The sequence below is a fragment of the Molossus molossus genome, unplaced genomic scaffold, assembly GCF_014108415.1.
Source record: "Molossus molossus isolate mMolMol1 unplaced genomic scaffold, mMolMol1.p scaffold_m16_p_12, whole genome shotgun sequence".
NCBI lineage: Eukaryota > Metazoa > Chordata > Mammalia > Chiroptera > Molossidae > Molossus > Molossus molossus.
This window is the reverse complement of record NW_023425347.1, coordinates 29,894,093-30,470,808: the sequence shown is the minus strand read 5'-3', so window position 1 is coordinate 30,470,808 and position 576,716 is coordinate 29,894,093. Positions and strand designations below refer to the sequence as shown.

Below are 576,716 nucleotides of genomic sequence, written 5' to 3'. Positions count from 1 at the left end.
TCTATACACAATAGATTAAAATATTTTTAATGATCTCAGGTTATCCTAATATATTTTATGATTAACTTCAGTTTAAAGAGACAGGAAAAGGTTTTTTTGTTTTTAATAAACTGATTTTTTTACAATAATGTCTATCCAAAAAATGGGATTTTTAAAGGTAGAGAAGGGCTCTTTCTGGTACAAAGGAATAGTTTTTCTGGTATGAAGGAAATGTCTAGAAAAGTGAGTGATTCAGAAGAACTTATTCCCACTTTGTTATGTATTTAATTTAGAAAATACCTTGCTATGTTCACTTCATTATATTTTCCTTAATGTATGTTTCATTCTCCATTCTCTTTACTATTTTTTAGATCAGAAACTAAACTATGTGATTAAATCTCTTAATATTGTAATGAATTCTTGTCTTGAAGTTTAAACAGAACGACTTTCCTTTTATTTTTACTAGCAGAAAGTATAAAAGATAAAAATCAACATACTGTGAACATGCAATATGAAAGAGAAAGGCAAAAACTTGCTTCTGGAATAGAAGAACTACGTACTAAGTTGACACAAATAGAAGCTGAGAATTCTGATTTGAAAGTTAACATGGCCCACAGAACTAGTCAGTTTCAGCTGATTCAAGAAGAGCTGCTAGAGAAAGCTTCAAACTCTAGCAAACTTGAAAGTGAAGTAAGCTTGCATTAACTGTTTATATGTACTAAATTTTCATACAAGAAAAAAGACATTGGCCCTGATCAGTTTGGCTCAGCAGTTAGAGCATCAGCCCGCGGACGGGAAAGTCCTGGGTTTGGTTCCCGCTAAGGGCACGTACCTGGATTGCAGTTTGTCCCTGGCCCCAGTTGGGGTTGTATGGGTGGCAACCAGTTGATGTGTCTCTCTCACAGTGATGTTTCTCTCTCTTTCTTCCTCCTTCTCTGAAAACAAATGCAAAAATGTCCTCAGGTGAGGATAATAAAAAAAAAAAAAAAAGATTGTTGTAGAGTTTTATTAAAAATTGTATGTTTTGCCCTGGCCAGTTTGGCTCAGCGGTTAGAGCGTCGGCCTGCGGTCCGGAGAGACCCGGGTTCGGTTCCCGCTAAGGGCACATACTTCGGTTGCAGTTTGTCCCCAGCCCTGGTTGGTCGTGCGGGTGGCAGCCACTCGATGTGTCCCTTCACATCAATGTTTCTCTCTCTCTCTCCCTTCCTCTCTCTCCCTCCCACTCTATCTGTACAAAAAATGGAAAAATATCCTCAGGTGAGGATTAAAAAAAAAAAAAATTGTATGTTTTAGTGCAGTTTTATACATTTACAAAATTAATGGTATCACATAAGTTATAAATTCTTTCTAAAATTATTGGAAACATTTGCATTTTAACTATGTTAAAAATAGGAAAATACACTCTAGGTGCTAAAAGATCTAAAACTTGGTGGAACTTATACTGTGTTTACTCTATTATTTCTTCTAAGTATAAGTTAAATGGATAATACACATGTATAAGTAAAGTATTTGGATTATGCAATTGGAAGACAAGTGGTGGTAATAGAGGATTTCAAATTTTAGGAAAGCAGAACTACCTGAGAAGCATGTTAAACATGCAGATTTCTGGATCCTATCTTAGTGATTTTGATCTAACAGATATTGAATAATGCTCAGTAATCTGCAATTTTAAAAAAACTTCATGTGAATCTGGTAGATAAGCTATGGATTACATTCTGAAAAGGGGATAGATAATGTGTTTTATGAGTATCTGTTCTTCATCTCCCCTGAGGAAAGAACAAGGATGCCTCATTAGGTAATTGGGAACCTCGATCACTTGTGTGCATGTTATTTTCAGCCATCAAACCAGGGGCTGAAGCTATGTACGGAGATAACTTTTTAAATGTCTGAATTCTCATCCTAAAGTTGGTAGCCAAGGAAAAGACCTATGGGGTAGGAGCTTAATTAAGTAATGGAAAAGGAGACTTAGTCAATCTGTAATTATAGCTTTAGCTTACTTAGGAAGTTGTCAAGTACTGAGATTAATAACTTGTTTAAAAATTATAAAATTGGCACAGTCTTGTTGAAAATACAGAAAGGGACAAAGAAGAAATAAATCATTGATAATTCTACTACCAGAAATAACTATTGTTATACTAATTTTACAGTCTTTAATAGCTACTTTTCATAAATGTGTTAGCGTGCAATCCTATTTGGACATAGGTATCTGAATTAAATTACTTATATATTATATGGAATAAGCTGTGTCATATCTCTGGTCTACCCTCCACTCTGTTTTTCTTCTAACTAATCACTTATTGTTTAAGGTAATTTTTTAAAATAATTTTTTATTTATTTCTGTCTGTTTTCAGATGACAAAGAAATGTTCTCAACTTTTAACTCTAGAGAAGCAGCTGGAGGAAAAAATAGTTGCTTATTCCTCTATTGCTGCAAAAAATGCGGAACTTGAACAAGAACTTATGGTAAAAATTACTTTTTTTTTGCTGAAAATTCACTGTGACTTTAAGGCACTTGTGACATCATGTTTGTTTTAGTATCATTATTATAAAATGTACCATATAGGAGAGTATGCATTCTACTAAACTTTTCTCATTATTCTTTTTTTGTTTTTATATTTTTAGGTTAATAGGCTTATATGCAACTGTTAACTACATTTTCTTTTTTAATATGTAATATTGATTTTTTAGAGAGAGAGGAAGGGAGAGGGAGATAGAGATAGAAACATCAGTAAGAGAGAAACATCAGTTGGCTGCCCCCTGCATGCCCCTTACTGAGCAAAACCAGGGCATGTCCCCTGCCTGAGAATCGAACCTGCAACCTCTTGGTGCATGGGATGATGCTCAACTAACTGAACCACACTGGCCGGGCTACATTTTCTCTTTTTTATCCTAGTAGAGTTGAAGGAAATAGTAGTAATTCTTTGATATTCTCAGTATTTTATTTTACTTTTTTTTAATCTTGTATATATATTTTTAATAAATAAATTTAGAGCAACAATCTTTAATTTTCCCCCAAAGATCTGAGTATTATTGTCAGTACTTTAAAAAGATACCAGCAATGGACTATTTTCAAAAGTTTATTACTTTATTATTGGCACCATGTGGAATATACTTTTTTTTTTTTTTAATTTTATTTTTGTTACAGATGTTTCTCCTTTTTTACCCCATTGACACCCTCCTCCCCATCCCCCCCAACCCCGTCCCTGGCTTTGTTGTCCATGTCCATTGGTTATGCTTACATGCATATAAGTTCTGTGGTTTATCTCTTCCCTCCCCCTACCACCCCTTCTTCTGAGGGTTGTCAGTCTGTACCCTACTTCCATGTTTCTGGTTCTACCCTATTCCTCAGACTGTTATGTTCATTATATTCCACAAATAAGTGAGATCATGTGGTATTTGTCTTTTTCTGCTTGGCTTCTTTCACTTAGGATAATACTTTCCAGGTCCCGCCATGTCATCTCAAAGGATAAGAGATCTTTCTTTCTTACAGCTGCATAGTACTCCATTGTGTATATGTACCACAGCTTTTTCATCCATTCGTCTACTGATGGACACTTGGGCTATTTCCAGATCTTAGCTATTGTAAATAGTGCTGCTATGAACATGGGGGTACATATATTCTATTGTCAGTATTTTAAAGTGATTTAATTTTCTCATTTTGATACAGTTTTAAAAATTATTGTCTTAATAAATATTTGAATATTTTTGAAGTTAGACATATTAACTAATATCAATCTTTAAAGAATAGAGTATCACAGATTTAATGCTTTACTAATGTACTTTTATGTACAACTAGCTCTCAATTATATTATTTTTAAGTGTTTTTGTATTCCTAGGAAAAGAATGAAAAGATAAGAAGTCTAGAAACCAATATCAATACAGAGCATGAGAAAATTTGTTTAGCTTTTGAAAAGGCAAAGAAAATTCATCTTGAACAGCATAAAGACATGGAAAAGCAGATTGAAAGAGTAAGATATTATTAATATTTCTACAAGCAGATATAATATATATTTAGAATATGAATGCTAAAAATTACCTGGAACATTACTAGCCCAGCTTTCTTTTTTTAATATATAAGAACTTAAAGACAGAAAAGTTACTGACAAGTACTATACTTAGAATCCCATTACTTTTTTTTTTTTTTTATTGATTCTTTAGAGAGAAAGGGGGAGGGAAAGAGAGATAGAAACATCGATTGGCCACCTCCTATACTTCCCCCACTAGGGACTGGGCCCACAATCTGGTCATGTGCCCTAACCAGAAATCGCACCAGTAACCTCTTGGTGCATGGTGCAATGTTCAACCACTGAGCCACACTGGCTAGGCAGAATCCCATTACTTTTAGATCATTTTACAATGTTTTCTTATATAATTCTACCATTTCAGTTTTAATTATTATATTTTGACATTACCAAAATAAGAGTGATTCTATAGATCCTTTTCCACTAGAGATATCAGTTGCTTCAAGATCTGTTAAGAATAGAAGCACTCTTAACCATAGGTGAAAAGTAAACAGTAAAATTAAAAGTAAAGAAAAGATGTGAGATGAAGAGCACATGACTAAATAAAAAATAGGTCATTTGTGTATGTTTAATAGAACAGCAGAGCTAATGAAGAAAAAAATAGCCCTAGCCGGTTTGGCTCAGCGGTTAGAGCGTCGGCCTGCGGTACAGAGAGACCCGGGTTCGGTTCCCGCTAAGGGCACGTACTTCGGTTGCAGTTTGTCCCCGGCCCTGGTTGGTCGTGCGGGTGGCAGCCACTCGATGTGTCCCTTCACGTCGATGTTTCTCTCTCTCTCTCTCCCTTCCTCTCTCTCCCTCCCACTCTATCTGTACAAAAAATGGAAAAATATCCTCGGGTGAGGATAAAAAAAAAAAAAAAAACAAAAAAAAAAAACAAAAAAAAAGAAAAAAATATATAAGCTTGAAATATAGAGCAATAGATTACTCAGTCTGAGCAACAAAGAGGAAAAAAAGGTTTGGAAGAAAAATGAACTGAGCCTCAGGGACCTGTGGGACAATATAATAATGTCTAACATTCACATCATCAGAGTCCCAGAGAAGAGAATAACAGTTGATGCAGAAAAATACTTGAAGGAATAATGACTGAAAACTTCACAATTTATTTATTTATTTTTTAATCCTCACCTGAGGATGATTTTCCTTTTATATTCAGATAGAGTGATAGGGAGAGAGAGATGTGAGAAAGACACAACATCAGTTGGTTGCCTCCCACATGACCCTGACCAGGGCCTGGGATCGAATTGCAACCAAGGTATGTGTCGTTGACCAGAATTGAACCTGCAACTCTTTGGTCTGTGGGTCAGAGCGAAAACTTCACAATTTAATTAAAGGAAATAAATTTACAAATTCAACAAGTTCAAAGATTAAATCAAAGAAAACTTTCTGATACATCAAAGTAAACCAACACTAAAGTATGTTAAAACAAGCCATAGATAAATTGTATATAGAGAAACAAGAGGAACAAAGATTAAAATTGTAGATTTCTTTCTCATCAAACCATGAAGATTAGAACACAGAAAACATTTTTTTTTTTTTTTAGTACTGAAAGAAAATCCATTAACCTAGAATTCTACATCCAGCAAAAATATTATTTAGAAAATATAAACATTCTTAGATGGAGGAAAATTTAGAGAATTTGTCATCTAAAATAAGGTTCTTCAGGCAAAAAAGAAATATTATTAGAAGGAAACTTGGAACCTCAGGAATGAAGAGCAACAAAAACTATTTGTTTACATACAATGCACTATTTTTCTTCTCTTAAGGTTTTATGACAATTGAAAGAAAAAATTATAGCATTGTCTAGTGAAGTTTTTAATACATGTTGGTGTAATACATTGGATAACTACAGTATAAAAGAGGAAGGGTAAGCCCTGGCTGGTTTAGCTCAGCGATTAGAACGTCAGCCCAAGAACCAAAGAGTCGTGGGTTTGATTCCGGTCAAGGGCATGTACCGTGGTTGCAGTTTGGTACTGGTCAGGCTTATGTGGGAGGCAAGCAATCGATGTGTCTCTCTCACATTGATGTTTTTCTCTCTCTTCCTCCTACTCTGTCTGAAAATAAATGGAAAAAATATCCTCAAAAAAAAAAAAGAGGAAGGGTAAAGGGATCTGTGTTTATATAAAGTTTCTACATTTTACTTCAAGTGGCAAAATCTTAAGTCTCAGTAAATTATGAAAAGTTAAATATATATATTATAATCCCTAGAAAATCCACTAAAAATGATACAGATATAGTGAGCCAGTAGATAAAATAGAGTTCTGAAAATACTCATATATTTAAAAAGGCTGGACAGGAGAAACAGGAATGAAAAACAGAGGAGACAAAGAGAAAACTAATAATAAAATGATATGTTTAAATCCAGTTATGTAAAATATTACCTTTTTTTAAATTTATTGATTTGAGAGAGAGATGGAAGCATCAATTTATTGTTTCATTTATTTATACATTCATTGGTTGCCTCTTTTATGTGCCCTGATTGGAGATCAAATCCATAAACCTTGGCTTATAGGTATGATATTCTAACCAACTGAGCTACCTGGCCAGCATTTACTTTAGATGTAAATGTTCTAAATATACCAAATAAAGACTTGAGATTATGATATTGGATTTTAAAAATTAAGACTCAAATATCTATGCTCTTTTAAAAAAAAAAAATTCATGTTAAATTTAAAGATGTAGGTAGGTTAAATATAAAAGGTTGGAAAAGATGGACCAAAGAAAAGGAAGCTGCAGAGGCTATATAAATATCAAAGTAGACTCAGAAGAAAGAACATTACAATAGATAAAGAGGAACATTACATAACGGTAAAAGACTCAATTTTCCAAGAAGACATACATACCAGTCTTGAATGTTTAAGTACCTAATAATAGAATTTGAAAATTCATGAACTACAGTAAACCCTTGATTTTATGGACCTCGCTTTAACAGACTTTGGATTTAATGGACAAAATTTTCGGACTGTGTATCATATGTGAAAATTAATAACCTGTTAATTTTAAAATGCTTTTAACCAAGATTTGCTTATAATAAAATTAACAGGTTTTTTTTGTTATTAATCCAGTTATTTTAAGCAAATTTTAGCAAATAGGCTATATGTTGGGGAAAAACACTGTAGTCATTTAGCTGACATAAATAAATATTACATATCTACAACCATATCCAAGACTCATGGCTCATAAACAGTATTCAGTGAATGGTTAGCATGTGATCACACCAAACTGCGCATGGTATTTAGTTCGGTTGTCAAGTGATGTGACTTTCTGCAGCAGTTTTTGCTGTTGTTCATTTTTAATCCTCACCCAAGGATTTTTCTATTGATTTTTTTAGATAGAGTGGAAGGGAGGGAGAGAAAGACAGACAGACATTAATGTGAGACAGACACGTTAATTGGTTGCCTCCCACACGACCACAACTGGGGCCAGGGATCAAACCTGCAGCCCAGGTACACACCCTTGACTGGGAATCAAACCTGCAACCCTTTTGTCCATGGGACAATGCTCTAACCACTGATAAAACTGGCCAGGGCTCTGCAGCATGGGTTTTTTTTGTTTTTGTTTCTTAAATGTTTTTATTAATATGTTTAGAGAGGAAAGGTAAGAGAGAAAGAGAAACATCAGTGTAAGAGAGAAACATTGATTGGCTGCCTCCTCCACTCCCCCTACTGGGGATCAAGCCCACAACCCAGGCATGTGCCCTGACTGGGAATTGAACCAGGACCTCTCAGTCAGTCAATGGAAGATACTCAATCCACTGAGCCACACCGGCCGGGTTCTGCAGCAGTTTTAACACATGCCAGCCAATGTTTGGATGTGTGCTAAGCCATGCCCCAGCTGTGTGCATTTGTTTACTTTTGGTGACTGGTGAATGCACACATTTACTAGACCTATTTGGTATAAATTTAAAAATTACTGTAATACACATAGAAAACTTTTCTGTGAAATTAACCTTTTTATACATACTTAATTTTAATTACATAAACATGTCTACATAAGTAAGACAGGTAAACTAACAGATTTGTCCTTTTTTTTTTTTTTTTTTATCCTCATCCAAGGACATTTTTCCATTTTTTGTTCAGATACAGTGGGAGGGAGAGAGAGAGAGAGGAATATCAATGTGAAAGGAACACATCGAGTGGCTGCCACCCACATGACCAACCAGTGCTGGGGACAAACTGCAACCAAGGTACACACCCTTAGCGGGAACCAAACCCGGGTCTCTCTGGACCGCAGGCCGATGTTCTAACTGCTGAGCCAAACTGGCCAGGCCAGACTTGTCAGGTTTTTAATGTAAACATTCGAAAAACCTACTTTATTATATAACAGACTTTGGGCTTTGATGGACACTGCCTCACTTGAATTAATCTGTTTTACTGTAAATGTGAAGACATCTGAAAGGAGAAATAAATTAATCCACAATTGTAGTTGGAGACATCAACACTGCTTTTTTACTTAATAGGATATGTAGCCAAAAAAATCAATAAGGATTTAGAACTCATCTGAACACTATCAGTCAATTTAGCTTAATTGACATTTATGGAATATTCCATCCAACAATAGAATATACATTCTTTTCCAGTGCGCCTGAAACATTCATCAAGGTATAGCATACCCCAGGTCAAACTAAATTTTTACCAAATGTAAAAATCAAAACCATACATAGAATGTTCTCTGAACGTAATGGAATTCATCTCAAAATCATTAAGATAGCTAATCCTAAACACCAATCAGAAAGAATATATACACCCCTATGTTCATAACAGCATTATTTACAATAGCTGAGATCTGGAAACAGCCCATCGTAGTAGAGTGGATAAAAAAGCTATGGTAATCTACACAATGGAATACTATGCAGCTGTAAGAAAGAAAGATCTCTTACCCTTGGAAACAACATGGAGGGACCTGGAGAGTATTATGCTAAGCAAAATAAGCCAGTCAGAGAAAGACAAGTATCACATGATCCCATTTATTTGTGGAATATAATGAACAAAATAGCTGATGAAAAAAATAGATCCAGAGACATGGAGGTAGGAAACAGGCTGACAAACCTCAAGGGATGGGAAGAGATAAAGCAAAGAACTTAAATGCATATATACATAACAAATGAACACAGACAACAATGCAGTGAAGGTGGTGGGAGGTGGAGGGGGGAGGAGAGTATCAATGGGGAAAAAAGGAGGGATATCTGCAATACTTTCAACAATAAAGAAAAAAAATTTGTTTCATCTGAAAAATCCCCAAATATTTGAAGCTAAACAACACACTTCTAAGTAATTCATGGATTAAAGAATAAGTCTCAGGGGAAATTAAAACACTTTAAACCCAGTGAAAATGAAAACACAACATAAAGATTTGTGGGACACAGCTAGAGCAGTTCTGGGAAGGTTATAGCATTAAATGGATATATTAAAAGAAAATCAATAATTAAACTTCCACCTTTAGAAACTAGGAAAGGAAGAACAAAATCAACCCAAAAGAGGCAGAAAGATGGAAATAATATAAGGCATAATTGAAAAGAGCATATTTGCAGAGAAAATCATTGAAACCCAAAGCTGGTTCTTTGATAAGATCAACAAATGTATAAACCTCTAGCCAGTGTGACCAAGGCAAAAAAAAGACAAAACAATTATTTATATCGGGAATGATTAAGGTATATATCACTACAGATTGCACAGATATTAAATGTTAATAAGGTAATACTACAAACAGTTCTATGCACATTAATTTGACAACTTCTATGAAATAAATCAACTTTTTAAATGACACTATACTCAAGAAGAAATAGATAATATGAATAGTTTCTACACATATTAAAGAAATTGGATTCATGGTTTAAGAAATTTCAAAAGAAAAGTTGCAAGCCCACATGATTTCACTGATAAATTCTTAACAAACATTTAAGGAACTAATAACAGTTCTACACAATTTCTTCCAGAATACAGAATAGGAAGGATCACTTCCCAACTCATTTGATTAGGCTAGCCTTACCATAATATCAAAATAAGACACAGACAGTATCAGAAAGGAAACAGACTATGCCCTGGCTGGTTTGGCTCAGCGGTTAGAGTGTCAGCCCTTGGACCAGAGAAACCCGGGTTCAGTTCCTGCTTAGGGCACGTATCTCGTTGCAGTTTGTCCCCGGCCGTGATTGGGGTTATGTGGGTGGCAACCAGTCGATGTGTCTCACATCGATGTTTCTCTCTCTCTTCCTCCCTCTCTCCTTCCTGCTGTATCTGAAGACAAATGCAAAAATGTCCTCAAGTGAGGATTAAAAGAAAAAAAAAGAAACAGACTAATATAGTCTCAGGTAATATACCTCATGAACATTGAAGCAAAAATACTCAACAAAATGTTAGCAAATTAAGCAACAAATATACATAAACAGTACAAAAATATAAACAAGAGTGCTTTATCCTGGGAATGGAAGACTGGTTCAACATTTAGGTTAAAAAATGTAATCTATCATATTAGCAGACCAAAAACCTAGATAATCATTAATATAGGAAAAAGCATTTGACAATATTCAACATTTCTCTCCTGATAAAAACTCTTGGTCACTATGAATAAAGGGGCTTTATTAACATGATAAAGGGCATCTGTACAAAAAAAACAAACCCTGTAGTTAACAAGGCAAGATCATTTACTCTCATCATTCCTGTTCAGTAACATACTAGAAAGTCCCAAAGTAATAAAAAGCATTTATATTGGAATGAAACAAATAAGCTATCCTCGTTTCCAGACAACAAGATTGACTACGTAGAAAATCCCAAAGAATATACAAAAGTTTCCTAAAACTAGTGACTTAGCAAGGTCTCAGGATGCAAGGTTAACGTCCAAATATCCATTCTCTTTCTACATAGTATTAGCAAATTGGAAATTAAATTAAAAAATAATGCTATTTACAATAGCTCAAAAATATAATACATGTATACAAATACAGCAGAATATGTGGAAGACCTGTATGCTGAAAACTACAAAATGTTAATGAAAAAAATCAAAGAAGACCTCAATAAATGGAAAGAAATATAATTTCAATGTTTTGGAATTCTCAATATATTTAGATTGTCAGTTCACCTTAAGTAGATCTATTGATTTAGTGCATTTCCAGTCAAAATCCCATAAAAACTTTTTGTATATATAGATAACTGATTTTGAATTTCATAATGAAAAGGCAATGAATCTAGGATAGCCAAAGCAAGTTTGAAAAAGAACTAAGTTGATGGACTCATGCTACCATATTTTAAGACTTACTACGAAACTATAGTGAGGTATTAGCAAGGTAATGTATAGACAAAAGGAACAAAACAGTCTAGAAATAGACCCAGAAAATAAGGTCAATTGATTTTTAATAAAGGTACAAAACCAATTCAGAATTAAGAAAGAGTAATGTTTCAATAAATGGTACTGAAACAATTGGACATCATATGCAAAAAGATGGAACTACAATGTTTTTCTTATATAAAAATTCAAAATGAATCATATATTAAGTATGAAATAAACTATAACACGGGAAAATATAGGAGAAAATCTTCATGACATTGGTTAAGCAGAGTCTCAGATATGAAACCAAAACATGCCATATTTTTATTTTATGTATGTGTGTTATATGTATCACATATTTTTGTACATATATGTATATAATGTGCACATATGTACATATACACATGCCAATAATGTAATTTTTGTCTGCACAAAAGTTTTTTGAAAGTTTGATAACACTGCCCTGGCCAGTGTGGCTAAGTTGGTTGAAGCATCGTCCTGTACATTGAAAAGTTGAGGGTTTGATTCCTGGTCAGGGCACATACCCAGGTTGCGGATTCAATCCCCAGTTGGAGCCCATACAGGAGGCACCAACGATGTTTCTCTCTCTCTCTCTCTCTCTCTCCCTCTCTCTCTTTCTCCCTGTCCTTTTCTCTCTCTCTAATATCAATAAAAGCAGCAAGTCCTTGGGTGAAGGTTTTTTAAAAAGTTTGATAACACCAATTATTGGTGAGGTTATAGGGGGTGAGAATCATACTTTTCTAATGAAAGTATAAATTTTGATGTACTTTGTTTTTGTTTTTATCCTCACCTGAGGACATTTTTGCATTTATCTTCAGGTAGAGCGGGAGAGAAAGAGTGAGGAAGAGAGAGAGAAACATCAGTGTGAAAGAGAAACATCGACTGGTTGCCACCCACACAACCCCATCAGGGGCTGGGGACAAACTGCAACCAAGGTACTTGCCCTTAACGGGAACCAAACCCGGGTCTCTCTGGTCCACGTTTCGACACTCTTAACTGCTGAGCCAAACTGGCCAGGGCAATTTTGATGTACTTTGAAAAGAAATACCTAATGAAGTTGGAAATATATCCTACAGTCAATTTGCTCTGTTCTAAAGAAACTTCATGTACATAAAGAGACATGTACAAAGATGTTACAGTAACATTGTTATAGTAGTGAAAATCAGAATATCTAATTGTTTCTGGATAGAAGAGAAGACAAACTGCAGTTTGTTGTTACAGTGGAGTAAAGTACTGTTAAATATAAATGAACTAGATTCACATATGGATATATGGAACATATCCATGGATAAATATCTAAACCAGTATTGAATGCAAAAAATAAGTTGCTAAAATTTGAAAAAATATTGATATCATCTCTAAATTTTCAAAAGAGAAAATTACATTGTTCATAGATCTGCAAAATGTAGTAAAAGCACAAAAAGCATGTGTAAAAATGAAACATCACAGAATGATGCAGATCAATTTTAGCATAGTATTGGTGAAGGAGTAAAGGGATAAGATATGGGCATGTGATTCTATTTCTTCTCTTAAAGGAAATTTGGCAAAATGCAAAAACCTATGCAATTTCAATAGTAATTTAACATGTATTATATTTCTTTTTGTATGTTTAAATGTTTTAAAACTTTTAAAAATTTAACATAAAATTAATCTTATTTTTATGTTTAGCTTGCATCTCAACTAGAGAAAAAAGACCAACAATTTAAAGAGCAAGAAAAGACTATGTCCATGTTGCAGCAAGACATTATATGCAAACAGCATCATCTTGAATCGCTAGATAGACTCTTGACAGAAAACAAAAGGGTAAAACCATCTTTATGAAAATGCTGTTTAAAAGCTGACTGATATTTCAAGTTTATGTTTCTGTAACATGCCTTTAACTTTATCAACTCTTAAACGGCATATTAGTAATGTGAATATATTTATACTCATACTTCTATGTTTGCTTACCAGTCTGTACGTTTTCAGGAAATGGAAAAGGAAAATATGAAGAAAGATGAAGCTTTGAAAGCATTACAGAACCAAGTGTCTGAAGAAACAATCAAGGTTAGGATGCTAATACTTTAAAACATTTAAACATTCTTTTTCCTCCGGTCTGTGAGCCGACGCTCTAACCACTGAGTCAAACCAGCCAGGGCTAAACATTTTTTTTTTTTTCCTTAATGAAGACATTCCTGTGGGTTTTTTATTTTTCTCTATAAATTATAAAAATCAATTAAGAGGTAAAGATTTTACCTGGGTCAATGAATTTAGTTTCTGAAGTATATTTTCTTTAGTGTGAGTTGTTATCTTAATTATTTGATCGTTGATAATTTTGTTTGTATATTATCCAACCTCCAAGGTTTTTTTTTAACATTAAAATGTTTTTAAACATTACTTGCTTGTTAATATTACTAGTAAAGAATTAACAGAAGGTGAAGGGAGAGGAAACCACAAGCAGTCCCGTTTTGTTGCTTTCTACCTGTTCTGTTATAAGATTAATTAGGGGATAAATTCAGAATTTCCAGATAAAATACAGTTTTGTGGCTAATATATCTTTATGCTTGAAAGCATGGGCTTTGGAGCTAGACTGACTTAAGTTTACTAACCGATTTTAACCTTACCTGGGTTGTTTGTGCTCTCTGAACTTCACTTTTTTTTTTAATCCTCACCTGAGGATATTTTTTTATTTATCTTTAGATAGAGTGGGAGGAAAGGAGGGAGAGGGTGAGAGAAACATTGATGTGAGAGGCACACATTGACTGGGTGCCTCCCACACGCACGACCCTGACCAGGGCCAGGGAATAACCGCAACCGAGGTATGTGCCCTTGACCAGAGTCAAACCCACAACTCATTGGTTTGAGGACCGACACTAACACTGAGCCAAACTGGCCAAGGCTGAACTTTAATTTCTTTACCTGTAATATAAAGATAACAATAGTTAGTATAGAATTAAATTAATGAGGTACATAAAATGTTTAGCATATACTAAGTTACTCAAAGTTTAATAAGTAATTACTATGTATTCAATATTTTCTCATTTGCATATTTAGTGTTAAAAATAGATCCAAACATAATTGCTACCTTTATTCTGTCATATATGGCTTGAATATAAAGGATTTTAAAATATCAGTGTTGTACCCTGGCCATGCAACAAGGTCACCGGTTCGATGGTTCAATTCCTGGCTAGGGCACATGGCCAGGTTGTAGACTCAATCCCTTGATAGGGCACTTACAGGAGGCCATCTACTGATATTCTGCTCTCACATCTCTCTCTTCCCTTCCTCTTTCTCTAAAATCAATAATAAAAACTTAAAAAAAAAAATTTTTTTTTTTTATTAATCCTCACCCTAGGATATTTTTCTATTGATTTTTAGAGAGAGTGAAAGGGAGAGGAGGAGGGAGGGAGAGAGAGAAAAACATCGATGTGATGTGAAAGAGACACGTTAATTGGTTGCCTCCCACACGACACCAACTGGGGCCAAGGATCAAACCTGCATCCTTGGTACATGCCCTTGACTGGGAATTGAACCTGCAACCCTTTTGTCCATGGGCCAGTGCTCTAACCACTGAGCAAAACTGGCCAAGGCTCTGCAGCAGTTTTGTGGGGTTTTTTTTAAATATGTTTTTATTGATTTTTTAGAGAGAGAGGGAGAGAGAGAGAGAGATAGAAACATCAATGTGAGAGAAAAACATCGATTGGCTGCCTCCTCCACGCCCCCTACTGGGAATCAAACCCACAGCACCCGCATATGCCCTGACCAGGAATCGAACTGGAACCTCTCGATCCACTGAGCCACACCAGCCAGGCTCTGCAGCAGTTTTAACATATGCCAGCCAATGTTTGGATGTGTGCTGAGCCATGCCCCATCTGTGTGCATTTGTTTTCCTTTGGTGTATAGAAATGCAATGGATTTCTGTATATTGATTCTATATCCTACCATTTTACTGCACTTACTAGTTCTAATAGTTTTTTTTTTTAATCCTCACCCAAGGATATTTTCCATTGATTTTTAAACAGTAGAAGGGAGGGAGGGAGGGAGCATGAGAGGGAGAGACAAAGAGACAGAGACATTGATGTGAGAGAGACACATCAGTTGGTTGCCTCCCGCACAACCCCAACCAGGGTCGGGGATCAAACCTGCAACCCAGGTATATGGCCTTGATTAGGAATCAAACCCATAACCCTTTGGTCTACAGGCTGATGATGCTCTAACCACTGAGCAAAGCTGGCCAGGGCTAGTTGGACTGCAGGTTCGATCCCAGGCTTGGTCGGGGTTGTGCAGGAGAGAGGCAACCAATCATTGTGTCTCTTTCACATTGATATTTTTCTCTCCCTCCCTCCCCCCCTCCCTCCCTTTCACTCTATCTAAATAAAATAAAATAAGTAAAGCCCTGGCCGGTTTGGCTCAGCGGTTGGAGCGTCTGCCTGTGGTACAGAGAGACCCGGGTTCGGTTCCCACTAAGGGCACGTACCTCGGTTGCAGTTTGTCCCCGGCCCTGGTTGGTCGTGCGGGTGGCAGCCACTCGATGTGTCCCTTCACGTCGATGTTTCTCTCTCTCTCTTTCTTCCTCTCTCTCCCTCACACTGTATCTGAACAAAAAATGGAAAAATGTCCTCAGGTGTGGATAAAAAAAATAAATAAATAAAATAAAATAAGTAAATAAATAATCGATGTTGTTTAGTACTTTTGCCTCGTACTATTTTAATCTATTTTGTGACCTTGTCTACCCATATCAATATAATTATATGTTTATCCATAACTTTCCTGTACTATTTTCTAAAACTTTTAACATATCATGCCATGTCAATTTATGTCCTCATGTAAAATTAACCTCTAAGATTATAACATTAAAAATCACTACTGTACTGCCCAGTCGATGTGGCTCAGTGGTTGAACGTTGACCCATGCACCAAGAGGTCACCAGTTTGATTCCCAGTCAGGGCACATACCTAGGCTGTAGGCCAAATCCCCAGTGGGGGACATGCAGGAGGCGGCCAATTGGTGTTCTCTCTCATCGATGTTTTTTTTCTGTTTTTTTTGTTTTCATTTATCTTCAGATAGAGCTGGAGGGAGGGAGAGAGAGAAACATCAATGTGAGAGAGACACATCGACTGGTTGCCACCCACACAACCCCACCCGGGGCCAGGGACAAACTACAACCAAAGTATGTGCCCTTAGCGGGAACCGAACCCCGGTCTCTCTGGTCCATGGGCTGACGCTCTAACTGCTGAGCCAAACTGGCCAGGGCTGTCATCAATGTTTCTCTCCCCCCCCCCCCTTCCTCTCTTTCTAAAAATAAATAAATAAATAGATAATCACTACTGTACAAAGGTTGTAGGCATGAAATAATTTTACTAAATAAAATTTATATTGCCACTTAACTCCTGTTTTTCTTTAAACTACCTAACACATCTAACCAGTCATCTGCTAAGTTATGTTAATAACCAAATAAGAGAGAGGAAGAAAATCAGCAAAAGAATGAATTATGATATTGGGTTTTATTCCCTTGGTACCTTTAATAGGTTTGCTGTTGTTGAAGGCAAAGTGAACATTAGAAACAAAATTCTTACGACTGAAGCTATGCTGAATGATTCTTAACATATAGGATATTTGTAGCAACAAAATAGAAGTTTGAAATGTAGTTCTGTTTTCTTGATTATGTCATTACCACCCTTTCCTGACTTTTGGCCATGTTCTTCTGCATGCTTTAGTTTGTTCTTTGCATAAAAAATGTTATGAATTTCTATCTGCAGGAGAGTTATAAAGATCAGTTTGAAGTTATTAACACTTATAAAAGTATGATATAGCTTCAAGCCTAATAAGAGCTAGAAATTGATGGGAAAATTCTGAACAGGTAACAAGAAACCAGTAAATAAAAGCAATTATGTTGCCTGCTATTAAATAGAAAATTGAGAAAGTGCTCATTAGATTTAGAGATTTTATTTATTTGTTTTGTTTTGTTTCTGTTTTCCACTCTGGACTTTCCCCCTCCCCCCAAAGAAAATCATAAGTGGAAAAAAAAACAAAAATGTAGAGCATAGGTGCTTTTGTTGAAAAAAGGGTAGCATAGAACTCCCACCCTGTTGTCCCTAGACTGTTCCCCTGAGTAGATTATATATATATATATATATTTGCCCCTGAGTAGGTTTTTGGTTCATCAGAGCAATATATATATTTGTAAGTGTTTTGTATACATTAATGATGTTTGTTTATATGAGATTCATACTCTCAAAACTATGTTCAAATAAGAAATCTAACAGAGTAGTAGATGCTTGGTTTTTATTTACTATTTATTAGGGTTTTCTTTTAATTAAGACACATCAACTTTATTTCTTCAAAAAATTATTTTAAAAGTCCAATAGGGAAATGTTTTTACTGTTGACAGTATTACATATATCCCCCATTTCCCCTCCCCTTTCCTTCCTCCACCCCACCCCCACCCCACTCCAGGCTGTCATCACACTATTGTCAGTGGGCTACGCATATATACATATATGTTCTTTGGTTAATCTCTTCCCATCCCACCACCCCCCTCCCATCTGAGATCTTTCAGTCTGTTCCATTCCTTCATGCCTCTGGACCTATTTTGTTCCTCAGTTTATTTTGTTCATTAGATTTCACATATAAGTGAAATCATGTGATAATTGTCTTTCTCTGACTGGCTTATTTCACTTAGCATAATAATCTCCAGGACTATCCATGCTGTTGCAGAGTAAGAGATCCTTTTTTATAGCCTCATAGTATTCCATTGTGTAAATGTACCACAGCTTTTTATCCGCTCATCTACTGATGGGTACTTGAACTATTCCCAGATATTAGCTATTATAAATGATGCTGCTATGAAAATAGGGGTGCATGTATTCTTTTTGATTGGTGTTTTGGGATTCTTAGTATATATTTCCAGAAGTGGGATTGCTGGGTCAAAAGGCAGTTACATTTTTAATTTTTTGAGGAGACTCCATACTATTTTCCACAGCAGCTGCATTTCCACCAGCAGCATACTAGGGTTCCCTTTTCTCCACATCCTTGCCAGCACTTAATATTTGTTGATTTATTGATGGTAGCCATTCTGGCAGGTGTGAGATGACACCCCATTGTAGTTTTAATTTGCATCTCTCTGATGATTAGTGATGTTGAGCATATTTTCATATGTCGATTGACCATCTGTATGTCTTCTTTGGAGAAGTGTCTATTCAGGTCCTTTGCCCATTTTTAAACTGGATTGTCTTCTGGTGTTGAGTTGTATAGTTCTTTATATTTTTAAAATTAACCCTTTAGCCCTGGCCGGTTTGGCTCAGCGGTTAGAGCATCGGCCTGCGGTCTGGAGAGACCCGGGTTCGGTTCCCGCTAAGGGCACGTACCTTGGTTGCAGTTTGTCCCCAGCCCTGGTTGGGTCATGCGGGTGGCAGCCACTCGATGTGTCGCTTTCACGTCGATGTTTCTCTCTCTCTCTCTCTCTCCCTCTCCCTCTATCTGAACAAAATATCGAAAAATGTCCTCGGGTGAGGATAAAAAAAATAAATAAATAAATAAATAAAAATAAATAAAATTAACCCTTTATCAGATGTATCATTGGTGAATATGTTCTCCCATACAATGGATTCCCTTTTCATTTTGTTGATGGTTTCTTCTGCTATGCAAAAGCTTTTTAGTTGGATGTAGTCCCATTTGTTAATTTTTTTCCTTTGTTTCTCTTGCCCTAGGAGATACATCAGCAAAAAGTACTGCTACATGAGATGTCTGAAATTTTACTGCTTATGTTTTCTTCTAGGATTTTTACAGTTTTGCAACACATTTAAGTCTTTTATCCACTTTGAGTTTATTCTTGTGTATGGTGTAAGTTGGTCTAGTTTCAATTTTTTGCAGGTATCTTTCCAGTTTTCCCACCACTAGATATCGAAGAGACCATCTTCATTCCATTGTATGCTCTTGCCTCCTTTGTTAAATATTAATTTACCATAATGGCGTGGGTTGATCTCTGGGGTCTCTGTTCTGTTCCATTGATCTGTATGCCTATTCTTGTGCCAGTACCAGCCTGTTTTGATTACAGTGGCTTTGATATTCAGTATTGTGATCCTTCTGATCCTTCTAACTTTGTTTTTCTTTCTCAAGATTGCTGAGGCTATTCGGGGTATTATTTCATTCCATATAAATTTTTGGAATATTTGTTCCAGATCTGTGAAATATGTGTTGGCATTTTTTTTTTTCAATGAACAACTGACAGATTTATTACCAATGATCAACTGTGACTCTTTATTTTTTCATTTTTATTTTATTTTTTGTATGTGTCCCTAGCAGTAACCAAACCCAGGACTCTCCAGTCCTCAGGCCAATGCTCCAACCACTGAGCCAAACCAGCCAGGGCTTGTGTTGGCATTTTAATGGGGATTGCATTGAATCTATAGATTGCTTTGGATAGTATGGACATTATATTTATTTATTTAATCCTCACCCTAGGATATTTTTTCAAATATCTTCAGATAGAGTGAGAGGGGGGAGAGAGAGAAAGAGAGAGAAACATTGACTGGTTGCCTCCCACACAACCCGACCAAGGCCAGGGACGAACCACAACCGAGGTATGTGCCCTTGACTGAAATTGAACCCATAATTCACTGGTCTGTGGGCCGATGCTTTAACCACTGAGCCAAACCACCCAGGGCTCCTCCTTAAATTTTGAGCCCTGGGAACCTTCCTTGCATCACCATAGTCCTTGCATTGTTCCTGAACCAGAATCATTATTTCAGTGGGGTGTCCAAGGGATTTATGTGCCCAGTAAAACCTCGATTTACACCACTTCAGCTTTATTACTTTATTTTTCCCAGTCTAAGATTTAATTATAATTCATGTGTTGTGTTTGGTTCTCTAGATTCCCCTAAACTTACTGTCTCCTAGTCTTCATAACATTGAATATTTTGAAAAGTCTAAGACAACTAGAACACTGTGTGGATTATACTGTGTTCCTCCCACTGCTTCACATCAGGAGACACATAGTGTCAGATCAACCCCATTATTGGCATTGCCAATCTTGACACCTTATTTAAGGTGGTTACTGCCATATCTCATTTTAATGGGTACATTTTTTTCCTTTATAATAATAAACAAAATGTGGAGAGATTCTTGGAGACCATGAAAATGCCTTGCTCCTCAACAACCTTATAACCATTGGTTTTAACATCTTGTGATGAATCTTGCCTGAATGAATTTTTATGTTGTTAATTATCAGGTGGTGATATTCTGATAGTCATTGATTTTATTTTTCTATGTGAAAGATGATACGAGTACCAATGCTCATTTTCATGCTTAAGAAAGAAAACTTGCAAGTATTTATACATTTCATAAAACAAATGTTAATTAAAAATTTTTACTAGGGCAACAGTTAAACAAAGATAATCATTCAAAATTACAAACTTTTTAGCTTGTAATGGCTATATTCACAAGCTCTAGGGACAATCTTTGAAAACTGTGTCAAGATTTTCTTTTCAGAAATAAGAATTGTAAAGACAATTTCATGATGTAGAATACTATCTGATAGAGGGAACATTTTCCTCTTCTTATGCTTACCTTGTTGATATTTCTTTCACACTAGAATGCTATTAACATTGAGAGAGAGAGAGAAAGAAAACTCCCTGAGAAGCCTGCTCAAAATTACAATAAGGAAAGGGGAGTAAGCCCAGCTGGTGTGGCTCAGTGGTTGAGTGTCAACCCATGCACCAAAAGGTCACCAGTTCGATTCCCGGTCAAGGCACATGTCCAGGTTGTGGGCCCACTCTCCAGTGTGGGGCATGCAGGAGGTGGCCAGTGGATGTTCTTGCTCATCGATGTTTCTATCTCTCCCTCTCCATTCCTCTCTCTCTACAAATCAATAAAGAAAAAATAAAGAAAAATTAAAAATAGGAAAGGGGATTAAGACTAGAAGAATCTTATTAGGAGATGGGATATGGAGCATGTATGCAAACTGGCCCTTGAACTAATTTTTCGAAAAATAAATTTGTTGATTTGGGTTGCTTGTTGCTCATTTGCTTTTTAATATTAAGGCGGTGTAAAGCATTTGCAGCTGTAGAAACCCTTGAACCAAGTTACATTGCTGCCTTTCTGAAAATATTTTCACTGATTCAAAGCAAAAGCAGCCTTCTCCTAAGTTGTTTTTCCCTAGCTGGCAAAAACATTTTCATTTTCTTATTGACTTCAGCATAATGAGAATATTTACACCATAGCATCGTTAGCATGTTATAACAGTTTGTACTCGCTACTGTTTTCCTTGATCAAGTGAATTTAAGGAGTAGGCTTAAATTTTCAGGTAAAAGTTTTAAGTGTTTTGTCTTACGGGTTCTTGATAGTTGGCCCATTTGTCTTGCTAGTCTTATCTCCCATATACCCATCTCCAACAAATTCATACTTTTGATAATGCTGAGCTCCTGCCAGCTTCTCACTATTCCCCTTTACAGTGACTTACCCCTGAACATACTCCCTCTTCTTGGAATGCCCCCTTTCACTTGTTTATGTCCTGTTTATTATTCAAAACTCCAGTCTCTGGTTTCCTCTTTGGTTTTCTAGTTTGCAGTGAAAAATTTGTTTTTTAATTTTTTTTCTTTATTGTTTTTAGAGAGAAAGGGAGAGGGAGAGAGAGATAGAAACATCAATGAGACAGAACATCGATTGGCTGCCTCCTGCATGCCCCCCACTGGGGATCTGGCCCACAACCTGGGCATGTGCCCTGACCAGGAATCAAACTGGCCACATCTTGGTGCATGGGTCAATGCTCAACCACTGAGCCATACCAGCCAGGCTGAAAAATTAGTTTTTAAATAAATCTCTTCTGTGATAGCATATTATATCTTAAGTTTGACTAGATATTCACTATTTGAAGCAGTGAGTTAACATTAGGACATAAATCTATAAAAGATTGAGCATATAATAAACACTTATTTAATATATGTTGATTTTTCTTTTTTGCCTTTTTCCTGCTTAGGTCAGACAGTTAGATTCAGCATTGGAAATTTGTAAGGAAGAACTTGCTTTGCATTTGAATCAGTTGGAAGGAAATAAGGAAAAATTTGAAAAGCAGTTGAAGAAGAAATCTGAAGAGGTAAATGAATATTTTCTTTATATAAAGGATATTTTTCCAGTGATTTTTTTTTTTTATCCTCACCCAAGGAAATTTTTTTAATTTTTTGTTCAGATAGAGTAGGGAGGAAGAGAGAGAGAGAAACATCAACATGAAAGGTACACATAGAGTGGCTGCCTCCTACACGACCCAGTCGGAGCCGGGGACAAACTGCAACCAAGGTACGTGCCCTTAGTAGGAACCAAACATGGGTCTCTCTGGACCGCAGGCCGATGCTCTAACCGCTGAGCCAAACCGACCAGGGCTCAAGTGATTTCTTTTTGAGAGATTATTTTCCACATACTTTACAAGTACATCTTTATGTAGCTATTATAAAAAATATTTTCAATAAAATGTAAATTTTAATTTTATATTCTTTTGAAAATAAACACTATTTCAGTGCAACACAAAAATATGACACCTTAAAATTCTGATTCTTTTATATATTTTAGGGACTCTAAAATTATTAATATCACAGAATAATTCTAATATAGATGATTAATACTTAGAATATTGTTTTAGCCCTGGCCAGTTTGGCTCAACGGGTAGAGCACTGGCCTGCGGACCAGAGAGTCCTGGGTTCGGTTCCTGCTAAGGGCACGTATCTCAGTTGCAGTTTGTCTCTGGCCCTGGTTGGGTCATGTGGGTGGCGACCACTCAATGTGTCTCTCTCACATCGATGTTTCTCTCTCTGTCTCACTCCCGCTCTATCTGAAGATAAGTGTTTTATACTTAGAGGTATAAAATTCTTCAAATATTTTTCATTTTGTTTTGTTCCTTCTAGTTGTTTGAAGGATTGAGAATTAGAAGTTAACTTTGTTTATTGAGATGAGTTTCTCAGATACTAGAAAATTTTTCTTGAATTATCTCTGTTGTATCCTCATTGTCTACCTCTTTGTTTTCAACATAATAGTTTTGCTCAGTGGAATAAGCTTTGAAGAATTTCTTTATTTCTTTGTCAGCATTTATAATACAGGGGTGGACAAAAGTAGGTTTACAGTTGTGAGTATGTGAAACACTGAGTTTATTCTTGTATTATTATTTATTTATTACTATATTATTTTCCATATGAACAACTGTTGTAAACCTCCTTTTGCCCACATTAAGGTTTATATGTATTGAAACTTTAAATTCATGTTTAGAAACAGTCTCCAATAACTCTTTGTCAAATTGACTTGAATGTATTAGAAAGATCTAACCAGAAAAACAGAAGCTTTTCTATATCCTTAAAATGGAGGGAATTTTTTACAGAGAATTAGATACATAGGTGATGAAAGAATAGAAAAGCCAAACAAAGCATGCCGTGGTAACTCAGAGATTTTCATAAGCAGGGACCCACTTACTATCCTTAGAGATAGAGGAAACATCAGAAAGAGTTGATGTGACTGTAGTCTGGTAGCAGGGCTGCCTAGTTGAGCTAGAGTCACAGATAGAGTCTGTCTAGTAGAAACTGGGCTGTAGAGGAGAACTACTACTGGCTCCTCCCACTGGCCAAATATATATCCAGAAGGCAATTTCCTGCAATACAGAGTGCAGAGCAGGAGTTAAGCAGGGGTAGATCTAAGAACAAATACCTAGTCGACGGCACTCCGGACATAGACACATTACTTAAGTATATAACTTAAGAGGTTTAAAAAAAAAAAAGGAATCATTATATTTTGTTTTATGTGCTTGTTACATTTTATTTCTGTATTTTTATTTTTTATTTAGGTCTAGTTGATATACAATATTAATTATATGAGTTGCAGGTGTACAATATAGTGATTCAACATTTTTATACCTTATAATATGATCATCTCACTAATTCTAGTAATCTCTCTGTCCCTGTGCAAACTTATCAAATTATTTATTTATTTAATTTATTTATTTTTGTTACAGATGTTTCTCCTTTTCTCCCCATTGACACCCTCCTCCCGTTTCTGCCTCCAGCATTGTTGTCTATGTCCATTGGTTACACTTATGCATTAGTTCTTTGGTTTATCTCCCTCTTCCCCACACCCCCTCTTCTGAAGTTTGTCAGTCTGAACTCTACTTCTAGGTCTCTGGGTCTGTTTTGTTCAGCACCTTATAATATAACTTCTTTCTTCTTGACTTTAATTATAAAATAAGAACTCCTTTAGGAAAACCTTATTCTCTGAATATAATGTTAGTAGCAAATATAATCTAAAAACTATTTGTCTTATAGTATTTAGAGTAAAATTAAGTGAAAGTGAAATGGTAGTGCAGTGCAGTGCTCTGGTTAAGTTCTACGCTATATCTTGGGAGCTTTGCTCACCTGAATGTGCTTAATGACCAGAGAATCTACATCTAAACCCTTAATTTAACCATTACTCTGTATTTTTAAGCATGTGCAGCAAAAAAAATTCAGCACTCTTTTTGGGCCAACCATCTTGTGACCAGCCTCATTGTTTGACCTGGCCACATACCTACCAACTCCACCACTGTAACAATGGAATGGCACATATTGCTTCTGTAAAGTGACATCCTTCAGATGCTTGATGACTTTTCATATATGCATACACTTGATGGCCTGGGTAGTTCCTCAAGTGCTCTTAAAGTGAACGTGAACATTTGAACCTCTTGTTATACATGATTTTGTAGGGTTTTTTGGGTTAAGTAAATAGCAAACCATTTTTAGAGGTCAGCTCCCTCAAGCTGCTTACGAAAACAGCAATAAGAAATCTTTATTTATTTATTTATTTTAAAATACATTTTTACTGATTTTTTTAGAGAGAGAGAGAAACATCCATCGGCTGCTTCTGGCACGCCCCCTATGGGGGATCAAGCCTGAAACCCAGGCATGTACCCCAATCGGGAATCAAACGGGGACCTCTCAGTCCATGGGATGATGCTCAATCCACTGAGCCACACTGGCTGGGCAAAGAAATCTTTTAAAGATTTACCTATAATCCACTTTCTAATACTTAAGTTTTCACTTATCTATTTGCCTGCATGTTTTCATAATTACATTAATGAAATGTAATTCTATGTTTTCTTCCCCCCACTTAATTTCATTTCGTAGAATTTTATATTTGCTACTGTCTTTTAAATTGTGGTTTTATATGGTTGTATCACTTTAAATCAGATTGATATGTTATCACTTATTTAACCTTCTTTGGGGAACAGGTGAAGAATATTATAAAATACACATTAAATTATACTGCATTGTTTATATAATTGTAACAAATTTATTTTGGCAGATTTATTAGAATTTGGAAAACTGGGACAAAGGGCATTTTTATATAGGTGCTTAATAGGTGCTTTCAGATAACTTCAAAGGTATCTTTTAAAGCAGTTTGGGGGAACACAATATTCAAGTCCTAAATATTTAGAACAAATGATTATGATTTCTTAGTTTGTATTATTCCTTTATGTGTTTTTTGGACCATGAACATTTAAAAGTACATTCCTAGGATATCATTTTACAAACAATGGCAGCAATAGCAACAATAATGTAATAAATAGCACATAACACTTATGCAATGCTTTCATGGCTATAATTTATTATCAGTAAGGGGGAAAGATACATCAATGTGAGTATGGAGAAATCCATGGCTTCTTATGTTCTCTCCCTTCTTCCTAGGAGGGGTCACATACAATGTGCTTTTTCTGTAGCAATGAAATATGGTAATGTCTGCAGCATTTCTGCCCAGGGAAGCCTGCTTATGACTCAAAGACCAAGATTTCTTATGGGGAGCTGGTCACATAGGAACAGCCACATGTATCAAAGTTCCAAATTCACAGTTGGAAACCATGATTCAGTGCGCTAGCCAGGCAAAACAATTTCATGTCTTAGGGAATATCAAAATCCGCATTCCCACCCCAGAGCCAACTCTATAAGCAGTCCCTTCTAATATATCTTCTTATCAGAAAGATGGACCCTACCCTTTCACATAATAACCTCTAGCCATAAATACAGTTGTCCACATGACAAGTGGGATAATTATCTAGTAAGGCAGAAGCTTTGACATTTTGTTGCTTTTTATTTGCAACATGTCATTATAATGAGAAATGTATATATATATATATTTTAGGTATATTGTTTACAGAAAGAGCTAAAGATAAAAAATCACAATCTTCAAGAGACTTCTGAGCAAAATGTTATTCTACAGCATACTCTTCAGCAACAGCAGCAGATGTTACAACAAGAGACGATAAGAAATGGAGAGCTAGAAGACATTCAAACTAAACTTGAAAAACAGGTATATATTATTGATCAAAATTATTTTACTCGTATAAATAGAAATTTTACTATTTATAATACATTTTTGTTATATAAATTGTTGTTTAACCTCAAAGATTTTAAGAAACATCTGTATTAACATTGTAAAATGGATGAAGTTCTATTCCAGTGTAATGTGACCATGTAATACCATAGGCACATTTTGTCATTCCTTACAACTTAGTTATAATTTAGACTTCTTTTTCAATCTCTCCTTTCTTCTTGTACCTGAATATAATACCTATGTGAATCATCATACCTTCCAATTTCTTCTTTTTGGATCAGGACTTGTGATAATCTCTAAAGAAATGCCAAAGAAAAATCCCAAAGGATACTACTTATTTCTAAAAATAAGTTATTATTCCAAAGAAAGAATCCTAGGACATTTTATACTAGCATTTAATCTTTGCTCTTTCATTCATTACCAGATTCATCTGAATTCTTCAGATATTTCACATCTTTTGTTCTTTTTCTCTTTTTAAACTTTATTGAAACGTATAAATTAGAAAATGATGGTTCTATGTAATCTCACTCCACCTCACCTTTATGTCATTTGTACTTTTTATCTGTGTGTTCTGAATTCATCCTCAGCCTCTCAATGGAACTAAGAACCTCCTCTCAATACATTGAGATATATCAGGCAAGTATTACATATTTTCTTTTCTAAAGACATCACTCCTGTAACTCTCTAATCCCTTTTGTCATAGTCTAGACCCATTGCTTGATATGCCTGATTTATAGGTTTATCCTGAAGTATTTCTTCATTTCATCTGTGTTAGATTCCCACTTCCTAGATTCCTTGTTATTGATTCTGGATTTTGCAGGATTGATTATAATTCTTATTCCTTCTGGAGTGTTTTCATTTCTATAATGGTCTTATGGTTTTTTTCCGTTTGTTTCCTCCCTAAGACTGTTACTACATTTGTATTTTCATTTAATGATTTTATTTCTTCATGATATTTATTTTAAGAGATTTTTGTGTTTTTAAATTTTTCTTAAGGGTCTAAAGGAGTTTATATCTAAAAATTTCTTCAGTATTTGGAGTAAATTTTTTAGTGAAAATTTTTGTAGCTTTTGTTTATGTTCCACTATTCATAGGTTCTATGCTGTATTCTTTCAGATTATTGTTATTTTTTTAATGTTTTTTTATTGATTTTTTAGAGAGAGAGGAAAGGAGGAGACAGACATAGAAACATCCATGAGAGAGAAAGAAGCATCAACATTAATTGGCTGCCTCCTGCACACCCCCTACCCGGGATCAAGCTCTCAACCTGGGCATGTGCCCTGACTGGGAATCAAACCAGCAACCTCTTGGTGCATAGGTCAATGCTCAACCACTGAGCCACACCAGCCAGGCTATTTCAGATTATTACTCATCTTTAGATTTTTTTTTTTGCATTTATCCTCAGACAGAGAGGGAGGGAGAGAGAGAGAAGGAAGGAGAGAGAAGCACTGACGTGAGAGAGACACATCCAGTGGTTGCCACCCACACGACTCCATCTGGGGCCTGGGACAAACTGCAACCAAGGTACATGCCCTTAGCAGGAACTGAATCTGGGTCTCTCTGGTCCACGGGCCAATGCTGACCGCTGAGCCAAACCAGGGCTCATCTGTAGATTCTTTCTGCTTATGAGTGTGCTATCTAATTAAACACTGAGAGGTAGATTTATTCATGGTTCCCTTCCTTTTTTACCTGGGTACTATTTTAATTTTATTTTTGGAACTTGAGTTGGAGGGTTGGTTATTAATGGTTTATAATCTGTATTTAGTTCTTCAATGACAGGTTTTAGAAGAGCAGGGAGGAAATTAAGGTTATTGGCCAAAAATTAATGTTGAGATCACAGTCATGTAAATGTTCATTGAAAACATGGAGTGCCTGAGATTAATTAGGGAGAGAATATAGAATGAGGGGTGAGAAGATTAACTAGGACAGATCTCTGAGGGATGTGGTACGTGGAAGCCAAGTAAGCATTTCACAGAGTAGGGAGTGATAGTTGGTGTCATGGTCTGCTGCAGTCAATGTCAGATAAATTGAGGGTTGAGAAATGCTCATGGGAATTAGCAACATGGAGGTCATTGATGACAGCGCAGTTTCTGTAGAATGGCCAGATTGCTACATGTTAAGAAATGGATGAGAAGTGAGAATGATACAACAATTATAGAAAACTCTGAGAAGTTGGGCTCTGAAGAAGAGGAAAGAAAGGGAAGGAGGGGAGGTAGAGGGATGACGGAAAATTTTTTACTATAGGAAGGTCTTGAACATGTTTAAATGCTGATATAAAGAAACCAAAAGAGTCCGGCCCGTGTGGCCCAGTGGTTGAGCATTAACCCATGCACCAAGAGGTCGTTGATTCAATTCCTGGTCAGGACACATGCCCAAGTTGTGGGCCTGATCCCCACTGTGGGGCATGCAGGAGGCGGTCAATTGATGTTCTCTTTTATTGATATTTCTAGCTCTCTCTCTTTCTCTCACTTCCCCTCTAAACAATAAAGAAAAAAATTTTTAAAAGGAAGATATAGTCAGTAGTATGAGATTCCTGAGGAAGTGGATAGTAATTGAATTCAGAATACCTGTGAAGTAATTTGACTTGTATAGGAGGACGAATACCTCCTTCACTGGAGCAGAACAGAAGGAAGAATGAATAGGAGTAAATGCAAGTTATGTCGGGAGCAAATGCAACCTATAATGTTTGAGGGTAGATCAGAATCTAGGAATCTTTCACTGAATGAACCAGTTTGTGAAGAAGGAAAGGAACATTGTTTGATGAGAAGAAAAAACATTTCAAATGGGGATTATAAAAAGGATTTTTACTATTATTTTGTTCAATTTTTTTTCAAAGAAGTTCATCTTTATATTCTTTTTTAAAAATTTATCTTTAGCCCTGGCCGGTTTGGCTCAGCGGTTAGAGCGTCGGCCTGCGGTCCTGAGAGACCCGGGTTCGGTTCCCGCTAAGGGCACGTACCTCGGTTGCAGTTTGTCCCCGGCCCTGGTCGGTTGTGCGGGTGGCAGCCACTTGATGTGTTCCTTTCACATCGATGTTTCTCTCTCTCTGTTCCTCTCTCTCCCTCCCACTCTACCTGAACAAAAAATGGAAAAATGTCCTCGGGTGAGGATAAAAAAAAAAAAAAAAATTTATCTTTATTGTTGAAAATATTACAGATGTTTGTTCAATTCTTGTAAGTCTTATTTTAGTGTTATGATGTGGCCACTTCTATAAATATATATAGGAATAAAATACCTTTATTATTAAAATTTGTTTTGCTTTTATATATCAGAACATTATAGTAAGTCCTCATTTAACGTTGTCAATAAGTGCTATGACTTGAGGTGAAATGATGAATAAAGAAACCAATTTTAGCATAGGCTAACTGATATAAACAAGTTAGGTTCCTATGTACCTTATCAGTGTTGCAATGAAACAACGTTGAATGAAATGACTATTCAAGGACCTGCTGTAATTCCTGGTCTATACTTTGATTTTTGTAATACATCTTGAAACTGAATGGTGGGCTAGGCTACAAGTTTATATAAATATTTTCTTCTGAGAATATTGAGCTGTGACTGAATTAAAATACTTACTGAAAACTTCTTTACAAGGTATCAAAACTGGAACAAGAGCTTCAAAAACAAAGGGAGAATTCAGCTGAAAAGTTGAGAAAAATGGAGGAGAAATGTGATGCAGCCACACATGAAGCAGATTTGAAAAGGCAAAAGGTTATTGAGCTTACTGGTACTGCCAGGTAAAATGAATATGATAGTTTTTATTTATCTTCCTCTTTCAATATCAATAGAATCTGAGTTTTAGTATCAGATAATGTTCAGTGAAGCTTTTGCTTGAGGAAATAATTTCTCTATTGTTTGTGTTTCTGTGGTGTTTTGTTTGTTCCTCCCTTATAACCCTTCTACTATAAGTTCCTTAATACCAGGATAATATGTGGTTTATTTTAAGGGTCTTCCCACAACAATTAGCATAATTCCTTGTATCTCATAGGCACTCAGCAACTGTCGTAGTGAATTAAACTGTGGAAAACATTAAAAGTTGCAGGCAAAGATGTACTCATATATAGAAATGGGGTCGAATTGTTTATGGGAAGGAGTAACTTAATAGAATAAAGTAATGGTTCTCCACCTTGACTGAACATTAAAATCACCTGAGGAGCTTTACAAAGTATTGATGCCTAAGTCCCACCTCTAAAGATTATTATTTATTTTGTCTGGGCTGGGTCTAAGCATCAGTTAGTCAAGAAAGGGACTCATGCCCTGGCCGGTTTGGCTCAGCGGTTAGAGCGTTGGTCTGCGGTCCAGAGAGACCGGGTTTAGTTCCCACTAAGGGCGCATACCTCGGTTGCAGTTTGTCCCTGGCCCTGGTTGGTCATGCGGGTGGCAGCCACTCGATTTTTTCTCTCTCTCTCTCTTCCTTTCTCTCCCTCCCACTCTACCTGAACAAAAAAATGAAAAAATGTCCTTGGGTGAGGATAAAAATAATAAAAAATAAAAAAAGAAAGGGACTCATGAGCTGAAAGCTATATCCAGATTCCCCAGACCTCTTCTACTATGACAAGAGTTGACATAATTAGTAATATGGTCATAATTAGCCCACCATTCTACCAATAGGAGGGAAGAGTTAACCTGTGCACTTGAACTAAAACCATATGTCACCAGGCTTTCTCTCCCCTGCCCACAGGAATGAGTATAGGGCCTTTGTGCCTTGAGTAGCAACTTGCTTCCCCAAATGTTCTCAACTCTCTCAGCAGGGTCAAGAGGGTGTTCTGTGTTTAAGACTAAGACTACAGTTCTTCAGGCCATCTGTCTTTTTTGACTGGTGTCCATCCACTAACACAGCCTCACCGCCAGTGTGTACCATAACTCCTCAACGATTAATCATGTTATAACTTTATCCTTGCATATGCAAAACACCACTAGAAGCTATAGGTTTTCAGGTCAACCCTCATCTCCTGTATATACTAACCTCTCCATGTACTCTATTTCCTTCTCCCATCTCATTCCACCTCCTAAAAGACTTCCACTGTGTCCTCTGCCTCTGAAATTCATAGTCCATCCTGAGAGACATTGCCTATATTCTTTTTTTTTTTTAATCCTCACCTGAGGACATTTTTCTATTTTTTGTTCAGATAGAGTGGGAGGGAGAGAGAGGAAGAGAAAGAGAGAGAGAAACATCGACATGAAAGAGACACATCAAGTGGCTGCCACCCGCACAACCCAACCGGGGCCGGGGACAAACTGCAACCGAGGTACGTGCCCTTAGCGGGAACCGAACCCGGGTCTCTCCGAACCGCAGGCCGACGCTCTAACCGCTGAGCCAGACTGGCCAGGGCCATGGCTTATATTCTTGACTTCTTTTCTCTTGCTATAATAGAAATAGGACTCTTCTCTGAGGACATTGCTTCTTTCCCTGAAGTGCTCTAAAGTAAAAACTTTTCTCCACAGTTCTTTTGCCACAGGGTCAAGATGTGGAATAGTATACCATACTCCATGAACTTCATGTCATCAGATCATATCATCCCTTACTTTTGCTGACACATACAGGCCACCTGACTTACTTTTGCTCTCTCTAAAACCAGTGCTGTCATTACTCTTGGAGATTTTAATATAGTATATTTATCCAGCTGATCCTCTGACACCTTAGCCTCATTTTTAAAAATTCTTCTCTATTGATCCTGATCTCTATCATACCTCAGCCACTCACTCACATGATTTGCCCTCAGTCTTGTCATTTATATTTCAACATAATTTGAATATTATGCATCTACCCAATATTATCCTTATTTCTCTTTTTTTTTATCCTCACCCAAGGACATTTTTCCATTTTTTGTTTAGATAGAGTGGGAGGGAGAGAGAGAGAGAGAAACATCGACGTGAAAGGGACACATTGAGTGGCTGCCACCCGCACGACCAACCAGGGCCAGGGACAAACTGCAACCGAGGTACGTGCCCTTAGTGGGAACTGACCCGGGTCTCTCTGGGCTGCAGGCCAACGCTCTAACCGCTGAGCCAAACCATCCATGGCGCTTATTTCTCTTTTAATATTCCAAATTCAACAATCCTTTGATCTTACCAATACCTCTAATCCATCAGTTCCACCACTATCTTATTCCCTGATGTCCTCTCTTCTCTCTTTACCCAGCTTAAATTCTTGTTAGTCATTTAAAATCACTGATTTGTATACACCCACAATTCCTTTAACTCTCTCTTACTTTGTGGTACATAGCCTAAAAACCAACTCAGACTACTCCATGTTTGCATCTTTGCAGAGGCTGGAGAAAATCTAACCACACTGGCTAGTCTTTCTTTAAAATCATAACTCTAAACCTTAAGTGTTGCCTCAGCTGGTTTTATCTCAGTGGTTAGAGCATTGGCCTGTGGACCAAAGAGTCTCAAGTTCAATTCCAGTCAAGGGCACATACGTCAGTTCAAACCTCGGTTCAGTTCCCGGCCCTGGTCGGGGTTGTGCAGGAGGCAACCAGTCAACATGTCTCTCTCACATCAATGTTTCTCTCTCTCTCCCTCCTTCCCTCCCACTCTATCTGAGGATAAATGGAAAAAAATATCCTAAAACTTAAGTGTTCCTTAAATGCAATCTGGCAATACTCTTCTACCTTTGCCTTTTCTTTCAAAATTCCAACAACCCCTCCCCAATCTTGCTTTTTGTTTCACAGAGAAAATAGAAGTATTTATTTCTTTTCTCACCCTTACAATTTGACTTCTTAATTATAAACTAGATAATTAAACTTCATAAGAAAGATGCACCCTCGTTCCAAGAAATCTCTTTATGAAGCAGGATTTTCCGTTTCTCTGTTCTTACTATCACTTCTTTCACTTGTGGAACTACAACTTATAAAACTGTTTTTCTTGCCCAAAAGGAATTAGAGTTGAAATATATCTGTTATATATCTCCTTGAATATGGTTTAGCAATAAAATATCTTCAGGTAAAAAGAAAGGAAACTGATTTACTGAACACTTTTTGTGTGCCAGGCAGTGTGCTAGGTAAACACATTAACTCAATCTTGACAACAGCCCTATCAGATTTTATTATCCCAGTTTTTAGAATAAGGAAGCTGAAACTCAGAGAAGTTAGGATATGAGATGCACAGTTTAGATGTGCTCTAAAACCAGGTGTTTTCTGTTATACCACCACTGAAAGGTTCTTCTGGTATTATATGGAAATGTCGCTGTATATGAATGATTCTAACCCTATTCTCTTAGTGCTGAAATTATGTAGCACTTATTAGGTTTCTCAGACTGCCTCACTACCTATTTGAAAATCTTTTTTACATTTGAAAAAGCCAGAGAGTATCAGCTACTGTGTTCTAAACGTTGATTAGTATTTTTACATAATTCTTCTTTTGGCCCTGTGTCCCTTCTCAGACTTGATTGTTCACAATAACTCTGCGACTCTAAGGTGAAGTATTCCTGAAAAAACTGTTGTAAAATTTTGAAAGTTATGGGGAAATTTATAGTATTGGATTATTTATGTAATAGTTAAAAAATCTTAAACCCTTAAATATTTGTTATATTATGGTAATGCCTCATTTACATTGCATCAGGAAATAATACATAGTTGCCCATGAATAAAGAAATAAGAGCCCTGGCCGGTTTGGCTCAGCGGTTAGAGCGTCGGCCTGCGGTCTGGAGAGACCCGGGTTCAGTTCCCGCTAAGGGCACGTACCTCGGTTGCAGTTTGTCCCCGACCCTGGTTGGTTGTGTGGGTGGCAGCCACTCGATGTGTCCCTTTCAGGTCGATGTTTCTCTCTCTCTCTCTCCCCCCCTCCCACTCTGTCTGAATAAAAAATGGAAAAATATCCTTGAGTGAGGATTTAAATAAATAAAGAAATAAATAAAATCAGTGGGGCCCTGGCCAGTTTGGCTCAGCGGTTAGAGCGTCGGCCTGTGGTCCGGAGAGACCCGGGTTCGGTTCCCACTAAGGGCATGTACCTCGGTTGCAGTTTGTCCCCGGCCCTGGTTGGTTGTGCGGGTGGCAGCCACTCGATGTGTCCCTTCACGTCGATGTTTCTCTCTCTCTCTCCCTTCCTCTCTCTCCCTCCCACTCTATCTGTACAAAAAATGGAAAAATGTCCTCGGGTGAGGATAAAAAATAAATAAATAAATAAATAAAAATAAAATAAAATCAGTGGGAAGGGCGGGTTAGGGGGGAAGAGATAAACCACAGAACTTATATGCATGTATGCATGACCAATGAACATAAACAACAAAGCTGGGGATGGGGTGGGTGCGATGGGGAGGAGGGTGTCAATGGGGGGAAAAGGAGAAACATCTGTAACAAAACAAATTAAAATAAATGAATAAATAAGTAAGTAAATAAAATCAGTGGGAAAATATCCTTGGGGGTGAAGATTAAATAAATAAATAAATAAATAAATAAAATAATAATTTTTCTGCAACTTCTTTTTTTTTTTTTTCCTTTATTGATTTTTTTTTTTTATCCTCACCCGAGGACATTTTTCCATTCTTTGCTCAGGTAGAGTGGGAGGGAGAGAGAGGAACAGAGAGAGAGAGAGAAACATCAACGTGAAAGGAACACATCGAGTGGCTGCCACCCGCACGACGGGGACGAACTGCAACCGAGGTACATGCCCTTAGCGGGCACCGAACCCGGGTCTCTCAGGACTGCAGGCCGACGCTCTAACCGCTGAGCCAAACTGGCCAGGGCTTTATTGATTTTTTTAAAAATTTATTCCTGCAACCTCTTTGCTGACAAGTTGTCATCTCTTAGTTACTGTATGCCATCCTCTTTCGATTGTTCTTTTTAAATTATATTTTATGTCCACTCTAACATAAGAAAAGAATTAATCAAGAGAAGAACAATTTACCTAGGATTTTAGACATGTGAAAGGGTCATTAGTACTTATCTAATCTAATAGTTCTTAACTTTGTTGGGTTATGGACATATTTGAGGATATGGATCATTTTCTATACATAGACATAACATGTGCATATATAATTGTGTAAATTATTTCATGGTTTTTAAAGTTTTCCTCAGGTTCATTTATGGACATTGAAAAACACCTCTTAAATACAGTTTCGTCTAAGTTGCATTTAGAAAACAAATCCTCCAACTTGCAAACTCAGTTTATGAAATGTCAGAGACCAAAAGAACTACAACAGCAACAACAAAAATGCTGATGCAGAGGAACATCAGCTCTGCCCATTATTGTGGATGACATTAACAATTGTTTAATTAGTGAATATCACTTTGGAATTACCAGCAAATTGACTTAAAACTTCCTTCACTGTATTGCTTAGCTGATAAGTAGCCAAATTTCCATAGTGGAATAAGCCCAGGACTGCCTGAAAGTTAGTCAGCTTTCACTTGTATTATCCTAGGCCAGCGATTTTCAACTGATGTGCCGCAAGAATTTTTAAAACTTGCAATACCTGACTATTTAGTCAGGGGCACTGACCTCTTTTCCCTTAGACTGTCAAATTTAAAAAAAAATAGCAACAACCAACACAATAGCCATCCAGTGTGAGTATACCTATTTTTTTGTCAGACTGGCGAAAAATATATTTTTGGTGTGCCATAGAATTTTAGTAATTAGTTTATGTGTGCCATGAGATAAAAAAAAGATTGGATATCGCTGTCCTAGACAGTTCACTTAATCTACCAGTTCATCATCTGTAAAGGAAGGAACCTAAGAATTTCTAGTCCCTTTTAAAGCTAAAAGGAACATTAAAAGAAATGTATGAGCCCAGCTGGTGTGACTCAGTGGATTGAGCATCATCCCATGGGCTAAGAGGTCCTGATTTGATTCCTGGTCAGGCCATATGCCCGGGTTGTGGGCTTGATTCCCAGTAGGGGGCATCCAGGAGGCAGCCAATTCTCTCTCACGCTGATGTTTCTATTTCTCTCTCCCTTCCTCTCTCTCTAAAAAAATCAATAAAAACATTTTTTAAAAAGTAATGTCTGAGTAAAAATGACATCTTGGCTTTCCTGTGATTTAAGATTCTCACTAGACATTTTGCTGATGTTTGTCCTTATATAACTTGAAAGTTTTGTTTATTCAGAGACAAAACAGTTGGTTTTTAAGTTTCCAAATTATCATTTGTTTTATTTTTTTGTTTTTTAATTAGGCAAGTGAAACTTGAGATGGATCAGTACAAAGAAGAGCTGTCTACAATGGAAAAAGAGATAATGCACCTAAAACGAGATGGAGAAAATAAAGCAATGCATATCTCTCAGTTAGACATGATCTTAGAACAGACAAGGACAGAACTAGATAAGAAAACAAATGCTGGTAAGCAACAGGTTAGCTGAACTTAATTGTCTGTGTATTTATATTTAAAGAAGTGGAATAAAGTAAGAATTTGGGATGGCGGGGTTGAAAGGGACAATGAATAGTCAGTATCTTGCCTCTGGTAGATTAATTAAATTGAATATTCTTGATTTTTTTTTTTTTTTATCCTCACCCGAGGATATTTTTCCATTTTTTATACAGATAGAGTGGGAGGGAGAGAGAGGAAGGGAGAGAGAGAGAGAGAAACATCGACGTGAAGGGACACATCGAGTGGCTGCCACCCGCGCGAGGGACAAACTGCAACCGAAGTACGTGCCCTTAGCGGGAACCGAACCCGGGTCTCTCCGGACCGCAGGCCGACGCTCTAACCGCTGAGCCAAACTGGCCAGGGCTGAATATTCTTAATTATAATTATTTATAAAGTTCTAAAAGTATTCTCTTGTGTTAATAGTGAAGGAGTTAGAAAAGTTACAGCACCACACTGAAACTGAACTAACAGAAGCCTTGCAGAAACGGGAAGTACTAGAGACTGAACTACAAAATGCTCATGGAGAATTAAAAAGTACTTTAAGACAACTCCAGGAATTGAGAGATGTGCTACAGAAGGCTCAATTATCATTAGAGGAAAAATACACCACTATTAAGGATCTCACAGCTGAACTTAGGTGAGTTAGATACTAAGAAATGATATCATAATTACAAGTATTTCACTTTATTATTCTGAATCCTTGAGTCATACAACAAAATTTGTTGTTGAAGTCTAGATGTCTAAACTTTTCAACTGGTTCACTGTGGCTCTTAATGGTCAGCATATTTCATGCTTCATCTAATAAACTCAGCAGTTGCTGTTGGCTAATATTTTATTCTTGGTTTTTGAACCATTTTATACTACCCACTCCTATATTCAAGTGATAAAAAATGATTGGACTAACATACAGCAGTGGTTAATAGCAAAATAATATTAATAACAACAATATTTTTCTTTGTATTAAGCCCTTATTTTGTGTCACTGCTATGCCAGGGACTTCATATATGATCTTTACTCATTTCTTTGTAACAAACCTATCAGGTACATATAACACCTTTTTTTTTTTTTTCTTATGTTTTTAATTTATTTTTTAGAGAGAGAGGAAGGGAAAGAGATAGAAACATTGATGTGAGAGAGAAACAGCAATTGGCTGCCTCCTGCACGCCCCCTACTGGGGATCAAGCCTGAAACCCGGGCATGTGCCCTGATCAGAAATCAAACTGGGACCTCTTTAGTCCATGGGACAAAGCTCAATCCCTGAGCCACACTGTCTGGGCCATATATAACCTTTTATCCTTGAGAAAACTGAGGCTCGAGAAAATTAAGTAAAATGCATAAAGTCAGGTAGAAGGTTCAGAGAAGAGAATTAAACACAAGTCTGTCCAACTCTAAAATGTAGGTTCTTAGATTAACAGCTTAATTCACCACATCTATGGTGAGTGGGATTGGAGAGCCAAACCAGAGCCAAAGTGTAGGAAATAGATTCTGAAAAGGAAGACAGAATTACAACCCAGGATGTGAAATGTGGAATGAAAGAATAGGATAGAGAGCATCAAGATGACCCAGAAACTTAGATGTATCTCATGATTTATTGTAGGACCCCTTTCTCTTTTCTATCCATAAAATCATTTTGTTGTTGTTGAATATGTGGGCTGTTTTCATTTTATTTTTTTTATTTTTTTCTTTATTGTTGAAAGTATTACCGATGTCCCTCCTTTTTTCCCCCACTGATACCCTCCCCCCACCCCACCTTCACTGCTCTGTTGTCTGTGTCCATTGGTTATGCATATACCCACAAACTCATTTTTAGTAAATTTTATGTAGCTTTAAATAGTATGTGTCAGACTTTCAAACCCCTCTCTCCAGTAATAACTTATTCCCCAAACTCCAGACTCAAATATCTAATGACTTAACTTGTTATCTCCACTTAGATTTTTTTTTTTATCCTCACCTGAGGATATTTTTCCAGTTTTTTTTTGTTCAGATAGAGTGGGAGGGAGAGAGAGAGGGAGAGAGAGAGAGAAACATTGACGTGAAAGGGACACATCGAGTGGCTGCCACCCGCACAACCAATCCGGGCCGGGGACAAACTGCAACTGAGGTATGCACCCCTAGCGGGAACTGAACCCAGGTCTCTCTGGACCGCAGGCCGACACTCTAACTGCTGAGCCAAACTGGCCAGGGGTCCACTTAGATATTTTTAAGAGGCTTCTTAAACTTGGCCAAATCAGAACTCTTTTTTTTTTCCTTGCCCTTCCTCACTATCACACAATAGCTCAAACTAGAAATCTATGATTATTTATCTCTTTCTCTTCCTTTTTTCATTTAATCTATTAGCCAGTCATGTCAACTCTATTTCCAAAATATATTCTGAAACCTATTGATTTCTTGGTCTCTTTTCTATCACCACCTTAGCACAAACCATCATCATCTTTTATCTGATCTGTTGCTGTAACTTCCCAACTGGTTTCCCAGTTTAAATTCTTGACCCTCCCCACAATCCATTCTCCACAGAATGGATTTAAGTTATGGTTTAAACATCAATCAGATTATATTACTCCCCTACTTAATGGCTTCCCAAAAGATTCACAATGAAACCCAAAGTACTTGGGGAAATGTAAATCAAAACCACAATGAGATACCACTTCACACCATAATGTGGGGGTGGCCATAATAAAAACAAACAAATGAACAAACAAAAACCAAAAAAGAAAATAACAAGTATTAGCAAGTGGGTGGACAAATGGGCATGCATTGTTGGTAGGAAGTTAAAACAATATAGCTGCTGCACAAAACAGTTTGACAGTTCCTCAAAAAGTTAAATATAGAATTATTATAAAACTCAGTAATTTCACCCCTAGGTTTGTACCTAAAATAATTGAAAACAGGTGTTCAAACAAAAATTGTGTACAAATGTTCATAGCAGCTCTTCGTAATAGCACTAAGTGGAAACAACCCACATGTCCATCAATAGTTGAATGGATAAACACAAAGTGGTATATCCATACAAGAAATATTACTCAGCCATGAAAAGAAAGTAGTGATACATACTACAACATGGATGAACCTTGAAAACATTATTTTGAATGAAAGAAATCAGATACATAATTGAATTTATAAGAAATTATCCAAAATTAACAAAACTGTCGAGATAGAAGGCAGATTAGTAGTTGCCAGAAACGAGGGGGAGGAAGAATAGAAAATAACTACAAATGGGTATGGAGTTTTCATGTGAAGTGATGAAGAAGTATTGGAAATAGATAGTGGCGATGGTAACACAACATTGTGATTGTACTTTTAATGTAACTTTAAAGTGGTTAAAATGATAAATCTTATGCTATATGTGTTTTATCACACATTTTTAAAAATCCAATGTCCTTATTCTGGAATATAAAACCCTACATTACAAGGTTGTTGTCTACTTCTCTGGCCTCATTTCATACTGTTCTCTTTGTTCTTGGCCTTTTTATTTTACTTAAAACTTACTTAAAAGTTTTTTCCCACCTTCCAACTTTGCCATAGCTGTTTCTATGGCCTGAAATAATGGTTCTAAGGCCAGCTTCTTGCGCTTCACATTACCTCAGAGTGCCCTTCCCTGACCACATTCTCTAAAGTAGCCACCCAGTCACTATTTCATCACTATTTAGTGTTCTAACATAGCACTTTGTATTGTGATATTTTTCTTGTTGAGTTGTTTATTATTTATAATTCATCTTCTCTCCTGGACCTATTAGAATATAAGCTCCATGTGATGAGGGACATCTGTCTTGTTGACTGTTAAGTCCACCGTATGTAGAACCTTGACATGTAGGAAGCATCCAGTAAATGTTTGCTAAATGGTTAAGTGAACGAGTGGATGAAAGAAGTAAAAATGAAATAAAATTCTAGCAAATAGCTGAATTTTGGAAGCTCAACTATTTGCATAGACGCAGTGAGAGTTATCTTTAGAATTCATTTCATATTACTTTTAGAGTATTAGTTTAGCCTTGTATTTTATAACTTTTGACTTTTAAGAGAATAATAAACAGCTCATTAAAGAAGTTCAGAATCTTTTATATATATATAAGTACTTTATTCAATATTGTTTCATATTTAAGACTGGAAAACCATTTGAAGATTTTCAAGGTCAATACAACATTTTCAGGCTTTGTCATATCAGAACTTAGAGTTCAAATTAAAATTCTCTGATCACAGGCTTCAGAGTGGTAAAAGTATTAAAATTGGTTAGTACTAAGTATTTTTATAATGCAAAATTATATATAAATTAGGGTTTAAGAGGATGAGAACTTATAAAATATATAATATATAAAATAAATACATAAAATGCATTTATATTTATAAAATATTTCTGTAGTAGACTTTATTACTTCACTATATGTAAGGCATCATTTTGAGTAAAATTCCCATGAAAAACACAATGGTCATTTACTGAACTGTGGATATTAGGGATACCAACCATCACATTCAATTGTAATAAACTCACAGCTGTTACATAGAAAAGACTTTTAAACCCTCCCTTGATCTATAGATGAAAAAATACGGATTTTTTTTTTTTATTCTTACCCAAGAACATTTTTGCATTCATCTTCAGATAGAGGGGGAGGGAGAGGGAGGAAGAGAGAGAGAAACATCGATGTAAGAGAAACACATCTACCGATTGCCACCCACACAACCCCCACTGGGACCAGGGACAAACTGCAGCCGAGCTATGTGCCCTTAGTGAGAACCAAACCCAGGTCCCTCTGGACCGCAAGCCGACGCTCCAACCCCTGAGCCAAACCGGCCAGGGCAAAATACAGATATTTAAAAAAAATTCTTATACTGCCCTGGCTGGTTTGGCCCAGCAGTTAGAGCATTGGCCTGCGGTCCAGAGAGACCTGGGTTCAGTTTCCACTAAGGGCACGTACCTCGGTTGCAGTTTGTCCCAGCCCTGGTTGGGTCATGCAGGAGGCAGCTACTCGATGTGTCCCTTTCACGTCGATGTTTCTCCCTCTTTCTCTTCCTCTCTCTCCCTCCCACTCTATCTGAACAAAAAATGCAAAAATGTCCTCAGGTGAGGATAAAAAAAAATTCTTATACTGATTTTATCTTATTCCCTGGGAGTGCTTTAACATTTAGCTTAAACTGTCTACCACAGTAGAGTTTAAGTTAACTTTTACCTTTTTAGAATAGTCTATTAAACTAATTATATTAATATCGATCATTTTTCTTATACATTATTACTTTAATTTGAGCCCTTTCAATCTGAAATAATTGCATACATCCTGTCTCTTTTAACTATAGGAAAGGTAATCCAGATGACTTAATTTTTAAAAACTATAATATTTCTAGTAATTGTGCTGATCTTTGTCTTTTGATAAATTTCAGAGAGTGCAAGATGGAGATTGAAGACAAAAAGCAAGAACTCCTTGAAATGGATCAGGCACTTAAGGAGAGAAATTGGGAGCTAAAGCAAAGAGCAGCTCAAGTTGGTTTTCTTAATTATATTTTAATGAAATTTTCTTTTAAAATACAATCACACAGTGTTTCGAAGGTCACACTTTTTGATAAATGGACATTTTTATAGCATATTTGGTTTTTGTGTACATAATATTTTGGAAAAATTAGAAATATATCTTTCTTTGTTTTGCTATTTTTACAGCAAAGGTGTTTTTTCGTTTTAAAATAAAGGTGCCTTAGTATCTGAACCTTTTAATCTCTTACATTACTGTATATCGGGGAAAATGGGATTAAAGGAGTTAACTTGGTCATCTAATGTTTGTTGGAGGAGCAAAAATATTCAGAAGGTATTATTTATCAGCATCTTTTTTGAAGACTTTATTTTTTAGAGCAGTTTTAGGTTCACAGCAAGATTAAGGTGAAGGTACAGAGATTTCCCATATACCCCCTGCACCCACATTGCACAACCTTCCCCATTACTAATATTCCCTACCAGAGGTAGTACCTTTGTTATAGTTGTGAACCTACATTGAGGAACCATAATCTCCCAAAGTCAAAGTTTACATTACAATTTACTCTTGGTGTTGCACATTCTCTGGGAGGAATGTATGATAGGTATCTACCATTATAGTATTTTCACTACACTAAAAATCCTCTGTGATCCACCTATTCTTCTCTCTCCCCAACCCTGGAAACCACTGATCTTTTTATTATCTCAATAGTTTTGCCTTTTCCAGAATATAATATACATATATAGTTTGAATCCCAGTATATAGCCTTTTCTGATTGGTTTTCTTCAACTAGTAATATACATTTAAGGTTCCTCCATGTCTTTTCATACCATGACAGTTTATTTCTTTTTGGCAGTGAATAGTATTCCTATTCTGGATATACTGCAGCTTATTTATCCATTCATCTATTGAAGGCTGTCCTGGCTGCTGCCATGTTTTGGCATTTATAAATAAAGCTGCTATAAACATTTGTGTGTAGCTTTTTGTATTGACATAAGTTTTCAGCTCCTTTGGGTAAATACCAAGGAACATGATTGCTGGATCATATGGTAAAGTGTATGTTTAATTTTATAAGACACTTCCAAACGGTTTTCCAAAGTGGCTGTACTATTTTGCATTCCCACCAGTAATGAATGCAAGTTCTTGTTGCTCCACATGCTGGCCAGAATTCAGTGTTTTCAGTGTTTCAGACTTTGACCATTCTAATAGTGTGTAGTGTTTTCTCCTTGTTTTAATTTATATTTCCCTAATGACATGATATGGAGCATCATTTCCTATGCTTACCTGACATCTGTTTATCTTCTTTGGTAAGGTATCTTTTATTTTTTAATTGTTTATATATATATATATATATATATATATATATATATATATATAAGATTTTTACATTGATTTTTAAACAGAGAAGAAGGGAGAGGGAGAGAGAGAGACAAATACTGATGTGAGAGCCAAATATCCATCCCCTACCCTAGCCCACAGCCTGGGCATGTGCCCTGACTGGGAATCAAACTAGCATCCTTTCAGTGCACTGGATGACACCCAACCAACTGAGCTACACTGGCCAGGGCATGTTGTTTGTTTTTTATCGTTGAGTTTTAAGAGTTCTTTGTATATCTTGGATACTGTCCTTTATCATATTTGTCTTTTGCAAATATTCTCTTAGTTTATAGCTTTCCTTCTCATTCTTTCAACATTAACTTTCACAGAGTAGAAGTTTTCATTTTAATGAAGTCCAGCGCATTGATTATTTCTTGGATTGTGCCTTTGGTGTTTTATCTAAAAAGTTGTATTGGGGTGGGGGGGGGAACATCTGTAACAAAATTAATTAATTTAAAAAAAAGTTATAGCTGTACCCAAGATCATCTAGGTTTTCTTCTATGTTATCTTTTAGGAGTTTTATAGTTTTGCAATTTACATTTTGGTCTGTGATCCATTTTGTGTTAATTTTTTTTTAAGGGTGTAATGTCTGTGTCTAGATTCTTTTACTTATTCATTTATTTATTTTTTAGAGAGAAAGAAACATCAGTGTGAGAGAGAAAAATCAATTAGTTGCCTCCTATATGTGCCCTGAACTGTGACTGAACCTACAACCTAGGTACGTGGTAGTACGTGCCTGACCTGGCATCAAACCCACAACCTTTTGGTGTTTGAGTCGACGTTCCAATCGAGTCACCTGGCCAGGGCTAGATTCTTTTTTCTTTTCCTTTTTTTTTTTTTAAAGATTTTTAAACTATGTATTTATAGATTTTTTGAGAGAGAGAAACATCGATCTGCTGCCTCCTGCATGCCCCCTACTGGGGATCGAGCCTGCAACCCAGGCATGTGCCCTGACCAGGAATTGAACTGGGACCTCTCAATCTATGGGACAACGCTCAATCCTCCCAGCTACACCAGCTGGGCAATCTTTTCTTTTTTTGCATGTAGATATCCAGCACCATTTGTTGAAAAGACTATCGTTTCTGCATTTTATTTCTTTCACGCCTTTGTCAAAGATCAATTGACTATATTTATGTGGGTTTGTTTCTGGGCTCTATTCTGTTTCATTGATCTATCCACCTATTTTTTCACCAGTACCACACTGCCTTGATTAGTGTAGCTTTATAGTAATATGTTTTAACAATATTGAGTCTTCCTACCCATGAACATTGACTCTTTAATTCTTTGATTTCTTATATTGGAGTTCTGTAGATTTCCTTATATAGATCTTGTATATTTTGCCCTGGCTGGTTTACTCAGCGATTAGAGCGTCAGCCTGTGGACCAGAGAATCCCCAGTTCGGTTCCCGCTAAGGGCACGTACCTCAGTTGCAGTTTATCCCCGGCCCCGGTTGGGATCATGTGGGTGGCAACCAGTCAATGTTTCTCTCTCTTTCTTTCCCCCCTCTCTCCCTCCCTCTCTATTTGAAGATAAATGCAAAAATGTCCTCGGGTGAGGATAGATCTTGTGTATTTTGTTAGATTTACACCTAAGCATTTCTTTTGTGGGGGTGCTAATGTAAATGATACTGTGTTTTGTTTTGTTTTCTAAATTTTTTTCTCTATTGATTTTAGAGTGAGAGGAAGGGAGAGGGAGAGAGAGAGAGAAACATTGATGAGAGACAACATCGATTGGCCGCCTCCTGCATGCCCTTTACTGGGGATCAGGCCCACAACCTGGGCATGTGTCCTGACTGGGAATCAACCTGGGGACCTCTTGGTGCATGGGTTGATGCTCAACCACTGAGCCATACTGGCTGGGCGATATTGTTTTTAATTTCAAATTTCTCTTGTTCATTGCTGATATTTAGGACAATAATTGCCTTTTGTATAGTAAAACCCTGCTATAATTGTTTATTAGTTCCAGAAAAATTTTGTCAAATCTCTTTGATTTTTCTACCTAGATGATCATGTTCTCTGCAAACAAAAACAGTTTTATGTCTTTCTTTCCAATGTTTATACCTTTTATTTCCTTTACTTGTCTTGTCACATCACCTAGGATTTCTAGTACAATGTTGAAAAGACTGATCAGAGAGAATAATTTTCTCTTGTATCTGATCCTAGTGAGAAAGCTTTGAGTTTTTTCTCACTGTTAAGTATGATATTAACTGTTTGCGTTTTTTTGTAGCTTTTTTTTTTTTTATCCTCACCCGAGGACATTTTTCGATATTTTGTTCAGATAGAGTGGGAGGGAGAGAGAGAGAAACATCGATGTGAAAGGAACACATCGAGTGGTTGCCACCCACACAACCCAACCAGGGCCAGGAACAAACTGCAACGGAGGTACGTGCCCTTAGCGGGAACCGAACCCAGGTCTCTCCAGACCGCAGGCTGACGCTCTAACCACTGAGCAAAACAGGCCAGGGCTTGTAGCTATTTTTTAATCCAGTTGATGAAGTTACCCTCTATTTCTAGTTTACCGAAAACTTTTATTATGATTGGGAGTTGAATTTTGTCAAATATTTCTTCTTTAGCCTGTTGATGTGATAGATTACATTAATTGATTCTCATATGTTGAACCACCTTCTAATACATAGAATGAATCCCACTTGTTGTGGTATATAATTTTTCTTATATTTGTTGGGTATGATTTGATAATATTTTGACAATTTTTACAATTATGTTAATTAAAGATGTTGGTCTGTAGTTTTCTTAATAATGTCTCAGCCTTATTTAGTATTAGGGTAATATTGACCTCACAAAATAAATTAGAAAGTTTTTCCTCTTTTTTTATCTTCTGAATGAGATTGTAGAGGATTATTATAATTTCTTCCTTAAATGTATAATGGTATTCACCAGTGAACATATCTGGACTTGGTACTTTGTTTTGTAAAGTTATTAGTCATTGATTCAATATCTTTAATAGCTATAGACTGATTTAGCATATCTATTTCTTCTTGTGTGTGCTTTGGCTGATTGTGTCTTTCAAGTAGTTGTTCTTCTTCACCTAGTTTTATTCAATCATGGTCAGATGGTTGTTCATAGTATTCCTTTATTATTCTGTTTATCTCCATGAGATTTATAATAACAACCCCATTTTTATTTCTGATATTAGCAATTTATGTCCTCCTTTTTTTTCTCGTTAGCTTGGCAAGACACTTACCAATTTTATTAATCATTTCAAAGAACCAGCTTTGCGTTTTGTTTATTTTCTCTATTGATTTCCTAATTTTAATTGCATTGATTTCTGCTCTAATTATTATTATCTCTTTTCTTCTGCTTACTTTAGATTTAATTTGCTCTTTTTTTTTTTTTAATTTCCCAAGGTGGAAGTTTATATGATTGATTTTAGATCTTTCTTCTTTTCTTTCTTTTTTTAAATCTTTTTTTCCTTTATTGATTTTTTTTTTTTTAGATAAAGAGGAAGTAAGAGGGAGAGAGAGATAGAAACATCGATGAGAGAGAACATTGATTGGTCGCCTCCTGCATGCCCCCCACTGGGAATTTGGCCCACAACCTGGGCATGTGTCCTGACCAGGAATTGAACCATTGACCTCTTGGTGCATGGGTCGATGCTCAACCACTGAGTCACACTAGCTGGACTCTTCTTTTCTAATATATGTATTTAGTGCTATAAATTTTTCTCCAAGCATTGCTTTTGCTGCATTTCACAATTCCTATGTTGTATTGTATTTAGCAGCTTTTATCGATCATGAAATAAAGTCTGAATCATTTTGTCATTTACAAACATAATAATATTTTTTTCTTTAAATTTCTGTAATATAAATGGGTCTCAAGATCCAGTGTTAGTAAGCAATTATTATTTTTCTTCTTCTTTTTAATAATTTATTTTAGATGAGTTTGTTTCAGTTATACCCACTATAAATAATTCTAAAACATATTCCAAGCACATAATTTTTCACATTAGAATAAAATTAAATGACAGTTTAATATTTCTTTTTTATTTAGGTTACACATTTGGATATGACTATTCGTGAGCACAGAGGAGAAATGGAACAGAAAATAATTAAATTAGAGGGTACTCTGGAGAAATCAGAATTGGAACTTAAAGAATGCAACAAACAAGTAAATTATAAAAATTACATATTTGTAATTGTTTTAAAAAATACTTCACTATAAGCATCCATTATTCATATAACATGGCTTTTTAACAGGATATATATAATAAAAATACTATATAATTTTAATCACCTTGTACATGCTACTTTATATTTTTTTCTGCTCTTAATATTTCCCCCAGTTTTATTGAGGTATAATTGACAAAAAAATTTGCATATATTTAAGGTGTGCAATGTGATATTTGATATACATATACATTGTGAAATAATTACCACAATCAAGCTAATTAACATATCCTCACCTTATTTAGGTTTTTTTTTGTTTGTTTTTGTTTTGGTGACAACACTTAAGATCTATCCTCCTAGCAAATTTCAAGTATGCAATATAGTATTACTAACTGTAGTCAAATGCTGTACGTTAGAGCTCTAGAACTTATTCATCCTGCATAACTAATAATTTATACCCTATGACTGACATTTCAACATTTCCCCAACTGTGAATACCCTCTTAACGTTATTTTGAATATAGTTTTTCTTGGTTTCTTACATCGACATATTTATCATAATGTGGGTGCACATGTCTAAATATGTATAAAATATCTCTGGAAGGATTTGTAAGTAATTCTGTTAATTGGTTTTGGCTAAGGAAAGAACACAATGGGAAGAGGACTTTTTCACTGAGTATATTTTTTTACCTCATGCACATATTACCTATAAAATTATTTGTAAGGCCATGTAACATTTGTTGTTTTAATGTACCCTAATTTTCTTTTCTTATACAAATATGATTGAGACCTTCATCTCTTTTAGCATATTTTAGGTATGCGTATAATCTGATGAGGCATAAGAACTCTGATGTTTATGTCTAAGTTACGGTTGTCTTAAAAATACATTTTTATGTTTTAGATATATGATATATTTAAAGCTTGACTTACTTGAATTGCAGTTATGATTAAAGAATTTTTTTAGTTGTTCTGTATTTAATATTGTTCTGTTTAAAATTCAGATAGAAAGTTTGAATGAAAAATTGCAAAATACCAAAGAACAGCTCCGAGAAAAAGAATTTATAACACTACAAAATGAACAGGAGATCAGTCAACTGAAAAAAGAAACTGAACGAACACAACAAAAGATGAAAGAAATGGAAAGTGTAAGCAAATTATTTTCCTCCTTTGTGATGCACAAAAAACAAAAACAAAAAATTATTTTCCTCCTAAGGAACCTATAGTATTATCTGAAGAGTGATATAAATCTTTATGTTTTTAGCTGGTTGGTTTTAGTACACAGAATGTTATAAATATTTTTAGGCTAATTATTTGGGCCCAATACCTATTAGTTTCTTTGATCTTGTTAGATATTTTATTCCGATGGTCAAATGAGTTGCTATATGAAGTATCATCAGTTTGCATATGTGTTGAGTCGTGAACCCATTTCAACCACAGGTTCCATTCCTGGCCCGGGTTGGGGTGTGTGCAGGAGGCAACCAATCAGTGTGTCTCTCTCACATCAGTGTTTCCCTCTTTCTCTCTTTCTCTCCCCTACCCCTTCCACTTTCTCAAAATTTCAATGGAAAAATATCCTCAGATGAGGATTAACAAAAAATTAAAACTGAAATTGCTTCTAAGAGCTCTTGTGGGTGTAACTGTCTGTTGTTTTTAAATACGGTGCTCAGCCCTGGCCAGTTTGGCTCAGCGGTTAGAGTGTCGGCCTGCGGTCTGGAGATACCCGGGTTCGGTTCCCGCTAAGGGCATGTAGTTGTAGTTTGTCCCCAGCCCTGGTTGGGACGTGTGGGTGGCAACCACTCGATGTGTCCCTTTTATATCAACGTTTTTCTCTCTCTCTCTCTCTTCTCCCACTCTATCTGAACAAAATATTGAAAAATGTCATCGGGTGAGGATGAAAAATAATAATTAAAAAATAAAATAAATACTATGCTCAACTTTAAAACTTTACATATCGCTCTTTATTGTGTTTGAATAACTGTTTATCTTCTCCAATAAAATGCAAACTCTGTAAGAGAGGCCAGTTTGTCTCCTTTGTCTACTCTTGTGTCAACACGTAGAACAGTACATATCACATAATAAGCATGAATAAATATTAGTTGAATTATATACATAAATCAAGTAGGGTTTCTTAGAACAAGCTTGGGCCCCAGTTGGGGGAAAAATGAGTACTGGCCCAGTCATTTTGTGTTTCCTAACAAGGATGGGTAAAAATATTTACATGAGATTTATATTGGCATACAACAGAGTTGGACCCAGGGCCCCTTTTGCAGACATCAGGGTCCTAGTGATTGGTACAGGTTTCTTTTCTTATCAGCCCTAAGGTCAAGTGTCACTACCTACCATCTCACCAAGCTAATTTAGAACTAACTTCCTTTTCACTGATTTTATTTTTCTCTAAGAAATGAACTTTACTAGGAACTTAACTGAGTAATGTAAAAGTGTTTCAGAGAGAGTGACACTCTTAGTGATACATTTTACGTTCACAGGGAATAAGGTCATGACCTAATCTAGCTGTGTGAATAATGGTGGGTTTTGATTATGCATGCCAATATATCTTCCATCTTTGACATGGATAATTACTTTTTTATTTTATTTTTTTGCCTTTATTGATTTTTTAGAGAGAGAGGAAGTGAGAGGGAGCGAGAGATAGAAACATCGATGAGAGAACATCAATTGGCCGCCTCCTACATGCCCCCCACAGGGGATCAGGCCCATAACCTAGGCATGTGTCTGGACCGGGAATCGAACCAGCGACCTCTTGGTGCATGATTTGACACTCAGCCACTGAGCCACACTGGCCAGACGGATAATCAAATATTAACTTATTTTTTTCTCTATATATTATTATGTGTTCTATTGTGTTATATTCATAATGGTAAAGGACTATGCATCTTGCATATTAAACTCTTGCAAAACATACCGGTGATTCCCAGACTTATTACAGTACTTTTGTCATTTTCTTGTCATTAAAAAAGAAGAAACATTTTCTGAATATCTGTTTCACAGTGGATGACATTCATTGTATGTTAAATTTTATAGAGATTTAGTTGGGAGGGGTAAAGTCACTTACTAAAAGTCACAAATCAAAATAAGAAATAGATTATTTGTATCATTTCATTTTGAATTTACAAATGTCTTGTATATTTCAGGTTATGAAAGAGCAGGAACAGTACATTGCAACTCAGTATAAGGAGAACATAGATTTGGAGCAAGAATTGAGGCTAACTCGAGAGCAGATGCAAAACTCTCATACAGAGTTGGTAGAGGCTCGTCATCAACAAATCCAAGCACAGAGAGAAATAGAAAGGCTCTCAAGGGAACTGGAGGAAATAAAGCAACTCTCTAAAGAGAAGGTAATCCCTATTTTAATAATTTTACCTTTTTGAAAATCTTAAATATTTTACCATTTACTTTTTTGAACTGTACAATACAGTTCTTGCAAAAGTTAGTGTCGCACAACAATGTGAATGTACTTAATGCCACTAAAATATACACTTAAAAATGGTTAATAAAAAAAATAACATAAAAAATTCTACCTGGTCTTCTTGCGTAAACCATACTCATCTCATCATCTATTATTCTAGAGAGAGAGAGGAAGTGAGAGGGAGAGAGAGATAGAAACATAGATGAGAGAGAAAATTGATTGGCTGCCTCCTGCATGCCCCCCACTGGGGATCAGGCCCACAGCCTGGGCATGTGTCCTGACCAGGAATCAGACTGGAGACCTCTGGATGCATGGGTCAACACTCAACCATTGAGCCACACCAGACAGACTTATGTTATTTAAAAAGAAAAAAATATATTATATTGAGCGTAGCTTTGTAATGTAGATAGGGAGTTCCTCAGAACTGGATTTTGGACAATCTAATTAGTTTTTAACAAATTGAGTTACAAAGCACTTTTAGACTTAACTTTGAAGAAAAAATAGAGCTAATAAGTCTTTTCTGAGGGAATGCTTTTTACATTTGTAAGCCACTTCAATAAGTGAAAACTGATTATTTAAATTTATAACTGTTATGAAGCCTGCAGTCCAAAAACTCTTGGGGAGGTATGGTGCTTTTAAAAATCAAGAGCACTAGCCCTGGCCAGTGTGGTTCAGTTTGTTGGATGTCAGAAAGGGAAGCTATCTACTTTTATCTCATTTCTGCCCTTTTCAATGGTATCTAAGTATAGTACAATTTATTTTATCTGATTAGCTCAGTTAATCAAAAGAGTGAGTTAATATGGGGAATTATTAAAAATGACAATTTAAAATATTATATTTTTAACCCCAAACTCTAAATATACATTCATATGTTAATCTTTTAATGTGGGGCCAAATCTTGGATCTTAATGTATGGCTAGGGTTATTTGATTAGAATTCTACCTGGTCTTCTTGCGTAAACCATACTCATTTCATCATCTATAGTTTCCAATTTTGGTTTCTTTAAAGTGGAAGAAGCGACATAGAAAGACAAATACCATATGATTTCACTTATATATGGATTCTAAACAAAATAAATGAACAAACAAAACAAAAACAGACTCACAGATACAGAGAACAAAAACTGGTGTTTGCTGGATGGAAGAGGGGTTAGATGGTTGGGTGAAAAAGGTGAAGTGATTGAGAAGTACAAATTGGTAGTTACAAAATAGTCACAGGAATGTAAAATACAGCATAGAGAACGTAGTCAATAATATTGTAATAATTGTATGTGGTGCCAGATGGGTATTAGAATAATTGGAGGGATCACTTCATAAATTATATAAGCATCTAACCACTATGCTTCACACCTGGAACTAAAGTTAAATTAGATTGAATGTCAACTGTAATTGAAAAAAATTGAAAAAATTAAGTAGATGTAAAAAAAAACAAAAAACCACAAAGTAGAAGAATTTTTTTTAAAATTTGAAAATCAATCAAAGTATAAAATCTCTTAGTTGTTATGGGGTTTCCCACAGTATTTTACAACTATCTTGACTGCTTCTATATGGGTACCAAACGTTTTTGATTCATTCAGTGAGTGCTTTAAAACATATAAATTAGTTTTCATATAAAAACTTTCCTTTTGCATGCATATTTCATCATTGTTCATAATGTATAATAAAATTACATTATTACAGTCACAAGCACAACTAGCATAAATAGGTTTGAATAGACAACTGACTTTTTTTTTATATATTTTTTTTATTAATTAATTTTTGTTACAGATGTTTCTCCTTTTTCCCCCCACTGATTTCCCCCCCTCCCTCCCTGTCCTGTCCCCAGCTTTGTTGTCCATGTCCATTGTTCATGCATACATGCATATAAGTAGACAACTGACTCTTGATAAGCAAATAGCACTTCTGGTAAACAAAATTTTATGGGCATACCTAAACATAGACTGTTATCTGCCAAAGTTCAGCATACTGTGGTTACTAGTTTGTTTTATAAAAGCATTGATTAATTAACTTATAATAACCAACAATGTACTAATGTATTCCCATTAGAAGTCTCTTAGCCCTGGCCGGTTTGGCTCAGCGGTTAGAGCGTCGGCCTGCGGTCCGGAGAGACCCGGGTTCGGTTCCCGCTAAGGGCGCGTACCTCGGTTGCAGTTTGTCCCCGGCCCTGGTTGGTCGTGCGGGTGGCAGCCACTCGATGTGTTCCTTTCACGTCGATGTTTCTATCTCTCTCTCTGTTCCTCTCTCTCCCTCCCACTCTACCTGAACAAAAAAATGGAAAAATATCCTCGGGTGAGGATAAAAAAATAAAAAAAAGAAGTCTCTTAGCCCGGCCTGTGTGGCTCAGTGCTTGAGTGTCAACCCATGCACCAAGAGGTTGCTGGTTCGATTCCTGGTCAGGGCACATGCCCAGGTTGTGGGCCAAATCCCCAGAGGGGGGCATGCAGGAAGAGGCCAATCCATGTTCTCCTTCATTGATGTTTTTATCTCTTTCTTCCTCTCCCTTCTTCTCTCAAATTAATAAAGAAATAAAAGTTTTTAAAAGTTTCTTAAATGTCTAGATTTTATTTTATTATTTTATCTTTTAAAACTTATCTCTAGCCCTGGCCGGTTTGGCCCAGCGGTTAGAGGGTCGGCCTGCGGTCCAGAGAGACCTGGGTTCAGTTTCTGCTAAGGGCACGTATCTTGGTTGCAATTTGTCCCTGGCCCTGGTTGGGTTGTGCGGGTGGCAACCACTCAATGTGTCCTTTTCACATCAGTGTTTCTTTCTCTCTCTCTCCCTCCCACTCTATCTGAACAAAATATTGAAAAATGTCCTTAGGTAAGGATAATAAATAAAATAAAACTTATCTCTATTGTTGAATATAGATGTTCCTCCTTTTTCCCCTATTGACCCTATCCTCCCTGCTCCACCCACCTCCTGCCTTTCCCCACACTGTTGTCTGTGTCCATTGGTTATGCATATATGCATATAAGTTCTTTGGTTTATTTCTTCTCACCTCTCCACCCCCCTTCCCTTTGAGGTTTGTCAGTCTAACAGCCAATTTGTACTTCTTAATCCCTTCACTTTTTTCACACATTCCCTCACACCCCTCCCATCTGGCAACCAACAAAATGTTCTCTGTATATATGAGAATATTTCTGTTCTGCTTTTTCATTTTGTTTGTAGATTTGATTGTTGATAGATACGTATTTATTGCCATTTTGTATGTTCATATTTTTTATCTTCTTTTTCTTCAAGAAGACCCTTCAACATTTCATATAATACTGGTTTGGTGGTGATGAACTCCTTTAGCTTTTCCTTGCCTGGGAAACTCTTTATATGGCCATCGATTCTAAATGATTTCTTTGCAGGATAGAGTAATTTTGGTTCTAAGTTCTTGCTTTTCATCACTCTGCATATTTCTTGGCACTCCCTTCTGGCCAACAAAGTTTCTTTTGAGAAATCGGCTTACAGTCACATGGGAGCTCCCTTGTAGATAACTAACTGCTTTCTCTTGCTGCTTTTAAGATTCTCTCTTTGTGCCCTGGCCAGTTTGGCTCAGCAGATGGAGCGTCGGCCTGTGGTCCAGAGAGACCCAGGTTCGGTTCCCGCTAAGGGCACGTACCTCCGTTGCAGTTTGTCCCCAGCCCTGGTTGGGTCGTGTGGGTGGCAACCACTTGATGTGTCCCTTTCACATTGATGTTTCTCTCTCTCTCTCTCTCTCCTTCCCACTCTATCTGAACAAAAAATGGGAAAATGTCCTCAGGGAGGATAAATAAAAATTAAAAATAAATAAAAAAAGATTCTCTCTTTGTCTGGAGCCTTTTGCATTTTGATGATGATGTGCTTGGTGTGGACCTCTTGGGGTTCATCTTGTTTGGGACTCACTATGCTTCCTGGACTTGTATGTCTGTTTCTTTCATCCAGTTGGGAAGTTTTCTGTCATTATTGTTTCAAATGGGTTTTTAATTTCGTGTTCTCTCCCTTCTTCTGGCACTCCCATGATACGAATGTTGGTGCACTAGAAGTTGTATCACTAGCTCCTTATACTATCCTTATTTGTTTGGATTCTTTTTTCTTTTTGCTGTTCTGATTGGGTGTTTTCTCTTCCTTATATTCTGAATCTGTGGTTTGCTTCTTGGCTTTACCTACTCTACTATTGAATCTCTGTAAATTATTCTTTATTTCAGTTAGTGCCTCCTTCATTTCTGACTGGCCTTTTTTTATACTCTTGAGGCCCTCACTAAGTTCATTGAAGTTCTCACTAAGTTCATTGAACATCCTTATAAGCAGTGTATTGAACTCTGCATCTGTCAGATTGCTTATCTCCATTTCATTTAGTTCTGTTCCTGGAGTTTTGTTCTGTTCTTTCATTTGGGACCTGTTTCTTTGTCTCCTCATTTTGGCTGCCTCTCTGTGTTTGTTTCTATGTATTTTGTAGAGTTGCTATGTCTCCTGGACTTCCTAGGTTGGCCTATTGTAGTAGGTATCCTGTAGGGTCCAGTGGCACAGCCTCCCTGGTCACCCACCTGGGCCCTCGAGGTGCACCCCTCATGTGGACTTTACATCTTTTTTTGTAATTGAGGCTTGATTGCTGTTGGCACATCATTGAGGGGGCTTTACTCAGGCTGGTCAACTGCAAGGACTGGCTGTACCCATCTCTGACTACCTTGGATGATCAGCTGTGCAGGGGCCCACTACACAGAGCAAGACTTACTTCAGCAGGGCTCTGGTAGCCACTGAGTTCATTCCTTGAGTGTCACTTGTGGAGGTGGTTGGGTGGTGGCGCTTCGCAGTGTTCTGAAGCTGTCCACTGGGTGTGCTGGCTCTGGGGCAAGGTCAGCCACTGCCTGTGTTCTACCCAGGGCCACCAGGCACAAGCTACAAAGCGGTCTGCAGATGGCTACTTCTTGTGCTGGGCTTGGAGGTGCCCAGGCAAAGCCAAGTTGTGAACCAAGGCTGACTGCTTTTAGTGCCAGGCTTGGGGCTCCTTAATGAGAGGTATGGGGCTCACTGAGACCAGATGCTGCTTGTTTGAGAAAATTTAGGAAAATCTGAAGCAGGGTGATTCCTATGGTAAAGCAACTGGGAACAGCTTGGGTGGGCCTGAAAGTTGGGTGGGGCAGGGCCTCAGGGAATCACCAGGGTGAGGCAAATAGTGTGAGCCAGGTTGTTGGAGTCCCAGATATGGCTGCCATCTGCTTGCCTCATTGGGGAAGGGCTCACCAAAGGAACAAAGGCCTCTGACAGTACGTCTGTCCAGGAGAAAGCTACCTCTCCAGCCCTCTCCCCAATGCCAAACAACTCAGTTCTTCCCCATATGTCTCTGGTGCCTTTTGAGCTGCCTATCCTCTGCACTGGAGCTCAGGCAGAGCAAGTGTGAGTAAGTCCGTGTGCGGGCCCTTTAAGAGGAGCTGCCTAGGGCTTCCACAGCCTCAGTTCCCACTGGTTTTTACAGCCAGAAGTTACGGGGACTTCTCTTCCTGGCACTGGAACCCTGAGCTGGCTGCCTAGTATGGGAGGGGGACCCCTCACTCCTCAGGGAGGACTTTCACAGGCGAAGTATCCTTCTGATTTTTATGCACCACACGTGGGTGTGGGCCCAGCCAGTCCTCACCTCCGCCCCTCCTACCAGTCTGGATGTGGCCTCTTCTTTAATTTCATAGTTGTAGGACTTCCATTCAGCTTGATTTCAGGTGGTTTTGAATGATGGTTGTTCTGTAGTTTAGCTGTAATTTTGATGTTGTTGTGGGAGGAGGCGAGACCACGTTTACCTATGCCGACATCTTGACTGGAAGTCCAAATGTCTAGATTTTAAAATGTACCATTTAATAAGTTAACTTAGTATATGAGTGTTTATAATGTTAAAGATTAAAGTAATTCCACCCTGGCCGATTTGGCTCAGCGGTTAGAGCGTCGGCCTGCGGTCCGGAGAGACCCGGGTTCGGTTCCCGCTAAGGGCACGTACCTTGGTTGCAGTTTGTCCCCAGCCCTGGTTGGGTCGTGTGGGTGGCAACCACTCGATGTGTCGCTTTCACGTCGATGTTTCTCTCTCTCTCTCTCTCACTCTCACTCTATCTGAACAAAATATCGAAAAATGTCCTCGGGTGAGGATTAAAAAAAAAAGATTAAAGTAATTCCATAAATGCACTGGATTGGCTTAGCTATAATAACCAGATAAACAAATTATACAGCCTGGGCCAGTTTGGCTCAGCGGCTGGAGTATTGACCTGCGGACCAGAGAGTCCCGTGTTCGGTTTCTGCTAGGGGCATGTACCAGAAAAAAAAAAATTATACAGCCTTTACTTTATATGTCATTTTTAAGGAAGCTCATGGAAACCATTTAGCTGAAGAATTGGGGGCCTCTCAAGTACGTGAAGCTCATTTAGAAGCAAGAATGCAAGCAGAAATCAAGAAATTTTCAGCAGAAGTAGAATCTCTCAAAGAAGCTTATCATCTGGAGGTAAAGAATATTGTAATTTGTACCATTACTCCCTCTGAAATGGATTGACCTATCTGGACAGCATTATAAGTCTAGCTCTTAAATTTTCATAATAGAATAGCACACTGTGGTTTTTATTTCTAGTAGCCTAAACATACAACTTTTACTTCATATCCAATGAACTATATACTGTGGGTTAAGAGCTTGAATTCTTGAGCCAGGTAGCCTGGTTACAAATTTCAGCTCATCACTTAGCACTTATGTGACCTTGAGCAATTAACATCTCAGTCTAAAATGGATAAATAATGGTATCTATCTCATAGAACTGTGTTGAGGATTAAATGAATTAATGTGATTAAAATTCTTACACCAGAACATGGTTCATCATCATCATCATCGATTATAAAATAGCACTTGCCAAAACTAGCTGGAGTAATTAAAATCCAATATGAGCAGTTTCATGTGATGTGAATCTTTAATGCTTTGTAATTTCTAACATTTGTTCTGATATTAAATTAGATAAGAAAGGTAATATCAGAACCTGATACTTTGCTTTTTATCTATTAGTATTCCTGAACCTTTATAGAAAAGGGCAGTATTATCAATTAGAATAACATTTTTTGTCTTTTTAAACACTGCATCTGAAGATGTTATCTAAAATTTATGTATAAGATCTAAATAAACTACTTATGAAGTTCTAATAAAGCATTTTTCTATATGGCAAGGCTTGCAAATACATTTATCGAACACCTTCAAGGGAGTTTGGTAACATCTTTGTCAAGGATTGGTTGGGCTTGTCACCAGGTCTTGCTTAAATGCATTTAGATTCAGATCTCTTTAAAAACTTTGTGTCTGCCAAATAAAACATATTTGCAAGCTAAAACCAAGAGATTACAACCTTTGGTCTTTAGAGACAAATGTGATGCTGTTAGATTTAGCATAATTATTTAATTGATATTAGCTGCTCAACTTAGTGCCCATCAATAATAGCCTAAATCAAGTGTTTGCTAGTGACTGTTCATTACACTTACATTATGTGGTCTCTATTCAACTTTTATTTTTAATTATCTATTTTTTTACTTTTATTTTTATAAGCAACCTGAAATTATTTATAAGCAGACAGTACATAAAATGAATTATAAAAATTGGTTCTATTATTGCTGTGTAATAGTTGGTACTAATTTTTAGATGTATGACATAATAATAAGTAATGTAGACACTTGTGCACAAGACACTATGTGTGGTGTCAAGGGTGAAGGTACTCAGTACAACACTTTTCAGGCCAGGCCCAGAATGCCTGTCCTTGTAATCCCCATTCAATGGAAGAATGAAAGCACTGCATAGGAACACAATGTGAATGGAAGCAACCTCTCATTAGGCAAACAGTACCTTCTCTGAACAGACACTGAAAGCTGCTCTTATCAAAGAACCCAGCACTTGTATCACAGTATGAGAAATGCGATCTGGGGAGCAGTGTTTGATGAGCAAAATCTTTCAGCTGTACAGTGATCTCTTCGGACCCATTACCTTGCATTTGCAATTAGATTGGATCACTTCCCATTTAGAGACTCCCCTAGATTTTGAACACTTTTTCAGTGATCCTTAAAGCATGGCACTCTCTGTAGAGAAACAAAGTTTTTATATACAGTGCATTGAATTTCTTGGGGAAAAAAAAAACAAAACAGAATTATCAGTAAAGAATATATTAAATGGCTTAAGGGCTACTGGAAGCATTTTTTTCTATGGCTTGACAGTAAAACTCCTAGAACCAGTTCCTATCTCTGCAACAAGGTGTTTCTTTAAAGTCAATGATAACACAAAGAACATACAAAGTCATGCAGGGCATATTCTGAAGTTCATAAAAAAGATGAAAGCTAAAGATGCTTTCTGTGTTATGAGAATAACAGTAATTGATCAAGAAACTCCTGGAATTTTGTCTTTGGACAGACCTGTTTGACGGATGGTGTTAGACATTCAGCTTTGCCAGGTATGGCAGTTTGTTTTTGTTTTATTGAATTTTAGAGAGAGAGGAAGCAAGAGAGAGAGAGAGAGAGAAACATCAGTGTGAGAATGAAACATTAATCAGCTGCCTCCTGCATGCTCCCTACCAGGGATCGAGTCCACAAGCCAGGCATGTTCTCTGACCAGGAATTGAACTGGCAACCTTTCAGTGCTTGGGATGACGCCCAGCCAACTGAGCCACACCAGCCAGGGCATGGCAGTTTTTTATATCACATGCTAAGAAGGCAGAGTGTAGAGCTGCAGAAAACATCTTCAAGTGACTATTCAACTTTTGATAATTATTACATTCCTGAAGTGACTTGTGTTTTGCTGCTTGAATCCTGTAAATCTTTAACCATGAAATTGGACACATATTTGGACTTCAACACTGACAATAGCTTGCATGCCTAATGCAAGGCTCTTGCCTCTTGGAAGAAGCTGACCAGCGCCCCCTAAACCTTTGCCTTATCTGTTTACTCAAGTTGCTGTGCACTATTAGCTTCAACATTATAGCAAGTTACCAAGTGCTGGTGAGGTGGATTGATGATGAACCTGCTGACACACCTGAAGTCACTCTGAAACATAGTCGTGAGGATAAGTGAATTTGCCAAAACCTTTAATGAAGCCTTTAAGGAGTGGAAAGAGTGGACATTAAAATGCCATTGCTGTTCTCCAAAATAAGGACCTTCAAATAGAAGTAATTAAAATCAGTATTTGCATGCTAAAAAAATAAAAGTAATGGTTTTCTCTTTTTTGGTACTTAACAAAGATTTGTTTTTAAAATGTATACATTTTTGCTTGGCCGGTGTGGCTCAATGGTTGAGCATCAACCCATGCACCAAGAGGTTGCTGGTTCAATTCTTGGTCAGGGCATGCCCAGGTTGCAGGAGGCAGCCAGTTGATGTTCTCTGGCATTGATATTTCTGTCTCTCTCTCTCCCTCTCCCTTCCTCTCTCTCTGAAATCAATAAAGAAAAATTATTTAAAAAATAAATAAAATAAAATGTGTACATTTTTAAAATATAAAAATGAGAGAATATACCATTAAAGTAACAGGGAGTTAGAAAAGGGATCAATAAATTTTAAAAGAATTGTTTAAAATACAGGTTTCATAATTATCAAAAAAGTCACAATAATAACTGCAAGTGGCCCTCTCTAGGGAGCATACCCTTGCTTTTCCCAACCCCCTCCCCCAGGTGAGATTTCTTTGCCTTTCTTTCTTCTAAGCTCCAGGGGTCCTTTTTTTTTTTTTTTTCTCTTTCACTTGTTTCCTGAAGCTCATTTTTTTACAGCTTACATCTTCCACCTCTATGACTTTCTAAAAATAAATTATCTCTAATAATAATCATAATAATAATTGCAAAACTTTTAAATGAAAATGAGATTTTTTAAAACTTTATTGTGGGAAATTTTAAACATTAAAAAGTAGAGAGCCATGGCCGGTTTGGCTTAGCAGTAGAGTGTCGGCCGTGGACCAAAGAGTCACAGGTTTGATTCCGGACAAGGGCACGTACCTCGGTTTCAATTCATCTCTGGCCCTGGTCCGGGTGGTGCAGGAGGCAACCAGTCTATATGTCCCTCTCATGTCGATGTTTCTCTCTCTCTTCCACTTTATCTGAAAATAAATAGAAAAATATTTTCAGGTGAGGATTAAAAAATAATAAAATAAAAAGTAGAGAGAATGGTATAAATCCTCCCATCTTTATTATTCAACTTCAATAATTAACAACTCTTGGCTTGGCCCATTTGATTTCATCTATAAGTATGTTGACCATTTCTTTTATCTAAAAAGGAATACTTTTGAGAATGAAAAGGGATGCTGTGGCTAACCAGAACACCAAGACTTAAAACCCAGACAGTCATAGGCAACCTGGGAAGTATGGTGGTCACTATATCTTTACCTCACTCACTCCCTTCCCCCGTCCACATTATCATGTATTGTTTAGAAGCAAATTCCAGGTATCATTGTTTCACCAGTAAACATTTTAGTAACTCTCTCTAAAAGACAAGGGTTATTTTTAGAAAATATAGTCATAATATCATTATCACACCTAAAAATTGACAGTAACTCTTTAATATCATCAACTATCAAGTCATTGTTCAGATCTCCCCAATTGTCACAAAAATGTCTTTATAGTGATTTGTTCAAATCAGGATTCCAAAACAGTCCATTTTATTTGGTTAACTGTTCTTAAGTAAACTTAAGACCATAGGTTCCTTCTCCTTTTTTTCCCCTCTAATATATTATTTGTTGACAAATTAGATGTTTGTATTTAAAAACAATTTCCTTTCATTTAAGTGGAAGTGGAAAGTATTAGAATGTTGTTGAAACCAACCCCACCCTATTTTATTTCTTCTTTTTCTTTTCAATTTTGGGTCTATATAGATGATTTCACATCAGGAGAACCATGCAAAGTGGAAGATATCTGCTGATTCTCAGAAGTCTTCTGTTCAGCAACTAAATGAACAGTTAGAGAAGGCAAAATTGGAATTAGAAGAAGCTCAGGACACTGTAAGCAGTTTGCATCAACAAGTCCAAGACAGGAATGAAGTAATTGAAGCTACAAATGAAGCACTGCTTATTAAAGTAAGTAAACATGCCCTGGCCGGTTTGGTTCAGCGGTTAGAGCGTTGGCCTGAGGTCCCAAGAGACCTGGGTTCGATTTCCGCTAAGGGCATGTACCTCGGTTACAGTTTGTCTCCAGTCCTGGTTGGGTTGTGCAGGTGACAGCCACTCAATGTGTCCCTTTCCTGTCGATGTTTCTCTCTCTCTCTCTTCCTCTCTCTCCCTCCCACTCTATCTGAACAAAAAAAATGGAAAAATGTCCTCGGGTGAGAATTAAATAAATAAATAAATAAATAAATATCAATAATGTAAGTAAACATAAAGTCCATAAAGCATATGTCAATGTAAGAATTTCCAAACCTATAGAAAATTTTTATTAGACTGGGAATCTAACCCAAGACGCTTTGGTCTGTGGTCCAACGCTCTAACCGCTAAGCCAGACTGGCCAGGGCCAAACCTTTTAAATTAAAAAAAAAATTGTTGGTGAGAACATTTAAATTTTACTCTCAGCAAATTTCAATTATACAGTGTAGGGTTACCAACTATGATCACCATCTTATACATTAGATGCTCAGACCTTATTCTTCTATGAATTTGACTTTTTTAAGAGTCCACATATCAGTGATACCATGCAGTATTCTTACCTAGTTGTTCCTTTATCTTGGCAATTGTGAATAATGCTGCAAGGAACATGGGAGTGCAGATACCGCTTTAATATCCTGTTTTCATTCCCTTTCAATATATGCACAGAAGTGCAGTTGCTGGATCATATAGTAGTTCTTTAAAATGTTTTAAGAAACTCCATGATGTTTTTCATGGTGGTGGCACCAGTTTACATCACCACCAACAGTGTACAAGGGTTCTTTTTTCTCCACTCTTGCCAACACTTACCTCTTGTATTTTTGGTAATAGCCATTCTAACAAGTGTGAGGTGATATCCCACTGTGGTTTTTTGGTTTGTTTTGTTTTTTAAATCCTTACCCGAGGATATTTTTCCATTTATCTTCAGACGGAGTGGGAGGGAGGGAGAGAGAGAGACATCAATGTGAGAGAGACACATCGATTGGTTGCCTCCCCCACGATGCCGACCAGGGCCGGGAACAAACCGCAACCAAGGCACATGCCCTTGACCAGAACCGAACCCATGACTCTTTGGTCCGAGGGCTGACACTCCAGTCGCTGAGCCAAACTGGCCAGGGCCCTCACTGTAGTTTTGATTTACATTTCCTTGATGATTTGCAATATTGAGCACCTTTTTATGTACCTGTTAGCCATTTGTATATCTTTGGAAAAAATGTCTACCCATTTTTAAACTAGATTGTTTGGTTTTTGTTATTGAGTTGTACAAGTTCTTTATATATTTGGGCTATTAATTCCTTATCAGATATATGATTTGCAAATATTTTCTCCCATTTCATAGTTGGCCTTTTCATTTTATTGTTTTTATTGTGGTGCAGTAACTTTATTAGGGTGCAGTAGCTTTGCTAGTTTAATATAGTCCCACGTGTTTACTTTTGCTTTTGTTGCCTTTGCTTTTGGTGTCAAATCAAAAAAAATCAAGACCAATGTCAAGTAGCTCATCCTCCTTTTCTTCTGGGAGTTTAATGGTTTCAGGTTTTATATTCCAGTCTTTAGTCCATTTTGAGTTGATTTTTGTGTATAGTGTAAGATAGTGGTCAAGTTTCAGTCTTTTGCATGTGGCTCTCCAGGTTTCCCAACACCATATATTGAAGAGGCTATACTTTCCCATTGTGTGTTCTTGGCTCCTTATTCAGAAGTTAATTGGCTATATATGCATAGGTTTATTCCTGGTCTAACTATTCTGTTCTATTGACCTGTGTGTTTATTTCTATGCCAATACTATACTGTTTAGATTACTATACTTTTGTAATATAGTTTGAAATTAGGAAGTAAGATGCCTCCAGCTTTGTTTTTTCTCTACATTGCTTTACATTTTGGGGTTTTATGTGGTTCCATATCAATTTTAAGACTATGTGTTGTATTTCTAGGATTATTTGTCCTATTTCTGTGGAAGATGCCATTGGAATTTTGATAGAGGTTGAATTGAATCTGTAGATGGTTGTGGGTAGTATGAACATTTTCACGTTACCTCTTCCTATTCATGAGCACAGAGTATCTTTCCATTTATTGGTGTCTTCATTTACTTTCATCAATATGTTAAAGTTTTCAGTGTACAGTTTTTTCACCTCATTGGTTTAATTATGCTTAGATATTTTATTCTTTTTTGAAGTAATTGTAAATGGGATTGCTTTCATAATTTCTCTTTTGTTGTTCATTCTTACTGGAGGATATTTTTGCTATTAATTTTTATTTTTTATTATTTATTTATTTATTTCCATTAATTTTTAGATAGAGAAAAAAGGAAGGGGGCAGAGAGAGAGCAAGAGAGAAGCATCATTCATTGTGAGGGAAACACATCAATTGGTTACCTCCCACACAACCCCGACCAGGGCCAGGGATCAAACCTTCAACCCAGGTACATGCCCTTGACTGGGAATCAAACCTGGGACCCTTCAGTCCAAGGGCTGATGCTCTAATCACTGAGCAAAACCGGCTGGGGAAAATTTCTCTTTCTTATAGTTCATTATTAAAGTATAGAACTACAACTGACTTTTATGTATTGACTTTATATTCCTGCAACTTTATTGGATTATTTATTAGTTCTGACAGTTTTTTGTAAATTCTTTAGGTTTTTCTGTATATAATAATCATGTCATCTGAAAATAGAAACAGTTTACTTCTTCCTTTCCATTTGTATGTTTTTGTTTTTTTTCTGGCCTAATTGTTCTGGTTTGGACTTCTAATACAGTACTATGTTTAATAAAAGTGTTAGATGAAATGTTCTGTAGATGTCTGTTAAGTCCATTTGATCTAATGTGTAGTTTAAGCCCAATGTTTCCTTATTGATTTTTGTCTGCATGGTCTATCCATCAATGAAAGTAGGGTATTGAAGTTCCCTGCCATTACTATATTGCTATTTTTCCCTTCAAGTTTGTTAATATTTACTTTATATATTTAGGTACTCCTGTATATTTTTTACATAATTTACAAATGTTATGTCTTCTTGTTTGATTGACCCCTTTATCATTATATAATGACGTTCTTGGTCTTAATATATTTTTTTCTGATCTAAGTATAGTTACCCCACTTTCTTTTTGTTTCCATTTCTATGGAATGAATTCTTTTTAAAGAATACTTTATTGCCCTGGCCGGTTAGCTCAGTGGTTAGAGCATTGGCCTGCATACCAATGAGTCTCAGGTTCCATTCCAGTCAAGGGCACATACCTCAGTTGCAGTTCATTCCCAGCCCTGGTCAGGTTTGTGTGGGAGGCAATCAGTCAATGTGTCCCTCTTTTGTCGATGTTTCTGTCTCTGTCCCTCTCTTTCCCTTTCTCCCACTCTATCTGAAGATAAATAGAAAAATATCTGTGGGTGAGGATTTTTTAAAAAAATATTTAATTGATTTTTTTTTTTTTAAGAGAGAGGGGAAGGGAAAGGGAGAGAAAGAGGGAAACATCAGTGTGAGAATGCAACATTCATTGGATGCCTCCTGCACACCCCTACAGGGGATCGAGCCCACAAACCGGGCATGTGCCCTTGACCGGAAATTGAACGCACGGGTCAACGCCCAACCGAGTCACACTGGCCAGGGCACATAAAATGTTTTTTTATATCGCTTTACTTTCAGTCCGTGTGTGTCCTTAAGACTGCAGTCTCTTTAGGCAGTATATAGTTGAGTCTTATTCTTCCTCCCTCATTTGGTTTTTTTGTTGTTGTTGTTGCTAAACCTCACCCGAGGATATTTTTCCATTGATTTTTAGATAGAATGAAAGGGAGGGAGGGAGAGAGAGAAACATCAATGTGAGAGAGACACATCCATTGGTTGCCTCCTGCTTGATACCCAACCAGTGCCAGTGATTGAACCTGGAACCCAGGGACATGTCCTTGACCTGGAATTGAACCCACAACCCCTTGGTCTGTGGGCCAGTGTTCTAACCACTGAGCAAAACCAGATAGCCAGAGCCTTCCTCTCTCATTTAATTGGAGAATTTAGTCTATCTATATTAAAAGTAATTATTGATGGGTATGGATCTACTATTTTCATTTGTTAATTATCTTCTAGCTGCTGTTAGTTCTTTTGTGCCTTCTTCTTTTGCTCTCTTTTTTTGTGATTTGATGATTTTCTGAAGTGGTATGCTTAGATTTCTTTCTCTTTCTCTTTTTGGTTTTTATATATATATTTTTTTTTTATCCTCACCCGAGGACATTTTTCCACCTTTTGTTCAGATAGAGTAGAAGGAAGAGAGAGAGAGAGAAACATCAACGTGAAAGGGACACATCGAGTGGCTGCCACCCACACGACCCAACCAGGGCCGGGGACAAACTGCAACTGAGGTACGTGCCCTTAGCGGGAACCGAACCCGGGTCTCTCTGAACCGCAGGCCGAAGCTCTAACCGCTGAGCCAAACTGGCCAGGGCTCTTTTTGGTTTTTACTATAGATTTTTGTTTTGTGGATACCATGAATCTTACAGAAAGCCTCTTTAATAGTCTATGTTAAGCTGATAAGAACTTAACTCCAAACACATACATAAAACTTTACATTTTTACTTTTGCCTCCTCAGTTTTACATTTTTGATGTCACAATTTACTTCTATTTTTGTATCCATTAACAAATTATTGTAGTTATAGTTGTTTTAATACTTTTGTCTTTTAACTATTGTACTAGAATTGTAAGTGATTTACCCACTACCATTACGTTAGAGTATTATTAAAGTTAACTATGTATTTAACTTTATCAGTAAGATTTAAACTTTCATATGCTTTTCTGTTACCAATTAGTGTCCTTTCATTTCAACCTGAAGAAGTCCCTTTAACATTTCTTATAGGGCCAGTCTAGTGAAGATGAACTTCTTCAGCTTTTGCTTATATGGAAAACTATCTCTTCTTTAGTTGTGATGGGCAACTTTACCAGGAAGAGTGTTCTTTGCTTGGCAATTTTTTCTTTCAGCACTTTGAATATATCATGCCATTCCTTTCTGGCCTGTAAACTTTTTCTGATTGTGTAAGTGGGGTTCCCTTGTATATAACAAGTTGTTTTCCTCTTGCTGCTTTTGGGTTCTCTCCTTGTCTTTAAATTTAATTATAATGTATCACAGTGTGGGTCTCTTTGGATTAATTGTATTTGGAACTTGCTGGGCTTCCTTGATCTGGATGTCTGTTTTTTTCCTCAAATCAGGGAAGTTTTCAGCCATTATTTCTTCAAATAAGCTTTGTGCCTCTCATTCTCTTCTCCTTTAGGACAACTATAATGCATATGTTTGTTTGCTTGATGGTTCCATTAGTTTCTTAAGCCATCTTCACTCTTTTTTATTCTTTTTTTATGTTTGCTTCTCTAATTGGATGAAATCCACTGCCTTCTTTTTGAGTTCACTGATCCTTTCTTCTACTTGATTTCATCAGCTGTTGAACTCCTCTACTGAATTTTTTCAGTTCAACTATTGTATTCTTCACTTTGTGATTTCTGTTTGGTATGTTCTGTCTCTTTGTTGAAGTTATCACTGTGTTCATGCATTATTCTCCTGACTTTGGTGAGCATCTTTATTATGTTTATTTGAACTCTTTCTTTGTCAAGTAAATCACTTATCTCTTTAGGTGTTTCTCATTCAGGTGTCTCATGAGGGTCTGTTTCTGGAATTTAACTTGTTCTTTTGTTTGGAACATATTTCCCTGTTTCTTCATTTTTCTTGACTTTCTGTGTTGGTTTCTGTGCATTAGATAAAACAGCTGCTTTTCCAAGTCATGATGGGGAGTGGTCTCAGGTAGGATATGTATTTTAGCAGTCATCCTGGCCTGAGCTCCTTGTTGTCTTTTCAACTTTTGTGATTGTCCAAAGAGCCTTTTTTGCTGTAAATGGCTCTCAGTTGCTGAGGGTGGGCCAAGACCTGTCAGTATCCCAAAGAGGAAGATCTCAGTCAGTACCTAGAGGTAGGCTCCTTGGAAGATGGGCCCTCAGGCAGCAACTGGAAAAGTATGTTGTTGGGGCCCTTCCAGGGAGAAACTGGGACGTGAGCTTTTTTGCCTGCTTTATCAGCACTGGGCCTGGATATATAGCTGCAAGGGATTGCTCCTGTGCCCATTAAGAACTTCATTTGCCACAGTCCTGTTGGACTCATGACTGCATGAGTTGGCTGTCAGAGCTATATAATCCAGGGGCCTGCCCCTGGGGTAGCAGCTTCAAAACTTGCGTGCCAGACATGTGTACAAGCTCCTTCCAAGAAGATACTGGCAATTTGAAGCAGGCTCAAGGGAGATGGCAGAGGATCATCTGTCTGCTTCCCTGGTCTCTGGAGAGGATCACAGTTTACCCCTAGATGCTGCTTTATTAGAAACCTGACCCTCAGGCAACAGCTTTGAAAATATGAAAATAGGCTGCTTTCAGGAAATGACTGGAAGATGGGCTTCTTTTCCTGTGGCTTCTTTGCTGAGTCCTATGGGTAGCCATGGTGCATCCTCAGAAGCCTGTTAAGAACTATTTGTTTGCTATAGTTTTGTGGATCTCATGGATGCAAGCTCTGTTGGTTTTCAGAGCTAGGTATTTTGGGGGCTCATCCCTCAGGTGGGAGTCTTAAAAGTTGGAGCACTAGATGTGAGGTCCAAATCTTTTACTCCTCAAGGAGAAACTGGGAGTCAGGAGTTCCCTCCCACTGTATGGCTTTGTGCTGGGTGTATCATGGGAGGAGCCTCCTTTATTGCCATCTTGGACTTGAAATTATACAAATACAAACTTAATCATAATGTTTACTTTAGAAGGATTTATAATTGATATCTTTAAAAAGTATGAGCATTTTTATCTGTAATACTTTCAACAGTAAAGATATATCAAACAATAAAGTAGGAGCATTTTTCAAAATTAGTAAAGTTTCTTTAAAAATCATAAATTGGAGCCCAGCTGGAGTGGCTCCATGGATTGAACATTGCCCCATGGACTGAGAGGTCCCAATTTGACTACTGGTCAGGGTACATGCCTGGGTTGTGGGCTCAATCCCCAGGAGGGGATGTGCAGGAGACGGTCGATCAGTGTCTCTCTATTTCACATTGATGTTTCTATCTCTCCCTTCCTGTCTCTCTAAAGAATCAATTGATTTAAAAAGTATATATTAAAAAAATAAAAATTAAATCATAAATTAGAAAATGTAAGGTTGTGTTAAAATTTTGTTTTACTTGACTTGAATATGTCATTTTTCAAATAACCCATTGCTACTTATTGACCGCTGCTGATCATGGCAGTTTATTCTGGAATTTGGAATTAATATTAGTATTGATGCATAGAAATAAAAATTTTTTTGTTTTTAATCCTCACCTGAGGACATTTTTGCATTTTTCTTCAGATAGAGCAGGAGGGAGAGAGAGAAACATCGATGTGAGAGAGACACATCGAGTGGTTGCCACCCACAAGACCCCAACCAGGGCCGGGGTTGTGCCTGCATCCAAGGCATGTGCCCTTAGTGGGAACTGAACCCGGGACTCTCCGGTCCAGGGGCTGATGTTCTAACTGCTGAGCTAAACCAGCCAGGGCAAGAGAAAAACTTTAATGTTATTTCAAAACTACCAATGTGTATGATTATCATGGTTAGTCAAGACCTAAAAAAAAAAAATACTCTCACTGATAGTTACAAAAATAAATCATTTTATGGCAAAATAGAAGTTACTGAAAAGCCAAAAACCTCAATCAAATGATACCTTAGTAATATTTCTAGTTACTAAGCTGAGCACTTAAATCTCTTATATAATATACCTTGATATTCACACGACTAGAGGAAAGCTAAATAGACATAATCTAAAGTTATGTTTCTGTTGAACACTCTGCTTTTATTGAAACATTAATATGCCTAGTGTTCTGGTGATTTACAACATTTATACAAAATTATAAAACTTCATTGTGAAAAACTGACTAAAAATTTAAAAGATTCTGCATTGTGTATCCCTTGTCATAGTAGTTATTTCTACTCATTTGTTAGATATTACCAATGCGAAAAATACAATTGGATCGCTATTCTCTATTATTCAGAAGTTTTTTAAATTCAACTACTTTGAAAATTACTAAAATGCTGGGTAAATATCAGCAATTCTAAAATTAACTAAACATATAGAGATCTTAGAACATGTACCATGATTTGCAAATATACCAGTCAGGGGAAAACCTGATAAGGAATTTTTATACTGGAATGAAGATTGACTTGGTTGACTCTAAGAGTGTGTGATTTTATTTAACAAAGTGTATTGAGCATCTACTATGTACCACTTTTTCTACAGGAATCAGAATTAACCAGATTACAAGCCAAATTTTCTGGACATGAAAGGGAAGAAGACATCAAGTTTCTACCAGCCTCATTTACAGCTCCAATAAAAAATATGCCTGGCACTCAAGATTCAAAATTTGCTAAACATGCTCACACAACTTTTTTCAAGTGTAGTAAACTACGTCGCTCTATTAGTGCTAGTGACCTTAGTTTCAGAACTCGTAGTGAAGAAGATCTTTCTGAAGAATTACTACAGGACTTAAAAAAAATGCAATTAGGACAACCTTCAACATTAGACGAAAGTCAGAAGGATCTGACTTATACCAAGTCAGACTCATTTAAACCTCTCACATATGACCTAGAAGATGACAGTTCTGAGAATAATGACTTTAGTACTCTTAGTGGAATGCTAAGATACATAAACAAAGAAGTGAGACTATTTAAAAAGTCTTCTATGCAAACAGGTGCTGATTTAACTCAGGTATGTATTTCATACATTAGGAGTTATAATAATTTGTCTCCTTTGAATATAATTTTACGTGCAGAAAATCCATATATTTAAATGAAGCATGCCATTAGATGATGTAAACAAATATTGAAAGTACAAAAAAAAATTAAGTTTGGAATGCTTTTACAACAGAAAAGTGGAGTTGAAAATGTGGCTTTGAAAAGTAACTTTTTTTTTTCTTTATTGATTATAGAGAGAGAGGAAGTGAGAGGGAGAGAGAAATAGAAACATCAATGAGAGAGAACATTGATTGGCCGCCTCCTGCATGCCCCCCACTGGGGATCAGGCCCACAACCTGGGCATGTGCCCTGACCAGGAATCGAACCCAGATCTCTCAGTCCATGGGGTAGCGCTCAATCCACTGATCCACACCAGCCAGTCAGGAAAGTATTTTTAACTCTAGAATATTGGTAAAGGTTCTTGGCACTCAAAAATTAGTTTCTTTCTAGACTTCCTGGAAACCATTCTAGTAAAAATTAAGTAACCTTTGTTTTGGTCATAAACTTCCACAGTGGCTCAGAATATCTCATTGACACATGATTTATCTACTCTCATTATTCTTTGAACATGTACTGAATGGGCAACTGTATCTCTAATATACTCAACATTGTTTATAAGCATTTAATCTATCATTTGCATATGGAAATAAATAATCTCTTCCCGCCCTGGCCGGTTTGGCTCAGTGGGCAGAGCGTCCGCCTGCGGTCTGGAGAGACCCGGGTTCGGTCCCCCCTAAGGGCATGTACCTCGGTTGCAGTTTGTCCCCGGCCCTGGTTGGTCGTGCGGGTGGCAGCCACTCGATGTGTCCCTTTCACATCGATGTTTCCCTCTCTCTCTCCCTCCCACTCTGTCTGTACAAAAAATGGAAAAATGTCCTCGGATGAGGATTAAAAAAAAAATAATAATAATAATCTCTTCCCATTTGCCTCATTTTCAAACACATAAAAATAGGTTTGGTGACCTAAACATTTTTAAAAGTGTTTTTAGAATGGATTCAAGACAAACACTGTTGGAGCTTCTTTTCATTTCTCCATATCATTCCTCACAGTAAAAAAAAAAAAAGCTTAACTTACTATTTATAAGTAGAAAACTATATAAATTTAACAATATTGTGGGTAAAACAGATATAGTATAATAAGAAAATGGTATAATAAACAAGATAATCTTCTATAAAGCCTTTATAAAATTTGTTTTCATCTAGCCTTTAGAATTGTGTTTACTGTATATCATTTACTCAGCCATTTGTTTCATTTAAAATTTACTGAGCAAATAACTATATAATCTGGCACTGGGATTATAGAAGTAAACAAAAATGACCAAGAACCTGTCCAAACAGGTTCCCTGTCCCCATTTTAGTGGGGAGACCATCCACAAACAAGTAAATACACATATATTTTAATGCCAGGTGAAAATAAGAGATATGAAAAAAAGTTGATAAGAGGATACAGTGTGACAGGAGGACTATTTTAGATAGAGTGGTTAGATTGGCCTCACGAGAAGCTGACATTTGATCAGAGTCCTGTAGGGAGTAAGGAAGTAAATATCTCACTAGAGGAAGAGCATTGAAGGAAAGGGAACAACAGGTACTTAAATGCTGAGGTAGTAGCATGCCTCATGTTCAAAAAACAACTAGGATGTGTGTGGCTGGTTTGGTGAAACAAGAAGAATAGTAGGTGATAAGGTAAGAGATAATTCTGTGGGGTGTCCTAGGGATCTCATAGTTCCTATAAGAAGTTCAGTTTTTATTTAAAGTATGATGGGAAGCTATTGGAAGGTTCTGCTTAGGGACCTGATGTGATTTGCTTTATGTTTTTAAAGGATCTCTCTGGCTGCTTTATGCCAAAAAATAAATAATGGATGATCAAGAGACAAAGGCAGAGACCATCTGGGAGGCTACTTGTAGCAATCCAGGCAAGGGATGATTTTGGAGTGGCAGGAGGATAAATGTAGAGCTGTTAAGAATGGTTCAATTTCTGGATATATTTTGAAGGTAGAACCAGCAGAATTTGATGTAGGTTTTGAGTATCTGAGCATTTACTGAGATGGGGAATACTAAGAGATGAGCAGATTTGGAGGCATAGAGAGAATCAAGAGTTTGATTTTAGATACATTAAATTTGAGATTTCTATTAGGTGTCTAAGTGGAAATGACAAATATGTGATTAGTTTGAGAGTAAAGTTATAATTTTGTTTGTTTTTTAAAGTATGGGGGTGACATTAAAAAATTATATTGATTTCAAGTGTACAATTCTGTAATATATCATCTGTATATTTCATTGTATGCTCACCACCCAAAGCTAAATCTTTTGTCACTATATATTTGAACCCCCTTTACTACTTTCCCTCTCCTAATCATCATATTGTTGTCTGTGTCTGTAAGTTTTTGTTTGTTTCTTTGGATTTGCTTGTTCATTTGTTGATTTCAGTTTTATATCCCACATATGAGTGAAATCATATGGTTCTTGACTTTTTATGTGTCTTATTTCACTTAGCATGATATTCTCAGGATCCTTCCATGTTGTTGCAAATGGCAGTATTTCATCTTTTTTTTTTTTTTTATCCTCACCCGAGGACATTTTTCCATTTTTTGTACAGACAGAGTGGGAGGGAGAGAGAGGAAGTGAGAGAGAGGGAAACATCGATGTGAAAGGGACACATCGAGTGGCTGCCACCCGCACGACCAACCAGGGCCGGGGACAAACTGCAACCGAGGTACATGCCCTTAGCGGGAACCGAACCCGGGTCTCTCCAGACCGCAGGCGGACGCTCCAACTGCTGAGCCAAACTGGCCAGGGCTCATCTTTTCTTATGGCTGAGTAGTATGCCATTATATAATATGTACCACATCTTCTTTATCCAAACATCTATTGAAGGACAGTTTGGTTGTTTCCATGTCTTGGCCACTGTGAATAATGCTGCACTGAACATAGGGATATGTATGTCTTTATGAATAAATGTTTTCAAATTTTTCAGGTAGATACCCAGAAGAGGGATTCCTGAGTCATATAGTAACTCTATTTATAATTTTCTGAGGAACCTCCATACTGTTTTCCACAGTGGCTGTTCCAGTGTACATTCCCACCAGCAGTGAATGAGGGTTCTTTTTGTACACAACTTCTCCAACACTTGTTATTTCTTGTCTCCTTGGTAATAGCGATTCTAACAGGTGTGAGGTGGTATCTCATTGTGGTTTTGATTTGCATTTCCCTAATAGCTAGTGAAGTTGAGCATCTTTTCATATATCTGCTGGCCATTTGTGAGTTTTCTTGGGATAAATGTCTGTACAGGTCCTCTGTCTTGTTCCTGTTCTTAAGGGAAATGTTTTTAGTTTTTTCCCATTGAGTATGATGTTGGCTGTTGGTTTTTTATATATGGCCTTTATTATGTCGAAATATGATCCCCCTATTCCCACAGGGCTGAGCATTTTTATCAGAAATGGGTGCTGGATTTTGTTGAATGCTTTTTCAGCATCTATTGATACGATCATGTGGTTTTTATCTTTCATTTTGTTTATGTAGTATATCGCATTTATTGATTTCTGAATATTGTACCATCCTTGCATCCCTGGATTAATCCCACTTGGTCATGATGAATAATTTTTTAATGTATTGCTGGATCCGATTTGCTAATATTTTGTTAAGGATTTTGACATCTATGTTCATCAGGGATATTAGCCTGAATTTTCTTTCTTTGTAGTGTCTTCATCTGGTTTTGGAATTAGAATTATGCTAGCCTCATAAAACGAGTTTGGAAGTCTTCCTTCTTCTTGGATTTTTTGGAATAGTTTGAGGAGAATGGGTGTTAGTTCTTCTTTAATGTTTGGTAAAACACCCCTGTGAAGCCGTCCAGGCCCGGGCCTTTGTTTTCTGGGATTTGCTTGATTACATCTTCAGTTTCCTTAGCTGTTATTGGTTTGTTCAAGTTTTCTGTCTCTTCCTGGTTCAGTTTTGGGAAAATCTGAAGCAGGAGCCAAAACAGGCCAGTCCTATGGTAAAGCCAATGGAAACAGCTTGGGTAGTCACAAATGTTGGGTGGGGCAGGGTCTTGGAATCACCAGGGTGGGGCAAACAATGTGAGCCAGGTTGCTGGGGTCCCAGATATGGCGCCTGTCTGCCAGCCTCATTGGGGAAGAGCTCACAAAAGGAACAAAGGCCTCCACCAGCAAGTCTGTCTGGGAGAAAGCTGCCTCTCCAGCTCTTTCATCCAATGCCAAACAACTCAGTTCTTCTTATGTTTCTAGTGCCTTTCAAGCTGCCTCCCGCCATGCTGGAGCTCAGAGGGAGCAAGTCCGAGTAAGTCCATGTGTGGGCTCTTTAGGACAACTGCCTGGGGCTCCACAACCTCAGCCTTCCTCAGCCTCAGTTCCTGCTGATTTTTATAGCCAGAAGTCATGGGGACTTCTCTTCCTGGCACTGGAACCCTGAGCTGAGTGCCTGGTGTGGGAGGGGGACCCCTCACTCCTCAGGAAGGACCTTCAAAGCCAAGGTACTCTCCTGATTTTTATCTGCCACTCGTGAGTATGGGACCAGCCCATTCACTCCTCCGCCCCTCCTACCAGTCTCGATGTGGCTTCTTCTTTGATTGCGTAGTTGTAGGACTTCATTCAGCTCTATTTCAGGTGGTTCTGAAGGATATTTGTTTTGTAGTATAGTTGTAATTTTGATGTGGTTGTGGGAGCAGGTGAGTACCACATTTACCTACCTGCCATCTTGACCGGAAGTCTTATTGCCATTTTTGTTCATTATGGTTATGTTTCTCTTCCTGTTTCTTCTAATTATAGCAGTCTTTTTAACATTTCTTTCAGTGCTGGTTTGGTGTTAATATATTCCCTTAGCCCTGTTTTGTCTGGGAAGCTCTTTGTTTCACCTTCTATTTTGTTTTTTTGTTTTTTTATCCTCACCCAAGGACATCTTCGTTTTTTTGCCTAGATAGAGTGGGAGGGAGAGAGAGAGAGAGAGAAATATTGATGTGAAAGGGACACAGCGAGTGGTTGCCACCCACACAACCCAACCAGGGCCGGGGACAAACTGCAACGGAGGAATATGCCCTTAGCGGGAACCAAACCTGGGTCTCTCTGGACCATAGGCCGATGCTCCAACTGCTGAGCCAAACCGGCCAGGGCTCACCTTCTATTTTGAATGATAGCCTTCTATTTTGAATGGATAGAGTAGTCTTGGATTCAGATCCTTATTTTTCATTACCTTGATTACTTCATGTCATTCCCTTCTGGCCTATAGTGTTTCTGTTGAGAAGTCAGCTGATAGCCTTATGGGGGTTCCTTTGTAGGTACCTGTTGCTTATCTCTTGCTGCCTTTAGGATTCTCTCTTTGCCTTTAATTTTTGGCATTTTAATTACTATGTGTCTTGGTGTGGGCCTGTTTGGGTTCTTCTTGGGGCTCTCTGTGCTTCTTGTACTTGTATGCCTTTTTCCTTCACCAGGTTAGGGAAGTTTTCTGTCACTATTTCTTCAAATATATTCTCTGACCCTTGCTCATTTTCTTCTTCTTCTGGAACTCCTATAACACGGATGTTGTTGTGTCTCATGTTGTCCCACAGTTCTCTTAAGCTGTCTTTCTGTTTTTTAATTGTTTTTTCTTTTTGGTTCTTTCATTTTGATGTTTTTCTACCCTGTCTTCTAATTCACTGATCCGATCCTCAGCTTCCTCTACTCTGCTGGTTATTCCTTCCAATGTGTTCTTTATTTCTGCTATGTCATTCTTCATTTCTACTTCGTGGTTTTTCATTTCAAATTGATTGATTTTCAATGTTTCTATGCCTTTACTCATGCTGTTGAGCTCCTTACTCATGTGTTGAGCTTCCTCATTATCATTACTCTGAACTCTACCTCTGATAACTTGCTTAATTGCATTTTAATTCTTCTGTAGAATTCTCTGGTTCTTTCATTTGGGATTTGCTTCTTTGTTTCAATGGGGTTTTTGAAATTTTTCTTGTGGGTGTTGGTGCTCCGCTGCTTATAGCTCCCTTTAGTCTTAGGACATTGAGGCCACACTGCTTCCCGCCACACAGGCCAGACGACTGGACCTCAGAAGCCATGGTGGTGTCACTCTACAAAGTGACCTGGCCAAGCATGGGTCAGGGTGCTGGAGCCCGTGGGGCTGAGGTGGATACTTGCCTCCCACCACCCCTGGCCCCACCAGCCCAAGTTTGTTAGATTCTCTTGCACTGCTCTGGCTTCATGGATCTTTGGGGCAGTAGGAAATGCCCTGTATTTCCTGGGAAAGTCTCCTCTGTTTGGGAAGTCTCCACTGTGACCATGTTGCCTCCATGGGGGACTGTGGTGGGTGATGGGCTTCTGAGTTAGTCAGATCACAGTGCTAACCTCTGCAACCAGATGCTGCTGACCAGGCTGCACAGTAGGTGTTCCACATGCCTTTGATGGGTAGGGGCATGGTGAGCTGGGAGAGGCTGGCGGGTGCATTTGTGGCTTTGTTCTCCTCCCAGTAATGGCACCTGGCAAACCTCAGCTGCCTCACCTCATCATCTCTGCCCCTGTCACTGGGATTAGCTACAGCCTGCCACTCAGGAAAAAATGCTTCTGTCTCCCCAGTTCTCAGGGCTGCAGATAATGTACTCTGTAGCTCAACATGTACTGCTATAGCTTCTTCTGGGGCCCACTGCTCACACTGGTAGGTGAGGGGAGGCAACCAGGCTCCGTGGCTTTTTTTCTGCCTGACAGTGGTGACCACCAGGCAGCTGTGGCCACATCTCTGCACTTTGTCTTCACTCCAATCACTAGGTTTAGCTGCAGAATGTGCTGACCGCTCAGGCAGGAATGCTCGCAGCATCTCTTTGCTTCTTGGAGTTGCAGGGAGTGCTGATTCTCCCCCTCTCCCCAGCGAGACCTGCAGTAAGCTCTGGGCTGCATCTGTGGCACTCATCTGTGCTCTTCTTCCTCCCACTGCCCCCCCCCACTCTGATTCACCCACCTTTAGATGTCTCAGACATGTTTGTGTGTTGAACAGGGAGTCCTTTGGTGAATTATAGCTGTTCAATCTGTTGTAATGTCAAGGGGAGAGACCAGGGGAACTTCTCACACTGTCATTCTTCTGACATTACCTTGTTTTACTTTGAAGTTATAAATATAGATAGCATAAGCATATAGGTGGTAGTTAAAGCCATAATGCTGGATTAAATCAAGGGAATTAGTGGAGGTAGAAAAAAAGTCCCAAACCAAGCCTAATTTATAAAGCTAAATTGCTTTTAGTGTTCAAGAAGCTAAGGATCCATTAAAGCTAACTGAGAAGTAAAGCAAGATAGGAGAAAAATTAGGAGAACATAATATCCCATAAGCCAAGTGAAAAATGTGTTTTAAGTAGGAAGGTGAGATCAACAGTGTCAAATTTGCTTAAATAAAGTAAGGACTGATCATTGATATCATATTTGGTATTATGGAAACTGTTGATGCCTTTATAGGAGTGGCTTCAGAGTAATAGCAGGAATAAAAGCCTGAAAAGAGTGCGATCAGCAGGGAATGGGAGAATAAATGGAAATACCAAGAATAGACAACTCTTTTGACATGGAGTAGAACAAGAGAAACGAGGGGGGTGGTGTTATGGGAGAATTTTGTTTTTTTGTTTTTTTTTAGGATAAAAAATAAACCAGTGTGTGTTTTTTATATCCTCACCTGAGGATATGATTGTATTGATTTTCTAGAAAGAGGAAGGGAGAGGGAGAGAAACTTTGATGTGAGGGTGAAACATTGATCAGTTGCCTCCCACACGCACCCCAATTGGGGATCAAACCCACAACTTAGGTATGTGCCATGTCCGGGAATTGAACCTGCAACCTTTTAGTGTACAAGCCAGTGCTCCAACCAACTGAGCCACACTGGACAACAATAAACCAGCATTTTAATTTTTATTTTTTTAAACCTTACCCAAGGACATTTTTTTATATTTTGTTCAGATAGAGTGGGAGGGAGGAAGAGGAGAGAGAGAGAGAGAGAGAGAGAAAGATCGATGTGAAAGGCACACATCGAGTGGTTGCCACCGGCATGACACAACCAGGGCCGGGAACAAATTTCAACTGAGGTACATGCCCCTAGCGGGAACCGAACCCACGTCTCTCCAGACCACAGGTCGACACTCTAACCGCTGAGCCAAATCGGCCAGGGCTAAACCAGCATTTTATAGATTAGTGGGAATGATGCAGTGGACAGGGAAACTGGCAATTCAAGACAGAGTGGAAGGAGTAAAATCCTTAAGGTAGGCTGAAGAATATATGATCCAGTAGAGAAGAAGCAGAATTGGCAGTTCATTCACTGCAGTGGGAAAGAAGGCAGAATATATGGGTACAGAAACACATGGAGTGGAATATTTGGTGGGAGGGAAGAGATTTCTTTACTGACTATCTTTATTTTATTAGTGAAATAAGAAGAGTATCATCTAAGGCAGGGTGAGGTGCGGGAAGTTTAAGAACAAGGAAGATATATGAAATATTTATCTCAGAGAGTGGTGAAATATAAATGGACTAGGGAAATCTAGTAAGCTTTTCTGTCAAATAGTTTTGTTCTGTGGAACAGCCCTGCAGAATACAAGATATCTGACATCTTTTTGTCCCTATTATATGCCAGCAACAGGATGTCTCTTCCTCCCCATTACAGTGACAATCAAAAAGTACTCTTAGCCCTGGCCGGTTTGGCTCAGTGGTTAGAGCGTCGGCCTGCGGTCTCAAGAGACCCGGGTTCGGTTCCAGCTAAGGGTGCATACCTCGGTTGCAGTTTGTTCCCGGTCCTGGTTAGTCGTGCGGGTGGCAGCCATTCAATGTGTCCCTTTCACGTAGATGTTTCTCTCTCTCTCCCTCCCACTCTATCTGAACAAAAAAATGGAAAAATGTCCTCAGGTGAGGATAAAAAAAAAAAGGAGTCCCTTTGTTTCTGACTCCTGTAGAGAGTAAAACCAGCTGGCTGAGTCAATAGCATTTAACTCATCAGCTGATTTGTGTAAAGGACCCTTAAAGTCATTACTGTAAGCAATGGAAAGGCCAGGGGGCGTTGTTGGGCAGTACTTAAGGCATCAATTGGCCTTAATTGAGTCCTGCTCCAGAGAATGCAGTCTTAAAATCCACTGGTACCACAGAACATAGAAATTGGTATGTGAGAAGTATTTAATAAGTAATAGCTCCCTTTCCTCTGTTGCAGCCCAAATACTAAATTTCCTAACAGTTAACTATGTTGGCAGTTTTATTCACAGTAAAGCCTCTAACACAACAGTATTCTGCTTTCAGACTCTGACAAAAGCTTCAGAACTCACAAAACATTACACGCACACACAATTTTTGTTGTTAATCCTCACTTGAGGATATTTTCCCATTGATTTTTAGACGGAATGGAAGTGGGGAAGAGGGAAGAGACAGAGAGAGAAACATCAATGTTAGAGAGACACAGCAATTAGTTGCCTCCCACATGGCCATGACTGGAGCTGGGAATTGAACTTGCAACCCTGGTATGTGCCTTGCCTAGGAATGGAACCCTTGACTGGGAATCGAATTTAGACCTTCAGTCTAACTGCTGAGCGAGACCAGCAAGGGCACATGCATAAAATTTTGAACGCAATTTTAAGAAATTCATAGGCTTAAGTAAAAAACTTTTGTTTTAGATTAGAGCAATGTAAGTGTTGTGAATACTGATTGATTAGCCAATTTGTAGTTTATTAGGAAGTTATAAGAAGTATTCTTTATACCCCTGGCCGGTTTGGCTAAGCAGTTAGAGCGTTGGCCTGCAGACCAGAGAGACCCGGGTTCAGTTCCCACTATGGGCACGTACCTCGGTTGCAGATTGTCCCCAGCCCTGGTTGGGGTCGTGTGGGTGGCAGCCACTCAATTGGTCTCTCACATCGATGTTTCTCTCTCTTCCTTCCTCTCTATCTAAAGATGAATGCACAAAAGTCCTGGGTGAGGAATTAAAAAAAAAAAAAAAAAAGTATTCTTTATATCCATCTTATTTCCAAAAAGGAAAAGTAGTTTACAAAATATAGTCTGGTCCGGTCAAGATGGCAGCATAGGTAAATGCGTTATCACGTCCTCCCACAAACACATCAAAGTTACGACTAAACTACAGAATAACCATCATTCAAAACCACCTGAAATCAAGCTGAATGGAAGTCTTACAACTACAAAATTAAAGAAGCAGCCACATTGAGACTGGTAGGAGGGGCGGAGGCACGATGGGCTGGTCCCACACCTACATGGGGTTGATAAAAATCAGGAGGATACCTCGGCTGGGAAGGTCCTCCCTGAGGACTGAGGGGTCCCCGTCTCACACCAGGCGCCTTGCTCGGTTCCAGTGCCAGGAAGAGAATCCCCATCACTTCTGGCTGTAAAAACCATCGGGAACTGAGACTCAGGGAGGCTCAGGCAGCTGGAGCTCTAGGCAGCTCCTCTTAAAGGGCCCACGCTTGGACTTGTTTGCTCTAAGCTCAGAGGGGAAGCAGCTTGAGGGGCGCCAGAGACATACAGGGAAGAACTGAGCTGTTTGGCATTGGAGCGAGGGCTGGAGAGGTGGCTTTCTCCTGGACAGACTTGCTGTCAGAGGCCTTTGTTCCTTTGGTGAGCCCTTTCTTGTGACAGCAGACAGCCGCCATATCTGGGACTCCAGCAACCTGGCTCACACTGTTTTCCTGGCCCTGGTGATTCCCTGAGGCCATGCCCCATTCAGCTTTTAGGCCCACTCAAGCTGTTGCCAGTTGCTTTACCATAGGATTGGCTTGTCTTGGATCCTGCTTCAGGTTTTCCTGAATTCTTTCAAACAGGCAGCATCTGATCTCAGCTAGCCCCATACCTCTCATTAAGTAATACATAGAAACAAACACAGGGAGGCAGATAAAATGAGGAGACAAAGAAACAGGTCCCAAATGAAAGAGCAGAACAAAACTTCAGGAAAAGAACTAAGCAAAATGGAGATAAGCAACCTAACAGATGCATTGTTCAAAATACTGCTTATAAGGATGCTCAGTGAACTTAGTGAGGGCCTCAAGAGCAAAAAAAAGGACCAGTCAGAAATGAAGGAGGCACTAACTGAAATAAAGAATAATTTACACAGATTGAATAGGAGAGTAGATAAAGCCAAGAAGCAAACCATTGATTTGGAATATAAGGAAGCAAAATACACCCAATCAGAACAACAAAAAGAAAAAAAGAATCCAAAAAAATGAGGATAGTGTAAGGAGCCTGTGGGACAACTTCAAGCGTGCTAACATTCACATCTTGGGGGTGTCAGAAGGAGAAGAGAACAAGAAATCAAAAACCTTTTGATTTATAATGGCAGAAAACTTCCCTAACGTGGTGAAGGAAACAGACATAGGAGTCCAGGAAGCACAGACAGTCCCAAACAAGATGGACCCTAAGAGGCCCACACCAACACATCCTCATCAAAATGCAAAAGGTTCCAGACAAAGAATCTTAAAAGCAGCAAGAGAAAAGCAGTTAGTTACCTACAAGGGAGCTCCCATTAGACCATCAGCTGATTTCTCAAAAGAAACTGCAGGCCAGAAGGGAGTGGCAAGAAATATTTAGAGTGATGAAAAGCAAGAACCTACAACCAAGATTACTCTATCCTGCAAAGCTGTCATTTAGAATCGATGGCCATATAAAGAGTTTCCCGGACAAGGAAAAGCTAAAGGAGTTCATCACCACCAAACCATTATTAAATGAAATCTTGAAGGGTCTTCTTGAAGAAAAAGATAAAAAATATGAACAAACAAAATGACAATGAATACATATCTATCGACAATTGAATCTACAAACAAAATGAATAGGCAGAACAGAAGCATTCTCATAGATACAGAGAACATTTTGTTGGTTACCAGGGGGGGGGTGGGGGAATGGATGAAAGAGGTGAAGGGATTAAGAAGTACAAATTGGTTGTTAGACTGACAAATTTCAAAGGCATGGGGGTATGGGGAATGGGAAGAGATAAATCAAAGAACTTCTATGCATATATGCACAACCAGTGGACACAGACAACAGTGTGGGGAAGGCAGGAGTGGCATGGGAGTGGGGAGGAGGGCGTCAATAGGGGGAAAATGAGGAACATCTGTAATACATTCAACAATTAAGATACATTTTAAAAAATAATAAATAAAATAAAAATCCTCAAAAACAAATATATATATGGTCTGTATACCATGCAATACAATGAAAAAATAATTGAAAAAATCATCTATAAGAAAAACAAAGATGGAAAAAAACAAGATGGGGCAGGAATGCAGGTAATACCTAGAAACATGGTAACATTTCCAAGTTCCTGGACAAAGTAAAGACCAAAGTATGACTAGTATTTGACCTGCATTTTTAGAATCTCCTGGGCCTTTTCCCCACTATTTTTGTACTTCTTTATTTTGTACTACTTCTTTGTGCAAACTTTTTCTCTTGTCTTTCTTTTTTCCTGCTCTATTTTTCTTTATTCTTTTCTATCTTTTCCATTGACTTTCTTCGAGTAGCCTTGTGTCTTTTTTTTTTTTTTAATCCTCATCTGAGGATATTTTTCTATTTATCTTCAGATAAAGTGTGAAGAGAGGGAGAGAAGGGGGGAGAGAGAGAGAGAAACATTGACGTGAGAGGGATACATCGACTGGTTGCCTCCCACATGACCCAGACCAGGGCCAGAGACCAATCGCAACCAAGGTATGTGCCCTTAACCTGCGAATCATTAGTCTGTGGGCCCACTCCCTACTGCTGAGCCAAACCAGCCAGAGCACCTTGTTGTGTCTTTCTTATCGTACCCTCTTTTGAACTGTGACACCAGTGGCTAAATATCCTATTTTTATTATGTCCCTGTTTTTGTTTTTTAAATCAATTTAGTTTAACCTTGCACTTCTTCCCCACCCCCCAACCGGAATTTTTTGCTTTTTACATTCATGTGATCCGTTATTTTTTCTGATTCATATTTTTCAATTAATGAAGTATTCCTCACTCTTGCTTTAAATTATGCTCTTGATTATTATAGTAGACTTTTAATGCTAGATCAGTATAAGAATATTTCATGTATTAATCTATTATTTTGCATTATTCCAGGGAGAAAATTTATAATTAAAGAAGATGTTGATGTGATGAAAATTGGATTTATGGCACTGTGCTGTGTTTCCTTATTATGTGTAGCACATACTTCATAGAAGCTGTTATTTTATTGCTTTTGAATAAATGTTATATTTCAGTCTTTTTAAAGAAAGTTCTTTCTTGTAAGCTTACTTACACTTTTTGTGAAAATTAATTCATTTTATTCATTATTTTTGGTTTACATTTGCTGCTTTTTTGTCTTTGTTTTTTTATGTAAAAATTATTGTTAAAATTCTTTACACTGAGTCATTTATATTTTTAATCAGAATACCATGGTATTATTTATTTTTCTAGTAATATTTTATTTTTTAAATAAATAATATAAATTTAGAAGTCATTCTGCCACAGGTTCATAACTGTACTAATATGACAGGCTTCTGCTGAGTGTTTGCCATGTTTCAGGCACTATTCAAGGCACTTTATATTTGTTAACTCATTTAATCCACATAACAATCATGTGAAGTAGATACTATTATGCCTGTTTTACAGGTGGAATTATTTAACATAATGACACAAGTATATGTTACAAAGAAATTGATTTGTTGTAAGCGTCAAGATATGGACATAGGGTTAGTGACTCCATTTACACATGGTTAGCTTTATGGTAAAATAAAAATAATGGAGCAAAATTAAGATGACATTTAAACATTAGAATGTACAAATCTCTCAAGAGTTCAGATGTCTTTAGATCAAATATTTAATTTGTAAGTAAATGTAAATGATCCTTAGAAAATAATATGGAGTTAATCTTTTCTAATAGTTAATCATTAAAGCCATTATTATGTTGACAGTACCATTTGAACAGCACTAATGCAGAATTTGGAATTATTTGTCAGGTGTGGAATAAAGTTTATCTTTTTACTGCACTAGTGACTTGTCCCTAAGAGTTAAGTCTTCTTAGCCAGAACCCTCATTTCCCTTTCCCCTATCTTTTTCTACCATGTACCTTGTGAGTTCTAAATTATAGACTAGTGAATTACTGAGTAGATTCACAATGTGCAGCTGACACCTTTATAAATTTATAGTTTCCCATCTGAATTGGACTCTACAATTTTTTAAAAATATTCACCCAAGCCGGACCGGTATGGCTCAGTGGTTGAGCGTTGACCCATGCACCAAGAGGTCGCCGGTTCGATTCCCAGTCAGGGCACATGCCCAGATTCTGGGCCCAATCCACACTGTGGGGCATGCAGGAGGTGGCCAGTCGATGTTCCCTTTCATCGATGTTTCTCTCTCTCTCCCTCTCCCTCTCTCTGTAAAATCAATAAAGAGCCCTGGCTGGTTTGGCTCAGCGGTTAGAGCATCGGCCCGTGGCCCAGAGAGTCCCGGGCTCGGTTCCCACTAAGTGCATGTACCTCGGTTGCAGTTTGTCCCCAGGCTCGGTTGGGGTTGTGCAGGTGCCAACCACTCTATGTGTCTCTCTCATGTCAATATTTCTCTCTTCCCCCCTCTCTCCTTCCCACTCTGTCTGAAGATAAATGCAAAAATGTTCTCGGGGGAAAATAAAAAAAAAAATCAATAAAGAAAAAAAATAAAAATACTCACCCAGTGATATGTTTTTATTGATTTTAGACCACCGGGAAAGGAGAGAGAAAGAGAAACATCAGTGTGAGAGAGAAACATCTATCGGTTGTCCCCCCCCCCCCCCACCAGCACATGTCCTAACTGGGGATCGAACCTGCAGCCTAGGTATATGCCCCTACTGGGAATCAAACGTGCAACTCTTTTGGTGTACAGAACAACACTCCAACCAACTGAGCCACCTGGCCACAGCTCAGTAATTTTTGACAAACCTTAACCTCTTCCTTTTAGCTTCCTTTCTCTTCCTCATTATAGGCATATTAATATTTATTATTTTCAAGCACCCCTTTACTGCATCTCCCACACTCTCAAGAGATCACCACCACATACTTTACAGGAGATCTTTGGGTCAAATCTCCCTCAATTTCCTTCACATTCCTAGACCTTCCTATGCCAGTGTGCATTCCTATTTTCTTCCTTCCTATTTCAGAAAGGCTTATTTTTCTACAAGGCTGCTTGTGCACTAAGTTGCATTCTTTCCCTTTGACTAGCCTAGGAATTTATTCTATTAAGTAATACACTTCTTATCCTATACCTTTCATCCCAGTCCTTTGACTGCTTCTGTTCATATAAACATGTTCAAATCCCTTACTTGGCCTAAAAAACACCGCCACCTAAAACCCCACCTTTATACCACCTACCCCTCAAGAAAATGCTGTCAACTTATAGTGCATACTTAATATTTTGTCTTTTCCACTTCTCACTGGATTCATATAGTTACAATAGGAATAGCCATTTATATGCTTTAATCCATTAACCTCTATAATCGCTGATTACTGTTGATTTACCTAGGATTAGATGCTTAATTTAGTAGGACCAGAGTCTTTTTAAAAGTCTTTTGAACTGGAACTGAAAAAAATAGATAGATAGATGATAGATAGATAGATATAGATATAGATAGATATCTCAAACTCCACCATCTCGTTGTGTGCCTGGACTGGAAAATGCAAGACTCCAAAGCTCTCAATAGTTATGTTTCCTACCGTGGAGCAAAGAAGCAATGCAACTAGCCTAGAAAAAGGAGGAGAGAAAATGGAGCAAAACTAAAGAGAGAAACAAGAAAAAGAATACTAATAATCCCTGGTTCTACACATTTATGAGACTCAGCCACACTACTGGCCTTGCATTCTGAGACACCACAGTATTCTTATAGTAAGCTGTTCACTTAAGCTAGTTCAAATTGGATTTCTGTCACTTGCAAGCAAAAAAGTCCTAACCAATGTACTTTGCCTTTCTTTTGCTAGCAAATTTCATAGAAAAACTTGTCTATGCTCCCTGTTTTACTCTACTTCCCTCTTAGTCCTTAACCTAAAATAATCTGACTTTTAATCCTATGCACCTTGTCCTATTTTTATTCTTCAATTTATTGTAGCATTTAACCTTGTTTCCCAGCTCTCCTTTGATATCTCTTTATTTGACTATACAACACTGCTAGTCCTTCCTGACTCTCCTTTTAAAAACAAAGAGCTAACCTTTACATAATGCTTACCATATGCTAGGCAGTATTGTAAACACTTTACAAATATTAATTTATTTAATCTTCCCAACCTTATGAGGAAATATCTTGCAAGGAGGTCATGCAACACAGCACTATAGTAGCACATGGTGTATAGTGTATTGAGGAAAAGCTTAACATGGAGAGTACACATACTCCCCAAACTTATTCTACAGTTTAGGTCAGTCAGTGCATGCACCATGGTCAAAGTTGCAGTAGAGAGGAACCCAACCTCCATAATACTCTACATATTTATTAGGTTAGGGTGGGGCAGGAATATCTGTGCAACTGTGCACCAGTGGAAACTTCCTTGCAGGGTAAGTAGCCTTGTTAGAAAGGGTTGAGCTAATTTAAACTTACCGATCTTGACTAGTAAAAGTTTGTGAAGGCAAGGGGTTGGGGGCAGAATGAACCTCCAGGGTCATCTTGATTTGTCTCTCATCAGGCAATGCTATTATTGATCACTTCTGTATTTTTACAGAAAACATACACAGAAGGGTTAAGTAATTTTTCTCATGGTCATGTAGTTTTACAAGTATATAACACCTGGGATTTGAACCAACTATTTGATTCCAGAATCCCGGTTCTTAACTGCTATACCATATTTCTTCTTTATATTGCCTTTCACGTCTCTGAACATCCATTCTTAATCTGCTTGCCTCTAAAATATTGGGATTCCCTAGGTTTTTATGTTGGACCTTTCTTCTTCTAAAGATATAGATTCTTTTCAGATAATTGCATCCAGTCCTATTGCTTCGATAAGAATTTTTATGGTAACCTCCAGATCTATATATTCGTCCCTTCCTTGCAATAGATTTATATTTTCACTTGTCTACCCAGAAAATGCTCTGGATAGCCTGTAGATTTTTTTTATTAATTTATTTTTGTTACAGATGTTTTTTCCTTTTTCCTCCATTGACACCCTCCTCCCAATACCCACCCCCCTGCCCAATCCCCAGCATTGTTGTCTATGTCCATTGGTTACACATACATGCATATAAGTTCTGTGGTTTAACTGACCCTAACTCTAACCTTAACCCTAACCCTCTTCTGAGGTTAATCAGTCTGTACTCTACTTCTATGACTCTGGGTCTATTTTGTTCATTAGTTTGTTTTGTTCATTATATTCCACAAATCAGTGAGATCATGTGATATTTGTCTTTCTATGATTGGTTTGTTTCGCTTAGGATAATACTCTCCAGGTCCCTCCATGTTGTCTCAAATAATAAGACATCTTTCTTTCTTACAGCTGCATAGTATTCCATTGTGTATATGTACCACAGCTTTTTTATCCACTCATCTATTGATGGACATTTGGGCTGTTTCCAGATCTTAGCTATTATAAATAGTGCTGCTATGAACACAGGGGTACATATATTCTTTCTGATTGGTGTTTCAGGCTTCTTAGTGTATATTCCTAGAAGTGGGATCACTGGGTCAAATGGCAATTCAATTTTTAATACACTAAGAAGTACAATTTAACTTTTTGAGGAAACACCATACTGTTTTCCATAGTGGCTGCACCAGTCTGCATTCCCACCAGCAGTGTACTAGAGTCCCCTATTCTCCACACCATCTCCAGCACTTGTTTGATGATTTGTTGATGGCGGCCATTCTGACAGGTGTGAGGTGATACCTTATAGTTGTTTTAATTTGCATCTTTCTGATGATTAGTGATGTTGAGCATTTTTTCATATGTCTCTTGGCCATTTGTATGTCCTATTTGGAGAGGTGTCTATTTAGTTCCTCTGCCCATTTTTTTTTGTTTTGTTTTGTTTTTGGTTTTGGTTTTGGTTTTTTGTTCAGATAGAGTGGGAGGGGGAGAGAGAGAGAGAGAGAAACATCGACGTGAAAGGGACACATTGAGTGGCTGCCACCCGCACAACCAACCAGGGCCAGGGACTAACTGCAACTGAGGTACCTGCCCTTAGCGGGAACTGAACCTGGGTTTCTCTGGACCACAGGCTGATGCTCTAACCGCTGAGCCAAATCGGCCAGAGCCATTTTTTAATTGGGTTCTTTGTCTCCTTTTGTTGAGTTGTATGAGTACTGTATGTATTTTGGAAATTAACCCCTTATCTGTTGTATCGTTGGAAATTATGCTCTCCCGTATAGTGGGTTCCCTTTCCATTTTGATGGTTGTTTCTTTTGCTGTGCACAAGCTTCTTAGTTTGATTTAGTCCCATGTGTTCATTTTTTCCTTTGTTTCTGTTGCCTTAGGCATTGTATCAGTGAAAATTCTGCGTGTGATGTCTGAAATTCTGTTGCCTACATTTTCTTTTAGGATGTTTATGGATTCAGGAGTCACATTTAAATCTTTTATCCATTTTGAGTTTATTCTAGTGTGTAGTGTAAGTTGGTGGTCTAGCTTCATTTTTTTGCATGTAGCTGTCCAATTTTCCCAACACCATTTATTGAAGAGGCTGTCTTGACTCCATTGTATGCTCTTGCCTCCTTTGTCAAATATTAATTGAGCATATTGTCTTGGGTCCATTTCTGGATTCTCTGTTCTGTTCCATTGATCTATATGCCTATTCTTGTGCCAGTACCAGACTGTTTTGATTATAGTGCCTTTGTAGTATAATCTGATATCCAGTATCCTGATCCCTCCTACTTCGTTCTTCATTTCAAGATAGCTGTGGCTATTTAGGGTCTTTTTTGGTTCCATATAAACTTTTGGAGTGTTTGTTCTAGTTCTGTGAAATGTGTTGTTGCTATCTTAATGGGGATTGCACTGAATCTATAGATTGCTTTGGGTAGTATGGACATTTTAATGATGTTAATTCTTCCAATCCATGAACAAGGTATATGCTTCCACTCTTTTGTATCTTTCTCTCTTTCTTTCTTTCTTTTTTTTTTTTTAATCCTCACCCGAGGACATTTTTCCATTTTTTGTTCAGACAGAGCGGGAGGGAGAGAGAGAGAGAGAGAGAGAGAGAAACATCGATGTGAAGGGACACATTGAGTGGCTGCCACCCTCACGACCAACCAGGGTCGGGGACAAACTGCAACCGAGGTACATGCCCTTAGCGGGAACCGAACCCGGGTCTCTCTGTACCGCAGGCCGATGCTCCAACCACTGAGCCAAACCGGCCAGGGCTCCCTCTTTATTTTTTTAATGACCTGTAGTTTTCTGTGAAGATGTTCTTTACTTCTTTGGTTGAATTTATTCCTAGGTATTTTAATTTTTTGCTGCGATGATAAATAGGATTATTTTTAGTTTCTCTTTCTGTGAGTTCATCATTGGTGTATAAGAATGCCGTCGATTTCTTGATGTTAACTTTGTATCCTGCTAGTTTGCCAAATTCATTTATTAAATCTAGTAGATATTTGATGGAATCTTTAGGGTTTTCTATGTACAACATCATGTTATCTGCAAATAATGACAGTTTCACTTCCTCCTTTCCAATTTGGATCCCTTTATTTTTTCTTCATGTCTAATTGCTATGGCTAAGACTTCCAGTACTATGTTAAATAAGAGTGGCAAAAGTGGGCATTCCTGTCTTGTTCCTGTTCTTAAGGGAAATGCTTTTAGTTTTTGCCCATTGAGTATGATGTTTGCTGTAGGTTTTTCATATACAGCCTTTATTATGTCGAGATAAGATTCCTCTATTTCTACATTGCTGAACATTTTTATCAGAATTGGGTGCTGGATTTTGTCGAATGCTTTTTCAGCATCTACTGATAAGATCATATAGTTTTTAGCTTTCATTTTGTTTATGTGGTGTATCACATTTATTGATTTGAGAATATTGTACCATCCTTGCATTCCTTGGATTAATCCCACTTGGTCATGGTGAATAATTTTTTTAATGTATTGCTGGATCTGATTTGCTAATATTTTGTTAAGGATTTTGGCATCTGTGTTCATCGGGGATATTGGCCTGTAGTTTTCTTTCTTTGTAATGTCTTTAGCCTATAGATTTTTTTAAAAGAAAATTTTAGATTTATCTGATACTCATTATTTTTCCTCAAAAGTTTTTTTTTCTTCCTGTTTTTCTGTTTCCATTGTTTATTTATATGATTTGCTTATTATCCATCATCATTCACCCAGTTCTTGTGATCAAAGATCACAATTTGCCCAGCCAGTATTGCTCACTGGTTGAGCGTAGACCCATGTAACTGAGAGGTCACTGGTTCGATTCCCAGTCAGGGCACATGCCCAGGTTGTGGGCCCAATACCCAAGTGGGAGATACGCAAGAGGTGGCTAATCGATGTTCTCTCTCATTGATGTTTCTTTCTCTCTCTCTCTCTCTCCCCCTTTTCCTTCCTCCCTCTCTAAAATTAATAAAGAAAAAATATATATTTTTTTATCCTCACCCGAGGACATTTTTCCATTTTTTGTTCAGGTAGAGTGGGAGGGAGAGAGAGGAACAGAGAGAGAGAGAAATATCGATGTGGACACATCGAGTGGCTGCCACCCGCACAACCCAACCAGGGCCGGGGACAAACTGCAACCAAGGTACGTGCCCTTAGCGGGAACCGAACCCGGGTCTCTCAGGACCGCAGGCCGACGCTCTAACCGCTGAGCCAAACCGGCCAGGGCAAGAAAAAATATTTTTTTAAAAGTTAAAAAGATGACAGTCTGATGGCTATCAGAATACTCTTTTCTTTTTCTGCAATACCTAAAGATTATTATGTTTCAGCCATCCATACTTGTGCCTGTATCAGTTTATTATCATATATTTCATTTATGAAATCTTACATTCCAACATCCCACTCTTTGACAATTTCTTAATTCTTTCAGCTCTATCATTCCCTAATCCCTATTGATGTTTTCCCACATTATTAAGAACTTATTTGCATTTACCATTTTTCTATATATAGAATCCCATTGAAGAGATAATTTACAAAAGTGGCTAAAAATATGGACGTTAAGTAAATAACCTATACTCCAACTATGATGGGATCACTTGGTATTGGTTTTGCCCTTGCATTTTACACAATTATAAAACTGGACAAAATATGCAAGACAGTTCTTTAGACACTGAAGTACAAGCAGCACAAGACTGTAATGCTTAAAAGGAGGTAAATATTCAGAGTTAGCCCTACCATTTGCCCCAGCTGTCAGATTTGGGGCAAGCTCCTCCAGCTACAACTATGGTACAAGGACATAAAGTGTAAGTGGAGTGGTGATCATACTGAACTGAGAAGGCAGGTATCGGAGTGCATAGTTGCTATACTAGCTAGAATTTGTGGGACAGAATACCACAGATAAGAAAGCTTTTCAGAGAGGGTAGCCACAGAATATTAAAGGTTTCCTTGAAGTTACTGCAAAAAGCAGGCTTTAAATGTGCAGTATAAATATCTGCAAGACTTTATTATTATTATTTTTTAATCCTCACCCGAGGACATTTTTCCATTTTTTTGTTCAGACAGAGTAGGAGAGAGAAGGGGGGAGAGAGAGATACATCGACGTGAAAGGGACACATCGAGTGGCTGCCACCCCCACCACCCAACCAGGGCCGGGGACAAACTGCAACCGAGGTACGTGCCCTTAGCGGGAACCGAACCCGGGTCTCTCTGGACCGCAGGCCAGCGCTCTAACCGCTGAGCCAAACCAGCCAGGGCTCACTGAGCGTCCTTATAACTAGTGTTTTGATTTTTTTTTTTTTCCTTTATCGATTATAGAGAGGAAGTGAGAAGAAGGGAGAGATAGAAATAATGATGAGAAAGAACATCGATCAGCTGCTTCCTGCATGCCCCCTACTGGGGATTGGGCCCGTGTGTCCTGACCGGCAAGCGAACCAGTGACCTCTTGATGCGTGGGTTGACGCTCAACTGCTGAGCCACACCGGCTGGACATAACCAGTGTTTTGAACTCTGCATCTGGTAGATTATTTGCTTCTATTTTGTGTAGTTCTTTTTCTGGATTTTTGTCTTGTTCTTTCATTTGGGACATGTTTCTTTATCTCCTCATGTTCTCTGCCTCCTTGTGTTTGTTTCTATGTAATAGGTAAATTTGCTACATTTCCCAATCTAGGCAGAGTGGACTTATGCTGAGGCCAGCTGTTGCTTGTTGGGATTTTTAGACCTTTAAAATTTTAGGAAAGTTGGCAGCATGGGCCCAGCTGCTTATGTGGACTGGCCTCTGAAAGAGGCTCAGGCCAGGCATGTGAATCGGGTAGGGTGGGTATCAGAGAATCACCAGGGTGGGGTGAGGGCAGTGTTAACCAGGCTAAAGGAGACTCAGATTTGACACCTGCCTGTGCCTGCCAGGGTGGGGGGAGGGCTCAACACAGGAACAATGGCACCTACCAGAAAGTGGGTGCCCCTTCACCCCTTGCCCTGAAGGTAGACAATTCCGTTTCTCCCCATCTATCCCTAGTGCTTTCGGAACTGCTTTTCCTTTTCTGGAGTTTAGGGCAAGTGTTTGTGAGCTAATGAGTCCGTGCTCGGGCCCTTTGAGAGGATGCTGGGGTCTCTAGCAGCCCTCTGTCTCATCTGGACTGAGTCCCTGCTGCTTTTTACAGCCACCTCTTCCCAGCACTAGTGCTCCAGGTGGGGGAGCCCAGTGTGCAGCTGGGACCCCTCACTCCTAAGTGAAAACCTCTGCAACTGAGATATCTTTCCCAGTTTTTAACTACCACGTGTGGGTGTGGGACCAGCCCACTTCTGGTCTCTGCTCCTCCTACCAGCCTCAACAGGCTTCTTCTCTTCTTTTTCTTTTAAGCCTCATTGGAGGATATTTTTTTCTATTTATCTTCCGATAGAGTGGGAGGGAGGTAGGGAAAGAGAGAGCGAGAGAGAAGCATCGACGTGAGAAGGGACACATTGACTGGTTGCCTCCCACATGACCCTGACCAGGGCCAGGGATGAACCGCAACTGAGGTACATGCCCTTGACCGGAATTAAACCCACAATTCATTGGTCAATGGGCCAACACTCGAACCACTGAGGCAAACCAGCCAGGGCGTGGCTTCTTCTCTATATTTTTAGTTAAAGAGTTCTGTTCAGCTAGTCTTCAGGTAGTTCTCAAGGATGGTTGTTCTATAATTTAGTTGTAATTTTGATGTGGTCATGGGAGGAGGTGAACACTATCCTGCCATCTTTTTTTTTTTTTTTTATCCTCACCCGAGGACATTTTTTGTTCAGGTAGAGCGGGAGGGAGAGAGAGGGGGAGAGAGAGAGAGAGAGAAACATCGATGTGAAAGGGACACACCGAGTGGCTGCCACCCGCACGACCAACCAGGGCCGGGGACAAACTGCAACCGAGGTACATGCCCTTAGCGGGAACCAAACCCGGGTCTCTCGGGACCGCAGGCCGACACTCTAACCGCTGAGCCAAACCAGCCAGGGAGTATCCTTCCATCTTAACTGGAAATCAAAACCAGTCTTCTTTGTATTATTATCATTATCATCATCATCATTATTATTTTAAAGGCCAGGTTGCTTTTAAGTAGAAGGCTCAGCAATACAAATCATCTTGTCTCAGGTCTTTGTTTACTCTTCTTCATTTTGTCAAAATAACCTGCAGGAACCTTGGTCATTTTAACATTCCATAAAACCATTATACTTGTCCATGATATTGTATATGTAGTATATTGATTACATACAATATACTTGGCAAGCAGGAAATGACAAATACTCTTGATACCCTAGTAAGAGACATGCCAGAGAATGAAAGATAAATTTCTATCAAGATCCAGCCAGCTGCCATGTCACTGACATTTTCAAAGGTCCAGTGTTCTAGGGAATGATGGAACAATCCTTCTAAATGAAGGACGAATTCTTATACCTTGCACTCCATACCACTGAGAAGGAGGCACAACACTTGACAGGCCTATTTGGGTTTTAGAAATGGTATTTATTACTCCAAAACACTTATTGGGAAATTTAGAAGGATGTCAGTTTTTAGTGAGGATGGCTATGCTGCAGATTTAGTTGCAGAACCAGTTGCCCTGTTTCTCAGATCATATGATTGGCAGATCTCTTGGTATAAGAGGATCCATGGTAGAAAAAACAGTAAGAAGAATCTCTTACAAGCCCAATTATTGAACCCCTGGGGAAGAACAATCCAACAGTACTGTTTAACTTTAGCTAGTGTCTGGGTCCTCCCATTCAAATGCAGGCAAGTTCCTGAGACAGGCCGAGAGGTGTGCAAAAGAAGGCATCTTGTAAATCTAGCACAGTAAACCAACAGAATTCCCCTGACAAGGTGGTCAGCAAGATGTAGGGGCTGGGACCACCCGGTGGATGTCTTTCACTATATGGTTAATGGCCCCCAAGTCCTGGACAGACTATATTCAGTAGCACCTGGGAGTATTGTACAGTGAATGACTAAGTGAATAAGCTGCTACTTACAGTTGGATTCCTCTCTTCGCTTGTTCTTTTAGAGCGTGCTGTTTTAGATGGTGGTTACTCCCGCCCACAGTTTTGATTGGGGCTGCAGCTCTTGCCTTTCCAGGCCTGCCCTTTCCGCATACCTCTGAAGTTTCTTCTCTTCAGCTCTCTTTAGGCATCCCGGCCGAAAATTTCTCTCTTAGCTGAGGTCAGTAAAACTGCCTGCATGGCATAAGCATCATCCAGGGGCATGTTTATGTCCATACAGTCCAGGGGCAAAGGTTATTTTGGCATTCAGCTTAGTTAATAAGTCCTGTCAAAGTGACACCGGGTATTCAGGTATATATAAGAAGATACGCTTAAGACTGTTTTTCCCACTCGGCCATCTAATGGCTGGAGGAACCGCTTCTGTAGTGACTCCCCTGACACTCCAGTCACAAGCATTGTTTCAGAGAAGAGCTTAGCCTAATATTTAGTACAGAATATGTGGCTCCAGTGTCGATTAAAAAGTCAATAAATTTTTTCCCCACTGTTAGAGTGCCCGGAGCTCCTTTCATGTAAGGAGCTATCTGCGTTGAACGGAGCCTCTGGGCCCCGTCATTCTTGGTCACTCTCAGAGAGTTGGGGCATCTGTAAGGCCCTTTGCCTTCTCCCATCTTATCCCTGATTTAGATTTGGTCACTCTCCCAGTGGCCCTCTTGTTTGCAGTAGGCGCACTGTCTGGGGCCTACTTTTGGGTGTCCTGTAGGAACGAATCCTTTGATCCCTGGGGGCCTTACCTTGCTCGTCGTCTTCTTAGGCCCTCTACAGGTCAGCGCAGAAGCCAGCAGGCTGGCCTGTTGCTTCTTTTTTCTTTGATCTTGTTTCTCTGAGGCCTGGTCTCTGCTATTGAAGATCTTAAAAGCAATTTCTTTCTACTGGCTGTGGCATATGCATTCCAAAGGCATCCCCTACCTTCTAAAGCTTTTTCTGAATGTCAGGGGCACTCGTGCAATAAAGGTCATGTTCACACTCTTTAAATTCTCAGGGGCCCTTGGTCCACATCAGTATATTGGCAATAGGCCTCAAAGATTCATTTTAAGAATTCTAAAGGATTCTCGTCAGGTCATTGCTTTAGCTGCTGGACTTTATTGAAACTCCTCTGTTTGGGCACAGCCTTTCTTAAGACTTTTTTTTTTTTCTTTATTGATTTTAGAGAGAAAAAAGGGAGAGAGAGATAGAAACATCGATGAGGGAGAACATCGATTGGCCACCTTCTGCATGCCCCCATTGGGGATGGGGCCCACAACCTGGGCATGTGCCCTGACCTGGAATCAGACCTAGGGTGCATGGGTCAACATTCAACCAGTGAGCCACACCGGCCGGTGGGCATTCCCTTTCTCAATCCACGAGGATACATTCTTGGAAATGTTCAAGTTTGGTGCCCTGTATTGACATTCCATCATGGATCAGTAGTGGGGATGGCAATTAAAGCCTATGCCCATACTTGGTTCTGGGTATTTCATTGTGAAGGCAATTAACCTCTTCTCTGGCCTCATCTAAGACAATCGTTTCTTCCTCAGCCATGAGGATGGTATTAAACAAATGTTGGATGGCTATCCAATTAGGGTTATGGGAGGTGTATTTTCCCTACAGGCAGGCATATTTTTCTTCCAATTGAAGAGGTCTGAAGTTGTAGAGAGAGTGTACATCCAGACCATCCCTGCTGATTGTCCACTGACATCAAGTCCTCCTATTGGCACTTCTTTTAGTGGGAATTGCCCTGCCTGGAATGGAGGAAACCCTCACCAAATCTAGTACCCATTCGAGTGTGGAAGAGGGAGGCCATTCCTGGGTTCGGTAGGGCCCTCTCGCTGGCTAGAAGTTATGTGGGAGGAGCTGTGCCCCACTCCCACCATGGTGGTAGAGCAGAGGCAGCCACAGGGACCTTACCCTGAAGTAAGAATGAGTCGTCCTTGTTCCCAGGTGACTCCAGCAGAACTGGCTGACCTGGCTTGCCTGTTTGCTGTACCATACTTTTACATTTCATTTGAGCTGGCTTATTCTGATATAAAAGCATAAATGCTTCTACATAGAGAATTTCGTCCCATTTTTTCCTCTCTTTTACAAAATAACGAAACTTGCAGAATGGTAGTGTAATTAAGGACCCATTTTCTGGCTAATGTTTGCCTGATCCTCAATTATATTGTGGTCATGTCACCTGGCAAAGGAAGGGCATTCTTTCTCTTCATTGGTTCATAGCTGAACATGGCCCAGTATTGTAAGATGCACCCAAGGGGCTGGATTGGGGGACCAAGTTAGACATAAGGTTCCCCGTGGCAGTATCTTTTCTCACAATTACTTTGCACAGACCTTCTACCACTTTGTTAGTCCTTTTTAGTTTTATCCTTTTCTGTCTGTTCAGAGTTTACCAACCCTTTTTAGGATAATACTTCTATCCTTCATTTCTTCAAAAATTGTGTTTTCAAACCTTATGACCTTCTAAAATCTGTCCAGTAACAAGTTAGACACAACAGTTAAGACAGTAGAGTCAGGTGGCTCAGACTTTCTGCTCCGTCTACGACCCTGATTATTATTCCCTCAAGTGTATGCACACGACGTCTGCTCAGTGTGGTTGAGATGAGGCAACATCTGCCTTGGTTTAGGCCAGGTCGAGATTGAACAGCCCACTCCTTCAAGGTCTGCTGAGATGCGGTGGGAATTGGCCCCCCTTTCCACATGATGAGACACAGACTCAACAAATAACAGATACAGTTCTAATAATCAATCCTGGTTGCTAATTGTAACCTCTCAGGGTCCCTTCCCTAATACAACCAGTAAGAGGAGCCCCAAACCAAGTTAAATGAGTCCCTCAAGGACCTGATCTCGAGTAATAGAGGGGATGTCCCTGGGTTGTCAATGAGGTTACTCACCAGTAGACGTCTTCAAATAAAACCAAAGAGAATATCCTGACTTTTTTGTTTCTCCTACTGCAAAATGAGAAGTGCCATAAGTCAACAGCACTCAGTCACAGGGTGTTGTCCCACCTCCAGCCTCCAGACCAAATGGGTCCAGGCAGCTGCTAGGTGGGGACCTAAAGACCCCACCTAGGCTGGTGGCTGGCAAATCTACAGGCAGAAATAGTTCCATCTGAGTCACCAAAGATTGTTACCAGGACCCCAGTGTTTGAGTCTGTCTGTCTATGCGCACTGGCCCAAAGAAATGTACGAGCAGGAATTTGCAGTATATAAAAAAATATAGTTTAATATTGAATTGGCCAATCCAGAGAACAGGGAGCTTATGCTCTAAAGATACGACTCTAAAGATAGATCACAGATTATGTAGGGCAAGATCACAAAACACTATGACCTAGGGTGTTTGGGGTTGTGCTGGGTCCTGACTGGTTGGAGGTAAGGTGGGGTAATAAACCATTTCTTCAGGTCTTGAGGACAGTTCTGAGGTCTGCTCTGGCATCCTTCTGTCTGGTTTCATGGGAAAGTAGCAGGGGATCATTCCACCTTAGGGCTCAGGAGCTGAAACATAACTTAGGTCAATATGTTATCTGTAGCCTGCCAGAGGTTCAGACCCTGTGACCATTAGTCAGGTCCTGGCTCCAGGGTCACTGATTATCCAGGGAAAAGGCTAGCTCTAGCTCTCATCAGATATATGTGTGTGTGTGTGTGTGTGTGTGTGTGTGTGTGTGTGTGTGTGTATATATATATGGAGAGAGAGAGAGAGAGAGAGAGAGAGATGATTTCTAGAGCTACATATTGGGGATTGAACCCAAAACCTGGGTATGGGTCCTGACCAGGAATCGAACCTGCCACCTTTTGGTATATGGGTCAACACTCCAACCAACTGAGCCACACTGGCCAGGGCTTAAAGCTGAATTTAATCAAAGTCATAAGGACCCTTGGTTTCAGCAGGACCCTATTTTAAGATCTTACATGGGGGAAAATTTTACATTTATTTTACTTTTGTATGTTTTCTATTACCACAAAATATCACAAATTTGTGACAGAGGCTTAAAACAGCACCCATTTATTATCTCACACTTCTTTAGGTCAGAAGTCTGACCTGGAGTGGCAAGATTCTCTGTTCAGGGTCTTATGAGGCCAAATCCAGGTGTTGGTGGGGCTATGATCCTTTCTGCAGGCTTTGGGGAAGAATTTACTTCCAGGCCCATTTGAGTTATCCGAATTCAGTTCCTTAAGGCTGTAGGACTGAATCTTCGTTTTCTTGACATGGATATCATCCCTCCACTTTCAAGCCAGCAACAGAGTCAGATCCTCCAGCTGCTGCTGCTTCTGCCATTTTTTGTCTGCAACATCTAGAAATAATTTCCCTTTTTTAAGGTCAACTGACTAGTAAATATAATTGCATCAGCAAGGTCCCTTCATGGCAGTACTTAAGAGTAGTGTTCAAGCCCTGGTTGGTTTGGCTCAGCGGTTAGAGTCTCGGCCTGCGGTCCAGAGAGACCCAGGTTCAGTTCCTGCTAAGGGCATGTACCTCGGTTGCAGTTTGTCCCCGGCCCGGCCGAGTTGTGCAGGTGGCAGCCACTCAATATGTCCCTTTCACGTTGATGTTTCTCTCTCTCTCTCTCCCTCACACTCTATCTGAACAAAAAATGGAAAAATGTTCTTGGGTGAGGATAAAAAAAAAGAGTAGTGTTCAATTGAATAACTGGGGGACAGGAATCTGGTGGGGTGAGCATCTTTAGAATTCTGCCTATGACGGTTATCATCTATGTCAACAAAGGTTTCAGTAACTGAGCACTTATTATTCTCATGGCACTCTCTACTGGGACCTTAAAATTTTTTCTTTATTGATGTTAGAGGAAAAGAAGGGAGATGGAGAGAGAAAGAAAACCATTAATGAGAGAGAACATTGATTGGCCACCTCCTGCATGCCCCGCACTGGGGATCTGGCCCACAAACTGGGCATGTGCCCTGACCAGGAATTGAACCAGCAACCTCCCAGTGGTGCATGGGTGGAAAGGTCAACCACTGACCCACACCGGCCGGGCGGGACCTTAAGTTTTTAAATGTATAGTCAACTACCTTCAAACAATATATATTCTAGTTGTGTACCATCAGTATAAAAATAGTGTTTGTATGTGGTTTTGTGTAAAATTGGTTTTAAAATTCTGTTTCAGTTGTATCATTCGAGTTTAGCCAATTCTTCAAAATTATTCTGTTGACTTTTGAAAAATAAATCCAGCATATTGTCTGGTTTATTCGCTTGTCAGTATTGACAGTTAAACCATAATTTAACAGTTTATAGGGTAGTGAACACAGTACAATATACAGATGATGTATTATAGAATTGTACACCTGAATTGCTATATTCTATTAACCAGTGTCACCCCAATAAATTCAATAAAAATAACAGTTTAAAAATCTATTTTCAATAAGTAAAATAATTTTTCTCTGTTTTATGGCTTCAGTACATTTAGGGGAAAGGGAAATGAAAACCTATAAAACAAAACTTACCCAACTGAGATCTAAAACCTAGAGCCAAATCTCTCTTGATGCCAGCAGTATTATTGCAAAGTAGGCATTTCAGCAGCCTCCAGTACAATGTGATAATTCTATCTTCTTTAAATGGACTAAATAGAAATGTGCTACAACAGTAGAATCCTTTTAACCTAATAACCAAATCAGCTAAATGGTTACTGATTTAAGCGTATTTCTCAATAATATTTTTTTGCAGTCTGGGCATAATTCCATTTACCTCATTAAATTTGGATATCCTCATATTGTGATTCATTTGAGAAGTTTATAGCTTCAGTATTTTACAATAGCCACACTGTCTCAAGTAGTTAGAAAGACAGAAAGCTTTTAGTTCAAGTCATTTTCCCTCAAATACAGAGCTCAGTAAACCATTTCCCCATGTTGAAATAAAAGCTGTTTAATGAGAATACAGATCTAATTCTATTACTAGAAAAGTGTGTGTGTATAATGAAACCATGCAATATTTTGTATATCTAATTCTAGTACAACAAGAGAATTTTGACAAGCTTTTAGAATCCATATTAACTATATTGTATTACCCTAGTCTGTATGCTTATTTCTTTGCCTATTTTTGAATGATAGTTATTTTAACCTCTGTATTCATTGCACAATGACTGGTTTTTAATGCACAGTCTGCTTGCCTTCTCTGCCCCATTTGACACTCTCCACTACCATGGTTTGATGGTATCTCATCTCTGACCTTCCCAAAGGTCCTTCTAACTGATAATTCTTTTCTTAGGGTTCCTCACTGCCTTACATGTGATTTTCTTGGGCCTCTTCTTTTCGCTTTGGTGTGCTTATCTGATGACCTTATCCATTCTCATGGGTTCATTTATAGACATTGACTTCCAAGTCTGTTTCTGTTATTTTGATTGATTGATTGATTGATTGATTGATTGATTTGAAGAGAGAAGAAGGGAGAGACAGACAGACTTCTGAATATCAATCGGCTGTTTCCCATACATGCCACAACCAGAGACTGAACCCATAACCTGTATCCTGACCAGCAATTAATCTGCCACCCTTTGGTGCACAGGATGACACTCTAACCACTGAGCCACACCGCCCAGGGCCCAAATCTGGTTCTTTTTTGTTTGTTTGTTTTTGTTTTTTTTTTTATTTTATTTTTTTAATCCTCATCCGAGGACATTTTTCCATTTTTTGTACAGACAGAGTGGGAGGGAGAGAGAGGAAGAGAGAGAGAGGGAAACATCGATGTGAAAGGGACACATGGAGTGGCTGCCCCCCGCACGACCAACCAGGGCCGGGGACAAACTGCAACCGAGGTACATGCCCTTAGCGGGAACCGAACCCGGGTCTCTCAGGACCGCAGGCGGACGCTCTAACCGCTGAGCCAAACCGGCCAGGGCTCAAATCTGGTTCTTAAGTGCCAGCCTCAATCTTGAATTCCAGACTTGTATTTTTACCTGTAATCTGGACACCTCTACCTGAATATATGAAATACATTGTATTATTATTGATGAAAGAACATCTGGCCTAGGAAAAAGTCATATAAGAATTTATCTGAGCTGAACTGACAATTGTCAGGAAGCAGTATCTCAACGAATTGAGAAAATGCTCCAGAGAATGGCAGTTTTGCAGTTTATTTTATACATTAGAGTCAAAGGAAGATAAGTAAAGGGGATTACATGAAATTTATTGGTAGTAGATGAGGGAAGCAGGGGAAAGCAAAGCATGGAAATCTATGAGATTGGATAAAAAAGTAAACAGAGAGACATATAGTTCTTTCATATTGGTGAGTACAGGATAGTATGTGAGCAACAAGAGAGCAATGTGGTCTCCTGCCCCAGTGGTGGTGTGCCTTGGAGGGGTGTGGAGAAGATTACTCTGACATTTCAAATTATGTTATCTTAGATACACAAAGACAGTAGACAGTTTCAAAGTTAAAGATTAGCCTTTGCCAAGGAAGCTACAGGTCTAGGATGTGACTACACAGCATGACCCACTTTTAGTTAGGAATTTTACATTCAGACCACACCCTCTGTGGTTACCTTGGTGTCTGAGTTTGTAAGGCCTGCCATGCAGGCCTCCCTGATCTTGTCAGGTTTAATATGTGGCCCCTTCTTCTTTCATATTATTATTTATCATCTACCTGGATAAACAAAACACTCTGGTTGTCTAGATTCCTGTTTTTAGTTAATGGTGTCACCATCCATCCATTTTCCCAAGGTAGAACTCTCAGAGTTATTTTCAATTCCTCCCTCTCACCCCTCATATTCAGTCATGAATAATGAATATTCTCTTTCAGAAATATTTTTAGTCTAGCCCATCTTTTCCATCCTCTCTGCCTTACTAATTTAGGCTTGCATCATCTTTCACTTGGACTATCCACACGCCTCCTAACTGGTCTTGCTTCCTCTCCCTGATCTGGTCCATCCTCTACAGCACCAACAGTGCACTCTATCTTTGAAATAATCTTGTCAGTACCACAGCTTGGTTTTGCCTAGCAAATAATGCCCCAATCCTTAGGCTGTCAAACAACTATGACATGGTTACCTCGAGATCATTTTTCTTATAGCTATATCAAATATGCCTACTCTTTTCTGATCACTAAAAACAGTAAAGAATCAAAGCGAAGATTTTTTTCTATGATGCTTGACACTGAGTTAAGAAGCAAATTCACACATTCACACACACACGTTAAGCTCTGCAAAAAGCTACCTTAGCATAAATAAAAGGATAGTCTTTACATATAAACAATAAGGAAAGAATTTATGGTTGAATGTTTTTCCAAGTACAACATTGATATGTAAATGAAAATTAGCATCTTATTGACCCATTTGTGGGGTTGAATTTCCTTGTGCAAATGCTCTAGAGTTGGATGACATATTGGCAAATGGACAGGATAAACCTGCTCTCAAAGGACTCATTGCTATCGTCTTTTTCACTGCCATTTTATTTTGTCAAAGACAGCTTATTTTTAATAAATTATGTTACAAGCAAATGTTTTATTTTCCCCAATTTTAAAATTTAGCTTTGTGCCACAGCACACTGAAAAAAACTTCAGGACATTAAAATGAGGTGGGGTTTTTGTTTTGTTTTTCCCAAAAAATTTAGCTATTTTTTCCTAAAGGTCTTTTCCTCCTCAGAAATGCATTTTAGGATTCACATACATGGAAACTCAATAACCACCAGAGGGCGCCAGCCACCTACACAATGACTGAGTAATGGTTTCACTCACACACACACACACCGCCCGTCCCCCCCCCCCCTTCCTGAGCTATTTCTAATCAGAAAAGCCAAGTGTTCTTGGTAAAAGTCTTAATAAATATGTTTATATTCACTCTCCTTTGTGATTTGAATTGATATATACACATGAAACCAGAGCTAACTATGGGCACACATATTTTTTCCCGGCATAAAAATAGCTTGTGTGATCATTACAGGGCAAAATGACTAATTGAGTTACATTCTTTCTCAGCTTTTCTGCCCCTCTGCCATGGTTTTTGTATTGTTTTTTCACAGCAGTGAAGTTTAGCATCTTTTATTATTCAACTGAATGACTGTACTTATATTAACTGACTTTAAAGTGATCAGATTTCTGTTTTCCAACCTTTCTCTGTCTCTACCTTCCCTCCCTTTCCTTCTCTCATATATTCTCAAGCATATTTTTTCCCTTTATGTTACTTTTTTCAAATTTTTTATTCCAGAAAGCAATGTTACAAGAAATGGGGAGGCCATGCTATACACAACTCTAGAAGTAAGACAAGCCCAACATAGGAGTCAGGAGAAACCAGAATCTGCCGGCTTAGTATACCCTTCTTTGGGGGCTGACGTTCCAAAGCAGGCACAGAGGAACGCGGTACTTCACCAGCCCGACAGAAAAAGCTCTCCTAGTTCTCCTGGAGAAGGACATTTAGCAAGATGGTTGGTTCTGAAGCGTTTGGGAATGTAGTTCACATGCACAATGTTAGCTGAACAAGACAAAATGTATTACTATTATAGAAAAAGATCAAAGCAAATAAAAGAGTTGCCACATTGGTGAGACCAAAATCCATTTAGCTCATTTTTCATTCTTGAAATAATGTTACAGACAGCAAAACAAAGAGGCAGCCAACAAAATGTGAAATGATTGCAAACAGTGGCTTTGGCAAAGATTTAATGTCTGAAATATATAAAGAACTCATAAAACTCAACACCAAACAAACAACCCAATTAAAAAATGGGCAGAGGAGCTGAACAGACACCTCTCCCAAGAAGACCTACAAATGGCCAACAGGTATATGAAAAAATGTTCAACCTCACTTGCAAATAGGGAAATGCAAATCAAAACTACAATGAGACACCACCTCACACCTCTTAGAATGACTGTTATCAATAAGATAAGCAATAACAAGTGTTGGAGAGGTTGTGGAGAAAAGGGAACCCTTATTCACTGCTGGTAGGAATGTAGACTGGTACAGCCACTATGGAAAACAGTCTGGTGATTCCTCAAAAAATTAAGAATAGAGTTACCATATGGCTTAACAATCCCTCTCCTGGGTATATACCCGAAAAACTTGAAAACATGTATTCGCAAAGACATATGCACCTCTATGTTCATTGCAGCATTATTCACAGTGGTCAAGACATGGAGACAACCAAAGTGTCCTGCTTTAGAGAACTGGATAAAGATGTGATACATTTATACTGTGAAATATTATTCAGTTATGAGAAAAGATGAAATATTGCCATTTGCAACAACATAGATGGACCTTGAGAATATTATGCTAAGTGAAATGAGTCAGTCAAAAAAAGCTAAGAACCATATAATTTCACACATATGTAATCACACTCATGAACACAAACAGCAGTGTGGTGGTTGCCATAGGAAAGGAGTTTGGGGAGTGAAAGGGGCCTAACATGCGGTGGTGAAAGATGATTTGACTTTAGGTGGCGGGCTCACAATGTAATGTCCAGATCTCGTATCATAGAAATCTACACCTCAACCTACATGATCCTGTAACCACTGTCACCCCAATACATTTAATTAAGCCCAACTGGTGTGGCTGAGTGGATTGAGCATCACCCCACGGACTGAGAGGTCCCGGTTCGATTCTTGGTCAGGGCATGTGGCTGGGTTGCGGGCTTGATCCTCAGTAGGGGGTGTGCAGAAGGCAGCCGATCGATGTTTCTCTCTCACATCGATGTTTCTGTGTCTCTCCCTACCTCTCTCTCTCTAAAGAAAATCAATAAAAACATTTTAAAAGAAATAAAAAGAATGTTACAAAGAAAGTTTTGTGACTCTCTTAAAATGACCCTAAAGCATCCATTTAGCTTTATAATACACTACAGCTTTTCATCCCTGAAGTATTTGAATCTTTTTGGGATTAAGAGCTCCTCATGTTTATAGCCATTTATTTTTTTAAAGCATTATTGTGCACTTACTTTGTGCCAGCACTGTTCTATTTATATCCTGAGAACATAAAGATAAAAAGAATCCCCTCACCCTTAAAAAGATTAGCATAGTGGGAAAGGTGACCTTATACAGTGTAAAGTGGTAACCTTGCCCTAAATTATCTTTTGTAAGGATGCCTCCTTCCTCCAATATTCTAGAATTTATTGAATAAATTCAAGTAGACTCTACATTTGTAAACCAAAGTACTCTACAAATATTTCACTCTTATTATAAAGATGGAAGCTTGATGCATGTCACAGTTCTTCCTTTCTATTCTGATTCTAACCTCCAGTCATTGTTCAAACATTTTTTAGTGGCTGCGATGTGCCAGGCACTGTGCTAAGTAGGATGCAGATATGAATACGACATTGCCTCTGACTCTCCAAGTTATTTCCCATCTCCTTCCTCCTTAAACCTACAATACTTCATTGCCTCTCATTTTCAAGTGGTGATTTCACTTCATGCTTCACTGAAGGAACAGAAGCCATCAGGCAATAATTACCTCATGTCTCACTATCAGATCTACTAACCTACCTAACTGGATGCACGTCCTCTCTCCTTTCACCAGGAGACTCATACCCTCCTCTCTCTAGGGCTCTGGATGTCAGGACTGCCTGCCTGAGGACTTCACTCCTTCCATTATCTGCCCCCTTTTCCACATCATACCTTAGTGTTGTCCTTAAGTAGACTCTCCCTATAGTCCATATCCTTGCCAGCGCCTGTCCTGTATCTCAGCTTCCTTTTAAGGTGAGACTTGTCAACAATTGCCTATACTTGCCCTCTCTGCTTCTCACTTCTTTTTCTCTGTTCAGCCAACTCCAATCATGTGTTCCTCCCATGTACTGAAATGATGTTCATCAAATCTGTCACCAATGACTTCACCATGCCAATACAATGGCAATTTCAAGTCCTCTCTACTTTGACCTCTCTGTAGGATTTGCAGAGATGAACATTTCCTCCTATTTAAACCACATTCTGTTGCTGTCTTCCATTACCATGCACTCTTGTTTCCTCCTATGTCACTGGAGTTTCTTCGGGGTCACTTCTCCCCTTACTCCGCCTCTAGGTATTAAAGTGCCCCAGGTCTCCATCTAGGACTTGTTCACTGCATTCGAACCATGTGGGGAGCCCTCCTGCACGTCTGCCTCGGGCCTTTGTTCTTATTGTTCTCTATGCTGCCTGGAATACTCTTCTCATACATCTCTTCTGGGCTGACTCCTGGTTCATCACTCACTTCCCAGAGCTGTCAGTACAAATGTTGTCTCCTCGGATCCCCTCACCACTCTATCCAAAGTATTCTGCCCACTTGCAAAGTCATTCTATACCCCATCACCATGTTCTTTTTTCATGAGATTTTCCGTCATGTCCACATGTTTGGTCTCGCTCATCTCTAGAGTATAAGGAAAAGGGCAGGGCTCTCCTGTGTTTTACTCACCCTTGCATCCCCAATGTCTGGCATATAGAGATGTTCATTAAACAATTATTAAGTGCATGAAAAATTGGTTGAATGAATGAATGAATGAATGGGAAGACATGAAAGCCAGCATATAACAACTCAGTGATATGAACTGTGACAGAGAGAACCAAACAAGGAAATGGTCTATAAAGATAAGCAGCTATCTAATTCTTGGATACTATTTATATACCTTGAAAATGTAAGATCACATTTTAATCATTCAGATCTTGTAGTATAAAGATAGTTTAAATACCTTTAATACAAGAAATCTCACATTTCATCCCTTTCCAGTTTTTGGTTTTTTTTTATCCTCACTCGAGGACATTTTTTCTTTTTTTTTTTTTTCAGATAGAGTAGGAGGGAGAGAGAGGAAGAGAAAGAGAGAGAGAGACATCGACGTGCAAGGGACACATCGAGTGCTTGCCACCCGCACGACCCAGGGACAAACCCCAACCGAGGCATGTGCCCTTAGCGGGAACCGAACCCGGGTCTCTATGGACCGCAGGCCGACACTCTAACCGCTGAGCCAAACCAGCCAGGCCTTATCCCTTTCCACTTTTTAGCTCCATGTGATTCTTCCAAATTATGGCCCATATCTCATTTCTCTCCTCCTTTTTAGGCCTATACAAAATGTTCTTCACAAAAAAATAAAAGAAAGAAAAAAGAAAATGGATAGTTAGGGTTATCTATCTTTGAAAAGTTACAGTTAAAGATGTTTTAGACTTTGTTAACAGGAAAATTGCTTTCATGACTTCTGTGAAATACCGACAATCACCTCAAAATAAGACTATTTTAAGTAAATTATCAAAGAGTGTCATATATAATAACATTAGGTCTATACTTTTTGTCAGGTTTATTGAGGCATAATTTATAAGTAAAATTTACCCTTTTATATACACAGTTCTATGAATTTTGACAAAGATATGCAGTCATATAACCACCACCACAATGAAGGCAGAGAACATTTCCATCAGCCCAAATTTTCCTCTTGCCTCTTTGTGATCAAGCACCTCCCGGATCTCGTCGTCTACTGATTTGTTTTCTGTCCCTATAGTTTGTTTTTCCAGGATGGAATCACATAGTATACATCGTTTAGATGTTTTTATAATGCTTTTGAGATTCATTCATGTTTCATGCATCAGTAGCTCATCCTTTTTTATTGCTAAGTCGTATTCCACTGTATGACTATACTCTAATTTGTTTATCCCTTTATATCTTTCTGTGATAACTACATTTTGAGGTATTATATTAAGAAATATGGTTTCTCTGAGTCATTTGGGTTTACTAAGTAAACATTTATTGAACCTCTACTATCTGCCTGTGGATTCTAGGTGAATAAGATGCAGTTTTCTTTTGAAGTGAAGAGAACAGAGCAGATGAAAGAACAGGGCATGAGCTTGTTGTTAATGTTTTTCAAAAGGCCCTAATAGCCCTGGCTGGTTTGGCTCAGGGTTAGAGCATTGGCCGGCGAACCAAAGAGTCATGGGTTCAATTCCAGTCGAGGGCACGTACCTCGGTTGCAGTTCGGTCCTCAGCCCTGGCCAGGAGGCAACCAATCGATGTCTCTCTCTGACATTGATGTTTCTCTCTCTCTCTATTTCTCCCTCCCTCTCTGTCTGAAAATAAATGGGAAAATATCCTCAGGTAAGGATTTAAAAAAAAAAAAAAAGGCCCTAATAGAAGGCAAGTTTTGTTAGAATGTGAAAATTCTTTGAAACATAAGTACCTATAGTATTTAACTATGAAATTATTTCACAAAACTATTTTTCAGTTTTTTTTCATATATATTTTGTGTGTTCAGCTTTATTGACTGTAATATCCCAAGTAAAATCTTAAGAGGGGATAATACAGTAATTAAGAACACAAGCTTTAGACCTAAAGTAACATGTGCTTAGTTATTGTGGACAGTTGTTGTTTTGGATTAGCGGACATTTGGTCCTGTCCAAAACATCCATGGCAACATTTGGTCCATAGTTCATATAAATCCCATTTTCTTGCAATATTCAAACCCCGAAACACTTACCTAACCCCATGTGCCATTACCAGCTAGGGTACCAAGGCAAAAGGGTTATTTTTTTTTTTAAATCCTCACTCAAGGATATGTTTTTGTTCATTTGTAGAGAGAAAGGAAGGAAGAGAGAGAAAGAGAAACATCCATTGATTGTCTCCTGTATGAGCCCCAACTGGGTATTGAACCTGCAACCTTTTGGTGCATGGGACGATGCTCCAACCCACTGAGCCACCTGGCCAGGGCAAGAAGAATTATTATTGACAATATAGCCACAACACAATTATTGGACGAAGAAAATGATAGTACTTTTTCTGTATTCATCCTATAAACACAAAACAGAAATAAACATTGTAAGTTATTTGAACTCAAAAATGTCTTAAGCATGGATATTTTGGACAAGACCAAACATCAAGGACCATTTGGTATGGATGTTTAGAACAAGACCAGATGTCCTGAAAGGCTTGTTTTGTCTTTTCAGAATAGCAGTCCCTCAAACTGAGGTGTTCATGGGCGCTGCCACTCGTTAGGCACTGAGTCCTTGAGTCCTGAACCCTCTTGGTTTCCTATCTTGGCTCTCTCTTTTCTTCTTCTTCTTCTTCTCTTCTTCTTCTTCTTCTTCTTCTTCTCCTTCTCCTTCTCCTTCTCCTTCTCCTTCTCCTTCTCCTTCTCCTTCTCCTTCTCTTCTCCTTCTCCTTCTCCTTCTCCTTCTCTTCTCCTTCTCCTTCTCCTTCTCCTTCTCCTTCTCCTTCTCCTTCTTCTTCTCCTTCTCCTTCTTCTTTTCTTTTTTAATGTTTAATATGTGCCAGGAACTTTGCTAAACCTTTTAATACATTATATCATTTAGTGTGAGAACCACAATGTAGTCACAATGCAGTGACTCTTATTATTCACATGAGGAGACAGATGTTTAGAGGTGTTTGTGAAAGTCACATGGTTAGTATGCAGCTGCCTCCCAAGCCCTTGCTCATAGCCGCAGGACTGTGGCTTTCAGAAGCCAAAACCCCACTCCTAACTCAGGACACATCCAGTAGGGCCTCTGGTCTCCTGGTCCACATGTGGGGGAGGGGTATTCAATGTCTTGTTTTACCTCCACTATGTTTTAGCTTTATTGGCATCATAAAATCTGTTCGTCTTGTTAAATACTGGGTGGTTTTCACTACTATTTTTGGTTCATTCAACATTTACCAGAATGCCATGGCCTGTTATAGCCTTTGAGGATCTTCAATATGACATATATCTCTTTCAAAATAGACGCGATGCATCTAATCTTAACTGTCTGTGGTTTGGGGGTTTCTTATATCCCCTTGTAGATGTTTTCTCCAGGCTCTTATTGCTTTGTTACTTCTCTTTTGAATTATAATGTAACGTTTTGTCAATAAAACTGGGTTAATCTCTTGGATTGTGTTTAATCTTTTGGATACTTCTCTTTTTTTTTTTTTTATCCTCACCTGAGGACATTTTTCCATTTTTTGTTCAGGTAGAGTGGGAGGGAGACAGAGGAACAGAGAGAGAGAGAGAAACATCGATGTGAAAGGAACACATCGAGTGGCTGCCACCCGCACAACCAACCAGGGCCGGGGACAAACTGCAAACGAGGTACGCGCCCTTAGCGGGAACCGAACCCGGGTCTCTCTGGACCGCAGGCCGACGCTCTAACCGCTGAGCCAAACCGGCCAGGGCTGGATACTTCTCTTTTTATAGCTTAAATTTATTGGGGACAGATCTACTGAACTACTATCCTGCCTATTACACTACAGTGGACTGAATGTTTATGTGTGTGTGTGTGTGTGTGTCCCCCGCCAAATTCAGTGTTGAAATCCCCAAGGTGATGGTATTTGGAGGTAGGGGCTTTGGGAGGTGATTAGGCCATGAGGGCAGAGTCCTCATGGATGGGATTAGTGCTCTTACAAGAAATACCACTCACCTCTTCCATGGCAGTTACAGTGAAAGACAGCTGTCTATACAAAGCAGGCCCCCAGGAGACACCGAATCTCCCAGTGCCTTGCTCTTGGACTTCCCAGCCAGTAGAACTGTGAGAAATAAATTTATATTGTTTATAAGCTGCCCAGTTCATGGTATTTTTTTATAGCAACCCAAGTGAACTAAGACATACACCTATTCAAACTCGAGAACACAACTTACTAGTGAATTGTGAAATCAATTTGGTGTGTTGTGACCAGCATTTCTAAAACAGAAAATGGAATAGGATTAGGAGGGTGTATCATACATATTAGGGATTAGTATAGCCTTGGCCGGTTTGGCTCAGTAGTTAGAGCGTTGGCCCACCGACCAGTGAGTTGTGGGTTTGATTCCAGTCAAGGGCACGCACCTCAGTTGCGGTTCACCTTGGCCCTGGTGGGGTTCGTTCAGGAGGCAGCCAGTCGATGTGTCTCTCTCGTGTGGATGTTTCTCTCTCTCTTCCTCTCTCTCTGTCTCCCATTCTATCTGAAGATAAATAGAAAAATATCCTCGGGTGAGGATTAAAAACAAAAAGAGGATTAGTATAGCATTGTGAAACTTTTGTTTCAATTGTGTGTGTATGTATTGCAATGTAAAATCTATTTCTTACTGTGAGTGATGGTCCAAAAAGTTTAAGAATGGCTATCCTAAAGGATCTTCTTCTTTGGAATGTACTAAGTTTTTGGGTTATTTTAATCCTCACCCGAGGACATTTTTCCACTTTTGTTCAGATGGAGTGGAAGGGAGAGAAACATAGAAAGAGAAACATCAATGCCAAAGGGACACATCAAGGGGCCGCCTCCCACACCACCCCAACCAGGGCCAGGGACAAACCACAACCAAGGTTCGTGCCCTTGACCTTAATCGAACCCGTGACTCATTGGTCCATGGGCCTATGCTCTAACCACTGGCCAGGGCTGAAATGTACTAAGTTTTATCCTAAGGAAAGATCATTTTTTCCCTCTTCTGTAGCTCAACTAAACCATAATTCGTGGCATTCACTAGATTTTTTTTTTTTTTTATCTCACCGGAGGACATTTTTGCATTTATCTTCAGATAGGGCAGGAGGGAGAGAGGGAGGGAGAAAGAGAGAGAGAGAGAGAGAGAAACATCAATGTGAAAGAGACACATCGAGTGGTCACCACCCACACGACCCCAACCAGGGCCAGGACAAACTGCAACTGAGGTACGTGCCCTTAGTGGGATCCAAACCCGGGACTCTCTGTCCAGGGGCCAATGCTCTAACCACTGAGCTGGTTAGCCAGGCTGCATTCACTAGATTTTACAGTTGAGCCAATTACCAAAAAAATTTAAGAATAGCCTATAAGTATCCTAAATCTATGTCAATTTATAATATTAAAAGGAATTTCATCTTGGAAAATTATTGACCAGCTTCTATAGAGAGCTTAGAATATTTCTTATCCCAAAAGATGGTGCATTAATTTTGTGCCGTGTCCTCAGAGATTCCCCCCCCACCAATTCCATATCCCTGGGGGAAGGAATCTGATGGGCTAGCTTAGAGCAGCTGTTAACCTGAGTCCCACCAGTAATGGCAGAGGTGAGGTGAAAATTAAGGGCCACATGATCTAGTGCCAACAAGCAGGAGCTGTGGGTGGAGTGGGCGTTTAAAAATTCGCCTCCTAAATTTGAGTGACTTTTCTTCAATGTTTGTTGGGAATGCCCTAGTGATGTATCAAAATTTGTTCATTGGTCCAATTATTAGGACCATTCCAATAAAGAAACTTCTGAGGCCGAACAGAATCATCCTATACTTGATTCAACCCTCTCTCAAGAGCATGAATGAGTAGGCTTATGCAAACTGGTCCCACCTAGTCCCTCAGGGCAGATCTGAGCATCTCTAAATAAAAGGACTAGAGACTGAGCAGCAAAAGCCCCTGGAAACTAACACTGGAGCTCTGAAGCTCCAATACAGATTTAACTTTTCTGGGCCTTGACCTCTGCCCTTAAATCCCATAAACTAAGTGGTTCATCCCAACTTCCATTGACTGTCTCAAATCCTTCTAAAGCAGTGGTTCTCAACCTTCCTAATGCTGCGACCCTTTAATACAGTTCCTCATGTTGTGGTGACCCCCAACCATAAAATTATTTTCCTTGCCACTTCATAACTGTAATTTTGCTACTGTTATGTCTTAGGCGACCCCTGTGAAAGGGTCGTTCAACCCCCAAAGGCATCGCGACCCACAGGTTGAGAACCGCTGTTCTAAAGGCTATCTCAGCCTTATTGTTCCCATCTGACCAAGCTCTTAGCCATTTTGTCTCTAATGTTCTGAGTGCCTACCATGTGCCACGCATTGAGCTAGTTACTAAGGATATATTAGTGGAGGAAATAGATGTAGTCCCTCTCCTGATAGAGCTTACTCTCCCTTTTTTGACCAGGACTGTCACTTAAGTCCTACCGATTGTGTTCTCTTCCTCAGTCCTCACTCGTGGGACTTTGCCTCTTTGCTGAAATCCTCGCCCACTTAGTCCTCAAGCATTCTGGGAAGGCTGGGTCAAGGGTGAAAGGGAGTTACTCTGAGTCTGTTCTGTAGAAAGGAGTGTTTTTCCTGCCTGTCAAAAAACCAAAAGCATGCTTCAGAGTAGCTGAAACAAATAGCAAGCAATTTTTTTCCTATAGGAGATACTAGATTAGCCTATGTAATCTTACCTACAAAAATTCTCTTTCTTAATCTATTAATTATATCACTCAATACTTAATCTTCTTAGCAAGGTTCTAACAAGACAGAAATGTTTTGGGTCCAACAATAGTAACTAGTATGGTGTCACCAGCTATGGAAAGTATTGACTACACAAATGTTTAGTGTATGGTAAAGATGCTTACCCTATGGCCCTGGCTGGTTTGGCTCAGCGGTTAGAGCGTCGGTCTGCGGTACAGAAAGACCCGGGTTTGGTTCCTACTAAGGGCGTGTACCTCCGTTGTAGTTTGTCCCCAGCCCTGGTTGGTCATGCGGGTGGCAGCCACTCGATGTGTCCCTTTCACGTCAATGCTTCTCTCTCTCTCTCCCTCTCTCTCCCTCCCACTCTATCTGAACAAAAAATGGAAAAAAGAAAATGCTTACCCTATGAAATGTGTCATAAGTAACTTATTACTATCAATTACTAACCTGCATATATTTGATAGATGTTTTATTTTTTAATATTTTTGGGGGGCGTGAGGGGAGAGACGTAGAAATATTAATGTGAGAGAGAAACATTGATTGACTGCCTCCTGCACGCCCCCCATCGGTGATCGAGCCTGCAACTTGGTCATGTGCCCTGACCTGGAACCAAACTGAGACCTCTCAGTCCATGGGATGACTCTCAGTCCACCGAGCCATACCAGCCAGGCTTGAGTGATGTTTTAAATAAATTAGAATGGATTTAGTATTATACCTGTAATCAAAACATTCAACATAAATTTTTTTCAACATAAATATTTTTGAACATCTCTTAAATATATACCTAATCTTATACTTGGCACCAAGAACACAGTACTGAACAGTCAGATCATTGGAAGGGTTGTCTGTATCCACCATATCTTATTCCTCTCTTCCCATTCCCTTTTTTTAAAAAATTAATTTGCTTTTGTTACAGATGTTTCTCCTTTTTCCCCTATTGACACCCTCCTCCCCGCACCCCCCCCCCCCCCACTTCACAGTATTGTTGTCTATATCCATTGGTTATGTGTATATGCATATAAGTTCTTTGGTTTATCTCTTCCCACACCCCACCCCTCTGAGATTTGTCAGTCTGATCCCTACTTCTATGTCTCTGGATCTGTTTTGTTTATCAGCCTATTTTATTCATTATATTCCACAAATAAGTGAGATCATGGGATATTTGTCTTTCTCTGATTGGCCTATTTCATTTAGCATAATACTCTTCAGATCCCTCCATGTCATCTCAAAGGGTAAGAGATCTTTCTTTCTTACAGCTGCATAGTACTCCATTGTGTATATGTACCACAGCTTTTTTATCCACTCATCTACTGATGGACACTGGGCTAGTTCCAGATCTAAGCAATTGTAAATAGTGCTGCTATGAACATGGGGGTACATATATTCTTTCTGATTGGTGTTTCAGACTTCTTAGGGCATATTCCTAGAAGTGGGATCACTGGGTCAAATGGCAGTTCAATTTTTAATATTTTGAAGAAGCACCATATAGTTTTCCACAGTGGCTGCACCAGTCTGCATTCCCAGCAGCAGCAGTGTACTAGAGTCCCCTTTTCTCCACACCCTCGCCAACACTTGTTTAATAATTTGTTGATGGCGGCCATTCTGACAGGTGTGAGGCGATACCTCATAGTTGTTTTAATTTGCATCTCTCTGATGATTAGTGACATTGAGCATTTTTTCATATGTCTCTTGGCTCCTCTCATTATCTTTTAAACCTAATAAAGCTTCACCTCTACTACCTCTCTGACACTTTTTTTGTCAAGGTCCCCAGTAACGGACCTCTCCATTGTCAAATTCAGTGTCAGTCCTTAGTCACCCTCTACTTGACCTCCTGGCAGCATTTCACACAGTTGCTCACTCCCTCCTCATTAAACTGTTTTTCTCACTTGGCTTTGGAGACATTACACCCCTCAGTTTTCTTCCCTGGATGCGGAAGGGGTGGCCTCCCTTCTGCACCCTCGGCTCCTCTAGCTTCTATGCCTGGTCAAACAGGTGCTGCAAACCACTTGACTGAATTGCTGGACAACTTTAAAGGCAGTATGGAACCACTACTTGTTATGCTTTCAGTATTTTGTTAAGGTGTAATTTATAAACAGAAACACGCACATACCTGGTTTTTTACAAGTGTATACGCCAGTGTAACCAATACTCAGGTCAAAATATATCACCTCAGAAAGTTTCCTTGTGCCCCTTTCTCCGGACCGCAGGTGGATGCTCTAACCGCTGAGCCAAACCGGCCAGGGCCTTGTGCCCCTTTCTAATCACCCCAACTCAAAGACAACCGATCTACTTTCTCTCATCAAAAATCAGTTTTGTCTATTCTTCAATTTCATATAAAGGGAATAATACAGTATGCGCTGTTTTTGTCGTGTGCTTTCACCCACGTGGTTTTTGGATTCGTCCACGTCGTTGCATGCATAAGTACTTGGTTTTCATGGCCGAGCAGCATTCTGCTGTAAACAGCCATAGTTTTTACTCATTTTGTTGATGGACAAGCAGGTTGTCTCCTGATTTAGGATACTGTAAATAAAGATGCTCTAGTAAAGCTACTATTATAAGTTTCCTTTTTGCTGACATATGCATTTCTCTTGAGTATATATCAGGGAGTGAAACTGCTGGGTTATAAGGTAACTGCGTGTTTATAAAAAACTGCCAAAGTTTTCCAAAGCACTTAAACCAATTAGTACCCCCACAAACATTGTAATATAATTTCAGTTACTCCACATTCTTGCTAATACATATTATTAATGGGGCAGGCCAGGCTTCCCTTCTGCATCACCACCTTGTCTCCTCAGTCCCCTAAGTCCCCCTGTGAATGAAAGGGCTATACAACTTTAAAAGGAATATGGAGTTCAGTCCTTTAAAAATTAGTCATTCTGGTGGATCTGTGTGGTATCTTATTGCAGTATTTGAATTTTTCTTATGACAAACGATGTAGAGTATGCGCATTTTCAGAAGTTTATTGGCCATTTGAATATCTTGTTTATGAAATAATGGTTTACTTTTTTGCATATATATAGGCAAATATATTTATATTTATAGTTTTGTTAAACTTATTGGTGACTTGTAGGACTCTGAATATGAATCTTTTGTCAGATATAGGTACTGTAAATATTTTCTCCCAGTTTGTAGTTTGCCTTTTTACTTTCTTAATGACTTTTTTTTCTGATTTTTTTTTGTTAATCCTTGCCTGAGGATATTTTTCCATTGATTTTTAGATAGAGTGGAAGGGAGGGAGGGGAAGAGAGAGAGAGAGAGAGAGAGAGAGAGAGAGAGAGAGAGAGAGAGAGAAGCATTGATGTGAGAAAGACACATCGATTGGTTGCCTCCCACATGACACCAGCTGGGCCCGTGATCAAACCTGCAACCCAGGTATGTGCCTTTGACTGGACATTGAACCCCAGGCCTTTCAGTCCACGGGCCAACTTCCTAACCACTGAGCCAAACTGGTCAGGACTGAACTTTTAAATTTTTGATGAAGTAAAATTTATCAGATTTTTTATTTATGATTAATTCCTTCGTGTCTTGTCTAAGGACACAAAGCTTTGCCTATACCAAGGCCGTGTAGTTTTTCCATATGTTTTCTCTTAGAACATTTATAGGTTTTTGTTGTTGTTTTATTAATCCTCACCCAAAGATAATTTTTCATTGATTTTCAGAGAGAGTGGAAGGGAGGGAGGGGGTGGGGGGGAGGGAGAGAGAGAGAGAGAGAAACATCAGTGTGAGAGAGACAAATCGATTGGTGCCTCCTGAACAACCTTGACCCAGGCTGGGGATCAAACCTGCAACCCAGGTGCCTACCCTTGACTGGAATCAAACCCATGACCCTTTGATCCTCAGGCCGATGCTCTAACCACAGAGCAAACCAGCCAGGGCAGAACATTTATAGTTTTACTTTTCACACTGAGTTGTACAATGCTGACTCAAGGACCATCATCAGTCTCATGGATTACTACAGTTGACTCTTGTCTCCTTGCTTCCATCCTTGTTTTCCCTGCTGTCCCTTCTCAACCCAGATGCCATAATGACCCTTTAAAAACAAAATTCAGATATCATCCCTCTGATCAAAAACTTTGATGACTCCCCATTTCATTCTCATAAAAGCCAAATTTCTTGCAGTGGCCCACCAGGCCCTGTGTGGTCTGGCCCCCCATCACTTTCCTGGTTATCTTACTGCTCTCCTGCTGGCTCACCCTGCTTCACTCGCACTGGCCTCTTTGCTGTTTCTAGAATGTGAACGCACCAGATACACCATGTCTTTGCACTTGTTTCCTCTGCCTCCAATGCTCTTTCCAGACACATATATGAAACCTTTCCTCATGTCCTTCAAGTCTTTGTTCAGCTGTCACCTCGGTGAAGCTGACCTTCACCACAGTGTTTAAAATTGTACTTGCTCCCCGCCCTTGCACGCTCAGTCTTCCCATCCTGCTCTATTTTTCCATAGCACTTAGAACCTCTCACATACAATATGCTGTTCTTATTTCTTTATTATTTATTGTTTGTCTTTCTCCACTACAGTGTGACTTTGATCTATTCTATTTGCTGATGTTCACAAGCCCATAAAACAGAACCTACAATGTGGAAGGCAATTAATAAATGTTGGGTGTATTTGTTTTACTTTTTACTAGTAGGCATTTCAAGTATGAGAAAAGCAAAGAAGACAGTATAATAAATCCACAATGATCAATCATCTCAATTTAACAAGTATTCGTGTTTTACCATATTTATTCATTCTATATTTTTTGCTAAAGCATGTCAAGTAAATTTTAGAGATCATGATAATTAATTCCTAATACTTCAGTATACATATCTTAAAAATAAGGACAGCTGCCCAGCCAGTGTGGTTCAGTGGCTTGAGCATCATCCCATGGACTGAGGAGTCCTGGTTTGATTCCTGGTCAGGACACATGCCCAGGTTTTGGGTCCAATCCCCAGTAGGGGCATGCAGGAGGTGGCCAATTGATGTTCTCTCTCATCGATGTTTCTACCACTTTTATTTTATTTTATTTTATTTTTTATTTTTTATCCTTACCCGAGGACATTTTTCCATTTTTTGTCCAGATAGAGCGGGAGGGAGAGAGAGGGAGAGAGAGAGAGAGAGAAACATCGATGTGAAGGGACACATCGAGTGGCTGCCACCCGCACGACCAACCAGGGCTGGGGACAAACTGCAACCGAGGTACGTGCCCTTACCGGGAACCGAACCCGAGTCTCTCTGTACCGCAGGCCGACGCTCCAACCGCTGAGCCAAACCAGCCAGGGCTTCTACCACTTTTAAAAAGTGAGCATGCCTTAGCCCTGGCTGGGTACCTCATTTGGTTAGAGCGTTGTCCCCACACACCAAGGTTGCGGGTTCAGTCTCTGGTCAGGGCATATATAAGAAGTAACCAATAAATGCATAAATAAGTGGAACGATAAATTGATGTTTCTCTCTCTCTCTCTCTCATGTCTTTCTCTAAAATCAATGTTTTTAAAAGTGAGCATGACTTGTGGTATGCATATTACATCCTAACCTAACATCCCTGCTCCCAGCATCTCCAGCTTCACGCTATATTTTCTTCCTTATTTTCCCTGTCAATTTGTTACATTATGGCCCCTAGTGAACTACTTCTCCCAGTGTCCATGCACTTGTATAGTCCTATTCCCTTAAATCTGGACTAAGCCTGTGACTTGTTTCAACCGATAGCATATAGCAAAAGTGACACTGTGCTAGTTCCAGGCCTCAACTTTAAGGAGGCCTAGCAGATACCATTTTGTGCTATTGGGAGTCCTAAACCACCATGTAAGAAGTCTGGCTACCCTGCTGCAGCGACTACCTGGAGAGAAGCCATATAGAAAGAAAGACACCCTGGCTCTTTTTTGTGGCTCCTCAGAGGCGGTCAGCTGCTTCAGGATGAAGCCAAACATCTCTTTCCAGCCACTGACTGCAAGAAACTCACTGAAGTGGACAATGAACGCAAACTTCATACCTTTTACGAGAAGCATGTGGCCACAGAAGTTGCTGCTAATGCCCTGGGTGAAGAATGGAAGGGCTATGTGGTTTGAATCAGTGGTGGGAATGGCAAACAAGGTTTCCCATAAAACAGGTCACCTTGACCCATGGCCGTGTCCGCCTGCTCCTGAGTAAGGGGCATTCCTGCTATAGACCAAGGAGGACTGGAGAGAGGAAGCGCAAATCTGTTCGGGGTGGCATTGTGGGTGCCAATCTCAGTGTTCTCAATTTGGTCATTGTAAAACAAGGGAGAAAGATAGTCCTGGTCTCACTGATACTACTGTGCCTCATTGCCTGGATCCTAAAAGAGCTAGCAGAATCCGAAAAGTTTTCAGTCTCTCTAAAGAAGATGACGTCGCCAATATGTTGTGAGAAAGAAACCTGGGACCAAAGCACCCGAGATTCAGCGTCTTGTTGCTCCACGTGTCCTGCAGCACAAACATCATTGCTTTGAAGAAACAGCACACTAAGAAAAATAAGAAAGAGGCTGCAGAATGTGCTGAACTTCTGGCCAAGAGAATGAAGGAGGCCAAAGAAACACTCCAAGAACAGATTGCCAGGAGACAGGCTGTCCTCTCCGAGAGCTTCCATTCTAAGTGTGAGTCCGGTCAAAAGTGAGCTTTTCTGCCCTGGCCGGTTTGGCTCAGCGGTTAGAGCATCGGTCTGGGGACTGGAGAGATCCCGGTTTGGTTCCTGCTAAGGGCACATACCTTGGTGCAGTTTGTCCCTGGCCCTGGTTGGGGTTGTGTGGGTGGCAGCCACTCGATGTCTCTCTCTCACGTTGATGTGTGTCTCTCTCTCTTCCTCCCTCTCTCCCTCCCACTCTATCTGAAGATAAATGCAAAAATGTCATCAGGTAAGGATAAAAAAAAAAGAGCTTTTCTAAGAGTAACAAATAAATAAGAAACATCACATTTCAAAGCAAGAGAAAGACACCCTGAAACTACATAGAGAAACACAGCTCAGCTGCCCCAGTGTCCCAGCTGAGCCAGCATAGATTACGGGATCACGAGAAAATTAATGAGTGAGCCGGTTATATAAAGAAGAAATAGTCAAATTTCTTCTGAAACACCCTAGCCAAGATCTTGGAAAGAGTGACTAGGAGGTAGGGCTCGGCTGAGAATCAACCAGAGCATCTACAGGTGGCCTGTCCCAGGGAAGTCTCTGGGTGACTGGCCTTCTTACCTGGTGCTTCAGGCTTCCAAAGAGAATATTCCAGTTGTTCCGGACAGAAACTGCAAGACTTCTGGGGACTTCCGGTCAAGACGGCGGCGTAGGTAACCGCGGTATCGCGTCCTCCCACAACCACATCAAAGTTACAACTAAACTACAGAACAACCATCATTCAAAACCACCTGAAATCAAGCTGAATGGAAGTCCTACAGCTACGGAATTAAAGAAGAAGCTGCATCCAGACTGTAGGAGGGGCGGAGGCAGACAGGCTGGTCCCACACCCACGTGTGGCGGATAAAAATCAGGAGGACACCTCGGCTGGGAAGGTCCTCCCTGAGGACTGAGGGGTCCCCGTCCCACACCAGGTGCCCTTCTCAGGGTTCCAGTGCCAGGAAGAGAATCCCCATAACTTCTGGCTGGAAAAACCAGCGGGAACTGAGGCTCAGGGAGGCTGATGCGGCTGGAGCCCCAGGCAGCTCCTCTTAAAGGGCCCGCGCACAGACTTATCGGACTCACTCCCTCTAAGCTTGGAGGGGAGGCAGCTCGAGGGGCGCCAGAGACATACAGGGAAGAACTGAGCTGTTTGGCATTGAAGCAAGGGCTGGAGATGGGGGCTTTCTCCAGGATAGACGTGCTGTCAGAGGCCTTTGTTCCTTTGGTGAGCCCTTCCCTGGGGTGGCACACAGCCACTATAACTGGGACTCCAGCAACTTGGCTCACACTGTTTGCCCGACCCTGGTGATTCCCTGAGGCCCTGCTCCACCCAACTTTCAGGCCCACCCAAGCTGTTGCCAGTTGGTTAACTATAGGATTGGCCTGTCTGGGATCCTGCTTCAGGTTTTCCTAAATTCTTTCAAACAAACAGCATCTGGTCTCAGCTAGCTCCATACCTCTCGTGAAGTAATACATAGAAACAAACCCAGGGAGGCAGCCAAAATGAGGAGACAAAGAAACAGGTCCCAAATGAAAGAACAGAACAAACCCCAGGAAAAGAACTAAGCGAAATGGAGATAAGCAACCTAACAGACACTGAGTTCAAAACACTGCTTATAAGGATGCTCAATGAACTTAGTGAGAACCTCTGTGAACTTAGTGAGGGCCTCAAGAGCATAAAAAAGGAGCAGTCAGAAATGAAGGAGGCACTAACTGAAATAAAGAATAATTTACACAGATTCAATAGTAGAGTGGGTAAAGCCAAGAAGCAAACCATCGATTTGGAATATAAGGAAGCAAAAAACACCCAATCAGAACAGCAAAAAGAATCCAAAAAAATGAGGATAGTGTAAGGAGTCTGTGGAACAACTTCAAGCATGCCAACATTTGCATCTTAGGGGAGCCAGAAGGAGAAGAGAGAGAACAAGAAATCGAAAACCTATTTGAAACAATAATGGCAGAAAACTTTCCTAACTTAGTGAAGGAAACAGGAAGCAGAGAGAGTCCCAAACAAGATGGACCCCAAGAGGCCCACACCAAGACACATCATCATCAAAATGCAAAAGGTTCAAGACAAAGAGAGAATCTTAAAAGCAGCAAGAGAAAAGCAGTTAGTTACCTACAAGGGAGTTCCCATTAGCTGTCAGCTGATTTCTCAAAAGAAATTATGCAGGCCAGAAGAGAGTGGCAAGAAATATTCAGAGTGATGAAAAGCAAGAACCTATAACCAAGATTACTCTATCCTGCAAAGCTGTCATTTAGAATCGATGGCCATATAAAGAGTTTCCCAGACAAGGAAAAGCTAAAGGAACTCATCACCACCAAACCTTTATTATATGAAATGTTGAAGGGTCTTCTTGAAGAAAAAGATAAAAAATATGAACAAACAAAATGGCAATGAATACATGTCTATCAACAATTGACTCTACAAACAAAATGAACAAGCAGAACAAACATTCTCATAGATATAGAGATCATTTTGTTGGTTGCCAGATGGGAGGAGGATTGGGGAAATGGGTGAAAAAGGTGAAGAAATTAAGAAGTCAAATTGGTTGCTAGACTGACAAACCTCAAAGGGAAGGGGGGTTGGGAGGTTGGAAGAAATAAACCAAAGAATTTATATGCATATATGCATAACCAATGGACACAGACAATAGTGTGGGAAAAGGCAGGAAGGGAGCGAGAGTGGGGAAGAGGGCATCAATGGGGGAAAAATGAAGAACATCTGTAATACATTCAACAATAAAGATGTAATAAAAAAATTAATAAAATACAAAAAAAGGAAAAGAAACTGTAAGACTTTTTATGACCTAGTCTCTTAGGTCCCAGAATGTCCCTTCTGATGAATCCTATTGCCTTAGTGACTCAGCCCAGATAGAAGGGAAGGGGACATGGACTCCACCTCTTAGTGAGAGGAATGTCAAAGAATTTACAGCCATTTTTAATCTGCTATAAAAGAGGTGAGTTGGATAAAATCAGAGAACATATACAGTTGGCCCTTGTTTATCGCAGTTAATCAGTTCCAGACTCTACCACGATAAATGAATTTCCATGAAGTAGGATTCTTGATTTATATACAGTCTTCCCTCGCCACCCCGCGCTTCAACTTTCGTGGCTTCATTCCATCGCGGTGAAGCTGCAAAAGTCCAAGCACAAAGTGGTGAGGAAAGACTGTAACAGACTTGCCTTGGAAATGAAGAGACACCACCTCCACTGTACTTCTAAGTGTTAGAGTATCCAGAACTCTGTCCTCAGCTCTCTCTAAATACTGTCTCCCTAGGTGATCTCATCTAGTCCTGTTGCTTGATAGACTTCCACATACTGATGGCTTTCAGGTTTATATCTCTAGACCCAAAACTCACCTGAGCTCCAGACCTGTATGTCCAACTCCCTGCTCAACATATCCATTAGGATGTCTAGTAAGCATCACAAATGTAACATGGTCAAAACAAAGCTACTAATTTCTATACTACCCTAAGTAAGCTTCACCCAGCCTTCCTGATGTTACTAAATAATACAAATAGACACTAAGTGTCTTAGGACACATACCTAGGAGCCTACTTGGCTCTTCTGTTTTCTCACACAGCATATTTAGTCCATCAGTATGTATCTACTTCAAAATAAAATTTGTATTGGTTCCAACTTCTAAAATATATCCTGAACCCAACCCCTTCTCTCCATCTCCACTCTTCTTATCTAAGTCAATGCCTTCATCACCCCTCACCTCTGTCTCCCTGCTGCACTCTCGACCCCTCATTGCCCTTTCTCCGTCCACACACCAACCGGAGTAATCTCTATAAAGTATAAATCAAGTGATATAAATTCCCTGCTTAAAACCATCTAAAGACTTCCCACTGCAATCAGAACCTACACACTTCTTGTCGGGGTCTGGGAAGCCCGCCAAATCTTGCTCTGCCTGCTTCTCTGCTCTCATTTCCCTCCATTCTTCCCTCTGCTCATGAGCTCCAGCTTCTTTGAACTTTCAGTTTCATAAGCACATTAAGCTTCTTCCTATCTCAGGCCATCCCACCTATGGCCCATTCTGCTTGGAGAGCTCCTCGGATCTTCACGTGGTTCCTGCTTTTTATCATTTAGGTGGTGAAATATGACCCAAATGTTACTTTCTCAGAGAGGCCTCCCCTGACCACGGCGGCTGAAGTCATACTGCATCTCCCCCATCACCTCCATCTCAGTGTCATAGCATAGCTTCTTCATAACACTTACCAGCACCCAAAGTTCTTATTCATTTCTTTCTTATGTTTCTTGCCTGTCCTCCCTGACTAGAACATAACCTCCTTGGGGGCACTATTCCTGTCTGTCCTATTCACAGATGATTTGCTAGTACTTAGCACATTGTAGGCCACAAAATAGATACACAATAAATATTCGTTTAAATTGGCTATTTCTTTTTTCTGCAAGTAGGGTGAGAAGAGGTAGGTAGAAGAAGGAAAACCCTCTTCTGTGCAGTATGTTCATAAAGTTTTTGGCTGATAGAAAAAGGTAGGGCAGGGATTTTGAAAGGGTGATGAGCCCTGGCCAGTTTGGCTCAGTGGTTGGAGCATCAGCCTGCGGTCCAGAGAGACCTGGGTTCGGTTCCCACTAAGGGCACGTACCTCGGTTGCGGTTTGTCCCCAGCCCTGGTTGGGTCGTGCGGGTGGCGACCACTCAAAGTGTCCCTTTTTTTTAAAGACTAGAAACTTTATTTATTTATTTATTTATTTTTTATCCTCACCCGAGGACATTTTTTCATTTTTTGTTCAGGTAGAGTGGGAGGGAGAGAGAGGAACAGAGAGAGAGAGAGAAACATCGGTGTGAAAGGAACACATCGAGTGGTTGCCACCCACACAACCGACCAGGGCCGGGGACAAACTGCAACCGAGGTACGTGCCCTTAGCGGGAACCGAACCCGGGTCTCTCAGGACCGCAGGCTGACGCTCCAACCGCTGAGCCAAACCGGCCAGGGCTCGATGTATCCCTTTAACATTGATGTTTCTCTCTCTTCCTCGCTCTCCCTCCCACTCTATCTGAACAAAAAATGGAAAAGATGTCCTCGGGTGAGGATTTAAAAAAAAAAAAAAAGAAAAGGTGATGAATCATTCCAGACTCTGTTCAAAAAAAATTTTTTTAAATCAATAGTTGAAAGTTTTGTTGTTTCAATTCTAATTACAAATTCTTAAAAAGTAATTTTATGGAACAAAGAATTTGAGTTTTTAAAATTATTTATTATTATTATTTTTTTTATCCTCACCCAAGGACGTTTTTCCATATTTTGTTCAGATAGAGTGGGAGGGAGAGAGAGAGAGAGAGAGAGAGAAACTTCAACGTGAAAGGGACACACGACCCATCCAGGGCCAGGGACAAACTGCAACCTGCAACCGAGGTACGCGCCCTTAGCGGGAACTGAGCCCGGGTCTCTCTGGACCGCAGGCCAATGCTCTAACCACTGAGCCAAATCGGCCAGGGTAGAATTAGATTTTTTTTTTTTTTTATCCTCACCCGAGGACATTTTTCCATTTTTTGTACAGATAGAGCGGGAGGGAGAGAGAGGAAGGGAGAGAGAGAGAAACATCGATGTGAAGGGACACATCGAGTGGCTGCCACCCGCACGACCAACCAGGGCCGGGGACAAACTGCAACCGAAGTACGTGCCCTTAGCGGGAACCGAACCCAGGTCTCTGCGGACCGCAGGCTGACGCTCTAACCGCTGAGCCAAACTGGCCAGGGCTAGATTTTTTTTTTTTTTTTTTTTTTTTACCCTTTTAAATAGCACTGGCTTTCAAAAACACCAATCTCACATGTTTTACACTTCTGACTTAGAATTGATTTCCCTTAATCCATTGTTTTTGTTTTTGTTTTCTTCCCTCTCTAAAGGATCTGCTGTATCCGGCCCTGACAACACAGGACCAGACTATTTAGAGAAGCACAAATGTCAGTGCTTTCTGTCCTCATGGCCTTTCATTATAGCCTGACGTGAGTCCTTCCACGTGCTGTCAGACTTCTGTTTCCCATCGTCAAGTCTCAGTGTTCTGCAAGAATTTAATTCGTGTTTTGATATCCATGCTTCTATCACTCTTTCCCATCAGCAAAGTCTACGTCTTTTGCAAGAATTAGATAAGCATAATTTTCTTGTATGTGTTTCTTATTTTCTATACTTGAACAAAAAGTAGTATTCAAGGTATATCTTGGCTGCAAAATTTATTTTCTTATCCAACTTTTTAATGTTTTCTTAAAATGATTTTATAACACTTTTTCATTAGTTCATTTTTATTGGCTCCCATATACTACTCCACAATGTTGCTGTGAACTAGATGTGCATTTATGAAGGTGACGAAAGAGTCATTAAACAAAGAACTACTTCTGACAGATGAAAGCACTGTTAATTATTTTTCATTAGAGAAATGCATATATACATATATATACACACACAGCAACGCAGATTTTGGAAGCCAGATGAGCCTGCTGGACATGCCGAACTAGTTCTTGTCTATTCCAAAAATGGAAAGCAACATGTGTGATTCATTTCTGAGACATCTTAGAGAGCCAAATGTGTTTCCATGTGATATAGCATGTCAGTCACTTCCTGAGGGCTTTTGACTTGCCTTTGTGGAAAAATCTATATGCTGTTACAAGTACGGCTAAAGACCCAGAATGGATATCCACATGGAGCAGGGCTGGTCAGCAGCCAGGTACATCTCTGTAGTGCCCTCACAGCTGGCCTAAACAAGGATTTGTAAAACCAAGAGCTCTAAGAAAGTAAACATTGCTGACACCTCTTTTAGCCTGTGCCTGATCTGAAGTCTTGATTAGGGAGCTTATTTTTAGAGTTGCCACATTTGGTCAACCACATGTGAGAGAGGAAAGAACACAATTTCACTCTGAATATGTGACCATGATTGTTTTCTCATGTTGAGCAGCAGCTGGGGCTGGGAGTTTCCCTGCTCTATTTTCTCACCTCCAAGCAGATCTGGATGTAAACTATTTCTAGACTAAATATTGATTTAATTAAAAGTCCACAGTTTGCTTCAGGATGCAACAATTCTCGTCTAATCCCACCAAATGTAACCTTCATTTTCCCAAGCGGTGCTTGGGGGCTTTGCGTATGTGGATGACAAGATCAGTGGTATTTGGCTCTAAGTTCCCATTCTGATTTCTTTATAAAAACCCCTGACTTCCTAAATTCTCTCATTCTCGCAGGCCCCAAGTAGTCTCATGGGCCCTGGGAACTTTTTGTATTTCTGCTACAGGATCAGCCTCCTGCCAGGGCTTCAGCCAGGCCTGGAGCAGCCTTTCCTAGTCCTGTTGGGGCGCTCTGCTCTAAATTGGTAGGGATTCCCCCCTTCCTTCTAGTGATTAAGACACAAACTAGCCCTCAGGCTAACACAATTTAAGCCTCCATTAGGCAGCCTTTTCTTCCAGCTTCACTTTTCTTTTTGTTAAGGATTTAAAACAAGTTTCTTCAGCCCTGGCTGGTTTTCTCAGTGGTTAGAGCGTTGCCCTGGGGTCTGTCCCAGGTTCGGTTCCCGCTAAGGGCACGTACCTCGGTTGCAGTTTGTCTCTGGCCCTGGTTGGGTTGTATGGGAGGTGGCCACTCGATGTGTCCCTTTCACATCGATGTTTCTCTCTTTCTCTCTCCCTCCCACTCTATCTGAACAAAATATAGAAAAATGTCCTCGGATGAGGATAAAAAATAGTAATAATAAATAAAACAATAAGGAATTCCTCACAGGCAGACAGCCACATCTCTTGGTTTTCTGCTACCTTAAGATGAATTTCCTGCTCTCCCTGGCAGCCCAAGCCTTTCTCCTGCCAATTGCTAGAAAAAGCCTTTCTTCTCATTTGGTTTAGGAAATATAATCATGGTATTCCAGGGAACTGACCACCTGTCCCAGATTCTTACATCATTTTTTCCAAGTGGCTTTGAGACTTTGAGACCCTCATGCAAATATCCTCTTGCTCTGATCTCAGACTTTCCAAAGCAAGTTTACAGCTTATACATCTTTCTTCCCCCCAGTTTGACCAAGATAGGCCTGTAGAGCATCTGTAACACTCCCAAGCTTGATGGAATTCCCAGGGAGTGACAGTGTGTGCCTCTGCCTTATTCTACATAGCAGTGTGGCCTCAGCCTCTTCCTTCCACTAAATATCAAACTACGACAGTTCTTCCACCCTCAACCAACTCCTGCACACACACACACACACACACACACACACACACACACACAGTTTGGGGCCCTTACATATACATTATTTAATAAAGATGGAAAAATGTGTGCCTTGCAGGCAAAATAGGCAATACTTTCAAGTCAATATTTAGAATTACTTTCTTATTGCCAATTAATTGGAAACAAAACAGGATTTTAGAGTTTGCCACTACCATAATCCAAGCCCCCATCATTTCTTGCTTGGACACTTGAAACAATTTCCCTACTTCTACGCTTCCCCATCTCTAACATTCTCCACAAATATTCAGTGTTCTTTAATTAAAAAAAATTTTTTTTAGTATGTTTTTATTGATGTTTCAGAGAGAGATAGAAACATTGATGTGAGAGAGACACCAATCAGCTGCCTTGTGCACGCCCCTTACTGGGGATCGAACCTGAAACCCAGGCATGTGCCGACCAGGAATTGAACCAGGACCTCTCAGTCCATGGGACAATGCTCAATCCACTGAGCCACACAGGCCGGGCTATTCAGTGTTCTTTAAAGTCATATCGTGTCACCTGGCTGGCATGGCTCAGTGGATTGAGCACAGTCCCATGGACTGTCCCAGTTCAATTCCTGGTCAAGGCACATGCCTGGGTGGTGGGCTTGATCCCCAGTAGGGGATGTGCAGTAGGCAGTGATTGATGTTTCTCTCTTTTTCTTCCTCTCTCTAAAAAAAAAAAAAAAAAAATCATATCATGGCACTTCCTCTTATAAATTCTTTTGATGGTGTTATTGGAAGAAGTAGAATTCTTGGGGTGTGGTGAAGAAAAGAATTTCCAAAGGCCCCCATGGGAGGATGGGGTTTTGTGGAAAGCTTTATTAATGATGTAAAATTAAGGGGCTTCCCCTCCAAGGTCCCATCTCTGTCTGCCTTGCCATGGAAGAAGTCCAGTCTTGTCTTCAACAGGGTTAGAATAAAGACCCTGCCCAGAGCTTCTGCTCCGTATTAAAGTACAGTCCAGCCCAGCATCTGGCCAGCTTAGCCTGTGTTCTCAGTGGCAGTCCATTGTGTGTGGATCTGCATGACCATGGGCTCCGTAGCTGCTTAAGGCCACATGGCTGTAGAGAGAACAGGCAAGCTCATGGGTGAGTTCAGGTCACAGAGCAAGAGAGAGCAAGCGTGAAGAAGAAGGAACAAGAGAAAGGGAACTCTGTCTGGGGGTTTTAACCAGGAGCTTCTTCAAACTAACCAATAAACTCTCCAAGATTTCGTGTGCTTCTGATGGGGTCCACCCCCTAGCCAATCCATTGTTCCTCAGGCTAGACTGACAAGCAAGCATCTCCCCTACGTCACCCTGACTTCACAGCGCATGTGCCCATCTCCCCGTTTGTGTACATATATATATATTTTATTCCTCACTTGATATTTTTTCATTGACTTTTTTTAGATAGTGAGAGGGAGGGCGGGAGGGAGGGAGAGAAACATCGATGCGAGAGAGACAACGCCGACTGAGGCTAGGAATTGAATCCACAACCAAGCTAGGAAGCGAACCCACAACTCTGGTCTGCAGGTCCATGCTCTTAACTGCTGAGCCAAACTGGCCAGGGCCCATCTCCCCCTTTGTTCAATCCCTTCCCCAGTGATCTGCAGGGGAGCTGCCCTTTGCTCTCTTTCTTTTTCTTAATATTAATTATCTAATTATGATGATAATAGTGGCTGCCCATTTGACATAAAACAGAATCCATACTCCATACTCTGGCCTCCAAGGTCCTGATTGGCCCATCGCTCCAAGGCTCATCTCATGCCCTCTTCCCTAGCAACTCTGCTCCAGTGACACCCGTCCTCTGTGGTTACTAGGACCTAACAAGCTATTTCCTGAATTAGGACCTTTGTACTTGCTCTTCCATTGCCTGGAACGGCTGTTCTCCTGGCTCAGTACATAGCTGGCTCCTCTCGTTCTTCAGGTTTGGGATTAAATGTCACCTTCACAGATGGGCCTTTCCTGACCACCCTATCATAATAATAACTATGACATCACTACCACTTCTGCAGTAATAGTACTACAACTAAATATTAAGAACAGATAAGGAGAATAGTAAGTCAGCCCTATTATTCTCTATCATTGAACTCTATTTCCTTTATAACTTAGTTGTATTCTATTTGTTTGTTTATTATCTGTCTCCTCATCTTGAATGTTAGCTTCTCAATAGTATCAGCATTGTTTATCTTTTCACTGTCGGGTCTGTGTATCCTGGTATAGTGGCTGGCATATATACTAGGCAATTAGCAAATACTTATTGAAGGAATAAGGTTTCAGGATTATAAATGATTTAGGAGTCAGCTAATGTATATATTCCCCTACCCAACCCAGGGCTTTACTTTCAGCCCTCTCTAATGCAGAGGTTATTTAAATAGTGGTATTTGCGCTGGTGGAGGGGGAAAAAAAGAGAGAAATAGGAGGAAGCCATTCCCTTTCTCTAATTGATTTTACTTTATTTGTTCTTACGTCAGCTGTGCTTCTTACCACAAAGGCAAATAGTCATATGAGTCACTCATTCTTAGCTAGGCAGCTAATCTTGTGGCTGCTGCTTAGCTACAGTGGGGTGGGGTGGGTCAGGGGTGGTTATAGTTGAGTGGATTCTAGATTAATGTTCACCTATTTGTTCATGGAATCCTAAAGATTTTGTTTATTAATATCTCTAGTCCTAATGAAGTATTTTCCACACTGTGGTCTTTGGCTCATTAGTGAGCAATGAAATATATTTATTATTTCACAATTAGGATTTGAAAAAATAAAGTAGATAATGTGAGTGAATTTTACATTGTAAGGATAAGTACTATCTAGTGAAACTTTGTTTCAGTCATATATGGACAGTGTTTATGTGTGTGTACTATATCTCGATGTAAAATATATTTCTTATTGTGAAAAATAACAAGTCTGAAATTCATGTCTAAATGAACATCACTGTCTTATAGTAGAAAGGAAGCTATCTGATAGTCCTAGAACAGCATTTGGGTTGAGCTCCTGGGCCCTCTTCAGCCGGAGCTCTGAGGCTGTTCAGGACTGAGGTGGATGAGAGTAATAATTCTGCCGTACTTCTCAATGAAAGCACTATCCACCTTGTTGCCTAGAAACACTGTTGGAAAAATCTCTTAGAAGATGGGGACATCAGCTATTTGAAATAAGTTACAAAGACATCATTAATTTCAGTATTAGCTCTCCATTACTTTTCTTCTCTATTCCTATATTGATGTTGGCCCAACAGATTAGAGCCAAAATGCCAGAAGTCTGGTAAGAGTTGGGGTGGAGGGGAAATGAGTGAAGAGGTCCAAGAGTCAGGTTCCAAAAGGACACTGTGGGTTTTCCTTTTTGTGCCAAGTTTCTTCTCATGGCTTCTCCTTTTTTTTTAAATCCTTACCTGATGACACTTTTGCATTCATCCTCAGAGAGAGCAAGAGGGAGAGAGAAATAAAAAGAGAGAGAAACATCAACGTGAGAGAGACACATCAAGTGGCTGCCACCCACACGACCCCAACCGGGGCCGGGGACAAACTGCAACTGAGGTACATACATGCCCTTAGCGAGAACCAAACCTCGGTCTCTCTGGACCGCAGGCAGATGCTCTAACCGCTGAGCCAAACCAACCAGGGCTCATGGCTTCTCCTTTAACAGTGAAATAGAAAGTAAGATCATCCACTGAGAGTGAGGGTGCGAGGAGGTTTTGGAGGTTTGAGAGGAGGTGGTGCGAGGTAGTGGGGACCTGAATGGATTAAGGATATGCAGTTTGACTGTGGGCAGCCAAGGGATATATATTTAAGTGGGTCAGCTGGGGATGCAGGCACTTCGTAGTCAGAGAGTTGAATTTAATCACAGATGAAAGGAAAGTTCTTCTTCGTGAGAGTAAACATCATAAACAATGTTTGAGTGCCTGGAATTACATGATGTGTAAATATATCTCAAATATCTTTCAAAAATCAGAAGTAATTCATTTGGCTCAATGCCTACCCAGAAAGCCGAGACACCGCTGGCACTCTCCTCTTGCAAGTGGGATTTGTAACACAGCACACTGAAATAAAGAGGCTTAATGTCAGCTGCTCCCCAGGTCTTCTTACTCTGGGCTTCGGAAGGAATCCCTTCCACAAGAGTCATTTAGGTGTGTCTGACTCAGCCTCCTCTGCTCACGTATCACAATACCAGGAGGGCCTTTTATAACAGTAATGACTGCAAGTAACTAAAAAAGGCTGCGTCCCCATTATGGAGCAAGAACCATAAACAGTTCAGTAAACAGCTAATTTCAGCAAAATTCCAAAGTATATTGACAAATCATAATTAATGTTCAGTGGGGAGGGGGTTATATTTCTACTCGATGGGAAACCAACAAAACTAGGGACCTATCTCTGGTCTAATCTAATATGATGTTTTCTTCTCTTGCATTAATCAAATCTAAATTTAATTAATCCTCTTCTGTGTAATCCACTCTTTTTCTTAAGATGTTTCCCCTTAAGATGTGTACATTGTTGAATCTGAGTCTTTATAAACATCTACGAAAATACTTACTCTCTACTTTGTATTCATTTGAAATACCTTTTTTTTAATTCAAAATATCTTTATCAAATGCCTATTACATGACCAGCACGATGCTTGGCCCTAGAAATGCAAAGTAAACCAGATAAAAATAGTCCCTGCTCTTCCAGAGCTTACTCTCTTTAATAAGCAGTCACAATGGACTGTGGTAAGTGCTTAAAAAAGAAAAGATGAAATATAGGTACAGTTGTCAGGTAAAATACAGATACTCAGTTAAATTTGAACTTCAGATACATTGTAATGTATTTGTATAAATATGTACCATGCTATCTGCAACCCTGTGGAAGTTCAGAGCAGGAGCTTTTAACCTAGTCTAAGGGAATGAGAAAAGTCTCCCTGAAAGGAGACATTTAAAATGAAACCGAAATGTTTAAGTATCAAGTTCGTACCAATAGTATTGCAAAATAGGATTCAATTCTCTCTGCAAAATGCCTTGTGCCAGTTCTTGGGGTGTGGCCACTGTCTCTCTTCAAAGAGTTCTTCCCATAGTGTGAAGAAGGGAAGGCCTTTTATTTATTTATTTACTTATTTATTTATTTAAGTGAATATTTTTTTTAATTTTAAAAAAATTGATTTTAGAGAGAGAGATGGAAACATCGATGAGAGAGAATATCGATTGGCTACCCCCTGCATGCCCCTCAGTGGGGATTTGGCCCACAACCTGGGCATGTGCCCTGACTAGGAATCGAACTGGCAACCTCTTGGTGCATGGGTTGACGCTCAACCACTGAGCCACACCAGCTGGGCTAGGAGAAGGTCTTTTAAACTCTTTATGTAAAAGGAATAACTTTCAAAATGGAGTCTAGGTTGAAAATGCTTTGTCTTCATTTGACATAAAATGGCTGTCACGTAACTTCCTGTATAATACTACGAAATATCTTTCTAGGTTGTAGTGACTTTCTGGGTTATAAGGTTTTACCTCTATGTCCATGCCCATTTAGGTCACACAGCCTATTTATTGGTGATATAATTTTCAAAATTAATTATTTATTTATATTCTCCAAATAGAGTACATCTTGGATTTTATTTAAAAATGACTTTTTTTTTTTCAATATGCCAGAAATGCTATCTCAGTCTTTTCCCTGCCTAAGTGTCTTCTGTCTGTCTTTGTCTTTCTTCCAGTGCTATTTTAGACCAATGTGACTTGTAAGTATGCCAGGTGTTTCTGGGGAAAACAGCAAATAAACAAACCCTTACCTACTTTCCAATAAGTGGTAATAAAAATGCCAGAATATACTTCTACATTTTTTCAGTGAATAGATTATTTCAATCAGCCCATTTATGAGCACTTAAACTTGTTAGCACCAAATCAGTTGGGCAAGATGTTTAGGTGGTGAAATCAATTCTTTTAAACAAACTCGATCATTGTCACTTGTAGAGAAAGATAACTGCTTATTTTTCTAGGTAATTTAGTCACAGACCAAAAAAATAATAACAATAATAATAATAATACCAATACCTCTTTCAACTCTCTTAGTCTGACCTCCAACAAGGTCAGAGATGTATCAGGATTATATGTGTGACTGCAGACAATCACATGCCAGGCTGCCCCTCAGCTCATTTGCCTTACCCGAGGGAGGAGGGCCATTCCTGCCAGGAACCATACGATCTATCACTCCCTTGTGTAGTGCACACATTCTGAAACATCTTGATGGCTTACAGTGATCCCTTTAACCAGCCCTTTACCTATGGCAGAATGTGTACAACTTCACCCAGCCCTTGGCCACAGTGATTGGACTTGGGGTAGGCCTTTGACTCAAGCTGTGCAGATTCCCTTCCTAGGGAATTTGGAGAGAGAATGAGTCTCTCCATGTGGCTGGATCTGTAAAAGTAAATTTGGGAACTGTTACTGCCATCTGCCAGCTGCCATATGGCTTGACTAACTGAGAAAGCCAGATACTGAGAAAAACAATGAAGTGAAACATAGTGGTTTCTCTGAGTTCCACTGACCTTCCTGTTCCAATTCCAGTCCTGACGCCTGGCTACTTACATTTCTGCCCTCAGCTCAGTGAAACACCCCTACTTTCTTATAATTTCCCCTTTTCCACTTAAAATAGTTCAAGATGGTGTCTCCTAGTTGTAAGCATAAACATCCTGATGAATCCCAAAGGCTAAGCATTCTGTCCCCACAGACCCCAGACCCGTGCTGTGACACGGTTGTTCCTCCAGAGTCATTCTGTGGTGTGTGCACTGTGCTTCCCTAGCGACATGCTCCACTCCTCAACCCTGCTGTGCAAGTCAGATGAGAGAAATGCATGAAGCAAAGTGGGAAGAACTGGGCAGAACTGAACTCCAATCTAACCACACCAATTTTTTGCTATTTGTCTTTAAACAAATTCCTTAAACGACTTGAGCCTCCGTTTATTTATCAATTAACACCTGCCTTGCAGGGTTGATTAAATAAAATCAAGTATGCAAAAATTCTAGAGCAGGGTGAGGCACAGAGCAGGCACTCAAAGTCTGATGGCTACAGATAAGCCTGAAATGGCAGCCTCTAAACATTGTGTTTCTCAGCCCAGTCAGTCGCTATGCTGATACTGTCACTTTGTACCTAGGGGCATGTATCAGGTGTTCCTCCACAGTAAGCAATGAGGTTTTTAGATGGTTTTTAGTTTTTCTGCTATTAACATTACTCTGCAACGAATATTCCTACAACCAAATCTTCATGTACATATTTATTTTTTAGGAAAAAATTATCTTAAGCCAAAGCACAGGTATGTTGCCCTGGCTCTTGATGCATATCACCAAAATTCTTTCCAAAAAACTAACCCTAGTTACATCTCCACCCCTAGTGTATACCTACATATCAGTGTAGCAACAACTAGTTGTCCCCAAATCCCTTTCTTCTATAATAATTGAGCTTTAACTGACTACATAGCTGCCCAGACTGTCCACATTTCCTAGATTCCCTTGCCACCAAGTGTGGCCATGAAACTAAGTTCTTACCCCTGCATCATGAGATTCACAACTTCACATCACTTACAAGGAAGCTGCTTCTCCTCCAGTGCCTTTCTTTCTCCTTTCCCACAGTGGAGTTCAAACCCAATTAGAAAATGTAAATGAGGGCAATACCCTGCCTAGGGGGTGGCAGAGCAAAACCACGGAAGGACCTTGGGACTCTGAACAACTTCATGGAGCAGAAACCTACCCCCTTAGTAGACTGGAGCATGGACCTCCAACCTGTTACATAAGTGACTCTTTGCTACAGAATCTCAGCCTGTATCTTTTTTTTCCCCCAGTTTCATTAAAAAATAATTAACATACATTACTGTATAAGTTTAAAGTGGCAGATGATGGTTTAATTTACATATATTGTGAAATGATTTCCACAATAGGTTTTAGTTAACAGCCATCATCTCATACAATAAAAAGAAAAGAGCACTGGCCAGTTTGGCTCAGCGGTTGGAGTGTCGGCCTTCGAACCAAAGAGTCATGGATTCGATTCCCATCAAGGGCACATACTTTGTTGCGATTAGGTCCCCAGCTCTGGTCGGCGTCGTGCGGGAGGCAACGAGTAGCCATGTCTCTCTACATCAATGTTTCCCTCTCTCTCTCTCTGTCTCTCTCTCTCTATCACCCTCCCACTCTATCTGAAGATAAATTGAAAAATATCCTCAGGTGAGGATTTAAAAAAAGAAAAATTTCTCCTTGTGATGAAAACTCTTAGGATCTACTTTCTTAACAACATTCCTATATGTCATACAGCAGCATTAGTTATGGTCATCATGTTGTACATACATTTCTAGTTCTTATTTATCTTATAACTGGAAGTTTGTACCTATTGACCAACTTCATCTAATTCCCTCACCCCCTGACTGCCACCTCTGACGACCACAAATCTGATCTCTTTTTCTATGAGTTTGGTGGGGTTTTTTGTTTCGTTTTGTTAGATTCCACATATAAGTAAAATCATGTCTTGTTTCCATGTCTTGTCAACCTGTATCTCTTTTTTTTAATCTTTACCTGAGGATATTTTTCCATTTTTGTTCAGATAGAGTGGGAGGGAGAGAGAGGGAAAGAGAGAGAAACATTGATGAGAGAGAGAGAGACACATCGACTGGTTGCCTCCTGCAGGACCTCAACCAGGGCTGGGGATGAACCATAACCGAGGTACGTGCCCTTGACTGGAATCGAACCTGTGAATCATTGGTCTGAGGGTTGACGCTCTAACTGCTGAGCCAAACCGGTCAGGGTGTCAGCCTGTATCTTAATAACACAGTGGGGTTAATAAATTTTTTTTTATTAGTAATAGTAAGACATTTTGGAGTACCGATTAGTTTTATACAATTAGCAGGTAATATATGACTACTACATTATTCATAATAGCCAAAATAGTCTATTCTCCACTTATATGTTCCAGTACTTCTTTTTTTTTTTTTTTTTTTTGGTGCGTGCCCCTAGTGGGAACTGAACCCGGGACTCTCTAGTCCACAGGCCAACGCTCCAACTACTGAGCCAAACCGGCCAGGACGAGTATTTCATTTTTAATAAGTATTATTTATATCTGCATTTAGAAATTTTTCCTTCATTATACAAGTGCATCAGGCTTTAGTGCCAATCACTGTATCCTTCTGGTGTCTTCGTGTTAATGCACAGCATGTCCCTCCTTACAGAGAGCTACTGAACTTCCGGTGTGTAATTGACTAAACATACGCTATGGACTTCCTTGTTTATTTCCAAATATGAACTTGCAGTTGACCATCTGTAAATAGTTTGTAGTAGTATAATTCAGATTTCTAGAGAGTTAATCTAGTTGTACAATTCATTATGGAGTCCAGTCTAATTTTTTTTTTTTTATCATCCAAGGACATTTTCCATATTTTGTTCAGATAGAGAGGGTGAGAGAAAGAAAGAGAGAAACATCGATGTGAAAGGGACACATCGAGTAGTTGCCACCCGCACAACCCAACCAGGGCTGGGGACAAACTGCAACCGAGGTACATGCCGTTAGCGGGAACCGAACCCGGGTGTCTCTGGACCTCAGGCCGACGCTCTAACCGCTGAGCCAAACCGGCCAGGGCCAGTCTAATTTTTATAAAAGTAACTTTCTTACTATTGCAGTGGGCCCAATGTTAACTACTTCTCTCCCATGGTAGTTCGTGGAAGCTTGAATGCATTACACTGATGTGCTATCATAGAAAATTAGTGTTGGATTACATGTGAGAGTCAGGGTATATGGATGATTCTAGAAATAAAGTAAATATTAAAAGGATTCATGCGAAGTATTCCTAAATAGATGTTTAATATTTTCTTTGCTTGTTAAGTAAATGTTGAATTGCTGTGTGATTAACACCTTCTTAGTTCCCCTTCTCTCAAGGATTATAGCTCTGTGCTATCTACTGTCCAATGTCTGAAAACAGTTGCTTCATTTATTTTATCCAGTTTTGTTGTTATTTATTGTGGGAAGGTATATCCATTATTCTGTCATGGCCAAACCAGAAGATTCTATGAAATTCTGAATCCTATTTTTTTCTACCTCATGCCATATGATAAGGATTCTTACATTAAATAAATATCCAGGAAACAAAACAGCCCTAAAAATGGGATCATATCACCAGTCCTTTTTTAACTTCAGTTCATTGATCCCTCACCATAGAGGTAACCACATTTGTCTCCATTTTTCCTCCCTCATCTATTGCTACCATTAACTCCCTCCGCATCTCTGTATATGTACTGTAAAGCTTGTTTTCTCATAGCTTTGGTCTATTGAAGGCTTATGATGGTCTTTCTCTGTGAGTCCTTTCAGATTCAACTTCAGCTCCTACTACCAACTACTAACTCGCCCTTTGTATCTCATGTTGAAACTCCCTTTTTTCCCCCATTGATTTTTTTGGAGAGAGAGAGAGAGAAACATTCATGTAAGAACCATACATCCATCCACTGCCTCCTACACGCCCCCAGCCAGGGATCGAGCCTGCAACCAGGGCATGTACCCTGACCAGAAATCAAACTGGCCACCTTGTGGTGCATGGAATGACACTCAGCCAACTGAGCCACACCGGCCAGGGCTCATGTTGGATCTCTCAAAAGAAAATCTGACTGCTACCCTGGCTGTCTCTGAGAGTAACTTTTTGGGCCAAGACTTTTTTCCTAACTATGGCAGGGAAAGCAGGTGAAAAAGGAAGTGAGTTGGTCACTCTGTGCAGAACATGGTCACTCAGGGCTGTTCATTCATCTGGGGCTACAGCCAGAGTTCTAGGAGCAGTGGGTATGGCAATTGCTGAGATTGACTTGATAGCAGAAATTTATTTAAAAACCTATCTTCTAAATGGGAGCTTTTGAGGATAAGAGGCATGTTTTAGGTATTCTTTTTTTTTTATCCTCACCCAAGGACTTTTTTTTTTTTGATATTTTGTTCAGATAGAGTTGGAAGGAGAGAGAGAGAGAAACATCGACGTGAAAGGGACACATCGAGTAGTTGCCACCCACACAACCCAACCAGGGCCGGGGACAAACTGCAACCGAGGTACATGCCCATAGCGGGAACCAAACCTGGGTCTCTCGGGACCGCAGGCTGACACTCTAACCGCTGAGCCAAACCGGCCAGGGCGGTATTCTTTAATGCTTAACGCTCCACTTGTTGGTTGGCACATAGTAGGGTCCAATCAATTTTACTGAATGAGTGAATGAATTATGAATGGCTACCTTGGCTTCCCCACTAGATTGTAGGATTGATTGGCCCCAGAGTTTAACATAGATCCTTAAAATTAACAAATTATAAGATTACTTTGGGGATTATTTTAAGAAATTCTGTTTTAAAAGTTAATTGAAGTTTCCTGGCTGGGTAGCTCAGTTGGTTAGAGCATCCTCCCGATGTGCCAGGGTTGTGGGTTCGATCCCCAGTCAGGTCACATACAGGAAGCAACCAACGAGTACTTGGATGGGTAGAACAACCAGCTGACGTTACTCTCTCCCCCATCCTCTGTCTCTCTAAAATTAGCAAATAAATAAAAAGTTTTAAAGTAATTGAAATACTTAACAGAAGTGTTTTTGCGATTTTACTTTAATTATTTTAATTAGTATCCATATCAATTCTTAATCTGTTCTTAACAGTTCTGGAGTCACCTGGGATAAGAATTTTCTTCTTCTTTTTTTTTTGATATTTTGTTCAGATAGAGTGGGAAGGAGAGAGAGAGAGAAACATCGATGTGAAAGGGACCATCAAGTAGTCGCCACCCGCATGACCCAACCAGGGCCAGAGACAAACCGCAACCGAGGTACGTGCCCTTAGCGGAAACCGAAACCGGGTCTCTCTGGACCGCAGGCCGATGCTCTAACTGCTGAGCCAAACAGGCCAGGGCAGAATTTTCTTCTTATGCATCTTAAATACTGCCCAATTAGAATTTTTTAAATACTAATTTAGATTGGTTTTCTTTGATTTCCCTGAATAATATTTTACAGCAGTTCTCTGAGTAATGAAAATCACTTTGTGTAGATAGTAGGTGTGCACTTCAGTAGTGTTAATTTCCCCATGAGCTAGTGAGTCATTGACCCTGAAGCTGGAATGGGATTGGTTTGTACCATGAAGAACTTAATTCATCCCCATGGTAACACAGAGCCTTTTGCCTTCTACTTCTTCCCACGTCCTTGTTATAATTAAAGGAGGAAATCATTATTTACTTCAGATTTGATATTATGATATGTTTTTCAGGACAAAAATTCCTAACCTCAGCCATTATGTGTATAAAACATGCCATAGTAACAATAAAAATAGTGACAATAAATACCTTATGAAATGAAAAATGATCTACCAATTATATAGCATTGTAGGACTCAAAAAAAATTTTGTTTGTTTGTTTGTTTTTAAATATGTTTTTATTGCCCTGGCTGGTTTGGCTCAGGGGTTACAGTGTCGATCCAAAGACAAAAGAGTCTTGGGTTTAATTCTGGTCAAGGGCATGTACCTTGGTTGCAGTTCGGTCCCCAGCTCTGGTTGGGGTCATGCAGGAAGCAACCAGTTGATATGTCTCTCTCTCTCTCTCCCACTCTATCTGAAGAGAAATGGAAAAATATCCTCAAGTGAGGATTTAAAAAAATATATGTGTGTGTGTGTGTTTATTGATTTTTTTAGAGAGAGAGTGGAAAAGAGAGAGAGAAAAAAACATTGATGTGAGAGAGAAACAGATCAGCTGCCACCTGCATGCCCTCTACTGGGATTGAGCCCGAAACCCAGGCATGTGCTCTGACTGGGTATTGAACTGGGACATCTCAAGATGTCCATGGGATGTCGCTCAATCTCTGAGCCACACCGACCAGGCCAAAAAAAATTTTTTCCCTCAATTTTGTATCACAATTTCCAAGATACTGGAATTAAAACATATGTAACCAACTGGCTAACTGATGATTCTTATATATGTTGAAAAGGCAACCACTAAGTAACATTATATGCTTAATTTTAAAATACTTTTGCATATCAAAAAAGTAATTCCTGTTCATTGTAGTAAAGTTAGAAAATAACAACAGGCAAAAAGAAGAACATTTAACCATCCAGTAATCTCCCTTTCACGTGATTTATTATGTTTTTCCAATACCTTTCTAGTAAGTGTATATGTGGGTGTGGGTGTGTAGGTTGTAGGAGGAAGGGAGAGAGAGAGAAAGAAAGAAAGGAAAGACCCTCCCCCAATACATTTTACTCTGTATTCTGATTTTCCTTCTTAACAATATATTGTGAGCATCTTTCAAATACTTTTACTATGGTGTCATTTTTCTTGGTTGAATAGTGTGGATGTTTTGTTGAATGGATTTACCATACTTAATTTAACCAGTCCCCTTTTTGTTAGATATTTTCATTTTCCCCCATTTTCAGTAATAATATCAAACATAAACCAAAAAAAAAAAAGTAAAAAAGAGAGAGAGAGAAAGAGAGAGAGGTGGGGGAAGCAAGGAAGGAAATTACAGTAAACATCATATGGCACACATCATTATTTCCTTAGCATTATTTGAAGTAGAATGGCTGGTTAAAAGGTATGTACTTTTCAGACATTTTGTCAAAGGCGATGGAGAACAGATGCCCTCTCTAATGCAGGATATTATCTTTAAATAATAATCCTTACCAATTAGGCCAAGGCAATGTTTTGATTTGCAATTTTTTTTTATCCTCACTTGAGGTCATTTTTTCGTTTTGTGTTCAGATAGAGTGGGAGGGAGAGAGAGAGAGAGAAATATCAACGTGAAAGGGACACATCAAGTGGCTGCCACCCGCACAACCCAACCAGTGCCAGGGACAAACTGCAACCAAGGTACGTGCCCTTAGCGGAAACCGAACCCAGGTCTCTCCAGACCACAGGCCGACGCTCTAACCGCTGAGCCAAACCAGCCAGGGCTGATTTGCAATTTTTATTACTGATGAAAATGAAAAATAATTTATCTATATTGACCTTTTTTATTCCTTTTTTTTTTTTTTTACTTACCTATAGAAGTCCTTTGTCCATTTATATTTTTCTTATGGTTTTCTACAACCTCTTATCCCTTTGTCCCTTTTTCCCTTCCAGTTTGCATTTGTCCTTTATATTTTTTTCCTGATTTTTGTTCCCTTTCAGTTTGATATTTGCCATTTAAGTTTTTGGTGATTTTTTAAATCACGTTTCAGTTGTGTATTTTTTTAATTTAATTAAGTTTTGTTACAGATGATTCTCCTTTTTCCCCCACTGACACCCTCCTCCCAGGCCCTCCTCCCCAGTTGTGTATTTTTTTATATAAATATGTTTTTATTGTTTTTTTTAGAGAGAGAGGAAGGGAGAGCAAGATAGAAACATCAATGTGAGAGAGAAACATCCATCAGCTGCCTCCTGCATGCCCCCTACTGGGAATTGAGCCCAAAACCCAGACATGTGCCCTGACTGGGAATCGAACCTGGACCTCTCTGTCCATGGCACAACACTCAATCCACTGAGCCACACTGGCTGGGCAATTTTTTATGTATTTTTCAAAATCATCCTTTTGCTTTACATTTCATTAGGTATAATTTCTATTCCCAAGATTATATAAGTATTTCTCTTTATTTTCTTTTACTAATTTTATGGCTTAATTTTTATATTAAACTCTTTAATCCACCAGGAATTTATTCTGGCACATGGTGTATTTTTTTCCCCTTCAAACAATTGGCCAGTGGGTCCTTCATTTATTGTATCATTTATATTTTCCTCCTCAATAAGATATGCTACTTTTATCCTCCCCTGAGGACATTTTTCGATATTTTGTTCAGATAGAGTGGGAGGGAAAGAGAGAGAAACATCAATGTGAAAGGGACACATCGAGTGGTTGCCACCCACACGACCCAACCAGGGCCAGGGACAAACTGCAACCAAGGTACGTGCCTTTAGCAGGAACCAAACCTGGGTCTCTCCAGACCGCAAGCCAACACTCTAACCGCTGAGCCAAACCAGCCAGGGCAGAAATGCTACTTTTTAATCTATCTACAGTACTTGGGTCTGCATAACATTGAATTTTATTATGAAAATATAAAGCTGCCTGACAGATCTAACCACTTACACTCTCAATCAGCAATTGTGTAGAAGGTGAAGAGATGTCAGTTCAAATGCCAGAAAGATACTGCATGAATCTTTGGCTTTTTTAATATCAAAGAATGTTATAAATATGTTATAACAATACCATTGCTAACAGATTTGTGTTGTTAAATATTCTGATCTGAATTTTTTGGACTGTAATGGCCTATTTTATGATCATACATATATTTTTGTTTGTTTGGTTGTTAATCCTCACCCGAAGATACTTTTAGATAGAGTGGAATGGTGGAAGGGAGAGAGAGAGAAAACATCGACATGAGAGAGACACATCAATTGACTGCCTCCTGCATGATCCCAACCAGGACTGGGGATCAAACTCAAAACCCAGGTACATGCCCTTGACTGGGAATCAAACCCAAGACCCTTCAGTCCGAGGGTCGACCTTCTAACCACTAAGCCAAACCAACCAGGGCCATGATCATATTTTGCTCAATAAGTCAATAATATATTGTTACTGTATTATGTATGGTATATGCATAAATGTATATATTTATTATTCAGAAGCTAAATATTATTAATGAATTTGAAATGCTCAACAAATTTCATATGCATGACTAACTTTTTGTAACCAACTATAGATCTTAAAGTTAAACTTATTCCTTTATGTTTTTCCAATACAATCAACATAATTACACTATAGAAATTGAAATAAACTTTGCTATTCTTTAAATTGAAACTTCAAACACACAGAAAATCATCTGTGTGAAAGATGGATTTATCTTAGTGCTTTAGATGTCCCTTTAGCTAAAAAAAAATTACAAAAATTATTTATTTATTATCTAAACAATAACCTTAAATTTAGTTTTAGTAAAGATGACAGGTTTGATGATAAACACTGTAAACTGGGATTTACTTGGGAACAATGACTTTTCTCAACCACTTTGCCTGTAATTTAGCCACAATTAAGCCACTTACCATTTGGTGCTCCTGGAAACACAATAATTAGTCAGTTAATCCATGTACTATCTTATTATGGCAAATATTGGCCTTAACTTTGACAATTATTTAGGTCAAATTAAAAAATCATGCTCATAAGGGAAAATCTGCAGAATTTTATATTAGGTCCCTCTAAGGATTATATATATAATCACTTTTCTTTCCCTACATACATTCTAAGACATTTTTAGAAATATTTTGGTACACTGATAAATGTTAAAAATAATACTTGCTATCAAAAACCAAGATTAAATCCTATGAACCTAACTGAAAAAAAGAGCTACATAGTGATTAACTAGCAAACGGTCTGTGAATTGCTTGGGCAGAATCTCTGAAGCCTGTTCTTTCCCTAGTGCTCACTTACAGTGAAGAAAACAAGCCAAGTGGCAGGGGAATTCAACCTGAAAAAAGGCTTATTTTACCCCCTGAGACACAAATTTGATTTTATCTCTTGGTTCATATTACATGTGGCTGTTCTCTAATGCTGATTTGGATAGTTTTCTTTTAATGTTTCTTACTTCCTTCCCTTTAATCATGCTTTCTACAGTATATTGAGGATATCTACCACTCCATCTCCACAGGTCTCTCACAGATCATTTCTCATTTCACCTACTATCTTCCTGTTCTATGACAAGGATCTTTTGATCAATTCTTTCCACTTTTCTTGTAAAATCCAGACTTACGTGCTACGCTTAAGAAAACCAGGCAATACTCTGTCTCTTGAAAGTTTACCTGATTTCACTCCTGTTCCTTGTTTCACTCCCTTTACTTTTAATTGTTCCAGGCTTGTTTCTCTTCCTGATCTGTCCTCTGCAGTTCACAATCATTGTTATGTTCCCATATATCAGTCTTGGTGTTCATTAAGCTAAGGCGAGAATGGCACATGTATGGACCACACAGTGCTATTTTTATTTATGGCTCAGTACAGATCCTTTTTATTAAAAGATCCATGAGCAGGAATTATGTCTGTCTTATACACCATGTACATGATATGCTCAATAAGGTTTTATTGAATTAATAATAATAGTCAACATCTTAATAAATTTATTTAATTAGCCCAAAGGGTATCTCCATTATATAGATAAAAAGACTGAAATAGAAAAATTAAGTAACTTATTCTTGGTCACAAGGCTAGTTAAAGTTGAAGAGCCAAAACATGACTAAATCTTGGGTACGGAAGGCCCAGCGCCCGCACTCAGTGTCCACGAGAGTGCAGAGGCAGTATAACGTAACTATGTAGGAGGGTTGTTGGGAGACAGACAGCACGGGTTTAAACCCTGACTATTACTTAAGAGTTAATCTAAACTCTCTGTGCTTCAGTTTCATCATCTGTAAAATAGAGACCATTTATTGAACAAATATGGATTTGTTCCCAGTCATTCAACCTTATAGTCATTCTCCAGTCTGCTTCATTGCCTTTGTTTAGTTTGACACAATTCATGCTGATGATCACCAAGGGCTTAGATCTGAAGGTTTAAATCACCCTAGTAGCTAAAGTCCTCAGTCAGTTGTGATATTAGCAGCAAGCAAGGAGAGTTGGAATGGGTAATCATATTTGCTGTTTATAGCCTCATTAACAGTAGCAAGAATGAGTAGTCAGCACATATATTGCAGGAATGACTGAAGATGGAAACTTTATTTTTTCCCTTTTAAAATGAGAACTATAACTGTTGTCTTATCCTTCCTTTCTTTCTGTAGCAAGCGTTGCCACCTCTGGCCCCAACAATTATTTATAGTGTACTGGTAGTAATTATACTTACCATTTAGTCCTTGGATTACATACCAGGAGGAACCACATCTAGATAAGGCCATGCCAGAACTGGAAAAAGAATGGGCATTTTACATCCAGAGGTCAGGACTGGGAGAACAATAACCCCAAGATGTTCCACCAGCTGGATGTACCTCCGGGCTTGGAAAGAGGACTTTTTTTTTTTTTAATTAATTAATTTTTGTTACAGATGTTTCTCCTTTTTCCCCCACTGATTCCCCCCTCCCCTTCCCTCCCTGCCCTTTCCCCAGATTGTTGTCCATGTCCACTGTTCATGCATACATGCATATAAGTTCTGTGGTTTATCTCTCCCCTACCACCCCCCTCTTTAGGGGATTGTCAGTCTGTACCCCGCTTCCACGTCTCTGGGACTACCCCATTCGGAAAGAGGACTTTTGTAATAGAAAACCTGGATCAAATAGGCTGGTGACTTTTTTGTCATGTACACGTGGGGAAAGGCAACCAAATAATAAAACACAACAGATATCTCTTAGACCAGCCACACAGCTCACAGTGACACCTGCCTCCCCAGCATAGGGGTGGAACAGCAGCAAACATCCACTGTAACTTGCAGTCTAGTCACAGCTGAGTGACATGGGAGTAGAAATCTGACCCAAATGGCCAGACAGACTTGCTCTCCTAGGAAACATAAATTTTGAATTGAGATGCAAAGAGATGGATGTTGTTTACAGCCCACCAAGAGGACAATTTATAGATTCCTACTGAATTTCCCTGGTTTTACAATTCCCAAAATTCTGTAAGATACTTCAGTATCCTTCTGATACAGTCAACTTAACTAGCTGGAGTTGTTATTTGCAATTAGCAGAACTTAACTGCTACACTTCCCTGAATAGCTGTCTCTCATGCTACTCCTTCACATGTTCCTTTCTCTCCACCAAAATATTGTAGTTTACCAAAAATGCCATGACATTCTGTCTCACTGAGTTTTTGCTGTTTCCCTGCACTAAATTCACTTCCTCTTCTTCCTGAAAACTTGCACAAGGATTACCTCCTCTGTAACACTCCATACTTACCTGTTTTGATTTGGAAGGTCCTTCACTGTACCCAAAGGGCCTGCCACACCACGATCATGCACTTACCATACTGCACTATAGTCCCTGGTTTACTCTCTTATCTCAACTCAACAGAAGAGGAAACTTCCAGCCCTGGCCGGTTTGGCTCAGCGGTAGGAGCGTCGGCCTGTGGACCAGAGAAGAGGAAACTTCCAACTTTATTTCCCTACTTCCTTGTTACAGTGCCTGGCACATAGGAGACCTATTAAGTAAATGAGTAAATGAGTTAACAGTTCCTGCTTCATCAGGAGAACATGCTCAGGCTGACCTACTAGAAGAACGTGAGACAATGGAAAAGAACAAAGGCCTTCTAGACCTGATGACAGACAGCTGGTCCAGGCAAAATTAGGAGAGCCACTTTCCCAACCCACACCTGACTCAGAAAATGAGTGAGCCCAGCTGATTCCAGAAGAGTTGCCCAACTAACAATGCCTGTACTCCTAGGAAATAATACATGTTTATTGTTTTATTTATTTATTTTTTTATCCTTACCCGGGGACATTTTTCCATTTTTTGTTCAGATAGAGTGGGAGGGAGAGAGAGGAAGAGAGAGAAAGAGAGAAACATGGACATGAAAGGGACACATCGAGTGGCTGCCACCCGCACGACCAACCAGGGCCGGGGACAAACTGCAACCGAGGTACATGCCCTTAGCGGGAACCAAACCCGGGTCTCTCTGGACCACAGGCCGACACTCTAACCGCTGACCCAAACCAGCCAGGGCATATTGTTTTAATCTACTGACTTTTGGGGTGACTTGTTAGGTATTATTTTTGGGACAATAAATAACTGGTACAGCCCTGGCTGGTGTGGCTCCGTAGGTCGGACACATGCCCAGGTTGCAGGTTCAGTCCCTTGTAGGGGTGCTTGCTGGAGGCAACTGATTTTCTCTCTCACATCGATGTTTCTCTCTCTTTCTTCTCTCTAAAATCAATAAAAACACATATTTAAATAACTGGTATAAAATTTGTAAATTAGCCCTGGCTGGTTTGGCTCAGCAGTTAGAGCATTGGCCTGCGGTCCCAAGAGACCTGGGTTCAGTTCCCACTAAGGGCATGTACCTTGCCTGCAGATTGTCCCCGGCCCTGGTTGGGTTGTGCGGGTGGCAGCCACTCGATGTGTCCCTTTCATGTCGATGTTTCTCTCTCTCTCTCCCTCCCGGTCTATCTGAACAAAAAATGGAAAAATGTCCTTGGGTGAGGATTAAAAAAAAAAAAATCTGTGAATTAGATTTCACGTGGGGATTACAAACTTGAGAGCTTTACTAGCTAAACAGATTTAAAATCCAACGACTGCTTTAACAAGTCTCGCTCTGAATGTGAAGAACAGATATATTTATAAATCAGTAGAATAACATTTCTCACTACTTGTTAATGTTTTAAGATTAGTATAAGACATTTTAAAAACTACATTATTTACAATTTTTAAAAATATCTTTAAGGAAAAATCAAAAGTAAAATCACCAATAACCTCTGTTTTCCAATACACCTATGCTAATTATTTTACATGTTTCTATAAGTCTTTACCCACGTGTCTATGTTTCCACATAGTTCTGATAACAATGTTGTATTTTGCTTTAATCTGAGAGGAACAGTACCATAGTCATACATAATAATTTTAATGGCTACATAATAGTTCTTCAGTTACACTGAATAATTCTTCAGTTATACTATAATTAATCATTTCTCTATTATTTTAGTTATATTACTTCTTTTTCTAATGTCAACAACATAACAAAATACAGCTCCCCCGCCCCTTCTTTGATATTATTTCTTTAGGTATAAATCCCAGGAAGGTGTCGTTCTTGTTTAGTGCCATATCCCCAGTACTTAGAAAGTATATGTTAGATACCCAAAAAACACTTGTTGAATGAAAGCAATGTATAAATGAATAAATGGGATTTACAGAAGTTGGCTTCCTAGTTCCATTGCTTCAAATGCTTTTCAAACTGAATTAATATGGTTGAATTAGATTCAAAATTCACATCATTTGAAAGAAAGTTTTATTTGCATCACATTTTTTTTCTTTTATCCTCACTCGAGGACATTTTTTTTCTCCATTTTTTGTTCAAATAGAGTGGGAGGGAGAGAGAGAGAGAAATATCGCCGTGAAAGGGACACATTGACTGGCTGCTACCCACACGACCCGACCAGGGCTGGGGACAGACTGCAACCAAGGTACATGCCCTTAGCGGGAACCGAACCTGGGTCTCTCTGGACCGCAGGCCGACACTCTTACTGCTGAGCCAAACTGGCCAGGGATCTGGCCTGAGTTTTTGAGGTCTTAAGCTCCTCATCTTGCTTCTGTTGCTCTTGTTAAACTGACTGGCTTCGCTCTCCTATTTCTAAGCTTCTATTATTTCATGATTCTACTGCCTCATGTATTGGGCTCCTACTTCTCTCTCACTACTGTAAACACAAATGCTTTGCTACAATTAAGGGGATCTCCTCTCTGTTCCCAGAACAATTTCTGTCTCTACAACTTTATATTGTTACTTTGAACACAAATATTTTCTTCCTTTTTCTCCATCTGTCCAAAGCCTATATTTCAAGATACCTTTATTACTTCTTCACAACAGTTCCAATGGATTCTTTAATGATTACTGTGTGATACATCCTCTTGCAGACTCAGCATGAACCCATAAAATGAGAAAGAAAAAAATCTTTTGAGATTTGGGGGTTATTTGCTCTTGCAACATAATCTAAACCATCTTGATTGCTATACTGACTTTAGGAAAGTTATTCAGTTTCTCCCAGCTTCACTTTTCTTATCTGTAGAATGGAGATTGAAACAGTATCTATCAAATAGTTGCTGTGAGGATTAAATAATACTTAAGTACTTAAGTAAAAGTACTTAGCACAGTGCTAATCACAAAAGAAGTATATAATAGATGTTATTTATTTATTTTTTTTATCCTCACCTGAGGACATTTTTCCTTTTTTTTGTTGTTGTTGTTGTTCAGATAGAGCGGGAGGGAGAGAGAGGAAGAGAGAGAGAGAGAGAGAAACATCGATGTGAAGGGACACATCGAGTGGCTGCCACCCGCACGACCAATCAGGGCCGGGGACAAACTACAACCGAGGTACATGCCCTTAGCGGGAACCGAACCTGGGTCTCTCAGGACCGCAGGCCGACGCTCTAACCGCTGAGCCAAACCGGCCAGGGCGATGTTATTTTTTTTAATTTCTATTACCACCAACTAGCAACTGGTGTGTTAGCAATGACAAATGAGTAGAGGATAGTACTATTTGCATTCTATCTATCTATCTATCTATCTATCTATCTATCTTATCCTCACCCGAGGACATTTTTCTATTTTTTTTTAACTTATCTTTATTGTTGAATGTATTACAAACGTTCCTCATTTTTCTCCCATTGACCCCCTCCTTCTCCCTCCCACCCCCGTCCTGCCTTTCCCCACACTGTTGTCTGTATCCATTGGTTATGCATATATGCATATAAGTTCTTTGGTTTATTTCTTCCCACCCCCCAATCCTCCTTCCCTTTGAGGTTTGTCAGTCTAGCAACCAATTTGAACTTCTTAATCCCTTCACCTTTTTCACTCATTCCCTCAACCCCCCTCCCATCTGGTAACCAACAAAATGTTCTCTGTATCTATGAGAATGTTTCTGTTCTGCTTGTTCATTTTCTTTGTAGATTCAATTGTTGATAGATATGTATTCATTGCCATTTTGTTTGTTCATATTTTTTATCTTTTTCTTCAAGAAGACCCTTCAACATTTCATATAATAATGGTTTGGTGGTGATGAATTTCTTTAGCTTTTCCTTGTCTGGAAAACTCTTTATATGGCCATCGATTCTAAATGATATCTTTACAGGACAGAGTAATCTTGGTTGTAGGTTCTTGCTTTTCATCACTCTGAATATTTCTTGCCACTCTCTTATGGCCTGCAAAGTTTCTTTTGAGAAATCAGCTGACAGTCTAATGGGAACTCCCTTGTAGATAAGTATCTGCTTTTCTCTTGCTGCTTTTAAGATTCTCTCTTTGTCTGGAACCTTTTGCATTTTGATGATGATATGTCTTGGTGTGGGCGTCTTGGGGTTCATCTTGTTTGGGACTCTCTCTGGACTTGTATGTCGGTTTCCTTCACCAAGTTAGGAAAGTTTTCTGCCATTATTGTTTCAAATAGGTTTTCGATTTCTTGTTCTCTCTCTTCTCCTTCTGGCACCCCCAAGATGCGAATGTTGGCACGCTTGAAGTTGTCCCAGAGGCTCCTTATACCATCCTTATTTTTTTGGATTCTTTTTTTCTTTTTGCTGTTCTGATTGGGTGTCTTTTGCTTCCTTAGATTCCAAATCAATGGTTTGCTTCTTGGCTTTACCTACTCTATTATTGAATCTGTGTAAATTATTATTTATTTCAGTTAGTGCCTCCTTCATTTCTGACTGCTCCTTTTTTATGCTCTTGAGGCCCTCACTAAGTTCACTGAGGTTCTCACTAAGTTCATTGAGCATCCTTATAAGCAGTGTTTTGAACTCAGCGTCTGTTAGGTTGCTTATCTCCATTTCGCTAGTTCTTTTCCTGGAGTTCTGTTCTGCTCTTTCATTTGGGACCTGTTTCTTTGTCTTCTCATTTTGGCTGCCTCCCTGTGTTTGTTTCTATTATTACTTAACGAGAGGTATGGGGCTAGCTGAGACCAGATGCTGCTTGTTTGACAGAATTTAGGAAAACCTGAAGCAGGATCTAAGACAGGCCAATCCTATGGTAAATCAACTGGCAACAGTTTGGGTGGGCCTGAAAGTTGGGTGGGGGCGGGGCCTCAGGGAATCACCAGGGCGGGGCAAAAAGTTTGAGCCAAGTTGCTGGAGTCCCAGATAATGGCAGTTGTCTGCCGTCCCAGGGAAGGGCTCACCAAATGAAGTCTGTCTAGGAGAAAGCCCCTTCTCCAGCCCTCCCTCCAGTGCCAAATAGCTCAGTTCTTCCCTGTATGTCTCTGGTGCCCCTCATGCTACTTTCCTTCTGAGCTTAGAGGGAGTAAGTCCAAGTAAGTCCATGCACAGGCCCTTTAAGATCAGCTACCTGGGGCTCCAGCCGCTTCAGCCTCCCTGAGCCTTAGTTCCCGCTGGTGTTTCTAGCCGGAAGTTATAGGGACTTCTCTTCCTGTCACTGGAACCCTGAGCGGGGCACCTGGTGTGGGACAGGGATCCCTCAGTCCTCAGGGAGGATCCTACCAGCCGAGGGAGCCTCCTGATTTTTATCCGCCACACGTGGGTATGGGACCAGCCTGTCGCGCCTCCGCCCCTCCTACCAGTCTCGATGCAGCTCCTTCTTTAATTTTGTAGTTGTATGACTTCCATTCAGCTTGATTTCAGGTGGCTTTGAATGATGGTTGTTCTGTAGTTTAGTTGTAACTTTGAGGTGATTGTGGGAGGACGCGATACCACGTTTACCTATGCTGCCGTCTTGACCACTAGCCATTTTTTCATTTTTTGATCAGATAGAGTGGGAGGGAAAGAGAGAGAGAGAAACATCAATGTGAAAGGGACACATGGAGTGGTTGCCACCCACACGACCCAACCAGGGCCAGGGACAAACTGCAACCGAGGTACATGCCCTTAGCGGGAACCGAACCAGGGTCTCCAGGGACCACAGGCCAACGCTCTAACTGCTGAGCCAAACCGGCAGGGTTTAAGATAATTTTAGATATTGTTTTATCGAAAAAATTTTGGTTTGGTTAAACTTAGTAGCACTGAAGAACAAGTGTCTGCAACTTTAGAAATTAAAGAACCTGAAAGTATACGGGCGAAAATGCCAAATGAAAAAAACAGTGCAATTAACCAAGGTCTCCTGAAGGTGCCACATCAAGGTCTTTTATTTCTCTTCTTTCCTCCTTTCTTTTCTTTCATTTCTTTCGTTCTTTTTGTCATTTTAGGGCTAAATTTTAATAGAATGTTAAAGTTTGAACTCTTACACTTATTTCTTTAAGTAAAACCTAAAAGTTACTAATTGGTTCAAAATGGGTTTATGGAAAAACTAATTTGTAACAAAAACTTGGCATTGAATGGGAAGGCTCCATCGTTTTTGAGCAAAGCATACAAAGGTTCCCAGGGGACAGGGCATGGGCAGAGGGCCCAGGCATTTACAACAGCAGGCATTTTCTCTTCCTCTTCTTGATGGGAGGCGGGCAGAGAAATGCTGGGATAGCTTCATCCAACACTGTCCTGAGGCCTTGCTCTGTGAGAGCTGAGCACTCCAGGTATTTCACAGCACCGATCTCCTTAGCCGTGGCTAAACCCTGCGGATAGGTGATGGGTGTGAGCTTCTCCTTCAGTTTCTCAATTGTGTCTTTATCATCCCTAAGATCAAGCTTAGTCCCCACCAGGATGATGGGAGTGTTGGGACAATGGTGTCACACTTCAGGATACCACTTTGCACAAACATTTTCAAATGACGCAGGACTCACAAGAGAAAAGCAAATTAAGAATACATCTGTCTGTGGATAGGAGAGGGGACATAATCTGTCATTATCTTGTCCAGCAGTATCCCATAAGCCCAGATTCACCGGTTTTCCATCTACCATTACATTGGCAGAATAGTTGTCAAGGACAGTGGGGATATACTCTCCAGGAAATGCATTGGTTGTGTAACTGATCAGCAGGCAGGTTTTACCCACAGCTCCGTCTCCCACCACCACACACTTAATGGCCTGCATCTGAGCCACTGGGTGGACCGCGGCAGCCGGACGCTGAGGTGAGAAGCGGCAGGCTTGGGACGCGGCAGTGGGCTTGGGATGCGGCACGAAACTCTGTTACGGTTCAGTCCCCTGACCAGAGGCGGGCGGGTGCGGGGCTGCAGGTGGCAGGGCGCGGGGTTCCGGAGCCGCTGTCCACACCACCTCACCCTCCTCCAATGGGAAGCTGAAGCAGCCACCACCCAAAGCTGGGGAAAACTGCCATTTCTTTCCTTTTTTTAAAATATACTTTCACTGATTTTTTTTAGAAAGAGAGGAAGAGAGGGAGAGAAACATTGATGTGAGAGAGAAACATGGATCGGTTGCCTCACGTATGCACTCAACCTGGGATAAAACTGGCAAGCTGGGCGTGTGCTCTGAGTCGGAATTTCAGTGCACTGGATGATGCTCAACCACTTGAGTCATACCAGCCAGGGCTAGGGTCTTAACATGGTTTAAGAAAACATTTCAGCCCTGGCCCATTTGGCTCAGCCGTTAGAGCATCGATCCAAGGACCAAAGAGTTGATTCCAGTCAAGGGCAGGTAACTCTGTTACGGTTCAGTCCCCTGACCAGAGGCAACCAATCAATGTGTCTCTCTCACATTGATGTTTCTTTCTCTGTCTCTCTGAAGATAAATGGAAAAATATCCTGGGGTGAGGATTTAAAAAAAGAAAAAGAAAACATTTCAAACAAGCCAGTTGCTGTCCAATGTTTCAGGAAAAATGTATCTGATTAAAGTGGTAAAACCGACTTAAATGGTATGCGGTTTACTTAGAAATTGCAACACACCACTATTTATAACACACTCTTCAGTATGACAAATTACAATATGACAAACTTAATTTTTTTTAAATGCAACTTTTGTCCTGGCCCATGTTACTCAGTGGTTGAGTGTCAACCCATGCACCAAGAGGCTGCTGGTTAGATTCCCCATCAGGGCACATGCCCAGGTCGTGGGCCCAAACCCCAGTGGGAGGCACGCAGGAGGCGGCCAATCAAATATTCGCTCTCAAACATGTTTCCCTCTCTGTGTTCCCCTTCTTCTCTCTCTAAAATAAATAAAAAAAGAAAAAAAAAGTTTTATTATTATTTTTTAAATCCTCACTCGAGGACATTTTTTCATATTTTGTTCAGATAGAGTGAGAGGGAGAGATAGAAACATCGACGTGAAAGGGACACATGGAGTGGTTGCCTCCCGCATGACCCAACCAGGGCCGGGAACAAACTGCAACCGAGGTACGTGCCCTTAGCGGGAACCGAACCCGGGTGTCTCTGGACCTCAGGCTGACGCTGTAACCGCTGAGCCATACCGGCCAGGGCGAAAAAAAGTTTTTTAAAAAATCAGTGGAAAAAATATCCTCAGGTGAGGATTTACAATTTTTTAAACATAAAAATAATACAATTTTTGTGAAGAACTTAACCCACTTTGATATTACTAGTCACCCCAGACAGAAACAAAACTCAGAGCAGCTTAATCTTTCACATACTTTTTTCCTCCTCTCCAGAAGCCAACATGCAATACACAAGAATAATGGCCAAGTTGGAACCTCTTAATACGGCCCATTGTACCCTACACATCATTTCCACTATGTTGTATCGTATGTTTAGCTTCCAGTTTAGCCATTAGTAGTGACTAGGAGGGCAAGTCACTGCTCTGCACGTTTTGTTTCCCATAAAACGAAACTGTGTGGAGGACCATGGAGAACTTTGATCCCAATAACGTCTGCTGGTCACCATCAAAAGCTATCCCTCCAGACCGCGCAGGCACAGGCAGACACACGGGATTCTGCTTTCCCCGTAGCCCATTCCCGAGCTCAGGCCTTGTTCCTCTTCAATCCCAATTAGGGCTATTTGAGAAACAGCAAAGAGTCCTTTAAACGAAAACCAGCGCTCCTTTGTGCGGGAACGAGCCGGGGAGCGGGTCTGAGGCCTCAGCGGGCTGAGGCGACCCCGCCCCTCCCGCCATGCGCAGTCTGGCGCGGCAGCGCAGAGCAGGCGCGTGCACGGGGCTCCCCGGTACCGCGAGGCGCGTGCTCGCCCGGCCGCGGTCCCCATGAAGACGCGGGATCCCGGGGCGCGTGCGGGGACCCCGGCAGGAGGAAGTGGGGGACGCGAGAACGGCGGGAAGGCGCGGGTGGGGGAAGGGCGTCAGTACACCCGGAACTCGGTCGGGAAGGGAGGGGGACCTGGGGGGGTGAGGCTTCCGGTAGCGCAGAGGGTGTCGGGAGAGGCTTCCAGCAAACCTTCTTCTCTGGCCTCTTGAGGGACCACCGTTGCCGCGGTTTCGACTTCCACGATCTGCGTTCGGGCTAAACGGCCACGGCGGCCTCCTGGGCCTGACTCGGTCCGTAGTCGTTCCCAGGCGCCCGCCTGGGTTCCAGCAGCGACCGCGGCCGACATGTTGTGAGGCGGCGGCGTGGGTGTCTGAAGGATGGTTTGGCCGAGGCGGCGGCAACGGCTGCTGGCGGCGGCGGCGGCGGGGGCTCCGGCTCTGTAGAGCCAAGCCCGCTGTGTGTGTCCGCCCGGGACGGCAGCGAGGCCCGTGTCCCGGGACCTTGCCTGTGCTGCGGCGCCGCTGGGGACCGGCTAGGCGACGGCGCCCTCCCCTCTGAGGAGACACGGAGGTGGTTCCCGGTGCTCAAATTCCTGACCACCTTGCTTCCCTTCCCGACCTGGGCAGTGCTGCCCCCAGAATCCTGCCCCCCCCCATTTTCCTCCTAACCTCGCCCTAAATCTTACACACGGGGGTTCCCCGCCCTCCAGTGCCAGCCCCCACCCTTCATTTTCGGCACCCTCTTCTCGCAGTGCCCCGGGACCACTCCGAGGGCAGCCTTTTGAAGAATCTTTGTGGAGTGGTGGACCCGCACCGGGGAGTTTTTAAAAGTCGGGGCGCGAAAGCCAGGAAGATACGATGGCTTCCTCATCTGGCAACGATGATGATCTGACTATACCCAGAGCTGCTATCAATAAGATGATCAAAGAGACTCTCCCCAATGTCCGGGTGGCCAACGATGCCCGGGAGCTGGTAGTGAACTGCTGCACTGAATTCATTCACCTTATATCTTCTGAAGCCAATGAGATTTGCAACAAATCGGAAAAGAAGACCATCTCTCCAGAGCATGTCATACAAGGTAAGTGTTACGTGTGGGGTTTTGTTCGAATGAGGGTCCGGGCACAGCTGGCTAGTCGCGTGACCCGTGCATGTCAAGCCTTCATTCCTCTCGCCTGATCAGTACTGGGAAGTGAAAAAGCCACGCGGGCCTGGCGGCAGCTGGTGCCTTGAGACAATCCCTATGTGGCATTCTCGTGGTTCTTTTCGTCCGGCGAGTACAAGTAAGGATCGCAAGCATTTAGGTCAGCTAACATCCCCAAAGGTCGAGGAGGAGTGGTAGTAGTTGCAGTTTACATACAGCCAGGTAAGCCGAAGCAACAAGACTTTTGCCTGCCGGAAGGGGAACCTAGACATGACAACTGAGAAAGTGCCTGCCTAAAGTGAAACGTAGAGCATGACAACTGAGAAAGGAACCCAGAAGTGCTCCCTTGGAAAATTAAAATTCAGACAGGAACTTCAAGCGTGAGTGGAGACAGCACTCCTTCCCGCGGATCTTTTCACCAAGGTAGAGGAAAAGTTGAATTTTCTGAACACTTGAGTAAATATACTTTTTAACATGAGTGTGTTCAACATTGTGAAGTTTATTGGTGTTGAGTCAAGAGTGTATTTCCTGCTTTAAAAATTGTTTAATGGTCCTACCGTTCATCAAGTAGTTACCAAAGCACTCCAGTTCTATTCTGTAAGGAGTGAATATTCTTTTCTTTTTTTCCTTCTCTTTTCTTTCTCTCTCTTTCTTTTTTTAGTTTATTAATTCATTTTTGTTACAGATATTTCTCCTTTTCCCCTCTCCCTACACCCTCCTCCCTATCCTGCCCCCCACCAAACATTGTTGTCTTTCTCTTTCTTATTTTCCTTTCATTTTCCTTCTATATAGCTTCCTTTGTTCTATGGAGATACATATATATATATATTACATATATTTTTTTATCTTCACCCGAGGACATTTTTCAATTTTTTATTCAGACAGAGTGGGAGGGGGAGAGAGGAAGAGAGAGAGAGAAACATTGACGTGAAAGGGACACATTGAGTGGCCTCCACCCTCATGACCCAACCAGGGCCAGGGACAAACTGCAGCTTAGGTACGCGCCCTTAGCAGGAACTGAACCCCGGTCTCTGTGGACCGCAGGCAGATGCTCTAACCGCTGAGCCAAACTGGCTAGGGCTGGAGATACATTTTTAAAGCTTGATTAATAGATTGTTCTATTAAGAGATGTTCTTTTCATGGAACATTCCCCTGTTCTTTCCTGCTGCCATAATTATTTAGATGTATACACTTAAGTTTTTATTGAACAGCGCTTCTGAAAGTTTCAACAATTTCTTCTCTTAAATTGGAAAGTAATAGGGGTTTGGGAGACCATATTCTGATGATTTGTTTCAGAGATGGAGAGATATATTTACTAGTCATAATGTTTTAGGAAGCACCTACATATACTCTTATGCAAAAGTTGCATTCAATTTGAGGTGATAACTTGCCTCTTCTAATCAATTAAAATTCTATCAATTTCTTGATTGCTTTTGAAGTCAGAAGAAAAGTTATGGTTAATTTTAATCATTTTGGTAGCCAAGTGGCTGTCTGCCATTTTATTTTTATAATTTCAGTTTTTAAAGGGTGACTTTCCTGTTATTATGAAGTAGGGAACACATTTGCTCATATTCCCCATATCCAATATTTTACTGTCAATATTGACAAAAAGATTAAATGATTCATTTTTGGTCCTTAATGATGTGTGGAAGGTAGGTTTAAACTATACTCTGCCATTTCCATTTCAGTTAATAGGGAAAATAACCCCCTAGGAAAAAGCATATTTGATTTTTAAGCTACTGTTTTTGTCTTCTTGTTTGGGGTGCTGAATACCCTGGCAAGTATACAATGAAAGCCAGATTATCTGTTTTTCCTCTTGTATTTTTATTTTTACATTGTATATGCGATTGTTGTCATAAGTCCGTCGCAAGATTATTCAACACAGATAGCTATAATTTCCTTTTACAACTCATAAATAAGAAAAAGGGTCTTTTATCAACATTGCTTTTCTAATGAAAATTGCAAAAAAATTTCTAAAGGATCTGCCTAACTTTGTTTACACCACAGAAATGGGGATCATTCAAAAAAATCTAATAACACATTACAGTCTGTCTTTTTGAGTAGAGTTTATTCTTTTCTAGGATATATTTAGATTTCTGATTGACATGATGGAATAAAAGTGCAGCTGTAGTAAGCAGTATGTTAAATGCCTCAACTTTAGAGTATGATAAATACAGTTTACTGTATAAGTTGGAAAGTTCCAGTGAAAGCCTTTTCCTTTGTGTACTGAGTATGATGTATTAATTGTTTAAAAATCATGTGCTAACCTGTTATAGTCTTATAAATTTACCTTTTTTTTTTTTTTTCTTGTAACATTAACATTGTTTAGTGGATGAAGACGTACCATTTTTGCCCAAGATGCTCTCCAGTTAGGGGAATGAATTTTATACTAGTCTCATTACTTAATCATTTTAAAGATTTTTTGTCTTGAGGGTTCTATAAAATTTTTTTAAAGAAATGCTTAATGTATTTGTATTTTAGGTGTTTCGAGTGTGTTTTTACAGATTAACTCTGGAAAGCTAGGTAAATTATGGTAGATAGAACATGTTTTACACTTTATGTCAGCATGGATTATTTACGAATATAGGATATATCCAAGTGGAATTATAATGTACATTTTAAAGTAGTATGATTGTTGAAGTTTGGAGTTTTATTTTTATTTTTTAAAATACTTTTATTGATATTTAGGGAGAGGGAGAGAGAGAGAAACATTGGTGAGAGAAGCATCAATACCGATTGGCTGCCTCCTGAATGCCCTCCACTGGGGATCCCGCCTGAAACCCAGGCATGTGTCCTGGCTGGGAATTGAACCAGTGACCTCCTGGTACATAGATTGATGCTCACCTACTGAGCCACACCAGCTGGATGAAGTTTGGAGTTTTAAGTAATAAGTTTAATGAACTAGACTTTGCTTCAGGACATTTTACTTGTTCACTTGCCACTTTGCTTTACCTTGTCAGAGCAAATTAAGCCTTTGAGTCAGTTCTGTAAGATTATAAAGTTGAAGTAATTTTATTGCCAGTAAATCTGAAATACTGTAACTTAAAATACTGTAACTATAAAGTTAAATTTTAAAAAATTGTTTTCTAAATGTCTTCCTTATTTTGAGTTTAAGAAAATAGACTTGGTATTGAAGATCACAGATGCACAAGTAGAGGGAGTTCTAAGGTGTTCCTCTAAGGTGTTCTGTTGCTGGTTTCAATGGACATATTCTTCAATGAGTTCTAACATGTTCTGTTAGATTATGGAAAAAATTAACATTGAGAGTCAAGAGCTGCAAGTTCTGTACTGGAAAGTCTTTCACCTTAGGCAAATTTGTTAAATGTTTCCCCATTTATGTATAAATAATACTTAATGGTTTTAGGTATAACTTGCAATTAATGGGAATCAGTCAGGGTTAAGAACCTTATATGAAATATGCTACAGTAAATAATAATTTTAAAAATCCATGTAGTGTTTCTGATTAAAATATAAAGCTGAAAGTCTGTTATGTTTACCCTTACATCATGATGCCTTTTGTAAAGCCAGAGTGTAAGAATATTTTAAGTGATATTATTTTCTTTCTGCATTTAAAATCTTTTCCTACTTTTTTTTTCTTCACATTTATGAGAACAGTAACTGAAAGTAGTAAAAGTTTGAAAAAGTCTTTGAGGATTTGCTTCTTCAGCAGTTGAGTTGTTCCAAGCTATCTGTGTTAAGTGCCTTTTAAAAAATTCTAGTCCCTCTCTTATTGGTACTTTTGTAAAATATAATAAAAATGGATCACCAGAAAAATAAGAAAAAGGAGCCCTGGCCAGTTTTGCTCAGTGGTTGGAGCGTCAGCCCAGGACCAGAGAGAGTCCTGGGTTTGGTTCCCGCTAGGGGCACATACAAAAAAATAAGTAAAAGGTAAAAATAGTAGCTTATTTTTTGTTGTTAGGTTAAGTAGACATAAAATTACTCTGTCCAATTGCTATAAAGTTTCTTTTTTCCCCTTTATTGAGATATAACTGACATGTAACATTGTATACATTTAAGTTGTACAACGTAATGATTTGATATATGTTAATATTGTGAAATGATTACCACAATAAGGTTAGTTAACAAATCTATCACCTTATATAGTTACAGTTTCGCTATGAAGTTTCTTTCTTTTTTTTTTTTTTTTTTTATCCTCACCCGAGGACACTTTTTCATTCTTTGTTCAGAGAGAGAGAGAGAAACATCGATGTGAAAGGGACACATCGAGTGGCTGCCACCCGCACGACCAACCAGGGCCGGGGACAAACTGCAACCGAGGTACGTGCCCTTAGCGGGAACCGAACCCGGGTCTCTCTGGACCGCAGGCCGACGCTCTAACCGCTGAGCCACACCAGCCAGGGCATGTTATTATTTTTTAATGAAAGACATGCATTATGGCCTGGCTGGTGTGGCTAAGTGGTTGAGCATCGACTCATGCACTAAAAGGTTGCTGGTTCATTTCCCGGTCAGGGCACAATGCCCAAGTTGTGGGCCCGATCCACAGTGCGGGGCATGCAGGAGGCAGCCAGTCAATGGTCTCTCTCATCGCTGTTTACCTCACTCCCTCTCCCTTCCTCTGTCTCTCTAATATATCAATAAAGAAAAAAGAAAGAGGGAGGGAGGGAGGGAGGGAGGGAGGGAGGAAGGAAGGAAGGAAGGAAGGAAGGAAGGAAGGAAGGAAGGAAGGAAGGAGAGAAAGAAAGATATGCATTATGTTTTGAAGTATAAAGTAATTCAAGTAAATTTTTGTTAAAATTAAACTTTTCAGGATTGCATCATTTTTGTAAAATAAGCCAAGCCTGTATTACAAATATTATTGCTGGTGGAAGTTTTTACTCTCTTTTTTTTAAAATTTGTTTTTATTACAGATGTTTCTCCTTTTTCCCCCCTGCCCCTCCCTCCCCGGCCTGTCCTCAGCTTTGTTGTCCATGTCAGTTGTTCATGCATACATGCATATAAGTCCTGTGGTTTATCTCTCCCCCACCACCCCCCTCTTCTAGGGATTGTCAGTCTGTACCCCACTTCCACGTCTCTGGGATTACCCCATTCCTCAGACTGTTATGCTCATTATATTCCACAAATAAGTGAGATCATGTGATTTTTGTCTTTCTCTGCCTGGCTTGTTTCGCTTGGGATAATACTCTCCAGGTCTCACCATGTCGTCTCAAAGGATAAGAGATCTTTTTTTTTTTTTTTTTATCCTCACCTGAGGATATTTTTCCATTTTTTGTACAGATAGAGTGGGAGGGAGAGAGAGGAAGGGAGAGAGAGAGAGAAACATCGACATGAAGGGACACATCGAGTGGCTGCCACCCGCACGACCAACCAGGGCCGGGGACAAACTGCAACCGAAGTACATGCCCTTAGCGGGAACCGAACCCGGGTCTCTCTGGACCGCAGGCTGACGCTCTAACCGCTGAGCCAAACTGGCCAGGGCAAGAGATCTTTCTTATAGCTGCATAGTACTCCATTGTATATATGTCTCACAGCTTTTTTATCCATTCATCTGATGGACATTTGGGTTGTTTCCAGATCTTAGCTATTGTAAATATTGCTGCTACGAACATGGGGGTACATATATTCTTTCTGATTGGTGTTTCAGGCTTCTTAGGGTATATTCCTAGAAGTGGGATCACTGGGTCATTTTTTTTTTTTTTTTAAAGTGGGTATCTTGTTAACATCTATCTTTCAAATTGAAAAGTATGCTAAATAATTCCCCCCTGCCCAATATACCATGTACTTTTCTGGGTATAGTTTTCAGATAAATGGCAGAGGGTAGCAGCCAGATCTCTGAGGAACAAGTGATGTGTGTTTACCTACACATTTTTTTTTAATTATTTTTTTGGATTTTACACTGAGATCCTTGGAGCCAGGGCCTTTAACATTCCATAAAGTCCCTTTGTATGTATTAGAAAAAGTCACTCTTTCCTTAAAAACCTTTACCACAATCTGCCAGAAAAAGCACACATTTTAGCATATAAATTATAACACTATTTTATAAACATACAAATCTATCATTACGGTATGAGTGGCCTTCCATAGATATGGTACTGTTGTGCATTGAACAGCCTGCATAACCATAAATAGTGGCCTTCTTAAGAGTCATTTCCCTTATCCTTTAAGATTCTACTTGGTGCCCTGGCCGGTTTTGCTCAGCAGTTAGAGCATCGGCCTGTGGTCCTAAGAGACCCGGGTTCAGTTCCCGCTAAGGGCATGTATCTTGGTTGCAGTTTGTCCCCGGTTCTGGTTGGGTCATGTGGGTGGCAGCCACTTGATGTGTCCCTTTCACGACGATGTTTCTCTTTCTCTCTTCCTCTCCCTCCCTCCCACTCTATCTGAACAAAAAAAAAGAAAAAAGATTCTACTTTGTGTAAAATGGGAATGATTACTGTTACATGATAAAGAATGATGTAAAATATCTATCTCCCTATTTAGAAGCTACTGCATTCAGTTATTAATGTTCGCCAAAATGTATTTAAAATTTGCATTTAAGTCAATTCAGTTTTTGAATTTAAATTTATGGCTGTTCCTGTTGAACCATTGTATTGTGTGAGTATAATATTTGTATGTAGAAGCTCATTGAATAATAAAAATTAGCCTTGGATTTACTTTTTGAAAGCAGTGTTCTCAACCTTATATGTTTTTAAAGGTGAGTTGTTTTGTTAATTTTTAACCAAACATGGTTAATGGTAGTTTGAAATGAATTTTTTTTTATCCTCACCCGAGGACATTTATTTATTTATTTATTTTGATATTTTGTTCAGATAGAGTGGGAAGGAGAGAGAGAGAGAGAGAAACATCAATGTGAAAGGGACACACCGAGTGGTTGCCACCCACACGACCCAACCAGGGCCAGGGACAAACTGCAACCAAGGTACATGCCCTTAGAACTGAATCCGGGTCTCTCCAGACCGCAGGCCAATGCTCTAACCGCTGAGCCAAACCGGCCGGGGCTGAAATGAATTTTTTAAATGTCTAGTCAGGTAATTCATGACATTTCAAAGAGGTATCTCTCTATTGCATTGATTTGGTAATTTAATATAAATACACTTGTTCAGCTTGAATTTAGGTATGATAATGCATAACTATTTATTTAGGTCCTATATCCTTACTAGGGTAATCTTTTAAATGTAAGAGAAAAAATAAGGATGAATAACGCATAGTCTAAGTCCATTAAGCTACTCTTATGTGCTAGACACTGTTAAATCCCTTAGATTAATTACTTAGTTCATTCCTACAACCCTAGAACTATAATAGTGAATATAAATATAATAGTGAATATTTTATGTTGCTTCTTCAATGGGCCAACTTCTGTTCTAACCTCTTTATTTATATTAATTCATTTATTCACAGCAGTCTGGTCTGATGAGATGTAGGTAATGTTATTCTTATTTTTAAGGGCAAAGGTGAAGGAACTTATGTAGGGTCACATAGCTAATATGAGGTAGAGCTGGGGGCTCAGTCCCTGGCAGACTTAAGGCCTGCATGCTTACCCACTATACAGCTCTGGTTGTAGGAAGATATTGTGGAATAAATTCTACTCTCATTTTAGATATAGAAAACTGAAGCTTAGAGATGTTAAGCAATGTATCCAAGGTTATACAGTACAAATGCAATGACAACCAAGTCTTAAATTCTACATCTGTCTGATTTCAAAAGGGGAGATTATTTCTGTCTAGGAGAATCAGGCAAGCTTAATTTGAAGATACAGTTTGATCTGGGCCTTAAATGCATTATGTGGGAAACTGGTGCCTGCTGTGAAACACTGAGCAGTCAGATTTAGTAGAAGTATGCAGGGATTTAATAATGGCAGAAGTAAGGCTGGAAAGGTTGATGGGGCTACATCCTGGAGGACTTTGGTATAGGGCTAAGGAAGTAAGACATTCTTTAGAATCATAAACCATTCGCTTGGTTTCTTTTGGTTTTGTCTCCAGCCGATATTGAAAATACACTACTATGCTTGTGCTTTTAAAAAAGAAAAAATGTTGGTGTCTAGCACTGACATTTCAAAAATAATCAGTCTAGCCCTGGCCAGTTTGGCTCAGCGGTCAGAGCGTCTGCCTGCAGACCAGGAGTCCCAGGTTTGGTTCCTGCTAGGGGCACGTACCAAAAATAAATAAATAAATAAAAATAATCAGTCAATTAATTCAAGTGAAAAATGCAGGTTGCTAATCTTCACTTAATTTTCTGCTATACCCTAAGCTTCTTAAGGCCAAGAATTATACAGCAGTTAATTTGATATACAGAACTCAGAATAATGTTATTGAAATTTTTTGGGTAGCAAGGTATGGTCAGTAAGTTACCTTAATTAAAATTCAAGTAATAATATTCTGCTTTTTGGCATCAGATTATTTCTAAAGAAGACTGGTGAAATTAGTTTAACATTTGAAGTAATTAAAGTTGAAATCATTTAAAATATCTTAAAAATCACAGCTTACATAGGAATGTGGATTTGTAAAGTATATTTGGTATTCTCCCTGAAGAGTAAATCCCTGAAGGTAGAATTTAGGACATCTGTACTGAGGGCAGTTTGGTTCATCATAATTGTTAAAAGACTATATGAATTGATTAACTAAATAAAGTTAATTTACTGTGTTTTCTTACTACCTCTATTTCATCATTGGCCCAGAAAACAAAAATATGTCTTAGGCCCTTGTAGAACTATATAATATCAACTTGTAGAACTATATAATATCACTTTAAATACTATGAGCCAAAAAGAAATTATATGTCTTGTTTTTCTGGATTACAGAAAGCACTTAGTGCATTTTCTTGTAAAATTTTCTTTCAGAATGTGAAAAAATAATTTTTTGTTAATGCTTCTTCTAGCCTTATAATCATCCTTTATCCCAGTTTTCCTGCCACACCACTTGAATGTTTTAATAGTGCTTCCTGTTAAGTTTTATTTTCAAGGGAAATTCGTTGGCTGAATATAAATGCTGAATTTCATAAGTTATTTCCACCAGTATTTCTTAAACTTGGCAGTTTGAGTGTCTTTGCTAAAAATAGTTCCTGTTAGTATATTGGATAAAAGAATTTATCTATTCTTTAATTCTATCCTACTGAAATTTAGAGCATGTGTTACCAAAGCCTACTTTTTAAAAGCCAAATGGCACAAAATATGTTATTAACTAATATATTCAAAATATTTGCTTTCTTTGTATCCTTTGAAAAAGTGACTGACTTGATTTTTGATTTACTATGAGTGGTGTAAGAAAAATGTTTTCTTACTAAAACCACATGTTCTTACATTGGACTTTTTTTTCTCACAGGAAATGCTTTGGTTTTTTTTAATTTATAAAGAAAGGACAAAGGGCATGCCTGTGCCTTGAAATGTTTCTTAAGTTTTAACTAATTTGTGATCTAATATTAAGAAAGTTGATAAAATATTTTGTCATAGCCATCCAGATAATTGCTGTGCAACTAAAAAATAGGTAAAAATTATTAGGAAGCAACCACCTCCTCCTCAAAAACAAAATAAAACAAAAACCTAAAATTCCATATGTAGAGGAAAAGCTGTATTCTAGCATTCTTTCATATTTTCATTTCTCTAGCCCTAGAAAGTTTGGGCTTTGGCTCTTATATCAGTGAAGTGAAAGAAGTTTTACAAGAATGCAAGACTGTAGCATTAAAAAGAAGAAAGGCCAGTTCTCGTTTGGAAAACCTTGGCATTCCTGAAGAAGAGTTATTGAGACAGCAACAGGAATTATTTGCAAAAGTAAGTAATGTATTTTAAATTATTTTCATCTGAATCCTACCCTGGTTGCTAATAGAAATCAGACTGGTTTCTGAAATAATTTTCTAAATCAAGTTACCTCAGAGTATTTTCTTTCTGTGACTGATTATTTGATCATAGAGTCTGATGTTTCGTAGAGATAGATGATCAGTTTGGCTCTATTTGACCAGTTACTTACTTCGTGTGAAAGTAAATAGCCACCTGTTTTCTAAAGAGAGTGACTCCAAATAACTACTGAGATTTTACTTTGATTTTTTTTTTTTTTTTTTATCCTCACCTGAGGACATCTTTCTATTTTTTGTTCAGGTAGAGTGGGAGGGAGAGAGAGGAACAGAGAGAGAGAGAGAAACATCGATATGAAAGGAACACATCGAGTGGCTGCCACTCACACGACCGACCAGGGCCGGGGACAGACCGCAACCGAGGTACATGCCCTTAGCGGGAACCGAACCCGGGTCTCTCCGGACCGCAGGCCGACGCTCTAACCACTGAGCCAAACCGGCCAGGGCTTTTTTTTTTTTTTTTTACCCAGAAAGCATGACTTTTAAAAGCATGAAAAGTATATCTAAGCATTCTTAAAATTTAAAATAATGAGCTGATGCCCTGGCTGGTTTTGCTCAGTGTTAGAGTGTTGGCCCGCAGACCAGAGTCTCAAGTTCAATTCTGGTCAAGGGCATTTACCTCAGTTTCTGTGTCTTTCTCACATCAATGTTTATCCCTATCTCTATCTCTATCTCTCTTCCCCTCTCTCCCTCTCCCCCACTCTCATTCTATCTGAAGATAAATGGAAAAGTATTTCCGGGTGAGATTTATAAAAATAAATAAAATAAAATGATGAGCCGCCCTGGCCGGTTTGGCTCAGCAGTTGGAGCATCGGCCTGTGGACCAGAGAGTCCCGGGTTCTGTTCCCGCTAGGGGCACGTACCCCCCCCCACACAAAAAAAACAATCAAACAAATAAAATGATGAGCTAGTGAGAATGGTCTGTAAAAATTTATGATGAGTGGCATCTAAGGAAAACCTGATTAACATCTACTTGGTACTTAGATCTTTAGTACACTTTTAAAACACTCTAATCTTAATATTTGAAGGACCAGTGGAACAGATAAAAGGAGACAACTTTTCTTATTTCTTGCTTGGTACAGTTCTAATACCCAGTCTGTGAAGGATTAGCACCTGACTACTAATATCCCCCTATTTTCAAAAAAGAGGGGAGGAGGTAAGGCTTTTTTTTTTCCCTACTAAGATCTGACCTCTTACTTGAAATTGTAATGCAGTTTTGGGTTGAATAAAAGAAGTAAGTTTTCCTACCAGTTACTGTAGTGATCATTACAACTGGGAAGTGTAATTTTAGGTAATCTATTCCAGATTAGCACTGTGACTGATTTTTTTTTTTTAATTTTTTTCCTTTATTGATTTTACAGAGAAAGGAAGTGAGTGAGAGAGAAAGAGAGAGAGAGAGAGAGAAACAGAGAAACATCGATGAGACAGAACATCGATTGGCCACCTCCGGCATGCCCCTTACCGGGAATCAGGCCCACAACCTGGGCATGTGCCCTGACCGGGAATCGAACTGGCGACCTCTTGGTGCATGAGTCGATGCTCAACCACTGAGCCACATCGGCTGGACTATAGCTGATTCTTTTGTAACCACCAATTGGGTTTATGTCAAAGGCATTTGAGTTTTAAGTGTTATCAGATACTAGATACCATATGACATTTATTGAAATCATGTTGCCAAATAATTTAACTGTACTATTTTATTTAATCCTCAGAACAACCTATGAGATAACAACCTATGAGTATACATGTTAAAATCTGTAAGTACTAAAGAGGACAAGCCTTTGAGGCAGGCGTGAACACCTGCAAACAGTGTACATATGAATATAAGGTAACAAAGAAGGAGCAATGAGTTAAAAAACAAACAAACAAACAAAAAAACGAAACAAAAAACATTAGCTTGGGTCAAGTGGCTCAGTTGGCTGGAGCATCGTTCTGTACACCAAAAGGTGGCGGGTTCAATTCCTGGTCAGGGAACATACCAGGGTTGCTGGTTGGATCCCCAGTTGGGGTATGTACAGGAGGCAACCAATTGAAGTTTCTCACATTGAAATTTCTCTCTCTCCCTCTCCTCTTTCCTCTCTCTAGAATCATTAGGAACATGTCCTCAGTGGGGATTTTAAAAAATATATATTAGTGGATATCTTTTATTGATTCTTTACTATTGCAAATCACCTAGATGATGCCAAATTAAATAGTTGATGAAAGGAAAAACATGTTCCACTAAATGCTTTACATACTTTGCAGAGTTTTTGTGTATAATATAAATTTTATTATATCCATTTATACATTAAAAAACACTCAGAGATGGAGAAACTTGCTTGAGATCATTCACTCATTTGTTCTGCAAATATTTACTAAAGTCCTCACTATTTACCAGACACAGTGCTAGGTGCTAGGCTTACACCAGTATACAAAAGAGACATAGTCTCTATCATTACAGAGCTTAGTTTATTAGGGAGAATTGAGTTAAACAAATAAAACAAAGAAGTTCATACAGTTAGAAAATATTAGAGTCTCAATTCAAACTCCTATCTTTTGACTCTAAAACCTGTGCTCTTCCTACAATACCATTCTAAAGCTCTAGCCACCTTTTTATCTACTTAAATTTATTTTGGAATTTTTAAAAATATTTATTTATTTGTTTATTTTTAGAGAGAGGAAGGGAAAGAGAGAAACATTGATATGAGAGAGAGACATCTATCAGCTGCCTCCTGCATGCCCCCTACTGAGGACTGAGCCTACAACCCTGGCATGTGCCCTGACCTGGAATCAAACCGGGACCTCTCAGTCCATGGGATGACGCTCAATCCACTGGCTATTTTGGGATTTTTAAGTGGAACATGCTTTATACTTTCTAGGGCAAAAAAAGGAATGAAAGAAATAATTGACTGCTTGCCAAATCTGTCTTCTCTCTCTCCCTGTCATCTGCATTTTATTTTCTCTTCCTTATCACCCTTTTTTCTTGCATTGATATATGAGTAAAGATTCTTTGCTCTAGTGAGGAAATTAGCAGAGAGGTAAAATTAGAGCAGCTGCCTAGTGCTTCTTCCTTAGAGCACAAAGTACTTAAGTCCTAAATCTGAAAGGAACTGATAAGTAAATATAGCATCTTTTTCATCACTTTCATTTTACTTCGTCTTTTTTTTTTTTTAATTTCTTTATTGATGTTTTAGAGAGAGAGGAAGGGAGATGGAGAGAGAGACAGAAACATTGATGAGAGAGAACATCGATTGGTTGCCTCCTGTATGCCCCCTACTGGGGATTGGGCCCACAACCTGGGCATGTGCCCTGACTGGGAATCGAACCGACAACCTCTTGGTGCATGGGTTGGGCCATTTTACTTCATCTTTTAGATTTTATTTGAAATACTCAGTAGCAGCTCTGGCCAGTTCTGCTAAGTGGTTAGAGCATCTGCTCTCTCACTGAAGTGTAGTGGGTTTGATTCCCAGTCAAGGGCACATACCTGGGTTGCAGGTTTGGTCCCTGGCCAGGTCAGTTGAAGGGCAACCAATCTATGTGTCTCTCTCACGTCGATGTTTCTCTCTCTCTCTCACCCCCCCTCGTTTCCTTCCCCTTTCCCCCATTTTCCCCCCTTCCTTCTACTCTCTCTCTCGGTGGACTTGGATGAGGATTAACCAATAAATAAATAAATAAATGCACAGTAGCAGCCTCATTTGAACCTTTCACTGCTAGCTGCAAATATTTGGAAAGGGGAAAACATTCAAAATCAAGATGAAAGTTTTTTTGTTTTTCTTTTTTTATCCTTACCTGAGATTTTTTTTTCATTTTTTTGTTCAGATAGGAGGGAGGGAGGGAGGGAGGGAGGGAGAGAGAGAGAGAGAGAGAGAGAGAGAGAGAGAGAGAGAAACATTGATGTGAAAGGGACACATCGAATGGCTGTCACCCACACAACCCAACCAGGGCCGGGGGGCAAACTGCACCTGAGGTACATGCCCTCAGCAGGAACAGAACCTGGGTCTCTCTGGACCACAGGCCAACGCTCTAACCACTGAGCCAAACCAGCCAGGGCAAGATGAAAGTTAACTATAAATTATAAATGAGTCATTTTAGTATGGAAGAGTGAGAATTGTAAAACATAGTGGAAATTTCCAAAAGAAGAAGTGAGTTAGGAAACATATGCTAACTTTTAACTCTCTTTCACACTCCCATTTTAGCAGGAAAATATTTGAGATGGATGGGGTAAGAAGCAAGAGGGGAAAAAGAAATTAGAATACATACTATTCAAAATTTTAATTTGTGGAAATGAATACGAATAAAATGTATCAATCAACAATTATTTTAAAGGCACAAGAATGCTTTTTTTTAATTATTTTTTCAATCCTCACCCGTGGACATTTTTTTCTATTTATCTTCAGATAGAGTGGGAGGGAGGGAGGGAGAGAGAGAGAGAGAAACATCGACATGAGAGGATCACATCAATTGGTAGCCTCCAGGACAACCACAGGAGGGCCGGGAATGAACCGCAACTGAGGTACATGCTCTTGACCAGAATCGAACCCGTGGCTCGTTGGTCCGAGGGCCAGTGCTCTAACCACTGACCCAAACCAGCCAGGGTGGCATAAGAATGCTTTTATGTTTAGAGAGAAAAGTATGACCGTGGCCGGTTTGGCTCAGTCAGTCCGAAGACTTAAGGGTCTTGGGTTCGATTCCCAGTCATGGGCACATACCTGGGTTACAGGTTCGATCCCTGACCTGGTTGGGGTCGTGTGGGAGGCAACCAGTCGATATGTCTCTCACATCAATGTTTCTCTCTCTTTCTCCCTTCCACTCTCTAAAAATCAATGGAAAAAGATCCTTGAGTGAGGATTAACCAAAAAAAAATTAAATAAATAAAAAGAAAAGTATGGGAGCTGATATGGGAGCATGTTACCTTAAAGTCAGTTAAATTTTAAATATACTCACTACATGTCTTTGCACGTCATTGAAGAAACGACAAGATTATGCACCTTTACAATAAAACCCATATAGAGACTTGATATTTTTTTCTGTGCTACAAAATTATACGTATTTATTGTTGATTAGGCCACAGAATAGTTTTTTGTTTTTGTTTTTGGCTAATCCACACCTGAGGATTTTTTTTTATTGATTCTTAGAGTGGAAGGGAGGGAAGGGGTGGGGCGGAGAGAAACATTGATGTGAAAGAGACTCATCGATTGATTGCCTCCCCCACATGCCCCAACTAGGGCTGGGATTGACCCTGCTACCCAGGTACATGTCACTGACCAGGAATCAAGCCTGAGACCCTTTGGTGTGTGGGCTGGCACTCTAACCACTGAACAACACTGGCCAGGCCACAGAGTAGGTATTCTTTTTTTTTTTATCCTCACCTGAGCACATTTTTTTGTTTTTTGTTCAGATAGAGTGGGAGGGAGAGAGAGAGAGAGAGGAACATCGCCGTGAAAGGGACACATTGAGTGGTTGCCACCCACACAACCCAACCAGGGCCAGGGACAAACTGCAACTGAGGTACATGCCCTTAGCGGGAACGGAACCCTGGTCTCTCTGGACCGCAGGCCGACGCTCTAACCACCGAGCAAAACTGGCCAGGGCAGAGTAGATATTCTTAAGTTGATAAATTCACATATTTATTTTGACCTACAATTTTCTTATGAACTCTTAAAACATTTTTCGTGAAGCACTCTTAGTCTATTTTGAACTGAGTATTTCTGCCATAAAAGTAAATATGCCTGTGTGTTAGAATAACTATTTTCCATATTTCTTCATAAAAATGGGGAAAGTGGTTATTAGAATAACTGGTTTATAATTTCCTAAACAAAAAAAAAAGGATTTGCAGTGGAGGTATAATATAGGTACACTAACAACTATAATATGGGCCTGGCTACTCTCATGAGGAAGATATAAAGAGATCCAAAGTACAGAGACATCATATTCAATTTTGGTAGTATGGGAGTGTGCCAATTACTAAGCAGTTGTCTCAGCCTGAAACCCATCTTTCTGTGCTCCACTTTGTGACAGGGCCTTGTCCTTTGTAAACCACTTTTCCACTTCTCTAGTTGACGACCATGAGACTATAATTGTCGGTAGCGGGTAAGGGGCTGTAGAGGGAGATTGCCAGGCTGGAGGAGGAAGGCAGCACTTGGGCTTCTTTCTTTTACTTCCTGTTAATTTCTAGTTCTTTTGAGCAACCTAACCATGCTTCTCCGTCCTGGCTGCATCAGTTTTTTCCTGTAGCAGGAATTGAATCTAGCTCGCAGTTTCTGTAATACTTACAGAAACAGCCTGAATATTCATCTTTCCTCAAAGATGTGAGTCTCAAATTTTGGGGCCCTCTTCCAAGCTCAGAGATTCTAGTACCAGTCAATCAATGCCCCTTCAGGGGTCTGAATTTCAGTTTCATGGGTTGCTCCTCTAAGCTCCTAAGTTTTAAAAATTCCAGGCATTTCTCCTGTACACACACCCCATTTTTAGGAATGGTGGCTGCCCTATATAGTTGCCACCTGCATTATACCTTAGTATTTTTTCTTGTTTTTTTTACTTACCTAGTTGCCAACTTTATACTTGGTTAACAATCCTTTATATTACATTCTTTCTGTTTTCCTAACTAGTGTTACTTCTATCTCCTGATTAGATGGGAGGAATAAGGGAAAAACTTAGTGGAAAATAGTATTTCAGTTTGACTTGAAGGAAGAGTGGAATTTTAGTAGGTAAAAATCAGGAAATTTCAAATAGAATGAATATCAGCATAAGTAAATGTAGTGAAAATGTGAGGGATGGTATATAGGAAACATTTTATGTTCTAGTTTGTTTTTGGGGTTTTTTTTGTTTTTTTTAGTACAAGGTACATGTTACAAAAAAAGATTAGAGAGATTGGGGCAGGCAGTAATTTGGAGGACCTTGAACTACAGGATAAGAAATTTGGACTTAAATGGTAACAATTAAATGATTTTTATTTAATATTTTTTCTTGCCCTGGCCAATTTGGCTCAGCGGTTAGAGCATCGGCCTGCGGTCCAGAGAGACCCAGGTTTGGTTCCTGCAAAGGGCACGTATCTTGCTTGTAGTTTGTCCCCGGCCCTGGTTGGCTTGTGTGGTTGGTAGCCACTCGATGTGTCCCTTTCGCTTCAATGTTTCTCTCTCTCTCTTCCTCTCTCTCCCTCCCACTCTATTGAACAAAAAGTGAAAAAGTGTCCTCAGGTGAGGATAAAAAAAATAATATATATATTTTTTCTTGCCGTGGCCTGTTTGGCTCAGTGGTTAGAGCGTCAGCCCGAAGAGTCGCGGGTTCGATTCTGGTCAAGGGCACATACCTTGGTTGCGGTTCATCCCCCGCCCTGGTCAGGGTCATGCAGGAAGTAGCCAGTTGATATGTCCCTCTCACGTCAGTGATTCATTCTCTCTCTCTCTCTTTTTCTCCCCCTCTCCCACTCTATCTGAAGATAAAGGGGAAAATATACTCAGGTGAGGATTAAATATATATATTTAAATCAATATTGATTTTTTTAGAGAGAGAGGAAGGGAGAGGGAGAGAGAAACATCATTGAGAGAGAACATCAACCGACCACCTCCTGCATGGCCCCCACTGGGATCAGGCCCACAACCTAGGCATGTTTCCTGACCAGGAATTGAACCAGCCACCTTTTGGTTCATTGGTCGATGCTCAACCACTGAGCCACACCGGCTAGGCTAAATGATTTTTTAAAAGTATAATAATGACCTGATTAAAATTCTCCTCTAGAAATGTTTGATAATAAATTCATGACAGATTATTAAGAAAAGTTAGGTGTACCCAGCCAGTGTGACTCAGTGGATTGAGTATTGTTCCATGGGCTGAGAGGTCCCGGTTCAATTCCCAGTCAGGGCACCTGCCAGCGGTTGCAGGCTTGATCCTCTGTGGGTGGTGAGTGCAGGAGGCGGCTGATTGATATTTCTCTCTCACATTGATGTTTCTTTTTTTGTTTGTTTGTTTTTTATCCTCACCCGAGGATATTTTTCCATTTCCTGTACAGATAGAGTGGGAGGAAGAGAGGTAAGGGAGAGAGAGAGAAACATCGACGTGAAGGGACACATCGAGTGGTTGCTACCCACACGACCAACCAGGGCCGGGGACAGACTGCAACCGAAGTATGTGCCCTTAGCGGGAACCGAACCCGGGTCTCTCCGGACCGCAGGCCGACGCTCTAACTGCTGAGCCAAACCGGCCAGGGCACATTGATGTTTCTATCTCTCCCTCCTTTCCCCTCTCTCAAAAAATCAATTTAAAAACTCTTTTAAAAAAGTTAGGAATGTGAAGGTTATGCTGAGCATCACTGTTTTCCCACAAAACATTAATTCAGAAAATATAGGGGGGGGGGGAGCTATGTACTGGTAATCCAATAATAAATATAAAAACAGCCTTTATTCTCTAGTGGAGAAAAAAGACATATACTCAGATAATTAGAGAACAAAGTATGGAAATGCATAGAGAATTATGGCATATGATATAGAGCACACTCGGCCGGTGTGCCTCAGTGGTTGAGCATCAGCCCATGCACTAAGAGATCACTGGTTCGATTCCCGGTCAGGACACGTGCCCAGCTTATGGGCCCGATCCCCAGAGGGGGGCATGCAGGAGGCAGCCAATTGATATTCTCTCTCATCAATGTTTCTATCTCTCTCTCCCTCTCCCTTCCTCTCTCTAATATCAATAAAAGGGAAAACATTAAAAAAAAGAAGAAGAAGAAATAGAGCACAAAATATGACCTAGAAGGGTCAAGAAAGACTAACTGATTTGTGTTTTATTTATTTTTTTATCCTCACCCGAGGACATTTTTCCATTTTTTGTTCAGATAGAGTGGGAAGGAGAGAGAGAGAAACATCGACGTAAAAGGGACACATCAAGTGGCTGCCACCCGCACAACCCAACCGGGGCCGGGGACAAACTGCAACCGAGGTACATACCCTTAGCGGGAACCGAACCCTGGTTTCTCTGGACCGCAGGCCAACACTCTAATCACTGAGCCAAGCCGGCCAGGGCTAATTTATGTTTTAAATGATGACTAGGAATTGACTGTACGTAAAGGAGGGTATGAGCCAGGCTTAAGGAACAATTATGAGAAAAGTCTTAGAGGGAGAAACAGCGTTGTTTGGTGTTGTTTAATATGAAATTATATGATCTTTTCAATAACAGATTTTTCTTTTCTTATTTTCATGTGGTTTTTCTGCTAATGGATGAAATTACATTGTGAAGGAGTCTTAGCTCTTTCAGCAGTGCATGTAAATTGAGAAGTGGTATTACCTATTGTCACAGAGCATGTATTGCATATGTATACATCTTGGTTTATAAAATTCTGTGGTTTTTATAGAGGATAGATATGTCAAATGAATGGATTTTAACTATCCCATTTAAATTCAGTCTTTGGTAAGTGTCTTTTCACTAATGTGTATATGGGAAGGGTGTATGTGTATATGCATGTGGAAGGAGAGGGACAGAAAAAGAGATGTATATATCACAAGTTGTGATAGAAACTCAAAAGAAATATGAAGATAGCTATTGTATTTGTGTATAGTACTTTTCCCTAAGTTAGGGGTACTATAGTAGAGAGCTTTTAAACTACCAAAAAAATTGTTTAAATCAAAATTGTAAGTTGAGAGGACAGAAGAATCAAGTGAAACAAAAGGAAAAGAGAAACACAGGTAAGGAAACAAAGAGAGAATATTGTTTTTCTGTCAACTTTTTTAGCTTTTTCAGTTGAACCAAAGGTCATAAGTTATATACATAAAAAAGGGCACTATCTGTAAGAAAACCAATCTCATAGAGTTTCTGTTCTCCAGATGTACAGCTGTTAAATAGTACTTGGAAAATATCTAGATTTGTTCATGACTGTGTCTGCAATTAACCGAAGTGTGTATAGGTGAGCTTTTTAAAAATCATTTGTTTTTATGTTTTTTGGTGTTTAGGCTAGACAGCAACAAGCAGAACTGGCCCAGCAGGAATGGCTTCAAATGCAGCAAGCTGCCCAACAAGCACAGCTTGCTGCTGCCTCAGCCAGTGCATCTAACCAGGCAGGATCTTCTCAGGATGAAGATGATGATGATGATATCTGAACTTCACCAGCCGAGGTTCTATTTCCTCTATAAATGTTTATCCCCGCACAAGAAAACAGTGAAAGAAATGCTTATCTGTAATTTCGTATGCATCTTGGTGGACTTGCCACTGGTACCCTAGGGATGTCTGCTATTAACTTTCATCTATTGTGTACTATTCATGTAAAAACTGTCTCTTTGAACTATTGAAAACTTAAGGTTCAGTATAATGTCAATTTTGAATTTTTAATGGTGTTTATGAGATTTTAGATAGCAGTGAGTCCTTTATTGATCAATAAACAGTGTTACAGAAAACTTCAAGTTTATAAAAATACAGTGAAATTTATACAGAAACTCTAAATCTGCATTTTCATTTCCTCTGCCCTTTTAACTAAACTAAAAATTGGGAATATTAAATTATTGGGGAGGGAGTGCTATGTAATGCAGCAGGCATTAGATCAGATTGGTGAAAAAACAACAACAAAGAGTTTGGTTCTGTCATATCTGGGTTTTTTTTGTCTTTAAAATGAGTATATATATAGGCAATTATATACATATATGTATGTGTGTATACATATACACACACACATATATATATATATGTGCTCAGATAAATATACTTGTTTGAAAGAATTTCAAAACAAGACATTCAAAAACTAGGCAAGAGGAGTACGTTCCATAGTAGTTGTATAAATTTAGCAGGTTACGTTTTTTATTTTGTTTTTGTTTTATGTAGAGGTAAAACCTGTTTTATTATGGCATAATTTGTCTTGAACTACACTATTACATTTCAGAGACTGCCCAATTTTGAGGACTTAATTTCACTCCAATAATTGTCAATAGTATTACTTGCGTAGCCAATCCATGTCTATTGGAACTTGTGAAACAATTGCTTAGGTTCTATTGGTTTAACTGAGGTTAATAACTATTCAAAACTTTGCTGGGGGAAAGGAAAGAAAGTTAATGAGCATGCTTGCTGTAAAAGAGGGATTTTTTGTAATTTAACTATTAAACTATAGTTATAGTTTACTTATTGTTTGTTTTTAGCATTACTCTTACATTTTCTTCACTAGATGACCTACAGTGTCCAATGCTTCCTTTTGAAAGAGCATCATTGTCTCCATCATAGAGTGATAGCTTTAAAAATTGATTTGTTTTGTTTAAAAAAGCATATCATAACTAATCAGCCCTATCTGAAACATAAAAAGTAGTTTTAACCTGCTTATCTGAAGGGAGGAAGCCTTAATTTGAGTCTAATAAATAAAGTATGGTAGTGATTTTTATAGGAATCAAGTGTGTTGAAGAAATGGCATCTTGTTTGTATTTTGGAAACAGAACAGAAAAGCCACTTAAGATAGTATGAAGTAATCTAAATTCCTTTGTCAGTTGCCAAATGATTTAAATTTCTATATTTACCAAGCCCAAGGATAATCTGTGGCTGCCAGGATTCCAATTTTAATTGGAGAGCTAAATAAGTAAAGTTTACAAGTATTAGATTTCTTAATGATCATATCTTGCAGTTTTAGAAAAAGTGATGTATTGTTATATATACATTTATTAAATACACTTCCCTCATGCCGCGAAAAGGTTGATTTTGCTGAATGTTTTAAGTTGAAATTGATATTGTATCTATGATGCGCTTTGGACAAAATAGAAGGGATTTTTTTTTTTTTTTTTTTTTTTGAAGTTTAAGTACCAAAGGTGGTCTGGTCTAAGACACAGTAAGTTAATAAGTGTTGGCTTTTCTAATTTGTACTGTAATATCCTTATACTTGCTATTTTAAGTGTATCTGTTTCTTAAGTAAACAACTTAGATATTTTTCCACACCTTTTTTTTTTTTCTGATGCAGAGTTCAGGTTAATTAATATTTTACTGCATCTGATAATGTATTATATGTTTGAAGCCTAGTGACTTTGCATTTGGACATTCTTGTGATTTCATATGCTGTATTCTTCAAGCAATAAAATTCTGATGTGTTTTATAAATTGTTTTTATATTTAATTACCTATACAGATTAATGGCAGGATTTTTCTGTTACTAACATTTTTACTAGTTTCAAGAATCTTAGGCCCAAAAGACATTTTGATCATTTAGTATGTAGTACCTGACTTTCTCCTTTGTTTACTGTTATTTAAGAAAATGTGGTTTTACTTGTATTTTTGTAATTTACAGTTCTAGGGTCCAGGTATAACAAAGCTAATTAAGTAATGTTTTACTTTTAGCTGTGGTTTTTTTTGTTTTTGTTTTTTTAGCATTTCAAAGTCACTGTTTTGTCTGTTGTTGATATTTTTTAAAATCTTTTAGAGAGAAGCAAATTTTTAGTGTTCTTGAGAAATAAAGTTATTGTTTAGTAAGTGTTTTCCCCACCTCCTTGAATATATATCTTCTCTTTCAGCAGACTATCAGATTGTTAAGTGTTGAAAAGGCACCAGTTTTAAAACCACACACCATACATATAGAAGGATACACAAATAAGAGTTTTCACAAATTAAGCATGCTCATATCAGCATCTCTCAGACCAAGACACAGAGCATTATGAGCACCTCAGAAACCCTCCTCTTGCCCCTATCTTAACATTGTCTTTCTTCTTCCCCAGAAGTAACTACTATTGAGACTAATAAAACCATAGATTAGTTTTGTCTATCTTTTACTTTATGTAAATGCAATCATATATATAATATTACAAGTTTTTTTGTTTGTTTTTTTTTTGCTCATTCTATTTGTAAGTACTGTTTTCCTGAGGCCACTGTAACAGATTACCACAATCTTAGTGACATAAACAACACAGATTTACTTTCTTGCAGTCCTGGAGATCAAAAGTCCAAAGTCAGTTTCATTAGGCCAAAGTCAATGTATAAGCACATTTGGTTCCTGAATCTGGAGGTTGTGAGTAGAAAATCTGTTTTCTGCCTTTTTTTCAGTTTCCAGTGACTGCTTATCTTCCTTGGCTTGTGGCTCCTTCCTTCATGTTCAAAGCTTCTGCTTCTGCTTCTGCTTCTGCTTTCATCATCAGATCATCATCTCTTCTTCTATAGTCAAATCTTCCTGTCTCTACTCTGAGGGCCCACCTAGATAATCCAGGATAATCTGCTCATTTCAAGATTCTTAATTTAAATCACATCCGCAAAGTCTTTTTTGCCATATAAAGTAACAGTCACAGATTCCAGGAATTAGGTTGTGGATATCTTTAGAGGCCATTATTCAACCTCCAGAGTGAGAGTTATTTATATTGTTGCATGTACTTGTAGTTCATTCACTTCAATTGCTTAATAGTATTTCATATCCATTTTATTATATCCAAATTTTATTCATTCTACCATTGATGGGCATTTGACAAATTTCTAGTTCTGAGCTATTATGAATAGTGCTGTGAAGAACATTCTTACACATGTCTTTGGGTGAGTGTATATATGCAGTTCTGTTGCTATATACCTGGGAGTGAAATTACTGGGTCATGGATATGCATGTATTCAGTTTTAGTATGTACTTACTGTCAGTTTTCCAAAATGTTTGTAAGAAGGCACCATTTTAATGTGTACCATAATAATGAATTAGTAATGGTCTAATGGCCTAAGAGTGTTAATGGATTTCTCAAGGTACTGAAATTATACCAAATGAGTTAAACTTGCTAAAGCAGGTCTGTTCTTATTGAATATCATACAAGAGGAAAATAAAAGTATTTGTTTTTTGTTACTGACACAGTAGTATTATATACTTATTAGGTTACTGTTCCTCAGAAGAAAGGCAAGTTTTAGATAATCATAAATAATATTTTGAGTTTATTAAAAATATGCTTAGTTGTGTAAAGTTCATGATTTAAAATATTAATTGAATTAAAATATTTTTGTTATAACCTTGTTAAGGTACGTAGGTATTTCCTCGTGTCCAAATTGCCTCCATGAATCCAGATAGCATAGGCACTGCCTTCCATTAGCTTCACTTGGGTTTTTTGTTTTCTTCTCTGTCCCCTACAGCATGGCCCCCTCTGTGTCACTTTGACCCATGGCATAGAGTATCATGGGTAGGATTGGCAGCAAAAATAGCCTCCTCTCACCTATCCCCACTTGTTATCAAAGCATCAGCCCTGATTCTTATCCTATTTCCTCAAAATGAAAGACCTACCTTGAGCATATATGCTTAGATTTGTCTTTTTCTATAAAAGATGTAAAAAGAAAAGAAAAAGTAGGGAAGCAAAGGCAGTAACTTAATTTATGATCTATTTCTACTAGAAATCAGGTAACTTAGTAAAACAATAGAACGAAATTTCTCAACCTCAACATTATTGGCATTTTGGCCCAGTTACTTCTTTGTTGTGAGAGGCTATTCTGGGCCTTGTGTGACGTTTAGCAGCACTCTGGCTTACACCAGCTAGGTGCCAGGAGCACATCCTCCCCACCCAGTGACAACCCAAGAATGTCTCCAGACATTGCCAAATGTCCCCTGAGGGGCAAAATCACCCCCTACTGAGAACCTCTGCCTTAGAACATCTAAGTTTTTACTTTTAGGATAGGATGTTGGGGAAAGACCCAACTCTGAACCTCTTTTGGAATGAACACGTGGTGTTTGTAGGAAAAGACAAAAAAGAAATGGTGATTTGGAGAGAATAGGCCCAGGATTAAAATGTATTTTACAAAAAGTCAGATCTTAAAGGTGGCTCTCAACTACTGATCCCTTCACCCCCTAAACTCTGGTCCAGTTCTTAAAAATATCACTGCTTTTCACTGAGAGATTCTAGCCATACCCAGTTTAAGATAAACCAGGTATACTTTTGTCATTACTATGTACATCTTTAAACAGCATGCTATTCTTTAAAAGTTTTTATTGTGGTTAAATATAAAATTTACATTTTAATGATTTATTTTTTTAATACTCACCCGATGATATTTTTCCACTGATTTTCAGATAGAGTTGGGGGTGAGACATTGATGTGAGAGAGACACATCGATTGGTTGCCTCCTGACGGCCCTGGTTAGGGTCAGTGATCAAATCGCAACCGAGGTACATGCCCTTGACTGGAATCGAACCCAAGACTCTTTGGTCCTTGGGCCATTGCTCTAACCACTGAGCAACCTGCCAGGAAGGGCATTTTAATGATTTCTTTTTTTTTTTTTTTTTTTTTTTTTTTTTTTTTTTTTTTTTTATCCTCACTTGAGGACATTTTTTCATTTTTTTGTTAGGATAGAGTAGAAGGGAAAGAGAGGAAGAGAGTGAGAAACATCGACGTGAAGGGACACATCGAGTGGCTGCCACCCGCACGACCAACCAGGGCCGGGGACAAACTGCAACCGAAGTACGTGCCCTTAGCGGGAACCGAACCCGGGTCTCTCTGGACCGCAGGCCGACGCTCTAACCGCTGAGCCAAACTGGCCAGGGCCATTTTAATGATTTCTAAGTGTCCTTTTCAGTGGCATTAGGTACATTGATATTGTGCAGCTGTCATCACTTTCTCCAGAACTTTTTCATTGTCCCCAACTGAAGGACTTCACCCACTAAACAACCCCCCATTTTTCTCTTTCCCCTGCTCCTGGTAACCACTCTACTTTCTGTCTCTCTGAATTAGACTATTCTAAGTACCTCATATAAGTGGAATTATGCACTGTGTCCTTTTGCATCTGGCTTATTATAGCATAATGCTTTCAAGGTTCATCCATGTTGTACCATCCATCAGAACTTTATTCCTTTTTAAGGCTGAATGACATTCTATTGTATGTATATGCCATATTTTGTTTACTTATTCATCTGTCATTGAGTTGCTTCCACCTTTTGGCTATTGTGAATAATGCTACTATGAACATGGATGTACAGATATCTGTTTGGTCCCTAACAAGCATGTCTTTTTGAGTGCAAAAAATTTATATATTGAGAACTGAAACAAGGAAAGCAGTATAGTATGAATGTACATATGAAGACATTATAATATATGATAAATGTGACATGAACAAAAGTGATCAACACTTTGTACTAAATCTTTACATATGTTATTTCATTTTCTTCTCACTTCTGTGAGGTAGGTTTTGATAGTCCAGGGTAACAGAGTAGTAACATAGATATACCATTAAAGATAATAAACATACAAGATACAATATTTTATTTCCTTTATGAAACTTCATATCTTATGCATAATGTAGTGACTTGGAAAATAATATGATCCACAACTATTTCCTTTCAATTTTTTATTACCTAATATGTTTGCTTTTGTATACTTTATATGAATAGCACTTGTTTGTCAATGACATGGAGTTGGTTGTGGAGCTAGAAGATTTGACTGAAAAAACTTTTAGTAGAATTGAGAAGTTTTATTGGGGATTAGGGATGGAGGGAGAGAGATAGTATCAGAAAGGATATATCTAGTGATGGAAGAATAAATTATGCTTGTTAAGGCAGCCAAAGATCCACAACTACTAGGGAGAAATATGGCGGGCTCAAAATTGTTTTGTTATGCAAATATCTTCTAAATAAATTTGCTTCCTTCATTGTGCCTATAAAAGATACCATTAACTTTATATTTATGTCATTAATAATCTTCTAGGGTCCGTGTCATAAAGTATAGTAGTATAGTTAACAAGAGACAACAATAGTAATTATTTCAAAAGCATTTATTTATTTGCTGTATTATATAGAATAGGGTATCTTATAAATCTAATAACATTAGCCCTGGCCAGTTTGGCTCAGCGGTTAGAGCATCGGCCTGCGGTCCGGAGAGACCCAGGTTCGGTTCCCGCTAGGGGCATGTGCCTCGGTTGCAGTTTGTCCCCGGCCCTGGTTGGTTGTGCGGGTGGCGACCACTCAATGTGTCCCTTTCACATCGATGTTTCTCTCTCTCCCTCCCACTCTATCTGAACAAAGAATGGAAAAATGTCCTCGGGTGGGGATGATAAAAAACAAACAAACAAACAAAAATAAAAAATAAAAAAAAATAAATCTAATAGCATTAGATTAAGATCTGCGGTTAAAATATACATATACAGTAGCCCCTATAAAATTTGGTCTGTCTTTATTATAAACATTTTATAAATAAGGTAGCAGAAGTTAAGAGAAATAAAGTAATACAATAACCTCTAGCAATTGGAGACATCAATATTTGAACCCCAATCTAAGTAGTTTCTAAGGACTATATTTTTTCCACTACATTCTTTTGCTTTCCCCCTAAAAGTACTCTGAAAACACTGGGATGAATCTTTATAACTTTATTTGAAGGTCGTTTAAAAAATTATAAGCCTGCCTGAGGATAGCAAAATTGTGTGCTATTGCAAGATAATTGTAGAGCTCATTCTAAGGAAGCAGAGGTAATGTCTGGTAATATTTTTAGCTTCCTATTTCTGCTCACTGTTATCCAAATGAGTCACTAGTCACTCTGTTATGCAGAATATGAACTATAGTTACAGAGGCTATTTCATACAGTTGATTTATTGCATAAGTTTTATATATTTTCTTTCAGTCAAAGTGCTTGAAAGCTTATTGAAAAAAAAAAGTGATCTGGAATGATATCTCGCCCCCCTGGATCCAGGGAGTATGGAATGCTTGAGTTAGAGTTGCAGCCTAGTGGAGAAACAAGTTACCCTTACAATCTCATCTGATAATCAAACAAGATAAATTTTGCATTAAAAAGACAAAAATCTCCAAGTCTGTCCTGCATCCATCTCCCTGTAATAAAGTTGAGAAAACACCAAAAAAAAAAAAGTGACCTGGCATTAGGTTTCTAGAATTTCATCCTATCCAAATGTTACAGAATTTTGGAATTTTTTTGGAGTAAGCTTTCAAAAACCAATGCCAAATTAAAAATTTTAATTGCAAGACCCCTATTCATATCCCAATAACAAGCTATTATACAATTAGAAATCAATATCTGGCCATTATTTAGAATTTTCAAATTAAGGATCATGTTCTCAATGGTACGGATGAATCAGCTGCTGTTAACATATTAAGATAACCCTTGGGAAAAGTGCTGCCTCCATCTGCAGTATTTTCAGTCATGCTGCCTTGGAGAATGGGCAATTACAAATCCTCACTTCACAGCCTATTTATATTCCCACCTGAATCATCCTCTGGACTCCTTACTGGTCTTGCTGCCGGTTCCTCCTTGTTCTGATCCATCCTTCACATTGTTACCAGTGTCAGTTTTCTAAAATACAAATGTGAATATGAGACTCCTCTGCTCCTCAGTGATCATAGTATAAAGTCCAAGCTCCTAAGGATTACATAAAGTGTTTTTCACACATATTCAACTTTTTCTACACTTTTTCATTTGCACTGAAATATAGGCTGAAGAATGCCATCTCTTTCACACTTGACTACCTTTATATGTGCCTCTTTCCCAGTCTGGAATGACCTTTCCCTTTCTTCACCTGGCAAACTTCTAACATGACAACACAATAAGCTTAAATTTTAGCTCCTATGTAAAGTTTTCCCTGATGCCTCCATGTGTCACCCTTTTCCATCTGTGCCTGTGGTACATAATTCTATTTTTGAATCTGTAATACCATACTATATTTGTTGACAATCTGTCTCTATTACAGTGGAAGCTCCTAGAGCACAGAAACCATATCATCATTGTCTCAGCATTCCTGGCGGCTAATTTAGTAAAGGTTTTTCTAGTTGAACTTGTAAATCATCTGCTTGTGGTCCTCCCTCACTTTACTTGATGTCCTATACCTTTTGTTTCTAGAGCTATAATACAATACACAACAGGTACTCAATAAATATTTGATGGTAATGATAATGCAAAGGAAGAAAGAGTTACATTTCATGTGCTATGTTTAAGAAGAAAGGTCCATGTATAAATAATTTAAGAAAAACTTTCAGGAAAATAGTATTTCAATACTGAACAGGTTCATCAAAAAAAAATATTCACCATGACCAAGTGGGATTCATCCCAGGGATGCAAGTCTGGTACAATATTAGCAAATCAAAAAATGTGATACACTACATAAACAAAATGAAAGATGAAAACCACATGATCATATCGATAGATGCTGAAAAAGCATTCGACAAAATCCAGCACCCATTCCTGATAAAAATGCTCAGCAATGTGGGAATAGAGGGATCATATCTCCGGACCTCAGGCCGATGCTCTAACCGCTGAGCCAAACTGGCCAGGGTGAGGGATCATATCTCGACATAATAAAGTCCATATATGAAAGACCTACAGCCAACATCATACTCAATGGACAAAAACTAAAAGCATTTCCCTTAGGAACAGGAACAAGACAGGAATGCCCACTTTCGCCACTCTTATTTAACATAGTACTAGAAGTGTTAGCCACAGCAATCAGACATGAAGAAAAAATAAAAGGGATCCAAACTGGAAACGGGGAAGTGAAATGTCATCATTTGCAGATGACATTATACATAGAAAACTCTAAAGACTCCATCAAAAATCTACCAGACTTGCCCTGGCTCAGTGGTTAGAGCATCAGCCTGTGGTCCAGAGAGACCTGGGTTCGGTTCCCCCTAAGGGCATGTACCTCAGTGGCAGTTTGTCTCTGGCCCTGGTTGGGTCGTGCAGGAGGCAGCCACTTGATGTGTCCCTTTCACGTTGATGTTTCTCTCTCTCTCTCTTCCTCTCTTTCCCTCCCACTCTATCTGAGCAAAAAAATGAAAAACTGTCCTTGGATGAGGATAAAAAAATAATAATAATAAAAAAATCTACTAGACGTAAATGAATTTGGCAAAGTAGTGGGATACAAAATTAACATTAAGAAATCAGTGGCATTTTATTTTCCTTTTTTCTTTTTTTTTTTTACATTTTTCTTTAGATAGAGCAGGAAGGAGAGAGGGGGGAAGAGAGAGAGAAACATTGACATGAGAGAGACACATCGAATGGTTGCCACCCACACCCAACCGGGGCAGGGACAAACTGCAACTAAGGTACGTGCTCTTAGCAGGAACCGAACCCGGGACTCCCCGGTCCGCAGGCCGACGCTCTAACCGCTGAGCCAAACCGACCAGGGCTCAATGGCATTCTTATACACTAATGATGAACTCAGAGAAAGAAACTAAAAAAACAATCCCATTTACCATTGTGGCAAAAAAAATTAAGATACCTAGGAATAAACTCAACCAAAGAAGTAAAGAACCTATTTGCAGAAAACTACAGGACATTGAAAAAAGAAATAGAGGAAGATAGAAAAAAGTGGAAGCACATACCTTGTTCAGGGATTGGAAGAATTAATATCATTAAAATGTTCATATTACCCAAAGCAATCTGTAGATTAAATGCAACCCCCATCAAAATACCAACGACATATTTCACAGAACTAGAACAAATACTTCAAAAGTTCATATGGAATCAAAAAAGACCCCGACTAGCCACAGCAATCTTGAAAAAGGAAGACAGTAGGTGGGATCACAATACCGGATATCAGGTTATACCACAAAGCTACTGTAATCAAAACAGCCTGGTACTGGCACAAGAACAGGCATATAGACCAGTGGAACAGAACAGACAACCCAGAAATGGACCCCAGACATTATGCTCAATTAATATTTGACAAAGGTGGCAAGAGCATACAATGGAGTAAAGAGCCTCTTTAATAAACGGTGTTGGGAAAATTGGACAGCTACATGCAAATACATGAAACTAGACCATCAACTTACATCATACACAAGAATAAATTCAAAATGGATAAAAGACTTAAATGTGACTCATGAATTCATAAAACTCCTAGAAGAAAATGTAGGCAACAGAATTTCGGATAACATACACAGCAGAATTTTCACTAATACATCACCTAAGGCAACAGAAACAAAGGAAAAAATGAACACATGGGACTACATCAAACTAAAAAGCTTCTGCACAGCAAAAGAAACAATCATCAAAATGGAAAGGCAACCCACTGTATGGGAGAGAATAATTGCCAATGATACATCAGATAAAGGGTTAATTTCCAAAATATATAGTACTCATACAACTCAACAAAAGGAAGACAACCCAATTAAAAAATGGGCAGAGGAGGTAAATAGACACCTCTCCAAACAGGACATACAAATGGCCAAGAGACATAGGAAGAAATGCTCAACATCACTAATCATCAGAGAGATGCAAATTAAAACAACAATGAGGTATCACCTCACATCTGTCAAAATGGCCACCATCAACAAATCATCAAACAACACTGCTGGTGGGAATGCAGACTGGTGCAGCCACTATGGAAAACAGTATGGTGTTTCCTCAAAAAATTAAAAATCAAGTTGCTATTTGACCCAGTGATCCCACTTTTAGGAATATATCCTAAGAAGCCTAAAACACCAATCAGAAAGAATATATGTACCCCCATATTCGTAGCAGCACTATTTACAATAGCTAAAATCTATCCTTCAGTAGACAAATGGATAAAAAAGCAATGGTACATATACACAATGGAGTACTATGCAGCTGTAAGAAAGATCTCTTATCCTTTGAGACGACATGATGGGACCTGGAGAGTATTATCCCAAGTGAAACAAGCCAAGCAGAGGAAAACAAAATATCACATGATCTCACTTATTTGTGGAATATAATGAACATAATGGTCTGAGGAACAGGGTAGACCCAGAGACATCATAGTAGGGTACAGACTAATAACCCTCAGAAGGGGGTTATTCACTGTGGGAGGGGAGGAAAGAGATTAACCACAAAACATATGCATGTACGCATAACCGATAGACATGGACAACAAAGCTGGAGATGGGGTGGGGGGGATGAGGAGGAGGGTGTCAATAGGGAAGAAAGGAGAAACATCTGTAACAAAAATAAATTAATTTAAAAAAAAATACTTAACAGCTTGAAATTATCAGAAAACCTCCTTCCCTTGTTTTTGCTCATGCTTCTTCTCTGCTCTAGACTGATTTTTTCTTCTTTTCCTGACAAGTTGTTTTATTTATTTATTTATTTATTTATTTATTTATTTATTTAATTATTTTAATCCTCACCTGAGGACATTTTTGCATGTACCTTCAGATAGAGCGGGAGGGAGAGAGGGGGGAAAAGAGAGAGAGGAACATCAATGTGAGAGAGACACATCGAGTGGTTGCCACCAACATGACTCCAACCGGGACCGGGGGCAAACTGCAACCGAGGTATGTGCCCTTAGTGGGAATTGAACCCAGGACTCTCCATTCCGTGGGCCGATGCTCTAACCACTGAGCAAAACTGGCCAGAGCTCCTGACAAGTTTTTATTCAGACTGCAAGAACCAGCTTATATGTTAGTCCACATCTGGAGCCTTTCCAGATGCCCCCAGTGCAGAGTCAGTAACCCCCCTCCCTCTTTACAGTCTGTGCCTGTGGTATGTATTTCTATTCTTGTAACTACCATTCCTTACTATAATTTATTTGCTTACATATTTTTCTATGAGAGTGTCTAGGAGGCAGTAATCATGTCATCATCATCTCTGCATTTCTAGTAACTTATGCAGGGTATGGCAAAGTAGGTTTACAGTTCATGTGGAAAATAATACAATAACAAATAATAACTGATAAATAATACAAGAATAAAGTGTTCTGCATATTCACAACTGTAAACCTGCTTTTGCCTTATCCTGTGTATAAAGGTTTTTGCAATTGAACTTACAAGTATCCGCTTGTGGTCAGTACTAATTTTGCCTGGTGTCTCATGCCATCTGTTCCTAGAGAGTCAATGTGGGGCCTAAAACAAGGGTGGTATTCGGTGAATATCAGTGGTGATACTAATAGAAAGGAGAAGAATTGCATTTCAAGTATTCTGTTTAGGAAGAGATGACCACATGTGAATCATTTAGTAAAAATTTTCAGGAAAATTAGTATTTTAGTCTTGAAAATTTTAAACTTATCTGGAAAAATAGTTTTTCTAGCATAGCATATTTTGGTTCTAGGAATGCCAGCTAAAATGTTATATCATATATTAGAAAAATGGAAGTTGCTTGAGATATTTTAGGTAAAGAAGGATTTAATATAGGAAATTAGATAAAATTGTTGGAAAGGCTGAAGGAGCAAAAGGAGGTGATGTTGACCAGCGATGAGGACTATAGGAAGCTGCTTCTTCCCCTGGAGCCTTCATTTGCAGAACTCAGCTCATACCAGAACCCATCGCTGTTCAAGGGCTTGTGCTCCTCTGGCCCCATGCTCCCGATGCACTCACTACAAGGACCCCATGTTTAGCTACCTGGGTGCCACAGGAGCCCACTATTACAAGAGGGTGCAAAAATCTGCTGGTTCCACCATTGCCTGAGCTAGGAGATAGTTTCTATCTTCCTTTAGCTTTCTAGTCTTTTTACATGCCCACAGTTGACAGAACCCTAAACAGGAATCTTGCTGGTAAGGGAGTCTGAGGAAATTTCTAGGTTTCCTAACCCCTGCAGTGCAATAACAGGTTGGGGATAATGCTGAACACGTCACACTATCTGGAACATGGCATTGTAAACATAGTTTACAAAAGTAATGTGGTAATTATAGCTGCTGCCAAAGTTCTGCCCAGGCAGGAATTTTAGGATAGAAGAGTTTTTCTTGTGCTCTTAAATATTTAATACAATAAATAAGTGCTTTTTAAAACCAATTTCTAGAATTGGTTATGATTTTGGAGTACTAGGTGATCTTATTGAAACTTTCAGCTTTAGTTTTTTTACTGGTAAATTAGAAAACCTACCTCACTGACTTGGCAGTCTTTCAAAGGTAGAATGATAGAGGCTCTTTAAGCCTGGTAGACAAAGAAAAATTATGTTTATGTACATACAAATATGCATGTGTTTAGTATATTGTGTGACAAAAGCAGTTTATGAAAACTGAATTTTTTTTGCTACCTGGTGACTATGTTATTTGTGTAGTATATTGGCCAAAAATTGAAATACAACTCCACTGAAGTTCACTAGGGAACACAAAGATGCATATTATGCACCCCAATTCAGTAAATGTTTATTAACTATCTACCCACAGGTACTGGGTTCTATGCCAAGATGAATAAGGCCAGATTTTTTTCCAGTAGTAAAGACTGATAAGCAAATATTGCAAGATTGTGGTAGGCGCGTTGGTAAGAAATTGGTAGTATGACCAAAAAATTGAATGGTGAATTCTTAAAAATTTAATTCACAATAAGAAAGTTGGAGTTTACTTAAAATTGCTCAAAAAGATGCCATGTATAGGAGGAAAATACTGAATCTGGAATAAAAACATCTCAGGCAGTTAGAATAGAGGGGTTTTGGTCTTTAAATGTGTATAAAATGCTCACTTTGGGAAATACTGAAAAATAGTTTTTAAAAGTCATATATAATCTCACCACAAAGACAGTCACTGGTAACATTTTTATGTATTCCTTTCTAATCCAAAAGCGTCTTTAAAAAATAAATAAATAGCCCAGCTGGTATGGCTCAGTGGTTGAGTGTTAACCCATGCACCAAGAGGTCACCAGTTTGATTCTTGGTCAGGGCACATGCCCAGACTGTGGGCCAAATCCCTGGTGAAGGCCATGCAGGAGGCAGCCAGTGTTCTCTCTCATCAATGTGTCTATCTCTCTCCCTCTCTAAAATCAATAAAGAAAAAAATTTTTTTAATAAAAATAAATAAATAAAGCTTCAAAATGGAGGCATAAGTACACAAGGCATGACAGATTGCATGTTAGTTAGGGGGGGAGAAAAAGAGAAAGGAGCCCTGGCCAGTTTTGCTCAGTGGTTAGAGCATCAGCCTGCGGTCCCAAGAGACCCAGGTTCGGTTCCCACTAAGGGCGAGTACCTCGGTTGCAGTTTGTCCCCGCCCTGGTTGGTCGAGCGGGTGGCAGCCACTAAATGTGTCCCTTTCACGTCAATGTTTCTCTCTCTCTCTTTCTCTCTCTCCCTCCCACTCTACCTGAAAAAAAATTGGAAAAATGTCTTCGGCTGAGGATTAAAAAAGGAAAAAGTGAAAGGAGGGGATATATCCATTTGGGCCAGGTATTTCACCACCATCTATCCAGTCACTCAATCAGAAACATCCAACTACTATCAGAGTAATCCTACTGAAACAATCCAATTTGATGATTCCTTTGATTGAAAGAAACCCTTCAGCCCTGGCCAGTTTGGCTCAGTAGTTAGAGCGTTGGCCCGCGGACCAGAGAGTCCCAGGTTTGGTTCCTGCTAAGGGTACGTACCTCAGTTGCGGTTCATCCTGCCCCAGTTGGGGATGTGCAGGAGGCAACCAATCAATGTGTCTCTCTCACATCGATGTTTCTCTCTCTCCCTCCCACTCTATCTGAAGATAAAAATGCAAAAATGTCCTCAGGTGAGGATAAAAAAAAGAAAGAAAAAGAAACCCTTCAATTGCTCCCCTTAGATTTCGGCATTGAGTGGCATTTCCTTACTTCAGCATACATAGCCCTTTACTATCTAGCTTCCACTCACCTCACTAGCTTCACCTCCTCTCCTACTACCCATACAATTCTCCACTTCAACTACATTAAAATGTTTGTAGTCTCACAAATGTGTGGTGATGTTCTCCAATCATAGGCTTTCTACATGCTCTCTTTTCTACCTACAACACCTTTTCTCTGTTTAACTGCTTCTCAAAAACTCAAAGGTTACCTTTCAAGATGCTGCAATCTATACTGTTCGCCCGCTGCACTGTGCACAGTATATCTAATATAACATTTGTCACGCTGTCCTGGAATTATTGGTGTTTTATCTCTTATTCAATTCAACCAAGTGTTCCTTGAGGTCAGGGACTATATATCTTTGAAGTTCCTGCTTCTATCATAATACCCAACATTTAGTAGTTATAAATAATAGGTGAAAGAATTGATGTAAATTAGTAGGTAAAAGGACTGGTGACTTTTTTTTTTACTTAGCAATCATTTTTTATTTTCAATTACAACTGACATACAAGATTATACTAGTTTCACGTATACACCCCAGTGATTAGACATTATAAAACTTAAGTGATCATCTGACCCATTTCATACCCATCTGACACCATACATAGTTATTAGAATATTGTTGACTATATTCCCTGTGCAGTACTTTATACTCTCATGACTACACTATATCTACTAATTTGTACTTCTAAATCCCTTTACCTTTTTCACCTATCTCCCTGACCCCCCTCCCTTCTGGCTACCGTCAAAATGTTCTCTGTATCTATGAGTCTGTTTCTGTTCTGCTTGTTCATTTATTTTGATTTTTAGGTTCAATTATTGATGGATATGTATTTATTGCCATTTTATTGTTCATATTTTTTATCTTCTTTTTTCTTCTTCTTAAAGAAGACCCTTTAATATTTCATGTAATACTGGTTTGGTGGTGATTAACTCCTTCAACTTTTTCTTGTCTGGGAAGCTCTTAATCTGACCTTCAATTCTAAATGATAGCTTTGCTGGATAGAGTAATCTCGGTTGTAGGTCACTGATTTTCATCACTTTGAATATTTCTGGCCTGCAAAGTTTCTGTTGAGAAATCAGCTGACAGTCTTATGGTAACTCCCTTGTAGGTAATTAACTGCTTTTCTCTTGCTGCTTTTAAGATTCTCTCTTTGTCTTGAAACTTTTGCATTTTGATGACGGTGTGTCTTGGTGTGGGCCTCTTTGGATTCCTCTTGTTTAGGACTCTTTGCTTCCTGGATGTGTATGTCTATTTCTTTTACCAGGTAAGGGAAGTTTTCTTTCATTATTTTTTCAAATAGGTTTTCAATTTCTTGTTCTTTCTCTTCTCCTTCTGGCACTCCCCATGATGCAAATGTTGGTATTCTTGAAGTTGTCCCAGTCTCCTTACACTGTCTTCATATATTTGGATTATTTTTTTTCATTTTGCTGTTCCTACTGGGTGTTTTTTGCTTCCTCATATTCCAGAGCATTGATTTGGTTCTCAGTGTCCTCTACTCTACTCTTGATTCCCTGTGAATTATTCTTCATTTTAGTTAGTGTATCCCTTATTTCTGACTGGTCCTTTTTTATTTGTGACATGTTTCTTCGTCTCTGCATTTTAGCTGCTTCCTTGTGTTTGTTTCTATGTATTAGGTAGAGAGCTACTATATCTCCCAGACTTGGTAGAGTGGCCTTGTGTAGTAGGTTTCCTGTAGGGCCCAGTGGCTCAGCCTCTCAAGTCACCTGAGCTGGGCACACCAGGTGTGCCCCTGTGTGGGCTGTGTGCACTGTCCTGTTGTAGTTGAGCCTTGATGGCTGTTGGCATCATTGGCACAGATTGAGCTCCAGGTCAGTTGGCTGTGAGGACCAGCTGTGACTACAGCCGAAGAAGAGCTGCTGTGTGGGAGCCAACCCAGTCTCAATGTGGCTTCTTTTTTAATTCCCTAGTTGTAGGACTTCCACTTAGCCAGATTTCACACAATTCTGAATAAGGGTTGTTCTGCAGTTTAGTTGTAATTTTGAGGAGGTGAGTACCAATTTAGTCTACGCCGCTATCTTGACCCCTATATTTTCTTAGTAATTTTAAGGAAACACATTTAGAAATTGTAATAATTGTTGTTAGTTGCCTACCCAACATTCCCCCTTCTCTTTTGTTATCAAAACTCAAGTTTCAATGTAGCATTGTAACCCAGGACATGTATCTTGATCGCTCTAAGGCATTCATGGCATCCACATTCCCCTTTGCCAATAATACATCTGGGTTGGGCATGATGGGACATAGAGGGAAGTTACCGAGGCTTCAGGGGGAGGTCTTCTTCCTTAAAAGGATTAAGTCTTTTTCTCTTCTCCCTGCCTGTTTACTGTTCTATAAGGAATGTGAAACCTGGAGCTGGGGCAAAAAAAAAAAAAAAAATGCTGATAATTGTGGAGAGTGAAAGCTGGAGTGTCTGGGTCTTTGATGAGATCATCGAGCCACTCCAATCCTATACTGCCTACTCCATACAGACTTCTTTTTATGTAAGATAATTAAAATGACTTCATTGTTTAAGCCAACATATGATTGAATGTTGGCTCCAAAAAGCTATGTCCATGTCCTAACTCCCAGAACCTGTGCATCTGACCATATTTGGAAAAAGGGTCCTTGCAGATGTAATTAAGCATATTAAGATCATCCTGGATTATCTGGTGGGCCCTAAATCCAATGACAAGTGCCCTCATTAGAGAGACACAGAGGAGAGATGCACAGAGAAGAAGAGAAAATGGACACAGAGGAGAAGGCAATGTGAAGACGGAGGCAGCGATCGGAAGTACGCAGTGACAATCCAAGGAACACCGAGAGCCACCAGAAGCTTAAAGCGGTAAGGAAGAATTCACCCTAGAGCCTCTGGAGGGAGAACAGCCCTGCTGACACTTTGCTTTTGACCTTTTTACCTCTAGAACTGGGAGAAAATTAATTCCTGTTGTTTTAAGCCACCAAGTTTGTGGCAATCTGTTATGGCAGCCTCAGGAAAAAACACAAACTGGAAGTCAGTTCTTCTGTTCGTTACAGCCAAAAATGACACCCTGTGTGGGCATGGTGATCACTTTTAAGATCTACTTTTGTAACAACTTTCAGGTACAGTTGACCCTTTCTTTTTTAATCCTCACCTGAGGACATTTTTGCATTTATCTTTAGATAGAGCAGGAGAGACAGAGGGAGGACGAGAGGAGAGAAACATCCATGTGAGAGAGACACATCGACTGGTTGCCACCCACACGACCCGAACTGGGGCCTGGGACAAACTGCAACTGAGGTATGTGCCCTTAGTGGGAACTGAACCCGGGGCTCTCTGCTCCGTGGACCGATGCTTTAACCGCTGAACCAAACCGACCAGGGCTACAGTTGACCCTTTAACAACATGAGTGTTGGGGACGCCGAGCCCTTGTACAGTCAGAAATCTGCATGTGACTTTTGATTTCCCCAAATTTCAGTTGTCTCTTGGTATCTGCAAGGGATTAGTTCCAAACCACCCATAGATACCAAAATCTCTACATGCTGAAGTCCCTTATATATATGGAATGGTGTGGAATAATGCATATAGCTGGCCCTCCACATCTGCAGATTCCTAACAAAGGCTCTAAAATACTATCTTTGATCTGAGGTTGGTTGAATCTGTGGATTTGAAACCTGCTAGTAAGAAGGGCCAACTGTATATTTATTGAAATAAATTCATGTGTAAGTGGACACATGCAGTTCAAACCCGTGTTGTTCAAGGGTCAACTGTATATAATACAGTGTTGTTAATTATAGTCACCATACTATATATTAGATCACCAGAACTTTCTCGTCTTATAGCTGGAAGTTGGTACCCTTTTGCCAATATCTCTCCATTTTTTCAACCTCGAACCCTTGGCAACCACCATTTTACTTTATTTCTTTTTGTTCAGCTTTTTTAGATTCCACATATATAAGTGAGAACATATAGTGTTTATCTTTCGTTATCTAACTGTTTTCACTTAGCATAATGCCCTCAAGATTTATCAATGTTTTTGTAAAAGGCAAGTGATTTTCTTTTCTTTTTTTTAATAACTGGATAATATTTTAGTCTATCTGTGTACCACTTTCTGTTGTTGTTGTTGTTGTTAATCCTCACATGAAGATATTTTTCCATTGATTTTTAGATAGAGTGGAAGGGAGGGAGAGAGAGGGAGAGAAACATTGATGTGAGAGAAACACATCGATTGGTTGCCTCCCGCATGACCCCTACTGGGGCCAGGGATCAAACCTGTGACCCAGATACCTGCCCTTGACTGGGAATTGAACCCGCAACCCTTTTGTCCATGGGCTGATGCTCTAACGACTGAGCCAAACCAGCCAGGGCTAAAGGAATACTTTTTGAAAGAAAAACACTGATAAGGTTCTTTTGGGGAAGTACTGCTTGGCATAATAAAAAAATGAACCTAACCCTGGCCAGTTTGGCTTAGCGGTTAGAGCATCGGCCTGTGGTCCAGAGAGACCCGGGTTTGGTTCCCGCTAAGGGCATGTGCCTCAGTTGCAGTTTGTCCCCGGCCCTGGTTGGTCATGTGGGTGGCAGCCACTCGATGTGTCCCTTTCACATCGATGTTTCTCTCTCCTTCTCTCTCCCTCCCACTCTGTCTGAACAAAAAAGATGGAAAAAAATATCCTGGGGTGAGGATAAAAAAAAAAAAATGAACCTACATAATTAATTCAGATTTGGTTGACAACCAATAGACTCAACAAAAATTTTAGCACATTGATAAATGACAGAAACTTCAATAGCAACCAAGAAAGAATGCCATATACCTCATGTATAATGTTGATTGTAAGAGCTAACTATGTGCTGGACATTGATTTGGACATTTTATATACATTATTTCTGTAGTTTTCATAATTTCCTATAAAGTAGATGTCATCTCCACTTAGGAGATGAGGAAACTGGTTACACTCAGGTTAAGTATCTTGTCCCGGTTTTATAGGTGAAAAGTGGCAGTTTTGGGGTTTAAGCATATCTCTGAGTCCACATTCTCCTTCAGGGAATAATGGCCAATAGCAGAGATGAAAACTATGCCCGCCTTAAGAACAGTTTTGATAACAGTATCCAAGGTTAGATTTATTCATGGGCTAGTTCAATATGGAAATTTTTTGTTCCCGTTTTTAAATATAACCAAAAGAGACTGGGATTTGAGGTAGCTTCAAAAATACATATAATTTGGGAAAAAGAATATAGGGTAGGCGAAAGTAGGCTTACAGTACACAAAACAGGGCTTATTATTGTATTATTCGTCTTATTGTTATTATTTTGTATCCTTATGATTTATCTTTTAGGTAATTATGGCTGATAATTTAACCTACTTTGGTCTACCCCAATATATAAACATTTACAAATCAGATAAAGAACAGAAAGAGTATTAAGATCAGGAAGAAATTTGGAATGAAGATATGCAAACAATCAAGTTGTACATAATTAGGGTTAAGTTGCAAAATTGAAATTATAAGGGGCCAAAGCAAAAAGAATGAACAATTATGACTCATGTTGTCCTTAAGAGGAAATGTTAATTTCAAGAAAAGGAAAGCTTTGCTTTTCCTGGCACTTCTTCTCTAAGAAATTACCTTGCAGGTTTTAATTTATATATCACATCCTTTAAGAAGTCTTCCCTCATGACCAACTCCCTCCAAATTAGGTACCACTACTATGTGTTTACCATTGTATCACTCATAAGATCTGTACAAGACTAAACTCTTTGAGGGCAAGGACTGTGATTAGCTTACCCTTGTATCCTTTGTACTTATTCCATTGCAGTATTCAGTATTTGTTGATTAAATGAATTCATGAAGCTTCATGGGGGGTGGGGAGTATCTAGTTCCCATTCTAACTGCTTTGAATTATGATCCAAAGTGCAAGTGGGAACAGAGTTTTCCTTAGAACATAGTTTAGGGTCTAAAACATGAAATTTTATGTCTTAAAACTTTAACATTTAACGTCTGTTTAAAATTATTTTACTCTACAAAATGTTCAAAATGAACTTAGGAGCTGCTCTTAGAAGTCACAGAAAAGTCTCAGTAATGTACACATGGAACATGGTGTTTAGCAGCATAGCTTCCTGTTGAACTCTCTGATGTGAACCAACTGAACCTGCTTATCAATCTTAGTATTATTTAAAGTAGGACAACCACACCCAGCTGGTGTGGCTCAGTGGACTGAGTGTTGTCTCATGGACTGGAAGGTCCTGGTTGATTCCTGGTCAGGGCACGTGCCCTGGTTGTAGACTTGATCCCCAGTGTGAGGTGTGCAGGAGGCCGTTGATCAATGTTTCTCTCTCGCATTAGTGTTTATCTCTCTCTCCCTTCTTCTCTCTCTAAAAAATCAATGAAACATATTTTAAAAATAAGTAAAGTAGGACAATCAGGCAATATGTATCTCCTATAGTGATTGATATGAAGCTGACAGCACTGCCTATGAAGTATTCTTTTTCTTTTCTTTTTTATCCTCACCCAAGGACATTTTTCCATTTTTTGTTCAGATAGGGTGAGAGGGAGAGAGAGAGAGAAAAACATCGACATGAAAGGGACACATCGAGTGGCTGCTACCCGCACAACCCAGGGCTGGGGACAAACTGCAACCAAGGTACATGCCCTTAGCGGGAACCGAACCCGGGTCTCTCTGGACCGCAGGCTAACAGTCTAAATGCTGAGCCAAACCGGCCAGGGCTGACGTATTCTTTTTTTTAAAAATTTATTTTAGAAGAGAAGGGGAGGGGCGGAGAGAGAAACATCAATTTGTTGTTCCACTTATTTATGCATTCATTGGTTGCTTCTTGTACGTGCCCTGATCAGGAATTGAACCTGCAATGTTGACATATCAGGACGATGCTCTAACCAACGGAGCTCCTTGGCTAGAGCCCTATGAAGTATTCTTGCCCCCCCAAAAGTTGAATCTGAACGTTTCTAAAGCTAACTTCCATTCCAAGAAAGGAGATAAAAGAACACAAGGAAGCAAACAGACAAACCCAGAATGTGGGCCATTCAACACAATACTTAATCTGGTCTCTACAGTCAAGTCAATCGCATGAAAAAAGAGAAGAGAGGGAGAAGAGAGGACTCTAGATTAAAAGAGCCCTGGTTGGTGTGCTCAGTGGTTAGTGCGTCAGCCTGAGCACCTAAGGGTTGTGGGTTCAAGTCCTTGTTAAGAGCACGTACTTGGGTTGCAGGTTTTGTTTTTTGTTTTTCATCCTCACCCAGGGATATTTTTCCATTGAATTTTAAACAGAGTGGAAAGGAGGGAGTGATGGAGAGAGAAAGAGAAACACTGATGTGAGAGACACATCAGTTGGTTGCCTCTCACCTGACCCAACTGGGGCTAGGGATCAAACTTGCAATCAAGATATGTGCCCTTGACCAGAATCAAACCCAACCCAAGCTGATGCTCTAACCGCTGAGCAAAACCGGCCAGGGTAGGTTGCAGGTTTGATCCCCAACCCAGGTAGGGGTGTATGCAGGAGGCAACCAATCGATGTGTCTCTTTCACATTGATGTTTCTCTCTCTCTCTCTCTGTCTCTCTCTCTCTCTTTTCCCCCTCCCTCCTTCTTTTCCACTCTTTCTAAAAAAAAAAAAAAAAAAAGAGGCTAAGAAACAACCAAATGCAATTTTGAAAATCCAATTTTAACAAACCAACTATTAAAAGATAACTTTGATACAGTCAGCAAAATCTGAATATTAGACCTGAGTATTCAATGACACCAAGGACTTACTGTAAGTTTGGTTGGGTGGGTTTCTCAGTTTGGGTTCTCCCAGACGCTGAGACAAAGGTTCAAATGCAAGTAGTATATTTGAAAGACAGTCCCAGGAAACACTATAAGAGAGGAGGAAGTGAGATGAGAAAGAAATGGAAGCCAATAAAAGCCGCACTAGTTGGTTGAGCGTTGACCCATGCACCAAGAGGTCGATGGTTTGATTCCTGGTCATGACACATGCCCAGGTTGTGGGTCCGATCCCCAGTGGGGGACATGCAGGAGGCGGCCAATTGATGTTCTCTCTCATCGATGTTTCGATCTATCTCCCTCTCTCTCTGGAATCAATAAAGGGAAAAAAGAAAAAAGAAAGCAGCACTATTAAGCAAATTAACCACTGTGGGCAAGTGGAGCTTAATCTTATTGAGGTACTTTGGGAAGTACTGTAAAATATACCTCAGAGCTAATCTCCACCCCACAGGCCAAGGGAGCTGGAGTACCTATACACCAAATCCCACTTGGGACGGAGGGTGGGTTCTGGTAGCCAGAGAAAGCCCTCAGGCAAAGAACATACCCTGACATTGTAATGGCCAAAGTGATAAAAGAAATCACTGAGACCATTTGCTACAGTGTGATGATACTGCTGTGGTTGTGTAAAAACATGACCTTTCTTTAAAAATGAAGTCTGGGATTTGCCTTAAAACTCTTTGGCAATGAAAATAATAAAAGGGACAGATGAAACAAAATGGTAAAACGATAAATATTTAAATTGGTGATGGGTATGTGGGAGTTAATTACACTAACCTCTCCACTATCTACATGGAAATATTTTGTAGTAAAAGCATTTTCAATGTACATCTAAGTAATTAAAATATGTTATTTGGTCTACCTAGAGTAATTGGATATAAATAATTTCATTGTAGAGAATATCTGTCAAAATTAATATTTTTAGTTTTAAAATACTTCACCTTAAGCTATTCTTTCTAGTCAGAGGTTTGACCTAAAGTGTTTTCACAGTAGGCAACCTGGCTGGGATCTGGAAGCTACCCTTGTATTACTCTTTGGGGATAGAACTAATCAGTGAACCAGACCAAACACATTTTACAGATGGTCCAGCAGCCCAGGGCTGTGTTGGCCTCACCAGCCTCGAGTGTCAGGAGCCCCCCACCCTGTGTAATTGAGTCTCCCAGCATCTACCAGTCAGTTCCTTCTCAGCTGCAAACACAAACCTGCAAAGGGTCTTGCCTGCTTACACACAAAAGGAAACACAATACCACTCACCAGCTGAACCCTTCAGTCCTTGCCTCTGCTGGCCCTCCTGGATTTGGACTCTCCTTGCTTTCCTGTACTCTGACACTCAGTGCATGGGTCTGATGACAGACTGACTATTCAGACACTTCTCCAGGGGTCAACAAGTCACTGAACCTCAAAGTTTACTTTCCTCCATCAGAAATAGCTATGATACCCACCTACTCCATTAGACTTTTGGGCTTGGCCTTTTTATATGCTCCACTTCCCTTTTCACCATTGTTCTCTTCCCATTCTACACAAATGAGCCTCTCTCATCCCAAATCCTTCTAGATGCATTTTCTCAGATGTTAACAATTTCCATGTGATAAAAGGGGAAGTTTGAATATTGTTATTGATGTAGAGAAGGTGAATGACGAGGTAGCAAATCCTTTTCCAAGTCAGGTGGTCTTCATTGTTTTTCTTTCAAAAAATTTAAAGGAGAGCCTAATTGAGTTGCCTGCGAGAAATCAGTAAAAGTGATTGTTGATGATAGATCATTATGTGAGTTTTTTTCTTTATTGATATTAGAAAGAGAGAGATAGAAACATCGATTGGCCATCTCCTACATGCCCCCCGCTGGGGATCAGGCCCACAACTGGGCATGTGCCCTGACTGGGAATCGAACTGGTGACCTCTTGGTGTATGGGTCAACGCTCAACCACTGAGCCACACCAGTGGGGTGATTCTTTTTGATATAATTCAGAAGTTCAAATAATTGAGTAATATTGCTATGACAAGACTTTCCATTCCCAACTACTTATTTATGCAAACAGGGTTCTCAGTACTTACATCTTTTAAAACCACAAATAGAATTGATGCTGAATCCACTCTCATTCTAGCAGTAAGTTATATTCGTCCATATTTTAAAAAATGACAATAGGCCTATCCAACTCATTAAACAATGCATTTCTAATATAATTGGATTTGCATGTTTAATAATTATTTATCAAAATATATAATATGGCCCTGGCCGGTGTGGCTCAGCGGTTAGAGCGTCAACCTGCAGTCCAGAGAGACCCAGGTTCGGTTCCCACTAAGGGTGCATACCTTGATTGCAGTTTGTCCCCGGCCATGGATGGGTTATGCAGGTGGCAACCACTCAATGTGTCCCTTTCACATCGATGTTTCTCTCTTTCTTCCTCTCTCTTCCTCCCACTCTGTCTGAACAAAAAATGGAAAAATGTCCTCGGGTGAAGATAAAAAATAATAATAATAATAATAAATATATAATATGGTTTCATTATCTTAAGTTTTATACTAATAATGATTGGAATTATAAATATATACAAGAGAAAATATTTTAAATATTTAGAGCCTTATGGTCAAAGGGAACATGCTTTTTATAATGAAAGGTTATGTGCTTATTTTTGTTGCAGAAAAGTATGATAGGATAACTAATGAAAGTCTTTCAGTCGTGAAATATATTAGGATAATGTACTGTAGAAGTGGAATAGAAATGAGTGGAATAGAAAAGAGGAAAAATAATTTAAAATTTATGTTTGTTACAGAAGAATTTGTTCATACATTTTAAAATAGGTGAAGGTTATATTAATTAAGGGACTCTTCTGAAGCAGACAAGCCATCAAATCTGAGTGTCTTAAATACAAATTTCTGACTCATGTAAAAATCTAATAGTTGGTGGAGAGAGTGGTGGTAACGGGAGTGCAGTTGGAGGAAGATCTTTGCTCAGTGTAGTCACTCAGTATCCAGCTGGTAGAACGGGAAGAGAGAGAGTAGCATGCTGACCATGTATTGGTAGGTTTTATGGGCCAAATTGGAAAGTAAAATATATCACTTCCATTCACATTCTGTTGTCCAGAATCCAGTCTACATGGCCACATCTAACTCTCAGGGATGCATTGTGATCATGAAGAAGAGGAGGCAGCTTGGGTAAACAGTTCATTAGTCTGTGATATAATACTGGATATCAAATTGCTAAGATATATAGATTCTTTTTTTTTTTTTTACAATTAAAAGAGAAAAACCACAGGTATATTTTTAAATGCCATTCTTTAAAATACCATAAAATATATGTCTTTTACAATTATTTTAACTTATAATAAAATTTTTTACAATATTGTCTTTAAAATGAACAAGGACTCGTAGCAATGAGCACTCCTAACACCCAGATTTTAGTTTCTAAGTACCGTTCTCTACTAAAAGGAGGCTCAGAGCTCATTGGAGAAATGACTAATTCTAGGGCTGGGGCAGAGAAACACAAGATGAGCCTGGAGCATCTTATAGTACCAGAAAGTATGGAAATGCTTGAAAAAATAAAATAATGGGGCATGTCAAAATGACCGAGGAATCAAACTGAAGGACCTCCCAATGGCCAAAGCTGGGAACAATAATGAGCAACAAAATAATGTGGTTTTGGATTATAACCCAAGGTATAAAACACACACTTTTCAGTCTATTTGACATAGATAAATGATTGAAATAAATAAATGGGGGAGAAGAGGCAAATATATCTTACTGAAGAATTCCAAATAATTTATGTAAATACTGCCCCCTTCAGGAAATGGACCTTAGTCACAGCTTCCCCTGCTTTGGATATGGGCTGGAATGAGAAGAAAAAGGAGAAATCTGGCAGCTACCATCTTAACCAAGTGACTAAGGTTAACATCACCAGTAGATATCGCGTACACCCTGATATGACGATGTGATGTAATGTAATGAGAAGGGTGCTTCAGTTCTGGGGTATTCTTTTAAAAACCCACAACACTGGTTTAATCATGAGAAAAACCTCAGATAAATCCAAATTGAGAGACGGTCTGCAAAAATATCTTACCTCAAAGTTGTCAAAACAAGGACTGTCTGAAAAACTGCCACAGAGACGACTAAAAGAAATGACAATCAAATGCAGTGTAGTACCTTGGATGGATTACGGAACAGAAAGAGGACAGTGGAGAAAAAACTGGTGAAATCTCACCCTGGCCAGTCTGGCTCAGCGGTTAGAGCGTCAGCCTGCCAACCAATGAGTCGTAGGTTCGATTCCAGTTAGGGGCATGTACCTTGGTTGTGGTGTGTCCCAGGCACTGGCGGGGTCATGCAGTTGGCAACCAGTCAATGTGGCTCTATCACATTGATGTTTCTCTCTTTCTCCCTCTGACTCTATCTTATAATAAGTAAAAAAAAGATCCTCGGGTGAGGAATTAAAAAAAAAACAAAACCTGGTGAAATCTGAATGGAGTGTGTAGTTAACAGCAATGCACTAACATTGGTTTCTTAGTTTTGACAAATGTACCACAATGTTGTAACATTAGTGAGACAGAAACTGGATGATGGTTAAACAAGAACTCTCTACTATCTTTGCACTTTTTTGTAAATCTAAATAACATCAACCAACTGTTTATTATTTAAGATTTGTTTGGAAACCCTCTCCTCATTCTATGCACCACACCTCACCTATTATGTCATGAACTTGCCCAATGTGAATTAAGCCCCCACATCAAAAGATTCACCCTAAGCCACAACTTCCCCAAACCTCATAAATATCTTGCTTTTCCCTTCCCTTCTCTAAGATGCGATTAAAAACTGGTCTTGTTGCGCCCAGCTGGTGTGGCTCAGTGGTTGAGCGTCGACCCATGCACCAAGAGATCGCCGGTTCGATTCCCAGTCAGGGCACATGTTGTGGGCCAGATCCCCAGTGGGGGGCATGCAGGAGGCAGCCAATTGATGTTCTCTCTCATCAATGTTTCTATCTCTCTCTCTCTCTAAAAAAAAAAAAAAATTGGTCTTGTTGCCCTGGCCAGTTTCGCTCAGCGGTTAGAGCGTCGGCCCATGGACCGAAGAGTCCCGGGATCTGTTCGCAAGAGCACGTGCCTTGGTTGCAGTTTGTCCCCAGCCCCAGTTGGGGTCATGTGAGTGGCAGCCACTCGATGTGTCTCTGTCTCTCTCACATTGATGTTTCTCTCTCTCTCTTCCTCTCTCTCTCCCTCTTGCTCTATCTGAAGATGAATGCAAAAATGTCCTCAGATGATGATTAAAAAGAAATATTTGGTCTTATTGCCCTAGCTGGTTTGGCTCAGCGGTTAGAGCGTCAGCCCGTGGACCAATTAGTCATGGGTTCAATTCTAGTCAAGGGCACGTACCTCGGTTGCAATTCGTCCCCAGCCCTGGTTGGGGTCATGCGGGAGGCAGCCACTCGATGTGTCCCTTTCATGTCGATGTTTCTCTCTGTCTCTCTCTTTTCCTCTTTCTCCCTCCCACTCTATCTGAACAAAAATGGAAAAGTGTCCTTGGGTGAGGATTAAAAAAAACCAAAACGGTCTTGTTGGTTGGAGTGTTGTCCCATACACCAAAAGGTTTTGGGTTGGATTCCTGGGCAAGACATACCTAGGTTGCGGGCTCGATCCCAGGTCAGGGCCCCTATGGTGGTTCTCTCTCACATTGATGTTTCTCTCTCTCTCCCTCACCCATCTTTCTCTCGTTTAGAATTCTCATTTTCAAATTTTATACCTTGCTCTTTTAGTTGTAGATTCCATTAAAGCCAATGTTACTTCAGTAACATTCCACATAGGCCCTGTTCTAAAAATGCGGTGGAAAAGCTACGATCAAGGTAGACTGCTCTAAGCAGCACATTAATTCAGTGCTTTGTACTGAGCACCGCTTATACTGTTTTCAAGGCATTGAATTACATGTGCTAAGTCTATTTCTCATTTAAGATTTTCATAGTAACAGGAATATATATTGTTTTGTTGCCTGATATTTGCTGCACTGCACTAAGTGGATGTAAGGACTGTAAAATATGGTTAAGAGAAAGAATAAAATTTATAGGAGGGTCATGAACTTCTTACACAAAGAAATGGAAAATTCTATTTTATTTCAGATTTAACAATCCTAAATGAATGCCATAATGTTTACATCATGTTCAAATATTTACATGTCCTAATATTACACCTGATATTTATATCATGTCCAAATATTTGCCTAATATTTGCAGATGATAAATTATACAGAAAAGCAGTACTGCAAATTACAGCAAAGTCAATGTTCTTTTGCTCCCTGCAAGGACAGGTTGTTTGCTTCTGCATAGTTCAGCATTCTTGCCATTAGATGGCAGTCAAAACTAATGCAATGATTAAACTCCTTTACCTTCGGTTCAATGGTTTGCATAGGTACAACTTACGTTATTCAGAAGACATGTTTCTGAAAAGTTTTGTGAATATTGAAAGACATTATCAGTGATCCAATATTCCTTTTGGAAACTAGAGCTATTTTACAAGGTAAATAAGTACCCTGAAGAGATCAGTTCTTTTCAGGGTATATATACAAAATGCACAAACCTAAGTACCACCAGTTTAAAATATCTAAAAGTGGAAACACTGTAGCCCTGGCCAGTTTGGCTCAGCAGTTAGAGCGTCTGCCTGCGGTCCAGAGAGACCCGGATTCGGTTCCCGCTAAGGGCATGTACCTCAGTTGCAGTTTGTCCCCGGCTCTGGTTAGGTGGTGCGGGTGGCAGCCACTCGATGTGTCCCTTTCACATTGATGTTTCTCTCTCTCCCTCCCTCCTACTCTACCTGAACAAAATATGGAAAAATGTCCTCGGGTGAGAATTAAAAAAAACAAAACTCCCTAAAAAAAAAAAAAAAAAAAAAGTGAAAACACTTGTAAGCATGACCTAGATAAAATGAAAGAACATTACCATTATCTCAGAAGACCCCCCCTTGTGCTCCCTCCCAATCATTACCCCCGTCTTTCTCCCCAGAGATAAACATTATCCTCATTTCTAACATTATAGGCTTTTCTGTTTTGAGAACTTTTATAAATGTATTTATATATTCTATATTTTTGTGTTTGGCTTCTCTCTCTCTCTCTCTCTCTCTCTCTCTCTCTATATATATATATATATATATATATTTTACTTTTACTTTTAGATATATTTTATTCTTTTTCTTCATGGTAATGTATTATTTGGATGTACCTCTATTCATCCTTTCTATTACTGAGGGAAATTTGAGTTGTTTCCAGTATTTAGCTATTACAGATAATTGCTGCTATAAACATCCTTGCACATGCCTTTTGGTGCACCTAATAATATATTGCTTTTGATTTGGGGGTCATAGAGTATGTGATATTGCCAAATAGTTATTTAGCATTGTAGCAATTGGCATTTTCACTAGCAGCATGTGAAAATTTCTATTGTTCCATATTTTTACCTACACTTGGTATTGCCAGTCTTTTAAATTTTAGCCATTCTGATAGACCTGTAGCAATATTTCATTGAGGGCTTTAATGTGCATTTCTCTGATACTAATAAGTTTTAAAACTTTTTAATATATTTATAGACTATTAGAATATTTTATGTGAAGTGCTGATTCTTATATTTGCAATTTTCTATCATGCGGTCAGTCTATCATATTGTTTTGTAGGAGTTCTTTACATATTCTAGAATATAAGTCCTTTGTTGGGTATATGTATTGCTAATACATTCTCCCATTCTGGGCTTACTTTTCTATTCTCTTGAAACTACTTTTTGATGAACTTTAATGCCCTCTAATGTATTAATTTTTTCCCTTTATGGTTAGTTATTTGTGTATCCTGTTTTAAAAAGTTCTGCCTACAGTAAGTCATGAAGATAATTTCATATGGTTTGTTCTAGAAGCTTCACTATATTAATTTTCACAGATCTAAAATTCACCTGGAATTGAATTTAGTGTATCATATGAGTTAGGTAGGGGTCAAGATTCATTTTCTTCCTTATGGTCATCCAGTTGATGTAGCAGTTTGTTAAAGAAGCTATAGCTTTCCTACTCTGAAGTACCAACATGGGGTTTTATGTTCAGATTTTAAAAACTGGCCCTGGCCGGTTTGGCTCAGCGGTTAGAGCGTCAGCCTGCGGTCCACAGAGACCCGGGTTCGGTTCCCACTAAGGGCATGTACCTTGGCTGCAGTTTGTCCCTGGCCCTGGTTGGGTGGTGTGGGTGGTGGCCACTCGATGTGTCCCTTTCACATCAATGTTTCTCTCTCTTCCTCTCTCTCCTTCCCGCTCTGAGTAAAAAATGGAAAAATGTCCTCGGGTGAGGATAAAAAAAAAAAAAACTATCATGTTTGTGTAAAGCAGAACATATCCATATTTAGCAAAGTTCATCACTTGGTAGAGCTTTTCTGGGAAAAAATACCAATAAAATCCCATTAAAATTATTTAATATGTAGACAGTTGAATGGTTTCAACAAAACCCAAACACATTTGATTATAATAGGGGATAGTTTCATCATTATCCCAAATGTGATGCATTTTCTGAGAAGTTCAAAACTTTTCTTTCTTTGGGGAATTTAAAGTAAAGGATAAACAAACAATTTGTTTGAAGTCAAGCAGATTATTTAGTCTTAGAGATGATCCTGCTGACACTTTAAAGTCAATTAATCAACTTCAAAACTTTTATTAATCTGCCTTGTGACTAACCTTATCCAAATCTTTGACGATGTTACCATCAAGCTGGAGAAACATGAACACATTCAACCTTTAGAAAACAAACACAATAACATAAAATCAAGTGTTCCTACTCCTACCTATTCATAGTAGGCTTGGTAAAAGATGGAAACACACACACACACACACACCATGAATTCTATTCCCAGATATTAAAAAAAAAGAAAAGGATTTTATTTTAAAAGTAATTATGTGGTTTTAAAAAAAGAGCTGTTGTATTCTAAAATTATTTCTGTACTTTATAACTTTTATGCTTGAATGTAGATTAATTTGTTTACTGTTTTTTGAAGTTTATGATTATATATTTTCACAAATGGCCTTATCTGGCTATCTTTGTAAACCTCACCAAATTATCTCTTGTACTTAAATGCATTTAAATGTTTTATTTAGATTAATTATATATTTGCAAGTATAATTTCTTAGGAAAACAACAGTAGAGAAAGATAACATGTTTAGAGTAGAAGTTTGGGAGTTGTAGTTGAATTGACTTTTTTTTTAATCCTCACCTGAGGACACTTTTCGATATTTTGTTCAGACAGAATGGGAGGGAGAGAGAGAGAGAAACATCGACACGTAAGGGACACATCGAGTGGTTGTCACCCACACGACCCAACCAGGGCCCGGGGACAAACTACAACCAAGGTACGTGCCCTTAGCGGGAACTGAACCTGGGTCTCTCTAGACCGCAGGCCAATGCTCCAACCGCTGAGCCAAACTGGCCAGGGCGAATTGACTTTCTATACTTAAAAAAATCAGCCTTAAGCTTATTTCCTTATTGTGGATTATTCACTCTTCAATAAGCACTTGACTCACCTCTGAGGATCTTTAGCCAGGGATATAAAAGTCATGTTTTTTTGGTCTTTCTGAATTTCTTTTGTTAATTTTTATTTATTTATTTTATCAATTTATTTTTGTTACAGATGTTTTTCCTTTTTTCCCCATTGACACCCTCCTTTCTATCCCACCCCTTCACCCTTTTATTAATTTTTAAAGAGTTTCTTTTAGCCTGGATGTCTGAACAATTTAAAAAATGATGACTAACTGATGCCATTTTTATGTGCAATTTCAAAAAAGCTTTTAAGTTTGAAGGGATTTATTCATTTTAATTAATTACTTAATTAATTTATTTATTAATTTATTATTTCCATTATTGACTTTAGAGAGAGAGGAAGGGAGAGGGAGAGAGAGATAGAAACATCAATGAGAGAGAACATCGATTAGCCGCCTCCTGCATGCCCCCCACTGGGGATCAGGACCACAACCTGGGCATGTGCCCTGACGGGGAATGGAACCGGCGACCTCTTGGTGCATGGGTCGACGCTCAACCACTGAGCCACACTGGCTGGACGGATTCATTTATTTTAAAAACTTACAAAAATTTCTGTGCATTTTATACATCTAAAACAATTAGCTATTTCCGATTGTTTTTCTGTACAATTAAGAACATTATTTCATAGCCCTGGCCAGTTTGACTCAGCGGTTAGAGTGTCAGCCCATGGTCCAGAGAGACCCGGGTTCGGTTCCCACTAAGGGCATGTACCTTGGTTGGAGTCGTGTGGGTGGCAGCCAGTCGATGTGTCTCTCTCACATTGATGTTTCTCTCTCTTCAACCCTCTCTCCCTCTCACTCTATCTGAAGATGAATGCAAATGTGTCCTTGGGTGAGGATAAAAAAAAAAAAAGAACATTATTTTGTAAATAATTCTCATTTTAAGATTTTTTTAAAGCATATTTTAATTCTAGTTTATTAGTAATTTGAGAGCAAATAAATTAAGAATGGGAAAGTAGGTGTTCGAGGTAAAAGAATCTGAAAATCAATCCCAGAAATATGATTTATCTACATCATTTTAAAGCTACGTAAAATGTTAATTTAGATTTAATATTTGAGAACACTTGATATTCATTTATTAAATATTAATCGAGTACCTATTCTGTGCCAGAAATAGTACTGGCCTCAAATGAGACAGACAAATTAAATGACCATTTGAATTGCTATCTGCTTAGAGGTAGGTACCAAGAATGATAAGAACATGCAAAGGAGCACCAAGTTCCAAGTTAGCAGAGAAAAGAAGAGGGAGATTCGTGGGAGACTTCTCAGAGCCATCGCATGTGCGGTGAGTCCTTGAGCAGAGCCAAGCAGAAGGAGAGGAACACATCCACAGAGCTATGGGAGAGCACCCAGGCAGTCCTGGAGCTAAGTGCAGTTGGGTAGGAACAGTGGCAGGAGATAGGAAGAGAGATTAGAGGCCATATTGTGAAGGTTTTTGAATGTTGACATTCTAGAGAAAACACAAAACTCACAGATCTGTAACATTTGTTTTTCTTAAAAAATACCAACTTAAGGATTTTAGGGTGATTATCCTGGATCCTTTCAACCAAGAAAATATTTAGGATTATTAAGGAATATTTTGGATTACTGTCTTCCAAAGAATAAGTGAAATACCCACACTGACCTCAAAAATTATTTGATTTGGAGGCTGAAGAAGGATCTCCAAGAACCCCAGGACTACTGTCAACAGAAGAATATCAGCCCTGGTTGGTTTTGCTCAGCGGTTAGAGTGTTGACCTGCGGACCAAAGAGTCGTGGGTTCAATTCCAGTCAAGGGCACGTACCTCGGTTTCAGTTCAGTCCCGCCCTTGTCGGGGTCAGGGTCGTACAGGAGGCAACCAGTCGATGTGTCTCTTTCAAATAGATGTTTCTCTCTCTCTTTCTCTTTCTCTCTCTCTCTCTTTCCCTCCCTCCCTCCCGCTGTGTCTGAAAGTAAATGGAAAAATATCTTGGGTGAGAATTAAAAAAATTAAAAAATAATATCAGACCCTATTTTCTAGAACACAGATTCATAATAATGTACAGAATTTTTGTGAATGAAATAAAATGCACTGCATATATTGTGGCACAGTCATGTAATCTGTAGCATTTCTTTTCTCCGGACACAATAGACCAGAAATAGAACACTAGCAAAGGGAATACAAAAACTTTTTTTCTCAGTGGTATGTTTGCCTGTGAAGAAATTCTTTCCTGCCAATTTTGCTGAAATGAAAGGAAGCATGTGTAAAGAAGAGACACCATTTTTAGGTGACTGCAGGAGAATGACCAGGACTGCACTAACACACCGTGGGGTGCATGTTTTCTCTGTAGGTTTAATCACGAAGAACTACACTCACTCCTTGAACACTGAATGATATTTGCCAGGTAGAATGAGGTAAATTGTGAACAAGTGGGGCTGTCTCCTTGAACCAGGCTGGGCAAATTCCTGTGATGCCAGAACACAGGGGCCAGTTTCTAGGAATGTCAGGTCATTGCTAATCCTGGCCCCACCCACAAGAAGTGCAGAAAAGGCAGGCTACTTAATCGAGGGATAAGCAACTCTGTACTCAGTTACTTCATGGTATAATATAACGGTCAAAAACATTAATTAGGAGACCACTCTCCTGACCCTTCAACTTAAACATTGAGCAGTTTCCTGTCTCACCACCCCTGAGTATGGTCTGGTTTGAATCACATCCTGTCAATTCTACACAGCATAGCTGAACCTCTCCAGTGTAGCTGAACTAATTCATTTTATGAGTCTTCCCTGGGAAATACAGGGGATGGTGTGTGTGTGTATGTGTGTGTGTGTGTGTGTGTGTGTGTGTGTGTGTGTGTGTATGTGTGTGTGTGTGTGTTTTGGCAAATGTCATAGAACAGTGTGTGAATGATTTTGATGTATAATCAAAATACACTATGGAGTTAACAACAACAACAATAGAAACAGAAATTATGGCCCAACCACTGAAAATTCAGAAATTCTGACTTAAGAGGCCTAGACTGAGGTCTAGGCACTGATGTTATTTTTGTATTTTTACATAGATAAAACATGAACAATGTCATAAAATTAAACGGTACAAAAGAGTAATAGTGGAAAGTAAGATGTCTCCTAGTTTCCCTCTCCAGAGGTAACCACGACTTCAGTTTCTTGCGTGTCCTTCCAGAGGTATTTTGTGCATGTCAACGCATAGTAAAAAGTTCCTCCCTCTACTAAACAAAAGAAATAGCATTCTCTACCCACTGTTCTTAGCCTCGTCAGGCAAAAAAGCAAACTTTAAAGCAAACTTGAATGAGGAGTCACTGGTAGAAGCTATGCTTTTTTTCTCCAGAAAAGCTACACGCACATCTATTAAAAGTCTTTTACATCCAGCTTCATGTGTTCACCAACTCCTTCAAACCCATGGTCTAAATTCATCTGGTTTAGAGTCTTTAACATAGGGTGTTTAATCTAAGATCATCCTGAGAATTTAGTGTTGCCAGATAGAACAGGATGCCCAGTTGAATTGAATTTCAGAAAGAAAACAATTTTTCAGTACGAGTATGTCCCATGTAATATTTGCAGTATCTGAAATTCAAATTAAACTGGGAGATCTCTGTATTTGCTAAATGTGGCAGCTATATAGAAAATTTTGAATCAGTGAAAACTATTCCAACTAACTCCCTTTAGAATGCCCTGCAGCACAGATGACCTGGATTACAACTATAGGACCAGGCTCTTCAGACTAAAGCCAAATAATGTACGTTTAACCAGAAATTGAGTATCTGTTGTCTTATTTCAAATTAAGTGGTTTTAACTTGCTATTTCATCTAATGGGATAAAACTGTTTTGTTACAATGAAGTGGTAACTAAAATAAAAAAAATATATTGAATTTACATAAAGTAGTTTATCTTACAATCAAAGAACTTAAAATATCTAAAGTCTGAGCTATTTTGGTCTTTAAAATGAACATTAAAATCTTAACTGGATTTGGACAAGGATGAAGAGAACCAGCCTAGAGGTGAGTTTTCATTATTGAGATTATTTAAATCATCTTTTTCATCAACAAACCAATTATAAAGCACTGACTTGTGGGTAGTGTAAAATCCTAACATGGAAGATGAAAAATTGTGATTTATGACTTTTTAAGTAAATAGCATAATAAGTGTTAAATGACAAAGATTTACACATATTAGAATCCTAATATGAAAACAATAGAAACAAGGATTACCACAAAGGGTATGATGCTGTTACACTGGAAATAAAAAAAATTATGATTTTGTTAGATCCTGAACATTCCAAATACATCTGAATAAATTCAATAACATTAAATCTTATCATTCCATTCCAGAATTTTTCTCTCTTAGTAGCTAAAAGTATATTTTTATTTATTTTGCTGTTAATCTGCATAAGATTTAGACAGTGGTGTGCTGCTGTTTAACAATTAGTTCTCCAAGGGGAAACAACCCTGATTTGTAGCATTTGCCAATTTCTATGGTGAAATAATCTCACCATGACTGATATAAAACAAGCATTTTTAAAACTGCAAAATTTCTGATAACTTAACAATTACTTCTTGTGAGCCTGTAAAAGCTGGTTTTATTTCTATAAGTGCATATGATAAACCAGATTGGATTTCATACAAAGAAAATAACTAGGTGTTCTTTCTGTTAATTGATGTGCATATCTTGAAATTTGTTGTCATATCCTCCCAACCCCCAGAACCCTACAAAACTAAGAAAGAAAGGAAGAAGGAAGAAAGAAGGAAAGAAGGAAGGAAGGAAGGAAGGAAGGAAGGAAGGAAGGAAGGAAGGAAGGAAGGAAGGAAAGAAAGAAAGAAAGAAAGAAAGAAAGAAAGAAAGAAAGAAAGATTTTGTAAGTAGCCCTGGCCGGTTTGGTTTAGCGGTTAGAGCGTGGGCCCTTGGACCAGAGTTGCGGATTTGATTCCAGTCAAGGGCACATACCTTGGTTGTGGTTTGGTCCCCAGCCCTGGTTGGGGTTGTGCAGGAGGCAACCAGTCAATGTGTCTCTCTCACATCAATGTTTCTCTCTCTCTCTCTTTCTCCCTCCCTTCCTCCCACTCTGTCTGAAGATAAATGTAAAAAGTATCCTTGGGTGAGGATTAAAAAAGCAACTGTTTTTTATAAGTAGAATTTTTTTTTTTTTTTGGTACGTGCCCCTAGCAGGAACCAAACCTGGGACTCTCTGGTCCACAGGCCAACGCTCCAACTTCTGAGCCAAACCAGCCAGGGCAATAAAAGTAGAAATTTTGAATGGGTTTGGAAAGGTATAATAAATACCTGAAGAAATCTGTAACTTTTATTTTACCAAGTCTCCTGGCCCTAAAGAGAAACCTAAATACCTAAATGCTTTTAGAGTTAAACAGTTCTATAACAACCAGTGGGAAAGAACCTATCATCATAGAAAAGTGGAAATGAGTTATCTCTTTAAACAGATCTATTCCAATTGATTTACATGGAATTTTCTTTTACTTTTTGCCAAGTTTCATTAGAGCAGTTATATAAATGCTTTAACTGGATTCAATAACAGAGCAAAATCCACACAAAATAGTAGGTGGTTTTCTTCCCTTTTCTTCAGTGAGCCACCTTTAACTATGGTCTTGGAGTCTGGAATTTCTTCCAGTTCTTGGTTAGGAAAACACAGTGCAGAAAGGGGCAGTGCGTTCTCCATTGGCTGGCATGGATCCATATTCCAGCATGATCATGTTTTCAGTGTGGTGCTCCATTTGAAGCATTAAAATGAAGGTGCCAAGTGCACTTCTTTGCTATTCTTCTTAAAACAGATTTAGCTTGATTATTCTGGCCTACCTATGTAGATAATAATTCTATCTGTGAACACTACCGTTTAAGTTTGTTGTTAATCTTCACCCGAGGATATTTTTTCCATTGATTTTTAGAGAGTGTGGAAAGGAGGGGGGGGGGGAGAGAGAAAAAGAGTGAGAGAGAAACATGGATTGGTTCCTTCCACACGTGCCCCAAATGGGGGCTGTTAATTGAACCCAAATGTACAACCCAAGCAGATGCCCTTGACTGGGAACCAAACCCATGACCCTTCTGTTCTAGGGCCAATGCTCTAACCACTTAGCCATACCGGCCAGGACTATAGTTTTAATTTTAATAGCTGTAAGATATTTGAATGGAAATAAAGAGGTTGCCATTATTTATGCTAGAGATTATTTCCTTTCAATAGTATAAATTCTGTATGATTGGTAACCATTTATGGATGAGGCATTGATGCATATATGTTAAGAAAAGCTTGCTACACTCCAAATAAGTTTATCTAAAGCTTTATTTATTTTTGGAAATGTTTTTCAAAAAAGTGCTTCAGACATTACTTTAATTAATTAATTAATTAATTAAATCCTCACCCAAGGATATTTTTCTATTTATCTTCAGGTAGAGAGAGAGAGGGAGAAAAAGGGAGAGAGAGAGGGACACATCCACTGGTTGACTCCCCCATGACCCCAACCAGGGCCAGGGCCAAACCACAACCGAGGTACGTGCCCTTGGCTGGAATCGAACCCGAGACTCATTGGTCCATGGGCCGATGCTCTACTGCTGAACCAAACCGGCCAGAGCGAAATTACTAACTTTTTTTTTTTTTTATCCTCACCTGGGGACATTTTTCCATTTTTTTATTCAGATTGAGTGGAAGGGAGAGAGAGGAAGAGAGAGAGAGAGAGAAACATCGACGTAAAAGGGACACATCGAGTGGCCGCCACCCGCACAACCCAACCAGGGCCAGGGACAAACTGCAACCGAGGTACCTGCCCTTAGCGGGAACTGAACCCGGGTCTCTTTGGGACCACAGGCTGACACTCTAACTGCTGAGCCAAACTGTCCAGGACAACTTTTTATAGGGGGTACACTTTTGCAAAAATTTATCTTCAAGAGATTGCTTTATGGTTGGAGGTAGATGTATTTGGACAAATAAATTATTCTATATTCCAGAATGCAGCAATGAACTGCGTTTTGAAATCTGATTTAATAAGGGAATTCATGCAGGGAAAAAACTGAAACTGGAAGAGGCATTAGTTAAATGTTTATAACATAAAGAAATTATGAAAGGGACTTACACTTGAATTAATATATGATAAAATATCAAAAAATGTAGCACTTCAATGGCTTATCATAGAGTTCAAACATATGACTGAAGAGGAAGTTTAAGTAAAAGTTTATTTTCCAATTAATAAAATGACACAGTCTAATCATTTAAAAAATTGCTAACAAGCCTGTGTGATCTGAGCTCTTTCAACTTTACTCAGTAGAGTGGCTCCATTGTCAAAATATGTAAAGAAAGCTAGAATAATAATATTTTCTCGATTCTCTCTTAGTGTTAATTTATACAATATGTAATATGAAATAGAAACTATGACAGAATGGGTTGCCAAAATAGGTCAGGTAGCAAAAGGTATGTAATAATTGGTTTGACATAATTTTGTATCACTTGATGCAAAATATGATTGTGAGTAGCACCTGGAATAAATTAATAATAGATTGATGTTTTACTAAAGAGATTTTGCTTTCAAGATGCTAGGTTGTTTTCTTTTAAAAAACTATTTTTTTTATTGATTTTTTTTTAGAGAGAGGAAGGGAGAGAGAGAGAGAAACATCGATGTAAGAAACATCAATCGGCTGCCTCCCGCACGCCCTACACTGGGGATCAAGCCCACAGCCCAGGCATGTGCCCTGACCGAAATCGAACTGGGACCTCTCAGTCCATAGAAGGATGCTCAGTCTACTGAGCCACACCAGCAGGCTTTAGAGAGAGTGCTAATTTTCTCAAGGCAAATCAAGTAGAAAGTGGTGAAGCCAGTATTTGATCCAAAGGTTTCTGATACCTACGCTCATTTGTTGAATCAACGACGTAGAGGCACCTTTGTCCACATGTTGGCATCTTTGTTATCCTTGATTTTTAAAAGAAATTGTTTAAAATAAAATTTTATTTTGTATTCTGCCTTTTTCCTAGCATCAGAAGCATTTCTTTTGCAAGTCAGTAAAAACTTTTTATATCTCTTTAATTGATATGTAATTGTTACTTAATTATTCTTCTATTAATGGACTTTTAAGGTCTTTCCAATTTTTTGTGTTATAAGTAACATCATAAGGGACATCTTCAAGCAGGAATATTTGTGTGGACTGATTTTGAAAATCAAGTTGTCGTTTTGAGTTCTTTTTTTGGATAAATCAGGAAAGTGAACATATTTTTCAGGTTAAGATGTCTTTGAATTGAACCATATCTCTACCCTGAGCCATTTCTCAAAGCTGGATTCTTTTTTTTTTTTTTTTTTTATTCTCACCCGAGGATATTTTTCCATTTTTTTGTACAGATAGAGTGGGAGGGAGAGAGAGGAAGGGAGAGAGAGAGAGAAATATCGACGTGAAGGGACACATCGAGTGGCTGCCACCCGCACGACCAACCAGGGCCGGGGACAAACTGCAACCGAAGTACGTGCCCTTAGCGGGAACCGAACCCGGGCCTATCCGGACCGCAGGCCGACGCTCTAACCGCTGAGCCAAACTGGCCAGGGCTCAAAGCTGGATTCTTAAAGACACTCAACTCACCCTCTTTTCTATGCCTAAGTGTGTTTTCATTTAATTTGCACCACTCAAATTATATTTTTCAAACATTTGAAGTATGGGCAATCTCATACCATCTATATGTATAGAGAACAAATGAGCAGATCATCCTAGGCAGTAGAAAGTCTAAATGTATTTGACTATTGGCTTTGGAATGTGTTCAACAAATCAGAATAGAAATTTCACCTTGCAACTTGGTTCCAGCTAATCAGTAAATGATTTTGCATTCTCTAAGTACTTGCTGGCTCCTAATGGGCGAAGAAGGGGAAAGCAAAAAGCAAGCCCATAAGGGGATTTCTCTCCTGTCACATAGTTCATTGCAGTATATCATAGTTCCCGTAGACTTGTCTTTATCCTACACTAGATCAGGAATTTCGGGAAGCCAGAAATATACTATAGTACCCCAGGGCCTTGCAATAATAATTGGCATTTGGTGGCATTCAGAAGATTGTGCTAAAAGGAAACAAGTGTGAAAACTGGCTGTAGACAAATAGGCAAATAAATACTTGGAAAATGACGCTGCTCATTCGGAATCATAGCAGACTAGAGACTTTGGAACCCATTTTCCAAGTATCCTAAGGGAGGACCTTTTAGAACCACAAGACTTCTGGGAAATGGCCCTCACTGAGGTGACTCCTGAGGTCAAGATGACATCCTTTGATAGGCTGAACTGAGTTCAGTCACGCTTTTATGTCACTCTCTTCCAACCATGAATTCTAGGTGCACTCTGGGAGGGTGTATTTCAATCTGATGTGAGGGAAGTCTTTGCCTTGTTGAAAAAACGAAAGCCATCTATTTCTCATTGGCTGTAAGGTGACTATGCAATGCCATGCAGAACAGGTCATCATACCCTTCGCCTGTAGGAGGGGACACTCTGGTGACCTCTTGCTACCCTGATAGCATTACTCTGCTGTAACTGACGTTGTTGGCCTCTGTTCACTTCCCACTTTGCTCTTCATCTTCTGCACTCCTGGCAGGATAAGTTCCAGAATCCAGGCTGGATAAATGGTTCCTTTTGTTCCCAGCTCACACGGTAGATTCCAGAATGGAATAGGAAGTGCTGTTTTACAATTTTTTTTTAGAGATAAAAATGATGTGTTTGAACTGCTCACAAATGTCTTGTCATAAGTCAATAAAGAATAAATCTTATAAACTTAATTTCATACTCAATGGATTCTTATGTCAAAAATCAACAGCCTTATAAACTGCCATACTGATCATACATATTTGTGTATGTGACTGTGTATGTGTGTGTAAAACACTTTTGGATGTTTGGTAGCTAAAATGCCCCTATACTATTTTAGAGATCTGTTATAAAAAGGAATACTTTAAAATCCGATTAATTGTGTTTTTATTTCAAAATATAACACAAAACATTTATCATTTTGTTGTGATAGTTTTCACTTTCTAATCATTTTGCTTAAGGACTTTGTCGAAGTTAATAGTGAATTTTAATATCATGAAAGGGTTTTATAAGTTATAAATAATTATTTAAAAGATTAATTTAAGTTGGTTATATGATTTATATTTACATTTTATAGTTATGTAGGATAACAGAAATTCTATCTGAATTTGGTGTCCCAAAACCTAACTTTTTGAAGAGAAATGAATTGTTCTAAGTGTGGAGTTCTGTTCAGAAACTTTGGAAAAAAGAAGAATGTTCATCTAGGAGATAAAATTTTATGTTCAGTTTGGGAATTGTGTAAAGTGTGTATGGTAAAGTGAATGGTAGATTATTTTATTTTTTGAAGTGAAAGTACGTAATTCTGGTTTAAATTATACTTCATATATCTTAACTTTTATGACAACACTTAGATACAATACATTTTAGAGACAAGAAAAAAAAAAGAAAAGAAAGCAAACAAACAAAAAACCCCCCAACCCTGAGATGTCCTAAATTAAATTACAGCAAGCCAGAGGATGGGAGGAAGAGTAAGAAAAGTTAATCAGCAGCCTGCAGGCCAAAACTAACAAAAGACTGCCCACATTCCTGGATGTATGTTGAAACTTTGAATCAACTTTCAAGCAGTTATCTCAGCACTTATCCAGAAGGACTAGGGGACTACCAGATGCCATGGCATTCTGCTGATCCGCGAACTTTCCAGACTGTTGCCCACAACCAATTCAGAGCAACAATTGCAACTATTCACCTATTCCAGCTTCCCTTTATATATGGCCGATATAAATTCTTTCAAACAACTTCATTATTCTTCTTCAAACTCATTGTATGAAAAAGACCTAGACTCAGCCTGTGTGGCTCAGTGGATGAGTGTCAACCTATGCACCAAGGGGTTGCCGGTTCAATTCCTGATCAGGGCACATGCCCAGGTTGTGGGCCAAATCCCCAGTGCAGGGCATGCAGGAGGCGGCTGGTCGATGTTCTCTCTCATTGATGTTTCTATCTCTCCCTCTCCCTTCCTTTCTCTCTAAAATATTAAACAAAAAAATTTTTTTAATAAGAATAAAAAATAAAGAAGGCCTGGTCAACCTCAGGACTGTGAAAGGTTTGTCGTCTTCCTCTGCTGCTGCTGGTATAGACTGCGTGCCACAGGAGCTGGTCTCTTCTCTTTCCCTGGATAGCATGTGGCTCAATAAACTCTTTCTTTCAGGAAAACCTTTGGTCTCCAAAGTTTTTGTTTAACATTAGTATCAGAATGGTTCTAAATAATGAGACATCCATTTAATAAATATATTTTCCATTACTAATAAATGTCACTTGTAATTGCTAATACATTCATGATGTCTAGGGAGTGAGAGGAAGGGAGGGCAGAGGTAAATAGCAGTTAGGTGATATAAATAAACTTTAAGAAGCAGTACAGAAAAATATTGTCATACTCAAGCATTTAAAATTTGGCCATAACCCATTTGGAAGAGGGTGTTTGTGTGCTCAGGCTGGTCTCAGGGAAGGGCAGCCGAGAACTGGGCAAGAGTGGTGGCTGGACCCCAGGAAGGCTCAGGCTCTTTGCCTCAACCTCAGGAGGGAGCACAGCTACGCAGGGACAAAGACTGAAGTGAAGAGATTGGGGCACCTGAGCAGGCCCTACAGCGGAGGAGTTTCAAATGCAGACATGCTGGTAGGGAGATCTTTTTATTTTTATTATTTGTTTTTTTATTTTTAAAATTTATTGGGGTGACACTGGTTACTGATATAGTTTCAGGGGTCAGTTTTAGGATATATCATCTGTATATCGCACTGTGTACTCACCGCCCAAAGCCTAGTCTCCCTCTTCACCATGTATTTGACCCCCTGACCCTCTTCATTCTCTCCCCACCCACCTTTCCCTCTGGTAACCTTCATACTGTTGTGTCTGTGAGTTTATTTGTTGCTTTCTGTTTTACTCCCACATGAGTGAAATCACATGGTTCTTGTCCTTTTCTGTCTGACTTATTTCATTTAGCATGATACTCTCAAGATCCATATTGTCCCAAATGGCAGTATTTTATCCTTTCTTATGGCTGAGTAGTATTCAACTGCACCACATCTTCTTTATCTAATCATCCATTGAACGATACTTGGCTATCATGAATAATGTTGCCATAAACATAGGGGTACATATCTTTTTTAAAAATCCTTACACAAGGATATTTTTCTATTTACTTTCAGACAGAGTGGGAGGGAGGGAGAAAGAGAGGGAGAGAGAGATAGAGAGAGAGAGAGACGGAGAGAGAGAGAGAGATATCGATGTGAAAGAGACACATCGACTGTTTGCCTCTCTCACGACCCAGACCAGGGCTGGACCGAACTAAAATCAAGGTACCTGCCCTTGACCAGAATCGAACCCATGACTCTTTGGTCTGCAGGCTAATGCTCTAACTGCTGAGCCAAATTGGCCATGGCTACATATATCTTTATAAATAAATGTTTTCAGTTTTTTGGGGGTAGATACCCAGAAGGGGAATTGCTGGGTCATGTGGTAGTTCTATTGTTAATTTTTGGAGGACCCTCCATACTGTTTCCCACAGTGGCTGTACCAGTCTACATTCCCACCTGCAGTGTATGAAGGTTCCTTTTTAGGGAGAACTTCTTAAGACACTCACTCAGCTGTCTTTGTCACATTGAGGAGTACTTTACTGATTGAAAGTGTGGATGTTTAGAAGACAAGCAATTAATGCTAAAGCTTGTTAGGGAGTTGTTAAGCTTCCTTGATATCTAGTAGCACATCCAAACTTGCTGACTGCAGTTAATGATTGCTCAGAAAGGCCGGGATGTAACTCCACAGAGGAAAAAGGAAATGGTGGACCTTCCTCCAAGGTTCTGACTTTCTCAGTGAGTGATACCTGAAGTTTGAATAGACTCTGCATAACTGGGGAGGAATCTGGCGCCCTTGCAATCCTCATACACAAGGTGCCCATTTCAGAAGACAGGCAAGCTCCGTTCTCATTTCTGCAGGTGAGAGCTTGGCACACAAGTGTCCCCGTTCCATCTCGTGTCATAGCGACATCCCAAAGTGAATGCTGCAAGATCTGCCTCTTTTTATGATTTCCTGACAGAGCTTATACAATTAAAAATGTTTTATTAAAAATAGAATCAGGGGCACGTTGCATTCACATTTGATACTCAACCTCTACACATTTTAGTGATTCCCAAGACCACCTTACAAATACAACACAACTCTCCACAGTCTAAACCCAAGGATTTGGAAGAGGTTTCCTTGTCAGGGTTTCTCCCAAGTGGAGGAGAAGATGCAGGAAGGGAGGGTGACTGGCGTTGTCTCCTCCAAGGGGGCTCGGAGCAGAGAAAGGCGGTGGGCGCCTTTTGTTTCTCTCCCTCTTCCATCTTGGAAAGAGAGATCCAGATGGCAGCGGCGGTGAGAACATCCGAGACCCGAGGTGAGGGCGGGAAAAGACTCGGGGCAGGTGGTGGACCCTCCAGCGGCCGGACCCTACCGGCTGCGGCCGGGAGAGCGCGGGTCCGCCCCAATCCCAGGGTGCACCGCGCCCCGCCCCCACCCCCCTCCCCGTCCCGCCTCCCCTCGGCTCCGGCCCCCTCCCTGCCGGCTCCGGGAGGCGGGGACGCGGCGTCGGCGGTGGCTTCTCCAGTCGACTCTCTCACTCACTGGGGAGCCCGGCGGTGGCGGCACCTTCGGAGGCAGCGCAGGAGAACCGCGAGCCCGCCGGCCAGCCAGTGGGAGGTCGTGCAGACTGACGGCAGAGCCGACGGACGGAGAGCGGGGCAGCCAGACGGCCCGAGTCGCTTCAAGTTCCGCCATGAGCTGGGGCACGGAGCTGTGGGTGAGTAGCGAGAGGGGCGCCCCGCGGACCCCGGACCCCGAGGGGCGCGGGTGGAAGGTGCCGCTGACCGTCGGCGGCCAGGGCGCAGCGGCCGTCCCCGCCCCTGGCGGAGGTTGGGGTCCCGCTCCTCTTTGTGTGCAGACCCTCTCGGCCGGGGCTGCAGGGGCTGCTGGTCTGCGCTCCCGCCTCCGCCGCCGCGGTGGGGCTGAGGGCAGCGCCTCGGACCGCGGGAGGTGCGGCCCGCGGGCTCCCGCGTCCGCCGCCATCCTCTCCCGAGCCCTCTCCCTCCTCCGCCTTCACTTTCCGGGCGCCTGGCTGCGTGCGGGCCCGCGCTTCTCTGCCTTTGTATCTCCCCGCCTGGAGGCGGGGGAGGGGGCCCATTGTCCCGAAGGGGCGCTGTTCTCGGGCGGGGAGGGGGCCCGTCGCCGTCCCCCGCCCGGGCGAGGGTCCCCGGGGCGAGGGCGTCGCCGGGCCCGGGCGGCACCGGGAGCCGCGAGGCGCCGCCAGCCGCCGTCCGCCGTTCTGGCCCCAGGTAGGGGGAGTCCGGCGGCTTTGTTCGGAGCCCGGCCTCCGGCCGGTCAGGCCCAGCCCACACGCCCATTTCCCTCTCCCCGTCTGCGTGCTTCGCACCCCGTAGCTGCGGGGACTGCGGCTGGGCCACCTCGGCTGCTACCTTGGGCCGAGGGGGTTGGCTTTTGGGATCTGAATTAAATTGAGTGATCCACAGGGAAGCCAATTTCGCCAAAGCGTACGGCTTCCCGATTGCTTTACTCCCCCCTACCGTCCTTTATTCTCGCACGTTTCCCCTTTTTTCTGTCTCTTTCTTCCTTGCCTTGCTTGGGCTCAGACAATGCCCAGCGTCTGGCCAAGGTGCGAGCGGGCTGTAACAGGTCTCCGAATTCGCTCGCCACGCCACCGCCGAAGGGTGCAAGTGTGGAGGGCAGTGATTTCTCAGGTGCAGCGGAGGAGCCGTGGGCGTGGGGGCGCTGTCCCGAGAGCCGCCCGACTTCAGCCAGCCACTCCCCTATTATCCCACCTGTGCACATTTCCCGTGCCTTTTGTTAACCAGGATCTCGTGAAATCACTGCAGAGAAAGGACTTTTTAGTTCCTGTACGTGCATTTAGGATTGAAATGAAGGCAGATCAGTTAATTGAAGGGCAAAATGTTTTATGTTAATTTTTTACGTTTCATAGATTGGGAATCTTAGAACTGAAAGCGACTTTCGAGTTCATCTAGTTGAACACCTACTTAGCCAGCCCAGGTGTCTTCTGTTACGTTATGGATACGTGCTTAAGTCTGTAAACATACCAGAGAAAATACCTCAGGAGCCTATTCATTTAGTTTCTTACATAGCATTAATTTTTCTTATATTGGGGAGGATTATAGGGTACAAGAATTACATTTTACTTTGGTTAGATTCTGAGGTGTTATTAGTCTTTTCCCTTTGGCTTTGTACATTCTATAATTGATTATAGTGTGTGGTTTGCTACCTTCTATATTTGATTATAGTGTGCTATCAGTTAAAGGATATGGGTGTAGGTTTTTTTTTTCATTTTTAGAATCAGAAAGTATTTTTGTTTTTACATAATTAAATGACCCATGTTTCAGATTTTAAAAATTACACAAAGGAAAACAGTGGAGGGATATTACTTAGACTTTTAATTTATTTTAAAAATCATTTTGTATCACATGTAGAAAACCAGTTTTAAGAAGCAACAGTGTAATATTTTAATGAACACTGAAATACAATTTTAAATGTTCTTTTATCCCTGGTTGGTGTGGCTCAGTTGGTTGAAGCATTGTCCCTTATACCCAAAGGTTGCAGGTTCGATTCCTGGTCAGGGCACATACCCAGGTTGTAGGTTTAATCCCTGTGTAGGTTCTCTCTCTCCCTCCCTTCCTCTCTCTCTCAAGGAAGAAAAATTTATTTATTTATTTTTTTTTAAGAGAGAGGAAGGGAGAGAGAGATAGAAACACCAATGTGAGAGAGAAGCACTATGGGCTGCCTTGCACTCCCCCTTGCTGGGGATTGATCCCACAACCTGAGCATGTGCCCTGACCTGGAATCAAACCAGGACCCTTCAGTCCATGGGAGGACGCTTAATCCACTAAGCCACACCGACCAGGCTAGTTTCAGCATTATTTTTTTTAAATCCTCACCCGAGGACATTTTTTCCATTTTTGTTCAGATAGAGTTGGGAGGGAGAGCAAGGAACAGAGAGAGAGAGAAACATCGATTTGAAGGGAACACATCAAGTGGTTGCCACCTGCACAACCCAACCAGGGCTGGGGACAAACTGCAACCAAGGTAAGTGCCCTTAGCGGGAACCGAACCCTGATCTCTCTGGACCGCAGGTCGAAGCTCTAACTGCTGAGCCAAACCGGCCAGGGCTACTTTCAGCATTTTAATAACAATTTGAAAAGGTAAACTGTAGAAGAGATAGGAATTTCTGTTCTAGTAACTTTTGGAAATTATAAAAAATGTTAAAATTTTTTCTCTTAAAATTTAATCTCCATGTTTTAAATTTTTTAGTGGTTTGAGGATTTGAGGGAAACGTTTATTAGGAACTAAATATCATAGAATCAATTAATATGGACTGGATGCTTAAACCTTAGATAAGTAGAAGTCGGTGTAGAGAACTATTGGGACCAGAAGAGACCTTAGAAAAATTTGACTAGACTTTCTGTTTTTACTGTTCTCAGTTTTGAAAAAGAATATTATGATTCCAGTGGATTGTAACAAACACCTGTACTGTGCTTTTGTCATTGAGGAATTTGAGGTTGGGAAACTTCTCTTGAAATTTTGAATTTATAAACCAGTTCTCATGTTATTTCATGTTTAGAATCTTGTTACTGTCCGGAAGGTTTAATTATTGAGAGACCATGTTGTTACAGAAAATGATATGCAGTTATGCACTCACACTTAGGTTTATTTTTTATAATATTCATTGGAGTTGTATTGCTGTTTTAATGCTTCTTAAGTCTTTTTTTTTTTCTTTATTGATTTTTACAGAGAGAGGAAGGGAGAGGGAGAGAGAGATAGAAGCATCGATGAGAGAGAACATCAACTGGCTGCCTCCTGCTTGCCCCCTCCCCCCCACCCCCCATCAGGCCCACAACCTGGGCATGTGCTCTGACCAGGAATTGAACTGGCGACCTCTTGGTGGGTTGATGCTCAACCACTGAGCCACACTGGCTGGGCAGTGCTTCTTAAATCTTATTTTAAAATTGAGAATAAAGAATAAAGTAAAGAGAACCACTCCAATAATGATTCTGCAGGACAGAACTAATAGGGATAGGTCAAATTGGTTGTCAGACTTTTGATGTGTACCTCTGAGGTGATATGAATTAACTGGTAATAAATTTGAGCTGTGTTTAAAGGAATTGCTAATGTTCCAATTGAGTCTTTAAGTAAGGTAGGGACTTGGTTCTCGGTTCTGTGTTCTCTGTTGTAGGTAATAACAGAGGACAGTGTCTTCCTTTCTTCAGGATGCAGTGTCATTATTAGGTTGCATCTTAGGCATTGTTTATTGTGTTGATTTAAAAAAAGGTTTTTTTTTAATTTATTTTTTGTTTGTTTGTTTAGAGAGAGAGGAAGAGGGAGAGAGATAGAAACATTGATGAAAGAGAACATCATTGGCTTCTGCCTGCATGCCCCCCACTGGGGATTTGGCCCACAACCTGGGCATGTGCCCTGACCAGGAATTGAACCATTGAACCGGTGACCTCTTGGTGCATGGGTTGACCCTCAACCACTGAGCCACACTGGCCGGGCTGTGTTGATATTTTATTACCACAGGAAGAATGGTTGAATCAAAAAGAATAAAAATATGTATTAGTGCTTTCATGTAATTATTAGCTCTTTTTACAAATAAGGGAATTTTAGAGATTGGAGAAGTTCTGTGTTTAGTCAGAAAGTTTTATTTATTAGGAGATGGCTTTTTAGTTTTTTGAGGAGCCAGAGTTCAACAGAAAAAAAAAAGTATGGATGTGAGTATGAAAAGTATGGTTGTGAGTATGGTTTGTAGATATGAAAAAAATATGGCTGAACACATCATATTCATGTTCATGATTTATTTAAAAATTTGTCCCCCAAGGGAAATGAGGTAACTAGCCTGAAAGTTAGAGGGTAGCTTCAAATATCTGACTTAATTTATAGGAGTTTATAAACAAACCTTTTTTTATGCCTTAGTTTCCTGGTCTATGTGATTTTTTTGGCCCTTAGTTTTTAGAGTGTATTACTTAAATACCATTGTTATTTTTATCTTATTATTAGCTAAGTGTATTTAACAAAGCTTATGTCTTTTTGGAAGGAATGGAAAATGTAGATTGAACTGTAGATTCAGTGGATTATTTAAGTAACACCTCCAGTCTTAACCCTTTAATTTAATTCTTTCTTATTTCTGTCCTCATAGCACTTTATATAGCACTTCTATTTTAACATTTATTTTGTTAAGTGTACTAGACTTTTGAGTCCTTGAATGTAGGGCTTGAGTTTAATTGTTTTCTTTGTTACCACTGCCTACGTCAATGCCTGTAGGTGATCATGCATATTTTGCTCACTTGAATTAACAGTTCCTTGCATTGCCCTTGCTGGTTTGTCTCAGTGGTTGGAGCCTCGGCCTGCGGACCAGAGAGTCCCTGGTTCGGTTCCCGCAAGGGGAACGTACCAAAAAACCCCCCAGTTCTTTGCATTACCCAGAGTATTGGTTGCTGATTAATAAGTGCATCCTGGCCCTGGCTGGTTTGGCTCAGCATTGGCCCTTGGACCAAAGGGTAGAGGGTTTGATTCCTGGTTAAGGGCATATTACCTGGGTTGCACCAAAGGGTGGAGGGTTTGATTCCTGGTTAAGGGCATATTACCTGGGTTGCGTGTTCGATCTCCATCTCCTGTCCCATTCAGGGTTGTGCGGGGAGGGGGGGGGGCAACCAATCAATGTGTGTCTGTCTCTCCTTGTCTTGAAGAAAGGAATTTGGTCCCATTGTAGTCTATATGGTTAGATCATGTCTGTACTATCGACTTTAGTTTTACTTCACATTTTTTAGAAGGCAGTTATTTAGAGGAGGTTGACAAAGAAAACTCCTTTATCAATGTGAACGTATTGCTTTTTCAAAGGCCATGAGACTGCTGTAGGAATTTGGTTTAGTTTAAAAAATAAAAGTATTGTGTCTGTTGTAGGGAAGCGCTATGCAATGCATGGTGAGATTTATGAAGGCTTACAATAGCAACACTTTGTGAGGAAACATATAGTCATTTTGAGGTACTTTTTTAACTCCAAATTCTCCCCTACATTGACACCACTGTTCAGAATGTCCTCTGTTGACCAGTTCCTATCAACCCCTTACCTCCAGACTACACACTCTGGATATTACCTTTCTTATGGGACTACCACCTTATATTACAGTTTCTTGTGCATTCAAATCTTTGGAAAATGGTCATGGTATAATATTTATATTTTACATTCCTTTTTGTTGGTAGAAACTGTCGTGTTTGATGTTACGTACAGATGTTATTTGTTAAGGAGGATGAGAATTAATCAAGACACCTTTTTCTGCTTTGATTCTGTCCTGGCTATAATAAGGTGGGAGCTGGAGAGTTGCCTCTAACTGGTATCTCCTTTGCATTGCTAATTCCTTAAACTTCTCATTTCCATTCTCCTTCCCTGCCTTTATCTTAAAACATTTACTCCTGCCCTGGATGGTGTGGTTCAGTGGTTAGAATGTTGACCTGAGCACTGGAAGGGTCGTGGGTTTTATTCCCGGTCAAGGGCATGTACCTGGGTTGCAGGTTTGATCCCTGGCCAGAGGTGGGCATGTGTGGGAGGCAACCAATCAATGTGTCTCTCTCACATCAATGTTTTTTTCTCTCTCTCTCCATCTTTCCCCCTCCTCTTCTCTCCCCTTCCCCCCTCCTTCCCACACTCTCTAAAAATCAGTGGAAAAAATATCCTTGGATAAGGATTAACGACAACAAAAAATTTATTCTTTCTTTCCCCAGTCTACAGAATGTGGGTTTGGCTGGAAACTTAAAACCAATTCTACCTTCTTTTTCCTATATGTTAACTCATGTTTTTAGGCAGAATACAGGACAAGAGAATATTAATGGTTTAATGAATATTAATGATTATGAGCACCTTCTATGTACCTACAACTGGCATCGTATTTAATAATCTATGGCCCTTAAACATTTTTGGCTCAGTAGCAAAAATGAAAAATTCTGTTTTGGGAAACATAATCATACCTACAGCATTTAAAAATTAGTAAGAAAAGATTATATAAAAGTTTTGTTTTATAGGAAGCAAAAGCTGTTCTGTATATTAGCTCAGGCTATGTATAGTATATTAGACATACCAAAAAGATATTTGGAGTAAGGAAGGTTTTGCATATGGGGATTCCTGAGAAGTTCCTAGAGGGCAGAGATCATGCCTTACTCATTACTTAGTCATTGTCTGATTCATTGCTGTATCCTCAGCTCAGCATACTGCCTAGCATAGAGCTTGACACTACCAGGATCTTTAGTAAATGTTTACTGGACTGACCTGGGTATAAGTGGTTGGGTTTGGCTTGAATTTGAGTGTAGGATGCCTAAAAGAAAGTAGTGATGAAGGGTAGAATGGGACCTGACTTAGAGGTCCCATCTGGCCGAATGCTTGATTTAAATTCATGAAGAGAGAGAGAGAGAGAGCGCGAGCCAGCAAGCGCGTGCGCGTGCACTCACACTTAGTTACTCGGTTTTTAGACCATTAAAGAATCCACAGAAAGAAATCTTTGTTAAGCAGAAGGGATTATCTCTTCTGAATCCTTTGATAGTAGTAGGAGAAATTCCTCTGGGTTTTAGGAGATGAAGGTTATATTGCTTTGATCACCTCTGTAAAGAATATTTGAAGGATGTTGATTCCTTTAATAATATGTTATTGGTTCTGAAATCACTTGTATTTTTTAACATATTATTCCTGCAGTTTGTTTTATACTGTTTTTTTCCCTTTGCCTTTTATCTGTGACTTAATTTATTTATTTAATTTATTTTTATCCTCACCTGAGGACATTTTTCCATTTTTTTGTTGAGGTAGAGTGGGAGGGAGAGAGAGGAAAAGAGAGAGAGAGAGAGAGAAACATCGATGTGAAAGGGACACATCGAGTGGCTGCCACCTGCATGACCAACCAGGGCCGGGGACAAACTGCAACTGAGGTACGTGCCCTTAGCGGGAACCAAACCCGGGTCTCTCTGGACCGCATGCTGACGCTCTAACCGCTGAGCCGAACCGGCCAGGGCTTAATTTATTTTTGTATCAGTTTAGTTCCAGTGCTTTTTCTGAGGGTGAGAGGTGTTCATTGGGAAAATGCAGTTAAGATTTGATCCCTCACCCCCTCAGTTTTGTTTTTATTGCTAGTATCATTAGCTGGTTTATGGACTAAATTTCTCATGTAATAAAAATAGGTTAGGATATTTTGAGATACTGCTGCTTAATTGATGATAGAATGATAGATGCTTTAAAATCGCAAGTTGTACTTAAAATAATCTGTTGGGGTTACAGTTAATTTTAATATTGTCATATGTGCTTGTAGCATTTTCTCCTTTTCCCTGCAATAAATTGTGTTAGATTATGTTTACAGAATTTTTATTTACTAGTTCTTTGAAACTACCTCTTTGTAAGATGATGTCTGACTGCTTTTTGTAATGTGGGATTCAGCATTTAGAATTTGTGTGGAGTCCGGCCGGTGTGGCTCACTGGTTGAGCGTCGACCTATGTACCAAGAGGTTGCCAGTTCGATTCCTGGTCAGGGCACATGCCCAGGTTGTGGGCCAAATCCCCAGTGGGGGGCATGCAGGAGGCAGCCAATTGATGTTCTCTCTCATCGATGTTTCTATTTCTCTCCCTCTCCTTTCTTCTCTCTCTAAAACCAATAAAGAAAAAGGAATTTGTGTGGAGCCCAAGAGAAATAAGTGTAGAATAATAAGAATACAATTTTTTGTAAAATGCTCCTATAAAACCAAATTAGTCATTAATAATTGGGGCTTAGGAGCAATTTTTTTTTTGATAGAGAACTAATCAGACTTTAACAATACCTCATGAAATATGTGAAATATTATATATTTGTTATAGTTTGAAAAAGCATATATTTCTAGGGTTAGATTTTCCTGTTATAAAAAAATAATTAAAACAATAATTTTTTAAAAATATATTTTTATTGATTTTTCTTTTTAGAGAGAGATAGAAACATCGATGTGAGAGAGAAACATCGATCGGCTGTCTCCCGCACACTCCCTACTGGGGATCGAGCCTGAAATCCAGGCATGTGCCCTGACTAGGAATCGAATAGGGACCTCTTAGTCCATGGGATGATGCTCAATCAACTGAGCCACGTCGCCTTGGCTAAAAAAAAATTTAAAAATTAGTGATTTTAAATAGAGAGGAGGGGAGTGGGCAGAGAAAGAAAGAAAGAGAAACATCTATTTGTTGTTCCATTTACTTATGCATTTATTGGTTGATTCTTGTATGTGCCCTGACCCGGGATTGAACCTACAACCTTGACTGAGTATTAAGCCAGGGCACATTTTCCTATTTTTGGCACATCATTGTTGTTTCTAGTGAGTAAAAATCATCTGTTTTGTTCCTGCTATATTCCTGTTGTGTACCTAATTTGTAGAAAAGCAATAGGAGTATAATAAGCACTGAAATGTTTGTTGAATAAAGGAATCAATGAATTGCTATAACTATCATTAAATTCTGTTGTGAATACTAAATGTTTTTTTCCCCCCTCAGCATGTGTAGTTCTCATAGCGTTGTTTAAATTTAGAGATCCTTTGTCTAATCTGGACATATAACTAGTTGTGCTGTTCATATGAAATTTATCTCAATTTACTTAAGTCTAGAATTCCCATTTCCTTGATTTGAATACAAATGATTACTGATATGGCCCTATGGATTCTAAAAATGAGAATGAACATTTTCTATTGTTATATGCTTTGAGTATTGATTGATGGTTATATGTAAGAATAACGTAAATGTAAATTGAGAATGAATTGGGAAAACACAAAAGATTGATTTCAGAAAGTACAGTGTTAAGGAGATTTTTGACAAATGTTAATGGTGGTTAATTGAGATTTTTTTCTTAGCATAAATGATTAACAAGGTAATTGAAACTGCTGTGGTAAATATCATTAAAAAAAAATTTTTTTTTTAACCTTACACTTTCAACAGGTAGTTATTATCAGTTAAGCTATGATTTATAATCCCAGAGTAGGATGTACCCAGGTCCCCCTTGGTGGAGCCAGTTCAGATCTCCCCAGGAAATGTGCCTTCTGCCAGACCATCATCCCAGCCCAACACCCAGGGTATGGGGCAAAGGGACTTGTACACACACAGGTACCTTTTGCACGAGACATCATCCCCTCTAGTGGTCACTGCCTTCTCACGGTTGTGGAAGTCCAGGTAGTTCTGCCAACAGTTCCTGGTCTGGTTCTAGTTGGAGAAGCGGCTGTCAAAAAGGACATTCTGGTAGTTGTTGATTTTGGTCTTGATGTCTTCTGCCATGTTGCTGACTCCTAAGTCGCTCTGAAGCTGCTTGCATCTCATTGTGACCCTCAGCAAAGTGGTAAATAGCTTTTAAATAAACACAGGAACCATTACTTTGGAACCAACCTTGTGGACTTAGACTGTGAACTAAATTAAATAAACATCCTTTAATATTTTCCAAGACTGCCCTGGCTGGTTTTGCTCAGTGGTTAGAGCATCAGCCTGCAGTCCAGAGAGACCCGGGTTCAGTTCCCGCTGAGGGCACGTACCTCAGTTGCAGTTTGTCCCCGGCCCTGTGGGTCGTGCGAGTGGCAGCCACTCAATGTGTCCCTTTCACATTGATATTTCTCTCTCTTTCTCCCCCTCCCATTCTATCTGAACAAAAAAATGGAAAAATGTCCTCAGGTTAGGATAAAAAAAAAAATAAATAAAATAATGAAAAAATTCTTTTCCAAGACTGAGTATGGTTAATATTTGTTAAACAGTTTTTATTTACCTTCATTTTAAAAAGTTTCATTAAAATGCTACAACACTCATACATTAAAGTATTCAAATCTTATATGGACAACATCAAGATTTTTTTTAGTGAATATACTTAGGTAAGTCCCACAAAGATCAAGATATAGAATCTCCCTTATGACATCTTCAGTAATGTACCACTGTTCTGATGTGTATTGTCATTGATTAGTTTTGTAGGTATTTTTTTAACTTCACATAAATGATATCATGCTGTATGTCCTCTATTTCCTCTGACTTCTTTAACTTAACATGATGTCTGTGAGAATCATCCTCCTATGGTTAGTTTGTAGTATTCCATTGTATGTATAGAATTTGTATTTTCTTTTGCCACGAGCCTGGGTCACTCCTTGTCTAGACCACCCTAAATCAAGTTCAGGACTTGAAATTCCAGTGTGTGGTTGTTGGATTTTGATTTCTGTCCCCATAACTCTTGCTACGTTATCAATACAAAGATCCTGCTTTTCAGGATTGGCAAATATCCTCAGGGAAAAAGTAGTTTATGTGCTGTTTTTCCTTACTGGGTTCTAAATTTTTCCTCACTTTCAACTTTTTAATTTCTAAGAGCTGTTTTTGGTTTGTTTTCTGAATATACTTTTAAAAGAGCATCGCCTGGCCAGTGTGGCTCAGTGGATTGAGCGTTGTCCCATGGACTAAGAGATCCTAGTTCGATTTTGCGGTCAGGGCACATGCCCAGGTTTTGGGCTCGATCCCCAGTAAGAGGTGTGCAAGAGGCAGCTGATTGATGTTTCTCTCACATTGGTGTTTCTGTCTCTCTCTCTCTAAAAAAATCAATGAAAACATATTAAGAAAGTAATAATATAGCATCTTCTACTTGCATCTTGGAGCAATATCTTTGTGTTTATCAAAGATAGGTTTTTGTTTTGTTGTGTTTAGTTTCTTATTCTTGCATAATATCCTTACCCTCCAAGTATTTTTATTTCTCTTTGGGAGTTTTGCTTCCTTTCCTTTATGTTAGCAACTTTCCTTAAATATGTAGTGATCCCAGGACCTTGGGGGTCTATCTTAATCTATCAAGATTAAAGCCTACCTGTTAGTTTAGGGTTTAGGCTGCATGAAGTTTTTGGTCCCTTTAAGGCAGCGGTTCTCAACCTGTGGGGTTGCGACCCTTTTGGGGGTCGAATGACCCTTTCACAGGGATCGCCTAAGACACAACAGTAGCAAAATTACAATTATGAAGTAGCAACGAAAATAATTTTATGGTTGGGGGTCACCACAACATGAGGAACTGTATTAAAGGGTCGCGGCATTAAGAGGGTTGAGAACCACTACTTTAAGGAATTTTGTGGGATTGTTCAGATCCTCTACCTCTTTTCCATTCCTAATGTGAAAGCACACAAGGTGTACTATTCTTTCTGAGGTGTCTATAGTCTTTCCTTTAATCTTCACCTGAACATATTTCTCTATTGATCTTTAGACAGAGCAGGGCGGAGGGGGGTGGGGGGGAGAAACACTGATGTGGTAGAGACACATCGATTGGCCGTCTCCTGCAGAATGCTGACTGGAACTGGGGATCAAACCACAACCACTTGCCCTTGACCAGAATTGAACCCGCAACTCTTTGGTCAGTGGATCGACGCTCTAACCGCTGAGCCAAACTAGCCAGGGCTGTAGTCTTTCTTTTGAAGTCACATTTTTCATGGCTCTTTATGGTGTTGAGAGTCACACTTGATTCTTTTTTTAACAGGTACTTAAATAGTTTATTTGTCTTGTATGACAAATTTGGAGGTAGGCAGTCACTGACATGAGTTAATGAACTCAACACTAACAGGGTCATCTGTGCAGTTTTTTTGGACTTTCCCTCAGGGTTGCAAGGTGGTGCAGCTCCAACCATTATGTCTGTATTTAAGGCCAAAAAAAAAGAGGAACAACATCAACTATGTCTGTTCATTGGGAATGCTAAAGCTTTCCCAGAGTCTCCACAACAAACTTCCCCTTAGCTCTCACTGTCCAAAGTTGGGCACATTGCCACTTCACAAAATTAGAGTTCTGTTAGAAAGGAAGAAGGGATAGGTATAAGGTACCTCAGAACATAGCATTTATGGTCTTTGTCCCCAGTGAGTTAATGATGGCTTTGTGGAAGATATGTATATATCTTCTACGTATATATGTGAATAATAGCATGGGAGTTAAGAAAAGGCCATAATATAAGTGGCAGAGCAGATATTTTAGAGATGAGGTCTTTAGGGGTCTAACACAGCCCATCATCATTTTAAGAGGCCTGGTGGTGAAGGGCTTGTGCGTCTTAACTGGAATCTGTGGGCTGCTTTCTTCTTGTCCCTCCGTGCCATACTTATTTCACCTGTCAGAACAGATGGGTGTTTTGAGCAAGTGTCCAGATGGACAGGGTGTGGTGAAGTTGACTTGACCCCAGACTGAGTGAAGGCATTGCAGGGACTGATGAAAGGGTTCTGAAATAAGAAGGCCAGAAGTTTGTTTTGCGAGTGGAAAGTTTTCCTGAATGTTGGAAACAATAAAGATATCCTGTAATTACCCAGGTCTTTTTAGGCACCTAAATATAATACCAAGCTATAAAATTGCCTCCAAAGAGTAAGAGCGATCAGCCTGGCATTTGCTTGCTTGCTTGCTTGCTTGCTTGCTTCCTTCCTTCCCTCCCTCCCTCCCTCCCTCCCTCTCTCCCTCCCTCCCTCCCTTCCTTCTCTCTCTCTCTCCTTCCTTCCTATTTTTTTTAAAAAAATATGTTTTTATTGATTTTTTTAGAGAGAGAACAGGAAACAGATAGAAACATCAATGTGAGAGAGAAACGTCCATCAGCTGCCTTATGCACGCCCCCTACTGGGGACTGAGCCCTCAACCTGGGTATGTTCATGTGACCTGACTAGGAATTGAACTGGGACCTCTCTGTCCATGGGACGATGCTCAATCCACTGAACCACACCAGTTGGGCATCTCTTTTTCCTCTTTATTTATTTATTATTATTATTATTATTATTTTGTAAATCCTCACCCAAGGATATTTTTCCATTTATTTTCAGGTAGAGTGGGAGGGAGGGATGAGGAGAGAGAGAGAGAGAGAGAGAAAGAAAGAAACACTGATGTGAGAGAGACACATTGACTGGTTGCCTCCCACATGACCCCCGACCAGGGCTGGGGACCAAACTGCAACCAAAGTATATGCCCTTGACTGGAATCAAACCCACGACTCTTTGGTCTGTTGGCTGACGCTCTTAACTGCTTAGCCAAACCAGCCAGGGCTTTTTTCCTCTATAAATTGATACATTAGAATGGTATATTTGTTACAATTAATGAACTAATAGTGATTGATTATTAACTAAAGTTAGATTTCCTTAGTTTTTATTTAATGTTTTTTTCTGTTCCACGTTACATTTAGTTGTCATGTCTTCTTAGCCACTTCTTTCCTGTGCCATTTTCTTTGACGTTTCTTGTGTTTGATGACCTTGAGAGTTTAGAGAAGTACTGGTCAGGTATATTATACGATGCCCCTCTGTTGGATTTTGTCTGATGTTTTTCTCATGATCAGACCGGAGTTATGGGTTTTGAGAAAAATAGCATGTGTCATTTTCATCACATCATTTCAAGGGTACATATTATCAACAGAATTTATCAATTGATATTGATCTTGATCATGTGGCTGAAGTAGTGTTTGTCAGGTTATTCTACTGTAAAATTATTATTACTTAATCTATTGATTTTAGAAAGAGGGGAAGCAGGGGAGAGAGAGAAAGAATGAAAGAGAGAGGAACATTGACTTGTTGTTTCACTCATTCATGCACTCATTGGTTGATTCTTGTATGTGCCCTGACTTGGGATTGACCCTTGCAACCTTGGCGTTTTGGCATGATACTTCATCCAACTGAGCTACCCAGTCAGGGCTGTAAAGTTATTTTTCTCCTCTATCTATATTGTATTCTCTGGAAGGAAGTCACAATGTGCAGTGATTTAGAAATTATGCTCTTCTTTTAGGGTGGAATAGCTACATAATTTATCTGGAATTCCTCTGAATGGGATATTTGTCTCTCTTCATTTATTAATTTATTCAGTCATTTATATCAATAAGGACTCAGGGATATTTATTTCATACTTTGGGCTATAATCCAATACTACTATATTTATTTTGTTCTAGCTTTGGCCATTGGAAGTTTTTCTTTTGGCTCCTGTGCCCCATAACATTATCTCCATCAAATTTCATTTTTTAAAGTTCCTTACTTTCTGGGACTACAAGTGGTCCAGTCTCATCTTGAATATTTTCTGCCTCAGTCCTAGAATCAGCAGTTTTTTAAAGAGCTGTGGTTTCTTTTTTTTTTATCCTCACCCAAGGACATTTTTCCATTTTTTGTTCAGATAGAGTGGGAGGGAGGGAGGGAGAGAGAAACATCGACGTGAAAGGGACACATCAAGTGACTGCCTCTTGCACAACCCAACCAGGGCCAGGATGAATCGTAACCGAGGTACGTGCCCTTAGCGCGAACCAAACCTGGGTCTCTCTGGACTGCAGGCCGATGCTCTAACTGCTGAGCTAAACTGGCCAGGGCAGAGCCGTGGTGTCTTTATTGGAGAATGGATTTAGAAACCAAGAAATGGGTGCTAGGTGTGCTTGTGCCACTGGTATTTAATTTCTTTTAGTCTCTCTCAGATGATAAAACAAAGAAATATATGTGTTTGCTAATCTGCATATATACACGTCTACAAATATTTCTATATGTAACCATCTGTATCTAGATTAATTACATAAATTCTTACTGATGCCTTCAACTTTATTCCATTACCATTTGTATTCTTCTATCCTCTTTTTTTTTTTTTTTTTAATCCTCACCTGAGGACATTTTTCCATTGTTTGTTCAGGTGAGCGGGGGAGGGGGGCACATTGATGTGAAAGGGATACATTGAATGACTGCTTCCCGCATGACCCAACCAGGGCCTGGGACAAACTGCAACTGAGGTACGTGCCCTTAGTGAGAACCGAACCCCGGTCTCTCTGGACCGCAGGCCAACACTCTAACTGCTGAGCCAAACCAGCCAGGGTCTTCTAGCCTCTTTTCCTTATGTATCTGTAAATTCCCATTCTTAACCCCTTTCAACTGATATCCATTTGCTTAATTGTTCTTTTTCCGTATATATTTATTGCAAGCAATATCAGAGTTATTAACCTATAGTTCCCAGTGAACAACGATATCAACTAGAGCACAGCACTTATTTGCAGTTCCTTTTCCCTTTAGTCTTACAGAATCCTCATTTTCAAAGTTACTTAGGTCAGCAACATTCCCCTCATCCTCTTAAGTGAGGTTGTTCCATATATTTGCAATATAATTGTATTTTCTTAATCACAGTCTGTATTCTTTCCTGGGTTTTCTGACTCTCTCAATGATTTTTTTTTTTTAAAGTTGCATACGTTGCCTGGTCGGTGTGGCTTAGTGGTTGAGCGTCGACCCATGCACCAAGAGGTCACCGGTTCAGTTCCTGGTCAGGGTACATGCCCAGGTTATGGGCCAAATCCCCAGTGGGGGGCATGCCGGAGGTGGCCAGTTGATGTTCTCACTCATCGATGTTTCTATCTCTCCCTCTCACTTCCTCTTTCTCTAAAAATCAATGAGGAAAAAAAAAACTAAAAAAAAAAAAGTTGCATACATTACAGTTATGTGTGAAGTTCTGTAGGTTTTGACATGTATAATGCCAAGTGTCCACTATTCCAAGAGCATATAGAATAGTTTCATCTCTTAAAAATCCACTGTGGCCTATCTCACACCCATTAGGATGGCTACTATAAAAACAGTAGAAAATAACAAGTATTGATGACCATGTGAAGAAATTAGAACCCTTGTGTACTATTGGTGGGAATATAGAATGGTGCAGCCATGGTGAAAATAGTTCCTTAAAAAGTAACCATAGAATTACCATATGATCCAGTAAGTCTACTTCTGGATATATACCCAGAAGAATTGAAAGCAGGGTTTTGAAGAGATATTTGTACAGCTGTGCTTATAACATTATTCACAGTAACCAGAAGGTAGAAGCAAACCAGGTATTCATTCACATATAAATGGATAAAAATGATGTATAGGTACAATAGAATATTATTCAGCCTTAAAAATTTAGGAAGGAAATACTGGCATATGTTACAAACATGAGTGAATCTTGAGGACATTATGCTAAATTAAACCAGTCATGAAAAGACAAATACTGGATAGTTGCATTTATAAAAGGTATCTAGAGTAGTCAGATTCATGGAGACAGAAAGTAGAATTGTGGTTGCTGGGGATGGGGGGAGGGGGAAATGAGTTACTGATGAATGGGTATAGAGTTTCAGTATGGGAGATGAAAAGAATTCTGGTGATGGATAATGGTTGATGGTTGCGCAACTTAATATCATTGAATTGTACACTTAAAATGGCTAAGATGGTAAATTTTGTGTTAATGATTTTACTACAATTAAAACATTTACTCCCCCTTGCCAATATCTGCTCATCCCTCACTACCCCAACCACTGATTTTTTAAATAGATTTTAAAGAGCAGTTTTAAGTTCATAGCCAAATTGAACAGAAGGTAGAGATTTCCCATATGTCTCTTGCCTCCACATATGCATAGCTTCCCCCATTATCAACATCCTCCACCAGAGTTATAATTAATGAACCTACATTGGCACGTCATGTCACCCCAAGTTCATAGTTTATATTAGGGTTCACTCTTGGTGTTTATTCATTCTGTGGTTTTATTTTTTTTCGCATTTATCTTCAAATAGAGCGGGGGGGGGGAGCAACATCGATGTGAGAGAGACACATCGAGTGGTCGCCACCCACACAACCCCAACCGGGGCCAGGGACAAACTGCAACCGAGGTACATGCCTTTAGCAGGAACCGAACCCGGGACTCTCTGGTCCACAAGCCAGTGCTCTAGCCGCTGAGCCAAACCAGCCAGGGCCATACTGTGGTTTTAGACAAATGTATAATGACATATAGTTAACATTATAATATCATACAGAGTAGTTTTCCACTGCCCTAAATATCCTCTGTGCTCTACCTTTTCATTCCTCCCTCGTTTCTAACCCTCCTGGCTGACCCTGGTCTTTTTCTGTGACTTTTTTTTTCCGGTATATGCCCCTAGTGGGAACCAAACCTGGGATTCTCTGGTCTGCAGGCTGACCCTCCAACCACAGAGCCAAACCAGCCAGGGCTTCTGTGACATTTTATTGCCCTAAAAAGATAGCTAGTACCTATTAGGAATCACACTGTTTCCCCTTCTCCCAACACCAGCTTTAGGAAACCACTAGTCTTCCTCTAAAGATGTGCTTATCCCGGACATTTCATATAACTGGAATCATACAATATGTGGTCACTTGCAACTGGCATTTTCCTTTTTTTAATTTATTTTTTTGTACAGTGAACTTTATTGTTGATGAATGACAAGGTCCTCAGGGGGTCTGGGATGGAAACAATGGAGATCAGGAGATTCTCAATGTGTTGGGGGATCAATGTGGGGTAAGAACTCCCCAGCTGCTGCGGGCCTCTCGTTCTCTTGCTGGGGCTGGTGGTTTAGGGGGCTCTTATTCCTTGGAGGTCATGTGGACCATAAGGTCCACCACCCGGTTGCTGTAGCCAAATACATTGTCATACCAGGAAATGATCTTGACAGAGTGGTCATTGACGGCAGTGCCATCCCCAGCATCAGAGGTGGAGGAGTTAAAGTTGCAGGAGACAACTTGGTCCTCAGTATAACCTAGGATGCCCTTGAGGGGGCCTTCTGATGCTTGCTTCACTACCTTCTTGATGTCATCGTATTTTGCAGCTTGCTTCAGGTGGCAGGTCAGATCCACAACCGACACATTGGAGGTGGCAACACAGAAGGCCATGCCAGTGAGCATCCCATTCAGCTCAGGGATGATCTTGTCCACAGCCTTGTCAATGACAGTAGAAACAGGGATGATGTTTTGGGTAGCTCCTTGGCCATTACGCCACAGCTTCCCAGAGGGGCCACCCATGGTCTTCTGGGTAGCAGTGATGGCACGGACTGTGGTTCTGAGTCCCTCCACGATTCCAGAGTTGTCCTGGATGACCTTTGCCAGGAGGGCCAAACAGTTGGTGATGGAAGAAGGCATTGCTGACAGTCTTGTCCAGGTTCACACCCATCACAATTATGGCATCTGCAGAAGAGGCAGAGATGATGACCCTCTTGGCTCTACTCTTCAAGTGAGCCCCAGCCTTCTCCATGGTATTGAAGAAACCAGTGAACTCCACAACATATTCAGCACCAGCATCACCCGCATTTGATGTTGGTAGGATCTTGCTCCTGGAAAATGGAAGTGGGCTTTCCATTGATGACAGGTTTCTCGTTCTCAGCCTTGACTGTACCTTTGAACTTGCCATGGGTAGAATCATGCTGGAATATGAAAACCATATAGTTGAGGTGATTGAAGGGATCATTGATGGTGACAATACTTACTTTGCCAGAGTTAAAAGTAACCCCAGTGACCAAGCACCCAATACAGTTGGCTCTCTGTCGAACAGGAGGACCGGAGACCTGTGACTGCATTTTTCAATAAGCATAATGTTTTCAAGATTCATCCATGTTATAGTATATATAGGTAATTCTTTTTTATACTGAGTAATGCTTCATTGTATGCATATAGCACATTTTATTAACTTATCAGTTGATGGACATTTGGGTTTCTGCTATAGACTGTTGTAAATAACGCTGCTGTGAACATTAAGTTTTTGTGTGGACATATATTTTTATTTCTCTTGGCATATACTGAAGAGTGCAATAGCTGGATCATGTGGTAACTCTACATTTAACTATTTGAGAACTCCCTCTCACCAGCAATATATGGTTCTGATTTCTTCACATCTTTTCCAAAACTTGGTATCATCTGACTTTGATTATAGCCATCAGAGTGAGTATTATAGCCAATGAGTGGTACCTCATTGTGGTTTTGATTTGCTTTTACCTTCTGGAAAATGACGTTGAGCATTTTTTCATGTGCCTTTTGTGCATTTGTATATCTTCTTTGGAGAAATATCTGTTCTCCTCAGGTAACTTTTTAAATATAGTAACCTTAATATCCCGTGGTGGTATATATTAGTAAAATAGAAATAAAAACTAATATTGATGGCAGTGGTACTGTATTGAGAAAAGGAGAAATTTAATTGTAATACTAAGAAGATAGTATATATTTGACATTTCTTCTCAGCAACTCCTTTGAACTAAGAGATGTTTGATTTTGGCATTTAATTTGAGAATTTTAAAATTCAAGTGTAAATGTTAGCTATGCTATCTTTTACTTTTGCTAAGAAACTTCAGCAAACTGGCAGTCCACCTGGCTTGCTTCCCTTAGCTCTATGATGGCAGTGCTTTTCATTGTCTACATAGAAGGCTTTTCTGTTGCTAAAGGTAAGTATTTCAGCCATGAAAGGCCAGGTGAGTTGAGGTTTAGGAGATAATTAAAAATAATGAAATCCTCTGCATAATTCATACATGAACTTTGGAATTCTGAATTTTATTGCAAATTTTAGTTAATGCTTGTAACTAAGATATTTTGGTTGTTTTTCGGTTTTATTCTGAGAAGAATAATGGTAATGTTCTTTTTAAATGATGCAAGATTACAAACATTGCAGTGGTACTCATTTACTCATTTATAGCATAGGTAGAATGTTATATTAATTGAAGTTACATTTTTTTTCTCCCTTTTTCTTAATAATTTGACTGTATTATCCAAGTTGAGAACCTGCTTCCTTTTTTTATCTGTTCTAATTGTTTCTTGGTTAGGTAAAAGGTTGATCATTCCTACATTCACCTTCTGATAGTCCAGAGGTTTTGATTTATTCTGTAGATTTAAAAAAATCTTCACTGAGGCCCTAGCTGGTTTGGCTCAGCAGGTAGCTGGTGGACTGAGGGTGGTGGGTTGGATTCCTGGTCAAGGGCACTACCTAGGTTACAGTTTTGATCCCCGGCTCTGGTCGGGTCATGTGGTCCGGTCATGCAGGAGGCAACAAGTCGATGTGTCTCTCTCACATTGATGTTTCTCCCTCTTCTCCACCCCACCCCCACCTTCCTTCTACTCTTATCTTAAAAAATCAATGGAAAATTATCCTCCAGTGAGGATTAACAACAACAAAAATCTTACCATGGTGATTCTATCAATAATTTCTTAGAGTTATTAAGAGATCGGTATGTCTTGTGCTCAGAGTTTGGGGGTGGGGGTGGAGTGGTGTGAGATGAAGCTAGAAGGATGGTGGGCAGAGCCTGATAGGCCATTCTTAAAATAATTTGGACTTTATTCTAAGGTAGTAGAATAAGGTGAGACTATATGATATAGACACTGGGGATTTTCCCCCTCAAACTTCCTTGCTAATGAAGATATTCCAACTGGTAGTTGTATATATTAAAGTGACTGATTTTTCCATATTAATAATTCTGTATCTTGTTTTCTACTGAATTAAAAAAAAATTTGTAGTAGTTTTTCAGTCATTTTCTTGAGTTTTCCAGGTATTGTGATGTCAGATCTGCAAATATTGATACTCTTCCTTCTCTTTTTGCAATATCTATACATCTAAATTATTTTTCTTCTTTAATTGTATTAGTATATTAGTACATTAAAACATCACATAAGATATCAGATCAAACACCAATATTGCAATACTAATATACAAATAGTATGTAACTTACTCAGTGTTCACTTAAAGCATTTATTCATTTCTTAGTAGAGTGTAAGTTCTTAGCACAGGATTTATTTTTAATTCTTTGTATTTCCCACCAGCCTAGTGTCATTTACTAGCTCCTAAACACTGAGCCTTACTTTTCACATTTTGTAAAATAGTAGTACTTATTATACCTACCATCAGGTGAGACTGTATGTAAAACACTCAGCACAATACCTGGCATAGATGGCAGTTATTACTCATTCATTAAATCCAGTAAATGACTGAGTGTTGAGCTAAGCGTTGAGGATATAATGTGAGCAAAACAGGCATGGTAGAAAGGAGAGCTATTTGTTGTTGTTGTTGTTTATCCTCACCTGAGGATATTTTGCCATTGATTTTCAGATAGAGTGGAAGGGAGGGAGGTAGAGACAGAGAGAGAGAAAGAAGAAACATCTATGTGAGAGAGAGACATTCATTGGTTGCCTCCCCCATGACCCTGACCGGGGCTTGAACCTGCAACCCAGGTACGTGCCCTTGACTGAGAATCAAACGCAGACCATGGGCCACTGCTCTAACCGCTGAGCCAAATCAGCCAGGGCGAAAGGAGAGCTGTTAATCAAATAGTCACACAAAGGAATGAAAGAAAGGAACAAAAAATTCTATAAGATGATATCAACCTGTGGAAAGGATGTTAACAGAGATCTGAAAAATGATTAGGCACTATAGGCAACAGGTGTGTATGAGAGGACAGAAGAGTGAGTTTAGGGCAAAGGTTCTCAAACATGGCGTGAGGCCCTTTTTCAAATGGGAAAAACAAATTATAAAACCTGCAGTTCTCATGAAACAAAACAAATAGGCTGTTATTCACAGAGCACTTAACTTTTTTTTTTTTTTATCCTCACCCGAGGACATTTTTCCATTTTTTGTTCAGATAGAGCGGGAGGGAGAGAGAGGAAGAGAGAGAGAGAGAGAGAGAGAGAAACATCAATGTGAAGGGACACAACGAGTGGCTGCCACCCGCATGACCAACCAGGGCCGGGGACAAACTGCAACTGAGGTACGTGCCCTTAGCGGGAACCGAACCCGGGTCTCTCTGGACCGCAGGCCAACACTCCAACCACTGAGCCAAACCGGCCAGGGCAACAGAGCACTTACTTTATTAGTTCATTTAATCCTTACACCATACTATTTTACAGATGAGGAAACTGAGATAGAGAGGTTAAGTGCCTTGTCCAAGGTGACACAGCTAATAAATGGCAGAGTCTAGATTTGACCCTAAGTAGCCTGGCTCCAGAATTGGTGCTCTTAACAATTGTACTGTGTTGCCTGACATGATCACTTTTGCATTTTGAAAAGATCACTCACGAAACAAAGTGAAAAACGAATTAGAGGACAACTAGAAAGAATATGGAAAGACCAGTTAAGAGGCTACTGTGTTCCAAGAAAGGTTAATTGTAGCTTGGAGTAGAGTGATGATAGGGAAGATGAGAAGAAACAGATGGTTTATTATTATACAAATGAATGTATCCTGGGTGAATGAATGAGAAATGAATGAATGAGTGAAACACATGTATAAATATGATAATGTGCTGTCTTGCTATATAGTATTTATAAGCAACTTCTGAATTATCTGTTGAAATAAAAACTGTGAGGCAAATACAAACCCATTTAGATTTATTTATGATATTACCAACCAAGATTTTTATCTGAAATACATGATAGAAAAAGATGTCAATCTACAAAATAACAGGTTGTATATGTGCATTCTACAAACGTCTCTGGGCATTTGATGCTGTAAAGCTTTTCTAGTTCTTATTAGATCTTTAAATAGTCTTTAACACAAAACTAAATCATAGTACAGAGCTATTGCTTCTCAGATACAGGAGTAGACCAAAGGAGAAATGCTCTAAATAGAAATATAAATGAATTTAAAGGAAGAGCTCATACACTGTCAAATTGAGAATCATAACCTTCCTGAGCAATAAAGACAGATGGAGAGAAAATAAATACTTTGGTATAATATGAAAAATCCATATTTCTATTTCAGACATCTTACTGTAGTCATATCCTACATTAGTGCATTTTGTGGTTAAAGCATTTTTATCTTAGAAAGTTAAAAGATGTAATAAGATATTAACAACCATTAAATATTCTACCTTTTGTTTCTTTAATCAATTTTAATGCTTTTTATAATTCCAAGTACTGGTGATAGACGCAGACCACCTAATTATTTAATTGTGAGAAACTTTATTACCTTATTTTTTTAAAGAAGGAGAGTGATTTTTAAAAAAATCATTTTAGAAAGAGGAAAGAGGGGGCGAATTAAAGAGGGAGAGAAACATCAGTGAACATTAATTGATTGCCTCTCACACACGCCTGACCAGCATTGAATCTGCAACCTGGGTACGTGCCCTGACCAGGAATCAAACCCACCACTTTTTGGTGTATGGGTAACGTTCCAACCAACTGAGCTATAATAGTCAGGGCCAGAAGCTTTATTTTTTAAAATGTCTAGAGCACACAAGTTCACTTTGTTTCTAAAACAAGGAAAACTGTATGGCTTGAGAATCCTTCCAATTAGTGGTAAGTGGGGAAGTGATAGTTGGAGTTATAAAACAGAATCGAAGCCCTAGCTTGTTTGGCTCAGCAATAGAGCATCGACCCATGGACCAATGAGCCTCAGGTTAGATTCTGGCCAAGGGCACGTACCTTGGTTGTGGTTCGTCCCTGGTCCTGTTTGGGGTTGTGCTGGAGGCAACCAGTCAATGTGTCCCTCATGTCGATGTTTCTCTCTCCCTGTCTCTTCCTCCCACTCTATCTGAAGATAAATAGAAAAATATCCTCCGGTGAGGATTAAAAAAAAAACCCCAGACTCTAAGGTGAATGTCAGGAGCTTTTCCTTCTCCCTCTAACTTCTCCTTATTTTATTATTATTTTTTTAAATCCTCACCAGAGGACATTTTTCAACATTTTGTTGAGATAGAGTGGGAGGAAGAGAGAGAGAGAGAAACATCGATGTGAAAGGGACACATCGAGTGGCTGCCACCCACACGACCCAACCAGGGCCGGGGACAAACTGCAACCGAGGTACATGCCCTTAGCGGGAACCGAACCCAGGTCTCTCCAGACCACAGGCCGATGATCTAACTGCTGAGCCAAACCGGCCAGGGCTCTCCCTCTAACTTCTAAGCAGTTCAGGTGGGGCTGAACAAGGTTGGTTTCCTCACTGGGTTGGGAGCTGTGATGGTTTAGAGCACAGTATTAATAAGAACCTGAGTCTTGCCCTGGCCAGTTTGGCTCAGCGGTTAGAGTGTCGGCCCATGGACCAGAGAGTCCTGGGTTCGGTTCCTGCTAAGGGCACGTACCTCGGTTGCAGTTTGTCCCTGGCCTGGACTGGGGACATGTGCGAGGCAACTCGTCGATGTGTCCCTTTCACGTAGATGTTTCTCTCTCTCTCTCTCTTTCTCCCTCCCGCTCTATCTGAAGATAAATGCAAAAATATCTTCCAGTGAGGATAAAAAATAATAATAATTAAAAAAAAAAAGAACCTGAGTCTTGAGGAGGGCTTGTGTACAAGGAGGGTGACCTGTAATGTTGTGTCAGAACCTAAGTGGGGTGAGGAGTCTCACCTTTAGGGGATAGCATGTTCAGTGTGGGGTGTCAGAGCATGAGTAGGATGAGGAGGATGACTGTGTGGGAGAGTGGCAGCCATAACCTGTTGCATCATATTGAAGCCCAAGTGGAATGATGAGGCCATTTATGCAGGAGAGCAGCCAAGGCAGTGGAGCTCAGGTGGAGTAAGGGGGAGAATCCATGCAAATGGTGAGCGTACTGGCATCAGCCCAATGCAGAGTGTCAGAGAAACAGGTGGCAGCAGCAGCCTAAAAAATGGTGTTATGACTACGTACAACCAGGAAGATACGGAGGTGGGGATTGAGCCCGCAACCCAGGCATGCGCCCCGACTTAGAATCGAACTGGGACCTCTCAGTCCATGGGACAACGCTCAATCTACTGAGCCACACCTGGGGGCTCTTAGCTTATTCTTAGAGATTTAAAACAAACCATATTTGCCAGGCTGGTGTGGCTCAGTGGTTGAGCATCCACCCGTGTACCAAGAGGTCACTAGTTTGATTTCTGGTCAGGGCACATGCCCAGGTTGTGGGCCCAATCCCCAATGGGGGGCATGCAGGAGGTGGCCAGTTGATATTCTCTCTCATTGATGTTTTTGTCTCTTCCTGCTTCTTCCTTTCTCTCTAAAACTAATATAAATCAATCAATCAATCAATCCATATTTTTCAGACCTGGTGCTATGCTAGTTACTCGAAGTAACAGCACTCTGTATGCCGTGGTGTCCCAGGTAAAAACCTAGCATTTGCCTTAGTTTCTTACTAAACACATGCAAGATTACCAGTGTTTTAATCCCACTGGAGAACTGTGGCCTTACTACTTTCCTAGTTCCTGCCAACACTCCTGATTCTGATATACACCTTATCCATTGAGGTGAGGTATACTGTTCTTAGTACATCTGCCAAATAAATAGACATCTGAACCCAAGCACCACCACTCTACTTGATTTCCCAAAGGACTTTTACCTGGAACTTCCTTGGCCCAGATGAACCAGATTTAACATTACTGTTAACAAGAACTGCCTAAATCATACTTCAGTTTATATGTACTATGGGTCATGGTCCCTAAACTCAACTCTACATGAAAATTCGTGGGCATCTAATCCCAGAGATTGATTTGCTAGGTCTGAAATGAATCCCAGGATTCATATACATTTTCTTTTTTTGTTAATCTTTACTTGAGGATGTTTTTCCGTTGTTTTTTTTAGATAGAGACAGAGTGGGAGGGAGGGAGGGAGAAAGAAACATTGATGTGAGAGAGATACATCTACTGGTCACCTTCTGCATGACCTTGACTAGGGCCAGGGAACGAATCTGCAACCTAGGTACATGTTCTTTACTAGGAATCGAACATGTGACCCTTCAGTCAGTCCTTGGGCTAATGCTCTAACCAGTTAGCAACCGGCCAGGGTCAGGATTCTTTCTCTCTCTCTCTCTCTCTCTCTCTCTGTCTCTTCCTCCCTTCCTTTCTTCCTTGTTTCCTTCCTTCATTTCTTTATTTTTGTTAATCCTCACCCAAGGATATTTCTCCATTGATTTTTAGATAGAGTGGAAGGGACAGAGGGAGGGAGGGAGAGAGAGAGACAGACAGAAACATTGATGTGAGAGACACATCGACCTGCTACTTCCCACACGTACTTGGACCAGTGCCAGGGCACAAACCTGCAACACTGATATGTGCCCTTGACCGGAATGGAACCTCTCACCCTTCAGTTCACAAGCTGACCCTCTAACCAATGAACCACACTGGAGAGGGTGGGATTTATTATTTTTAAAGCTCCGTAGGCGTTTCTTATATCTAAGGATCAGTATTTGAGAATCTTTGCTTTGGGCTGTTGATTCTCAAATGCAGGTCCCACAACAAACGTTCCATTATTATTGCATAAAATGAGAAAAATACGTGGTGATTTTTAAAAATAAGCTACTAATCATGCTCATTTAAATGACTGTCTTATATTGTTTTAAATTTTATTTTCTCTTGGAGGGATTGTATTAAATTGCTTGTTTTATAAAATGATGGTGAATGGAGACAGTAATTTATGTATTTTCTTTTTTAAAGTAAACACGTTAAGCCCTGGCTGGTTTTGCTCAGTGGTTAGAGCACCAGCCTGCGTACCTGAGAGTCCCGCTAAGGGCACGTACCTCGGTTGCAGTCTGTCCCTACGCTTGGTTGGGGTTGTGTGGTTGGCGAGCACTCGATATGTCTCTCACATCGATGTTTCTCTCTCTCTCTTTCTCCCTCCCTTCTGCTCTATCTGAAGTAAATGCAGAAATGTCCTTGGGTGAGGATAAAAATAAATAAAATAAAGTAAACAGGGTTAAAACAAACACAAGGGTGACAATTTTTTGTCAATCCCCAAAATTTAATTTGAAGTTGTACTGGTCCATGAAATTCAAAAGTCCAGGAGTTCCTTGCCTTAGTTTAACCATCAAGTCAAGTAACAAATCTGCAGTTTTCCCAGGGGCCAGTTTCACTTTGCCGTTCATCCTTCTTGCTTTCCACCGCAGATAGCATCATACTGTGCCCTGTACTTGATAACTTGGGCACTTGATAAGTATCTCTGTTGCAGGGGCATTCAAACTCTCCCACCTGTGTGGGAACCTCATGTTATAAAAATGAGTGTATAGGTTATTAGTTTGTTATTGATAATAATGGTGACATGTAGTCTAAATCAAATAAAGGAATTTTTAGTAATTTTAAAAGGCAGTAAAAGTGTAGTCAACTATATTCATAGAAAAGTGAGAGACTCAATACTTTTCATAGTTTTAACTTTGCTCAACAACTACAGCATTATATTAGGACTCAAATCCATGTTTAGGTTTAGATAGTGCAACTTGCAGCTTTTACTTCAGCAATTTTGTGAAAGAGAATGTATTTTCCAAACCAGGTGGACACAAAAATTACACAGAATTTAATCATTCAGAATTTCCTGGACACATCTGAGATTTATATAGCCATTTCCAAAAATATCAGAAATCCCATTTCTTATGGGAAGTTTAATTTTGACTCAGGTTTTCTTTGATGCATACAGTCATACTGACAAGAAAGATACTTGATGATTCAGATACATCCTGAGGTTTGCTTTCCAATGGCCACCATTGAATCATCTATCAAAATTTGTAACTCTTCTGAATCTTGATTTTTCCCTCCAAAGCTCTGTAGTTCTTTACAGTTTATGGTTTTACTGAACTCAGGACAGTTCACAAGGAGAAGTGAATAAACATTTAGTAGCCACTTGCTTCATGCGTTTACCAACCTAAGTCTAAATACCTTAGAAAAATCAACAGCACCTTTGTCTTTTTCCTGCAGTGTCAAATGGAAAGACTCCTAATTCTATTTTATTTTAATTTTTTTTGTTAATCTTCACTGAGGATATTTTTCCATTGATTTTTTTTTTTTTTTTAGAGTGGAAGGGAGTGAGGGAGGGGAGTGGGGGAGAGAGAGAAAAACATCTATGTAAGAGAGACATACCCATAGGTTGTGTCTGCATGACCCTGACTAGGATCGAACCCATTACTCTTTGGTCCGTGGGCCAACGCTCGAACTGCTGAACCAAACCTGACGGCATAAGACTCCTAATTCTTTACCTCTCCAATCACTTAACCTCTGAGAACCAATTTCTCTCTATATAAAATAAAGATAATACCACTGACTTTATAGGGTTGTGGGTGAAGATTAAATGAGATAATGCATACAAAGTTTCTTCACGCTTTATATTCTCTTACTGATATAACCCTGGGGTTCCTGCAAATTGGTGCTATAAGGGTCTTCTAATTTTGAAACCTAATTTAAGGAAGCAGCTTATTAAATCTCTTCAACAAGTTTCCACATAATAAAATTTCCAGACTGTATTTGCAGTTAGCACAAGTGGAAATAATGATTAAGGTAGAATTGTGGAAAAAATTCATAATCCTGATCACTTCCTCCAGTGTATGATGTTATTAATCTCACTTTTGTTACCATAGAAACCCTCCAGATCAGTCCTGCAATGGAAATGCATACCCAATATGCAGCTGAAACTTTCCCCCCTTAGTGTTAAGTGTCCTTCCATATTGTAGAATATACTTCTTAATTTCTTTCTGTTTTTTAAAAAATACACTTTTATTGATTTTTTTTAGAGAGAGCAGAAGGAGGAGAGAGAGAGAAATATCTATCAGTTGCCCTGACCAGGAATTGAACCGGCAACCATTTGGTTCACAGGAGCACATTCAACCAACTGAGCCACAATGGCCAGGGCACTTCTTAATTTCTATATAAACAGTTAGGTGTCAGAGGTCCATGTGTGTTAATTCTTTTTTTGGAAGGGGGGCAGCTAAAAATTGCAGGCATTCTTTTGTTGGATACTACTCCCTGAATATTTTAGTTGGAAGTATACCACAAACCTAATGTCTGTTACCACTACCAGCCTATCAATACTCATTTGGTAGTAACATCATCAGAAAGGAACACAGTATTGATGCTTGAAATATTTAAGAATGTTTAAGAGGAAAAATTAAGATAACTAATGACCCATTAATTGTGAGATGAAAGAAGAGTAGTTAAAATTTTTAACCAGGTTATTAAGTCACACGTATTAGCCTGTAAATTAATTATATTCCTGTGCTAAAATGAAGGCATAGTAAAAATCCAGAGAAATTGAGGTTCAAAACATTTTACTTCTGATCTGGGAGTACAACAAAAAGTAACAGACTGATGTCCAATTGTAATACTTTTTTTTAGTGCCTTACTGTATTTCCTTGCCAGCTAGGATTAAACAGTCTAATTTGGTGTAATTAGTAGTAATTCTCCTCAATCCTTTTTGGAAATAGACAAAGAAATACATTGAAAAAAAGCAGGGGGTAGGGGGAGGAGAGTGTTGCTCTAGATGTAAAATTTCAGTCTATTTAATTTGAATATTAATCTACCAGAGAAACACATTGTTACCCTGAAATTTTTGTTTGCCTTGTTTCCATCTCTTCTTAGCTAAACTTTCTCCATGTATGTACTTTTCTCCTGGTATATCTTAAAAAAAATTTTTTTTTTAAATTTATTGACTTTAGAGAGAGAGGAAGGGAAGAGGGATAGAGAGAGAGAAACATCGACGAGAGAGGACATCGATTGGCCGCCTCCTGCATGCCCCCCACTGGAGATTTGGCCCACAACCTGAGCATGTACCCTGACCAGAATCAAACCAGTGACCTCTTGGTGCATGGGTCGACGCTCAACCACTGAGCCACACTAGCTGGGCTCCTAGTATATCTTTTAATTGTTATTCCAAATATATGATGTATTTCACATTAGCAAACAGAAGGCATTCCTTTTCTTTTGATAGTTATTTTGCTATAGACATTAAAGGTCTAGGTAAGAATTTTAATAGTCTTCCTTTAAATTTATTTCATAGATATAATACTTGTAAGTATATCTTCTTGTATAGTATAAGGTTTACTTTAGTGTTGTTTTAAGAGTAAAATAGAATCTGTCTTAATGTGAAGTCTTTTATTTATTTTTTAGTTGCTTTGTATTTATTTATTTGTTTTTTGTTTTTTATTTAAAATTTTCTATTTATTAATTTGTTTTTGTTACAGATGTTTCTCATTTTTCCCCCATTGACACCCTCCTCTCCTTCCCCCCCTCCATCCCCAGCTTTGTTGTCTATGTTTATTGGTCATGCATACATGCATGTAAGTTCTGTGGTTTATCTCTTCCCCCACAAATTTCCCCCTCTTCTGAGTCTTGTCAGTCTGTACCCCACCTCTATGTCTCTGGGTTAATTTTGTTCAGCAGTTTGTTTAGTTCATTATATTCCACATATAAGTGTGATTATGTGATATTTGTCTTTCTCTGCTTGGCTTGTTTCACTTAGCACAATACTCTCCAGATCCTTCCATGCCTTCTCAAAGGATAAGAGATCTATCTTTCTTACAGCTGCATAGTATTCCATTGTGTACATGTACCAGAGCTTTTTAATCTACTCATCTACTGATGGACACTTGGGTTGTTTCCACATCTCAGCTATTATAAATAGTGCTGCTGTGAACATGGGGGTACATATATTCTTTCTGATTGGTGTTTCAGGTTTCTTAGGGTATATTCCTAGAAGAGGGATCACTGGGTCAAATGGCAGATCATTTTTAATTTTTTGAGGAAACACCATATTGTTTTCCATAGTGGCTGCACCAGTCTGCATTCCCACCAGCAGTGTACTAGAGTCCTCTTTTCTCCACACCCTCGCCAACACTTGTTGTTTGGTGATTTGTTGATGGCGGAATGTGAAGTTTTTTAAAAAGTCTGAAATTGTGTATTCATTCGGAATACTATACTCAGTAATGGTATATGGAAAAGAAAGCTAGTACCTGCAAGCCTAGGTGCTCACAAACTAGTTTTTGAGGTTGAAGTAAGAATCACATAGACCCAATATGAAAAGGACAAAGTGGCCACGTAAATTTAAAATGTATTGTTAATTGTGCCTAGTTTATGTTAATGTACAGGAGAATTCATTTACTTGACATTTCCCTTTTACTCAGTGCATCCCACCATTATTATAATTTTATTACATACAAGGTACATATTTTCTGAAATTTTCTGCTTTGAATCTTAGAACCTCTTATGATTAGATTAATGTACAATACTTCTGTATCTGTCATATAAAAATTTAATCTCAACATTAATTATTTCTAATTCTAAATAAGATTTTTCAATAGCACTTCTGAAGTGAATCACAAAAGTTGTCTGCGCTAGTTCTGCTTCTTCCAAAATTAATAGAGCATATATAAATACAGCTAAATCATCTTAATATTTAAACCATAATTATATACTAAGAGTAGTATGAGGTCACTCTTTGGAGTTATTCCCATGAATGTACCAACAGCTAAGTATCTTTTCAGATTAGATTAGAGCCAGGAAGCCCATTTGCTCTCTAAATAATAAATACAGTCTGAGAGCATTTACTTAACTAAGTGTACAGATTTCATGGAGCAAACAGGAAAAACTAATTAAGACATCTGGATACTTATTTCAGCTCTGTTAGCGTGGACAAATAATTTAATCTCTGGGCTTTAGTTTTCTCATCTGTAAATAGGCTGATCTTTGAAGTCTCTTCTAGCTATAAAGGCCTATGATTAGATTTCATACTTAAAATTGTGATCATGGAGTAGTTTAAGAGTCTAAAACAGGGGAAAGGGAAGGAGACTAGAGTAAAAAGAAAAATGAGCCCAGGAGGTTTAGAAAGTTAAGAAATCCAAGCAAGACTATGCTAAGTAATGCTTAGATCTGTTCTAGGTAATTTTTATGCAAAATATGAATACATATACATAAAGACTGACTATGTTCTTGATTCTCCTTTTTACTAAGCATGGTCTCTGATCTCAGGACTAAGATAAAATGTCAGTTCCAGGAGAGTGATAACTGTGTTATTGGTGTAAGGGCAGAGGAAGCGTGGCAGGAAGTGGTTCAGGATAGTAGGTAGCAGGGACTACAATGAAAGATGACCAGGGAATCTGAGCCAGGGCAAAAGAGTACAACATAAAGGAAACTAGATTTGAAGTAGTTAATCTCAAACTGTAGTCCTGGCTTTATCCTTAAGTAACCACTGAATGACCCTGGGCTCAAGTTGGAGATTTGGGAAGCAGAGCAATGGAGAGACTAATGTGAGACAGAAATAAAAATTAGTGGGACCCCCAAATTACAGAGAACTGTGAAATGAGACGGACAAGTGGGAAGATGGAACATCAATATGGATGCTATCATGTTATCAGAAATTGTAGAATTAAAGCAAATGTTAGATAGCATACATAATGTATCTTGCTTCACACAATAGCTATGTTCTGATAGTACGTAAATTCATTTTCGATCAATAAAATCACTTTAATTGTGCTAAGAACACATTATTTTAAAAGACTACTACAGACAAAAAAATGAAGCTAGACCACCATCTTAAACCATAGACAAGAATACACTCAAAATGGATAAATGGCTTACATGTGACTCGTGAATTTATAAAAATTCTAGAAGAAAATGTAGGCAACAAAATTTCAGACATCCCACAAAGCAGAATTTTCATGGTTGCAATGCCTAAGGCAAGGGAAACAAAGAAAAAAAAAATGAACACATGGGACTAAAAAGCTTCTGCACAGCAAAAGAAACAAGCATCAATGTGGAAAGGGAACCCACTATATGGGAGAATAATTGCCAATGATACATCAGGTAAGGGGTTAATTTCCAAAATATGTAGAGTACTCATACAATTCAACAAAAGGAAGACAAAGAACCAAACAGGACATACAGATGGCCAAGAGACATTATGAAAAAATGCTCAACATCACTAATCATCAGAGAGATGCAAATTAGAACAATAGTGAGGCATCACCTCACACCTGCCAGAATGGCTGCCATCAACAAATCATCAAACAACAAGTGCTGGCGAGGGTGTGGAGAAAAGGGGACTCTAGTACACTGCTGGTGGGAATGCAGACTGGTGCAGCCACTATGGAAAACAGTATGGTGTTTCCTCAAAAAATTAAAAATGATCTGCCATTTGACCCAGTGATCCCACTTCTAGGAATATACCCTAAGAAACCTGAAACACCAATCAGAAAGAATATATGTACCCCTATGTTCATAGCAGCACTATTTCCAATTGCTGAGATCTGGAAACAGCCCAAGTGTCCCATCAGTAGATGAGTGGATCAGAAAGCTCTGGTACATGTACACAATGGAATACTATGCAGCTGTAAGAAAGAAAGATCTCTTACCCTTTGAGGCAACATGGAGGGACCTGGAAAGTATTATCCTAAGTAAAACAAGCCAGTCAGAGAAAGACAAATACCACATGATCTCACTTATTTGTGGAATATAATGAACAAAACAAACTGATGAACGAAATAGACCCAGAGATGTAGAAGTAGGGTACAGGCTGATAGACAACAATGCTGGGGACAGGGCAGGGGGATGGCTGGGGGGGATCGGGAGGAGGGTGTCAATGGGGGAAAAAGAAACATCTGTAACAAAAATAAATTAATAAAAATAAAAGACTCCTACAGAGAACAATTATCCGTTAATTTTCTTGGTAATACAGTGTTCATATATTGACTTTGCTTGAAGACAAAAAACCTGTATGTTGATCCAGGTTGGGGGATACGAATCTGACCACTAAAAATTGTTAATTATCATTTCTGTATTTAATATTTTTCTGGGAGTACTAGCCAATGGAATTAAAGAGAAATTGTGACTATTTGATAATAACTCCCCTTCCCACTGAGTATATGTTTACTCCATTGTATGCCAAATGCCAAGCTCAATATGTATTCACTTATTTAATTAAATGAATGAGTAATAGCCACCAGTGTCAAGCACTGCATTGAATACTTTATTTAAATTTTATTTAATATTCTCACTTTAGAGTCCAGTTTTAAAGCTGTGGAAACTGAGACTCAGAGATCAGGAGCTAGTAAATGATACTGAGGTAGGTGGGAGATCCAAAGAATTATAAGTAAATCTTAGAGCTTACTGTCTACTAAAAGCTGAATAAATGCTTTAAGTGAACATAGGAAACATTAACACGCTTTTCGTGCATAGTTATTGCAGTGTTGATATTTCATCTGATATACCATGTGCTATTTTAATGTATTAATGTACCACTATTTTAGTATAATGCAGTTATTTTGCCATTTAAAAAAATCAATCATTAGCATCTTGAGATATGCCCAGCTAGTTATAACACTCTACATCAGAATTTCAGACTAAACAGAGGTCACTTTTCTATAACTCCATAATTTTCAAGAGGAAGAAGAAAATAATTGATAAAGCATAGCTCTATAGAACATATAACTGTAATTTCATTCACAGACTTTCTGAATAAGTAGAATATGAACATGAAAGTACTGAAAATGATAATAGGTCACTGTGTTGGAACCCTCATCGCTCCACGCTGATAAGGATCTATAGCTTTTAGTTCAAAACAGCATTCTTGGTTTGGTCATTATCTCCTTATCAGCGTGGAGCGATGAGGAGATAATGACCAAACCAAGAATGCTGTTTTGAACTAAAAGCTATAGATCCTTATCAGTAAAAAAGATTTTATTTATTTTATTTTATTAAAATTTTTTTTTTTTGGTATGTGCCCCTAGCGTACCACCGGCCAGAGTGGTAAAAAAGATTTTAGTTCCTGTTAAAACAAAAGACTGTTCAAAAGATTTTCTCAGAAGTTTGCAAGTAATGAGATTACTTGAAGGGTAGAGGTTAAGAGGAAAATAGGTGGTGTTAGCTTGCAATGGTCTCCTAACTGCTCCCTTCAGACATAGTGTATTAGCATATACTGGAAAACTTTGCCTGAGAATATGCACAATAAAAATGATGCTGTTAGGCCCTGGCCGGTTTGGCTCAGCGGTTAGAGTGTCGGCCTGCAGTCCAGAGAGACCTGGGTTCGGTTTCCGCTAAGGGCATGTACCTCGGTTGCAGATTATCCCCAGCCCTGGTTGTGTCGTGTGGGTGGCAACCACTGGATATGTCCCATTCATGTAGATGTCCCCCTCCCCACCTCTATCTGAACAAAAAATGGAAAAATGTCCTCTGGTGAGGATAAAAAAAAATGCTGTTAGGTCTTTCAGTGGAAGATTACTTAAAAAAAAAGAAAAGAAAAGATTAAATGAGCCTGGCTTGTGTGGTTCAGTGGATTGAGCTTTAGTCCCATGAACTGAGAGTTCTGGGTTCGATTCTCAGTCAGGTCACATGCCCAGATTGCGTGCTTAGTCCCCAGTAGGGGGCGTGCAGGAGGCAGCAAATTGATGTAGCTCTCTCACATTGACGTTTCTATTCTTTCTCCCTTACTCTCTCTGAAAAATCAACAAAAACATTTTTAAAAAAGGTTAAATGAAATTTTATTTTATTTTCAGGTTTTGTAATTGTCCATCAATTTAGTTCATTTTAGACTATTTTATCACATATGCTAGATTATGTTAAAATAATTGTTTCACATTCATATTTTATAAATTTTTATTTGTATTTGCTATTTTAATATATTTAATTATATATTTATAATGTCTATTTTAAATATTTTACGATTTTTAAAAAGTAGTTATAAATTCTGAACAATTTAAAATACTGTTATTGAAACTGATGTTTCAAAATTAAATGAAGTAAATGCCAAAATAAATAGTAATGGTATTAAAATTAGTATATTTGTATTAAATGAAGTAAACAAAGGAAAGTGTACATATTCAAGTAGAATATGTACATATTCTAGAAATAGAAATAGAAAGTGTACATATTCATTCCATACACTCTTGTAGGTGTGATAAATTTTGCAATAAAAGAAAATTGAATACTTAAAAAATGCACTGTATAAACTATTCTTTAGATTTAGGTATTCAGAGAAAAGAGAACTTAAGTGAATTCAGTTATTTTAGAAGAATATGGAATAAGAGTTAAAAATTTGCCATCTTTTTGAAAATATTTTATATCAAGCTTTATATATGGTCTATTCTTTAGAAATTTGTAGCTTAAAAAACCCCTTCTAGCCCTGGCTGGTTTGGTTCAGCGGTTAGAGCGTCGGCCTGCGGTCCTGAGAGACCCGGGTTCGGTTCCCGCTAAGGGCATGTGCCTCGGTTGCAGTTTGTCCCCGTCCCTGGTCGGTTGTGCGGGTGGCAGCCACTCGATGTGTTCCTTTCGCATCGATGTTTCTCTCTCTCTCTCTGTTCCTCTCTCTCCCTCCCACTCTACCTGAACAAAAAAACAAAAACAAAAAACCTTCTAGTATGACTTATCAAAGAACTACATAGTGAAATTATTTCAGAAATTAACCAAATGTTTTTCTTTTTAAAAAGGTGACCACTTTTTAAGAAGATAGTCTCTCTATTGAACTTAGAAGGGCATTTGCTAACAGCAAAAGAGTCATGCTCTTGTATCCCACAGGGTCTTATCACTAGTCAGTAATACATGTTTTGTTCAATAGAATTTGTAGACTGGCAACACATAGGATTTCTATACTTATGTATCATATAATTTGATTGACAAAGATAGAATTTGATAGCCACTTCTGTTACTTTTTTAGAATGAACAGTATGGACTTAGGTGATATTATCCTTTTTGATCTTGGCTGATTTTAACAGAGTGTTGAAAAGTTATTTTTTTATCTCTCTTCCTGCTTTTGATTGTGTACTTCCTTCTTCCTGGAATGCCATTCTCTCTTGCTTCTACGAGTCTATATTCTATTTATCTTTCATGACCCAGTTTAAAATTTATCTATTAACATATTCAGTAGTGAAAGATTGAAAGCTTTTCCTCTAACAGCAACACAAGGATGCCTGCTCTCATCACTTCTATTCAGCATAGTGTTTGGGGGTTCTAGCCAGAGCAATTATGCAAGAAATGAAATAAAAGATACGCACATCTGAAAGTGTCTGCTGAGCACAAAAGGGTCAGGAGGCTTTGGCTAGAAATACATGATAAAGATTTGTTTAAGCGTCCTCGGATTTACAGATCGGGGGACAACTAGACAATACCCAAAGTGTTTCAAAGAAGAAAGAAAAGCTGAGAGTTTTTATAGTAAAAGTTACATTCTTCAGAAGAAATCAGCCCTGCATTCTTAGTCCTTGGATTAGTTCATAATGGTAATCAGCCAGATGTCAGAATGACAGATGTTAGGCGATCTGACTACGTGAACATTTTTTTCTGAGTTCTTCAGAGGGTTGTTAGAAGATTATTTGTTGGATTTATATATGTGTTTATCTCCGGCACAACTGAAAAGTTAAAAAGTTTAACTTCTCAGGCTCATTAAAGCAAGAATGGAGTCATTTTTTCACGGCTAGGCCTACTTAATTTTAATAATTTAGCAGCTTGACCATAATGCCTCAATTTTATTTCTTCAGTCTTTTCTCACATGGAAGAAGTAAAATTATCTTTTTTTTTTTAATATATTTTTTTCTTTATTGATTTGAGAGGGAGAGAGATAAAAACATTTATGAGAGAGAACATTGATTGGCTGCCTCCTGCTTGCCCCCACTGGGGATTGGGCCCACAACCTGGGCATGTGCCCTGCCCGGGAATCAAACTGGTGATCTCTTGGTGCATGGGTCGATGCTCAGCCACTGAGTCACACTGGCTGGGCAAAATTATCTTTTTGCAGATGATGTAGTCTTATAGGTAAGAAACACTGACAAGTACACAAGAAAACTTTTAGAATTAACAAATTAAGTAAAACTTTAGGGTACAAAATCAACATGCAAAAATCAATTGGGTTTTTAATACACCAACAATGAACAATCTGAAAGGAAATTAAGAAAACAATCCTGTTTATAATGGCATCAAAAATAATAAAATACTTGGGGATAGATGACCAAGGAGGTGAAAGACTTATCTATTGAAAACTACAAACACTGCTGAAAGGAAGAAGACACAAATAAATGGGAAGATATCCATGGTCATGGTTTGAAAGACTTAATATTGTTAAGAGGTGATCTACAGCCCTGACCAGTTTGGCTCAGCCGTGGATCGAACCGTTAGAGCATCGGCCCATGGACCAAAAAGTTGTAGGTTCAATTTCTAGTCAAGGGCATGTACCTTGGTTGTGGTTTGGTCCCCAGCCCTGGTTGGGGTCATGTGGGAGGCAACCAATCAGTTTCTTTCTCTCGCTTTAACTCTCACTCTGTCTGAAGATAAATGGAAAAATAACCTTGGGTGAGGATTAAAAAAAAATGATATGATCTATAGATTCAATGTAATTTAAAATCCCAATGAAATTTTTTGCAGAATAGAAAAAAATTAGTTCTAAAATTCATGTTGATCCCCAAGGGACACAGAATAGCCAAAATAATCTTGGAGAAAAAAAAAAAAGGAACATAGTTGGAGAGTTACTTTTTCTGATGTCAGACTTATTACAAAGCTACACAGTATGGTACACAACAGAAAGCACAGACTAAACTCTTACATATGTGATCAAATGATTTTGAACAAAGGCACCAAGACCATTTAATGGAATATTCTCAAATAATGGTGCTGGGAAAACTGGATATTCACATGTAAAACAATGAAGATGACCTTTACCTTCAACATGTATAAAAATTAACTCAAAAATTGAAAAAAAAAAAAAAATTAAGGAAGTGCAAAAAAAAAAAAAAAATTGAAATGAACAATGAACCAAAGATCTAAATGTAATAGCTAAAATTATAAAACTCTTAAAACAAGGGGAAAGTTTCATGGCATTAGATTTGGCAGTGATTTCTTGTGTTTGACACCAAAAGGGCAGCCCACAAAGAAACTAAATAAATTGGGCTTTAAATAAGTAAATTTAAATAAAAATTTTAAATCTTTATGCATTAAAGGACACTATAATATATTCAAAAGGCAACTCACAGAATGGGAGAAATATTTGCAAGTCATATATCTGAATAGGTACTAGCATCCAGCATATATAAATAATTTCTCAACAACAGAAAACCAAACTTGACCTGTTAAGAAGTGGGCAAGGGCCCCGGCCAGTTTGGCTCAGAGGGTTAGAGCTTTGGCTTGCAGAACAAAAAGTCTTGGGTTCAATTTTTGGTCAAGGGCACATACCTTGGTGGCAGATTTGATCTGACTCCAGTAGGGGTCCTGTGGGAAGCAACCAATTGATGTCTGTCAGTCTTTCTCTCTCTTCTGCCCCCCCCCCCCCCCTTCAAATCAATGGAAAAATATCCTTGGGTGAGGATTAAAAAAAAAAAGGTGGGCAAGGAACTTGCATGGACATTTCTTCAAAGAAGATACACAATCAATAAGCACATGAAAAGATGTTCAAGATCACTAATCATTACAGAAGTGTAAATCAAAACGACAGTGAGACCAATTCATTCCCATTAGGGTGGCTGTAAGAAAAACAAAGTAACAAGTGTTGGTAAGGATGTGGAGAAATTGGAACCCTTGTGGGTAGTTGATGGGAATGTAAAATGATACAGCCACTGCAAAAAACAGAATGTTGGTTCCTGAAAAATTACCTATAGAATACTGTGTATGATCCAGCAAGTTCACTCCTGGGTATATACCCAAAAGAATTCAAAGCAGGGTTTTGAAGAGATGTTTGTACATCTGTGTCCATAGCATTATTCATAATAGCAAGGAGATAAAAGCAACAGTGTCTGTCCATTGACAGATGAATGGATAAGCACAATGGTATGCACATACAACAGAATATTATGCAGCCTTAAAAGGGAAGAAAATTCTGACATATGCTACAATATGGGAAAACCTCGAGGACATTATACTAAGTGAAATAACCCAGTCACAAAAAGAAATAAAATACTGTATGATTCCGCTTATGTATGAGGCACCCAGAGCAGTCATGTGCCAATCAGTGATGGACCACATTTTAAATGATTTTCTCGTAAGATTATAATGGAGCTGCATTTTCTGTAAGAAATAGGAGGGTATATGATTGAGGAGAAATCTTTTTTCTCTGACTGTAGAAGTATCTTTGGGGCTTGGGAATTGATACCCTCTCACTCAGAGCACCTCAATTTTGAGTGCACAGAGTACATCCCATTCAGCCACTGACCTGTTTCATCACAGAGGAGCCTGTCCCACCAGCACTACATATTCACAGGGTGCTACAGCCCTTCCAGATCTAGTGTAATGCCCTTCAGAGTACACTGCTATAAACTTTGTTGAGGACTTAAGATCCTGTAAGGACACAGGTCCCCAGGAGCTACCTTAAGTATTAAGTGCCACTTCCACTGTAGTAAAAGCTTTCTCTGGCAGTGCAGAGCCTGTCTGTCACTGTGCTTTGGGAGTATTTTCAGGTTGTAATGATATAAAGCATAGAGAAGTTTTATTTTTTTCCATCAATTCGATGCTAGAGAGAGAGAGAGCTTTCTGCCAGATAGGATTAATGGAACCAAAAGCAAATTTCGAAGGTCAAGATAAGTGATTCCTCAGTTCTATACCCTCTCCAGGTTTAACAACCCCCCATCCCCCCGTAAATGAATAACCCACAAGTTCCTTAATTTGACCACTGTTCAGTATGCAATAGCCAAAACCACATTGCTATGACAACCCCCTATATTCCTTTATGTCTCCATCTTTTTTCTTCTTTTTTTAAAAATCCTCACCTAAGGATATTTTTCCAGTTTCCTTCAGATAGAGTTGGAAGGGGGGAGGGAGAGGGAGGGAGGGAGGGAGGGAGGAAGGAAGGAAGGAAGGAAGGAAGGAAGGAAGGAAGACTGATATGAGAGAGACACATCTGATTGGTTGCCTCCTGCATGACTCGGCCCAGGGCCGAGGACCGAGAACCGAACTGTAACCGAGGTAAGTGCCCTTAACTGTAGTCGAACCCACAACTCTTTGGTCTGAGGGCCAGTGCTATAACCACTGAGCCAAGTCGGCCAGGGTGCCATCTTGATTTCTTATTCCTGCTGATCATCAGACCCTCCCTCCCTCTGACTATCACTGTTATGGTTGTCTACACCATATCCAGCCAGTTGCTTCTCCGTTTTTCCAATGTCTGGCCCACATCCCTGTGCATGGAGCAGTGTTGACAGTTTCAGTGTTCTGACCCTATTGGAAGGAGGCAGGGGCAGGGCTTGTGGGACAGTGTTTATAAAGTAATGTCTTGCCCTGGCCAGTTGGGTTTAGCAGAGCGTCAGCCTGTGGTCCAGAGACCCGGTTTTGGTTCCCACTAAGGGCGTGTACCTCGGTTGCAGTTTGTCCCCGGCCCTGCCTGGTTGGGTTGTGCGGGTGGCAGCCACTCGATGTGTCCCTTTCATGTTGATGTTTCTCTCGCTCTCTCTTCCTCTCTCCCCTCCCACTCTATCTGAACAAAAAAAATGGAAAAATGTCCTCAGGTAAGGATAAAAGAAAAAAAAATAATGTCTTAGGCCTTCACATTCGTTCACCACTCATACTTACCCAGAGCAACTTCTAGTCCTGCAAGCTCCATTCATGGTAAGTGCCCTATACAGGTATACCATTTTTTTAAATCTTTTTTGTTTTTGTTTTTTGTTTTTTTGCATTTATCTTGGGATAGAGTGGGAGGGAGAGAGGGAGGAAGAGAGAGAGAAACATTCATGTGAAAGAGACACATCGACTGGTCGCCACCCACCCGACCCCAACCGGGGCTGGGGACAAACTGCAACTGAGGTACGTGCCCTTAGTGGGAACCAAACCTGGGACTCTCTGGTTCACAGCCTGATGCTCTAACTGCTGAACCATACTGGCCAGGGCTTTATCCTTTTTTTTTGTTAATTCTCACCTGAGGATATTTTTCCATTGATTTTTAGATAGGGAGGGAGGGAGAGAGAGAGAGAGAGAAACACCCATGTAGAGAAATACATCAGTTGGTTGCCTTCCACATGACCCACACTGGGGCTGGGGATCGAACCTATAACCCAGGTATATGCCATTGACTAGGAATCAGACTTGCAACCCTTCAGTCTATTGGCCAATAATCTAACTTCTGAGCCAAACTCATCAGGGCTTAGTTTTTAAGTCTTTTACACTGTATTTTTACTGTACATTTTCTATTTTAAGATATACTTAGATATGTAATACTTACCATTGTGTTATAATTGCCTGATGTATTCAATACAATAACTGCTGCACAGATTTGTAGCCTGGGAGCAGTAGGCTGTACCATATAACCTAGGTGTGTAGTAGGCTATATCATTTAGGTTTATGTAAGTGCACTATATATGATGTTTGCACAATGATGAAGTCATCTAACGACACATTTCTCAGAACATATGCCTATCTTTTTTTTTTTTTATCCTCATCCGAGGACATTTTTCCATTTTTTGTTCAAGTAGAGTGGGAGGGGGAGAGAGGAACAGAGAGAGAGAAACATTGATGTGAAAGGAACACATCAAGTGGCTGCCACCCACACAACCAACCAGGGCCGGGGACAAACTGCAACTGAGGTACGCGCCCTTAGTGGGAACCGAACCCGGGTCTCTCAGGACCGCAGGCCGACACTCTAACCGCTGAGCCAAACCGGCCAGGGCCATATTCCTATCTTTAAGCAACATGTGACTGTAGTCAAAATTACAGACAGAAAGTAGAATGGTATTTATTTGCCAGGGGCTGAAGGGAGGAGAGCATGAGTTATTTTTTAATAGGTACAGAGTTTCAGTTTTACAAGATGTAAAGAATTGTGGAAATAGATAGTCATTATGGTTGCACAACAGTGTGAATGTATTCATTGTCACTGAACTATACTCTTGAAAATGGTTAAAGATGGTAAATTTTGTTATGTATATTTCATTACAATTTTAAAATGATAGTTAATAAATGAAACCTCTATAGTTTAAAAATGTTTAAAACGGAAAAAAATCTTGGGCTTAAATCTGTGGACTTAATCAACCTCAGTAACTGTGTAATGCTGTGTTTATTTATTTATTTAATCCTCACCCGAGGACATTTTTCCTTTTTTTTTTTTTTTTTTTTTTTATTATTATTTGTTTGTTCAGATAGAGTAGGAGGGAGAGAGAGGAAGAGAGAGACAGAGAAACATTGATGTGAAAGGTACACATCGAGTGGCTGCCACCTGCACAACCCAACCAGAGCAGGGGACAAACTGCAACTGAGATATGTGCCCTTAGTGGGAACTGAACCCGGGTCTCTCTGGACCACAGGCTGATCCTCTAACCGCTGAGTCAAACCGGCCAGGGCTGTAATGCTGTGTTTAGAAATATCTTTGTTTTATTGTAGCTTCTTAGTTGGAATTATACGACTATTTAATTTCTACTTTATAAAAGAGTGAATAATTTGGAATAGCAAGTTTAATTTTTTTATTTCAGAGTTTTAGCTTATTTTTAATGAATTTAAAGATACCTTTACACACCTATAGTAGAACTCCAGTCTTGACTTCAAATTCTTTTTTTTTTTTAGCACATTCAATAAAACCCTGCTATAATGTGACAAGATACAAAAATTTTAATCACATAAGATGCAGTGTAAAGTTAGTGAAAATGTTATTTTGTTTATTATACTGTCAGAAAAAGCAGAAAAGGTCTGGCCTGTGTGGCTCAGCTGTTTAGCATTGACCCATGCACTAAGAGGTCACCGGTTGGATTCCCGATCAGTACACATGCCCAGGTTGTGGGCCTGATCCCCGGTGCATGGCATGCAGGAGGTGACCAGTCGATGTTCTCTCTCATCGATGTTTCTATCTCTTTCTCCCTCTCACTTCCTCTCTCTCTCAAATCAGTAAAGGAAAACAAACAAACAAACAAACAAACAAAATAAAAAGCAGAAAAGTAGAGATGGTGAAGAATTGCACCTAATGGACACATCACTGAAGAGAGAAGGTACCAGATTCTGTGTTCCTTCATTCCTATCTTAGTCTCTGACGGACTTGAGCTTATTGCTTTTTTGAGAATAAGAGCAAGGCAGAGGACAGGAAGCTATTACATTGTATTCAAATTTGTATACCCTCTCTTTTGCAACTTTGCTTTCATATAGTGACAGTATGTTTGTTAGCCTTATTAGAAACATAATATAAAAAGTATCCTTTGTTCAGAGCCAGGACTTTGTTCCCAAAGATTTAAGTTAAATTTGTTGTAGTTAGAGAAATTTCAGCTGTGTTAATTTGGGTTCTCTGAGAAGTAGCCACCCAAGTGGGACTAAACATTTAAGAAATCCATTAGAGGAATACCGGTGAGAGGAAATAGGGAGTGAACCAGAGACAGCAAAAGCTGTAAGACCACAAGCCAAGTCTGACTTAGATGGAGGAAGAGAGGGATGAAGGAAGGAAGATCGAGCAGGAGTAGTTTAGGTTGCAGTGAAATTTTAAGGAGAGTTTGGTAAGGCTTTTGGGGACTTCTTGAGCCAAATTAAGTTGTCAGAAGAGTCCTTGGACTCCCTGAACCAGATCTGTCTTTGTGTCCCTGACTTTCTTAGTCATTGTGTGGGAGTAGTTTCAGCCCTCCTCAGCTCTGCTCCCTGTGGTTAGAAATTTGAGAGGCATATTTTCATAGCCTCACCATCATCTTCTTATAAGTTATTATTTATTTTATCCTCACCGGAGGACATTTTTTTGTTCAGATAGAGTGGGAGGGAGAGGGGGGGGGAGAGGGGATGTGAAAGGTACGAGTGGCTGCCACCTGCACGACCCAACCAGGGCTGGGGACAAACTGCAACCGAGGTACATGCCCTTAGAGGAAACCGAACCCGGGTCTCTCTGGACTGCAGGCCAGCGCTCTGACAGTTGAGCCAAACCTGCCAGGGCTATAAGTTATTTTTTATTCTTTATGTGGAATCTATTTTGACCTGCTAAATCATTGCCTTTAAAAGACATGGTGAGGGCCCTGGCCTGTTTGGCTCAGCTGTTGGAGTGTTGGCCTGCGGACCAGAGAGTCCCGGGTTCAGTTCCCGTTAGGGGCACGTACCAAAAAAACAAAAACAAAAACAAAAACATGGCGGGGGCAGGGCGCAGGATCGGGAAGAGGGTGTCAGTGGGGGAAAACTGAGAAATATCTGTAACAAAAATAAATTAATAAAAATATAGCCTAAGCCCAGCTGGTGTGGCTCAGTGGTTGAGCGTCAGCCCATGTACCAAGAAGTTGCCGGTTCGATTCCTGGTCCCCAGGTTGTGGGCCCAGTCCCCAATGGGGGCATGCAGGAGGTGGCCAGTTGATGTTCTCTCTCATTGATGTTTCTGTCTGTCTCTCCCTCTCCCTTCCTCTCTCTCTAAAATCAATAAAGAAAAAAAATTTACACACACATATATGGCCTAAGACATAATTTATACAATAAAAAAATAAATAAAAGACATGGCTCTATTAATTAAGACCTTTTGTGTATTCATTTATAAACCATACTTGGAAGAGTTGAAGAATGGTATTTTGTGTTGTCATGTATTTGGTGCTTATTAATTTATTTTAACTTTTTTTTTCTTTATTGATTTTAGGGAGGGAAAGAGAGAAACATCGAGGAGAGAGAACAAAGATTGGCTGCCTGCTGCATGCCCCCCACTGGGGATTGGGCCCACAACCTGGGCATGTGCCCTGATGGGGAATCAAACCAGCAACCTCTTGAGCCCCATTGGCCATGGGATGCTTATTGATTTAAATTATGAATGCAAAAGAGGGAGGCAGACTCCCCCCCCCCCCCAAAACCTCTAACACCTTCTATATTTTTATTCTCAACTAATGATCTTGTTCCTTATTTTACTAAAAAGAATAAAATGGGTCACAAGAGACTTTCTGAAAGCTACCACCACCACATCTATCAAACTGCCTAAATCTGTACCCACCTACTCTGCCATTTCACCTGTTACTATAACTGAACTACCCATACTCTTAGCAAAGGTCAGCCCCTTCACTGATGCATGCATCTCCTCTCACCTGCTTAGTGCTCACTGTTCCAATTTTCTCCTCTTTCCTTCTACATTATCAATGTTTTTCTTTCATTTGTATCATTTTCATTAGCATAGAATAAAGCCAACCCACACTTTGACTGCACTTCTCTCTGTAGTTGTCGTCCTATTTGTCTCCTATACTTTAAAGCAAAACACCTTGGAAGTGGTGTCTATAGTCACTATAATTTCTCTCTTTCTAATTTGGACCCACTTCAGTTAAGCTTTTGCTCTCATTACTTCAACAAAACTATTCTTGTTAATGTTGTTAAAGATTTGCTTATTGCTAACTCCAATCCTTTTAGTCCTCATCTTACTTTCAGTAGTACTTGACAAAAATCACTTTTTTTCTCCTTAAATTAATACATTATTCATTTGGCTTCCAAGACACTACTTTTCTGGTTTTACTTGTACCTCATTGTTCACTTCTCCTCAAAGTCCTTTGCTGGTTCCTCCTCAATACCTTGACTTCTAAATGTTGGTGTGTAACAGATATAACTGGGACAGCATCCAGATCATGTTTCACCATCTATCTTCAAGGGGGGCTGCTTCCATGGAATTCTGGACATATGTATTTAACTTCTACTCAACAAATCTATCTGGATGTCTTAAGGATTATCGGAAACTCAACTGTCTAAACTGAAAACTTTTGTCTTCCCCTCAACCAAACTTGTGCACTTAATTGCCCCACTTTAGTTCAGAGTAATTTTATTCTAGTTAATGGCATGCAAAATTTATGTCTCACTTTCATTCACAATCCACACTCAAAACATCAGAAAATTTTGTTGACACTCCCTTCAGAATATATCCAAAATCTTAACCACTTTTCACCACTCGGCTTCCTTCACCCTAGATCCTAGCCAACCTGATCTGTGATCTGGATAATTGCAATAGCCTTCCCAAAATATCTCCCTTGCCTTGAGTCAGTTTTTTTTTTTTTTTTCTTTTTTCTTTTCATTAATCAATGTAGAAGTCAGAGAGATCTGTTTAAAAAACAAAGTCAGATTATGTCGGGCTCAAAATCCTCCAATGTTTTCATCTCACTCAGGGTTAAAGTGGAGGTCCTTATGGTGGAAGATGAGACATGTGTTGTCTGTTTACCTACTTCACACACCTCCATGTCAACTTCTGCTACTCCTGCCTCTGCTCACTCAGCTGTAGCTCGCTAGTGAGCTGCTTATTCTTCCTGGAATACATCAAGCATATGCAGGCTTAGGGTCTTAAAACAGCTAAATTTGAAAATGCACTAGTTCTTCAGGTAAGCAAAAGCACTACGGATGGGTGTGAACAGTTCATCCAAAGTAATAGGCAGGAAGGAAGAATAAAAGTACATAGATGTTTCTGGTAAAAGCAGAGTTGGAGAATGCAGAATTCTCTTCTTTAGTGAAGTAGGAAAGCAAGATTGTTAGTTGAGAGTGAGGTGGATAGAAAGTGGTGTACATTTAAAATGAAGGTATGAGATAGTTGGCTAGGGTAATGGGATAGTGAATAGGTTCAGGCTGAGTAGCATTAAAGCCTGTTAGGTTAATAGGCACACATTTTAAAGTATGACCAGTCAGCATGGTTCATCTGTCCTATCTTTCCTTTCATCTTTCCTTCCTTCATCCCTCCCTCTGTTTCTTGTCACCTTCAGCAGCATGGGAAATGGTTGGTGAACAGTTAAATATAAAACTAGGGTTGAAATTTGGTAGAGTAAGAGAGGTCAAGGACAGTGAGGCTATTTGCAGGAAGCAATTATAATGATGCCTCATGAATCTAAGATGCTTAAAGATGGAAATGAAGACAAGAAGGGTGATAGTAATAATGTGTCAGGATCAATGGATCGAGGTCTCTGGAGGGTCAAAAATTTTTTGGATTTGGGGTATTGGAGTGAGTGAGTTGACACAGAGCTAGCCATCTAAGAATGAGATTCTTGGAATTTATTGGAAGGAGGGGGTCTTGTAGTTACTGCTAATGACAGTAGAGATGACCAGTGGAATGAGTTGCTGAGGTAGAGTAGAGGAGAAGGTCATGGGGAGAGAAGTAAAAAAATATGCAGTAGGGTGTTGATTGGAAGGAGCAGCTGGATATGAAGTCATTAAGAGTTTAATTTAGAATAATTAAAATTTTAATTAAAAGTGAGTACAAATTGGGACTTCCGGTCAAGATGGCGGCGTAGGTAAATGTGGTATCACGTCCTCCCACAACCACATCAAAGTTACCACTAAACTACAGAACAATCATCATTCAAAGCCACCTGAATTTACGCTGAAAGGAAGTCCTACAACTACGAAATTAAAGGAGAAGCTGCATCCAGACTGGTAGGAGGGGCAGAGGCGCGACGGGCTGGTCCCACACCCACGTGTGGCAGATAAAAATTAGGAGGATACCTCAGCTGGGAATGTCCTCCCTGAGGTCTGAGGGGGTCCTTATCCCACACCCAGGTGCCCCACTCAGGGTTGCAGTGCCAGGAAGAGAAGTCCCCATCACTTCTGGCTGGAAAAACCAGTAGTAACTGACGCTCAGGGAGGCTGAGGTGGCTGGAGCCCCAGGCAGCTCCTTAAAGGGCCTGTGCATTGACTTACTCGGACTTGCTCCCTCTAAGCTCAGAGGGGATGCATCTCGAGGGGCACCAGAGACATACAGAGAAGAACTGAGCTGTTTGGCATTGAAGCGAGGGCTGGAGAGGGGGCTTTCTCCTGGACAGATCTGTTTTCAGAGGTCCTTGTTCCTTTGGTGAGCTCTTCCCTGGGGTGGCAGACAGCCACCATACCTGGGACTCCAGCAATTTGGCTCACACTGTTTGCCCTGCCCTGGTGATTCCCTTAGGCCTTGCTTCACCCAACTTTTAGGCCCACCCAAGCTATTGCCAGTTGTGTAACCATAGGATTGGGCTGTCTTGGATCCTGCGTCAAGTTTTCCTAAATTCTTTCAAACAAACAGCATCTGGTCTCAGCTAGCCCCATATCTCTTGTTAAGTAATACATAGAAACAAACACAGGGCGGCAGCCAAAATGAAGAGACAAAGAAACAGGTCCCAAATGAAAGAACAACAGAACTTCAGGAAAAGAACTAAACAAAATGGAAATAAGTGACCTAACAGATGCTGAGTTCAAAACACTGCTTATAAGGATGCTCAGTGAACTTAGTGAGAACCTCAGTGAACTCAGTGAGGGCCTCAAGAGCATAAAGAAAAAAAGCAGTCAGAAATGAAGGAGACACTAACTGAAATAAAGAATAATTTACACAGATTCAATAGTAGAGTAGGTAAAGCCAAGAAGCAAACCATCGATTTGGAATATAAGGAAGCAAAAAACACCCAATCAGAACAGCAAAAAGAAAAAAAGAATCCAAAAAATGAGGATAGTGTAAGGAGCCTCTGGGACAACTTCAAGCGTGCCAACATTCGCATCTTGGGGGTGCCAGAAGGAGAAGAGAGAGAACAAGAAATCGAAAACCTATGTGAAACAATAATGGCAGAAAACTTTCCTAACTTGGTGAAGGAAACACAAGTCCAGGAAGCACAGAGAGTCCCAAACAAGATGAACCCCAAGAGACCCACACCAAGACACATCATCATCAAAATATGAAAGGTTCAGGACAAAGAGAGAATCTTAAAAACAGCAAGAGAAAAGCAGTTAATTTCTTACAAGGGAGCCCCCATAAGACTGTTGGCTGATTTCTCAAAAGAAACTTTGCAGACCAGAAGGGAGTGGCAAGAAATATTCAGAGTGATGAAAAGCAAGAACCCACAACCAAGATTACTCTATCCTGCAAAGCGATGGCCATATAAAGAGTTTCCCAGACAAGGAAAAGCTCAAGGAGTTCATCACCACCAAACCATTATTATATGAAATGTTGAAGTTTCTTGAAGAAAAAGATAAAAAATATGAACAAACAAAATGGCAATGAATATATATCGACAATTGAATCTACAAACAAAATGAACAAGCAGAACAGAAACATTCTCATAGATACAGAGAACATTTTGTTGGTTGCTAGATGGGAGGGGAGTTGGGGCGATGGGTGGAAAAGATGAAGGGATTAAGAAGCTCAAATTGGTTGCTAGACTGACAAACCTCAAAGGGAAGGAGGATTGGGGGGGTGGGAAGAAATAAACCAAAGAACTTATATGCATATGTGCATAACCAATGGACATAGACAACAGTGTGGGGAAAGGCAGGAAGGGGGTGGGAGTGGGGAGGATCAATGGGGGAAAAATGAGGAACATCTGTAATACATTCAACGATAAAGATAAGTTAAAATAAAAAAAGATTAAAAGCTATAAAGTGAGTTTTTTAAATATACAAGTTTGCATTTATCTTTAAGAAAATAATAAAACCATGAGGAAACATGCAAATAATTAAGTTGATTTTTTTTTTTTTTTAATACTTAAAATTATCCTCTATTTACTTTGGGAGTTGCTATTGTTGACCCTGAATTAGATAAATTGATGTCTTAGCTCCATGAAACTTAAACGCAGAGGAAGTTTCTATGGTCCTGTATGAATCAAAGAATGAGAAAAGTCATTTGTGCTAGATCTTAAAAATATTTTTGGCAGAACTTTGGTATTCAGAAGTGCTGGAAAACTTTGGTAGAAAAGCAGAGCCATAGAGTAAGACCAAACTAGGACAACAAAGTCATTATTCTAATTTTTAGTGAAGACAGTCTTTTTTCAAACAGTTGTGACCCTTGGTGCTTTACCAAAAATACTTTATTGGGACTTTATTTGGGTGCAAGGCTGTGTCAAAGTAATTAGACAAAGATTGAATATTAAATAGTGACTTGTAAAAAAATTATAGCATTAGAAACATGTTTTTGTTGATTTTTGTTTTTTAGGTTTTTTTTTTATTAATTAATTTTTGTTACAGATGTTTCTCCTTTTTCCCCCACTGATTTCCCCCTCCCCGATTTTTGTTTTTTAAGAGGAAGGGTAAGGGAGAGAAACATCAGTGTGAGAGAGAAACATCAATCAGCCGCCTCCTGCACTCCCCTGGGGTGGAGCCCAGAGCCCTGGGCATGTACCCTGACCAGGAATCAAACATTTTGGCGCCTGGGACAACGGTCAACCAACTGAGCCACACTGGGCAAGGGCTTTGTAACATTTTGTGATACATAAAATAGTTATTTTTATGCCAGCTTTAATTATTTTTAAAATGCCAGCTTAAAGTTAAAATGTTTTTCTTGTGTTCCCAAATGAATAAGGTAAAATAACTTTAAACACTTTCTGAATTTAAAAAACAATTCTAAAAGAATCAGAAAGTAAGAGCTTTCTTAAATTGAAATATGAGACGATAAAATGGGAAATATATTTCATAGAAGCTGTGGTTTGAATGAATGTGTTGGAAAAGGAAGTGAGGGAATAATTAAGGCAAGGAAATGGAAGAGGTTGGACTCAGTAATCCAGAATAAATTCATAGAAATAAGAGCAATGGGAAAGGCAGAGAGAATAGAGTGAGAATAAGTTGCCTATTTTGATGACTTAATGTTCTTATTTATTTCTAATCCATAGATGGTTTCAGAATACTGCTTATTTTCTTTTTCTCTTTTTAAAAAAACATGTTTTTATTGATTTCAGAGAGAGGAAGGGAGAGGGAGAGCGAGAGAAAAACATCGATAATGAGGGAAACAAACATTGGCTACCTTCTGCATGCCCCCACTGGGCACCTAGCTGAAAACCCAGGCATGTGCTCAGACCTAAATTGAACCAGGGACCTCCTGGTGCATAGGTTGATGCTCAACCCCTAAGGGGCACTGGCTGGACAAAATACTGCTTATTTTCACTTTAGTTTGTCTTGAGTCTTTCCCTGACATTTTTCTATAGTCCAAGGTATTTGCTGCCATGGAGTAGGAAGAAGTGAGATTTCAGGCTTTGAAACTAAAGGGATTGGAGGGTATTACCTTTGAAAACCTAAGGTTTTAATGATTTTGATTCTTATTTTTTATTTAAGAGCCTTCTGCTTTATTTTGTGATAGTAAAAATTATTCCTCAGTCTCCAGGCATCTTCTCTTCATGCTACTGGAGTTGTAATTTTGATCACTAACGATATGGGCCCTAAAGAAAGGCTGCATGACTTCTTTTTTAAAAAAATATTAATTTAATTTTATTTTTTCCAACACTATTTATCCCCTCTATTCCCTCTTCTACCTCCACCTCTCCCCCAATCAACACACTGTTGTCCATGTCCCTGAGTTTGCTCTCTTTTGTTTTCTCCTTTTTTTGCTCAATCCCTCCACCACCATCCCCAACAATTCCCCTGAATGCCATTCTTATCAAGAATGTTGTAAAGAGAGTTTAAGCATTAAGTGTGTGTTTGATTTAGGCAATTTCTAGTTTTGAGATTTTTAATTTATTCCTTTACCAAAGCTCCCCAGTAACTAACAGTTATTTTCAGCCTTATATTCTTTTTTTCTTTATATATTTATATATATATTTATTCCTCACCCAAGGATATTTTCACATTTATCATTAGGTACAGTGGGAGGGAGGGAGAGAGAGAGAGAGAAACATGATGTGGTAGAGGCACATCAACTGGTTCTTCCTGCCAGGGCCGGGAAGAACCTCAACTGAGGTATGTGCCCCTGACTGGAATTGAACCTGCGACTCATTGGCCCACAGGTGGACACTCTACCCACTGAGCAACCGGCCAGGGCTCTTTTTATATTTTTATTGAATTTATTAGGATGACATTGATTAATAAAATCATATAGGTTTCAGGTGCACATTACAGAATCAGCTTTATATTTCTCTCCTGGTGGAAGATATTTTTGATAGTGGTATTCATAACAGTTATTCATTTGGATACTAAAAATATAAAACTGACCGTAATTTTAAGAGATAATTTATTTAGCCCCCACCTCATTTTGGTTGCTAGCCTGCTATGGGCATATCACTTAAGCATTCTGGCCATCAGCTTCCGTATTTATAAAATGAAGGGTCTGGAACTGTTATTTACTAGTAAACATTAATTACTAAGTTTACTTATCAATAATGATGTGTTGTAGTAGGACAAAAAATAAATTTGAAGTCAAAACATTTGAATTTCTTAATTTCAGTAACTTGGTTTCCTTATTTGTAAAATGCCTTATCGAGAGTTTTGTAAGTGATATCTGCTAATATACATTAAAACACTTTGTAAATTCAAAAGTACTATACAGATAGAATTGTTCTTCATCAGCCTTGTATGTGCTAGGCAGTATGATGAAGTTCATCTAGTTTTAACATTTATTAAATTAACAAATCCCATAAAAATCCCCAAATCACTGCGTACAAATCATTACTATTTGAGTGATTGTTTGGAAACGTATATAAAATGAAAAATAAACTTATACTTATCTAATATTTCTTGGATTCAGAGTAGTGAGACAAATTTTATGATGAAGCTCTTTTGCAGTTTCAGAATTGACCTGTTTTTGTCAAGTTCTGCTTAGAGAAAAAATAAAATATCTAGTAAAATTACAAAATTTTTTTTTTTTTTTTTTTTTTTTATCCTCACCCGAGGATATTTTTCCATTTTTTGTACAGATAGAGTGGGAGGGAGAGAGAGGAAAGGAGAGAGAGAGAAACATGGATGTGAAGGGACACATCGAGTGACTGCCACCCGCACGACCAACCAGGGCCGGGGACAAACTGCAACCGAAGTACGTGCCCTTAGCGGGAACCGAACCCGGGTCTCTCCAGACCGCAGGCCGACGCTCTAACCGCTGAGCCAAACTGGCCAGGGCAAAATTACAAAATTTAAAATTAACATTTGTTCACTGAATATTTTAACATTTCAAGTATGAATCTTGTGTCACTTACTATTCTGCCTGTTTTTACTTATAGGAATAATGCTACATAAGTTCTTCTACTCACTTCCTTTCAACATTTAAATTACTCACTTTGGCCCTGGCCCATGTGGCTCATTTGGTTGGAGTGTCATCCCATACACCAAACACCGAAAGGTTGCAGGGTCTATTTCTGGTCAGAGCACATGCCCAGGTTTCCGGTTTGATCTCCGGTCTGGGTGAGTCGGGGAGGCAACTAATCGGTGTTTTCTCTCTCACATTGATGTTTCTCTCTCTCCTCTGCTTCCCCTCTCTCAAAAAAAAAGAAAGAAAGAAAGAAAGAAAGAAAATTACTCACTTTGAATGTTTAGAATTTGTGATATTTATAGTGTTTCCTAATATATAATTCATATGTCTAGTTAAAAATCTAGATAATGTTATCCAGTGGGTTAAATAAACTTGATCTTAAAAATGTTTCCTCTGTATTTTAAATGTCAGAACATTAAGTCTATATTTGACATAAATTCTTATTTGCAATATTATTTGTGGATTTACTGTTTCAGGCAAAAAATAATTTACAATATGGCTATGCAATATGATAGTATTTAAAATTTGTTTCAAGACTTCTGTCTTTTAGAGGTACCTTCCCCACACCCCCAAGTTGGATTTTGTTTTTCCAAAGCGATTACAAAGCAGAGAACTTTGCTTCACTTGTAGTCAAATGTGTATATTTTGCCTTTATACTGCCTTTTGGTGCTGATTGCTGTTTTTCAGTTGGGTTTTATTTAAGATCTATTTTCTTAAAAAAGTATGTTAAAACCTTAGTCAAATATAATTAACTCAATTACTGGGCTTCTCTAATGTTTTCTACTTGTACAGTTGTTCAGTGATATTTTTGAATATTTTAAAAATCAACATTAAAAATTAAGAATTAGGGTACAGACTGACAACCCTCAGAAGAGGATGTGGTGGTGGGAGGGAAGAGGTAAACCCCAGAACTTATATGCAAGTACGCATAACAAATGGACATGGACAACAAAGCCAGGGATGGGGTGGGGGAAATGGGGAGGACGGTGTCAATGGGGAAAAAAAGGAGAAACTTTCATCTGTAACAACAACAACAAAAGAATTATATCCAAAGAAACTTTATTGCTGGTAACTTAACCTCCAGTAACTAAAAAAATAAAATTGGACTATACTTTCTCAATATTTTGATTAGTTGAGTTTTTATATATTTGGTGTGGCAACCAACTTTAAAAATACTTTTTGGAGAGTTAATATATAGATACAGTTTAAGGTTCTGTTCAGTGGAATTATACCATGAATGACTTTGAGTATTGGAAAAATAGGAATGACAGACTGACATACATACATACATACATTTATTTATTTATTTATTTATTTATTTATTTATTTATTTATTTATTTATTTATTTATTTATTTTGTTAATCCTCACCCAACAGTATTTTTCTATTGATTTTTTAGAGTGGAATGGAGGGCGAGGGGGGAGAAAGAGAGGGAAACATCGATATGAGATAGACAACAATTGGTTGCCTCCCACACACACCCTGCCTAGGACAGGGTATAGAACCTATGGCACAGATATGTGCCCTTGACTGGAAATCGAACCCATGAGCCACACCAGCCAGGGCTGACATTTAATTTTTTAAAATAGTCTGATACAGATCTTATATATCAAATTCTTCAAATGACTTAATTTTTTTGGATATAATCCTGAAAGAGTTTGAAGTAGACCTAGGAAATTATGTGAATTTGGAGCAATATATCCTTAATTAAATTTGGAAGGTGATTAACTTAAATAGAAAACCGGAATTCTATTTGTGTACAAGAGAAGGATAAAGTTAAAAAAAAAACAGTAAGGGTAGAGAGGACTTGATATAGATCAGATAATGGATAATGCATAATTTAAAGCAGGGGTCTTAGAAGGAGATCACACAAGATGATCCACTGAAATGAGGAGAAAAGAGCTTAGAACTTTGATTTATATATGTTATCTAAAAATAAGAAATGTGACACTTGTATTTTAAATATGAATTGACACTGGAGTCTTATCTTTGACTTAAACTTTCCTGTAAAGATAACCATTGATTAAATATAATTTTATAATGTGAACATTGACAAGCAATAGGAAATGGCTAGCCTGATGCTTCTCATTTTAATATGTTTGAGAAAATATAAACACTGTTTATTCAAAGAAAATACATGCAATGGCTGTATAATCATTTGGACTGGAGGTGGGCTTCCCCCAAGAAATTATTGAGAATTTAATTTAAAATATGATCACTGATCTGTTACTGTCAGTAATGAAACTTGCCCTGAATGTATTTTGTGTCCTGTGATATCAAATAATAATAATACGAAGCTATCATAGTTGGCAAGAGTGTGAAAAATAAAACCCAGATCATGCATCTGCAGTCTCTTAGTGATGTTTAAAATCATATGATAACCACCCAGGAGGTGTGGCTTAGTGGATTGATTGTTGTCCCATGGACTGAGAGGTCCCTGTCAATTCCTGGTTAGGGCACTTGCCCAGGTTGCAGGCTCCATCCCCAGTAGGGGGCGTGTAGGAGGCAGCCAATCAGTGTTTATCTCACATCCATGTTTCTCTCTCTCTCTCCCTTCTTCTCTATAAAAAATCAATAAAAACATATTTAGACCTCGCTGATTTGTCTGAGTGGTTAGAGCCTCGGCCCGCTGACTGAAGGGTCACGGGTTCAATTCCAGTCAAGGGCATGTACCTCCCTTGCGGTTGGCCCCGGTCAGGGTCGTGAGGGAGGCAACCAATCCATGTGCTCTCACACTGATCTCTCTGTCTCTCTCTTTCTCTCCCCCCTTCCTCCCTTCCATCCTCCTTCCCTCCCTCTCTATCTGAAGATAAATGGAAAAATATCCTCCTGTGAGGGTTTAAAAAAAAAATCAAGACTATTTTAAATTTTACTGAATTTATTGATGTTTAGAAGTTTCCTCCTCCCCCTTATTATGTTAAATATAGAGAACATAAAACTTACCACTTTAAGTGTACATTTCAGTGGCATTAAGTGTATTCATAGTGTTGGGCAGTCATCACCACCATTCAGCTCCAGAGCATCTTTCATCTTCTCAAATGGAAATTCTACCCATTAAACAGTGACTCTCCATTCTCTCCTCCCCTCAGCCCTTGGGAATGACATTTTTACTTTCTATCTCTATGTATTTGACCACTCTAGGTACTTCAGATGAATGGAATCATAGTATTTGTCCTTTGTGATTGGATTATTTCACTTAGCATTTCTTCAGGGTTCATCCATGTTGCAGCATGTGTCAGAATATTCCTTCTATGGTTGAGTAATATTTCATTGTTACCTGCATACCACATTTTGCTTATTCATTCATCTGTTGATGGACACATGGGTTGCTTTTACCTTTTGGTTATTGTGAATAATATTGCTATGAACATCAGTGTCCTGGAATCCTCTTGAAATTTCAGACTTACTGATGAAAGACAGCATGTTATTAGAAATACATTTGCTCTTTTGTTGTAAAAGTAGTGACATATGTATAACAACATGGTGACAAACTAATGCTCTGTAATGGATAACACCCCTTAAAGAAATGTTTTTTAGCCCTGGCCGGTTTGGCTCAGCGGTTAGAGCATCGGCCTGCGGTCCGGAGAGACCCAGGTTCAGTTCCCGCTAAGGGCACGTGCCTCGGTTGCAGTTTGTCCCTGGCTCTGGTTGGTTGTGCGGGTGGCAACCACTCGATGTGTTCCTTTCACATCGATGATTCTCTCTCTCTCTCTCTGTTCCTCTCTCTCCCTCCCACTCTACCTGAACAAAAAATGGAAAAATGTCCTCGGGTGAGGATGATTTAAAAAAAAAAAAGAAATTTTTTTTAGGGAAAATTAAATGTTGAAAATTTGCTATACAGTTTGATTAACGTACAGATGTTTCTAGCATCTCACCTTGCAATATTTTCTAGATTCTGTTTCAGTAATGAAGTATATTTAGAACTTTTTCTGTGAACCACTAAAGGAAAGTTGTGTTGAAGAATATTTATTCTCAACAGTAAATGACTTAAACAGTGTTTTGTGGGGGAAAAAAAATCATGTAATAACCATGAAGATAATCATGTAAAAACCATGTAATAACTAGCAGTACACTGACTGGAATTTTTAGAAGGAAATAGGGATATGGTTGCAATTTATTCATGTCATCATTTATAGGTAAACAAAGAAAGTTAAAGCCAAAAGTCTAGAGACTATTACAGCATATTTTTATTATGGTTAACTTTATAAAAGTAATTTTAAAAATATACTAGATAGACTTTTTATAGTATTTCCAAATGAAACAGAGAGGGACCATTGAATATCTTTGTTTCACACAGGTTTGCTCTTTATCTCCTGTTTCAAATTTGTTGACTTTAATGATTGTTAGTAATACACTTTCCTAGCAGGTATTTTTGAGAAAATTTAATCTGTCTCTTCAAGATAAAAGGGAAATTTTAATAGTGAGTGAATAGCTGCTTTTCCAAAGAAACTTGAGCTATGGAGGAGAAAGCATTTTGATGATGAATGTTTGGAAATACATACAGCATTATATAATTTTGCTGAAATGATGTGTGTCCCCTACAAATATAATATCTACACACTTATAACACTTGAAAACAGAAATGTTTTACTTGTTTTAAAGTTAATCTATTAGAATTCTCCAGAGAAATAGAACCAGCAGGATGTGTGTGTGTGTGTGTGTGTGTGTGTGTGTAAATAAATAGATAGATATTGATTTATAAAGATTGGGTCACACAGTTTTGCAAACTTGACAAATCTAAACTCTGCAATGTAGGTCCAGGGAAGAGTTGCGTTCTAAAGATAATCAGCTGGCAGTATTGCTTATTGCATGGGGAAGGTCAGTCTTTGTTCTAGTAAGGCCTTCAACCGATTGGATGAGGCCCACCCACATTATGGAGGGTAATCTGCTTTATTCCAAATTCACCAATTTGAATATTAATATCATCCAAAAAAAATGCCTTCACAGAAACATCCAGGATAATATTTGACTAGGTATCTGGACAGTATGGCCCAGCCAAATTGGCACATAAAATCATATCACAGTCAGTTTTAATAGAGTTTGAACCTGTTTGTTAAAAATGTAAAGATAAGCCCGACCAGTGTTGCCCAATGGTTGAGCATCAACCCATGGACCAAGAGGTCACTGGTTCAATTCCCAGTCAGGGCACATGCCCAGGTTGTGGGCCAAATCCCCAGTGGGGGGCATGCAGGAGGCAGCTAGTTGATGTTCTCTCTCATCAATGTTTCTTTCTCTTTCATTCCCTCTCCCTTTCTCTCTCTCTCAAAATCAAAGAAAAAAAAAGTAAAGATGAAATGTTTTCTTTTATTTTTTTTAATCTTTACCCGAGGATTTTTTTTTCTATTTATCTTCAGATAGAGTGGGAGGGAGGGAAGGAGGGAGCGGGAGCGGGAGCGAGAGCGAAAGAGAAAGAGAGAAACAGAAACATCAATGTGAGAGGAACACATTGACTGGTTGCCTCCCAACCAGGGCCAGGGACAAACCACAACCGAGGTACGTGCTCTTGACTGGAATTAAACCCGTGACTCATTGGTCCACGGACCGATGCTCTAACCACTGAGCAAACCGGCCAGGGCTGTTTTCTGATTAGTTTGTAAAAATCACAGACTGACATCAAGGACATTTATTAGCATATATTAATATAAACAAATTTTAATATAAACCTTTGCATATTGGTAGATGAGGTTGGTAAAAGAATGGGAAAATACAGTTAACAGTGAACTTTTTCCATGTAGCTCTTTATATTTTTGTAAGGTGTCATTTGTTTCCCCAGCTATGACAGCCATTAGAAACGAAATGTCCCAGTTTAGAACCAAGGCATCAGTTTGTTTTGCCTTTAGATATTAAACCAAGATTTTAGAAATAATGAGTCATTCATATTCAAGTCATTGCTCTCACTAAAATTGTTAATATTTTATTTTAAAAATTTTAGAGAGAGGAAGGGAGAGGGAGAAAGAGATAGAAACAGAAACGTCGATGAGAGAGAACACTGATTGCCCACCTCCTGCATGCCTCCCCCCTACTGGGGATTGGGCTCACAACCTGGGCACGTGCCCTGGCTAGGAATTAAACCAGCGACCTCTTGGTGCATGTCAATGCTCAACTACTGAGTCCCATCAGCCAGGCAAATCATTAACATTTTAAAAGGCTTTTGTTTGTTTGTTAAATAAGTAAAAATACTGTTTAAAGATAATATTTACTTCATTTCTTTTTAAAATTTCTATTTTTTGGTGGATTTTATAATTACATAATATAATAGTATAGTGTGTATAATTCAGAAATATACATATAATAAAATTATTTTTTCATATTTTACTGATGAGGGAGTGGTTTGTAATAAAAATTTGGAGAGTTCATCTAGAAGATAAATATACAAAATATGGTAAGAAGATGATGGCAAGAAACTGAAGCATTTTGGAAAAATGAAGGATGATTAACTTCAGACCATTTTTTTTCAACTTTAAAAAAATGTTTTGTTTTTTTGTTTGTTTGTTTTTTTTTTAGAGAGGAAGGGAAAGAGAGAAACATCGATGTGAGAGAGGAACATTGATTGGCTGCCTCCTGAACCCCCGCACTTCCCCTCCCCCCCACTGGGGATTGAGCCTGCAACCTGGGCATGTGCCCTGACCTAGAATTGAACCAGGACCTCTCAGTCCATGGCACAGCGTTTAATCCACTGAGCCACACCAGCCAGGCTTTTGCAATATTTTTTGTTGAGAGTTTTTAAATTTGAAAGGGAGCTCCAATTTATAATGGGACATATTACCAATATACCAATTAAGTTTACTGAGCAGTACATTCTCTTGCAGTTTTCAAGACTACATAGGAAGCCAAATGATAATGGAAGAGTTGCATGAAAGACTAGAATTAAAGTGGTAATATTAAACTATGATAGGCAGGTGAATTGTATTTCTGCTGTTTAGAGAGAATTTACTTGTACCAGTAGAATTTTAAAATGATTTAAGGAAATAGGGATAAGGGAAAGAGATAAAAAGCAAAGACTTGGAAATTAATTTATAAATAACAAATGTGATTAAACTGTGGGTGATTTAGGAAAGAAAAGCAGCAAGAATATAGAAAGATCATTTGAATATTTTATCAGTGTCGTAGACTTGAGATATAGGAGAGGGTGAGAGCACCCATTTATTAGTCAATTTGGAGATTATTTTTAAGGCATAGGAAATGATGGTTTTTCAAGCAGAAGGGAATAGTTTTTGAGAATTGAAAAAGTCTTTTAGGACAATGTATTCGTTAGTATTGTGTGTATTGTATTTCAGAACACTTAAGGACTTCACCATAATCCTATTGAGGTAGTTGATGGTACTCCCATTTTAAGATGGAAAGAGTTCAGAAACAGCCTTGGTAACTTGCCCAAGGGTCAGACATCTGGTAATTGCAGAGCCCAGAATATGAACCTATTTAATATTTGATTCTATCCAACTAAACAAATCTTTATTGAGTGCCTGCTGTGGTGTCAGGCATGTATGGTGCTTATGCCTTGCCAACTCAGAGTTGAGTAATACATGGTGTCTGCCGTCAGTATAGTACGGCAAGTGAATAAGATTGTAATTTTGGTGGAGTCTTGGGACCCAGACAAAGACCACTTATTCCAGTCTGTGAGTTTAAGGCCATTTTCTGGAGGACAGAGTGTCTGAACTGAATCTCAAAGGAGGAGTAAGAGTGCAAAAAGGTGCCGAGGGGAGGATGTTGCAGCCAGGGAGAACCACCTATGTAAAGGCCTTCAGACATTAAGTAGCATGATTTATGCTGAGGAACTGATTTCTGTCTAGGTCTTAAAGGATGCCGTGGGTGGGGACAAGCAGAAGAGCCTAGGTTTTTCCTTTTATGCCTCACTGCCTCTCTGAACAGATATTAGAAGCTAGTTAAAGCATTTGTGAATAAAATTAGACTTTTAAATGTGTTTTTACCTTCCTTTTCTAGGATCAGTTCGACAGCTTAGATAAGCATACGCAATGGGGAATTGACTTCTTGGAAAGATATGCCAAATTTGTTAAAGAGAGGATAGAAATTGAACAGAACTATGCAAAACAATTGAGGTAAGTTACTTTTTTTTTTTTTTCCAATTCTCAGAAGTGAAATTACATGTTAAAATAGTTGGGTGTTAGGTCTTTGTGATATACTAGAGATCAAATTCTGTTTTTCATTGAAGTAGATTGAATTAGGTAACTGGCTTGTTTTAGTGATCCATTTAAATCATAAGTAGCTTTCATTTCAGAAAGATACTTAAAATCCTAAAACCAGGAAGCTAAATGCCAGGAAAAAGAAATGCCTGTACTTTACATTTTTATTCCTTTGTAGTTTTTTGCTTTAGTAACCTTTCTGAATCGTTGAAGATTTCTTCAGTTTCTCATTTTTTTAGAGTTTCTATGACTTAGAAATTGAGTGTGCTGACTTGAGTTTCTTTCTGTCAAAAATCATAATATATTATTGATGAAAGTGATTTTGGAATATGTCTTGGAAGATAAAATTTTAAAGGGAAGGGTTTAGTCTTAAAACAAATGGAATTAATCTAGAAATTTTGTTCAAGCAGAAGATCGTTGTTAGACCACAGCCTGACAAGTAGTTTTTCTGGAACTTATTTAATAAAAGTGGTACTTGAAGTCTTAAGACTAGACACAAATCAATATAAGGTTCTAGGGATAGGGATTAAGATTCTGTATATTGTGCCCTGGCCGGTTTGCTCAGTGGTTGGAGCTTTGACCTGCGGACCAGAGTCCTGGGATCGGTTCTCGCTAGGGGCACGTACCAAAAAAAAAAAGATTCTGTATATTGCAAATGACAGAAAATCCAGCCTAAACAGGCACACATGACTAAGCGTTCCAGGCTTGTTTGATTCTGGAATCAAATGTGTCCAGTCTCCATTTCTGGATTCTGCTTCCCCTTGTTGCCTTTGTCCTCAGGTTCCGTTCCATCCTTTCTGCCTTCTTAGCTCTAGATTTCATATTTTTATGCTCTTAAATTCTGGGCAAGAATTAAGGTTTTCTCTATTGTGCGTTTGGGGAAGGAGAGAGGATAGGAAAGAAGGAAGGAAGTGAAGAAAGGGAGAGTAAGGTAATAGAAGGAAAGCAGAATGCAAGCTTGTATCAGCCTCTTTCTCCAGAAGTCCCAGCAAAGGTCTCCTTTTGTCATGCTGACCCTGTTTAGGTTATATGCTTATCCTGAACGATTCACTGAGGTGAGAGTAATTAGAATGACTTATAGCTAATGATGGGGGAGGGGTGGTCATCCAAAAGAAATTTAAGGTAGTGGATTGCAGAAGGAGGGGGTGATGGTTGCATGATAAACCACATGTGTCCACTACAATAATAGTGGTTTATACAATCAACTGACTGGATATAGGGATGGAATTAGACAAGTATAATTAATATATTATGTATAATATTTTTATAAAGATGCACACACTATTATGACATTTACTGAAAGGGGTATCATGCTAATTTCCTCATCTATTTTTGTCTTTTTTTTTTTTTAAAGCAAGTATTTCCCACTTGAGAATATAAAGAGAGAACCTGTTAATATATTAATAATAATAGTGATGATATTTCACCTCTCCAAAAGTTACAATCTGGGAACTTTACCACTCAAGGATCTAGCAGTATTAAGGACCCCTGAGAAGTTAAAATAGCCATCAGTATTGTATTCACATGTAAACAACAACAAAAATTTCCTCATTTAAGTTTTTTTTTTTAATCCTCACCTGAGGACATTTTTCCATTTTTTTGTTCAGATAGAGTGGGAAGGAGAGAGAGGAAGAGAGAGAGACATCGACGTGAAAGGGACACATTGAGTGGCTGCCTCCCGCACAACCCAACCAGGGTGGGGGACAAACTGCAACTGAGGTACGTGTGCCCTTAGCAGGAACCTAACCCCAGTCGCTCTGGACCGCAGGCTGACGCTCTAACTGCTGAGCCAAATTGGCCAGGGCCCTCATTTGAGTTTTAATTTGATCACAAATCCAGCATATTAAATCTCTGGATTCCAAGTTTTCTAGTAGAAGTGAGGAGAGGAAATGCTATAGAAAATATAGTGATGGCATTGTGAAATGACAGACAAAGGAAAAGATTAAAATATTATAATAAACAGATTTTTAAAAGTTTCTGGTGTAAAATTACCTTTCAGTAAGGGAATGATGAAAAATACCATGGAATATGGAGTTTAAATACATGAGGTGTTCAGCGCACTTAAACAGCTATTTAATCCATTACTGTAAAAAACAAGTTGTAGAACTGAGTGTATTGCAAATCTCTTTGCTTACTCAAGTTTGGGTATACAGTTATGCATACAATTTGTATGTATTCTCAAGAGATCCAGAAGGATACAGCCAAATTGTTTTATAGCAGTTATCCCCTGGAGAATGGAGTGGGGATGGTAAGGGAAGGAACTTTTTTATTTACAGTTTATAATTATTGAAGTCTTTTCAACAATTGTGTATTATTTTTATAGTTTAAAACACTTGTTTTTAAGCAAAAAATGTGGTATACTTCAAAAGAGAATCTTATAACAAATTATAAAATAAAAATTGGTAATTTGTAAGGTAAAACTTGAGCAATCTGGAATATGGGCTTCAAGGGTTTCAGGATGGCCAACATTTTACCAAAATAACAGGACTGATCAAAAGGCAGACTTGTTGCCTTTGTCTCTGTTTTGTGACTGATAATAATCATTATAATTTTTACTTACTTGCAAAAAGAGATTTGAACACCAGTTAATTGAAGCAAAGATGGCTGGAACCTGCAATTATATTACATGAAAAATATTATTCTGCAGTGAGAAAGTAGAGTTTATTATGTACAGATCTCTAGATCAGTGATTTGTATCCTAACAATGGCTCTCACTTGCAGTGATTCTTAACAAGGGTAGGGTTATTGGAAGACGTCGAGGAATTTCAGTAAGGACTAGTTGGGAAGACACGTGTGTATATATATATATATTGTGTGTGTATATATATATATATATATATAACTTTAAACCACCCATTCCCTGCCCTTTATATTGAGATTTGCTGCTTCAGATTAATACTTAGTAAATGATTGAATTGTCAGCTGCTCTTTATAATACCTGTTTTGTCCAAAGGGAAGAGGTTTGCCTTGTTTATTTCCTCTTCTTTAATGAAAACATTCTTTTGATTAACTCCCTCCTGTTTATGCTACTGCAGAGGACAATTTCTTTCATAGCAGGCATCTTTTTTCCCTCCTAAACAAAACTATATTCAGTATGTTAACCATTTATATTTTAAACATACAGGGTGGGGCAAACATAGGTTTACAGTTGTGAGTACGTGAAATAGTTTATTCTTGTATTATTATTTATTAGTTACTGTATTATTTTCCATACAAACAGTTGTAAACCTACATTTGCCCCACCCTATATTGCAAGTTATTAAAGTTTTTCAGCCATTGGTACCCCCAGTTTATTTTCATCTCTTTTATTTGTCTGTTTTGATGGTTTTGGTTTAATTTTGTCTTGATTTTTGGTAGTGGTTTGAGGATGGGAATAAATAGAAAATAAAGCATCTAGTAATTTTTGAAGACATAGGTATAGTCAGTTGAGTCATGTCCATTTTGATGGATGATAAATGGTGATTTCAGATAACTTGGTAGGGTGTTTTATGTTTGTAGACATAAAAAACTGAATTCAGTTATTCTTTTAATAAACTTATATTTGTGTGGCAGAGATTAACTAAAATTTCTAAGTTAAAAAAATCAACTATATACATATTAGGTGAGTGTCATTTTATTTTTTGCTAGTAAAAATAACTATAGTGTTAAGTTCTAGCATAGAGATTACATGAAGTTATATTACCCTACTTCCACCTCAGACCATTTCATTTTGGTTCAAATGTGGCAGTGTGGTATACTAAGAGAAATAGATTGGACAGTAGGAAGCCTGAAAGCTACGCTTTTATTAACCAGAGAAGAAATCTCTCTAAATAACCCCCTTTTTTTCTCTTTTTAAAATTTTTTTTTTGCTCAGTCCCTCCACCTGCCCTCTCATCCCCTACCCCACCCCCACACCAACAGCTGTCAGCCTGTTCTCTATCTATGAGTCTGTCACTGTTTTGCTTGATAGTTCATTTTGTTAATCAGATTCCACATATGAGTGACATCATATGGTACTTGTCTTTCACTGACTGGCTTATTTTCACTTAGCATAATGCTTTCCAGGTCCATCTATGCTGTTGCAAAGGGTAAGAGTTCCTTCTTTTTTACAGCAAAGTAGTGTTCCATTATGTAAATACATCACAGCTTTTTTATCCACTCATCTACTGATAGACACTTAGGCTGCTTCCAGATATTGGCTATTGTTAGTAACACTGCAGTGAACGTAGGGGTGCATGTATTCTTTCAAATTAGTGTCTTGGGTTTCTTTGGATAAATTCCCAGAAGTGAAATTGCTGGGTCATAAGGCCAGTTTTATGTTTAATTTTTGGGGGTAACTATACTGCTTTCCACAGTTGCTATACCAGTCTGCACTCCCACCAACAGTGTATGAGGTTTCCCTTTTCTCTACATCCTCACCAACACTGGTTGGTTGTTGATTTATTGATGACAGCCATTTTGACAGGTGTGAGGTGATATCTCATTGTGGTGTTTTTTATTTTTTAAGATAGAATGGAAGGGAGGGAGGGAGACAGAGAGAGAAAAAGAGAGATAGATGTGAGAGAGACACATCGATTGGTTGCCTCCCACACAACCCCAACCATGGCCGGGATTGAACCTACAACCCAGATATGTGCCCTTGATGGGGAATGAAACCCAAGACCCTTTAGTCCACAGGCCAACGCTCTAACTGCTTAGCCACACCGGCTGGGCTCTCATTGTAATTTTATTTTGCATTTCTCTGATGATTATTGATGTTGAGCATCCTTTCATATGTCTATTGGCCTATTTTGGAGAAATGTCTATTCAGGTGTTTTGCCCATTTTTAAATTTGATTGTTTATTTTTGGTGTTGAGTTTTATTAGTTCTTTATATATTTTGGAAACTAACCTCTTATCAGATATATCATTGGTGAATATGTTCTCCCATCCAGTGGTTTGTCTTTTGATTTTGTTGATAGTTTCTTTTGCTGTGAGAAAACATTTTAGTTTGATGTAGTCACATTTCTTTTTTTTCTTTTGTTTCCTTTGCCTGAGGAAATATATCAGAAAAATATTGCTACGAGAAATGTCTTGAGATTTTGCTGCCTATGTTTTCTTTTTAAAAAATTTTTTTTCTTTATTGATTTTAGAGAGAAAGGGAGAGGGAAAGAGAGAGAGAAACATGGATGAGAGAGAACATTGATTGGCCACTGCATACCCTCCACTGGGGATTTGGCCCACAACCTGGGCATGTGCCCTGACTGGGAATCGAACCGGCAACCGAGTGTCGAGTCGACACTCAATCACTGAGCCATGCCGGCCGGGCATGCCTATGTTTTCTTATAGAATTTTTATGGTTTAATAACATTTAAGTCTTTAATCCATTTTGAGTTTATTCTCGTGTGCGGTGTAAGAAGGTAGTCTAGTTTCACTTTTTTCCATGTATCTCTCCAATTTTCTCAACACTATTTTTTGAATAGACTATCATATACTTATAAAGCAATTATTGATAGGTTTGCATTCATTGCCTCTGTGTTCCTCTGTTTTTTGTTTTCTTTCGTCATCATCTTTAATATTTCTTGGAATATGGAATACTGGTTTGGTGGTAATGAACTACTTTCTTTCGCTTGTTCTTGTCTGGGAAGCTCTTTATTTGTCCTTCAATTTTAAATGATAGTTTTGCTGGGTAAAGTAGTCTTTGTTGTAGGTTCATGCTTTTCATCACCGGGAGTATTTCTTGCCACTCCCTTCTGGCCTCAAATGTTTCTGTTGAGAAATCAGCTGACAGTCTTAATGAGAGCTCCCTTGTTGGTAACTAAGTGTCTTCTCTTAATGCTTTTAAGAGTCTCTTTTTGTCCTTAACCCTTGCCATTTTAATTATGATGTGTCTTGGTGGGGGCATCTTTGGGTTCATCTTGTTTGGGACTCTCTGCACTTCCTGAACTGGGGTGTCTATTTTCTTCGCCAGGGTAGGGAAGTTTTCATTCGTTATTCTTTCAAATAGGTTCTCAATCCCTTGTTTTCTCTCTTCTCTTTCTGGTACCCCTATGATGTGGATATTATTACATGTCATGTTGTCCCAAAGTTCCCTTAAACTATCCTCATTTTTTATTTACTTATTTTATTTTTTAAAATGATTTTTCTTTATTGATTTTAGAGAGAGAGGAAGGGAGAGAGAGATAGAAATGTTGATGAGAGACCATCAATTGGCTGCCTCCTGCATGACCCTGCTGGGGATTGGGCCCACAACCTGGGCATGTGCCCTGATTGGGAATTGAATCGGTGATCTCTTGTTGCATGGGTTGATGCTCAACCACTGAGCTACATCAGCTGGGTTCCTCATTTTTAAAAATTCTTTTTTCCCCCCCTGCTCTCATTGGGTGTTTTTTTTCCAACCTTGTCTTTCAAATCGCTGATTCAATCCTCTGCTTCATCCATCCTACTGTATATTTCTTGCAGTGTATTCTTCATTTCAGATGGGTTCTTTTTTATGGTTTCTATGTCCTTTTTCATGTGTTGAGCATCATTGTGACCATTACTTTGGAACTCTATATCTGATAAATTCCTTGCCTGCATTTCATTTTGCTCTTCTGGATATTTCTCTTGTTCTTTCATTTGGGGCCTGTTTCTTTGTCTCCCCGTTTTGGCTGCCTCTTTGTATATATCTGCTGTGACTTACAATCTTCATGGGGTGGCCTTATATAGTAGGTATCCTGTGTGATCCAGTGGTGCAGTCTCCTTGATGCCTGAGCTGGGTGCTCTAGGAATGTCCCTTGTGTGGGTTATGTGGCCCTTTCTGTTATAATTGAGTCTTCATTGCTATTAGCCTTTTGTTTGTGGGATTGACCCTCAGGCTGGCTGATTGTGAGGCTCAGCCCCAGCCACGGAGTGTGAGTTGCTGACCACATGAAGTGGATTTTGCCTCAGCAGGGTCTGATGCCTGCCACAATATCCCTTTGGATATTCTGCTTGTGAAGCTTATTGGATCGTGCTCTGATGTCTGAAGCTTGTCACTGGGTGTGTTGCTTCTGAGCCTCTTGGTAGGGACTCTGGAGTAAGCCAGTGTAAGATGCTGCCTATGACTGGTCCTTGATAACAGGTTTGCAGCTACAAGTGAACAAATTTGTGGCTGTCTGTTCTGGGGCTGGGTGTGCACAGGATGGACCAAACTGTGCACCAAGGCCCCAGGCCCCAGAGCAAGTCAGGAAAAGTTTCAAGACACCCTGATGAGATCCCCCTCTGGGTGTACTCCTCAGAGGGTAAGCAAGCTCCACAGCATGGGACTGTTGCTTTCCCCCAGGCTGATGCTGCAGGGAGAAGAGTGCTCCACCCAAGAAAGATGGCGTCTGCAGTATGGCAGAGTGATTCAGAATAGGGATCCTGCCAGCTCTTCCTTCAGCTCCCTCCCCAGAGCCACAATCATCTGACTGTACTCAAGTGACTCTAGTCTGCTTTGCCCTTCCTCTGCAGGTGCCCAGGGTGAATGGCTGCAAATGAGATTTAGTGCAGTGGCCCTTTAAGAGAGTGCCAGTGCCTCCAGCAACTTCTGCCTCTTCTTGGTGGAAAGAAACCCGGTTGCTTTTCACAGCCAGATGTTTATGTGGGCACCTCTTCCTAGCTCTGGTGCTTTGGGCTGGGGAGCCCAATTTGGGTTTTAGGGCTCATGCTTCTCAGTGGGAACCCCCTGCAGCTGAGATATCCCTTCAGAACCTCAGCTGCTGCCTGTGGGAGCGGGGCCAGCCCTTTTTGCATTTCTGCCCTTCCTACCAGTCTCAGTGTGGCTTCTTCTGTAAATCCTTGGTTATGAGACTTCTCTTCAGCTAATGTTCAGTTGGTTATTCAGAATGATTGTTCTAAAATTTAGTTGTAATTTCAGTTTGATTCTGGGAGTAGGTAAGTGTACCATCCACCTTTTCTGCTACCATCTCGGATCTCACTCTCTAAATACCTTTTTATCTTATGTTTAATTCTGTACCCTTGCCAAGCCTGGCAACATAGCCGGTACCTCTAGAGCTGAGTGAATATAAATTGAATGAGTAAATAATTGAATGAGCTGTGTTTTGGTTTAGTTTAGAAATTAGAATGTCTGCCCTTATGTTGTAGTTTTGACTAAGTATTGTTTTCTATCTGTACTAGCATTTGTGTGATACACAGTTGACTATTATTGCATCAGTTTACCTATATGAAGATTTTTTTCAATTGACCTCTGCAGTTCAAACCTCCATTGTTCAAGGGTCAGTGGTACATCACTGTGATGAGGTGGTGGTTCTACTAAAAGCTGTTCCAAATAGAGTAGTCTTAGATATAGAATAGTCTAAATAGTACCAGCCTTTATTTTCTGTTTAACCTTTACTTTTTCATGCTTCTTTATCAGAATTTTCTGTGTCCCTGTTAAGTCTCAGAAGAAGCCAGGGAGCTCATCTTTGTACTGACTTTCCAAAAATGGAGATTATTATTTTTTATTATTTGTTCCACCACTTTTAACTCTTTTTTGTTTTTTTAATAGGTTTTTATAGATTTTTTAGAGAGAGGGGAAGGGAGGGAGAGAAACATTGATCGCTGCCTTCTGCATGCCCCTACTGGAGATTGAGTCAGCAACCCAGGCATATGCCCTGCCCAGGAATTGAACCGGACCTCTCAGTCCATGGCATGATGCTCAATCCACTGAGCCACACCAGCTGGGTATTATTATTAACTTTTGACGGCTGTGGCCTCTCCTGAGTTTTTGATCAACTGTTTAATGTAGTAAACCGTAATAGCAGCATCTGGATACAGGCAGTAGGAACTATTCTCATATTTTGGGGTTCAGATTGAATTTCTTTAAAGAATTGGATTCTGTGGAAACTCTTTCATTCTCATTAGTTTCTATTACACTGTTACTGAGCCTGCCTGGGTACATATCTAGGTGTCCAAACCAGATGATTTATTGACTAAATAATTTTTGCCTCTTAATTCTGGAATACAATCCCCCTACTAAAATGTAAACTCCACAGAAAAAAGAGATATTTGTTTGTCCTGAGCACTATTTATTCCTAGCTTCTAGAACAATGCTTGACACAGAGCAGAGCAAGCACTTTTTTGTATATGCTTTTCTTCTCTGCATCTATGAGTCTGTTTCTGTATAAGTGAAAACATATAGTATTTGACTTTCTCTGACTTAACTTCACTTAACATAATACCCTCTAGGTCCATTCATGTTGTTAACAAATGGGAAAATTGTATTCTTTTTTATGGTTGAGTAATATTCCATTGCATATATGTACCACATTTTTATCCACTCGTCTGTTGATGGGCACTTGGGTTGTGTCCTTATCTTGACTACTGTAAATAACGCTGCGATGAACATATGGGTGCATATATTCTTTTAAATTAATGTTTTGGATTTCTTGGTATAAATTCCCAGAAGTAAAATCACTGGGTCTTCGGGCAGTTCCATTTCTAATTTTTTGAGGAAGCTTCATACTGTTTTCCCTAATAGGTGCACCAATCTGCATTCCCACCAACAGTGCACAAGGGTTCCCTTTTCTCTGTGTCCTTGCCAACATTTGTTGTTGAGTGTGAGGTGATAACTCATTGTGGTTTAGTTTGCATTTCTCTGATTATTGATGTTGAGCATCTTTTCATATGTCCTCTTTGGAGAAATGTCTATTCAGCTCTTCTGCCCATTTCAATTGGATTATTATTATTGATTATTGTTATTTTTTGGTGTTGAGTTGTATGCATTCTTCATAAATTTTGGGTAACACCCAAAATTTTACCAGATGTATCATTGGTGAATATCTTCTCCCAATCAGTAGGCTGTCTTTTCGTTTTGTGATTTGCTTTGCTGTTTCAAAACTTTTTTAGTTTGATATATGTATATATTGTTTTTTATATTAGGAAATTGAGTTATAGAGAGGTGAAGAAAGCTAGCTAGATTGAAATCTGGCTGCAGAGTCTGGACTCTTGGTGTTATTAATTATGCTGCCTCTCAGCATAGAGGCAATGAATAATTCTCAAGGATTTTTTTCCTATCACTAGAACCTAGTGTGACATAGACATTTTTGGATCTCTAAAGTATTTTACAATAGGAAAGAAAACGTTACTTAAAAACTTCCTTACATACTCTAACAAACATCTGTTTATAATGTGACATTAGACATTTGATTAAAATGTAAATTATGTTCTTCATCAATTTAGGTCTAGTTGCATGTTTTTCCATAAAGATAAGAACAGATTTAAAAATTGGTTAATACTTTAGAATACTTCTTGCTTTCTTTCAAGAAGATGTTTTTCTCACGAGGGAAGGTAAGAAAGAACCTTTTAAGAAGCCGTATTTATTTAAATTTCCTTCTTGAAGAGACATTAAGAATACCTCTGGGTGTTTTTAAAGCCTCATTTAGAAAGTATTCAGTTTTTAATTATGAGAATTCAAGATAAATACTTTTACTTTTATTATTCCTATAACCTGTTCTAAATTGGAGTTAGGGATAGCTTAATGTCACTTTACTTCTCTTAGTCTTGCCTTTAATATTCTTCTAACTCAATTAGATATTTTTTCTTGATTTATCAGAGGAGAGGAAACAGCATGGTAATTAGAGAACCTTTCTTTTTTTAAAATGTGTTTGAGTTGATTTTTTTTTTTCCCAGAGATAGAGGAATGGAGAGAGAGAGAGAGAGACATCAATCAGCTGCCTCCTGCACACCCTCCACTGGTGCTCGAACCTGAAACCTGGGCATATGCCCTGACCAGGAATCGAACCGGGGCCTTTCAGTTCATGGGATAATGTTAAGTCCATTGAGCCACACCAGTCAGGCTAGAGAACCTTTCTTTAATATCATAGAACTATATAATATGTTTGGATTGGACTTCATATAGTTATCAGAATATTTTAGCTGTTTGTTTTTTTCCTTCATTGGCATTCTTCTCCTCTCCTTGTACTTCTTGTGTGCCATAGAGCTCTGTTTTTTTCGCATTTTATTCTGTTTTACCTAGAAAGATTCCTCCCCACCCAAGTTAATTATGCACCAAACTACTAACCTACATTTTCAACAACTGGGTTTTTGAGTGTCATTTTCATTTTATATATGCTTCTGTCTCATTTAATCTTCACAAGAGTTGGATGATCTTTGTTGCCATTGTATTTTTTTTTCCACCTTATTTTTTTATTGATTAATTTTTGTTACAGATGTTTCTCCTTTTCCCCCCACTGATTCCCCCTCCCCCTCCCTCCCTGCCCTTTCCCCAGATTGTTGTACATGTCCACTGTTCATGCATACATGCACATAAGTTCTGTGGTTCATCCCTCCCCCACCTCCCCCCTCTTTAGGGAATTGTCATTCTGTACCCCGCTTCCGCGTCTCTGGGACTACCCCATTCCTCAAACTGTTATGTACATTATATTCCACAAATAAGTGAGATCATATGAAACTTGTCTTTCTCTGTTTGGCTTGTTTCACTTAGGATGATACTTTCAAGGTCCCTCCATGTAGTCTCAAAGGATAAGAGATCTTTCTTTCTTACCGCTGCGTAGTACTCCATTGTGTATATGTACCACAGCTTTTTGATCCATTCGTCTACTGATGGACACTTGGGCTGTTTCTAGATCTTAGCGATTGTAAATAGTGCTGCTACAAACATGGGGGTACATATATTCTTTCTGATTGGTGTTTTATGCTTCTTAGGGTATATTCCTAGAAGTGGGATCACTGGGTCAAATGGAAGATCAATTTTTAATTTTTTGAGGTGACACCATATTGTTTTCCATAGTGGCTGCATCAGTCTGCATTCCCACCAGCAGTGCACTAGAGTCCCCTTTTCTCCACACCCTCGCCAACACTTGTTGTTTGATGATTTGTTGATGGCGGCCATTCTGACAGGTGTGAGGTGATACCTCATTGTTGTTTTGATTTGCATCTCTCTGATGATTAGTGATGATGAGCATTTCTTCATATGTTTCTTAGCCATTTGTATGTCCTGTTTGGAGAGGTGTCTATTTAGTTCCTCTGCCCATTTTTTAATTGGATTCTTTGTCTTCCTTTTGTGGAGTTGAGCACTCTATATGTATTGGAAATTAACCCCTTATCTGATATATCATTGGCAATTATGCTCTCCCATACAGTGGGTAGCCTTTCTGTTTTGATGATTGTATCTTTCGCTGTGCAGAAGCGTTTGAGTTTGATGTAGTCCCATGTGTTCATTTTCTCTTTTGTTTCTATTGCCTTAGGTGATGTATCAGTAAAAATTCTGCTGCGTATGATGTCTGAAATTTTGTTGCCCACAGTCTCTTCTAGGATTTTTATGGATTCATGAGTTACATTTAAGTCTTTTATCCATTTTGAGTTTATTCTCGTGTAGGGTGTAAGTTGATGGTCTAGTTTCATTTTTCTGCAAGTAGCTGTCCAATTTTCCCAGCACCATTTATTAAAGAGGCTGTCCTTACTCCACTGTATGCTTTTGCCACCTTTGTCAAATATTAATTGAGCATATTGCCTTGGGTCCATTTCTGGGTTTTCAGTTCTGTTCCACTGGTCTATATACCTGTTCTTGTGCCAGCACCAGGCTGTTTTGATTATAGTGGCTTTGTAGTATAACCTGAAATCTGGTATTGTGATCCCTCCAACTTTGTTCTTCCTTTTCAAGATTGCTGTGGCTATTCGAGGCCTTTTTTGGTTCCATATGAACTTTTGAAGTAATTGTTCTAATTCTGTGAAGTATGCCGTTGGTATTTTGATGGGGATTGCGTTGAATCTATATATTGCTTTGGGTGCCATTGTATTTCTAAGACCTGTAAAGTATTCACCAGTAAATTGTGGAATGACTCAATCAGTGTACTCTATCATTTTACTAGTAGAGACACTCAAGCTCATCACCTTAACAAGAATCGCAAAGCCTATGCCTGATTTTTGTATATGTTTTTTTAGGTTAAATGTTGAAGCAGAACCCAACAAGTAAAACATAGAACTCTTAAGAAAGAAAATAATTTCTAACCAGTTGTGTCAAATATTTTGATAGAGAGTTTTCCACTGAAAAGGACTTAAAGACCATATTGTTTAAACAGCTAAAAATAATTATTTGGTTGTTAAATGGTGTTGGCTGTGTAGATCACTTAGTTAAGTTCTTAGTTCTTTCATAATGCTTTGAATGGTTTTGTTTCCAAGTTATTTATTTTTTTTGGTAGCCATTTCAATTGTGTAGCAATTAGTAAAATGAGGTAAAATGTTTATTTTATCATCTTATATGTATAAAATATAGGCAAATTAGACAGATTTAGCTGCTTTATTTGAATCAAGGACTATGAAGGTATTATATAGTTCTTTTTAAAAATCTATTATTTAGAAGGAAAATACAAGTTATCAGTTTGCAGAACAGAATTTCTCTGTTTCCTAGAACATACTTGAAAATATTCTTTTGAAAGATCTGCAGTTGCCTACAAACCACATTGTTATGCCTTTCACATCCTATGTAGCAGTGAATTGTTCCATATATTCTTTGGGTATAGACTAGAAAGCTGATACTCTATACATGCATCATCCCATTTACATCTTAGGTACAGTGTACCTTTTGACATGCTGAAGATAAGGCAAAACTAGGAACTGGCATTTAAGAAATGAGAATAGATGTTAACTTTGTTTACCTTCATGTCCATAAAAGCTTGTTTGGTTTTCTTCTAGATCTTTTTTGTTTGTTTGTTTATTTTTTTTGTGTGTGTGTGTTTTTTTAATCCTCACCCGAGGACATTTTTCCATTTTTTGTTCAGGTAGAGTGGGAGGGAGAGAAAGGAACAGAGAGAGAGAGAGAAACATCGATGCGAAAGGAACACATCGAGTGGCTGCCACCCGCACAACCGACCAGGGCCGGGGACAAACTGCAACCGAGGTATGCGCCCTTAGCGGGAACCGAACCCGGGTCTCTCAGGACCGCAGGCCGACGCTCTAACCGCTGAGCCAAACCGGCCAGGGCTCTTCTAGATCTTTTAGGCATAAATACATAAGTCCGCTTCTTGTCATATGTCTGTTCCAGCATCTGCCACTGGTAGAGATATAATAATTGAGGATGAAGCATGTCCCTTTGTGAAACAAACAATAATATTCAGAATTTGCTCTAATAGTACTTGTAGTAATCCCTTTAAAATTTTTTTTTATTAATTTATTTTTATTAAAGAGGTTTCTCTTTTCCCCCCATAGTAATCCCTTTTTAAAAATTTTAATTTTTTAAATTTGCAGTAAAATATATGTAACATTAAATTTACCTAGTGTGCATTTCAGCCATGATAAGTATGTTAATAATGTTACGCAACCAATCTCCAGAACTTAATCATTTTGAAAAACAAACTTTGTACCTATGAAATAACAAATTCCCATTTTCCTCTTCCTTCAGCCCCCAGCAATTCTACTTTCTGTCTTTATGAATTTGTCTGCTCAAGGTATCTCATAAGTGAAATCATACAGTATTATACAGTATTATTATTTGTGTGTGTGAGAGAGAGTATGTGTAATTGGCTTATTTCACTAAAAGTAATGTTGTAAGAGTTGATCCATGTTCGGGCATGTGTCAGAATTTCCTTTCTTTTTATTCCATTGTATGTATATAGCACTTTTTATTTATTCATCTGTTGATGGGCATTTGGGTTGTTTCTGCCTTTTGTCTATTGTGGATAATGATGCTGTGAACATGAGTTTACAAATATGTGTTTGAGTCTCTGTTTTATATTATTTTGGGTATGTACCTAGAAGAGGAATTGCTGGATCCTATGTAAATTCTGTGTTTAATTTTGTTGTGTTGTTGTTGTTGTTAATCCTCACCCAAGGATACCTTCCCATTGATTTTTAGATAGAGCAGAAACGGAGGAGGGAGAGATAGAAACATTGATGTGAAAGAAACACATCAATTGGTTGCCTCCTGCTGGACTCCTGCTGGGGCAGGGGATCAAACCTGCAATCCAGGTATATGTCCTTGAATCAAACCTGCTACCCTTCGGTGTGCAGGCCAACGTTCTAACTACTGAACCAAAATAACCAAGGCTGTGTTTAATTTTTTGAAGAATTACATACCATTTTCTGCAGTGGCTGAACTATTTTGCATTCCTACCAGTTCCACATCCTTGTCAACACTTTTTACTTTTTGTTTGTTTGTTTTTATCCTCACCCAAGGTCATTTTTGTATCTACCTTCAGATAGAGCAGGAGGGAGAGGGGGAGGAAAAGAGAGAAAAACATCGACGTAAGAGAGACACATCTACTGGTTGCCACCCACACGACCCCAACCAAGGCCGGGGACAAACTGCAACCGAGGTATGTGCCCTCAGCGGGAACCGAACCCAGGACTCTCTGGTCCGTGGACCTACTCTGTAACTGCTAAGCCAAACTGGCCAAGGCTGTTTGTTTTTATAGTAGCCATCCTAATGGGTGTAAGAGATCTATCTCATTGTGGTTCTGATTTGCATTTCTGTAGTGATTAGTGATATCAAGCACTTTTTTTGGAGAAATGCTGTTCAAGTTCATTTTTTTTTGTTTTTTATCCTCACCCGAGGACACTTTTTTTCGATATTTTGTTCAGATAAAGTGGGAGGGGGAGAGAGAGAGAGAGAGAGAGAGAAACATCGACGTGAAAGGGACACATCAAGTGGTCGCCACCCACATGACCCAACCAGGCCCGGGGACCCAGGTCTCTGCAGACCAAAGGCCAATGCTCTAACCGCTGAGCAAACTGACCAGGGCTCAAGTTCATTTTTAAATTAGATTATTTGTTTTCTTGTTACTGAGTTTTAGGTATTCTGTTATATTTAGGATTTCAACCCCTTATCAAATATGTGATTTGCTGATCTTTTCTCCTTTTTGATAGGTTGATTGTGGCCTTTGATGCACAAAAGTTAAATTTTAATGTCTGATTTATTTATTTTTTTACTTTTGTTGCCTATGCTCTTGGTGTCGTATTCAAGAAATCATCGACAAATCCTGTCATGAAACTTTTCCCTATGTTTTCTTTTTAGAGTTTCAATAGTATTAGCTCTTAGGTTTTGAGTTAATTTTTTTTAATTTTATTTTTTTTTTTTATCCTCACCCAAGGACATTTCCCCCATTTTTTGTTCAGATAGAGTGGGAGGGAGAGAGAGAGAAAGAGAGAGAAACATCGACATGAAAGGGACACATAGAGTGGTTGCCACCCGCATGACCCAACCAGGGCCAGGGGCAAACTGCAACTGAGGTACATGCCCTTAGCGGGAACTGAACCCGGGTCTCTCTGGACCGAAGGCCGACGCTCTTACCACTGAGCCAAACTGGCCAGGGTGCTTTTTTTTTTTTTTTTTAAATCTTCACCCGAGGATATTTTTCCATTGATTTTCAGATCGGGGGAGGGCACGGGGGTGGGGCACATCAATGTGAGAGACACATTGGTTGCTTCTTCCATGACCCCGACCAGGGTCAGGATCCAAGTGAAACCAACTGCAACCAAAGTACCGTGCCCTTGACCAGAATCAAACCTAAGACTCTTTGGTCCAGAGGCTGATACTCTAACCGCTGAGCCAAACCAGCCAGGGCAGTTTTGCGTTACTCTTTATATGTGGTGTAAGGAAGGGTACAACTTCATTCTGTTGTGTATAGATAGCTTGTGTGCATGTGTTTAAAAAATGATAATGTTTTGTTACTAGGAGGAACCTACATGGGGTGGTGAGTGTGCTGAGCTCTGGGTATGTGTGGTCTGAGGAGATGATCCAGAGACTGGAAGAAAGGGGGATGGTGCTGGGTCAGAGGCCAGTTCCAAGGGCTCCTTAGATATACTGCTGGTAAAGGAGCCATGGCAAGTTGGGCCATGTCACCAGTAAGGTTCAGTTTCTTCATCATGCCGTTAAAGACACAGTTCCTTCTGGTTCTTTGTGAAGGCAGCCAGTTCTGCATTCATGAAGGTTAGGAACTCAGTCTTGGAGAATTTGCATCTATTATCATCCTTTTCAGCATTGTTCTGGAAAACAGCAGTCACAGACTCAATGTACTGCTTGGTCTCTAGGGCTGGGCATTTTTGCCTTGTTAGAGTTGAGTGAGGCACAGAGGCTGTGAGTGAGGAGCGGAGGCTGTATATGGATAGCTTTTACATTTAATTTTCCACCATATGCGAAAAGACTCGTGGCTGTAAGTGGTGCAAAACCCAATTTGAGCTAGTTTAAATATAATGGGAAATTTATTAACAAGAAATTTATTTGTTGATTTTTTTAAAAGTGGGTTTGATTTTTAAATTTAGTTTAAGAAGTTGAATAGTCAAGCTGCTGGAAGGCCTGATGCAGCTGGGTCACAGAAAAAAGTCAGTGTGTCTGAAACACAGCCAGAGCCCTTTGCTGTTGTCGTCTTTTTTTTTTTTTCTTTTGGCTTCTTTTGGTGGGTTGGCTTTATTCTTTCAGTGCAGGTTGGCTTTATCAATATGGCAGAAAACACAGTCACCAACAGTGCCAGATTTATGTCTCAGGTTCAGCTCTCATACTGGCCTCAAAGCTGAATTGGGTCCAAAGACTTAGAAATTCCAGGAAGAGAACTATGGCCCAGCTAGATTCAGTGTTTTCTCTCTAGATAACTTAACTGAGGCCACAAATAGGGCCATTTGTAATAATCTGGCAATTCCAAAGCCTGTTAACTGTTAGATATTAGGGAGGGCTTTAGAAAAGAGATAGTATCTAGTCTTGGGTATCTAATTCTCTCAGAAGATAGAGTATGATTTGTATCCTATTTTACAAATAAATATGATATCGATCACCTGTTAAATAGTAATTAGAACTCAGAGCCCCTCAAATGTTGACAGGTTGAAAATGTATAGGGATGATTTTCAGCCTTTAACATTTTTTTAGATTTCTTATTCTCCATTATTTAACTGTAAAAATGTAGTTTTAATAAAAGTGAATAAAAAGTTTAAAGAAATGATTTGGAATATTTTATCTAAAACAAAAAATAAATATAAATATGACAAAAATATATATATATAATACTGTAATCTTTGGGGAAGCCAATTACATTTAGAAGCATTCTCTGACCACTGAAGAAACAATGTTAATTTCTCTGTATCCAGAGTACATGATACTAAGGTACTTAGAAAACATGGATGAAACACATCAAAGTTAAGTACCAGCATATGTGTGGCACCTATTATAATTTCTATATGTATTTTATGTGTATAAAACTTTGTTTCAATTCTTGATTTATAACACCCTATTAAAAAGCATACCTTACATACAACTGCTATTATAATTGATTACTTGGAGAATCTCTGGACTTAGAAGAGTGGGAAAGTTCTGAAAAAGAATAGCCTAGGGGAACTGATACTAAGGACAGATTAAAAAAAATTTTTTTTCCCTTTATTGATTTTAGAGAGGACGGGAGAGGGACAGAGAGATAGAAACATCGATGAGAGAGAACATTGATTGGCTGCCTCCTGCGTACCCCCCACTGGGGATCGGGCCCACAACCTGGGCATGTGCCTTGACGTGGAATCAAACTGGTGACCTCTTGGTGCATGGGTCAATGCTCAACGACTGAGCTACACTGGTCCACTGGTCGGGAAGATTTTTTTGTTTGTTTGTTTGTTTTTGCTTAATCCTCACCCGAGGATATTTTTCCACTGATTTTTAAAGAAAGTGGAAGGGGGATTGCGGGGGAAGGGAGAGAGAAACATTGATGTGACAGAGGTACATTGTTTGGTTGCCTCCTGCACAAACCCTCACTGGGGCCGGGAATCGAACCTGTGACACTCTGGTGCACAGGCCAGCGCTGTAACCACTGAGCCACGCTGGCCAGCAGGGCAGATTTTTGAGAGAGATGAACTGTGTAACATATTTTTAGTTCAGGAGCAACCTAAATGCTTTACACTTAACTATAGGGTAGGGGCAAAAGTAGAATTACGGTTGTTTATATGGAAAATAATACAATAATTAGTAATAATACAGGAAAATAAACTCTGTATTTTGTGTACTCTTAACTATGTACCTGCTTTTGCCTTACCCTGTATTTAGGACAAGCCATTCTGAGATTTATTTGACCTAAAAGCATATTATGTTAAAAATGCAAAGCAGGGATTTGTGGGCCTTATTAACCATTCAAACCTCAATAAGAAATTTTGTTGACTTTAGACTATTTTCTTAGAAGACCCAACTGAGATCAACTGCTTTGAGGAGATAAATTCTTTTTGTATGATTTTATCATTAATTTCAAAAAGACCTACAGAAACAGTATATGATCATTGTAACACATTTAATTTCAAGTCTCTTCCCAAATTCTCTTACTAGAAATGAGTACTAATTAATAGAATTTGTTGTGTCTCCTTTTAGAACATATGTTTTCCTAGGATAGAAATTTTGATTTGGTGGAATATAAGAAGAACATTTTGGAACATGCTGTGGGTTTCTAGTGGCTGTATTGGCTTGGATGGAGTCTTTAGTGGCTTGTGTATTGTATCTGGGAGCTCTGGAGACTTGGGGTTTGGGAAGAATTGCTGATAGATAGGTGACTTTTTTCATTGTTGTTAATCTTCACCTGAGGATATTTTTCCATTGATTTTTTTTTAAAGATAAAGTGGAAGGGAGGTAAAGGAGGAAGGGAGGGGGAGAGAGAGAGACATCGATGTGAGAGAGACAACACACATCAATTGGCTGCCTTCTGCACAACCCCAACCAAGGCTGGGGATCAAATCTGCAACTGAGGTAGGAGCCCTTGACTGGGAATGGAACCCGAAACCCTTCGGTATGTGTGCTGACACTCTAACCACTGAGCAAAACCTGCTAGGGCAGGATGGGTGTCTTACATAAAAAGAGGCAAGAGTGACTTTTAAAAAATTGTTGAGAACTAACTCTTAATACTCAAAATGTAAAGGTAAATTATTTTCTTTTTCTTTCCTCTCCCTCTTGTGATATATGTGCTCTTCCACCCAGAAGCTAGAGTTCAGATTAGTGTTGTTTATGCTATATTTAAGCTATGTTATGACTTACGGTTGACCTCTATGGTAGTCATGATTTTTTTCAAGTGTCAGAATCTCAACTCAGATTGGTTTAAGCAAAGAAAGAAATGTATTGGCTTGTGTGACTATAATGTTCAGGTATCCGGGTTTTCAGAAAGTGTTGAATTTTTCTTCTCTTGGTTTTGCTTTCCTCTCTGTTGATTAAATTTCCAAGTAGGCTTTTCCCATATGATTGCTCTATGATTATGCCTATCAATTTAATTTCAGCAGAAATAGAACATGTCTTCCCAAGAATTACAACACAGATTTTAGGATTTTACTTTTTTTGGCCCTAGCCCCTAGTCCCTGATTGGTTTATTCTCATGCAAATGAGGACTCCAAAATCCTCATGGTCCAGAAAGCACTGTTCTGATTGGTCAGAATGGAACCCCTCTGATTGATCAATGAAGATGCACAACTCTGATAGATGGGGGAAGTCTCAGTCCTATTGCTTGAAATACAATTCTAGAACCTATTTATTTATTTATTTATTTATTTATGTGTTTATGTGTTTGTTTATTTATTTATTGAAATTCCTTTATAAGGGTTTGCTCAGCCAGCAGGAACTCAGTGCAAGCCTTTCGTTGAAGCATAGCTTGCATGAGAGGCCCCTGTGTAGAAATGGCTGCTAGGATCTGTTTTTAAATTTGATCTCAGAATGCCACCAGGAGTCCTTCTTAACAGGTACTTTCATTCCTAGGGTCAACAATAGCTTTTCTTTTTGTCCTCACATCTGTATCTTGATCCTAGAAGTTTCTTTAGAGTTCCAGTTTTTGCTGCATTTTTTTATTGTATATTTTTATTTAGCAGTTCTGTAGGAGCATTCAGCTTCAAGTGAGAGCCCTCTCATACATCATACATACATTTGGAAATGGGATTTCAGAGCTTAGTGATTGTCGGGGCATTCTTGTGAATTTCTTGGTATTCCGATTTGTGATTGGAAGATGTTGCGTTTAGCTTCAGTCATCCTGTTCTCACACATCTGTATCCAAAGCAATAAAAATGTGTGAAGAAGAGGCTGCTTCTTGTGTAATTTTTTTTGCCCTTTTATTATAAAAATTATCACAAAAAGTTAAAAAAAAAAAGTCAATTAGGAAATAGAATCTATAGACTTGAACATCTTACATTGGACGAAACTTGATAAAGTATAGGATGATTGCCAAATTTTTATGAATGTGAGGGTTATGTTTGCTCAAATATGCTATATATGTACAATTCTGGAAAACTTTGTTAGGAGGGCAGGGGTAATTTTCTTTTTTTTAAATTCCTTTCTTCCCCCTTTGCCTGCAGTGCAGGTGTATTCCTCTACTAAGCAGAAAGAAAAAAAAAGAGTACCTCTTGCCCTGGCTAGTTTGGCTCAGCGGTTAGAGTGTTGGCCCACGGACCAAAGGGTTGAGGGATTAATTCCAGTCAAGGGCACATACCTGGGTTGCAGGTTCTATTCTTGGCCCTGGTCGTGGTCATGCAGGAGGCAGCCAATCGATGTCTCTGTCACATTGATGTTTCTCTCTCTCTCCCTCCTTCCTTTCCACTCTCTCTAAAAAAATCCATAGAAAAAATATCCTCTGGTGAGGATTAACCAAAATGAAGGAAAAAAAGAGTATCTCTTTTTTAATTTGATAGCATAATCAACCAAATTGTTATAATTATACTCATATAAGCACAGAAATAACATTTCTTTCTACAGATGTCAATATTTTTTTAAAAAATGTAAGTAATGATTATATATTATGTTAATGATAGTAGATATGTTGCTCTTAATTGTTTTATATTATTAAATTCTTGATTTAATGAAATTGGAAACCTTTAGAATATTTCAATTTCAACAATATTTCTTATAAATTAAAACAAATCTTTTTCCTATAGAAATTTGGTTAAGAAGTACTGTCCCAAACGTTCCTCCAAAGATGAAGAACCAAGGTAAATTATATACCTGTTTATTACATATTAAAAATTTTTTAAACATAATTTTATTTAGTAAAGTAAATATGCTGTTACCTTTTCATAAATATTTTTCTAAAGTTTGTCTTAAAACATCAGTGTTTATGAAAGAGGGAACTATTACTTTTATAAGAATGAATACTTTACCATTGAAACTTGATAATAGTTTTCTTCAATAACTGATGTGTGGATTTCCAAGTAAAATGTGGACTAGGACCCCACTTGAGTAATTTAGTCTCTAGAAGAAAAGAGTATTTTATCCATACTTCATTTTGTGGTTGTCAGCTTGTTATTAGCTTCTTGCTTTTACTTAGTAAAACAATTTGGCTGGCTGGTTTAAAAGGATAATCAAAAGGAGGGTAGTTTTGGAACCTTGAACATGTAAAACATTGAGAATTGCTGTGAGCTTTAAGCAGTCTTAAACAGGGATAAGTGGATGGCTGTAAAATGCAGAAACAGAAAGAGACTGGACTTAAACAACTTTGTATAATTGTCAGTTGTTAGAATTAGTTTTAATGCAGTCTTGTCTGAGCTGTTTGCTGTCAGCCGTGTTTTTAGGCAGTATATTCAAAGTAGATCTATACGTTTTAATGCAGCGATTCTCTTTGTTTCTCTCCTTCCCTCCACACATTTTTTACCCTTATTTTTGCCCCTTCTTACCACCCTTTGATACCAACCATAATGGTACTTCACTTCCATTCAGGATGTGGGCAGGCATGCAGGCAGCTGTGTCCAGAGCTGATAGCAAAATTGTTCTGTAGATCAGCCGTCGAGATGCATATGGGGGGTATGATTGGCAGGTTCTGTCCTCGAGAGCAAGCACATCATCTCTGCAACAGGTTCAGCTGCCAAGCCTAGGAATCCAGCCAAGTTCATTCCCAAGCTCAGGCCAGTCAATTGGCAGCTTAAGAGATTCCAGTATGCCAAAAGAGCCTACAGGTAGTAGTCTTACTATTTTTGACCCCAAATATCCCTTTATTTATAAATTAAGACTACATGAAGATATGCAAACATGTACAACTTGAACTTAATGCAGGATTATTTTCATACAAAGATAATTTAGAGCTTAGTAGCTATGATTTAGGTTATGTTAAAATTTGTCACGTGTCAGCCTTAATCCATACCTCATAGAAAATATTTGTAATGAAAATAAAAATAAATTTCACCACTTTAAAATATGTTTTTGTCAGGTTTACTTCATGTGTAGCCTTTTTTAACATCCTTAACGAGTTAAACGACTATGCAGGACAGCGAGAAGTAGTAGCAGAAGAAATGGCACACAGAGTTTATGGTGAACTCATGAGATATGCTCATGATCTGAAAACTGAAAGAAAAATGGTAAGTATCATTTTTAGGCAATTATAATAGTATATGAAATAATATTACACAAATAAAGTAATTACTTTGCTCTTTAACATATAGTCAGTATAAACTGGTTTTCTATTTCACTGTATTTCTCTATCTAAAATTATCTCAAGATGCTCTTGTTAATAGTGATCCTTTTGGATTCAAGACTAAGGTTTCTTTGGTAAACTATATAAGCTAAATCTAGTCTACTGCCTATTTTTGTTCCTAGTTCTCACATGTTAAGACTGGTTTTTACGTTTTATATAATTGAAAAGAAAATCAAAAGAAGAAAAATACTTTATGACATGTGAACATTATGTGAAATTCAGATTTCAGTGACTGCAGATAAAGCTTTTTTGGAACAGACCCACACTTATTCACTTACGTTTTGCCTTGGGCTGCTTTTGTATCACATCGCAGTTGCATAGTTGAATATTTGTAACAGAGACCACGTGTCTGGCAAAGCCTAAATATTTATGTGATCCTTTACAGAAAACATTTTTCTGCCCCTGTACAAGACAGTTATCTGTTTTTTTAGAGATTATATGTGTCTTAAAGTTCATATTTAAAACATTCAAATAATATTCTATAAAATATATTTTAGAGAGTTTTGCTTTATTAAAATTTCTTAATAAAGTTTGATAAAGTTATAAAGTGAAAAGTCTTTTTAAGTTTTTAGACTTTAAATGTAATTTTTGTTTGTTCTGTTTGTGTTTTTGGTTATGATATTCAGCATCTTCAAGAGGGACGAAAAGCTCAACAGTATCTGGACATGTGCTGGAAACAGATGGATAATGTGAGTTACAGTGTTTCATGGTTAGCATAACATTTTGTATACTTGTTTAGCCCTATATTTTCTTATGATTCACATCTATTTGAGTTTTATATTTCTCAGTGTATTATTCATAATTTGACATTGATATAAATAGAGAATGCCAGATCATTTGTCATTTTTTTTCTGTATGGTTCTATACTTGTACCATCTTTATAATATTCAGATAATTGTAAACATTTAGGAAGATTCCTTTAGACTTTGCAGTAGTTACTATAAAATATTGATAGAAGATAGAAGTAAGAGGGAAACAGTGATCTATCTTAGAAGAGTACTTGACTGAGACTGAAAGGACCTAGATTCTAGTTCTGTCTTTTACTTAGCACCTGATTTTTTTTAATTTCATTTTTAGCATATGAAAAATGAAGAGTGCACTAGATTACATGAAACATTTCTTCCAATTCAGTGATTCTGTAATAATGTAAATGTTCCTAGTACTAGGCTGCTGGTCATAGACCATCTCATTGTAGGAAATAAAATGTTCTGTAGGTTGGGCAAAATTATAATAGCATAATAATTATTTTCTTAAACTGTCCAAGGGTACTTGCTAATGTGGTTTTTTAAAAAATTGTTCTGGCAGATAGTCATTTGAAAAACATGTTTATATGGAACATTGTCATCTCCTTTCTCCTTGAAGTGCTCTACCAAATGTTGTTCTGTAATATAAGATTGATATTCTTTTTGAATCCTCAGATTAGCAAGCAGTTTGCTCTTTACTTACGTAAGTAAAGAGCACTGTGTACTCCTTGAAAGTTATTCTGGAGGGAGTTTTCCATGTTAAATTAATCAATTTAGTTTGTGATAGTTGGCAAAAGGACTTTTAAAATTGAGGTTAAAAATAACTTGGGCATATATGCATTATTTTGATTCGTTTTCCTTTTTCAAAACTTCTGTTTAAAATTTGTGCTATGTAACTCATCAGTGCCAATTGAGAATTCTTAGGTATATTAATAATCTGTTTTTATTTTTGTTTTGATATTCTCTTTAATTTGTTTCAGCAAGACTTTTAGGGAGTGTTTACATTGATTAAATTTTAAATTGCCTTAACCAGCATCCTTGGTGTCTGCCACCTGATGAGTGTATATGAGTGAGTGTTTGTGTTTTCATTTGCACAAAAAATAGACTCCTACACTTATGAGTCATCGGTCCCTTTACAAACTGGTGTTGGCTCAAATAATTTATGTTAATATGTGCTGACTTGCCTTTAGAAAAATTGGCAGTTATTAAGCAAAAGTTATAGGGGTCATAAGAAAGAAGCGTCAAAAATATAGAAGAGATATCTTTAAGGCATTAACAGTACCTGAAATAAAGGTGAGTTCAGTTCAATTCATGTTTATTAACATTCCCAAAGGAAATAGAGAAAATATTACATCCATGAAATAGGAAAAAGATACTATTTAAAAAGGAACATACAAAGAACTTGATGATAGAAGAAATGAAAAACTTACTTGAAACAGTGAAACTGCAGAAAACTCTCAGAGAGTATAGCAAAATAACAGACATTGATTATATAAGAAAATAGGAGGACTCGTCCTATAGGTTTATTTTCAAAACAATAAGCATCCTAAAAATGAAAACATAGAAAATGGAAAGACAATAATAATTCAAGAAAATTTTCCCAGAACAGCAAGACACGAGTTTCTAGATGAAAAGGATTTTCCAGGTGCCCAGCACAGTGGATTCACAGCAAGACTATCTCCATGAAATTTTAGAACAGTTGTGAGAGAGAAAAGATCCTACCAGTCTCCAGAGTGTAAAAATAAAACAGAGTTTATGCAAAGGATCAGGAAGCTAGAAAACAGTGGAGGTAGTACTTTTTATATTTCTTAAGGAAGACAATTTTCTACTCAAGAGTTTCATTCCTAGACAAATTTTATCAATTGAAAGTGATATTAAAGGCATTTTCAGCCATGGACACTTAAAAAATTATCTCTCACAAACCTTCTTTTAGAAAGCTACTGCTGAATATGTTTCAGCAAAATAAGGAAGTGAACCAAGAAAGGGAAGAAAGCTTGGAACTTGGAAATAGGATATTCAAATCAAGGAAGATGTGAAAGGAATCCCCAGGAAAGTAGTGGAGGGAAATCCCAAGGAAACAACTATGCTGTAGGCCTAGTTTGGTAACCAGTCCAAATTTCAGCAGGTCAAAAGACTTGGAAAGATTTCATCAGGAAAATAAAATTGATAGAATTCTGTTTATGTTTGAATTAACAGTTTTAAAGAACTGGAGAAATAAAGGTTGAATAAGAGAAAAGTACATCAAAACTAAGCAAATTAAAAAAAAAAAGACATTAACTACAGAATTGAAAGAAGTGTGTAGGAGCCCTGGCCAGTTTGGCTCAGTGGTTAGAGCGTCAGCCTATGGTCCGGAGAGACCCGGGTTCGGTTCCCGCTAAGGGCACGTACCTTGGTTGCAGTTTGTCCCCGGCCCTGTTTGGGTTGTGCGGGTGGCAGCCACTCAGTGTGTCCCTTTCACGTCGATGTTTCTCTCTTTCTCTCCCTCCTGCTCTATGGAAAAATGTCCTCAGGTGAGGATTAAAAAAAAAAAAAAAGTGTGCAGGAAAGAAAATATGATATTTAACACATGGCTCAGTTGTGAATAGCTTTTACAAAGTCAAAGGGAGTTTGAATGAAATACAGACTTTTTTTTTTTATCCTCACCCGAGGACATTTTTTCATTTTTTATTCAGATAGAGCGGGAGGGAGAGAGAGGAAGAAAGAGAAGAACATCGATGTGAAAGGGACACATTGAGTGGCTGCCACCTGCACGACCAAGCAGGGCCAGGGACAAACTGCAACCGAAGTACATGCCCTTAGCAGGAACTGAACCCTGGTCTCTCTGGACCACAGGCCGACGCTTTAACCGTTGAGCCAAACCGGCCAGGGTGAAATAGAAACTTTTAACAGAGCCTGAGAAAGAAACAACATAAAACCAGTTTGGAAGGACATTTCCACATCTAAGTTACATTGAGATCCCACCAAAGAAATAAAAATCAAAACAGGCAAACACCAAAACTAACCAGGTAATCACACAACATACAAAACAAGCAAAAAACACCAAACCAAAAAGTTCTGCTGAAGATGAGCTATAATTAAAAATTATAAAAATGCATATGATTTTTTTTCTTACTGAGAAGAGATGAGCGATGTAATATTATCTCAGTCATACCTTTTACTTTTTTTCTTCACAATCTATAATGTTTACTATTTAAGGCACCTAGATTGATTATGATAGTAAAATTTTTTTTCTAATTTAGACAAATTTTAGTATGTAATTCTACACAACACATAGTGGCAACATTTTAAAGTCTTTTTTAAATGAGAGAAATCTAATTTTATTTTTCATTATGATTTTTTGATTATTTTAACAGAGTAAAAGGAAATTTGAAAGAGAATGTAGAGAGGCAGAAAAGGCACAACAGAGTTATGAAAGATTGGATAATGATACTAATGCAACCAAGGCAGATGTTGAAAAGGTAAGAAATAATCCAAACTGACTTTGAAATCAAAATATTATTAATTGCATATGGGAAGTAGTTGAGGTATTGGTATTGATATTAGAATTTCCCCAAGAGACATACTGTATCTAAATCTAAAATATACAAATATTTGCATACTTTAAATTATATGTGATGGTCTGAGAAAGTAATTAATGTGTTAATTTATTTTATTGTAGTGTATAATGTCTTAACTGTATTCAGAATGCATAGGGAAATCCTGGTTGCCACTGGGAATGCGTTCTAGCCTATTCCAAAATAGGATAGAAGACCTGAAGTGTGTTAATGGGGTATGCAAACGTAGTGTGCTTCCCCAACTTTATAGAAGGAAAACATGATAAAACTGTCAGATGTGATATTAGATGTTTGTTTATTCCCTCATTAATGTTGGAAAATGGAACTCTTTCTTGTCACTTTCTGATTCTGGGCCAGGTGTTCTGTAACATAATAAGTGGTAGGATCACCCCTGCAACTGCTGCTGCTTTTCCTTCTCCCCTGCTATATGCTTTTTATTTTAGAACATTTGACAAAGTGATACTGTTGAAATGTTGGGATTTTCAAATACAAATGAATCTTACTTTGCATTTTTGTATATACAGGGGCCCACTGTTAGTATATTTTCTCCTTAGGATTTTATAATTTCCTACAGGATCAGAACAAGAAAAAGTATAAGGAAGAGAAGAATATAGTTGACCCTTGGACAACTCAGAATTAGAGGCACTGACCCCTGCACTGTCAAAAATCCACATATAACTTTCAACTCCCCTAAAATTTAACTACTGATAGCCTGCAGTTGACTGGAAGCCTTACAAATAACATAAGTGGTTGATTAATATATGTTTTATATGTCTTTTTTTAAACTGAATTGTTGAAGGTATTACAGATGTTCCTCATTTTTCCCCTATTGACCCCCTCATCCCCACTCCCTCCCCCTCTGGCCTTTCCCCACACTGTTGTCTGTGTCCACTGGTTATGCATATATACATATAAATTCTTTGGTTTAATTCTTTGCACACCCCTCCCCCCCCTTCTCTTTGAGGTTTGTCAGTCTAACAACCAATTTGTATCTTAATCTCTTCACCTTTTTTACCCATTCCCCCACCCCCCTTCCATCTGGCAACCAACATAATGTTCTCTGTATCTATGATACTGTTTCTGTTCTGCTTGTTCATTTTGTTTGTAGATTCAATTGTCAATAGATGTGTATTCATTGCCATTTTGTTTGTTCATATATTTTATCTTTTTCTTCAAAAAGACCGTTCATCATTTCATATAATAACGGTTTGGTGGTGATGAACTCCTTTAACTTTTTCCTGTCTGAGAAACTCTTTATATGGCCATCGATTCTAAATGACAGCTTTGCAGGATAGAGTAATCTTGGTTGTAGGTTCTTGCTTTTCATCACTCTGAATATTTCTTGCCACTCCCTTCTGGCCTGCAAAGTTTCTTTTGAGAAATCCGCTGACAGTCTTATGGGAACTCCCTTGTAGGTAACTAACTTCTTTTCTTTCACTGCTTTTAAGATTCTGTCTTTGTCTTGAACCTTTCATATTTTGATGATGATGTGTCTTGGTGTGGGCCTCTTGGGGTTCATCTTGTTTGGGACTCTCTGTGCTTCCTGGACTTGTCTGTTTGTTTCCTTTACCAAGTTAGGTAAGTTTTCTGCCATTATTGTTTCAAATAGGTTTTCGATTTCTTGTTCTCTCTCTTCTCCTTCTGGCACCCCCAAGATGCAAATGTTGGCACGCTTGAAGTTGTCCCAGAGGCTCCTTACACTATCCTCATATTTTTGGATTCTTTTTTCTTTTTGCTGTTCTGATTGGGTGTTTTTTGCTTCCTTATATTCCAAATCGATGGTTTGCTTCTTGGTTTTACCCACTCTACTATTGAATCGGTGTAAATTATTCTTTATTTCAGTTAGTGCCTCCTTCATTTATGACTGCTCCTTTTTTATGCTCTTGAGGCCCTCACTAAGTTCACAGAGGTTCTCACTAAGTTCATTGAGCATCCTTATAAGCTGTGTTTTGAACTCAGCACCTGTTAGGTTGCTTATCTCCATTTTGCTTAGTTCTTTTCCTGGAGTTTTGTTCTGTTCTTTCATTTGGGACCTGTTTCTTTGTCTCTTCATTTTGGCTGCCTCCCTGTGTTTGTTTCTATGTATTACTTAACAGACAGGTATGGGGTTAGCTGAGACCAGATGCTGCTTGTTTGACAGAATTTAGGAAAACCTGAAGCAGGATCCAAGACAGGTCAATCCTGTGGTAAAGCAACCGACAACAGCTTGGGTGGGCCTGGAAGTTGGGTGGGGCGGGGCAAACAGAGTGAGCTAGGTTGCTGTAGTCCCAGATATGGCCACTGTCTGCCATCCCAGGGAAGGGCTCACCAAAGCAACAAAGGCCTCTGACAGCACGTCTGTCCTGGAGAAAGCTGCCTCTCCCATACTGGAGCCTAGAGTGTGAGAATCTGAGTAAGTTCTGTGCGCGGGCCCTTTAAGAGGAGCTGCCTGGGGCTCCAGCTGCCTCAGCCTTTCTCAGCCTCAGTTCCCGCTGGTTTTTCCAGCTAGAAGTTATGAGGATTCTCTTCCTGGCACTGAGACCCTGAGCTGGAGGCCTGGTGTGGGACAGGGACCCCTCAGTCCTCAGGGAGGACCTTCCTAGTCGAGGTGTCCTTCTAATTTTTATCTGTCATACGTGGGTGTGGTACCAGCTCTTTGCGCCTCTGCCCCTTCTACCAGTCTCAGTGTGGCTTCTTTTTTAATATCGTAGTTGTAGGACTTCTATTCAGCTTGATTTCAGGGGGTTTTGAATGATGGTTGTTCTGTAGTTTAGTTGTAACTTTGATGTGGTTGTAGGAGGACACGATACTGCGTTTATCTACATCGCTATCTTGACCAGAAGTTATGTTTTATATGTTATATGTACTATATACTGTATTCTTATAATAATGTAAACTAGAGAAAAGAAAATCATTAGGAAGAGAAAATACACTTGCAGTATATATTTTAAACAATTCGCCCTGGCAGGTTTGGCTCAGCGGTTAGAGCGTTGGCCTGTGGATCAGAGAGACCCGAGTTCGGTTCCTGCTAAGGGCCTGTACCTCAGTTGTAGTTTGTCCCCGCCCCGGTTCGGGTCGTGTGGGTGGCAGCCAGTTGATGTGTTTCTCTCACATCGATGTTTCTTTCTCTTCCTCCTGCTCTATCTGAAAATAAATGTAAAAATGTCCTTGAGTGAGGATGAAAAAAAATTAACGTATAGTCCTGGCTGGCTTGGCTCAGCAGTTAGAGCGTCCACCTGCTGACCGAAAGTTGTGAGTTTGATTTAGATCAAGGGCATCTACCTCGGTTGCAGTTTGATTCCTGGCCCTGGTTGGGGTCCTGAGGGAGGCAACCAATTGGTGTGTCTCTCTCATATCAATGTTTCCCTCCCCCTCACTTCCTGCTCCTCCTTTTCTCCTTCCCTCCCCCTACTCTATCTGAAAGTCAGTGGAAAAATATCCTTAGGTGAGGATTTTAAAAAATATTTACGTATAAGTGGACTTGTGCAGTTTAAACCTGTGTTGTTCAAGGGTCGACTATGATTTATTTTCTGCTTTCTACTTTTTTACATTAAAAAAACCCTAAAATCATATAAATTTGAGGTTATAATTACTTTAAAAGTCTTCTGATATAACTTATATTGTTTATATCTTGTTTACCCTTTAAAAAAAAAGTTTGTATTGATTTCCCAGAGAGAAAGGAAGGGAAAGAGATAGAAACATTGATGTGAGAGAGATACATTGATCATCTACCTCCTGCATGCACCCCACTGGGGATCAAGCCCACGACTCGGGCATGTTCCCTGATGGGGAATCGAACCGGGACCTCTCAGTCCATGGGATGATGCTCAGTCCACTGAGCTACACTGGCTGGGCTACAGCTTCCTTTTAATGCTCAATTTGCTTACAACTCCTTCAATTATTATTGAGAATTAGGAAAACTTTGAGGACTTGCTTTAGGAAGTAGATAGTAGAGAAATTCTGTTGTAAGTGACCAGGGAAGAAAGGGAACATAGTTTTTAGCAACTACAGATAAAAACTAAAAAAGAAAAAAAGGAATCAGCTCAATTATTGATCTTCCTAAAGAAAAGGAAGCTAGTTGCACAAGAGTGAATATAAATAAAACTTCTAAACTATACACTTAAAAATAATTAAGATGATCAATTTTGTTACATATTGTATATTTTATTACAATTAAAAGTTTTAAAATGTATTATTTAGAAAAAGAAAGAAAAGGTAGGCAATAAATGTGAAGCCCAGAATATGCCAGGGGAGGCTTCAGTTATTTTAACTCTAGCCCTGTATTCCTAAATACTCTGCTGGAACCTTTGCCCCAGGCCTTAGGGATCACAACCAGTGACTTGGAACAGAAGGAATTTCCCCTGACAGAATATTGTGGATAGAGAATCATTTAGAATCCTCTATCCCAACATAGTTTATGGGTGAAGGAGGGAAATGGGAAGGAGTGAATAAACGTGTGTATGTAGGGTCCCAGGTTGGAACTTCAAATATATTTTTTGGTAGAAGTAGGTTGGACCATGTGTTTAGTTTCCATAATAGTTATTTATTGTAAGCTTCGAGTACACTGTAGATTAAATGGGTTTTTGTGGGCTTATCTGAGATCTTGGCTACCATGTATTTCCAATAGGTCAGTATGTTTCTGAGTTCAGCAGAACTCACTTGTGGACCTGCTGTTAGAGGTCAGGGACTACATTTGTAGAGAATGGAATTAGAATAATAAAGTTTATTTACAATGTGCTTTACAATTTTCGAAGCACTGTCATATAACATAATTTATTCTTTGGAACACTGTGAAAAATTTTATTCAATTCTTATTTTGATTTTTTCCCCCTAGTTACAACAGTTGAGAAATTTGTTTAGATTGCCCTCTAATAAATCTAGAATAAATGATTTGTGTTAAGTTTGTAGTCTAACATTTTTATCACTATAAATGATACTAATATGACCCATTAGAAAAACATTTCTACAAGAGCTGGAAACGAACAGAACTCTATTCTAAATAAGTATTTCTTAAAGTGCCTGTGGTTTTTTTATAGAGATGAAAATCACTGTTGACAATTACTTTATCCAAAATTACCTTTTTATTATTTTGGTTTTACTGTGGTTCTGAGTTGGTTCCAAGTGTATCATAATGTTTTACTACTAACTTTTTAACTGTTTTAAAATATTCCTGATGCTATTTTTCTCTTCTGAGTAAAAATTTACTGTTCAAGCTATAATGTTTTCAAATTTTATTTAAAATTTTTTAACAATCTCAATTAGATAAGGAGAAACTTTATTTGAATGGATTATTGCAAGGGGGAGTACTATTGCAATAAAAGAAAGAGAATATTGCCATAGGGAGACTGTTCTGGCTATCAGATCTGAAAACATCTAAAATTTTAAATGATATCAATAGAGGAAATCTAGTTTTAGTATAACTTTTAGAAAAATATGTTAGCTCTGAGTTCATAGGAATTGTGTATTGTAATCTGTTCACCTAGAATTGGGATGTAGCTTTTTTGCATGGTACCAGAATTAGTCTATTAGACTAATACTAGACTATTTGGCATTAGTCTAGGTGGCAGTGACTTTGTTGTTGTTGGTAATGATTTGGATCAATTTGCCTCTAGGCTAAACAGCAGTTGAATCTGCGAACACATATGGCTGATGAAAATAAAAATGAATACGCTGCACAATTACAAAACTTTAATGGAGAACAACACAAACATTTCTACGTAGTGATTCCTCAGATTTACAAGGTAAAATTTAAATATATGAAATTAATCTAGTTTTAGAGTTGGAAGAGTTACTCTTTAAATGTAAAACTTGCATTTCAGACATCATTCTGTGTGTTTTTAGATACAGTAGTCATTAAGATTGGTGATAAGAAATTTATGATTAGTTTTGAAAACTAAATTTTTCCTAACTTTGAAATCACAATTTTTTTAATAGATTTATTAGTGTGATGAACAGTACACTAAAAACAGTGACATTTTCTAGATAAATTTTAATGCTGTATTATTAAGTATTATGACGGGGAATTCACTGGAATTGTATATTGTAATCTGCTCACCTAGAGTGGGAATGTAGCTTTGTGACACTATACCAGAATAATTGGCAGTAGTCTAGGTGGCAGAAATAAATCTTACAAAATATGTGTTTGCTAGACTGATTTTTGCCTGCTTGTCTTCCTAGCTGCTAGATTATAAAATGTAATTTTGGCCATACGCTTGCTTATAAATTCCATCCATCATCACTTGATGATGGCAGTTGCCAGATAGCCTCAGAAAAGTCCACAGAATTTCCATGAGGGTTAAATTATGTTACTGCCTATTCTAGAAAGAAGAGAAATTAGAGAAAAGGGATTTCGTGAAACAGTATTGAAGTAAGTCGTTATCTAGGAGAGCAAAGCTTATATGGAAAGTGTGTCAGCCCAAATACACTTTTTTTTCTTTGTAAGGCAACTTAGATGTACAAATGAAGCATAGTGAGAGGTGGCTGACTGCAGTGGGTCAGGGTATCCATCCTGCCACTCCTCACTCTGCGGTGCTTTACTAGGCTTACTAGCCAAGCCGTTATATTCTTGGGAGACCTTCACTTGGAGATTAACTGCTGTTTATGTTTTGGGGCTTGATCTTTTATTTAAACCCTGCTATGGAGCAGTCTGACCATTTTGTGACAGTAGAAACAGTTCTTTTGTGAAATTGCAAGTCTCAAAAGAAATTCCCAGGCTTTAGGACATAATTAAAGAGGAAAAGTTATGTGAAGGCTATTGGAGTTTGGAGATTTGATCAGTATAGCTGCTTCCTAGGAAAAAGAAAGGCCAATATTGGCAAATAGGAAGTGTCAAAAAATGTCTTTAAGTTGTTTGATTTTATGTGTGCCAGCATAATTCTTAGTGGCATTTGCCAATACATTTTTGAATTGTGGGGATTCCATCTATGTACCACTTTGACCTGCGGCTTTCTGTTTTACCTCATGTGTCCCCAACCCTCAGAGTGACAACACTCTGAGCTGTAGACCGTGATAGGTCTGGGTACCTGTTGGTATGTTGTCAACTGTGGATCCTTGGTCCAGCTAGATCTTACCAAAGTATTCTGAACTAATTTAAGGGCTTAGAAATTTGATTTTTGTGTTATAGGCTAATTGCTTAAAAAGAGATAAAGAAGCATCAAAATTCTGTCTTTAAATAAAACTCTCCCTGAAAGTATTAACAGCAACAACTGCTCTGGCTGAATAATGAAAGGTGGAGGTAGTATGAGTCAAGGAGTGGGTAGGGTTAGGGGGTCTCTTTAGAAGGTTTGAAAACCAGTGTTACCTAGTTTTTATTTTCTTTTGCTATTTAACAGGTTTCTAGTTTTAAGTATTATAAGTCCACAGCACTTCTTAAAAGGCATTAACAATAATATAACTATTATGGTAGAACTTAAGTTTTTTTTTAGGGTGAGTTGCTTCAGGATGAAAAGAAAGATCTGTTTTCCTTTTTTTAATTCCTGGTTATTAGCAACTACAAGAAATGGATGAACGAAGGACTGTTAAACTCAGCGAGTGTTACAGAGGATTTGCGGACTCAGAACGCAAAGTTATTCCTATCATTTCAAAATGTTTGGAAGGAATGATTCTTGCAGCAAAATCAGTTGATGAAAGAAGAGTAAGTGCTATATAATTATATTTGAATAAATGTGTTTGGTTTAGGTGTGCAGTAAAATTAGTGAAATGAATTGGAAAAAGGATGAAGAAATTGATAGGTACTTGATTCTAAATTATATTCTGTAGAAGAAAGTCTGGCAATAGCTCGGACTCCTTTGGGTTCTAAGGACCATTATAAATGCTAAAATTCTAATTGTTTCAAGGAAGAATTCTAACCCTTCCCTCTCGTGCCCCCACTAATTTTTCAGTTATATTCCAAGAGTGTAACTGAGCTGTGACCATGTTACAAACTGTATTAAACTATTAGTCTAGTGAAAGTTTAGAGTAGGAAGTGTTCAGACAGATCTAGAGTTGTAAGAGTTGCTTTTAACACATGAGCTGGCACTTGAACTGGATTTTGAAGCATGGGTATGCTTCAAATATGGAATGATGGCCCATGAAAAAGAGAAAGGAGGGCGTTATAATTAGAAGGAACAGCATAGTCCTGCTCCCCTTGAGGAAATATATCTGATCACATTATATCTTGATTAAGGTCTAGCAGAGTCTTATACCTGGTCATTTCTAAGAAAATATTGATTGAGTGACCAGAAAGGGTAATTGGCAGAAACGGAAGACATATACCACATGTTTTAGTCTTCACAGTAAGTTGGTATTATACTAGTGAGAATCCTTTCTGTAACAATTAGAATTCTGACTGTATTTTTTACAAAAATATGTTTTTATTGATTTTTAGAGAGGAAGGGAAAGGGAGAGAGAGATAAAAACATTGATGAGAGAGAAACATCGATTGGCTGCCTCCTGCATGCAACCTGGAAATGTGCCCTGACTAGAAATCAAACTATCAACCTCTTGGTGCTTGGGTCGACGCTCAACCATTGAGCCACATCAGCTGGGTGTGAATGTAATTTTTAAAAGAAAAGAGGATTTTGGGGTTAAGTAGGAGTTCAAAGGTACATTTGTATTTTGGTATGGCTGGGTCCCTCCTCTCACTCTTCTTACCCTTTAGCAATTGATTGGTGGAGGTGGCATTAATGACAAAATTAAGGTATCTCAAGGATGACTTGACTACATGTCAGGCAAAATATACTATTAACAGAAATAGGGAATAAAAGAGGGAGAGGTGGTTAGTGATGGGGAGGAGTTTATAGGGATAAAGTATTCTGTTTGAAAAAATGAGTAAGTTGTTATTAGAATACTCAGATAGAGTATATATGTACAGAAACACTAAAATACTTATGTGTTTTAAAATTCTAGTTAAATGGTACTGAACTTTATATTTTCAAAGTTGCTTTTTGCCCTCAGTTGTTTGTGAGATCTTTTTTCATTGCTCTGTTAACATTCCTGAGTATATATTTATCTTATTCTTTCCCTATTGGATGAATGAAGGCGTTTCTACTTGTCTCTCTCTTTTATGATTAGGTACTCTATTATCTGTTCCAAAGGTCAGCTTCTTTATAGATATCCCAAAGCAAAAGGTCTTTTTTCTTTGAAACTTCTTATAATTTCTACTTGGGAACAACCTCTTTCTATATTCCTTTTGTCAGTTAGACCTTTCTTATCAGTTTACTAGTCCTAAGATGAATTCCAGTGGATTAAAGCTATGGAATGAAAATAGTTATGATCATTACAAATGAATAAAGTGATAATTTGTTGGTAAATTAGCAGGTTCCCCCTCCCCATTGGGATTAAAATAGGGTTTATTGCAAATTCACAGGAAGAAGTTATTTAAATTATAACCTTTAAATGATTACTGTAGAATTATTTCTTTATATTGTTGTTTGTTTTCTTTAGTGGATTGAAGTTTTGAAAGTTAATGTGGTATCATGAACAAGTGGAATGGTTTTTAAAACATGTTCCTTTATGTATAGGATTCTCAAATGGTAGTAGACTCCTTCAAGTCTGGATTTGAGCCTCCAGGAGACTTTCCATTTGAAGATTACAGTCAGCATATTTATAGGACCATTTCTGATGGGACTATCAGTGCATCCAAACAGGAAAGTGGGAAGGTGGATGTCAAAACCACAGTAGGAAAGGCCAAGGGCAAGTTGTGGCTCTTTGGAAAGAAGCCAAAGGTAAAAGTCATAAAGTTTTTCTATGCTCATAATTTTGTTTTAGTGTGTCATTTAAATCATTGTAGGTATCAAATGGATAGTGGTTTACTATTAATAGAAAATAAGTATGTTGAATGATTCAGTTACTTTTCACTTATTAGAAACAGAGTTTTATACCTTAATAGTAAAAATTATTTCTGGGTTTAACATTTGACCACCACTTAATAATGAATAAAATAACAAATTGTTAAATGTATCTCTTAATTACATCCTTTTGAAATTTCATTTGTATATAGTTTCAGTCAGAATTTCTAAGGCAACGTTATGATCTAACTATGAATGCTAAAATTGCAATTCTCAATTGGAATGAATTATTGACCACAGTAATAATAAATGTCAAATTAGGTTTTCTAGATCATACTAATAAACTTATTTTTATCATCCATGTGAATATTTAATGGGAAGGGCTCAACATTTGTGGTTATTTGAAATTTTAAAAAATCTCTAGTTTACTAAGAAAATCTTCCTCTTCTTGTTGGAACTTGCCTTTTGATGTGCTGTTTATTTTAGATAGATAAATCTAGTTTAGCAGATGAGCAAATGGAATAGAGGATTGCTTAATCTTCCAGAACAGTTTAGTGATTATAATAGTATTATATCAGTAGGAGAATAGATAGGTATTTTTAATCTGTTGTATTTATTAAAGCATACATGATTATTTTAATACATTTTTCTGATTTTGACATGAACGTAGATAAAATTTAGCTCAATAATATACCTGTATATTTAAAATCACAATTATAGTTAACTCAAGCTGTATTTATGCTTTTAGTAATATCATCCAGTCGAGAAGTTGAGAGGTGAGACTTTAAGTCAGATCAGAGGAGCAAGAAAGCTTAGATAAATAAGGAATACTGAAATTTGAAGGGGAAAAAAAAATGAGGTGCAGTAGGATGAAATAGAAACAGTCTGAGAAGAAAGCCACAAATGTAATGAAATATTTTTGTGCCTATTTGTGATAATAATCAGTTACAGTTTTAATATTTTATTTTAATAGACATTACCTATTATAGATAACTTTAACTGTAGCTGCTGCCTTTATAGTTGACAGCTATAGGTTAAGTAAAGGTAGTGCTAATATTCTAGAAATCAGAAAACAGTTTTTTAAATTTAGGTCATATTGCTCTAACATAATTTGCGTACTCTATATTATTTCTAATCTGTCAGTTTGTAAAATCTGATAAAATGAAGTGGTACATTTTTAAAAGTACATTTGACATTTTTAAATAATAGTTTTGGCAAAACCATGTTAACTTTCTTATAATATTTTTATAGAAAACTTTATTTGAGATATATTTTGTGAAAAGTATGTTGCCAAAAACAGCATTTTCATTTAGAAAAAAACTATTCACATTTGGCTTATTGATTCCTTTCTTTATTTCCATATTAGCCACAGTCCCCACCCTTAACCCCTACTAGTTTATTCACATCCAGTACTCCTAATGGGTCCCAGTTTCTCACATTCTCCATTGAGCCTGTGCATTATTGTATGAATGAAATAAAAACAGGGAAGCCCAGAATTCCTTCTTTCAGAAGTCTCAAAAGAGGGGTAAGTTTAATAATGGGTTAAAATGCATGATGGCCTATTGTGTGTGTAGTGTGGCTTTTAATACTCTCCACCCTCATTATAAGGCTCTCTCTCCTATAAATATGTAGTTTAAAAACACCACAGAATTAAGTATAGCTGCCCTCAAGTTAAAAATAACTCCTCTTTATAACATTTGAAATGCTCAACCATAAAAGAATGGTATTATAAAGAGGGTGCTGGGTACAGTCATATTAGCTATTTTTTTGTTTATGTGAAATCATATGTCCACCATTGTCTTGTAATGTATTTACATTTTTAAGACTTTCAGTAATTTGTCACTGGAGTTACTCATGTAATAACTTGTCAGTAATGATGACTTCTGTCAATTTATAAAGCATTAGTTTGTTGACCAAAAAATCAAGTTCAATTTTAATTGCCCTATTTTAGAAGCATAAAACACAATTTCTAATAGTTAAATAAAAAAATTAAAAACAGGCATGTTAAATATCAAGATTGTAGATCAAATTGAGATACTATATTAGAAGATAATTTGTAAATTGTAAAGCATATAAAAATAGTAGATATTATTGCCCTGGCCAGTTTGGCTCAGTAGTTGGAGCGTTGGCCTGCGGACCAGAGAGTCCTGGGTTCGGATTCCGCTAGGGGCACGTACCAAAAAAAATTAGTAGATATTATTGACTAATGTTTATGTGAAATTTGTTTCCTTGAACTAAAAAAAGTAAGGATTTTTTTTTTTTTTTTTTTTTACCAGAATGTTTTTCTTTTCAAAAATTGGGTAACTTTTGACATTTACTTATAACTGAAGATACTCTGCACTGAAAAACTTTAGAATCTAACACAGACATTAACAAAAGCAAACATTAAACTTTTTTAGCAACAACTGTTACACTGCTGATAAATAATTTAGTGTTATTCCGTATTGTTTAGGCTAATTTTTCTTGTTTATGTTAGATTTTAAGGGCATGTTTATAATAGTCATAGCTCATAATTTAGATAAATTTATGAGATTTGTTTGCACATGTGAAAACCAAAGGTGTGATAACCCACAGATGAGAATTCAGAGTATGTGTCATATGAAGTCTAATCATTCATTAACAGTATTATACTGTAGTTGGGTTCCCTCTTGCAGCGCTCTCTCTCCCCTCCCTATTCTCCCTTTCCTCTCTACCTTTCTTCCTTTTCTCTCTTTTCATTTCTTTCCTTCCCTGTTTAGCTTGTCTGTTTTTCTTTCTTTTTGTAGCCCTTTCTATCTTCAAATTGCTTTAGTTCATTTTCTCTTTTGGCCAATGTAGAACATATATTAGCTACATTCCCCATTAAAACAGTATGACACACTTAACTGATGTCAGTAATGTAGTAGAAATGTCTTAGTGTATTATGTCCCTTTTTGGACTTCCCATTTTCCTGTAATTAAACCAACTTTTTATGTATCAACCTTACCTAATCTGTATGTGGGTGATAGCATAGGTAATTAATGACATTTTGAAAAGTCTCTGTGAATAATTGTGCGTTACACCTACAGGCAATATGTAATGAGCAATAGAAATTGTATCTGAGATTTCTATTGCCCGAATTTGAGGGTAGAATTAATTCCTATCTTTCTTTGAGGACTGAGACTACTTTAAATATTGTTACATAAATCATGAGAAATTACTATTTAGTAGCCATATTTTTGTGTAACCGTTTGAGTCTACCAGGCCCAATTACAGTACTCTCTCTACACAGTATAGTCATGGGATATGAAGTAATTGTATTTCTATGAAAAAATGTTTAGGCAGAACTGTGAGCCCTAGAGAGTGAGAGAAGGTTATTAAATATGTGACATTCATTTTTATTGGAAAAATTTATAGGTGAATTTTTGTTATTACAGACCTTAAAAGCATCTGCTTGGTCATTATCTTATTTCTACATATTGCTTTAATTTTAAATTATTTATCATGGCAAAGAAAGAAACAGTATACAAGATAGAAAGTATGACAGACAAACCAATTAGGGGATTGAGGGACAGAGGAGGAAGGAGAGTTCATTTCAGCCTTAATACTTGGTGTTGAGAAATTTCTTTCTTTTAATTGGTTACATATATTTCAAAAGTAACCCATAGAGATGTTTTCCTTCCATTTAAGAATTTTCTTAAAATAGAAAAATCTAAAAACAAGATTAAGTTTTAAGAAGCCACATTGTGTATTTTCACATGGACTGAACATGTAATGTCTATTAAGCTTACAAAGTAAGTCTTAAGGTTTTGTTTTTTTTAAAGTTGTATTGAGAAATAATTGACACACATCACTGTATAAATTTAGGCTGTGCAGCATGATGATTTGACTTATATATTTTGTGAAATGACCGCAATAGGTTAAATTAACATTTATCATCTCATATAAATACAATAAAAAGAAAAAAATAATTTTTCCTTGTGATGACAACTCTTAGGATCTATTCTCTTAAAAACTTTTCTCCTGTATATTATACTGAAGAGAACTCACTACTCTTTATACTAAATCACTTCTGGGCACTTTCTGTATTTGTACTAAAATAGCCAGCCAAATAAATTTCCTAAAATAAATTAAATCCCTAGGCGTTTATATAAAAACAGTATTTTTGTAGTCATTTTTCCCCCAGTTTTATTAGGAACAATTGGTGTACATCACTGTATAAGTTTAAGATTTACAGTGTGGTGGTTTGATCTTACATATATTGTGAAATGATTAGTCTTAAGTTTTCTTAAAGCTGATGAGTTGTACCATTCAAATCAGAAGGTTTCGTTTTGAACTATATTTTCCTAAAATACCTGTATTTTGGCTTTCTAAAATTTTATAATTTATTTTTCTTAAAGAAAATCTAGTATGCACAGTTTCCAGTATCTTTAAGGATATGAGAAATGTTATATTGGATCAGTGTTTTGTTTTTTGTTTTTGACCATAATATTAGACCTTTTCTGAGGGATGAGGGCTATAATTTCCTTTTGTGAAATCAAAATCTAACTGTTAATGGATATTTGGTGCACTCCCAAACTTAACTACTTAATATAGAAATGAATAATTTTTACTCTCTAACTACCTCATTTGAGCTTACTGGGCTACTCCTTTTTTTTGAGGGGGGGGTAAGGAGTAGATTTATCTAGCAGTAACAAGTTCATGTTTTGTTTTTAAGTTATTCTGGATCTTACAGACTTTTAGAATCTCTTTTGTAAGTTTCTATCTATCCAGATTACAGTTCTCAGAAGTTTTCTATCTTTAAATGAAATACATCTAATAATATAAGTGCCTAATTTTCTATTTAGCTCCCTTGTGTATTATTAAGGTATCATGGGTATGTGAAATTTTCTAGTTGTAAGTATATGATAATTACATATGATGGAAAGATATTTTTATATTGAACATGAATTACTTTATATATTTCTGATAGCTTTACAAAGAACTTGAGTTTTTGTATTCCCAGAATTTGATAAGCTAAACACTGAAACATCTGATATTTCAGCTATAATTACCTTAATGTTTTTTCTAAAACATTAAAATAGAAACTAGAAAAATAATTTGTATCACTTAGAAATTTAGCTGGTGAAAATTATAAAAGGGAAATCAAATACCTTATGTAGTTTGCTTCTTATATATAATTTTATTTTAATAATATTTAAAGAAGAACGTGAATATCTTTTAAAAATTTAAACCATTAAATCTCATCAGAAATTTTGTCACAAAGATACTGTGATTTTGATCCCTGAAACTACTGACAGTCTAAAGAATGTTAACCATAGTTTGGAAAAATAATGGATAGCATATACCATCTTTTCTTATCATTATAACCATTAATATATATGGCCAATTCATCAGAGATAAGGGGTAGATATTTTTGTCAGCTATTTATTAAAATGCATTATTTTTATGTGAAATTCTACCTGACATCCCCCCAACTTTTAAAAAATATTATGGTTTAGAAAACAGGGAAAGATAAAAAATTTGAAGGCTGCTAACCAAATGCAATGACTGTGAAGGTTAACTTTGTAAAGCTCTCCAGTGTATTCTGGGTCACAGGAATGTGTGTGTGGATGTGTGTTTGAGTGCGTGCACATTTGTGTGCTTGCATGTGCGCATGCGTCTCATGTGTTTAGTTGGTATGATAGGCAGATACAGTGCCAGTTGCAGAACCTTGCTAACCCACAGAATGTGCATTTTATACACATGTATGTATATAACTGTATGACAGTACTCTGGCTATGTTATTTCATATTTTCAGAAAGAACAATTTTTAACCAATTTTCTAAAAATTGAAGTTACATTTTCAGTGTTGCTTTTCAAGCATATCGATTTTAGAATAAAAACTGAAAAATAGAAGCTACTTCTTCAAAGTAAAATTCAACCATATACTTGTGTTTCTTAGGAAATACATATGGGAAACTTGAGTCTAGGTGACTCATTTATTATTTTGATAATAATGTGTTTTTAATGTGTCTGTACATTTTTTAAAAAGCACCTTAAAACTAAAGTAGAAACGTTACTCTCACCTGAAACCTATCCTGCAGTATTTTGAATTATAAAAATTTAGAAAATGGTGTTTAATACATTGGAAAGAGCATTGCATTTTTAAATACTTTATATAAGATTTCTTTGAAAATTGCTAATGTTAGGTTTTTTAGTCAACTTTTCAAATATTAGTATTTTGAGAATAAAGAGCTATATAAGTAAAATTCACTTTGGTAAAAATTCTTCTATAAAGAAGAAAATACATGATTACTGATAGAGTGATTGTACTTTTGAGTTTTAGTTGCGCATACAAAATATCTGCCCATTATCATCAGTGTTTTTTTTTTTTTTTGCAAGTAATTTACTTTCCAAAAAAATGTGCTTAAAATTGTTTTTTTGTTTTTTTTTTTGTTTTTTCTTCTGGCATAATTGTTTGGATTGTGAAATGTACATGATTTCTTTTAATATTGTAAAAAAATATATTTATAGGTTATTGCATCTTCTATATTATGGTTTCATGTGAATAATTTACCATTTCTTTCTGTTTTCCATTGAACTATTCAGTGGTCGGTGAAGATGGTAAGCCTTATGTGCTGATCTATATAACTGTGCCAACATTAAGTAATCTTAAATCATTGTTTTGTTTAAAGTCAAAACAGGTGGTAAGGTATAGCTCCACATTTTCATCTTGTATGTGTTTTTTCTTTTTATAATTTAATCTTTAGTCCAACAAATGTCAGTACCTCTTGATGTCATAAAAATTGAAAAATAATATGGTTAACCTGTAATCAGTCCATTAAGTTCTTGAATGTTATTGAGTGTAGTCCTTGTCATGTTATCGTGTTACAGAGAATAAAATTATAGTTAAACATTATTTTAAAAGCTACATGGTAAAACAAAAGTTTGTTTTTATAGAAGGAAAATTAAACAAAAATTATTTTCCTTAACATCCTTTTATAATTTATTTTATCCTTACCATAGGATATATGTATTGATTTTAGAGAGAGGGAGAGAAAGAGAGAGAGATATTGATGTGAGATGTGAGAAACAATCAGTTGCCTCCCCAACACGCCTCAACCGGGGATCCAACCAACAACCTTTTGATGTACAGGACGACACTCCAACCAACTCAGCCACCTGGCCAGGGCTTCCTTAACACCCTTTTTAAAAATCATATAAATTTGATTTGTAGTTTATCATAAGAATCATTGAATTTTCCAAAGCGTAAGAATAAAAATTTTTTTACTAAGAGTCAGTGCTTTCTTCTGCATTATTGAACAGGGATAAAAGCATAAGTAACTTAAATATTGTGTGTGTGTGTCTGTGTGTGTGTGTGAGAGAGAGGTTCCTTTATGTATTTATTTCTGACAAATTAATGGAAGTACATCATGAAGACCTAAGCCCAAAATTGTTGGGTTCTTACATATTTTTTCATTTTTAAAAAACAAACCATTTTTCAGACTTGCAGTTGACCTTTTATGAATTCCCTTGTAGTAGGAGAGGTTGTCAAATGCATCAGAGGTTTTCTTTGCATCCATAGGAAATAGATTGGAGTTACTTCTCATTATATAAAAGAACATGGTATAATGTCAAAATGGGATATTAGATATGCAAGTGCCTAGGTATCCACTGTTAGTTTGATTAGGGATAAGTGGAAATTTTGGTGGATTTACTTATAGTTAGTTTTGAGTTTATTATAATACTACCAAATAAACCACATTGGAATATAATTCTTCACTTTATTAGTTTTCAAAATTTTAAGACAGACTTTAAAAAAATATGTTAGAAAGTTTTTTCTTTGGCACATATATAATAGTTTTCAAAACCTGTATCATAAATTAGATTAAAATTGACAACATATAATGATAATTAACCACCAATTGTCAAGGATAGGAAATTTTGCCATTTATTCATTTAGGTCAAATTTGGTTGATTGGCAGATTCTTATGTAGGTGACTGGTAGATTAAAAAACAAAAGCCACTTAGACAAGATGTCTTTCTTCTTTTTAGGCAAGCTTGTTGAATGTCCATAATGCGCAGGCCACTGGGAAGATTCTAGAGATTCTGTTATTAATTAAATGTTACATTTGATCATGGCTCATCCTAAAAGTGAGAGTTCTCATTTTTTATTTTAGTTTTTAGACAGAGGAAGGGAAAGGAAGAGAGAGATAAAAACATCGATGTGAGAGAGAAGCATCAATTGGCTGTCTCCTGCACGCCTCCTACCTGAGGATTGAGCCTGCAACCCGGCCATGTGCCCTGACCAGGAATAGAACTGGGACCTCTCAGTCCATGGGACAGTGCTCAGTCCACTGAGCCACACCAGCCAGCAAGAGTTCTCATTTTATTTATTCATTTATTTATTTCTTTAATCCTCACCTGAGGATATTTTTGCATTTTTCTTCAGATAGACTGGGAGGGGCGGGGAGAGAGAGAGAAAGAAAGAGAAAGAGAAACATCAATGTGAGAGAGACACATCAACTGGTTGCCTCCCGCATGACCCGACCAGGGCCGAGAACAAGCCACAACGGAGGCATGTGTGTGCCCTTGACTGGAATTGAACCCGAGACTTATTGGTCCCTGGGCCGGCACTCTAACTGCTGAGCCAAACCGGCCAGGGTGAGAGTTCTCATATTTTAAAGTAAGGGAAGCATTCTTATATGTGGTGAAATAAAGCTTACCTGGCCGAAAGAGCAAGGATGCATTTATTTTGGGAGTTCCCTTCAGCAGCACTTTAAAAACTTGTGTGTTCTTAAAATCACCATTTAAAAAAGAATGTGATAAGTGTCATCAGTTTTTGGAGTATATAAAAACTATGTAGCTATGGGTTTATGTGAAATGGAATCAATAGTTGCTAATATTGACTCTGTTGTATAACCTCTACTAAGGTAACTAAAGTAACGGTGACATAATTAACTTTTAAGAGGTGAAAGACATCATTTGAATCAAATTTACATCTATATATTAGCACTTTTTCTTTAATGATACAGTTTTTTGAATATCAAAGCATTGAAAAATTTTCAAACATCAAGCATGCTTCCAAAAGGAGGATTATCTCTCTTTGGATTGTATCATTTTTTCAGGAACAACTGAGGTATATTTTGTTGTACAAAAAGATATTGATAAAGACTCCTTATTGGAATATAATCTGTATTTACATTTCACTTTGTGGATCTTTTGTGTTTTGATTCTAAAGAATAGAGTGGTTTAATAAATGTAATCATTCAAAGATAATGTGCAATATTAACATTTAATTAGGTTGTCTTTATGAGGTAAGTTGCTTACTTAATTCAGTTACATAAACTTTGTATTTTCAATCTGAACATTTGTAATATTTGGGAATGTGGTGATATGTTATATATAAAACAATATTTTGTATATGAGAAATGTTATGTGTTTCCATTTGTTGTTGCTGTAAGAAGATCCATATGTATTTATTTGAACTCTGCTAAGACCTGGAAATAATGTGATACTGGTCATTACTTCTTATCTGTATCTGGTGTTATTTTTGCCATCCTATTTTGTGATTTTATGAACTGATTGGAATTTGAGCCCTTTTGTTAATACAATTGTTTTTAATAACATACATATATCTATGTAGATTTCTTTTTCTTAAAAGGGCTTGTTTGGGGCTTATTTAAAATTAAACTTAAAATGTGACATTCTTATTTTATAGCTGGTATATACAAAAGTAAAATTTCCTGAAAATGTCTTTTTTACTCATTTAGATTATCTTTTCAGGGCACAGCACTAGAAGATTTCAGTCATCTGCCACCAGAACAGAGACGTAAAAAACTACAGCAGCGCATTGATGAACTTAACAGAGAACTACAAAAAGAATCAGACCAAAAGTATTTTTCCATTAAGTTCTCTCTACCATTTTTATTCCTTTCAGGGTCTACTTTGAATGATGCGTTTACATGTGATGTATACAAAGTTTAAAAATCATCCATCCTAATTGAAATATCTTTTGAGGGAAAATACACTCTGAAACATTGGAAAATTTCTATGGTTGCCACATCACAAATAAAAATGAAATGTTAGAGAATTTCTTAGGTTGCAGATTACTTATTGGAACTAATAGTATATATTTATGCTTTCCAAATATTTACATAATCACTTGATGACTCATTATCAGAAGTAGTTTCACCAAGGCTAAGCGCATCTTATACTTGGACAAATTTCAGTTTGTTTCACTATATAAGTTGAGTTCAATAGAAACCTGAAGCTATAATTATTTCATTTGCTGCAAAATATGTTGGTAAACAGTGCTTGATTCCTTATGGCTTCAGATTCATTCACTCAAAGCTTTAATTTTTTTTTTCAGTTTTATAAAAAGATTCCTGTATTTTAGTTTTGTTTAATGAACATAGAGGTATGATGAACAAAGCGTTATTACAATGAATTGGTGACTTATTATATGCGTTTACACTGAAGATAAAATTGGAGCTTAAGGTCTGGCATGAGTGATTAAGATTGTTAAGAATTGTACAATAGGTATGATTGTGTGCTTACTCATAAATAAAATATGGTATTACAGTCAGTTCTCGTTATTTGTGGCAGTTAAGTTAGGCTGCATAAAGTTACTGTGAACACCTAATTAGTGAATACCAAGCAAGGAAGCGAACCTGGGTCTCTGTGGACCACAGGCTAACACTCTAACCACTGAACCAAACCGACCAGGGCTACAGACATGTTATCTAATATATATTATTGATTCATTAACTTTGAACTCAGGCCAACAGCATGGTAGCTCATGCCTGAACAGAACTTATATAACATGTATTTTCTCCATAAGGCACTTCATAGCCCTCTTGCTTTTAGGAATACTAGATAGTACTTCAGCACTATGCTGACAGGCTATCTTAAAGAGACAAATCACCAATAATGAGAACAGAAAGGACACTTGTTCAGAGTATCAGAGCAGAAACATGAAGTTAGAGCATCTCCTTGTTTGACCTCAGCTGGGAATGTGTACGTGTATCAGAAGACTCACATTTTTCTCCACTCTGTGCATGTCTAATGACCATGAAAGTGTCACATGTGTTCCTTTTGGGGTTGCAAATACATTTTAGCAAATGGGCAGTTCACAAATATAGAATCTGCAAACAATGATCAATTATATTAGTATAACATTTTTTTTATTGAGGTATGTTTGACATATACTAGTTTCAGATACATAGCATGACTCAGTATTTGTTTATATTGCAAAATGATTACCATGATGTCTATTTAATATTTGTCACCATACACCATACATAGTTATAAAAATGTTTTTTCTTGTGATGAGTACTCTTTTTTTTTTTTTTTCAAATAATACAGTATTAATTGTACTCACCATGCTGTATATTACATCCCTATGAAATAAATTTTTTTGGTTGTTAATCCTCACCTGAGGATATGTTTTCTATTGATTTTTTTAGAGAGAGTGGAAGAGGAGGTAGGGAGAAAGAAACAAGGAGCGAGAGAAAGAAACATGGATCAATTGGTTGCCTCCTGCATGCGCTCCAACTGGGGCCAGGGATCGAACCTGCAACCCAGATATGTGTCCTTGATTGGGAATTGAACCTGAGACCCTTTGCTGCATGGGCCAATGCTCTAACCACTGGGCAACACTGGCCAGAGCCCCCTGAAATAATTCTTAAATGTTAAAATATTTCTTACTAGAGCAACATGTAAATGGGCTCTGGAAAATTATAATATATAATGTAATGTTTAGGGCTTACTATATGTAATAGACTGCTAGGACAATAGAAAATATAAAAGTGAATAAATCATAGTTCCTGATCCAAATAGGCTCACATTTTAGTTGAGAAAGATAAGACCCAGCAATTTAATTTCTATACAAGCTGGATTATAATAGCTGCAAATAGAGATATAAAGTTCTAGGGGAACTTAGAGGAAAAAACAATGAATTCTTACTGGGATAATTAAGACAAACTTCACTGGGGAGTTCTTGGGGGAAGAGGAAGGGTGGAGGTGTAGGAAACTGATGTTTATTGAGGGATTATTATGTACTAGGAAGTAAGTCCTGAATTTTACATGGAGTATGTCATTGAATTCCTTAAGGTAGCCCTCTGAAGTTGTTCCTGTTTTAAAGGTGGAAAATTGAGTATCAAATAAATCCATGTAGTGTATAATATTAAGTAGCTGGTAAATGTCAGAGTTGATATCCATGCACTGGCCAGTTTGCTTCCAGAACATTGGAATTAGACTTTGACGGGACAGAAATTAGACAATAGGAGAGATAGGAACATTGAAGCAAGAAGGGAAAACAAGAATAAAAGTACAGAAATGTGAATGTTCTTGCACGGTCTGGAATTGGCTCTGGGTCAGGGAGACTTCATTAGAAATTGTGTGGAGTGTAGTAGCAGAAAAGGAGGATGAAAAGGTATAGGGTGAACTATGTAAAGTGTTGACTGTTTTGTTGTAGAATTCTATAGGTATTGGAGAATCACCAAAATTTTTTGAGAGAGTAGGTGACATTATTACCTCTATATTCTAAAGAAAGGTCATGGAAAACTGTATGAAGAGTTGATTGTATAGGAAAGACATTGGTAGCAAGGAGACCAATTAGAGGACTTTTAATCCAGGTAAAAGATGTTGAGGGCCTAAATTAAGATGTGTCTTAGAGATAGAAAGGAATAAGTAGATTGTAAGAGTTATTTCAAAGGCATAGTAGGTCAGACTTGTCACTTGATGTCCAAGAAGAGAGAAATGGAGGCTTTGTACCTCAGAAGTATAGATAAAGACTTAATTAAAACAGGAAGAAAATATAAATTTTAGGGCAAAGATAATGATTTTGTTTATGTTGATTTTTGAAATAAGTGAAAAATCCATATGGAAGTATCTAGTTGGGTTTGGAAATTAAATCTAGTGTTAGGAGAGAGAGAACTGGAGATACATATTTGAGTATCATCTAACGATAGGTAATCCTGAAGCAGTGAGTCAATTATATCTTAATAAAATGGAAAACAAAAAACAAAAAAAATAAGAGAACATTTTGAAGGAGGAGTGTAGGATAAGATGAGAAGAGAAACCTATGTCATTTTGGAACCAGTGAGGGAAATTATGAGCCAGCAGAGGTGAGGAGAAGGACAAAGAAAATGTGTCCTCCGGGAGATCATGAGGGAGAGTATTAAGGAGTGTACGTCAGTACTGTCAGATGTTAACGTCAAGGAGAGCTGATTGAGTCAACTTATTATTATGTGACTAGTGAAGAGGAGATGAATAACTGATTTTAGAGATAGAAGGGCAAGTTAAAGATGCATTTCTATTTCTAGCTTAAAGGGGTGGGAGGATAATGATGCTGTGAACTAAGAAAAGGTGGAATAATGTGACTGGATGGGAATATGAGTTTGATTTCAGATATGAGTTGAAGAAGTTTGAGGAATATCTTCCATACTTTGATTAAATTTATATGTGTGTGTCTATATAATCTCATTTAGGAAGCAAGAAATGAGAAATCTGTTTTGTTTCTTATTTTTCAAATGATTTAAAGGACTGTCTCCATAAATTACAAACTCCTCTATATATTAGATTATCTTTAATCAGGCAATATTTGACTAAATTTAAAGAGATGTGAATCTTTTTCGATTAGGCTGCATGTGAGTCCCCAAAATGAAATGCAGTTCTTTTATCTGGGAACATTTAGAATGAATATTAAATTTTACGGCGTTTTGTTTTCAGAGAAGCACTCAACAAAATGAAAGATGTGTATGAGAAAAATCCACAAATGGGGGATCCAGGGAGTTTGCAGCCTAAATTAGCAGAGACCATGAATAATATTGACCGCCTGCGAATGGAAATCCACAAGAATGAGGTTAGATTTATTAATTAGCAGTTGTCTGAGACAAATCCATTTGTATAAACTTTATTATGATAGACCGGTGTTTGCTAGAATTATCTTCAAATATTTATTTAATTTCAGGGTTCATGATCTAAAACAAAGGTATCATATGGTACATAATGTTTAGTCCCTTGTTGAAGTTTTTTTAAATTTAAAACATTATATAAAACTAAACATTTAAACTATTTTTTTATTAGTTATAAAGTTGATCATTGACCAAATTACAATAAAGGTTTCCCTTCTCTAAGAATTATATAATCATAAAAACGCAAAGCACATTTTAAATGTAGAGTATCTTATGAGCTTTTAAAAATATTTATTAAGCTCAGTTTTACTTATTTTTTTCCTAAGGCATGGCTCTCTGAAGTTGAAGGCAAAACAGGTGGGAGAGGAGACAGAAGACATAGCAGTGACATAAATCATCTTGTAACACAGGGACGAGAAAGGTCATTTTTTTGTATTTTATTTGTATTTCTTCTTTTCTCCCAAACTTTTCTCATTTTTTTTTCTAAACTTCATATAATTATTTTTCTTCTTTCCTCATTTAACAAGTCTGGCTTTTAATAACATCAGTCTTTTGAACCTAAATTTTCTGTTTCTTTATAATAGCTATAGGTGAAGTATGAAATTTCATATTGCTGCTCAGTTCTAGTTTGTCTTGCATCCAGAAACAGAAATGGGAACATAGAAAGTTCTCAGAGCTGCAGAGTGGAGGCATAGGCTCCTCAGGCCTGGGAAGATCCCCTTAAAGTAGATGGAGTTGGGTAGCTAATGCCAAAGGAAAATTTAACTGTCAACTTGCTCAAAGTTTTGTGAAAACTGTAATTGTTAGTTTAGACCAGAGCTTCCAAAAGGTATTTTGCTGTTTCCATGTTTTCATGCCATTTGTGGCATTTTCCTTTTTGTAATATGTCTTTTTCCTTTTTTAATAAAATCCAACAAATTAGAATTCACCTTACAGAAGAATTTGAGAGACCTTGGTTTACTACTTAATTATACAATAATTTGAGCAAGTTCATTTTTAATGCTCTCTGAAGTCTCAGTGTGTACATAAAGCACCCAGTAGTAAAATACCTGGTAATAGTATGTTCTTGACAAATATTAGTTCCTCCTCCTCTCCATTATCATTTTTTGAAAGAGTACGTATCTTCACTATATCAAGAGATACTCCAAAGTGTACTGGGTTTTTGTTATTAGATAAAACCTAGATTTTAATAATTTAATCTATTTTGCTTGTGTTATTTAAGAACACATCTTCCGGGCATTCTGAAAGTGCTGCTAAATATAATGTAGATTTCTCCATTATTAAAATTTTAGTCATTTAATTCTTTAGTAAAATTATTAACATTTTTCTCCCTTTGATTTAAAAAGTTTTTAAGAAAAAAATGCCTTTAGATTTTATAGTATTTTGGATTTTCTAAGTTACTAATTTTCCTGGTAACGTGATTAATTAATTGGAAATTAACTTTATTGGGTTTTTAGTGAAAGAATGAAATACTCTACCCATACCGACTTAAACTGAAAAGGGGTTATATAGTAGCTGACTTGAAGGAGAGCTTATTCTAGGAGTTCAGATGATATATCCTCAGGACTTATTTTCTCTCCACTTAACAGTTCTGCCTTCCACTGTATGGGCTTTATTTTAAGGTTTCATATGGTAATTTTTCAAAGTTCTAGGCTCATATTTCTCTAAGTTCAAGTCCAGTGGAAAATGAAGGGAGCTTCTCTTTCAACAGTCCCAAGCAAAGGTCTCTGTGCATCTCTTATATCTAACTGGGTTACAGGCCTCCTTGTGAACGCTTCGCTCTGGCCATGCGCATGCTGTGCTAAGGTGGGCCCTCTGGGCCAGGACAGAACAATCCACCTGAAACCTGTTCACTGAACATGGGTCTGGGTGGGTCCCCTAAGGAATTTTAAGGTCCTCTCGCCAAATGAGGGGGTGATGAATCCAGGATGATGAAAGAGAAATATCCATATATCTTCCCATTTTCTCTGGACGTGGTGATAGACATATTCACTGAATACATGCTCTGTGTTTAGAACATTGCAGTCCTTTAATTTTTTAATTTCAGGAAATTCAACAAAGAAGCATTTTGTTTTAGAAGCAATTTATATATAGAGATAGAATCAGTGTTTAAGAAAATAAAGGTTTAATTTGGAACTATGTCATTGATACTTAATTCTCTGAATTGATCCTGAGATCAATTTGTAGACAATATAAAAAGTTCCCATGTTTATGATACTTGATCAGAGATAATTTTTTGTTTTATAGTCCTGAGGGAAGTTACACTGATGATGCAAACCAAGAAGTCCGTGGGCCACCCCAACAGCATGGTCACCACAATGAGTTTGATGATGAATTTGAAGATGATGATCCCTTGCCTGCTATTGGACACTGCAAAGCTATTTACCCTTTTGATGGTATGATTTTTCTAATATATATGATAAAATTGGTTCCTTAAAATCTATATTTCAAGTCATGCACTCGAGTGTCTTCAGCTAAATAATACATTGTCAGACGATTATAATCCTGGTTCATTAGTATGAATATTTTTGTTTAACTGTATTATATATAATAGATTTTTCTTCCATACATGAAGTTGAAACAAAATTACCTGTGCTATCAGCATCCTGATACATATTGTTATTTAATTATTAACTTTGGTCGATGCAGGATTTCCCTCAGAGATCTTATTAATGCTACATGTACTCATTAAAGTTGAAGCAGCTTGAGCATGTATCCCAGCCCAGGAAGTGGGAGGCTGGCCGATGTCACTTCAAGCTTTTCCTTATAACTTACTTACTATGGGAGACAGGTACAAGGCAAATGGCTTATCTGAATGCCTCCACCATATCCTGACTCTGTCGGCCACATTTGCAGGCGAGGCAAGGAGAGAGTATGGTAACTTCTGACTCTGCTGCCTTTTCCTCTTTGATAGTTGGATGGCAAACCGTGTGAGGGGAGGAAGTCATTGTGGTCTCCTCCTGCAGATGTTTAGTCACCCTTCCCTGTCTTGTGGGAGAAGGACTTATGAAAAATCCTTTTCCTCTAATCACAGAGGAGCACAGTAACACCTTTACACATAAATTGTTGTAAAATGATGTATGAATTAAGGTCCTTCACCACCCATCCATTGTATTGTGTTGTTTTTTTTTTAATCCTCACCTGAGGATATTTTTCCATTGATTTTCAGATAGAGTGGGAGGGACAGAGAGAGAGAGAGAGAGCAATGTGAGAGAGACATGCTAGTTGTTTGCCTCCCACACAACCCCTGCCAGGGCTGGGACTGAACTGCAGCTGAGGTATGCACCCTTGACTAGAATTGAACCTCGAGGTGCTGTTCTACCCCCTGAGCCAAACCAGCCAGGGCTCCATTGTTTTTAAAATTGAGTAAAGTCTTTTCTAAAAAAAATATTAAATAGGATCTTGCTATAATGTAATCTAGAGAATAGGGAAGGAATTTAGCATATGTTAAATGAAAATTCATTTGTGAAAATAGTTACTGCTAAGCAGGTTGGGAGGGTTGGGGATTGGGAAGAAAAAGAGCCCTGAGGCTGATGTAGTTTTGAAGGAAGTTCGTGCTCTGTGGCTGTAACCACTGCTGCTGCCATCACCAGAGTTGAGCCTGTATTGTGCTCTCTGCTCTCTCTTCAGACTATATTCTTTTCACCTTCGCACTATCTTATTACTATTTTCTTGATCCGCATCTCATGAATTTTCAAACGTCACTGAAGTTTGGGAAAGAAATTGAAGTAGTGAAATCAGAGTTAGAGTACCCTTGTAGGTCATATAATGTCATTATGGCTTGTACTTCATCTGTTACATGTGGGTGATATTAATGCCAGCTTCACGGGTTATTGTACAGTTCAAATGAGATAATGTATATGGAAATGTTGGGTAAACTACAAAGTATAGAGATGTTGCTAATGTGAGTCAGTGGGCCTAGGTACATTGAAATTTAGTTGGGTTTCATGTGGTTTTGTGTATTGTATTTGTAATATTTACTTGAAATTGCTGTGTTTAAATTATACTGTGAACACTCTCACCTAGGACACAATGAAGGTACTCTGGCAATGAAAGAAGGTGAAGTTCTATACATTATTGAGGAGGACAAAGGTGATGGATGGACAAGAGCTCGGAGACAGAACGGTGAAGAAGGCTACGTTCCCACATCATACATAGATGTAACTCTAGAGAAAAACAGTAAAGGTGCAGTAACTTACATCTAAACTAAACAGGCAGCTCCGTGACATGTATGACATAGGAATGGTAACTTAAAATGAAAACACGTTCAGTGGGTGGGAAGACATAAGAAAACTTAGAGGGCATCCAAGATTTATTGTTCACTATGTGAGCTGAATATAGGCTCAATCTTAAAGATGTGAATATTACCATAAGAAATTGTTGTTGTTGATGCTTGACCATTTGAGTGGTGTTGGTGTGAAGCTTAATTGACGCCTTTTGCTTTATGTCTTGCTTAAGTCTGTGTGAAGGATTTGTGTTTTTCTGCCTTATAAAGCATAGAATTTGATCTATTGGGCAGGAATCCATAGATAAAAGTGCCCCCCGCCCCCGCCATCCCAGCACACACACACACACACGGCTTCAGAAAACAGTAACTGTAATGAATTCAAATAAGTCAGACTGTTTTGAAATGTCATAAAAAGCTGACTCCCAAAAGAGTGGTTAGAATTTAGCTATAGTCTCCAAGAAGACAATAATAGTTGGTTAATTGGATAAAATAAGACTATAACAATTTTCATTTTTTTCCCTAGTCTTAACTTTGGTTTCCTAAAGGAAGAAAATAAGTACCTAGCACAAAATCTTTTATAGTAGGTAGGAGGCAAATCAAGAGGCTTGCAAAATAAATCAATCTGGTCTAGCTCTTAGGTGAATAAAATGGCTTTCTTTTGAGACCTGAAAATATTTTCAGGCTTACTAGTAATTTTCAGTAATGTGCAAGCTCCCTTTCATATTAATTTAATGCTTATATTTTTTATCTTGAAAATGTCTTTTGGGAAATTTTACTTTAGTGATTATTTAACATTTAGCAGTTATAATAGGAAGATAATAAGCTAACAGAGAGGAAATCTTGAATGGAGGGGAAGTACTGACATGTTTTACTTTGAAAAGAAAAAAACAACTTTTTTGACTGACTGGGTTGGAGGAGGATATCTAGTATTATTTAGAGCATTTACTCATTTTAGCTGGAGCACCAATTATTAGGATGGGTTCTCTTTTTCCGAGTAATTTAACAGACATTTGTGGCAGCACTGTATTACCAAGGACTGTGCAGTGCTGGTTGTGCTGGAAGTGAAGTGAGGAAGTAGCCACAAGACTTGACTTTAGTTTTGCTCGTGTTCCAGATTTTTCTGGTGTTTCCAGTAGCTGACTATAAAATGATTTTAGGGACATTTAGGATGGACACTGTGAACTGAACACCCCTTTTGGTCTTACCAGAGGTCTTCAGTAATTGTTCTTTTCTTTTTCCTCCTGGACTGCAGGTTCCTGAAGAGGGTTTCTGAGGAAATGGGCAAGATGTTGAAGGAGGTTACATGCAGCTGCTTTGGGGGGAGGGTTTTAGAGTTGTCAGGCTCAGAGAGAGGGAGAGGAGCAGGTTGCATGAGTGCATGCAGACATCATTATTTTTACTAACTTCATTAGTGTTTCCATACATTGTTTTAAATCATTAAGTTCTTGAATTCCTCGTTCACTATTACTCACATGAAGGGGAAAAAGCCAACAATGGCTAATTTTTTTTCCATTTATTTTACTAATGTCCAATCAGAAAGAATGCAAAGCTGTCAAATTTGTCTTACATTTGGCTGTCCCCCCAGGGCCATCTCTACCCCGGCTCTGTTTTAATTGGCTTTTAGATCATTGTGTGTTTAGAACCTTTGGCATTTGTCAGTGTCTGCCTGCACCACTTCTGTGTTTGCCTAACATCCTGTTGCATGTGTAGAGTGACCGGCTAGATTTTGCAGGCATGTCTTTATAATCCTTTGTTCTTGTCAAAGCCTTAGTGTTGTACATTTGTAGTACACATCACTTTGTCAGACATCTCCAGCACTAATGTTTCCATCCTAGTGTTTGTGTATGCTGCTATAACTTCCCCACTGCAAAACATTCCAGCTTTGACATTATGAAGTAGTTTGTGAACCTGAAGTATTTATGATAAGAAAAAGAAAACATCTATGCTCTAGCCTACAGCCCAGTTGAAAGAACTCTTTGAAGCGTGTTACATCTTCAGCACCTCAGTCTGGGAAGAATCTATAGTCAGCACTGAAATCCTGGCATAATAAACACAGAAGATACTCACCACCTCAAGACAAAGGACTGTTGTCAGAAGTCAGCTGCTTCCATTCAAATGCTGCCTTAAACTAGAGTGCCTAAATCTGTTGATTGCCAACACTACCACTACAGCATCCCACAAAGGGCTTTATGTGTCAGCTCAGTGTGACCTCCTTTGACTCTGCAGGGCTGCTGCAGCTGCCGATGTCACCTCGGTAGGAGCTCTACCACGGTTGATGGTGCATCTTCAAATTTATGCATCAAACTAAAGACCTGTTCGAGTCCATTTGACTTTACTCAGTGTTTTTGTGAGAGGTTTTATGGACCTCCCTCCCCTATTGTCTTTTAATTTGGGGCTACCGTGTTCTCATTTGATTATTATTACAATGATAGTCTGTTTCCAAGTGATGCTTTTGTTTGAACCAGATAAAAGTTAGTGAAACTTTGTAATGATCTATGTGCACTTTTACTTGTAAAATGGACATTTCCATATGTTTATACTTGTAAATATAATTGTTGTTAGTGCCCTATTGCTCATGTTGTCCTGCCTCGCATTTGTGGTTCTGTTAATGACTTGTATCTTAACTAATTTCTTAGTGGTGTTTAATAGTGGTGTTTAATGGGGGCGGGGGGATATTTCTACCATTGGAAGCTTCATTGATTTGGTTCTTTACTGTTTTGAGGGAAGAAAGAATGTGAAATGGTCTGTGTATTGTTGGATTTTAAGCAATATTATAGAAGCTGTGTGACTGCTTTAATAATTTTCCCCAGTGTTATTTGCTTCGTACTACCAGTCATACTAAAGCTGAATGACGGCTGTGTGAAAGTTGATGCCTTCATAAGATCAGTACGCCCCTGTTACACAGCTGACATATAGTGTATTACTTTTGAGGCTAGTGAACTATAAAGTTTAGATTTTGAATCTCGTTACAGGGTTATTTATATAATGTGACATTATTCAATACTGACAGACTACATAAAGTAGTTTTATCCTAGTGCTATTTGTATTTGAAAGGTTAGCAATGAGGAGGAAATGTGATCTGGCTGTGTTTGTCTTCTGTACAAAGCCTGAAGTGCTTGTGTGTTTTTGGCTAGCAGCCACAGAGGGCAAAGTTTAAGGTTTTCTTGTAAGGACTAACTGTTCTTTTCAAGCTACTGTTTTTCTAAAAGCAGGATTTGCTTCCGTAGGAGGCAAGTTCCTTCATGTGGAATAGTGCAACCTGTATATGGGTTATTACAATAGGAAAACATTTGTATTCGCACAGTTTAAATCATTCTTAAAATTTGAACATGTGAGTTGTCAAAAAAAAAAAACCTTTAATTTTTCAGTAATTTTTACTCTTTTTGTGCACATGTTGATTTCTTACTGGTAAATGCTTTGTTTAAGATAGTGTTCTCTGTTGAGAATATTTTCATGGAATAAAATAATCTTTTCATGGTCGGTTAAGGTGTATACTGTGTTATCTCTTATTGCGATGTGAACTAAAGACGTTCTTGAAGGTGCTAAATTCCAGATAATACAAAGTACATGACAGGTTACGTGAATGGAAACATCTGTGTTGAGCAGCTTGTTTTGCAAAGCAATTGTGGAAATTTTATTCTAGTTTTTAGTTGCACTCAAGCTTTCCTAAAGGAAAAAAGTTAATATTTCTTGATAGTGAATTTAAGTTGAGTGTAGGGATTAGGACTTTTAAACCTTTGTCCATGGTAGCTGTGTTGCAGACTTCCCTTGTGCACTGCCCCATGCTCTGCACCCACAGGAACTCTCCCTGTAGCTCAGAGCTTGATCCAGCCACACACAGTCAGCACTTCCTGTGCTTCTGCTTGCATTTCTGACCAGTGAGACAGAGCACCCTTGTCTTCTGTGTGCCATAAATAGTATCGTATCTGTCATTTTAGGAAGTCTTAATTTCACGAGATTCAGCTTTTTAAAAGGGAAAATATGAAACTATGAGTGGCTCCTTGATCTTGAACAATGAGGGATTGTGATTGTTGCGATGAAAATTTGGAGATCCATGCCAAGCTGGAAGTAGGGACACAGACAAAACAAAACAGGAAAATTGCGTCAACAAAAACATCTCAAAATGTAAAGGGCTTTTGCTCTCTGAACTAAGATCTGGGAAGTCAAGTCCTACTTGTTAGGGAAAGATAGTATCCTTATAACAATATTAACAAAAACAAAAGTGTCTTTAGCCTTGTTGAAAAGGATAGATTTTCTTTGTGAGGAAGGTATTAGGTGAAAAATGATACATACCAAACCTATTTCAATGAGCTCATGTACCTGGAATCAAATATATTCCTTAGTATAGTCACTGTTAGTGATTTAAGAAACTATAGAAAGTATAAGAGATGCCAAAAGATTGAGGGTTGAAGAGTAAATTCTGGGAAGTTCAACAACTCTTAAAATTACTGGATAATTTTATCAGCATTCAGAAGAAAATGTAATGGACAACTGACCTAGGTCCTGAGAATAAGGAACATCAAATTCTCCTCATTCCTTTGTTTAGATACAAGTGGGGAACTCTACAGACATAATTGTCTTGATTTCCGTATTTGACACAATTTTTTACTCATTTTTGTGAAAACGTGATAGCATTTTCGTAGAGAATGGGAGCTGCCACACGCTGGTTTGGTAAGCCCAGAACGTCACCCTGAGAACTTACTGTGGGGGTGGGGAGATATATATTATATGTTAAATATGTTATGGACCATAATAAACAGATCTATCACCCAACATAAATAGAAAATTACTAGTAAATTCCCTCTCCTTCAGGGATGAGCCTTATCCTTAATTTTATCCTTATTGTTTGGCTTTTCTTAGTTCTTTTACTAAGTGGGTAATTTTTCCTAAATGTGATTAACTTTCCACGTTTTTGAGCTCTGTATAGATTGTGTTATATTCTGTGAGCAGGGCTGATATTCAGCCAGTGTGCACTGATACAACCACAATTAATGCTAAATATTGAAGTATTTCCATGTTGGTTGGTAAACAGTAATTCCGAAAAGTAGTAAAACTAGTTAATCATGCAGTCCTGGTACATACCGTTTGTCTCAAATCACATATGACACCCTGTGATGCATTTCTTGTTTGCACACCGAGGACGAAAGCTGAAGGGCTTAACTATAGATTTACTATTGTTTCCGGTTTGGGGAGTCGTCTTTGGTTTCCTAAGCTCTTGAGTGGGAGAGGGACCTGGGTAAAGTAACCAAGCTGAGGGAGACCTCTATTCTTCCTCCAAAGAAACGCCTTATTCTGCGTTACAAGAGAGTTTTGTAGACACACATGTTTGGGAACATGGCCCCTTGTGCTGTAGTGGCCCATCAGCTGGTTTTTTTAAATTTTATTTGGCAACTTGTTCTGTGGTGGAGGATGGACTGTGTTGCGCATTGAAGAGGTGTGAGGAGAGGGATTCCATCAGGACTCTCTCGTACCAGGAGAGTATGCTCTCCAGCAAGTGACAGCACAACTCCTGCTTTGTTCTCCACCCTCTGCCCATGGCTGGTCTCCAGATGGGAGTATCGAATGTGTCCTCTCCCCTTCCCCAAGTCCACCTTTCCCCTCACTTGCCTGGGCAGACCAGGCTGCTCAGACTCTAGGGTGATTTGAGAAAAACGAAAGTTATTGTATGACAACTCGATGCAAAAGGAAGGTGATGGATCTAAGGCTGCAGAATTTTTAATAGTTGGTGTGATCTTTAGAGGTTTGGCTTAAACAATGTCAAGATAACAGAAGAAGCAGCTTCTGCGGATGAATAGGCAGCAAAGTTTCCGGACATCATTAAGAAAGTAATTAAGGAGAAAGACTGTCTGGTTGAACAGGTTTTTAATGCAGATGAAAGTGCCCTATTCTGGAGGTGAAAACGCCACTAAAGAAATTTATTAGTAAGAGACACAAGGACCAGGGTTTAAGGCAGGAAGGGATAGGTTAAAGCTACAGTTTGGCCTGGCTTGTGTGGCTCAGTGGTTGAGTGTTGACCCATGCACCAAGAGGTCACTGGTTCAATTCCCAGTCAGGGCATGTGCCCAGATTATGGGCCTGATCCCCAGTGGGGGGCATGCAGGAGGCAGCCAATCCATGTTCTCTCTCATCGATATTGCCATCTGTCTCTCTCCCTCTCTATAATCAATAAAGAAAATTTTAAACTACGGTTTTGTGCGAATGCTGTCTGGTTTATGATCAGGACTGCCCTTACCTATAAAGCTGGTAACCTCTGGGCCTTGAAGGGAAAAGATAAACACGAGCTGCCAGTCTTTTAGTTGTACAACAATAAGGTCTGAACAACGAGAACCCTTTTCCTAAATTGGCTCTATCAATTCTTTGTCCCTGAAGTAAGAAAGTGCCTTACCAGTAAGGGACTGCCTTTGGAAGTTCTTTTGGTATTGGACAGTGCTCTTGGCCACCCAGAATTCCATGAATTCAACATTGAAGGTGTCCAAGTGGTCTGCTTGCTCTTAGACAACATCTCTGTTCATCCTCTAGACCAGGGAGGCATAAGGACCTTTAACGGTCATTACACGTGGTACCCTGGAAAGGACTGTCAGCCCTGTGGTCGAGAACCCGATGGAACATCATGAAAGTCTGGAAGGATCACACCATTGAAGATGCCATCGTTACAGAAAACACTGCACAAGCCATGAAGCCTGAAACAAATCCCCAGGTGGAGAAAACTGTCCAGATGTGCAGGACTTCACAGGATTTACAACAGAGCCATTTAAGGAAATCATGAGACTGTGGATATGGCAAAATAATAATACAAAAAGGTGAGTGTGTGTGTGAAGGGTTTCAAGATGGGGATCTTGGAGAAATTCAAGAGCCCACAGACACCACAGCAGAGGAGGTAACAGATGCCCGACGGAGATGAGTGCCGCCCATTCAGTGCCCGCGATGAGGGAGAAGACCGCAGCAGAGCCAGAGAACAAACTGACATTAGACAGTCTGGCGGAAGGGTTCTGAGTCTTCGAGACTACTTTGACTTCGCTTACAACACGGACCCTTCCTTCTATGATACAGACATGGAAACGAAAGCAAACAGAAAAAGGATTGGTTGCATGTAGAAACATTTTTTAGAGAAATGAAAAAGCAAAAAAAGTCAGAAATGACAATGTATTTGTGAAGTTACACTGAGTGTGCCTGCCTCTCCTGCCCCCCCACCTCCTCCATCTCTTCCCCCTCTGCACCCCTGAGACAGCAAGACCAACCTCTTCCTCCTCAGCCTACTCAGTGTGCAGACAATGAGGATGAAGACCTTTATGATGGTCCACTTCCACTGAATGGATAGTAAATAGTCGTTGAGCTATACAGTTCATAAATGTACCTGTTTTGTATGTGTGTGTCTTTGTGTGAAAATCTACTTATGGCAAGAACTGTATGAGATGTTTTTGTGTCCGCATCATCACCCAAGCATTCATCATGTAGGGCATCATGTGCCATATGTTTCTGGAAGTGGACAGCCTATCCTTACATACGCATAAGGTGAGTGATATTTAATATACAATTAATGCATTAGTTTTCTTACTGTTTTATAAGTTTGCTTTCAAAGAATCACATTGCTGTACAGTATGCCTGTCTTCTCATTGGAGATAGTGCATATCAGTCTACCATCACAGGTAAGTGGTTTAAAAAAGAAACAGTGTTTCCAGTACCATATTATGGATATGACTGTAATGCTATGTAGCCCATCAACATTTTTTTTTTTTTTTTTAATCCTCACCCAAGGACATTTTTCCATTTTTTGTACAGATAGAGTGGGAGGGAGAGAGAGGAAGAGACAGAGAGAGAGAAACATCAACGTGAAGGGACACATCAAGTGGCTGCCACCTCACGACCAACCAGGGCCGGGGACAAACTGCAACCGAAGTACGTGCCCTTAGTGGGAACCGAACCCGGGTCTCTCCGGACCGCAGGCCGATGCTCTAACCGCTGAGCCAAACCGGCCAGGGCCCTATCAACATTTTAGACTGATTCATTCATTAGTGTATAGTCTAGGCCACTGTGAGGCAGTCCTGTGCTTACATTAGGCTGCCGTAAAGCAGTCATGTCGCTGCTGCTTCATTATCAAAGTGGGAATTGTTATACCTGTAAATACATATGAATTTCTTTTTCATGTTTTCTTTTAAATTTTTTTTCTTTATTGATTTTACAGAGAGAGGAAAGGAGAGGGAGAGAGAGAGAAACATCGATGAGAGAGAACATCAAGTGGCTGCCTCCTGCATGCCCCTCACTGGGGATCGGGCCCACAACCTGGGCATGTGTCCTGACCGGGAATCGAACCGGCAACCTCTTGGTACATGGGTCAACGTTCAACCACTGAGCCACACTGGCTGGGCCATGTTACCTTTTCATTTTTGATGTCTTGTGTTAGTAATATATATAACAACTACAATGTTTTGTATCATACAAGATTGTTGATGTAGGTGCTGACAGACAACTTGTAAACAGATGAAACAGTTATCAGTAAATATAGTCAAGTACTGTAAATGTGTTTTCTGTTATGATTTTCACAATATTTTTGAAGCTTATTGTAAGGATATAGTCTATTATATATATACACATATATGTAGACACACACACATATATAAGATATGTTAATCATCTGTTCATGTTATCAGTAAGGCTCTTTGGTCAACAGCAGGTTATTAGTAATTAAGTTTATGAGGAGTCGAAGTTATATATAAATTTGTGACTGTGGGGCAGTAGGTGCCCCTGACCCCCATGTTGTTGAAGGGTCAGCTGTATGGACAGTGCTGCTCTGTGTGTCATGTGCATGTTTATGGATACAAGAGTGTCTCTAAGATCTACCTAGGAGTGGAATTGCTAGGTTGTGGGTTATATTTATATTCAGTTTTAAAAAATAATGCCACATTTCCACTCAAAGTGATTGTAACATTTTTACACACCTACAAGTTGTGTATAAGAGTTACCTGTTCTCCATATCCTGGCCAACACTTAGGAGGAGACTTTTTAATTTCTGTCAGTTCTTTGGATGTAAAATAGTATTTCATTGTGGTCTTAATTTGCTTTTACCTGATTACTGATGAAGTTGAACATCTTATTCATGTGCTGCGCCTTTTTTTTTTTTTGTGCTGCACCTTTTCTGTAAAAAGCCTATTATAACTTTTGCCCATTTTTTTTCTTCAGTTATCTTTCCATATTCATTCATGGGGAGTTCTTTATGTATAAGGAAGCTAACTGTACTAGTTATCTCTTGCTGTGTAACATAGCTGGTGACTCTGGCTCGGAGTTTCTCAGGGGGTTGTAGTCAGATGTTGGCCAAGGTTGCAATCATCTCATGGCTATGACTGGGGCTCTAGAGTCCCAAGATCTGAGCATAATCCCCTCTAGGTTCATCCATGTTGTAATGGTAACATTTTATTATTTTTTATAGCTGAGTAATATTCCATTGTATATATGTACCACGTCTTTGTTCGTCTATTGATGAGCATGTGGGTTGCTTTCATATCTTGGCTATTGTAAATAATGTTGCACTGAACATAGGTGTGCATACATCTCTTTAAATTAGTGTTTGGATTTCTTCAGATACATTCCCAAGAGTGGAACTGCTGGATCGTAAGGTAATTCTATTTTTCATTTTTTGGGGAACCTCCACACTGTTTTCCATAATGGCTCCACTAATTTGCAGTTCCTCCAACAGTGCACAAGAGTTTCTTGTCTCCACATCCTTGACAATACTTGTTTTGTTGATTTATTGGCAATAGCCATTCTAACAGGTGTGAGGTGATGATATATCATTGTGGTTTTAATTTACATTTCTCTGACGATTAGTGACATTGAGCATGCTTTTGTATGTCTGTTGGTTGTCTGTTGGCCATCTGTGTGTCCTCTTTGGAAAAATGTCTGTTCAGGTGTTCTGCCATTTTTTTTTTTTAATCCTCACCTGAGGATATTTTTCCATTTATCTTTAAATAGAGCAGGAGGGAGGGAGGAAGAGAGAGAGACACACACACACACACATCGATTGGTTACCACCCACACAACCCCAACTGGGGCCGGGGATGAACTGCAACCGAGCTATGTGCCGTTGGCCAGAATCAAACCCAGGACTCTGGTCTGTGGGCCAACACTCTAACCGCTGAGCCAAACCAGCCAGGGCTTCTGCCCATTTTTTAAATTGGGTTGTTTTTTGGTGTTGAGTTATACGAGTCCTTTATAAAATTTGGATATTAAATCCTTAAGGGGATATATCATTGGCAAGTATGTTCTCCCATTCCTTAGGTTGTCTTCATTTTGTTGATGGTTTCCTTTGCTGTGCAATACCTTTTTAGTTTGATATAGTCCCATTTATTTATTTTTTCTTTTGTTTCCCTTGCCTGATGAGACATATCAGAAAAAATATTACTAAGAGCAGTGTCAGAGAGTTTACTGCCTGTTTTCTTCTAGAAGTTTTATGGTTTCAGGTCTCACATTTAAGTCTTTAATCTATTGTGAGTTTCTTCTTGTATATAGTAGAAGAAGGTGGTCTAGTTTCATTTTTCTGTATGAATTTGTTCAATTTTTACAGCACCTTTTATTGAATAGACTGTCTTTACCCCATTGTATGTTCTTGCCTCCTTTGTCAGAGACTAACCAACTTTACAGGTAGAGGTTTATATTTGGACTCTGTTCTGCTCTGTTAGTTTCTGTGTTTTTATGCCAATATCATACTGTTTTGATTACTATGGACATAATAGTTTGATACAGTAGTGTGATTTCTCCAATTTAGTTTTTTTTTTTCCCTCAAGATTGTGGCTATTCGGGGTCTTTTGTGGTTCCATGTAAATTTTTAAATTATTTGTTTTAATTCTATGAAAAATGCCATTGGTATTTCAGTAGTGATTTCAGTGAATCTATAGATTACTTTGGGTAGTATGGACATTTAAAAATGTTAATTTTTCCTATCCATGAGCATGGTATATGCTTCTATTTATTTGTAATTTCAATGTCTTGTAATTTTCTGAGTATAGGTCTTTTACTTCCTTAGTTTAATTTATTCCTAGGTATTTCTTAATGCAGTTGTAAATGGGATTGTTTTCTTAATTTCTCTTTCTGATAATTCATTGTTGGTGTATAAAAATGAAACGGATTTTAGAATATTAATTTTGTATCCTGCTACTTTACTGAATTTATCACTCCTAATAGCCTTTTGGTGAGGTCTAGTGTTTTTTATATAATATTATGTCATTTGCAAGCAATGACAGTTTCACTTCTTTTCCAATTTGGATGCATACTTTTATTTCTTCTTTTTGTTTGATTGCTGTGGCTAGGATTTCCGGTACTATAGTGAGTAAGAGTGATAAAAGTGGGCATCCTGTCTTGTTCCTGATTTTAAGGGAAACACTTTTAGAATTAGTTGAGTATGATGTTAGCTATGTGTTTGTCATATATTGCTTTTATGTTGAGGTGTGTTCCCTCTATTCCCACTTTGCTGAGAGTTTTTATCATAAATGGATATTGGATTTTGTCAGATGCTTTTTCTTCCTTTATTGAGATGATTATACAATTTTTATCCTTCAGTTTGCTTATGTGGTGTATCACTTTAGTTGATTTGTGGCTATTGTACTAACCTTGCATCCAGGAATAAATTGTGTTTGATCCTGGTGTATGATCTTTTTAATGTATTGATGAATTCAGTTTGCATATATATATATATATATATATATATATATATAATTTTTATCCTCACCCAAGGACATTTTTCCATTTTTTGTTCAGATAGAGTAGGAGGGGGAGAGAGGAAGAGAGAGAGAGAGAGAGACAGACATCGATGTGAAAGGGACATATCGAGTGGCTGCCACCCACACGACCAACCAGGGCCTGGGACAAACTGCAACCAAGGCACACGCCCTCAGCAGGAACAAAACCTGGGTCTCTCTGGACCACAGGCCGACGCTCTAACTGCTGAGCCAAACCGGCCAGGGCAGGTTGCTAATATTTTATTGAGAATTTTTGCATCTATGTTCATAAGGGTTATTGACGTATGGTTTTATTTTTTTGTAATGTCTTAGTCTGGTTTGGGAATCAGAGTAATACTGGTCTTGTAAAATGAACTTGGAAGCCTTCCCGCTCCTTGAATTTTTTGGAATAGTTTGAGGATAGATGTTAATTCTTCTATGAATGTTTGGTAAAATTCACCTGTGAAGCCATGCGGTTCAGGACTTTTGTTTGTTGGGTATTGTTTTTATTACTGATTTGATTTTGTTTGTAGTAATTGGTCTGTTTAGATTTTCTGTTTCTTCAGGATTCAATTTTGGAAGATTGTATGTTTCTAGGAATTTGTCCATTTCATCCACATGGTCCTATTTGTTGGCATGTAGTTGTTTGTAGTATTTTCTTATAATCCTTTGTATTTCTTTAATGTCAGTTGTCACTTTCATTTTTTATTTGGGTCCTCCCCCTTCTCTCTCTCTCTCTCTCTCTCTCTCTCTCTCTCTCTCTCTCACACACACACACACACACACACACACACGAGTTCAGCCTTTTATTCAATGTGTTAACAGAAGAGGTTTAGTAAAAAAGACGAAAGCACTTTGTCGTTATCAGACTCCTCAGATTCTTTCTTTGCTTCCACTTTTTTCTCCTTAGCTGGGGCAGCAGTGGTGGAAGGGGCAGGACCTCCAGCCCCTACACCTGCTGCTGGGGCAGGTCCACCAGCCCCTACGTTGCAGCTGAGGCTCCTAATGTTGACCTTGGGCAGAGCCTTTGCAAACAAGCCTGGCCAGAAAGGTCAACATTTACACTAGCTGCTTTAATGAGGGCATTGATCATATCCTCTGTGACTGTTATCTCATTATCATGCAGGATCAGGGCTGAGTGGATGCAGGCGAGCTCCGAGATGGAAGCCATGGGGTGGGCCAGTGTTGGGCAGCACTGCTAGGCACGGTGCTAGTCACTGGATGAAGTGATGGTCTCGTCCCGATGCGGGCTAGCTTCCTCAGAAGGAACGGGCACCTCTCCAGCAGTGGGGTGGGAAAAGCTTTCTCTTTTTTTCTTGATGAGTCTAGTTGAGTCTAATCTAGTCCTGTTTATGTTTTCAAAGAACCAGTTCTTGGTTTCATTAATCTTTTGTATTTTTTTTAGACTCTATTTTGTTTATTTTTACTCTAATCTTTATTATTTTCTTCCTTCTACTCACTTTGGGCTTTGTTAGATATATATATTTTTTATCCTCACTGAGGACATTTTTGCATTTATCTTCAGATAGAGCAGGAGGGAGGGAAGGAGGAAGAGAGAGAAACATCGACGTGAAAGGGACACATCAAGTGGTCACCACCCACACGACCCCAACCAGGGCCGGAGACAAACTGTAACGAGGTACATGCCCTTAGCGGGAACCGAACCCAGAACTCTCCAGTCCGCGGGCCGACGCTCTAACCGCTGAGCCAAACCAGCCAGGGTGGGCTTTGTTATTCTTTAAAAAAAATTTTTTATTAATTTATTTTTGTTACAGATGTTTCTTAATTTCCCCGCAGACACCCTCCTCCCCACCCCCCACCCTCAAGCCTTTTTGTCTGTGTCCATTGGTTACACCTACATGCATATAAGTTCTTTGGTTTATCTTTTTAAAATTCCTTTAGGTGTAATGTTAGATGGTTTATTTGAGATTTTTCTTGTTTCTTGAGGTAGTCTGTAATGCTATTAATTTCCTTCTTAGGACTGCTTTTGCTGTGTCCCATAGATTTTGGGTCATTGTATTTTCATTTTTATTTTATTGCTTCCTCGATCTGATTATTAACCCATTCATTGTTTAGTTAGCCCCAATGTGTTTGTGTGTTTTTTCAGTTTTTTTCATTGATTTCTAATTTATACTATTGTGGTTGGAGAAGATGCTTGATGTGATTTTAGTCTTCTTAAGTTTATTGAGACTTGTTCTGTGGCCTAACATGTAGTCTGTCTTGGAAAATAATCCATGTGTACTTGAACAGAATGTATATTTTGCTGCTTTGGGATGAAATGCTCTAGAAATATCAATTAAATTTATCTGGTCTAATGTGTCATTTAAGGCTGCTATATCCTTATTGATTATCTGTCTGGAAGATCCATCCATTGATGTCGTGGGGTATTAAAGTTCCCTGCTGTGACTATGTTACTGTCGATCTCTCCCTTTATGTCCATCAATATTTTCTTTGTATTTAGGTACTCCTAGGTTCCTTGCATAAATGTTTACAAGGGTTATATCCTCTGGTTGGATTGATCCCTTTATCATTATATAATGTCCTTTTTTGTTTCTTATAATAGCCTTTGTTTTCATATCTATTTTGTCTGATATTAGTATTGTTACCCCAGCTTTTTTGTTTCCATTTGCATGAAATATCTTTTTCTAGCTCTTTACTTTGTGTGTGTGTGTCTTTTGATCTGAAGTGGGTCTCTTGTAGACAGCATATTATATGTATCTTGTCTTCTTATCCATTCAGATACTGTTTTTTTTTTATCCTTACCCAAGGAGGTTTTTCCATTGATTTTTAGAGTAGAAGGGAGGGAGGGAAGGAGAGAGAGAGAGAAACATCAACCAGAGCCAGGGATTGAACCTGCAACCCAGGTACATGCCTTTGACTGGGAATCAAACCCAAGACGCTTTGGTCTGAGGGCCAACACTCTAACCACTGAGCAAAACCAGCCAGGGCTAGATATTCTGTGTCTTTTGATTGGAGCATTTGATCTATTTACATTTACAATGATTGATAGGTATATAGTTATTGCTATTTTATTACTCATGTTTATATTTCTTTTTTTCTCCCTTTTTTCTTCTAATATATTTTTCTTTATTAATTTTAGACAGAGAAGAAGGGAGAGGGAGAGGGAGATAGAAACATCGGTGAGAGAGAACATCAACTGCCCACCTCCTGCATGCCCCCACTGGGGACTTGGCTCACAATCTGGGCATGTGCCTTGACCGGGAATTGAATTGGCGATCTCTTGGTGCATGGGTCGATGCTCAACCACTGACCACACCAGCCGGGCTTTTCTCCTTTTTTTCTTAAAGAAGTCCCTTTAACATTTCTTGTAATACTGGTTTGGTGGTGATGAACTCCTTAGCTTTTTCTTGTCTGGGAAGCTCTTTAGCTCTCATTCTTTTTTTTTTTTTTTTTTGATATGTTTTTATTGATTCTTTTAGAGAGAAAGGGAGATATAGAAACCGATGTGAGGGAGAGACATTGATCAGCTGCCTCCTGCATGTCCCCTACAGGGGATCAAGCCTGTAACCTGGCACATGCCCTGACCAGGAATCGAACTGGAACCTCTCAGTCCATGGGGTGATGCTCAATCTACTGAGCCACACCGGCTAGGCTTGTTCATATTTAAATGATAGCCTTACTAAGTAGAGTAGTCTTAGTTCTTTCTTTTTATCACTTTGAGTATTTTGTGCCAATCCCTTCCATCTACAAAGTTAATGTTGAAAAATCAGCTGACGGTCTTATGGGGGCTCCTGTGTGGGCAACTAACTGTCTTTCTCTTGCTGCTTTGCAGAGTCTTTGGTGGTGTGGTTCACTGCTTGAGCGTCAACCCATGTACCAAGAAGTCACCAGTTCGATTCCCGGTCAGGGCACATACCCAGGTTGTAGGCCCAATCCCCAGTGGAGGTGGCATGTAGGAGGTGGCCAGTCAATGTTCTCTCTCATCAGTGTTTTTCTCTCTCTCTCTCTCTCTCCTTTCTCTCTAAAATCAATAAAGATAAAATATTTTTTAAAAAAGATTCTCTCTTTGTCTTTAACCTTTGGCAATTTAATTATGATGTGTCTTGGTGTGGGCCTCTTTGGGTTCATCTTGTTTGGGACTTTCTGTACTTTCCTGGGCTAGAATGTCTACTTCCTGTGACAGGTTAGGTAGGTTTTCAGTTATCTCTTCACATAGGTTATCAAGCCCTTGCTTTGTCACTTCTCCTTCCGGTACCCCTTTGATGTGAATGTTGTCACATTGAATGTCATATCTGAGATCCCTTAAACTATTCTTATTTTTAAAATTCTTTTTTTCTTTTTGCTGTTCTGAATAGGTGTTTCTGCTACCTTGTCTTCTAAGTAGCTGATTCAAACCTCTGCTTCATCTAATGTGCTGTTGATTCCTTCATGTATATTTATTTCAGTTATTGTATTCTTTTTTATGGCTTCTATGTTTTGTTTTGTTTTTATGCTTACTATCTTATTGCTGAATCCCTCATAAGCATCCTTATAACTAATGTTTTTTGAACTCTGTGTCTGGTAGACTTCTTGCCTCCATTTAATTTAGTTATTTTCCTGGAAATTTCTCCCATTATTTCCTTTGGGACATGTTTGTCTCCCCATTTTGGTTTCATCTCTGTGTTTGTCTGTGTATTAGGTAGATATGTTACGTTTCACATCTTGCAGGGAGACCTTGTGTAGTAGGTGTCCCGTGGGGCCCGGTGGCACAGTCTCCCTTATCACCTGATCCGGGTGCTCCAGGAGTGTACCTTGTGTGGGTTGTGTGTGCCCTCCTGTTGCAGTTGAGCCTTGATTGTTGTTGGCACAACAGTGAGTGGGATTGACCGTCAGGCTGACTGGCTGTGAGAATTGGCCTTGACCACAGTGTCCGAGCTGCTGTGTAGAAGCTGACTCCAAGGAGTGGAATTTATCCCAGTGTGGTCTGGTGCCTTCCAAGACCTCCCTTCGGGTATTCCACTTATAGAGCCAGTCAGGTGGTGGTCTGTTGTGGTCTGAAGCCAGCCAGCAGATGTGTTAGTTCTGTGGCCTCTTGGAGGGGCTGGTACACATCAATGTCAGATGATGCCTATGTCCAGCTACCTGTTAGGAGCTACCAGGTGATCCGTGGTTGGAAGCTTCCTGTCCTGGGCCTGGATGTTCATGGGAGGGGCCGTCAGTACTGGGCTGAAGCAAGTAAGCCAAAGGCCCAGGGCACCCTGAGACCTGCTGCTGCCTGTGAGGCGCAGCCGCTGGAAAACCCTTGGGCAGAATGTGATTTGGGCGAGGCAGGATCTTAGGGAGTCGTCGGGGTGGAGTGAATGCAGAATCAGGTGTAGCTGTATGGGGGTATGGCTTAGCACAGAGACAATGGTGGCTGTGTCTCCAGCCCTCCACTCTGGAGCCACACAGTTCAGTTTCTCCCCATGTATCTCTGGCTCCTCCATACCCCCCGCCCCGAGCTTGACCAGTACGTGTGGGTGTTTCAAAGAGAGATCACAACTTGTTTGAGAAAAGTTAGGTATAAGGCTATTGTATGCCCTGACCGGTTTGGCTCAGCAGTTAGAGCATCGGCCTGCAGACCAATGAGTCACGGGTTCGATTCTGGTCAAGGGCACGTACCTTGATTGCGGTTTGTCCCTGGCCTTGGTTGGGTCGTGTGGGAGGCAGCCAGTTGATGTGGCTCTGTGACATCCATGTTTCTCCCTCCCTCCCACTGTATCTGATAAGAAAATATCCTCAGGTGAGGAAGAAAAAACAAAAACAACTATTGTATATGGTCCCCAAATTATTCAGATGATAGGAAGAAAAAGAAAATTAGTGTTTGATAGTGATGTAAATTTATTTTAAAATATTGTGTTCCAAATGTTCTTCAATAGAAAAAGTTTAAGAGGGATACTGATAAACTAGAAAGTATCCCCTTTGGGAGGTCAAAAACCTAGAAAACGTATACTAATCAGCTAGAAGGAGAAAAAACAAAACCCAGTCGATTATTTTTGAAATACGTGAAGTGATAGTATGAAATATCTAGCATCTGGGTGCTCACTTTGTACCAGGTGTTTGCTGCACAGGGACTTGATGAGATTGACTTGTCCACAGTCCACCTGCTTGCAAGCACCACAGCTGGAGTTTGAACCCAGGTCTTCCGGAACCAGCTCTGTTTTGTGCCGCTAGTCACCTAAACCAGGAGCCTTACATTTTCCACACCAGTGGCATTAATTTGTGTTTACTCTCAGGATCTAGTGGCTAGGGAGGTGGGTGACCCAGAAAGGGAAGAGGTAGAATTGTACTATCATGGTTGTTTAATATTAAAGAGGCTGGATACAACTGTTTCACAAAAAGATATATTTCCATATGGCTATTTACATTTTTTTCATGTTTAGTTCAAGAATATCATACAACTGATACCTTCTGAAATGTTTCAGGCTTTTACATTTTTTTCTATTTACAGTTTTCTGACATGGAATTAAAACTAAAATGGGCAAATACCTCCATAATAGAAAGCAACCTGTCAACATAGCTAGGTCTTCTCTTCAATTTGCTGATCAACATTAGCAATAGTTACCTTAGTAATAAATTATCATTCATTTAAAAATCAGTAGTAGTTTTAAACAATTCATAAATAAGTGTGCTCTGTGCAATTTGCACGTTTAATATCCTGTGGATACTAATAGCTTGTACATTGTCAGATTTGCACATTATTACTTTTTCAAGTGATGAGCTTTTCCAAAGAAGAAACAGGAGAAGCTTGAAGTAATCTTCTCAGGTTCTCTGGGGAGTTATCAAAGCTCTGCTTGCTTTACAGGAGGAGGTTCCAGTTTGCGCGAGAGGACAGTTAAAATCTGATTGAACTTCTCGTACCTCTCTGTCTGACTGACCTCGGCGCCTTTGCTGCCCCAGAGCAGTCGCATCTGAAATTCAGTCTTGAAGATTTCACTCATTTCTTCATCGGGTTGAAAACCTAATGTAAACAAAACAAGTTTTTTTTCAGTTCTGCTTAATACAATGTATAAACTAGACTGAAAACTTACTCATTTAAAGTAGGATCAAAATGAACTTCATCTCTCCGACCTTTTAAACAACCCCCCAAGGACAAATACACGTGCTGTATATCAGGGAGGGCAGAGTCCCACATGGGTGGGGAACCTTTTTTCTGCCAAAGGCCATTTGGATATTAATGTCCTCACAGGCCATACAAAATTATCATCTTAAAAATTAGCCTGCTGTATTTGGTCAGGCTAATTTGGTGAGGCGTGTGATGTTAGCCGGTATTGATTTCTTGGGCCCAGGCCAAGGGCCCGATGTTCCCCACTCCTGTTAGGACCTGGGCACATTTAGAGACAGGGTAACAAGTAAGCTCACCACAACATGACAATAAAATTCATGTGCACAAGCCACTCACTGTGGGGTGTAGTGCTGTGAGGAGTGTTCAGAGTGCTTTGTGGGCTTTTTTTTAAATGACTGCATTGATATATCATCTACATGTCATGATTCACCCATTTTAGCTGCACAGTTTGACTTTAGTAAATTTAGATAGTTGCACAACCATCACGCCAGTTTTAGAACACTTCCGCCACCCTAGAAATCCCGTTCCTGACCTAGACCCCATCAACCACTAATCTGCTTTCTGTTGCTATTATTTTGCCTTTTCTAGAAATTTGTTACAGAGTTGTATAGTATGGACTTTTTGTGTGTCTGGCTTTTTTCACTTAGCATGGTGGTTCTGAGATTATTCCATATTGTTGCGTGTTTTCAATAATGAATTCCCTTTTTATTGCTGAGTAGTTTAGTTATATGGACATATGACATTTTGTTTATCCACCCACCAGCCGGTGGATATTTGGATTGTTTCCAGTTTCTGAGTAATATGAGTGCTGTTTTGAACATTTATGTATAAGTGTGTGGACAGGTGTTTTCATTTCTCTAGGAATTTGATATAGAGTCACATGGTAAATACATGTTTACTTTTAAAGAAACTCTCAAACTCTTCCAGAATGGCTCTACTATTTTGTATTCTCATCAGTACGTATGAAGATTCTATTTCCTCCACATGTTGCCAGCTTTTAGTATTTTCATCATAGCTAGTGTGTGGTGGTCTCTCATTGTGGCTTAAATTTTCATTTCCCTAATGACTAATCCTTTGAACATCTTTCCATGTAGTTACTTGTAATTCCTATATCTTCTCTGGTGTAGTGTCTATTCAAATCTTATTTGTCTTATTGAGTCGTGAGTCCTTTATAGATATACAGAATGGGGCAAAAGTAGGTTTACAGTTGTGAGTACACAAAACAGACTTTATTCTTGTATTATTATTTGTTAAGTATATTTTCCACACAAACAACTATAAAACTACTTTTGCTCCACCCTGTATGTTTGTCAAATATTTTCTTCTAATCTGTGGGTTGCCTTTTCACTTTCTTAACAGGATCTTTTTTTGAGAGAGAGAGATAGGAACATCCATGTGAGAGAGAAACATCAATTGCCTCCTACTGGGGATCGAGCCTGCAACCCAGGCATGTGCCCTGACCCGAATCGAACCAGGACCTCTCAGTCCATGGGATGACCTCAATCCATTGAGCCACACCGCTGGCTTAACTGGGTCTTTTGAGAAATGAAATTTTAAGTTTTGATTTATCAATGTTTTCTGTTATGGTTCATGCTTTTTATGCCCTAAAAAAATATTTGCCTAGCCCAAGGGCACATGAATTTCTCCTGTTTTCTTAGAGGCGCTTTCCACTTACTTCCACTTTACTCATATTTTGATTCTATGATCCATTTTGGATTAATTATTGTGAATGGTATGAGGTAAAGATTAAGGGTTTTTTTTGCATATAATATTCAATAGTTTCAGTACCATTTGCAGAGAGACTGTATTTTATCCAATGAATTACCTTGACACCCATATGTGTGGTCCTGTTTCTCTCTCTTTTTTTTTTATCCTCACCCGAGGACATTTTTCCATTCTTTGTTCAGGTAGAGTGGGAGGGGGAGAGAGAAACATCGACGTGAAAGGGACACATCGAGTGGCTGCCACCCACACGACCAACCAGGACTGGGGACAAACTGCAACCGAGGTGCATGCCCTTAGCGGGAACGGAACCCAGGTCTCTCAGGACCGCAGGCCAACGCTCTAACCACTGAGCCAAACCGGCCAGGGCTGGTCCTGTTTCTCGACTCTCTTTTGTGAAAGAGAATTATCTGGTCTACTTAAGGCCAAGGAGTCTCAGTCAACTCCCGCCAAAGAGTCACACAAGCCTGTGGTTCTCGCCCTTGATTACTGCTGGAGTAGTCTGCTCTGCCTTAAATATATTCCCACCATCTAGGTCACAGGTCTTGGTGGTTGAGAGGGTAATAGAAGACTTTCAGTCTGTTCTTCCGTGCGACGCCAGAGTATCTTTCACAGAGAACCAGCTGGAGGCCAGATGACAGCTTCCATTTGTTCCGTTAATATGCTTTGAGGCCCTGGGCTGGGTGCTCAGGATATGATGGTGAGCAAATCTCTACCCTTATGGGTTCACAGTCGCTCCAAGGAATGGGGACTTGCTATACAAATCTGTAGCAGGATCAGCTTACAAATACCATCAGATCCCTTGAAAGTAACTGGCTGTAGCACAGCTGAAGGCACACTTCGGGCTTAGACAACGTCCCGTGTAATACGTCTGTTGGCTTTGCATCAGCAGGCACTGGGACACCTGGTGAATCACGTGCTTTTCCTGTTTGCGTCCTACACTGCCCTTGGAGAACTCGGAGGGGAAAGGGAGCTGGTGTATGGTGCTTACACCTCTGGAGGCACAGGGTACGGGCCAGTCCTAGACTCCGGTTCCGAAGACACAGCTTCGTTTTAGGATGAAATAATAGGCCTCTCCCACCCACATCCTTCTTAACCTTGTGGATCAAACTGTGGGTCCTTGAATTTTAAAAATGATAAAGTGAGGAAGAGAAAACAGCCATCCCTGACAGCGGCCTTCGTCTCGCATTTGCTTCCTAAATGGTCTTTCTGCCTATAAGCCTTCAGCCCTCCGGCCTTCCTCCTCATAGACGCCAAATGTAAAACACAAATGCAGCCATGCGGTGGCCGCCTCCCAGGTCAGAACCTTTCCCTGGCCCTTCCTCAGGCACAGTCCCACCCGCATGCCCTGCCTTCTGCCGCCGAGCTGGCCCTTCCCGAAGACACACTAATCCGACGTTTCCCCAGGCTCTCCCGGGGCCTTTGCTCCTGTCGGACCCTTGAATGTGAAGAGCAGGGAGCTCACTCCCCACGTGACTGAGAAGAAACAGGCATGCAGATAAATGAGGTCAAATAAAACCAACTCCTCATGCTGGCCCATCATGTTTTCTAACAGTGATTATTGGAGGTGCTAATGAGAGGCAAGCTGACCAACTCTTCCTTGGCCTTTTCTGTCCGTTTATTGTACATCAGTGACCCAACAGAATACACACAAAGGAGAGAAACAGGATCCTTAAGACATTTAGGAACTAAGAGGAAGACCAGATCAATCATACAGGAAACAGAATTTCCATGCCTCCATCTTTCTAACTTGGTCTTTTTAAATGGAGAACATCCATGCTCCTCGAGCCCTTCATTCCAGTTGCTGTGCAGAGTACACAGCCGCTTCCAAAACCATCCCTTACCTTCCAGGATCTTCTCGGCATTCGTGCGGTAGCTGTTTGCGCCCTCTGCCACGACCCGGGCTGTTGCCAAATGGTTCATCAGCATCTCGCAGCTTTCGTCATTTTTTTCCCACATGTCAGTTCCTTCAAAAGTGACAGCCTGTCGTTCCATTAAGGTCACAATAGGCATCAGCAGTGGGACTGATACATTGTTTGGGAGGACACACGTGGACTCTGAAAAGCAAGGGGGAAAGTTTTCCTTATCATTTCCCCCCAAAGTTAAGCGCAGAGACTTCCGGTTCATGACGATGGAGGCGAACCGTAGGCCCACCTCCTCCCATGGACAGCTAAGTATGGAACCACTTCCTCTGCAAAAAACCTAAACGCTGTTTGAGCAACTCCTACAAATCAGACCAACGAGAGAGGCCCACAGAAAAGCAGGAAGGAGAGGCTGAGGCACAGTCTCACCACAAACCCCCACCCCAGGCAGTGACCACAGTCTGGAGGGAGCTCCAAACCCAGAGCTTCTCCCCCAGGAGCCAAGGGTTTGAACCCCCCAGTGGGGACTCCAGCCTCTAAGACCTGTGCTTGAGAGACATGCCCCCAAAACTTATAGCTTTAGAGACCAATGGGGCTCAAGTCTGCGAGGCCTAAAGACTTGAATGCACAGAATGTGTTCAAAACGAAAGAACAAGACAAAATCATCAGGGAAAAAAAACTTAATGAAATGGAGCTAATTTACCTGATAAAGAGTTAAGAGTGATATCATGAAGATGCTCACCTACCCTGGCCAGTTTGGCTTAGTGGTTAGAGCGTCGGCCCATAAACTGAAGGGTCAGGGGTTCGATTCTGGGCAAGGGCACGTACCTGGGTTGCAGGTTTGATCCCTGGCCCCGGTCGGAGTTGAGCAGGAGGCAGCCAATCAGCGTGTCTCTCTCACATCTGTGTCTGTCTCTCTCCCTTCCCTCCTGCTCTCTCTAAAATTCAATGGAAAAATATCCTCAGGGGAGGATTAACAACAACAAGATGATGGTCACCAAACTCAGGAGGTGAGTGGATGAATGTAGTGAGAATGTCAACCAAGAGATAGGAAGTGTAAGAAAGTACGAGATAGAAGTCACGGAGCTGAGTACACTAGAAGGTTTGATGACATGGTGACTGTAGTTAACATCACTGGATGGCGTATTTGAAAGTAGCTAGGAGAGAGGAGCTTGCAAGTTCTCATCACACAAAACAATGTTTGTAACTATGTATGGTGATGGATATTGACTGGACTTACGGTAGTGATCATTTTGAAATATGTAAATATAGCTGAAACTAATATGATATTATATCAATTATACCTTAATTTTTTAAAAAGTTGAAGAGAGCCCTGGCCAGTTTGGCTCAGCGGGTAGAGCGTCGGCCTGCGGTCCAGAGAGACCCGGGTTCAGTTCCTGCTAGGGGCACGTACCTTGGTTGCAGTTTGTCCCCAGCCCTGGTTGGGTCGTGTGGGTGGCAGCCACTCGATGTGTCGCTTTCACGTCGATGTTTCTCTCTCTCTCTCTCTCCCTCTCACTCTATCTGAACAAAATATCGAAAAATGTCCTCGGGTGAGGATAAAAAAAAAAAAAGTTGAAGAGAGAATGAAGTGACTGGTAGCCCGTGTCTCTCTCTAGCAACTGCAGACCTCCTACATGCGACGCCAGCATCTGATTAAAAACCCTGACACGTCAACAATCCTGCAGATGACTCAGGGCCTCATAACATGCTAAACGCTCCAATCAAACCAGAACAGATACAACCTATGGTCTGCGGACACCGAAGGGGCAGCCACAGGCGGCGTGCTGACCCTGCGCTCACCTCTGCCTTCGTGCAGGAGTTTGCTGAATGGCTTCAGTTGTTTCTCGTAGAGGATGGCGGTCTGGGTGTACTGGTGCCGCAGGGCAGTCCACGTCTTTTCTAACCTTGTAATCTAGAAGAAAGAAAGGTGTTCTCAGTTTGAAAAAGGCCCTTTTTAAAATGACCTTTTTGGCCCAGCCAGTGCGGCTCTGTGGTTGGCATCCACCCATGCACCAAGAGGTCCCCGGTTCGATTCCCGGTCAGGGCACATGCCCAGGTTGTGGGCCCGATCCCCAGTGCAGGGCATGCAGGAGGCTCTCTCTCCCTTCCTCTCTAAAGTCAATGAATAAATAAATACATAAAAAGACCTTTTTGCTTAAGTTTTGGAATAGATGATAGACGTATATGGGGAAAAAAAAAAAGTCAAAGCAGTTGAAAGGAATGTACAGAGAAAAATGTATCCCCCACTCTCACCTGCATTGCTCTACTGTCCCTCCCCAGGGACAGCTCTTCCCATCAGTTTCTTGTGTGTGTGTGCACACTGCTTGGAAATAAATGCATGTCACACTACACGTATTTGTTTGCTCCTTGCTTGGAAAATCATTTGCTGTAAGTACATATGAAACAGCACAGAACAGCCTTCTTTTGTTAAACTTCTGCATAATGTCCCACCTTATGTATAAACCATAGTTTAAGCACTCTTCTATAGATAAGGGTTTTCAACACGTTTTTCTATTACAAAATTACCTAGTAAATTTACAGATTTTGCAAATGTGCACATGTGTGAAAATGTCTGGAGGATACGTTTCCAGAAGCAGAACTACTGGGGCAAAGAGCACGTGTCTGAATGTGGAGAGGCGGCCAGCCGTCTTCCACGGAGGTGACACTGAGGAGAGGCAGGGATGTGAGGTCAGCATTTTCATGTCACTTGTAATATCTGAGCCCCACAGAAGACTGCCCGGGCCACGATGCCCCCTCTCATTCCTGTACATTTCTTTTGGAATACTGTACTCAACTCCAACACATGCCACTGACTCCGACTGCCCCCACTCACACCACGGCACCAGCAAGCCAGTGTCTGGAGACTTCTGCATGGAACAATGGGGGGAGGGCACTCATGGTTAGGGATTGAGAGCCAACTCCCTTGAAGTTCCTACGAAGCAGGTATTTTGGCCTCACTTTACAGATCAGAAAACAGGAGCAATTGGGTAACTTGCAGAGCTGAGACTCATTTCGTGGGCCTCTAACAGCGCCTGTGTGTTCCAAGTGAACGGAGAGAAGGGATCAGCACCAGGAGGTTTTCTGGGAAGGAAAGGATGTGGGCTGGTCTTCCTCTGGCCACCCACCATGCTGCCCTCTCTCCTCCATCCCCCTTCTCCTCCTCAGCCCTCAAGCCTGGCCCTTCTGAGAGAAGCCCGTGTCGCTCAGCTAAGCCATCTCATCTGCTGGATGCTCTCTTGGTACGAGGAGCTGGGAGGAGAAAGTGGCCCGTGTGGCCACAGGTTTGGATGACACACAGAAATGATGTAACTCCTCTGGGGTTTCCCCTGGGTCTACCACTTCCTTCCCCAAGCAGTGCTCTGGCTGGCCCAGGCCCTGGACCACCTGCAGGACTGTCCCGACACAGCGGAGGTACTCCAGAAGGGAAGAGGCTGAGGCTGCTGGAGGGGAGGGAGCCGCCTGCAAAGGCCTGTCAACGTGCCCGGGGACAGGGCCTTAACCACGGGGTTTGATGTCATGGACAGAAACCACCTAGCGCCACAAACATCCCCGTGCCCACTCTCTGAGGAAGCTCTGGGCCGGAGAGCCACACACAGCTTAGCAGGTTTGGACAAGAGGAAATCAAGCTCATGCCAATTAAAAGGACCTGAGTGAAAAATTAGAACCCCTGATATTATAGACATCAGTACATCATGAAAATACGGCTGAATTTGCTTATTCCCAGTATCAACCCTACTCAATTCCAGCGCATCTAAAGAATTTTGTAAACTCTTGGAATATTACATCATACTTGGAACTGACTCCCCAACCCCAAATTGTATTGGTGAAGGAACTAAGTTGTTCAGCCTCTTGTTTCTAAAGGTTCCTAATGCTCGCAGGGCCTGTACCTAGCTGCCTCCCCCAGGGGCAGGGCTGGATTCTGAGGAGTACTCGGCAGCATGTCCAAGATAATCCGAGGCCATGAAAGAGCCACGCGGATGAGCGGGCCTGTGTCAGTTTGCAGACGGGGCTTCCAGGACTGCAGAGGAGTCCAGGGCCGGGGGGTCAGAGACGGGAAAGCCCATCTGAGCAGTCGAGACCACACAGCCATTTTCCTCTGTGAAGTCTACCTGATGTCAAATACAGGTTTTCAGTTTTGCCACTCATCTAAAAGCAGCCCATCAAAGCAGATACACTCAAAGTGCGCAATTTCAGAAACTAATTACGGGGTTATATGGCAGATGGTGCAGAAATCTGAGTTTTTTTAAATAACAGAGGGTGTTTTAGGTCACCTGAGGAACATTCTCTGAGATACACCATTCTAGGGATTCTCAGATAAGAGCGCCCCAAATGGCTCCGTTTCTCAGTCGTTACCCCAAGCGGCCCACACACCTGGGGACTCGGATGGACAGTCTCGCTCACACAGCACCTGCGCCAGACATATCATCCGAATTGGTTCCCCAGGAACTGTTCTTGAGGATGACCTTCTTATTGTCCACCAAAGAGAGAGAGTGGGTTTGGCAACTACCTGCCGTTTTTAAAAATGGCCAAGATGCTTAAGAGACTGCTCTTGGTTGCCCCCTAATCAAAGCAGCTTCCACTGAGTCCATGTACCTTTTGAGACGGACCAGCATCGGCTGTGATTTGCTGAGCACGGGCTCGCAGAAGGCGAAGTGCGCGCAGGCCCCCAAGGCTGCACAGAGCAAGTGGAAGTTTACCTGCGGCATCTCCAGGGCTTTCATGACGGCCGAGAAGGAGTAGAGGTCCCCCATGGAGTCCTTCAGTTCCACCGCCACCTGGATGATCCTGTCGAGGGTGGCCGCTCGGTCCTCCAAGGTGCCTGTGCAGCCCAGGATGTCCACTGCAATGCCGATGGCCATCGTGCTGTGTCTGAGAGCGAGGAGACCAGAGGTCAGGCCCAGGGTCAACAGGACCAGGAGGAAATGAAACCAACCAGCTAGGAAAAGGGCTGGCTTTGCACCACGTGCTGCTCTTGCCCTGATGTGTGCTGGTAGCTCAGACGGTTTGGCTGCCGTTTCAACAGAGACCACCCCTACCAGCTGCCTGCAGCAGGGCCGGGCCGGGCCAGGCCTCGGAGGGTGCACAGCGCAGAGTCCGAGGGGACAGGTGCCCCAGGACCAGCATTGTGAGGCCTGGACCTGGGGCCGGAAGAGGGCCCTCCTCATGCAGGGGCATGTGGCTCCTGGTGCCTTCCGCAGGAGAGGTCCAAGGAAACACCAGGCCCCCGACACACCAGGGAAGCCCTTTGGGGAGGCCCTGGGCCACCTCCACTGAGCCCTCTGCACTGGGAAATGGAAGGGGCAGCAACATGAGAGAATATGCTTGATCCGGGAAGACGACCAGGGTGTTGGAAGGAAGGGACGAGGAGCCAAGAATGGAGTGTCTGGCTCTGGTCAAGAGGCCGGAGAGTGAATGGGGTGTGGACGAGGACAGCGGTGGACTGGCAGGACGTCCCTGTAAGGTCACGTTGTCATAACATGGAAATCGTGTTTGTATCCGCCAACAACCCTCCCTTTTCACATCCTGAACCGTGCAGGTCGACCTCACTGACCCGAGCAGGAAGCAGCGTGATCTTTTCCCCGCACGACAATGGGACTGAGTGAATGGGGTCACGGAGCAGCCTCCTTCGTTGGTGGCAGGAAGCACAGACTGCAGTCCCCTCCCTTCCCTCTGAAAAGCAGGACTCGCAGTTCAGTGCGCTGGGCCGGAACGGCCTCGCCGTCCTCCAGGCTGTGACAGCGCTGGTGGGGAGGCCCTGGTACAGCGTGGCCACTAACACGCATGTTTGAAACTCTGGGACCACCTTGTCCTGAAAGTTCACAGCCAAGGATGCCACTCCACAGTCATGCTTGTCTCTTGCCCACACGTGTGGGCCTCTCCCGCGCCCCTGAGCTAAGGGCGGCACGACCCCCCTAGAGCCAGGCACCGCTGCTCCTCCTGCCCACAGGCGGCCAGTCTACGAAAAGTCTCGGAAGAGTTTATTTGAGCCAAACTGACAGCAATTTCCAGGAAGCAAAATCTCAACAGACTGAGAAAATGCCCCAGAAAATGGCAGTTTTGCAGCTTATTTTATATATTCGAATCAAAGGAGGAGGCCTAAGGGGTTACATGAAATCCACTGGTGACAGATTAGAGAGGCGGAGAAAGCAAAACGGGGCGATCGCCAAGATGAGAGAGAAAGCAAAACCGCGAGGCAGCTCTGACACTGGAGGGTACGGGACCGTTAACAGTCACAGCAGAGACGGAGTGTGGGCACCCAGACAGCAATGTGGTCTCCCGTCTGGGATGGGACTACCCACCGTGACCCACTTTTAGTTAGGACATTTTATGGTCAGACAACCCTGTGTGGTTACCTAGCTCTCTGGTTTGTAAGGCCACCATGGGGGCCTCCCCTGAGCTCGTCAGGTTAGTCTGGGGCCCCCTCTCCATCCACACGCTGATGTTTGTTAACTAAGTAGTGAGCTCGGCTGTCTGTGTGTGTTTGAATGTGTACAGGTCGGCAAAAGTCGGTTTGCAGCTGTGAGTACACGAAACTCGGAGTTTAATCTTGGATCATTACTTATTATCGTATTAGTTTCCATATGAAAAACTGTAAACCTACTGTCCTCACCCTGTAGGCATGTCCCTATGTACAGTGTGGCCTCAGGGTGTCACCTGACTGCTCCACACCTCGATTTCTTCATCTGTCCAGTGGGAACAGGGTAGATGGGAGAAAGACCGAGTGTGGGCACAGACACAATCAAAGTGCCCGGCACTGGCAGGCACCCGGCAAACAGCACCTGCGACTGCAGTGGTCTCTGTGGGCACACCCTTCCCTCTGTATCTTGGTCCACTTCTCCTGTTCGTCTCTTTTCCTTTACCTCCTTCCTGACTTCTTTTCTTGTCTTAATGAATGGATCCTAACCGAGACTTCAAGTCTATTTTTATCATCTCTTGTTTTTTGGAGAGTTCTGTTACCCATTTGGAAAGTGTTATGGTTGAGCCAAACATTTTATTTTTTACTATTTATTTATGTATTTATTTTTTAATCCTCAACCGAGGATTTTTTTTCCCCCATTTATCTTCAGATAGAGTGGAAAGGAGGAAGGGAGGGGAAGAGAGAGAAAAAGAAATATTGATGTGAGAGAGACTCATTGACTGGTTGCCACCCACACCACCCTGACCAGGGCTGGGGACCGAACTGCAACTGAGGTACATGTCCTTGACCAGAATAGAATCTGTGACTCTTTAGTCCATGGGCTGACATTCTAACCACTAAGCCAAACCAGCCCAGCCATTTTTTTTAGAGTGTTTTTTTTTTTTAATTTTTTTTTTCTCTTTATTGATTTTAGAGAGAGAGGAAGTGAGGGAGAGATAGAAACATCAATGAGAGAGAACATCAACTGGCCGCCTCCTGCATGCCTCCCACTGGGGGTTGGGCCCACGACCTGGGCATGTGCCCTGACCGGGAATTGAACCGGTGACCGCTTGGTGCATGGGTCGACGCTCAACCACTGAGCCACACCGGCTGGGCGAGCCAAACATTTTAGATGTTTCTTTTAACTAATAGCAAACTAACCTCTCATGCTGCATTCAGTCTATTTCTTATTCAGTGTTTTCCCCGCTATGTTTTAGTAACCCTAATAAAAGACATATGTGTACTTCTTTAAGACTTGGCATTATACCAGCAGTGAACTGGGTAACTCTACCCATCCATTCAACCAACATTTGCCCAAAACCTCCTGCATGCACCACTGCGAGAAAGACCAGCCTGCCTGTGTGTCCGGGAGCCCCGGGCCGGCAGCAAGAGGCCCTGGCCATCACACTCGGTAGGCCTGCAGTGGGTGAGGCCGTATATTAGAAAATAATTGATTCTGAAACACAAAAAGATGATGTCATTTGGCCTGTGAGGACCACAATGCCCTTGACCTTCATTTAAACACATTGTAATGAAGAAAACCACTCCCCAGACTCTAGCAGGAAGACCACAGGCCAGCACAGGAAACAAGCCAAGGAGCGAGACCACAGGCCAGTGGCGACCGGGAGGAAGAGGAACTGGATGTAGAAAGAGTGGAAGTCTGAAAGCAGCCGAGAGAGAAGCCCCAGCCTGCCAACCTCAGCCGGGGCCCCGCGCCCAACACACCTCACGACACTGGTGAACGAGGCCTGGAACCTGGGGAGTTTCCAGACTGAAATGTACCACAGGAGAAACAGGGAAGCTGGTGCACAGCTCAATTCTGTTGAAACGGTGAGCACTGAGCCCAGACAACACAGGAGAAGCTACGGGACCTGCAAAGCCAGGCCCCTGGGCTTGGGGAGAGAGGCTGGAATCTAGAAGTCTGATCAGGAAGAGTAGAAAAACTCAGAAGTTAGACCTACAATTGCCCGAAGACAAGGATGCCTGAACGAAGTCAGCACTGACCATTTCGGGTCTCCTGCCTCCCAGATGTCTCCTGTCTGGCATTCTGGCATCTCCCACGGGACACCTCTGTGGCTGTGACACCAAAGCAGCAGGCCACGGGAACCACGGCATCGGCTTTGTGGCCACGTAGCCTTGAAAGCAGCACTGTTGATCCCCGGGCCACCTGAGAGGCAACACTTACTTTCCGGGGCTGAATTCTCGGACTACACGGCCCACGGGCCATATGTGGCTACTTTTACTTAAAACTGTCAACAGCAAAATAAAACATTTCATCCCCCCATGGCCAGGTGTGGCTGGTGGCTATGTAATGAGACAAGAACAGTTCAGCCATCGCAGAGAGCTGTGCCGATGGTGCTGTGACCTAGAGCATCCTGGGGCAGCGAAGATGGCACGCAGGCCCGGCTGTCCATTACCACCCAGGTGTGTGTCACGGCAGCGGGAAATGGGTTGGACAAACAGATAACTTAACAAGATAGTCTTGCCCAAATCAACTGTCTTTTCGTGTGTGTGTCAGAAAGGCCAACTTCTACGGTAATAAGATAATCAAGTCTAGCGCTTCTTTTCTTAAAAATGTGTCTTGCTATTTCTGTCTTTCTAATTTCTCAACATCCAACGTTCACATGTGGGGGTTTATTTATTTATTGTTTTTAATCCTCACCCGAGGACATTTTTCCATATTTTGTTCAGACAGAGAGGGATGGGGGGAGAGAGAGAGAGGAGAGAGAGAAACATCGACGTGAAAGGGACACATCGAGTGGCTGCTACCCGCACGACCCAACCAGGACCAGGGACAAACCGCAACCGAGGTACGTGCCCTTAGCGGGAACCGAACCCAGGTCTCTCTGGACCGCAGGCCAACGCTCTAACCGCTGAGCCAAACCAGCCAGGGCATGTGTGGGGTTTAAATGGCCAGCCAGGGCCCTGGCTCTTCACGAGAAGAGGGCAGAGATCTTCAGAGGCTGGGGAGACGGACAAGGGCCCTGCCTCACCCTCACGGAAAAGGTTCAGGCTCTGTTCTCCCCAGCCTTTCCCACGAACTCCCACTTAATTCCTAACGCAAGCTGGAGCAGGGACAGGAACGTGTTCTGTTCCCTGCCGCCCTCTGTGCTGTCTCTCTGTACATCTCCAGGAATTCTCTGGCTCCGGCTCCCGGGAAAGTTGGCCGGGGCCGCACACCCGGGAGGGAAGTGGCTCTGGGCGGCCGGGCTGCGCCCTCTGCTCTGAGAGCCGGGGCGGACCGAGAGGGCCCAGACGCCGAGGACAGCACTGCTCACCTTTCGATTATGTCCAGACGCAGCTGGTGGCCATAAGGCAAGGTAATGAGTTCCAGCCCCGAGCTCACGCCCATGTGCTTCCTCATCTCCTCAGAGACTTCAAGAATCCGAGCGACCTGTCAAGAACACAGATGAAACGCTGGATCAGGACGCGGGCCCGCCGTGGACACGGAGTCGGCACGCGGAGGACACGCAGAGCTGGCGAGTTCTTGCCCAGCAGCGGCATTGGAGGATGTAATACACACACTGGAATATAAAACCTGGAAGGAACGCGCCTAAATTGGTCTGCAGAATCTGCAAATCTGGTGTTTCTGCCCAGCCAGAGAACGGTGCAGTTCCTCGCGCTTTGGTCTGACACAGGCGGGGACCCGCTGCGCGTTCTGCTGGGGACAGCAGGCTGGCCGCCGGCGCCGGCGTGGGAAGCCGGAATTGCTCCAAGCGCCCCTTGCGGCCTGCTTCGCTGTTCCAGTTCTCACTGAACGGCAGGCTGGCTGCTACTACCCCTAATTACGCCTCTCTTAGGCTTGGTAAATGCATCATACGTCTGGAAACCATTAGAAATGTGCACAGAGATTTGAAACCGAGGTCTCAAACACACCCACTTGTCCCCCAGAGGGGTTTTCCTTGAAGAAAATCTCTATTTGTGTGTCCCAGCCAGTTCTCATCTCAGCACCAGCGTGTAATCACAGCTGATCAGAACCAGGTATTAGTTGGCCATTTATAGTTGTTACATGTTACCTCTAAATGTTGCAATGGAGTCAGTGTGTCTCTAAAGAGGGCTAACGGTGCCTCGGCACCCTGGTGCACTAACTGCAACCAGCGGAAACAGTCTCACCACGCCTGGACACGGGCAGGCACGAGACAGCTCCTCCCGTCTGTGGGGTTGTCCTCGAGTACAATTATCCTGGGCACGTGAACAGGCCAGATCTTCACAAGAGGCTCCAAACACATCTGGAAGTTCGCTGATATTATTAACCCTGACCCTTCACTTCTGTGGTTGAGCAAGGACCTGCTGTCAGCCCCAGGGAAATGAGCCTGTGGGCATCGGCTATCCAGGGGCAGACCCCAGAATAGGATGCAGAATTCATGCCATGCTCTCTGAGCCTCAGTTTCCCCTTCTCTAATACAGCTGCTAAGTTCACCTTCCTCAAGGGCTTTGCAAAGGATCATGTGCGCTTAAAACCTCAAAGAACTATTTGAAAATACAGGTTGTGAATGAATCACTAGCCACGTAGAAGGGGGAAGGATTCTGGCCCACTCTCTGGAAAGAGATTTACACCTCACCGACCAGCCCAGATGCACATGCCAGCCTCCTGCGGTCACACACACTTTGCTTGTTTAGACAGCTGCCCTGTCAGAGGCTCCAAACCCAGCACATGTGTGGGGCACCCTCCAATCCATGCACACACTGTGCAGCAAGACTCAAAGGCCTGTCGTGGATTTGGCTTGTTCTGGAAGCACAACCCCTGCTCTGACAGACAAGCTCTAGTCTGTTTCTCTTCAGTGTAAACATTCAATCCCCTGGTCACTTTCCTAGGGTTTTACCAGAACATGCCATTGCCGGCTTGTCCTAAGGCTGAGCTTGTCCTGTGCTCACACTGCAGGACCTGGATTAGGCCCCCTGGGAGCACCCAGGGCCCTGCAGCTCACAGATACAGAGGGGCGAATATTTCTAAAGCATTTATTTATTTATTTATTTATTTATCCTCACCTGAGGACATTTTTCCATTTTTTGTTCAGGTAGACTGGGAGGGAGAGAGAGGAACAGAGAGAGAGAGAGAGAAACATCGATGTGAAAGGGACACATCGAGTGGCTGCCACCCGCACAACCAACCAGGGCCGGGGACAAACTGCAACTGAGGTACGCGCCCTTAGCAGGAACCGAACCCGGGTCTCTCAGGACCGCAGGCGGACGCTCTAACCGCTGAGCCAAACAGGCCAGGGCTCTAGAGCATTTATTATGAACTGGACCCAGCATGGCGACCTCAGAGCCCCATGGGGAGGCATCCCAGCCTCCCTCTGCCCTTCAGATCTCAGCTGCCTCAGCTCTGCAGGCTCTCTGAACTCTTTGTCCTGCTCCCAGAGCCCTGACGGGGGCATGGCCTGGCCCTCCTCCCAGCTGCCAAGGGCCCTTCTGAACTGCAGTGAGATCACCTGGCTCAGCTCACCTTCTCTGTTGCCCTCAGCAGACTGATTGGCACTGTGTCCTTATAGGCCCGCCTTCCTCACTGAGCTGCAAAATGCTCTGAAGACAGCAACCTGGCCAGAGCCCTGAAGTAGGGACTTAACATGGAAGATCCACCAGGACCTCCCCCACCCCACCTTCCCTGCCACAGAGTGAGTCTTCCATAAGCATGCGTGTGCTGTTGCCTGGAAGGTATTTTTTGTGTTCGTCATCCGGTCAACTCCTGTTCAGCCTTCAAAACCCATCTCAGACATCCCCACCCCGACCTCCTAGCTGCCCCATGTTCAAGACCCTGCTTCAGAGGCCCCACAGCTGTCCCTTCCCCTGCACAGCATTTCTCTGCGTTGTGGTCTGAATTCCTACATCACTGTCCCTCCCGGCCTCGCCCACCAGGCCAGGCCTGGCCCACAGGAGGCACAGGGTCGCGGCTGAATACATAACACTAATCAGCACTTCCTTGGCCTCACCCTGGCCAGGCCTGGTATGGAGGGCGGTTGGCATTTATTCTCCTCTTCTGATTGGTGGGGAGAGAAAGACGCAGAGACAAGGAGAGGCAGGATTAGATTCAGGCGGGTCATCCCCAGAGGACATGCTCTTCACTACTGGCCCCACTTCCAGCCACTGCAAAGACAAGTGGGTGGGAGAATGGTTCCGGGGACTGAGGCCTGGGCGGCGGGTGCCCTTTGGCAGGGTGGGGTGGGGGTGCCCCGGTAGACATCTACCCAGCCCTGGGACTGGGGCGGAACGCTGCGGGGCTGGCAGCCTGGGGTGCTCAGGACCACCTGCTGTTCTGAGCGCCTCTCTGAGCGGCAGCCCTGGACTGTGCCCGGGGGGAACCAGCACTCGGGCCGCCGATGCTGCCCAGCGCGCTGAGCTTTGGTGGCCCCGTCTGGCCGCTGCATTTGGGGTGGTAACAACAGCCCTGTTTCACCTTCCTCTCGGGGTCACCGGTCGTGCCTGCTTTGTTGGCAAAGCCCTGCAGTCAGGTTCCGGGAGGAGGACAGGGAAATGGCGTGGGCTCAGGACTGAGGAAGGAGCCTCAGCGGCCCTGCCCTGGGAGAGCCTCTGCCTTGGGGGCTCCGTCCTCCGGGGGGCTTGAAAGCTGGCAGGGGGGCGGGGCCTCGCCGGACGAAACCAGCACAGAACGAGGAAGAGGGCAGACTGTCCTCTCCTGTTGCGGTACCTCGTGTCGTGGCTGCCAAGGTGGCGAGAAGGGTCTAGACCGGTCCACAAGAGGGCTGGCATCTCAGCCACCAGGAAAAAGGACTCACTTCCTCCTGGGAATTGGACTGTTCTGGAAGCCCAGACCCCGGTTTCCACAAGGCACTTCTGTCTAGAGAACCGAACAGGTTCGTGCCAGGCTCAGAGCAGGCCCAGTGTGAGTTATTTACTAGAACCGGAACCCTAAATCCTCTTACTTTACAAACAGGTTTAGCTCCCTTTAAAGTAAGAATTAGCCCGGACCAGTTTGGCTCCGTGGTTAGAGCATTGGCCCGTGGACTGATGAGTCTCGGATTCGGTTCTGGTCAAGGGCACGTACCTCGGTTGTGGTTCATCCCTGGTCCTGGTTGGGTCATGTGGGAGGCACCCAGTCAGTGTGACTCTATCACATCGATGTTTCTCTTTGTCTCTCTATCTCCCTCCCTCTCACTCTATCTGATAATAAGTAGAATAATAAGCAGAAAAATATCCTCAGGTGAGGAGAAAGAAAGAAAAAGGAAGGAATGAAGGAAGGAAGAAGGGAGGGAGGGAGGAAGGGAGAAAAGGAAGGAAGGGAGTAAGAATTTTTTTTTTAATCCTCACCCGAGGACATTTTTCGATATTTTGTTCAGATAGAGTGGGAAGGAGAGAGAGAGAGAGAGAAACATCGACATGAAAAGGACACATCGAGTGGCCCAACCAGGGCCAGGGACAAACTCAACCAAGGTACATGTCCTTAGTGGGAACCGAACCCGGGTCTGTGGACCGCAGGCCAATGCGCTAACCGCTGAGCCAAACCAGCCAGGGCCAGAGTAAGAATTTGACCTTGTAAATTACCTAACCATTTGTGAGCACGGCTCAAGGACACTCAACCAACCATGCGGGCAGACCTGTTCTTCCTGAGCACCCACCTTCCTGGCTGTCTTCTCAGGACCCCAAACCCCCCACCCCCCACCTCCCAGGCCTGCACGTGCACACACACACAACCCTACCTCCCAGGCCTGCACACACACCACCTCCCAGACCTGCACGTGCACACACACACACACACACACACCCCACCTCCCAGGCCTGCCGCACACACACACACCCTCCCAGGCCTGCACACACACACACACACCCTCTCCCACACATACACACACCCTCTCCCAGGCCTGCACATACACACACCCTCCCAGGCCTGGCAATGAGGTCAACTGAGTAATCCCTCAGTCCTGTTGTCAGGAAGGGGTTTATTCCCCCAGAACAGCCAGGCAAGGGAGGCCTCCTGCCCCCATGTGAGCCCTCAATCCACTAGGAACTCCCTGGGGCAGGAGTGCTTATAGTAGATTTCTTGCCATGATTTATGGTCTAGGAAATTTATTTTAGAAAACCCAGTTCCTAAATAAGCCCTGACCTTTGATGCTAATTGACTTCACTGAGCTACAAATGAAAAGGGGCTTTACATCTCACAAAGGCTCATCTGGTGCTCGAATGCAGGGGTCTGTGTCTCCATGCTGAGCAGCAGGCCGAGCCCACCCCAGCCCGAGACACCTGCCTTCTAGAAATAGCTCTGCAGAGTGAGCCTGCCTCGGGGCCACCTCTGAACAAAAGACACCCGTAACTAAAAGAAATGTTTCCAATCAAAAGTGATGGTGACGTAAACATGTGTTTGGTCACATGGAAAGAAGCATACTATGTTGTTGGATGACAGATGGGTTTGGAAAGCATGCAGGCCATGTTCATGGTGAACAGCCAGGTCTGTCCAAGCAAACGTGAGCGATGGCGTGCACCAGAAAACCAGATTTTGTGTGACTTTAATTTTTTTCTTTTTGCTTAATCTGTATTTAATAATTTTTCTAAATTACATTTCATAATTATAATTTAAAATTATAACTGTATTTTGTAAGTTTTCTAAATTGAGCAAGTATTACTTATTTTTAAAAATCAAGGTAACTTTAACCCGGCTGGTGTGGCTCAGTGGTTGAGCGTCGCCCCGTGGACTGAGAGATCCGGGTTCGAGTCCCGGTCAGGGCATGTGCCTGGGTTTCAGGCTTGGTCCCCGGTGGGGGATGTGCGGGAGGCAGCCAATCGAAGTTTCTCGCTCACACTGATGTTTCTCTTTTTCTCCCTTCCTCTCTGTCTAAAAAAATCAATAAAAATCATTTAAAAAAATCAGCCCTGGCTGGTTTGGCTCAGTGGTTAGAGCGTCGGCCTGCGGTCCAGAGAGACCCAGGTTCGGTTCCCGCTAAGGGCACGCACCTCGGTTGCAGTTTGTCCCCGGCCCTGGTTGGTCGTGTGGGTGGCAGCCACTCAATGTGTCCCTTTCACGTCAATGTTTCTCTCTCTCTCTCTCTCTTCCTCTCTCTCTCCCTCCCACTCTACCTGAACAAAAAATGGAAAATGTCTTCGGGTGAGGATTAAAAAAAAAAAAAATCAAAGTAACTTTAAACTGTTTATTTTAAAGACCATTTCAGTAACAATAAATAAATTATATATGAAATAAAAATAACCAAGGCTCTGCTCCTCCAGCGACTACATTTTCATCTACAATCAACTTTCCTTTGAACTTGACCCGTTCTGGCGCGTTGAGGCGAGGGGGAGGGGAAACCAGTACCAGCTGGGAGAAGGCTTCTGTCGCAGCTCCAGGCTGGGGGAGGGGGCATGGCCCTCTGCCCAAGGTGAATTTTATAAGCTTCCTACCTGGGCAAAGGTTATCCTGCCTGTGGCTCCCACCCCTTAAGTAAATCCTCGTGCTCAGGTTACCTTCAGACTTTGCAAAGCACTGGGAGGGGAAGGCGGAGCGAAGCGCAGACAGACCCCTCCAAGCGTGGAAGCCAGAGCGAACCCCACCCACCGGCGCCTACCTTGCAGTCCACGCTCAGCATGTGCTGGGCGATGACCCTGGGGTCGCTGCTGGTGAAGAGCTCCTTCGCACGCTTCAGCATCGCTGTCTCCAGGGGCTTGTTCTCGGGAGGAAGGAGCCTCGACTGGAAGTCGTTGGGCCTGAAGGAGGAGGCCGTCTCCAGGAGGGGCACCACGAACTCGCCCTCGCCAGCCTGCCCCTGCTCCCTCTGCGCCGCAGCCGGCGACCTTGCCCCGTCGTTGTCATCGAGAATCAAGTAGTTGGTGCCTGAGTTCCGGGGACCCGGTGCCCCCTTCTGCTCGGCTGCCAACAGCTCCACGTAGCTGTCCTGGGCGCAGGGCAGCCTGGCGCCCCTGTCGCAGACCGTGGCAGAGGCCGGGTTCAGTTCACAGTAGTTGGCCTCTGACTTGAGCCAGGGGGACGGGGAGGGGGGGACCTTGAGGAGGAGTGCCTTGCAGGGCTTGGGTGGTGGCTTGGGGCACAGCTGGCTGTCTGAGCCCCTCAGCGCCTCCCCCGCCCTGGCGTCCGAAGAGACCCTCCGAACCACCGCGGGGCTCAGGGTGGGCTCGCTGCCCGTCCTGAACACGGGTGAGTTCGGGCCGGGGCCTGTGTCTGCGCTGGAGGACTGAGGGGGCATCTTACAGCCTGTGGAGGAGGAGACGGGTCAGAAGACGGCCAGCTTGTGCAGAACAACAAACAAACTGCAAGACGGCCCCCCAGCCCTTAGTTCATGCCTTTGGGCAAGAATTTCCACCCTCAAAAGATGACTCAGGTGACCACCCATGCCCCATCTATAGAAGAAGTACAGGGTATTTTCGGGGCTAAGCTGACCCAACTCCACTGTTCTGGGGGAATTTAAGTCCCAGCAACTGCCAACAGCTGGGCTGCAATGTCATTTTATGTCACAGAAGGTCAGAACAGCCAGAGCAGGAAAAGACAGAGTCCGGAGAGCAGTGAGTCATCTAATCTTGCCCTAGAACACGGGTCTTTAGCCACGGAGCATAAACGGCCCTGAGTCACAAGCCAGGGTGGATCCCAGCCGGCCCGAAGGGGACCCGGAGACACCTGGGAAGGAGAACAGCGTGGCAGCCGCGCACACGTAGTTCAAGGGGCCTTGGAAGAGCACCTTGTGGTTCCAAGGAAGGTCGGGCATAAAAATCATGAAAACAATCCCAAGGCTACTAGTGTTACAGCTCACATGGTGTCCCCATATCCTGCCCCTTCTCCCTCTTCTGGCTGCGAAAGGAGAATGGAGAGGAAGGGGGTCTCTGCACAGCTGCTCCTCCAGGAGCCCCAGGACCCGCCCACTCACCACCGTGTCCTGGGAGCGGACTGCAGGGGTGAGATCATTGGTCACAGAGACCACCTGTTAGCGGGTGGGCTTGGACCAGAAAACCTGAGTTCAAATGCTGGCTCAGCCGCTTACCCGATAGATGCTCCTGGACAAGTTACTTAACCTCTGTGCCTCAGTTTCCTCAGCCTCGAAAGAGAATAACCATGCCCACCTTGAAAACTTGTTTGAGGCTTAAAAGCTAGCATACCCAACGCGTCCAGCTCAGTGACTCACATCTGGATACAGTCCCACAAACCTGCAGGCACGGAGCCTGTGCCTTCCCCAAAGCGGGTGACCAGACGGAGCAGAGAAAACAGCCTGACGGACATCAGGGTAAACTGCCTCCTTCCTCCCCACAAATTCCCAACAACCTACCAATCGGCAGGTAGCTCTCCGACTGGTGGGCTTTGAGGGACAAGGCTCTTCTGTCCTGCATGTGATCCAGGCAGGCGGGCTGACTACCGCTCTTCTCTTTATTTCTGAAGCAAAAGACAATGGGGCAGAAACCGATCGTTAAATCAGAAAGCCTCGAGGCAACACCGTGGCAAGGTTTCTCAGAACGAGAGCGTGACTACACACCCTAGCAGTCCAGGAATGTCTGCTACTGATGGGCGCGATATTACGTGACAGCCGGGGGCTCCGTCCCGCATCCCCACCACCAGTCCAGCTCGGTCCCAGGCTGCCTCGCTGAGCCCTCCCAACCAGCTGACCAAAGCAGGGCAAAGGCCTCGGAATATTCTCAGGAGCACACGATGAACTGAAATGTGCGCTTTTAACAGAGCCTAAAGTTACTTACAGACCCAGGAGGAAGGACTTGTTTAAATACCTGCGATTCCACTTTGACAGGACAGTGTCACAGTCAGTTTCCATTTACTGCGAATCTCAGGTTCCCCAAATAATCCACAGGATCACCTGGGGGGCTGTTACACCCATCCTCCTACACGCACGGGGACCTCAGCCTGCCTCCGGCTGAGCTGGGTGAAGGGAGGAGCGTGGTCACCGAGTGGAGTCGGGAGGCACGGAGTGGAATGTCACTGCGACAATTAGCTAGCATGCCTCTGTCCTGTGCCAGGTCAGACGGGGAATTTCTCTAATTAGCACCGAGGAACAGAATCTCTCTTTTGCTGCCTGTACCAGCCAAGTTGTAATGAACTTTCATTGGCCCTCCCAAGGCTTATGTTACAGAAATCGCAAAGTTCTTTCCTACCTTTGCAAGCACCAAAAAAAAACCCACAAAACAAAACACAAAAAAAACCAAATTTAAAAACCACCACCACCACCAAAAGAAAAAAAAAAACCACCCCAAACTCCCAGCAACAGAGGAATTCCAGCAACCCCTCAGAGATAAGGCAGGGCAGAGGGCAAATTCCAAAAGGCAATGGCTTCTGAAAAGTGATACTTAAGCAATGGTCCCCGGGAGCAGTCAGACTCCACTGGCCAGAACACCGACCTGGAATGTAACCTGGCTGCGCACACACCTTTGCCCAGGCGGCTGCCTGCCAGCCAACCAGCGGGCCCAGAGTCGGGCAAGGTGCAGAAGCCACGGAAGTGGGCAGGGCGCTGGGCCATCGCCCACACTGAGCACCCCCCGCCCCCGGTCAGACATTTCTGGGCCTGCTGCCTGTGCCCAGAGCTTTCAAAGGGCAATCAGAACAGGGGCTCTGCGAGGCCTGTCTTGTTCACCGAGAGGCTTTCTCAGTCTTTCTTTCTTTTCTTATCTTAAAGAAATAATTGTTTTAAATCCGGGTCCCTGAAGGCCGACCAGCAGGGCTTCTGTGTGTTGACAAGCACACTCCGGCTCGGTCATGACGCTAACTCCATGCTCATCAGCTGAGCGGCCAACTCCACTCCCGAAGGAAACAAAACAAGTGTGCCCAGCCCTTCGATATTTTAAAGGATCTCCAGTCCAATCTTATTACTACATAAAGGAGAATTTCTAGATAATTCAGAAAATGGTTCTTCCTCCCTGCCCTGGCTGGGTGGTTTGGTTGGTTGAAGTGTTATCCCATATAACAAAAGGTTGCGGGTTCGATCCCCTGGTGTACGGGAGGCAACCGATCGATGTTTCTCTCTTTCTCTCTTCCTCTGTCTCTGAAGTCAATGAAGACATATCCTCGGGTGAGGATTAACAAAAGTTCTTCCTCCTGCAATTGCCCTCAGTCTTACAGTCTACTGCCCTCCAGAAATGATGATGATTACGAACACCTACCTATCACTTATGTGCCAACACTGTTCTGAGCACTTTGCATCTTGCACCTTATTTAACCCTCACAAGCCCTGTGTCTCCAGATGAAGAAAGCGAGGCCAGAGCAGGCGAGCAGCTTGCCCGGGGTGGGCCAGGCAGGCGGGGGCCAGGCCCGATGCTAACATCTGAGGAGCTTCCTCGCGCACAGCTGTAATTCGTATTGCCCAGAACCCTGTGTTTTACTTCCGCATTTTTTCATTCTAGAAATTACTGTTTACGACATTTCCTCCTGGTCCAGAAAGAAAACCCGTCAGTGGAATAAAACAGCTTGGCTTGTGTGTAAGTTTGGACGCCAGGGAGCCAGAGGGGAGTTGTGTACGTGAGGGGTGGGGTTGGTCGTCACCTATCACGCCTGCTCTCCCCTGCCTTCCTTTCTGGGCACAGTGTAGACAACATGCCCAATATGCACCAGGACTCCTCGCTCCGTGGAGGACAGGCCACACATCACACGGCACGGACAGCTGCAGGCAGGGCGCCTTGGATCAGTGCCTAGTTCTCCATACTCTTCTCCCCCCTGTGCCCCAAGAATCAGACTGCAGCCCCAGGTTCTTAACATCTTAGGAATCTCATCCCTTCTCACTGAGTCAACCACCCTTTCCATGTGGACTAAACTCTACTCTAAGCCTTCAGGCCTGACTGCCCCCCGGAACCCCCTCGCTGCTGCCGAACTAGCACTCAGCAAGCACACCCTCTATCTCAGAGGGAGCGACTGGCTTTCCCTCCCAAGTCCACCTGCTCTGGCCCCTCCTGTGGTGGCTACTTGCCCTTCTCCACCTTTCCCACGTGCAGCAGAGGCCGGGGAAGCCTGGTTCCCGCACCTCCCCACACTCCCTCTGCTCCACCCGCGAAGCCTGACCCTCCGTGGCTCACTCACTGGTCTTCCAGCTCTTCTCTCTCCTCGCCCCTCCTACACACGGCAGACGAGTTCCATTGTTAGGACCTCCGGGCCACCAAGTCTCCTAGGCGCCCTCGAATCCCTCCCCTGGGACGAAGGCCCCGCCTGGCCTGGGTCTTCTCTAAGCCGACCACTCCCCACCCACGTCATGGCCCTTTGCTCCAGCCTCACCCTCTATTCGCTCCAAGCAACTCTTGCCCCTTTCTGGCTCCAGCCTCATGCTCATGCTGAGGCCCACCTGGAACACCCTCTGCAGAGCTGCCCAAGTGTGCCCCAGCCTTCAGACCAGCTGGATCCTACCTCCTTCGTAAACTCTCCCCTGGCCAACCCCCTTCCTTGGCAACGGTGTCCTTTAGCTTTGGCACCAACTCAATTGGGAACTGATCTTGCGCCTCCTCATGACAGGTCTTCCAGTGATACTTGGCATCTTATAAACATCTTTTATTGCTCCTATGCCAGGGCGAGCTCCTTGTCTGCCTAGCTAAGCCTGGACCGTCCAGAGTGCTCCTCCACGGTCCCGCCACCGCCTGAGGAGGCCCTGACCCACCTGAGGAGGTTTCCTCTGGGCAAGCTCGGCTCATGGGCCTGGGCGCCGCCCGCGGTGAGGCTCAGCCTCTTGGCCACGTCTGGCCTTCCCTCCACGAGGCTGCCCTCCCGGGCCCGGCCGGGCGAGGTGCCATAGCGCTCCTCCAGACACCGCAGGGGCACTGTCCTGTTGATGGGCTGGAAGATGATGGCCCCGCTCTGCTGGGAGACGGGCCGGCGGTTGCCCACGTAGCAGCGCACCAGGCCGGGGATGGAGTCAAAGCTCTCCCTCTCGAACTGGTACTGCACGCGGCTGTAGACCTCGCTGAGCCGGAGGACTGTCCGCTGGATCTTGAAGTGCTGAGCCAGGTTCTTCCACTGACAGGTCAGGACAAAGTTCCCGGGGCTGGACAGAGAGTCTCGAACCAGGAAGTCACCATCCCGCTGCACCAGGTTTTCTGACACCTTGGGGACAAAATGGTAAATGAGGATCAGGAAAGGCGAGCTCAAGTTCCTTTTAAAAGCCGTATTTCTCCCCGTGTCCTTGGGCCAACAGAAGACAATGCCATTTTGTCTCTGCTTCCTCAGCTGGCTCTTGACTTTTTCAAATGTCTAATTCTTAGAAGGCCCATTCATTCATGTACGTACTACCTGCTGACCACCCAGTATATGCCAAGTACTGTTATGGGCACTGGGGTCACAGCAGTGAGTGAAGCAGAATACAGTCCCCAGGTTGTGGAGTGTCTATTTGGAGCAGAGAACTTCTATTTTAGTGAGAATGAATAAGCTCCCGGTCGGTTTTGTCAGATGTTGTAAAGTGAAGGAAAAAGTAAACCTGGCGATGAGAAGTGTTTGGGAGGGGATCAGGGCATGAGTGGGCAGGAGGGTGTCGTGAGGTGACATGAATGCACACCTGAAGAAAATAAGAAATATGAACATGTGTGTCTGGTGGGTCTGATCTCCCCTGACAACAATTCTGAGCATCCTGATACTGCGCTGGAGGGCCTGGAACAAAGTTGGGCCAAGACCCTCTTCTCATGTGGTGGGAGGATTATACATTTGCATACATAATATATGTAAAGCACGAGTACAGTAATTGATAAAAAATCATTAACTATGAGGATGCTGATATTGATAGAAAAAAAAAATTTATACTATGGTGTATGTAGCATGATCATTCCAGTAGCCAGACTACCTGGGTTTGCATTCTGGCTCTGCAGTGTGACTTTGGACAAGTTACATAATAATCTCTCTGTGGCTCAGTTACCTGATCTGTAAAACAGGGATATAGAGCAGCTATAACGATTTAAAGGAGTGTTATCTATAACTGTCATTATTGTTACACTGTTCAGTTATACAATTTGGAGTGATTTATAGCTGAAAATGTATAATCACGGCAAGTGGAAAACAAATTTTACGACCACCATAAGAAAGGCAGTGACCGTCACAGATTTTATAAACTTTGACCAGGCCATGTCAACATTTGATCAGTTAGCTTAGAACAGTATGCTACCATGGTTACTTTAAAATTGCATCTTTGCCTTAAAAATAATGTTTCCCCCCAAAATCCCATTTCTTGGAATTGAGCCTGAGGAAATAATTATAGTTATGAACATAGTAGTTATGTTCAAGGATGTTGGTCAGAGTGCCCAAGAAATCATGGTGCATGTGTGCAACAGGCATACATACAACGTAGAACGGTGCAGAAGAATATCTGCTAGCTGGAGAAAATCCCCAGGGTATATCACTAAGTGCAGGCAGTGGGCATCCAAAAAGTAGGTGGTATGATCTCATACTTGATTTAGAAAAGTCTGGGAGGATTTACATCAAACTGTTCACAGTGGTTATCTCCAGGAGGGGCAATTATGGGTGAGAGTATAATTTCCTTCCTTTTTTGCTCCCTGTATTTTCTACAAATTCAAACTTAAAAAAAAAAAGAGAGAATAAAATTACAGTAAGAAGTATTTCTTTGATAATGCTGAGAAATCTGCTACATTAAAAAAAAATTCATGACATGATACCCTTCCCCTCAACCCACCGCCTTTTCTGTGTTGTTGTCTTGGGTAAATGACTGACCAGGTCAGGTTATAATAAAAGCTCAAGGAAAATTCTGCACCTCAATTCTATACTCATTTTATTATTCAATTTCTATATTAGTAAACAACCCCCACCCCCACCCCCACCCCATCATTTATGGCTGTTGCTCAAACAACAATCACACAAAGTACATTCTAGGCCATGAATCTGTGGTTACTGACAGGATTTCGTCAGGTAGTGAACTACCGGCCCCACTAGGGCACGGGGGGCCTTGTTGCTCAGTGCCACCTGCCTCAGCGACACCCCTCTCCTTATCTGAAATGGAGCCGCCGCCTCGGAAGGAAGCAGGCTCCTAAGGGCACGAGGCTGCGGGCAGCCAGCCAGTCGTCCAATCACCTGAAGCACAGCTCCTGCCTGCTCGTGTTTGCAGACCACAGGAGCACCTGCTTTCTCCTCGTCCACTTCCCGGGCATGTGGAAATGTACTTCGGTTTTCTGACCTAGCTTCTCCCAAGGGGTCCTTCGAGGCAGGCCTAAGGTAAGTCACTGCAGGCCACTTTATACTCTTTGTTTTGGGCTTAACTGGGGCTTGCTTCTCCCTGGCCCTGGTGTATGACCTGCAGGGTCATCGACTTGGGCGCTGTCCGCGAACAGCTGGGTGTGTGCTGGCAGGCAGGAGGCGGGTACCTGTCGGGGGATGCGGCCGTGGTACCAGGCGTGGCTGCGCAGGTCCTCGCTGCTCAGCAGCAGCTCCTCCTCCAGCTCCTTCTTCAGCCTCTCGGGGGTTCTGTCCATGACGTGCCTCTCCTTGGAGAACTGCAACACAGTGTCCACAGTGACCTCCTACCCTGCCCAGGCCCGAGGCCCGCTGGAGATGACGGCCTGCCTCACGGCCGGCTGCTTGCTGATCAAACCAGTGTATGCCCAGCGCCCCGTCCAGGTAGGGAGCCTGGATAATGATTACAATCAGCTGTGACCTTTCATTTCTCTGGCTGTGTGCAGTAAAATTTCACCTGCACATGGGAGCTGGGATAGGAGTCGGCCCAGCTGTTCCTTTTATCAGTCTCCTTGGGCAGAGTTACAAACATGGGGAGCTGGGCAGGGGCGCGGGGACAGATGTGAAACGTGAGGCCCCTCGGACCTGTCCTGGGAACCGAAGCCGGGAAGGACAGCCGTCCCCAGCGGGCTGGTGGTAATGGCTCTGAATCTCTGCCGCTGCCAAACTCCAGCTGAGGAGTGGAGTTGGCCTTCAGAAACGTTGAGAGCAATTAACTGGACCGAGTAATTTTGTGTTTCTTGAATCTAACAAGAGAAGTCTAAGTGTATTTTTTTATGGCTTTTAAATTTCATTATTCTCCAATATTTTATTTTGAAGACAGATTAGAAGTTGACACTTTAAATCAAAACAGACAACTGGTCCTTCACCTCAGACAGTTTGAGACTCTGACCCAGGTCGTCGCCCAGTGGCCAGGGCAGGAGGTCTGGGTGGGCAACACTGGCTCCCGGATTCATTTAGAAACCACACCCACTTACAACATGGGAACTGAGCTTGGACACCTGCCCGGTTCCCAGCAAAACCAGGCTCAGGGACGGCCGGCTGAAGGTCATGGGAGCAGGAAAAGGCCGTGTCTGTGTGTTTTCCCAAGTTCCCCTGCTGGGCCTCAAAAGCCCTGAGGAACCACAAAGCTATCCTTATCACTGCTCTGTACCTTAGAAGGGAAAGAGCCCCAGATCCTCCGCCACCAAAGAAACAGAAAACAGGATTTCACAGCCGGATTTCTACCCTCCAGCCTTTCTGGGTGTGTTGGCCCGCGAATGCACTGGCCTCAGAATGACTCAGGGGCCACTTTCAAGGTGGAGCTCTGGCTTACTAACTGTTTACTTCTCCACACCATTGTTCTTTTCATAGTGCGGGCACTTGGGAGGGTTTGATAAGCTGAACTCCTGTCAGAGAGGCTGATGCCGCCGCCGAGACGCCCGGGAAGCCAGCCGGGATGTTTGACACTGTGCTCCGACCATGAATTATACAGAGGTGCTTCTGAAGACAGTTCATTGGAAAGACCTGAGCGTAGAATGTGGATTGTCAGCCAGGCTGCATTCACTGTTAGTTTATTGTCAGTCTTGCTCCCACTAGATTTCAAATTCCAAAGAACAGAAACCCCTGTGCCTTCTTCCCAGCTGCCCTCCAGCAATGCCTGAATATATCAGGTACTCTGTGTTCCCGGAATGACAAACACCCCAAGATGAGAACTCTCTCTGACTTTTCCTAGTTATGAAGATTCTCCTCCTCTCTCCAATGACCTAAAGCCATTTTAGCTGGGCATGCTGACACAGAGCTACAGGGTGACCTTTTCAGTCTCCCTCTGTCCCAGGGAGATGTGGATGACTAGGTTCTGGCCAAGGAAGGGTAAACTGTAGTGTTGGTGGGGCTTCTCAGCTGAGATGTGATGGCTGGAGCTGCAACACCATCTTGGACCACGAGGAGGAAGCCACACCCTGGGGAGCACAAGGCGTGAACTAGCCCTGGTCCCTGTGGGGTTGACATCCCAGCCCCGGACCGCCAGCCTCCAGGTCTTGCATGTGATCGACTGCCTGGTTTAAGCCCGTTATTTTGGGTGTTCCTGTCACTGGCAGCTGAACTAAATCCCAAGGCTACCGTGACCCTGGCCCCTAGCCACCCCGACTGTCTGTGTGCCCAGCCTAAGTCCCTCGTGCTGCGTCCTGGGCCCACCTGTCCTCGTCAGAGCCCTGCAGGGCCCTCAGTGAAAGTGCACCCTCCTGTCTGTCTGCGTTCTCCTTCCTCCCCGAACCCACCAGACAGCATGTCCACCCCACCCCCCTTTCTCAGCATCTCTCATAAACTACTTTGTGTTTGTTTGTTTGTTAGGATTTTATATGCAACAATCCTTCACTCCAGGTGTTGAGATAATAGTGTTTTATACGTGTTCCCAATACTATAAAATCAGCTCTCTTATTACAGCTGTCCTAATCCCTTAGAGGAAAAGCCACATTGCTCTCCCCCTGTGGATGGGGCACTCTAGGTAAGTACCTGGAGTGTGGAGAGGAGGGAAACGGAGACCAGGAATACAGAGTCCCCCCCAAATAGTTCGGGAGGGAAGGCAAGGCTTCAAAAAATATACCCTTAAGTACAGTTCAGAGTGGTAAACCTCAGAGGACAGGAGCGGGGATGGATGAGATACACCAGGGAACTTCTGTGCACGTGTGCACAGCCAATGGACACAGACAGCAGTGCGGGAAGGGAGGGACTGGCAGGAGGAGGTCTGGGGGGGGGGAGGAAAAGCATCTGTAACAAAAATAAATTAATAAAAATTGCAAAAAAACAAAAAAATACACACACACACACACACACACACACCCCCCTATTCCTGGCCGGCGTGGCGCACCCGGCTGAGCACTGTCTTGCACACTGAAAGGCTGCTGGTTCATTCCCGCCCAGGACGAGCACAGGAGGCAATCGATGTACATTTCTCTCTCATATCAATGTTTCATTCTCTCTCCCCGTCTCCCTTTAAAATCAATAAAAACATGTATATACACACCCTTAAGCTCTTGCATAAATTGTGAAAGCTTAGGAGGTTACACAATTGATGAACTTGTACTTGGAAGGGGGAAGAGGGAAAGATACAGGGAGAGGAAGAGGGGCAGAGAGAGAGGGCAGGAGGGCAGGGGGGCAGGGGGGCAGGTGGGCAGGAGGGCAGGAGGGCAGGAGGGCAGGAGGGCAGGAGGGCGGGCGGGAAGGAGGGCAGGCGGGCGGGAAGGAGGGCAGGAGGGCGGGAGGGCAGGAGGGCGGGGCGGGCAGGAGGCGGGCGGGCGGCAGGCGGGCAGGAGGGAGGAAGGAGGCAGGGGCGGCGGAAGGAGGGCAGGCGGGCAGGCGGGAAGGAGGGCAGGCGGGAAGGAGGGCGGGCGGGAAGGAGGGCAGGCGGGCGGGCGGGAAGGAGGGCAGGTGGGCGGGAAGGAGGGCAGGAGGGCAGGAGGGCAGGCGGGAAGGAGGGCAGGCGGGAAGGAGGGCAGGAGGGCAGGCGGGAAGGAGGGCAGGAGGGCGGGCGGGAAGGAGGGCAGGGGGGTGGGCGGGAAGGAGGGCAGGGGGGCGGGCGGGAAGGAGGGCAGGCGGGCGGGCGGGAAGGAGGGCGGGGGGGCGGGCGGGCGGGCGGGGGGGTGGGGGGGGCGGGCAGGCGGGAAGGAGGGCAGGTGTTCGGGTGGGCAGAAAGAGTGGGGAGTAGTCAAAAAGCGCTCTTCATTCTAGCCAGTGAGGGCTGGTACTACCACTACTGGGGTTGGTGCTGAGCTTCTGCCTCAGCAGATGTGGGCACTTTCAAATAACTGAAGAAGGCGATTCAAAGTCACCACAGGTGATCACTCTCGTATTTAAACAGTGGTTCTTTTGGGGATGGATGCCTGCTTGAACTTTCGCTTACAGTTTTAATGCCATATAGTAATGCAACTCTTATTATTTTCCCCAGGTCCTATATTTTATGAGATCCTGACCTCGTCAACCATGATTCTGCTGGTTCAGATAAGTACTTTGATGGGGTTGGTGAGGGGTGACCATACATCATAAAAAAAAATTTGACAAATTTTCTTTTGTCAAAATGTACCCACTTGTATCTTCGAGAGCACTCACTGTGATTGATATTTGTGCTTCTTGGGGACACATATCTGTGACATTTGGTAGAATTTTGTTGGTTTCCTCAAAAAAACCAAACTTTCGCTCACAATGCCCCCTTCCGCGTACCTGCCGCCCTCGGGGAGGAAGGTGAATTTTTCCCAGAGAGGCCGTCATTGCAGTCATGGCCCAGACTACTCTGAGGTGTCTGGACCACAAGTAAATTCCAGCGATCTGAAGTAGCACAACAGTAACTCTGCCCTCGGCAACGGCCTTAAGCATCCGCGTGGACATCCATGTCCTCCGAATTCTGACTCTGCTCATGCCGAGGAGCCTCCCGCCTTCCTCGGCTCCCTCGGAGGAAAGGGCAGGAGCGGGTTCCACCTGCACAATGTTCACACGCGTGGGCATTGTAAGCGGAGCCCAGAGTTACGCGGGAGAAGCGGCAGAATAAGGGGCAGGACCCCGCACTCCAACAGCGTCCACTCGTGGGAAATAAAGAGACACGAGCCCGTCGTGCACACCTGGCCCGGTTCCCGCAGCCTGTCCTGCTAGCTCCTATTTCCCCACTGGCTTCTGCAGACACCTGTCTTCTGGACTCAATGTGCCTCAGAGACTGGCTGGATCCAGATCATTCTCGATTCCTTTGTGGGCACAGACGTCGGCACCGGGCAGTGGGCATCTGGACAGAGGGCACTGTGGCACCCAGAGCAAGTTCAACACAGCCGTGCTCCCTCGGAAAGGTGCCACCAGATGGACGTGTGACCCTCCCCGGCCCTTTGCAGTTTATGGTCTTCAACTACCAGACCGAGAGAGACCGCAAGAAAGTTCACGGAGAATCAATCTTCCACACACGTGCTGTAAGTGGTACTAACGACCACGTTACAGTGATACAGCTTTTCTCTAAGCTCAAGTTCTCAACGGTCCCCTAAATGGAACATCGTCCCTAGAAGGCAAGTCTGACTCCTTGTCTGCCAGCTTCTCATCTGGAGGGGCGGTGGCGGCGAGCGAGGCCGGAGCCAGGGGTGGGATCTGGCTCCACCCTGCACAGCAGCTGAGGCACAGCCTCCGGAGGAAGGGCAGTTGCCGGGCTCTGGATCAAGAATGTTATGCCCACAGGTCTTGCCAGGTTTGTTTGGGGACCATATCCGCCCACGGCCACCGTGAAAGAAAGACGCAGGCAAGACTCATATCTTCCACTCCGAGGATTGCCTGAATTTGATCCACTGGAGATTTGGGAGCGATTCTTTTGGGGTGGGGTATAAGAAAAGGTGCTGTGTATATGAATTAAGTAAAGAAAACCTAAAGAGACACCTCTCCAAAAAGGACATACAAATGGCCAAGAGACATATGAAAAAATGCTCAGTGTCACTAATCATCAGAAAGATGCAAATTAAAACAACTATGAGGTATTACCTCACACCTGCCAGAATGGCCGCCATCAACAAATCATCAAACAAGTGCTGGCGAGGGTGTGGAGAAAAGGGGACTCTAGTACACTGCTGGTGGGAATGCAGACTGATGCAGCCACTATGGAAAACAATATGGTGCTTCCTCAAAAAATTAAAAATTGAACTGCCATTTGACCAAGTGATCCCACTTGTAAGAATATATCCTAAGAAGCCTGAAACACCAATCAGAAAGACTATATGTACCGCCATGTTCATAGAAGCACTATTTACAATTGCTAAGTTCTGGAAATAGCCCAAGTGTCCATCAATAGATGAGTGGATCAAAAAGCTGTGGTACATATACACAATGAAGTACTATGCAGCTATAAAAAAGAAAGATCTCTTTTCCTTTAGGAAAACATGGAGGGACCTGGAGAGCATTATGCTAAGTGAAATAAGCCAATCAGAGAAACACAAATACCACATGTTCTCACTTATTTGTGTAATATAATGAACAAAATACGCTGATGAACAAAGTAGACCCAGAAACATAGAAAGGATTATGGTTCAGACTGATAGATCTCAGAGGAGGGGGGTGGGGGGGATAGATGAGGTGAACCAAAGAACTTATATGCACGTATGCATAACCAATGGACATAGACAACAATGCTGGGGGAGACGGTGGCGAGGAGTGTGTCGAGGGGGGAAAAAGAAGAAACATCTGTAACAAAAATAAATTAATGAAACTTGAAAAGAAAAGAAAAAGAAGCATACCTTGATCAGGAAACAAAAGAAGAAAAGAAGGGAGGGTAACTATGGTATTATGGTTAGCCCCTCACATGGCCCCCAGTAGCTTTGAGCTGAGGAGGAAGGTAAATTGGTGAGTAGGGTAAATGTAGATGAGGCCCACACTTGTCACACCAAACTGGAGATTAGTTAGAAAATGCATCAGTTGCTATAATTGTTGCTTTTCATGGTCATGAGTCTAGCTACATCTTTCCTATTGCCAGCATTTTAATAACCCCAATGGTCACAGATGTAAAAGCACAGGGTTAAGAGCGTGGCCAGCCTGCCCCCTTTACTCACAGGCCACTGAGTGGCTGAGTGACTTTGGACAAAGAGTTTACCTCTCTGTGAAGCCTCAGGCCCCTGGTGTGCAAAATGGGCATAATAACATGTGCTGAGATGTTACCGATGAAGTGGATCCGTATCTGTAAAGCGCTGAGAATGTACCCTGGCATATAGCCAGCACTGTTAACTGTCGTTCTAGACTTGTAGCAGACTGCAGCTCATCTGGTTATACACACAAACCGTTCACGTCCCGGTGTTTAAGGTCCGGCGCATGGAGGCACAGGCTTCTGCTGGAAGGGAAGCAGTTAGGAGAGCAGCCTGACGCTTGTATTAGTGCCCCTGGCTGCCTTGCAGAGGGTTCTCCAGTCCTCTCAGGAAACCTCGCTGCCCGCCTGCCCCCGCACCTCTGGTCCAGTTACAAGGCCAGGCCTGGCCCTAGCTTGCGGAGGTTGGCTGGCTCCAGAAATCATGCTTATCTCTCTGAATCTGGAATGAACATCTCTCAGCCCCACAGGGCCCCTGCAAGTCTGGTCTTGACAGGCTGGAATAGCCAGAGCCCAGGAGATGGTTGGGAAACACATTCTGGAGGCTCGGAGCCAACTCCACAAACGTGCTGGGAACTTTGATTAACACAGAAACCCACATTTCAACAGTTCGCCAAGGGAAAAAAGCTGTTCCAGCCTGGGAGGAATGGAGCGTAGGGTCTCATCTTTTTTTTTATTAAAGAAACATCTTCTGAACTTGTTTATCTTTACTGTTGAAAGTATTACAAGAAGTCCCCCGTTTATGCCCCCACTGACCCCCTCCACCCGCTCCAGGGTCTCATCTTGCAAGAGCTGCATGACGTTAGAGCCTGCACTGGAAATCAGGCCCGGCCACGGGAGCAGAACGCAGGGAGCAGAACGCAGGTCCGTGCACCAGCGTCCTCCGATGTGGGAGGGTGCGGGCACAGATCTGTGGCAAAGCCCACAGGGGGCTGCAGACTCTTATTTGCATGAAGGAGACAGTAGAGAGGATTAGAAAAAGATGGCATCTGCATTATAATTAATATTGATTTCACTCTGTCCCTCCAGTATGAAAAGCTTCCTAGTTCCCACAGAATTTTAAATCATGCAAATCACTGCAAAGACCTGTCCCCAGGCCCAGGAGTTGCTTGGGGGTGGGGGGCAGACACAGAAGGGCTGCGGAAGTGCCCATCATGACTAAGCACTTTGCCAGCCATCAGGCCTCCTGCAGGGGTGCCGGCCCTGGACCCTACCCTCAGGAGAGCGCAGCCTGGGAAGACCACACACGGAGGAACAGTTCAGCCTTCCCCGCACTCTGGAAGCATGGCCTGGATCTTATCCCTGCCCCTCCAGCTCTGTAGCCTGAGCAACTAATTTTCTCACTGCTCTTTTTTTTTTAAATCCTCACCCAAGGATATTTTTCCACTGACTTTTTTCAGATAGAATGGGAGGGATACATTGATTGGTTGCCTCCCGCATGACCCAGACCAGGAGTACCGCAACCGAGGTCCGTGCCCTTGACCAGGATCGAACCCTCGACTCTTTGGTTCGCGGGTTGATGCTCTAACTACTGAGCCAAACCAGCCAGGGCTTTTCTCTGTCATTTCAATTTCTCTGTGTCAGAACCAGAAAAGTCCCTGTGGCCCCAGGTGGGGTGGGAAGGAAGAAGGAGAGGATGGGGAATCAAGGTTGGCCCTTGAGGTAAAACTTGAGAACAGGAAGGGTATTTGGTACATTTGAGGTCAGAGCAATTGGGCTTGGTTGGATGGAGGTTCTGGTTGGAGAGGAGAAGGTTGAAGCAGCCTGAGAACAATAGTGGGCATGCTGAGAGGGAGAGGGGGGTGGGGAGAGAGGGGGAGAGAGGTGCATATATCACCCCTCCTCCCCGCAGGAGAGCTCCATACTTTCTCTAAGCCTGTGGTTCAGACCTCACCTTCCCGGCCATGACTGGTTGACCAGAGTAAGGGCCCCTGACCCAAGCTGATCCAGTCAGAGTTCTTTCTGGGATTTCTCTAAGTGGAACTGAGAAGACACTCCACCTACTCTGCCGACACTGTCGCGAGACTTGAACCATGGAGGTAGCTTCACCTCGTGTTCCCTGCTGGGTGGACCAGAGTGTGCCGAGAGGATGAGGTCAGCAAGCCAAGGGAAGGAGCTAGAGATGGGGTGCCTGGTGGCACTCACACAGCTAAGCCCCAGCTGTTTACCTCAACCAGTAAATTCCCCTTGTGACCTAAGCTGGCTTGCACTGGATGTCTGTCACTTGTGACCAAAGAAGTCTCTATCCAGGAAGGCAGGGGCTGGATAGAGGGGAGCCAGCTGGGGGTTAGACGTGCACCGTCCAGATACAGCACTGCCCGGTGATCGGGTGATCACGTCATAACTTACATAAATGTCTCATCACTATGTTGTACACCTGAAACTAACACAATATACTGTATGTTAACTGTAATTTAAAAACAAAATTAAAAAAAAAACTCTGTCCAGGAAGGCAACAGGTACACAAAAGACGCTTTTAGACAGATCGATCTCCCTGCAGTGAGCAGAATGGACAGGACGGGGGTGGGGCTGCAGGCTCGAGGCCAGGTCAGAGTCTTTTGCAATGTGCTGCTGGTGAAACCTCCACCTCCAGTCCTTTGCGCTGGGGTCGAGGTAGGACTATTTACCAGAATCCACTTCAGAGCTCAGATGTCAATATGGATGAATGGAACCCATCTTCTCTGCAGAGCCTGTTCCTCCCTCTTCCCCCATCACTGGCACCCCCTCTGCCCTCCTTACCTAAACTAGAACCTTCAGAATTGGCTTCTACTGATCAAGAAATTCCACTGGCTTCTGCCCGGCCAGTGTGGCTCAATGGTTGAGCATCAACCTATGCACCAAGAGGTCACCAGTTCGATTCCCAGTCAGGGCACACGCCCAGGTTGTGGGCCTGATCCCCAGTGGGGGCCATGCAGGAGGCAGCCAATCAATCTTCTCTCACTGATATTTCTATCTGTCTCTCCTCCCTTTCTCTCTCTCTCTAAAATCAATAATAAAGTAAAAATATTTTTAAAAAGAAAAAGAAATTCCTGCTTCTGACACCATTGTGATAAACTAGTTAGTAATAACAGGAAAGGAACAAAGGGAAGGCCAGACATTATAGACATATTCCTTGCAAAACACTGGGGGAAGGGAAGGGGACAAAGGGAAGGCAGACACATGCCCAGTACAGTTGGGAATTCTAGGGAAGGTACCTGCCTGTCAATCACACCTGGGGACAGAGATGACTGGCCAGAATGGGCATGGCCACTGCAAGCTCATGGAAATTTGGGATATATCATCTCCTAAACAAAGAAGCTTGCTCTCTTATGCTCTTGGTTCCTCTTGGCATGCTTGGCTCATGGCTCACCCTTGACTTCCTGACATTGTCCTGTGTAGCCCATGGCCAGGTGGACTCCCACGCACAGTGGACTAATGGACTGCAGCTAGCCTGACGCTGCACTGGACCTGGCTCCAACATGGAACGGAAACTCTGGACACTGGCTCTGATTCTAGCTCTACTAAAACCCCAGCTACACTTCTTCTGCGACTGGACTAAGGGAAATGGGACTTTGGAAACTCAGGGATTTAACTCCATGCAAATAAAAATCACTTGTTCTCCTGTGTAAGTCTCAGGAAATTCATTTTCTTGGGATATCACAAGGACTCCACTCCCATGAGCAATGGGGGAAGATGAGGCGTGTTTTTCTCTGATAACACTTCTACCTCTTACTAACACCCATTTTAATCCTCACTCTTCTGTCTGTCCTAAACCTCTACAATAGCTTTCTAATAATTTCCTCAACCCCATTTCTGGTCCTACAACCTGCCATCTGCAATACTACAGAGTCATCCTATCATTCATGGCTCAGAGACGCAAGAGTTGTCCCAGCTAGGGTGACAGGAAATCCAGTCTCTTCCAGCGCCCCCACATACAAATGAATGGGCTTTACACCTAGTTTCACTATCCCAGGACTCAGACCTGGTCCGTGGTGGACGCGAACACCCATCCTGCCCTCACCTCCCACAGCCCTGAGCACTGAACTCATTTCTTACAGCCCAGTGAGCTGAACCACTGGTCTTGCCATATACTGACATCTCCTACAGGGATTCAGGTCTGAACTCACTGGGAGACCCAGATCACAAGAGAGCCGTGGACCCCCAGAAATAACTGGCAGACGCTTCATTGGTAAGGGAGACCAGCAAGGCTACTGTCATTATGCAGTGGTGTCCATGAGTAAGCAGATTTGGGCCATTAAAGTTTTTAGGCCTTTATTTGGGTCCATGGATTGGTAAGGTGTGGAGAAATCTTGGTTATGTTCTGAAGGGCTCACGGTCACCTACAAACAAAATCCAAAGCCTGCATAAGGCAGGTAACACCCTTCTCTCTAGCCCTGAGCTCCTTCTAGTGCACAAGGACACAGAACTCTGATGGCAGGGACCTCCCACAGCTCCCTAAACACATTGTCCTATGTCTCCCATCCGTGCCGCCATTGCATGGTCCAGCAGACAGAGTGACACACCTGTAGAGGTGTCGGTTGTGCAGTCTGGCTGGAGCCCAGGTTGGGGAGTGGGGAGAGAAGATTGGGGAGGATGAGGCAGGCCAGGGCCTTGAAGTAAATGAGTTGGGTTTTAACTAAGGGGGCAGGGAATCTACTGATAGACTCCACAGGGTGGGGCAGTGGGTCTGCTGGGCACTAGCTTTTGAGGACAGAGGCCATGTCTGTGGCTTCCAGAGTCTAGCTCGGTGCCCGGCAACAGCAGGTGCCCAGCAAACACTTACTGACCAGGTCCAAGCCTTCCTGCAGCTTCCTTGTCACTGGGTGGGGACAAAGGAGAGAGCTGAAGGTGACCGTGGCTAACTTTCTAGACTTGTTTCTTTGTGCACCCGGGGTAGCAGTTCCCACATCATAGGACTCCTAACCGAAGGCACATGAAGCACCTGGCACACAGTGGGCACTCACTTGGAACACTGGAATTTGACCCTCCTTTCAAAGATGATCCCAGCCACAAAACTTGCTTCACTAAAAAATATTTTTTAAGCATTTTTAAATTGATTTTGAGAGCGACAGGAAGGGACAGGGAGAGAAACATCGATGTGAGAGCAAAACATCTATCCACTACCTCCTGCATACCCTTTAACCCACAACCTGGGCATGTGCCCTGACCGGAATTGAACCAGCAACCCCTTGGTGCATGGGATGACGGCCAACCAACTGAGCCACACTGTCCAGGGCTCATTAAAAAAAAAAAAATGTTTAAGATGATAAAATCCATCAGAAGATTTTAGTGATCTTTGACCTTTGATAATTTAGTTCTGATGGAATTAAAAAAAACAACTAGAAATTAGAACCACCAATTTCTACTTAGGCTTAGGTTTGTTTATTCTGTTCCTTTCCGTTCACACTCAGCAGTTCTTGGGGTTCTGAGTAGCACTGCATGGTTCCACGTGTGCAGGGTGAACTGACCCCTGCAAGAAGGCCCTTCCCTGGGTGCAAGCACTTTGCATGCATGTATCTCACTAAGAACTAGTGCACAGGGTTGGCATCAGCTCCGGCTGACCCACACGCCCCCAGCGTGTGACAGAGGTGGCGCGAGACCGCACGCCAGTTCGCGCCGCAGGCTGAGCAGCGCTGCGTGGAGGGGCGGCGTCCTTCAGGGCCGTGGGCGCCCAGGCGATACATTTTTTTTTTTTAATTCTTAAAAAATTTTTTTCAATTACAGTTGACATTCAATAATATTTTATATTAGTTTCATGTGTACCGCATAGTGCTTAGACATATAATCTATAAAGTGTCCCCACCTGGTACCATATATAATTATTACAATATTATTGACTCTATTCCCTATGCTATATTTTACATCCCTGTGACTTTTTTTAATCCTCACTTGCCCAGCTAGTGTGGCTCAGTGGTTGAGCATCAACCCATGCACCAAGAGGTCACCAGTTCGATTCCTGGTCAGGGCACATGCCCAGGTTGTAGGCCTGATCCCCAGTGGGGGGCATGCAGGAGGCATCCAATTGATATTCTCTCTCGTTCATGTTTCTATCTCTCTCTCCCTCCCTCTCTAAAAAAAAAAATCCTCCCCTGAGGATATTTTTTCCATTTATCTTCAGATAGAATGGGAGGGACAGAGAGACAGAGAGAGAGAGAGAGAGAGAGAAACATTGATGTGAGAGAGACAACCAGGGCTGGGGACCAAACCACAACCAAGATGTGTACCCTTGACTGGAATCGAACCCAAGACTCTGGTCCACGGGCTGACACTCCAACTACTGAGCCAAACCGGCCAGGGCCCTGTGACAATTTTGTAACTACCAATTTGTACTTCTTTTCTTTCAAAAACTTATCTTTATTGTTGACTGTATTACAGATGTCTCCCCCTTTTCCCCCTATTGACCCCCTCTTCCCTGTTCGTGCCCCCCTACACTGTTGTCTGTGTCCACTGGTTGTGCATATATGCATATAGGATCTTAGGTTTATCTCTTCCCACCTCCCTACCCCTTTCCCTTGTCAGTCTAACAACCAACTTGTACTTCTTAATCCCTTCATCCCTTTCGCCCAGCCCCCGTAAGTTTTTTTTGTTGAATAAAAAAATTATTTTCTCGTCAGTCAGTCTATGATCAAGGTTGGCAATGATCTTTCATGAAATAAAAAAGGAGGAAGGGAATGTGTGCATGGAAGGGGGAGGCGAGGGGAGAGAAGACAGAATGAAGAGGGAGACAGGGAGCAAGCTTCTGGGCTGTTATCTCCCAGTTAGGAGCACGGGTCACAACTCCCAGAATGCCACCAGCTCTCAGACAAACACTTCTTTCTTCTGCCCCAGACCAGCTTATCGACGGAGGGAGAGGTCAACAATAACCCAGGCCTCTCAGCAAGTTGCACCAAACAACTCCTCAGGTCACGTTTTTCTAGAAATCTCATCCCGAAACTATGATCGCAAACAAAGTTGTAATCCTGATGGCATTCTGCATCATCGTGCAAAATTGCTCTGATTTTAGAGGTAAGCCCAGGTGCTGGTGGGGAACCCCTGGGGGTTGTGCTGTGACCTGCCACCAGGTGGCCCAAGCTTAGGCAAGGCAAGGAGCCAGAAGGACAGACCCGCATCTCAATCCGCTGAAGCCTGTGTCACCACAGTTCCTCACAAATGTTGTAAACATACTTGAGACGAACCCCTTGCGCTGAAAAAAAGCACACTTCCGCCCTGGCTGGGTTGGCTCAGTGTTTGGAGCATCAGCCTGCGGTCTCGAGAGACCTGGGTTCGGTTCGCACAAAGGGCATGTACCTGCATTGCAGTCTGTCCCCGGCCCTGGTTGGTTGTGCGGGTGGCAGCCCTTTCACATCGATGTTTCTCTCTCTCTCCCTCCCACTCTATCTGAACAAAAAGTGGAAAAGTGTCCTCGGGTGAGGATAAAAAGCACACTTCCGATGACCATTGCACAAAGCACTCTTTGGTTGTCATGCCTAGGATTGTCTTGCAAGTAAATCCACCTACAAATGAGATTCTTTGGAGATTTCGGAAACTCAGCCCCATTGAAGCCTTGCCTGATGTTGAATTTCAGACAGTGGACCGGTTTATAAACAAATTCCAAAGTATATCAAGGGCTTTGAGAGATCCAGCTGGCATTTTTTTTACCATTGAAAACTCGCATAAATTGATCGTGACCCCTCAGAATGAAAAAAATCTCAATGGCTTTTCCCCTCTTAACCCTGCCCACAAGCTGAAAACTAAAAATCCAGTTCTCCGTGAGTTTCAGGTCCTTGTGGGTTTTCACCCGAGGCGGCACGGAAGAAAGGGGGACGCGACCCTGAAGCCCTGGAATGAAGCCAGGCGCACACTGGCGTCTGTGTCCCCTCTTACCGACACCCTCTGGCTTCACGGGTCACCTGAACACAGTCCTCGTAATCCAAAGAGAAACCAAGCAAGGCTTGAATTTACTAATCCAACTTTTCCCACTGGGGTGCCAGCTAGACAAATACAGTTTCTCATGCTAATAACTGCGATTAAAGGCAAAATCCTCACTTAAATAAGCAATTAACTTTGTAAATAAAAGTCCAAAACATAAAAATGTTAAATCCCAATTTCTCTCTCTCCGATTTGGTAGACACAAAAGCAAACGGTGGCCCTGGCCGGTTTGGCTCAGTGGTTAGAGCGTTGGCCTGTAGACTGAAGAGTCAAGGATTCAATTCCTGGTTAAGGGCATATATCTGGGTTGCCGGTTCAATCCCCAGCCCCATTCAGGGCTGGTGGGAGGCAACCAATCGATGTCTCTCTCACATCAATGTTTCTCTCTCCCTCCTTTCCATTCTATTTAAATTCAATGGAAAAATATCCTTGGGTGAGGATTAACAACAACAACAACAAGCAAATGATGGTACTAGCCAGGAGAGAACCTGTGTGGAAGGGAGGGGGTGGGGAGAGAGAGAAACATCAATCATCCAATGTGAGAGAGAGACATCAATCAGTTGCCTCTGCACAGCCCAACCCCGACCGGGGCCGAGGATTGAACCTGCAACCCAGGTATCAGGTATGTGCCCTTGACCAGGAATTGAACCTGAGACCCTTTGGCCCAAAGGCTGGTGCTCTAACTGCTGAGCCAAACTGGCCAGGGCGAGCCTGCCTGCTCCTTTCAGACCTTACTTTAAAGCTCAGTGCAATAATCTTTGTAGGCAGCTTTCTGAATCGCACACACTTCACCCTGGTGGCCAAAGTTCTGCAGAGAAAATCAGGAGGGCAATTTTAATCAAGAGCTTGACAGAACACTGTGCCTCTGATTAAGCTCAAGGACTTTCCGAGCACCCGCCGCGCCACTCAGCCTCCTTGGCTAGATCTGAGGCTAGATCTGTGGGTAGAAAGACTCGGTGGCCTCTCAGGGTGACAGCCTCTTGAGGAGACGAGGCAGCCGACAGAATGTACAGCGGCGAACCACACGCAGCTCTGTGGAAGCTGTCGGAGTTCTTTCTGCACCTCCTCCAGGCCAGTGAGGGTTTCTGGCCCCGCTGGAGACAGGACTCAGCAAAGAGGTTTCATAAAGCCACAGTGCTCTTAGCTTTCTGAAACACTCTGATTGCTGTGATGTTCATGTGTAAGTGTCCTGACAATGTACATTTCTCTTTTCCCAAATCCTAGAAAGAATCTCATTTTCAGCAAAGATCTACAGATGGGTTTCAATGCCATTTACCACATTATAATGAAACCCGTGCAATTTATCACACTCCACACCCGGTTCTCACTCTGTGCCATTAAAAACCGATTTGCAATTTGCTGTTCAATGAAGATGCTTCGTTTCCCTACTCGATGTGATTTTTCTTTTCACAGACAAATGACACTGGCCGTCAGACTCTGCTGCAGACGGAAAAATGCCATCGAAACTCCTCGAGAGCCCAAACCCGAGAAATTTCATTTTATTCATTATCAAACCTTATCAAAGGCTTATCAAAAGAGGCTCAGAAACCTGAGTGGGAAATATGAAGAGGATATCTATGGAACATCTTGCTTATCAAGGTTCTGAGGAATTCCCATTAACATTCAGCTGTGTGTGTAAATGAAAAATACTAATTTAATTTTAATCTGTGCAGACTGGTGTCTGAGAGCAGCGCACCCTCTAAGCAGGCAGCAGTAACATAATCCTCCGTGCTAACCTAATTACATCAGAACCACTCGGATCTGTACCCAGGGCTCCCTTTGATGTTCAATTCCTGTGGCCTTTTATCCCCAGTCATTCTCTGGGCACAGTCTCTCCACACCTTCCCATCCTGCAGGATTACAGAGCTATTGCTTTTGAAGCTCAGTGTTATTCTGATGGAACACCAAGGGACTGCAAATTATTTTTCACTGAAGGAGACTGATTTCGGTCTGAAGACTGCTGGAGGAACCCTAACTTTGACAGAACGCAGTACACCCAACACCAAAGAGGCTTCTTCCCTCCACGAAGGTCCCCCAGCTGTGGGAGAACCTGCTCTCCTTACACCATGAGATCCGCCCCCTCGCCTGCCCCAGTGGGTCTGCTCATCGTGCTCCTTGCCCTCTTGACAAAGTGTTATTTACCCGGGCTCTCTCGGTGCTCAGCTCCCAGGGGATCTCACCTTTCGCTGGTAATAGATAAACTGAAACACAATGACATTTTCAATAGGCCATTTGTTAACATCTTGCCAAGCTGAGAGCTGTGGGTCCCTTCCCCTCTAGATTGAATTTAGAGGATGACTTCCTGGAGCCGCCGCAGGGGCACAGACACCCCGCCCCCGCCCCAGGCAGCCCTGGGTTCTAATTCCTCCAGGGAGATACTGAATGCACCACACTTGGGGTGAAGGCTGGTCACTGGCTGCACTTAAAGGTTTATTGGGCCAGTGAAACAAAGGACTTCGAGTAAACGCTAAGTACACATTTGGCCCTTGAACACCCCTTCTAAACCACTGTGCTCCCTTTAACCACGCCCGCAAGTGCTTTCCAATAATACCTCGCTCTCACAGCTTGGCACGCGGGCGACATGAGACAATGCAGGTGAAATATTAATCACTGGGTACATCGGTGAGATTCCATTCAGTAATAGCAGCGCTTTGTTAACATGCGCGGAGAACAAGGAAACAGACGGCCCTGGCGAAGGCACACCTGAAGAGGGGTCTGAAGACCAGCTGACCAGAGTTCAGAACGCAAGGGGATCCAGACCAGAAGGCTTTTCCACTGGTAACTTCACCTGCTTAATTCAACATCTTAATTCAAAGTAGGAGTGATTTGATACATAGCTATTCACCAAAATAGATGCCCTATTTGCTCTTCAATAAGAATTGCACAAAATCAAAATCATCTTAATTCATCCTTTTCCTAATTCACGTCGAATGAATGAAGCACCACTCAATAAACAAAATGCATGTGCTAGAAAGACAGTGGAAGATGTAAGTGAAAGGAAAAAATGAAATATGCAAAACACACAGAGGAAAATCCAAAGATTCAGAAAGCCTTCCAGCATGGGGTGTGGAATAAATGACTTTCCAAATTTTTTCTCACCAAAATAGTACTATGACTAACAACTGGCTCAGAAGTCTGCTTTGGGACAAAGTGCATCATATGTCAGGGCTAAGTACATAGTATCTTCTCAGTAAAAAAAATGATTCATCATCGCCCTGGCCGGGTGGCTTGGTTGGTTGGAGCATTTGTCTGTACATCAAAAGGTTTCAGGTTCGATCCCCAGTTGGGGCACGTACGGGAAGCAACCAATCGATGTTTCTCTCTCACATTGATGTTTCTCTTCCCCCCACCGCTTTAAAATCAGCAAAAATATATCCTCAGGTGAGGATTAAAAAAAAAGAGATTTAGCATAAATTGGGTTTGGCCAAGCATCAACTCCATCACTTCCAATGTACAACTCACATGTCCCTTTAAAGGGTTATTTCTTCCAGAGGAGTTCAAAGCTTCTGCACCCACATACCTCATTTAACAACCTTTTCTAACACCACGAACACCATGCTAGATGGCACGGCAGAAACACAGAGCAGCAGCTGGACGCTGAGAGACGGGACCCAACACAGTACAACTCACATCTCATGGACCTGTACATGCCCTGGGGTCAAATAGGTAGCAAGAATATTTATATCTCACAAGAGAAAACGTGATCAAGATCCTGAATTTTCATGATTTTCTCAGACTTACTGAGCAAGGGATGGACTGACAGCAGCATCCAAGCCTCCCAAAGTATATAAAGAATTGGAAATGTTTAGGCTGTTCAGAAAACACTTAAGGGGAACACGAGGATAATGTTGAAATATCTGAAGGCTTGGGCTCTTATTGTCCCAACATGACAGGTCAAATATTCTTGGTTCAACTCCCTAGAGAAACGAATCCAGAATCCCTCCTGTCTTATTTTGAGGTGCCGACTCATACCAACTAATCTGACATGCTCAAAATGAACATGCTCACAATGGAGAGGGGAACAGCATGCATCTGAAAGACTGTTATGTCCATCTGACAGCAGAATAAGGTGGACATTGAAAGGGCACAGATTTGACTCAGTCCAAGGAGGGACCTTCTAGCAATCAGATTGTCCAAATGTAGGAATGTACAACTGTAAGGGCATAGCACCTGCTCCATCTCCAGAAATGCCAAGTAGAAAAGTAATAAAATCACCTCCTGTGAAGAGTTAGGATAGGACGACCAGTTAGGAAGGGAATAAAGAATTCCAAGCAAGAGAAGGTGGGGCCTGAATTAGTACAGCATTGGTGGTAGAGACAGGAAGGAAGAGGCAGATGAGAGAAATGTTTAGGAGTAAAATCATGAAGACTTAGCCACTGATTAGACACGGATGATGAACAGGCTGAAGAAGAGGCATGCCTCTCCTAGAAGCACCAGAGGGGGGCAGGCATGTGGGAGAAGATGGGGAGCCTGAGGTTCCTGGGGGCCATCTGAGTGGAGAAGAACTGGATAGGAGACACAGCTTGAGAGTCCTCAGTATGGAGGGGTATCTTATCTCAACAGTTACCTAAGAGATGGGTATAGAGGGCACCTGAGAACAGAGCTAGGGGATGCTGGCTTTTAAGAGGCAGTCCAGAAAAAGAAACGAAAGAAAACAGGTATCTTAGCATAGGCTGCATGGCTTCAACAACACACAGTTATTTCTCACAGTTCTGGAGGGTGGGACATTTAAGTTCAACACACTGGTGGATTTAGCATCAGGTGAGAGCCTGCTTCCAGGCTCACAGATAGCCCTCTCCTTGTTGTGCTTTACATAGCAGAAGGGGCACAACAGCTCTCTGGAGTCTCTCTTATTAGGGCGCTAATCTCATTTATGTGGGCTCTACCCTCATGACCGAATCACCTCCCAAAGAGCCCACCTCCTGATACATTGGAGGTTAGGATTTCAACATGTGAATTTGGGGGAAATCACAAACATTCAGTCTGTAACAGCAGGGTAGGACTGGTGAGGAAGGATTCAGGAGGACAAGTAGAACGTGGCAGCCTAGAGGTGGAGAGCGGGGACTTTCAGGAAGAAATGGTCAACAGTGTCAAGTGCAACTCACAAGTGCAACTCCAATAAATCAGAATGGGACGGCACCCACTGGACCTGGCAAGGTCGCTGGGGGGTCAAGGGGACCGAGTGGTCAATGGGAAATGAGTAAGCAGAGGCTGTGTTAACCAGCTTTGAGTGGGGGCAGACAGGGATCAGGAAGGAAGACATGGAGTGAGGACTGTTTTTAGAAAGGGAAGACCTGGGGCATGTTTACAAGCCAAGAGGAAAGTGTCGGGAGAGAGGGACAGAGTGAAGATCCCTGAGGAGTCTTTGAGAAGAGGTGGTCACGGGCACAGGTGGCGGGACCCGCCTTGGTGAGGGAGAGGGACACTTCATCCTTGGAGGCTGGAGGCAGGAAGCGGGGATCAGGGACAGGGATACAGCTGCAGCCTGCGGGGGCAGGGGTGGGGATGGAAAACATCACGCCTGATGGCTTCCCTGGGGCTGTGAAATAAGAAGCGATCTTAGGAGTGTGGAAGAAGCCTGGGCTTAAAGAGAAGGTGGGGGAGGGAAACGGGAGAGCTGAGCAAGGACGAGCAGAGCTGAAGGGCGGTTCCAAGGACATGGGCCCAAGCGGGGGAGATGCTGTTTATTCATCCTGCACACAAAGGGACCAACCCCCGCCCCTCACCCACGACCCATCCAAACGGTGCTCTGCCCAGCACACAGCCTGACTGTCCCCACGCCGCTGCTCGGGTCTCATCCCTTCCACGCCCGTGGGTGCCCTTCCCTCACCCTCGTGCCTCTTCTACCTACTGTTCCGTCAGTTGCTGTTCCGTGTTAGCTCCTCCAGGAGCATCCCTGGCCCAGGACTGGGTCATACACCTCTGCCCGGGGTCTCACAATACGGGCATCTTCTTCCTGCCTCTGCAGCTCCCATGAGCTCGGAGAGAGCTGCCTACACGACCATCTCCTCCACCTGCAGGGCAGGAATTGTCCCTGTCTTCTCAGCACTCAGGAGGCCCTCAGTGTGCATGCGGGGCCAGGGCGTGGTGGTGGGGAATGAGTGCGTGAGTTTCGAGGGGGGCTGCTCAGGGGTCCCCCCAACCCCATCTTACTAAGGGTCTAGGATTCCAGCTTGGTGGTTCTTTGTGCACAACTGCTTTTGTGAAAGTACACACGCACTGGAGTGGACACTGGGGAGAGCTGTTCTCCATGCAAACGAGAAGACTTCATAAGCCAGAAAAATAAACGGCGACATTCTCATGGTCAGAGCCAGATTCGCCGGCAGCTCCTGGGGCTGTGGACACACTGGAAATGCAGATGAGGACAGAGATGCCTCTGTGGCGTCCGACCCCATGAGGCCCCCCTCTCTGCTGTTCTGGGGACATCCAAAATATACGTCAGTGGAAAGGCCCAGAGCTGTCCTTGACGACATCTGTAAACACAGCGACAGCAGAGGTCCTCGGGTGCCGCCGACCTCTCACATGGCCGTGGAGGAGGCCACAGCAGCCCGAGCGCCCGGCCCCCAGCGTCTGCCCCAGGCCCACCTCTCCAGTCCCGGAGGTGCTGAGCCCACTAACAGAAGGTTCCCAGGATCCCAGGCTCCTCTCTGCTTCCCACCCACATCTCTCCAACAAAAACAAGGCCTCGGCCAGGAACCAAGCTCCGGGGTCTGTGGGGACGGGGCGCTGGGACACAGCCCTGTCCTTCCCCTGATGCTGAAACAGGATCCCCGAAGCTCCCAATGCCAGTGGGATGCATGCAGGTCTCTCAAAGAAAAGCTGTGCTGGGCTTTTTGGAGGGCAGGAGAGAATAATGAGCAACGAACAGTCACCAAAAGGAGGGGCCGAGCGACTTGGAAAGGCGTCCCCAGTGGCTCTTTCTGCACAGCTCTTGCTGGGGATGCATCGGTCGCACAGATAAAGGCCATTTCCACCCTGAGATGTGCCACCAGTGCCCAAGCTGTCACCACAGCGGACAGACCAAAGGGACAGTCACAGGGAAGGAAGTGGGGCCCTTGCCCCATCACATTCACTCCGACGGGTAGTGTCTAATAAAGCAAGTTCCAGGGACCCCGCCCTCTGGGGACGGGCAGATGAGACACCTGTGTATTCAGAGGCACCGACTATTTTCTTTCAGGGGCAAGGGAAGGACACAAGTTAAACAAAATACAACACCACCATTTAAGCTCTTCCCACTACACAGCATTCCGTGGCTGCAGGGACAGTCCAATATATGGACAGGAAAGTAGATGCTTTAAAATCCACAGCCTTCTAACCATGACTTCTCACTGCCAAGACCACTGCCAAGGGACTTAATGACCAGTTAGGAGAGATTTACTCATTCGTTTATCCACAGACTCCATACTCCAACCTCCTTGTTATGCTCTTTCAGAAAAGTGCCCGTTCTGCACCTGCAAGGCAACGTGTGTCTCTGCGCTTCCCCTGAAGTTTCCTGACACAACCACACCACATTGACAAGGTGGCAAATTTCAGCTCCTTCCCTTCTGCTCACACGAGGGACAGAGAAGTGACGTTTGTTCCCACTGCCAGCTCCAGAAATGTCATCTATTGAGCTTCTCAGCAGATTCGTTCTGTGGTTCACGAGGATGCTGAGGGTGATCCCCCACCGCCTGCAGGAGGATGAGCTATCCTGCAGAACCCAGAACCCTGAAGCTTCCCTGCAGTCTGGCCTGAAAACCAAGGTTCACACGAGTCCCAGCTGAAATGCAAACTAAAGTATCAATATATCACCTTACTTCAGGTTCCTATGGGCTTACTATGGTATCACAGAAAGGACACTGGGCTCGAGGCCAGAAAACCTGATTTCTACTCTTAGTTCTCCTCCAAATGACTCTGGCCAGGTAGTCCCTGAGCCTCAGTTTCTCTTCTGTGGAAAGGGGCAAACTATTGCCCTACCTGACCCAGAGGACTGGTTTTGAGACTCCAGTGAGACCACTTGTGAAGGAGTCAGAAACCGGACAGCCTTTTGCAAACGTATCAAAATGAAACGACACTCGGCCCTACTGCTTCGAGGTAAGTCCTTCCAAGGCAGGAACCATATGTCACTCCGTTGCATTGACCACCCCATTCAACAGAGTGCTCACACGTGGGTGGGGCTACTGCGTTCGACACGCAGGGACTTGGGGACTTGAATGTGCTCCACTAATGTGTGATGGATCAGGAACATCTTCATTTCAAACTCTTCCTTTGGGCATAAACAACAAACCCTTTCCTTTTCTCGCCCCGGATCCAGTGGTCTCTGTGAAATGACAGTCACTGAGAAGCCCTCCTGGGACCTCCCGTCTCTGACTCAAGGCCTTTCCGACCAGCAACGACGGCGTATCCTTCCTCCTCCTCTCCATTCCTGGCCTCCCATTTAATTCCTTTCCAGGACCTTCGTATCCATGTCCGTCTGAGGCCCCTACATACATTCTAAATTCTGCAACATCTTGGCAAAAAAGATCTTATTCCCGGCAAGTGCCAGTGTGATTGGTCTCCTACGTAGCAAAAGGAGCGTTTATATTTTTAGTTTTCTTCCCAAACAACAAACACTATTAATAACTTTTGACTTTCTCCAGAGATGATATAGATTAGACCACATGGAAAGTTACCATGGCTACCGAAGTGTTATTTTGGGTATGAGAAATTCATGCCAGGGGAAGTAGCCTACATGGTCAAGAACGGGAGCATTATTTCCGCTTTGCTATCAGGCAATCAATCCCAATTCAATTTCGAAACTAATTGCAATGGAAACTAATTATTAGCAGTAAGCCCCGAAACCCCTAATTAAAGTGCAAGTCAATAAAGTGAGGCAGCGTCATCACTGGGGCAACACTGGCAGGCGAGCGATGTGAGCACAGGTGGATTTTCTTCCCCGGGTGACTAAGCAAAACAATCAGGGAAACACATCTCGAGGGTCAGTGGGGAACCCTACATTGGGTCTGAAGGCTTCACTTTCTGGTGAGGGAGCAGGGCAGGCCCTCTCTCTGTGCTATGAAGACGCAACAAACTGGGGCGGGGGTACGAAGCCCGGCTGGAAAGAAGGGTGTTTCTACAGTGGCGTGGCGGAGGCGGGAGGGGCTCAGCTGCAGGAGGCTGGTCTGTCTCCCAGGCCTCAGAGGGCACGCAGAGGAGCAGGGGTGTCCAACAGAATCTCATCACTCAGACCCTGATATTTTCGGGCTGTCTCCTCACATACCAGATGCTGAGTCACACTTTTCTGAATTAGCAGCACTTGGCTTATGAAAGGACTTCTATTAGAGTGAAAACCTAGTGCCAAGCCCTGAAGTGCATGCTCCCCTTGGGGACCTCCCGTCTCTCTGACAGCTTCCGAACACCGCCCTGGCCCCGCTGCCCCGGCCCCGCTGCCCCGGCCCCACTGCCCCGGCCCCGCTGCCATAGCCCCCCTGCCCCTGCCCCGCTGCCCCAGCCCCGCTGCCCCGGCCCCACTGCCATAGCCCCCCTGCCCCTGCCCCACTGCCCCAGCCCCGCTGCCCCGGCCCGCTGCCATAGCCCCCCTGCCCCTGCCCCGCTGCCCCAGCCCCGCTGCCCCTGCCCCGCTGCCATAGCCCCACCGCCCCGGCCCCGCTGCCCCGGCCCCGCTGCCCCGGCCCGCTGCCATAGCCCCACCGCCCCGGCCCCGCTGCCCCGGCCCCGCTGCCACAGCCCCGCTGCCCCGGCCCCGCTGCCATAGCCCCACCGCCCCGGCCCCGCTGCCACAGCCCCGCTGCCATAGCCCCGCTGCCCCGGCCCCGCTGCCATAGCCCCGCTGCCATAGCCCCGCTGCCCCTGCCCCGCTGCCACAGCCCCGCTGCCCCGGCCCCGCTGCCATAGCCCCGCTGCCCCGGCCCCCCTGCCCCTGCCCCGCTGCCATAGCCCCCCTGCCCCGGCCCCGCTGCCCCGGCCCCGCTGCCCCGGCCCCGCTGCCCCTGCCCCGCTGCCATAGCCCCCCTGCCCCGGCCCCGCTGCCCCGGCCCCGCTGCCACGGCCCCGCTGCCCCTGCCCCGCTGCCATAGTCCCCCTGCCCCGGCCCCGCTGCCCCGGCCCCGCTGCCACGGCCCCGCTGCCACAGCGCCATAGCCCCGCTGCCATAGCCCCGCTGCCCCGCCCCCACTGCCACAGCGCCATAGCCCCACTGCCACAGCCCCGCTGCCCCGGCCCCGCTGCCCCGCCCCGCTGCCCCGCCCCGCTGCCCCAGCCCCACTGCCATAGCCCCACTGCCCCGCCCCCACTGCCCCGCCCCCACTGCCACAGCCCCGCCGCCCCGGCCCCGCTGCCCCGCCCCCACTGCCCCGCCCCCACTGCCACAGCCCCGCTGCCCCGGCCCCGCCAGGACGAGCTGTACTCAGTCAGAGAGCACAGGGTCCTCACATCACCCCTGGGCTCCTGGATAGAAAGGGGCCCGTAAATCAGGGCAAGAACACCTCTAACCAATGATCAATTACTGAATCGCCTCTGAATTCCGTGACAAAGGGACAAACTGAACCTTGCTGTGTGGCGAGAAAGCCACTCTGAACACTGCAGCCGGACAGCGACATCAGAAGCAACCAGGCCTCAGCTCACTCCGGGCATTTTTTCCACAAAGGGGTCTCTCCCCCTTTAACATGTTTTCCTGGGAGTTTGTTTTTTAAAAAGCATCACTGAGAAGAAAGCAGCAGATCGTAACCCTGTTGTAGCCTTTTCAACAGCAGTGGACACTCGGGCCCTCAGGAGATCCCTCAGACTCCCGCTTCCCATGAACAAGCCAGGCCCCAGGTTACGCTTACGCTGGGGGCAGGCCAACCCCCACTCAGCGGGCGCCTACATTCACCTTAATTCTTAGTATTGTCACAAGTGAGCAACACAGAACATGGGCCTTGAATTAGTCAAATGAGGGTCTTTGAATATTTTCACCAAAAGAGTGTACTGACTTATTATTACGTAAAATCTCTGGCACTGGCCTTGTGACAGAGGTTAAAAATGGGAGCAGTAAAGAAAAGACAGTTCTGAATCCTGAAATGTTTGGAAAACTGGCTGCGATTTGAAAGGAGATTTGTGGACGTTATGGACCTAACGGACCAGCAGGTATGTGGAGAGAGGGGCTCGGCCACCTCACATTTATTATGAACAAGGGGAGAGAGAGACACAAAGAGAAAGAAGAACAATAGCTTCATCTTATTGAGCTACTTCGGTATAAAATTGCAGCCCAAGGAGACTGAAAGTGTCCCGAAACACAGATAAGGAGCCCCTTCTGTGCAGCTGGCTTCTGCCTCAGGGGAGGACACCCCCAGGGGCTTATGAAGGTCCATCAGTCAAAGGAAGTGCCTCTGGGTCTACGGCCAGCAGGCTGCAAACTTTCTCTAGTACCTTTTAGAAAAGGAATGCTTTCAAGACCCCAGAAGAATTTCAGAGGTACCTTATCTCAAAACCACACCTACCTTGAGTCCAAGGAAAGACTTGCGGTGACAGAAGCAGCACAGAGCTGCCGAGAGGACGTGCAAAGCATTGCATTCCTCAGGCATCTTTAAGTCTTCAGTCCCTGGACCGCACACTTTCTTCAGGGTTAAAAGAAAGGGGGTTCAGGGCACCAGAGCCCCAGGCGCTCCGCAGCAGCTGTGCTGCGCCCACCCGCAGCCCGGTGGCCAGGGGAGTGAGCCAGCTCCTTCTCCCGGCCAGGCTGGGACTTTTCCCCTCCGCTGAAGCCAGTACGATCCACTCGCTCGATTCTGCAGGCTGGTGTCCAGCCTGCCATGCACACGGTGCCAGGAATTCTCATGTGACCAGACTTGCTTTCTGATGAAATTCTAACCTCCCCTAGAAGAGGCTTTGGGCTTCAGCTGTCCCCTCAATGTAGGGACCCTGCAGAAATCATTATCCCCTCAGGCAGCCTTTCCTCCCCAGGCTGAAGGCACCAGGCGACCTGCTCCCAGAGGCTTTGTCTGCTTACTTGTCACCCAGCACCCAGGGGTTCAGTAGGCACACATCATACCACCTTATGATGAGACAGAGGCTTCTTTGGGAAAAGGACCTAAAGGTGCCCAGGGTGTGACTCCCCCCTAGGAGCAATCCTGGAAGTCTTAAGGAACCCGGGCAGGATCCCTGCCCCCCTCTCCCGGTCCCTCCCAGACTGTTTATTTCTCATTGGGATGCTCCTGGCAGCTAGCTTGCAGCTGATAACGTTGGCACAGCCAGTCGTCACTACTGGCAAAACAACATTGCCTTTTGGTGTTTAATTAGCAAGTCTGTCAGCAAACACCCTGAGCGAACCATGCCCTCCCCACCTGGCCGTGCAATCTACTGGGAGGATGGGGACAGGCTGTACAGCCCCTTCTGACCCAAGTGTTTGTCTCACTCTCCTCCTTCGCTTTAACTGTCCACCCTGCTTAACCGGATCCCACACAGGGGCCTCACATCCAGCCTGGCCAAGCTGGTTTCTCTTGCGCGAAGAGGCCTTCGCCCCGAACAGGAGCCTCCTATCGTCTTTAGGGGAAGGTAACTGTTTTCCTCCTTCGTTCCAGTAAGAATGGATGCTAATGACACTTATCAAACCCAGGTTTCTGCCCACAGCTCTTCCTCTCTTCCTGTTCCGCATACTAACTTTCTGCGGCTCTGGCCACTCATAATGGAATGTGTTCTGAAGCTTTCTAAAACTTCACACAGGCAGAAACTTGCAACGGGGGAGGAACAGAACCTATTCAGCCCAGAAAGGAACACCACAAGAGGCACGAGGGGAGTGTGCGAAAGACCAAATGGGATCAGTGTCAAATATCAGGAGGCCTCGGCCTTGGACTAGGTCAAGGCGGCCTGTGAAAATAGGGTGCTGCTGCCCTGGCCGGTTTGGCTCAGTGGTTAGAGCGTCGGCCTGCAGTCCAGAGAGACCGGGTTTGGTTCCTGCTAAGGGCACATACCTCGGTTGCAGTTCGTCCCTGACCCCAGATGGGGTCGTGTGGGTGGCAACCACTCGATGTTTCTCTCTCTCTCTCTTCCTCCCTCTCTCCCTCCTGCTCTATCTAAAGATAAATGCAAAAATGTCCTTGGGTGAGGATAAAAAAAGAAAATAGGGCACTGTTTGTTCGATGCCTGGTGAGCAGCTTCTCTGCCTGCCTGAGTGCTACGGAGAGAGACACATCCAACCTGGGCACAGACCTCCCAAGGCTCTGTCACCACAGGAGCAAGCAGGGGCTGCCTTCCTTTCTGCTCTCTCCCTCCTCTGCCTCCTCCATGGTTCTGGAGGTCAGGTGTGCAGTCCTGGGAGCTCCTGGGTCCTGGGAAGCCCACCTGAGAACCTGGAAGTAAGCACCAAGGATGGCAAAACTCATGGCTTGTTTATTAGCTAGGGGGGCCCTTGAAGATGGTCCAGTAGATGGGTCAATACTGTCCTCCAAGGACCTATACTGTATCCACGAGGAAGCGTCTCTCTGCCCTCATTTCTGCCAGATGGGGTTCAAAGGGCAAGTCCACATGAGAAGCCAGGGCCGTGACCCCAGCAGCTCTGGGGAGCTGACTCCTCAATCAGGCCAACCGCCACCAGGTGAGGGCCCGGTTTTCCCTTGTAATCCCTTTCCCTCCGGCTATGAAAGTCCCCAGAGGCTTAAAAAACACACTATCCCCAGCCTCGGAGGAGGGGGAAAAGCAGCTCCTTCGGTCTGCACAGAAATTCCGGGAGACTAGTCAGCCAAAGCCTTTGAATTCCAATGCCCCACCCGCCCAAAGCAAGGACGAAGCACCTTCCCTCCCGCAGGAAGATATGGAAATGACTCAGACATGCAAATGACAGAGAATTACAGAGTCGAGTGCTCCAGGGCCAGAGGAAAAGCAAAACAAAGGCGCTCGGTCAGGGCGCCTCACAGCCCTGGTCACCTGAGGCTGGCCCTGTTTACTCCAAGAAAGGTCTCCTGTCCTGCACGCACCCCAACTGGTTCCGTCAGGACTCAAGAATGGGTAATCTGATTAGGCAACTTTTCCTAAGCACTTTTTATTTTTTTGCTCCACACCAAAAATAATTTCTAACGCAAGGTTTTAACCAATTTTCTCCAAAAATGGCCAAGGAGAGAAACTAAAAGAACCTGTTGTTATTGCAACTAAAGATGATAATTGCGTGAATTCGTGACGTGCTCTCTACTGACTTGTTATGCTTTTAAATGTCTCCCATCCACGCGGATCAATTCCCCCACATTCTACCCACCACGATTGTTCTATTTTTGTTACAAAGACGCGGAGGACCAGAACTGCATGTCACTCGGCGGAGAACAGACAAAGGACCAGGGATTCCAGCCTGTGACTGCAGAACCTGGTATCTGATCACATGGAAACACAAGAAAGATTTTTTAACATCTTATCACTGACCCTGCTACACGGCCCTGTGAAAAGGCTGTGATTTGGTACATGGGGGCAGCGGTGGCTCTCCAGTGATTTAGTACATGTGATTGAGGACCAGTCAAATCTGGATTCAGGGTTCAGTGTCGTTAATGCAGGTCCAGGGACCGGTGCACAGAGGGGCTGAGGTAGCAGCATGGGGCCGGGGGAAAGCTCTGTGCTCTCCAGGGCCGCCCTCCCCCCACCTGGGAGGTTCCTTCTCTGCACCAAGGGAAACACCTGTGAAAATAGCCAGGGCTGGGCAGCCAGGTGGAGCCTTGAAGGAAATCCCTATTATCTCAGGTCAAACATTGCCCACCCATCTGGGAAGAGGGTGAAAGGCTGGAGGAAGCCCCTGCACCAGTGTTGCCTTCAATGCCATTTTCTCCTTGGGTAGCCCTAATACTCACCTGCCCTATTTCGTAACCATGGAAACAGGAGCAGCCTGCCAGCCATATTTCAGACTCGGCTTCCTTTCGGCAGCACCCTCTGGGCTCAGATAGGCTGAGAGCAGTGCAGAGCCCCTTCTGCAAAGTGCCCCAGCCCCCACTGGATCAGGCTCCCCGTGAGGAAGACCTGCTCTCTGAGAGGGCATGGGGCCAGGGGTCTGGGGAGAAAGATGAGCCTGCCAGGGTCTGCTTTTCCCTGTTTTGGGGCAACCAGGAAAATGCTGCTGCCCATATCCGCCATTCTCCTTCCCAGGGCTCGCCCAGAACCAAGGCAGTAAACCTTACATGCACTGAGGTGCTCTCCGTCCTTGTCAAGCAACCCTGTGGACAGTCACACTGCCCACGGTGGGCGGCACGCTGACACCAGAGGGCACTGGTCCAAGGCTGCAAGTCCCAAGCTCATCCCTGCGCTCAGGGACTCACTAGGAATGTCAGTGACCACCAGTCATCGTGGTCAAAACAGCTCAACCTCTTGTGGCAACCGCTGAGACTTCACCTCTCTAGGAAGACCCATCTTTCCTGGCTTTTTGTCCACTAAATCCCAGTAATTGGGCTGTGGGGGAACCAAGACAGCTTTAATGAGATAGGGCGCAAGGCCAGCGCTATGAACTCTGTTTCTCCTGATGCCTTAGGAAGCAAGGAAGGAAGATGAACACAGACGGGCCCAACCCGAAATCACCAAGGACGCCCTCTGCAGGATCAGCAAGAACCTGGGCGAAGGGGCACATTTATCCGCCCCTCTGCTTCCCAAAGCTTCCCAGTCCCCGGGCCTGTCTGCGTGCTTCTGCGCACAGGAAACCGGCGGCGACGGGGAGGGGGCGGAGCTCGCTGTCTGGGAGCACACCCGCCCTGGAGGGGCAGAGGGGAAACCGGGCGGAGGAGAGGCCATCGGGTCACCTCCTCAGGCCCGGCTCGTAGCTACAAAAGCTGTCAAAGACAGCTTCAACACATTTTTCTATATGCAAATGTGACTTATTTCTTGCTCCAAAAAGGAATGCAAACGAAGAGGGCAGGAAAGGCAGGCCCAGTGCTCTGGGCCACTGAGAGGATCGCCGTGGACAGGATGCTGGCTTGAGCTGGTGCGCACAGAGGGTGCGTTTTCCAGGGTGTGCGGTACACATCTCAATCTGACAGTCCCCCAGGTTCCTCGAGGAGATAAAAGAGTATGGATGTTAAATGGTCTCTGTCGGGAAACGGTATTGATCTGCCCAGCACATAAGCAAGGAGACCAAGGACAGTATTCACACACGCATGTCTCTCCACTGGGCCTTATGTCCTCCCACAGATTTCTGTTTCTCTAAGTAGCTATTAAAATTGTATAACGGATAATGTGAAGCAAAAGAAGGCAAGCACCCTGCCCTGACTTTACTTTCTTGCACTATCACATACAATTCCATCTCGTACACCCCCCCCCCCCACCATCACCGTTTCCTGGTATTGTTATCGCCGTAATTAGCTAGTTAATATTAATAATAGGAAGAGAGCAAAGGGGAGGCCGGACATTATCGGCGGGGTCATCTGGGCAGCTTCTCCAGGAAGCTACAGCTTCATGTCCTCAGGGAACCAGGGGTCCATTCCCTGCAGGTCACTGGGGAAGGGATCAAACAAAGCTGTGCTGGGAGGTAGCAGGGCAGAGGTAGAGCCAGGGTGGGTTCAAGTCTTTATTGCACTACCAGTAAGTTTGGTGACCTTGAGAAATTTCTTAACACCTCTGAGCCTCAGTTTGCTCCTCTAATTTACTAGGTTTTTGTGAGGATTAAGTGAGAGAACATACACACAACACACACTAGGTGCTCAGCAAATGTGAGCTTCCCTTTCCTTTCAAAGATCAAGGACAAGCCGTACGTTCCCCATTAGCTCCTCCGACGTGGCACATGCCCAACTGTACCCTGAATCTCACTCAGACATCAGGCTACAATAGCAGTGTGGACAGCCCTGCCCTGAGCCACTGACAGGCCTGGGACTCTTAAATCCTGACAGCCAAAAAACAATGGGGAGAATTTTAAGAGTGTTTTAGCCTTAAAATATCTCTTAGCTTTTAAATATTTAGATCACATATGGAAATTGCAGATGCTCAGATGTCTCTGGTGATTTTGTGCCCCCGAGTCTGTTTTTAGGGGAGCTGTTTGTTTTGACAGCCTGTGTGTCCACAGTGTCACCCACTTGGCCTCACCCAGGAGTCTGCTGGGTCCATCCACAGTTACTGAGCTCTCAATGTCTACCCCTGTCCCACCCAGTGCGCCCCCACCCCAGGATCTGGGTCACACTCCTTCTTTCCCACTGTCCCCACGCCAAGTTGGCTGCAGAACTGGGCTTCAGCCTATGTCCTGCCTGGATGCCCTGCCTGACGCTCCTACCCCCTCGCCCCTGCCCCTTGCCTAGCCCTCCAGGTTCTTGCCCAGAGTAGATCTTCCACATGAGTCTAGACCACCTCCCATGTGCTGGCTCCTTCACACTCACTGGCCCACATTGCTGGACACTGATAGCAACCATTTCTAGAGTTAGAACTGTGCCTGGTATGGCCACTTGGGCACCATGCGGGCTCTGCTCAGCTACCTACCTCTCTCCACTTTCTGTGTCCTCCTCCCAGATTGCGTCTCCTGCCTGCACCTCCTCCTCTCCAGTCCCTAGCGGCAGGAACTGCCCAAGTTGTAGTGCATTCTTCCAATGCCAACCCACACCTACCACGCACCTAGAAAGGCTACCAAACGTCTGAGTGGAGACGCAGGCATGGAGGAATGCTCGAGAAAGACAGGAAACCTGGGGTGCAGGGCAGGGTGGCCCAGGAGAGGGGGGAGTCAGGACTCACTTCGCTCGTTTCAGCCTTGAAAACTTGCCTAAGTAAAACAGAAAGCGATCATATTCATTCCTTCTCTCTTTTCAATATCTCGGCAGGAAAACCTCCTTCTTTCATGGCTCTACACCAATCACGAGCATTAGCAGCTGAGTGACAGGCTGGTTAAGCCTACGTCTTGCCCAGAGAGCTGTGAGCAACAGCCCAGGCCAGGGGCTTCCATGAGCCACTGGAAATTGTATATGAATTGTTGGGTCTGTGGCTTTTACCCTGTTCTCCAAGAGTCATATGACCTAAAATCCTCACTGACCCAGGAACACTTCCAGTAGCTCTTCAAGATGTAGCTTCGGATGGTCTTACTTGGCCTCTTTTCTAGTAGAGAGAGAAGTGCAGAGAATACCCTGTCACCATGGACATGAGCAACGACAGATAAAGCCTCCTGGCTGCCTCGGACACAGTCAGGCACCAGCAGGGCTGTGCTTGGTAAGAGGAGGAGAGAGAGACACACACACAAGCGGTGTTCCTGTCCTTCCTGCTGTTGGGGTGGCTTTCCACACCGGTAAGAGGGGAGGAAGCCCCCCACCCAGCTGGGAGAAGGGCATCGTTTGCATACAAAACCTAACTACAGGCAGCATAGCTACAAGTTTGACAGTCGGCAACGCCTCCCCAACCACAGACTCCAGGGATGTGTTCCCAGAAGACTGCAGCTGTCACAGAAACCTTCCTGCCTTTCAGCCCAGGATCTTCAAAGGAGCCATCACTCACCCCGGGTGAAAGGCCCCCAGGAGTCAACGTTTTTACAGAGCTTTTACCATAGTGTCTTATTTAGTACTCACACTAGGAGACATGTATTATTATCTCCATTTCACATGTGAGATCAAACAGTTCTTAGAGTTAATAATTAAAACTACTATGAATCAGAAAGACTGGATCTATCGGATGTGATAATGGAAGCGCGGATTCCACCTGGTTGCCGGGAGGACCTTATCTTGTGCAAATCCAAAAGGCAGACTTGTGGCTCCTGCCACGTCCTCCTCCCTCCAAACGAATGACGGGAATTCTTGGCAACACTGACAGCAGATGTCATCTGACATATCCCCGGAGACCCTAGCTCAGGCATTGCTGATGGAAAAGGGCACATACAGATGGATGCTGAGGCCAGAATCTGAGAGGAACCAGGACACAACAAAGTCTATAGCACAGGTGACGGCGGGAGGGCTAAGGTCCCCCCTTTGTCTTATATGGAGTCATCAACTGGGCCCACTTCTCCACAGGAAAAGGCAGAGGGTGTGTTGCATGGGAAGGACCAAAATGATTACCAGCCAGTTTCTTCACTTCCTCAGGGAGTCAGCCACCAAGCACAATGCCACCTACGGAAGTGACATCCAGAAGGTCAACACTCCTGGTGCCCAAGGTGCAGACAATGGGTTCCTTTTGTCTGTGGTTCAAAGGACAATACAATGCACAGCCCTGTAGTATGTACCCAGAGGAGTGGGAAGGCAGGGGGAAGAGGGTTACTGGGAAGGTGGAGGAGCTCACCTGACCCATGTCTAGGCACAGCGGAGGTCCTGTGCCAGACTACAGGGGGTCCACAGCCGCTCTGCCCTACCCCCTCATCCCTGCGACTTCTTTGTAACAATGTGGATCTGACAAACAGGGAAGCAGTGGGTGTCCAACACTTAAATAAACCCAAAGGGAGATAAGCTAGAGAAATATGAGTGCAGGACTTAAAAAGATCAAAAGGAATATCTCTGCAAAACCAAGTATTCATATGCCAACATTTCACATATGTACCCTGAGTAGACAGAGACAATCAGAAAATATAACCAAATATACTTCTGAGCCTAAAAATTCAGGAGAAAATGATGTAAACAGCAGGTAGTGGTTATTACATTTCAAAGCTTTACCCCACGGCATGAGCATTTATACTTGTAATGGGTGTGTGAGCCAATTAGAATGCTGAACACTAAATGGTCCAGGAGTAGACATGTGACCTAAGTTCAACCAATCAGATTCCTGCCCTGTGATTTTTTTTCAAACCAGAGTAGAGGGAAAGCTTTAAGATTATAAGCATGGAGCATAGCTTTAAGATTATAAGCATGTGTTCCCACGATGTGCAGAAAGCCGATCTGAGATAACACAGTCAATGTGTTCAGAGAAGTGGATGCAAAGACAGAGTCCAGAGATGTTATCCTTCCCCAGAACAGTCATCGACCGGGCCACTCCACCCCTGCCCCTCCCAGTCATAAACGCCCTAGCTCACACATCAGTTTGAGAGTTCACAGGTTCACTTTATCAGTGTGAAATTAGGTACAACTTGAGATCAAGATACAGAACATTGTGTTGGACTCCACGGGAGTTCACATAGATAAGATGTGATCGTCATATGTGAGAAACACTATAAAGGAGACAACGTAAACTGATGGTTACATAAAAACATGAATAATACACGCCCATTAATAACAGAGTCGTAGCCATGGCCAGTTTGGCTCAGCGGTTAGAGTGTTGGCCTGCGGACCAAAGAGTCGTGGGTTCGATTCCAGTCAAGGGCACGTACCCTGGTTGTGTTTTGGTCCCTGACCCTGGTCAGGTCATGGGAGAGACAACCAGTTGATGTATCTTTCTCACATTGATGTTTTTCTTCTCCTCTCTCTCTCTCTCTCTCTCTCTCTTCCTCTCCCTCCCTCCCATTCTATCTGAAGATAAATAGAAAAATATGCTCAGGTGAGGATTTAAAAAAATAAAATAGCCCTGGCTGGTTTGGCTCAGCGGTTAGAGCACTGGCCTGCGGTCCAGAGAGACCTGGGTTCGGTTCCCACTAAGGGCACGTACCTCGGTTGCAGTTTGTCCCCGGCCCTGGTTGGGTTGTGCAGGCAGCAGCCGCTCGATGTGTCCCTTTCACGTCGATGTTTCTCTCTCTCTCTTCCTCTCTTTCCCTCCTACTCTATCTGAACAAAAAAATGAAAAAATTTCCTCAGGTGAGGATAAAAATTTTTTTTTATAAAAATAAAAGAATAAGGTTATACATTCACATTCAGTGATGGGTGGAAACAGCATTTCACAGCCTGCTCTGAGGACACTGCACTAAAGGACTGCGTCATCTTGAGTTTCCAAGGATAAAGCCAACATGCATTTGCCTATGGAAAGGGAGTGGGACTTGCGGAGCTGGAATGTTCGGTGCTACTGAATGGAGGTGTGAGTGCTGTTCCCACGCCCAGCACCCCTTCCAGGCTCACGTGGCCACTGCACCACCCTAAGTTCCTGGAGGACATTTCCCAAGGCTATTCTGCTTCAAGGAAAGACAGAAAATCTGATTCAGAGGTACTGGCTCAGACAGTCCCTTACCAAAGCCAGGTGGATCTTACCAGGTAAATTGATAACCTGGAAGGCAACTCTCATGACTTCTTTCTAGGTCAGGGAAAGGGAATTTGAATTATTCCCAACTTACATTTAGATCTTCCCAACTTCGTTCCTTACGTAGTCTGGTTGGACGCGGTCTGGAAGCGGGCTTGGACCCCTGGTTCTCGGAGTGGCCTCGTGGAGCTCCATCACCCACCGCTACTGCTGTTAACCCCGTGAGGAGCCCAAGCTCGACCCTGCCTTCCAGCATGCAGCTACTGAAACACTCATTCAAGTGAGCTCTGTCCTTGTTTGATGGCCTCAGGATCCAGTCTTAGTCATCATCACCGCTCCAAGGACCAGAATACTGTCTAAACAGGAGAGGGGCCCATGAACATTTGGAGAGAGCACAGGGATTCTCAACAAACATGTGGAGGTAGTCTGCACAGAAAGTGTGTCTGCATATTTCTAGGCAATGGGTTCTTATTCATCATATTTGCAGAAAGATAGGGAACCCATCTCAAATAGTTAAGAACCACAAAGGTATGAGACATGGCTTGCCACACGAGGGTCAGGTCCTCATGGGGTAAACCAATTTTGCCATTCCTGAAGCTGAATTAGGGGTGGCTCCCTCTTCAGCCCTCAGAAGCACCTCACTCTCTCAACTGTGAACTGAGTTCCCAAATGGGAGGAGGCTCCCAGAACATGGTGATTCTTTTTTTTTTTTTAAATCCTCACCTGAGGATATGTTCTTTTTAACATTGATTTTAGAGAGAGAGAACGGGAGAGAGAAACATCAATGTGAGAGAGAAACATCGATTGGCTGCCTCCTGTATGTGCCCCAACTGGGATCAAACATGCAACCCAGGTATGTGCCCTGACCAGGAATTGAACGTGCAACCTTTTGGTGCATGGGATGACGCTCCAACCAACTGAGCCACCTGGCCAGGGCCAGAACACAGTGGTTCTTAACTGCCACCACCTTCGTTCTGCATGAGCAATCCTTGAATAGTCTGCAAACCAGGAGCTACAGGATGCGGCCCTGTTCTGCCAAGGCCTTTCCAGTAGAGACCACGAGAAAACAGGGAAGGAGACGGGGCCATCATGGACTCAGCTGGCCCACTCAGACCCTTCTAAAAACACCCACCTGGGCCTGGGAAAAATAAGAATCCAAGTAGAGGCTGGTGGTCACAGGAAACAGTCCACCAGCTTCATTTCTGCACAAAAAGCCCCTTTGAGAGTGTGAATGGAGGCTTTATGGAGGAGGTTCTCATCCACAGACTAATAAATATGTGAAATGGCCTGTCAGACCAGGTTCCTGCAGCCTGGACACTGAGGTCATTCAAGAAACAATTAGATGCCATCTGGAGAGAGCTGGGACTCAAAAGGAAATTGCCTCGAAGGGCCAAACAGCATGTTCTCATTCCCAGGGTCTGACGTCGTCTTATCTTCATTGACTTAAAGGACACAGGGAGCTCAGCCAGCTAGTCCACGCTGGGAGCATGAATGGGCAGATGCGGTGGCAATTAATAAAAGCTTAAGGGTCAGGAGCGTGCTCATTTTCAGGCTGCCCCGGGTAAATTTATCCCTCGACTGCATTTCACATCCAGGCTGAGCATTGTGCCATAAACCAGGCTTTGACCTCATCATGCTGTGGGTTTTCACAGTTTTAATATAAAGCAATTAGGGCAGAACAGCAACCGCCTCTGGTCCCACTCCTCCCGGCAGACAGTGGGCATGACGCGGCCGCGTGGGTCAGCGTCCACTGAGTCTCCACAAGCACTCAGTGGCAGAGAGCAGGCCCACAACTGGGAACTGGTATTTCTAGGCTAGATTCTCATGTTTTTCTTATTTTTAAATAAAAATTGAATCTCTTCTCTATTAATAATCAGTATCTTAAAATGTAAATGCAAATGTCAAGCAAGCTGATTTAAAAAATTAAAAGCTGCCCGGCAGGTGTGGCTCAGTGGTTGAGTGTTAGCCCATGCACCAAGAGGTCAAGGGTTCGATTCCCGGTCAGGGCACATGTCCCGGTTGTGGGTGAGATCCCCAGCAGGGAGCATGCAGGAGGCGGCCAATCGATGTTGATGCTTCTCTCTCATCGATGTTTCTATTTCTTCCTCCCTCTCCCTTCCTCTCTCTCTTTCAAAAAAAAAAAAAAAATCAACAAAAACCTTAAAAAAATAAAAACCTGAGCTAGATAGAGAAAGAATATGGACATAGACAAACAGGAGGTGACGATCTGGGTCTCAGCGGCTCTGCCGCTTTCTGACGGCTGAGTAACAGGAGACCCTCCAGGCCGGCAGTGCTCAGTGTGGCCGGCGGCCCCCGGGGCCTCTCAGGGGGTCTTGTGAGGTCTAAACTATTTTCATAATAACAGACATTTTTTGCCTTTTGCCCTCGGTTGACATTTACACTGACAGCAAAAGCAGTGATGGGTAAAACTGCTGGGATCTCTATGCCAAGCAAGGGAGAGGTACCAAATTGGCTACATAGTGACTGTATTTCTTGACCACCATATCTATCTATCTATCTATCTATCTATCTATCTATCTATCTATCTATCTATCCATCCATCCACACACACACATATATATATTTTTTATATATATTTTTACTGATTTTTAGAATGAGAAGGGAGAGGGAAAGAGAGAGAAACACCATATGAGAGTGAAACATTGATTGGCCTCCTCCTGCATGCCCCCTACTGGGGATCAAACCCACAATCTGGGCATGCATCCTGCCTGGGAATCGAACCAGCGACCTTTCAGTGTGCTGGATGATGTGCAATAAACTGAGCTACACTGACCGGGGCAACCTCCATATAGTTCTGAATTTAATTTTTAAATATTTAAAACATTGAAAATGTATATTGTTTAAAAATAGCCAGTTTCACTTAAGAAGTCCTTGGCAAAGCAGCGAGAATTACTCACTTGATGACATCTCGGCCCTGGAATTCCTGTCTCTTTCCTGCTCTGTGTGACGAGACAGGAAGCACACACAGCACGTCTCCGCACTCCCAAGCTCACGTCTGTCTTGAGGGAGAGCAACTGTGCGATTAAACTGTGAGCTGAACTAGCTGCTTTTTCATGAACACCATTCTCAAAGGTTGTCGGACAGACTGTGGTTATTCAGATGTGGGTATTTACTTGGCATATACATCGTCTAAAAAATGGACCGAGGGAGCCTGTCACTTCAAGGAAAACAACGGACAGTATTTGCTGCTAATGATAAAACTTGAGCTTTCAACTGAAAATTACCTTTTGGGAAACTTGTATTCATCACTGTGAGTCTGACAGCTTCCCAATACTTTAATGACTTTTCTGATGAGTGGCAATATTAACGAATATGAGTTTTTGATATTGTAGAGTGAAGTATGTTAATATTAGAAAGATCTGAATAACTCAGTAGACCAATATTTTTCAAATAATGAATGCACAATGGTACAAAATCACACATGGGTAAAAGATCCACTCAAATTGCCAGATGGACCAATGGTTTTTCAAGGGAACAGAGTAAGAAAAAAAAAAGTTCAGCCCTGGCCAGTTCGGCTCAGTGGCTGGAGCGTCAGCCTGTGGACCAAAGAGTTGAGGGTTTGATTCCAGCGGTCAAGGGCACACACCTCAGCTGTGGTTCGTCCCGGCCCTGGTCGGGGTTGTGCAGGAGGCAACCAGTTGATGTGTTCCTCTCACATTGATGTTTCTCTCTCCCTCCCTCCCTTCAACTCTACCTGAAGATAAACAGAAAAATATCCTCAGGTGAGGATTAGAAAAAAAAAAAGTTCAATGATACGGTTTCAGATTCTACATTGCCTTTATAAAACTACAACTTTTTAATATAACATCAAAGAAGTTATATCTCCAATCATCTGAAAAGTCTATTAAAATATTCCTCCCGGGGTGGGGGAGGGAGGGGGGGTGAAATGGGCGAAGCAGGTTGAAAGGTACAAACTTCCAGTTATAAAAGAGTAAGTCGTGGGGATGCAGTGTTCAGCTTGGTGACTCCAGCTAACACCACTGTGCTGCATACTGAAAGCAGCTAGAGAGTGGAGCTTGAAAACTCTCATCACAAGAAGAAATATTTTTTGTAACTATGTGCGGTGATGGACGTTAACCAGACTTATTGTGGTGATCATTGTGCAATATATACAAATATCAAATCATTACACTGTACATCTGAAACTAATATAATGTTATGTCAATTATACCTTCATACAAAAAATACTTCTCCCTTCTTGAACTACATAAGGGCCAGATTTTCTTCCGATTTCAAACAAAACAAAACAACACAACAGACTGAAGGCTGAGGCAGACAGGAGATCAAAGCTTGTTCTCTTAAAGCACACACTCAAGAGACTTGCAAAATGCCATTCTTCTCACTAAATTGTGTCTTGGAAAATTATTTTTTTCATAAAAATATGTTATTTATATTCACATGATGGGTTATTACTTTAAGATGAATTAAATAAATATTAAAATTCCTATATTTTAAGTTCTAATACAATAAATCAATAGCTAAAATTCACATAACAAAAGTTCTTGAGGCCCTTAATAATTTTTAAGGGATCTTGAGAGCAAAGAGTTTGAGAACTTTTGCTCTAACACAACTGAGCTCCTTCTTTTACACCATTTTGATTGAAACAGTTTTTAGCATCATATCTATGGAGCAGACTAATGCACTTAAGTAAGAGGGCATTTTTATTTTTATAAGTAACTATCATAAAAGCATTGATGCTTATTAGAGAAAATTTGGGAACTGAGAGAAATGTGAAAAACAAAAGAAAAACTTCTTAGCTGTTGGGAAGTTAGTTTTGCCCAATTACCCAACACTCACATTCCAGTACAGAGTCTATCTTACAGAAATGTCGCAAACGCACACGCAGCCATGTCAGTGCCCTGTGCTTCAGTCCGCTCTGCTCCCACCCACTGCCAGCCCATCCGGGGATCCTGGCGACTCTGCCTTGAGTCTAAACCCAGACCCCTTTCTTCACCACCTTCCTGCTCCCAGCTACCACCGCCTCCTCCTGGACAATCACCACCGCCGCCCTGTGGACGTCCCCGCTCCTGCCCTTGTGCCGGGCAGTCTGCTGGCAATGGGAAGCCAAAGCGATCCCGAGAGGGCGCCCCATCTCCCTCCGTAAAAGCAGATGTTCTTGCCCTGGCCGGTTTGCTCAGTGGTTAGAGCGCCGGCCCGCAGACGAGTCTAGGGTTCGATTCCGGTCAAGGGCACGTAGCTCGGTTGCGGTTCGGTCCCCGGCCCCGGTCGGCGTCATGCGGGAGGCAACCAACCAATGTGTCTCTCTCACAATGATGTCTCTCCCTCCCTCCCTCCCACTCTATCTAATGATAAATAGAAAAATATCCTTGGGTAAGGAATAGAAAAAAAAAAAAAAAGCGGATGTTCTTACTCAGACACACAAGCCCCATGCAATCTGCCCTGAGCCCTTCCGCACTCTTACATCAGCGTCCACGCCCCTGCTGGGGCTCACGCACTCCTGCCCCTCGGCCCCAGAGCTGCTCCTCAGCGGGAGGCGAACTCTAGCTGCATGGGCCCGTGCTAGGTCCTCTTCTCTTCAGACATCACCCCTTGACTCGCTCCCCTCTCTAGGGTCGCCTTTTGGGTGAGGCCTTCGCTGGGCATCCTATTTAGAATGAACACTCCCTTAGGCCAACCTTTCATAGTGCCTTTCACTGATGGAGCTCTCCTGCTCAGTTCTCCTCACTGCCTGACATGGTTCACTCAGCTGTCCTCCTCGTCTTCTCACTCCTCGGCCCAAGAATATAAGCTCCACAGAGGCAGGGACATTGTTGTGTCCTCAGCCCCTGTAACAGTGACCAGCAGATGGCAGACACTCCATAAATATTTGTTAATTACTCTGACACATGAAGCAAATGTTACTATATATACACACACACACACACATATATATTTTAATCCTTACCCGAGGATATTTTTCTATTTATTATCAGATAGAGTGGGAGAGAGTGAGAGAAACACATTGACTGGCTGCCTCCTGGTTGCCTTCTGCACGACCCGACCAGGGCTGGGGACGAACTGCAACTGAGATGCATGCCCTTGACCGGAATCGAACCTGCAACTCGTTGGTCTGTGGGACAATGCTCTAACTGCTGAGCCAAACTGCAAAACTGTTTTCAACAAGAAAACATTAAAAAGAACCCATATATCAGGTGAAATAGGATCATATCTTATACAATGGAATACTGGAGAGCCATTCAAAAGAAAGAGGTAGACCCATTGATTTATCATGAAGTTCAATGAAAAAAAGCAAGTTGCAAAGCAATACATAGTTATATATTATTGTTCTCATCAATCAATCGATACAATTGTTCCCCAGTTCTTGATCTTAACAGTTTAACTATTCCAGACCTTGCAAGAACACTTGAGGCTTGCTCACGCTTCCCATTCAGGAAACATGAGCATACCCACTCCCCCTGCAGGCCTCCTTCTGGTGCTGTCCTGCTGCAATGAGCCTGGGCACACACTGTCCCATGCATGGGGTGTCCCCATGCATCTCTAACATGTTGACAGCCGTCCTCCCTCCAGCCAAACTACCATTTCTTCAGTTGTTAAATAACAATTCAAATATAATTCTCCAGAGGAAACTTTCTTGGTTATCGCAGGCAAAACGTCAGATCAACACAACCCCCCTACAAAATCTACCTACAGTATTGCAGCATCTTAAAGCTTTTTGTCCAAGAATGTTAGACAATTAATTCTCCTATTTTTTTTTTTTTATCCTCACCCGAGGACATTTTTTTCCCAATTTTTGTACAGATAGAGTGGGAGGGAGAGAGAGAGAGAGAGAGAGAGAAACATCGAGGTGAAAGGGACACATCGAGTGGCTGCCACCCGCACGACCAACCAGGGCCGGGGACAAACTGCAACCGAAGTATGTGCCCTTAGCGGGAACCGAACCCGGGTCTCTCCGGACCGCAGGCCGACGCTCTAACCGCTGAGCCAAACCGGCCAGGGCTAGACAATTAATTCTAAGAATAAAATGCCTTGAAATATTTAATCTGTCTTATAGGAAGTCCATAAAAAACCACTTGCCTTTTTAGACACTTTAAACACAGCTCTTGGTTCTGAAGTTGTAAATATAAAGTCATGGCACACCATGACATTTAATATTAAAAACTCCCAGACTGTTTAGAAACTGGTTAAATGCTGCACTGTTGTGACATATGATGACCACTAGAGGGCAGAGCTTAACAGCAAATGCTCCCAATGCTAAAAAGCCTGGAGACTGAAGAGTAACTGGGACCCTATAACAAGTTGATAACAAGATGTGCATGCCTATGTTCACTGCAGCATTATTTACAACGGTCAAGATTTGTAAGTGCCCAAGTGCCCATCAGTTGATGAGTAGATAAAAAAAGTTGTGGTACATTTACACAATGGAATACTGCTTGGCCGTAAAAAAAAAAAAAAAATTACCTTTTGCAACAGATGGGACCTGGAATGTAGTATACTAGGTGAAATAAGCCAGTCAGAGAAAGACAAACATGGTTTTACTTATATGTGGAGTCTAATGAACAAAATAAACTAACAAGCAAAATAGAAACAGAAGTCTAGATACAAAGAACAGACTGACAGCTGTCAGAGGGGAGGGGGGTTGGGGGGCTGGATGAAACATGTTAAGGGATTAAGCAACACACACCAAATAGACACACACACACACACACACACACACGAGTATGGTGACTGCCAGAGGGAAGGGGGTGTGGGAGGTGGACGAGGGCAAAGGAGGGATAGATGGTGGTGGAAAGAGACCTGGGGTGGTGAGTGCACACTGCAGTGTGCAGATAGTGTGTTATAGGATTGTACACTTGAAACCTATGTGGTTTTATTAACCAATGTCACCCCAATAAATTCAATTAAAAAAAAAGATCTGAGGAATGGACAGGGCTGAGCCAGAGAGGTGGCCATAACTATACTTGTTAAAGTGCATATCTCTGCCTCAATGTGTGAGCATCTAAGGTGACAACAGTGACCTCAGAGTTTTCATTCGACCCCAGGTTGGCCAGAGAAGGTAGACTGAGGTTGGGTGTGGGAACCTTCTTGCTGCCATGAAATAAAATCACTGAAGGATTTCTGGAAAACTTTGCTTTGGGAAACCTGAAGATCTTTGGAAGAATCTCATTTCCTCGTCTCTCACTTCACACACCCTTTGCCTCTGGTTGTATGTGGTCATCAGCCCGCCAGTCAGTTACTAAATACAGGGCGGGGCAAAAGTAGGTGTAGAGTTGTGAGTATGCAGAGTTTATTCCTGTATTGTTATTTATTAATTATGGTATTATTTTCCATATGAATAACTGTCGACCTACTTTTGCTCTACCTTGTATTTATTAAGAGGACTAGAAGAGGTCCTTGTACTCAGAACTCACATTCTAATGAGCAATTAGTTTTAAGTAAACAAATTGGGACAAAGGCTTCGAGGATAATATACAGAGTAATGAGACTAGGCTGGCTGCCTTTGGCAGAGGGGTTAGGGAAGGTCTTTCTGAGGTGAAATCGGAGTCAAGATGGACCAGCCACATAGAAAGCGAGGGTGTTAGTTGGTAAACTAACATTTACTGAGTACTAGCTATATGTCAGGCACTGTGCTAACCACTCCTTTAGGATACTGACTCATTTAACCCCTACACCCTCCTACTTCCTGTTAAAAGCAGGGAATGTCAGACACTTGCTCAAAGCACACACCCAAGAAATGGTTAAGATGGGGCTTTGTATCTTTGTGCCCTAGGGCTGCTGTGACAGCCTGTCACAAACTTGGTGGCTTTAACACAGAAATGCATTTTCTCACAGTCCTGGAGGCTAGTCCAAAATCAAGGTGTCGCAGGGCCGTGCCCCACCTGAAGGCCCCATCTCTGTCCACCGTGCTCCCTTCTCTGCTTCTCCTGGCTCGTGGGGTTGCTGGCAATCCTCGGTGTTGGTTGGCTTGTGTATGTGTCAGCCCCAATCCCTGCCTCTGTTGTCATATGGCAGTCTCCCTGTGCGTCTGTGTCTCTGTGTCCAAACTGCTCTCTTCTTATAAGGACACCAGTCATTGGATTAGGGCCCACCCTAACCCATATGACCGCATCTTAATTTGATCACAGCTACAAAGATATTACTTTCACAGGTACTGGGGGGTTAGGATTTCAACATATCTTTTTGGGGAGACATAACTCAACCCACAACAGCATCTTAGCACCCACTTCAAACCACTCAACTGTTTCACCTCAAAAGAACCTTCCAGGCCAAGGGAAAGGCAAAGACCCAGGCAGTATGGAAAGCCAGCACGGAGAAGCAGAGTAAGGTGGACGGCAGGAGAGACAGGTCAGAGGTAGACAGGCCACAGAGGAGGGCTTTGAAGACCAATTACAAAGCTGAGTCTGATCAGAGCCATAGCTTCAGTTCTCACTTGCATGTTCGTTTCCCAGCCTCTTTACCACCTCTCAACTGTTCCGGACCTCACTCAGAAGAGTCCTCCTCCGCCAGCCACGGGTGAGGCTGCAGCACAGAACACACAGGTGAATCTGGCCTCATTCACTCCCAGGCCAGAGCAGGCTCCTTCGATCACCTGCAGGGGGAGCTCCAGGGCTTGGCCTTGATTCTAACAATCGATTTCACAAGGGCCAAGGAGAGAGGTCACTTCTGACGGGACTCAGAGAAGACCCCTTCAGGCTGCACGGGCGGAGCAGCATCTGGCCCGAAGAGCTACCCAGACAAGCCCAGGCCACAGCGGTCAGGATTCAAGCACCTGTCCACCAGGGAGCTGAGGATGGTAGATGTGACGGGCCCAGCCGAGATGCTGCTCAGGGCGAGAGGCTGAGAAGCGTCCAAACAGCGCAGTGCTGCCGCAGCTCCGTGTCTAACTGCGAGACCTCGCGCGTAAGGACTCGCTGTGCATCCTCCGGCTTGATGGGCGGGTGTCAGTGGTGCAAGGTTGCATCATGGGAAATGTCAGCATGAAAAGACGGAATTTTTGTTGAAAGCCAACTACACATTATTGGTGGGCAAAACAGGGACAGTGTTCGTGCGTACCATCTAGAGCAGGGGTCAGCAAATCCTTCCTGTACTGGACCAGAGAGTAACTAACTCTTCCAGGCTTTGCCACCCATTCTGTTCCAATTACTCGACTCCGCCTTACAGGGCAACATGTAAACGAGTGAGTGTAGCTGTGTTTCCATCACACTTTATGCCTATTGAAATTTGAATTTTCTAATTTTCAAAATCTTGAAGTCTATTTTTAGCTTGCATGCCTGAACAGTACCAGGTGGCAGGCCACATTTAGTCTTGGGCTGTAGATTGCTGACTACACCCCCGCCCTCAGTCTAATGCTATACCCACGTGCTCATGAATTAACTCAGTGTCATTGTGGCAATAAGGCCTCCAACTGGATATCTTTCCTCCCTAAAACAGTTTATGGGCTTCTGGCAAGATGCCAGGCACTCACGTGAACTCAAATTGCCCCTGGCTTCTTCTCCCTCCCTTCCTGCATTTAAGTCCCGACAGGTACTGTCAACTCACCAAATGAAATGGGTCTTAATTCATGTCTAAAAGGCCTCCAGCACCTGCCCCGACTTTCCATTCCCGCTGCCACTGTCTTAGGTTAGGCTCCGGATAACACTGCTCCTACCGCCTGACCTCACTGGTCAACCACTGAGCGGGGTCCGTGCTCAGACTGAGGAATGAGCCAGTGCGGCAGAATTCCCGCAGCTCAGCACGTTCCTTGTCCGATCAGCAGTCTGACGTGGCCCATCTGAACACCAGAAATATCCCCTACTGCGGCGGCAATGCTGATGGGCTAAAATATAAGGTTTAGCTTACTTTTCGCAAGTCAGGCTCACTGAGGTATAATTCACATACAGCAAGAATCGCCCTTTTCAGTGCAGTTCCATGGGCTCGGAAACAACCACAACCAAGGTGTTTCTGTCATTCCCAAAAGTTCCCCGTTCCCTTTTGCAGTCGACCTCTCCCCATACCTGTTTTTTAAACACTCATCTGTTTTGTCACTGTACGTTTTTATATGTATCCGACAGTCCGTTCCTTTTTGTGGCTGAACAGTATGCCACTGTATGGGTACTTACAGTTCATCCATTCACCAACTGGAGGCCATTTGAGTTCTTTCTAGTTTTCCTCAATTAGAAATCATGTCACTATAAACACTCACATAAATAGGCTTATGTTTTCATAATAAGGTTTTACTTTTTATAAATGGCCACCTTTTCACAGACCTGTAAGATAAGAATGAGTCCCTCAATCAATGAATGTCTTCCATCCCTGTTCTTGTCTTCCTACCCTGCCTCAGCAAATTTTTGAACAATTGTAGTAACGTTAAACTTGCCAAGAATATTTGCAGAGAATGTTTCTGGGATGGGCGGGGAGGAGCTGGAAGTTCATTCCTCTGCTTCGAGCCCCAGAGCGGACCAGGGCTGTTTCCCAGTCCGCCGTCCTTCCTTCAGGCAGAAACCCGCAGGGCCAGCCAATCGGGCCATTATTTGGTTCCTATAGCTTGTTAAAGCCTCACAAAATGTACTGCGTGCCATTGTTTCCGTAAATCCCTTTCATGACTTTGTTAGCTGGCTAATTCGGAGCAGACTGTTGGAAGAAAATACTTTCCTCTAAGACAGCTATTTAACCGTGACCATGGCTTCGGCCATCTTGAGCACAAAGGGGGAGCTGAAGTCATGCTGAGCCCCCCTCCCCATGTCTCCCACAACCAGGGCACTTATTCTTGGCACTGGAATTCACATAATTACTCCTCTTTTAATCTGGGTGACCTAATGCAGCCCCAACCGATGCAGGAAACGGCCTTGCTGAGCTCAGAGCCTTGGGCAGTCAGTCATGTCTGTAAGACCCTCTCGCAAAGGACATTTGCAAAATGTTAACCCCACAGAGCACGGATTTCTCAGTGGCTCCAGGCTCCTGAGCCACTCGTGCCCACTCTGGAAGGAGGAGGTATTGAAAGGTGCTGGTCCTTGCTCAGGGTAATGCCTCCAGTCCTGTCCCTTCTCAGAAAATGCAAATCACTTTATACAAGCACACAAGTGGTTCTAGCAAGAATCCACCAAGGCCGACTCCGAAAGGAAGGATATTCATTCACTAGGAAGCTGGCCAGGAACAAAAGGCTCATTCCCACCCACACTGGCTAGTGGCGGTCGCCTGGAGAGCGGGCCTTTGTCCACAGCCTGGCCACGAAACGGGCTCGCCTCGTCTTGGCTAATTTGAAAAGACAGTCATTCCAGTTTCCTTTTCTACTTTGCTACATTTTCCCATTATCTTTCTTAAGATAACTTATTTTAACTTTTTTAATTTATTGATTATAGAGTGAGAGAAACATTGATTTTGTTGTTCCACTTATTTATGCATTTATTGGTTGATTCTTGCATGTGCCCCACAACCTTGGCCCATTGGGACGATGCTCCAACCCACTGAGCTACCTGGCCAGGGCAAGGACAACTTACTTTAAAATGAAAATTCTATAATAAACATTTCTTCTAAAAGAAAAATCACCCAGTCCTGCCTTAATCATCTCCTCCCCAAAAGCATATACTTTTAAACCACTACCAGAAAAGAGACTCTTTATTGAAATGACCACAAGTCTTGTGTGAAGAAACTAGAAGGAATTAGAATCTTCAGTCTCAAAGGAAGACAGGTGTAAAGGGGAAGGAGACAGGAAATAATATAAATGTATAAAATTTAGTGTGGGGTGGAGCGGGAGGTTGATCCCTGAAGCTTAAAGGAGTAGCCCCAGGAGGAGGAGGACCCGAGAAAATGAAGCAGCTTTCACGGGTTCAAGCAGGGTTTACGGAGGTAAAAGCACAATGATCACAACAACAACTGCAGGAGTGTTCGGGGTAAAACTCCAATCTTCTGAGGTAACATGATGGGTGGGCAACTATCTGTCAGATTCTTGGTCTTAATATCTGAGACTCAACATGAAAGGCCACCCTCGTGCCTCTCAATATGTCAGTTTTATGACCAAGAGTGACAGATTAATAAAGAACCCCTTCCCGTTTGCTGAAACATCTTCCCCTCCAGCTTATCAGAGGCAGAGAGGATCCTTACCATGTTAAGCTAGTGGGGACACTGGCCCGCCCTGGTTTCTAGTGTGGAAGGTGGGACCCAGGAAAGAAGGGCAGTCTGAGGTCGTGCTGCCATCAGAACAGTGTGGGCCCCGTTCCTCCTCGGGATTCCTAGGGGTGATGTAACGTGGAGTCTCCTACTAGAATGCTGTCGGGGAGGGTTAACACACTGAGCTATCACCAGTTATTCACATTGTATCACATTTTCATGGGCGTAAAAATATGGCAGGAACCAAATGGGGAGCAATAAGTAGAGAAAACAGCCCAGCAGGTAAACTGTACTTTACAGTCTGCCTAGAGCTATTTCCTCCATAAAAAAAAAAAAAAAAAGGTTGGTTTTATCTAGGGTAAGGTATGCTAGGTACGCAGAAGAAAATTCCAGAGCTGCACACCACGGAGCAAAGTCACCAACAACTAGAGCAGGAGGAAGGTGAGCCGCAGGGCAGGGCTCTGTTTCCCAGCCCGGAGGGAGTGGTTTCTTTCAGATGCGGAAGAGAACGATGGCCAGGTCACAGAGAGCGACCTCACGGTTCCACACAAGAGCTAAAATCAGACTTTCAAGATGATCGTGTTGTGAGTTACCATGAGGAAAGAAATGTGGGGAGAGGAGAGGGCGAGGAAAACAAGGAAAAAGTATAAAAAGGAAAACCAAGCTCCCCCTCTGATGGTCAGAATTAGAGAGAGAAACAGTGGAGAGTGGAATTCCAAAATCTCCAGCTACTGTGGATCTGCTCGGGTGGTCTTATCGCATCCAAACACGGAATCCAGCGCGGGCTGGGGGCGGGGTGCTGCTGAATCGCACAGCCCTGGGGCTCCGACCCGCGCGGTTCCCTCGCTCCACGCGCAGAGGAGCTGCTGGTCGCCTAGCAACCGGGAGGGTCGTGGCCCTGGACTGTGCCGCAGCACAAAGCGCGCCAGTGCCAGGAGGACACAGCACGGACTGGACAGAGTGCATTTGGATTCACTCTCCGCCCAGGTTCTCCTGCCACAACCTGCAGCCCATCACCCTACTGGGTATGCTTCGCGTCAGCGCCTCCTCTCCCCCAGACCCAAGGAGGGGAGGGGTCCCAGACTGCTCTCCTATGTCCGGGCACTGGGAAACCAGGTTAAGAAGGCTAGCAAGTCTCCAATCAGAGAGGAGGCCTCTGAAGATCCATGGAGAGACACCTGGGACCGGAGTGCCCAACAGAATGAGAATTGCTCTCGGTAGGCCACACCTGGGTGCTTCCATGGCCGAGAGCCTCAGAGACCCCTTCACCATTCTGAGGTCATGAGTCTGTCTCTAAAGATTTGGTATCTTGACTCGTGTTCATTAGACTGATAAATCTGACTGTGCCAGGTGGCTCCTACATGACGTAACATATTTTCCATAGAATCTCACCTTCTCTCCATGCCCAAGAAGCATTAAGTGCATGGGGGTGGTAGGGAAGAAACAGCTCAAAGTCAGGAAAGCTCAACCGAATCCCACTTTACCTACAACTCGCTCTCCTTGCTCGATCCACCGATCTGCCGGCCTTCGCCACGGACTCCCTCAGTCAGGCTCAGGAAGCGACTAAGCTTGAGACATGGTCTGATGGACTTGTGCTGGCCCAAGAAGCCTGAACCAGGGAGCCACTCAGATCTTGAATGTGCTCACAGAGCTTTGGAGCCCATAGAGGCCAATGGAAATACCCTACATTCACCCAACAAGTAAGTCCCAGGCCATCCCTCCAAACCAACGGCAAAGTCAGAAAGAAAGAAACCTGTGATGCAGGGGGGACAGAGAGACTTCATTTATCCCACCCGATTCAGACAGAGTTAGGAGCAAAGAGCAACCTTCAGAACACCTCAGCATATCCTTGAAAAGGAGCACCCCTTACAGCCACCAAGGCCGTTCCACCACATCTCACTGCTGGGGAGGCAGGGCGACCCCAGTCTCTCCTTAGTCAACATGACTTCAGTCACAAGGACCAGCATTCTTGAGTGAGATGCACTAGCTTAGATAACACTAAAACAGGTCACACCAAAAGTCCACGCTGAGCTTCAGAGTTCATCACTGGATTCTCTCACAAGGTTTGGGCATTTGTAAAAGAAAAGGCTGAGTTACGGAGGTCAGGGGAGGGGTGTGCTTGTGAGCCCGTGAGCCCAGCCTGAGTGGCCTGCAGCGGGAGACGGCCCTTTCTGAAACACGGCAGGGAGCGTTCTGAAGGGCTGCTGTGGTCTGCACAATTCTCGGGCACATTTATGCTGTGGTCCAGTCAAATCAGTCTGTGTGAACAGTGTCCCCTAATGGGAGGCAGACACCACTCAGAAAGCTCTGGCCAGGTTGGGACATGGGGGCCCTGCCGGTTTAGGATGACTCATTTGCACCTGGGAAAGCACAGCTCAGTCATAGCCTGGGTATAAGCGACGGGGGGAAATAATACCCATCCCCAGCCCAGCAGACTTCATGATGACCGCCTCAAGTGACCGAGGGCTGGAGTTCCCTCCTGCACCTCCCGCCCTCTGGTCTAAGGGAAAGGCACACATACAGCCAACAGGCCTAAACACTCCAGTATGGGATGCTGCTCTTGGAATAATGAAGACTGGAGCTCCTTGAGGCAAGCACCTTAAATCCTAACTCATGCCCTGATTTCTCCGAAAAATTAATATCATTCTTCGTACTCTCTGTGCTAGGCTTCCATAACCGCCCTTAAATGTTTCCATTTTGCTTAACACAGATGAGATGGGTTTCTGTGACTTAGGACCAAGCAATTCCGGACAGCTGCTAACTTCTTTTAAGAAATTGTACGTTTTCCCCTTCATATTTTAATTTTTAAAACGATGACATGGCCCTGGCCGGTTTGGCTCAGCGGTTGGAGCGTCAGCCTGCGGTCCGGAGAGACCCGGGTTTGGTTCCCGCTAAGGGCACGTACTTCGGTTGCAGTTTGTCCCCGGCCCTGGTTGGTCGTGCGGGTGGCAGCCACTCGATGTGTCCCTTCACGTCGATGTTTCTCTCTCTCTCTCCCTTCCTCTCTCTCCCTCCCACTCTGTCTGTACAAGAAATGGAAAAATATCCTCGGGTGAGGATTAAAAAAAAACAAAACAAAACAAAAAACGATGACATGAAAAAAAGTTAATAATATGCGATGTCATAAATAAACCAGGTGTGAGAAATCAGATTATCTTTTCTGTAGTAGGTACCAGGTGTAATTAGAATTCTCAAAAATAAAATAAACATACACACCTGAAAAACGGGGTAGGGGACATAGAGGAGAAGTGAAAAGCATCTTTTCTTTTTGCTCAGAAGGAAAATGTTGTTTAGAAGCATCGACTATTTCAGAAGCACGGAACATCAGCCCCAGACGTAAGGGAGGCCATGGCTCGTGCTTCCAGAGTGGCCACTGAGCCGGGGTGGTTGCAGAGAAGGAAAGGACGTCTCAGGAAAACTCAGGGGGCCTTCAGTCCTCCGCCGAAGACAAACACGGCTTTGCAATTCCCCATCTACCACGCCAACCTCCCCAAACCTCTGAAAATTGGAATTTTTAAAATAACTCATTTGGCTGCCAAACAAACCTGACCTCATTTGGTGGCAAAACATGACCTGAACTATAGAAAATCATCTGTGGTCATTTATCCCACTTAGGGTGAAATTCTTCCATTTCACTGCTGAAATAATGAGTCTGACTACAGGGTGCTGACCCTACCATATTACATTTCTTAATAAATCCGAATTTAAAAACACATCTGGCCCTAACAGTTCCGGATAAGGGGAAAAGACTACAGACCTATACTGGGATGAGGTCAGACTTCGTACAAAGTTTACTCAAGGCCTAAAACAGTACAACTGTCTCTTGGTTATTTCCATCTGACCAGCTACTTACACAAACCAGACTGTAGCATTATTTGGCAACACTGTTAAAAATAGGAATTCCATTACACAGGGTCCCGATTCCATGTTCAACCCTGGTTTCCTACCTTCACATATTCCAGAGTGGGGTCCAGAAGATGCTGATCCCTGAAAAGAGAAAAAATAAACATGAGAACAATTGGAAACCGTGTGTCCTTGTACTTAGTAAAGTGTATTGAACATTTCACCCTATTCACTCAGATTATTAAAAGGGGCCCACCTCCCAGACAATACTCAGGAAGTCAGTGCCGACCAGATTGCCTCCCATGGTGTGGGGTGGGGTGGGGTGGGGTCCCCCTGTGACCTCAGTCTAGACGCTCTACATACTCCTACTGTCGTATTCAGACTCCAAATGTTACACTGTTTATATGTGGTCATTCTGGATTCACCAGAGCATCAAAATTAGCCTTCAGGTCTGAAGCAAAAAGCTCTGAGGAGCACAAAGTGGGGGCACAGCAGGGCCCACGTGTGCAGCCGTCCGGGCCCGGCAGGTGCGGCACATCCACGGTGACAGAAATAGAGGCTCAGGCGGGCGAAGCGCCTGCCCGAGGTCACCCAGCACCCAGCAGAGTGAGATTGTACCCAGTCCTGCTTCTAAACCACACTTTTTTTTTTTTAATGGCTGCCCGGGCTGGCCACCCACTGCAAACGTCAAGCTGAGCGGTTCACCCTACTTTTCTTTGGTTCCCACGTATTGTTTCTCTCCCCGTCTAGGTCCGCTCGTGTCTATAACACGAGCTCGGACGAAGCAGACAACTAAAGGTACACAGCAGCAGCGGCGCTGAGGATGCCGACTTATTATAGAAAGAGGAAGAGGATCTGACTAAGGTGACGGAAAGGAGGGGGAGACACGAGACTGATGTTTTCAGTGCCTGCAAAGTTCCAGCAAGGCGGCCCCTCAATAGAGGATGTGAAAAGACAGCTGCCTTCAGAGACCAAAACTTCGAAAAAACCACCTGGTCCCCGTGCAGCGTGATCACTTTGAAAGGACAGGAAGGCTCGGACGCCTGTAAGACTAGTCTTCCTAAGGGGGAGTCAGCATATCCACCCAAAGACATGTCCACCTGAGGGCAGGGGACGCCCACCGACAAGCAGCCGCCTGCACAAAGGGGAGCTCAATCCCCAAACCTGCAGGTTTGGCTGCCTCCTGGGCTATGGAGCGACCCCAGGAGACTGCAGTGCGACTTCCTTGAACAGGAGCAGCAAAGCCACAGCTCAGAGACACGGCCAGCTGGTGTGGAAGTGGATCCAACCCCCAAAGCCATTCCTGGCCTGGTGCGACGGCCCGGCGAGGGCTGCACACAGGCACAGGCGCGGAGCAGGCCGGCATCCGAGACGCTCCTCTTCGAGCAGACAGGTGAGGTTCTGTGATGAGTCCCTTTGTAGAGTTAGGGGATCGGAGAAGAGCTTCTAAATTTTGACCTATTTCATTATAATGTAACAAAAGAATCACATGTCAGTATCACTGACCTCATCAGAAGTGAGTATTGAGAAATGTTAAGCTCATGGTGGAGGATACAAGTTATCCAAAGTTCCCATTTTCAATTAAATGCTTGAACTTTTTCATTCTCAGTTAACACTGTCAAATATATATATATTTTTGAGCTTCATTTCACTCATTTTGGGGAAAATATCTGCCAAATAGCCAGACCATACAGTCATAATTTGCCATTTTAACTCCTTTTTTTTTTTAGGTGCTCAAATGTCATTCTCTTGGTAAATTCTTTTTTAAGTGTTGTCCAGGACCTGCTCTTCTCACCAGATTTAGCTGTCATCTCCTTTTCCTGTCACAGCTGAAAGCTAACATGTTTCTCTCTCCCTTTCTCTAGGGGCGCACCTGAAAACTCGTCAAGTTCCCGCAGGGGAAAGCCCTCCAACTCTCCCGGCAGGGGGTGGGACACGGACAAGGAGCAGGCCAGACACTCCGCCTGGGGGGTTTCTGAGGCAGTGCTGACCTAGTCTGCAGGGTCCCCAGACAGAGATGGGGCGCCTCAAAACAGGCCTTTCCTCTTCTCACCACCCTCCTCTCCCACCTAGAGACCCTGGGAGCCGGAGCCTGGGTGTTCTCCAAGTGCCCCTCCGTCCTTGGATGAGCTCCCATGTTCTTGTTTGATCCCCCATCACACACTCTCTTGGCAGAAGAGAAGGAAACCAAAGGCGCTGGTCAGGGATAAACTGAAGTCCCCTTTTATTCCTGCCCCCAGATGAACTCTGCTCAGGGAGCCCTGTTCACTGAGCTATGAGAGCAGAGGGGAATCCATGTGTCTCAAGTTCTAGTTCAGGATTCCAAGGGTGCCCTAGTGGTTCCTCACAGTCTTCTCACCCTTTTCAGAGACACAAGGGAGGGGCCATACGGAGCGTGAATAAAACCGAGTGAGCGTATTACAAATCCCAAAGCTTTAAAAAGCATTGCCTTAACCAAGTTAAAATTATATTTAAATGCAGAAGGGTTGTGTCTCCTTTCTCAGCCAGCAACCCGACCCCAGCTAACCAGGAAGACGCGAGCTAGAAAACATAGCAGTTGGCTCTGATGCCTCAGCCTCTAATTTCAAATAGAATATCCAATTATTCATACAAGCCTGTAGCAAACACTCCTTGGACCACGGATTTATATTCTCCAACAGAGATCACTAGAAAACAAACAGAGGAACTTGGCAACATAAATAAAACGTTTGTGTTTTTTTTAAATCTTTTTGTTTTTTAAAAAACGACTCCCCCCCATGTGGATCCATGATGCTGTGCGTCTCTCTTCACAACTGCAGTCTGGCAGGCGCCCCAGCGCCCGGTCGGGCCTGTGGCCCCTCGGAGCACAGTCCCCAGGCTCCAGGAAAGCAGTCGGGTGAAACAGGACTCGCCTGCTATTTTGTTCTTCAGTTTATTAAGTTTTAAATAACATCACTGTGTTTATTCCGGTGAAATCATTCTTTCCACTATCCTACTTTCTTAAGTTCATAGTGAGGGATGTCTAGTTGGAAGTCACGGAAATGAAGTATTTATGATTTCAGTTTGTTTCTCATTTGTAACCAGGTTAATAATTTCCTCCCTCTTAAAAGGACACTTGATCTATAAGTGTTTGCTGCTTTGAACTAAGAGGTTCTCCATCTTGAATACACAAGCAACATTTCCCTAACGGAGATCTTTCACAAGTGGTTGGAATACAGATGAAGAAGGAAAGACTGTGAGCCTGACTTAAATTAGAGAATGTTTTAAATGAATGAGTGTTTCTTTCTTTAAATATCATAGAATAAAGTAATAGCTAGCAGGATGTCCAACAAGTATTCTTTTAGATATAATATAAAAAGGAATCATTGGTAATAAAATGATAATTTCATGTAATGGAAGAACGTGAGAAACAAGATGCAACTATTTTAGACTCAGTAGGATACATGCTGCCCCTAAAATCCACACACACTAGGAATTCACGGCCTTGGCACACGTGGCGTGGAGCCTGCATCCCATTGCACTGCACTGTGTATTTATTTGTACGTGGTCTCTCCCCCTACAAGGTGAGCTCCCCCAGAGCGCTGATGTGTCTGCGTCATGCCCAGTACCTGCCATAGCTCTTACACGCATCCCACAAAGCTCATCAAGCATCGACAGTACGCCAGCCCTGGGCCAGACGACGGAACCACAGGAATCCAAGACAAAGGCCCTGCTCTCAGACAGAGTGCAGGCACGGGGGAGACAGAGCAAAAGATCCGAACTCAAGTTAGAGAAAGGGTGTCAGTGAGAAACACCATGGAGAGGCCTTTCCACAACATCTGGTTAAGTTTTGAGGGCTACATAGGGCTTCTTACAGTCAAGAAGCTGTGGGGTAGGTGGTGATGACAAATGGCCAGGCAACAAGAAAAGCATGTGCAAATACATGGGGGGGGAGGGGCTTGAGACAATGAGTGGGGAATCATAGGTGTTCAGGAGCTACTGCCACCATGGTCCAGGCCACCATCTCTCACCTGAACCCTGCGATACCTTCCCAGCTCTACTCCAGCTCCACGTCTCCACACAGCAGCCAGAGTGATCCTCACTCAGATCACCACCCTCTAACTGCTCCCATCCACTCAGAACAAAACCCTGAAGTCCTCACTGTGGTTGTTGATTGAGGCCCTGGTTGGCATGAGCCCAGCCAGCTCTCCGACCTCGCTGTGATAGGCAGAATTCTGAAGATGCCTCCTCCCAAGATTCCCATCACCTGGTGAGTCAGTCAAATATTAATCTAGCCCTGGCCGGGTGGATCAGTTGGTTGGAGTGTTGTCCTGTGCACCAAAGATTCCCGGTCGGGGTGCATACAGGAGGCAAACATGTCTTTCTCTCTCTCTAAAAAAAAAAATCAATAAACACACACCCTAGGGTGAGGATTAAAAAAAAAAAAAACCACCAAAAAACAAACAAAAAAACCCATTAATCTAAGTACTCCTGTGAAGGAATTTCGTAGATGTCAAGTCCAAAATCAGCTGACATTAAGATATGGCAATTATCTGAGTGGACCTGACTTGCAGAGTGAAGGGATCCACATAAGGAATCCTGCTGGTGTGACGTTATGAGAGGGCCCATGACAAGGAACTCTGAGCTGCCCCTGGCAGACAGACAGAAAACAGAGACCTCAGTCCTACAACCATAAGGAACTGAACTATGCCAACAAGCTAAAGATACAAAAGAACATAGAGAATACTATGAACATCTTTATGCCAATGAATTTGAAAGCTTAGGAGAAATTAACACAATCCTAGAACAATAAATTAAAACTAAGACTCAAAAAGAAACAGAAAATCTGAATAGTCCTACAACCATTAAAAAATGGAATCAGCAGTTCAGTCTCTCCCCATAGACCTAGATGGTTTTACTATCTAGCAAGTTCTGCCAAACTTTGGAATTATTTGTTACTTGAAAATTGTATAAACTCTTCAAGAGATTTGAAAAAAGGGATATTCTAATTTTTTTTTTGTCCTCACCCGAGGACATTATTTTACATTTGTCTTCAGACAGAGCAGGAGGGAGAGGAGGAGGAAGAGAGAAACATCGATGTGAGAGAGACACATCTACTGGCTGCCACTCATACGGCCCCATCTGGTGCCGGGGGCAAACTGCAACCAAGGTACGCACCCTTAGTGGGAACCGAACCCGGGTCTCTCTGGTTCGCGGGCCAACACTCTAACTGCTGAGCCAAACCGGCCAGGGCGGATATTCTCATTTTGATATAAAAAACCGACAAGGTCAATAAGAGAAAGGAAAAGTATAGGCTAATCTCACATATGAATGGATATAAAAAATACTAAGCAAAATACTGACAAACCAAATCCATGAATGTATAAAAATATATCATAACCAAATTGGGTTGATTAAAGAATACAGGGGCAGTTTAACATGTAAAAATCTATTAATACAATTTATCATATTAACAGATTAAAGGAGAAAAATCATTTGGGGTATCTAATTGATAGGGAAAAGGGCATTTTAAAAAAATCATCTTTTCATTATCTTGGCAGAAAAAAAGTTAATTCTTCACAAACTAGATATAGGAAAAAAACTCCATAACCTGACAAAGGGCATCTTTGTCAAAACCCAAAAACCTCAGCAGACATCATTCTTAATGATGAAGTCTTAGAATCATTACTATAATCAATCAATCAATCAATCAATCAATCAATCAATCAGAAACAAGACTAGGGTGTCCACTGTTACTGCTTCTGTGCACCACTGTTCTGGAGGTCCAAGCCAGATGTAAAGTAAGTTAAATAAGCAAAAGAAATAAGAGGTATAAGAACTGGAAATGGGAGAATAAAACTGTCATGATTCACAAATAAAAACTGTCAACATAGAACACTCAAAGAATCTATACAAACTTTATAAGGAAGCAGAGCAAAGTTCTCTAAGATACTTGCCCAGTATCTTAGAGATTTTAAACTTACCGAAGGCAGGAACTCGAGTGTCCTCGCATTGTGGGTGTTATTCATCACAAGGGAGCGCATTTCTAGAACACTCAACTGAAATGTGCGATGAAAAGACAAGTGCCTGACCAGTAGGCTGTCTGCTCACCTGAAGTCGTGGGGCCGAGGAAGAATAAACACTGCAGCCTCGGGGTCTACGGGTTTACCATTCTTAACCTACCCGTGCACCAGGGCATGTCCCACAATCAGGCAAGGAGAACCCAACAACCAGGAGCAAGTTTGCCTCACCAGCAGCCTTGTGGCTGCAGCCCTTTTACATGTAAAGATGGCCTCGACCTGGTGCGCCCGCAATTCCTTCTCCAGCACGAAGCTCCTGCAACCTCTCTCTCTCTCTCTTTTTTTTTTCTATCTTCACCCGAGGACATTTTTCCATTTTTTGTTCAGATGGAGTGGGAGGGAGAGAGAGGAAGAGAGAGAGAGAGAAACATCGATGTGAAAGGGACACACCAAGTGGCTGCCACCCGCACGACCAACCAGGGCCGGGGACAAACTGCAACCGAGGTATGTGCCCTTAGCGGGAACCAAACCCGGGTCTCTCTGGACCACAGGCCGACGCTCTAACCGCTGAACCAAACTGGCCAGGGCTCCTGCAACATCTCAAAATCTCAGTTGGGGAGAAGTGGGGATGGAGAGAGAGGGAAAGGAAGAGATAACAACAGACTTTAAATCCACTGAGAATTTATGTCCATTGGACAATATTCCTTACTAGATCACATGTTCTTTCAGGTAAGATGAATGTGAGACAGTCTACCATTCTCATTTTCTATTTTATTAGATAGTAGCCTTGGTTCTCAGGCTCCCCATCTCACCAGCCTCATCTCCTTCCCTTGCCCCTCATGCTCCAACACATCCAAACTATTTGGAATTCCCAGAACCAAGATGCCTGGAATCCCAGATGGTCGCCCCATTCATTCCCTCCCTCTCTGACCACACTGTCCCCTGCCCCACCCCCACAACACCCAGAATGAATAACATCTCCTCAGCACTTCTTTTCTATGCATTATAAAACTTTATGATCCCAAATAATTATAATTAAGTCCATCTCCCTTACTGGACTATAAGCTCCCTGAGAACAGTGACCATATTTTACTTTATTCACCTTTGCATCCCCAGGACACAGTTGCTCAATACATGTTGGTCTGAAGGAGTGAATGCATGAATGTGTGTGCGTGTGTGTGTGTGTGTGTGTCCTCTCCACAGTGCAGGAGACCTAGACCCCGACCCTCCCTTTCACCCCACCCCTTGGGTTCCCCAAGGGAAGAATGATGTTGTAGGAAGAGAGGGAACAAGAGAGAGATGTTGTTCTTGGACTGATGAGATTCCTCATTAAGGAGATAATTTAGCCACCGGCCTGTGATTAAACTGTGATGGCCTCAGACAGAACACCCTGGCAACGGAACGTCACTGTTGTCGGGCAGTGTGGCTCCGCAGCACCACTGAGACCAGATATTTTCAAAGCGGCACAGACAGAGGCTGGCTGCTTCTGCTGAAAATGAATCTCTCTGGACATGTTTGAAATGCCAGGGAGGAGGTTAATCAGGGAGATAAGCAGGAGGACAGAGAGAGTTTATCACAGGGCTATTTCCATCTGAAGACAGTGCTGGCCTGGTGAGGGGAGAAACAATGTCTCTTGGAAGAGTATCAGCTAGTATACAGTTAGAAAGACAGGTTCTCTACAGATACAGAGAATCACATTAAAGTCCCAATAAAGAGGTATTTCGTGCCCTAGGGGGGCATATTATGTACATAGCCTTTGCTAATTTTAAAAAGGGATATAGCTTTAAAAACAAAGAACTATAACACTTCTAAATGTACACTTAAGACAATATACTTTGTTTCATCACCTTAATGAATGAGAAGAGATTCCCTCTCTTCCATCTCACTGTGTATTTACTGGCCTTTGTTAAAGCAGGCTTCACGGGTAGCTGACAGGAGAGGCTGGTGCTTATTTTATATTTTCCTCCCAGGGTTAACACATGACATGAGAAGTTCCTTTTCACTCATACAAAGAACTTTAGGAATGGTTCTTAATGATTAAACCAACAGATATGTTGCAGAGCAGAGGCGTGGGCTAGGCAGAAGCACACTCTCCTACTGCGTTGGGGGAATTTAGCCTCCATTTCTGGTGTCTAGAGCTAAAAACAATTTACCGGGTGTGACCTGGACAGCCAAGTGTGACCACTTCCCTTGGTCTCATTATTAAACTGCCATCAATGCTCCTAAAAATCACATGAGCTCTTTGGACAACTACAACATACCACTGATTCATTCTGAGGCTTCAGCGATCCAAGTTCTGGAATATTTTTCACACGTGGCTATGAAGCCAGACCCCATACTTTTACTTTGTTTTTAGACTCTAGAGAAAGTCTTTGTCTTTCCCTACAGCCTTTCCTGTTAGATTTGGTCTGTGGTTTCAAAATGCCAACATCGTTTTTGGATCTCATTATCTGTCATTTTGACACATGAGCTATTCCTCCGAGTTTCATGTCATCCACCAATGTGATCTGTCTGTCAATGTTACTGTCTAAATGATTTTTCAGATTGGCTAGTGTGGGGCTGAGCACCCAGCCTGCAGCCTGCTTCTATCATCCAGCAGGACTTTCTCACCCCAGGGATATCACCAATGATTGACAGTTGCATGCACACCTCGACATGCCTCTATCTACCATCAAAGCAACCCCAGGGAGGAAAGTTAATCTGGTATGACTTGCTTTTGACAAAGCCTTGCTATTTTCTAAGGTTGCTGCTGATCCTCTACCAAGTTTTCAAGGAAAAAAAAAAATCACTGTCCTAAAAATCCTTTTTCCCCTGAATTTTATGTCAATCATATCGTTGTAGAGATTAAATGCATCTTCCAAGTTCCTTTTTTTGGAAACTGAAACATCTCTCTGTCTGCATCTTTTCCTGTAGTTCTTGCTCATGCCAACCTTTCCCTAATGCTGCAGGGCTGGTTTGATGGTCTCGGCCTCAAGCTCTGTCTTCTTGGGCCACGGAGTTTCACCTCACTTGGTGGCATTAGAACCTCTTGTCAGGGCCTCATGCTCCTCCTTCACGTTTACTGTACTGTTTCCAGTCACAGAAGTCATTTCCTTGACCAAAAACAAAAGCCAGCCAAACTGAAGCTCAGCAGTTTGCTTTCTCTCTTTCACATCCCCCCTCTTTGGTCTGATTGTTCCAAACATAACTTCTGAAAGCCCTTTTTGTCATCCTTAGCATTTTTCTCCATCCTCTGCTCACTCTGCACCCTGTTTCTTTCACAGCCAGTGCCACCCTCTGATGCGGCCTGTCACCCCAACACGGGCTGGCTGCACGGGGGCTGACCCTCCTGGGTCTGGGCCTCAGGCGAGGACAGCCCGGAGCACGCGGCAGCACAGGGAAGGTGGGCCCAGGGGGAAGGGTTCTCTGAAAAGCACAGCCTGCAATCACCTGGTCAGGAGAAAAGGTAAGGCGATACCCGAAAGATGTTAAGGTCTAAGGTCAAGAAAAGCAGAGTTCTCATTGAACCAGTGGGAGGATACCAAGGGCTACAGTCGGTGGGAAGTGGGGTCAGTAGCAAAGACGGAGAGAACAGGGGCTGCTGAGGTTGGACAGCTCAGAATGGGCATCCCCTTCCCCGAGGGCCCAGAGTTCCTCAAACAGATGGAGGCCCGGTCTGCCTTCGGACCTCCAGCACCTGGCTCAAAGCCTGGCCCGCAGCGAGGTGCAGCGTGCTTGTGAGTGAATTCATGGCACGGCCCTGGCTCACCACACCACATCGGGCGACCGTGCACGAGTCCGTCCAGGCTGGACAGTCCTTCACACACACCCTTCAACACAAGACCCCTGGGTGACCACATACCTCTTCTCCTGCAAACTGAGGTAAATGTGTTGTTGTTTTTTTGTCGTCTTGAACTCTGATTCCCTTTCAGAGCCTCAGGCCATGGGATCTTCTTTATCATTCCCTGGACCTGGGGAATCTTTCCTCCTACAGCTCAGAGTAGACTGTAGACAGCACACTTCCCTCCCTAGTTGTCAGAGACTCTCTTACTTCTAAAACCCCTGCTCTGTTCACTCCGACAGCCGATTCCTGCTCCTGTGAGTCATTTCTACCTCATCTGAAAATACAGCAGGGCCTGATTCATGTGCTCATGACATGTGTTAAAAGAATGGCAATTAAACCACCTCCTCAGGCAGATTCCCTAATCATGTTAAAACAGTGCCATTTAACTACCCTCCAAAGACACCATGGTGAGTCTGCACAGGAATCCAAGGCTAATACCAAGTGGTCCTGGCTGAGAAAATCCTGACGCGGCCATGGGTTAACCTGCACTCAGCAGAATTCCAGTGACGGCGGCAAGCGAAAAGCCACGGCTGAAATCTGAACTTGGCAGCAGTCGGTCACACTGCATAGAGTCAGAACAAGAAAAACCGTATCAAGGCCAGTATGTCTCTTGGCAGGCACAGAGGGCCTGGCATCTGTGAATCAAGCTTCAGGCCGGCTAAGTCCAAACACAGCACTTTTGATAAAAACAGATGCTTTGTTTGGCTGGTATCTATTTGCCCTTCCTCCACCCCCACCCATCCCATCCTCTCTGCCCCCAACATTCCCCGCCCCCTTCGAAACAAGTGTGTTTGTAAAGCTCTCTTTTCACGGACTGAAAGGCAGAATAGAAGTGTTATAGTTTTGAGGTATGTCCTCAGGCTTCTGAAAGGGAAGATTTCACCCGACCAAACAGATATAGAAACATGTGCCCTAGAACTGCCATCCAGGGCGGGCACCATCCTCAAGGTGGCTGCTCACCAAAGCCTTGGGAAAGCAGCCGTCACCCCACAGGTCAGCCTGGACGCCAGCCGCAGCTGTCCGCACCTCTGCCCAGTGTTCTTAGGCACGTAAGCACCATGCTGCTGGCAGCCCACAGGGAGGGTGGCCCTGGGGAAGTGTCTGCTTTAATGAAATTAAAACATTATAGCCCTGGCCGGTTTGGCTCAGCAGTTAGAGCATTGGCCTGCGGTCCAGAGAGACCCGGGTTCGGTTCCCGCTAAGGGCACGTACCTCGGTTGCAGTTTGTTCCCAGCCCTGGTTGGTCGTGCGGGTGGCAGCCACTCGATGTGTGTCTCTCACATCGATGTTTCTCTGTCTCTCTCTTCCTCCCACTCTATCTGAACAAAAAAATGGAAAAATGTCCTCAGATGAGGATAAAAAAACACACACACAAAAAAACATTATCTACAAAGAATCATGTGTATGAAAGAAACATGCTTTCCTCTATTACATGCTTAAGAGCTTTTCCTATTGAATTCTCTCATCTAAAAAGATGGGGACCCAAAACCTTCCTTTGAACACCAGCCCTCTGCAGCTCCTGCCTCGGTTCCCTGCTCCCCGCCGTGTCGCCTCCTCTGCTGACGGCCTGCAAAGGGGCGCAGGATGCCTCGGGCTGGCCCTTCCCTGCACGCTGTACGGATCGCTCCTTGGCGGCGGCATCCATCTCACTGCTGTGCAGACTCCTAACTGGGCAACTCTGAGCTCAGACCTCTCTCCAGAGCTCCAGGCCCACACTGTCACTGGGGGTAGACGTCTCCACCTCGCCCTGCATGCACCTCAAACTCAGCACACCCAGAATAGGTCTCGATTCTCGGCCATCTATCACCCCTCCCCCAAGAAAAAGCAGCCGAAGGAACACATGAATCCCTGCTCCTTTCCCGACCTTCCCCACCTTGTAAACAGCCCACCCCATACACCCAGCTGCCTGAGCCACGCATGACTGTCCGCCTCGCTCCCCCACCTCATCCAGCCCTCAGTGAACCTGAGACTCTACCTGCACAACAGGTCTTGAATCCACCCACTTTCGTCTCCTCTAACACCATTCTGGAGCACACCCTCCCTGCTCCCTGCACTTTGGGGACCATCTCCTGCCCCCCATCTAGCCCCTCTCCCCCCATCAATCACTTCTCCACAGAGAGACTAAGTAATCTAAAAACTAAATCAGATCAGGCTATTCGCTTACGTACAACCCTTTCAATGTTTCCCTTGGCCCCAGGGAGAAAACCTAAAGTCCCTACCCAGGTCTAGACCAGAGCTGTCCAATAGAAAGACAATGTAATTTTAAATTTTGTGGTAGTCAGTTGAAAAGAAATAGGTGAAATTAACTTAAATATTTTACTTCATCTACTATTTCAAAAATATTATCATCTAAATACATAGTAACATAGGCAATATTAATGAAGTATTTTACATTCTCTTTTATATTAAATCTTCAAATGTTCCCCCTCCCAGAGAGGCCTTCCCCCCAGCCAGCCCCAGGGGCTCTCTGATGTTACCTTCCTTGTACCCCTTCGTTTTATGCACACGTGTTTGTCTGTGTGCCCCCTAATCTGGGCACTCCCCAAGGACAGGGCCCTCATCTATGTCATTCTCCATGGGTACTGGGTACCCAGCATGATGCCGGACACAAAATAAGCCCAATAAACATTCACTGAAGAACAAACAGTGAAGCTACTGACATCAGAACAAGGACGAGCGGGCAGGGGCTGGGCCAGTCCCCTGAGAACAGGCTCTGTTTTGAGTCTTGGCACAATGATGTGCTTGCTGGTCTTTTCGTGCAGGGCAAGGTGCTTATACCTGTGACTGTGGGTGGTGGCCAAGCCGCACGGCTGCAGGGCAGCTTGGGGCAGACTCCGAAAGAGCATTCCTGCCAGGCTCTGTCAACACGTGGGAAACCTTCTTCCACGGGAGCCGCGGGCCCCGAACGTGATCTCAGGTTACTCACGAGGGATTACGAGCCTCCCTGCTCCCGCTTTCCAGGAGGGAGGAAGGATGAAAACCGACATCCGAGGCCCTTCTCCATGCCAGTTCTGTGCCGGGCGCCTTCACATGGGACTGTGTCGACCTTACAGCTACCCTTTGAGGGTGTGGAGATCCGGAAAGGTAGAGTAACTTGTACCAGGTCACAAGGTTACCAGGTCTGGCTGTCAGAATCAGCGTCAAGGTCGCTGGCAGCTTTCTCTGATAGTCGTGGCCACGTCAGTGTCCCAGCAAAGGCACCGTGGTCTTCACATCAGCTGTCACTCAGCAGAGTTGGGGCAGGAGAAGAATAAACTGCTGGGGACCAGGTGGGCGCTGAGAGCAGTGACCAGTCCCCCCCCCCCCCCCCGATGCCCAGAAAGCTCGAGTGAAAGTCAGAGCGGGACACCGAGTGGAGCCTTCGTATTCAGTGACAGCACTCCTCAGAGGGGGTGTTTCCACCCCTATTTTATAGTTTAGAACGTGCCCAGTTCACACACCCAAGTGGAAAAGCAGGGACCTGAACTGAGACCTCTGGGCTACAGGCCTTGTGTTTCCTTCTCTCCGCAGCAGGACCTCTCTTACCTTTAGTTACTACGTTTGCAGGTGAATCTGGACCCACAGATTCCAGGCTGCACAAAGACGGGGTCAGTTATGAAAGGTTTCTTGGACTTCTGTAATTTGTAAATAACAGCACAATCCTTAAAACCAGAAGTCCGTGAGTGCTTGTCTTTGGCGCCTCTAAGAAGGAAGAGCTTGAGATTTTGCATCCGATCCAACAGCTAGTCTCTTAGGGACAGATTGGGTGGTGACAGCATTACAAAGCTGTGAACAGCAGGGTGGCCTGTGGGCTTATCACTCTTGTGGCCCAGCCCGGGGGGGGGGGGGGGCGGGCGACACACACACACACACACACACACACACACCAGGACAGCAGTCTCCTTCCAATCAACAATAGCAGCTACACTGTCTCCAGCCTGCATCCTTCTGGCCAGGCCGGGATGGAACCCAAATCCACATGGAAGAAGAGCACGAATAATTTGTTAACTACACAGCACCTTCTGTTTATAATACGTTTTAACATATACTGAGGGGTGCAAGGAACTCTCCTAGTTTCTGACTCTCAGAAGACTAAAAAATCTGACCTTTCCCAAACAGCTTGTAGGAGGCCCCCCCAAAAACGTGATTTAAAGTAGGTCTGTCTAAGCTGTGTGTGTGGTGGGGGTGGGGGGTTGGTGGGGAGCCAGAGAAAATGTTGAGCAGGATGACATTGTGTAACTCTGATCATTTTCTTGGTTGTGGTTTGCAATCAGTTAAGGAAAAAAAAAAAATCCTTTCGTTTTTCCCATAAGAACAGCTGAGAATGCACAGATCCCAGCCTTTAGGTTCAAATCATCCCTGTCAGTGGAGGAGTGGGGACTACTGTCAGGCAGCTGGTGGACATACAGGCATTTCCCATTTTCTGGGCTCCCTCAACCCTGGGGGGAGCAAGATGCCCAGCAGGGGCTGAGCTCACCTCTGACCCAGCTGCTCTGGGCCTCAGCACAGCGGGGGCCGCCGGCCTGGGCAAGCACAGTTCTGTGGTATTTGCTCACCATCCACAACAGCTGCATTCAAACACCGTGGGCATTTCAAAATGTTAGTAAAACCCCACTTTAAATTTTTTTAAATAAAAATTCAACACATGGACTATTACTTCGTAGAGACATTGTTGGCTGTTAAGCCATTGCCATTCTATTAACTCAATTGATGACCTATCAAATAAAATCTATTAATTTAGTAAATAGATTTTTTTCAACTCTAAACCCAACCTTTCCTCTGGGCACGAAAAACTTCCAATCTGCAGACAGCAGACATGCCCACGTGTAAGTAAACGTCTGCATGTGGATCTTCACATTTAGATCCTTCCAATCAACTCTGAGCTTCAAAGACAAATTTATTTGCACATCTGGGGGAGCTGCTTCGTTAAGGAGGAGCAGTGGTTATAGAACTTGGTGGTTCCCAGGTGACGGATGAAACAGGTTTTCACTGGCAGCCCAGAGCGAGGTCTTGACACCAGTGTTTCGAGGAGAGTCTGCACAGATCCCATAGCTCACACTTCGTTTGCTTCAGCTCTGCCAAGATGACACTGTGACATGGTAGGTTACTGACGGCCTGGGAAAGTGTACCAGACTTTAACGTGGGGTAATCCCGCAGACTTCCTGGCCCCTGTCGGTTAAAACACTTGTGACTAGTCAGTCAGCTCTACTCGTGCAGGCGAATGAAACATCGCATTGTCCCGCCACATGCCCCCAGCACAAGGGCAGAAGGCATCAGGCACTCGGCAGCTGCTCCCAGGAATGCGTGCCTCCACGTCCCCACAGGCAGGAAGAGGACCCGGACCGTCTCCAAGCCTTGATCCTTCAGCCACCCCAGCAACACAGACACCCAACAACAGGAACTGGTCCCCTCTCCGCCCGAGGAGGGTCCCGGGTTCCAATAAAAATTCATCCTTGAAGATAAATGAATCAAAGGGACACCAGCGAACAACACTAATGTCAAGAGGAAATCCTGTCTGCAGACCTGTCGGAGGAGCCTTGCTGTGCCTGCGAACAAAGGCTCCCTCTGTGACATCGAGCAGCAGGTTCAAGAGCGCCCGGGTTCTCGCTTTGGCCACCTTTCAAAACCACAAGTACATCCAAGGGCAGCCAAGACAACAACAGAGCCAAGAGATATACTCTCCCCACGAGGAGACCGACTCCCCCTTCCAGGCCTGCCTTCTGCCTGGCTCTTGGCGACTAAGGCTCCATTCTCCCCCAGGGGGACGTCAGAGGCCCTGGATTCAGACTGCATGGACTGAAGCTTCCCACGCAAGAAGGTAGCTCAGCGATGCTCACAGCTGGTGCCAACACTCTTGGGAGGCCGTGGAGCCCCGTGTCTGGGGAAAGCCCTACGGCTCTTTCTGGGTTCTAGTGCTCACTCCGTCACCACGAGGGTCTGGCTTGGGTGCCTCAGCACCCCTGAACCATTTTCTCAACTGCAAATCATGATGATGATGCGATGTCTCTCACACAGAGTTATGATGTTCAAACAAGATAATTTATAAATATATCCTTTAAGATATTTTTTAAACTCTAAAATGTAAGAGATAATAATTCCTATGGATATGACATGTTTATACGACAGTTTAATAATGCAGGGGCCTCACAGAGTGGATATTCGCTTAATAATCAATAATAATAAAAGTGACTTTTTCATGATTAATAAGGTAAACATACCTGTTAGAAAAATAGCACATTTGCAACTTATCAGAGTATTTTACAAGACAAGGTGCTGTCTGGAGGGTCCCCTCCGCATGGACGTGGGCACATCTGACCTTCCCCAAAGAGCTTGATGATGGCCCTATCGTCGTCATGGCAATACAAATGTGACAGAAAGGGAAGTTTTCACACGTGACATCCAAGCAAGTCATAAAATTAATGCCTAAAGTCACTATGAAAAGAAGGAAGCGAGGCCAAAAAAAGTTTATCTGAAACACGCCCCCTAAAATATCAATACTCATATTAAAAGTAAACATAACTAGTCTTGGGTCCCCGAAGACAGAGATCCCAAATTCTAACTTTCTAACAGCTGAGTGAGCTGGGCAGTGGGCAGCGATGCGCTAAGACTAGAGAGCTGTCTTTCCCGCCTGGCAGCCCCTGGCTCCTTAGGCAAAACCCCCTCCCTGGAACCCCGGGTTCTCATTCAATCTGCTCGTTTCGTTTTTCACACCCACAAACTGTCTGTAAGGAACTGAGGCAGCTCATATCTCATGAGGACCCCTTAAAAGGATTACAGAAAAGAAAGAAAGAATACTGGTATGACGGATGAGCAGAAGATAGGACTTTATGATCCTTTGACACATACCACATGCCTTTTCAGCATAATTTTAAAGGACACAAGTTTGTTACTTCCTGCATTTGGCCTTAATAATATGATATTTTAAATTAAGGAAAAAATAACTTTGGATGAACACAGTTCTGAGTTATAAACAAACCCGAGCCAGCAGGGCTTGTTGTCTCCCACCACCTGGACTTCAAACTCAGGACTTGTGCCCAAGTGCCTGATGAGATCACTTTACGGAGATGGGACCCCTCTATCCACGTCAGTTTTCAAGTCATAAAGCTTTGAACTCCTGGCAGGTTGTCGGCTGGGACCCTGGATGTTTATCAAGAACTTCCTTGAGACAGGAGGAAAGACTCCATGACCGCCTGGCCCCCTGGCGTGTCCCCTTGGAAGAGCTGGCCCCTAGCCAGGACCTGAGAACCTCAAGAAATGAGTTTGTGAGTTGTCTGTGTGTGGGAATAGTCGATATCTAGCTCAATACAAAGTTAAAAAAATCAAAAGTGGCCATAGGAAGCCAGGTGACGGTTTGTTCTGACTCCATGGCGTGTAGATTGGCATTCGTGTTTATTTGGGGGTGACCAGATGTTATTTTTCTTTGCTGCCTCGTAGCTTCATGTGAGGGGGCAGGGATGGCTCCCCTTCTGCATCTCACCTGTTCATTACCAATGACGCAAAACAAGCAGGCATGTTCCTCCTCATTCACTCATTTCAGCAGGCTCTTTGAACTGGGAGGTCACCCACCTCGACTTTTTCGGAGCATGTCCAGGGCCTTCTAATGGACCTGGTTCTCCCCGGGGAACCTTCTGGTTGGATGTCAGAAATATTTCCGAGCTCTCTCCTGCTTTCTACAGAGAACACCTGGGCCTCTACTTAACGTCTTCTTGTATTCCTGCAATACTAAAATGACTTCTCAACTCTCGCCTGGCCAGCTCTCCCCCAACATCTATACTATTCTCTCCCAACTCGCTACACTCCGGCCACAGGCCACAGCAGCTTCAGTTAGGGTTTCTCATTCATGCTGAACTTGTGCCCCCACCCCCAGATCTTTGTGCTGGCTCTCCCTGGGCCTGCGACAGCCTTCCACTCTCTACAGCTCTCTCTCATCATGAGGGCTCAGCGTAGACGCCATCTCCTCAGACACCTGTCCCTATAAAGCAGATACAACCCCAGAAAATCTCCAGCATATCACTCTATAACACTTACTGTAACCTGCAAGTGTATTGTTTATGTAATTGTATTTATTGTCTGGGTCCCCACTAGAACATGGGCTCTGGGAGGACACTCTGTCAGATGTCCCAAAGCCACCCTGTGAGTTCATATTTCCCCGCCCTGTGAATGGGCAAGAGATTACTGAAATGTTTTGGCTGCTAGAATATCTTCGATGTTGGACCAGCCCTCAGTTAGATGCCCAGAGGAGCGGGGCAGAATTTTCCAGGTGAAGCGCCGGTACTTATAAACTCAGTGTACTCTCATTAATGCAGGTGCTCAATGTATAGATATTGAACAAATAAGCGAGTCGGGATCAATGTGGCCTTCTTTGCTACAGCATTGGACAAAAAGAGAGACACCAGGAGATATAGCAGAAGAAACCACCGTCGTCTTTGCCCAATAGCACCGCAGGTTGCTGATCTTCCCCAATAGGAAAAGGAGCGTGGAGTTTCCAAACCAGCTCGAACAAGCAGAAATCAATCACAGCCAGGCCCCTTACAATCCCGGAGAAGAAGCCTTTACAACCATAAGGCTTATTTACCCACATTCCTGGTAGATAGAGGAGAAATAAATTCTAGTGTATTCTGCAGCTGACCTGATGATGCACCCACACAAAATTTTATTTTATCACGTTACAACTAAATACAAGGAAACACAGGTTCTAATTTATAGACATCCTGGCATTTCTTTAGAATTGGATGGACGTAGTTCAGAATCTGATGTTATAATAATAAAAAGAAATACCTGTGCTTCTTTTTGAGGGACTTATAGAAAGATGGCTTTGAAAAATACTCTTAAATAGTAGATGATATCTAAAAGTGATTCCTTTTTTTAGGTGTTATAGTTTTTTGTATTATGATTACATATTTTTAAGGTAAGTCCTTATCTTTGAAAGACACATACCAAAATATTCACAGATAAAATAAAATGAGGTCTGAGATTTGCTTCAATATAATACCAGACCCTGCCATTTTGCTCCGTGGTTAGAGCATCGGCCCTCAGACCGAAGGGTCTCAGGTTCGATTCCCCATCAAGGGCCTGTATCTGGGTTGCAGGTTCCACCCCTGGCCCTGGTTGGGGTCGTGCGGGAGGCAACCAATCAATGTGTCTTTCTCTCACATCGATGTTTCTCTCTCTCCCCACACCCCTCCTTTCCACTCTATCTAAAAATCAACAGAAAAATATCCTTGGGTGAGGATTAACAAAAAAAAAAAAGTAAAAAATAAAAAATAAGAATAATACCAGAGGAACGAAAGTGGGTGGGAAAACAGACAAAGCAGAGCCGGCCATGAGCTGTAACTGTTGAAGCTGGGTGAAGGGCCCATGGAAGGTCATTGACGATGTGTTCTACTTTGTCTATGTTTGACATTTCCCCTCATAAAACGACTTTTTTAAAAAGCTGTTCAAGACAAGTCCTTTTCCCTCATGAAATGAAAGCGGAAGTTACCTGAAGGTGCAGGTGTCGCCTTTCCAGTCCTGCAGCGGGTGCTCCTGGATGATGTCCTGCGCGAGCGGCGAGCTCTGCCGTGGGGATTTGCAATGGGGAAGGGTACCCATGTGACTGACGTTCTCGCAGGACCGAATGGGAGGAGGGCCTTTCTTCTTCCGTGGAAGGGTGCCGTGTATAGACACGTCCTGATAGGCATCTGTGCGATGATCGACGAGAGGTGACTTGCTGCTCAGAAGGTCCATGGACGAGGCCAGGGGGAGCTGGTGATTCACCGACATGTTTCTGGGAAGGCTTGCAAATTTCCCCGCAGCCATGCTCCTCAGCTCTGCAGGGGAAGGCAAGGCATGAAGGCGTAAATCTCCGATCAGCACAAGACCTGCCTTCCCACTTACGAAAGGAAATGGAAACATACTGCCAAACGAGAGAAAATGTTCTCAGCGTTAAAAGACAAACACTGAATGGCATCACTAGTGAAATTTAATACAAACAGGAAGTTTACTCATGTCCTTTTTTGATATCACAGAGGAATTCTCCTGGGGTGGCAGCCGGTCTGCCCGTGGCAAAGGGCAAACACACTTCAGAGACTTCGCAGGCACGTGAGCCGTTTTATTATTTCAGGTGACTGAGCTGATGGGAACGCATGCCTCACGAAGAGATTACTGGAAGGGCTCAAGGTTTCAGTAACAAGTGCAGTAGAGAAAATATGTAAATATGTCAGACGATTAGTTCGCGCTCTTCTACCACCCTGCACACGATAAGCACAGGCAGGGTCACTGGATCCCTTGGCTGCTGGAACTCCTTCGGTGACAGACGCACAGCAACGGGAAGTTTTTCCGTCAGTGACCTGGTGCTTATAAATCAATGTGCCTGGCCGGCGTGGCTCAGTGGATCGAGCATCCTGCCACGGACTGAGGGGTCCTGGTTTGATTCCAGGTCAGGGCACATGCCCGGTTGCAGGCTCAATCCCCAGTGTGGGACATGCAGGAGGCAGCTGATCGATGTTTCTATCTCTCTCTCTAAAAAAAATCAATAAAAATATATTTTAAAAAATCAATGTGCTCCAGCTAATGAAGACTGGCCAGAGGGTCGGGAGGTGGCCACTCCTCTATACATCAGTGGGCTCAGCTGCAGAAGGAAGTCACTGAGGTGGGGGCTCCATGCACACTGCTTCCCAGAGAGAGGGGTCAGGAACTGGCCTGCCACCGGCAGGGTTAGCGGTGTGCACGGGTGTCTGCGCAGTCAGGCGAGAGTGGGAAAGGAAGAGAAAAAGAAAAGAAAAAGGGGGTATGGAAAGAACAGGAAAATGACACCTGAGGTTATATGCAAAAGCAGCCCCAACAACTGTTCTCACCTTTGACCACAAGTAAAAATGTTCACCCTGAGAGAGTCAGCACCCCAACACCCCCAAACAAACGATGGTTCTGACCTAAGCCAAATGATAGGACATTTTTAAGGCCAACATTTGAGGAAAAGAAACACTAGGCTGAATAAAAATTAGGGCTAGTCCCTGGTGACACGGGACCAGGACAGGTCCCGCTAGTCCTGCTCTGAGACTGGCTCCGCACAGCTGGTCAGCAGAACCGCCCTTTGCTCTGCAGTCTGCTCTCACCGCCGGCAGCCCATTCCACAGACAGCTCTTCCCACCGCAAAGAAGACGCCTCTGAGTGACCATCAGCCCCTGACAGAACCTCTGCACAGTCTGCTCCACAAGGAATGGGGGTTGGGACACGGCTAGAAGACCATCAGGAACACAGCCCTCCAGAACCTCGCAGTGCAAGCGGAAGGACCAGGACAAAGGCGGCAGAATGTGCAAGGAAAACAACTGACCGCAAAAACACAGGACCCACTGCTTCCACACGCAACAGAGCAACACTCGAGGCTGGGGGCTGGGTGGAAGGAGACCCTTGCTCAATGTGTATAATCCTAACCCTGTCCTCAGTGCCCTGCCAAACCTGGTAATTCTGGGGCTTGTCTGCTCCATGTCTAACTGGGACCACACAGAAGGCTGGCTCACAGCGGGTGCAGAATAGAACGATGTGGGCCCTTCCTGGGGGGGGAGGGGAGGGGAGCACTCGTGGGCTGATCGGTGCCTGGCACACTATCAGCACTTGCTCAACATTAATCATTACTATTAAAAAAGAAACCAAACTCCCTAGCCCTCCCTGCCTGACCACCAGTGATGTAAGCTGACTAGGATTCCCTCATCCTACACACACACACACACACACAGGCATGCATGCACGCACGCACACACAGCTGTGAACTCTCACCTGTCTAAGCTATCAGCATTTTTTCTCTAGACAGGCCTGGATCATGTCTTGTGGGGAGGCCCCGAGCACCGCACGGCCGCTCTCGGTGTACAAAGGGCCACACTGTCGATCAGCTCTATTTCCAGGCCAGTATGATGTGCAAAAGCTACCCTGCTCCATGTTTCCCACAGCCTGTTTCCTCTCCGCCTACCCGAGACCCCTCCAGATTTCAAGATTGAGCCCAAGTGTTCTAGAATGCACCCCATCTCCATGCATTTTTGGCTGCAGAGGGATATGAACACCTGCCCTTTCTACTTCCAATTCAACCAACATTTAAGTGCCTACTCTTTAGAAGATACTCAGAGAAACAGAGTCCTAAGCCCAAACCCTGACTATGCACTCTGAGCGGGAATACTATAGGGACCATCAACAGGGACCCATCAATAGGGGCCCTTAACAAGCTGGAGGAAAGATTAATTTTTTAATTAAATTTATTGGTGTGACATTGGTTAACAAAATTATACAGGTTTCAAGTGTACATTTCTATGACACGTCATCTGTATATTACATTGTTTACCACCCTAAGTCAAATCTCCCGTCACCGTATATTTGACCCCCTTTACATGTTACTATTCCCCCACACCCCTTTCCGCTGGTAACCACCATACTGTTGTCTGTGTCACTGGGTTTTTGTTTGTTTGTCCTGTGTGTTCATTTGTTGCTTTCTGTTTTATATCCCACATGAGTGAAATCATACGGAGAACAATTCATTTTGACAAAAGGATTCAAGGAGGATCTCAGAGAGGGCCTCACTGGAGAGGAAGGCTTTTGAAAGGTGGAAAACTGTAAGGAAAGCCTTCCCGGGGGATGCTGTAGCGGCAGAAGTGTAAAGGCAGAAGTGCCCCGCGGGCTCAGGAAACTGCAAGTCGTGTTGAGGCTGAGTGAGAGGTCACGACGCATCTTCTGGACTAGAGTAAGCACAGCTTAGGCCCAGGTTTTGAAGTCTGAAGGGTTATGTCAAGGTGTTTGGACTTGTAAGTGCTGGGGAAGACCTGGAAGGGAAGGACAGATTCCAGTCTGTGCTCTGGTAGGTATGCTGGTAATGCTGGAGGGGAGAGAGGCGGGCAGAGGTCAGTTCGGCTGAAGGCAACAAGCGAGCAAGGGACAATGAAGAACTTGCTCTGGGGCAGTGGCGAGGAGAAGGAAAAGGAGGGATAGAGCGAAGAGCTGGGAGGTCAAGGCCTCTGGCTGGGAGGACGGAGGTCAAGGCCTCTGGCTGGGAGGACGGAGGTCAAGGCCTCTGGCTGGGAGGACGGAGGTCAAGGCCTCTGGCTGGGAGGACGGAGGCCAACACACGAAGCAGTGCAAGGAGGAGGCCCCTACAGGAACGTGGGCTACAGGCTCACCCCCGGAGCTGTTCTGTGAGGTACCAGTAGGACAGTTCAGTCTAGGTTAGATACTGGTGTGCGCAGGATAGGAGGTCGATTTTTAAGAGTCATCAACATAAAGGGAATATTTAAACCAGGGAGTAGATTCCCCAGTTTGTTATTATGATGTGAAAGTACCTCTTACACTGTCAGAAACCATACAATATCCACGAATTACATCCCTACTCTCCCTCGCTGTGGTTGCTCCAGGCCTACAAGGACCAAAGCAAGGAATGAGTTCTGAACATTTAAAGTGGTGGTTCTTAACCCAACTGCACATTAAGAAGCCTCCAGAAAGCTTTTATAATCTCGACACCTGAGCTATGACCCAGACCAATGAAATCGGAATCTCGGTGGGTAGGCCCCTGGCGGCAGTCAGTCTGTTTCAGGTTCCCCAGTATTGTCCAAAGTGGAGGCAGTGTTGACAACCACGGGGTAAGCAAGCAACTTACACCCAGATTTGTTTACCTGGGTAACAGAACCGAATGACAATGAGCAAGTGTCAGTCAGTCAATAGAAGCTTTCATTCACTCTTCTATTCAACACTCATTGAAGGAGGGTTCTCCTATGTGGCTAGCACTGTGCCAGGCGTGGACACAGTGTCAGACAACTATCCTCGTGAGGTTACTACTCTGTGGAAGAAGAAGACAGTAAGTAATGACCATTGTTGGTGATTCCCAGTGCTACGGGGGCACACGGAGTGGCGCCCACGGTCTAGCGGCCCTGGAAAGGCTTCCCTGAGGGAAGGATGCTGACCTGAAGGATGCGACAAAGAATTTAACAACTGGAAGGAGGAGATCATCCAAGTTGAAGTTTCCTGCGAGTTCTCAGCCGCAGACAAATTGAAAAATCACAGGCCAGGCTCTCCTTAACAACTCCCTGCCTCTACATTGGAACTCTTCCCTATTAAAATACAGCGTGTCCTGTGTCTAGTCACTTGGAAAGACTGGCGCAACCCTGGGCCCTGTGCCAACCTTGAATCAGTCCAATGGTGGGGGAGGTGGGCCCGGCCCAGAGACATGACCTCAAAAATAAAACAAACTAAAAGTGGAGGAGGGGATGGTAGGGGGGAACCACACAGGTGGAAGAAGCTCATTTGCAACCTGTGGGTTGCTCTATTTACTACTTGAGCCTTTTTTACTCTTAATTTTTCCAGACTTCAGGATCCCAGGGGAAAATCCAAAGGATGGAAGTGCACAGTGTATAGTTTGAATCTAGGTTCAAGGTAAGTACTTTCCATTTTGACAGAGAAGCCACTTATCACATTTGACCACTAGGCAGAATCTCAGTGTGTTATATATAGTGGGATCTCAGAGAATCAAGCCCCTTACTTTTTTGCCAAATAAGAAAATATTCGCCCTGGCTGGTTTGGCTCAGCGGTTAGAGGGTCAGCCTGTGGTCCAGAGAGTCCCAGGTTCGGTTCCTGCTAAGGGCATGTACCTCGGTTGCAGTTTGTCCCCGGCCCTGGCTGGGTCATGCAGGAGGCAGCCACTCGATGTGTCCCTTTCACGTGGATGTTTCTCTCTCTCTTTCTCTTCCTCTTTCTCCCTCCCACTCTATCTAAAAAAAGAAAAGAAAAGAAATACTCATTCATTCAATATATATTCCCTGAAGGTTTACAATGTACCAAGGCTAAGGATATAATACACTAGACAAGGTCCTGCTCTTACAGAGCATACACTGTGATGGAGGAGTCCAACCAACATAGACAAGAAAAACAACTAGGTCATATCCCAGTCATAAGGGCACTAAAGAACACAAAACAGGACGACATGATAGAATACACGGGCTGGGGCTGGATGGCTGATTTAGATTAGGGTGGTCTGGGAAGGCCTCTCTGCAGAGGAAATAATGACGAGACCTGGAAAAAGAGAGAAGGAGCCAATCAAGAGAAGATTAGAATGGAGTTCCAGGCGGAGGAGTCTGCAAATGAGACGGCCTGAGGTGGGAAGGCGTGGTTGGAAGAGCGGTGAGGAGACTACAGCCAAGTCTCCAGTCTCTGGCTCCCATGTTTCCCCGCTTGGAGACGTTTCTGTCTCAATGTTTCTAGTCATATGTACTTCTTATATACCATTTGATTTGTAAAAATCAAACATGGTCTGACCCAGAACTTAGGCTGGCTTTGGCGTCACTTAGAGGTTCAAATCCCTACTCTGCCATTGACTTACCAGTTGTACGGCCTAGGACAAGCTACTCCACCTCTGACAGTTTCTCATTTGTAAACATGGATTAACAATACCTGTGTCGTGGGGTTGTTGCAAACAGTAAATGTGATCGTGTATGGAAAGCCCCTGACATATAGCAAGCACTCAATAAAAAGCAGGGCAGGGACATGTTTGTCTTACATGTCATTGTATCCCTAGTACATGAGAGTTCACAAATGAAGTCACTGCTTCTGGGGAAGACTGGCCAGGAAGGATAAGGAGGAAAATCTTTTAACATAAAGCAGTAGATGTAAACATACCAAACCAAGTAGGACGTAGACACACATACATAGGCGCACAAAGTGAGAATGTATGCGATCTTTAAAAGAAAAACTAGTGTGAGACTTTGGCCACCAGACTTCACCTCTCTCCACTGCGCAGGTAAACAGTGTCCTCAGTCTAATACCAGATCTTGAAATATTTAGTCATGCATTATATAATGACGTTTCAGTCAACGATGGACCACATACATGACAGTGCTTCCATAATATTATAATGAAGCTAAAATATTCCTGTCACCTAGTGATGTCATAGCCATCTTTTTTTTTTTAATCCCTACTAGAAGATATTTTCTCCATTGTATTTTTCAAGAGGGTGAAAAGGGGGGGGGAGGGGTGAGGAGGAGAGAGAGAGAGACATCAATGTGAAAGAGACATATCAATGGGTTGCCTCCCTGGCTCTGGACCTAATCTGCAACCCAGGTACATGCCCTTGACAGGGAATCAAACCCACTACCCTTCAGTGCGTGGGAGGATGCTCTAACCACTTAGAACACCAGCCAGGGTGATGTTGTAGCCATTGTAATACAACACGTCACTTGTATATCTGCAGTGATGCTGGTGTAAACAAACCTACTGTGCAGCCAGTCATATAAGAGTATACCACATACAATTATGTGTTCTAATTTTAAGGTTTACCCCTTCTACTAACTGAAAAGGTCAATTTACTGTAAAGCAGTATACCATGTTACACCAGCAGCGGCCTCACACATCTTGTGTTTACTCTGTCTCTTGGTTATAGCATTTTCTTTGGTGCTTGATTTAATCTCATGTTGTTTTATAAATTTAGTGTGGCCGAGGTATACAGTGTTTATAAAGTCTACAGTAGTGGACAGTAAGTTCCTAGGCCTTCACAGTCATTCATCTGTCACTCACCCAATCACCCAGAGCAACTTCCAGTTCTACAAGCTCCCTTCATAGTAAGTGACCTCTACAGGTATACTCCATTTTTATCTTTTATACTATATTTTTACTGTACCTTTCCCGTGTTTATTTATGTTTAGATACATAAATGCTTACCATTGTGTTACAATTGCCTACAATATTCAGTGCAGTAACATGCTGTCTGGGTTCATAGCCTAGAAGCAATGGGCTATCCCATATAGCCAAGGTGTGCAGTAGGCTATACCATATTGGTTTGTGTAAGTGCATTATATGATGTTCCCACAATAACAAAATCACCTAACAACGCATTTCCCAGAACGCATCCCTGTCATTAAGTGGTGCATGACTGACGATACAAAGGTCAAAGCTCCTGATATGAAAATGAGACCCATGTGAACTTTCAAGGAGCTGACATCTCAGCGGGGACTAGAGCAAGCCTGACAAGCTCCCAACCTGTGTGCTGCCTTCCAGACTCTGTGGCTGTGCTTTGAAACACCTGTGAACAGCAAGCAGCCTGACTCACTCAGTTTACCAAGATGTGTCCAAGAAACTCATGGTCACATGGAAATCAAGGCAGAGAGAAGTAGTCCACTTACTCGGATTCTTCTATTTTACTTCTGATATAGGATATTTCCAAGTCAAACTCATAAATGGTCCTGAGAAGTGGGCTTTAAGACTTTTCTATATTTTAAACTCTGGAAATGTAACTGCCTCTGCTGCTCCATTATTACCTTGGCAGAGAATTTACAATTTGGATATATACTTTTATGTCTCCTTTGCAGACAGAGTCTGACAAGGCGAGAAGATAGAACAACTGTATATATAAAATTGGCTTATCCACTTAAAGAGAAGTTTGGCTTGGATTTAAAAAATTGAGAGAATCCCTTTATTTTTGAAGTAAACTCAATGAAGTCTAGCCAAATGGATGAAGTATGAATAATTCTTCCCTGGATTGTATTTCAAGCACCACAGCACTGGATTTACATGATAAGGTTCTTAGGATTAGCATTGGACAAGCAGTCCTTTCTATATGAATAGGGGAGATGGAGATCGTGGTTAGTCATCCTGGAAATGTCAGGCTTAGCGGCAGTTCAGACAAAGTTGGGGTGGGGGTGGGGTGAAGGAGCCCTTGGCATGGCACGCCGTTTACATTATATACCTTAACGTCCCTTTGCACACCCGCGTCCAACCGCGTGCTCTGTGGCTTTCCCTTGATCTACTGGGGAGCCCCTGCCCACTTCGGACCCGGTCTGCTGAGCCCAGCCCCCGCCCCAAGGCCCTCCCCCCTCCTCCCGGACCTCGCCCCAGTCCTTGGCAACACGCGGAGAGATGATCCCCTCTCAAACTGACCTTCCCTCCGCCCAAGTATTTTCCTTGAAGAGATCCGCGCAGCCTTGGAAGATAAGAGTCAAGGTTTAAACGAATCTCGGTATGCCTGGCTCATGTTCTATCTTTAGGCGAAAGCAGACATGAAGTGAGGCAACGGGTCCTGCCCCTTCACATCTTGCTTCAAGCGAGTTAACAACCCAAAACAGACTCTTCCACCCTCAAATCCGCGGTGATTCCCACGGAACACGCGCCTCCGAGCTCAGTCTCTCCCAGCCAGTGGCTACACCTGATCCAACTTGCAAAGCGGTGGCAGCGTCAGGAAAGACGGTCTGAGGATCGGAAGCTCCTTCCTGTCGCACTCGCCGCCTGTCCCTCCCTTCCCTGCTTCACCTCCCCTCCCCTCTTCTCTCCGACGCAGAAGGAGCCACACAACCGACTATTCATTCTTTCTCAACAAAGGGAGAGAGGGAGGGAGATGTTGTCAACAGTTACCCGGCCGGCTCCTTCGCTTTCTCTGCAAACTTGCCAAGAGATTAGTGGAGAAACTCGCCTGCTCCCAGCCAGAGCTCCCAGCGGAGCCCGCTGGCCCCCGCGCCCTGCTGGCCCCCGCGCCCCCTGGCCCCGCGCCCCTGGTCCCCGCGCCCCCTGGCCCCGCGCCCCTGGCCCCCGCGCCCCTAGTCCCCGCGTCCCCTGGTCCCCGCGGGCCTCAGGGCGGACGGCCGAGCAGCCTGGGAGGCTTGGGTTCAGGACCCCGGCGCCGGGAAGATGCCCTTCGAGAGGAAGGGGCAGAGATGCTCGCTGCAAGTCCGCGGGCGCCTCCGCCGCGGGCCACGTCTGGGGAATCCCAGTGGGTTCAGAGGTTCCCGAGGGCACAAGTCCCGTCCCCACTTCAGCCACTCCCGACCCCTAACGCCAACTCAGCTCAGGGGCCGGGGGTGGGAGCCCGGCTCTACTTTCCCTGTTGCCTACACTGGCTCCAACAAACTTCCCAGCCCGTCCTCCTTGGGAGGGAGAAGCCGAGGCACCCCGGGAGAGCGGCACCCCCGCGGGACGCGGGACGCGGAACGCGCGGCGCACACTCACCTCCGCGCGCGGCGCTCGGGGCCCCGGTCTCCGGCGGGGGCTCAGAGGCTCCGCACCGCGGGCTCCGCGCCACGGCTGCTCCGGGAGGAAGGGTCGCTCATGGTCCGCGCGGCGCGCCCGTGCGCCCGGCGCTCGGCTCCAGCTCCGGCCCCGGCAGCTGCAGGCGCCGCTCTGAGCCGGCGGCGCGCACTCTGGCCCTCAGCTGGTGATTTGAGGCTTCGCGGCCCCACCCCGGCGAGCCGATCCGCGTGGCCTGGCCCCTGGCGGAACCCCCTGCGGCATTTACGTGCGGCGACCTCGCCTGCACTGCTCTGCCCGGATTTTAGAGTTGAACTGTCTTTCGTATCTCCTCCGAAAGACAGCCCTCAAGTGTAGCTAGACCACTTCCTCAAGGTACCCCTCCGGAGAGGCAACCCCGCCCAATTCACTCCCCCCCCCTTCCCGGCGTTATTTAATTACCCAGCAGATCTGCTTTGTTCGACTGCAGACACCTGGCTGGCTTTCAGTTTAAAGGCCTTTGATGGGATAAAGATTCAGGTAACCACAAATAACCAAGCCAGGAGAACAGACCAATCCATCACACCCGCCTGGAAATAGTGAAAGCAAAGTGGGAGGTAAAAGTGGCTCTTCAGTACTAGATGTCTCGGTGGGATGAAAAAGTACAGCCAACTGGAGGACTAACATATCAGACACCAACACCTATTGTAAAGCTATAGAAATAGTAACTGGCAAAAAGGATATACGAACTGACCAATAGAATAGAGAGTGCAGAAACAGATACATTTTGTGGTATTTGATTTATGTCAAAGATGCTGCAGTGATGCATTGGGAAAGGATGGTCTGTCTTTTCAGTAAATGATGCTGGACCAACTGAACACCCACATGGAGGGGAAAAAAAGAACCTTGACCCCTGCCTGGTACCATACCAAAAATCGATTCCAGATGAATTTCAAATCTACATGTAAAAGGTAAAACAATAAAACTATCTAAAGTAAATATAAAAAATATCTTCAAGACCTTGAAGTAGGCAAATACTTTTTAAACTCCTATAGTACTAACTATAAAGGAAAAAAAAACAGATCATTGAACAACATTAAGAACTACTAATCAAGACACCATCAGTGAAAAGGCAAGCCACAGAGAAAAGATAATTGCAACACATATATCCAAAATAGGACTTGTATGCAGAATATATAAAGGACACTTACAAATCAGCAAGAACAAGGCAGAAAATTGCATTGAAAATAGAATATCTCAACAGGCATTTCTCAAGAGGGAATAAATAGGCATTTCTCAAAAAAGCCAACAAACATATGAAAAAAGTTCTCAATTAGTAATCATCCCAGAAATGCAAATTGAAGTTACAATGTAATCTCACTTCACACCCATCAGAATGGCTAAAATTTAGAGAACTTGTATAATACTTTAGAAACCTGTTTAGCATTATCTACTAAAGGTAATTAACAGGTAGCATGTGACTTTGTAGTAGCAATTCCACCCCTAGGTATATACCCAATAGAGATGTATGCACATATTCTTCAAAAACATGTTCAAACATGTTTATAGCACCTCTCTTTATAACAGCTCCAAAGAAACAACCCAAATGTCCATCTATGGAAGAGTAATAAATCTTGTGGACTACTATACAGTAATAAGAATGAATGAACTGCCCTGGCCGGTTTGGCTCAGCGGTTAGAGCGTCGGCCTGCGGTCCTGAGAGACCCAGGTTCGGTTCCCGCTAAGGGCGCGTGCCTCGGTTGCAGTTTGTCCCCGGCCCTGGTCGGTTGTGCGGATGGCAGCCACTCGATGTGTTCCTTTCACATCGATGTTTCTCTCTCTCTCTCTGTTCCTCTCTCTCCCTCCCACTCTATCTGAACAAAAAATGGAAAAATGTCCTCGGGTGAGGATAAAAAAAAAAAAAAAAAAAAAAAAAGAATGAATGAACTACATCCACACTCAACACGATGCACGACTCACAAATATGATGAGGGAAAGAAGTTGGACACAAATGGGTACAAATCTGTGATATTAAAGGTGAAGATAGTGATTATATTGAAGGGTGGATTTTTATGGAAAGGGAACCCAGAGAGGGTTCTGGGTACTGGTACTACAGATGTACAGAGATATTGTGGGTTTAGTTCCAGACTACTGCAATAAAGTGAGTATCACAATAAAGTGAGTCATAATCTTTTTGGGTGGACTTTTGGGTGGAGGGTCTTGCCTTTGACTTGTAAAAAAAAGGACATATGCCCATCCAGTGTGGCTTAGTGGTTGAGCATTGACCCATGCACCAAGAGGTCGCTGATTCGATTCCCGGTCAGGGCACATGCCCAGGTTGTGGGCCCAATCCCCAGTGGGGGCATGCAGGACGCAGCCAATCGATGTTCTCTCTCATCGATGTTTCTATCTTTCTCTCCCTCTCCCTTCCTCTCTCTCTAAAAATCAATAAAGAGAAAAAAGTTCTTTTTTAAAGGGACATCTGTGAAGTGCAATGAAATGAGGCATGCCTGTGTTATATTTCTTGATCCTGGTGCTGGTTACATAGAAGTGTCCTATTTTATAAAAAATTAACTATTTTTCACTTTATAAAAAATTAATTGGTTTGTTCACCTCTCTGCATGTATGTTTTACTTCAATAAAAATTGTGCTATGTCGAGTATATTTTATATCATTTTCATTCCCTGAGAAAAAGCTACTGGCAAGTCTGCAAGCTTCTAGTGTAGCATCCTTAAGAATGATTTTCTAGCCCTGGCTGGTTTGGCTCAGCGGTTAGAGCATCGGCCTGCGGTCCGTAGAGACCCGGGTTCGGTTCCCGCTAGGGGCATGTGCCTCGGTTGCAGTTTGTCCCCGGCCCTGGTTGGTCGTGCAGGTGGCAGCCACTCGATGTGTCCCTTTCACATCGATGTTTCTCTCTCTCTCTCTTCCTCTCTCCCCCTCCCACTCTATCTGTGCAAAAAATGGAAAAATGTCCTCGGGTGAGGATAAAAAAAAAAAAAAAAAGAATGATTTTCTAGCCCTGGCCAGTTTCGCTCAGTGGTTAGAGCATTGGCCTGCGGTCTAGAGAGACCTGGGTTCGGTTCCCGCTAAGGGCATGTACCTTGGTTGCAGTTTGTCCCCAGCCCTGGTTGGGTTGTGCGGGTGGCAGCCACTCGATGTGTCTCTTTTACGTCGATGTTTCTCTCTCTCACTCTTTCTCTCTCTCTCCCTCCCTCCAACTCTATCTGAGCAAAAAAAGAAAAAATGTCCTCGGGTGAGGATTAAAAAAAAAAGAATGAGTTTCTACATTTTCTTTATGAGTATTATTGTAGCTTGGCTTTTATCTACCCTACCTCATTAGAAGCACAAACTTTTCATTTTTGTTGGATTTTCCCAAAGTGCTTAGTGCAGTAAATGTCAAACAGACCAGCTGGTGTATTTCTAAACCAAATTGTCAGAAATGCATTTACTGACTTTCTACTGCTCTGGAGTGTCACTGATAACAGTAGTAAAACTTACTTTGTTTGTTCTTGGTCTTCAAAATTCCCTGATGCACCCACTGCATGGTGTATCGTGGGGAGGTAGCAGTAAAGAAAGACCAGGATACAACTCACACCTAGAGAGACCTTGGACTAGTCACTGTTCCTTTCAAGTCCCTCCATCTCCTCATGAGTGAGTGGGTGAATAAATGTGAGGTGGCATGAAAATGATGGATATGAAAGTGCCTAGCACATAGTAGTTACCACTAACTATTACTGGAGTTGATGACACCGTCCATCATTTGTCTTTACAATAGCCCTGGGAGATAAGAAGCATCTTGATGTCCATTTCTGTGGGAGAAAACAGACTCAGAAAGGTTAATTAACTTCAACCATAAATCCATTCAATGAATATTTTTTGCATAATTCCTATATGCCAAGACCTATAGCTAGTGAGAAGCAGAGTCAGAATTTGAGTCAGGTACTTTCACTTCAAGTTCAGAATCAAGTATTTTAACTTCAAGGTCAATGGTCTTTTCACCACACTACAACTACTTTCACATTTGCTTTCCCAGTGCCCAGCACATGATAGGTGCCCAAGACATTAATAGGAGTATTTTAATATAATCTTTTGATTAGGGAATATTCACATGGTTCACAAATTGAAATGTAAATGTAATCATGTAACAGTAAAAAGTTCCCTTCTTAGACTCTGTCTCCCATCTGCCCAGTCCCCTTCCCACTATAGGTAACAACTGCTATTAATATTGTGTATGCCTATCAGTTTTTCTATCTATATGTGTGTTACCCCCCACCCCACACAGAAAGTAATATACTATACCTACAGTTATACACTTTGCTTTTTTTTTTTTTTTTTCACTTAACAGTATATTTTGGTGATTTTCTCATATTAAAGGCATGCTATTCCTTTGAAGAGATGTGCCATCAATGTTTTGTCATTGTCCTGTTGATGGACATTTAAGTTGTTTTCAGTCCTTTCCTACTACAGACAATACTGCAGTGAATAACTTTGTACATATTACATTGGTGTGTGCAAGTATATCTGTAAAAAATTTTCCAGAGGTAAAATCGTTGGGTCGAAGGGTATATACTTTTGAAAATTTTAATATATAATGCCAAATTGCCTTCTATAGGGATTGTATCAATTTTTACTCCCCAGCAATATAAGAAAATGCCTATTTCCTCACAGCCTGGCCAGAACGTACTATGAAACATTTGATTTTTTGTCAATCTGGTAAGGAAAATACATTTTAGTGCAATTTTAATTTGCATTTCTCTTATAATAAGTGAGACTGCTCATCTTTTCTTGTTCAGTAGCCATTTGCTTTTCCTTTTTGGAATTTGTACTTCCATTTTTCTATCTACTTGTAGGTCTTTTTGCATCAACATTCTAGGACTTCCTTCTGTGTTAGGAAGCCCAGTTCTTGTGGTACGAGCTGCAAATAATTTTTTCAACCACAATATTAAAGAAAAGAGGTGATTTATGCAAAGCACGGTTATTTTAGGATGCTCATTCTGGAAGCCATGTAGAATGAACTAGAGAAGTGAGAGCCAAGGTAGGACACTGATTAGAGGGCCGTGGCAATTGTCACGTGACACGGCCGTGGCCTAGCTGGCAACAGCGAGAATGGAAGGACCCAAATGACCAGGTTATTACCAAGGACTAATTGGTAAGAGTTAATAATTAGCAATGATAACAATGACAATAACAGGAGCTACAACTGGTTTAGGAGTAAGAACAAGCCACATACTATGCTAAGTGTTTTATTAACTTGAAGCCATGAGTTGGTACTATTATTGCCCCCACTTTCCAAATGAGAAAAGTGGGTTTCAGCAGTTAGGGAACTTATCCAAATTCACACTAGATGTAAGTGGCAGGACCAAGGCTAACCCAGGCCTATGCGACCCCAGCTGCCCGGCAGGGTGAAGGAAGACGATCAAAGGTCTGCAGGCTAAGTGTCTGAGTAATGCCTGGCCTGGCGACAGATATAGAAGCCAGGGAACAGCTGCCTCGGACTGGAGAGCAACGAGCTCTTTAGGTACATTGAGCATTTTTCAAAGCCTTTCATGTATATAATTACTCTTCCCACAATATCTCTGTGAGTCGAAGGAGGTGATATATCCCCATTTTACTGATGAGAAGACTGAGCCACCATGAAATTAAATAACCAATCCCAGCTTAGAAGTCCTGTGCTCTGGGAAACCTTTCCTGAAACCCAGAATAGGTCACATACTTCAGTTATATGTGCCTTACAGCCTCTTTTCCTCCCTGAAGTGTGTCACAGTTCACAGTTACACATTTATAGCTGTTATTTCTGTTTAATATCAGTTGCTCTATAGAACCTAAGATCCATGTCTGGTTTTGCTTTTGTTGTGTTTCCATTTTGGGGCCTGGCACATGATTGGTAGTCACTGCACATTTTTTGAATGAATGAACTCCAGACTTCTAGACCCTTTGTCCTTTTATCTCTGTATTATATCACAGAGCTCCTTATAAGCTAAATAAATATAATGCCATGGATGTGGGCTGTGCTATAAACAATTTTAGGATTCAAATCTCTTCAAGTCTACAGCCAGCTTTCACATTAGTATTTAAACAGCAAAACCCTGGGCCCACTTTAGTCAAAGGGACATGTGAAAGGACAACTTGCCCTGGTCGGTTTGGCTCAGCAGTTAAAGCATCAGCCTGCGGTCCAGAGAGACCTGGGTTCGGTTCCCACTAAGGGCATGTACCTCGGTTGCAGTTTGTCCCCAGCCCTGGTTGGTCATGCAGGAGACAGCCATTCGATGTGTCCCTTTCACGTCAATGTTTCTCTTTCTCTCTCTCTTCCTCTCTCTCCCCCCCACTCTGTCTGAACAAAAAATGGAAAAATGTCCTCGGATGAGGATTAAAAAAAAGAGAGAGAGAGAGAGAGGACAACATAACCAGCGACATGGAGTTGATGACTTTTGGGCAGTGCTCAGGGAGCACTCAACCTCATTTAAATCTCCTCCTGCCACAAAGCAATTTGTTAAGTCCCACTCTGTAACATCACTAGTTAACAGGCGGCTGGAGCAGGCATTAGGCAAAATGCACTTTAAGCAAGAATAACTTTTCAAATTCCAGGTTTGCCCAGACCTAACTGGTAACAAGTAAGGAACAACAGGTGTTTAAACTATAATTGATGAAGACCAAACAGAAAATGTGAACTTGAACAATTGTAGACAGAGAGACTGAAAATTCCCTGGAGTTCATATGTAATAAACCACTGATACAAAAAGCTGGCACCTCCACTATGGACCATAGCAGCAAATGTGCAGTATTTTCAGGAGCCTTGCCCTCCGGGTGCCTTCCCCGTGAAGAGCTAGCCATGGGCCTGGTCACGGGAGTCCCCAGGCTACCAGCAGGGAAATCAACCCAACTTCCTAAAGGCCTATATGAGAGCTTTGGATGCACTGTCATATCAACTAGAGAAGTCATTGTAGGAGGGCTACAGCTGGGTAGATCCTCAGTAAATATTCACTGAGTGAATGAATGAGTGAGTGAGAAAGAGATGGCGTTCTTGACAACACAGGGTCACTTTCTACACAAGGTGCACCTCAACCTGATGGTCCACATTTGAACAACCCATTTCAGGACTTGCTTTTATCACCAAACTCTGGACCCTTGGTTCCCAGTCACTTCCTTAATCTGATGCATTATTCAGCCACTGGAAGGAAATACTCCAAAATGTCTCTGGATGGTAATGAAATTCCATATTATTTTCCTTTCATTATTTAGACAGTTCTTTTTCATTTTCTTCAGTAAGCATGTATTATTTCATTATTTAAAATGCCGCTTAAAAAACAAATTCACCGAGGCCCTACCATATGGAAAGCGTCACCAGCCCAAGAGATGAAGGCGAGCACGTCATCAGGAGCGTCCACCCTTGAGGAGAACACAACACAGGTACTGGCCGCAGCAGAGAAGGAAGAGATGGAAAGTATTGGGGGACAGACTATTGATGCTGTTGAAAATAAAGGAGAGGAAGGAGTTCTAGAAAAAAAACAATGCTTTACTATAGAAATGAAAAGAGAGAAAACAAATGTTTGTAAAACTGGCACAGTGGCCGCCTGCTGCCATCTTGAGTTAGGACAGGAAAGGGTCCGGTTTCGATGGCGCGGGCTGCCCCACAGCAGGTGGAGGGAACCACTCCAGCACTGTTCTGGTGCAGAAGAAGGAACCTGGACAGTTGGAGGAGCCAGGCCGACAAGAAAGCCCGCCTTGCTTGGATGTACTCATTCAGTCTGTGAGAGCAAAGGCAGCTTTCCAGACACCGGGCCTTCAGCCTGAGACAGTGATTCTCAACCGGTGTGCCGCAAGAGTTTTTAAAACGTGCAGTACCTGGCTCTTTAGTCTGGGCCACTGACCTCTTTTCCCTCAGATTGTCAAATTTAAAAAAATGGCAGCAGCCAACACAACAATAGCTGTCTGGTGTAAATGAATCAAAATTATACCTCTTTTTTTGTCAGATCGGCAGAAAACATAGTGTATGTTGACGTGCCTGAGAATTTTAGCAATCAGTCCATGTGGGCCATGAGATGAGAAAGGCTGAGAATCGCTGCTCTAAGAGAATGGTTTGTGAGATGTGGGTAGGGCTCCCCCACTGTCTTAAGAGTCTCCCTAGCAATGTTATCACTTAAACCTCCATCGTTAGCTGTTCATTCCTGTGTGAGCCATTGACCCCTCTAATAGGTCTCCTTTTTTTTTTTTTTTTTTTTTTTTGTAAAAACAATGTTAATCCTTAATGAATGACCAAATAGAACACTCGTTCTCAATGTGCCCTTTGCCCAGCAACTCTGCTTCCAGGAACCTTTCCTGCGGAAACACTCTCACCTGTGCACACTGAGCTATTCGTGGCAGCATTGTTCACAGTTTAAAAAAGTATTTATCTGCAGAGGGATGACCAAAGGAGAGATTAGAGCACAGCTGTACTATGGCACATGATGTAGCTAGTGAGAATGTCACACAGAAAGATATCTGTGAAACATTATTGAGTGAAAACAGCCAATTGCCCCATTAACGTAAAAATAACAAACATATCAGTGTGGGGTTATGAGCCGATGTACAAAATGTCTGCAAGAACTCCCTCCTATCACATTGTTGGGAGGTGAAATTGGCAAGTGAGCAGAGGGGACTTTGCTTTTCCCTGCATGTTATCCTAAACTGAATTTTTTCCAGTGAGCACCAGTTGCTTTCATAATTAAAGATAATGTACATAGCGCTTACTATGAGCTTTATGTATATTAACTCATTGAATTCCAATAATAATCCTACGAGGTGGCACTATTCTTATCCTCTTTTATAGATGAGGACGTGGCCCCTGCCCAGGTCACACAGTGATATGTAAAGGTGCTGAGCTTTGAGCACAGGTCGTGTCTCAGACCTCGTGTTCTTCTTAGTCATTAGGTCATAGTGCCTCAGAAAGATTGCCTGAATAAACAGCACTGCATTTAGATCAGACACACCTGCACTTGAATCTCGGTTTTTTTCCTAATTAGCTGAGTGCCTCTTAGCAAGCGTCTTACTCGTAGATCAGTTTCCTCTGCTGTAAAATGGGGATGACAGTCACGTGCCTTATGAGATTGTTGTGAGAACCACACAAAATGTGTTTGGTGCCAGGCACTGAGTGAGCACTTGATAATTACAGACTTTTTCTTCTATTGGGATTAAATGACCGGCCCTTTCATATTTACCACTTTAACTGGCCGTGTTCTCAGGTGTCTGCGTGGCAGCACCTGGTGCTCCCAGGGTAAGTGGAGGAGGAGGACTTGGAAATGAGGGGACATAGAAAATGCTGAAGTAACACTTCACCTCTTTCGCAGCTTTGCCTAAAGCTGGTCCACTCAAGAAACGAACTTGAATAGAGTTTATATGAGTTTTAAAATAAATCTGGGGTAAAATATCCCAGTTTTAGAATGAGGGTGTTAAGGTTCAGGGATATGTCCGAAGCCACTGAACCACTTAAACCACAGAGCCAGGACTGGATGTTCTCATTCCACACCCCACACTCTTTCCACGACACCCACTGCCTGAGTTGGGGTCGGGATATCAGGGTTGGAGGCGGTGACTGCAGCTGCTCAGAAGGAAGTGCTACAGAAATGTGACGAGTATGGTACCAACAGTGCCACCGGGGAAAATGTTCCATCAGTCACGTGTTGCTGTGTCTGAGTAATGACAACAGCCTCCTCCATAGTTCAGAGATACACTGATTCACTGACAAGTGTAACAGACCCCCTCCCTGTGGGGTCTATACAACCCAAGGTCAGATTACCCTGTCGCTTTCTCTCCAGCTGTTTGTGGTGTTTATCTTCACCACAGGCGTCACTCTGGGAAAAGGGCACAGCCATCCTGGAGGAGACAGGTGACCTGAGCAGGCCGGTGGCTGCAGGCAGGTGGTGGGAGGTGCAGAGTGGAGCCTTCTCACTGCCCTCGGCTCAGCAGCCTCTGGCCTCTGCCCGATCCTTCCTCCCTGACTCAAGAGCATGGGGGTCTGGCCAGAGCCAAGCAAGGCCTGTGTGTTTGTGAGGCTCCAACGGCGCCACCCACTCTTCAGGCTCAGTCCGTCGCTGCCAGGCGGGGTCATTACCCGTCTCTAGAGAGAAGAGGTAACAACTAGAGTGGGTCAGAAAGACCCAGAGTTCTCGGCCTTTTTTTCCAACAGGACACGAACGTTGTACAGCTCCCTCGCATGTGAGAGCCAGGGCTGTGCGACCCCGGGCACGAGAGGTGTGACCCCACCTTCTGATGGCTCAAATGTGGCTGACTATTAAAGCTGGGGTAACCCTGCTCTCCCTCCTTTGCTGTAGGCTTGAAACACGCCGCGATGAAAGTTAATAAAATCTTAAGTCGCCCTTTGGACTGCAAAGGCATGAAGTGATATTATTATAGAGAATCTTGTATCTGTCAGTTTATTTAAAAAAATAAATCATTTCCAATCTGTGATACTGCATTATCAGTAATGAAGTGCTTGCCACACACCTCGCCCCACATCCCCAGAGCAGCTGGAGCAGCAAGCTGGAGGGCTGGGTGACGTCATCAATTGGCCCTTAGCTTCACGCACTCATCTTCTCCCTCCCTCTCTCTCTCTCTCTCTCTCTCCCTCCCTCTCTCTCTCTCGCTCTCTCTCTCCCTCTCCCCCTCTCTCTCGCTCGCTCTCTCTCTCTTTTGATGAGTGTGTGCATTCCTTTTGGATGGTGACTATCTAGAACTCCTTCGGATGACCCTGTTCACAGTACCTAGGTTACCAAGTAGTAAGAACAGTCAAGCACCCTTAGAATTGGTACAGGTGTCTGCAGTGAGGGGCAGAGCACCAAAGATCCTTGGGAGGAAACACAGCCTAACTCTGAATAACAGCCATGTCTATCTGCACTGAACTAAGAGCTCTACACACATTGTCTCAAGTCATCCTTTTAGCAACCCAGAGTGGTGGAGGTTATTCAGCCCATTTCACAGATGAAAAAACAGAGGCAGAGTAGCCAGCCCACTTCACATAGCTACGATGTGGGGTCCCTCTGCTGAACTCCCCGACTGCTATCCCTCTCAGCATGCCCCGTCTCTCCGAGACAGCCGGAGAGTTCGGGTGGAATTGCTTGAGCAGGACAAGGAATGGCAAAGTGACTTAAAAGAAGCAAGCTAGCTGGGTTAGCTCCGTGCCTGGCATTCAATAGATATTTGTGAACTGGACTTTTGAAGGGAGTTTCAGACACAGGTGGAGGTGGTGGGCGTCTCAGGTGGTTGGAATCAGTCCGGGCCTCTGTGCATACTTGAATTTCCCCCACGGCAGGAAACCACACAGGCGGGCTCATAGGTATGAGCCGTGAGGTCCGAGCTCCCTGCCCCACTCAGGAGTATCTGCGAGTAGCAGCCTCGTCATCCCTGGGGGGCTTGTCAGAAATGCCCAACCTCGGCTCCACCCAGACTGAGTCAGACCCGAATTTTAACCAGCTTCCAGGTGACTCAGTGGAGAGGCCCTGCCCGGGCTCAGCAGCCCTCTGTCGAGGAAATGTGCCCGTCGTCATCCTCACTGGTCTGCGGGGAAAGTCCTCTTCCTGCTCTAGGCCTAAGCGGGGACCATCCGAAGGGGAGCGGGGGGCAGACAGCTTGGTTGTCAGCATTTCCAGGAAGTTCAAACCCCTCCGTGACCCCTGCTGCGTCAGGACTTCTGAACTTGAGGGTTAGAGTAGTGGCGTGGCCAGGCGGTGACAAATCTGCCACATGGAAGGAAACCAGTGAATAATTCTCAACATTCTGAAGTGAGTCATGCCGGCCTTTCTTGGGGACTGTGCTTCAGGTGGTTTCTGTTTAACTCAGAGGATGCAGTGAACACCTAGAGCGTGTCCCCCACAGACAAGGGGCGGGGGCAGCAGGTCAGCCGGGCCCTGGCCTGGAGGCCCGGATACAGAAACGCTAGTATATAGCCCTGGCCAGTTTGGCTCAGCGGTTAGAGCGTCGGCCTGCGGTCTGGAGAGACCCGGGTTCGGTTCCCGCTAAGGGCACGTGCTTCGGTTGCAGTTTGTCCCCGGCCCTGGTTGGTCGTGCAGGTGGCAGCCACTCGATGTGTCCCTTCACATCGATGTTTCTCACTCTCTCTCCCTTCCTCTCTCTCCCTCCCACTCTATCTGTACAAAAAATGGAAAAATATCCTCGGGTGAGGATAAAAAAAAAAGAAACGCTAGTATATTGTTCCCACCTTTGGTAGCAGGGGCAAAACAAAGGACAAGTAAGGCGCTTCTGTGCACATGGACTCTGGTGACTTGTTCACTGTTGGGGTCGGAGGTGAATCACGTCGCTCCAGGCACCGTCACCTTCTGCACTTCCCTCCCCTTCCCCTGCTGGCCCTCTCCCTCCGCGCTGGGCTCTCCGTGCAGAGTGTAGCCAACAGTGACCATGGTGACCGCCCTGCCTGCCTGTGCTCGAGCACCTGTTACTGGCACTGTGCGTGCTTTACCTGTCGGTCCTCACAACAGTACTTGAGGTGTTATTTGCTTTACTTTATAGATGAGGAAACTGAGTCTCTGTGAGGTTAAGTTGTCCTTGGTCACGTGTTTAGAGCATGGCAGAGGAATGGAATACAGATCTGACAGGGCGCAAAGCCCAGGGTCTCTCCCTCCATACCTGGCTGGTCAACCTCACCTGCCTCCCTGTGGCATTTCAGGTGAGAGACATACTCAGCTGAGTGGGGAAGGGGCGGCAGTGTCTGGTGCCTCTAAATCGCACCATTCGGTGGATGGCAACTCCAGTTACATGTCTGTCTGGTGCCAGCCCAGGATCCGGAGATGATCTGCATGAATCACCAAGGGCAAAAAGAGGAACCCCTACCCCCCACCCCCACAGTCCTGGAGGATTGTCTAAGTCCACAAGGTTGGGGGGATGGTGCAAATGCCTTCCTGTTAGCTTTCTGCTGGCTCTGTTTGGAAAAAGAGATGAGGTAGCTTGATAAAGCACCTCTGCGTTTGAAACTGAGACAACCCGTATTGGGACCCGCCCGGATGAGAGCCAGACAACGCGGGCACAGAAAGATGGACAGGAAAAGGAAAGCCAGTCAAAGGAAAGCGTGGCAGAGGAGCTGGTCCAAGTTCCAACCACCCTATTTATAGGAGAGGATCCAAACCCAGACCCACAAATGATTCAACACCTAGTTGTTCCAGGGCACGCTATCCAGTCTTCCCCCTGTCTGCTACAATCCTATCACAGCAGAGCACTTTGGGCCAATCTTTGCTGGCCATCCAAAATATGAGCCCTCTGGGCCCAGATTCTCTCCTTCACCCCTCTCCAAGGTCTCTTAGCTGGCTCAGCTCTCCGTCCTCCCTCCTCAGGGTGTCTTCCTAACCTTCCTTTATCCACCCTTCTCTAAAGCCCTCTCCTCCACCCCTGGAGGCTTACCCCTTCCGGATATCTTTGCTCTCAAACTTGCCTGATCAGAAGAATCGCCCGGTGAAGCTGACCGTGCAGATTCCCAGGCTCCTCTTCTATATGCCTGGATTGCAAAGGTTCAGGTGGAGGGCCTGAGAGCCAGTGTTTAACAAGACCCCACATGCCCTTAGAATCAAACACACTTAGGACACCCTGGCTGTACAATCGTGTTGTCAGATACTACTAATTCACCCCAAAGCTTGTGACATGGTCCTCAAAGACACCCACTCGCATCCTGCGACAACACCTTCAATGCTGCAGCTTCAAAGTACACTGACCTCCTCACTGCAGCAACCTGCACCTACGCTCCCCAGCACCTGCCCACTGCCTGGCCCCACAGGGAACTCAGCTCCCGACAGTACCCAGCAGGAGCTCCTTCCTGCCTACATTCCCCTCACCTACCCACACTCTCGCTCCCTGGCCCCTGGCCCCTGGCCCCTGAACATCATTCTTTCATGCGTCTACCTCTTCCTGGGCTGTCAGCCCCCACTGAGCTTCCTTCTTTCTTCTCTGCACATTTGGAATCATGGTTGGATATATGAGCTAGTTTGTTGCCAGTCTGAACCCGTATCCTTCTGCTATACTTGGCGAACTTAGATTCATTCATCCACCTTCTTCTTTCTTACACCCAGGGAGTTGGAATCTGAGACCTTCAGGGAAATGCCCACAGTCCTGCAGGCTCACTCCACCACAAACCATGACCTTCAACCTCGGCTGAGCTCAACTTCAACTAGATGCTGAGGCCATGAGGCCATGAGGCCATAAGACTTCAGCTCCTCTCTCTGTCCCTCCAGTAGATTTGACATCACAGTCACCCTCTCCACCCGTCCCCCCAACAGCAGAGGGTCAGGTCTCACTCTGTTGTTCACTATGAACCCAGCTGGTATGTTCTTGACTCCATCCATTCCATTCCCTCCCTGACTCTATCATCACCCTCTCCCTTCTCGGTGTCTGTAACCTCTCCCTCCCGGCTGGGAACTGCTCAAGTTTCCCTCGTCCGAAACATCTTGCTGGATTTTATGCTTCCCTTTACCATCTCCATCTGAGCTCTGTCCTTTCTTCCTCCAGAGGCTCTGTGTTACTGATCTTTCTGCCACATTTGACACTGGTGACTGCTTCTTCCTTCATGCGTCTTTCTACCCCCTCGACCTCTGAGGCACCGTTTCCCCGGACTCTCCTAGCTCTCCAAATGTTCCCAGTCTGTCTTCCCTGTGGGTTCGTTCTCCAGCCATACTGCAAGTGGGGGTATCCAGGTCCCGAACTCAGCCCGTTCTCCGTGGTCATCACACACCCTTCCATAATCTTCATGCAACCTGCTTCTCGAGCTTTATTTTTTACATCCAAACGGTTTGCTAATGTTAATATTGGCACAGGCAGTTCAAAATCAGCACATCCCAAACCTAACTCACTCCAAAGCCAGCTCCCCTTTCTCTTGTATCATACATCGAATGGTACCTCCATCCTAGTGCCTGGGAATCACCCTGGGTCCCTGTCTTTCTCCATCACTGCCCCCCACAAAATTACACACACAGCCAGCCATTCACCAAGTCCTGAGACCTTATGTCTAAATGGTCTTCAAATTCATATGCCCCTCTCCTCACCCTACCACCACTCACTCCAGGAAGGTCCTCATCCTCTCTCACCTGGACTCTCCACAGCCTCCCATTTGCCACCCCCCCCCCCCCGCCCTTCTCCAAGCAGTGTTCACTCAGCCACCTGAGTGATCTTTCTAAAATACAGCCTCATCCCAACTCTCCATCATTTAAAGCATCTTGAGAGTTTCCTGCCACCCACAAGTTGAAGTCGAAACTCCTAAGGATGGCTCCCCTAAACTTATGATTTGATCTCATCCCTCCATGTCGCCCCTCAGTTTCTGTCCTCCTTTCTCTGAACTCCTCCCCCGCCCCCTCCCGCAGCCCAGGCATCGGGTGCCCACACTTCCTTCCTGGCTCTAGGTGACTGGGTTGGTGCCCCTCAGCAGTGCTCCTGCAACACCATTTCGCTGATGTGTACAACACCTATGACGCCCACACGCACCGCACTGCAGTGGCAAATTCAGCTTTTACCTGTGGAAGGAGAGAGAGCTTGAGGGTTGCTTACAGATTTACAGCCTCTCTCCACCCCTCCTTGTTACCACAGTGACCGAGAGTCGGCTCTTCCTTGCACCCATGAGTGTGCCTGAAGCCAGCCCTCCCTCCCCTCCCTCCGCCTCTCGGGGTGAAGCAGGAGGACCACCCAGGGACCGGCCCACCTCTATCTCTGCCCTTCAAAGGGAGGGGCCTCTCCTGGCAATTGGCAAAGCTACGAGAAACTTGGCTTCGAACCATTCACATCTAACAGGTGGTCCAGACATTCTGGCAGAGACCGTGGGTTTGAAGAGGGGGAGAGCTGGAATCATAAAAGGCCGTGTTTTCAGACCACCCTGACCCCGAAGGGCCAGGTCAGTGGGGAGGGAAGACTGTGCTTGTGGAGGTCCACACGGGAGGACACTCGGCCACAGTCCCGGCCCTCGCAGGAGCCCTGGGGCGTCGGAGCGGGCCTTCGGAGGTGTTCACAAGCCAACCTGCCGGCCCTTCTGGGGGGAAAAGTGAAGAGGCTGAGACTAATTCCAGAAAGCCCGGCACTCCAGGGCGAACTCTCTTGAGCAAAGTGGAGGGGACTCTGCCCTCAGCCTCCGTGAGCCTGCTTGGATGAGCAGGGGATTGGCACTATTCTAGGACATGGGGTCGCCTGGGCCTGGAGTGCTGAATAATGTCAGAAAAAATACTGTTAAATCGGACTCTGTGGAGCCCTTCAAATGTCCCTGACCCAGTCCTGGTGGGAATGGGTCACAAGCCCCATTCGAAGGCAGGGCTAGAAAAACTGACCATGCCTGGCTCTTTTATAACCGATCGAAAGCTGGCCATGCTGGGGGCAGGGCGACGGCGGAGGCAGGAGCAGCACGTTCAGAGGAGCAGCAGCAGAGCAGCCTGGCCAGCCCAGACCACTGCGCAGGGGGGGACCTAGGACCGCCACGCCCAGGAGTGCAGGCCGTTCCCGCACATGCTGCTCAGCCGAAGGAGCGGTTGGGGGCTGAGCTCCAGCCTGTGCACCCGTCACGAGGCTGCACGTCCTGGTGCGGAGCTGCACATGCTGGGGAGATGCCTGTGTACTTTGCAGAAAGGCACCATTCTGGGTTGTTGTGACATTGCTGGAGGAGATGTTGGCAGCAGCCATGGGAAAGCTCAGGAGAACGCAAGAGAAACCCAGGATCTGGCAGAAGATGACAAGGATTTTGGGAGCCCTGGGACCCCTAGGAGGTGGGGAATCAAAATTTCAGCCTATAGAGATGCTGCCCAGGACCACGAGTGTACCCTACTCCTCCCTGCCACCGCTTCACCACCATCCCAAGCCCTCCTCGCCCACCTCCAGCCATCCAAGGCCTCGATCGCCAGAGGAAAGGCTAGTCTATTCATGACTGTGGCTGCAGCCACCTGACCCCTAATGACCCATTCCTGAATAGGGTGGAGGACACCTGCTAAAGAGAGGCCTTTCCCCAAGCCCACCCGGTCACTGCCACTGTGCTCAGCTGTGAACGGAGACCTCGCGGCAGAGCTAAGCCACCAGCCTGTCGCTGAGTGCAGGTGCGAAGGGGCTGTAGGTTCTCCCTCTTTGTTCCTCTACTATTTATAGCTTCACCTTAACAGCATCCAGTCCTGAGGACAGGTTCTAACCTGCAAGAGAACTTCTAGGAAGACTGTAGCCTTGTTCTGAAAGCTTATAGCACTCAACCTACGGGACCCTGGGCATTGCCTCCTGCCCTTATGGCTGGAGACAGGTGGACAGGCACATGGAGGACCCTCTTTGGCAGATGAGAGGAGGCCAGGATAGTGGGAACGAGCTTTTCTGAGTCCCTGTTTTGTTCTGTATGTACATGATCATATTTAATTCTCCAACAATCCTTGATACTTAATGATAAATATTATTTCCATTTTGCAGATGAAAAAACTGAACCTCAGAGAGAAGAAATTACGCTGGCCTGCTAGTAAGCTGTAGGGATGTGATTTGAATTTGCAGGTCTGTCTGGCTCTGATACATGGGGGTTTTTAACCTACAATGTGTCACCTGCAGAGCATCTCCCTGGGGGAGAGAGCAATCAGAATAGTGAAAAGGAACAGAAAAAGCTTGAGGAGTTTTGCTTTAGCAACTGAAGCCAATGTCCCTGCAGTCTTCTCCCTCCCTGTTCATGCTTCCAGGATGCTCTGGGGGAAAGCATACCCTCTGCCTCCGCCAGGACTTTTATACGGGTGAGACCGTGGCATAAGCTGCACCTTGTGAAGCGGAAGAAGCGTGAGAACTCATGACCTGAGTATTGTGAGCCAGCCAGCTTCTCAACACTGCTTAGCTAAGCATCGTCTCTCAGGGAACAATTGCCAAGGACACGGTTAGTGAAAAAAATGCAAGAGCAGGAAGGGGCTATAAACAATGATGCCGATGTTTACTGAGTGCTTGTTATGTAATAGCCAAGCACTGCTCCAGGGACAATAGGTAGAGGCCCATTTAATCCTCATGCGCGCGCGCGCGCACACACACACACGCACACACACACACACACAAGTGCACATGAGGAACCCGAGACCAGGGAAGGTGGCAGAACTGGTCATCTTTGACTTGGAGTCAAACTCACACAGCCTGGCTCCTAACGCTGCCCTTCGTCTCCACAATGGTCTCTCCCCATCCCCCCACCCCCCCCACCCCCGTTTACAGGTGAGGAAACAGGCCCTGGGGGCAGGGGGATTGCCCACCAGCCAAGGGCATGGCCAGGCTGGGACCTGGGGCTCTTGCTGAGCACACCCAAGGCTCCAGCAGTTAATGACACTTCATTTAGCTCCGATTTCAGATCCCATTTGATGCTCTGAGCTAGAAAATTCTTAAATACCTATTTATATGCCTGGCTCTGTTCTGTGCTTGAGCATCCCTTATGGGCTCAGGGAAAGCTAAATATAGCTTCCATTAGATCCTTTGCCGCTCCCCTCCTCAGCAGACAGATCCAGACAGAAGGCAGTGCTAGGTACCGTGCTAAGCACTCCTGTGAGGCCAACATCTGGATAATCTTTTCCTCCAGGAGTCTCCTGTGGAGAACAAACGGACAGGAGTGATTTTTCAGCAGAGTCCACAGAAAGAACAGTACCTCAGCGGAGCGGATTTAGACTCTCAGACCTTTGGGGAAGGAAAGCAGATTTGGAGGCAGGGGCTGCAGAGAGGGCTGCGGTGCCCCTGCCCCGGGTGGGGTGGGGCTGGGGGCCCTCAGTGGGAGGGAAAAGCCTTCAGCCAGTCAAACCTGGGCTTGAGGACCTGCTCTGCGGCTTAGGGCTGTGTGACCCAGGGCAAAGTCCTCCACCTCTTTCTGGTCCTCAGACCCCGCCCCCCCGCCCCCCCATAAAATGGGGATAAAAAGAGTCCTCACCTTTTGCATTGGCCCCTGAGACCTGGACACAATAATGTCAGGGAAGCACTGAGCACAGGGCCAGGCACACGCAGGTGCTGCAAACCATGAACATGATTGTCATCGGGAGATTCTCCACTTCCCTAGAGATGAGCTCGCGAGGTGTGTTCGGGGTCACTTGTCCCCTTTACAGAGCTTCCCTTAGAGAGCCTGCGGCCCCTCTCCTGACCCAAAGTGCAACTTCTGGGGAGGAGGAAGAGCCTGCGTGGTGGGATGTGCCAGGGCCACGGCTCCCCAAGCCGGAGTGGGGGCCATCCCCACGGACAGTCATTCCCCACATGTGGCAGGCTGGCCGGGCAATGGGGAAAGCCCACAGGTTCCTGGCATGGGACATTTCTTCACAAAGGCATATTATTTTGAAAGAGATAAAGCAAAACTAATAAATGTTCATAAAGAGCAGAACAATACAAAGCCACGGGGACACAGAAGGTGCGGCAGGCGCGGCGGCAGGGGCGCAGCTGGCCGTCTGACCGGGTGGCCTCCTTTGCCCCCAGCTCAAGCCCGCTTTCGGGCCCCACTCTCAGGGCTCCTTGTAGAAAAGGAATTTGCTTCTATCACTGGTGTCTACAGGTCCCCAGGACTCAGAGGGTGATGGCCCCGGGGCCCCACATTCTCCCCGTGACTCACCAGTCAGGCAGTGGGTGCCTGAGGCGGAAGAGCCACTTCCGGTGTCCCTGAGCCACCAATCATCCACACCCACACCTGACACCTGTCTGACTGATGCCTCCTCCCGGAGCCTGGAGTCACCCTCAGGCTCCTGGCCCAGAGCAGGCTGAGGAGTGTTGCTGAAGGCCCCAGGCCCCGCATGAACCAATGGTTTGGAGGGGGGCGAGGAGCGAACACCCTGCTTTATCCACAAAGGCATTGACCTGCCCCACGTGCACTTTAGGAAAGAAATTCTCATGATGGAAAGTCTTGGGGCCAAAACACATTCCATTCCCCACACATATCTACACCCCGGCAACAGATCCCTTCCTGAAGACACACCCCTGCTAATACTGCCTCGCACAGTCCAAGAACCCTGTTTCAGGCTATGAGAAGACAACCTGTGTCTAGGGTGGGGAGGGCGGGGTGCATGCAGGGAGGGAGAATACCGACGGGATCCAAGCACACAGACCAGAAAGAAGTCTTAAAAACAACTGCAGTATATGCACAACCAATGGACACCGACAATAGTGTGGGGAAGGCAGGAGGGGGCGGGAATGGGGAGGAGGGGGTCGATGGGGGAAAAAGGGAGAAACATCTGTAATACATTCAACAATAAAGATGAGTTTAAAAAAATAAATAAATTCAAACAACAACAACAACAACAACAAAACAACTGCAGACCACTTGTCTCCTCTGTGCCCCCAACTTATCGGCTCAGGCTCAGGCTCAGGTGAGTTCCAGGGCCAGCTTTGCACAGCAAGAGGACCAGGCTGCCAGACCCGGCACCTGGCACTGAGCAGTGGAAAAGGCTGTCATGGCCACCAGGCCCCGACGTGAGTTCCTGGGCCTGGAGTCCCTGCGCTTAGGCGCAGGGGAGGCACCAACAGGCCCCGTCCCTGCTTTGACTCCGCTGCTCCAGTCACAGAGCTCTCTCTGAGGCCGCCTGGAAGCCAAAACACTTCATTAACACAGGAGGTCAGATAACAGCCCCAGCCTCCTAGGAAACCACACACCGGCCAGTGGGCATCGCATTTCAGCGCACTTCTGCTTCAGCTACTCCCACAGGAAGGAGAGGGCTTGCTCCCACCTTGTTTTTAGCTTCAGGAATACTGTAATCCCCGGAGGAATACTCATGCTTTCATTGCAGTCAGAGTGGCGGCTGCCTACGCACTTCAGAGGCTTCAGACCTGATCCCGGTCAAGCCTAGAGCTGTGGTCTCTGGGAAGCAGACAAACAGGTCTGGAGCTCAGCGAAGGGACAGTGCTCTCTGTGGTCCTGAGCTGTGGTCCAGGGCTGGCTGAGGCCAGTGCCAGCCAGGGGCGCTCCCACGCACGCCACCATAGCGCAGAGATGGCTGCTCAGAGGTCACGGGGCATGGAATTGGGGTCAGGTCAAGCCCTCCTTTAGTTGCCAGAGGGGAGGAAGATTATACGTACAGTCTGTGTAGTGAGGCATCTTACTTGGAGAAATAAAAAATACACTCACAAGATAGAAAACTACTTTTCAAAATTATTTGTTTTTACTTTTTGTTTGTTTGTTTTAAACTTATCTTTATTGTTGAATGTATTACACATTCCCTCCTTTTCCCCCTATTAACCCCCTCCTCCCCACTCTCGCCCCCCTCCTGCCTTCCCCACACTGTTGTCTGTGTCCATTAGTTATGCATATATGCACAGAAGTTCTTTGGTATATCTCTTCCTGCCGTCCACCCCAACCCCCTTCCCTTTGAGGTTCATCAGTCTAACACCTAATTTGTACTTCTTAATCTCTTCACCTTTTTCACCCATCCCCCAACCCCCCTCCCATCTGGCAACCAACAAAAAGTTTTCTGTATCTATGAATCTGTTTCTGTTCTGCTTGCTCATTTTGTTTGTAGATTCAATTGTTGATAGATATGTATTTTATTGTTCATATTTTTTTATCTTCTTCTTCTTCTTTAAGAAGATCTGTCAACATTTTATATAATACCGGTTTAGTGGTGATGAACCTGTCTGGGAAACTATATGGCCATCGATTCTAAATGATAGCTTTGCAGGATAGAGTAATCTTGGTTGTAGGTCCTTGCTTTTCATCACTTTAAATATTTCTTGCCACTCCCTTCTGGCCTGCAAATTTTCTTTTGAGAAAACGGCTGACAGCCTTATGGGAATTCTGTTGTAGGTAACTAACTGCTTTTCTCTTGCTGCTTTTAAGATTCTCTCTGTCTTTAACCTTTTGCATTTTGATTATGATGTGTCTTGGTGTGGGCCTCTTTGAGTTCATCTTGTTTGGGACTCTCTGTGCTTCCTGGACTTGTATGCCTGTTTCCTTCACCAAGTTAGGGAAGTTTTCTGTCATTATCTCTTCAAATTGGTTTTAAATTTCTTGCTTTCTCTCTTTTTTTTCTGGCATTTTAATGATGTGAATGTTGGTATGCTTGAAGTTGTCCCAGAGACTCCTTACGCTATCCTCATTTTTTGGGATTCTTTTTTTTGTTTTGCTGTTCTGATTGGGTGTTTTTTGCTTCCTTATATTCCAAATCAATGGTTTGCTTATTGGCTTCACCTACTCTACTATTGATTCCCTGTAAATTATTCTTTATTTCAGTTAGTGCATCCTTCATTTTTGACTGGTCCTTTATCATGCTCTTGAGGTCCTCACTAAATTCCTTGACGTTCTCACAAAGTTCTTGGAAGTTCTCACTAAGTTCATTGAGCATCCTTATAAGCAGTGTTTTAAACTTTGCATCTATTAGATTGCTTATCTCCATTTCATTTCCTGGAGTTTTGTTCTGTTCTTTCATTGGGGACACATTTCTTTGTCTTTTCATTTTGGCTGCCTCCCTGTGTTTGTTTCTATGTATTAGGTAGAGTTGCTATGCCCCCTAGGCTTCCTAGAGTGGCCTATTGTAGTAGGTGTCCTGTAGGGTCCAGTGGCACAGCCTCTCTGATCACCCCAGCTGGGCACTTGAGATGCATCCCTTGTGTGGACTTTACATCCTTCTGTTGTAATTGAGTCTTAATTGTTGGCATGTCAATGGAAGGAATTTACTCAGACTGATCAGCTTCAAGGACAGGTTGTGCCCACTGACCACTGACCTCTAACTACCTTGGAGGACCAGCTATGCAGGGGCCCACTACACAGAGCAAGGCTTACTTCAGCAGGGCTGTGGTACCCAATGAGTTCTTTCCTTGAGTGTGTCACTTGTGGAGGTGGTTGGGTGGCAGTGCTTTGCCGTGGTCTGAAGCTGTCCACTGGGTGTGCTGGCTCTGGGGCAAGGTCAGCCACTGCCTGTGTTCTACCCAGGGCCACCAGGCATAAGCTACAAAGCAATCTGCAGATGGCGGTTTTTTTGTGCTGGGCTTGGAGATGCCAAGGGAAACCAAGGCTGGCTGCTCCTAGTGCTGGGCCTGGGGCCATTTAGTGAGAGGTATGGGGCTTGCTGAGGCCAGATGCTGTTTTCTTGAGAGAATTTGGAAAATCTGAAGCAGGAATCAAGACAAGCCATTCCTGTGATACAGCCACTGGAAAGTTTGGGTGGGCCTGAAAGTTGGGTGGGGCAGGGCCTCAGGAAATCACCAGGGTGGGGCAAACTGTGTGAGCCACGATGCTGGAGTCCCAGATATGGAGGCCGTCTGCCTACCCCATGGGGGAAGGGCTCACCAAAGGAACAATGGCCTCCACCAGCACGTCTGTCTGGGAGAAAGCTACCCTGTAGCTCTTGCCCCAGTGCCAAACAACTCATTTCTTCCCTGTATGTCTCTGGTGCCTTTCAAGCTGCCTCCCCCACACTGGAGTCTGGAGGGTGTGAGTCCGAGTAAGTCCATGTACTGGGCCCTTTAAAAGGAACTGCTTGGGGCTCCAGCAGCCTCAGCCTCCTTCAGGCTCAAACCCTGCTGGTGTTTTACAGCCTGAAGTTATGGGGACCTCTTTTCCTGGCACTGGAACCCTGAGCTGGGGGTCCTGGGGTGGGACAGGGACCCCTCACTCCTCAGGGAGGACCTTCACAGCCGAGGTGTCTTCTTGATTTTTATCCACACACTTGGATGTGGGACCAGCCCATTCCCACCTCCACCCCTCCTACCAATCTTGATGTGGCTTCTTTAATTTCGTAGTTGTAGGATTTCCATTCAGCTCAATGTCAGGCAGTTTTGAATGATGGTTATTCTGTAGTTTAGTTGTAATTTGAATGTGGTTGTGGGAGGAAGCAAGTACTACATTTACCTATGCTGCCATCTTGAGCAGAAGTCTAAAACTATTTGTTTTTAAAGATCAGCTGTGTGTGTGTGTGCGCGCGCGTGTGTGCGCCCGCAAGCACATGTGTGCATTAGGAATTAAAAAAATAAAACATCTAGGCCCTGACCAGGTAGGTCAGTTGGTTATAACATTGTCCCAATATGCCAAGTTTGAAGGTTCAGTCCCAGGTCAGGGCACATACAAAAATCAACAAATGAATGCATAAATAAGTGGAACAACAAATAGATGTTTCTCTCTCTCTTTCTCCCTCTCTCCTTCCTTCTCTTTAAAAAAAATCAATCAATCAAATGATTTTTAAAAGTGAAACATCTAAGCAGGCTTTCCAATTATATATACATATAATGATAATATATCTTATATTTATATAATGTATTATGTTTACAAAGTACTTCTGTATGCTCATTCATTCATTCATTCAACAAATCTTCACGAGACCCTTCAAAGATCCAGGCACTTTCTTGGGTGTGGTGGGACAGTGTTGAACAGGACAGTTAAGACCCTCCGCTTGCACTGAGTTCACACTCTCCCCGGGGAGACAGACCGTAAACAGCGGATGATCAACCTGCAGGACAAGTTCAGGAAGCAAGAAGTGCTTTGAAGGTGGTATGTCAGGTAAGGGCTAGAGCCGCGCTGTTCAGTGTGGTAGCCACTGGTCACACGTGGTGATTTAGATCTAAGTCTAAATGAATATTAAAATTATATAAAAGTAAATATTTAGTTCTATTCCAAGTGCTGGAGAACCACATGTGGCTGGTGCCTCGTGGTATAAATGAAGAACATTTCAATGGACTGGAGAGTGACTTGGGACTAGTGCAGATTGGGTGGTCAGGAAGGCCCTTGTGAGGAGGTGCCTTGAGTTGAAACCCCAAAATGAGAAGAAACTAACACCTCCCAGACCTGGGTGGGGCTGGGTGGAGTGGACAGAGTTCCAGGCACTCCAGGGCAAAGGTCCAAATGTAGGCCTGAGTTAGGCAAATTTGAGGAACAGAAAGGAGGTCAGTGTGACTGGGGTAATGAGCTGGAGAGTGTGGAGAATGGAGAACAGCGAGGTAGGTCAAAAATAATAATAAAAACAGCTGACTGCTAATAAAACTTTTTAAGTTGCCTAATCTATCTGGGAGTGAGATTACACACGAATATTCAAACACTAATACATTTCAGAAACATTTCACAAAACAAACAAAAAAACACCAAAAGTAAAACAAAATGGCTAGCGGCTTTGAGTGCTCTACCATGTGTTGGCATCTCTGAAGTGGGTACCATTATCCCCCTCGTACAGATGAGAACACAGACACAGAGAACTGGACACACCTAGCCACAGTCACACAGTCACTGAGGGCACAGGGCCGGGATTTGCACGGGGTGTGCGGCTGCCCTGACTCTCCAGAGACAGGGGCTGGCAGGAATGTCCTGTGAAGAGTTGGGACCCTACCTGGGTGTGACAGAAGTCACTGCAAACTTTTAGGCAGGAGAGTGACCCAGTCTATTGCACTTTTGAGTGACTGACCTCCTCAGAGCGGGGAGAATAGATTGTAGAGGAAGCTACCTTACTAGTCCGGCAGTAATGTACTGTGGCCCTCACTGGGATAGCAGCAACTCTTTGTTTTTATTTTTATTTTTATTTTATTTTATATTTTATTTATTTATTTTTTTATCCTCACTTGAGGACATTTTAGCATCTATCTTCAGACAGAATGCGAGGGAGAGAGGGAAGAAGAGAGAGAGAGAAACATCTATGTGAGAGAGACACATCGACCGGCAGCCACCCACACGACCCCAACCAGGGCCGGGGACAAACCACAACCGAGGTACGTGCCCCTAGAAGGAATCGAACCTGGGACTCTCCGGTCCGCGGGCCGGCGCTCCAACTGCTGAGCCAAACCAGCCAGGGCTTTGTTTTTATTTTTTAAAGCCTATTGGATATTGCATTTTTATTTTTCATAACTTATCTTCAAGGACTTTGGCAGATCAATCAATTCATCTTTTCTAAAAAACTTAATACTCATTTACTGATAGGAAAACCAGTTTTCCCCAAACGCACCTAAGTCCATGTAAAGGGTCTTTTCCATATTCTTTAGACTGTTATCAAATTAAACCAGTGGTTTCCCTAAACAGGGAGGTCGGCTCGGGCTCCACCCAGGGTTGTTTCTAGCAAGGAGAAGGGGCTGACGTGGGTGGGAGCCAGGGTGCGGGGATTTTGTGGGAAAGAGAATTTCATGGGCTGTAGGGTATCTACTATTCCTGATCTTAGCACTCAGAGGGCTTCCCCAGGCCAACTGATCTTGTGATGCTGACTTCAGGCGCGGGGTCTGTGTGCTCTAGGTTCTTTGTTAAAGTCAAAATAAAGACAAACTCACAGACCTCCCAGGGAGGGACGCATGCACGTTATTTCACATAAATCTTCTCCGAGCTCTTGCACACAGTTGCCTAAGGTGCTTATATAAAATACACCCTGTAATCGCCTCCATCATCAAATTCCTTAACACTCTCCCTCATTAAATTCTTGTTGTTTCTTCAGACCTTCTTTTCCCAGGAGCGATGGGGTGAGGGGAACAAGATGACTCAACTAGCGTTTCCCTTCCGGCCACAGCTACCTTCTGAGGCCCAGGGTGCGATGGCCTGTTTTGAGGTACAGGTTCAAGTCGAGGTCACCGCTCTGTGGTGTTCCCCACACCTTACATCCTACCCCTGTGTCAGGTTATGTAACCTCTTCATGGATCTATGTTGTTATCTGTCATTCTACCTCACTGTGCTACTGTGAGAATTAAGTCAGTGGAGTTAAATAAGTCAAACAGAACCGTGATTATTGTTAGCTATGACATCACATTATTATTACCGGGAGGGGGAGGACAGGGACAAAGGTGCCAAATTCAACCCTAGTGTCAAGGCGACAATGAGTAAGGATCCAGAAATCACCCAGGAAGCACCCTCCGTGGGGCCTCTGCAGGTTAGTCAGGGGATTCTCCTAAGTGTCAGTGTCCCAAAGTCACTTCGTAGGCTGGACCAACACCCCAGCCCAGCCCAGTGCAGCTTCGCCGGCTCGGCACTGCCAAGCTCTGGGGCAGAGCAGCGGCCGCATGTCCCAACCTTGCCTGTCCCCTGCCTCCCGAGGCTGGCTCCGGCCAGAGGCAGCAGCTCTAAGGACGGACGCAGAGAAAAGGCCTTCTGTTTGTGTGAGGAAGTTAAGGCTGGTCAGGCTGGGGCAGCTCCCTGTAGTTCTGCCAGAGGGTGAGTAACCCCAGAGGCAGGTTGGACCCAGGGCCGTGGCCTCTCGTGGGATTGCCTTCCTGGGGCTGCAGAGCTAACGCCACTCAACCCACCCAGATGCTTCTTTCTGGTTGTCTCAATAGCTGATGATTTAATTCTAAATAACACTGACTCACAGGACAGCAGTTTCCTTTTGGCCAGAGCAGCCTTACATAGACTGTGCCTCTCTCCCTAGTAAAGGAAGGTCTTCCCTTTTCAGTAGAGGTAGAGGGAGGCCAGCAAAGTGTTGTGATTAGGAGCACAGACTTGGAGCCAAACCGTCACACTTACAACGTGGTGACCTCGAACAAGTTATTCAACCTCTCCATTTCTCATCTGCAAAATGAGGATAATAAAAGTACTTACTTCATACAGTTATTGTGAAGCCTACATGAGTTAATATCTATACAGAGCTTAGATCTATGTCTCTATACAGAGCTTAGATCTATGTCTGCCATATATTAAGTGCTTATATAAATGTTTGATAAATAAATTAAAATCTTTATTACAGAAGAGTAGTAATATGGAAATATACTCATGATCATTACTAGACTCTAAAAAACCTACAGTATATCATTATTGTTGACAGAAAATAAATCTATACACATTAAAAAATATGCTAAAAGTATGTACACCAAGAGGGTGTTTTTCTGTCTTCGAAAATTTCTGTTTTGTTTACTTAGTGATAAGAAACAATAAGAAAACAATAGGAGTATTCAGTAATAAAAACAATAACAATTATTCAAATATAGTAGATACGCACAATCCAGATCAAATGATCGTGCTGTAAAATGATGATGATGACGATGATCCTGACAGTCCCCAAGCACATAGTTCATTCAGAGCTGAGGCTGAACACACCACGTGCTTCAAAGATTAGCCAAATGTTATCATCAAAAAGAAAAAAATAGTAATATTATATGTTTATATGGATATAACAATATTTTCCTTCTGGGAATAATCAAAAGCTAACCATATATATATATTTTTTTTTTATCCTCACCCAAGGACATTTTTCCATTTTTTGTTCAGGTAGAGTGGGAGGGAGAGAGAGGAACAGAGAGAGAGAGAGAAACATCAATGTGGAAGGAACACATCGAGTGGCTGCCACCCGCACGACCGACCAGGGCCGGGGACGAACTGCAACCGAGGTACATGCCCTTAGTGGAAACCGAACCCGGGTCTCTCAGGACCGCAGGCCGACGCTCTAACCGCTGAGCCAAACCAGCCAGGGCAAAAGCTAACCAGATTTAAATCTTACCTAAGCAGCAGGTGACCCATGTTCGCAAAATAAACAAAGAAGCAAACAGCAGTGCTGAAAGCAATGACCTGAGTGTGCTGTGCAAGGGGTGAGTAAAGGAGCAGTCACGAAAACTGCGCACAGATAGGATGGGGTGGGGTGGGGAGAGCATCCTTCTAGACACTGAGTCAGAGGCTTCAAGACGGAAATGGAACTTGAGGGGCTGCTAAAATAAAGGAAGGAGATAAGCATCATTTTTAACTGCTCACTTGTGTAGAACTTGAATGGAGAAAAGAGTAAGTGAAGAATTATCCCCGGAACCATGACCTTCAGTAATGGGCAGACTTCTTGACTCTGTCACTAAGCCACTTCTCACCCTGCTGCAGGGTCTTTTAAAACCCAAACATGCTGCATCGGGGCTCCGATGGATGGAACTAATGTTAAATTAAACACTGTTCGTCAGAGGTGGTAGGATGAATGGGAAAAAAAAAATCTTAACTTGACTTCCAAGGTGCCCGCCTGGCTTTGCCTGGTTTGGGCGTTAACACTTCGACTTCCACATACTCCTTCCCAAATGCAAACACGGCAAAGTGTCATGATCTTACTCATCTCCACACTTTTAGTTCACAGATTTTCTCCCCAGCATCCTGCTACCCTCAGAAGATATAAAGAGCTTTGAAAGAAAAACAAAATACTAGTTGCAAATTCTGACATGGTGCTGGCTGAATGAAACTTTTTACTGACAGCAACTGGTTTCAGTTCCCCTTTAATCTTTTCAAACGTCACCACCATAAAGCCCCTAACTTACTCTAGTCACATTGACACAAAAACGATCATGGCATTAATTCCCTAAACGCCTGAACTGGCTAGAACTGCTTCTTTCTTTCCAAAGGACCGCGGGGGCCTGGGCTGCCTCGGCTCCCCCCCCCCCCCCCATGCCAGTGCGAGGGCAGGAGACGGTTGGCAGGCTGCTTTGCTTTCCTGCAAGAGCTGGCAGTGATCAGAACACCCGATGCTCCCTGACGATGCTTGTCGGGGATCAGCCCCTAAGCTTCAGGCATGTAAGACAGGGTCACACATTTAGTATCAGGAGCACTGGTGGCACAGCTGAAGGCCGTGAAAATCACCGGAAGAAGTGCTATAGTCACTTGAAAAAAGTCGTCACTGTGATTAGACAAGAGAGGGCCAGATGAAGTGAGAGCTTTTTTTTTGTTCCAAGGGCATCTGGGTCAAAGCCATGGAGGAGCGAGGAACAGGGGGTGTGCAAGGTTTGTGAGCGGCGCACTTCTAACTGCTGGGCCACACGGTAACACCAGGCCTTCGCAGAGGTGGGGTGCTCCCTCCTCCTTTCAGCAAGACCCTCTTCTGATCCCAGCAGTCAGAGGAACTGCCCTGATTTACAAGCCACATGACTTTCCCCTCCCTCTGATCCTCCCAGTCTGCGGTCTGCTCAAAGCACTCACGGGAAAGAGAGGCCCGTGAACCTGCCTAACTGGGAAGTGGTTTTGAGCGCACACCAACATCCTGACACACAATTTCTCTAAAAAAGGGTCCCCTGCTTCAGTGGAGCAGGACTATGGTCTGTGCAGGTGTTTGCAGAGGCCCCAGCGCTCAGTGCAGGTGAGCCTGTGTGAGGACACCTCCAACTACTGGCATTGGATCGAGATCGACCGTGGGGAGCCTTCCGGTCTCTTCTCCCTGAACAGCAAGACGGAGGGAGGGGACGATCTCCTGCACCAGAGATAGAAAAAAGAAGGCCACTCAGATGAAAAAGCTGTTGTGTTTTTATTTTTATTTTGTGTATTTTAAAATATTTTAGTTGATTTTTAGAGAGAGAGCAAGGGAGAGGGAGAGAAACATCGATGTGAGAGAGGAACATCCATCTGCTCCTCCTGCACTCCCTCCACCAGGGGTTGAGCCCACAGCCCGGCATGTGCCCTGACTGGAAATCCGACCCAGCAACTCCTGGGTGCATGGGATGATGCCAACCTGGGCCACACTGGCCAGGGCAAGGCTGTTGTGTTTTTAAAAATTCTACTTATCATTTATGAATTTTAGATGGGTGGAAAAAATTCTTTCCCTGATCAACACAAACCTCCTCTGTAAGGATTGAAGTTTTGCTCCTATAACATCATCTCGCTAGAATCTATTTCCTTGACGGAACATTGTGCAATTCTTTCACATGCTATCTCAAATACATATACGTGTATATATTCTTCAAATGAGAAAAAATTGTTATCTTCCTGTAATCAATCAAGTCACAAGATGAATGGTCCTGTTCAATGCTATGTGTTCTTTGTTCTCCCTCTGCAAAGCCGTTTGGGGGGAACACTCATATCTTTAGGCTCCTTTTCACTAGAGAAAAAGGTTAGGCCAGCTTGACCAGATCTACAAAGGAATGAAATGAGTCCAGGTGCTGTAGTATTTTTAAATCTGTCCCTGGTGGGACCAGGGGGAGAAGGGGGAGAGGTTGAGAGCTAACAGAAGCTGGCCAAGCGGTGACCTCCTCCCTGCACCTGTGGCCCTTGTTTCTGCCTTTGACCTGCTGGAGGGGCCAGGCCTAGAAGCTGGGCGAGCATAACTCTGCTGTGCCTGGCACGGCTGGGCTGGAGCAGTCTTCCCTCTCACCACTCTTCTCTTCGCTAAAGGATGGCTGCTGCCCTTGAGAATTCCCCAAGCTGGCAGCCCTCCCCAAGTCACATAGCCCCGAGTGATGGCTTGTGAGCCACAGCCCAGCCCCGGGCCATCAGTTCACATCCCTGGGCCATGACTGCTCCCTAGTTCTGCGCTATATTCTCCTTATCTCCCTCTTATCTCAGTCTTAACCCACGTATCTCCTTCTACTCTCCATCTGTTTATTGTCCATCAAAGTGATCAGTCCATTTCTCGAACCCTTAACCCGTACTCTTTCATGGCTGAGTTTTGCAGATAGTACCTTTAAAAGCCTCCGGCTCCCTCTTTACATCTCCAACTCTTTTTAAGTGACCATCTCGCAAATTTCCTGGGATGCTCTGCAGCACCGACTCCCTCTTTCCTTCCCCATCCTTGCCCCTCCCCACCTCTCCTGACACTGCCCTTGTCTCTTCAGCCACCTCCCTTCGCCTCCGCTGCCTGCTCCTTCTGCCACTTCCCTCTTTTCCACACTCTTTGCTCCCCCATTCTCTGCCGCTCACCCATCATCCCCACCACATCGCTGACCTCCAGGGGTCTGGATGGGTGGCCCCAGGAGACGAGGAGCAGCCTCCCCTGAGGACAGCTAACTTGGTTTCTCAGGGGTCCCCCCAGTTCTGATCGCTACACTTCATCAGTAAGGCCAAAGAAGGAAAAGACACCTGAGAACTGTGTTGCTGTCCTCTTCTTACTGGTCTAAGGATCTGGGCGAGAGTCCCAGTGCCATCCCCTAATAATGTGGTTCTTGTTGCTTCTCAAGGTAAACTTGGCCACATCCAATGGCTCTGGTCCCCACCCACCTTTCAGCTTCATCTGGTGCCACACTCACCCTCTACATCCCTGCCACTCTGCCCTCCCCTCAGCTCCTCAAGGGTGCTCTATCCCCTCCTACCTTGGGACCTTTGGCCGTGCTGTTCCCTCTGTCTGGAACATTCCACTTCCTCTCCCTGCTTTATCTAGAACTGCCTTTTGCTAGTTATCTGTAACTGTGTAACAAATCACCCCCAAACCATAAAAATTTGTTACTTCACAGTTTCTTTGGATCAAGAATTTGGGAGCAGCTTAGCCTAACGGTGTTGGGTCAGGGCCCCCCAGCTCACTCACTTGGCAGCTGGTAGAACTCACTGCCTCTTGTGCTGATGGCGGGGGACCTGAGCACCTTGCCACACGGCCTCTCCACGAGCTGCCTAAGTCCACAGGACATGGAAGCTAGTTTCTCCCAGAATGGATGGTCAGAAAGAGAGAGAAACCCAAAACAGAGATTGCAGACTTCTGTAATCTAATCTCACAAATGACATATACTGTTGGTCAAGCAGACCAACCGTGGTACAGTGAGGGAGGAAAGACCACATGGTATGAATACCACGAGGTGGCTTAGTTACCACTTCCTTTCCCTTAATATATATGTGTAGGGTTTTATGATTAAAGTTTGCCTCCTCTGTTGGACTATTAGGTATCTGATACTCACACATCAATTAGCTTTTGTTGTGAAACAAACCAGTTGACAATTCAGTGGCTTAAAAATGTATTCATTTATGATTCCTCATGTGTCTCTGAGTCAGCTGCGACTCTGCTGCCCTGGACCAGGCTCAGCTGATCTGGTTGGGCGCTCATGGGTCAGGCATCGGCTGTTGGGTGAGCTGGGGCTGATTGGTCTAAAATGGCCTTCTTTCTCTGACTGGCATGTGGCTGGCCATTGGCTGGACAGTGAAAGTGAATAGACCATGTGTCTCTCATTATTCAGCAGGCTGGGCAGGGAGTGCCTGTGTGGCAGCTGTAGGGTTTTAAGAGTAAGACTAGAAAGGTATGAGGTCTCTTGAAAGATCTGGGAAAAGTGCAACATCACTTCCATCACTTTCTATTAGCCAAGTCAGACAACCAGTCCAGATTCAAAAGGTGAAGAAATAGATTCAAACTCTTAATGAGAGAAGCTGCAAAGTCGCACTGCAAAGGGATGTAGGTAATGGGAAAGGGGGAAATGCAGCCCTTTTTTTAAATAATTGACCACACACACCATAGCATCCCCGGAGCCTGGCACATAGTAAGTACTCAATAAAAAGAGTATTTATTTATTTATTTATTTATGTTTCTTTATTGATTTTAGAGAGAGAGGAAGAGAGAGAAACATCGATGAGCGAGAACATCAAATGGCCGCCTCCTGCATGCCCCCCACTGGGGACCTGGCCCACAACCTGGGCATGTGCCCTGACCAGGAACCGAACCAGCAACCTCTTGGTGCATGGGTCGACACTCAACCAGTGAGCTATACTGGCCGGGCAAAAGAGTATTTCTTGAATGAACGAGTTGGAACATTTTACCTTTAGTTTCCTTATTTTGCTCTTGGCTTGTCTCCCTCACTGCTACACAAGCACCTGTAAGACATGTTTGTGTCCCCCCCACACCGACACCGCCTTGGACTCCAATATGGTGAACACATGTAATGCCAACTTTTCTCAGACTCTCTTTGCACATCCCTATTCTTTGCCTTCCTCAGGGTTTAAGGCTTCCACAGCAGATTTGTGAAGGCTTTGCCATCCGACAGACCACGGTTGGGATGTTGAATCTGTCACTTAACCAGCTGTGCGACCCTGGGCAAGTTCCTTCACCAGCTGAGCCCGTTTCTCTTTGCACAAAGCGGGGCACCTCCGTCAGAACTCTTACAGGGTTAAATGCAGTGGTGCTGAGCACAGTGGCAGGCACTGAATGAGCATCAGCCCTTCCCTTTACCTAATGCCCAGCATCCCCTTGACATCTGGCTCCTCCAGCCCCAGCCCTGCTCACCCGCCTGTCCCAGGGAAGCCACACCCATTCCACACCCCTCTGGGTCTCTTGAACACAATCACTGGCATAGACATGAACCCAGCTAAACTCCAGTTAGCAGTGCAATTCCTTCTGCCGTAGCGGGGCGGGAAGAGACTGCCCATCACAGGTGATTTTCCCCACCTTATGGATGAGCTTCCCCGCTTCTGAGGCCAGAGATCCTCCTCTTGTCCTCCTCAGTTTTCTGAAGGTCCCGCTGTCTCCTGCTGCTCTGCGCTACTGACTGTGCCCTCCAGCCACCATATTCCCTGTTCAGGCCCATTTAAAATATATATATTTTTTTATTTAGTTTTTTAAGAGAGAGAGAGAGAGAGAGATAGAAACATCAATGTGAGACAGATACATCAATTGGCTGCCTCCTGCACACCCCTTACTGGGAATCGAACCCACAACCCAGGCATGTGCCCTGACTGGGAATCGAACCGGGATCTGTCAGTCCATGAGACAACGCTCAGTCCACTCAGGCACACCAAATGGGCTCAGGCCCATTTTTTTTAATCCTCTAGACAGTTCTTCTTCCCAGATCAGCTATCTAATCTCTATGTTCTCTCCTTTACTTCGTTATAACTCCTTCTGCTCTCCCTCCACACACACCCCAACCCGTCTTACTACTTTCCCTTTTCCACACGCTAAGCACTTTATATCAATTATCTCATTAATTCTTTCACCAATTCTAATGGCATAAGAACTATACTACCACCATTTCCCTGATGAAAGACTGAGGCCCAGAAAGTTCCCATAACTTGTTCACAGCCGCACACTGCGGGGGGTGGGGGTGGGGATCAGAATGAAACGCGGATTCTGGTCCCAGAGCTTATACCCTCGCCCCCACTTTCTACACCCTTCTCCTGGTTGACCAGTTGTCCGTTGGTGGCAACTTTCTGCTAGAGGGTTTTTTCTCCTCTCTATTTGGCTGGTCTAGATATTATTGGTGTTTTCTCCAAAATTACCACCTTTCTTCCTCAGCTCTTCACCTTCCTGTTCATTAGGGCAACACAGTTGGACAGAGCTTTCTGGAACAACGGAAACGTTTTCTGCGCTGCCCATCGCAGTGGTTACTAGACCCTGTGGCTCGTGAGCACATTTGATATGTGGTTAGCATGACTGAGAAACTGCAATTTCTGTTGAACTGTGTTGCCCTAAGATAACATTTTATCTCATTGTAATTAATTTAAATGTAAATAGTCACTGTGGCTCTAGCACAATGCAACTCTAGGGTTTCCTCTTTGTGCAGTTTATTTTAAAGGGAGGATGAGGAGTCAGGATGGGAAAGGGAGATGAAAAAAGAGGCAACTTGGGGAAGACACAGAACTATTTTCTTATGAATGTTGACCTAAGACAAAGCTTCTCGTAAGAAAAAATTACTTACGATGCCCAGATTCCTGGTCCAAGATTCTGGACCTCCGCCTTCTAATCACCAAATTCCTGGTGAGGTCATCAGGAATGCCAGGTCCGCCCTGGCCAGGGTGGCTCAGTAGGTGGGGCATCATCCCATGCACCAAGAAGTTGCCAGTTCGATTTCCAGTCAGGACACACACCTGGGTTGCAGGCTTGATCCCCAGTAGGGGGCATACAGGAGGCAACCAACTGATGTTTCTCTTTCTCTCTCTCCCTCTCCCTTCCTCTTTCTCTCTCTAAATATCAATGAAAACGTATTTTAAAAAAGAACGCCAGGTCCTAGCCCAGGCTGGGTGGCTCAGTTGGTTGGAGTGTTGTCCCGTACACCAAAAGGTTTCAGGTTCGAGTCCCAGTCAGGGCACATGCCTAGGTTGTGGGTTTGATCCCTGGTTGAGGTGCATATGGGAGACAACTGATCGATGTTTCTCTCACATCTCTCTCTCTCTCTAAAAAAAAAAAGATCCATGAAGATGTATCCTCAGGTGAGGATTAAATAATAATAATAACAATAAATAAAATAGACCTCAATTAAAAAAAACAAAACCAGGCCCATGACCCACTCAACCAGCAGTCTGTCTCCATCATGGGAGTCAGAATCCCAAAGGAATCTGAACCAACCTGTGCTGAGATCAGCCCCCCATGAATTCAATGAATCCCTCCCTGCCTTATATTTTCAGCCTTTGGTGTCTGATGAGATAAGAAATCTCTAAGTGTATTGATCAAAAATATGACCTAATTTCTTTTTCTTGCCTTCTTTTTGTGCATATGTCCTAAAACCTCATCAAGTTCAACAGTTGTCCTCTATCTATCTCTAGCAACACAGTATTTGGTAAAGACTTAAAGATTATAATAGTCTTATCCATGACTTGTACGGTTTTATAAACTTTTGTCACATCCATTTTTGACATGTGTCTTTACAGATCAGAATATATTCTTGAAAAAAAGCCTTCTTGAATATGAAAGCTGCTTATTCTGCCAGTTTGTCATCTCTACATACTCTTTTCTGAGTGCCTTTCATAGGTCCAGAGACAAAAACTGTATAGAATAATCATTTATTTGAACACTCACTCATTCAATAAATATTTATTGCATGCCCATTATGAGCCAGGCCCTAAAATTCCGTATTGGGTTAAGATGGAATAAAATTACAAACCAGAAGTATCTTCTTATTCTTCCCTCCCTGCTAGTCTCCCCTGCTGAATTTCTAGAGCCAACATTATGCTTGGTGTTATGGGCTCAGCTGGGTTCCCCACAAATTCTATGTTGAAGTCCTAACCTCCAGTACCTCAAAATGTGACTATATTTGGAGATAGAAACTTTATTTATTTATCTTCTAAATTTAGTTTATTTATTGATTTTTAGAGAGAGAGGAAGGGAGAGAGAGATAGAAACATCAATGAGAGAGAAATCTATCGGCCGCCTCCTGCATGCCCCCCACTGGGGATTGGGCCCACAACCTGGGCATGTGCCCTGACCTCTTGGTGCAGGGGTCGATGCTCAACTGCTGAGCCACACCAGCTGGGCTGGAGACAGAGACTTTAAAGATGTAATTAAGGTAACATGAAGTCATATGGGTGGGCTTTAATCCAATATGATGGGTGTCCTTATAAGAAGAGATCAGGACACAGACATACACAGAGGGAAGACCACATGAAGACACAGGGAGAAGATGGCCCCATACAAATCAAGGAAAGAGGCCTTAGAAGAAATCAACCTGCTGACACCTTAATCTTGGACTTTCAGCCTCTAGAACTACGAGGAAAATATCTCTGTTGTTGAAGGCACTCGGTCCGAGGGACTTGGCTGTGGCGGCCCTGAACCGCCTTCAGTGAGTCATCTCTGTGCATATCTCTTTCTCTCTCTCTCTCTTTTTAATCTTTATTTTGTTTTGAACTGTCGATCATCTCTTAGAGCTGTTTTCTTTACTTTTCACATGTGTATCTTCTTTCCTTGGCTAGGTGATAAGTTCCTCAAGGAAAAAATGAAGGAGACAAAGCAGTGTTTTGGGATGTTCACTTCCTCCTGTGCAGTAGGCAGGACCATTTTATTTATTTATTTTTATTATTATTTTTATCCTCACCCGAGGATATTCTTCCATGTTTTGTTCAGATAGAGTGGGAGGGAGAGAGAGAGAGAGAAAGAGAAACATCAGCGTGAAAGGGACACATCGAGTGGCTGCCTCCCCGCACGACCCAACCAGGGCCGGGGACAAACTAGGCAGGACCATTTTAAAGGTGAAGAAACAGAGGCTCTAGAGAGATAATTAAGCTGCCCAAGATCTCTCAGCTGGGATTCCCAATAGACCCGTTTGGATCCAAAGCCCCTGGCCTATCACCTCACCAGCCGCCTCCTTGATGCCTATACCGGCAGCTCACAATGACTTGAATGCCCGTTGAGCTGAGCCCAGAGCTGGCCCACAGCAGATGATCAAAAACTATGGACTTGATTTGATTTCAATAAATACAGATGGTTTGGCTGATCCAGGGCAATTAACCTGACAACACTTTTTCTCACATTATAGACAGATGGAGCTCCTCGGGAGAAACGTAAAGACCTCGGGTGTTATGAATCATTATCTCTTCCTCTTCCCAACTAACAGATAAAAGCTGCAGGCGTGGCCTTGGCTATGCACGTTTTAGATTTTTGTCAGAACAAGTCACAAACCCTAATGCATTTGGGTAGTGTTCAGACAACTTGCAATTATATGTGGTGACAGGGGGCAAAGATGGCATCCGCCAAGGATGTTGACATCCGCCAATACTGCCAAGTTTCCTTCAGATCAAGAATGTCAGCATCTTTCTCTGAAGGACAACTGTTTCACCTCTAGCAGAGAGGCCTGCGGGCAGTGGAGGCTGTAGGGGCCCAGGGACAAGCTGCAGGAATGGGAAGGGCAAGAAGCAGGCCAGGAGTGACCTTAAGGAGTCAAGGGCAGCTCTAGTGTGGCCTACGACAAATCTAACAATCAAACAATGGCTATTGAAACACTCTGTTAGGGAAGAAAATGGTTATAAAAATAGATCTGACCTGTTGCGTTTTTCTAATTTTGTACCATGTATATTTATTACCTATTGAAAAGTAAATGACTTAAAAAATAAAAAAAAATAAAAAGATCTGCATATTCTGACATCCGAAGCCTGAAACACTGTAGAGTTGACTTAATAGCATTGGCCTGGAAGTTGGTGGAATTGGGTATTAGTTCCTACACTGCCACTAATTTTGTCTCTAGAACACAAATTTCTTTTGCTTAAAACCCTCAGAAGCTCAATCACCTACAGAATAAATGCAAACCCGTTAGCTTGGTCTAACTCCTGCCTACCTGTCTTAGTGTAGGTTTCCCCTGAAGCAGAATCCTTAGATAAGGATTTGGCTGCAAGTAGTGAATGAGGCTCAAGGGAGGTGGTTCCCAGAGCATGGCAAGGTGGGGGGACATGAGAGACAGGAAGGGAGGAAGGCCAATAAAGCGTGCATTGTGAGCTGGTGACTCCTGTGGGAAACTTGGTTCAGTCTCCCAGAGTCCCTCTGAGAGACCGTGTAGAACACAGCGTGGAATTAATTATCTGACAAAGGGCAAGGAAGCTGGGGGATTTGTCTATCAGCTCCCTTCCTCATTGGTTGGGGAGCAATCTAAGAGCACGAATTCCCCTGCCGTTCTGCTCTGCCACATGCAAGGGCTGAACATGTTCTCATGACCAGGGAATGCACTCAGGCAGGGAGATGCAGGTGCTTGAGCTAGGGAGCCACAGGCGGGCTGGCTGGATCACAAAATGGCCTCAAGACAGGGCAGCTTTTTCCACCAAGAGGTGGAATGTATTTCTCTACCCCTTGAATCTGTACTGGCCTTTTGGGGAATAGAATACAGTGCTGGCAAGCTTGTAGTAGGTCTTGGCCTCAAGAAACCTTATAGCATCTTTTCTTATTTTCTTGGGACTGTGCTGTCACTGTGTGAATAGGCCAGGCTAGGCTTCCAAAGGAGGAGAGGCCCTGGCCGGTGCAGCTTAGTTGGTTGGGCATTATCTCATGCACGGAAAGGTTGCCAGTTCTATTCCCAGTCAGTTCTCACGCCCAGATTGTGGGCTCAATCCACATCAATATTTCTCTCTCTCTCCCTCTTCCTTCCTCTCTCTCTAAAACTCAATTAAAAATAAAATAAAGCCCTGGCTGGTTTGGCTCAGCGGTTAGAGCATCGGCCTATGGTCCAGAGAGACACGGGTTCAGTTCCTGCTAAGGGCGGGTACCTCCGTTGTAGTTTGTCCCTGGCCCTGGTTGGTCGTGTGGGTGGCAGCCACTTAATGTGTCCCTTTTGCGTTGATGTTTCTCTCTCTCTCTCTCTCCCTCTCTCTCCCTCCCACTTTATCTGAACAAAAAATGGAAAGATGTCCTCAGGTGAGGATTAAATAAATAAATAAATAAATAATAAATAAATAAATAAAATAAAGGATGAGAGACCACATGGAGCAGAGAGTAGTTATGCAGCTGAGCACCCTCAGATCAATCAGCCCCAGTCAACTTGCTGACCAGACACATATGAGTGAGCACAGTCCAGCCCAGAAGAATGACTCAGGTGAACCCAGCCTAAATACCTAAGCTCATAATCATAAACTAAATACATTGTTGTTGCTTTAAACCACTAAATTTTGGGGTGGTTTATTATACATCAAAAGCTAATTGATATAACATTTAAGTGACTGTCCTAAGCTTCAGGTAAGCTCTAGAGTAGACCACGGGTACCAAGAGCATCTACCACACCACTTGCATTAGCCATCTATTGCCGTGTAACAAAGCACTCTAGCATGATAACATGGTAGCTTAAAACAAGAAACACTTATCATTTCATATGGCTTCTCAAAGTCAGAATTTGGGAGGAGCTTAGCTGGGTGGTTCTGGCTCAGGGTCTCTCATAAAGTTGTGGTCAAGATGCTGGCCGGGGCTGCAGCCATGTGAAGGTTTGACTTGGGGTCGGCTTCCAAGCTTACTCATAGGGCTTTAGTTCCTCTGGCTGTTGGCTGGAGGTCTCAGTTCTTCACCATGTGGGCTTCTCCATAGGGCTGTTCATAAGCACAGCTGTACAGTACCGGTCCACACAGACTAACCATGGAACCACGTAGGAGCGTCTACGTAAGGGGGGCAATACCAGGAGCCATGACTATTGGGAGGCTGCCTCCCACATTATTTTTTCTCCCTCATCCACCAACAAACACCTTCTGCCACACACTCCACCCTTCTAATGACTTATTCATTCCCTGAATACAGTATAATGATAACAGCTATTATTGTTTTTGCAAGCACTGATAGTTTATGGATAAAAGCCATGTGCTTTGCTCCGTGAGCCACTGTCCTCCTGGGAAAGCTGTCCCGTGATAGTGCTCTCATGCTGTAGGAAGAAATAGATATTTGGTCTTCATCCCCACTTCCTGGCACAGAGCTCTTAAAAATCCTTGGACTTTCTGAGGGTCAGGAGTAAGAGGGGTGTCTTTTGTTATTTATACGGAGCCCCTTTCAACTGTACCTGCCTTCACACAGCCGGTCCCCTCCCGGGGCCACAGCGCCGGATGGAGCACCAACGTCAAGGCCCATGCTGAGGGAGCTGCCTGCCACCGATTAAAGGAATTCAGAGTCACTTTTGTTAAGACAAGTGAACACCAACGACAAATGAAGAACAGCAGAAGGAACGCACCCCATCCAGTACCACACCCCTTGCCTCTGGAGTCTCCTTTAGCTGCCTTTCCTTTGGTCGTTTTCCCCCCAGGAGGACAGAAAAGAACTGGGACACGTGCCAGAGCCCCTGAGCTCTGTGCTTCCCCTGTGCTCTCCAGGTGCCACACGCCCTGCCCCTGGCCTGCTGGGCATGGCTGGAGGGGTTCCGGGTGGGGCAGGCAGCAAGGTGCTGGGCAGCTGCAGTGAGCCCCAGCCACCTCCACGGGTGCTCCTGGCTAAGGTGATGCCGACGCCTGGGAGCCGTGGGCAGGTAGCGGCCACAGGCAGTGGCTGGATTGGCAGCTCGGATGTCTTAGAAGGTCAGGGATGCCTCAGGCTGGAAAATTTTTCATAGGCCTTTAGGTGGGGCAGGAAGGAAGGGTTGGGAAGGCGCTTCTGAAGTCAGCACAGTGGGGCCAGCAGCAGGGGAAGGGGGATGGTTACTCAGTTCCTGCCTCAGCCTGCAGACTGGAGCCCAGGGCCAGTGGCTGCGTCCTCGGGAACACCTAAGCCTGTGGAAGACAGTAGGTTTGCCCTGTTATTCCCTCTGCCCAGAAAGTCCATCTTCACTTTGTCTACCCAGAAGAACCCCAGCATTCTTTCCATCTAACCCAATGTCCCCTCCCCTGGGAAGCCCTTCTTGACTGCACATAGGATGCATTCCTCTGTAAGAGCAGACTTCTCCCTTTAATGACATCAAACGTTTCAGAGACCCAGAGCCCGGTGGCCCAGAGACTCCAGAACAGAGAAGAACCTCAGTGAGTGTTTGTTGATCAGAGTAAATGGAGAATACCTAAGGTGTGTCTTCTATACGCTCCAGGCAGGAGGAGCACCGCTCACCCGGCACAGTGCCCGGAGGCCTCCGGCACTGCACTGTGAGCCTCGGGCACTGCACTCCCCAATCTCCCCGGAGGCTGTGTGGTAAAGCAGGGAGAGGGCAACCCCTGCGGCAAGGATTCCGGGTTCAAATTCTGTCTCCATCACCTACCAGCTTTGTGGCTGTGGGCAGGTTAGAAGACAACAAAAGTGCCTACCACGAGGACTTGTAGTGAGGACTGAGAAGTTACTCCATGCATGAGCACTTGAGAACAGTGTCTGGCATGTAACAAGCATTCAGTAATATCAGTTATTATGAGTATTAGTATTATTGTTTGCTCTGGCTTTACCCGGTCACAGAAATGCAACTCCAAACTGTCTTAGGGACTATGCTGAATCTGTCCTGGGACAACGAGTGTGCTGGGGACTGGCCATCACTGCTGTTCCCATAGGCTCAGGCCAGGTCCAGTGGGGAGGGGCAGCCCTAGGCCAGTGCAAAAGGAAAGGTCTCCATAAGGGAGGGGGTGGGGGGTGACCCCAGTATCCAGTGACTGATCCCAGGCACTTGTGAGCCTCCCCCAAAACTCTGCACCCCGGTCTGGGGCTCTGCTTGCATCTCAGGCCTGCCCTTCTGTTTTGGCCTCCCGGCCTTTGCTGGTGTCCTTGGGGACAGACTATTTTAGGTAGCAGTCAAAATAAAACTGAGATTAACCCAGAATTCTTGGCGGTCGAACAATACCATAATTATGTGCTTTTTAATTTAAGAAATCAGGCAGCTGAAGCTGACCCGGCGGGGTCTGTGGGGTGCTCTGAGGATAATAGAGCCTCCATCCCGCCCTGTGTCACCTTCGCACACCCTTCACTACGGGCGGCCACCAGGGAGGCGGCAGGCTCTCAGGGACACTATTTCTTTTCTGGGAAGGGAGTCATATTGTCTGAGCAACAATACAACTTGCTTTCACACCAAAACGCTGCCAGGTTGGAGGGTGACATTACTTTGTCTGTCATAAATTCTTCTCGCAGAAGTCCTGGTCCCTGGGGCTGGTGGCCGGGAGGGAACAGAGGAGGCCTGTGTTCCAGAGCTGGATTTTCAGGGCAGGAAATCACCCCGAGGAATGTGTTTGTGCTTTGATTGCCGACCAGGGGCGCAGACCCCTTCCTCAGGCAAACAGGCCCCTTCCTCTTTGCTGGGAGTGGGGGGAGGGCAGGGAATTAGTCACACAGAAGAGCGACAGGATTAGGTCCCTGACAGTAAAACTCTTTGCTCCAACCCAGAAAGGGAAAAAAGAATGAGGGATTCAAGTAGCTGGGGGAGGGAGCGTTGAGATGAAGTCAATAAAGGTCACTGCCTGAAGAACAAAGAGCCGGGAGCAGGGGAGCAGAGCTCCGAGCTCCCAGGAAGGCCCCAGTCGGAGAGAAAGGAAGCGACAGACCCCAGCTCCAGGGGCAGGCCCAGAGGTGTGGCTGGAAAAACACATTTCCCCCAGACACTGTCTTGGCCCTGGGAACAAGGGGCTTCAGGAAATATGATGCTCCTGGCAGAGTGCGAGACATTAGCCGGAGTGCTAGGTCTCTGCAGGGAGACTGGAAACAGAAAACACAGGCTGAGCGGCCCTGTTGACATGGAGGCAAACAGACACCTTGGGTGGCGACAGGTCTCCTCCATTCCCGTAGGGAAAGCCCACCCTGGGCGGGCACCCTGCACGGTGTGGGGTGGCGCCCCTCCTGCCTCCCTGCCCGGGATGCGAATGGCAGCCCTGGACTGTAGTTGAGGGCTTTGTCCCTTTCATGCATTCAGGTGCCTTCATTCCCCTCCACTCCACCCCCGCCCGCAGCTCCTGAGACCCAGTGTTCCCGGCGGCTCTCATGGGAGGTGCGGGGTGGGGTGGGGGGTACATATCTTTAGGGATGGATACTAACTTCCTGCTCGGTTTTAGTTTGTTTGATTTTTATTTTTGTCTCAAAAGCCTGGACCATCTTCCTCTGCCACACAAACCACAAGAACAACAAGCCTCAGGAGGCTGACCCTGGGGCCTGGACATGCCCAGAGAGGGCAGCCTCGTCTGGGGACAAGACCCGGAGTTTGGTCCAGGGGCAGGTGAAGGACAAGGAGGCTGAGTGATAACTGCTGAAGGCGGCCAGAGCTTTAAACAGGTGGCACTGGAATGCAGGCCCCTCCCCCGGCCCCAGCTGCTCCTTCTGGTAAAGGCTGATGGGTTTCCACACTGAAAGGCTGCCCGGTCGCATTTTCCATCCTGTGTGGTCTCTAATTGGAAAGGGAAGTCGCATTCCAGTGTGAAAGAGAAGCCACTGGGCCACCTCCCTCTGGGGACTTCAGGGCAGCGCCTTTGTCCCTGCGGAGCTGAAAGAAATGGATTGACCCTCTGTCCAGGACAGAAGGGGCTTTGGACGAACAGGTTCAGGTGGCCATAAAGTGATGAACACAAGTGGGACCTGATCCTGTTGAGCCTTGGCCGGTCCTTGGGGAGCTCAGCCACAGTGAAAACAGGGAGGCCTCGAGGGGAGCAGAGGCCTAGTAAAGATAAGGGTTGCTGCCGGCTGGGGGCATCCTGCCTAAGTGGACTTCCTGAGGGTTGCATCCCTTACTGGTGCCTTGCAGGCTGCTCCCGCCGGAGCGGCCAGTCCTCCGACCAGCCGGCACACAGGGCCCCGGGTTAGCTGGGTTGTGAAGCTGGACCTCTATTCAACGGGCGCACACACGCAGAGCCTGCAGAAGTCAGAAAGCTGCTTCAGGTTCTTTCTTGTCCAAGGGCTTGCATCCGCTCCCACACTTCAGAAAATGCTGTTCCCTGCCAGCACGGCACGGCAGTGTCTACAGGGGTGACTGGTTATCCAGTCTGAGTAACCCCAAGTCCCCTCCTGCCACCCAGCCTGAATGTCAGAGGACTTTCTCCCCTGAAAGTCCTTTCCAGGGGATCTTTTCAGAGGTGGGCCTCTTCTCCGGGATGGGCCTCGGGAGAGGATGGAGTGAGGAGGGTGGGCATCCCGTCTGCCTCCTGTGCCCACTGCAGTGCCTCCTCCCCCCAACCTGCCATCTGTGTCTGAACACAAAGTCCCTCCTGGAATTCTCTGAGCACGTGCCCTCTAACCTGTCATTAGCTGATGCCCCAGCGAGCAACCTACCGAAGGCCCAAAGGAACCAGTGAGTGAGGGAGACACCAAGAGGTTCCTTGTTTAAATGCCATCCTCAGACAGAGCCTCTGTCCTGCAACCCACTCCTCACCCTGCCGACTTTGCCTCTTGACACCAGGGCCTCTGCCCTCTGCCCCCTGTCACACCACCTCACAGTTACCTCCTTATGCTGATGGTCTGTGTCCCACCAGGCACCCAGGGGCAGAGGCTTTGTCTCTTCTGGTCACAGATACACTCTAAACACAGAACATTTCCTGGCACCTGGTAGGCACTCCCAAGTACGTACTGACTGAATGAATTTAATATGGATGTGGATGCCTTATGGTTTGTGAAATATTATAAAATTATGCCTCCAAAAAATAAGCGTAGATAAGGCCTGTGGTGGCCTTCACATGGCCCGGTCTGGCTTGTACTTCCTTCGCCGGGGAAGCTGAGAATCTTTCCACGTGTTTACCGGGTATCTGTTTCTTCTGTGTGTGAAATACCTGTTTAAACCTCTTGCTCATTTTCCCTCTTAGGAAAATTTGTCTTTTTCTCTTGATTTGTAGGCATCCTCCAGTCTGGGAACTTTTCCTGTATTGATTATATGTATAGCTCCCAGTTTGAGACTTCTCTTATTTCTTTATGGTCTATTCATTTTAATGTAGTTAATTTATTCATCTTTCCTTTGAGGATTAGTGCTGTCTGTATCGTACTTAAGGAATCTTTTTCTACCCAGGGGTATAAATAATACCCTCTAGTATTTTTTTCTAAAAGTTTTTAAGTTTTGGCTTTCACATCTAATTCTTTAATCCATTAGGAATTTATTTGGAGGTATGAAGCAAGTAGGGTTCCATTTTTTTACCTTATTAATCACTAAGTACCTCACCATCACTTACTGACCAGTGAGTCTCTCTTGACTCTGGCTTGTTCTTGCAGAGATACACAGTATCACTTCCATCTTATCTCAAAGCCCCACGTGTTGGCAGATCTGTTTCTGGGTTCTCTTTCCTGTTCCATTGGCCAATGTTTTCATTCTTGCCTCGATACATTTTGTTTTAATTATTACAGCTTTAAAACAAGTCTTGATATTTGGTAGGACAATTCTCCCTTCCTTATTCTTCTCCTTCAGAGGTTCTTGGCTATTCTTGACACTATATGTCATCTACATTTTGGTATTATCTTGTAAAGTACCTGCCCAAATTCTGTTGGGATTATGATAGAAATGGCAATGATTCTATCAATCAGTTTAGGAAAAATTGATATCTTTATGATACTGAGTTCTCCTGTCCATCAACACAGATTATCTGTTGTTTTGTTTTGTATTTTTTTTTTTTTAGGTCTTCTTTAGTCCCTTTCAATAAGGTCATAATTTTCTCCACATCGTTCTTTTACTTTTGAACATCGTCTGGGTTGCGTCCTACAATTGATGGCATCTTGCTGCTGTAACTGGCAGGCCTAGCCCCGTGGGCCCTCAGCGGCCGCATCCTCCAGCGTCTGCAGAACCGAGAGCCTCGGTCCTGAAATGGGGAACTGGGCCTCGTCGGCACTAACATACCCTCCAGTCATTTCTATCCTCCTCTCTCATACACGTTTTCAGTTTTAGGATCTAATTTCTGAATCACTTGAACTTTCGATACGTTTGTACAAAGACTTAGCAGACTATTTAAAGTAGGAATCCATTATTCAAATATCACTGAGTTGTATGTGTTAAAGTCTATAGAAGAAGTTCATTTTAAGGAAGTAGAACTATTCCATCTGACTCAATTATCATGTGATTTTTCCAGGAAACAGAGTTTTCTTTCTATATATACCTCTCTCAGCTTCAGACGTGCTGCCTTCTCTGGCTCCTTCCAGACGCCTCTCTTGACTCCAGCTTGTTCTTGCCACACACTGTTCTCTGCCTGGTGAGCTTTTCTCCCTGGAGCCCCACCCCGTCCCCCGCACACCACTCTCTCCTGCTCATCCTTCAGCCTCAGCTGAAGCCCACTCTCACAGAGAGGCCTCCACTGACACCCCCTAAATTACCTCCCCCAGTAGCACCGTGAGGCTTCCTTGTCACCCCTGTCACACTTGCGGCTGCTGCGTCCCCAGTTCCCAGCACTGGCTGGCAGTGCGAGGGCAGAGACATTGCTGGGTCCGCACGGTCTCCCCTGCAAGGCCTCGGGTCCAGACTGAGTCTCAGCTCCTGCCCGTTGCCTTCAGCACCCGGCAGAGTGCTGTGTACTTGTGGACACTTGCTAAATGTTTTTGGATGACTCAGTGGCTTTACATGGTAGTTATATATATTCTACACTCTACATGTCTAAACTGCTCCCCTAATACCCAGGAACCGAAAACTCCCAGGGTATGGCCCTGTGAGATGCTCTCTGGAGTCTGTGGCACCAGGCTGCAAACTGCATCCATCTAGCGCCGCTGGCTTCCTACTAAGTGAACTTCTGGCTTGCTTTAAAATACCTCTGAGATCTTCCCTCTACAAGGTTTCAAATAATATATGTGCTACTCCTCCTCTAGGCGGCGAGACTCCTTTCTCCACCGCCCCTGAGTGTGGGCTTGCTTTCCCAGAGTCAAGTATGAAACGGGGCGGAGGAGTTGCTACATAGCAGAGAAATGCCATCGCTCGGTCAAGTGATCCAGGTTAACATTCATGTTAGGTCATGTTGACAACATGTACCTTGACACACTGTGATGAGAACAGTACTTCACCTCGGTGGTCTTCCTCCCAAAAACTCATAACCTTAGTCCAACTATGAGAAAAGACATCAGGCAAATGCAAATCATGGGACATTCTACAAAATACCTGACTAGCACTCCTTAGAATGGCCAAGGTCATCCAAGCAAGGAAAACCAGGAACTGTCACAGGGCAAAGGGACGAAGGACGAGGAAACGCCATGTGCTCTTCTGGATGGGATTCTGAAACAGAGAAAGACACGGGGAGAAAACGAGCGAAATCTGAATACGAGGTGGAGTTTCGTTAATAATGGTAATGTACCGGTGTCGGTTTCTTAGTGTGACAGATGATTCATGGCAATGGAAGATGTTAATAGCAGGGGAAACCCGGAGAGGCATACTGGGGAATTCTGTACAATCTTTGCAACTTTTTGATAAAGATAAATCTGTTCTATTTCTTTTCTTTAATCTGGGAGGAGCCCACCAGTTCCACGCCAGGGGAAAGCCATCGGGCCTGCTCAGCACTCTGACGGGCCTCTTTTATTATGGAGACTGGGGGGCATGTCGGAAATGAAAGGGGTGCAAGGTCAGGGGCTCAGCTATAAAAACACGTCCTCATTGGGATGAAAACATCAGTGGGAAGCGGGTGTCTCATCTAAATAAATAGTAAATATTAAAATAAAATATTTCAGGTGCCACCTGAATCCAAGTAACTCTCTCTCCCTTAGACAGTGCTTGGCTGAAAGAGTCCAAAGGGAGAGTCAAAAGCCCACACTCCACTCCCCCAGCTCCGTCAAGTGTGGGCAGCATCTCCTAACAAACAGTCTATTCAGGAGCCCTCATGCCTGGCCCCAGGGGGGTAGGGGGTGGAGGGATCAGACTGTTGGCTTTGAGAATCCCTCTCCTCGCCTGCCCCCACCTCATCTGGCAACGTCCGGGCCGTGAGGACTCTGACACCCCGAGGCTCCCTGGAGCCAGGCTGGGAAGTGGGCCTGGCAGGCGAGACTGTGAGACAAGACTGAGAAGCAAGCCTCCTGGGCAGGTGACGTCGCCCAGGGTCAGCAGGTCCGGGAGAGAGTCTACTCTCCAGGGAAAGTGGGAACGAAAACTGCTTAGCAGATTTAGGGACAAGAAAGAGGTGCAAAGAACCGGCTTCACAGTATGGAGCCAAAATTAGCAGGTCTGGTGGCACTGGACAGGACCCTGGGGGTACAACCTGCTCCTAGACGAGGAGCTCAATGCCCGGGACGCTTTGTGAGGCCAACAAAGCCACACAGACAAGCAGCACTGGGGGGAGGGGGGCAGAGAACAAAAGGACTGAAAAGGAAGCTGAGTAGAAAGACCTGAGCTTTTAACAAATGACTTTGGCCCGGCTGGGTGGCTCAGTTGGTTGGAGTGTTGTCCCACAGAACAAAGTGTTTAATTCCTGGTCTGTGCCCATGGAAGGCAACCTCTCTCTCTCTCTCTCTCTCTCTCTCTCTCTCTCTCTCTCAAATTAACAAGAACACATCCTCAGGTGCAATTGCCAGTGGGTGAGCACACTGTTTCCTGGCCGGCCCTGTGACAGGAGGGCTGCTCCCTCCACCCTCCACCCTCCAGGACCTTGACCAGTGGCTCCCACTGCTTGTCCTGGCTCTGAGGGAGCCCCCACTGTCCCTCAACCACATCACCTGCTCTGAAACCTCGAACCCCAGAAAACTAAGACCCTAAAGAGGTCTCCCTCCCCCTCCTGTCTGACTTTTCCCTGGGAAGCGACTCCAGAACCCTGTGGTACCGGGCCCTGCCCAACGGGGCCCTCCCCTCTCTGACCCAGCACCGATCCCTCGAGGTAAACACCAGCTCCGGGCTGAGAACAGCTGCAGAGGAGAAAGGCGCGTTTGTCCTGCGTCCGGAACCCTCTGTTGGTGAGGCTGGTACCTGAGGTCCCAGCGAAGCAGCCACACAAAACACAAAATTGAACCAGTGCAGCATTTTACCAGGTCTGTTATGGGAAAGGAATTTGGGGATGAGGGTCATCCTAGACTCCAGGTTCCAGGATGCATTTTATTTTTTATTTATTTATTTATTTATTTTTAATTTTTTTATCCTCACCTGAGGACATTTTTTCATTTTTCATTCAGATAGAGTGGGAGGGAAAGAGAGGAAGAGAGAGAGAACAACACGGATGTGAAAGGGACACATCGAGTGGCTGCCACCCGCACAACACAACCAGGGCTGGAGACAAACTGCAACCGAGATACGTGCCCTTAGCAGGAACCGAACCAGGGTCTCTCTGGACCACAGGCCGACGATCTAACTGCTGAGCCAAACCGGCCAGGGCCAGGATGCATTTAAAAGTTTCTGGCCGGTTTGGCTCAGAGGTTAGAGCATCGACCCGTGGACTGGAGAGTCCTGGGTTCGGTTCCCGCTAAGGGCACGTACCTTGATTGCAGTTTGTCCCCAGCCCCAGTTGGCATCGTGTGGGTGGCAACCACTTGATGTGTCTCTCTCACATCGATGTTTCACTCTCACTCTTCCTCTCTCCCTCCTGCTCTATCTGAGATAAATGCAAAAATGTCCTCAGGTGAGGATTATAAAAAAGAAAAGAAAAAAATAAGGAACAGGCAGAGCACAGAGGATTTATAGGGAAGGGAAGACCTACGCTGTATGATATTATAATGGTGGCTACAAGTCAACACACATTTGTCCAAGCCCACAGGTTATACAGCACCAAGAGTGAGCCCTAAGCTAAACTATGGACTCTGGGTGATTAGCATGTGTCCCTGTAGGTTCACCATGTGCCATTCCAATGAGTGATGTTGATAATGAGGCACGAGTGCAAGAAGGGGTACAAGGAAATTTTCTCAACCTTCCTCTCAATTATGTTGTTATGAAAAGAAAAAGTCCCTAAGGACTAAGTGCCCTGAAAACTAAATATTTCTTTTCCGACCCCTCCCCGACAGCAGTGGCTGGCCCCTCCCTTGGCTGCACAGGTGTTACAACACACCCTGTTGGGACAGGAATAGGAGGATCTTGGCCTGGGGGTAGAGCAGAGCTTAGAGGGAGACCCTCCCCAAAACTGCATTGGAACAGCAGCCTCACAGCGCGGTGATGAGGGTTAATAAACCCTGTTGTCCTTAAAAGGAGCTTTGAGCCCCTCAGATGGAAGGCAGACAGTAACCCGGGCCAGCACTCTCCTCCACCGAGACCTCAGCACAGCTGGGTGGTGTGTGTGTGTGTGTGTGTGTGTGCAGGCCTGTGTGAGTGTGAGTTTGTGTATGTGTGCAGGCCTGTGTGTGTGTGTGCAGGCCTGGGTGGTGTGTGTGTGTGTGCGCAGGCCTGTGTATGTGTGTGCAGGCCTGCGTGGTGTGTGTGTGTGTGTGTGCAGGCCTGGGTGGTGTGTGTGCAGGCCTGTGTGAGTGTAAGTTTGTGTGTGTGTGCAGGCCTGTGTATGTGTGTGCAGGCCTGGGTGGTGTGTGTGTGTGTGTGCAGGCCTGTGTATGTGTGTGCAGGCCTGGGTGGTGTGTGTGTGTGTGTGCAGGCCTGTGTATGTGTGTGCAGGCCTGGGTGGTGTGTGTGTGCAGGCCTGTGTGTGTGCATGTGCAGGCCTGGGTGGTGTGTGTGTGTGTGTGCAGGCCTGTGTGTGTGTGTGTGTGTGCAGGCCTGTGTATGTGTGTGCAGGCCTGGGTGGTGTGTGTGCAGGCCTGTGTGTGTGTGTGTGTGTGTGTGCAGGCCTGTGTGTGTATGTGTGTGTGTGTGTGTGCAGGCCTGTGTATGTGTGTGCAGGCCTGGGTGGTGTGTGTGCAGGCCTGTGTGTGTGCATGTGCAGGCCTGGGTGGTATGTGTTTGTGTGTGTGTGTGTGCAGGCCTGGGTGGTGTGTGTGTGTGTGTGTGTGTGCAGGCCTGTGTGTGCATGTGCAGGCCTGGGTGGTGTGTGTTTGTGTGTGTGTGTGTGTGTGTGTGTGTGTGTGCAGGCCTGTGTATGTGCATGTGCAGGCCTGGGTGGTGTGTGTGTGTACGTACCCACATGTGCATTTACTACTTTCCAGATCCTCTCACTTGCTCAGAGCCCCTGGCCCACTGGGCACTAGTGTAGTTTTTACTCTAAAACTTCTCTTCTTTCAGGCATTAGGCCACATAGGCAGTAGACAAGTTAATTTGAAAAGTAGAACATAAAACCAAAGTCTAATATTTGAGGAGACCAGCGGCTTTTCTCTTGCAAGTTTGGCTTTATGTTATTTCTACAGGAAGACATGGAATTGGGTGTTTATTGAGGAGGAAGCTCAAGGCTGCTGAGGGGAACAGTCTGGTTGTCCTGTCATCTGGCAGCCGGATGAAGGCACAGAGCAATAATGCACACTGGTAACGACATGGCATCTTGAGGTGGAGTTCAAGCGTTGATATGTACCACTGTTGGGAGATACGTAAGAGGCGGGCAATGTAAACCCATTTCTGAGAGGGGAAAGCTTGAAGCCCAGAAAGGTGAGGCATTCTCTATACTCGAAGGCTACTTGTTTCAAAGTGAGGTTTTCAAACCCCTCAAGGATCCACGGAAGTATTCTAGGGTTAACCATGAGCATTTTCTGTAAGAAGCATTAATATTTCATTCATTTGGATTCTAATCTAAACCACTGGCATGGTTTCAAGGCACACATTGGTATTTGTATTTACTATCATGTCATCTAAAGTGCCTGCATTTATTTATCTTTCATTCCAGTGTTCCTCAAAATGGGGAGCATGGATATATTTTAGGGTTCATTGGATGCCCTAGTTTGGGAAACACTGCTCTGTGACACACAGTATTCCTGTAGGATCTGCTAAATGGTATGGCTGACCCTAAGGAATGAGCCAGAGGCCAGAGGCCAGAGGCGGGAGGCACATGAGGTGGTGATTTGGCCTGGGCTGACCTCTGAGAGGTCAGGTGGTGGGGGTGGGGGTGGGGATTCCTGGGCAGTGGTGATGCTTGTAAGCAGATGGTGGTGGCTGGTTACAGCTTTAATGGGCCACCCAGGGGCAGCCACCATGGGCAGAGGCTGGGACATCCGGGCAGGGCAGGATCCCAGCAACAGGCAGAGCTAGCTATAGCTCCAGCAGAACTCAGGGCACATCAGAGAACCAACGCAGGGATTCGACCTACTGTGCCAACCTGGGGGCCTTCAGAGTAGGGGCACACTGGGGACCATCCTGTGTTTTAGCAAGCTCGAGATGGCTCTCATGCAGATGACCCACAGACCTCCCCTGAGAAAGGTCTATAGGATACAATCCAAAGTCCTAGCACAGCATTTAAGAATCCTCCCAGTCTGCCCGATCAGTCCTTAGCGTCCCAATACCACGTGTAAGGAGCACAGGGGACTTTCTGGTGAAATGCTTTCCACCTGGCTAACTCCTTAGTTACATCCCATGCCGGTTCCTCTGGGAAGTCCTCTCTGATCTCCAGACTACATGGACCTCTCTACCAAACACCCACCGAACCCTGCACTTCCCTGTGGCCCTTCTTCCACTGGTGATCAGCCCCTCAGGATTTGTTCTCATCACTGGACTGTAAGTTCCCCGAGGGCGGGGGCTGTGCCTGTCCTGTTCACTGCGGCTTCCTCAGCACTAGCACTGTGCCAGGCCCGCAGCAGGGCTCTGCACATGATTGTTGATGGAATGAAAACGTGTGCATTCCATGCCCTCTGGTCTCAGCCCCGGCTGCACGCTCTGGCGTGGTCAGAAGTGTCGGGACCTGGCCACGCTTGGCCTGAGGCTGCAAGGCCCAGTGCCGAATTGCTGAGAAACAAGCTTCTACAGAAACATTCTTTCGTGTGTTGAACTTCGTGCCAGAAGCCTGAACTGGAGGATAAATTGGCTGTCATCCCACGTGATTCTCCCCAAACTGACCGTCCAGATAAGGAGCCTCTAGTCCTACTCAAGGGCACAGCACTCAAAGCCATGAGCTGGGTCAGATAACATGGGCCAGTCTGAGACTTCCATGAGCATCAGGGGCTTTTGCTTTTGGAGACCACATCTCATATTAAAAATCACTCAGATGTTGTTGCCCCACATGAGGGGTGAGTTCAGATGCAGTTGACTAGCTGGAGTCAAAGTTACGTTTTGCAGACATTTCATTAAACATCTATCAATGTTGATTTCATCGTTTTCCTTTTCTTATTTTGAAAAATGTATATAGCTGTTCAAGTCTCAATTTTTTATAGGCCCATGAAAAGCTCATTTATGCATTTCTTGGATAAAGTGGTCCCAGGTAACTGTGTTCTGCTGCGTGAACCACCAAACGAGCTCCTGGCATCTGCAAGTAGGAGCCAAACTTCCTATGAGACTCAGCCACATCCATTTGAAGTACAGCAATTGGCAGCCTTCCTATGGACTCTGTAGGCAGAACAGAGCAAGAACATTCCTGCCACCAGAATGAAGGGCCCGTGTCCATGGGTAGGTGGTGAGAACGCGTTTCTAAATAAGGCATTCAGAATGTACACCGTCCAGCTTGGCTAGTTGCTGCCCACTGACCATGAGACAGAGAATCCAGGACAGAAAACAAAGTGTGGTAGGAAAAGGTGGGAAGAAAGAGGAGCTGATTGAATGGTACAATTAATATTATTATTTTTTATTTTGTTAATCCTCACCCGAGGATATTTTATTATTATTATTTTTTTTTTTTATAGAGTGGAATGGAAGGGGGGAGAGAGAGAGAGAGAGAGAGAGAGACAAACATCAATATGAGAGAGACACATTGATCAGTTGCCTTCTGCATGACCCAGACCAGCTGGGGATCAAGCCTGCAACCCAAGTATGTGCCCTTGACCCCAGGTACGTACCCTTGACTGGGAATTGAACCCTTGATCCTTCGGTCAGTGGATGCTCTAACTGCTGAGACAAACTAGCCATGGCAGAATGGTACCATTATTGAATTAAATTAAGAAAACACCCCCAAACTTTGATTTAAAATAACAGACTACACATATAAATCAGATCATATTGTATTTGTCTTTCTCTGACTGGCTTATTTCACTTAGCATAACAATCTCCAGGTCCATCCATGCGGTTGCAAAGGGTAAGAGATCCTTTTTTTTTTTTTAACAGCTGCATAGTATTCCATTGTGTAAACTTACAATAGCTTTTTTATCTACTCATTTACTGATGGTCACTTAGGCTGTTTCCAGATCTTAGCTATTGTATAATGCTGCCATGAACACAGGCATGCATATGTTCTTTCTGGCTGGTGTTTTGGGATACTTAGGATATATTCCTGGAAGTGAAGTGAGATCACTGGGTAAAATGTCAGTCACATGATCTCACTCATATGTGGAATATGATGAACAAAATAAACTGATGAACAAAATAGGTCCAGAGGCATGGAGGCATATAGGCATCGCCCAAGAACACAGACAATAGTGTGGTGAAGGCCTGGGGTGGGGCAGGGGGCCTGGGGGAGGGGGGGAGGGAAAATAGGGGACAACTGTAATACTGTCAATAATAAAAAATAAACTTAAACCCTGGCCGGTTTGGCTCAGCAGTTAGAGCATCAGCCTGTGGACCAAAGGGTCTCAGGTTTGATTCCTGATCAAGGGCACATACCTGAGTTGCAAGTTTGATCCCCAGCCCTGGTCGGGGTCGTGTGGGAGGCAACCAATTGATGTGTCTTTCTCATATCACTGTTCTCCTCTCTCTCCCTCCCTCCCTCCCTTCCATTCTATCTAGAAATCAATGGGAAAATATCCTAAGGTGAGGATTAACAACAACAAAATAATAAATAAACACATAAACAAACAAACTTAAAAAAATCAAGTAATAGACTGAACATCTGATTTTATGGAATGAGGAGTGTGATGAGGAGTTTAATTATGAAATATGCCGGGCGTTACACTAAGTCCTACAGCAAGGTAGGTGCCCTGGGGCGGCTTGTGTGTGTAGACAGAATACAGAATATGTGTGATGACTTAGTACAACATGACAGTGCAAATAAAGAATACAAAGCAATGATTATGGGGCAACAGATGAGGAGACAGCGATTAATGGGACCTCAGGAAGCCCAGGAAGATCTCACAGAGACAACAACATCTTAACTGGATCTTGAAGGATGGAAGGAGTTTTTCCAGGAGAGAACAGATCCCACCAGGAAGAAGAGGCGAAATGAGCAAAGCTTTCCAAATAAAAGACAATAATGATAAACTTTCACTGAGTGGTTTTTAAGCACCAGGTTCTGCCCGAGCCCTTCATAGTTAGTGATTCTCATAGCACTCTGGTGGTAAGAACGTCCTTCCACTTGATTAATGCGGTGGTTTCGGTAATTGCGCAGACCCCAGAGGCCCGATCCCCAGCCTCCTCACCCCGACCCAGGCAGGCGTTGGGGTGGGAGCAGGGGGTGGAGAAGAGCCCACTTAACTGGATGCAGGCCTCTCAGCAGAGGCTGGAGAATTGGATGATGAGGCTAAAAATAGAAACTGGACCAGAAATCGGAGGATTCTTAAATGCCATGTTAGGATTTTGGATTGTATCCTATAGACCTTTCTCAGAGTGGGGTCTATGGGTCCCCCGTATGAGAACCGGCTTGAGCTTGTGAAAATACAGATTCCTGGGTCTGGCCCCAGACCAACTGAAACAGAAACCCTGGGAATCTGAATTTTAAAAGCTCTCCAGGTGGTTCTGCTGATAGTCATATGGCCATTTTTAGGTTGGGGAGGAAGCGGTCACATTTGCGTTCCAGAAAGCAAAGCTTCGGCCAGCGCATGTCATGGAGAGGGAGCGGCCTTGAAGCAGAAGCTCGGCCTAGCGCCCTGTGTCCTCTCCAGCAGGGACAGGGGACCAGACTGCGAACAGCGGTACTGAGAGGCGTTCCCCTGGCAGAATGCTAACAATCTGGTTTGGGGATAAGACTGGAGGAGGAGTGAGGTATGAACAATTAGCTAATTATTCAAACATTTCCGCTTGGGTGGCCGGTGATGAAGTTGAGCAGTAACAGAGCAGAGGCTTGGACTGAAAAGACTTAAGTTCAAATTCAAGCGCTGGCGGCTGCCAACAGTAAGACAGTGGCAGCTCAGTTATCTCATCTGCGAAACTGGGACGATTTCACCCACCTCATAGTATTGCTGTGAGGATTAAATGACACGCTGTACAGAAATATGCACGTTCCTGACACTTGATACTCATAATCATCTCCACAAAGATCGAATGTGAAATTAAACCGAGGAGGAGAACGTGTCTTGCAAGCATCCCCAAGCCATAGTCATATTTAGAGCCCACCCCGAGCCCACCCTCCAGGCTGGCGCTGGAGCTGTCCTAGCCCTGCCCAGCTCGGCCCCTGCTGCCCATCTCGGAGCCAAGGATGAGCTGAGCGGAGAAAGAATGTGCTGACTGAGGTCGAGCCGGGCTGGCTGCAGGTCGGTGGTAAGTCTCTGCCTGGCACCAGCGTCTTCCAAGGTGGATAACAGCTTCTCCAACAGCACATCTGTAAATTCTGTCACCGGAGGGCTGGGCAGCCAAGCCCAAGAAAGCCTGCAGGAAGGTGCTGGCGGGGAGAGCTTCTGGTCGGGGAGCACCGACAGCTGTGGAGAAGGCATCCTGAGTCAGGGGAGGGGGCCGGGTCCAAGGTTAGGACTAGGGTTGCCGGACAAAACACCCACATCCTTAGCACATGGAAGAAGAAAAGAGCTTCTGAAATGCCAGCCTTGAAAACCCTGAACGTGTGACAGGGTGGTACAAAATCATGGCTAGGAAGGCATCTTCACTTGGGGAGGACAGACGAGTCACATCAGGCAGGTCTCATCACCTGTGAGCCTGCTCGAGGTGACACGAAGTCCTGACAGCACTGCGAGGTGTGGCACGTCAGGCCTGGGAGAGTCAGCACGTCCACGGAGACGCTCCTTCCCACAGCGCAGGCATCAACAGAACGGTCCCCGATCCCCGGGGGCTGGCTGTTGGGAGGGAGCCTTCCAGCCTCAGGCGCAAGCTAGGCCGTCCATGTGAGTCCCACAGGGCACAGCCTCTAAGTCTTCAGCCAGAATCTCCCCTACTCCCCTCAGCCTGTCGGGGTGCAGCTGGCCCTCACCCAATGGACTTGGTCAGTGGGCCTTGGGTGGGACTTCCAACGAGGTGAGGGGGACTGCAAGCCGGAAGGGGGTGCTTGGGCTTGCACTCTTTGCTCACTTAGCTGTTTTGCTTTTCCTTTTTTTTCTTTTTTTGGTGTTCCTGCTCAGTCCTCCCCTATCCCAACCCTGTCCCCTGTCTCCTTCCAGTCCCCAAAACCCTGATGAATCTGGATTCCCACAGGATCAGCTGCTCTGCAGAGCAGAGCAGAGGTCAGGGAGAGGCTGGCCTTTCCCATCCTTTTTGTTCCGGTTCAGCGGCCTGGCCTAATATCTTGGCTATCTTAGGTGATAGGCATTAGGGGCTGGCGGCCAAGCCGAGAAGCCAAGTGGGAAATTCAGTAGAGCGGACTTTTGTTTATTTCTAATAGGAAGTTAGGAATTACCCGAGAGCACAGGCTGTGTTTTCAGCTGACAGCCTAGTGTTCAACCTCTGATAAAAGTGCTCCCGCTGACTTCCACATCCTCTGCCACCAGCTTTATTGATAATAGCTGCAGGGTAGAGCTTGGCTTTCTGCCTGCTTATCTCTGCTCCAGTCCCTGCTTGGCTGACACCAAGTGACCAGCACCCAAATCTGCCAGATGGCTTCAGAAAACATGCTCCCCGGAGCCAGATGTAATTCCGGATGCTGGCATTGAAGGGATCTCTAAGACCGTCAGTGGTGGGGACTGGGTCCCAAATCCCCCCGACATCCCAAAGACAATGGCAGCAGGGCCAAGATTACAATAGCAACCTGCAACTTGGGAAGAACATGCCAAATAATAACAGCTGACGTTATTATTAAAGCCCGATACCTCTGCAGACATTACAGTGTGGTTTTAGAATCATCGGCCCAGGTCAGACTGCCCGGATCTGAAGCCTCACTCAGACACTGTTAACTCCGACCAGGGGGAAGTCAATTAACCTCTCGGTGCCTCGGTTTCCTCATCAGTTAAATGGTGATGATGGCAGTGCCTAGTTCATGAGGCTGTTGTGATAATTAAATGTGTTAATATTCCTAAAACACTTGGAACAATGCCTGGCACATAGCAAGTGCTCAATAACTGTCAACTATTATTATTATTATTGTTTTAATCCTCACAATGATTCTGCAAGAAATGCATATTGACCAATTGAAAACTAGCTTCAGAAAGTTTTAAAAACTTGCCCTGGCCGGTTTGGCTCAGCGGTTAGAGCATCAGCCTGCAGACCAGAGAGACCCGGGTTCGGTTCCCACTAAGGGCATGTACCTCGGTTGCGGTTTGTCCCTGGCCCCGGTTGGGCAGGTGGCAGCCACTCGATGTGTCTCTCATGTCGATGTTTCTCTCTCTCTCTCTCTTCCTTTCTATCTGAAGATAAATGCAAAAGTGTCCTCAGGGGAGAATAAAAAATTATAAATAAATTAAAAAACTTGTCCAAGTAGCACATGGCAAGTGATGGAGCCCTGACTTAAACCAGAGACTGTACTGACCTCCACACCACGACGCCTCAACATAGAGAGAATGGAGAGCTGTTGGGGTCTGGCATTCCCTGCCCCAAAGACGTCCTCTGGGTTTACCCAGGACACTGCAGAAGGGGAGGAGGGTGGTGCAGGGTGTCAGAGTGAGGACATCTTTTTGGAAGAATAAACAGCCAACCCGAAGATTGTGGGATCAGAAGGAATTAACTAAGGTGAGGGGCATTAGACTTGCTCCGTTCATACTTTCGCTATAAATGCAATGGGATCCTTAGAGAGAAAATTTCATAAGCAGAATTGCTCCATGTAATTACCAAAATCTGGTCTTTCACGGTCTTGGGGAAAAGGTGGAAGATACAGTGTAGTTTTCAAGCAAAAGGCACTCTTGATTGCTGTGGTCGACAAGGTGCTAATAGTTTCTAATAATATTCCCTGCTACTGGGGGCTCTGGTAGCTTCTCTCCAGTCTTCCAGGGTTTTTTTTCTCTAATTGGTGTGAGCACCTGGGCCTGTTAAGTGGCATTTACACCTGTTAGAAGCAGTTTCCCTATACACCCATTCAGTCCTTGTCATCTACCATTGGGGAAAGAAATTCTTCCCCCAAATGGGTTAGACTGAGAATTAAAATCCCTGGTACTAAAAGTCTCTTATGTTTTAAAACACAAACAAAACCATCCTACGCTCCTGCTGAAGTACATTATATTACAAATTGAAACAGCGAGCTTTTTTGGTAAACCTACTATTTAGAAAACAAACAAACAGTGAAACCCACATACAACTATTTCAGAAATGCTACCACATAGAAAAGAAATTCTCTTGCCAAAATGCCACCATATAAAGAACACGATTGAAGAAAGGGGCACTTACTGAAATGCCACCAACATCCTATCGAGTAGAATTGGAAAGGGATCTTATGCTTAACTCCATAAAGCTTTTTTCAAATCACTCATTTAAAAAAAAATGCAACATATGATGTTAAATCATATTGATTAAATAGTAGAATATCAACTTCCTTTATATAAGGATAATGAAAATTATTTGATCAGGAGTGCTCAACTGAAAACAGTCAAGAGATTACAGGGTTGGGTAACAGAAGACCTGTGTTCTTAACATAGGTGCTAGGTTCATTATTTGTAGGTGAGTAACAAATTAACCCAAAACATTGGCTTAACACAAACAGCAGTCATTTATTCTCATTTCCATGAGTTAGGTGCTGGCTTAGTTTCTGCTGAGATTACAGCTGGTGTCCATCCACCAGGGCTGCATTATCTGAAGGCTGACTGGGCGGCAGGTTCAGCTCCCAAGGTGGCTCGTTCACTTGGCTGGCACGAGTTGGTGTTGGCTGTTGGTAGGAGGCTTCCGTTCTTCTCCACACTGACTTTTGCATACATTGTTTGAGTGTCCTCAAGGCAAGGGGGCTGCCTTCCCCCAGAGTGATTCAAGATGAAACTTCCAGTGTTATCTGTGACCTCCACCATGCCTTCCACCAGATTCTCTCGGTCACACAGGCTATCCAAGATTCATTGTGGAAGGAGACTAGACAAGGGCATGAATATCAGGAGGCAAGAACCACTGGGGCCACCTTGGAGACTGGCCACCACGGGTGACTCTAACACTAACCAATTCCAAGAAGCTTTCTGTGACCTTCCAGCTAATGCCAAGTACTCCTTTCTTATTTTCCCATAACACCCAACTTCATTCTTCACCCCACTAAAGGTTTCTGCTTTTAGTTATAGATGCACAGAGATGTAGAGCTGGATAGCACTGTACCAATCCCCTATAGTGATACCTCGGTTCTCGAACATAATTCGTTCCAGGAGGATGGTCGAGAACCGAATTGTTCGAGAACCGAAGCAATGAAACCCAATAGGAAAGCGTGACTCTCTCCACAAAGCGTGACTCTCTCTCTGCACTCACACTGATGACGCAAGCAAGGCGCTCTGGGCCGAATGAACGCCATTCGGCTCAACTCGGCTCATCTCGGAAGTTCCAGTTCCAAATATTTGTTCGGATTCCGAGACAAAAGTTTCTCGAATCTCCTGGTCGAATACCGATTTGGTCGAAAACCGAGGCGTTCGAGAACCGAGGTATCACTGTATTTCCATTTCAAGAGCCTCTTGAGATCATGTATTAACGTGTGTTGATGTATTCTTCTCCGCCACCAGACTATAAGCTCGAGGACCAGGACCACGTCTCATTTCCATGTGTTCCCAGTTCCCAGCATACCTATAGTGTGGAGGTGTACTGACTGCAGGGTTTGACTTGCCTGGGTGAATTGTTCTTATTCTCTAAAAAAAATTTTTTTTTTTTTTTTATCCTCACCCGAGGACATTTTTCCATTTTTTGTTCAGGTAGAGTGGGAGGGAGAGAGAGGAACAGAGAGAGAGAGAGAAACATCGATGTGAAAGGAACACATCGAGTGGCTGCCACCCGCACAACCGACCAGGGCCGGGGACAAACTGCAACCGAGGTACGCGCCCTTAGCGGGAACCGAACCCGGGTCTCTCCGGACCGCAGGCCGACGCTCTAAGCGCTGAGCCAAACCGGCCAGGGCAGTTCTTATTCTCTAGACCTCAATTTTCTCATTTGTATTAGACTCAGTGATTTTTAAGCCACTCATCATGTGAAGAGCCTTTTTCCTAGTGGACTGCAGTCATGTGGCATGATAACTCTTTACCACTCCTGGAAGCACCTTCTTTTGGTTTGGGATAGTCTACTGGCTATTGTACTGTGGAGGCAGAGACCCTCAAAGACAGTGGTAGAATAAATTGTCATCCAAGGGTTCCGTTTTTGAGCCAACACTAGTTTCAGAACATTTCCCAGCTGTGTTTGGGAAGGGGAAAGAGGAATGCGAATTTCAGACAAAAAGATTCCCTTACTCTGTGAATTCATCTGATCATGACTCCCCTGCTCGAAAACCCCTTTGGTCCTCTCCTGACAAGGGAGCAAAACTGAAATTCCTTAGCCTGCATCCAGGGCTACAAACCACCTTCCCCTTCAGGGACCCCTTGCCCCGGGCATGCTGCATGTGGGCGGCACGGGGTCCAGAGCCCGTTCTCTCCGTCCACGGCAATCCTTTACCCCAGCGTGGCCGCTGCCAAGCCAACGCCAGGCAAGCACTCTCCAGAGACCCCTCACACTGCGTGTAAATTGTTTTGGAAGCTGTATTCCCAAGAAACACTTGAAATTAAAGCTACAGCAAGATGCATTTTTTGAAAATCATGCCGAGTAATTTTCTTAAAAAACATTTCATCTCACAGGGAATGGAAAATAACCTATAAATTAGTCGCTCCTTCTCAGGTTGTAATTGATGTACCAAATCATGCTAGAGAGAAAACTGAGCCCAGGAAAAAGGGAGATCTGGAGGTGACCTCTCCATCTCAGTGGGCTACGAACCCACGCAGAGGCAGGAGTCCAAGCAGCCCCAGCTGCTCCATAAATCTTACACATCACAGTCCCCACGGCTCTGGAGCACAACCTCTGCTGGAGCTGCGTACAAATAGTTCACTTAAAGTGCCCATTAAGTTTTTTCATTGTTAAAAGATGGCCCATAGGGGGAACATGCTGACACGGCTTTTCCTCAAGGCACTTGTCTTGTCTAAATGGTTCCAAGCCCGAGGTGTTTTCCTAGGTTTGCTCCTTTGTCTGGAAAATGTGAGGACCTTGCTGAAAGCAGTCAATCATCCAGGAAGTACAGACAAGCCCATTCTTACCGAGTTACTCCTAAGTACACCGACCTCATTATTTGTCCATAAGGCGAATAGGTATTTATTTCATATGTCTCTTTGCATAGAGATTGTCATTTGGTCTGTGTGCCTGTCATCTCTCTGTCTCCACTATTGTTGTCTGTTTCTTTAAAAGGTGGGTTACGGCTTAATGGTGGCAACAGCACAGTGTCACGGGAACCGGTGCTGAGGAAGGGCAGGGGGATGCAATGAAGGTGCAGAAGGTGCAGGGAGCCCTGGCCGGAGCTCAGACGGTTGCGCATCATCCCATACGCCGGGGTTTCAGGTCCAATCTCCCACCAGTGCACATACAAGAATCAACCAATCAATGCATAAATAAGTGGAATAACAAATCGATCTCTCTCTTTCCCCCCACCTCTCTCTCTCTCAAATGAGTGATGGAAGGCTGCACCGTTACTGAATAATTCAACAGAGGTCTGATGCTTTCCTTGGACTAACTCCTGGGAGAGGCTGTTGCTGTGGACCAGCCAGCTCTTGGATTTTAAGCATGTGAGGCAGGAGGATGTTGAAAACATCCAACTGGCTGAGTCTCCTGGGACAGACACAGAAGGAAGTGGTCAGGAGCAGCCACCAGTCCAAGTGCCATGTGGTCTGGGTGCCATTCCTATTCCGGAGCAGGAAAGGGATGCTCCAGGCTGAGATGTTACAAGGTTGTGCTTAATTCCAGTCTCCCCTCCCAATCCACAAACCCCCCTCCACCCTTTCAGGATTCCTTTTTCAGTAAACATTTGCAAACACCAAATATAAAGTTGAGACTGTGTATGTTCTTAATCCCTAAGGGGAGCTTCATGGGTAGTTTAGAATCTTAAAAAGAACACTAATGCCTTTTGCTGAATAAGCAATTTTCTCAGAGCAGCAGAGGGAGAGGCCATTACTAAATGGGTTCTCCACCCAGCCCTTGGGCATCTTCAGGTGGCACGAGGTTGGCCCGGCACGTACACCCATAAACATACTCGAGGCGCTCCGGGCTCAAAAACCCAAATCCACACCTTTCTGCTCTGCACCACTCCTTCTTTTCGACTTTCTTTCTTTGTTCTTCCCTTCCCAACCAAAATTCTTGAAAGAGTAGTTTATACTCTCTGTCTTCATTAACACAATTCACACTCCTGAGCCCCTTACACCCTGGCTTTCACTCCAACTCACCCCTGAATGTTCTTCCTCGGGCTACTGGCCGCCTCTTAACCGTCTAATCCAATGGCTGTTCAGCTCCCTTCCCGAAGCTTCCACAACACTGCACCCTCTTAACTCTTCTGAATCTGCTTTTAGCTTCTGGTTCTTCCTTCTTGGCTTCCTCTACCCCTTAAAGACTGGCTTTCCCCATGTTTCTGGTCTTGGTCTTCTTTGTTTTCTGTCTTCTTCATATTTTTAGTGAACATTTGTCATTCTTTATGTCTGACCAGCCCCTCTGAACTGCCTTATTCTGTCAGAGAATCCTCTGCCTGAAGAGGGTAGTTGGGAAGCAGAGACAGTCTAGATACTCACTTTCCCAGTTTCCCTTGCAGCTAGGGTGCAGGCCTGTGACCCGGGCCCTGGCAAAGGGATGCCCCTGAAACCCACCTCTGAGTGGGGAGCCAGGCTCAAAAAGGCTCGCACTGTCCATTCTGGTGAGGACAGGTGCTGCTGTGTCCAGGTTTTAGAAGTAGTGTCCAGTGTCCAGTGGCACAAGCTACAATGTCTGCACCTCGCATGGCTGTGCTTAGTGTGGGGGCCACTCTTTGCTTTCCACAACAGGTCCTTCTCTGCCACATCGTCACAGCATCACATGTGCAGGCCTTGCTGTCATCCTCACCCTGTATCGTTGACAATCTGCTAAATCTCTCTCTCCTCTCTCTCTCTGGTACGTGCCCATAGCAGGAACCGAACCCGGAACTCTGGTCCTCAGGCCAACGCTCCAATTGCTGAGCCAAACCGGCCAGCGCTCCTAAATCTCTCTTGATTTTGTCTCCTTCCATGAGCTAGCACCACTGCATTCGTTCAGGATCTCGTTAGCTCTCACCTGTACTATTGATGCAGCCTCCGAATGAGTTTCCCCACCTCTTGCTTCATCTCTTTCCATCTAATTTGCACTGCGGCCAGAGTTATGTTTCCCCAGTGGAAATTTGACTTTGTTGTTCCCATGCTTACAATCTTCCAGTAGCTCCCCATTGCTTCCAGGATAAGAACCCTTCCCCTATCCCCAAGAACCCTTCCATCCGAGAAAACTTTGGCACTACGGCTGACTCTGTCCCTTGGGTCAGATGCCTTGATTACTAATGCTAGTCCTGGCTGAGTTGGCCAAACTCAATGACCTTTTGACTTTAAATTCTAGCTCTTCTGCAGAGGAAATAGCTCCTTTGATCACAATCTCTCTCAACCTCCCATCTATACACAACTGTTCACTTCCTCTTCTCCCCCTTGGGTCACTGCAAGTCCTGCTATTTATGATACTTCCCTCTTCTCCCATGATTTTCCACGTCTGGCAAGTATTTACTCTTCCTTTACTCTGGGCAAAGGTCATCTCATCTGGGCAGTCCTCTCCCCACCCCTACTTTCCTCACACATTTTCTTTGGGATATACAGCATTTATCCAATTCTACTGTAATTCTGTCTTTTCCACTTGACCGCAAATTCCATGAGGCTGGGTCTGTGTCTTAAAGCATTACGTACCCCTTGTGCCTGGCCCAGTAGTTGAAATAGAGTAAAATGTACTATAAATATAGGTACAGTAAATGCCAGGAGAAAATCCAAATCTCACATTGAATTCATATCCCTAAAATTAGATCACCTTTCCAATGTTCCTGTTTCTATTAATGGCATATAAGTATTTATGCAAGAAATGGGATAAACAAACAATGCTATTTTTCTAGCCCTAGATTCTAAACCTAGCCCATTTTTCATTCCTTTTTCCCTTTACTCAGTGACAGATGTTTAATGACTGGCTCTCTGGGAGAAAAGCCCTTTTGTGTGTGTGTGTGTGTGTGTGTGTGTGGTACATGCCCCTAGCGGGAACTGAACCTGGGACTCTCTGGTCCACAGGCCAATGCTCAACCGCTGAGCCAAACTGGCCAGGGCAGAAAAGCCCCTTTTTATAGAGTTTGCCAATTCCATGATGTAAACACTCTCACCACAGCTGACTTTGAGCTACCAACACGGTGGTACTAAATGTACAGTTGGGAAAACGTGCACAATGACTCTTGGGCTGATAGGAGCTAGCTCCTGCACACCACTGCCTTCGCTCTTCACAGGAAGTCAGTTCCAGGTCCAGCTAATCCTCCCTGACTTCTCAACACCCACACCCAACTCTTTTTTTTTTTTTTATCCTCACCCAAGGACATTTTTTTTTTTTTTTTGCATTTATCTTCAGATAGAGCTGGAGGGAGAGGGAGGAAGAGAGAGAGAGAAGCATCAACCTGAGAGAGACACATCGACTGGCTGCCACCCACACAACCCCAACTGGGGCCGGGGACAAACTGCAACCGAGGTACATGCCCTTAGCGGGAACTGAACCCAGGACTCTCTGGTCCGTGGGCCCATGCTCTACCTGCTGAGCCAAACTGGCCAGGGCCCAACTCTTCTTCATCTCTTCATTCTTGACCACATCTACCCTTCCTTCGACACCACACCTTTTCTCCAGGGGAATCTTTCCAATGTTACAGTTTTCCATTGCGTTTCATGTGGCTGCCTAATAAATTGTCACAGACTTGGTGGCTTAACATGACACAAATGTATTATTCTCTCATGTTCTAGAGGACAGAGGTCTGAAATCAGCTTCATTGGTCCAGAATCAAAGGGTTGGCAGGGCTGTGCTCCCTCTGGATCTGTTCCTTGCCTCTTCGTTTCTAGTGACTGCCAGCATTCCTTGGCTTGTGACTGCATCGCTCCAATGACTGCCCGTATGTCACATCGCCTTCTCTCTTGTCTGTGTCAAATTTACTCTGCCTCTCATAGGGACACTTGTGATTGTATGTAAGTCCCTCCCAGATATCCCAGGATAATGTCTCCATCTCATGATCCTTAACCTAATCATATTTGCTATAGCCCCTTTTCTTATAAGAAATATGGACAGGTTCCAGACATCTTTTGGGGGGCATTATTCAGCCTACAGTGTTCATGGCTTATGTCTTCCCCCATTAGTGTTGCCCATGGATAGCACTGACTGAGCCCGCCTGCCTGGTGCATTCATTCTCCTGTGCTCCTCTGCTTGCTTGGCCTTTTTCTTTTTTTTTTTTTTTACCCTCTTAACCATTTTATTTATTTATTTTTTTATCCTCACCCGAGGACATTTTTCCATCCTTTGTTCAGGTAGAGTGGGAGGGAGAGAGAGGAACAGAGAGAGAGAGAGAAACATTGACGTGAAAGGGACACATCGAGTAGCTGCCACCCACACGACCGACCAGGGCCGGGGACAAACTGCAACCGAGGTACATGCCCCTAGCGGGAACCGAACCCGGGTCTCTCTGGACCGCAGGCCGACGCTCTAACCACTGAGCAAAACCGGCCAGGGCTGCTTGGCCTTTTTCAATCTGTTTGGTTTACCTCTGGTGATCTCTTAGCCGTTAATTATCCTAATTTCCTGGTGGCAGTCTTTTGACTCATAGTAAATAGAAGGTTTGTTTTCCAAAGAAAAACAAACATGGAGTTATTTTAATAGTTATGTAACCCACTGGATATTAACTTGCAATGGTGCTGATGCTCTAAACCGGTGTGCATGTGTGTGTGTCCTGACTATGTTCTTCATCAGAACAGTTTTATAGGATGTGGAGAAGATCAGTCAACCCTAAGGGAATGGCCATTGCTAACACATTGTCGGGAACATACCTCCTTGGGGACTACCGATAATGGTCCTGTAGGATGCTCATTCATGAATGTTCACGTATCTAGGATCATATCCCTTCCCCTAAATGTAGAAAATTGGGGAAGTAGGGGAATACAAAGTAAAAGGAACCTAACATAGCCTAATATAACCTAACATAATCATTATTGGCATGTTGGTGCCAATAAAGCTTTGATGACCATCTTTGTGCAATTTGTTTTTCTATATTTAAGGTTATTTCTTTATATTCATGAATTCCTAGAATGACTGAGTCCAGCTGAGGATTGTTAAAAATACTTCATATCACTCTGGGCTTCACTGACTTGGTACCATTTTCAGCACAGAGATCAAGCTCTTTTGTAATCAGCCCACCTCTACCTATTCAACCTTCTTCTGAAATAGTCCCCTGTGAGAACCATCCACTAAGCCCAGCTGGTCTCCCCCTGCCTCCTGCATGCTGTGTGACTGTCCTCTGGCTCTGGTCTAGCTTCTCAGGTTCCTCAAATGCCCAATCTTGGGGGGCTGTCCTTCCCACTTCAAATCCCTTTTTGGGAAAACATTCCCTTTAAAAGGCTGTCCCATATGGGGTCAGGGTCATGCAGAGAAAAGGGTATCTGACATGGAGTCAGAGTTTCTGGGCTTATGTCCATCAGATGCCTGAGATAAAAGTCACGCGTCCTTCTTGGGCCTCAATTTCCTCATTCACAAAACAGGAGTTATAATCCTGCACCGATGACCTCCAAGGTACTGTCAGGAATAAATAAAATGAGTGTGAAATATTTGAAAAACTTCATAAACGCAGGGTATTAACATGTTTTCTTCCTTCACCAATCCTCCTTTTGTCCTTTTTGTCTGTGCTACATAATTAGTAGCACCTGATACATTGACCTACTTATTGTTCAATGGAAGAAACTATATTCTTACTTGATATACTGTTATATGGGAAGCTGCTTGTTCACTGTGGCCTGAGTGTGTGTGTGCCCTCCAGCTACCCTGGGAGGTGGGGGATGATGTCTTGTGCTACTTGTTCCCCAGGACACAGCACAGTGCTGGGCACGACAAAGGGGCTGAGGAAACACGACTGGGGACTCGGACAGCTATGCCACCATGCCAGCTTAACCTCCTTCTTAAAAGTTTAAGTTGCCATGAAGTTAGGGTTGCAAGATGATCTGCACCGGCTATAGGGCATTGTGCACAGCTCAGAGAACGGTCACTGTGTCCTCCGGCAGGACCGGTGGGGTGTCGGTGCTTTTGTGCCAGTCCCTCTCTGTGGCTTCCAAAGCCGCTGGGCAAGAGCTTGCTTGGCTCACGTTTTGGTCAATGTTCCTTCGTGGTTCTCTTTGTTATCGTTCTTTCCCCAGTATATTTTTAAAATATGAATCATGAATAAAGTAAAAGGAAACAAGCAAAAAGGAATCTTCAAAATAGACCTTTCAACAGCTAGAAGATCAAATATTGCTCGAAAGGATTATTTAAGTGCCTGGGAAACTATGTGATACAGGTTGGCCGCACTTTAAGAAAATCCGATTTCTAAAAACCCAAATTTATAACATTGAAATTAGAAAGTAAGTTATCATTAGGAAATTCTTTATTCTTGTATCACTCTGAAGTTACTTAAAACAGACTTAATGCTGCTCTGGTTGGCTTGGCTCAGTGGTTCGAGTGCCGGCCCACACACCAAAAGGTTGTAGGTTTGATTCCTGCTCAAGGGCACATGCCTGGGTTGCAGTTCGATTCCTGCCTCTGGTCGGAGCGTGTGTCTCTCTCACATCAATGTTTCTTTCTCTAAAAATAAATGGAAAAAAAATATCCTCAGGTGAGGATTAACAAACAAACAAACAAGAAAACCAGACAATGTTAAAATGTTTAGTTTTTACTCAGCAAATTAGAACCATAAGTACTGAGTAAACTGAATTGCACCTGGACAAATTCAGTAACTGTATACTCATGAAAATCTTTATTCTTGGTATTTACTTGTTCTGTGAGTCACTGCAAAGGTGATTGTGATTTTTTTTTTTTTCTTTTCCTGCTTCGGTTGAAACTTTTCAGCGTAAAGATACAGGATAAGTGAGGGTTTCCTTATCTTAAGATGAGGCACCAGAATTAGTCTCAGTTGAAGGAATTTGTATTCCAATTAAGCAAAAATTATTCTTTCAACTCTCCTTTGATAGTTGGCCCTGAACCAAGGCGTTTAAAATTAGTTGCCCTCAGAATCCAGGTGTGGGCTAAGCGGAAGCAATTTCGTTCGCCCCAGGAAGTCACAGAAGTTGCTGAGGTAGTCGAGGTCTGCTCAAACTGCTCCCATCACTGGAGCTGGCCTTGCAGGACCGCCTCCTTCTTCAAGGGACAGAAAACCCCCAAGTTTTCAGAGCTGAGAGGGACCACAGAGGGCAGATTCTTCACCCTGCTGCTCAAGGGAATAAAGGAAACGAACCGGCCTCGCTGAGCCTGTTTCCACATTTGCAAATTGGGGTCATATTCCTTGCCTGCCCACCTTTCAAACGTATTTTGAGGATGACGTGAATGGGCTTTTTAAACTGTAAATATGAGGCATTATTCTTTCCTATAATCACTTTGGATCAGGTCAACACATTCTTTAATACTTTCCCACCCAGAAATGTCCTCCCTTCGAATGTAGGCAGCCAGCCTCAGAGACTTGCTTATAATCAAGAGAATGCAGCCAATTTCTGATGTCACGTCAGACAAGGCAACTCGGCCTCCTCCTGGTTCCCCCAGGACACACACTCTGGAAGAAGCTGGGCACCTATTAGAAGTCCAGCTACCCTGAGACCACCATGCTGTAGGGAAGTCATGTGGAGAGGCCACACACAGGCCCCTGGTCAGCAGTCCTAATGTCCCAGTCCCCCCCAGGCCAGGCACAAGGCATGGGAACGAATGAGCCTTCTGATCACTCCAACCCCAATCACTGAGAGTCCCCAGATTTTGAACCTTCCCAGGCGATGCCCCAGACCTCACGGAACAGAGGCGAGCCATTCTCACTGTGTCCTTCCTGAATTTCGGATCCACAGAATCCATTAGCATAACAAAATAGTTGGGGTTTCTGTAACTAAATTTGTGCTGTTACGTAGCAGTGGCAAAAGAAACAGCCACACTGGGTAACAATGGTCATAGCAACCACAAGAATACTACCAAGTACTGTACTTGCTCTGTGCCTGGTACAGCGGCAGGCATGACACACGCTTACCTTACGTCGCCCTGACTAGAACCCCGTGAGGAAGTCATGACTTCCCATCCCACAGTGAGGAAACTGAGGATCAGAGGGGCGAATGGCTGACCCAAGTTCCACAAGAACTAAATGTCAGGACCCAGACTGGCCCCTGGGTCTGACTACAAAGCCCACCCCTAAGTTAGAGCTGAGTCCTGCCATGGGGTGGGTGACCGCCCCACTCCCAGTGCAAAACTGGACTTGCAGTCCTAGGGCCTTTCCCTCACGCCCCGTCTAGTTCCTCTCTTTCCCTAATTGCTATTGACATTGTCCTTTTCTCAAGAAGTAGAACCGAACCTGCTCATTTTTCTGACCTGTCAACTTTCGACCTGGCCTGGATTCACCGAGGAGGCTCATACTCGGGAGCCCTTCTGCTGAAACAGCCCTGCAGCTTCACCTCAGAAGCCCTGCTTTGCCTCACAGGCCAAGCCCTTCAGACCTGTTTTTCTCAGTACCATACTAATAACCTGCTTATTAACGAACAGGAAAGGCGTCAAGGGAAGGCCAGATAATACAGGCGTCCCATTTATCCAGCTTTGCCAGAAAGCTGCAGTTCTCCAGATCTGTTCCCTGCAGACCACTGGGGGAAGGGACTGGACAGAGGCCGTTTGGACACATGCCCAGTAAGGTTTGGATGGCACAGGGAGATAGTTGCCTGCCGATCACACCTGGGATGGGTGATTGGCCAGAATAGGGGTGTTCAATGCAAGGGTGAGAAATCTGAGATATTCGAACTCCTAAACAAAGGGAGTTCTCTCTCTCTCAGCCCTTCTCACACTCTTGCTGCTCACGCCTGACGCCTGGCCTGCAGGGCTCACACGCTCCTGCAGTTGCCCACGTGGCCCACAGCCATGTGGACCCCACACACAATGGACCAATGAACTGTGATTAGCCTGATGCTACGCCGGACTCAACTGCACCATGGACTGGAACTCTGGACACCGGCTTTGCTCCTAGCTCTGCTGAATCCCCAGCTGCATGTCTTCCAAGACTGGACTAAGGGAACTGGGACTTTAGAAACCAAGGGACATAATTCTACGCAAATGAAGATCACTCATTCTCCTGGGCGAGTCTCAGAAAATTCTTTTCCTCAAGATATCATAAGAACCCCACAGAGAAAGGCAATCCACACATTTCTCTGATAACACTCTGACCTGCAGGGAGAAAATAACAGCTCCCAAGCAGCTCATTCACACATCCTAATCTCGAAAACAGGCTGTGTGACCCATTTGCTCTTGGCCACCAGAGCCATCAGCACACTTGTGACAGATCATCTGGAAGGTTCTCCACCAAGCAGTGCTGTCAGCCAGCTCTCAGGAGCTGCCAGCCGCCTGCCTTTGCCCTGGCAAGGCCTCCCCTGCCTGGAAGGGAACACCCAGGCCAGCTGCGGGCCTCGTGTCCACACGTTTCTTGAATCTGCAGATCCACCCAGAGGACCCAAACGAAAGCAGGTGTCCTTGAACGTCTTTAGGAACGACACCCAGAGGCATCTTGGCAGTGCACTCAGAGATCTGCTTTGGTGTCACCGTCTGCTCCCAGCATACCACCTGCACCCTCAGCTCGCCCAGCCTTCACCAAGCCCAAACCTCAGGCACCTCTTGCTGGCAAAAGGCCACCCTCTTCAAAGGCAGACATGAAAGGAGGTAGGCACTAACTCTTCCACTTAAACTGTCCCTGTCACAGAGCGTGAAGGGAGCAGGCTTGTCTGTCTTAGCACTGAAATCCCCTGCAGAGTCCATGGCTCACCCCCCGTCACGTGACTATAATGCTCCTAAAAGGGCTGTGACTAAGCCGCGAGCACCCCTGGGCGTGGAGGGGCCCTAGAGCTCATCTGTGGGGAGCTGCAGGTTTCTCCTTCTCAGGCTGCAGCCACCAACTGAAGCCAGTATTGATGGCCCCCCAGGTGCTGGGCGCTGGAAGCACTAAGATGCCTAAGACAAATGTCTGGCCTCGCCGGCAGGTGCAGACATTCGTTCTCAACCTCGACTTTCAGGAATGCCACAGATGTCAAGTGGTCGTAAGGTGTGTTCCAAGTGACTTGTCATCAATAACAGAGAGGGCCAAAGACCTGAAATCAGAGCAGGTATACACTGCCGTCGTTCTCACTTGTTCTGACACAGGGGCAGGGCTGGGGAAGGGCAGTCTGAGCTCCGGAACGGCAGGCGGTACACGTCACTCCGCGTCACCTGTCTCGTGCCTCAGCGGGAAAGGCTGAGCGCTGTGTGAGCCCAGTGAGGCCAGGCTATGGGCTTACTTCACCCAGAACCACACTCCATGTAACGAATAAAAAAGCCTCCTCTTCCTCTCTCATCGAGGGGGACCAGCGGCGCTCAAGAAGCCGACAAAGCAGAAGCGCCTGTTGTCTTTTGACTCCGGCAGAGTTTTGTCCATCTGTTGTTTGTCTGACTGTGAGCACCAGGTGCAGCTGTGGTGTTTATTCCCGCGAACTTCACCTCTCGAGTTGGTATCTCGCAGACGACCCACAATGGATCACGCGGTACTGAGTTAACCTCATCAATACGAATGCTATTTATTTCTGTGGTGCTTTCAACTTACAGAACATTTTCACATTCGTTGACTCTAGTAAGTTCGACTTGAAGACCCTTTGAGGGTGGTCTTATCCCCCATCTCCAGGTCACGAAACAACCTCAGAGAGGTCTCGCTCCAAGTCCACAGCAGGTGAGCGACAGAGCTGGGATTCAAATCCAGGCCTTCGTTTCCAATCTGTATTTCCTGTATCACACCCAGCTTCTTTGGGGTGAGGAACAAAGATGCAGTCACATCTGCAGTGGTGACATATAAAGGGAATGGTGGCTGGTTATGTCTTTGGATGGGACGTCTCACTAGCTCACGGAAGCCTGTTTCTCTGCTTGGTCTGCCCTCTTGGATCGGTCTTGTGAAGCAGCCCTCCCGCAGAACTTCCTCCGAGCTCGGTACACAGCCCACCTCCCAGCCCCTCCCCCGCGCAGGACTGTTCCAGATTTGGAGATGGGAAATACTTCCACTTAGATCTTTAATAAGCAGCTTGAACCTGCGACTGAGAGCCCGCGGGTTGTGCTTCCTGCTATTGGAAGACCAGAGCACCTGCCAGTGGGGGGTTACTGGGCTGGCACCTGGGCTCTTGCATGTAGACGTTGGGTACTTTACTGTGACTCAAATCACAGGCAGTCTTGCAGAGAAGAGGGGGTAAAATAAATGCTACCACAATTTTGCCCCTTCTTTCCAAAACACACTCACACACACAGAGTGCATGCACACCCCTGCCCTACACAGCTGGGTCAGGCATCGGCTCTGTGACTAAGATGTGCCATCCAGGGAGCCACCTTTGGCAGGTGAGAGAATGTGGCATCAAACTGTGACACGGGCCACTGCTCATTGTGCCATTTAAAGCCAAGGACTCTTCACCTCTCAGTATCAGTGTTTCTCAATCAAAGTGCTTATTGAACTTCCAGCTGAATGGCTATTTGAAGGGTGACTGTAGCACTCCCACAATCAAAGAAATAAAACTTTTGGCTTTGTTCATGCCGAATCTTGGCTCAAGTTTTGAAGGCTGAATGGAATTCGGCCCTGTACTTGCAAATATTTGAAGAACTGCTCAGTCAGCCTTCCGCGAAAAACACGCCTGCATCCTACTGTATTCCTGTCAACACAGCAGTCGCTGAGCGCCTCACTCTCCAGTCCGGCCCTCCTTTGTTCTCCACACACGAAGGGCAAGATGCAAGGCAGTCACATAACAGAGGGTGAGATGGCTGTCGGCAGGGATGCCTTCCATATTTACAGCACTTCATCTTTCCAGAGGGCTCCTGTGGGGTCACTGCACCCACACAACACCTCAGAGGTGAAACTGACCTGGACTTTTTATCACCAGCATGTGGATGAAGAATCAGAAATGTATACACACATAAAGAGATCCAGGTGGCAGAGTGTGAGTGTGTGTGTGTTGTGTGCATGCACGCCAGTACACATGAGTACACTCGGAAAGGAGGAGTTAATCATTTCATATTATCCAAGATGACATCTGATGATAGGGACTTTTGTATCATTTACATTTTTTGTTTCATATTCTGTATCAGGGTTATCTGGAGTCACTGACTCCGGGGTTCAGATCAAATGGAGTGGGACTCCCCGCAGCCGGGAGCCAGCCTCCAGCTGAGGTTCACCTGCTCTTGCACCCCATGCGGGCTGCGCGGCTCTGCTATCTAGAGCCTCTAACCACCTGAGTGGATTGTGGAGAACTGTCAACAGCACAAAATGCGTAGAACTGAGCTTCAGAATTTTAGAACTATGTGCAACCCTAAAGAACCAAATTAAGCGGCTTTTTAGTCGCACGTAGCATACAGAATTGGTCCCCCCGCTTTGCGTGCTAGTGTCCTTGGTAGCATCAGTTGTCCCTCTTCTGGAAAACCGCAGCCCAGTCACCCAGGGCTGTTTTTGGCGTGCTCACTCTTCACCATGTCCCCTCCACTCTCTCTCTGCCAACACCCGCTGCTGGTCTCATAACCAACCCTCCTACCTCCAGCTCGCCCAGAGCCCTCCTTCATCACTGCTAGAACTAGCCCGGTGGCCAGCCTGAGAGCCCATCACCCACTCTGTGTCCACCAGCTCACTGGGGTCATTGCCTCTCACTTCTCCTCCCCCCTGGGAGCCCTTGGGGTTAGGTGACAAAGCTAACGAAGCCAGTCAGGATCTGGGGCTTATTTTCCAACTTCAGTTACAATTGTTATCCATTTTTAAAAATTGTTTTAAAACACAAACATTAACAGAAACTAAAAGGACCTGAGTCAGCTCCTAGGAGGTGACAATATGCCATTTGGACAGAAGCACGCCTGTGCCCGTGTCCCTCCGCCATGAAGCGCACCCTGGGGAATGCCCGTGCCGCTTCTGGAGAGGACTGGGATGATTTCTGGCACTGACAGCAGTCAGAGTCCCGTGGCTTTTACGACTGTTCCCTGTATTCCCGTAGCTGCTGTGCCAGGAGCTACGGGCAAGTCAGCCTCCAACACCAGGGCGCCCGGCCTTACAAAACGTACACCCCGCTCCTCGGGCTGCTGGGAAGGGAAAGGGGACGATGCTGGCCGCTGGGGCCGGGGCAGGGGCAGGCCTGGCGCATCTCCGAGACTCGCTGTGGTTCTGGTTCGGCCCCCGCGTAGAAAAGTCACTGTGATCTGTTCTGGATCTGATGGACAGGTGAGTGTGTCTGGCCACCGGGCCCTGGGGAAATGGTGTCTTTGGGTTCCTTGATGAAGTGCATAAAGAGAGACCCTCACTGCTGTTTTTTGTCATGTTCAGGGTATTTGTGTTCAGACTTGGATACCTAGCGGTCCTCCAAAAGGAGCACACATCATGGGCCTCAGGGATGAAACCAGGCCAATGAGGTGGGCCCAGGCCTCCCTCCCATGGCCTCTTCCCCCAAAGAGGAGTGGACGGTAGAGCAGCTCCCGCCAGCTTCTCTTTTCTCTTACCCCGCTTTGCATGTGCGCCTCACTCCCTGAGACGCTGGTGGTGAGTTTAACTGCATACTTTCCCAGGTCGCCTCTGAACGGACGGAAGAAATGACTTTGCTAAGGTCACGTCGGAGCAGACTTTGAGCTGGGGATGTGCGTGCGTGTGGCCGTGCCCTTGGGAATGACACCATAGGGAGTGAGAGAAGAAATGGTCGGAGAAATAGTGGCCGAAGGGAGGCAGTGCCTGCCTATCTCATCTTAGGTGTGCTTATCTTCTCCCTCCAGATCCCTGGTTCACCAACTCACCTAACTGGATCCAGTTTAGTTCTCTGCCTCCTGTTCACCCCTTGACCTCATCGCCACAGCTTTATTTTTCCAGCTCGTTTGGGAGGAAGGACAGTGGCTGGTGGCCGAGGAGAGGCTGTGGGAGAATGACGGGAGAAAAGGCCTGCTCTCTGTCACCGAGGACCCGCTCCAGGCCGAGACGGGGAGAGCTGGGTGGGGGCAGGTGAGCTGTGAAAGGTTCCCGGCCGCAGGCCCCAGCCGAGAGCATCATCAGTTCAGTGCTGCTCCTCACTGCCCCCCGCCCCGTGCAGAATTGGAACAAACACCAGCTCGTCCTTATCCCCCAGACTAACCTCACAGAGTCCAGGCTGATGCAACCTGCAGCCTGTGACACAGTTAGCCAGCGACAGCATTTAAAGCGTGGCAAGGGTAAAATATTGCCCCACTGGTCTGAAATGGCCTTTGCCACCAACAAAGGACCATTATGACAACAGGAAGACGCTGGAAACGAGGCACAGTGTAGACAGGAAAGATCTCTCTCCCCTTCTCTGTTTAAGGCAAAGAAAGAGATTTTAACCCTTCAGTGGTTGGCTAATATTCTAATCAACACTGGGGGGTGGGGGGCTGCAGCTCCACCCGCTCTGGGCACCCAGGAGGGCTGCCTGCTGGGCCGGGTCAGGGATGGTGCCTGTCAGTCACCAAGTGGCCTCTGCAGGTGCTGGAGGAGGGGCGGGTGGCACCTGGAGTGCCCCCAGCCCCTTGGTAATTCTTGTTTGTTTAAGCCTCCTGCTTTTCATTCCCTTTCATTCCCATTTAAATAATCAAATGACAAATGTTTGTAGAAAACCCACTAACCCCAACACTCTTGAAAAATCCTCTTTTCTCTTCCTATACTGCTTCCTCTACCCCGAAGGTTTTCCTCCATCTCCTCTGCAGAGATACCCCTTGGAGACCCAGCCCGAGGCCCATCGCTTCCTGGAGCCTTTCCTGGTCGCCCTGCGGCCAGCAGCCCGTCCCTCCCCTCTCGCCTCTGCATTTCCTGCCTGGTCCTCTCCTTCCCGCTGAGACCCCTCAGATCTATTCCTTGCTGTCCACCCCAGTGCAGGCTCCTGTACTTCGTGCCTCGTTACTGCTCCCGTCCTGCTCCTCCTGCCCTTTGTCTTGCCCCTTCCATCCATTTCCCACACTGCAGTGTTCACTCTAAAAGACAAATGTGCTCATGTCATCTAACTGTCCAGACATTTCGACAACAGCTAACACTTGCTGAGTGCTCCCTTCATGCCAGGCTCTATTCTAAGGGCTCTACACCAGAGTCCTTCAAATCTCTCAATAGCCCTGGGAAGCACGGTCATCTCCCCCATTTCACAGATGAAGAAACCAAGGCCCAGGGAGGTTTAGTAACCTGTCCAAGGCCACACAGCCGGTAGGTGGCAGGACCAGCATTTGAACCCAGGCAAACAGGCTTCAAATACCACCCTCTCAAGCCATGCATTATGATGACACTGATTCTCAATGGCTCTTCACAGCTCTCAGGATGAAGTCCAAACTCCTTAGCACTCAAGGCCCCTCATTTTAGAGTCTTCCTTTTCACTTGCTGACATGGCCCTGATTTCATTCTTTCTTTTTTTTTTACTGCTGAATAACGTATATACCCCATCTTCTTTACCCATTCATCATCTGTCGATTGGCACCTAGGTTGCTCTCATATTGTGGCTATTATAAATAATACCGCAGTGAACACAGGGGTACATGTATCTTTTTGAATTAATGTTTTTGTTTTCTTCAGATAAATACCCAGGAATGAAATTGCTGGGTCACAGGGCAGCTCTATGTTTAATATTTTGAGGAATCTCCGCACTGTTTTCCACAGTAGCTGCACCAGTTTACACTCCCCCCCAGCAGTGCACAGGGTTCCCTTTTCCCCACACCCTCGCCTGCACCTGCTACCTATTTATTAATTTTTTGATGATAGCCATTTTGACAGGTGTGAGGTGATACCTCACTGTGGTTGTAATTTGCATTTCCCTGGTGATTAGTGATGTTGAGCATCTTTTCATGTGTATGTCCTCTTTGGAAAAATGTCTGTTCAGATCTTCTGCCCAGTTTAATTGGATTATTTAGGTGTGTTTTGTTTGACTGTTTTGGTGTTAAGTTGTATATGTTTCTTATATATTTTGGATATTAGCCCCTTATCAGACATATCATTTGTGAATATCTCTTCAAGTTATCTTTTCATTTTGTCCATGGTTTTCATCACTGTGCAAAAACTGTTTAGTTTGATATAGTCCCATTTGTTAAATTTTTTTGGAAAACTTTTATGAGAATTTATCTAAGCCAAACTGATGACATAGGTCAGGGAGCGAGACCTCCAGTGCTTCCTGTTTATTTTAATTTTTGTTGCCCTTGCCCAGGGACATATATCCAAAAAGTTATTGCTAAGACCAAGCAGTCAGCATCTTTAAATGCAGCCCCAGTTCCCAGAGATACGCAGGGCAGCCTGCCAAACACAGGGGAGCCTCTGGGGAGGGTCTGGCGGTGCGGCTGGGCCATCAAACTGCACTTGTGACCACTCTGGGCCAATCCAGAGCAACGTGAGTCAGTGAACTGAAAGCGCTTCCGAGAAGTGAAGATTTAGGGCAAATGTATTAGGTGGCACCAAGGGCGTGGTGTGTGTGTGTGTGTGTGTGTGTGTGTGTGTGTGTGTGTGTGGTGATGACTACCCTGAGCAGTCTCAGAGATGGTGCTGATAACGACCAGGCTGCCAGCTGCCTTTCCAGCCACATGGGGAGGCGAGAGAGCTGAGGAAATGGGTACTGGACTCTGTCAACATTCATCTGCCCAGAGAAATCCTCTTTCTGACTAGGAGGGCTGGTCACTCCTGCTACCTGGCCCACAGCCCCTGGTCCAGAGAAAGTTCTGGCGCAGGGCACACCCAGCTGGAGGCTGAGCACGTCCGCCAGCCCACGCCGGACTCCTTGGAGCCCTCGAGATAATGAGAAAACCACAGGTCGCCTCTATTTTGATGGTATCAGCCGCAATCTTGTCCTGATACACCGGCCGAGCTAGATCTTTTTAAGCGTATCTGTTGGAGGTTTCCAGGGAATTTTTCTAGAACTTATCTGATTAACTGGGGCCAATGCACTAAGCTCCCAAGTAATGGGATCTGCTGTAAGCTTCAAGACACAGAAGCAGACACTCAGACAAAGAAGGCTGAGATAAACCCTCACAGTGCAGCGACGGCTGTGCAGGTCGGCAGAGAAAGAGACCTTGGGCCAGAATTTAGTAGCCACAGGGTGGGGCGCTGCAGGTACCTCGATCCTAAAAGGCAAACATGTGGCAAAGGCCTCCTTCCATTTGCCAGCCAGCGTGCGTCACTGTTTCTGAAGCAGTCAACAGTCAATTCATATTTTGCATCTGGTACAAGACTTTCAAGATCCAAAGAAAACTAAGAAAGATCCACGAGAAACTGAGCACAGCGCCAACCCAGGCGGCGTGGAAACTGCGCAGGGGCGGGACAAAGTGGGGAGAAAGAATTGTTTCTGGACAAGCATCGTTTTGGGGTCTTGAATCATGTGACTGTATTATTCTGTTTAAAAAATTAAATGTGAAAAAGTCCATGGAAAGTCTGATTTCCTACGCTGTTTTGAAAAATAAATATAACATCCAGTACAACATTCTTGTAGGCAGAGCTCCTGAAATCAGATCGAGGTTACGGAAGCACGTGCTCCTAGGCGTGGGAAACAGCATTTGTCGAGGAGCTCTGAGCCCTTTACTCCGTGCCCGGCCTTAGTCCAGGCCTCGGAGGGACAGGGACGGCGACGGACGGGAGCCCCGCAGCCTTGCTGACGTGTGCTCAGAGAAAATCAACGTGATGTGCGGAATGAGGTGACAGGCAAGTGGCTACCGGCGAGACCGGGGCAGCGACCAATGACCCTGTTTGCAGAGAAGCCAAGTGCCAAGGAGGGTGGCTGGCCGAGGCCTTGCCCAAAAGACCGAGTGGGGCAGGAGGGATGCGAACAGCTGCTACAAATAGCAGGTGTGCAGACAGAGGACCAACAGTGGAATCCACGCGGAGGGAGGAGATAAGAAAGAAAATTGCACACCGATGGGTTTCAGCTGAAAAGTGGGGCCCAGAAGACCACACAGGCCAGACGGGCACATCGGAGAGGTGCTGCCGCTAGGAGCTGAGCTGGCAAAGCGTCTGCAGGAGAAGGGCCAGGAAACCCCACCACCCGCCGGTGTAGGGGGGTGCGGAACCCTGGCAAAGTGGGAAAGCTGGAACTAGGGCTGAAAGTCTGACCTGGTTACCCAGAGGGAGAACCCTTAAACAGTATAAGAGGGGATGTGCAGAGGAGAAAAGTTTAAATTAAAAAGTAAGCAGCAAGGAGAGATTTTATTTCAGCCGCGCAGCCATCCCAGGGCGCCGGGTAAGTGGCGACAGGGCAGCCTCAGAGGAAGGCAGGCCGGAAGGGCTCTCCGGGCCTCTCTTCATGGGGATAGGGTGTCTGGTAGCCTCTGGAATAGGACCCTTCATGAGAGAGACACAGGTTTCCCCTTCACCCCCCAAGGAATAAAATCCCTCCTCTAGTCCCCCGTGGGCACTGATTCTGCAGTAGGTCCCTCGGGGGGATTGAACAACCGTAGACATAGGCAACCCCTTTTAGCTCAAAGGCCATTCGGTCCCACCCTACTCAAGGTCAGCAGGCTGCAAGATCTGAGATCTGAATATCATCACGCTGGTCCCCAGAGGCCTTTGAGCTCTGGCTCAGAAAGACCCCGGAGTGTCCCAAGCTCTGTAGGGTAAGGTCAGTGCACACACTTCCAAGACAAGCAAAAAGAGCCAGCTCTATAATTTCCTAACACAGAGGGAGGAGACGGAACGAGCAGACCATATAACTTCCCAAAAGCACAGCTGGCGAGCAAACCCACACTGTGAGGTTGCAACTCCCCGAACTAATTAAAAGGCAGAGCAATGAGAAGGTCTGGGTTGTTGCATAAGCACTCTTGGGGAAAATATGTTTATAGCATTGCATACCCAGGGCTCCCTCTTCACTTCTGAGAGCCAAGTCGGACACAGGTGATTATGGTTTAGAGCCAAATATGTGTGTAGGAATGTGAGAGTGTGTGTAAGTGTGAGACGGGCTGGATGAGAGCACGGGCAGAGCATCATACTCTGGTCAGTTGGGGAAGATGACCACCTTCCCTCTGATTCCCCTGAGGACAGAACAATAGGCCACGGGCTTGGAGTGCCCCATAGGGCACTGGTGTGGCCATTCTGGAAAATACAAACAACTCCAACCTCTAAGGGGGTGTTTTAAAATTTCAGTCTCTGAAAGGTGTTGTTTTTCTCTCTAAGTTTAAATAATTATTGTTTGAGTTTAACCCTGCTTGAAGCCAGAATGGGCTAAATTAGCATTAAGAGGTTTTTTTCTGCTTTGTTAATCTATGAAAAGAAAGTTTCTTTCTAATTTTTACCCTGTAGTAACACTATATCAGTTTGGGAGAATTGCCCTGATGTAGAAAGCCTGAATCACTTTCATCTCTATGGACTGCAGGGGGTGTCAGAGGGAACCCAGTTGGCAGGGTCCCCTCAGGAGCTCTGCCTGCCTCGGGGCCACCAATCGGGCAAGTCATGTGAGGAGGGTGTTGAGAAAGTAGCTGAGCCAGATGCCAGATAAAACTCCGACACCAAGAAAGAGGACAGAGGCAGTGTGCCCCGCATCTCTTCCCTGGGGAGGGCCCGGGTGGAGCCTGGGCCTTAAGCTGAGACAGTGATGGATTGCACTGTTCAGGCTTATAAAAAAGAAAAGAGAAAGGCTTTTGAGCAAGACACTGTGGGTGGGGGAGGGTGGGAAGTGTTTCCACGGTTTCTGGGTCCAGACTTCAGTGGGAATTGATCCCAAGTCCTTGGTAAAATTCTAAGTTGAAACAGCAAGAGAACCCCTTGAGGCATCTAACAGAAGAGCTGTGACCTTGGCGGGGGAGAGCCGCCCTGATCCAGGTGGGAAGGAGAAACGGCAGAGGCAGGGATGGCCGATGCGGGCCACCTGGAGGCAGTAGCTGCGGCTCTGAGCCCAGCCTCGGGAAATGCTGAATGGCTGCTAAACACTGTGTGAGCCCCGGGCCACCGTCAGGTGGGAGCTGGGCTGTCTTCAGTGGGCTTAGGGTTCCAGTGACGACAAAGAGGGAGATTAGAGTCAAAGAGATGCTTGTTGCCACTGTGCTGCCCATTCTGACCTTGTCCCTTGGGCAGGCGGCGGGTGCAGGGGTGTTACATATGTAGGGTGGCATGTAACCTGGCAACATTCCAGTGAACACATCAGAGATGGGAATTACCTGTCTTCAGAGAAAAAGAAGCAAATGATTCGAAAGGTTATCAACAATGTATCCAATTCCATTTGGTGGGAAGCATATCCATAAGCAGGGGATTCTGGGGGGCGGGAGGTGGGGGGGGACACGGGACTATGGGTACAACCCGACTCCACCTTCCGGTTTCTAGAGAATTAACAAATTGTTTCAGAACAACAGACAGCAGCACAGGGGCCCATCTGGGTGCACCCCCTCCCCTTCTTCGCCAGTGGCTGTCATCCTGCAGCCCTTTCATGCAGCTGGGCTCCGGGGACGCTCTGAGGACCGTCCAGGCTGTGCAGAGGACAGCTGAAGACCGCACTAACCCATTAGCAATGGAATGAGAACTCGTCTCTAATCCCAAGCTCTGTCCCCATCCAATACAGTGCTGATAACACCAGGGAATATAAAGTCCTTACTATACCCATGTCCTGTGTTTCTGTTTTATCCTTACAACCCTATAAGGTCAATTCTATTATTATATTTATTTTATAGATGAGGCAGCTGAGTGAGTCATAGAAAGAGGCTTTCTGAGGTCACCTGGGAGTCTCGTTCGAGAGCCCGTCCCTACTACTACTCTGCCATGGTTGTGTTCTTGAACTTCAGATGTGGAAAGTGGGGGACATGGTAAGAAACATGATACTTCATAGGACAACCTGGCTCATGAAGTCATCAGAAGCTGGAAAAGTCATCTGAGTTAATGCCTTGGACTTGAGAGTTCAGTTTCCGTTAAGATCTTGCTTTACTATGACCTGCAAACACTAGGAAGGTTATATAGCAACACCACGTCCCTACTTCCCTTCCCAGCGGAACGATGAAGTGCACCAGGCGTCGTGGGTGGACGAAACAGGTGAAACACTCTAAAGCTGCTAAAGAAGAGGAGTCAGAAACGAGAATATCCGCTCAGCTTTTTAAACTGTGTGGTGTTTATCGGTGAGAATCACAGGCGTTTAGAGCCGTCAGGGACCTGCAGATCTTACAATCCATGTTCTGCCGGACTGTGAATATTATGGGGGTGAGCCCCTCACCCAACACAAGAATCCGTCTACCCACACTCCTGAGATGGTGCGGGGACCGTCAGGGCCAGGGAGCTCTTTAGGTCCCCAGGAAGCCATCCCTTCTCTGCAAGGTACCCCTCCTCCACCAAACAGCATGCTAAGCTGTTCTTAGACTGCACGGTGTCTATCTCCCTCCCACCAGAAAGTGCAATTCTGCTCTCTGGAGAGGGTAGAGTGGCTCACATGCCACCGCCCTGGGCAGCCCTAGACAGACAGTCAGTTATTACTGTGCCTCTTCCAGTGCTCTCTTTTCCAGGCTAAACTGTTCAGGCTTCTTCTGTGATTTGTCATTCACCCTATTTCCACAGCCTTTGCCATCCGTATCGCTCCTCTCTGAAGGCACTGGGTCTGTCAGTTGTTCCCCTAGACTTCCATTGAGTCTATAGACGTTTACTGGGTGCCTACCATGAAGAGGCTGAGAATGCACAGAAAAAGAAAACACAAAGCAAATCTGTCTTGAGGGGCTCACTGCCGTGGGTGGGGGTGGGGAGCACTCTCAAGCAGTTATGATGGTGTGAGAAGTGCTAGGGCAGGGACAAGCCCAGGGGCTCTGCAAGCCCCGAGGATGAAATTGCCAGGCGAAGGGGCGCACACATGCTCCCGTGCATGTGTGTGCACGCGTGTTGGAAACTGCACTCCAGAGGGGAGAGAGAAGGGCCAGTAATGGGAAATGCCTGTGGTTTGGAACTACTCGAGTTAGGCTTGTGGGTCAGTGGCGGACAAGAGACAGGCTGGAGAGGTCAACAGGGGCCGGGTCATGAAAGACATGGCATGAGACTATTCTGAGAACAATAGGGAGCTACTGACTTGTCAGCAGGAGAATGACGATCAAATGTTGATTTTAAGAACAATCACTCCGATTGCAAGTTGAGAAAGGTTCGGAGGCAACTGTGAGACTGGAGGCAGGAGACGCCACAGCCGGATAAGATCAGAGCGCAGCAGGACGGGAACCTCCGGTTCAGGAAGCTGAGCCTCTGTCTGTGCTGCCTGCAACGCTGAGCTCTGCTGGGGGCCCGGCTCTTCCTGGGTCCACATCCGGGCCGGTGAACCTTTCCTACAGGAACAGCATGTTAGCTCTCTCCCAGTTTTAAATCCAACCTTGTTTTAAATTTAATTTTGGCGGTTTCAGCCCCTCTTTTTGTGCTAGTGACATCTTGGTGCATCTTGATTTGACCCCTTCATTTATATTTACGGGGAGTTGCCACAGGGCCCAGGGGTAAGCAGTGGTGGAAGCAACACCGAGCCAGGTTTTCTGACTCCTAAACCAGGCACCGTTGTTCTGCCTCTTTAGGAAATTGATTTGTTTAGAGGAACTAGAATCAAGATTGACGAGAAGCAGTTTACTTATAAGAACAGGTCTTAGCTCACAGACCCAAAGGCAGGAAGGGAAGATCCTACAGCCCTTTATAATATTTCCTTCTGTTGACAGAAAAGATCCCTGAGTTTGAATCTGTAATCAACAAGGATGGCATTACATATCTTCAGGCAGCTGAAGGTCACAGTTGTTCAAACCCAGTCACTGAGGCACTTGACAATGTCAGAAAGCTTGAGAAAATTTCTTAGGGTGAAAAAAATTACAGGCAAATGGCTTAACAAAAGCTGCTCTATGGAACTGAACGAGTGCAGAATGTAAAAGCTATTCAGGGAGACTGGACAGGTGATGGGAAATGGGACACCCCTGCAGGTGGGGCAGGGGAGGGGAAGGGGGGGGCAGCAAACAGAAAGCTTCCCTGGACGAATACCTAGATAAGCAGGTCCTTCTAAACTGGGACCTAATCCACTTGGTCTCTGGTCAGAATATTTTTCATCGCCCCATGAAACCTGGTGACTGGTGTCCCCTTGACCCTGCTCATGAAAATCTCAGACCCTTGGTCCTGGAAGCCAGCAGTAAATTGTCTCTAGCGCCTCATGCCTAGGTTGACCAGTGTTTCCTAGGTCAGTAATTTCACCCACCCCAGCACAACACTTCATTAGCTCTTTCCCTCATTTTTCCTTGATGCCATTTTTTTTTTTTTTAACAGAACAGCCCTCTACTTCTAACCAACTCATCCTGCATCTCCTGTGGTGAACCCAGGGCCTCCATCCTTCAACCCCTTCCCCACTGTCCACCCCCTCCTTTTTTACCTGAATCCTTAGCTCACGGCCTACTAGCACAATGCTTTTTGGGTACCCTCTGATCTTAAGCCAAATGCCATATGGAAACATCAAACTTGTCAGATGAACCCTTCAAAATATTGATCCCTTCAAAATAAGAATATGTGCCCTGGCTGGTTTGGCTCAGCGGTCAGAGCATTGGCCCACTGACCAAAGAATCACAGGTTTGATTCTTGTCAAGGGCACGTTCGGCCCTGGTCGGGGTTGTACAGGAGGCAACCAGTCGATGTGTCCCTCTCACATCAATGTGTCCCTCTCACGTCTATGTGTCTCTCTTCCTCTCTCTCCTTCTCTCCCACTCTATCTGAAGATAAATGGAAAAATATCCTCAGGTGATGATTAAAAGAAAAGAAGAAGAATATGCTTGTCTTCTTATAACCATCGATTGGTCACATTTTATAAAAGGAGTTAAGAGCAACAAGGAGCCACTCCAAAATATACTGTTCAGGGAGAGACTATGTAAACCAACCTTTTCCTACTCTCCCAATAACAGACACCCTAAGCATTTCATGTTTCTACGTGGAGAAACAAATCCGTTTGTGTGCAGTTCGCTCTGAGCCCTGATGATACTCCTTGGCCGAGCCCGAGAGGAGCCGAGGCGCTGACCGTCTTCCCAGCCCTTCCCTGTGGCCTCGCAAACTCTCCCCTGTCGAGTCACGGCCCGAACTTACACGGTTCGGGAGATTGGGTGGCAGAGCTTCACCGACGCCATCAACAGGAGAACACGTGTTTAAAGAACATTTCCTACCTGGTTTCTCACGCGGCTTCAGTGACCCCTGAAAGCGCTGCGGAAGGGAAATGTACGTGTGTAGGGGTTACTCACAGGCCTCTCTTCCTTGCCAGGAAACCCCCATTTCTGGCAAGAGATGCCCACAGAAAGCCCCACACCGTGGAAGAGAAGCCTTGCTGACACAGAGGCTTCCAGAGGAGTAGAGACAAACCACCTAAACAACAGGGATAAAGGAAAACAAAGGCTCACTCTGCTGACCCACCAAGCACGTGCCTCTCCGAGAGAGCCAGGCACTGAGCCGCTCCGGCCATCAGAGGCCACATTAGCTTTTAGTGCCTTGACTTTAAATTCATCATCCCACCCAGGAAACATGGGCTGCATCCAGGTGAATAGAATTCAGTGTAACACCCCTCAGCCCAGACTCCCTCAAAGCCAGTGGACTTACCTAGTGACTTGATGCCAGGTGCTTTACTCCTCCTGGCTGGGGCATCTCCACAGGGGGCTCAGGAGCAGGCCCAGCACCTCGGCCAGAGCTGCAGGTGCCAGGCACCCCCTCAGGAGCCAGTCCACCCCCCAGGAGCCAGGCACCCCCCCCAGGAGCCAGGCACCCCCTCAGGAGCCAGTCCACCCCCCCAGGAGCCAGGCACCCCCCCTCGGGAGACAGTCCACCCCATCAGGAGCCAGTCCACCCCCTCAGGAGCCAGTCCCCCCCCCAGGAGCCAGTCCACCCCCTCAGGAGCCAGTCCACCCCCCCAGGAGCCAGGCAACCCCCCCAGGAGCCAGGCCACCCCCCCAGGAGCCAGTCCCCCCCTCAGGAGCCAGTCCACGCCCCCAGGAGCCAGGCACCCCCCCAGGAGCCAGGCACCCCCTCAGGAGCCAGTCTACCCCCCAGGAGCCAGGCACCCCCTCAGGAGCCAGGCACCCCCCCAGGAGCCAGGCACCCCTCAGGAGCCAGTCCACCCCCCCAGGAGCCAGGCCACCCCCTCAGGAGCCAGGCCACCGCCCCCAGGAGCCAGTCCACCTCCTCAGGAGCCAGTCCACGGCTGAGCGCCCACCCTCAGCTGCCAGGTCCCGGGGTTTGCAGGCGGATTGCTTCATGCCACCGGGCGCTTCCTGTCCTAGGAGGTGGAAGAATGAAGGAGGGGTTTTTTAGGAGATAACAATTTTCAACAAAATTCCTTTTCTATGTGTGTACAAGAAGGTGTCTTGCAACATTACTGAAAGATGAAATAATTGGGAAAAAAGATGATTGTCAATCAGGGACTGAAATAAATCATGGTGCTTTCATATAGTGAAATAAAACTGGAGGGTGTGTATTTGCTGCTATGAAAAGGGCCCTAAGATATACTGCTGGGTAAGAAAAAAATTTCAGCAGATAGTATTTGCAGTAAGTTCTAAATATTTACTTTTGTATATGCCTAGAAAAATAGAGTGATTCACAAGAAAATTAGTTTGGATTTCTTTCTACCCCGTGTACATTATGTGCATAGTACTTTTATAATAAAAGGAGTTTTTTGTTTGTTTGTTTTATTCCTCACCCAAGGATATTTTTCTACTTATTATCAGATAGAGTGGGAGGGAGGGAGAGAGAAAGGCAGAGAGAAACATGATGTGATAGAACCACACCTGACCAGGGACGGGGACCAAACCGCAACCGAGGTACATGGCCTTGACCGGAATCGAACCCGAGACTCATTGGTCCGTGGGCCGACTCTCTCACCACTGAACCAAACTGGCCGGGGCAAAAGGAGTGCTTTTAATTCCTTTCTTGCCTAATGAAAAATATTCTTGTCAGCTAGCCAGCGGCTTCCAATTAACATAGTGTATTTTTTACTTTTATAATTTTACATGCCAGAAAATTTCAGCATATAGAGAAAATAATATAATGAACTCCCATGCACCCAACACCATGCTTCACTAATTAACATGGCTAATTACCTTTCATGCCTCAGCCATTCCCCACCCCCCTTCCACCTCCCAAACATCAAGTCATTTCATCGGAGGGTATATAGTCTGATAATAAGAACTCTCTCTTTTGTAAACACTACTACCGTATCAAATATGTTTAAAAAATTATCAGTCGTCCCTTTATATCATTAACTATCTAGTAAATATTCAAATTTTCAAATAAGACCTATACATTGGATTTGGTTGCTAGGTCTATTACATCCATTTTAATTTATAGGTTTCTCTCTGTTTTTTTTCTTACAAGTTATTATTAGTTGAAGAAACTAAGTCATTTGTCCTGCAGAATATCCCACATTCTGGACTTTGCCAATTATATGCCTGTGTTGTTTTTAGCATACTCTTCTCTCCCTTCTGCTCCCTGTAAATTGGTAGTTAGATCTAGACTTGGTCTGATTGGGCTCTAATCCTTTAGCAATAATATATAACGTTGGTGTCTCTCTGTGCTACTAGCTGCCCTTAATGATTATTATTGGTTGAATTGTGTCCCCCCAAAAGGCATGTTGAAGTCTTAACCTCCATGCCCGTGGAAGTAATCAGGTTACAGTGAGCCCCGCCACCCCAGCTTAGCCTTATAAGAGGAGGAACATTTGAACACAGACAGACTCAGGGAGAAGATAGCCATGTGCCCACACAGGCAGAGTGGAGTGTTGCATCTATAATTCCCACTGATGGTTCCCACTGAGTTCCATCTTTGCCAGCACTTGGTATTCTATTTGGTCTTTTTCATTTTAGCCATTCTGGTAGATGTGCGGTATTATTTTATTGTAATTGTAATTTGCATTTTCTTGATGGTTACTGATGTTCAGTACCTTTTCATTGGCTTGTCGGTCTCTCGATATTTTGGTGTTTACTTTTCTCATTATGTTTTAAAATAAGCAATGAATATATTCCCTTAAATTGTAGTATACTATCCATGCTTGAATTCACCTTGCTCCCCACCCCCCCTTAATGGTATATCTTAGAGCACTCTGTGCTAGGATATAGATAGAATGTTGCTTTTTACAAAATAAATTTACTTATTTGAAAAGGTGTGACAACATCCTGAAGAACTTACATGTTATGTGGAGATGAGTCAATAAGATCACAGAAATTATTTCTTGGGCCTTCCCTCTACTGACTGGCTGGTTTTCTTCTGGTATAGAATTGTCTAGTTATGGGAATTACTGACCCCTCGGCTCTGATTGGGGGTCAGAAATTTACACGTAAAACACTATTTCCTTCTTAGCAGTCACATGATTCACCTGTGTCACATGATTCACCTGTGTCCCCAGGCGTTCACGGCATCCCTTCCATGCATCCACTTCCCTTTCATCATTTCAGTACTCATATCTCAAGATTGCTCATCCTCCAACTCTTACAGCAGTACAGTGGTCCCTTTTTCTGTGGCTCATTTCTGCAGCTTCAGTTTACCCATGCCAACAGCCATCTGGAAATATGAAAAGAAAAATTCCAGAAATAAACAATTCATAAGTTTTAAATGGCATGCCATTCTGAGTCACACAATGACATCTTGAACCATCCTGCTGTGTTCCACCCGGACATGAATCATCCCTTTGTCCACAATGTATAGGCTATGCACCTATTAGTCACTTAGTAGCCTTCTCGGTTATCAGATCAACTGATGTGGTATCGCGGTGCTTATGTTCAAGTAACCCTTACTTTCCTTAACAGTGACCTCAAAGCACAACAGTACTGATGCGGGCAGTTTCGGATACACCAAAGAGCAGTTGTACATTGGTTCAATTTTATTATGTTATTGTTGTTAATCTCTTACTGTGCCTAATTTATAAGTTAAACTTTATAATAGGTATGTGTGTATAGGAAAAAACAGTATATATAGGGTTCAGTCCTATCCATGGTTTCAGGCATCTACTCGGGGTCTTAGAGTATATCTCCTGTGGATAAGGGGGAACTATGATACAGAAAATACATACTTCGTCCAATTCTTGTACCCATTTCCTAAAAATGCATCTGTGAACACAATTTGTTCTGGAAACTTCTTGGACTTAGCATTATATATATATTGGGGTTGGCAAAAGTAGGTTTACAGTTGTTTGTACAGGAAAATATATACAACAAGAAATAATAATATAAGAATAAATTCCATGTGCCATGTACTCACAACTGCAAACCTACTTTTGGGATATATATCCCATTCATGGGAACAATTTTCAATTGCTATAACTTTGCTGAAAAACATGGTATTACAGCTGGGTTTTCCATCTTGGTTGGTTGGATGCCACTCAGAAAGGATTCTGTGCCTAGCACTGCAGCCCAACTCCCCCTGGGCACCTTGAAAGCGAATAAAGCCATAAGCTGTCCAAGTTTTAGATGCAAACGCCCTTTAGCCCAGCAGCTTCACCTATATGAGTTTACCATATCACAAAGATACCGCATGTATATGTTCAAGGATGTTTATTGCAACATTATTTGTAATAGAAAAAAGAACCTGGCCCTGGCCGGTTTGGCTCAGCGGTTAGAGCGTCGGCCTGCGGTCCAGAGAGACCCGGGTTCGGTTCCCACTAAGGGCATGTACCTTGGTTGCAGTTTGTCCCCGGCCCTGGTTGGGTGGTACAGGTGGCAGCCACTCGATGTGTCCCTTTCACGTTGATGTTTCTCTCTCTCTCTATCTTCCTCCCTCTCCCTCCCACTCTATCTGAACAAAAAATGGAAAAAATGTCCTCGGGTGAGGATAAAAAAAAAAAGAACCTGGAGCCCAGCTGGTGTGGCTTGGTGGTTAAGCATCGACCCATGCATCAAGAGGTCATCAGTTCAATTCCCGGTCAGGACACATGCCCAGGTTATGGGCCTGATCCCCAGCGTGGGGCATGCAGGAGGGAGTCAATCAATGTTCTCTCTCATCGATGTTTCCACCTCTCTGTCTCTCTCCCTTCCTCTCTCTCTAAAAATCAATTAAAAATCAATAAAGAAAAATAATTTTAAAAGAAAAAAGAGCCCTGGCCGGTTTGGCTCAGCGGTTAGAGCGTTGGCCTGCAGTCTGGAGAAACCCGGGTTCGGTTCCCGCTAAGGGCACGTACCTTGGTTGCAGTTTGTCCCCGGCCCTGATTGGGTTGTGCGGGTGGTGACCACTTGATGTGTCCCTTTCACGTCGATGTTTCTCTCTCTCTCTCTCCCTCCCACTCTGTCTGAACAAAATGTCAAAAAATGTCCTTGGGTGAGGAGAAAAAAGAAAAAAGAAAGAAAACCTGGAAATAATCTAAACATCAATCAACAGAATACTGCTCATATCATGGTACATCCATACAATGAAAGACTATGCAGATGTTTAAAAGATAAAAGCAATCTGAATGTATTGTGTGGTACATTATTTAAGATAAATAAAGTAAAAAACAAAACAAAAACCAAGGTGAAAAATAATGGTTATAATAGAATCACGTGGGTATAAAGCTTGAAAAGGAGCTTGATGATGTAAAAACATCTGCATCCAGCTATATAGCAGGTAAAGGTGCATATTGTTCTAGCGAGATACACTATTAACTGCCACCAATGTGTACTTTAGGGCAAAGGCCGGTGGGCAGAAGAAAAGAGAGAATTTTACTTTATAGTTTACATCTTTCTAAAGTCCTAAAATTGTTTCACTATGTACATATTAGTATTTTTTATTGAAACAAATAATTTTTTAAATAATGGTTGCCTGGAATCTACTATGAAAACACAATCAGATAGATTTTGAATGTGGAACATTCTATGAGACACCCCCACCCCAATCAGTGTCATGAAAACCAAAGAAAGATAAAGGTTTAAATAAACAAAGAGCCCTGGCCAGTTTGGCTCAGTGATTAGAGTGTTGGCCTGCGGACCAAAGAGTCGCAGGTTTGATTCCGGCCAAGGACATGTACCTCGGTTGCAGTTTGTCCCCTGCCCTGGTCGGGGTCATGCGGGAGGCAAGCAGTCAATGTGTCCCTCTCATGTCAATGTGTTTCTCTCTCTTTCTCCCATTCTATCTGAAGATAAATGGAAAAAATATCCTCAGGTGAGGATGAAAAAAAAAATCATTTAAACAAAGAGACATAACAATCAAACGTAAGCCAAGTACCTTACTTACATTTTGGGTTAAAAAAAAAAATAGCTGTACAAGACATTTTGGGGATAAGTACAAAATTGAAATATGAACTAATTATTAGATAATATTGAATAATTAGTTTTCCTAGGCATGATAACAAGGTTGTGGCTATGCCATAAAATGTCTTCATTCTTAGGAATGTCTGAAGATTTTAGGGTGGTGTCAACCTGTCTACAACTTACTGTCAACAAAAGAAATTACTCAGCAGAAAGAAATTAGAGAGTACGTGCAAATGTGGCAAAATATGAACAATTAATGAATCTAGGAGAAGGGCTCACATGCTCAATGTATTTATGAACCTACAGAAAGCTTTCAACTTTTCTGTAGATTTAAATTTTTCTTAGAAAAAGTTCAGGAAAAAAGTAATGGTACTGTTGCCATGGGACACATACACTGCTGTACATAAATTATGGCTCATCTTAGCCTGAATTCAACAACGAACAAAACTGTGGAACCACCAGAACTCTGGAGAGAGCCTGGAGGGACTTGGGGTCCGGGACAGCTCTTACCTCCAGAAGAAACATCGCCTAGTATCCCTCACCCGTCCATTCCACATCCAGATCTGGTCCGAAGTGAGCTGGCCTTTCAGCTTCACAGCTTTCAAAGGGCTTCTGCTGCTTTCACAGTAGCAGGTCAGATGGCCTGTAGTGGGAAAAAGTCCCTCTGGGCCAGTCCCCCCGGTATGAAGCAGACCGACGTCTGGGTTGGGGAAAGATTGAGCCTCTGGCAAGGGAAGTGGGCTTCTAGGTGGTAAAGGACTGGGTGGCTGGGGAGAGAACCGCTACCTTTGGGGACCTGCAGTCCGTTCATGTGTCTGTTGAGCACCCGTCATGTCCGGGCGGAGCTGGCACTACCCAGCACAAGAGCAGGACAGACCCTCTGCTGAGTGGTGGGCACTTTGCTAGGCATTTCACCTTCTACAGCTCCCCCAGGCACCACTGCTCTCTTTCACAGGAAGGAAACTGGTCCTCGAAGGGGCTAATTAAGCTGCCCAGGGTCACACAGCTGTGGTGTCGGAGCTGGGACCCTAACCTGTTTGTCTCTGGCTTTACCTGCCACTCCCACATCCTGCTTGGGTCCCAGCCACCTGGCACGGGTTCCTTCTCTAGCCTCAGGGAATTTCCCTAGTCTATACTTTTACCCAACTCTTCTTTGCTCAGCTAAATCCTATTCATCCTCAGCTTGATATTCAGATATCATTCCTCAAGGGAAGGCCTTCCGTCGGTAGCTCCTTCCCTGACGGTGTCCTTATCATACTGTCATATGATCTTGTGTTTCATTAGCAACCCTCCCAGTCTCTGGGCTCTGGGGAAAGGAGGCTGTCTGATGCTGGTCTAGGTTATTGAAAACCTCAAGTCTTGGTATGGGTCATGTCAGGGTCCCAGTTTTCTGACTCTAATCTCAGGTCCTGATATCTTGGCCAACATCAGTAAAAAGCAGGTAAGTAGGAAGGGCGAGATGGGGGCAGGGAGAGGTCGAAGCGAGCAGTTGAGTCTCTCGCAGTCAGATTTAATTGTATAAAACTTTAAGACGGGGTGGGCATTGCATTTTAGGCGATTCACTTTTGTAATAGGAGGCCGGTGAAGAAAGACTGCCCAAGGGTTAACAGAATCGTGAGTAGAGCAATGGCTTCTACTGAGAGATGAGGTCCCTGAGGGCCACGTGAATGGCCAGAAGGCAAGTCTGCCTGTGTCCACCGTCCCCACACATCAACCCACTCTTCCATTTGTTCACAAACATTTACTGAGCTCTGTCTGCTCTATGTCAGCACTGCTCTAGGGGCTGGGGAATAGGGGGGAAAACTCAAGGAAGCCCTGACCTCAGAGGGCTTACATTCTAGTGGGAATGACAGTTAACTAATAAAAAATATAGAATGTGTCAGGTAGACATACGTGGAATGCAGGAAAATAAAGCAGTGTGAGATGTTAGCAAGTGATGGGAAGAGCTGTTTGGGTTCGGGGTCAGGGAAGGCACAGCCGTCTTTGAGAGAAACCTGGGTGAGAAGTGAGCCCCACTGACACCTGGGGACGGGCATTCCAGGGGGCATTAGTCATGTTGACAGAGTGTCATTAGAAACATGAGCCTCTTCCTTCAGCATTTTTAAGTAACTGTACCGTATTTCAGTTGTCCAGGAAATGAATACAAAGTCACCATCGCATATACTGGTACAGGCACCTTACATCAAGTGTACAGCATTTACACCCGTACACCTGACACTTGGGGGAAAGCATTTACACCAAGGGAGTGACTCACGGTAGATGCAATATCCACCTCCCCCCCTCACAGGGGTATCAGGCTTCTCACACCTACACCCTCTCCCTCCTCCCCTGCCCCTGGGCAGGAACAACCATACCCCAGCGTTTCATTTAGAATTGGGGACCAGCTAATCCTAAGGTGACTCAGGTTCCTGTTGCCCTTGGCCTCCACCGAAAATGCAACCTCCTAAAGACATGTCTCCTTACCCTCAACCCTGAATTGTTCTCACCACCCTCCCACCGACCTCACCCCCACTGCTCCTGGAATTCCCTACCACCCTTCCCCAGTATGCCCTCTGGGGCCCACGTAAGGTGAACAACACCCCAGCCTCAACCTTTTCTCCTCAGTGCTCCTCCACTGCTCCGTGCGGGCCCCTCCCAGCCCTCCTTTGTCCCTTCTCCAGGGAAGGCTGCTCAGATGAGCCTCGTCCTGTGGGACCCAGAGGAGACCAGTATTGTCCTATTCCCCTGGTGCTTTGCTTGTCCCCTCCTTTATAAAAACATCCATTGATGCTCATGCCATCCACCTCTCTCCTCTGCTTTTTTTTGTCATTGTCCCCCACCAAACCCCAGGTCTCACATAATAGTTACTGAAGAATTGGCTCATACTATTTTCTCCACTCCAGCACTTATATCACCTTGGGCAATGTCAAAACCTGGCTGATGATTCTCTTAAAATTTGGTCTCATAATTCCTTGGCCTCTTCAAACGCAATGACTTTTATCTGCTCTCTGCTCAGCCACAAGCAATCAAGTGGTCTAAAGCACAGAGACTAGGAATAATGGAGACGGAGGAACAAGAAGCAAAGAGGAAGCATCAAAAAGATGGTGGGAGCCTGCGTTTCCCCTAGAAACAGAGCTGGGGGGCTCAGAACTCCACTTTGAGGGTGAGTTTGATGTGCTCTATGGATGATTTCATTTGGTTTACTTGCCCTAGGCAGAAATGTGAGAATTCTGGTTAGTAAAACATTTTGGTTTAAAGAAAATGACCAGCCCTGGCTGGTTTGGCTCAGCAGTTAGAGACCAGGGTTCGGTTCCTGGTAAGGGCATGTACCTCGGTTGCAGTTTGTCCCCGGCCCTGGTTAGTCGTGCGGTGGCAGCCACTCGATGTGTCCCTTTCTCATCGATATTTCTCTCTCTCCCTCCCTCCCACTCTGTCTGAACAAAAAATGTAAAAACATCCTCGGGTGAGGATAAAAAAAGAATAAAGAAAATGACCATACACACTTTATTAAACAGAAAGAATAAAATACATGGAAACTTTACTGAGTATCACTTAACCATTATTTGCTGAATAATAATATCCACTGCATCAGAGGAGCACTTCTGCAGCTTTTATTTGATTTGAATTTCAAAACAGTCCTGTCCCGGCTCCCCTGTATGATCTTACAATGACTCAGCCTCACTGTTCAGAAATCTAGACATGAGTGCATTGGGTCAGATGAGGGGTTCGGCCACAAGGTTCTCTGGGGCACCAGGGGAGGGCTGGAAGGCAGAGAAAGGTAACCAGCACGCATGTTGCTGTGGCGTGGAGGAGGCAGCCCGTTCTGCAGCTGACTAAAGCATTTGTCCCTAGTCTGCTGGGTCTATGCCAGGGGTCAGCAAACTTTCTGTAAAGAGATAGGAAGATAATACAAAACAAATGGAAGAGCTATGTTCCAGTAAAACTTTACTTATGAACACTCATTTCATTTTCACACATCATGAAATACTACTTTTTATTTTTTGTCAGCCATTTGCAAGTATAAAAACCATTCTTAGTTCATAGGTCACATACAAACAGACAGTGCACTGGATTTGGCCCACAGGCCGCAGTGTACTGACCCCTGGTCTGTGCCATTACATCTATAAGAAAAAACGTGGCAGCTGGCATTCTGTTCATGGGCTAATGGTGACAACAGCTGCCATGTTAACACTTACTCTGTGCCAAATACTATGAAAACACTTTACATATTTATTATCACTTGCTCTTCATACAACCATGCAATTTATTATGCCGTCCCCACTTTACAGATGATGGAAGCAGGGTGCGGGGAGGATAATCTGCCTGAGGTCACACCACCAGTAAGGTTAGGAGATTCTTCCTCAAAGACTGTGCTCTTCACCAGCGTGCTAGAACGCCCCCACGCTCGCCCTCCAGCATACACAGCTCCGGGTCTCAGGCTGTCCACTCCACCTGTCCATCCTCCTGCACCTTCCTCCGGCCTGGCTGCTCTGACTCTTGCTTTCGTCTTCTCTTCGTTCCCCATCTGAAGATTTATATTCTCCTTGGCCTGGAAAATATTCAGGCTGGATACCTGGAAACCTCTATCTTCAACTTTACCCAAATCCATGAGTTTGAATCATGGGAACTTGAACCAAGATAAGACGCCTTTCCTCAGGCAGACATGAACTGTTGGAGCCAAAAGGTCAGTTTCACCCAAGCCCCTTAAAGGGTGCTGAGTGTCAAAGCCAGAAAAACCCAGACTGATGCGAAGTCTAAGGATGAGAGGGCCCAGGAAGAAAAGGCACCAAAGGTTGGGACATGGGTGTCGCTAAAAGGGAAGGGACGGGAAACAAAGTTAAGTCCGGTTGGCTGCCCTGGATGGAGCAGAGCGCTCCAAGGCTGTCCTTCAACTGTGGTCAGCTTTGAGGGTCACTGGGCAGGCAAGCCTGGCTTAAAGGTGCGTGGTCAGAGCAGACAGGCTCATCTTGGGGCTCCCCTCTTGTGAGCAGCGATGTTCCTGGGCACCACGTGGCATCTTCAGCTCTACCCTGTATTGATCCCAGCTCCAGAGAGCGTCTCAGATGGGCCCAGATGTAACTATCCCAGTACCATAGAAAACTGGGGCTCAATCCTGGCAAGGCTGATAGGTGAGGGGCATTTTTGGCAGTGCCGACACTGCTGGGCACTGTTGTTCCCGAGAAGTCTGTTTATTCCTAGATGGCAGAGTCAGGTCCTGGTGGACAGGACAGAGAGGTCACGGAAAGGGTCCAGTCTCAGCAGAGAAGTGCAGTCTGTCAGGAAATCAAGGCTGAAGTCCAGGACCCACAAAGCCCCAGCGATCATGGCAGAAGATGAGGTGGGACAGCCACCTCTGGGGTCAGCAAGAGGAACACCAGGTCTCATCAGTTTGAAGGGATGAAAGTCCAGTAGTGTGCCAGATTCAGGAGGCAGTGAGAATCTCGGGGCTGGACTGCTCTTTTTAAATAATGACCCCAAATTACAAACTATATATTAGGCTAGTATAAGATTAATGAAATTAACTACATCTGTTAATCAAAAGAACTATGAAGAAGTAAGAAGACAAGCCACCAACTGGGGAGAGTTATTTACAACACACACAACCAACAAAGGATTAGTACTCTGAATATATAAAGAACTCCTACAAATCAATTCTATTAAAAAGAAAAAAAAAAAGGCAAAACAGGTGAGCATGCATTTCAGAGCATGAATTAGCAAAAATTAAGAGGGTTGACAAATGAAAGGATGTGGAGCATCCCACCCTGGTGGAGTATAAACTGGTTCAACCGCTTGGGAAATGATTTCGTACTTGAAATAAACTTGAGACTGTAAATACTCTATTACTTCGGAATTCTACTCCTACATTTATGCCCTGAGCTAGGTTTCTCAACCTCAGCATGATTGACAGCTTGGAACAGATCATTCTTTGTTGTCACGGGCTGTCCTGTGTGTCGCAGGATGTTTACAGCATCCCTGGCCTCCACCCACTAGATGCCAGTAGCAATGGTCCCTACCCAGTCATGAAAACCAAAATTTCTGGAACATTTGCTGAATGTCCCTGACATTGCTAAAAATCTATGGGGCCTTTCTTTTGGTGCGAAATGCTGTAGCAAAATCCCAGTGCCCAGGAGCACATGCGTTGGTTACTTTGTTTTCATTGTTCAACCCCTGGTTGAGAACCATTGCTCTAGGCTCATATGAACTTACCAAGTTCTACAAGAATGATCATAAAAATAGCTAAAAGCAGCCTGGCCAGTGTGGCTCAGTGGATTGAACATTGTCCCATGGACTAAAAGATCCAGGTTAAATTCCCGGTCAGGGCACATGCCAGATTGCAGGCTCGATCCCCAGTGGGGGGGGGGGGGTTGCAAGAGGCAGTTAATTGATGTTTCTCACATCAATGTTTCCATCTCTCTCTCTCTAAAAAAACTAATAAAAACATATTTTTAAAAATAGCTAAAAGCATAAATACAACTCCCCTCACAAGGAGAACTGGAAACAACATAAATACCCAACCGAAGAATAGACAACCAAATTGCAGTAAATAATTGCAACGAGTCCTGGCTGCCAGTTTGGCTCAAAGGTCGTGGACCAATGAGTCATGGGTTTGATTCCAGTCAAGGGCGTGTACTTCGGTTTCAGTTCATCCCCAGCTCTGGTCGGGGTCACACAGGAGGCAACCAGTCAATGTGTCTCTTTCACATCAATGTTTCTCTCTCCCTCTTTCCCTTTCTCTCTACTCCCTCCCACTCTATCTGAACAGAAATGAAAAAATGTTCTCATGTGAGGATTAAAAAAATAATAATAACTGCAATGAAATATTACATAGTCTAAAAATGAATAAACTTCTAACGATATAAACAACTCTCAAATGTTGGAGGAACAAAGTTAAGGAAGACTGTATTTAGTATAAATATTTCTGTAAAGTTTAAAATATGCAAAATTAAATAGTATATTATCTAGAGGTACCTACATAGGTGTTGCGGTATATTGTATTTCCCAAAAATGGCTGCAGGAATATTTCTGGTCTCAACTTGCTCTTTCAGACCTCACCACTCCCCCATCAAGAGGTGATGTCCCTTTTCTGGAGCCCCAGTGAGACTTTGTGACAGCTTCAACTAAAAGACGCTACGTGACTCCTGAGGCTAGATCACAGAGGCGTCCCCCTGGTTCTCTCTGGATGCTCACTCTTGGACTCAGCCACCGCGCTGTGAGGAAGCCCAGGCCACGTGGAGAGGCCACGTGGAAAGAACCAAGGCCCCAGGCCTCAGCCCGGCGCCAACAGCCAGCCAGTAAGTCAGTCATCTTCAGAAGAGTCAAAAGCCCTCAGTTGAGCTGCCTCAGTTGGTACTGTGTGAGGTGGAGATGACTTTTCTTTACAGAATCCTGCCAAACTACTGGTGTGTTGTGCGTGTGTGTGTGTGTGTGTGAGAGAGAGAGAGAGAGAGAGAGAGAGAAGAGATTGCTATTGTTTTACACCACGAAGTTTTGGGGTGTTTGTCAGCATCTATAAATACCTAAAACAAACTATAATAAGCAGAAGGGGGGAACCTAGAATTCAGGAGCAGGATTACTGAGGCGGGACTACTGGTGGGGGGTGTGATTGATTAGGGGCAGGTGGGAGCCTGTGGGCCACGGAGAGTTCAGGCTCAGGGTGAGCAGTTCTTTCCAGCGTGAAGGAACTAAAGAAAACCTCAGCCCCAAAGGGGAAGAAAGTGTCCTAATAACACAGAAGAGGCCCAGCCAGGCCCCTCCGACCCGCAGCCCGTTGGGTGTGGGCCGAGCGGTCCTGGGGGCCCGCTGAGGACCACACAGCGAACGCCCCCTCAGGCAATGCTCGGGGGGCGCTCAATCAACACGTACAGTTACCTGTCGACATTTTGGAAACAAAACCAAAACCCTTGAAAGGACAAAGCGAGCCTTGTGCCTCTGAGCCACTGGGAATACTCAGAACTGGTCCGGAGCAGTGGCGCGAACACTGGACTCCTGTCCTCCAGAGGGGTTCGTGTGATGCCCCTGAGCGAGCTTCCCTTACTCCTGCGCGAAGTCCATGTCCTCCGGGTCCAGCAGCGAAGAGGGCACACCGGGGCCCCAAGGAGAATGCGGGGCCCCAAGGAGAATGCCGCCCAACGGTGGCACTCCCAGAAGAGCCCGTCTGGGAGGGGGAGGTTGGACTGAGCAGCGGCACCATTTGGGGAGCTGGGCCATACCTTTCATTGCTGTTTTTCAAATGAGCAGAAAGCTGAAGATGCCTTTCAAATAAGAAACAGTGACCTAATAGTCTCCACCAGAGATAGGACAGATTAGAAAGAAGAAAGAGAGAAAATAAACCCCAAAGTAGAGATATAGGCTTTGAAACTAAAAAAAAAGCAGAAAAAGGATATTGTTATTATTTGTTATTTTTATATGGTAGAATCTGGGTCTATTTTTCCTAAAGCAGGAAGCTTCATAGTCAAATCTTGTGAGACACAAATGTAATGAGTGAATGTGATGGAGAGGGGCGGGGACTGCGGCAAATGGACTGAGGACAGGCCTTTTGGAAGGGCCACCACTACTGAGCTCCAGCCCATTGCCGACATGAGGAAAGCCTGGCTGATGGAGTCAATATTCCGATTGTAAAGAAAAGCCAGAAATTCAGATACTTAAGTAAAAACTCACAACTTTTAAAATAACATGCCTGCTAAACCCAACATGTACATGAGCAGCATTTGGATGTGTAAAAGGGATATAACTGCCTCACAGGGTTGTGAAGAGGATGAAATGAGGTAGAATAGAACCAACAATAATTCGTGAATATGCATCAGAAAAACCTATAAACATAATACAAAACAGGTCAGAGTCTATTACAGACTATATTTTTCAAGGATGTCTGCAATAATATCTCCCATCTCACATAGCATTTTTATTATGTAACTTTGACACTTATTCAAGAGGTGAGGCTCCCTTTTTCCTTCGTGAACCTGAGGACTTTACAACTTCCTGAAGCAACAGTACAATGAAGCCAGGTCATAAAAATGTCATGCATTCCTGCCTTGCTTTCTGGAGAGGCTCACTGCTGTAACCCAGCCTCCATGCTATGAGGAAGCCCAAGAGCCTGTGAAGAGGCCCATGCTGAGAAGAACCGAAGCACCCAGCCCACATACCCAGCTGTGCTCCTAGCCAACAACAGGGAGCTCCCACGTGCCAGCCATGTGAGCGAGCTAACTCGAAAGTGGGTCCTCCTGCCCCCATGCGAGCAGGCAGGGCTCAGGCCATGCAGAGCAGAGACAAACCATTCCTGCTCAGGCCTGCCCTAACTGCAGATCCATAAGCAAAACAGATTGCTATTGTTCTTTTAATTCACTGAGCTTTGGATCGTTTTTCACATAGCAATCGATAACTAATGCATAGTGTCAAAAATCAAACTTCTATCCAGGGACACTCCTGGAAGGATAAAGAAAGAGACTCAAGGTCAATTCAGGACCTTTTACAGCACAGAAGCAAAGTTTTTTAGGTTAAAAGGAAAGGTATTTTTCTTCCAGATTTCCAAGGCTGAGACAGAACCAACTGAGACAGGTATTGGAGGGGAATGGACAATCTGAGCCCTAATCCAATCCCAGAATCAGGGTGAGCTAGGCCTTGTAACGCTTCCATACTGAGTGTGGTATCAGTCCAAATCATTTTCAAGTTGGAAGACTGAACAGTTTTAGTCATCACCAGTGTTCCTCAAATTGGGATTTTCAAACTACCTCCTACATCCAACTTTCTTAGAATGGGGAAGCTGTATTTTCAACCACTTTCCAGATGACTCTTTTGTACCAATTTAGAAACCTATACTCCACCCATCTCCCATGTAACCCCTTCAGACATTTTCTTAGGGTTTATTTCTTAGAAAAATGCTCATGGTTTGTCTTTTAATCAGCCCATGGCTTTGCTAGGGAAAGAAGCTAGGGTTTCATTCCTCAGCCAGCAGAAGCCCTGTATCCCCAGCAACTGGATATGCTAGGCTTGGCAATCAGCTTGAAGAGGTGGAGGGAAGAAGGCATCCAAGACAGATGACGGGTGATAACTTAACATGAAATAAAGTCAGAGACGGTTTGTGCAGACTAGAGTCTCTTCTGCTGGCAGAGACCTTTTCCATTCCCTCCACAAGCCCTCCTAGAACCTCAGTCTCTGGGCATTCACCACCCTTAATCCACACCAAGTCACGTGCTCAGTGCCAACCACCACCAAGGACCCCACCTAGACCCACCTCCTCTTCAGTAATAGAAGGAATTTCGGCTACAAGAACTTAACCCAAAAATTTAGAGAGTGTGTGATTTTAGTAAAAATGACAACTGAAAATGTTAAAATATTTTCTCTTGAAGCAAGAGGCAATGCTCACCAGCAAATGAAGACACTGAATCTAACATGTAAAAACTTATCATGTGCAGAGCACTTTGCTAGGCACCATAGGAGAAAGTCATCAGACCCTTGGATCAGACAAAAGCCACACAATGTTACATGCAAGTTGCAAGAATATGCATATAAAACTATCCCATTTCTGCCCAGCTGCTGTGGCTCAGTAGACTGAGCATCGCCCCATGGATTGAGAGGTCCTGGTTTGATTCCCAGCCTGGGCACATGCCCAGGTTGCAGGCTCAATCCCCAGTAGGGGGCATGCAGGAGGCAGCCAATGGATGCTTCTCTCTCACATTGATGTTTCTATCTCTCTCTCGCTCTAAAAAATTCAATAAAAACATATTTTAAAAAATTGATACTGTTTTTAAACTATCCCATTTCTACAAAAGTTGTACATGTTGACATGTATTGGTATACTTATTAGATAATTTGGAAGAATAAACACCAAACTGATCACTGTGGTTGTAACTTGGGGTGGGGTAGAAATAGAAGGCAGTGTGAAATTATGATGAAATTTCACTTTCTAAAATAACTTTCTCTGAAAATTTTCCCTTTTATGTTTATGGAATGACAATGTATTAAGAACTGTAATAATGAATATTAATAAGAAATGTAATAAGGCCCTGGCCGGTTTAGCTCAGCGGTTAGAGCGTCGGCCTGTGGACCGGGAGAGACTCAGGTTCGGTTCCTGCTAAGGGCATGTACCTCGGTTGCAATTTGTCCCTGGCTCAGGTTAGGGTTGTGTGGGTGGCAGCCAGTCGATGTGTGTCTCTCACGTTGATGTTTCTCTCTCTCTCTCTTCCTCTCTCTTTCCCTCCCACTCTATCTGAAAGATAAAAATGCAAAAAGTGTCCTTGGGTGAGGAAAAAAAATGTAATAAGGTTATTTTTAAATACCTAACCTTTTTATTTTAAAAACTATATTTACAGAGGTAAATTTGTATACAAAAATGCTATTTTATGCACACACTTTGGTTTAGTGAGTTTTGATAAAAATATATCCCCTTAAAATTACCACTTTAATCGGGATATAGAACATTTACATCAGCCCAAAGATATTTCTGTCCCTTCAGCTCTGCCCCAGCCAACCATTAATCTGCTTTCACTATAGATTTTTTTTTTTTGCCTATTCTAGATTTCATACAAATTAGAATACATTATATTCTCTTTTGTGTCTAGCTTCTTTCACTCGGCATGTTTCTGAGATTCATTCCTGTTGTTATGGTATCAGTAGATTGTTCTCTTTTATTTATGAATGGTATTCTATTGTATAAATATATAGTAATTTGTTTATCCATTCATCAGTTGATGGACATTTGGGTTGTTTCCAGTTTGGGGCCCTTGTACATAGAATAAAGTTGTTGTGAACATCTGTGCACAAGTCTTTGTGTGGGAATATGTTTTCATTTCTCTTCTCTTCAGTAAATACCTAGGAGTGAAATTACTAGACTCCAAGGTAAGATTTAATTTTATAAAAAAAAATAGGTGCTTCCATTTTGATGCAGTAATTCTTCTCACAATTTAGTCTAATAAACAATCATGGATGTATGTCAAGATCTAGCTACCTGGATCTTCATCACAACATTGTTTGCACACTTGCTACAATTTAAGACACAACCATGTTATGGAGTATGGCGTGGCAATTCAAACGGCTATTTCAAGCTTCTAGTTCAGGTTAAGGATTTAGCATAAATATCTTCAGAGACTCCTCCATTAAAATAACAATAAAGGAATTAAAATGGCACAAACACAATAAAGAAGAAAACAGGAAAGGGGCAATCAGCAGACAGAGATTGCAACAGACTTCTTGGAAATGCAGAGATACTGACAGATACAGCAGGTAGAATGGGCTGCAGCCAATGAGGGCTCAGGTCTGTTGATGGACAGGAGACATGCCTCAGCCCGGAACTGGAAAGGATCTCAGAGGGCAGGCATGCAAATGAGCTGAAAAGCGCTGAAGTTCTATAGAGACGGCAGCTAACACCACTGTTTGCCCAGATTAGACAGGTGCCAATCACTTCCTCGGGTCAAACATTGGAGGGCTCATTTCTGAAGAAATTTTACAGACCACCTGGGAAGATGAGGGCAGCCAATATGGAGCCTGGAAGTCCAGAGTGGAGCCTTTGCATTCCTGCCTGTAGGGACCCATAACAAGAAGAGCAACAACAACAACAAAGCTGGCTTCCTGCCAACTTTCTCTAGCAAGCCTGAGAACGGACAAGTACTGCCTACGCTCTTCAAACTTCGGATCAGCCTCCTTATTGCCTCAATCATAATTAAAAATGAAAAACCAAAGTAAACAGACACGGAAGGAAAGTCAGCAGCAGGAAAAAGTAGGCAAATGTGATGCTAAAGGGAAACAGATAATCCATAGAACAGAAGAGGATTAAGAAAATAAAAACTGCCCTGGCCGGTTTGGTTCAGCAGTTAGAGCGTCGGCCTGCGGTCCAGAGAGACCCAGGTTCGGTTCCCGCTAAGGGCATGTACCTCAGTTGCAGTTTGTCCCTGGCCCTGGTTGGGTCGTGTGGGAGGCGGCCACTCGATGTGTCCCTTTCACGTCGATGTTTCTCTCTCTCTCTCTTCCTCTCTCTCCCTCCCACTCTACCTGAACAAAAAATGGAAAAGTGTCCTCTGGTGAAGATAAAAAAAAAAGAAAGAAAAACTTGCCCAACTGGTGTGGCCCAGTGGTTGAGGCTTGACCCATGCACTAAGAGGTCCCGGTTCAATTCCTAGTCAGGGCACATGCCCAGGTTGTGGGTTTGATCCCCAGTGTGGGGTGTACAGGAGGTGGCCAATTGATGTGTCTCTCTCATTGATGTTTCTATCTCTCTCTTCCTCTCCCTTCCCCTCTAAAGAAAAAAATCAATAAAACATACTAGAAAAGGAAAAGAAAATAAAAACTTCAAAGACAACTGGGAAATATATCACAGTGGTAAAACAAGAAAAGAGTTCTGTGAAAAAGAAACAATCAGAGAACAAAAAAAGAGCCCTTTAAAATAAAAAAATGGTCCCAGCCAGTGTTGCTTAATGGTTAGAGCATCAGCCCACGGACCAATGGGTCGAGGGTTCAATTCCTGGTCAAGGGCATATACCTGGGTTGCAGGTTCAATCTCTGGCCCCAATTGGGAGGCAACCAATTAATGTGTCTCTCTCACATCAATGTTTCTCTCCCTCCCTCCTTCCCTCCCTTCTACTCTATCTAAAAGTCAATGGAAAAAATCCTTGGGTGAGGATTAACAACGACAAAAATAAAAAAGTGTCAAAATAATAACAATAATAATAGGGTTAAATGATGACATTAAAGAAATCTCCCAAGTATAAATTTTAAGATTTTAAAAGAAATGCAAAATATGACAGAAAAGACAAAAGATATAAAGGGATGATCTAGAAGTTTGAGATCTAAATAGCAGGAATTTCAAAAAGAGAAAAAGTTAAAACAATAGGAAGCTATAAAAGAAAAATAGTAAATACTTTTCTAAGGTGAAGAAGGGCATGCATCTTTGATTGCTGGGCCTGTTGAATACCCAGCACAATGAACAAAAAAAGATTCACACCAAAAAGACATAACCACCAAAAACTTTCAGAACACCAAGAACAAAGAGTGGACGCTACAAGATTCCAGAGAAAAAGCAGCAGATTCTACTTTGAGGAATTTGATGTTTGACCTAGAATTATATACACAGCCAGTGTATTAATCGACTGAAAACAGAATTAAGGCATTTGCAGTCTGTAAGTACACTGAATTTTACCTACGGAGTTATTTTATATTTTATCCTAGCGATTATCAAAGATATACTGGGGCAAAATGAGAGTGTAAACTAAGAAAGGAAACTACCATGGTCTTAAAACCATTAAAAGCAGTGAAGGGAGATTGCAATGTGGCAACTATGTTGCAGACCCAGAGAAAACAAGGGCAGGAAGATAAAAAACTACAGAGAGCTACAGGGAGGGGTTTCTTGTTTGGGTTGGTTTGGGGACATAGGGCATGACAAGAATCAATAGCTTGAAAAACAGATTGAAAGCTTGGAAAACATGCTACGAGGATAAAGTAAAAAAAATGAGTGGAATGTTAAAAAAGGAAAATAACCGATTTGTTCTTGAAACAGTCTCCATTGAGTAGGGACGTTTATCCCATAAAGAAACAAAAGTAATCTTAATTCACAACTTTGATCCACTGTGACCTATATTTACATAGCCAAAATAAAAGAAACATTAATTTCTGGCCTTTGACTCTTACAGTCAACCTTAGACAAACAAACAACATGGAGGATTTCAGAACAAAATGTAAAAATACAGGTCAGGCTGATGGAGGTGGGGGGATGGAAGGGAAAGGAGCTGAAGGGAAACTGTAGTGAGCCAGGAGTGGAGATTCCATCTGTGTTTGGTGGAACAGGAAATGGGGATTTGATTGTATTCTTTGAGGTTGAAGAGCAGACCAGAGAAGGCTCTGATCATAGTGATGTGACTATGATATTTGGGAAAGTTCAGGGAGGAGAAGGGGGTGGGATAGAAATGAGCTGACTCCATCCATCACAGTAGGAAGTCAACAGAAAGACTAAAGTTGCTAAATTAATAAATAGCATCTTTAGAAGTATGGAGGTAACCCCAAAACGAATTATAAACAGACATGCTTAAAATTTGTCTCAGGGGAGCAGAGCAATGGGTGGAGAGGGGCGGGGCAGATGACTTGTTTTTCATTGGAAGATGTTTGGTATTATTAGATTTAAATCATTTGCATACATTACTAATTAAGATCTTTAATGAGAAATTTCTGAGATAAGACTGTGTGGAATGTATGGCATGCAAAAAGGTAGAGGGCTATAAATCAAATTGGTGTTAGAAGTTGTCTCTGGGTCTTTGGATAACAGATTGTTTAATTTCTTCCTTATATTTATACATCTTCCAAACAATTCATTTTTTTACTCTTATTATTTAAAAAATAACTTTTAAAGAGTAACCCTTAAGTTTCTCCTGGGGCACAGGCAAACTGTCTCCACAGGAAATACTCGAGGTGTTTATGCCTGATGCGAAGTGCCCACCTCGCCCCATGCCCACCCACTTGTCAAAGACTCAGCCAGGCAACTGGCCCAGGACAGCCCCGCCGAGGTCAGGGTCAGGAACCCTGGGGTTTCTCCACGGTTTTAGAAATATTTATGAACACCCTGCCTACCTACACATCGGTCTTCTCCATGCCAGTGCCTACAGTCAGTAGCCCTCCAAAATCCCCACACATTCCAGGACCCTCTCCAGCCAGGCGATCTGAGCCAGCTGAGTGCACACCCCTCTCTCGGGCCCGAACAGGATTGGCTAGGGAGTTAGCTCTGGGACCAAGGTCTCTGGTCTTCAAAACAAACTCATGACTAATGGAATAGAGTGGACACTTCACTATAACATACTCCATATTAAGATAAAGACACAGAGAGTGGAGCTGTACATCAGAGCTGGAATTCA

General features: G+C 42.6%; 4 protein-coding genes, 1 long non-coding RNA gene and 5 pseudogenes across 6 annotated transcripts in view; 5 read left to right on the top strand and 5 right to left on the bottom strand.

The window, feature by feature from the left end:
- The window catches only part of CCDC18 (coiled-coil domain containing 18), a 103,779-nt gene extending 32,642 nt beyond the window's left edge, over positions 1–71,137 (top strand). The window contains exons 11-27 of the mRNA XM_036255662.1: positions 446–669; positions 2,331–2,441; positions 3,815–3,946; positions 12,947–13,081; positions 13,247–13,324; positions 22,233–22,349; positions 26,402–26,569; positions 30,188–30,330; positions 36,702–36,865; positions 37,317–37,530; positions 42,261–42,360; positions 47,728–47,844; positions 48,844–48,987; positions 50,992–51,195; positions 57,571–57,708; positions 62,074–62,274; positions 70,589–71,137. Of these exons, the coding sequence (XP_036111555.1) occupies positions 446–669; positions 2,331–2,441; positions 3,815–3,946; positions 12,947–13,081; positions 13,247–13,324; positions 22,233–22,349; positions 26,402–26,569; positions 30,188–30,330; positions 36,702–36,865; positions 37,317–37,530; positions 42,261–42,360; positions 47,728–47,844; positions 48,844–48,987; positions 50,992–51,195; positions 57,571–57,708; positions 62,074–62,274; positions 70,589–71,137 (2,939 nt within the window). The remainder of the gene's footprint in view (positions 1–445; positions 670–2,330; positions 2,442–3,814; positions 3,947–12,946; positions 13,082–13,246; positions 13,325–22,232; positions 22,350–26,401; positions 26,570–30,187; positions 30,331–36,701; positions 36,866–37,316; positions 37,531–42,260; positions 42,361–47,727; positions 47,845–48,843; positions 48,988–50,991; positions 51,196–57,570; positions 57,709–62,073; positions 62,275–70,588) is intronic.
- On the top strand, positions 58,924–60,369 carry LOC118626123 (annotated as a pseudogene).
- A 40,698-nt stretch (positions 71,138–111,835) lies between the features above and the next one.
- Positions 111,836–114,276, bottom strand: LOC118626230. Its single transcript, XR_004958878.1, has 3 exons — positions 114,250–114,276; positions 112,016–112,058; positions 111,836–111,903 (listed from the first exon to the last, which is right to left on the bottom strand). It is a non-coding gene; the product is annotated as an uncharacterized LOC118626230 (long non-coding RNA).
- Positions 114,277–120,099: 5,823 nt separating this feature from the next.
- Positions 120,100–124,340, top strand: LOC118626264 (annotated as a pseudogene).
- A 29,902-nt stretch (positions 124,341–154,242) lies between these two features.
- Positions 154,243–154,819, bottom strand: LOC118626657 (annotated as a pseudogene).
- Positions 154,820–157,046: 2,227 nt separating this feature from the next.
- DR1 (down-regulator of transcription 1) lies at positions 157,047–178,191 on the top strand. Its single transcript, XM_036257120.1, has 3 exons — positions 157,047–157,966; positions 167,584–167,747; positions 177,745–178,191. The coding sequence occupies exons 1-3, from the start codon at positions 157,747–157,749 to the stop codon at positions 177,889–177,891; spliced, it is 531 nt and encodes a 176-aa protein (XP_036113013.1). The 5' UTR covers positions 157,047–157,746; the 3' UTR covers positions 177,892–178,191.
- A 45,775-nt stretch (positions 178,192–223,966) lies between these two features.
- Positions 223,967–344,707, top strand: FNBP1L (formin binding protein 1 like). Of its 2 annotated transcripts, XM_036256923.1 has the most exons (15): positions 223,967–224,218; positions 285,584–285,699; positions 307,563–307,616; positions 308,828–308,975; positions 309,718–309,780; positions 313,188–313,292; positions 318,980–319,108; positions 320,854–321,000; positions 322,868–323,071; positions 332,861–332,970; positions 336,809–336,941; positions 337,320–337,414; positions 339,241–339,389; positions 341,020–341,178; positions 342,474–344,707. In XM_036256923.1, the coding sequence occupies exons 1-15, from the start codon at positions 224,195–224,197 to the stop codon at positions 342,479–342,481; spliced, it is 1,644 nt and encodes a 547-aa protein (XP_036112816.1). In that variant the 5' UTR covers positions 223,967–224,194; the 3' UTR covers positions 342,482–344,707. The 2 variants fall into 2 exon arrangements, with proteins under 2 accessions (XP_036112816.1, XP_036112815.1); XM_036256922.1 differs by having other exon boundaries at positions 341,020–344,699.
- Positions 233,498–233,755, bottom strand: LOC118626899 (annotated as a pseudogene).
- Positions 344,708–353,747: 9,040 nt separating the features above from the next.
- Positions 353,748–354,100, bottom strand: LOC118626263 (annotated as a pseudogene).
- A 5,137-nt stretch (positions 354,101–359,237) lies between these two features.
- BCAR3 (BCAR3 adaptor protein, NSP family member) lies at positions 359,238–468,169 on the bottom strand. The gene is made up of 12 exons (XM_036255661.1): positions 468,115–468,169; positions 458,657–458,984; positions 439,500–439,539; positions 387,188–387,316; positions 384,487–384,929; positions 381,175–381,278; positions 379,468–380,111; positions 373,237–373,352; positions 368,259–368,430; positions 365,362–365,473; positions 363,541–363,753; positions 359,238–359,869 (listed from the first exon to the last, which is right to left on the bottom strand). The coding sequence occupies exons 2-12, from the start codon at positions 458,971–458,973 to the stop codon at positions 359,691–359,693; spliced, it is 2,469 nt and encodes an 822-aa protein (XP_036111554.1). The 5' UTR covers positions 458,974–458,984; positions 468,115–468,169; the 3' UTR covers positions 359,238–359,690.
- Between the last annotated feature and the right edge of the window lie 108,547 nt (positions 468,170–576,716).

What these genes read in the sequence shown, in the direction of transcription:
- BCAR3 (XM_036255661.1), bottom strand. Translation starts at nt 458,973, where the DNA reads ATGGCTGCGGGGAAATTTGCAAGCCTTCCCAGAAACATGTCGGTGAAT. An exon ending in CGTCTGGACATAATCGAAAG is followed by an intron (nt 368,431 to 373,236) that starts GTGAGCAGTGCT and finishes CCTCGCTCTCAG; the next exon opens with ACACAGCACGATGGCCATCG. An exon ending in TGCCGAGAAGATCCTGGAAG is followed by an intron (nt 359,870 to 363,540) that starts GTAAGGGATGGT and finishes TGTTTACATTAG; the next exon opens with GTTTTCAACCCGATGAAGAA.
- FNBP1L (XM_036256922.1), top strand. Translation starts at nt 224,195, where the DNA reads ATGAGCTGGGGCACGGAGCTGTGG. An exon ending in GCTGGGGCACGGAGCTGTGG is followed by an intron (nt 224,219 to 285,583) that starts GTGAGTAGCGAG and finishes TTCCTTTTCTAG; the next exon opens with GATCAGTTCGACAGCTTAGA. An exon ending in CAAAAAGAATCAGACCAAAA is followed by an intron (nt 332,971 to 336,808) that starts GTATTTTTCCAT and finishes TTTTGTTTTCAG; the next exon opens with AGAAGCACTCAACAAAATGA.
- DR1 (XM_036257120.1), top strand. Translation starts at nt 157,747, where the DNA reads ATGGCTTCCTCATCTGGCAACGATGATGATCTGACTATACCCAGAGCT. An exon ending in TCCAGAGCATGTCATACAAG is followed by an intron (nt 157,967 to 167,583) that starts GTAAGTGTTACG and finishes TCATTTCTCTAG; the next exon opens with CCCTAGAAAGTTTGGGCTTT. An exon ending in AACAGGAATTATTTGCAAAA is followed by an intron (nt 167,748 to 177,744) that starts GTAAGTAATGTA and finishes TTTGGTGTTTAG; the next exon opens with GCTAGACAGCAACAAGCAGA.